The 569,245-nt window shown below is 47.7% G+C and overlaps 7 protein-coding genes and 1 long non-coding RNA gene across 28 annotated transcripts in view; 6 read left to right on the top strand and 2 right to left on the bottom strand.

Annotated features, from left to right (window-relative positions):
• The window catches only part of RFC2 (replication factor C subunit 2), an 8,406-nt gene extending 467 nt beyond the window's left edge, over nucleotides 1–7,939 (bottom strand). Inside the window, exons 1-10 of the mRNA XM_054210203.1 lie at nucleotides 7,746–7,939; nucleotides 6,053–6,122; nucleotides 5,344–5,385; nucleotides 4,825–4,931; nucleotides 3,561–3,662; nucleotides 2,835–2,935; nucleotides 1,991–2,148; nucleotides 1,548–1,613; nucleotides 973–1,053; nucleotides 516–629 (exon numbers count right to left, since the gene is read on the bottom strand). Coding sequence (XP_054066178.1) covers nucleotides 516–629; nucleotides 973–1,053; nucleotides 1,548–1,613; nucleotides 1,991–2,148; nucleotides 2,835–2,935; nucleotides 3,561–3,662; nucleotides 4,825–4,931; nucleotides 5,344–5,385; nucleotides 6,053–6,122; nucleotides 7,746–7,861 — 957 coding nt within the window. The 5' untranslated portion in view covers nucleotides 7,862–7,939. The remainder of the gene's footprint in view (nucleotides 1–515; nucleotides 630–972; nucleotides 1,054–1,547; nucleotides 1,614–1,990; nucleotides 2,149–2,834; nucleotides 2,936–3,560; nucleotides 3,663–4,824; nucleotides 4,932–5,343; nucleotides 5,386–6,052; nucleotides 6,123–7,745) is intronic.
• Nucleotides 7,940–29,896: 21,957 nt separating this feature from the next.
• Nucleotides 29,897–112,392, top strand: CLIP2 (CAP-Gly domain containing linker protein 2). Of its 3 annotated transcripts, XM_054209740.1 has the most exons (17): nucleotides 29,897–30,196; nucleotides 46,463–46,684; nucleotides 68,231–68,769; nucleotides 79,130–79,254; nucleotides 84,336–84,549; nucleotides 85,750–85,947; nucleotides 87,115–87,218; nucleotides 89,996–90,056; nucleotides 94,435–94,539; nucleotides 96,122–97,066; nucleotides 99,668–99,725; nucleotides 101,473–101,556; nucleotides 102,261–102,417; nucleotides 102,912–103,071; nucleotides 103,675–103,860; nucleotides 107,097–107,159; nucleotides 108,159–112,392. In XM_054209740.1, exons 2-17 carry the CDS (start codon nucleotides 46,573–46,575, stop codon nucleotides 108,168–108,170), a joined length of 3,123 nt encoding a protein of 1,040 aa, XP_054065715.1. In that variant the 5' UTR covers nucleotides 29,897–30,196; nucleotides 46,463–46,572; the 3' UTR covers nucleotides 108,171–112,392. The 3 variants fall into 3 exon arrangements, 2 of the variants coding, with proteins under 2 accessions (XP_054065715.1, XP_054065716.1); XM_054209741.1 differs by lacking the exon at nucleotides 94,435–94,539; XR_008467797.1 differs by lacking the exons at nucleotides 103,675–103,860; nucleotides 107,097–107,159; nucleotides 108,159–112,392 and having other exon boundaries at nucleotides 101,473–101,549; nucleotides 102,912–103,047.
• Nucleotides 112,393–123,290: 10,898 nt separating this feature from the next.
• GTF2IRD1 (GTF2I repeat domain containing 1) lies at nucleotides 123,291–190,546 on the top strand. Of its 4 annotated transcripts, XM_054210175.1 has the most exons (28): nucleotides 123,291–123,321; nucleotides 146,068–146,196; nucleotides 148,233–148,374; nucleotides 151,325–151,471; nucleotides 155,232–155,415; nucleotides 156,489–156,790; nucleotides 157,212–157,301; nucleotides 158,390–158,473; nucleotides 159,442–159,625; nucleotides 160,801–160,826; nucleotides 163,358–163,478; nucleotides 167,830–167,867; nucleotides 168,910–168,990; nucleotides 170,707–170,796; nucleotides 171,344–171,403; nucleotides 171,857–171,922; nucleotides 172,620–172,803; nucleotides 173,993–174,051; nucleotides 174,235–174,300; nucleotides 175,134–175,217; nucleotides 176,184–176,367; nucleotides 177,148–177,176; nucleotides 182,523–182,570; nucleotides 185,892–185,969; nucleotides 187,859–188,051; nucleotides 188,537–188,574; nucleotides 189,442–189,578; nucleotides 190,350–190,546. In XM_054210175.1, the coding sequence occupies exons 2-28, from the start codon at nucleotides 146,074–146,076 to the stop codon at nucleotides 190,422–190,424; spliced, it is 2,913 nt and encodes a 970-aa protein (XP_054066150.1). In that variant the 5' UTR covers nucleotides 123,291–123,321; nucleotides 146,068–146,073; the 3' UTR covers nucleotides 190,425–190,546. The 4 variants fall into 4 exon arrangements, with proteins under 4 accessions (XP_054066150.1, XP_054066152.1, XP_054066153.1 ...); XM_054210177.1 differs by lacking the exon at nucleotides 182,523–182,570; XM_054210178.1 differs by lacking the exon at nucleotides 170,707–170,796.
• An 11,399-nt stretch (nucleotides 190,547–201,945) lies between these two features.
• On the top strand, nucleotides 201,946–279,134 carry GTF2I (general transcription factor IIi). Of its 12 annotated transcripts, none has more exons than XM_054208376.1 (36): nucleotides 201,946–202,102; nucleotides 208,538–208,720; nucleotides 215,080–215,185; nucleotides 216,548–216,686; nucleotides 228,916–229,050; nucleotides 229,466–229,649; nucleotides 229,849–229,877; nucleotides 231,053–231,101; nucleotides 231,780–231,820; nucleotides 233,187–233,264; nucleotides 238,113–238,172; nucleotides 241,633–241,716; nucleotides 243,571–243,633; nucleotides 245,326–245,427; nucleotides 249,789–249,854; nucleotides 253,678–253,861; nucleotides 255,235–255,293; nucleotides 256,938–257,009; nucleotides 257,724–257,907; nucleotides 258,239–258,297; nucleotides 260,441–260,512; nucleotides 260,962–261,145; nucleotides 261,670–261,728; nucleotides 262,439–262,522; nucleotides 263,000–263,095; nucleotides 264,729–264,794; nucleotides 265,636–265,819; nucleotides 266,418–266,470; nucleotides 267,376–267,486; nucleotides 268,231–268,314; nucleotides 269,121–269,304; nucleotides 270,384–270,412; nucleotides 271,839–271,940; nucleotides 273,239–273,277; nucleotides 276,296–276,370; nucleotides 278,074–279,134. In XM_054208376.1, exons 3-35 carry the CDS (start codon nucleotides 215,087–215,089, stop codon nucleotides 276,352–276,354), a joined length of 3,093 nt encoding a protein of 1,030 aa, XP_054064351.1. In that variant the 5' UTR covers nucleotides 201,946–202,102; nucleotides 208,538–208,720; nucleotides 215,080–215,086; the 3' UTR covers nucleotides 276,355–276,370; nucleotides 278,074–279,134. The 12 variants fall into 12 exon arrangements, with proteins under 12 accessions (XP_054064351.1, XP_054064355.1, XP_054064350.1 ...); XM_054208380.1 differs by having other exon boundaries at nucleotides 208,538–208,622; XM_054208375.1 differs by lacking the exon at nucleotides 208,538–208,720.
• Nucleotides 279,135–281,733: 2,599 nt separating this feature from the next.
• Nucleotides 281,734–292,054, top strand: NCF1 (neutrophil cytosolic factor 1). Of its 2 annotated transcripts, none has more exons than XM_054208382.1 (12): nucleotides 281,734–281,801; nucleotides 283,213–283,396; nucleotides 283,875–283,955; nucleotides 284,305–284,380; nucleotides 285,822–285,987; nucleotides 286,123–286,178; nucleotides 286,468–286,590; nucleotides 287,121–287,228; nucleotides 288,049–288,166; nucleotides 289,012–289,119; nucleotides 290,800–290,942; nucleotides 291,605–292,054. In XM_054208382.1, the coding sequence occupies exons 2-12, from the start codon at nucleotides 283,325–283,327 to the stop codon at nucleotides 291,721–291,723; spliced, it is 1,170 nt and encodes a 389-aa protein (XP_054064357.1). In that variant the 5' UTR covers nucleotides 281,734–281,801; nucleotides 283,213–283,324; the 3' UTR covers nucleotides 291,724–292,054. The 2 variants fall into 2 exon arrangements, with proteins under 2 accessions (XP_054064357.1, XP_054064358.1); XM_054208383.1 differs by lacking the exon at nucleotides 281,734–281,801 and adding an exon at nucleotides 282,110–282,125.
• Nucleotides 292,055–293,273: 1,219 nt separating this feature from the next.
• On the top strand, nucleotides 293,274–314,378 carry RCC1L (RCC1 like). 4 transcript variants are annotated; one of them, XM_054207658.1, is made up of 12 exons: nucleotides 293,274–293,617; nucleotides 294,430–294,559; nucleotides 297,040–297,168; nucleotides 298,046–298,112; nucleotides 299,196–299,247; nucleotides 301,608–301,692; nucleotides 302,659–302,840; nucleotides 304,288–304,372; nucleotides 305,444–305,617; nucleotides 306,913–306,998; nucleotides 308,625–308,675; nucleotides 314,294–314,378. In XM_054207658.1, the coding sequence occupies exons 1-12, from the start codon at nucleotides 293,336–293,338 to the stop codon at nucleotides 314,318–314,320; spliced, it is 1,350 nt and encodes a 449-aa protein (XP_054063633.1). In that variant the 5' UTR covers nucleotides 293,274–293,335; the 3' UTR covers nucleotides 314,321–314,378. The 4 variants fall into 4 exon arrangements, with proteins under 4 accessions (XP_054063633.1, XP_054063632.1, XP_054063631.1 ...); XM_054207657.1 differs by lacking the exon at nucleotides 314,294–314,378 and adding an exon at nucleotides 313,612–313,964; XM_054207656.1 differs by lacking the exon at nucleotides 314,294–314,378 and adding an exon at nucleotides 312,979–313,582.
• Nucleotides 314,093–452,830, bottom strand: CASTOR2 (cytosolic arginine sensor for mTORC1 subunit 2). Its single transcript, XM_054207660.1, has 9 exons — nucleotides 452,432–452,830; nucleotides 386,925–386,995; nucleotides 336,957–337,150; nucleotides 336,058–336,190; nucleotides 334,588–334,711; nucleotides 333,900–334,010; nucleotides 332,453–332,535; nucleotides 330,907–331,001; nucleotides 314,093–325,135 (listed from the first exon to the last, which is right to left on the bottom strand). The coding sequence occupies exons 1-9, from the start codon at nucleotides 452,542–452,544 to the stop codon at nucleotides 325,070–325,072; spliced, it is 990 nt and encodes a 329-aa protein (XP_054063635.1). The 5' UTR covers nucleotides 452,545–452,830; the 3' UTR covers nucleotides 314,093–325,069.
• A 77,173-nt stretch (nucleotides 452,831–530,003) lies between these two features.
• LOC128912919 (uncharacterized) lies at nucleotides 530,004–532,685 on the top strand. The gene is made up of 3 exons (XR_008467794.1): nucleotides 530,004–530,498; nucleotides 531,761–531,979; nucleotides 532,615–532,685. It is a non-coding gene; the product is annotated as an uncharacterized LOC128912919 (long non-coding RNA).
• The last annotated feature ends 36,560 nt before the right edge of the window (nucleotides 532,686–569,245 follow it).

Genomic DNA, 569,245 nt, shown 5'->3' on the forward strand with positions numbered 1-569,245 from the left:
GGTTTTTTATCTTCTTTTTTAAAAATCAAAGCCTGTATTTCCCCACTTCCTTTGTAAGGAGCAAGGTGCATATATTTGAGGACAAGTTTTAAATCTGAAGATTGATTCCATTACACCAGATTACCATTTGTCAACTGGTTGTTAATATAATTTAATATTTTACTATATATTGGAAGTACGTGCTTGAAGAAAGTTCTCAAGGAGTTATTTGAGGCTTTGATGTAAATAATAAATTCAGCCAGCATTACGTTTGTTACTAATTCTAGTTGATAACTCGAGTGACTTTTGGCACCTCTGTGGGTGGCTGAACTTTAACTTCAAGTGACCATTCTTATTGACAAACCGATGATGCAGAGTGGGAAAGGAAGCAGTAATAAGAAGTTAAGAAATACTTTTTTGCACTAATACACAGCAAATTTCAAAGAGAAAACCCTGAGGCTGCCCCTGTATTAGGGGTCACATCCTCTTCTTAAAAAGGCCCAAAAGACCCTACCAGAAGCTAGGTTAGTACTAACCTTGATAAATTCCAGTTTCAGATATTCTGGCATTTGAAAGGTTTTACACACACGGAAGATGTTGCCAATCACATCTTCAGGAGAGTATCCAAGTCGCCACAGGTGGGCAAGAATCTGTGCAGGCAAGAATAATCCTACATTTATCTGCAAAACTTACCAGGTGAGTCAAGCGTATTCACTTTTGGAACAGCAGTATGTAACTACTGGGACTGCATGTACCATTTATCAAATGATTTAACCTCAATTGTTTAGCAAGTAATTTCAACACAACTTGCTTTTTTGCTTGTCGGCTTATTCATCTGAACAAACCCCTACATAAAAAGGATTTAATTTGTCAACTACATGGTATTGCCCTTATCTTAAAAAAACAACACATACTGTGAATTCTTCAAAACAAGTAAGACTTCTGTAGAGAAAAAGCGCCTTATCTATGCAGACACAACACAGGAAAACCAACCTTGTACGCTTCATCAATATTTGCATTTATGCAGTGTTGTATCATTTCTTTCACAAGCAGAGGGTGAGGCTCGTCACATACCTGTATCAAAGAGAAATATTATACTTCAAAATATTAGAAGACTCTGCATTAAACCCCTGGTGTTTTCACCAAACTTCTATACAGTTGCAGTACTGAATCAGACGCATTCCATAATACAGATTAAATTTTAAGTAATGTGACTTTTCTGGTAACACAGCTACCCTGCCATGGCAGACTCAATAGCAAGAAATGAGAACACCCAAGTAATAGATTCAAAAGTTATCACTGTGAAATTTCCCAGCAGTTATGTGATTCAAGTGCTTTGAGAAAGCTGGAAAGCCATAAAGTCTCAGACGTGCCACTGGGAACTGCGAGGGCTCTCTCCTTTTTCAAAAGGCACGTGCACCTTTTTACCCGCTAATGCTGTAATTGCTACATACATAGCGCTGTTTGCAAACTGGCAAAGCACTTTCATAGGCTTAGATATCTGACCAAAGGTCTTACAAAGCTGTAGTGCTAAACTTCCAGCATTGCTGTTTTACACTATTACTAACCTTAAAGACATTTTCACTGTTTATAAAGCCAAATCCAGAATATGTAGACTGTAAGTTGTTTAATGCCTGTGAAAGAAAAAATAAGACTTCGTTTATTTTCTGAAGTGGTCTACTTTGCACTCCCCTCCTCAGGATGAAACAGACTTTTCAGAAAATGATGCTAAATAAGCAGTTCTCAATTAAGCAACAGAGTAAACCGTAAATGTATGCAGACTTTGTTTCCTCCCACCAGTTCTGGATTCTGGATCCAGTTGCCACCAATTCACTTTTAAGGAGCAGATCTACCTTAAAACCTCACGAAACCAAATAGCTTAGTTACTCTTGTGCCACAGGTCACATCCCCTTTGCTTTACCTCTCCAAAGATAAATCCTCGAGAGCCACAATTCAAGGATTTTTTTGCTTTAAACAGAACCCTTTGTTTCACTGCCTTTCTTTTTTTTACCTGTCTCATATCTCCTTGGGCTGTGAAGATAATGGCTTCTAGTCCATCATCTGTATACGGTACATCCTCTTTCTCAACAATTTTCAGCAGCCTTGCAAGGATTTGTGCATCTGTCAGCTTGGTGTAACGCAGCACTGCACACCGGGATTGAATAGGTTCTGAGGACAGAGATGCGAAATTAGCATTTCCCTCTTTCCTCAAAAAGCCACCATTTGTTTTCATCTTGGAAGAAGCTATCTCAGCTTCCAATTCTTCATTTGTTTTCTTGTAAAGAAAAAGAACACATCAGCCCCAGACAGAATATAGAATTTCCTTATTATACACATAAATGTACAATTGTTACAGTCCTTCACTTGAGCCCAAATGTGCTACTTGAGTTTTCCCAGATATGTACAAATATATATGAAGCTCAGCTTCTTCTGTTCTCCTGGTTTTCTGAATTTCTATGTTTATCATTGCTAAATAAGAAAAGTCCAAAGGTGTACAATGTATTACTTTTATGTTTCAGAAAGCAGGACAACAAAAGGCGTTCAATACCCATTATACAAAACATCAAACGTCTTAAACAGTAGCAGAGTTGGATGGAGATTAAGACCAAAGTATGAGAAATCTGCTTCTGCAGTCGCGCATAGCGCTAGCCATCAAAAACAGCTGTTCAGAAGGTTCACCAGCTACACAAATATACTTTTCTTTTATTAGCTGGATGTAAAGGTGGTTTGATTTTTCAGAAGTACCATGGTTTCTTGCAACAAGAGAATGAGGTATTTCTGCAAACTGCCTTGGAGGTTAGCCAACAGTATGGAGAACAGATGACAAAAATGCCCAGGGACTACCAGCACTTTACCTATGATTTTATCAGAGGCATTGCACGCAAGTGCGAAGCGCGTTGTTTTGGAATAAATTTCCATTGTTCTTCTCAATGCTTGCTGTGCTCCATCTGTCATGCTGAGGGAGAAAAGGAGTTAGGACAGATTTTGCCCTTCACTGACTTATAGGTGCAGCCTAATACCTATTTTTAGACAAGCTTCAGAGTTTACTGATATTAGACAGTGCTTTGTAAATTACTTGATATTCTGGCCTGGTAAACTAAGTAGATTTTTCTAGTCATTTGAACAAATCACCCCACAATGCAGGTCACCAAGACCATAAATTTAACATCATTTTAATCCATAAAATTAACACACAAAATTAAACCATTAATACTCTGAAGAATACTGCTAAGAATACTACTACTTGTATACAGATGGAGTAAATGTGCTGTTTTCATCCAGTGAAATTGTCTACATAAGCCAGACTCCTTTCCAAGAGAAAGAACCAGTAAACTGGAAGATAATATTTCATAACCAGCTAAATCTCCAAGTCTTTCACCCCAATATTTAGCATCTTTGAAGCAATGATCTCTGCTTGATATGTGTAATCTCATAAGAACAGTGTTCAATGAATATTTATTTCCTACCAAATTAATTTTGGTAGCCTGATAGAAACATCTAAGACTGTCCAAGACAGCAGCTCCACAGACTGATAGAACGCATTTCACATAGTAGCCGAGGTCAAGAAAAAAACAACGTACCTGTCTGCTTCATCAAGGATGATTATTTTATGCCGACCTTTTGGAAGTGTGACCTTTTGCTGGGCAAACATTTTGATTTTGTTTCTCACAACATCAATGCCTCTGGAACAATAATGATCAGTTGGGTGAAACTACATAATAGAATTTATTCATCAGCCACAGTGGCTGAAGTGCTCCTGAGCTCCCTATTCTCCTGCTGTTTGTTCCTGCCCCTTCAGCTGTGCCAGGATAACTGTTGTGAAGCCATGTTATAAGCCAGGCTGCCCAACTGACTCAGATTTAAACACCAATACTCCTCATTTTTGGAGGTTTTGAAAAAATAATTTAACAGTATCAGTATATATATATATCTCGGTAATCTCACTTACAGTACCAGCATAAAAGGACTTATGTTTGGCAAAAGGAAGGGGTAATAAATGAGCAAAGGCAGAAGCATTTAAGGCTGCTTTGCTATTTTGCTAGTGCTTCACACAGCCACAGCCACAGCTATAACTCAGAATGGTTTAAGAAAAACAGTGGGATAAACTGCACCATTTTAGTACAACATGGACTCTTTCCTAGACAGAGTTCCAACAAAGACTTCCTTTTAAAAATAAAGAATTTTACTTTTTTGTTCCGTTTAGATAAAGAACATTGTGATTCTATAGCTCTTCTATAACTGATATTAACAAAGGCAGGTAAAATGTATTGTACTCATAAACAACTCCCTAGGAAATGTCCTCAGAATAATTCAGGACAGGTCTGCTACAGAACTTGGGAAACATAATTAGCCCTTAGTGCCTGGTCCTTGGGGTAGAGTCAGTGTCCTCTACCTACCTAACACCCTTATCCTGTATTTTAATCCTCATCTGCCTTTATAGCCCTAATTTCTACCACTTCACTTTTTTCCTAAGCACTGAAGAATTTCATTACAAACACTGTGCTCACTTTTCATTCTTAGGAGGATCTTCATGAATGCAGGAAACTTAACTCTTCAAAGTAAATTCGAGAAAATAGCGCCATTATGGATTCTGCACTCCATCTGTTTCTGGTTTTGTACATGAAAGTATCTATCATCAAGTGTATAAAACATCAAGTAATAATACCTATGTTGATAGGTGGACACCAAAGATTGCCTAACTTCTAGCTGGAAAAACTGCATTAAAATAAGTATTAGAGAGCTTCATAAAGCATTAAGCCTATTAAGCCAGCCCGAGTTGAACTAAAAATAAACATGTACACGTGCTTCTTCATTAAAAGTTGAGTAAGGTTTATTCATTCTCACCTGTCATTTGAGGCATTCAGCTCCAAAACAGCATCCTTTAATGCAGGACCAAGCAGAGCACGAGCCAAGCAGAGGATACTGGTGGTTTTACCTGTTCCGGGGGGACCCTGAAAATGAAAAATGAGCAATTGCTGGTAAGCTTAATGTCATGTTCTAAGTTGTACTCTCTACAGTGCTTCCCAGTCATGAAAAACAGCTGCAACAGAGGATCTATAGAGAGAACATCAGACTAGAGGAGTTCAGGATGCCATCTCTAACCGGAGAGAAATGCTGCAGGGAGAAGCACAAGTTGTGCCTCAATTGGCACCTAAGGGGCAAGTAAGTTTTTACCAGAAGCTTGTTTATTTCTTGTGTATTTTCCCAAGAACATTGCTCCGTGACCATACAATCAATATCTCTCTTACCAATACATTCAGGCACAATGCAAATCTATTCTGGGAGGCTACTGTGGCTAGATTTCAGAAGCCAGGACCAACACAGTGAACACAGTGAAATACAGTACAACACAGTAATACTTACAGCTATTATAATATTCGGTACGTTCCCCTCTTTTGCAAAGACCTAAGAAAGAACAATAATAAAATTAAATAAGAAAATAGTGGGAACAAATAGTTTCCAATTCTATTTTATTTTAAGCATGAGAAACAGAGCTAACCTGTTCTTTTCTTCCCTGCTGCTTTCATTATTTTGGACTTTGCTGCTTTTGCTTTTTTTTTTAATTGAACCATAAGAAGTCAGTCCCTAAAATAATATGGAGAATCTTAAAAGCACTTAATCCAACAGGTCTTTACTATTCTTGCCTTTCCTTTGCATCTGTTATATGTTTGCTAGTATAAACTTTCTGTTAACAAATACTGTGTTTACAAAATAATTTCGTTAAGGAAACTATTTTTCTTCCAGAAAAACATTATATTTATGTTTTTTTCTGTTGTTATATAAATGATATTTATTCATTGAGACAATATTATTATAACAGCCACAGATTTTCTAAGTTGTATCAAAACAGAGCCAATTTAAGCAATATCCCAATTCACAAAGGCATATTTCCTTAGAACACCACTCAAACATATCCTGAAAACGCATGATTTCTTAAGTAAATCAGATTTTTTTTTCCCACATACTCAAATATGGATGTAAAAATACAAAAGTGCTTTTACTAGTCTGTGGATCTGTGCAGAATTATGTTTTTTGAGCTAACCCCTAAAAAACGAAAGGGACAGCTACACACCTCCAACCTGCTTACAGTATCTTCATTTCCAACTATTTCACATAGTTTCATGGGTCTGTATTTTTCCACCCTGTAAAAGCAAAACCCCACACAGTTCAGCACATCTAGTAAAACTTTAATAGTGCTTTGCACTGACAGAAAGGGAGGATTACATTAAGATAGCATGGGACAAAGATGACTTGATGAGTCTTTAGTGACTTAAGTGACGCTGCAGGGACCCCCTCACTGCTAAGCACAGCATTCCACAACACTAATTCCTAAAAAGTTGTTTTACTTCTATTATCATAAAAAAGGAAAAGGAAGAAGGCCAGTGGTATGAGGTTCACCAAGGCCAAGTACCAGGTCCTGCACTTGGGTCACAAGAGTCCCCTGCAGTGTCAGAAGCTTGGGGCAGAGCGGCTGGGGAGCTGCCTGGTGGAAAAGGACCCGGGGGTGTTGGTTGACAGCCGGCTGAACGCGAGCCAGCAGTGTGCCCAGGTGGCCAAGAAGGCCAACAGCATCCTGGCCTGTGTCAGGAACAGCGTGGCCAGCAGGACCGGGGCAGTGATGGTCCCCTGTACTGGGCACTGGTGAGGCCCCACCTCGAGGGCTGTGTCCAGTTTTGGGCCCCTCACAATAAGAAAGACACTGCGGGGCTGGAGCGTGTCCAGAGAAGGGCAACGGAGCTGGTGAGGGGCCTGGAGCTCAAGTCTGGTGAGGAGCGGCTGAGGGCGCTGGGGGTGTTCGGCCTGGAGGAGGCTGAGGGGAGACCTTCTCGCTCTCCGCAGCTCCCTGAAAGGAGGGGGCAGCCAGGGGGGGTCGGGCTCTTCCCCCAGGGAACAGGCCATGGGACAAGGGGAAACGGCCTCGAGTTGCGCCAGGGGGGTTTAACGATGGATATTAGGAGCAATGTGTTCACCAAAAAGGTTATTAAGCCTTGGAACAGGCTGCCCAGGGCAGTGGTGGAGTTGCAAACCCTGGAGGGATTTAAAACATGGGCAGACGTGGTGCTGAGGGACGTGGGGTAGTGGTGGCTTTGGCAGTGTTGGGTTAATGGTTGGACTCAATGATCTTAAAGGTCCATTCTGACCTGGACAATTCATGATTCCATCATTCTGAGAAAAAAAAAGCTCAACTGAGCAGTCCGGTGGCTCAGTCTGCTATCAAAGCAAAGGGGAGATGTTGCCCTGTGCACTGGGAACCTCAAGTGTGAGGCTGTGCCTTGTCTCATCTCTGTGATTAACACAAGCAGGGCTGACTCTGTCTGGACCCCACAGGGACTCCGTGCTTTCCACCCCAGGCTGCCCGGTGTCCCCTCCCACCTCACAGGCCCGGGTGCAGGCAGAGCCCTCACCGCTGCCAGGAGCCCCCACCTCCCAGTCGGACACAGCTCCTGCAGCTCTGTAAGCACGGGGGGAAGGCACTAAGCACCGGAACCTACCCGGGGACGGAGCCGCCCCGCAGGGCCAGGCCTACGCCATCCCCTCAGCGGAGGCGCCTACAGGCCCCATGGCGCGGCGCGCGCCCCCGCCTTCCCGCCACTAGCGCGCCCCGCCCCTCTCTCACTCCATAGGCTATTGTCCCGCCTCCCGCTGCGCTCTCCACCAATGGCCGCGCGCCCTCGGCCCTTCCTCCCGCCTCCGGCTCCATCTCGCGGACTCCTGGGGCCATGCGCGCTTCCCCGCTAGGCCGCGCCGCCCCCCCCCCCGCTCACCAGGGCAGCTCGTAATGGCCGCCGCCGGCACCAGCGGCCCCCGGCGGGTCGGCAGGTGCCCGCTTCTCGCCTGCCGCGGGCCCGGCCCTCTCGTCCTCCGCCGCCTCCATCTCCATCGCGGCGGTGGCTGGCCTGGCCCGGCCCCTGTCTCCCTGCCGCCTCCGTGAGGGGAGGGCCGCGCTCCCGGGCCCGCCTCGTAGGGCGGGACGGCGGAGGCCGGCGGCCCTCCCCCACGCTCCCGGCCCGACCTGCCCAGGGGTGGGCGCTCCGCCGCTGGGCCTGGCTGCCTCGGTAGCTCTCTGAGGCGGCTGAGGGGTGGCAAGGGGTGGCAGGCCGGGCCCTGGGGCGGCGGGGCTGGGGCTCTGCTGAGGGGGGCTGGCGGTGAGGCCGGGGGTCGCTCGCGGCCGGGCGGCTGGTGCTCGGCTGGGCGGAGTCTGGCTGCTTTTCCTGCCCTGCTGACTCGTTAAGTGTTAAGGTATTAATAAAAACAGTAGTATCTTTGCACTCGAGGAGTTTAAGCCTTTGTTTCTTCTTGTGAAAGAAGAAAGAAAGTGTTCTGTATTTCCCCCTGTAAAAGGAAAACAATAAAAGATACATCACAGAATACTGTAAGTAGCCGTTATAATGGAAGGGAGTGGCTCTGGTGCAACTGTTAGAATTTGGGTATCACTGCTAATTTTAAACTACAGTAGGTACTGGGGCCTTAATGTATCTTTAAGCGCTGCTTATGCTCCACATAATCAATGACATTTGTGTTGGCTTAGTCAGCAGAGGATATGCCCTTCAGTCTGGGCTCTGATTCATTGGGAAGTGTTTCTAATTTAAGATTGGTGCAAGGCAGGAACTTGGAATTGATTGTATTTGAAGCCCTGTGTGAGCAGTGATGCTCTTCTAAGGGAGTGACTTCCTCATTTGCATTGCAATGTTATTGTAAGTGCCTGTTACTTGGGGTTTTGAGGTTGGCAGATGAATGTTTGCAGATGAGAGTGTTGCCTTCAGCCTGTGGAACTGGTTCAGCCTGTGGCCTGACAGTGGTGGAGTTCGCTGCATTTCTCATAAGGCTTTAAAACTCTGGAGGGTGAAGTTTCCGTTATGCAAAGTGCAGTCTCATATCTGAGGTTTTATGTAGGCAGGCTGGTCAGTGCTTTAATCTTGTTTTGCATACATAGGTTTGCTGTACATGGTTCCTAGTGGTTTTAGGATTAGTGTTACCTAAGAGTGAATTTTAAGTGGTCTGCAGCCTTTACATGTGTGGCTGAGTTAACTGTGGATTAACTTTGCCTCTGGTGGAGGGAGAGTAGAAAATTAAACAACAGCACAATTGCATGGCATATGAGAGTGAGGCAGTTGGCATTTTCTTTCGGTATTCAGACTGTTTGTAGCACGCGTACCGGATGAATACATTGTTCCTGTAACACCTCAAACTTAATATGTTAGTCTTTGGATTTAACTTACTGCAGTACTCAGCAGAGCCCAGCGTGAGACAGTGAAATACTGCAGCTGCATACAGCACTGCTGATCATAAAGGTCTGTCAGTACAGTGCACCAGACATGCTTTAGTTTCTTGCCAAGTTAAACAGTTGTTATGCTCTTAGGAAGTACCAGCCTCTAGATAAGATACAATTTTTCTGGCTAGCATTAATTCTATCACTGTACGTACAGGATTGCTGTTGATAAGCACCCAAAGGACAGTAAGAAAGGCTATTCATAAGAATTGTTGTAGAGAGTCTGATGACAGATTTTGTGATATGTTTCTGCAAACCAGTTGCAATGTGTGTTTCTCTGGAGCACAGTCTCCTAAAGTGCTGCAGCCCCTGTGTAGGCTGTGACTCCTCACTTATCCACGGTGGTTTTGTAGTTAACCAAACATGGAACAAGTATTTATTGAGGGTGCAACAATATTGATAGGGATGTGTGGCAGGTGGATAGGCAGAGCTGAGCCTAAACGAGTTTTAAAACGCATCTGTCCCAACATGCAAACTGTTTATATTGTAGTCTGTCTGTTGAGAACACAGGATAGATCTAGGATAAAATGAATTCCAAATTCAGTGCTGAAATGGCAGAACTCTTTTGATGCGTCATCCATCAACAGTGCCTGAATACACGTGCATGCAGCATGTATTATCCTGAAAGGAGAATAACCTTGAATTCAAGATTATTCATTCTGACCTGTCTCCCTTCCACCCCAAAAGATATATAGAAAAAGCTTACTAAGTATTTGTAATTAGTATAGAGTGTAGATAAAGGCTTTTTGCTAATGATTTAGGTAGCAAGGGGAAAGCTCCTCTTGGGTGTATTCAAATGGCATGTGCTACTAGTAATGGAGATCACCATCAGAGAAGTAAGTAGTGATCCTGTGGTCATCCCAGGAGCAAGAAGGTCCCAGCTGCAGGTGTTTGAACAGGTCCTTTAAAGGCTGTGTGGAGGCTCTTCTCAGGTCAGCTCCAGCAGTCAAGGGCTCGTGCGCTGGCTCCTACAGGGAAACTAAAGCCCAATGCAGCAGGTTTCATCAGGGGGTTGGGTAAATGCAGAAATTGTGGCAAAAAAATTGCTATTTTGCACACTGCAATTAGTGAAACTGAGGATAACTTGTTTTGAGTTTGAACAAGAAGTTGAAATCAGAGAAGACATTGGAACTGAGGCAGTAGTTGACAGTGAAGAGCAACAGCGATGAAATTATGATGGGGGATGTGAGGTGTAAAATCCAGAAGGCAGTAGAAATAAAGGGTAAGAGAAGAAACGAGCTTTAGGCAATCATTAGTGGAAGTATCTGCACCACATACTCAGTACAGAGAAATAAAAAAATTCTTACACGTGGTTTTGGGAGGGAGGGGAGAACTGTTCAGCATTCAAGGTCATTTTGCTTTTGGGTTAAATCTGTGAGTTCAGCTTACCATTATTGTTAGGGCTAACGCTAATATATGTTATTCAGCAGGTCTAAAAGGCTAGGGGCTGAGATCTTAAATCACAGTGTTAAGTGTAAAGTTCCCTCGGCTGTCCATTCCCCGTCCCCACCAGCCCTGCGGTCTCAGTTAAAGCTGTCACCTCCTATTGCCGCGTGCTGTTGTTCAGCAGCCACAAGTAGGTCACGTAGCGCAGATGGTCTCGCTTCCAGGGAAATGCGGAGTCTGCAGTCCCCTCTGAGGCTCATCCCTGATCGCGCTCTCTCCCTTTCACACAGTTAGGTTGGAGACAGTGGAATGAATTCTGATGCTACCAACCATTTTATCTGGTGTTCACTGATGCTGAAAGCATAAAGCAAAGCTGGTACAAAGAATAGCAGGACTGAAAGTAATGATGGGATGGTTAGAAGGGAGGCTGGACTGGTGCTTTTTGAAGTAGGGCATCACCGTATTAGGTGTTTCTGTGGACTTGACACGTCTGCACCCAGACTGACAGGGGCCCTGATTCCTATAGAGCTACCGTGCTTGAGCTCGAAGAGCAAAACTGGGGATGACATTGTCAGTATACGCAGGTTATTAATTTGTCATTGTTCTTGTAGCATCGTAGCATCCTGCGTTTTTCATGTATTTATCCACAGACTGGCCATGGGAGGTACGGTCTGATCTGAGCTAATGTTATGTGTGCCGTTTAAAATTTCTTCCTAACTATAATGGCTGAGGTCACACATTCGCTCTCCACCGGCCCACCGCCATCTCCTTGTTTATTTCCCCATCCACTGCCTTATCCTTCCTCTCTTGTTACCATCTCTAGGAGCTGCAAAGCAATGACAGCTCACCAGAAGTCTGGGTAAATACAACGTGACATCTGCCCACCCTGTTACCTGAGTGCTTTTGTTTATGGCATCTCATTGCTTTTTACATTTTCATTAAGTACCTTTCAATGTTTTGTGGGGTTTTTTTTAATGCTGTCACACGAAATTGTAGGCGTCAGTCTTACTGCTGTCTTAGTCTGCAGTTAGGAAACTCATACTGCTACAAGTCAGGCAAGTCACAGACCATGGGGACAGAGCAGCTGGAAAGATCAATTTCAGCTTATGGCTACCAGGAGACTCTAGGGTTGTAAATATTTACAATTATTCTCTATAAGCATATGAAAATATTTAAAAGAGTGGATCTGGATCACTGCAGTTTTAATCCAGAGAAGCTTTATTATGATTTTTATGCATGTGTTGAGGGACAAATTATAATTTGTTGAATGCTTTACAGTAGGTTACAGGAAAAGGATTCAGGAGTGGTGACCTGCTAGTCCTACTCTCCTGCTTTTTGGAGGCTTAAGACAATGTAATTGAAATTTCCTTTCTTTTTTTTTTTTTAAGAGTATGATAGAGAACGATGAGTGTCCAGTACAAGACCAGCCATGTGGTTACAGCTTCAGTCAGTAGAGGGAGTATGGACACCTGTATTAAGAACCACATAGGGTCACTCTTGACAGCCAAGAGAGTAGACTTTCTCCTAGAATTCCTCTTTTGTCTGCAAAAAAAGGTAACTCCTTTAAGCATACATTTTCCTAGATGCTAAAATGTAGCTGTTGACTACTAACACTGTGGATAAAGCTGAAAGTGTAGGAGAGGGTAATGATCCTTTGTGCTTGCACTGCTTTTCTCCTTGTGACAGTCGCCCTGTGAGCACTTGAACGCTTGCACCTGCAGCTTGGGGCTGGCATGGAGCAGCACTTTTTCTCCTCCATGTCTCCTGTCACCATTAGTGACCATGGCAGGGTTCTGTTTGCACAAACACCTGCTTCTGGGGAGGACACAGACTCCTCCTTTTCACTGAGGAAGGTGAGAAAGTGATTGTGTGCGTGACTTCTGTTGCCAAACGTAGATGTTGCAAAGAGCATCCTGCAGCAGTGAGTGCCTTGCTGGGACTCCCTTGTGCATGAAGAAGGATCTTGACGAAGAAGAAAGAACCTGATGGTTCTCTGAGCCTTCTGCTTGAAGATTCAGCCCCAAGCTGGTGCAAAACCAGAGTGATTTGAGGGCTAAGCTCTGATGAATGGTATCACTCAATAGTTTGAAATGGAGGTAGGCAATCTGGGTTCATCCATTCTTTTACCAGCGTGCCGCTTAGTTTGTGTTTTCAGACGTAACACTTGGTCTCTGTGGCCTCTGTTTCCTATAACAATGGGAATGTGGACTGACTCGATTGATGTTTATCAGAAACTTCAAAAGAAATTTGTGATGAAGTTGATAAAAAGTGGATTTTCTTTTTTTAATAGTTGCAGTGCTGCTTGACTTTTGGTCGGGCACAGTGCAACCATGATACAGCATGCTGCTTCTGTTTAGTGCATCCGACATTTGTACTTTCTTGTGCCCATTCCTAATGTCAGAAGTCTAGTAATATTCTCTACTGATTGCCCCTAATTGGTACTGCATGACATTAGGCAATCCATTTCAGTTGTATGTAGCCTCTTAAATGCAGGGCAAAACTTGATCAGAGTCCTTGTTTGAGTGAATGAAACAAAATAAATAGAATTCAATTGTGCTTATTTTCTGTATGTAAAAGATGAAAATGCAATAATGTTGTTTTTTATCAGGAACCTAGGAATTATCAGGCTGTAGCACTCTGGATTTCTTCAAGTCTGCAGAGTATGGATTTAGAAATATCAGAAGGAAGAGCTGCAGTATTCCAAACCAGGAAGCATAAAGGAGGAATTTAGCAGAAGATTATGGTAAGAGTGGAGTCTGGCTTGACTGTAGGGTGCTAATGACAGAGGAAGTGAGAAAAATCTGACAAAAATAAAAATGTGGTTGTTATCTACAGACTTCTGTGCATATGGGTGAATTTTACTCCAAATGTTTGTCGTGGTTTTGCCTAGGTAGGCAATGAAAAATAGGATTTGTACTCTTAAGATTTGTTTTAGTGGCTGTGTATCAATTTGGGATTTAAATGATGACTTAGTATATTATATTAAGGCTAGAGCATGATATATATACTACGTATACCAATATATGCTCTCAGACTTTGGTTGTCCCAAGAGAAAATGGCTTGTGAAACTTTCCTTAATCTAAGAACATGGAAGAGAGCAGCCCTGCATTACGGGGTGAAGCTGTGTTCTGTTTTATGGGGTTAAAGTCCAGCGAAACCCAGGTGCCGCACTAGCTGGCACGTACGGTTAGAGCTGGCTGCAGTCCAGCATGGTGCCAGGTCGGCCCTGGAGCTCCAGGCAACATCCTTGAAATGAGATGTGACAGGACACTCCTGTGGAGGTAAATCTTTGGATATTAACCCTGCAATCCAGGCTCCATTCCACCTGAGCTAACTCCCTAAATGTAGGGCTGCCTCCCTAAATGTCCCTTGTCTTAATTAGGTTCAGTCTATCCTGCGATTAAAGATGTTTGTTGTTCATTGTTGCTAGTGTTACAGTATTGAAGTTATCACAGAAGTTTGAGAAATGAGGGTGAGGAGAGAAAAAGTTTATTTCCTGCAATAGTCGTGTGAAGTTTGCACCTTCCAAGTGAAAAAGTCATAGAGGGTGTGCCTTACTGAATGAGCGAGACACATCTGCAGGTCTGAACACAGTCGGGTTGGAGTAGTTCCTAGTGTGTAGTGACTTCCCGGAAAATACCTGATTTCCCTGCAGCCAGGTTGCTCCTCTTCTGCTGAGCTGTTGTAGGGTGATGGTCCTCTGAAATGTGAACCCAACAGAAAAGGGCGGTGAGTTCCCATGTTGAGAGAGTTCCATTTAAGAGTAGAGTAAATTGTCACTTCATTGATACTGTATTTAAGTGCTATGTAACAGTACAGAATATTTCAGATGAGATTAGTGTGCCTGTCTTGTCTAGTATCCAGTAAAACTCGCTTTACTGGTGTGCCAAATTAACAGTTAATCTAATCAATTAAACATTTGCTCGTATATCCCTTCTCTTGTAATTTTTTTACCTGCACTTCCTCAAAGCAGCTGTAGCTGTAGGAAGGGAAAATCCTTGTATCGGTCTCCTTTGTTTCATGCATCCAAAGCACTTTGGTTGCATAGAAGCTGTGCTTAATCAGCTTCTTCAGCTGTTCTTATAGCTTTCACACTGCAAGTCACAGGATAAAGAGTTTTCTGTCTGTTTAGATTGGCTTCTGATTAGAGCGCTTAAACTATTTTGCTATTCTGGGAGTTTTAAAATTGGGTGGTGTGGTTTTTTTAAATCTTTGTTGCAGATTTTGCAACTAAGTTTTGTTGAGGGAGAAACTGTCAGTAATTGAGGAGCAGAGACCCGTCCTGGCTCTGAAGGATGAGGTTTCTGATACTAGCCCAGAATTTGCTGCCTGAACTTCAGTTTCCAGTGGACTTTGCACATTTGCATGCTGGTGGTAGCTGGATACATTTGAGTGGGATCTTCCCAATAAGCTAACTAATGAGAAATGAGCGTAGTCCTAGTCCTATGGTAATGCAGGAGAAAACTCCCACCGACTTGAGTAAAACCAGGATTTAATTTGGGGGTGGTCTGTAGGGATTTTTGTCGCTTTCAAAATTTCTTTCTACAACAGTAATCTTAGGTGATGCTTGCACTCATAGAGAATTCTTTCTTCCTCCTCTTGCCCCCCGTACCATAAAGAGCACCTTAAATATTAATTTATTTTTTAATCTAATCCCACCACAAGCCATTATTAATCCATATGTTTTACTGCCACCCAGGAAAGCTTTGCATATAAAATGTTGACATTATTAAATGAATTTCAGCTGCTGCATACCAGGGCACATTTTTCTGCCTCTCCTGATGTGTGGGGTTTTTTTACTGTCTTGTTTTTTTTCCTTTCCTTTCATTCTAAATGCCCTGCTATGACTTGTTTCTCATTTGCTTAGCCCTGCAGGGGAGATATTCTGAGCATTAATATTCATTAGACAGTAATTAAAACAATGAAGGATGGATGTTAATGTAAAATGCTAAATTTCTTTTGTAATTTTCAACAGATAAATCTTCTCCTGCATGCGTCTTCTTTTAGGAAATCTGTCAGAAAGTAATAGGTAGCTTCTTTTTTTTCCCTGCAGATTCCAGAAACCTGCAAGGAGGAATTCAGGTTTCTCAGAAAGGTCTTGTTATAGTGTCCTGTGCAAAATAATTAGTTCAGAAGCAGTCAACCCTGATAGTAAGGCTTATGAAATTAGGAACAGCCAGTGCTGTGTTAGGTTTGAGCTGCGAGGGGATGGACGGTTGCTCCTCTGCACACAGTTAGAGCTTACAGGGCACTTCGGTGTCTCCAGTTAGCGGCTGACAAATGACATCTCCAGCTTCATGTTGGTCTTCTCAGGAAAGTGAAGGATTGCAGAAGATTGTTTTCTCTACTAATATTAAGGGTGGTCTTTGTTGTTGGAGGCACAAGGAAATAGAAGAGGGCTGTCTGGTTATGTGGGAGAACAAGATCCCTTTTCCTGGGAAGGTGCTTATTCTGAGCTCAGATGTGGTGCTCTTCTGAAAGCACGTGCAAAACAGCCTTTAGGATGATGTAGTTTTAGGATGCGAATGGAGTGTGGCAAAGTGGGGAGAGAGATTACCTGGAGATCCCAAAACAACAGCTTATGCAAATGGCTGGAGGAAATATCAGCCTCTCCAAACCAAACTCTGGAGCAATCCCATCCTGGTGTGCACCCACACCAACCCTGCAGCACGCATCCCCCTGCGATGCAGTGACTCCTGCGGGACCCCCACTGCAGACACCAGCTGAGGCTGTTCCCTGCTGTGCTCGGTCACCACACAGGACGTTCAGGGTGCAGATCGCCCTTCGTCATCCTCCTTCCTACCATCGCAGGAAGGTTGGTAGGAAGGGAGCTGTCATGCTTCCACCCTTCACCCCTACCTCTCCTTCTTGATGCCTTGGACGTTGGCCAGCTCGCGACTGAGTGCCCGAAGAAATATTTACTTCCTGTTTGGTTTTTTTTTTTGTTTGCTTAGACCTCCAGAGGCCTCATTTTTCATGAATAAAATATGAACTGTTCTGGAGCCATGAAGGGAGGAAACCACTGCCAGCTGGTGTGGCCACTGCTTTTTATTGCTGTGGTTGCTGATGCCTCTGCCCTGGCAGGCAGGGGGCCAGGGAAGAGAGGAAACAGCCCCAGGCTTTAGTTTAGGGGCTCTTTCCAGTGTGAACTGTGCTGCCTGGAGCTGAGGCTGTGGAGCAGCTCGCTTTGTAATACCTTGTTTCAAGCAGTTTGCAACTGAGGAATTGGAATGTTTCAGTTGGAACTGAAATTATCCATGATTTATCTCTTGCTCAGACCGCATCACTGGCTAATGTTGGGGTTTCAGTCTGTTGTAACAAGCGGATATTTCCCTGGTGTTCCCCTTTTTTTGGCGTGTATTTGTCCAGATGAACATGGAGTTGTACAATCACTTGTTTTAGCTGAATCACATCATGTTTTTTCCATCTGTTTCTACAGTTTATCAAGATTATTTTGCGTTAACTTAGTTTTTCTACTTTCCTTGCAGCTCCTCCCAACTTGGCATCTTGTTCAGACTTAATAGACGTGCTATGCATATAATAGTGTTAAATAAAAGCATTTAGTCTCTTGGTGATTGTACTTATGCTCCCATACTTTGAAGACAGAACTTAATGGATGAGGTAAAGGGGTGCTGAATGCCCCTTTCTTACCCATATGAGTAAATAGCAATGCATTGTCTTACCCACAAAAGTATTTAGTATGTTCTTCCTGGGCTTTGGGAACTATTATGCCCCTAAACATCATTTGTCCTGGAGATTTCCAGGCTGGTAAGCAAAGCTTTTCATGCAGGTATTGCTTTTGACTATTAGACTGGTACCAGAGCTGAGAACAGAGATGGATTCGTACACCATTATTGCTTCCCTCTCTTCATGATTCTTTTAACATAGCTCCTGAATTCAGTACTGATATCAGCTGAGAACAGGCCAGTTTGCTAGTTATAAGTATATTCTTATAATAGTTCCAAGTCTGCTGTGGGATTTAGCTTTCCAATTCTGCATGTATGCTTACTAGCAATATTTCGATAGAATCTTTAACTGAATGGCTAAAAACTTCATTCATCCAGGCAGCATACTTGCTGGAAAAAAGATACTGTCAATATACAGAGAGTGAAACTGAAACAGGAAAGTGTGAAATGTCTTGCCCAAGAAGAGAGAGTTTTGGCCTAGAATGTGGCCTCTGTCCACTCTATTGAGTACAATTGAGTTCTTTCAATTACTTACACAATTACATTTGTGCAGGTTTTATGCATGTTAATAAACATGTCATTTGCAAGTATTTACAGGTTTTTACATGTAGGACATTTGTGTATGACACTATAGAAGTTTACTGGTATAAATACAAACTGACCAGTCGCTCACAAAAAGGTCTTAGATGTTGAAAAATACTACTTTTAACCTCTAGGCATGAAACACAGATTCCCCCACCCCTACAATAGTTCTTTGATGATTATTTAGTTATTTCACCCACTTCTCTGGGTGCTAAAATAAAACAAATGCAGTTGTTCAGGTTATTCCATCAGTGATTCAGTTGTCATCAATGTAAGATACTGGTTATTGCTGCACTACAGGAGGATTCTTAATCAGATATGTTGCTTCTCAAGCAGATAGGGCTCTATAAATTGAATGTGCCGTAAGGTCTTCTGTGACTATACTCCTCTTCAGAGACAACCTTCTTTGTCTGATCTGTGAATTCCTAGTTAACAACCTCCTGAAATGCATGCTTACAACAGGTGCTAACAGTGCTAAAAGGCCAGAAAATCTTACATACAGTCATTAGGGGGAATATGAGCTGGGCTTGAGCTGTTGGCTCGCTCTGTCTTTCAGGAGTTCATCTCCTGTAGATAGATGACACAGTAATACAAATGCCATCTGCACTGAATTACTTCAGCTTAGGAGATGTGTTGGAGTGGAACAGAGAAAGACAGAGCTGCACACACAATCTTTCTTGTAAAATGAGACTATAGCAGCTCTACGAATGGGTTTGATTGCACGGTTTATCAGTCAGCCGCTTCATTGGGCTTAACTGTTAGTGGATGTGAAGGTTTGACACAATACAACCAGAATACAGCAAAATGCCCTTTAAGAACGTCCCTTGTTTCAATGCATTGTAGTATACACAACTGTGCTTAGTAAATCTCACCTCAGAATGGAAATATTATTCTTACTTATTGAAAATAACCCCATGATAAAGGTGCTACAGAACATGGTGTGCATACACGTGCACATCCAGCGAAAGCAGCACAGATGAACTAGACACGCTTCCTCTGGCAGGACTGTGGGTTATAAATTGGTTTATTAGATCTGGAATTTTATGGAAATGAATGATTGAAAAGACATCTCAGCTGCCAGAAATAGTCTTTATTTCCCCAGTACATCAGTCAGTGTAACCTTGAGCAAGGCGTTTGACTTCCTTATGCAGCTGGAAAACAGGGTAAAAGGCAGGAATATAATTGAAAAAATCAAATGCTGCAGCAAAGTGGACCTTTCTTGAAGAAATAAAGGATTTACAAGCTAAAACCTTAGTGCTGTCTCTAATGGCATCCCATTGCACCTGTGTTCTGCTCTCTCAAAACAATATAATGCAGGGAAAGGCCTGATCCTGACAGGGGTCTGTGCACCTGCAAGCCACGGTACAGCAGTGCGCACTCGGTATGGAGCTGACTTTCATGATGTGTCTAATCTAATTAATTTCATAGGGATTGCTCCCAGATGTGAAGTTAAACCTGCACTTAGGAGTTTTGCTAAATTGGAGCCTCTGTTCCCTATTGAAATGGGCAGAGTGGGAGCATTACGTGCTTCCCAGCACCGGGTGCTTGGGTGCGATTTCGTTGCAATGGGTGACAAAACCACCTTTCTCATGGATACAGTCATACAGCCTGCTGTAGGCCAGAGGTTGTGGAGGCGGAAAATGATTGCAAATAATCTTCTGCTGTGGTGATCAAGGACTGGCTTCCAGCAGAGCTGGGTGGCAGCACATCCTAGCTAAGCCCATGGCTGTGGCAGTCCGCAGGCACAGTTCCTGTGAAAACAAATGCCAAAATTGTTGTGGGACAGGTCTTGTTTTGTGTAGGGAATGACACCTGCCTCCTTCAAGCCTACACTCGTACAGGAGAAGTATTTCACCCTTCTGTCTGCTTCTGTGATACAGACTTACGATATTTTTTATGCATTCCACACCTCTCAAAACAATGCAGTCTCAAGGCAGCAATGATGGAATGAATCCGACAAGGTTCTAGTTTCGTTTCGTATGCTGCCCAGATTGACTTGTTTACGTGCTTCTAGATCTACCAGGTACAGAAACTGTTCGTTAAGTATAGCAATATGTTGTTTTTGCAATGTGGGGATAGAGAGAGTGAAACTGCCCTGTAAGTTTGAAGTGTTGTTTAGAGGGGTTACCATCTAATATCCTCTTTATTCTCTATGGAAACAACTGCTGGGCAGGGCCCTGCATTGCAAATCCCCTGGGCTGTTCTTCCCTAGATCAGTCATGGCAGCCCTGCGAAGGGGGATCTGCATGAGCTGGGGATTCTAAGTAGGGAAATTGTCAGACTTCCGCTCCTTGACTGTTGGGACCTGAAGGTCACTGCACTATGTCATTCTCAAGGCAATTTTCTCTGGAATTGCAATATGGTTGTGGCTTTGTTTTACGACCTTGATGTCACAAAGTATTAATAATCTCTTAAAACAAGCCCGCTTGCAAAAAAACCCCAATGAGATTCGATCATTTGTTAGGATTTTTGGTTAGCATTTATAGTGTGCTTAAATATCATGGCTTTTGGTGTGACACATAGGTATGGATGCGAGTGGGTGGGTTTCTCTGCCATACTTGCCTGTATACAACAAGGAAATGAATTTTCAGTCTGGTGGGATGGCATCTGTTTCCATGACATTTTAAGCCCGGTTTGCAAATATCTTAGAATCATAGAATGTGTTGGGCTGGAAGGGACCTCTAAAGGCCATCCAGTCCAACCCCCTGCAGTAGCAGGGACATCTTTAACCAGATCAGGTTGCTCGGAGCCTCATCCAGCCTGGCCTTGAATGTCTCCAGGGATGGGGCCTCCACCACCTCCCTGGGCAACCTGGGCCAGTGTCTGACCACCCTCAGTGTACAGAACTTCTTCCTAATGTCTCATCTAAACCCGCCCTGCTCTAGTTTAAAGCCATTGCCCCTCGTCCTATGGCTACCTGCCCTTGCAAACAGCCCCTCCCCAGCTTTCCTGGAGCCCCTTTAGGGACTGGAAGATCTTCATCTCTTTTCTTTAGCTATACATACAATTTGCATGCTAGATGGGTGTGACATGTCTTAATTCATATTTTTAAGTGTTTTTCACAAAAAAAGACTCCATTAATTTCTTATTTCCTTTCTTCAATAAGTATCGCAGATACTAATCTGCTATTTCTGTTCTTTCGCCAAAAGCATTCTTAGATGTTTTGCAAAGAATATAAAACAAAAGGTAAGAAGTGAATTACCTGCTGGAACAGGCCAGAAAGCTGCTCAAGCAAACATCCCCTCTGAGAAGCTGACTGTTATCACAGGCTGGAAGAAAAGAGAGGCAAATCTTAAGTGTGATACCAAACTATTATAGAATCTCTTCAGAGAAGTTTATTTTTCATCAAAAGTTAAGGGTTGTCTCATACTTTTTTATTCTAATTAGAATTAACATAGCTACCGCTGCAATATAATTATCTTAATTACCTTTAATATATTCTGGCATTGAGTTCCACAGGTTAATTTACCTTAATTGGATTTTTCCACTTGTTAACTATATATTTGTTGCCACGCTCCTCAGATTGTGTTTCTTCTAAAAAGGGTAAAAGAACATACCGTTTGCCTCCTTTCCTTTCTTTCTTTTATATCTTGGAGGCTAAGAGGTTGGTATTTTCCCCCAGACAAACCCAAGACACCTATAGTGCATCTTTGTTGTGTGAAGCTACAACTGCAATGCAGGTTGGCGTGACTGAGCCCCGACAGTTGCAGAGGGGGACATGTCGCACGGTCTCGTCAGGAATATTGGGTGTAGTTACTGCATCTCCTGTTTCTAAACGTGGTTCTTGTGTGGCTGCATGCCTTTTGTTATGAAAGGGATTTAGCGTGTGCTTTATGGGCGCTGTGAGGACTGTTGGGCTAGTGGCTGTAGTGCACGTTGAAGGTCAGGGCTAGTTGACAGTTCTGCCAGGACTGAGAAGGACTGAGCGTTTTCAGCATTCATTGAGCTTGTCTGTGAGAATTTAGGACTGAGACAAACGTTAAGTAGGCAGCATAATCTGATCTAACGCGTACCTTCCCCACTTAGTCTGGTCAGCTCAAAGCACTTTACAGATCAGGTTGGTATCGTTGTTCCCCTTTCACTGTCAGTGAAAACAGCTGTTGAGACGAAGGGAATTTCCACTTCACACCGTCAGTAAAACCAGAAACTAGACTAGAGTCCAATTGTCACGTGTTCCATACAGTGCTCTATAGAAAGCCACACTGGCAGCATTCTCGTGGTGATGCTTCCATATTGGAACATATAATACAATTTATGCAGTGCAATTAATTAAAAGTAAATTGGCAGGAAACTGACAAAGTGTGTGCAAGTTCCTGGATCTGGGTTTTATCATGGCATTTGACAGACAAAATCATAGAACCATAGAATCGTAGAATCTTCACGGTTGGAAAGGACCTTTGAGATCATCGAGTCCAACCATACACACACAAAAACCCCTACAATCTCTGTCACTAGAGCATGCCCTGAAGTGCCAAATCTAGACGTTCCTTAAATACCTCTAGGGATGGTGACTCAACCACCTCCCTGGGCAGGCTGTTCCAGTGCCTGACCACTCCTTCAGTAAAGTAATTCTTCCTAATATCTAATCTAAACCTCCCCTGACGCAGCTTCAGACCATTTCCTCTGGTCCTGTCGTTATTCCCTTGGGAGAAGAGGCCAACACCCCCCTCTCTACACCCTCCTTTCAGGGAGTTGTAGAGGGCAATGAGGTCTCCCCTCAGCCTCCTCTTCTCCAAGCTGAACATGCCCAGCTCCCTCAGCCTCTCCTCGTATGACCTGGTCTCCAGACCCCTCACCAGCCTGGTAGCTCTCCTCTGGACACGCTCCAGTACTTCAAAACCCACATTATAAAGGATTTTCTGTAATAAATGAAAATGAACACCTGGCAAAGGACCAGGCTTTCTCAACCTTTCTATATCCATTTTGATAAAACTGGGATTTTTGGGAGTCCTGACTGCCCTTTCCAGCTGGCAGTCACTGCAGCAATATCCAGCAGTGAGTGAGGTCATTTGGGGCATCTTTCTACTCTGCTGTCACAAGACATATTATTTCTGCATAAAGAAATAATCTCCTTTTTATAAAGACATCACACCAATTCTTTAAACCTTTTAATGTCGTACTGAAAAATGACAGCTGGGATCAGTGGATGGTTGAACGGGCTGATGGTGGAAACATGCTAAGGTGGGAAAACTGAAATTCTAACCTGTGGTAGATAGTTCCTCTGTACCAGAACAGCATTCTTTTGTTGCATGGACATTTCTGTGGAAAGAGAACAAAATGCAGTTTAATTACCATCCAGTGCTCTTCCAGAGACAAGCTAGCAGCCCATTCCCTTACATCAACGCTGAAACAAGATGTGCTGTGGGTTTTGAGCTATGTGTTTATGCTATGCTCATCACTGTGGTATTTAAGTTAGGTTGGTCAGGGTCTTTAATTAACGAGAGGTTTTAACCAAAAACATACATATGTTTGCGGGAAGTAGAGGGCAGCTAGTTGTACTGTGGATGGCCTCCTACCTTTTTCTGTACTCCTTCTGCCTTACACAAGAAAATTGCTAATATTCCACACCTTGGTATGGAGCCAGCAGAGCTTGTTGATGTAGGCTTATGTCTCACACAGTATGCAAAGCTGGCTGGGAACAACTAGCTTATCGGCTGCTTTAATGACTGGAAATTTGTGGACTGTAGGTGATCCTGCATGGGACTGTAAGTCATTTAACTTCTTTATGCTGCAGTTTTCTCATCCGCAACTTGTTACGAAGATTGTTTCATGCGTGCTTTGGGATCTTCTGGGAAAGTGTGCCCTATGTTAAATGACAGTGTCAGTGCCTTTTTAGGGATAGCCCTGCTTTTCTGGAGAATTAAAGGCTAAGAAACCGAAGTGGTAGGACTGGATGTTTCAGTGCCCACAGGTAGGCCAGCTGTCCGCACCAGCTCTGTGCATTGCCTGCTGGAGACATTTAAAAAGTCTGGCTTTTCTCTAAGTGTCAAAATTGGAGCTCATTTCCCTCCCCTTCCCCAGTAAACACAGCTTTGGTTGTAGGTACTGAAATCTTTTTTCAAGTTCTAGGAAGCTTTTGCGTCCTGGCTTCTGTCCCTCATCTTTGATCTTCTTACACGCTCCAGTCCATGCAAAGGAGACGGGACTCTCCTGCATCTCACAGGCGCTGCACATTCTGTCGCTTGGGTAGAAAACGGCTGGTGCTGCTATTTGGTCTGAAATACTATTTGTGTCAGGGCCCAAACAAGAGGGAAATAGACTGCTTTTTTCATAAAGTACAGGCTGGATCCAATTTGTTGCAGACCCTGCTCAGCCAGGTCAGAGAAAACAATAAATCTTCACACCCCTGACAACAATGAGAAAAGTCTGGTGGCACGTACTTGGAGCAGCAGCAGCAGCAGAGGAGAATAGTTTTTTTGACATACAATGAAAAATAGTCAGCGAGCCATAAGTAATTTTGATTTGTGATGCACAGAGACAGAGCTTGGGTGGTTTGCAAATGACCGGTGCTGGTATATATGATGCTTTGACAACTGGAAAAATGCAGAGATGCCCCATTACGAGTGATCTTTGTCTGCTTGTATTTTCCCGAGGATACACTGAGCTACACGGGGGTATACAGAGAGTTACCAGAGGCTTTATAAAATAGGCCGCAGCTTCACCTGATGAATAGGGTATGGGACACCGTGCTGGGAGCTCTGAGGCTGGCTTTCTTCTCTGACTTGAATATGTATAAAAAGAAACGCGTGAACTGAGGGAAGTACAACATGGTAATGCCCAGAGCCTGGCCACCTTGGTTCTGCACCCAGTTGTGCTGCTGCCTTAGAGAGGGCCTTGGGAAGATAAACTAATCCCTTCCAATTTCGATTCCCAAGTCTACAAAATACAGGTGATGTTTGCTCACCTTTAAGGTCAGTAAGCATAAAAGTCCCTTTATTTGTGCAAGCCTGGCTAAGTACAACTGTCAATTGTCCCAATCTTTAAAAAATGGACTGAGCAAAGAACAGCCTGATCTTTAGTCTTGACTCAGGCAAGCAACAAGCAATAACAAAGAAAATGAAAATAATCATGTGGTACTGTGCTGGGATGGGAGACCCGCTCAGAATGGCTTGTCCACTACTTAACCTCTGGGGTTTTTTGCTGTGTTGTTTCCCACCCCCCCATGAATAAGATGTTATACTCAGTGCCAAATCTCCCTTCAGTCTCTCTATGGTCTGATTCTCCTGCATTACTCTCTTTGGTCACGCTTAGTTGTAGATACTCAACACAGAAATGTAGATGTCCACCAGCACATTTCTGTTTCAGCTGGATGATCACAGATATGTTACTTTTTCTCTCCATGACTCATTTACTTCATCTGTAAGGAGCTTCATCTTCGGATGAAAGATTGGCGATAACCTACTGACTAAAATAAGAGCTATTCCAAGTTCTCCACTGCCAGTGTGGTCTTGTGTAGGTCATTTGGCCAAACATGGTACCAGAGGACAGAATTTCAGAAGGCCTCCACTTAATGGATGCTGAATTTCTCTGAAAATCCACTTGCCTTCAGGTTCCTGGATAGGGAACAGTCTTTGTGATGAAAATTACACTATTTCTTCAATCATGCAGTGGGGTCCATTTTACTGTGTTGCATTTGTGCGGTCCCACATTCCTCAGAGCCATTGCTACTGCAGCAACGTAGTTTACTTTAAAAATGTAGAACAACAGGAACCAGACTGTGCTAATGATTAAATTATACTGATGGTTGAAGTTTAAGTAACAGTTAATGCACTAATTTCAGTATAGGAAATACACTAAAAAAGCCGTAAGAGCTCCTCTTGATCTTTGTAACTAATGAGAACTGCCATGATCCTTCAACATATTTCCACCCACACTTTCTTTTATGTTAACGAGTGTGTAGGAACGCACAGCAGCCAGCCTAGTAGAAAGCCTTCTTTCAGAGCACTTTCCGTCACTCTGCATGAGCCACGTGCGCTCCCCTGAAGGGTCCTGGAGCCAGATCTTGCCCCTGTTGAATCCTGGCCAACAGCCTAATTTCTTTCAGTGAAACAGAACAAAGTCAGGCCTTGAGACAAGAACGTACCTAACGCGCATGTCTGATCTACACGCACCCAAATAAGCATCGTCAGCTCTGCTGAGCATTTCTGTAAGGAAGATGAGCGCAGTTCATATCCCTTAACTGCAAACATCTCATTTGGCCTAATTCTTGACTACCCCTGTAATTCATGGATGGAAGCAAGCCTTGTTAGAGAGCAATTAATCCAGTTTAGATGTCTGCAATATGATGAAGGGAATTGCGCCCCAGTCCGTGTTTCTCTGCACTCATTATATAGGAAGTCTAGACAGTTGGCTCGGATATAGATGTCTGAAGATAGATGAGAGATTTCTTCCACCTAAGGAGATACAACAGAATCTGCTGGATATTGGAGGCTTTGCAGTGGCTCTCGGTTGGAAAAACGTGGCGCCACTTGGCTGAGTCATTGCAACTGTGCAAGGTCTTAAGAGTTTAAAAGCTGTTTAGAAGAAGTTTCTGAACTTTAGTCTTGGCCTAGAATGGGTAAGGCCTAAAGCAGTCACTGATCCTCAAGATAAGAAGTTCTTTAAGCAGCTCTGTAATCAAAGGAAAAAAACAGCTTTTCTTTACATCACTGCTTTAATCTTGTTTCTCCCACCAATGCTGGAATTTTGTGCTCTGCCACCAAATGCAGCAGGCTATTTATAGTGTCAGCTTGAATGAATAGTAAGAACATACGCTCTTGTTGCGGCTGCATCTTTGAGATGATGGAAATCACGTAACTGTAAGTTGACGGTAATGAAGTTACACAATATTTTCAAAGACAAGTTGTTTCTGCCACCACTCAGTTCCCACAGTACCTTGGCAGGGCAAAGGGATGTCTTTGGCAGGGATTTCTAGGCACGTGGTAGGGAAAAGGCTGAAAGGATTCAATTCTGAAGCTTTTGTTGACTTGTGAGGTCTTGATGTCACCACTTCATGTGGCCTCTGTCTGCTCTCTGGAGCCTTCACACGTAGCTGCCTTTGGGGAACAAGTGCAGGATCGGGGCTTTAGGAAGCATAACCTATTGGTAGGTGACAAATCCAGTGTCTCATCGGCTCTTTGCGGAGAGGTGCTTCATCTCCTGCTGCTGGCTAATAAAATGGAAAGATTCTTGAACGCTTTGGCCATTCCTTAACTGCTGTCCTTATTCAAACAATATAGATAACAGCAAAACACAAAACGTTTGCTCTTTCTCTTTCCCTAGATGCGTGTGTGAGTATTCCCTTGGTTTTTACATTACTTTGTCTGTGTAATGCTTCAGTTTGTCAGGATAATTTAAAAGAAAACAGCTGTGAAGCTTTTTAGTGATCCCGGCAGCTAATGCAAATACTTACCAAATCAGAATAATGGATCAGTCAAGTGGAGACAGTTTTGACTACCTGCGAGAAGCCGCTTTTCAAAACAAAATATATATCATATCCACAAAATAGGAGAGTAGTACATAGCAAGAGGTTTATCAGGCAACTGTGATAGACCAGAAATGACAGAGATTGCAGACCAGTTTTCTACATGTAATGGTTTAATTGAAAGTCACGGCTCTGCTCACCTGTGTAGAGTTAACAGGTCCTCATATATTCATAGGCTGAAGTGTCTCCTGTGCTTCTTGGTGTCCGGGATCATCAGTGCAGGGGTGTTTGCCTGCACACAGCCCTGTCGATGATAAATAGTTATCGGGAAGTAGTAGTGCTGCTCTGCAGAATGATGGGGTCTCAACGTTCATTTTCATCCTGAAGCTTTGTTTGTGAAAAGCAGGTACAACAGAAGCTGAAGGATAGCTTTGTGGGGCGGCGCTTAATGGCAAAGACACAAATTCAAGTCTAGGGGTACTTCAGCCGCATCACCACGAGTGCTCTGGCCTCGGATGATCTTTCCTTCTCTCCCTGGAAATTCCCCTGAGAAAGTTTAGTCAGAGAGGCAGATTTGTCAAAAGGATTCAAGGAAATGACTTAAGAGCTGTGAAATTTTTCCAGCTTCATCTTATTGAAGCCAGCAGGCTTTTGTATCAGCGCTGCAGAACGCGTGAGGGAAACCCGACTCCGTGGTGCAGGTCTGTCTCTTCTCCAGGGAGTGCGCGGTGCCTGGCACAGCGGCTAGGATGCCTCCAGTCACTGTTGGAACATAAAATGTAAATATATGTAAATATATATATATAAAAAATATATATATTGTCCTTACAATATATGACTATTTGCACACAGAGCCCTTGGGATGACTGAATTCTAAAGAAGAAAAGACGACTGCTTGTAAAATTCAAGACTGCTGCTGCTGAAACAGAGCAGCGATGAGAAAGGTGCCAGCTTGCACCGCAGCGTGTCGGTCCCGGGCCCCTGTCCTGCAACGATTCGAGACTGAACACAGGAAAGGGCATCGAGCTGCACGTACCACGGACTATTGGCAGGCAAAATAGAACCCTGGGCTTGCTGACCTTCTCTGTCATAACGTAGATGTAGGGCTGTAAATTAACCATTTATATGGAAGTTTTTGTAATGAGAACAAATTAATGTATATAAGATACAGCATAAAATGTTGCTGTTGATCAAAAATGAGAGGGTTTAACTTCTGAGCAACAGCAGATTTGAAATCCTACCCTGAAGCACCTGAAAACATTAAAGAGGATTTTTTTTTTTTTTGAAACTGCTTTAAATTTACACTCCTTCTTACAAAATGCATGTAACACTTCTCGATAGTCCCTCTGGAACTTGCAAAGGGAGGTCACCGTCATTGCTCCATCGCCATTTTGATACGGAAAGAAACTTGGAACGAAGGATATGAACTGGCCGAGCTGGCAGGCTGGGCGTGAAGCTGGATGGAGAAACGAAACCTCCTGTTGGAGCCCAGAGCCTGGCTCAATAGGCACCTTCTCGTCTAGCTCTTCTCCTGGTGACATACCGTCTCCCTAGGCAACTGCGGATTAGAGAGGAGACAAAAAATTGTGTATCCAGAACTGCAAAGCAATGACTTGAGCTTGGATGTAGGGAAAATATCAGGGAAAGACAGTGAACCAACAGTCGAAGCAGAGGCGTCTGAGTCAGGTGCTTCAGGTCTATTTTTGACTTTCCCTTCCCTTTGCTTTGGCTTCCCCTCGGCAAGATGGAAAATGAGGAATCTTGCGGCTGCGTTGTGGGGCTGGGTTGTCCTGTCCAATCTCACATTCTGGATGATGCTCAGCTGACCTCAGCTTTGTTCTTCTCTGCTTTGCTGCCTGCATCTCCTCCACTTGCATCTCTGCTGTGCTTTCCTGGGCTCAGGCGGGGTGTATGGAGCAGAGCCACAGCACCAAATGTCAGGACTGTTGGCAGGTGGGACCTTCCTGTGCTACTGTGTGGCCTGGGGCCTCCCACCATAGTGTCTGATTGGCAAAATCACCCCCTGTTTGGGAATGCGGGATGTCGGTAGAGTATATTGGATACAGTCGTGGTCCTTGTAGGAAGCACTTCCACTCCTGTCCAAATTAATGGGCGTGTTATGTCTCCATCCAGTGTCAGCCCGGGTACAGCTCCGGGCGTTACCAGCCGAGGGGTGGTGAAGGACCTGTGGTGGTTATCAACTCAGCCCGCTCTTCCTGGCCTTGAATGACCGAGTTACCAAGGCTGCAGGTGCTTTCTCTTTGCTGCATTCCCTAGAAAATCCCTGGTAATTAGGGCTCTCTCCTTTTTTTTTTTTTCCAGGAAGCACCTCCAGCTCCTCCTGCCCTTCCCATATTAATCAAATTTGCTACCACATAAATTCAGGTGTGCTTGGAGAGCTCCTTCTTTCTAGAGACCAGACCCACAGCCACGAGGAAGGGAGGCCGTATCTCTGCCGAGCAAAAGGTGAACTTCGTGATTATTCCTTTTTTTTTTTTTTCTTTTTAAGGAACGAGCGCTAAGGGCTGCAGGCAGCCGGGAGGAGCCTCCGCGCTGCCTTTCCACCCTCCCACCCGGCTTCCGGCGGCGCCGGCGCCCGGCAACCAAGAGGATTTCGGCGCGGGGCGGCCCCGGGCCCGGCCCCTTTGTTCGCGCGGGCCGCAGGGCCCGGCCGTGCCCCTGCTGGCGGCGGCTGGGAGGAGGGAGGGAGCGAGCCGCCGGCCCCAGCATCCTCATCCTTCCTCCTCCTCCTCCTCCTCCGCCAGTCCCGCCCAGCTCCCTTCGTCCCGGCTCGGCCCCGCAGGGAGTGGCACGGCGGCCGCCTGCCAGGGGCTGCAGCCGGCGGCGGCACGGAGGCTCCCGCTCCGCTCGCCGGCGGGCTGCGAGAGGGTAAGGGGGACCGCGGGACCGGGGGGGACACCGCGGGGAGGGGACTGCGGGGACAGGGGGAGCGGCTCTGCGAGCCCACGCCGCGCCGGCAACAAAGGCAGGGATGAATGAAGGCGTTGCGGGAAGAGCCCGGGGCGAGCGGGCGTGTGCGGCGCTGTCAGCCCCGCCATCCGCTGCCGGCGCTCGGCCGCGGGAGGGCATTGTCCTCGGTCGGGGAGGGACGGGTCCCCGCTGCCTTGGCACCCCACCGGTGGCGGGGAGGGAGCTGGGGTGGGAGTGGGGGGCTGCTGGGCCGGGGTTTGGTGGCGGACGGACCTGCGGGGTGACAGCGACCGGCTCTGGCTGGGAGCCGCTGGGGAAGCGGGGCCTGATGCGGGGAGGATGGAGGTGAGAGGGGGTGGCAGCACCGATCTCTCCGTGCCTGGCGAGTTTCGGGTTTGAAACGGGAGGAAAATTTTCTTTTGTCTCTGGGAAGCTGGGCAGCTTGCCGGTCTTGGTCTCCTCCCTGGTGTTTTGCTCTTTAATGAGCCGGGTATTGACATGAGCTACACACTGCAGGATTTGGTGAGGGTTTTTGTCTGTGGCAAGGAGATGTGCCTCTGAGGAAGGCCCAGCTGGGTTGGGCTGCTGGCATTTGCGTACTGCTCAGGGCGTGAATGGCAGGGTGGATGGAGCAGGTCCCTGTCCCTCGCATCTCCCGGTACAAACCAATAAATGCTTCGTTTGGGAAACATCCAGGGACAGAGGCAGAGGCACGCGTTGTTATCTCCGGGATATCAGCAGGCTGCAGCGGCGTTTGGGAAGTGCTGGGAGACAAAGCACTGTGTCAGCATCGAGTGTTATTTGCTGCTCTGTTGAGCATCAGTCTTGTAGGCCTGCAAACCTCATCTCAGAAGCTCATCCTGCTGGAATGGATGTCGAGTTTCACTAGCCCATCCATTACTGTTGGCTAGAAACATTTTTTTGAGGGTGACTTGCAATTTAAGAAGAATCGGTCTGTGTGTGGACAGAGAGATATTTGGGGTGCCTGGCTAGGCTTGTTGGCTGTAGCCTCTGACCTGCTGCCTGTGAGGCAGCATCCCTCTACCCAGCAGGGCTCCAAGAGAGCCCCTTTAATCAGCACTGGTCAGTTCTGCCCCATCATTGCTGCGAGGTGATGCTTTAAACACGGTGCAGCTGACCATTCTTAAACCTGGCTCTGGGATTTGGCATTTTAAGAAATTACCTGCCTGCTGTTAGAGCCTGCCAGGGCTAGGAAGGAGAGAGTCTGGATCGAGCAGCTGTGTTCTCGTGAAAACATGTCACTGTGCCTGCCAGATATCACTGAGAGCACAGCACTTCAAAGGCTCAGCTCTGAGACAAACCACAAGTTAAACGTTAGAACCAGCCATTACAGGCACGATGGGGAGAAGCTGTGCTGGAATCATCTCAGGAGCACTTAAGTGTGAGGCCTACCTACAATTACAGGAAAACCTATGTGTTTTGGGAGATGCACTTGGGATAAGTATGGACTGGATTATCTGCTGAAGGGTTGGTATGTGCTGCTCTTCTGCTTGGCTTCCTGCCACCTCTAGCCTTGGAGGCTGCCATAATTTACTCCAGTAAGTAGCAGTTCCTGGTGTCTTTCCTCTTTCTTCTCATGTGCTTTCACTGTGGCAGAAGAAACGATGAAGAACCCAAAGGGGGATTTTCTAGTATCAAGGGATGTGGCTATGTAAGGGTATGCATGCCAGTTCTTCTTTTGTGTTACTGGGTGGGTAAAATGGGTAATGGCACAGATTCCTCCTCCTGATTGAGGTTTTATGTATCAGAATTCTTCCTCTGTCCATGAAACTCGGGGAAATTAATAAATTTGGGGTGTGTGTGTCATAATTCTGGTGAGGACAAGAGACAATATACAAAGCAAGTTAAATCCCCCGGATACATGGTGTCGGTACCGCTTTGCTGAGTGTATACCGTGCATGGCAAGGTTTATATACTTTTAAAGCTCTGGGGAAGCCCAGGTACAGGTATCTAGACCTGAACATGACTTGTTGCTAACCTATGTTAGACACTAGTATCCAATTTATAGAGACAACTGTAGGTATTTATAGAGATATCTATAGGTATTTATAAATATATCTATAGGTATTTATAGAGATATCTATTTTTTTCATAAATATTATTTATAAATACTTTGTGACCTGTTTCCTCCTCCATCTCCCAAGGGGTCTGAGCACAAGAATGATGAAGGAAGTTGCTGACATGGGGTGAGAAAGCAGCTTTTCTGCTGCTCTATTTCTGAGTTAGCCAACAATCTCTGGCTGTTGGTCTTTGATCGCTGTTCCTGTGATATTTACAGTAGAATTTCAGGTGGTGTTTGCCTGGGAGAGCATCTTGACTGATAGTACTGGTGATGGCAGATCCCAGCAAGACTGGGGCTGTGTTTTACTGGTTGGTTTTCTAAAACAACCAAATCAGGTAAGTTGCTGAATAAAGACAACAAACTGTCCAAGGTCACTCCAGAAAGCCCAGGTTAGAGAAAGGCATTGTCCTTGGTCTTCCTGAGTCCTGCTCTAATCCTGCCTTCTCCATGTGGCCATCCTTCCCATCCCACATGAAAGTTCTTGTCTCTGTGGCTGATGCCAACACAGAAACACCAAAGTCTGTCAGTGCATTGATGCACAGTCTTTTTCTGCAGTACCACCACGCTCTCGGAGCATTTCCCCCTGCTCTGCCGAGGACCCTGTGTGCCATGTTTGTCTTTTGTACTTAGTTGAACTGCGATGCTAAAGGAGACAAAGCAAATTTGCTCTCCTCGTAGTTGGATTTAATTGCTTGCTTGTATATGATTGTGCAGTAGCTCTTGCTGTAGCTACCAGTGGAAAAATGACTTCATTGCATGTGACTCTGAGTCTGGCACCTTAAACTGATACTTACGGCTATTCCTGAAAAAAAAAAACACCAAAACAAAGAAACCCTATTAAAAAAAAAATCCCAAACCCACAATATTTCTGCATCAGACTTTTAAGAAATTGTTCCCATGCCGTGGCACTGGTTTTGTTATCTCCCTCTAAATGAGTGAAGCTGTGTCTGTGAAATAGCCGTGGCTGTTTCAGATGCAGCATAAGCAGAGAAAGATGTGTGAAGCAATAAAACCAAGCATTGTCATATTCTTTGTCACAGTTCAAATTTTTTGACTTCACTATGATGGAATAAAATATGATGCTGACTTGAATTGGCATTTGAGTCGGATGGTACTTTCCTTTCAGTGATTTATTTTTATTATGCTAGTGTTTACCCACCTGGACGGTTGTAGAGAAATGTGGCATGGACTAGCGACATGCCCTGCTGCAGGTTCTGAGCCAGCAGTGGGGTCCCCGTCTCCCCATCCCCATCTGTGCTGGAGCACAAAGGGAATCTGAAGTTTCTTCGGTTTATTTTGAGTGCTAATGTTCTGAACTCTGATGTTGACTCCCTTGATAACTCCGTTTATGCCTGGGAAAGCCAAATCGTTATTTTTGAAAAGTATTCATACTCTGTGTCTATAAAGTAAACACTTCAGAAAGACTTCCCAAGTCCTTTGATGTGCTGGATATTCAGAGAGATAGTGATGCCTAATAGAGTCAGGCAACTATTTATCTCTGACATTGTTTTTTGAGTAATCTTGGGAAAAATCTTTTCCTTCTCTGTATCTGTTCCTCCCAGGTACAAAATTGGTGATGCAATTCTGACCTCCTTTGAGGTCTGTGAATGAAATGCTCTGTGGATGTTGGGTATTTGGATCTTGGAACTTTTTAATCACTTCTTAGTGCTTTTTAATCCCTCTCCTGTGCTGCCTCACACCATTCCTTTAAAAAGATAGTGCAAATAAAACTGTATTGCTTGTGCTAGAGCTATTGGTCAAAATTAATCCTATTTTATTTTGGTGAATAACTTGTGTTGTGTAGTAAAGGCTACACAGATATTGGTTACACTGAAAGGACTTCACAAAAATTTGGGGTCGCAGAAACCTCAAGAGGTCATCTGATCTACCTGGCTGTTCCAGGTTAGGTCTGTTTTCATCTCTGTTGTTCAAGGCAGAGGTTTGAAGATTATTTTTTTTTTAATTTTTTAAAGAATAGTGTGGCCAATGAGGGAGTTTCTTCAGTGTCTCTGATTAGTTCAGTTTGAACTAATGATGCAGTTAGAACTGTGTAGTGTGTGTCTTCCCCTTTGTCTTATTTGTTGTCATTGTCACTTTGTGTGTCTGCCTGCTATTGTATAAAGGTGTTTCATTGACAAAATCAGCACAATTTCTTTTGCAGCATGAACTTTTCTTGCAGCACATCTTCCAGAGGGGCGAGGAAAGCTTCCAAACCAAGGCACCAGCTTCTGGCATAGTCACTAACAAAGGTTTTCTCTGGCTGCTCTGTTCTTTTTCTTCCTTTGACGTATTCATCCCCCCTTTATCTGTTGCATCATGCTCTGAAAACTTCTGCGTCCGCCAATTAGTGCTGGAAACTTTTCAGTAATCCTGACAGGCACAAAAAGCAGCTGCCTGTTGAAACAAACGGCATTTTCCCATCCCTTGCAAATACTCCCATTCACGACCTGCAAGCGCGTCCCCTGGATGTCCTCCTGGCTGGGGAACAAACCTCCCTAGAAAAAGAGGCCTCTCCTGGAAGACGTGGAGAGGCAGTTACATCGTTAGATGTGTTTAATGGGCTTTTTAGCCTCATATTTGACTGTTATATATTGTGTGCTATACTACCTCAGTGGCTCCTGTCAGCCCTCCACAAGAGGCCTATCATGGTGATTAAAGTCTTCTCCTTAGCTATATTTAGCTTCTAGCTATTTGTTTTATAACTGAGATCCTTACTGTGCAAACTGGAGTAGGTCAGCCTGCAACCTTGAAGAAGTGGTTTTTTTTTTTTTTTTTCTTTTTCCCTTCTGATCTTCTGTTTCCCAGCTGGTAAGGCTGGGACATTCTAGCTGATGACCAGTCTGCCGGCCATTCCTAACGGAGATTTAATGATGGGCAATATGGCACAGAAGGGCAGGCTCGTGTGGAATGTGTTGCTGAGGCAGAGGAAGCTGTTTTGCCTTACCCAGCTCATATTTTACATGTCCATTTATATAGTCTTTTACTGGGATCTACGAAGTAGCTTTTTGAACTTGCTAAATCTCATCCATAGGCAAAATTTATGTTTGTTTGTGTATTTATATAGATTTCCAGTAAATTATACTGACAATAACAATGCCTCCAGTGAGCTTAATCTTGATGTTTCCAAAGCATCTGCAAGCACTTTTCCCCTTTTTATCTCTGAATCCCGCCTCCAAGCATGTTGGCTAGATGGTAGAAAGGTGTGGGAGCACTTCCAGGACATGGACATGGAAGTGTCAAAGTCAGATGGATGGTTTTGGGTGATCATGTGGTTCAAGTTCATGGAATGGTATGGTATACACTGCCTTAGGGTGCTGGAAACTTTGGTTGTCCGTGTTAGAAGTAGTGAAAATTTGTTTTTTGTTCTTCCTTTTTGGTTGAAACAAGACCTGTTTGCATTAGAGACCACGTGCCAACACTCTGCATTGTAATATGTTCAAGCTGCTGCTTGTAACTGCTTTCTACTTGCCTGGCTAGATGAGGTTATATCTTGATCTCCGTACAAAATCGTGGCTGTGGTTTTGCCTGCATTAGAGAAGAGATTAATGACACTTGTGTTACAGAAACAACCCATTTCTGTAAGAAGTGAAGGAGCATCTAGGGACACGTGGTGGCTCTGTAAAGCTCTGTAGAACGTGTAATGCTGTGCCACTCCAGGAGTGTGGTGGGTTGATCCATCTGTCCTGCCTACCTGCACACAGGCTGGGTTCATCCCTTCGGCATCGCCCTTATCTCCAGGGATACGATACATTAAATCCCATTTTAGCACCAATCCATCTAACCAGTCCTGTTCCTTTTGGCTGCCAGCACCTATACGTCAAGCACATGTATACTTCCCAATGGTGTGGTAGCATACAGTTGGAAATGCTGATTAAAACCAGGCTGTGGAGTGGTACAGCTCTTGCAAGGTCTCTGCTGCTGCTGGAGGAGGCTGGGGTTGACAGCCGTTCCCAGATGTGCACAATCCCCGTTGTGACAGCATCTCATGTCCTCACCAGCCCAACAAGTCCCACTGGAGCATGGGCAGCACATTGGGCATGTTCAGTCTCCACCTGCCTTGCAATCTGACTGCATGGGATGGTGTTTTCTTATATCACCCCCTAGAAACTGTCATCTCTAACCTCCTCTGCTGTAACGTACTAGGTGGCCATCCTACGGTGCTGGTGTGGCTTAGTGTGTGGCTCAGTGCCTAGAGGCTTTGAGCTAAGATCTCTCTCTCTGCGGCCTCTGCCCGGCAGATGGTAAGGTGTGGGTGAGAAGAACCGCAAGGCAGGAGGGAATAACATAACTATGTTGACAGATAAGATCCAATTTGATATAACTCACCAAAATGATTATGGTTTTGGTCATTGATAAGGATGTAATTTAAATAAGAAACATGTACCTTCTCATACTATAGGTTTGTGAGCTATGCAAACTCCTAGGTTTGCTAAGCACCTTTGTACTGGGGTTGCCGGTGGTAACATAGGAAACTCCATGATTAACACACGCTGGCTGAAAGCAAGCTTTCTAGATTGCTGGCCTCCCTGTCTCCACCACGGGTTCTGGTGGGAGTTGTGTAGATATGTCGGTGTCAGCTGAGGTCTGGGGAAACCGCAGGAGAAAGCAGTAATTAGTGCATGTAGCCCAGGGGTCTGCTTCTTAAGTGGGAGGCTGAGTGCAGGCTGGTGAACCGGCAGGGAGGAGGAGGAAGGTGCTCCAGGGAACAACTGCATCCAGCATTGCTCTGCTGCTGCCAGCATGGTGATGGGAAGCAGGATGCTTGAGTGCGGGTGGAGGGGATGCGGCACACACAGTGCCTTGGTGCTCTGGGAGAGAGTGGGTTTGTTCCTCTGCAGCATCTTTGGCTTGGTGATCTCGGATCTTTCAATAGGTACCAGTGGTGTAACCCTCCTGGTGTACCACCCTTTGATTTTCAAGCTTGGTGCCATTGTCGTCCCTCTTTTTGTGGCAAGGGGATTCCTGGCCACTGCGGAAGAAGAAAGCAGGGCTCCTGGCTGTCAGTGTGGCATCTCAACCATGTGACGATGGTCTGTATCTCCTTTCCAGCTTACCTCCTCTTGTGTCTCAGCTAACTCTGAACAGTCAGAGCATGGAGAGGTGTTACCATTTCAGCCATTGGGAACAGCTGCTTTGTTTGAAGGAACGAGATTGTGTTAGCTTATAGTATTTGGCACAGAGTTTGTCCAAGGTCTAGTGAGACGTGGCCTGGGATGCAGTGCGCCCCTGTCTAAACCAGACTGAATCCAAGTGATGGAGGTTTAGAGAAGGTCTGCTAAGATGAACCAGGAATTGTCGAGTCTCCTATCTCAGGACATCTCAAAGGAGAACTCGGCTTGTTCAAAATGACATAGTGAAGGCGGAGAAAGGGCAAAGCTGTTGCGTGGGGGTTGGACACAATGGGAGAGCATCAGAGTTGTGCAAAGGGCAGAGCAGGTACGTGGGCAGAAGGTTGGCTTGAAGAAATCTGGGCTGGCAACTGGTGGGGGGCATTCCCAGCCCGGAAAGGCTGAAACTAACACTGCTGAACTGCAGGAATGAAAAAATCTTGTAAGGTAGCTTTATAACTAAATGAGAGGGGTTGCACCAGGTGTGGGGTGAGCCCTTCCTATCCTGCATCCCTGCCTGAGCGTCAGCAGCCTGGTGAGAAGCAGGGTCAGTTGTCCCTTAATGTGCCATTGTTTGCATTGAGGCTCTTCCAAAGGCGTTCTGTGCCAGACCTGGAGGACCAATGGCCCGGGACAGGCTTTGCTCTTCTTCCTGCTGTAATGGTGAGGTCTCCACTGCATGCGGAATTGCACTAAATGCAGTTAATATCATGACTTATCGTAGTGCACCTGGGAGTGCGTGTAGACACTGAGCAGCATTAGGGGAGCACAGTGAGGGCTTCAGTGGCGTGGCCAGTGCATCCCAAGGTGTTTTCTGTTACACCAGAAACACGTTGCATTCCACTCCTATTTATTGTCTTTGCTGTCTTTTAATCAAATAATCTGCAAATTTAAACTGGTACAACTGCTGTACCGTCAGACAGGCTGTCATAACACTGCACTGAAAATGAAAACAAAATCCCTAGTTTCAAAGAACTTAAGTGTGCAAAGAGAAAGAGGAAAAAAACTAGCATGAGCAGTTGTTACCTATTTTCAGCTCTTGGTTGCTCCTGCCTTTCAGTTACAGTCAGCAAAGCAGGGCTGGCTGGCAAAGAAGTCTTCATTGCAGGTGTAGGTTGTAAAAAGGGGGAAAAAGCAGGGTGGGAGAGACCTGGGTCCTGTTGTTGTTTCACAATTGAAGTCCAGGGCAGAGGTTAGATTACAGAAGCGCACAAATCAAAATCTATACGTTAACCTGAGCTCCAGTGAATGACAGATTAAGTGCCCGCATGAACTTTAATGCTGCACTAAATCGAGCAGTCAACAGCCAGGAAATTCCAAAAGTTCAGATCCTTCTGCAGCTCTGCATGGGGTGCGTAGCACGGCTGAGTTATTGTGTTGCTCATATTTAATTAAAGAAATTGTTTCTCCAATAGTAAAATACCAAGCTATTCTAATGCAATATGTTTATCATGTATCATTGCCTTTCCTGCGCTCTGCCTGCTCTCTTCTTGTTTCTTTTCCAGATACTGTTTCATGACAAATAACGCGTTCTGTAAGTAGGAAACTTGGATTTTGTTGAAGCCCTTTGAATTGTAGAGAAACCTTTCATGAATGGAACAGCCTTTGTATCAGGTCTGAATTCACCTGGAGGATGGCAGTTCTGCAATCTCCCTGTGTATTCCATCTGCTTCCCACGTGAGCTGTGCAATTTTGGTGTCGTGCCCCTATATATTTCTGTAGGTCACTGTCCCCTGTCGCCAGGGGACAGGAATTCCTTAGCAGGAGTTCGTGTAGATCCAAGATCATCTGCAGGATTTTTCCCACAAATTAGAGCTAGTTGTGCTCTGTAATTAGTGCAGAATTGTTGCTATCTGCTGTTGTCAGTCTTCAGTAGGCGTTTTGCCAGCATGGGGAGCGTGAGCTCATCAGCAAGCCCATAATTACTCCCCAGTTTGTGTATGATGACTTCCTTGAATGTCCTTTGGGCATTTTTCTCCCATTTTTGCCTCAGGTTTTGCACTGTGGTTTTTAGCTAGAGTGCAATGGAATATTTTTGTACATTCTTCTTTTGATAACCATTGTTTTATAACTAAATCACAGGATGATTAGTCTATCATAGTGGTTAGAACTAGCTTAAAAAATATCTAAGTTCTTAAGTGAAAAGCCTCTAGGTTTTCCCTAATCATTACAAAACCTGAGTGAGAAAGACAACTAAAGACAGGCTTTTTTAGAGGTTAAGAACCTTTCGGATATATGAGGGAGACTACTCTCCTGGCTGGAGAACCAATGTGAATTCTTCAGCTGCAAGGGAGAAGAAAACCCGTGATGGCTGATGGGGCATACTGGGATCCTCTGTAACTGAAGGATCCATGTGACTGAAGGCAATACGCTCCTTTCTTTCATTCCTGTAGAACTCTACCTCCGTTCCCTCTATGGGAGAAGGAAAGGTTTTCTTGGGGGAGGAGGCTGACCTTAATTAAGAATGAGCATATCTTATTTCCTCTATACTGCAATTAAGGGAAAGGATTTAATCCTAATCTGCCATGTGCTTCAGAAATGGGTTTCTGATTGCTTGCTGGAAGGAGTAACTAATCGGAGAAGTGAGAAGGTGATGGTACGATTACCGTGGATCGGATGGAACGTCTTAGGGAATTAAAAGATAAAATTGCCCTTCCTTCTCAGCATAATCTCTGTCTCTATTAGCAAAGCTGCAGTTTGGCTTTATCGAGTCCTGTCTCTGTGTTGATCCGATTCACTGCGTGTTCCTTTTGCAGAAGACTGAGAGGTTTGAGTCTGACCTTTGGATTTTGATTTCAAGGCAAAATTCTGTTCTCAAATCCCTGGTCTGCCTTTGCAGCACAGCCGATGTTGTGGGGTCGTGAGCCTGGGGCACCAGATCTTTACTTGCCCTTGCCTCTGGCTTGGGGTCAGTTGGGCAGTAACGTATCCCAGAGGGATGGCTGCAGGAGATGGAGCTTTATTGCCTGATGAGTTCATTTTCCCAGAGAAGGGAAGTTGCAGAAAAGCTTGGAAATATGAAGGGGATGCAACCAAATGCTCAGAAACATGAGCTGAAATAACTTCACATAACTTTAAAAAGAAAAAAAATTCAGTATCTTTAGGCCAGTAAAGGTTTTGTATAAGGCCTAATAAATGAATACCAGAGTTGGCACTGAAAGCTTTTTGCTTTTATTCTGTGTGGTTATTGTTGGAGTGAATGAAGAGCTCCTCCAGCTATCGGTGGACCAAATTCTTCTCTAGCGGTTTGTTTTCAGGGAGATGTTGGGCTCCAGGTATTGTTTTCAGCATTTACAGTGCCTGATGCTGGAGGTTTCTGCAAGCAGTAATGCTGTTTTCCTGGGAAGATGCTGCACGGGGAGTGCAACGCGTGTGAGTATGAATTGCTGGAACGGGCAGCTGTGTGTCTGTGGGGAGCAGGGGTTGTTCTCGGGCTGAGCCAAGGGAGGTTCGCTCTCGTCTGGAGTCCCAGAGACTCTTAAATGACAGAGGCTAGGGGACCGAACCCCAAAACCTGCCTAAGGCTCTGTACTCTTTCTGAAATAAAAATACAGAACGTGGGTAGAAAATTAAGTTCCTCCTTTATGTTTGACTCTCCTGAACATGCATGCAAAGGATGTATCAATACCAAAGTGCTGTTGGACCTTCCCCAGCTACATGTGGTGTGGGATTGTTCCTCCTCCCTGTAGAGGTTGGGGATTTACCTTGCAGGCGTAAAATGCACTTTCCACTGCTCCGTATGGAGTCGCTGTTATTAGTTGTCAGAGCAGCTGCAGACAGAATTCCTGGTCTTTCCAAGCTGTGTCTTTATTACTAATGCAAGAGTCTTTGTGCGGATTGCGCCACACCTCCACATCATCTTCCAATAGCCCTGAAAATGGATGAACTCCCCTTGTGTTCTCTCCACTCGCCGATGTGCTGCCGTCGGGCTGCATCCCAAACCCTGGTGTTCCTCATCCTTGGTATGAACGTGAGGAAAGCTGGCATAGTGTTTTAAATAAAGGTATAAACAATTGCTCTCAAAAAGTTATCTTAGACAGAGTAGGTAAAACCAGAGACTTTATTGTGTAAACCTTTCCCTAGCCAAATAGTTGGTGTTGAAGTTACTGATTATTTGCATGTGTCAAGATTGTTAAAAAAAGTAAATGTTTTTACTGCTTCTCTGCATTGTCTTTGTTTATCATCAAACTTCCGTACAACATGATAACCTTGATTTCCTTCAGTCTGATAACTAGATACTGTTCTTTATCTTTTTTTATGGGCCCTTATCCTGAAAGGTGTGCGCATGACTACAAACTTCTAATTTCATTTCTTACATGTGGAATTCCAAATTTAGAAAACTAGAAACCTAGATTTTGGTACTCACTTTTTTGATTATGTATGTAATTTTAAGGAATTGGTAGTTATTTCCCCACAAAATATTGTATACACACAACTGTTGCAGTAGTATTCAGATGCAGCTGGTCTAAATTCCACTTGGGTCTGCCCTCACAATGAGGTCCCTGTGCCTTGCCGAGGCTTTCGTGTTGGGTAGACACTTCTTGCATCTAGATCCATCCAGAAGGAAGCACCAGGCCCAGGATGGGATTCAGGCCAACTCAATCTGGTGCCTGGAAACCTGTTCCTGTGTCTTGCGGTTGTTTCACTCAATATGTTGAGGTGAACAGATCTGTGGACTGGCACATAGCCATGAGGGCTTTCTTCTGGGACGTGCGCTGAATTTGGGAGTCTGCTCTGTTGCTTATGTCCATCTTGAATGGGATGGCATTCCACGTGGCAAGCACGTGCTCATGTGCCTTTTTGAGGGTAGGAGGGATGGCTGAAGCAGAGAAACTCGCGGATAAGATATATTGCCAAGACTGACAAAGGCTTTTGCTCCCAGCCCTTGTTTTGTGTTATTCTTCTACCACACTTGAGAAATAACTGCAGTCTAAGCACCTCCAGTTGTTTTTTCTCCTTTTAATGCGTGCTATTCTGATGCCTGGCCAACGTTGTGGATACTTGCATAACCAGAGATGTTGCTCCTGCTGAAAGGTATTTTTTGGATGCACATCTGTACTTAGTTGAGAACTGTTGTCCTTTTTGAATCTGAGCCTAGGTAACTCAGATCCAGCTGTCCCCTTTTCTGACGGAAAGATGGAGAACAGAATGTTTTGGTCATTTGAAGCAGGCTTTCATATTGTGCATTCCTGGGATGCTTTTCTTGGTTGTGGGAACAGACAGAACCATTCATCCCAGTATGAAAAGATTGCAGGGACAATCTAGCGGAGATCTAGAAAATCCTTGTAATCTGTGTCATCTTGGAAAAGGAAGAAAAACAAAATAAGCAGAGCTCATGGCCCTGGAGTATCCACAGGGGCAGATGGGGATTTTTACAGCGTGTCTGGAGAAAGTAACATTTCCATGAAGTTATACAGCAAGGCAGAGCTTACAGCTTGTGGAGGTAATATAGGGAGTAGGAAAAAGAAAATAGCTCATGTGTTTCTTACGGCACACACGGCATCATATTTGCCTGTGTTCTGTTCAGCATCTGCTGCTGGAACCAGATTTTTCAGAAGGGCTGTGTTAATAGAGCCTGTTGGGATGCCGAGGGTACGATACGGGAGCTCAGAGCAAGTTGTTATCTCTAATGGAGCAGGGCAGTGCCCTGTGGAGATACTGGCCTGTGTCCCAGGCCAAGGATATTTCTGCAGCACAAAAGCTGCATCGCTCAGTTGGACGATAACGTGGGACTTGGATGGCTCAGGGCAGCGCTGCTCTGGGTGGTGAAGATGACCTAATGGCGTAATTCGGAAGAGCTGTGTGCTCGGCATTTAGGGCTTCCTAAAAATCTGCTCAAATGTGTTTATGTTGAAGTGGAGGAGAAACTACTGACAGAGAAGGAGTATCTGTCCCTACCAGCAGGCACAGACTTCTTTAAAAATGTCCCAGATGTTTATTTTTCATACAGTCGTTGAATGGTTAGAGTTGGAAGGGACCTTAAAGATCATCTCGTGCCACCCGCTGCCCTGGGCAGGGACACCTCCCACCAGCCCAGGTTGCTCCAAGCCCCATCCAACCTGGCCTTGAACCCCTCCAGGGATGGGGCAGCCACAGCTTCTCTGGGCAACCTGGGCCAGTGTCAAGTTATATCCTGTCTGGTTTTATCTATGTATTTCTAACAAGCTGCATTCATAGTAAAATTTACTCAAGTTCATCTTCATTTCCCTGTGTGACAGTGAGTGTGCAGGATGGCGCTAAGGCAGCTGTCCCTGTTTCCTGGCTTTGGTCACCCTGAAGCTCTTGGAGCTGAGAATGAACTTTAGATATGGGAGTTAACCCCCGCTGGACTTCCCTATGAACGGAGCGTGGCGGGACGCACGGCGGGGCCTGCCTGTGCTGTGGGGTGGCACTTCAGAAGTTGTTGAGTCTGGTGTCTGGTGCGGAGCCCCCAGGGAGTGTGGCCATCAACCGGTTGTGCTGATTGTATTTCTGGATAAAAGAAGCTATCTGTTCCGAGGGTAGCTTAATTAGCAGCCTGTGGAGTTCGTTTGTTTTTCAGCATTAGTATGTTGAAAGCAAATGTGTTTGCATAAAGGTTTCTGGCAGAAATCTTTATGCAGTGGGAATGCATTTCCTCTTAGTTCTTTCCCCCTGTGTAAAAAATAAAATCCAGTTATGCTGAGAAGGAGCAGAATATCGCAATATCCTGTGACTTGTGTGGCCAGCTGATCTTTGGGGACAGTGAGTAGTGGAGGTAGAATGAACTGAAGTTCCCTATCTCTCCATAGATGAGCAGCAAAATAGAGGAACAGACCAAATTCACTGTCTCTCTAAAGTTTATGTGGTTCTGGCTGCAAAGTCTGGGGATCCAGAGATTCCCTCTAACGGAGGCCTGAAAACCTAGAAAATATTTTTATTCTTCTGTCACCCTTCCCTGCTTAAATTCTTATCCACTGCTGTTTTATCCTTCCCCCGTGACCTTTCATGCTTCCCCAATCCCCATTCACAGTTGTGGATTCAACCAACCATCACGTTTTGTCTGGAAGAAGCAGCACCCCCAGGTTGCTTAATCACAAGTACAGCATCAAACCCTGTAACCAAAAGGTAGGACCGGGCAATGAGATGTGTGAATCTTGGAGGAAGGGAGTATTGTGAAGAGAGCAGATCTTCATGTTGAAGGGGATGGAGATGGGGTGAGCTCTCTTGGTAGAGCACATCACCTGCCAGCAGAAGTGCTAGAAATCAAGTTGGTCTGTAAAATCAAAGGTAGCCCTGGGCAGAATGTGTCATGTGAGATGGAGTGGGTGGGAGAGGGACATCTGATGGCTTGACAAATAGGAGGAACCAGGCTGATCAATGTTTCTCACCTCCAGATTCTGTTACTTGTCTCCCTATTTTATGCTAAATAGCGCTGGAAACTGCAGCCTCCTGTCCAGCTCTGTGACAGCATCTGGTCCTCGCTGGCTCCGTCGCAGGAAGGCTGGTTTTTCTCTTCCTTAACAAGAACTGCTTGCTCTTGTCCGTTGTTGCTGCTGCTGGGGATGTGATCTGAGCATCCCGCTTCTCATAGACGGCCCCGACTTCTGTGTAAGCTAAATGCTGCCCAGTTGGTGCTGTGTGCAGGTGTCTGAAGCCAGCCCAGGGGCGTTGAAGACCCTTTGTGGGGGACATGGGGAAGAGACAGGGCGTGAGCCCTTGGGTTTTCACTCCGGCTCCCTCCCTGGCTGTCGCTGCTGATCTCTCCTTTCTTTGTCTCTCTAAGCCAGTGTGGGACACCCGACTCTTACTGCTGAAACGCTCTTCAGTGTCTCAGATATTTATGAGCCCTCAGGAATAGAGTTTTGGAATTCTCCTTGTGGTTTTTCCTCCTCTGTGTCTGCTTGCAGCTTTCCCTGGAGCCCTGCCAGCCCTCCCCTCGCTCTGACCCAGCCTGTGTTGAAATCCTTACTCATGCCTTAATCACTCACTTCCCGTCCCCGCTATTGCAGTTCCCCCATTGTAGCATCTGTAAATCTTCATTACGTTAATTCTCCAGAGGGCTGCCTCCTTCCTTGGCCCAGGAGGCAGGTCTGGGTGTCCCCCAGCTTCTGGCTGGTCCTTGGTTTGCTCTCCTTGCAGTTCCCTGTTATGTTGGCATTGTCCCTGGCTCACACCTTCTTCCCTCCGCATCCCAGCCTGCTCAGTCAGCCAGCCTTAGCTTCCTTTTGGCTGATAGTCTCAATTTTTTGATTGTTTTTCTTTATCCATTAGGAATGTTTTTGCATTTTTTTAAAGCAACTTAGTCATTTCCTTTATTTTTCTTTTCTTGTCATAAAACTTTCTGCTGGAGGAGTTCTGTGCTTGTTAATGCAACATCCTTGCAAGAAATTTGGAGGTGTTGTTCTGTTTGCATTACGGGAAGGGAATGGCATAGGGAAGAGTTACGTGACTTCACTAACGAGTAGTTGGTAGAGTCATGCTTAGATTTTGGAACGCTTTTTTCAGTGTTACTGAAAATCCATGGGGTCAGATGCCCTTTTTCTGTAACAAGGTTTTGGATTTGTTCTTAACAAAGGGACCTGAAAAGCCCCATCTTGGATGATGACCCCTGTGAATTAAGGGAGGCTGCCTTGAAGTCTGGTGAAAATGGGCCAAAGGTCTCGTACTGAGGGTCGTTAGTGTGCCTTCGGTAAGGGCTCTGACAGGGCTGTCACAGAGCAGCAGACTGGGTCTTGGCTGATGCGTGAGCTGAGATTTTAGAATGTAAAACCAGTCAACAACGTCCGTCACTGAAATCCCAAATTGAGTTTAAATTCTTGTTTGGTGGTTCTGGGAGGCTTCAGCTTTGGTCCAGGACTGCAGGGTTCAAGCGAGACTGCAAGATTGGGGAAAAGAACGTAACGTTCAGATGGGAGATGAAGGCAATGATCACCCCTGTTTTACGGGAGAAGAAATGAAAGATCCCAGCCCTCCTAGAGCTGTGAGGAGGCAGCTGGGCACTGCTTTCTGGGAGCCTGTTTGGTGCTCTCCCACCCATTCGCTGTCTGATTTCTTTGTGCTCCTCTCTCCCAGGTCTGTGACAATGGAAGAAGAGGTCCATCATCGAGAAGCCTGAACGGTGATACCGGGACAGCTCTTTGAGGCACTGGTAATACGAGCCCAAGATACAGGAGACAGCAAACATGCTGAAGCCAAGTGGACTTAAAATCCCCGGCAGGGCTGGGAAGCACTCCAGCCCGGTGGGACGGGCATCAGGGACGACTGCAGCTGCTGTCACCACTGGTTCAAAAGAAGGTAAGGACTTAATTCATCAGGGGCATGAGCTGACCTGGATGATCACCTGGCTTCAAGGCAGAGGCCTAATGGTGCCAGTGTTCAGTAGGATGTGAAATTCCCCATCTGCACGTAGATTGATTGTGAGCATGGATCAAAACAAGTGTAATGGGGTGAGTAAACGGCCTCCCTCCCCTCTCCCAAGTAATGCACAAACCAGTCAGGTTGTGGAGTGGGTGGGAGACAGATGGATCCCCTGGTGTTTAGGGCTGACAGAGGTGCTGCCTACTGTCTTGCTTCTTTGCGTATGCATACCTGTACAGACACTGATATTTGAAGAGCCGGTGGTAATTAGGGAGATGCAAACCTCACCCATGATCTTGTTAAATGCTGTCCTGTAGCCATTGCTTCTGGCCTGTGATAATGCAAGAGTAAGAACCAGGCACTTAAGGTGACTTGTCCTGTGCTGATTACTTCAGATTAGTGCCTTTGTTTGAACAGAATCATTTGAAGCACTGGGATTTTAATAATGACTTACATAGGCATACATACACACGCTCTACTGTCCGTTGATCTATATCTAGTGTATACATAAGCTATACAGACTGCCATTATGCAGTATAATTAACACTTCAAAAGAGTTTTAGATGTTTTGCTTAGGATTCATTTTTCTGGCTTCTTTGACTGCTGGGTTGTTTTTTATTTAGATATAATTTAGCAAATATTCCAGGTGCAAGTTTTGTATGTAAAGTGATATATGATTTGTATGTTGACAAAACGTCAGGATGATGTATATCGTATCAATCACTCGTACATTCTGTATGTTACACTTCCGTTTGACAATGTCACTGGTTGCTGCTTGAGATTTGTCAACCTCTTGTCCCATAATAATTCAGGCTACTGCCCACATGCCTGGTTACTTTGCTATATGTTTCAATCCCAAGACTATATAGCATTTGGGAGAAGCAGGAAAGCTTCGTGCCTGTCCGACATCTTGGATAATATCGGACAAAACTTGCTTTAGCATGCTATGATAAATTAGTCTGTGATCATGATGCTACGAAAACAGGAGTTGGCAGACAATGCTGTCTTTTGGCAGAGTAATGCAGAAGTGTTAGTTAGGTTTTTTGTTTAACTTTGTGAAGTTTCTCTTGTGCTGGAGCATGTGTCCTTGTCCCGTGAACATCCTCCATGGAGAGGGTGGTTCGGGCACAACCTCCGCACGGGACTGCCATGCAAAGACCCCGCTTGCTGCTGAGCGACCCTGGCTCCCCTCCATTATCACACATCAGAGGCTCGGCTTTGCTCATGGATTTTTTTCAGCTGAGCTGTCTCTTCTTTCAGTGACAGATAGCATATACATCATCTCTCCCACTCTGTACATTCTTTCCTTGAACAGTGTTGTAAAAGCCATGGTTTTAACTTTGTTTTTTGCTCAAGTGCAAGGTCTTGTTTGAGGGACCAGTTGCTGCATGAGATCATGGGCTGAGTTCCAGATCTTTCAGTGTAATGCACCGTTGCAGGGAGTGGAGCAGTGCTGCTCTTCCTCGGCTGAGGACTTGGCCCTGGGTGTAGAGAGGAACGTTTGAATGACACTCTTCTCTGTTCGAGTGGGGTTTAATATTAGAAAGACTAATTTCTTAATTTGGTATCCAAATCAAAGATACTGAAGCTTCCTTATATCTGTTTGCTAGAGGGAAGCACAAATTGACAAGTTCTTAGGGTAAGTTCATAGGTTTGGCTGTTTGCTTTGAGGTTCTCCCCCAGACCCATTTCTGTATTTCTGCCTTGCTTCTCTTAGTGCCTAGCTGTGATTGAAAAATGAAGGACTCCGGTGAAGTGATTATTCAGCTACCAGTTGTGAACCTCTCAAGGTGCTTCATGCTGGATTTATAATTGCAGTGTGGCGTGGAGTTATTTCCAGTTGATTTTTATCACTTAAAAAAACAAAACAAAAAAAAAAAACCAACAACAAACCGATCCAAAAATAAGAGAAAAGGTCCCAGGTCTGTCTTCCCCTTGGAGGCTTTGCACAGAGGCATCTCGGCAAACACAGGCGACGTGTGTGTCGCAGTATGAATGAGTTAGTCAGCACTGACGGTCAGCACCAGGGTCTGATGGAGCCTTCCAGCTGAATGCAGCGCTTGTTTGCTGGAGCTTCTTTGTCCCTTGTTTGGCTACAGCCATCCGTCACTGATAGATGTGCAGCAAAGCTGGTGGAGCGTAGGCAGAATCTGCAACAAACTGAGTCTGACCTTTGCCTGAGAAGTTCTAAAATGAGTTTTATTCTTGTGAAAATGTGTGGATGGAGAAGGGGAGAAGTCTTGGGATGGTGGGTTGGTGCCGTGCTGTGACCTGAACTGCTGCTTCTCTGTCCCTTGGGATGGGGCCACAAAGATGCTGCAGGGTCCGGAGCCCCTCTGCTGTGAGGACAGGCTGAGAGAGCTGGGGGGGTTCAGCCTGGAGAAGAGAAGGCTCCGGGGAGACCTTCCAGCCCCTTCCAGAATGTGAAGGGGGCCCACAAGAAAGCTGGAGAGAGATGTTTTACAAGGGCGTGTAGTGTTAGGATGAGGGATAATGGTTTCAAACTGGAAGAGGGTAGATTTAGATTAGATATTGGGATGAAATTCTTTGCTGTGAGGGGGGTGAGCCCCTGGCCCAGGTTGCCCAGAGAAGCTGTGGCTGCCCCATCCCTGGAGGGGTTCAAGGCCAGGTTGGACGGGGCTTGGAGCAACCTGGGCTGGTGGGAGGTGTCCCTGCCCAGGGCAGGGGGTGGCACTGGGTGGGCTTCAAGGTCCCTTCCAACCTAAACCATTCTATGGTGCAGGGGGCTTTGCTGGAGCCGTCACAATACTGAGCTGTTCCTACCTGGAAGGTGAGAACAGAGCACAACGGGTCTGTTTACCCAGCATGTGCTCGGTGGATGGCTGCGATAGGGCTTGTAGCATCGTCTTTGACAGCATCCTTAGTGTCATCTTCTTGCTCTGTCCCCTGCACAAGAGCTACCACCGTGTCTATGCATGGCCTGCACCTGTTCTTCCTCCTGCAAATCCTTCCGAAGGCCTGGCCAGCCCCTTGCTGCCTCTTGCTCATCTCCTTTCCAATGATAATCTGAAGTGGTGAGCAAAGTGTGCATCCCAAAATCCTGCCAATGTGCCTCTTTGCCTCTCCCTGAGAGCAGCAGCATCTGTGCTGGCTGTGGGGCCCGCCACAGCACAGACAATCGTGGGATTCAGCCTTCGGCAGGGAGAAACTCCAAGAAAGTACTCTTTTTTTTTTTTTTTTTTTTTTTCCAGTCAAAGTGGCTGAATTCTATTTCAGAGCCAAATGTCCACATCACTAAAATCCTAACCACAGCAGGCACTGAAGTAAACTTTGAGGATACCTGCAGCCAAAGGATCTGGTGGTGGATGGTCCTGGAGACTGCATTTCATTACCTTTCCAGGGATTAATCAGGTGTGAGACACAGGAGGATGATGGAGCTTTGCCACATCCTCCCTAGTCTGTCTTGCTGACCTGCATCACTCAGCCTCTGGCCTCCGAGTGCATCACTGCCGTTAATTCGCGGCAGTGCTGATAACCCAGCTTTCTCAGGAGGAGGTAGCTGTATGCTGTTAGATCTGGTGGTGTGCGGTCAGCACTGAGGGCTTTTCCCAGTGTCACGGTGTTGGGGCCTTTCTAACGTACAGAGGGACAATGGCAGAGACGGAGAGGCTGTGAAAATAATTTTCTTTTGTGTGTTTACTCTGAATACTGCAAAGGTCTTTTTCTGCTTTTCCTCCCTCTTCTGTCACTGTCCAGGAAAGTGCTCTCGTGTGATATACAGGGTGGAAGAATCATCTAAAGATACCAAGCTTTACATCAGGTCTTCAAAAGTTGCATGAAGGAGGCTGTACGTAAGGCATTGCAGAAACCATGAGCTCCGTGCTGTCTTTGAACACCGGCACGAGCTCTGTGAGCTGGCTGTGCACTGAGAGTGCTGCTGGGAGACTGTCGGGGTGTGCCTGGCTCCAGGGGTATCTCGGGGTACTGGATTTTTCTGAACTCATGTGTTGCCTCCCCACTTAACTGCCTCTTGCCAGAAATACCAAAAGAGACTTCTCCATTTTCATAGGCATTTGGTGACCCACCTAAGCCCTGCAGCTTGACAGAGGAAAACCACGGTGCTTTGGATTACAAAATGCAGAGCTGCAACATCGCAGCTCTTCTTGAATTTGCTACCTTGTGGGCAGACAGAAAGCTCAAAAGCTTGAAATATAGTTGCAAAAGAAAATGATAAATCTAATAAAATACAGAATTAAACTGTAACAACGTATGGGCTGTTGGCTCTGAGCTGTCTGTTGGCTGTGGTAGACTGGGGCTGGCTCAGAAAGACGCTGCATCTAGGTTATATCTTCCAGACTGGGCGTCAAAAGAAGGTGCTTGTTCTGCAGTTGCACAAGAGAGTTGTCAGAGAGCCATTAGATGCAAATGAATTTTGGAAGGCTTCACTTTCTTCCTCCTACCCTCCCATAAAATGGTCAGTCTTGTCTGCAAAAGTACAAGTAGAAGTACTTTGCTTTAGCCTTAGCCTGGAATACAGAAAAATGTTTTGGTTTCTTTGTTCTTTTTTCCCCCACACTCTGTTCATATTCTTTTGTAGAAAGTCAAGTGTCTCTCATCTCTGTTCCTTTCCCAGGCAGTGGAGATGTACCCTCATGGAAGTGTTAAACACTTCCATGTACTCTTGATAACTTGCATCTTATGTAGCAGAAAAGAGGATTGATGCAGATGTGCGATGCTGGGTGTATAATTTCATGATTCATGGCTTTAGGTTTCCACAGAGACCACATATGATATCATCATAGTGTGTGTGACAAGCTGGCTCAGTATATCCAAGTTCTTTTTCCTGAAAACTTATTCAGAGCCCCTGTTTCTTACCAGGTCGTGGAGTGTCCTCTTTGAACAGGAGTGGAGCGTTATTGTGTCTCCTATGTGAGCTGGCACTTTCAAAGACCCATGAGGTGTAAGGGCATTTTGTGGGCTACTTTGGGGTAGGTGCATTGGCTTGTTGTGGGCTTGGGTTTTTTGTGAAGGAGAGCTGAAATGGTCATTTCCACTGACAGTCAGTGGGGGACTGGCACCTGACATGGATTCTTGGAAATCATTAGCCTCAATGAGTGGTGTCCACATCGACTATACCCCCTCCCTTCTCTGCCATAAAGCTGGAACAATGGAAAAAATAAGTTCTTTTGCTTTGTGGTAACTATTTTCCTTGAAACCAGACTGAAAATTCGTCTTTAGCTGTCTCAGCAGAGGATTTCCCACAAATCCGTTGGCTGATTTCCTGCGCTTCAAGTAAGGAAAGTTACTGCTCTCAATCCTGTGTGCAAGAGAGGTTTCTGTGCAGAAGGCGTGGGTTGCTGGTAAAGGGCTCAATGCAACGTTTGGATTTCTCATTACTTACAAAGCTCATATGTCTTGGTTTCTTTCCCACTCTCCTCCTGGAAAAGCCTGCTTTTGCCTGGAGTTGCAAGATGGAGAGAGAATGGAAGCTGTGATGAATGGGTCCACACAGCCCTCCCAGCTGGTGGAACAGGTGAAAGCTGCTGGGAAGGGAAGCGCTCGCATTTCAGAGGGGTTTTTGTCTGCACAGAGCAGCATTAGAGTAAGTTGGTTAGAGGAGAAAGTCTTGCCTTTCACACTGCATTTTGCTGTCAGCTGGCTCTGGCGTTCGTTTGCAGTGCTTGTTATGGTTCTTAAATCTCTCCTTCAATTAAAGGATTCTGGCAGAAGGGCGAGAAAAAAAAATGAAAATTAGTATTTGCAGATGGAGCTGGGCAACACTGGGACTTCAGCGCTGCAGGCAAAAAAGCCCCAACCTGCTACGTTTTCTGTGAAACTGAAACGCATCCAGTCTCAATCCATCCCAGATCTTGAATTTTACAGATGGATCCCGTCTTTCTGAATGGGCAGGTGTGAGTATCTGGGACCCGAATATCGTATTTAGGCATGGCTATGAGTATCAGAACTGTTTTTCAGCGGGTGCCCAGTTTTATTGCCAAAAAAACATGCTTTCATAGCTAAACTACACAGCATTGCTAGGAGCCTGGGAATGCCTTCACATTTTCATAGAAGTGTACATACATTATTTTTGATGAAAAATAAATGCACAGAGCTATTAATATTTGCTGGCATAATGTCCACCTTTGCAAACATTGCATGACTCTCTTGTTCACTGAAAGTAAAAGTGGAGTGGAACTCTCACAGGGACATTAAAGAGCACTAGATGACTCCATAGAGTAATTAACTAAGTATGTTGTAATGAGGGTTTTATAAGCCTGAGCTGTGCTAGTTATTGGGGTAGTTAGTGGCTGTTGGTTTCTGGTTCCTAGTCAGCTGGGGCTGGTTACGTCCTGGGGCACGGTTCCTGTGTGCTGAAGGGATGAGCTTGACGTTGTTGAGGGCTGGGTTCAGGTGGGGTGATGTTCTGCTGGGATGGGTTTGCTGGTGAAGTCCCTGAGTTTGCACTAGGTGGGACGCGTGATCGGAGCCATCCCTCCAACCTGAGCGGGATCAGTCGCTCCTGGCATCGGAGAATGCGGAGAAAAGGCCAACAGAGGGTCGACCAGACTGGACTCCACGGGTTATACCCCAGGTCCCTTTGCTCAATTGAAGGAGGCTTCCTGTGAAAATCATGTGGTGTAATCTTTTTATCGGGGTTGAACTGGGTTTTGAGTCTTCTGGGGGGGGTGGAGTTAACTTTGTCTCCTGATTTGTTTTCTAGAAATGCAGCTGCCTTCTGAGGGCTGCTTCTAATTTCAGAGACTCAGCAATTCTATACAGAAAAGATTCTTCACGTACATCTAGGCCCCATCATTAGTGAGCTATGCCTGCGTGAATTCTGCCCGAGGAGTGTAAATCTCACCACCACCATAGCTGCTCTGTAAAATCGGTGCCTTGCTCTTACCTTCCTCAGTGGGAAATCTTCATTCTTTTCTATTTATCTGCAACAGGATTAACAGCAGCATCTTGGTAAATTAACTTGGAAATCAGTTTTTTGTCCTTAAATTTTCCCAGGATTTTGTTGGGGTAAATTGGCTGGATGCGTAGCAATAAGAAGTAATTTCTGTTGCCTCTGGGATTATTTTGCAGTAAACCAGAGGGAGGTAAGGTGTCCTTGATGAGGGATTCATGCCTCAGTAATAAGAGAGAACTTGGGTAGCTTATTCTCAAGTAATCGTTGATGGTTTGGCAGTGTCTTAACAGGCTTTTTTTATTAAGCTGCAAGAAATATTGCTGAAGCTGCCTGGTTTTGTATCAATCTACTAATTCTCATTCCCAAATAAATATGAAAGACACTAAACTACTGTTTTGTCTGAAACAAAAGAAATGGGATTGTAGTGGCCGGAGCAGCTGATTGACTGCCGCAGACATAGGGAGCTAATTCTTGTCTATTCAAAGGCTTTGTGGCTCATGATAAATATTAACTTGTGGTGTTGTGCACTGGCGGATTGAGAGAAAGACCCCACGTCGTGAGGCCAGAGGCTGCTATTATTTCTAGCAAACATTTGTTTTTTGCCATTTTGCTTCAGGCCTCACGCGGCGCTCGGTATTGTCAGCTCTCATCCGAGCACTGTCCTCAGTTACATCCACACTGCAAGCGTGAGGATATTCCTCAAGTCACGTCAGTGATCATTGCTGGAAATGCATCGTCGGTGTCTGTGAGGAGGCTTGATTAGGTCTTGCTTTATCTTAACGGGTCTGCGTGCGCAGCGTCGTCAGTTCCCAGGGGAATTGCGCAGTGCCAAGGAGCGTGTTTGAGGATCAAACGCCTCCTGATTACTATGGTATCAGCAGATTATCTAGAAACTAGTAGTAACAGTTTAGGGTATCCACGTACACACAGTCGTCTGTTCAAGAAGTTATCGGATATCTGAAAGAAAACAAGAGTGTGTTTTCAAGGGCTGCCCAGGAAAAAACTGCAAATGAGAGTTGCTGGTTTGCTGATTTAGGGTTGATGTACAGCTGAAATGGAGAAGTGATGCTGGGAGAGGAACCGCGGTGGCTGATGGTCAGCGCAGCCGAGGCGTGGGAACTGCGGCAACCGCCGGAGAATCTTTGCTGAGTGATCGTTAGAGGCTGAGTGTGTTATTTCGTCATTACTGCGGGGTGACTGAAGGGCCCTGTCCGTAGGTCACGGTGCTCTCGTGAGACCCTGTGCCTTTGCTTCTCGTCCCTGCTGCCTATCCAGAAGCCAAACGCTTTCCGGCATGGTTGTGGACCAATCATTTGACTATTTACATAGGGCTTGTATTCAGCTCGCGTGTCCCTTTCATGAGTCGCTCTGTCTGCCACCCTGCAGTCTGAAATACGTTTTGTACTGGGTTTTCTAGGGAGTTTTTGGGGGTGGTGGTTCCCCCACCCCTTCTGTTTCCCCTCTTGAAGAGGGAAAGGACCTTTGGCAACATTCCTCTCCCAAGGAGAGGTGGTTTGGCGCATTGCGAGCAATATAAGAGGGCATTGAATCAATCTTGATTTAATCAGCTTTACAGGTGGCATCTGGAGACAACCGGGAGTCTGATTTTAAGTGTCTTAATCATTAGATGCTCTTAGAAGGATTTGATATTGTTAATCCTTAATATTCAGCTCACTCATTGTAGAAGGAGATGCAAGCACACGCTGAAGGCATATGGAGGTCAGACGCCCTCCTGCTCTCTCTGTCTGTAGCTCCTCGCAGAACAGCGGGGAAAGAAAATCTGCTTCCCACAGATGTCAGCTTATGGTGGTTTGAATGTAATGAACCAACTCCTATTCAGCCGGGCTGGTGCAAGTCCGCAGTAACATTGGTACGCTTGCAGTTACACCCATTGGAGTAAAGGTGCGGCTTCAGGGCAGAGTCAGCTCCTGCATGTTCTGCTTCAGACAATTGAACTAAGCCTGCAAGAGCAGATTAATCATTAGAGGCCTGAGCCAATATTCATCGAAATCAAAGGAAAGATTCCCTTTGGCATGGATGGATTTGGGATGAGAATCCATAGGATTACAGCGGCATCAGACTGTTGCTACATAGTATTGGCTGTTGGTTGGATTTAACTGTCACACACTGACCCTGCACATGAGCATCCTCCTTCCAAGCAGCTGAATGGGTGAACTGGTCTGCACAAAACCCTTAAAATACTTGGAAAAACTGATATTTTTCTCTATTTATTTTGGGTTCAGTAGGATATTTACTTACTTTTTTTATAAAGATGCTAGAAACTAATATCCCCTTAGAAGAAAGGAATTGTTTTTTATGCGATAGTGAGGTCTGTAAGGAAAAGTCATGTACGACAATACTCATTATAAAATCATAAGAGTTGTCAAAGCTGGGCTGTGTGGCTTAAGCAGCTCCATTCAGAACACAGTTGATGGTCTCCCTACTACAAAATGTGGCTGTTCCTGCAGTGCTGTTTTCCAGCAGAGTAATGTGTGTGCCGTGTGCCGTGCCTGGGTCGGGGATGGCCTGGAGGATGCGGCAGAGCGCTTTACTCCCACAGTCTTGTTTACAGAATTCTTTGTAAGAAAGGAAATATTTGTGCGTGGGGATTTTACGGGGTTGTAGAGGAAGGCAGAGACAGACTTTGCTGCGAGAACCTCTTAAAAACCAAGCCTATACCAAGAATTCAGGAGTTGCTTTGTGCAATCCAGTGCAGTGCCAGTGCTGTCATTCGCAGGGCGCAGTTAGGCAGGCGTTAGCTGCTGCTCCAGGAGTATTCCCAAGCTGCTTTATGAATTCCTACCAAGCACGAGCTGTAAATCATTCCCACTTTCTGTAATTATGTGCCTGCTATGCACATATGAAACCTCTGTTCTAGACACTCCGAATGCTTCACCACCACCTATGAAGCCTGGGGCTCTGAGGTAGGTGAGTATTTTCCATGCTTTAATACACAAGACAACTTGGAGAACTTAACCGGGTCTTGCCCTGTGTCATCCTGTGAGTCAGAGGTGAAAGTGGAAGAGTTATCCTGGCCAGCAGGTTTTTCTGGCCTCTTGCCCTCCCGGTCCTGGCACCAGGAGCAGCAGCTTCCCCCTCTGACGCCGCTTCCCGTAGTCCTTTTCATTGACTGAGGTGCTGCGTCTGTAAGCGTTAGTGCATCTGTAATTTGGCTGAGGGTACACGGACATTGAGCCCTGCACTCGGGGTGTGCTTGTCTTATTTCACCCTTAAATCCCTACAGTAGTTTAGGATTCACATCACCGAAGATGATGGGAGCCTTATGTATGGCCGTATAATTTATTTCACAGAATTGCTTATTGCAGAATATTATATTTGGAGGTATTTGCTCAAAAAAACCTGTCAGAAAGTAGAAAGGCTTGATGTAGACCTTGTGCAAAAAAATTTCAAATTGGGAATGCATGATGTCAAGAAAATCCTGACCCAAAAAAAAGTGCTTGGAGGCTTCATCCTCACTCAGTGACTGCTGCCCTGGACAGGTGTGTTCAGAGGATAAAAGCTTAAAACTGATCATCTGATGAAGTTCTGAGGAAGGGATAAAAGAGAGAGGGGTAGTTCACATTAGACATCCACTGCACATAGGTGATTTGGATTTTCTGCAAATAGTGCCTGTTCGTGTACAGCTCATTGCCTTTTCAATTGGGTACTTAGCTGTTTAAGCCAGATATTTGGAATAAAGTAGATGACTCAGTGTTAATCTGCTCTCAAATATCCTTTTTATAAGATTAGGCAAAACAAACAGCCCAACAAACTCTGCATTCTGCATAGCGTGGATCTGTGTACAATCAGGCTATTGTGTGACCTTCGCAGGAGATGTATAGTCTGCGCGATCTGGGCATGGATGTATGGCTGCAAAAATAAATGGCCGATGAAGTAATGAGTCAAAGCTGTGTTTCAGCAGAGTGCAGCCCTAGGGTTGTGCAGAAGTTGGTTTGGCAGTTAAGGGATGTTGGTCTTTACCTCTCCTACGGTTCCCCTGGGATCCTGGGGATGCTGCAGATGGCTCCTAACGCGTCCCTCTTTCAGGCAAGGCGGATGGATGATTCAGAGGGATGGTGTAATTGTATTGCTGTAGTGTTTCTACTGAGAAGGGGAAAACCTCCATAGAAGACAGAAAGCACGATCCTTTCTGCTGCCACCATCCCAGTGCTTCAATTAACAGTGGTTTAACTCTGCTGTCCGCCAGGATAGCTGGTTACACTGAAACCAGGCCTCTCTTAGCACGCTGATAGGGCGCTAATCAAGCATCCTCCTTTGTCATTACATCTCGGGTGTTAAATTTTTGGTATTCTTTCTGCCAAGACTAGCTGCAGACAGGGCATGAGAAAGCACCTTTCACAGCTGCAGGCTGTGAGCTCTTGCAAAGAGCGATCACTGTGAAGATTAGCCCAACTCCTGCCAGAGGGAAGCAGAGCAAGGTAACATTGGAAACTCAGAGAAAAGCTTGTGCTTGTACTTAGGAAATGTTTCTGAGGTTCAGCAGGTAGAAATGAGAAGTTGTTATCACTCGAGAGAAAGGGTAGGGAAGACCTTACTGATGTGGTCTATTGCGATGTGTCTAGCCCTTCCCATGGGGCAGACCTCCCCGGTGTCACCAGAGCTCTCATAGCCTGAGCTTGCACCTTCCAGCTGTGCAAATGCCCCCCTGGTTTGGATTAAAGGACGCTTGAAGCTTGAGCTGGGGGTACGTGGGCCTCTGAAGTGCTGCTGGTCCTGAGCTGCAGTGCAGCAGGAGCACAGGGACGGGCAGCATGGCTCATCAGCTGTCACGCCAGGCAAAATGCTGTGCTACAGTAGAGCTCATCTGACTTGGATGGGGTAACAGATCATCTGAGCGCTGCAAGGATCTAAGAGAGGGCTATAATGCTTGTTTTATAGCTGGAGTAAGTACTATGCCCAAAGGCAGTCTCTGACAAAGTCAGAGATGAGCTAGTCTCCGTCCTGGTCATTTAACCGGCCTTCCCCTGGCTTGGTAGCTGTACAGCCACTCTGCTTGTGCACGGCTGCTCAGGTTATGTCCCGTGAGTAAATATCTGGAGTTACGCGCACACAGCAACTTCTCCTGCATCGCATTCCTGGTACAGACTGTTGTTCTTGGAGCTGCTGATCTCTTGGTCGGGCTCCAGTCTGATCATAAAGTAGTAATTACTCTCTTGATGGACCAAGGCTATTTTTTGGTACCTTCTTTTCTACGTTTTATTTGGTAGTGAGCTAATTCCATCATTTCTGAGTGAATACGTCAATGGCCTTTCTATGTGCACCTGCTTGAGCAACATCCTGCTTGGCTGCTCGTCTCTTTCAGTGATTCTCGTTAGTGCCGTAGCTGGTTAGGAACGGCACCAGTGTCCGTCCGAGTGGGTTTTATGTGGGAATGATGCCCGAGCAAAAATCCTACACTTAAAAAGGCTGGGAAATTTCAAAACCCTGCTGCTTGATCGCTTTTCTGGTGGAGAGAAAGCACTATGCTTTGCTTGGCTGCTCTTTACAATGTTTGGTACTCAAGATGAATTTCTCCAGTTCAGAAGGTGTCCTGAGACTGCTCCTCTCTCTGTGCTAGTGCCAGTGCTCTGCCTGGGAAATCGTTTATAAATGTCTCATTAAAGACCTGTGTCTGCCTCCTTTTCTTTCTTTTTGTCATCGGATCAGCTCACTGAGAGCAGCTGTCTTCGCTTCCGTAATAGCGGCCCCAAAACCGCGCTTGTGCCTTACAGATTCCCACAGCCTAAGAAACCGCGGACAACTGTGCACGTACGTATGTGCCAGGTTTTGCAGCCATGGCAGGTTTAGATCCCACTGGTTCCCAAGCTTTTTCCGTGCTTCTTTGAAAAGAAGAGACTCTAAGAAGTTAGCTTTGTGCTGGATGTATAAAGAAGCTGAACATATGGTGTGATTACAGCTATGCAGCCGGGGAGGCGTGTGAGTGCGTGCTGGTGGCTGGAGGGGAGGCTGTGTTTCGCGGCGTGTCGCTTGGGCTGCTGGAAGGAAGCTCACCCTGCGGGGCAGGAGCCGTCCCTGTGAGTGTATCTCCCCTGGTTGGCGTTCTCGGGGCTGTCTCATGGGTTACCACTGTACCGGGCTGCTTTCTAACGCTCCTTTCTGTCCTTAAGTCTTTCAGTAGTTGCAGTGGTCTGGGAAGGTAACCCAGTTTGGATATGGGGCTGGTGAGACAGGACTCACTGAATATTTACAGCTAAGGCTTTGTTTAAATGGAAAAATATATCCTCTAGTTAGAATAAGCTATGGTGAACAAAGTAAATAATGCTTTGAAGTGTAGTATTCTCTAACTGAAGTGATTTTATTATTTATTTACAAAAGAACGAAGCCTGTATTATTCTGTAATGCACGAGGGGTTACTTTAATGTAGTACTATTTTTTTCAAATGTGTCTGTGACTTATTTCTAGAGACTGGGGGTGGCACAAGCTGGAGAGAAAGGCATGGGTGCTTCTTTTTGTCAAACCTGAAACACCCTTCAAACTGTGGGATTTTTGTTTTCGTTATTTTCTGGGAAAACAGGATGCTGCTCCAGAGCTGTGAGAGATGGGTCCTGTTTTCAGACTGGAAAATGTTGAATAGGGTATTGAAACATGAATGCTGCAAGAATATACTTATGGTTTTAAAAATAATAATTATGTAAAAATTAAGACTGTAATCTTGAGATGAATAGATCCATCCATATGCTGCAAGTTAATTATCCCTCAGTGAAAGAAATCTTGTGCTTTTTCTACTAGTCGCTCGCCTCCCCAGTGCCCTGTGCTGCCAAAACCTATCTGCTTTGCATATTTTGTTGAATACCATTGTTTATTTGAAAAACTTAAAATCCTCACACATAACAAATATATATCTTTGCTGTTTGTTTCCTTGAAGAATTATACTGGATCTAGCGTAGCTGGTAAGCCCCAGGGTCCTCTGTCCCTCCCGTCTCCAGCGGGCACCAAGAATGCACGTCTCGCCCATGGCAGAGCAGATTTTGTACCAGTCTCAGCCTCCTGAATGAGACCTTTATAAGAAAGCCTTTGTTCAGTACGTCTGTTTGAGGTTCAGTGCCCTTCCCAGCTGCCCTTGTGAAGACAAATATCTGCCTCAATGGGCATCTCCTGGCTTTCTGTGCAAAGCAACTTTGCAGTGGTTTTCATTTGCTTTTGCTTCATAGTTCTTGTTCGCTTTCTTATTGTCCTCTTTTCCTTCCTCCTCATGGCAGGTTTCTTTCTAGGTATGTCTCCTCTCTTCAAAGCAGCCAGAGCCAGTGATGCTGAACATCTTAATATCACACTGTCAGGTTTATTCCAGGGAACAGCAGGGGCAATAGATTTCCAGGGTGCCAGATGCAGAGCTTTTCTCTGTGCCAGTCATTGCGTTTAAGTCCCTTGGGGTAGGTGATTACAGCACCAACTCTTCAGCTTTGAACTTGCAGAGCTTTCAGTTGTTTCCAAGTCAGCCATAAATCTCTCGGGCTGCTTCCTCCCAGAATGTGCTGCCAGGCATTCGGCTATCGCCTGCAAAGCATTACTTTCTCTCACAGCCACCTCTTCTCTCTCTCTTTCTGCCTTATCCTGCAGCTTGAAAGGGCCGTGATAAATCTTTCAGAAAACAGCTGCTTTGTTGCTGTGCTCCGTAATTTGAATTTGGGTACGGGGGAGTGGGCTGGCTTTCACTTGATTGCCAGCAATGTCATGTTTATGTAATCCAAGCTGCTTTGAGACGCTCCTGTCCCTGTGTGGGAACCTAGAAATAGATGTAGTGAGGCCTCACCGTCACCGAGCCCTTCTCTCTTTTGAGAGCCCATGAGCCTGTGCGGCTGCTGCTGCCAAATCATTGAATGGTTAGAGTTGGAAGGGACCTTAAAGGCCACCCAGTGGCACCCCCTGCCCTGGGCAGGGACACCTCCCACCAGCCCAGGTTGCTCCAAGCCCCGTCCAACCTGGCCTTGAACCCCTCCAGGGATGGGGCAGCCACAGCTTCTCTGGGCACCCTGGGCCAGGGGCTCACCGCCCTCACAGCAAAGAATTCCTTCCTCAGATCTCATCTCAATCTCCCCTCTTTCAGTCTAAAACTATTAGCCTTTGTCCTATCAAATGAAGCCCTGTCTCCCTGCCCACGCAGGTGGCAGCTCCTGGAGATGCAGCAGGTTGTTCCTCCTTGTCTGTTGCCCAGTAGACCATCTGCTGTAGTTGACAGGGACTGAGGCGTTGACAATGGATGCTCTGGACTGTCCTTCATTCCCCTTTCTGTAGGGGAAGCTCTGATCAGCTCTGCTGTCCATCATGTAGTGGATTTCTGTAGTGTTATGCTTGGAGGTGAAGTGGTGTTGCGGACCCAGAGAAGCTTACGATAATTGCAATGTAAGAGCAATGGGTAAAAACCACAGAGCCAGGAGGTGGTACTTGGCTGTAGAGGCGACACACTGCTATTCTACATCTCTGACTCTTACTGGAGGGTGGTGGTCTGTTGAGTGGGAAAGTATCATCCACCACAAGTGTGTGGTGCCCTGAGTACAGCCTGAACAGGGGCCGTATCTGATGTCCCAGCTGAGACCATGTCCCTGCGTCATCACCTGAGCACTGAACCGCGCAGAGAGCCAGGCTGCTCTCATGCATCTTAGGCTTGTACGCAGTCCTTGTGGCAGTAAAAACATGCGTTATTCCTTTTAGCTGCTGCCCCTGTGACCAGCAGTGGGGTTTTCCAGCTGACAAAATCTCTTGCCTTCAAATGGGCATTACGATCCCCTGGTCACGGGACTGTCCTGAAGCCCTGCCCGGACTGGGAGGCAGCAGAGCTAGTACTGGAGTTTTCTGACTAGTTTGTTTGGTTGCAGGGCTGCACATCGAGAGATGCTCACGAGCTGCAAGGCATGCTGCCCTGTCACAGGTTAGTGACATCTACAGCATGGGCCAGTGAGATGAGGATGTAGTGTCTTCAGGTCCTGTGACAGTGATGCTTCTGCCAGGCTGGTACGGCTTCTCTTGCTGGCTAGTGGATGAGAAGCTTATTGATTGCCACGGAGTGGGACCGTACAGGCAATTCTGTGCTGTGTGTAAGGCTGTCTGGTGATGTGGTGGGATTTGAGGGTAAAAGAAACCTCTGAAAATTAAAATGGAGAAGGAAAAAGACCTCTCCTGGGGGCAATGTAAAGCTCTTTTGTAAATTTCATGTGTTTTCTCACTTCTGCCTCCCTTCCTGGCATGAAACACTACTCTGGTATATCTCCTTTTTCCCCCTTTTTTTCCTCTTTCTTTTAAATCTAATGTGCCTCCATTTTATCAATTAACTGCCTGTCTCCTGATTCCCATGGCAACGCCACAGGCTGTTGCATTTCTGATTTCTTTGGCAGTTGGGGTGCCTGGCATGTGGCTCGGGAGCAGTAATGTTACAAAAGGGTTCTGCAGGGAGTAGGAAACACACGGGCAACACTCACTATGCACCGCTTCTCAGGCTGAACTATTTGTCTCTTCCTCTCCCTCCTCCCATTCAGAACAAGTTTCCTTCCCCCTTTGTTTCAATGGCTCGGTGATAAGAAATGAGCAACTGAAGTGCTGTGGGAGGTCGAAAGATGTGGAGGGAGTGAGCGGATGCATGGTTTCACCGGACGTGGATGGCACTTAAACATAGCATGAGGCTGAGCATCTCATCGGGGGTCCTGCAGAGGTTGTTCCTGCTGATGCTGCAGAGCAAGTGCTCTGTTCCTCCTGCTTCAACTTTCAGAGCTTGTTTGAAGGGAGGTTTCTTGCTCCATAGCCTTACAAAGCTGTCTCTCCGCCCCTTCCTACAGCAGACGTTTCCAAGAGCTGGAAACGGAAGAGTCCGTCTCCTGTTTGCAGAAGTCCTTGCGCTTCCAGGGATTTCAGACACATGGCTTTCATTGACATGGTAACGAGAGCCATGTGAACAGGCTGAAACTTCAAGTAAAACCTTTAACCTCTCCGGCTCTTGGCTCATAAGAATTTGGTCAGCTCCTGAAGTATCGGTGCCCTGTCAGTGTGGGGTACCCTGTCACCCTGGGCCCCTAAAACTGATGGGACGAGCTTGCAAAAAGGCCCCTAAGCACCAAGTCTGCCGTGGTTGTTATGAATGCGTCATGCATGGGCTTTACAAAAGCTAAAGGGAAAACAGAGATTTAGGCTCGGATAAGATGTTCGTTTAGTGGATGCTGTGTATGACTTTGATTTATAAATTGTTGTTCAGCCCTGAAAGCTGTGACCTACAGGAAGACCATTTAAACCGAAAAGAATGAGCCGGCTAATGAACACAATAGGGTTGTAAAGTTGGAAAGCCCAAGTGGAAGAGATCCTGCTTACTGCTTGTTGTGTCTTGGAGCCTGGTGCCAGCGCGAGGGAGGGAGGGAGGGGCTGCTGTCGCAGTCCTGTCTAGCAAACAGGGTTTGCGTGGGACAGAGCGGCAGAGGGAGATCCTCCTGGACCCAGGAGGAAAGGACTTTCCCCATTGCTGGCTTCCAGGTGAGCTGCTGCGTAATAGTGACATTTAAAGAGTTCGTGTGGCTTCTTGATCAGATAACGGCAGGGTTGGAGTAGGGATAGCCTACGTTTCGTTGGGTTTGTTTCTCTTGCGTAGCTGTGTTCTCAACTTCGTATCTGAGATCTGTACTTTCGCTTTGCTATTAGCGAGCTTCTTAGAACTTGTTGGTGTTTAACTGGCGAGTCTGACTAGAACAAGATTTTTCTTCTCCAGACACAGCAAATCCAAACGACGCAGATATAGACCAGCTCTGTAGGTGCCTTTAAGCTGGAGAAAGCTCAGGAATTCTAGGCACTTGAGTGGCTTTCCCTAAGCTGTAAGAACTGCTTGGGGAGTGGGTAGCTCCAGACGTCAGGTCTTGGAGAGCAGTGCCACCATCTTGTGTCTGTTTTGAGCTATCCTAAGATACTCACGGGGTTGAAGACGAGCCGCTCATCACCACCTTTGGCCTTCTGGAGGGCTGGTGACTCCCGAACGGGGAGGATCACAGCTTAGTCCACTCAGGTCCATCAGACCTGAAGCCAAGAATGGATTTAGCTTGATCATAGGGACTCTTGGCTTCTCTGAAAACCTACTGCACCAAAGCCTGTTAGCTGCACTGTAGGAGAGTTGGTGGCTAAGTTGTTATTGTATGTGTGGATAATGAAGGTCATGTAAAGTATGAGTTTCTACAGCATGGCCATAAAGAAGGTGGTGAATCTTCTGGCAGTTCCTCACATAAATCCTGTCTTTTGAACAATTTGTCTCATGCTGAAGAATAATAACACTTCTGACTGCACTGCTCTGCTCAGGAGCCTCTAATTAGACTGTTTCCCTGAGATGGTATAATTACTGTAGTTTGGCAGCCCTGCCTGTCAGCCAGGCACCTAAAAGGAACCGAGTGTATAAAGTCCTACTAAAATTTTGACTCTATGGGGAACACAACGTTACACCAAGAGTCCAATGAACCGTTCTTCCCCCCCCTAGTCCAAATCAGTTTTTGAAGGTATTTGCTCTTGCAGTGAAATACGGAGAGTCTAGATGTGGTTTTAAATCCTGCTGCGTTGTTTGTTCAGCCCTGGGCAGCCTTCCTGCCTTTCTTTGCTTGAGCTTCACTGCCGAAGGGTTTGCTTACCCCAGCCGCGTTGCAGAGGTGTTTGTGAGAGCTAATGTAACCTGCATCTGGATCGTTAACTAACAGCCCTAATAAAGACTGCTAGTGTGCTGAAACTCAGGCTCCAGTAGGACTAGAAAAACACCTTTGATCTCTTGTGAATACAGATGCAGAGCCCCCCCCCCAAATTTCTGTGCTTGTAGTTCCCTGTTCAGTAAAGTTGAATTCGGCTATTCTGCTTGGCACACTGCATATATCTGTCGCAAACATGTCAGCGGCACAAGATCTGTGTGTTACGGCACTCTGCTGAGCATGAAACCAGGATATAAGTTGTGTTTCTAATTTATTTTTTTCCTTGTACCCATGAAAAGAGAGAGATAGACGTATCGTAGACTTTGTTGGTGATAAACCCCTATAGTCATCTCTTGCTATTAAACGGAAAGAGTCTTTTTAAAATGTAACTTGTTGGTTCCTAATCAAACTGCTTTACTGTCTTGTGCTATTAAGCATTGAAATTAAAATGGTTGCCTTATTTTCTGCTTATGGTTGTCTTTATGGTTCATGGGGACGGACCCCTGTTTCCTCCCCCTGACCCCCCTCCTTTTTTTATTTAAAGTCTTGTGTAAAGCTCAAAAGCTCTAAGCGTCCTTTGGTTTTCAGTTTTTAAGGTGAAACTGGTTCTTGGTTGTAATGCCATGCCCCTAGTGGAGCTCCTTTGGAGACACTGTCTTTTACAAGACTGAGAGTAGGACAAGCTTGAAAGCCAGGCATTTGCCAAAAAACCTAATTAGTTAATGAAGAACATGTGAGACTGAGGAAGCTTTCAGAGCAGGGCCTAAGCGCCAAGAGGAGGCAGCTCCAGGACTGCGGCACATCCCTTTCTCCCGGGGAGCTGGCTCAGCTTTGCTGGGGGCGCTGCGGACTCGGCGGCTGCTGACCTTTTCTATTGGGAATGGTATTTATGCTACTGCACTGTCTGTGCACACCGTGGGATGGGCCTCGAACATGCCCGTTTTGGCTAACTTTCTCAGTCCAGCTCCAGCCCAAGCCTAGTGAGCAGGCTGGAGGTGAGCCTGTTCGTAGGAGTCTGTATGATCGCGATCAACCCCTGCTCTGCCCTAGAGCTGATCAGGTTCAGGCCAGGCAGAGGTACTGCTGTCTTCCAGGAGCCACAAACAAACTGGTGCAATTGTGCCGTAGAGATTTGTCAAAAGTGGAGACTCTGGAGTCGAATGAGAACCAAAGTGTCAATATTAGTCCCTCTTAACGCAGATGGTTTTGCAGAAACTGTAGATTCTTTATACTAGTACTGAAGCACTGGTGCTCTTTGCTTTCCCCTGACATTAGACCTTTAGTGAAGCTTTGAAGTATCTTGGTTTGAGAGCTTTTGTTTTCTTTAGATTTTCTAGGAGCTGAGCCTGATCTGTCAGGCCCATTACTTCTGAAAGAGCCCTAGAAATGGTGCAGGCTGAGCAATAGTGATGGCTGAGGCTGAACCAGTTTCACAGTTCATTTCAGATAAGCATTCAAGTTTGGCTTGTCTCTGCAGCTGCTTAGACTTTTTCTTTGACGGCCTGGTCTGGTAGCAAAGAAAAATTTCTTCCTGTATGTGCTTCAGGCTTTTCTGGTTGGTGGCACCCAGAAATTGCAGCTTGAAGTTTGGCTGAAGAGTCCAGATGGCTTTCATGGAGTGCAGGAGATGTAGGACCAGGTCTCATGCGTACACACCCTACCTCAAGCACGCTCGGGACCTTGGTGCTACCAAGAGCTGAGGATGACTGAAGGTCTAGTTTATATGACTCGCTGGATCTTATTTTGCGAGATTATGTCCCCAATTTCTTGTGTGGTTTCTTTTAGGGCTTTATTTAACCTCCCGCTTTAGCCTTCAGAGAGTTTTAATGAAGTCCATATGTCCTTTCGCTCCCCTGGGGCCTGGGCTGAAAGCCCGAAGTTTGCGATAGGAGTTTGACGCTGGGGTCAGCAAGAGTGGGGTCACTGCTGACTTGTTAGCTTGAGTTGTCTTTGTTCCCCTTCAGATGCCAGTGATATATTTAAGGGCCTCCCTGTGTGTTACAGAGAGTTTGGCCGATCGAGGGTGTGCTGGAGAGTGTGAGCGGGACAGGGAATTTCCGGCATCACCTGCAGTTTTCCTTCTCCCAGCACAAGGAAGCATCACTGGAGCTCTGGCTTCGGCTCGATGGGCTGATGCCGGAATAAGAGTGTTCTTTGCAGGTTTTGTTGAGTTCAGTGCACGCCGTGTCAGCCCCGGGAAGGCTGTGCGTGGAAGGGGTTGTAGATGCTTCCTGTTTATAGATATGCTGTTTGTATTGAACATACCCAGGTGTCTGCTTGCTGCTGGGTCCTGCTCCAGCAAAGGGCATACCGGCAGCTGGGAAAAGTGAGTAATTTGCAACGGCAGCTGCGTGGTCCCGCAGGAGCTATTAGTGCCCTTGGTGGGACTCTCAATGCTTGGACGAACTGTTTGCCTGAATCCAGACACGTGGAGTTCTCATAGCGCTAGGTACTAAAACATCAGTACCTCATTTATTTATTTCTTTTTTATATATATATTTTTTTGGTTTTGGATGAAAGGATGACTTTGGTATCTTTCTTCAAAGCAGCAGTTCATTGGTCTCCTTTTAATCCTGAAGCACTTACCAGCACTCCTGTCTCTTTGAGCTTATTCACATCAGTGCTGCCAGGCAAAATACCCTTTGGTGCTGGGACGGGACGGGGGTAAGCGGGCATTGTAAAGGGGGATGAAGACGTAGGATTTGTTTTTTGTGTTGTGTGCAAGACCTGCAGAAACTGGGCAGCATACAGGGATTTCTGTGCAGATTGCTTTCCTGCCGAGGAAGATGTGTAAGTAACGGGGTCGCCCAGGTTTTAACCTTCACCGAGTGTAAACCTGCAACCCAGGTCACAGTCCCAGATGTTTCCTTTGTGTAAATGCCCTTTCCTGGTGTTTTGGCTGCCTTTTAGGATTTCTCCTCATACCAAAACCTCTTTTCCCTTGATTCACAGGCTCACCTTTACACAAGCAGGGTACCACCTCCACCGCCAGCGCCGAGAAGTCGGGTTCAAAGGTTGCCGAGGTGGGCGATGATTTCCTGGGAGACTTTGTGGTGGGCGAACGTGTCTGGGTAAATGGAGTGAAGCCAGGTGTGATCCAGTATCTTGGGGAGACGCAATTTGCTCCGGGCCAGTGGGCAGGGGTCGTTCTGGATGACCCGGTGGGTAAGAATGACGGCTCTGTCGGTGGAGTACGTTACTTTGAATGCCAGCTGCTGCAGGGGATTTTTACGCGACCGTCCAAGCTGACCCGGCAGCCGGTGGCCGAGGGCTCGGGGAGCGACGCCCCCTCCGTGGACTCCCTGACGGCTCAGAACTTGTCACTGCACTCGGGGACGGCCACACCACCTCTCTCCACTCGCGTCATCCCCCTGCGGGAGAGCGTCCTGAACAGCGCCATGAAGACGGGGAACGAGTCTGGATCTAACCTCTCGGACAGTGGGTCTGTGAAAAAAGGGGAGAAGGACTTACGGCTTGGAGATCGTGTGCTGGTGAGTTGATCGTGGGGCCCCCCTAGAAAGGCAAAGGACAAGGATTTGTCCCCTCCCTGAGTGTTCCTGGTCAGGCTCAGGACAAAACAGGAGGAGGAGAGAGTTGGTGGTGAGGTGTGGGAGAGAGCGTGGCCTTGGAAGGGCATTGAACTGCTGCATTCACTGTTATTTGGGATGCTGTGTCTTCTGGAGACGTGTCTCTCTTGTTCACATTGACGTAAGAGAACATATTCCAGAGTGTTTCTTGTATTGGACAAGTCCTGAGCAGTAGAATGAGGTCAGAGAGAGCAACTCAAACACGGGAGGAAAATAGAAGAAAAATCGTCCATTATTATATTCTAATCCAGTGATACTCCCCATAATGGTGTGTATCGGGGCTTTGGAGGAACTTGAAGCAGTCTTGTTGCATGTGGTCATACATACTCTGCAAGTATTTACAAGAATCTCTCCTAGCCAGTCGCTCCCCTTCTGGTGCTCCAGTTCCTGTATGTTGGATATGACACTAACTCCTTTCCTGTACAGAAGGAAACTTGCCATGAGTTTTACAAAAGGGCAGGACTTCAGGGGTGATCAACTCTACGGATAGATGGGTTCTCCACATCTGATTTCTCCTGTTGTTTGCATTATCTAGAATAGAGCACCTGATGACTTTAAGCCAAAATGCCACACTTGGGCTAAAAATGGCTTACTGGAAGCTTGCCATCAAGCTTGTCACCATTTGTGTCCTAGCAAAGGAGCAGTGCTTTCCGTGGAGGTTTAGAAGGCAAAGAAACATATCGAAACATGGGACAACTGGGTTTAGTTTTGCAGTTCTGTAAGAGAGTTTAGCTTTGTTTAGTGTGTATGATACGTACTGTGCTATCAAATATTGGAAGAGCCGAGCATTTGGGCACAGATCTGTCGTGACTATCCCCAGTAATATCCCTGGAGCTAAAAGATAAAGGTGACTCCGACTGACTGCGATGAGAGCTTGCAGCGGGTTGGGCTTTGCGCATCCTGGGCAATCTGGCTCCCATTTAAAGTTAGCCGTGTAGCGTTTCCTTTTTGGGGCACCTGGTTCCAATACCAAGAGAGGTAGCAGGGACGTGCAGACAGACTTGCCATCTGGTCAATAACAGGCCTTTGGCAGATCTCGGCTCTGCAGCCGATGTGAATCAGGAGGGTGTGCGAGGGGGTAGTGGGTGTCAGAGGCACTCTCAAATCTCCTTTGTGCTCTCAGAGAGCGGGTCTTTCTGCTGGTGATAGCAGCAACCCTCGGGCAGGCTCCACTTCAAGCTCATGGGGTTGATTCCTTTGCTCTCTGCAGACCCACGGCCTCCCCGAGGTGGCTGGGGAGCACCGAGCGGCTGTGATGGGCCACACGTGTCTTCTGAGCCAGAACTTCATGCGGCACAACCTGCTCTGAGGACTTCAGGATCTGTTGTGGCCAAATGTCAGGCATCTCTGGCATTGCAAATATGCTTTTGAAGCTAGCAATGCACTTGCACACTAAAACACTGTTGGGTTGTCCAATCATTTTCACTTTATTTAAATAAAATTTAAAACAATTTTGTTTATTTTCAGAGGAGAAAAAGTGAAGATGGGTTCTGCGTGAGCCCACTGGATATGACACTTAGTAAATCTAGTGTGAACATGAGGGCTTGTAGACCTAGCTGTAAGAAATGAGAAAGTTTTATATTCTCAAACTGCCCCCAAAATGTGCATTGCATTCTGTGTCACAGCAGGAGCTGACAGCTGCTCCAAAGGTTTGTTGCTTGTCTGGCCATAAAATCTATGCTGAACTTGGCTCTGTTCTTTCTGAAGCAGCCAGGCAGTGGGATGGCGTTCTCTGGACTTAGTTGTTTAACCCCTCTCCTCTCCTGGCTGTAAGATCACCGAGGCAGGGTCTGTCCGCTTAATACTCTGCCTACCTCAGTGGGGCCCACGCGGGTTGAGATTTCAGCGTACCTATGCCATACAAACTGTTAGCACCACCTCCTCATAACAACTCCTCTCTTGAGGTGGTTTTGGGGTTGGTTTTGATTAGGGTTTTTTGGGGGGTTTTTTGTTTGGTTTTTTTTGTTTATTTTTAATGAAGGTGCATCCTTAAAAGCCCGCCCTCCCTGCCTGCTGATTTATCCACACCGGATATTATGAGATAAAATTTGTGCTGTGATCTGTTAATGTAATAAATAGCTCCAAAAGAGCAAATCTGGAATGAGCTCAGCATCTCATTGGCTCTAGCAGGAATGCTCAGCTTACAGGAACATCAGGAATTGTTTGCATGCAGTAGTAGAGGTCCAGGAAAAGAGGAGATAATGACAACAAGAAGAAATAATTTGCTGTTATGGTTCAGTGATGTGTGCTTTTGGCTTGGCAGATGGCTTTTTTTTAGTAATGGAGATGTCAGCTAATCATGTTTGGTGTTTGAATACGTAAACAGTAATTCTGGGTTAGAGAATTTGAGGCAACTCAGGTTGAGTAAATCTTTGCTCGTGTCCTCTACGGATTGGTACTGTTTTAGTTGTTTTTATTACTCTCAGTCCATGCTTTTCTGAAAGATTATCTTTTTATTTGAGAATGGCTTTTAGGCAGATGGGATCCACCAAAGGCTCTTCAAGAGGGGGAGGACACGTGTCTTCTGTGACTGCTCAGTGGACGGAGCAGGAGGTCGCAGGGGGCCCTTCCGGGTCTGGAAGGCGGACACCTGGCTGCTCTGCATTCTGGTCGTTTCCTCCCAGTGGTTTTCTTTAACTTCATTAAAGCCCATTATAGCTTGAAGACATTTTTGCTTTGCAATGGCTTTGTTCTGAGACCCTTTCTGACTCTGTAGCAGTTGCGAAAAGTGACTTTTAGCTTTCCATTAGAAGCTTTCCATTAGAAGAATTAGATAATATTTGCCTTTGGCACTTTTTAACTCGGACTTTTTCCCAGAGATGCAAAAATTGCATTAAAGAGATGAAAAACCCACCCTAATATTGTGGAACTCATCTCTTGAAGTCTGGCAAATGAATGTGGAACAATTAACCTTTTCTTTAGTAAGAATGGAGCTTCTCAAAGGGTGATAGTCGCTGGAGTGCTGCTCTTAATGTGAGGCTGGCCTGTTGCCCTTCTCCAGGGAAAGAAAGGATGGAAACAGAGAAGTGCAGTGATTGAGCATTCTCTGTTTGGGAGGAATCTCTGCTGTGTGTTTTTTGCCTAAGAAAATGAATTTTACGTGCTTGGGGGGGAAGGTTTTCTCAGCAGCTGAGCTCATTCCACCCTAGAGGTGGTCGCTTTCTTAAGAATCAGAGAATAGTTTGGATTGGAAGGAACCTTTAAGTGTCATGTAGTCAACCCCTCTGCCATGAGCGGGAACATCTGTAGCTAGATCAGGTTGCTCCAGAAGAAGGATAGGAAGGAGGTGGCTGTTCTCTATGTGTCAGTCTAAATAAAAAATGATTAAAAAAAATAAGTATAAAATTCCTCTTAATAGAGGTATTCTGCCCGTCAGCCATCCTTCTGTCTCCTAACTGGGATGCGCTCTTCAGTACTGAAATGTAGTAATAAGAAGACTACTTAAGGGCCAGATTATACCCCAGTGGCTGATTGACTCTACTGCTGTGGGGTGTTGCCCCTGATACCCTTTGGATGGATTCTGGGTTTGTGGTTTTGCTAGAACTTGCAGGTGGCTGACACCAGAGTCGATGCTGGAAGAGCAGAAGCGGCACTGGCAGGGAGATTGCGACAGACGGGCAGGACTGCTGCGACGGGTGGAATGGACTCTGGGCTCCCCCCAAGCATGCAATTTTAATAATTTTCTCCTTTGTACACCGCAAAGTGTTTTTTGCCTGCGGTGTGTTGCAACCTCTGGCTCCTGGCAAATGACAGAAAATTCTCATGAATAAACTAATCATGTCCTTTTCTTTAGCATCCCCCCTGCACACCCCCGCCCCAGCCCTGCGCTGCCAGCCTGAAGCTGCAGAAAGCTTTTAACCACCTGGGTGAGAAATCATTTCCTTTAGAAGCTCCCCGGCGAGGAGAATTGCAGCCTAAGCCCTTCTCCTTGGGCAGAGACAACCGCTGGCGCTGCTGCCACCAGCTCCCTTTGAGCTATTTCAGTGCCTGAGACCAAAGCCTTGCTCTGTTGCGATGGTGTCTGGAAGAAAGGATCCGTGCTCTTTCTTTTCCCAGTTAACCATCAGAGCTCTCCCGGCTTGCTGGGGTTTTAGAGGTGCAGCAGTGCTCCCGTATGGGCTGTACAGAGCAATCACAAGATGTATTTCCTGATCACAAACCAGGCAGCAAAGAAAGAAGGATCCTATTCTGTAGTTCTACCAAGGTAGTATTTTCAAGGACAGTATTCTGAGTATTTCGTGCCTGCTTTCAGCAGCCAGTGGCCCACAAGGAGACCAGGAATTGCTGTTTCTCTCCTGGGGAACACAGCAGTACAGCAGAGGCCAAGACCTTGCCCGGGAGCGTAGGAATGATGGATGTCCATCCCTGTGGAGGTTTGTGATGGGCAGTGGGACTTGCAGCCTTCCAGCTGTTTGCAGGATTCGAGGGACAGGAAATCATCTAAGTCTCCTAGTCCAAGCGCTTTCCTCACCGCAGAAGATTGTTGCCCTTGTGTGGCGTGAAATACAGCGTGACTGCTGTTCTCACAGGAACAAGTGTTCCCTGTCACGGCAGTGAAACTAAGGGGAAATAAATCGCCCAAAGCAACTGCCCTGCTGCCGCATTAACCCTTTGAGGCTTTTTGTGCGTGCACACACCCTCCTAACCATTCATTTGGGCTGATGTGTTGGCCAGTCCTTGTTTTCTGTGTGCAAGATCTGTCATTAAATAGGAGTTGTAAATGGCCTGTGGTGGAGCAAACTGTATTATTAACGTGGGCGGACTTTGTATCGGAGACAGCCTCGGGAGAGGATGCTGTAATTCTAGGCTTTCCTCTTACACCACATCCCGAGGACATTATTTTCTCAGTGGTGCCTGAAAGATAAATGTGCACAAATGCCTTGCGTCAGCAGCGCTGTCAGCCTCGTCCCTGTGCGACGCTGAGTTGTGCTACGGGGATGGGAAGGCACAGAGACAAGTGGTTGAATTAAAAGAAGCTATAAAAATTCTTGTTGCTTCACATAGGGAGGACTGTCCTGTAATTCCTGGCTGTCTCTCCCGTCGCCCTAAAAGCCAGTTCTGGCATTCACAGATGGCACACTGAGATGAAACTGCTGATGGTCGGGTGCCACCTGAAATACGTTGTATTTACAGACAAACCTGACCGCAGTCCAGATCTCCACCTTACCACCAGCTTGCTGTCAGCTGGGACACAGCCCCAGCACGCGATGGCAGGCCCTTCCCTTGGGTACGCGCGTTTACCCCCTTGTACTTACAGATCGTCATTTCACGTGAGCTGTAATGGCTGGACCCAGACGTCCATGCTGCTGCATAAAGCACCCTCTGTAAATCAACTCTTGTACGATAATCTGCTCCATCAAGGCTTGGAAGAGCCAAATCCTGTCGGTGCTGGGAAGAGCACGTGGGCTAAATCACGTGCAGTGGGGAAACACAGCTTCTACCCCGCTCAGCTCCAGTAGAAATACGCTGCTTGTCTGGGCAGATGAGCTTGGGGGGGAAAAAACCTCACCGTCTTTTCCCCCAAGGGAAAGGATGCGACTTCAGTTTACGTGCTGGCTACAGCCTGCAGCTCAAACTGGAGCAGGCAGCACTTGTCCAATGAAGGTAAGCTCCTATTTCTTGTTAGAAATAAAAAGAATTCGGAGCTTCTTGTAACAAGAATTACTTGTTACATTAACAGTGTAGAGTAAGCTTTTGTGCTGCACGTTACTCTGAGGACCTTCAACTACTTCTAAAGAACGTGTCCGTGTCTGCGCTTTCCCCACCGGCTCCTCCTTTCTCTCCCACGGGCGAGCAGTAGGAGTTTCCCGGCTCCGGCAGGACCCAGCATGAGACGGGGAGCCCTGCAGAGGAGGCATGGCAGTGTCCTGCGCCTGGGCAGTCACTGTTCCCACCTCCACCCTCTGGTCAGCAGCACAGTCTTGTGGAAATGCTTTGGAAAGCAGCTGAGAAAATAAATTTAGATGGCTAAATTAGACTGTTCAGCAGACGGCACAGCATCGTCTCTGTGGCTTGTGCCTGGGGATAGACTAAAGCAGGGATCTGCAGCCACTGCTGACCCCTGAACGGTGTATGACATCGTGGGCAACAGTCCCTGTTGGCCTGAATGACGCTTAGAAGTTCGTTCTTCTTTTCTCCCGGAGCAGCGTGGGAGCGTATTGCAAGCAGCGTGTTGCCCACATGCCCTGGGTTGAGGGCAGCTTTTAGGATGTTCTTGCTGAGAGCAAGAAACTGCTGTGGGCCAAGGAGGGAGGGCGTAAGGGAAAAAGAGCAAACGCAGGCTGGAGGGAGTCAGACTTGCGGCAACCGGATTGAGAATATGGCCTGGTGCTAGTTTGGTAAACTGTTTAAATGATATATTAGCAGCTCTGATGAAGACCATGTCTGGAAGGATTAGCATCATTGTCTTTTCAGCCCTGGGATACTGGTCTGAATCCAATTTTGTCGTTTTGATGAGGAAACCATAGTAAAACATGATGTCAGTGATACTGCAGTTAGCAGGGAAGGCACATGGATGTCCTACGAGTGCATGTTGCTTCTCTGACTCACTGGCCAGGACACAGACCTTTAAAGTATTCCTGGCTTCACTTTGGTGTGAAGGTCAAGCCCAAGAATGTCTCTTGAGACTGTTGGAGATTGTTCGTTGAGGGAAGGCCAGGTCAGGAAGATGGTCTTTAGTCAAAGGCATGAAAAGGGCATCGGAGCCGAGGCAGAGAACTTGAGTCTGGAGCTGAACTTTCCAAGAGATCGGAAGCATGTGGCTCTGAGGCTGCCTGAATCCAGCTGGAGAGGCTGGACCACCATGAGTTTGTTTAAAGTTAATCGTAAGTGTTTGTACCTGAAGGAGATGAACTTGGAATGTTGAGGCTGGTCAAAATACCCTCCAAAACAAAAAGCTTATATCATTATGTCAATACTGTTTCCATTTTTTGGAGCTTCAAGAAAGAGCTATTTTTTGCTGCAGTTTGGTTTGGTTTTTTTTCCCCAAAAAACCAACTACAAATAAAAACAAGACACTTTACACTTGGTAAAATCCCATTCTCTTGGCTATGAATAATCTCAGTAATAGTTTTGGTAAAGTAACTATTAAAGGCTTCTCAGAAAAGCTTTGCGAGTCTTGTTTATTTTTGAATGAAACTTGCCAATTCTAGAAGCTGTGGTGTTTCTGAACTGCTGGGGTGTAGCTGAGCTCGTCAGCAGCCTCCTTAACTCTGTGCTGTCCTGTGCTTTAGCGAAGGGAGGGCTTCCCTGTCCAGTTTGTCTTTGCTTAACTCCAGACACTCGGCAAGTGGAAGGTGTGATTGTGGCTCTGGTCACTGCGCCAGGCTGAGAGATGCAGATGGTCCTCCATAGAGAAACTCGTGGCTCAGGGTGGCACCGGTGGTAACAGCAGGCCGAGATGCTCATGGGATAGAAATCCTCTGGTGGCTAGTGTGACGATGGCAGCCACGTTAGTGCGGTAGGAGCCATCCGTGCCCAGCTGCCCTTTGTGCCCAGGTTGTGGAGCGTGGTATCAAAGCGAGGCATGGGCAGGAGAGGCGGCTGGGAGCTACCGTGAGTTATTCTATGCAATTGCTGCGCTCCCTGGCTTTCACAAGCTGCCTTTTGTCGTTCCGAGGTGATACCTCTGATTTATTGAAGGGTCTGATAGAAACAAACACTTCTATTTCGATGAGGCTGTTTCATGCACCGATGCGACCTGCCAGCTGGCTTTCTCCAAAACGCATTATTTATTTTAGTAGCATTAGCAGATTATCAGGGCTGAATAAATCTGCATGTCTGACTCGGATGAATTTTCTAGGCTCTCCATCCATAAGAGCTTCTCTGTGCCTGCCAAGGGATGGGAAGCTCAACAAGAGGGCCGAGCGCTGGTATGTGAGTGTGACAGCCCGATATTGGCTCTGATGGTACTGCCAGCCCTGTCGGGATGCGGGCAGCCCGGGCTGGCAGGGAGCAGATGTGTCCGTTCTGCCCTGGGGAGAAGAGAATGCTGTATGGCAAGGGTGTATCTTCTAGAAAAGATGGCAGAATAATTAATGCTTGAAAGAGAAAATAAAATACGTTGCTTCGGAAGCAGAGAATCATATTGCCTTTTGGGGAAGCGTTAGGCCTGATCTGCACTCGGCATCTTCACTGATGTACAGCTCTTGGGTAGGAGCGTGACCTGCTCTCTGACCGAGCAGTTCGGGTATCGGTGCAATTAGATATGCATATATTAAGTCAATAGGGCTAGTTATTTCTTCTCCTGTTTGGAAACAGCTTTCTGAAAATAAGTAATATCTATGGGGATGCAAGTGAGCGGTGTTCGTGTGGGCAGGGGACTGATCCTCTTCGTGTGATCCTCTGTAGAGGCCCCAGAACAGCACAGAAAGAGTCACGCTGATGGAGGGAGCGCATCAGGTTTTTAAGGTGTTTACATGAGGCCCCGTGGGGTTGGAGGATCAGGTGGCTTGGTAAAGGAAATGTGACTCGATATCTGTAATTAAAATGCAATAAAAATAAAATGGAGGTAGCTTACCAGCAATGATAAGGTCCTATAAATGATGTTAAGATGAATTACACCTATATTGAGTTCAACTTGCAGCTAAAGAAATATATTAGAATGGCATTAAATCACTGCATTAATATTAAGAGACTAAATCTGTACAAAATGAAATAAATCAAAAAGGGCACTACCATCTGACTGTGAGTGATAGGTAAAGAATTTTACTGCAACCGTTCAAATCTGTAACATGCCAAGTACCTCATATGGAAACTGAATTATCTTTTTACTCCTGGGTGCAGTGTAGGACCAGAAAGCTTTCCTGTGAGACTTTTCCTGCTGGAAAATATTTTCCTCCTTCCTATAGCAAAGAGAACGACATCAACAAAGGGTTTTCCATTAGCAGCACTTTGAGTCCCTAAGCGAGAGAAATCATGGAAGAGTAACTCAAGCTGCATTTTGCAGCGCAGCCTCCCAGGGCTCGAGGCAGGACCCAGAGCTGTATTCTCTGCTCCATTTTAGTTATTTTTAGGCTGGGAAAACTTTCTCCTTTGGATAAGCAATTTTAAGAATTTTTAGGGACTCGGAATTCACAAATCTGTAACATCCCTACCCTGGAATACACAAAACTGGAGATTTCTGCATTCAATTATCACTGGTTCTGTAGGAGAATATTACTCTGTTGATACACGTTTATGTAATATCTAATATTAAGAAGATTAATAACCACAAGTCATTCAAGATAAAGCTGCAAAATTAATTTTAAACGTATTTTTTAAGCTTTCTTCCTTGAACCTAGGCTTTAGCAGAGATAGGCTAAGAAAGGTTTAAATCGTATGCTGATTTCATTGAAGGTGTGAACCCTTAGAACCACCCTCCTACTTTTCCATCTTTCCTTTCTCAGCACAAGTATCCCAGTAGGAGCTGTTAGCGCAGAGGCAGCTGCCGCTCGGTGAATTGTGCTCTCATGGCAGTGATCAAAACACAGCCTCAGACATTCCTGACGTGTGCTCTCCTAGAGTCTGCTCAGCACGCTGAAAGCTTTAAGTGGACACACGGAGCAAAAGGTGTGATTTATTCTTATTTCTCCGTGGAGGGGGAAAAAAAAAATATCTGTGCTAGTGGAAGCCTAGCAGTGAGACGAGGCACTTTCCCGTGCAGCTCGTTAGCGCTGTGAATTGGTGTAGGATGTGCAGGTAAAAGTGAAGGGTTTGGTTTTTTCCTGTACACAACGCCTCTATTTTGAGAGATTTGTTAGGAGGGCTGTTCGCTACATCCTAGCAAGGCCTGCGTGGGGACAGGCTGAAGAGTGATGAGTGCCTTCCTGGCTCAGCTCGTCCCTTTGGTGTTCTGTCCCGGTATTGCTCAGCCCCCATCTGAAAGCGCACAGGACAGGATCCACATTAGTGCAGATCTTGGCTCTTCACAGAAGGCAGGTCTAAGCTGCGCTTGGAGGACTTAAACTGCTTCATGGCCTCACAAGTAACTGTGCAATTAGTTGACACCTTGAAATACGTTTTCATTATATTTGTTCTGACATCTTCCAGGCAGGCAGGTCCAAAAGCGTGAGTTTGTCAACTTGCTTGTAGTTATTGGAGAGACATCTTTAGTATTAGGAGAAATTGATACGAATATGATCTGTTCTGGTTTCATCAGATCTGAAACAGAAAATACTGATGTCTCTTTTTCTTCTCCCCCCCCCCCCATGGCCGTCCCAGCTGCAGTCCCCTTGTGGCAGTGCCGGTGCTGCTGTCTCTAATCCTCCCATCTTGTCTCCTACAGGTTGGTGGGACAAAGACAGGAGTTGTGCGCTACGTGGGAGAGACGGATTTTGCCAAAGGAGAGTGGTGTGGAGTGGAGCTGGATGAACCCCTGGGGAAGAACGATGGGGCTGTTGCTGGCACAAGGTACTGTGTGCTCTCAAACCAGGCCTGGGGCACGTAGGGCCCTACACACCTCCTAGGGTGGCCGAGGGCCAAATGGACCTGGGGGGAGGACTCAGGGCTGCGTGTGGCTGTGTTTGGTTGGATGTTGTGTCTTGGGAGGAAGAGTCCAGTTTGGAGTTGCTTAAGCTTTGGGCTACCTTTGCAGGAAGATCAATAGAAACCTCATCACTGGAGCATTTTAAAGCAGGATCAGATAAGGTCTATAAAGAAGCAACCTGAGTGATTTCAGGAAACAGGAGAGAGTAGGGAGAGAAGATAACTTATGGTGGGACTTAGTTTTTGCTAAAATCGATTCTGTGATTGTATTACCTCTGCTTTCTACTATACATTCCCTTCATAAACTTGCTGTTTGTGCTCTAATTCACCCTGTCAGCACTATAGAAGATAAAGATTTGACTCTCTTTTTTCCCCTCAGTTTAATGTTGCTTGTTCTGTTCTTTTTGGGAACAGATTTCCAGAGATCTGAAAGAACAACTGGTGGTCATTGTCTGTCCTTGTACTAATTCTGTAGTATGACAGCTGTCTGCTGATTGATCGTACCACCTCTGACCGCATAGGCACCTCCACTGTTTTCTTTTTAAAAAAAAAGCCCTTATTAGTGTCCATAAAACTAGGCAGGGACATCTCGCAGGCTTGCTGGGAAACTGTTTCTGTTCATGTGGATGTTAGAGAAGGGAATGACCCCCAGCCTCAGATCGTGAGCTTGGGGATGTTCAAATCTGAATTATACAGCAGCACTTTGACCCTGCTTCAAATACAGGTGGAACTGATTCCGTGTCCTTCACAAGTTCCTTCAGTGGGAAATACTGTTGATTTCTTGGAGCTTCTTAAGGGAATCTTGCATTAGAGGTGAGACTTAGCTTTGAAACTGAAGAGCTGAGAGTTCCTCCCTTGTTAGATCTCAGGTTGTGTAATAAATATTTCTTGTGTTAGGTCAGTAGCCATGTGTTTTCATTTAAAATAAGAGAAACACTGCCTTGTTCAATGTCAGGACAAGAAAGTAGGAAATGATTGGCAGCAGGTGGATGAGTTCCAGCCTTCTCAAAAGAAAAGAACTGGGATGGTAGAGAATAATAATAATTCATGGAGAGAATCCAAGCCCCTGCTTTCCTTATCATACACTGTAAGTTATCTCTAAGCCTAATCTTCAGGGTGCTCAGAAATGAGTTACTGTCTCTGTGCGTGTGGAAGGCAGATGTGAGTGAAAGGGTGCACACTCTGCCTCTCGTCCTCACACCTCTGTTGCTGTGTTTTGAAAATCCAACTTTTTGGAAGTCATTTATCTTCTGAAACTGCTGCATCTTGGCTGAAGTTGTTATGGTATGTGCCCTGTCTGCAAGGCTTCTCTTTTGTTTCACGTTTTATCAAGAGCAGGAAAAATTGAGGCCCACCGTAGGGATTGGGGAGCAGGAGCGAATTAAGAGTTTTGGATTAAACAGGGGAAATTGAGGGAAGTCTGTAAGACATCCCTGCCTTTTGCATCCAGGCTGATTTTGCAAATCTTCTAGCAATAACAGATACTTGCCACTAAAGCAGTGATATGCGTGGGCTCACTGTCCACCAAGGATCTGGATGCAGGTTTGCAACATTGTCCCTGTTCGTCCTTTGAGCCTTCATCCAGTCTTCTGATTTTCTTATAGCATGTGCTGATTTCAACAGCAGGGTTTTGGAGGAGAAGCCAACATAGTAAAACTGATTCCCTCGGTGCATGCAGACACCCCTCAGACAGTCTTCCCCGAGTCTGCCACTGCCGCGTGGGCTTCCTGATGCTGCCCTGAGCTTGTCCTGCCAGAATTATAGAATGGTTTGGGTTGGAAGGGACCTTGAAGGATCATCTAGTTCCAACCCCCCTGCCCTGGGCAGGGACATCTCCCACCAGCCCAGGTTGCTCCAAGCCCCGTCCAACCTGGCCTCGAACCCCTCCAGGGATGGGGCAGCCACAGCTTCTCTGGGCACCCTGGGCCAGGGGCTCACCGCCCTCAGAGTGAAGAATTCCTTCCTCAGATCTCATCTCAATCTCCCCTCTTTCAGTTTGAAACCGTTACCCCTCATCCTATCATTACACTCCCTGCTCCAGAGTCCCTCCCCAGCTTTCCTGGAGCCCCTTTAGGGACTAGAAGGGGCTGGAAGGTCTCCGTGGAGCCTTCTCTTCCCCAGGCTGAACCCCCCCAGCTCTCTCAGCCTGTCCTCCGGCCCCGCTCCAACAGCTCCGTGTCCTTCTCCTGTTGGTGCCCCAGCGCTGGAGGCAGCACTGCAGGGGGGTCTCACAGAGCGGAGCAGAGGGGCAGAATCCCCCCCTCGCCCCCCTGCCCACGCTGCTGGGGATGCAGCCCAGGATGCAGGTGGCTTTCTGGGCTGCCTGTGCACATCACTGTCTCGTGTTGAGCTTCTCATCAACCAACATCCCGAAGTTCTCCTCAGGGCTGCTCTCAATCCGTTGTCTGCCCAGCCTGGATTTGTGCCGGGGATTGCCCCGACCCACGTGCAGGACCCTGCAGTTGGCCCTGTTATCAGCTTGGGCAGAGAGCCCAGGGCTTAGGAGTCTCTCTGCTTTGGTGGTGGTTGCCATCTAGTGAGCATCCCTCGCCTGGCTGCCTGAGACCAGTGCTTGCTGCTGCAGTAGCCGTCTGCCACAGCAGGAGAGTCAGGTCCAAATCAGCAAACCGAGACAGCAGAGGTTGGTGGAAGTAGGAGAGCAAACACATGGGCAAATGAGCGAGCAAAGGACTCTGTCACCATCTCTGCTGCTGGAAGTTCTCCAGCTGAGTCAGTGATGAATCACCTGAAATTTGAGGAGGGTCGCTGTGATTCTCCTGCAGGTTCAGGACGAGCATCCAGGTCTGGTTGTGCATCAAGGGAAGGGTGAAGGGCCAGGATTTTCTGAGCAGCTTGTGGTGGAGACTGCCTGCAGGCTGTGGTTCAGTAGCAGTGCCCGAGAGAAGGATTTCGTGGTAGTGATCCCCTCTCCCTACATCAAATGGGTGCTGCTGAGACACTGGGGTTTGTTGCATCTGCTTTCCTGTCTGCGTAGGAGACTAGAGAGATGCTGGTGTGGTTTTTTGGTTTCCTATCCCCAAAGCCAAACAAGTTCCACTTACTCATTTCTGGTATATTAACTTTTACTTGCGTATTTACTGTTCTTCCTTCTCTGCCTCTGTTCCTACGGGAATCTTTGCCCACTAAACTATTCATGCGTTTGCTTTCGCATAGTCTAAAACACGTGAGCTACAGGCCTTGGACACTGAAGATTTGGGGGTTTTCGTCTATTTCAAAATGTCCTGTGCGGTTTCCCACCTGCAGCTTGCGTTGCCATCACAATGCCACTTTTCCTTCCCTGTTTCGTTGCTGTAATGTGGGTACAGAGCTCCTTAGCACTCAGTGAGAGCAGCTCTTGGTTTTCAAGCAGATTTATATATTTTTTTTTTTCCTTTGCTGCCAAGTGTTCTGGACCCAATTCCTGCTTCTGAACTGTAAAAGTTAATTGCAACCGCTTCCAGTCTGGAATGAAAGAAAATGAGCAGATGTAGCGTGATGCAAGTCTGGACTTGCGAAGAGATGCCAGGGGGCTTTTGAGGGATTTTGGCATTGTACCACCACAAGTACCAGTCTGTGCTCCCACCTGAGGAAGGGGCTGTGCCTTCTTCAGTTTGAGGATACGATGCTGAGCAGGGTTTTGGCTGGTTTGCAAGAGGTCAGGCTTTCTTCCTTGGGTCCCTGTTCCGTAGCAAGGTCAACCTGCGGTATGGCTTTCCAAACCCGAGAGCCTGTGCTAACAGCAAGCAGAGGGGGCGAAGTGACTTTGGATTGTAGAGGGTTTGGGTTTGTTTTCTTAAAGACTGTTATAAAAAAAAAAAATTGGTCTTGAGCAGATGTTTGAAACGAATCACTTTCTCATCTGGCTGGAGATCAGGCTGTTCTCTGGCCTCCCAAGTACACAGAGATCTGCCTGTGACACAGCCGTGTGGCTGCCAGCACCCAAAAATAAAAGGGGATTGGGGAAGCAGCTGCTCACAGCTGGAGGGGCCTGTGCTAGCAAAGCTGGGTTTGTGTTATTTATTCATAAGGACCTGGTTTTTGTGTTAACATAAGACAGACTATTATATGGCCCAGTATTTTCCCCTAACCTTGCTGTGAAGCCTTTGAGAAAGAACTCCTGATGGAGGCAGCCTTCTATTGACCCCTCCCTTGAAACGAGGGGATGCGACGCCTAGAGATGATCTGGTTTTACTTGCTGCAGTGCAGCTGGCCAGCAGGAGATAAACCCTGCCTTGAGCTGGTCGGCCCAAGCTCTGAAGGAGTTTCCAAGGTTTGACACTGTGGGTTTTGGCTCATTTGTGTTTTGAAAGAGGGCTCCAGAGAGATATAATCATCAGGCTCACTGCAATTGTGGAAAAGAGCTTGCATCGCAATTATCTGATCGTCCCTTTTTTTATGCTTGCTTCTTTCTAAGTTTGTGAACCAGTTTCTCTGCCGCACAGAGGAGATGGCACACACTGGAGTTTGCTGTAGTGGCATTTTTAGCTTCAAAGTTAGGAGCTGCCATCTTCCCCTTCTGTTTTGGGAGGAACATTTATACAGAACTGCGTTACACAGACCTTTTTACTCAACACACTTTGCTCTGTGACTTTCTTGCAAAGCAGGATAGAGAATACATGCGGGTTTTGGGAAGGTCGGTTTGTTGGTGTAAGGAAGGAGAGCGTGTGCTCTCGCAGTGTTTATGCACTGGGATCTTTGTGCTGTCCACATCACCAGATGGGTCTTTCCTGGCATCTCATCAAAGTGTGCAGCAACTAGTACGTGGCAATCATCTCGGATTTCCCCGCATAAGTACCACAAGTGAAAACGTGGGGATTACCACTACTCTCAAGAGGCAGGAAAGGAGGATAATCCAAGCGCTTGTATGCGGGGAGCAGTGTCACAGCAAAGCACCAAGAGATGGGCTGAGGGCCGGGATCGCATATTGCTTGGCAATGCAATTCTGCGAGGCTTGGGCGAGATGGATGCTCTACTGCTTCTGACTTGGTGCATCTGCTGTATTACAGGTATTTTCAGTGCCCTCCCAAGTTTGGCCTCTTTGCTCCCATCCACAAGGTGATCCGGATCGGATTCCCGTCAACCAGCCCCGCCAAAGCAAAGAAGAGCAAACGAATGGCCATGGGAGTGTCTGCCTTAACCCACAGCCCCAGCAGCTCCTCCATCAGCTCTGTCAGCTCTGTGGCATCGTCTGTCGGGGGCAGGCCCAGCCGCAGCGGGCTGGTAAGTGGCTCTTTCTGCAGACTCTGCAGCCTCGGTCCATGTCTGCCGTGACCCAGCTCTAGGAAGTAGGAGGGTTGGCGTTCTGTTTCAGCAGCTGCTCCTTCACCGTCAGTGAGATGAGGGGAGTGCAGTGTGGAATTCTGTTACCCACCTTACAAACAGGACTCCCCCATGGACACAAGAGTTGTAGGAAACACTGAGTGTTTGTGACCATTAAATAACCCAAACTGTTATTTGCAATGGGACGAATCTCAGCTCCACTGTCAGATCAGGCTTTATGTAGGATCCCTGAAGAAAAATGCCGTTGTTTCTTGTCGCATGTGGTTGTGTAGCAGTGTGCTGCTGTGTTGAGCAGCTATGAGGAAGCTCCTGCAATGACTGTGTTTTACTGTGGAGGGGTGACACTGTCCTGGATCACATGCCATGTGCTTTGGAAGGTACTCAAGAAGGTGGACACCAGAGCAGGCAGCAACGTTATTCAGGGCTCTGACTGCCGTAGTGTGTGCTGCATAGCACCTGCAGTCGTCTTGGCTGGGGACGAGAGTGCAGTATCCGTCACTGGGAGAGGATCCAACTAGCCCATACCAGTCTCCAGCTGAGATCAGTCCTCCTAGCTGAGCTCATTGTTTGGGACTGCACCACTGCAGGTCATCGATAAAGTATATTTATGAAGGCAGATGATACAATACATGATAGTCTTTCCTGACCCAGTTCCCACCCCATGTCCTGTCCTTTGGGAAATGGTCCTTTCATTGCAGCATAGGAGAGCTATTGAGCTTGCAAGCAGTGTCCAGGTGTTTTGTAGACTTATTAACCCCACCTGTAGGGTCCAGAGCTGGAACTGCAGCTCTGTATAGCCTAATAAATGACGCAGGGAGATTTAGACTAGATCTCCGGCAGAAATTCTTTGGTGTGAGGGTGGTGAGCCCCTGGCCCAGGGTGCCCAGAGAAGCTGTGGCTGCCCCATCCCTGGAGGGGTTCAAGGCCAGGTTGGACGGGGCTTGGAGCAACCTGGGCTGGTGGGAGGTGTCCCTGCCCAGGGCAGGGGGTGCCACTGGGTGGCCTTTAAGGCCCCTTCCAGCTCTAACCATTCTAGGATCAGTAGGTGAGCTGCATTCCGGATTTTACAGGGGACTTTAAGCTGCTCTAGACTGGGAAGGACATAGCTTTACCCCCGTCTCTCTTTAACTCTTTTTCCAGCTGACAGAGACCTCTTCTCGATATGCCCGAAAAATCTCTGGCACCACTGCTCTCCAGGAGGCACTGAAGGAGAAGCAGCAGCACATTGAACAGCTACTGGCAGAGCGTGACCTGGAGAGGGCTGAGGTTGCCAAAGCCACCAGCCACATCTGTGAGGTGGAGAAAGAGATTGCCATCATGAAGGCCCAACACGAGCAGGTAGGAGGTGGTGTGGCTTTATTGCCAGCACGCAGATATCTGTCATCCTCTGAAAGTTTCAGATCATAATAACATTACCTGTGTTTAGCTACCTGATGTGAAACTGGGGCTCTGAATTTCTGTCTTTCATGTGGAGATAGCTTCCTGCGTGGTGGGTTTAAGCTGAGTGTCTTCCCGCTCCTGCCAGTGGAACGTGTGCTCGCTCTGCCCCAAGCCAGGAGCTTAAAAAGTGCTGTGCCAGAAAAAGAGCAGCCCATAGTTTGTGTCTGGTGGATCAATACATTTGAATGCTGAAATGCAAGTGGAGGGCAAACTTGTTCCCCTTGGCCACCTAGTCTGGCCTCGGCTGTGACTGCATTGCAGTGAGGTTTTCTGATGCTATCGGACACTGCTGAGAACATCAGCTCAGTTTGTGTGTCACTGCTTTCCTGCCAGAGGATTTCTTGATCCCATTAATGCAGTCAGATCTGTAAAGAAAACAGGCTGATCACATTAGGGTTTTTTTTGCACAAGCATTTATGCAAATGATATTTTATGCACTTGGGTGTTTAAAGAAAGGAGATATGTGTTTCCTGTTCATCAATATGTGGCTCTTCAATGACTATTCTTGCCCTAAATTCCTTGCTCATGTTTATAAGCCCCAGTCAGCTACTAGGGAGCAGGGATGGCACTGTATATCTTCGTGTGGTGGGTCACACCTGCCTGTCAGAAATGCAGGAAAAATTGGCAAATCAACTGCAAGCTGACATCTTCCTTGTGTATGGTATTTCCCAGTAATTACCAGTAACAAATGAATTAACGCAAGTCTGAAATACCTCTCTTGCTTCACGCCCAGGGCGGAATTGCACCTGGTAACCCCAGACCAGATTTTCAAAACCATTCAGGCTTCAAGTTCTTAACTCTTAATCAGACCTGGGTTCTCCAAAGGGTTCATGTCAGAGAGGCACTAAAGCATGGATCAAATTTTAATCTGCTGGAGATTGAGCAATTTTTTTTTCTTTTTGATACCTACGTATTGGGCTCTTTGGAAAATCTACCTTTTTACCATAGCATCCTCTGAAACAGATCATCAAAACCTTCTGTTCCCTTGTTCTGATCCTTTTTTTAAACAGCCCTGTACTTCAGACATTGTTAACTTTTGTGGCTCGGGCTCTTTTTATGCTGCAGTACGTCACAGAGGCAGAAGGAAACCTCCAGCGAGCACGAGCCCTGGTGGATGGGATGCAGAAGGAGAAGATTGAGCTGTTGAACCAGCTGGAAGAGGAGAAGAGGTAAAGCAGGAGTGGATGGGTGTGGAGGAGATGAAGTCGTGGGGGAGATGAGGCTCTTACCCAAGAACGTTGTTCATTGGCTCTAAGGAGAAGAAAGTGACTGGGAAAAGTCATCTTTGGATGTCTTCCAGTTCTTCAAATATTCTGTGTCTCGCTGTCCTGGCCACTGTGGTCTGTCTGCAAGTGGGGAAGGGGCGTGCCGCTTCAGGTAACGGGAAGTTTAGAACAATTTTGCTGCAGTTACATGTCTGCTGTGATTTGTCTAGGGTTGGGCATCCAGTACTGTGACTGCCCCTGTTTGCTGACGAACTGCTGCTAATCACAACTGAGCAGTGAAGTATTTCCAGTTAGTCTTGTGCGCTCCTGTGTCTTATGGCTCTTAGAGGAGATTCGATGCTGTGGCATTTGGTGGCGTTGCAGTGAGATTGTTTTTGTGACGTGAGCAGTCTCGGGTTTTTTGAATATGCTCAGTTGATCCTGCCCAGCCGTTGCAATGCAATTGGAAGGCAGAAGACAAACGTCCAGCCAGGGCAGGTCCCACCTGGGCTAGGGGCAGCTCTGTCTTGTTGACGAAAGGAGTTTCATGATTTGATGTGCTTTCCTGCCAAATGCGTGTAGCGCTCTTTAAGGGGGGAAAAAAAAAACAAATCACCACCACCAAAAAACAACAAAACCACCATCAGCTTCCATTCCTGATCAAGGCTATAAGTTCTGGCACTTCTGTGGTGACCCTGATAAATATTTGACAGGCTATTTGCAGGTCCGACAGCATCTGACCATGGCAAATGTTGCATTGACGATACAATGGTGGCCAACAGTTGATCTACCACTGCCAGTAGAAGGCCAAATAGTCTTGGTCTCCAGCTGGGCAGTGAAGTTAGGGAGGGTTTTCAGCCATCTTCCCTGTTTGGTTCCCGACACAAAGCAGGGAAAAGCAGCATTATTTGCCTGAAGGAACGAAGGGCTCCAGTAACATCAGTTACTCTGAGATTTGATACCCTGACCAAACTCAGCCGTGTCGCTGTGTAAAACGGAACTACTCAGTAAAGGTGGATTTAACTCATGGCAAGGGTGTGGACGGTGACAAAGCCTTGCCTTCAGGTGTTCTTGGCTAAGGATACAGTATTAAAATAGCAGTAGCGGATAATAAACAGACCCGTGCGGGCTGGGCCATCCCAGGGCCCTAACCTTTCTCTACAACCCGGCTTTGCTAAAAACCACTTCTTTCCCCTCTATTTGTGATGTGCTGATCTTAAGGACGTTCCTTCTGTGGAAGGGAAATCAAACTGGAGTACAGCCTTACCGTAGTGGGATTCATCATCTCCCCACATCCCAGAGGCCCCATCCATGTACATGTGAAGATGCATACCTTTCCTCTCTGGATAAGAGTGAAGATCTACTTGTCATTCTTGGAGTCCAGTTGCTCCGCATATATAATTAAATTTTTCAGTGGGAATAGAAAGACATTTCTGTGTATTAAGTAACTGAAAACAGCGTTGGTTTCAATTGAATGATGCCCCTCCTGAGGATGAATTGTTCTTTCGTGCACAAGTCTCTCTGTTCCCCTGGTAGGCAGCTCACTTTCCCAGCTCCAGGAGGCCCTTTAACCCAAGACAGCTGAGTTCTTTCCTAAATATCAACAGATGCCTCCTCTAATTAGAGGAGCTTTAGACAAGGAAGCTTGTTTATGAAGTTAGATATGTACACTCTCAGCTATTTTTATCTGTAATGGAATCAGAGTCCTTACATCTGGCTACCAGCTCAACATCCTCAATATTGCCTTATTTTTAAATCAGTAAAGAGAACAAAGAGGAGTGAGTTTAGCAGAAGGTTGGATTATTTGGTTATCGTTACTGGTTTTGCTCTTCAGACTTTGCAAAAGAGGGTCCTAGGCATGTCTGCGTTTGTGTGTGTGGTTTTATGTGCATTTATGCATGACTGGCCTGTACAATCTCTGGTGAAGGCTTTTTAGCCAGGGTAGCTCACCATTTCCGTGTTGTGGAACCATTAACCATTTCCCATCCTCTGCCAAGAAGGCAGAGGCTCCGATTCCCATGGAATATTTGTATGGACCCTGTGTGTTCGGCACAGGAATTGCCCAGTGCTCAGCTGCAGGATAACAGAACAAAAAACCAGCGGAACCTGGTTGTGGCTTTCATGTTTTCAGGATCCCAGTGTGGGTGAAGAGCAGTTGTGCTTGCTGAGAGGTGGTGCAGCAGAAGCAGCACATCTGTGAGCGTGGACTTTGCATGAAGACAAATGTTTGTGATGTGGAAAACTTCCTTATTAGCTGTCTTGCTCCATGGGGAACAAGACAATTTGGGGAGGGACTCTTGATCAGGGAGCGGAGTAATAGGATGAGGGGGAACAGTTTTAAACTGGAAGAGGGGAGATTTAGATGAGATATTGTGAAGAAATTCTTGGCTGTGAGGGTGGTGAGCCCCTGGCCCAGGGTGCCCAGAGAAGCTGTGGCTGCCCCATCCCTGGAGGGGTTCAAGGCCAGGTTGGACGGGGCTTGGAGCAACCTGGGCTGGTGGGAGGTGTCCCTGCCCAGGGCAGGGGGTGGCACTGGGTGGCCCTGAAGGTCCCTTCCCACCCAAACCATTCCATGATTCCTGTTTAGCTTCTGCTGAGCTCTTTGTATACAAATGTTGACTGTATTTGTCTCCTCTCAGACTTTGGTTGTGCAGGGGGAGGCCCATGTGCAATGGCTGCTTAGGAATGGGATACTGATCTGAGTGTTACCGATTGCTATTTGTCTCTCCTCCCCTCCCCAGGAAAGTGGAGGATTTGCAGTTCCGTGTGGAGGAAGAATCCATCACGAAGGGGGATCTGGAGGTAATTCCTAACACCCTTACCAAAATGTGGGGTCAAAACCTGAAATTGCATGTGGGGCCTCACTTGAGTGATTTCTACCGCCTTTTGCTCAACTCTAAACAATGCTTTCTCTCTATCGATGGTTTTGGACCTGCCATGAACGCCGTGGTATAAACTGTGAAGATTATTCTTTGGTATGTTGCCCAGTGACTAATAGTGCTAGGAGCTGCCTAGAATTAATCACACGCAGCCAGCCTGGCTTTAAAAGTCACCATTAATTGCCAAGCCGTGTTAAAATCTGACTGTACCTAAATGCGTTTCAACATATGTTTTTCCACTGTAGAAGCTATCTGACTGCTCAGTTGCTGTCCCTGCAGTGTCCTGTTAGTCGCAGTTCATTGGCACGCACAGTCTCCCAGGCAGATGCTGTTCTGGTCCAGCTGAAACGCTGTGTATTGTTTGACCTGCAGTATCCTCGCCTGGAGCCCTCTGCCCGCCAGCTCGGGGGTTGACGCTGGGATACCCTTTCATTGGGAAGGGCTGGTGCTCAGAGCGATGCTGTTGCAGTGAATATTGTGCAAACTGATGGGAGCTTGCACTTGAGTGGGAGGCTTTTCTCTGGGGGGGGGAAGGAAAAGAAAATGTTTCTGTGAATGCAAGGCTCTGCTCTACGTGTGTAAATTGGTTGAGTTTCCCTTATCTTTAGCTAGAGTGTGAGGTCAGTAACAGCCAGAAATGTCAAGGCACCTGCTCCTGTGCTTCACTGTGGGTCATACCAATAAAAGCCCAGGAAAATGGGAAAACTAGGCAATGGAGTATGTTGCTATGGCTTTGACCTTCTTGGCATAAACCTCTCCTCTTTATCCAGAGGCTGAAGCAGAGTTATGTGTTTGACAGGGTATAAATCAGCAATGTGCTGATAGCAGACCTTTGCTAAAAGAGAGCAGTTTCTGCCTAGTGTGTGGGTGCAAAATCAGGTTTCTGTTGATTGCTCAGCTTAGATGATAGGTTTCCCCAGTGCTTTAGAGAAGGGTGATTGCTCCATCACTCCCTTTGAGAGCAGTGAATTGCCCCTGCCTAAGTGTTTAAGCCTGGAACCAGGGTTAGTTAGCAGGTATATTTAAATATATTTTTTTAAAAAAAAGCCTCGATGTTTTAGGAAGACGGTAAGTTGCTGTGACATAAGTGCTCCTATGACTGCAGGTCCCAAACCGAGGGTACATGTGACCTTCGTTTGGGCTGGGAAGGAGTTGCTTTGCAATGGGGATGTAGCCAAGCTCCTTGCAGGCTGCCAGGGGCCCGTCCCCACTTCCACGTTTGTGCAGAAGAACAAATCTTAGGAAAGAGTCATGGAGCAGCTTGGTTTCCCACGATCCAGAGAACTGAGATGTTCTCCTGAGGGTCCAACACCAGTGACAGCACAGACATGATCAGAGGGCTTTGCTGTGGTCAGTTTTTACATTCTGTCCTGTCTCATTTGGATGCTCAGACTGAATGGTTGACCCACTGGAGTTAATTCTCACCTTCCTGCTTTGTGGGGGAGACAGGATTTCCAGAAGCAAGTAACTCACTTAAAAAAAAAAAAAATCTCTTATTGGAAATCAGGGGGATAAGTGCTGCTTTGCGTTGCAGTATGCTTCCTGGGAAATGGTTGTCCCTGATATTCTTCCTGTACACTCACAACAAAGTCAACCAGTGGCTGCGAGCACAGCCCTTGGCGTCCCCAGCTAGAGCTCAACTAACCACCCAAATGCCAAAAGCAAAACCCAGTGACAGCTGCCTCCCCTCCTCTGGCCAACAGCCGCCTTCTGAGCACTCAGAGGAGGATGTTTATCTTGCACTTAACAGCCAGGAACAGTCACGATGGTAAGAAAAGATTATCTCCTCTGTGGTCCCTGGATCTAGGGTTTCTGCTGAGGGCTAGGCTAAATCCCATGGTATTTCTTGTAATATCATGTAGTTTTTGAACAAGGCTGGGACTCTTGGGTGTTGAGTGTGTCAGGTAGCATAACTAGAAGCTCTTTGGTCAAAGAAATCAATGTATCTGAAGCCTGGAGGTGTGGGTCCAGCTTTTGGAACTCTGATAAAGAAGGAGGAACTGTGGATTTAGCCCTGAAATGTAGTTGTGAATTTAACCCATTTTTGATCCTGGTCGGCAATGCTGGTGCCGTAGTGCTTTGGAAGGCAAAAAATAATTGCAGGAAAACAAAACCTTTTAAGAAAGGCTTTTAATGGTGGCAGACTGTGTTGTTGTAGGAAATATTAGCCTCTTCAAGGAACTCTCTCATGCTCATCTCCTGGAACCTACCTCATACCTTGAACACCAGTGGGAAGTCAGTTTGTAATTTGTGAATAGTAATTTAAGGCTAATAGCAAGAAGTAAGTCTAAAATTCAGATCTGAACTTGCTCAAAGTGCAGGAAAACTTTGGATTTGAGGCTCTGAGTGACACTGGCTAAGCAAACCAATTTACATAAAATAAAAATTGATGCGAATCTTCAGTGAAGCTACGTTTAAGGACTGTAAAACAGTTGATCTAACTTTCTTCCCTGATTAATTTTTCTCCTCTATTTTCATATGTTTTTCTAGACTTGGAAAAAAGGAGGATTGGTAGATACTGAGCAAGCTTGGCTGGGAACCTGAGTGTCAACCTCAGGAGTCTTGCGAGAGTTTCTTTGAGAAATTCAGAGATTAGTTTTGTAATAGGTCAGCATCTTCAGATAGCCGATATCTGTCTGACATGCTGCCACCGGTTAAGGTAACTTCAAAAGTTTTTATTGCTGCAGTTTCACTTGGGGTTTTTGAGCTAGTGTAAATTGAGGAAAAATCATTGGTTTCAGTGGAATAATTATCCCCTGAAATCGAATCAAGTCTGGAGCTCCATCTTGAGATGCGCATCCTTGAGCTTTGCAGAGAGCGGGAGAAGCCACTCAGTACAAAATTAAATTTCTTTATTTTTCGTATTAGGATGCCCACTTTTGCACTTCAGTGATATTATTTGGGGGCTTTGATAATGTTTGGGTTATTGAGACCACACCTTTTTTCCTCCTTCAGGGGTCAAACAGACCACATAAAATAACGGAGTCGTCTGAATATACTGGCAGTTGAGATCTTGACCATCTATGAATAGATATATAATTTTATATATAATGGTAACTTTCAAGCCATAAGAGAAAACATGGATTTTTACAAACTTCAGTTTCCATTGTTTGAACACAACTAATCAAAGCTTGCTTTATTGTAGGAAAGGGCAGAAAATACCTAAAACTGGTTCCAATAGAAAGAGGGAGAAGCAAATAATTATATGTAAAACGAAAGGCAGAAAATGGGTGTGTTTAAAAAAGAAAAAGAAGTTCTGATAAAGTTTGTTTGGTTTTTGGTAGGTCCAGTTTAATTCAAAGGAAAATGTTGGTTTCATAAGCTAAAAAAAATGTGAAGGCCAGAGTCTGTATGCATTTTCCCGTGTCTCCTCTCCTCTTTTATTTATGGGAAATTTTACATGATATTACAGTGGTCGTTGTAAAGTCCTGAGGTTTGCCATCAAGTGCAGCTGTATGGTACTTCTGCTTTAAAAGCGAAGGGCACCGAAGCAATGCCCTGAGTTGATGCTCCTGGATTTGGCAGGTTACATAAACTTGTGCTTAATTTACCCATCTCTTTGAAAAACAAAAAAGCGAAACCAAACAAAAATATAGTTCTGGTTTGGGTACGAGGCTGTTAGAGTCTTAGCGTGCAAAAATCACTTTGAAATTCAGAGCAGCCCTATTCAAACCGAAAGTACTGGTTTATATGACAGGTTGTTATCTAAATTTCCTTGATTTGCTTTCAGTGCAGTGGATTTTTGGTTTTAGCAACATGCTGTCTACAGTATGACCTGCTTTTTTTCCCCCACCTAGTGCAGGGTTCAAGCTGCCTCCGGAGCAAAAAGAGGATGGGAACTTCCAACTCTCTGCAGCCTACCTTGTGATTCCTCTAGGGGAGAGGTGCGGAGAATCACTGCAAGGTCTTTGCACTCTCTAGTGTGGTGCAAAGGTCTTGTGCTGGTGGTCTGCAGCGGTGGGAGCTTTGCTTTTTAGGAAGTGTCTTCAGTATAGTCTTGATGCAGGAAAACACTAATGCAGGGGGATGTTTTCCCATCACAGATTCCATTCTCTTGTGAACAGCCACTCCAAGTACCATGTAAAATCCCGTAGTGACCTTTTTCTGTTTGGTTGGATTTTTTCCTGCTTGTTTGGATCTTTTTTCTCCTCCTGTTGTGAACTGCCTTTCCTTGTCTTGTACACTGAAGATGATGTTGCAGCCTTCTCTTTCCCTCTCTTTTCCCTCTTTCCTTTCTCTCTCTCTCTCCCTTCCCCTTTTCCCATCTCCACTGTTCTTCTTTTTTCCCTATGTGTGACCAGACTCAGACGCAGTTGGAGCATGCCCGAATACGGGAGCTCGAGCAGAGCCTGCTGTTTGAGAAGGCACAGGCTGAAAAACTCCTCAGAGAATTAGAGGACACCAGGGTAATCGACCCCCTCTTGCCCTGCCTGCAGAACAGCGTGCTTGCCCCCTGCGTTGATGCTCATGACGCCTTGCTTTGGGTTTCTTTTTTAATTTGGTTTGTGGGGTTGACTGGTTTTTGGCTTGGATTTAGGCTTCCCTGATTTATTTTGTTTGGTTTTTCCTTTGCTCTCCCTCCTGGAAATGGTATACAACATAATTTTTAGCTTTGCTTCTTGTGTGGGGACTTGTTTCTCAGATTGAGTTTGCTTCTCTGCCCCATGCCACCATTTGACACATGAGCTCTTCACAACTCATCTTTCAATTAACATGCCCAAATAACACCTGCACCCTGCTGCACAGTTCATTCTGCCTCGAGGCTCCCCCAGGCTGTAATGGGAAATAACATTGCAATCAGCATTCCCTTTGTCCTCCCTCCAGCTGTGGGAGCTGCCGTCTGAAATGGAAGATACTGGTGAGTGCTGGTGGACCAGCTCTGACCCTTGGCTGGGCCTGCAGCAGCACAGGTTGCCCAAATGAACAACGCACCCAAACCCAAAAGCAGTCAGATGCGGGAGGGGCTTTTTCATGCTGGTGTGGCGTGGGAAGCATCAAACTGGCCCGCAGTGAGCTTGTTCCTCACCAGTGGATTTGCTGGAGCTGTAGAAAACACAAATGGGAGGTTCTCCAGAAGGGCCAAATGGTTTGAATGCCTCCTCGCCGGCCTAAAATAAAAACCACACAGCCTCCAGGGCTGATGGTTAGTGGGAGGAATGGCAATTGGAATGAAATGGAATCTATCACTTGTGTTTTGGCTTGGTTTCCTTGTTTCTTCTGCCTTTTCCTAATATTACATTTAGTCAAATCTCCTCTTCTCCACCCATAGGTGCAGCCCCCCGAACTCCCTGTGACTAGCAGGTAGTTCAGCCCTGTCAGGTTACATTCCGATCGTAAGGCATCGATCCATAGCCCTTATGCTCAATGTTAACCATGGCCAGATTTATTGCTTTGCATCCTCTAGCCTTCTACGTTATTTTTACTTTGCTAATAAACTCTAACGGTTACTCGTGTAAAAATCCCTTTTCCTTTTTACACCAGGGTAAACAAATTGCCATGCAGAGGAGAGGTCTGTAGGCAGAGGATTGCTGAGCAATAAAGGAAACATGATGTGCTTAATGCTGGTTTGAATGCCTGCGGCATTCCTGCACGTGCAGTCACACTTCCTCTCTGCATCACCTGGCAAGATGCCTACTCTGGAAATATAATGCCCTTTCAGGACATTATTTTTCATAAACCACTGTTGCTCTCCAGCGAATTTTGAGGGTTGTTTCAAAGATGTGTGTTTCCCTGTGGAAAACAAGAGGTTCGTATTAGAAAAAACAAATTGCAATTGGCACAAAGACGTAATAACTGTTAGAGTTCCTGGTGACGGTTACCCTGGTGCAAAACTGTACTCAGATTGGAGGGTGCTGGGTATTCTTTTCCTGTTTATTTGAACTTTGACTAATGTACTTTGGATTTACTTCCACTGGAGCGCACGTGCTAAAAGGCAGGATGCAGCGATGAGAGGTGGGGACTGACTTTGTCTTCTCTGTCGTGTTGCAGTTAACCACGGTAGCAGAGAAGTCCAGAATCCTGCAGCTGGAGGAGGAGCTGAGCCTCATGCGCAGCGAGGTGGATGAGCTTCGGCAGTGCCTCCGGAGCTCTCACCAAGCAGCGACCCCCGAGCATAACCTCGGCTTGCAGTCAGAGGCCCTTCGTCTACGAGATCAGCTGCTGTCTGCCAACAAGGAGCATCAGAAGGAGAGCAGCCAGCTAAAGGAGAAGTACGAGAAGACATTAAAGAAGTACCAGCAGGAGATGGAGAAGCTGAAGTCTGTCAATGAGAAGTACTCACAGGAAATCGTTGACCTAAAGCATAAAGTTCAGCAAGCCACTAATGAGAACATGGGGCTCATGGACAACTGGAAGTCCAAGTTGGACACGTTAGCTTCTGACCACCAGAAGTCTCTGGAGGATCTGAAGGCCACTTTAAATACAGGCCCCGACACCCAGCACAAGGAGATCGTGGAACTGAAGGCAGTGGTGGAGAGTATAAAGATGGAGCACCAGCTTGAGTTGGAGAACCTGAAAGCCAAGCATGACATTGAGACGGCTGTTCATATAAAGGAGAAAGAGAGTCTCAAACTGAAGTTGCAGGAGGCTGTGGATGAAGTAGAAAAAAGCAACAGCAACTGGAAAATGCAACTGGAAACCAAAAGCAATCAGCACCTTCTTGAGCTCCAAGATGTGAAGGACAAGTGTCGAGATGCTGAGCTGAGGGTGCATGAACTGGAGAAACTTCACAGTGAATACACAGATCAAACACAAGCGATAGCTTTCTTGAAAGAGCAGATTTCTTTGGCTGAGAAGAAGATGTTGGACTATGAAACGTTACAGAAAACAGAAGCCCAGAGCAAACAGGAGATCCACAGATTGCAGGAAAAAGTGCTTGTCTTAGAGAACAAGCTGCAGTCCATGGAGGCCCTGCATCCTTCTCAGCACGCAAATGTATGACTTCTGGGGCGTTTTGCTTGTTTATCATCACTGTTAGTTACCTTTCCTAGGAGTAGCCCTCAGCTGCCGCCTTGTGCAGTTTTCTGAGGCTTTTATGCCTCAAAGTATTCAGATGTTTTTACTTTCCATTGATAGTGCTTTTCCGACTCGGCATCTCCATGCTGAAGGCGTCTTCCCACCCTTGAAAGCCACTACAATGGCACAATTAGAGGAAATAAGAGTCAAGAGAAGCAAGTGGGCTACATCTGGGCTTGAAGGCAGATGAGTGCTGTGGCAGCAGAATAGGGCTGTCGTGGTTTGTCAGGGTGGGCTCTCATCCTGAGCAAGCAGAACGTTCTTAGCTGGAAAAGCATCATTTCTCCAATACAGCTGTTGTCCTCCAAGGAGCTGCAACAGCCGTAGTGTATTATTGAGTGAGGCCCTTTGGGGGTAGGTGGAGGGACAGGGTGGAAGAGGAGTCGTTGCCCACGCTGAGACAGAGCATGTGGAGCGTGGTTTGAGAGCCTCAGCTAGGGGGCTGAGCTGGTGGAATTGAGCGGGAGGTGTGGGTGTGTGGGTCAGCAATGCGGCAGAGGCAGTGGGGAGGCTTCGCAGTGAATACGAGAGAGACAGGGAAATGATGACGTTGAGGATTGTAGTGGAAGAGCTGCTTTCAACAGTCAGGATGGCACCAGGCTGGGCAAATAAAATGCCTGATTGAATGCGCGTCCTGAGCCTCCCAGGGAACGCTAGAATAAAACCAGCAGTAATACAAAGAGGTCAATTTTCTGTGGCCTTTGTGTCTTTTTACATAATCTTCATTTTTTTGACTACTTGTGACAGAATGCCGTCCTGCCTTCATGGTGCGGCACGCGGTGTTTGCAGTAGGGTGAGGGCAGAGATTGCTACTCGTGGCTCTAGGCTGGACCCCTGTTTGTGTTTGGATTTTCCATGAGAAATGAGCAAAAAGCCAACTTACAACTTGTCCCCATGGAGATGCAGAAAATAAAAATAAGCCATGAAATATGCACCTTTTAAGAATACTCATTTGAAATCTGTCACTGGCAATGTAGTCCCTGTTCCAGAGTGAGGTGCCAGTGAAGTGAATACAATGCCTATGTTTAATTTGTCAATGTGACCAGCCCCATGGAGATCGGGGTGAAACCCATTGCACCTCTAGGCAGCGAACTCTAGCCCATGAATTACTGTTGGCCAAGTCAGGGCTTCATGCCTGCAAAAAGGCACGCTCAACTGGGCAGGAGAGGCAAAAGCCCAAGAAGGAATCTACAGCATTAATGGTGTTTCAAGGGCTGCTCGACATGTTTCGTCTAGTAAGGACAGTCGTGAACAATAAGTACAGCCAGGGCCCTGGGAAAAGGGGGTTGTTATTACAACATGTCACATGTTATAGCCAATATTCAAACAGGAATGAATGTAAAAGAAGCTGGAGGGTTGTTCCAGAGCCCTTTAAATAAGTGAGGGCTTTGGGGGACATCGATATTGGATTAGAACCAGGGAGTCTTGAAATAATTATTTTAACTATGTATTGATTAAAATCAGGAAAATGTGGGAAGAAATGCATGGGTGAAAGCCTCTGAGTGTCGTAGGACAAATTCTATTTTAAAATGTCTTAGCTGATTTAATGTGGCTGCAGTATTAACTATCCAAATACTTCAAACAAACAGATGTCTTGTGACTACGAATGGTGCTATCTTTCCTAGACCTTCAAGGGAGAACCACAGCTGTGCTTCCAAAGAGCAGTTACATACTTTTTCTGTACCAAAAGTACATCAGGCAGCATATTTCCCCTTTGGGTGTGCTCCCGCTTCTCTTAGCGGCATCCTGCAGCCCACTCAAGCCCTCGGGGACTGACTTCGGGGCTTTCAGTGGTGGTGGCCACAGCAGCCCACCAGAGGCTGCTGGATGTGAAGAGGCTTGAAGGGCTGAATAGTGGCTTCTGCGATGGAAAGCTTGGCCATGAGCTGTGTGGTTGCTGGCTTTACGCTCTTTGTTGCAATATAGACAACAGATGGGGAAAAGGCAGAATCCTCTACAGAGACCAGCATTTGCTTTTTATTATTTTTAATTAATGTATTAATTCTTTAATAATTATTATTTTATCAATGTTTTATTACTGTTTTTGTAAATTCTGGCACAGTTAGATTCTTCAGAAGTTGAGGAACTTGTTGTCGTCTAGGTCCCAAGTTGAATGCTAAAGAGCATTTGCACCTGAGTATTTGCCATGGTTGGCCACAGGAGACTGGTCCGAAGGAGAGCAGCTGTTCCGTCGCCCTGCACAAACTCTGGGTGTGAGACAGCTGGAACCAGAGCTTACAGGGAAAGCCCGGTGTCTTTTCCCTCATGGGTGACTCTCACCATTGTGCTCAGCTGCCCGTTGTGTGTAGACACTCCCAGATGGTACCCGTTAGCCTTCAGTAGTGCCCAACTATAGAACTGACTCCTCAAAAGCCCGTGTTGTCCTCTCGGGAAGGATGTAAAACATCCAAACTTGAGTACCGGATACACTTCTGCTTTGGATGGGGCTTTGGTTGTTAACTTTGCTTTCATCTTCAGATAAAGGCCTGTTTTACATCTCATATATTACATTTATTTCAGATGATTGAAACTAATGATATTTCAGAAGAAAAGATAAAGATGAAGCAGACTATGGAAGGTATGGAAGTTTATCGTTTTGTCTTGGAGCACCCTGTTCTAGTGACTCGTGCGTCTTCCTTTTCTCTGACTTTCTGCTCTTGCAGGGACGGCTGTGTGGAAAGGGCTTAGGAAGCCATTTCATCTCTCCGATTTTGCTGGATGGCGTTTGTTGTCCGGCTTTTTTTTTCTTTCTCTAACCTAGCTGAGCAAAGGCAGGGGTGGATGTTTTCACTCTTGGGTTACACACTCGCCATGCAGATGGTGCAGGCTGGAGACAGATCTGGGGAAATGGGCACGCTTCCATCCCATCACTGATTTTACAGCAGGTGAAATGCAGACGCTGAATGTAATTCATTGCTAGGAGGGAATTGCTAATGGTAGTATTGATGTGGTTGGCTTAAGATAATGGGGGTTACTTTTTGTATTAAGCTTACTATAAATCAAATGCATCCTTTTAACAAAATGCAGAATTTATGCACTCAGAAAATTTGTATAATGTAGTTTGGAAACTGAATTGCATTCAGCCTCTTCGCAAAGAGGGGAAGCTGTAACCCGGCATCTGAGCAACAGCAGGACGGGCAAGATTGGAGCTGGATGGCCCAGATGGCCTCTGTTGGGAGCCATGTCCTACCACATCGCTGCGCGTGGCATATGCTTTTGGGTGTCTGTGAAGGATTCAGGGCTGTTCCAAGACACGTAAGGTGCTTCCAGATTGTGTCTTCCCTTGCTTGTTCCCAGGAGACTCGTTTTTCTTCATTCTTCCTTAAGGTTATTTTTTTCTCTTAGAAAAGCCTTGTCAGTGTAGATCACAAAGGTGATCTCTAAAGAACCAGCTTGTCTCACTTCAAATGGCATTTGGCTTATGGTTGCATAGCTTTTTCTCACTCACCTCTAAGGACTCTGTTCTCTGCAAAGCCCTTGTTAAAGTCCTGCTGAGGATGTAGCCATCTAAACGGAGGTTATGGGGGATTTTGCAGCCCTAAACTTTGCTTAATAGAACCTTACTTTAGTTTGAGTGTTCCTCAAGCTGTTTGGATTCAGTGGTGTTTGTCCTATTCCCACCTGCCCTTAGTGCTAGCTAGGCACTGTCATCAGCCTCATCACTGTCTTTGCAGGTACAGGATTTTATATATATAAAAAATTTTATATATATATAAAATATATATATATGCTATGCCAAATCGTATGCTGACTGACAGGTAATTCCTGCCCTGGGAGTGCATCACAGAACTAGGTCCAGCAGCCACTGCTCTTAAAAGGCTGCTCAGCCCACGTGCACGTTTCCACAACGGATAAGCCATATGTAAGAAGTACTAAAAACAATTAGTTCAGGCTTGAGCCACAAAAGCATCACACTTCAGATCTGCCTCTCCAAGTGTGGAAATGCAGAAAACGTTTCCAGAAAACACATCTTTTAAAACTGTTTCTGCCTTCCGGTGTAGGAGGTAACACAAAGAAATGTGCTGAAAGTTCCTGTCTGTGGTTTTTATTAATGTTTTATTCTTTTTTTTTTTTCCTCCGCTTGTGGTTGCTTTCTTAAACCTGTGTGATATGGCTTCCCAGCTATGTATCCTGCCTCCTAATATCTGGATGGTGGTGAGATGCAGTGAGAAAACACCCATGTCTGTCTCCTGCTGCCGACAGAGGGTACCACAACCGTGCCCCTGTCACACCCCGACCCATGCTGCACACTCAGTACCTTCCTGATTTGCACAAAGCATTTTCCAAGCTTCTAATCTTTGTCTTGTCTTTTCGTTCACCCACAGACCTCCAAGACAAGCTGAGTAAAAGAGACAAAGAGGTGTCATCGCTGGTGTCCCAGACTGAAACTCTAAGGGCCCAAGTAAGTGGTAAGTTTCCCTAATCCAGTGCTGGTGGGAACTAGGTGTTTCCCTGCTCCTCCTCTGTACTGGTGTTAAACAAGGGCCCAGGTGCTGCAAGGGGCAGGTGGCGATAAGACGTGGGGCAATGGCTTTAAACTAGAGCAGGACGGGTTTAGATGAGGCATTAGGAAGAAGTTCTGTACACTGAGGGTGGTGAGACACTGGCCCAGGTTGCCCAGGGAGGTGGTGGAGGCCCCATCCCTGGAGACATTCAAGGCCAGGCTGGATGAGGCTCCAAGCAACCTGATCTGGTTAAAGATGTCCCTGCTGACTGCAGGGGGTTGGACTGGATGGCCTTTAGAGGTCCCTTCCAGCCCAACACATTCTATGATTCCTATGATAAAACATGACACTGCCTGTCAGTGGACATTGTTGTAAAAATTTCTTCAGGAGTTCTGGTCTCTCTTCAGGAGGTGAATACAAACCCTGCAGAAGGTATTTGTATCCTGTGAGAAAGGTGGTTTGGGGCTCATTGCATGTCAAAAGCTGAAAGAAGCAGAAATAAATAGAGCTGGGTGTGTTGTTTCCGAGATCTCCCCTTAAACAGAGGACGATCCAGAGCTAGTCAGACCTGTGCTGTTAGGAGTGGGAATTGGGTAAAGTCAAAAAGCAGGAATGTAAGCAAAGGACTAAGTGACCTTTCTTTCCCCTGTATCCTCTGCTTCTCCTAGCTTTGGAAAATAAATGCAAAACAGCAGAAAAGAAGGCCGATTCGGTGTTGAAAGAAAAGAAGAGGTTGGAAAGCGAACTGGAAGCCTTGACCAAGAAAACACACGATGCTTCAGGGCAACTGGTCCTGATTAGCCAGGAGCTACTCAAGAAGGAAAGGTCAGTCTGCAGGTCTGAAGGACGGAGCAGGGGACAGGGGGCTGGCTGCGTGTTCATGTTTGTTCAGGGTGCTGTAATTTATCACCAAAAGAAATCTGAAGGTTAAACTGTTGAAGTCCAGCCCCAGCTCTCCTGTTTGTTAGAGATGCCCGTGTGGGCATTGGGTTAAAATTAGGGGCGGTGAATTATCAAAGGGACTGACGGCCCTTTCACTGCTTGCCAGGAGCTGCAAGACAGCTCGGTGCCCATGTAGATGCTGAATGCAGTCATCTACAAGCCAGCTAAGCTGGTGCCCAGTCCAGGTCCCAGTCTCTTTACAGCTGGTGCAGTGGGGAGGACAGGAGAGCTGAAGCCCCCAAAGTGGTGGGAGATGCGTCAGGTTTTCTCGCTGGCCTTTCTTTGGATCTGTAACAAAGGTGGGAGGGAGCATGGCAGGACTGCAGTGCTGTGGGGGCTCTGGAAGGGTCTTCACCTCTTCGTGCTGCTTCTTCCAGGAGCCTGAATGAGCTGAGAGCCTTATTACTGGAGGCGAACCGGCACTCCCCTGGGCCAGAGCGGGACCTGAGCCGGGAGGTGCACAAAGCCGAGTGGCGGCTGAAGGAACAGAAGCTCAAAGATGACATCAAGGGGCTGCGAGAGAAACTAGTTGTGCTGGTGAGGGCATCAAAACCCCTCCTGGCCTTGGCCTGGGGGCTGGAGGGCTCTGTGCTGCTCGTGGGGGTGGTTCTAGCCCTTCACCCTTACTCTGAGTCTTTGTGCTTTCTTTTGTGCTAATGAGCATCTGATGGGAACTTCCTTGACAGCGCCTGTGAGCTGTGGCCTGGCTTAGCAGCACCTCATTAAGCAGCAAAAATGTTCCATCTGTCCTTCTCCAGTATTTCCCTGTTCCCACTGGTTTTAGATCCATGGTTAAATAGGGCTAAAATCTGTAGGAGAAACTGAAGGTCGGTCAGCTACCCCACATTGTTTTACACATTCTCTGATCTAGGCATAAGCAATGTGCTCTAATTCCTGTGTACTTCAGTGTCCTCCAGTGGTTGAAATGTGAATAATTTATTGGAACTCGGCTGGGAACAAATTAGAGCTGCTGCTGGTTGCATTCGATAGGGTTTCCTTCGGAGTTGTGCTCTGACCCCATCTACTGTTGAAATCAAAACACGGTTATGTGAGTTACTGTGGATTTCTACTTTGCTTAGTGTCTGTAATTAGTGGTTTTAATCTAACATGCTCCTATTTTTCCATTGTTTGCTGTATAAGGACAAGGAAAAGTCTGTAACGGATCAGAGGCGGTACTCCCTTATCGACCCCTCGTCAGAGTCGGAAGTGATCCGGCTGCAGCACCGACTCGTCAGCACAGAGGATGTGCTACGCAACGCGCTGGAGCAGGGCCACCAGATGGAGAAGCTCATGGAAGCGATGAGGCTCTCCTCTGAAAAAACACAGGTACGTTAAACCTAAGAAAAGCCTCGCTAGTTGGTAATTACAGGTCCTTTTGTGCTCTGCAAGAGATTGGTTGCTGAATGTGGTGTTTTGGGGAAGGTTGCAGCACGAATAACTGTTCTCTACGTGTACAAGAGAACAGAGAAGTGATGTGTGACTGCATATACTCGCGTACAGGAACTGTATAATATTAAAGTTGAGGGTTTCTGCCATCCCTGTCCTTTGAGAGGTTTATTTCCTTGCAGTCCATAGCAGAAGCTTTGGAAGTGACTGGGAAAATGTTTTCCATTTCTCTAACCAGTTCCTGGAGACATCTCTGTATCTGATTTGGGTTTGCTAATGGGCTATGAATGTTCCCATTCCAGTTGCTATCTTCTCTTCCCAACGTCCTTAGATCTTTCCTTGTTTCTTCTCAAAAAGGCAAAACTGGTTCCGTTGTTTGTGTTGCAGCCTTCTGTGTGAAATTGAAGGCTGCAAATAACTTGACTCTGCACATTCGGCTTTTTCTGTCTCGTACCTGTGGTGTCTCCGCCCTGACTGATTCCTCCTTGTGAAGCGACCTGCCCCTTGTGCCAAGCTTTGTGCTTCATGTCCTTTTTTTACTGTTATAGCTGTATTTTCTCTTGTGTCTGCAAACAGGTCATGGCTTTCAGAGCCACCAGTGCTTCTCTTGTCCTCGCTCATTTAAATTCTTAACTGAAAAATGTCTCAGTATCGCAGTAATGAGCTACAGTTCACATTCAAGCAGATACCTTAGGATAGTACAGAACAAGCCCCTGGGCACGGGAGAATGGGCAGAGAGCTTGTTTTCCCTGATGCAGGTGCAGATATGTTGTGGTAGGTAATCTGGGGGTGTCAAGTCTTCTCCTCCTGTGACATTTTCTTCTGCACAGTTTGCAGACACACCAAATGGCTGTTTGCAGTGCACTAGTACTTGCAGGGAGGCAGTCAGGAGGAGGGTGCATGGCAAAAACCGCAGCCCTGAAAGCTCTGCTGGCTCAGCTGAGCATCTGTGTGTTGCAGACACTCTCTTCATATCCCGCAGTGCAGCGGCAGCGGCCGTCTGCCAGCACCAGACAGGACAGCTGCGGTTGTGATGACAAGTTTGTGGCAGTCCAAGACGTACTATAATCCTGTCGGTGCCTCCAGAGTGACTTTATCTTCTGCTGTAATTGCTGTGTGTCAAATGAAAACGCATCATGACAACCTCATCTGCTGTAAGCTATGGGAGGGTGGGGAAAGTTATTCTCTGTTTGCTTTAATGCTAAGTCCCTTGAGAACAGGAAATCTTCCCTTTTGCATTCCTGTCTCCAGGTGGTAATTATTTCTTCCTCAACTGTAGAAAATAACTAATCTTACATGAAGTGAGTTGGAATGGACCTTACGAGGTCAGCTAATCTATCCCTGGTATTACTTTGATACTTTCACGCTTAAGAAATCTTTGAGATACGACAAGATAGTATTATGCCTTCAACTACAAACCGTGGTACTAAGAGACAGACGGAGGATTATTGCGGGAAGCTAGGCTTCAAACTTCTATTGATGTCAGGTTTTTAACGTGCCTGGTTACAAGGAAGTCTGGATCAAAGCTCCCTGGTTTCGGTATGATATCTGTTCATCCCTCTCCTTGTGAAGGAGAGTTGTTAACCAGGGGCTTTCAGGCTGAGCCTGAGGATGTTGTTGGCCTAAAGAGATCTTGGTGCAATAGGGAATTGATGGTTCTTCCCCAGAAGCCACATTTCTGCTGCAGCCCACTCTGCACTGCCTTCTGACCTCCCTCTCCTCTCTGACAGCGGCAGCTGTTGCCCAGGGATCTGCCTTGGCATCGCTCTCCCTTTGTCTGCAAAGCCTTCACTTTGCAGTGCGCTGCAGCAGGAAATCTCTAATTACCGCAAGCTGCTGTTCTCCCTTCGCAGGCTTCGTCAGCCACCGCGCTCTGCAGCCTGCGGTGTGCATGGCTGGCCTTGCCCTTAGACGAGGAGGTGCAGGAGCTGGGGGAGCCTCATGGCACTCTGGCTTCGTCTCATTGTCGAGTAATTGCTACTTTGATGGTTCCACGCCTGAATCTGTTCTGAAATAGAGGAAGATGATCTTTACCTTCTCCATGTCTTGGGAGACCCTGATCTTGCAGCTTTGCAGGAAATTAGAAGGATTTGGCACGTGGGCATTTTTTTGGAGAATTTGCAGTGATTGCTCTGGGAGCTTTTTTTATTTGATTTCAAATGAATGACACCACTTGTCATGGGGATGTACTGAGTCCAAATTTCAAAACTAATTTGTGGTATCGGATAGCTGCTTAGTGCACAGATGGGGTGTGCTGCAGGTAGGGTATAGTGCCTCGTGTCAGCTCTGACTGACCTGTGGCTGTGGGTGCAGACCCAAAGCCGGGTCACTACAGCAGCACTATTCTGGCCATCCATCCAGGTAGGACTCGCTGCCTGGCAAACAGCTTGGGCTCTCAAAGCAGAGCTCAGTTTGAATCTCTCTGTTTTCTGCCCAAACTAAACCTCTGTCCCATAGGGTTGATTATGTACCTTCACGGTCGCAGTGAGAACGGAAGCTGAGGAGCTGGGACTCCTCTAATGATGGGGTTTAAACCTTGCAGTCTTTTCTCCCCATAATTTCTGGTTTTGCTGCCATCAGCAATTCACCAGCAGCTGTGAATCTGATCACCAAGACCCAAGCAACTGACATCTGGCATGCTGTGACTTCAGGCTGCAGCTTTCTTCTCTCGTTTGTGCCGCTTGTGCTGTCATTTTGAAGCTGAAGGGCTCCATATTATCCCTGCTAAAGAAACATTATAAATTTTTCAAAGTTCTTGTGCTTTCTAAAGATAGAACAGCCCATCCTGGCTGCCAGACTTGTCCCCAGAGACGGGAAATGGGGAATGGCAAATGTCCTGTTCACTGTGCCGTGTTCTGCAGCTAACGCTGCCCTTGGCGGAGAGTTTGTTTATCGGGATTTAAGAGTCAGAAGTGAAGAGCGGGTCTGTGTCCGTAAGGAACTTGGGGGATGTTTTGTAGCTGGGAAGGATGCAATCTGGGATGTGGGGATAGGGCCAGGGTGCAGAGGGCAGGAAGCTTCTTGCCAAAAGTGGGGTGGGATTTTTGCATTCTCCTTTCCTTCTGTGGAGTGGGCTGCTAAGGAAAGGAGATGGCAGTCTTGCCAAATCTCAGTGCTTGCAGGCAAAACCCCTAGGCTCTGTGTCCCTCTTCAGTGTTGCCTGTTCTCTGTTGCAGACTGTTGGAAATTCTGGGTCTGCTAACGGGATTCACCAGCAGGATAAATCCCACAAGCAAGAGGTAAGTTTTAAGCAGAATGTTGTTTAAAAGAGTGATTACTGCATGTGGTTTTTTGCCTGCTGTGCTGGGGACAGCTCTTGGATGGGGGCAGTTTGGCCAGCAAAGCTTGACTCTGTCATTCCCACAGCAAAAGCAAGGGGCTCTGCGCAACTCCAGTTCCCAGCACGGTGGGAACCTCACTGTACCATTTAGCATCATAGAATCATAGCATCATAGAATGGTTTGGGTTGGAAGGGGCCTTAAAGATCATCTAGTTCCGCCCCCCTGCCCTGGCCTGGAACGCCTCCCACCAGCCCAGGTTGCTCAGAGCCTCATCCAGCCTGGCCTTGAACACCTCCAGGACTACCCTTGCATCCTGACACCTCAGGTAGTGAGTTTAGGGGCCTGATCAATGTCCTAGAAAAACATAGGTTCTCCAGAAAAAAAATCCCCCTCATTGGATCATACTAGCTTCATGAACTTGAAGCTGTCTGGATCCATTTGCTACTCATCAGGGTGATGAGATACAGATCAAAATGAGAAGCCCATGGAATTGAAAAGAAAAGAGTAGTTAACAACAGTTAGACTACTTGAAGCCATCAGGAAGGTGGTGGTGAGATGCACACTGAGGTGCTTGCTCTGGGAGAAATGGGGGAGAAGGGAGTTTCCCCTCGGTCTCCTGGGTCAGTGCCTGCATGGCTCTTCTCTTGGCAGCCCCAGCTAGAACTTGCTTGGTCTCAGATCTCTACTGTCGCCTTTACATGGGTGGCATTTTTGAGACATGGTGTCCTCGTCTCCCATGATTTTCATGGTGTAGGGCAGGATCTGTAGGCTCAAACTTCACTTCCTTACAGGCAGGATGGCCAGCCTGAGGAAAAGGCAGTGTGGCTTACTGGGCAGAGCAGCGGGTTGGGACATGGGAGGCCTGGTGGCATCCCACACTGTCCCTCAGTTTCCTCTTCTGTAAGAAGACCTCTGTGCTTGCCTTCATTTTGCCTAACAAGGCCTCTTTTTTTCCAGGAGAAGCTCTGATAGAGAAGAGGTGAAGAGGATCATTTCACGCCAGTGTCAGCTCCTGTGCACAGTCAGGAAAAACGATCCCCCATCTGGCTTTAGCACCTCCAAAAGACCAGACACAGTATTTTCACTTTAAGCAGGACAATGTTTATAATATACTAACTGATGTAATCAGGACAATCCTGGCGTCCAGTTTTCCAAGGCAGCCGTTGGTCCAGGAGGAAGCAGAAAGATCTCTCTGGGTTTGGTTTTCTTACCTGTATTGGTTTTTGACTGTGGAATTTGTGTTGCGTGAGCTGCCCTGGTCCCACCACCTGATGTGGTCTGGATGGCAGCTGCCCCGAACGGTGGCTGAAGTGTCAGCAAGTCCCAATAACCCCACAGGAGCCGCAAAGGGATTTGCTTGCGGTGTTCAACTCCAAAGCGCGTGCCCAGAGGCTGCACGTTTCCCACGTGGTCTGTCCCTTCCTTTCCACCCGCCCCAGTGTCTTGAAGACCTGCACAAGCGAGTGGAACCTGCTGGCTGACTGGTCACGCTGGCGTGCGTAGGCTGAGGAAGACGGGGTGTGGGGACGTGTTTCCCTCCTCGCCTTGTAGAAGACATCGCTGTTCTAGAGCACAGAGGCTGCACTTAGAACTTGTATCATAGCATGTCGTGGGAAATCATCTGGTTTCAGAGGGATATTTATTTCGTTTCTCACCCACTGCTGTTTGGGAAGGAGCTGTGGTGGCTCTGGCTCTGGGGACAGGCACATCTCGCTCAGGTGTGGCTGGCCTTTCTTCCTGCAGAGAGATGACTGAGCAGGCTGCCGGTGCCCTGGGCCACAGCCAGGCTGCCCAGCCTGGTCCCCCTCACTCGTCTGTGTTTTATTGGGTCTTTTTTGAGCACAGGACTCCCCATGCGGCTGGATCTCGCCATTGCCGGCCTGAGGGCTCCACGCTGGCTGCAGTTGGTGTGTGACAGATGCCTTGAGGAGATGGCTCCCTCCTTGCCTGTTTAATTTAACAGCTAGTCAGGAAGTGCCTGGCCATTCTCCAGAGCTGTCCTTGGCTCTTTGGTATGATGCCCCTCCCTTACTACCAGGTACAGAGGAGGCCAAGGTGCTGCTGTGAGCATTCACACGGTAGCGGTTGGTTGTACTTGGTGGGCACAGAAATCCTGTGCATGACCTGAGTGTGAGCATTTGGAGCAGAAGGAATCCACGAGTGGAGCCCACACAGCCCTTGTGTCCGTACACAGCACTGCAGGCCCAGGCAAGGGTTTGTTCCTTCTTCTGAAGTCTTCTCTTTGACTTTGCACCACAGCTCCCAAGGGGACATTAGAGTGGAGGAAGGGGACAGCATGGTCTTAAAGGTGTGAGAGAGTCCAGTTCAGATTCACTGTTCAGTTACAGGGAAGAGTCGCAGCAATATTTACCAGGCTTCCCCTAGTTAGTGCCCAGCTCCTCCAGTCTTCAGAAGCTCTTGCGTTATGATGGGGCATCTGTGGAAGAGGACAAGACAGAGAGAGACCACTGAGAGAGGAGATCTGAGCCAGACCACAGGCAGTTGAACGTCATGGCATGTCAGCTTCATGGCTTTTTGCCCTGATTTCCTACAAAGTTGAGTTACTTTTTCTTAGCGGGTTGCCAGACTCCTGCTTCCTTGAAGGATGGGCAGCCAGAAGGAACCTGGGAAAGACTTGGGCTTCCTGGCTGCAATTCTGCCATGAGGAGGACGTTGCTGAATCTGGGCTATGGTTGGTGATTTCCCTGCATTCAAAGGGAGGATGAGAGAGGAAAGTGACTTCAGGGCAATAAAGCAGGTCAGAAAACACAGCTTAAAGCTGGTGTATGGCAGGGGGAGGGAGAGCAAGCTTGGGATCTGATTGGCTGGAAATAATTCAAATGGGATCCCATCCTGCCTTGTAGAAGTGTTTCATCAGCTCTTACTAATCACCAGGAAGACTGCAACATCTCTGCCTAACTCTGGAACTTTCCCAAGGGATCATAGGGGTGGTCTCCAAAATCCTCCTGGTTGGTGTATTCATCTCCTAAGCGATTTGGGAAAATCCCAGAGGGAGTGTTTGTTGTTACAGCCCACGACAGTGAATACCTCACTGGGAGCTGCTGTTGTGAAGAATTTAGGGCTGGTGTTTCCCAAAGTGCTCCTGTTGGCTGCATGGTCTCTGAAGTCATGTCTGCAGCTCCCGCTGGCTTGAGTGGAGCTCACAGAACGGTTCTTGCAGTGCTGCCTGTCTCCACGCCCGGGGCTTCCCAGGCACCTGCAGGTGGGAGAGCCCGTTCTGGTTTGTAACTTATTTTCCCTGATAGGTCTTCTAGTGACTTGTGACCAGCTCCCTTCATCTACAGAGGAAAGATACCTGCATTTTCCACCTCCTTTTGATGAACCTCTGGCTCCGCACAGGGTGGGATCCCCCAGGAGTGGTTATGGGGACTATATATTTTGTTCCATTAATCAGATCCAAAGTTGTCAGGGTGGTGGTGGTTAAGGCTGGAGGAGTCTCTGGCTCCTGACTCCTGCCAGGGACCATCCCCTGTGAGCAGCTCAGACCTGTGGCTCTTCACTGTCACTCAAGCTGACTGAGAGGAGCAGAAGCAGATGGGTCAGAGCAGGCTAAAAGTTAGTGCTGATGGTCTTCTCTGGCTGTACATGGCTGTGCTGGTCCCTAAGGATCAGCCAGGCAGCTGATGGCGCTTCTTGGCTTTCTGTGGAGCCTGTGGTGTCTGTGTGTTGCAAGGCTGGACCAAAACGGGCAGTGGGACAAAGCCAGGTCCCCTGTGTCCCCACCCTCCCCTGGGGTGCAGGTCCATGGGAGCTGCTCCCCAAATAGGACTGGCTGCAGTGACAACAGGGCAGGTTATCACACGCGTCATCTGGGTTTCAGCTGAAGCCTGCGAAGTGGCCAGGAGGGGGCTTGGACACTGGTCGTGCCCTCCCTCTCCAAAATTGGTAGAGGCTTCCTAGGGACACCTGCCTCTGGCTGCCCCTCTGAGGTTGTAAGAGACCAAACTAGGGACAAACTTGGAGAGGACAAGGAGGAGATTCCCCAAGCCCCTCTATTTATTTGTAAGTTTAAGTGCTATTTTTGCCTATGTGGTGGTGTGTGAAGTACTTCACGATATTCGGTCTTACTGGCTTGGTTCTTTGGGGGAGATTTTCAAGGGCATTGGAGCAGTGATGCAGCCACCTCCTGCCGTCGGTCGGGGGCTGGTTCCTGTTTGTGCCTTCGCTCCCCCTTCGGCTTCAGCCTTGCTCTTATCTCAGTCCCCGAGAGCTGGTATGGGGAGGATGGGGGGTGTCTGTGTTACCCCAGCCCCTCTCCCGGCTTGTGTGTGCCAGGCTGGTTTCACATCTGGAGCCAGATCCCGAGCATCGTGCCTCGGAGCGGCAGTGCCGGGTGGAGAGCCCCCTGCGCCAAGGGAAGGACCTGCACCCTGGTTGTGAGACCAGCCCTCCCAGCCGGCCCAAACGGTTAGTGGTGCTCTTCTGCTGACGGCTGAGACGTGACCTGGCGAAAGAAGTCTTTGGCATGGAGACTGTTCCATATTTAGTGGGTTTTTTTTTTCCTCTAACCCTCTAGACCAAAGGGAAAAGAATCTTGTCTTGGTTGGTGATTTCAGCTTTATCACTCCTACAGCATCTGGAGAGCTGGAGCAAGGGGCAGCAAGGAACGACGGGCGCCACGTTGGCAGCCGAGGCTTTACAGCTCTTGCCTTCTGCCCCAGCCACCAGCGGTTCCTCTGGCTTGCAGTAGAGATGCATGAGGGTTTCATTAAAACAAACCGATGCAAATGACACTGTAAGTCTTAACAAAAATTCCAGTACTCCGTTGTTCGGCAGCTTTAGCAGCTCAACACTATCTTGTAGGGAATTATTAATACACTAAGATCCTATAGGCCTCATGTAAGTTACCAGAATAAAGAGGATACTAGATGTATAAATGGATGATAACCTTTTACCCGTACAGTATGTATTACAATTTTGTAGCTTAGTCATTTTTTTGGCTATCAGATTTTGTTAGTATGATATAAAAAAAAGAAAAGACAAAAAAAAAAAGGTTTGACTGCTAATGTCTATTTTGTTATTTGATTCATTTTATTTCTTCCTCTGTACAAAAGCTGTACAAATCTCCGTCTGTGTAACTACTACGGATATGTATTCATGTACCATTGACCCCTGTCCTGGCTTGCTGGTGTGGTGAGCTCGTTACTAAACAATAAAATCTGTGGCTGAAGTCGGGCACCTGGGGGCTGCTGGGGGTGTGTTGGGGGTGTTCTGCAGTGCAAAAGTCAAAATGGAAATGGCTGAGGGCAAGGGGGGGGCTTTCCCTTCGCAGCTCAAATGTGGGGCTTTGGCAAGTCCCTCTTGACCTGAGCGTGGAGCCATCAGCCCTTGGGCTCTGTCGAGAGCGGGTTTGGGAACAGCCAGATGCTGCAGAGATGCCCTGGGGCGCGAGATGCCCTGGGGGCTTTTCTGCACCCTGTCCTGGAGGTGAGGACAACCAGCCCAAACATCGGCTCCTTCCCGGGGCGGCTCTCCCTGCCTGCTGCTCTCGGGTGTCTCCTGAGCCGTGGTGTGTTGGTGCTATTTATTAATCTGTGATTATTTTCCCTCTTTAATCCCCCCAGCCCCTCTCTGGCCCATCCCCAACACCCCGGGGCAAGGATTGTCTCAGGGCTCAGCTCCATCCTGCGCTAAGCCCACCTCCCTGCACGTCGAGACTGGCACCCGCCCATTCGAGCCGTGCCACCTTGATTTTGCAGCGACGGAGACGGTAGTGGAGTCACCCTCATCCCTTCCTGCCCATTTACTGCAGACCTTTAGAGCTCGGGGAACAGAGATTGCTGTGGATCGGTGCCAGGGTGAGCCGCGGTTGCTGCTGGGGTCAGTGTGGGTCCAGGTAAGCCATGCTGCCCCCCCAGCCTCTTCCCTCGTGCTCCCACCGTGTGCCGGGATGGACGCTCTGAGCACCCTGGGGTTATGCTGTCCCCTCTGGGGCAAGACTGAGGGAGTTTACTGCAGGGCTTGGTGCTTTGCTTTTCATGGTACAGCCTCTCTTAGCGACGAAACATCCGTCTCCTTCTCCAGCATTTTCCTGCACCCACGGGCTGTGGATCCTTTACGGGAGGGCAGGCGTTTCCCGGTGTTGCCGGCTGCCTTAAGACACAGGAAAAAAACTGGGGTGCCTTTTTTCCTTGCTTTCTGGCTGCTTCTTTTCCTGGACTCCTACAATTACCTGAAAGTTTCAAACTTTCCAAATAGCTGCTGAAGTTTGCAGGTGATGGGTTGATTCCACAAGGAGACCCCAAGAAAATTAGAGGTTGACAATAAACCCATGAAAACTAGCAATAGTCCTACTCCAGAGCCGTAAGATGGGCTGTACAGCGCGGGCTGGGATATCCTGCTATTTTACTTTTTCCAAGGTGTGTAAGAGTTGCTGTCAAAACCAAATAACTTCAGACCTTCTGTTTCTTCACCAGCTCCCTGGCCCTGGGCAGTGCAGTCGCAGGATCTCCCAAACCAGCCGGGTGGGAACGGCGGGTCCCTGGGTCACCCCGTCGCTTGTTTGTAGGGTGGGTGCCGATGGCATCGGCTGCTGCCGTGTGCTTCACTGTCCTCCAGCGGCTGGAAGGAGAATAATTTATTTGAACTTTGCTTGGGAGAAGTCTCCGGACGCAGGAAGGTCCATCCAGGCCCAGCCCAGCACAGGGAGGGAGCTGGGGGAGTCGTCATTTTCCCTGCCCTCTGCTTTACGAGGCAGCTGCTGCTCTCTCCGAAGGACCCTCAGGTCCCAAGGTGCTGGGCAGCGCTGGAGGGTGGGATCCTGTCCCCAGCGTGGAGGGCCGGGCTCCCGCGTGTGACCCCGCTGTCACAGCTCAGCCCCAAAGGGCTGCTCCGAGGTTCGTGCCTCCCTGCTCCATCCGTCCCCTCTTCGCTGCCAGCGAGGGAGAGGACCACTGTGGCGGCAGCTGTAGAGCTGTCCCCGTGCTGGCTGCGAGGCCACCAAGCAAGTCCCCTTCTGCAGCCAACACTCCTGGTGGGAGATGCTCAGGGGAAGGACAGACGTTTGGGGACAGGAGGCTCTCCCCAGGAGAGATGGCACAAAACAGCACGTTTTCCGTCACGCCAGCCCTCCCCTGGGCTCTGGGCTCGGGTTGGCTGCCCGGGGCTGAAGGCAAAGGCCATCATCACCACGTCCCCGCACAGGACAGGTGACTTCAGCTCCATCTTTTATGTAGTTCCACTCTATAATTCATTACCACGCGTATTTACAATCAAGTGCCCGAGCCCTGGTATCTCATAGAGATAACACTGTAGCTCATGCCTTTGTTTGCAGACATCACATTTCACTGCTGTTAATCGTACGGTGAGGATTAATAAAACATGAAGTTTAAAGATGCCTAAATCACAGTGGGGGAGCTGGTAATCTCTGCCAACAATAATATTTGCACTTTATTTTCATCCTAGCATCCAGCCAAGGAGCGGAGCCTGGGCCGGGGAGCGGCACTGCTGCATGAAAATGGATGGGGTGAGGATGGCACGGGGTCCCCGAGCTGCTCCTTGGGCATCATGGGTCGCTCAGAGGCAATGGGTGGGACGTCCTTCCTCATCCCTGTAAGGGACCTCATCCTCCGGGATGCTGTGCTCGTGCCCACAGCTGGATGGATGCCTCAGGGATGGGTTTAACCCAGGGGTGAGGTAGGGATGAGATGTGGAGTGGCCTCTCTGCACGGGGACACATGCAGAGGGGACAGGGAGGGACTCTTTATCACGGAGTGGAGTAATAGGATGAGGGGGAACAGTTTTAAACTGGAAGAGGGGAGACTGAGATGAGATCTGAGGAAGGAATTCTTGGCTGTGAGGGTGGTGAGCCCCTGGCCCAGGTTGCCCAGAGAAGCTGTGGCTGCCCCATCCCTGGAGGGGTTCAAGGCCAGGTTGGACGGGGCTTGGAGCAACCTGGGCTGGTGGGAGGTGTCCCTGCCCAGGGCAGGGGGTGGCACTGGGTGGCCCTGAAGGTCCCTTCCAACCCAAACCGTTCTGTGATTCTACGACACCTCTGCGTGGCCATGGCCGCCCTGCTCTGACCACACATCCACCCGTGGGCTGTGCTCCCCCGGCACCTGCTGCCCAAGGGCACGTCCCTTCGGGCTGTCCCCTCTGGAGGGGGCGGGTGTACCACTTCTCTGCTTGGTGCTGGGAGGCCTCGGGGGCCACCAAAGTGCAAATCGGCTTTTGCAGGGGCTGTCTGTGTCCCCTCCCCGCTGCAGCCCCAATGTCACTGAACCCGGCCCGAAGCGGGGCCAGGAACGTGCTGCTTCCCTGGCGAGGCGGTTTCCCCCGTCTCTTTGCATCTCTTTTGACAAGCATCCTTGTCAAAATAGCTAATTTCCTTCCAGAACAAAAAGTCACCTGAATACATTTGGAAGCTGTATTGCACTATCAGGGTAATCAGAATTTAATTTGATGCAGTCAAGGCTCTAAAAAGATGTTATCAAGGGGAACATCAAAGCTGGATTCCTGCGCTTGGAAATGCAACTGGAATGCTTAGTCCCGATTTCTCATTTTATCAGAGACTTTCAAAATATCAGTATAAATAACAAAAAATGAATATTAAGAGTATTTGCAAATTAATGTCTTTTGTAGCTGAACAAAGGCCACTGTCTAACCTACTTCTTTTGCATGTCTGGGACAGTCTCTTATTAAATCCTACTAATTATACAATTTTGTTGTGTCTAATCATTTCGGCACTTGCAGGAATTAAAACTGAATCTCGCTTCCCCGCTCGCTGCACCACGCTGCTCCTCAGGGCCCTGATCCTGCCTGGCCAGGCTGCCCCCGCTCGAGACGGGGGGAGCCCGTGGGTACAGGGATGGGGGGACCCTGGGGATACAGGGGTGGGGGGAAGCTTGGACGGGGACCTGGGCTTGTTTTTTCTCTCCTGTGTCTGTCACGGCCTCAGGGCTTTGCCTCCTTCGTAGCCCTCAGGATAGCCCCAGCTCTTGCTAGTGAACCTGATCATGCGGCAGTTCTGGTTTTTATTTTTAAAGTACAATTTCAGAAGGAAGAAAAGCAGATCTAGGCCCTTTCAGGTGCCAAGAAGATTGAAAGTGTGACCAAAATCCACCCTGGAGACAGGGTGCTCCTTTTTTGGGGGGGGTTTGTTGGACCCGGGGGGGCCACGGCTGTGTTACAGCAGCAGCTGGGGCCGGGGATGGCGGAGCGGCGGCTTTGGCCGTATTCCCTTCAAATGCCATTTCTGTGCCAAGCTCAGGCTGTTTTGCCACTTGGCACGTGCCGAACTGGCCGGGGCAGTGGGTGATGGCACGGCAGCCCCCACCCAGCACTGCAGGCGTCGACCCCCCCCTTCCCTTAACTCCCCTTTCTGCAGCGCCCGAGCCCAAATGCCGTCATCCCCCCGCGCAGGGGACACGGGGGACAGGCCTGTCCCCGGCTTGAGCCCTCGGAAACGTCGCGGGGGAGCTTTGGGGGAAAGGAGGTTCAGTCAGCTTCGTTAGGGAAATAGCACAGATCTTGTGTTCAAACCTTTGAAGTGTTAATTAAAAAGAATTATGCAAAGGAGCCAGGATTTGAAACGTTCATTTGAATCTCAATAAGGCATCTGTATTAAAAATAGCAGCAGGATCAATGAAAGATACACCAGTTTCGGAGAAAAACAGTCCCCGTGTCCCCGGTGCTGCCGGGCAGTGGGTTCCTGCCTCTTCCCTGCCCCGACCAGGCGCTGCGGAGCGTGGCACAGCGAGAGCTTGGGAAAACGCTTCTCGTCTAATATTTAAAGATCTTGAAAGCATCTCCTTTAAAAAAAAAGACCCAGAGGGGTCCGGCGTGGCTCTTAGCTGTAGTGCAGGGGGAGGGAGAGCTGGGTGCGTGGGCTGGGGAGGTGGGTGCAGGGCTGCGACCACCCCAGAGCACCCGATGTGGGGCACAAGGCGCCCCACGCAGCCCCCGGACCCCAAACCCCCCCCTGGCATCCCCCCAGCGCAGCCCCTTCCAGGGGAAAGTGGGGGGATGCGCCTCTCCGGCAGGGCCTTCATTAAAACCCGCGGCATGTCCTGGCCCTCGCTCATTCCAATAAAAAGCATCCAGGGTATTAATTACCAGATCGGTGGATAACGTTGTTAAGTTTACTTTTGTATCGTGCGGACCCAGCGGGAATGTCAATGCCTCCTGCCCTTGGCATCGGCGCTGGAAGGGCGCGAGCAGGTGGGCACAGGGTGGGCTGTGCCGGGTGCTGTGGGGGCACCGAGACCCCCCGCCCACAGAGAACTGATGCTCTCGGTTCATCCCCGGTGGGGGGGCGGGTGGGCTGTGAGGGTGCGGGTGCTCCGGTGGGGATGGCTTTGCCGGGCAGCGAGCTGGGGGGCTGCGGTCTGGGCCGAAAGCAGGCTGGGCAGCGGATGGGGGCCGAGGAGCTTCACCGGGGCTGCGGCCCCGCCGGGAAGATGCCGACGGGCAAAGCTGTAAAATTACCCAGCGATTTCGAAGGCCGGGGCTGTAACCTTAGCTGCGGCTTTGATTAAAAATGTGTGAATATCAGCCCGACCTTGGGTAGAGCTCGGGGCGACGCTCCCCCAGCAGCCCCTTGTACCCCACCGGTGGGAGGAGGATGCTTTCGGCCGAAACAGGACGCAGGGATAACCCCAACGCCTGCCAACCCACGCCAGGGAGTGGGATTTCCATGGACGGGGCCTCTCTGGTCCCGTTCGGATGCCTGAAGTCTGCAGGGGAGACCCCAGGGCCAAGGCCTGGGCTGTTGGACCCCCCAGGGATGCTGCCGGTACCCGCAGCAGTGCTCCTGCCCGTGCCCTGTGTGAAGGATTCCCTGTCCCTTGCACCGACGAGCCAAAACCAACCCTGGTGACAACCCTGGTGACAACATCAGCCCATTCCGGGCCCTTCCTCCTGCCAGGTCGCACAGAGCTGGCAAGGACGGGGCGGGTCGGAAAATGGAAATCTCCCCGCTCTGCTCCCCAGGATGCTGTCCGGAGGCTCCGGTTCGGCAGCGCCTCGCCGGGCTCTCATTAGCATGGAAATAATTCAAGCGAGCGCACGCACAGCAACTGGAAAAGCATTTTATCTGTTGCGCTGGAGCAAACTCTTTTTGCAGCGCGGCGTTCAAAGGACGGCACAACTGCCGGCAGCTGGCTCCGCAGATAGATGTGTTAAATGCAGATAGGCAGAGTAAATATTCGCTGTAAACCATCCGCTATGCCCCAGCAGGCAGGGAACGAGAGAGGGGCTTTTTCTTTTTGATCTTTCTACAAATATGTTTGGGACCGAGAGATACCAGCTGAGGTTTTGCCGGGATTCCTTGCCAGTTTTACTCAATAGCATATATCTTGCAAAAGAATTAACACACTTTGGGCTGCCTCGGCACAGCTCTCCCCGCGGTAGCTGTTTGTGGTGCAGGACGGACTCGCTGCAAAGAAAAGCCGAAAAATCAGCACTGAATTTGCTGTGTTGCTCCAAGGGCAAGAATTGGATTGAAAAGCTCTTTTTTTTCCCCCCTCTGACCCCCAAAGCTTCCCACCCAGAGCCGCAGACCCCAGCCATTTCTCCTCGGGGCTTTTCCTCGGGTGGTTGTTGCGTCTCCCAGCCCCGCTGTGGGTGCTGCGGGTGCCGCATGTGCTGCATGTGCTGCAGGTGCCGTGGGTGCTGAGGGTGCTGCAGGTGCCATGGGTGCTGCGGGTGCCATGGGTGCTGCGGGTGCCGTGGGTGCCGTGGGTGCTGCGGGTGCCGTGGGTGCTGCGGGTGTTGTGGGTGCTGCGGGTGCTGTGGGTGCTGAGGGTGCTGCGGGTGTCGTGGGTGCTGCAGGTGCTGCGGGTGCTGAGGATGCTGCGGGTGCTGACGGTGCTGCAGGTGCTGCAGGTGCTGCGGGTGCTGAGGGTGCTGCGGGTGCCGCAGGTGCCAGGAGCGCGCGGGCACTGCCAGCCCCCCGCGTCCTCCCGCTCACCCAAGATGTGCCCGGCAGCACTGAGCTGGGGGCAGGGGTGGGGGGGCTTCCAGAAATGTCCCACTCTTTGATCTATAATTTAAAAACCATTTTGTTTTGCCTCCACTGTTTTAACCAGCAATTTGCTCTAGCAAAAGAACACAATACCCCTCTAGGAAAGAAGAAATAAACTCATTCTTTCAATTAAATTTCTCCTGACCTTACTAAAACTTTTTCCCGTTGCCTCTGCTAAAGCAGCAGCTTTTCTTTTTTTTATTTTTGTGATCTCCAATTCCACCGAGAGACAGAAGAAATCAGCATATCAGAGAAAACAACGGTTCTTGTGATGCCCAGCAGTCACTAATTAACAAATTAAAAAAAAAAAAAGAAAAAAGAAATCTTTCTGCAGATAGGATTGTTTTCTGGCGATGTTGCCTTTTCTTTCGTCGGTGCTGTGACAAGGAACTTCTTTATTGCTGCAGATAGAGCAGATTAAACCATCCCTCTCCCGCCGTCCGCCTCGTTGGACGGGTTTGTGCAGCTCATTGTTTTGGTCCCCAAATAAAACATCTTGCCCCCGCTTTTATCCCCTTGCGGGGGGTTCATTCAGAGACGTGCGTGGATGTGGCAATGACAAGTGGCTGTTGAAGCCGTCGCATCCATCCCCTGGCTGGACCGAGCAGCCTTTTAATCAGCGGGAGATGGGGGTTCCAGGGGGCTGAGTTCACCTGTGTGGACTCGCTTCCAGCGGAACATCTGGGGAACATCTGGGGTCCCACCAGATGGTCCACCTCCCCCCTGAAGTCCGTAGCGCCCGTCTGGCAGCAGCCCCACAAGACCTCCCCAGGTGGCCAAGCTGCGGCTCAGCCCGTCCCTCCTGGCACTCGTGCAGTTCAGCCCAAGCCCACCCTCCATCTTCCTGGGCTCCTTCTCCAAATTTCAGGCCCGTTTGGCGTCTCCCCCTCCCAAGTGCTCGCAACCCGACATTGGGACGAGCACTCGACACAGAGGATCCGTTGGGACCTGCTGCTGGCCACGGGACCTGAGCTCTGCACTCACACACTGGCCACCGAAGGTGGCACCCGTGGGTCTACAGCTTTATTTCAGTTCATGGTCCCCAAGGGTGCCATCCCGGGGCTCAGCGCTGGCGTCCCAGCCCCGCGACCAGCTCTCGGGGTCTCTGCTGGAGCAAAGCCGAAGTGCAGGACGGTTCCCTGCGCTTCTGGAGCCAGCCAGATGTTGGTCTTTGGCCAAAGGACCTTGGAAACCCTCTTTGCCAAGGTCCCCTCCAAGGGCCGGTGTCCTTTGGGGGGCTCCAAGAAGTGTTGCCCTGCAGCGCATTTGCAGGGGGATGAGTGGAACGCATGCCGGGGGGGTGCTTAATTCCCCAAATACCGACACCATCGTGTTTCTCTGACCAGTCTGTAGCTGCTCCTTGGGGCTGCTGGTGCCCCTGGACACCCCTAGTGACTGTGACTGTGGGGCCAGCCCCCGGGAGGGCAGGTTTTGGGGACAATGACAAGAACAAGCCTGACCTGAGCGTGGTCACAGGCAGGACCCCCAAAACCTCTGCCCGCTGCGACAGGCGCTGGGGGCCATGACCTTCCTGGGGCGCAGAGCAGGGGCCGAGGCAGGTGGGCGTTGCATCAAATTACATATTTTTTCCCCCCTTTTTTAAAAATTGCAGAGTTTTCCCTGGTCACACGTGCCTTGGAGGCGATGGAGAGCCACGGCGAGAGCAGAGCCCGGCACAGAAACCTGCCCGTCCTCCGCAGGCTGCTCCCCCTCCTTCGGCTCCTGCGCTCGAGTGACCTAATTAAGTTCATTTTGGTGGAGTTTTTTTTTTTTTTTTTTGGGTCTGGCTTAAAGATAATTAGCCAAAAGATGCCCTGATTTCTTTCTTCGGAGATCTTCCACTGTCACTCAGCGAGCGTGTTTTCACTCCCCATTTCTGCTCCCAGGGACAGCCGATGCCGGGTGCAACTCGGGGACCAGCCCCGGCCACCGCAGCCTGCCCCGAGCAGCCCCGTCCCACCAAACCCTTCATCCCTCCTGGGCTCTTGCTGGGACCCCGCACTGCCACCACCAGTGCAATGAGGTTGCCAGGCCTGATGCCACGGGGAGGGATGCGGGGGATGCCAGCTGCCTGCGTGGGGCTCGGCAGCACCAAAAAGCCCCTTCCCCGCTCCTCCAGAAAATGGAATAAAGTCTTTTCTCTTAAAATGTTTTCTTCTCCCCGTGGCCCTGGAGCGGTAATAAATCATCACTTATTTAAAACAAAATCCAGCTAATGGAGCAGCTGCATAATGTGCGCGCTTCAAAGGGAAAAAAACTGTCAGCAGTTTCCAAACTTTCGAGGTTAAAACGCTGTCAAGTTATTTTTAATAGTTTTTCATTTGTTTTAATTTGCCGTTCCTCACCATGCAGTGAGGAACTCAGAAAACAATCATCTCCTCCTCGCAGGTCGTCCTTCCCAGCTGGCAACCGCAGCCTTGGCCTCTGTGCCACAGGGCGGGGGTGGCCGGGGACAGCACCGGGGACGGCGGCAGCGCCGATGGGGTGGCCGGGACCCGCCTGGCTCTGGTGAATGGGGTGCTCCGAACGGGTGTGCCGGGCTGTGCCGGGCCGTGCCAAGCCAGACTGGGCTGTGCCGAGCTGGGCTGCACAGTGCCAGGCGGTGCCGGGCCGTGCCGAGCTCTGCCACGTCAAGCCGTGCCCTAACGGGCCGTGCCAAGCCAGGCCATGCCGTGCCGAGCAGGGCTGCGCAGTGCCAGGCTGGGACACGCTGAGCCAGGCTGTGCCATGCCAGGCTGTGCTAAGCTGTGCCATGCTGAGCCAAGCCGTGCTGAGCTGAACTATGTGGGGCAAGACTGCGCCAAGTCGTGCTGTGCCATGCCAAGCCCTGCAAGGCCATGCCATGCCAAGCCATGCCATGCTGAGCCAAGCCGAGCCATGTGGGGCAAGGCTGTGCTGAGCTGTGCCATGCCATACCAAGCCACGCTGAGTTGTGCCATGCCAAGCCACACTGTGCAGGGCCAGGCCATGCCATGCCAAGCTATGCCATGCTGAGCCAAGCCATACAGGGCCAGGCCATGCCAAGCCATGCCATGCTGAGCCATGTGGGGCAAGGCTGTGCTGGGCTGAGCTGTGCTGAGCCGTGCCGTGCCGAGCCACGTCATGCTGTGCCAAGCTGTATGGGGCCAGGCTGTACTGAGCTTTCTTGTGCCGTGCTGAGCTGTGCAGGGCCAGGCCGTGCCATGCTAAATTGGGTTGTGCTGAGCCGAGCTGTGCCAAGCCCTGCCATGCCAACGCAGGGCCGGGCCATGCCAAGCCATGCCATGCTGAGCCACATGGGGCACGGCCGTGCAAAACTGTGCTGTGCCATGCTGAGCCATGCAGGACCAGGCCATGCCAAGCCATGCTGTGCCATGCCAAACCGTGCTGCGCCATGCTGATCCATGCAAGGCCTGGCTATGCCAAGCCAGCCGGTGCCATGCCAGTCCATGCAGGATGAGGCCATGCCAAGCCAAACCTAGCTGAGATGCACAGAGCAAAGCTGTGCCACGCCGCGCCAAGCCGTGCCATGCCAAGTCAAACCGAGACAAACCATACAAGGGCCATGCTATACCGAGCCGTGCCATGCCAAACCGTGCCAAGCCCAGCCATGCCAACACCAACAGGTGGCGACAGGTCCCCATTGCGCCCCCATAACCCCCACCAGCACCCAACTGGGCGACCGCAGCGCGGCCGTGCCGAGTCGCGCCGAGCCGTGCGGGGCCGGACCGCCTCGGCACAGCTCGGCACGGCATGAAAGGGCCCAACAGCGCTCGTCCCCCCCCTTTATAAACCCCCCCCGTCCGGTTATCGGGCTGGTTAATCCCGTATGTAAATGGCAGCCAATGGATGGTGCCGTTGAGCGGGGTTGGGATTAGCGGCGGGGCGAATGGCTGGCACTTTTACTGGGATTACAGAACAAAGAGCTGCTCTCCCTTCCCAGCCTGGGTGGGTTTTTTTTAAACCCCCCCCCCCCTTTCCCCTTCCTCTTCTCCTTCCCTCGAGCCCCCACCGGGCAGTACCGGCTCCGCCCGGGGAGGAGGGAGGCGGCGGGAGGCGGCGGGAGGCGGCTCCATCCCGGCCCCCGCCCGCCCGCCCCCGCCGCTCCCGCGCAGCCTCGCCGGGGGAGGCAGGAGCGCCGCGCCCCACACGCCCGCGGTAAGGAAAAAGTTTTGACCCCCCCCATCCCCTCACGGTCCCCCCCACCCCCGTCCCGCTCCTGGGGGTGGCGGCGGTGGGGAGCGCCGGCGGGCGGGATGGGGGGGTCGGGGGGGGATGCTGGGTGCGGGGGGGCTGGGGGGTGCAGGGGGTGTTGGGGCGGGGGGGGATGCGGGGGGGTAACAGGGCTGGGGGGTGATAGGGTTGGGTGGGATGTTGGGCTCATTAGGACTGGGGGAGTGTAGGGGGGGCGTTAGGGCTTGAGAGATGCTGGGAGTGATGGGGTTGGGGGGGGATGCTTGGCTTATTAGGGCTGGGGGGGTGATGGGGCTGGGGGATGCAGGGAGGCATTAGGACTTGGGAGACGCTGGGGGGGTGATGGAGCTTGGGGGGAGCTTGGCTTTTTAGGGCTGGGGGAGCACAGGGGGGCGTCAGGGCTGCAGGAGGATGCTGGAGGATGATAGGGCTGGGGAAGTGCAGGGGGGCAGCAGGGCTGGGGGCCTGCTGGGGGGTGTTAGGGGTGGGGGGCAGTAGGGCTCGGGGGGAATGCTAGGCTTACCAGGACTGGGAGAGTGCAGGGGGGCGATAGTGATACTGGGGGAGGGCAGTGCTGGGGGAGGCGGGGGGGCAATAGAGCTGGGGGATGCTGGGGAGCCATAGGGCTGAGAGCTGTTGGGGGTGCGTTAGGGCTGGGGGATACTGCAGGGCAGTAGGGCTGGCAGGGATGCTGGGGGTTGTTAGGGCTGGGGGGGATATTGGGGGGCCATAGGGCTTGGGGGAGGTGCTGGGGGTATTATGGCTGGGGGTTGTTGAGCTCATTGGGGCCGGCGGGGGGGAAATGCCGGGGATGATGATGGGGCTTGGGGTTGGTGGGGCCCATCCGGGCTGGGGGGGATGTCAGGAGGCAATAAGGCGGGGGGGGGGGGGGGGCATTAGGGTTTGGGGGTGACACTGCTGCAGGGGTGCTTGGGGTGGTAGGGCAGGGGGATGTGGGGAGCAGCAGGGCTGGGGGGGGGTCTGACAGCGCAGGGGGGTGCTGGGGCAGTCAGGCAGGGGATGTCAGGCTGGCCTTCGGTGCCTGCCACCGCAGCAGTGTCCCATGTCCCTACGGCAGCTCCAGGGCCGCCACCTGCCCCGGCCGCGGCTGGTGGTGCCGGGCAGGGAGGGGAGCTGCCAGCCGGGCTCTGCCAGGGCTCGCCTCCCGCTCCGCCGGCGCGGGGAAAGGCGGCAGCGCGGCTGGAAATAGAAATGCTGGGTTGAGCTGACGAAGCGCTCGGGGCTTCGGCTGGGCTGGTAACCCGGCCTCGGCACCACGGCACGCGGGGTGGAGGGACAGACGTCCTCTGCGGCTCCCCGGGGCTGGCTGGGGCGAGCGGAGGTTTCTCCATGCATGGGGACAACCGTGGTGGGGAGAAAGTTGATCCCCGGGGAGCCAGTGCCCTTGTCCTTCCAGTGTGCGGGGCTGGTGGTGGGTTTATCTGGGATAAGCTGTAAATTGGAGCCATCCTATTAATGCATCTTGCTCCGGAGCGAGCCTCGGCCCCGGCGGCGCTGCACAGGTAATCCCGGTGTCCGCGGCGGGCGCCGGGCACGCCTGGGCGAGAGCGCTCGGGGAGGCGGCAGTGCTGCTGAGCATCGCTGCAGAGCCACGGGGCTGGCTACCGCGGCGCTTCGCGGTCGGTCGCTCGGCATCCTGCCTCATCCATCGCCCATCGGCGTGCAAGCTCCGGACAGAGGGACCACCTGGGGCTGTTGTGTGGGGCCTCGCATGACGGGATGCCCAGCTTTGGGGTGTCTGTTCCCCACGCCGCTCCCGCCGGCGGAGCTTCTGGAAGTGCTGCAACTGGGAAATAATCCTGCAGTGGCGAGCACCTTTAATTCCACAGGGTCCTGCATCTCTGGTCCCCACCGGTGCAGCCAGACCTGCTATGTTGGCTGTCAGAGCCCGTGGAATTTCCTACTCCTGTGGAAATGGCCACAGCGCTCACTCTGAAACAGGAAAGCGGTGAGGTGGCCACCGGCATCAGAGCCGCTGCTGGTGGTGGCCGAGGGGCCGGGATGCTAAAGGCCATGGCTGGGTGCTTCTGCCGCATCCCGAAGTCCCCGCCACCGGAGCAGCAAGCCCTGGCGCAGCAGCGAGTGTTGCCGTTGGAGCGATACCAAGCAGCCGATCGGGTGTCAGGGTCGCCTTTAAGCCGTGTCTGCCCGCGGGTCCCCTGCTCCTGTCCCTTCATCCCCTGAGCTGGGGTCCCGGTGACCCCCGGGGGACGGGGTGCCCCGGTTCGGGGCTGTGCCACTGGTTTTCCCATGCACCACTGCTGTCCGAGCTGGCGTTGCCTGTCAAGGCTGTGTTTTTGGGGTGAAACCTGCCCAGGATGCATCACCGCTGGGGTCAGTGGTCCATGCAAACCACACCATGGGGTGCTTGCAGGAACCGGGGGGTGACAGAGGGGACATGTGCCGTTGGCGACCACCGCCTCCCTCTGCCGTCCCTCCCAGGAGGGCTTTCACGTCTCGGTGGAGGAGCTGCTGGTGCTGCTGCGGGTCGCAGCTCGTTTAGTTTTGCTAATGAGAAGCAGGGAGAGGAGAACCTGCTCAGGGACGTATTTAGCAACCTGCCCTACCAGCCTGGGGTAGAGCCGCGGTGCCCTCACTGGCAGCCCAGCGCTGTGCTGGGAGCCCAGCTTGGTGCCAGCAGGCATCCGATGGGACCTTGCCTGGGGCAGGAGGTGACAAGGAGGGTGGCCTTTCAGGCCAGCACGGAGGAGACAGGTCTGGTTGTCCCACATGATGTGCATCATGTATGACTCGAGCGATGCTCTGCTTCAAGGAAGGAGGGAAAAAAACCCCAAAACCCAAAAATCCCAGACCAAAACAAGCGACCTCTCGCTGTTGGAGCTAATGGGGGATTCCCATCTGCTCCCACAGGAAATAGCTCAGATTTTTTTCGGCAATTATCAATGCCCTGTACTTCCTTTGGGAATGTCATTGGCTGCACCCCGGCGGCCAGGCTGGAGGAATGCGGAGGGACTCTGGCCAGGCTCGTCCCCGGCCGGTTGCCCGCTGCAGGGCTGACCGCTGGGGTGGGCGCAGGGCTCGGTGCCGGCTGTCTCCAGCTTGGGCAGCAGTGCCCAGCCCTGTCTGCCGAGGTTATTCCTTGTGCCACCGGTGTCCGTTTGCAGATGCCTGTGGCAGGTGGACGTGGTGGTGGCTCACCGTGGAAGAGGAGGTGTGGATGGGGACTGCTGCTCCTGGGATGGCTGGACTTGGGTGTAGGTGGTGGGTGATGTTTTGGGGAAGGGGATGGGTGGGCGAGGGGCTGTGTTGATACCTGCTCGCTGCTCCTGGCCCTCTGGCTGCGTCTGCATGTGTTGCACCTCGTCGGCAAGGCCAAACCTCCTCTGGGGGTTCAGGGGAGCAGGGGCAGATGCTGAAGGCATGTGGTCTGGATTTGCCACCACTAGAAGCCTTCTCCTCGAGGACAGGGAGGAGCAGAGGAAAGGACCTACTGTGAGCTCTTTCCAAGGATGGACACGTCCATCCAGGAGCTAAAAAAGTATTTATTGATTCATTTCTTGGGAAGAACCCAGCTGGAAGCTGTAGGGAAGGGCCTCCTGGTGTCCATCTGGGTGCTGGCCCAAGCATGGGGCTGGGGGCACCGAGCAGCCCCAGACGGAGGTTTGCTGGGGGGGCAGCGGGTCTTTGCAGAATGGAGGAAGGTTTCCTGGGACCGTGCTCTGCCCTGTTGCCACCTGTCCCTTCACAGGACATGTTTTATTTAAATCTCTTGAAGCATTGTCTTTAAAAAGAGGTCAGGAGCCCTTGGTCTGGCCCGAAGCTGTGGGAGGCTCAGGGCTGCGCAGTGGCCGGGACCCGGGTGGGCTTTATGGATGGGGCATTTGGGGGTGTTTTGCTCACCGGTTTCATGCTTCATTTCTTAGTGCAGCCCTGTTGGTTGAATTTGCTTCGAGCCCAAGAAAAAAAAGTCAAGTGAGTCAGGGTGGGAGCTCGTCCCTGCTGCGTGGTGTCCCTGTGGTGGTGGGCGATGGGCTGGGCTGGGGGGCTGCTGCTGGAGGAGTCCTCCAAAGCAGCCGGGACATCGCTGTTGTGGGAACACCCCTGTGTCTCGTCCTGGTTTGGGAGCCGCTGCCAGATACCATCTTAAAACACTTCGGTGATGATTTTGGAGGGACTTGCCTTTGGCGGCAGCAAGGCTTTTCCATAGGTAGGATGCCGTGAAGAAAAGCACTCGGTACACGAATCCCTTCCTCGAGAGCAGGCTCTACTGAGGTGGGATTTACATTTCTGCACGCAAACAGCTTCTGTTTGAGTTTTCTGGCTTCACGTTGCCTTGTCGCTGGTCTGGCTGGTTTAAGAAGAGAATTAGCCTCAGCGGGATGAGCAGGGGACCAGTGAGGAGCATCGTTCTGCTGCTGCACACCCGCACGGATGTCACCGTCCTTTACCAGGGCTTCCCCCCTCAGAGCTGATCTCCATCTCTTATGTGAGGGATGAGGTGTCTGTCTTCATTTGCTTTAAATCTGCGACATCCAAAGGAGCAAACACCAGCGGGGAGGTCGGTCCAGGAGGGGTCCTGGAAATGTGTCATCCAGCGCCCGCCCGTGCGCCTGGGACATCTGCCCCAGACAATTGAAGGGGACAAACCCAGATGTCCCCTGCCTGCGAGTGACATTCCCTACGGGTGTCCTGCCCCCCTGAGCCACGCAAGCCGTGGGTGCAAGCGGATGGGTGCAAATGCTTGTGGTGGGAACAACGGACCTGCTGCTGATCCGCTCCCGGAGCCCCACGGCAGTCAAACCTGGGAGCTCGGAGGGTGCTTTGAGGCGTAGGTCCCTCTGGGGATGGCTGGGAGGAAAACTGGTGGGCAGGATGTTTTGTAACCTTTTTTATTTTTTGGAGCATTTCTTGCACTTTTTGGTGATGTGTGCGGGTGCTGGTTGCTGCCAGGGTTTGTGTGTCCTGCTTATCTGGGGTGATCCTGGAGGAAAAACCTCCCCCTGTGATGGGTGGACAGAGGGATTTGCACGCTTTGGGGAGAAACACGTGGTGCCCAGGCCCTGATAACCTGTAGCTTTGTGGGGTAGTTCGAAGTGGGGCTGAAAAATCCCTTTATGTGAGAAGAGGCGTCTGGTAGAGAGGTCAGAGCTAAGCCCCGTCCCTGGCTGAGGCAGGGGCTGGACGCGTGGGATCCCAGCCATGGGTTGTGCCAGTGGGGAAGCCATCAGGGAGCCCTTGGCTTCCTTCTCCCTTGCTAAAAAAAAGGCAAGAAAACCCTCAAAGCTTCCCCTCTGGTAACTGCTGGTTAGAGGAACATCGAGGTGGTTAGTCTGGCTTAGGGAAAACTCGTGGTGAGTGGAGAAGGAGTCCCTGGGAGCAAGATCTGTTGTATTTACATGCAAGATTTCAAATCAGGCCCTAGCACTTGGGGAAAAAAAAAGTTTTAAGCATCCAATTCGGTAGATAACAGTGGGGAAATGAAACCATTGCAGTGGGTGAAGACGACCTCCTTGGTTTTATCCAGTAGCTGCTCAAGAAGATGCTTCACCCATTTTTCATGGGGACGAGTGGGTCTGTGCTCCCGTGTTTCGGCAGAGCTCTTGTCTTGCCTTTGCCTCCGGCTGCGTTTGCGTGGACGTGTCTCCTGCCTGGGAAACCACCCGCTCCTTAGTGCCTGCGTGAGGTGACCTTGCCTTGGGACACTGGCCACCGCGTTGCTCATCAGCTGCTGGAGCTCCAACCTGGTGGCACCGCAGGGTTGGCCCTGGGCGGTAGGGACGGCTCCAGCCATTGTGCCGGGGGTGGAGGTGACTCCCTGGAGGTGGGCAGAACCCCCCACGCCGGCACGCGCAGATGAAAGAGGCGAACCCAGCCCCACTTCTAATTAGCGACAAGCCTCGCACCTGAAATTAAGCCTGGCCACTTTATAAGGGCTCGGCGCTGGGGAGCACGCGGGGCATGTCGCATCGATGACGGCACCCGGGAGCAGTGCCGGTAAGGCGGGCGCTGCCCTTCCCTTCCCACTCGCTCCCAGCCATCGGGGAGAGCCTCCAGGATGCCAAAAGGCTGAGGGTGAAGCTTGAGATGAGCTTTTGGGCTGCCGCTCTGTACCCCGCTGCAGGGCAGGGACCCCATTGAGTGGGAGGGTTTTCCCTGGATGGGTGCTCAGACCTTCCCAAAAGGAACCCCAAAAGATGGTTTGCGTTTGGAGCTGGACCAGCGCTGAGCCCCCGGGATGGGGTATTTTGGCGTATCTCCCCCAGCCCTGGTAGGACGGGGCTGTCCCCACTGCGGTCGGGCTTTGGGACCCGTTTGAGTCTCCATCTCCCATCCAAGTCGCGCTCCTCCCCATCGGGTTGGTTTTCTGCTTGTTTCATTGCAGGGATGGAAAAACCTGTAGGAGAGGCAGGATTATGTCTCCCTAATTGGTAAGGTCCCGATTATCATTTCTACCCAGAGCTCTGGTAATGATTAAATGTGTGAGAATTGGCTTTATTATTTGTATTGTGTTAGTATTTAGCAAGATAGGACCCCGTCTGCGGTGCAAACGGTGAATGATAGCCCTTGCACATGGGGATATAGTCTCTGGCACACGCGGCGCGTGTCCTGGGCCGGGTGGATCAGGATTTTGAGCACCCGTGGCATCGCCCGAATTGTTATCACGCTCCGCTCGCCGGCACGTAGAAGGATTTAGAGCATTGAATTGTACGTCTTTTTTGATGCATGAGTCACATGTGTTTTAGTGTGTGGGGAAAAAAAAAAAAATCAGTGTATTAACATGACCTCTGAAATTGTGATTTATACATAGATTTAAAATATATGTATATTTATATACACATTTTTGGCACCTGGGTTGTCAAAGCCCAGGAGTTGGCCGCCGCCTTTAGACACTCTCGCTTTATTGTTGGAGGGCTACAATAAAGCAATCTCGTTAGGTAAATATAATGATGTTACGATCCACCATCTGCTAAAGCGCTGCTGCGTGGTGGGAGCTGCCTGCTGCGCCGCTTCTCCCCGGCTCCTTCTTGCCGTGTCCCCCGCGGGTGCTGCGTGTCCTGGGAGGAACGCGAGTGGTTGGTACGGATGGGGAAAGGGCTTTTTCTTATGGTTGCCTCCCTTTTAACCAGCTGGGGGACGAGCTGCTGAACCCTTGCAGCTGGTGAGGACCGATTCCCACCGGAGTGTGGTGGGGAGGTTGGGATGGTGGTAGGGTCATTGGAAGGTCCCCCCCAAATCTGGGTCACCACGTTGCCAAGCCGTGGAGACCCTGATGCGTGGGGATGCTCTGGTCAACAGGGGCACCCCAAGATGCCACCAGGTCCATGGGTCCCACAGCATCATCCTTGCTCCCATACAAGCGGTGGGACAACCCTGTCCCGGTGGCAGCAGGGACCCCCCCGCGCACCCCCCCAGGCGCTGGAAGCCCTTTTGCAATCGCCAGCAGGAAGGATCACGCTCGGTCGGCGAAATATGTGAGGAACTCTGCTTGTTTAAAGTGCCTTTGGGGTTTTGGGCCTTAAATAAACATCCTGGTTGGGGTTTGGGTTGGAGGTTTTCATCCCGGGAAAGGCAGGCGGGGGGGAAGGGAGCCGTGCCGGTGCCCCAAGTCCGCGTGCGCCTTCTGACAAGGTTATAAATTAGCTTCATTAGAGGAGGATCACTGAAAATAAATTGCTCTGCACCCTTTAGGGGCATCACCAGGCTGTAATTTCATCTCGTCTTTCTGGGGAAAAAATGCCTAGAACCCCCTGAAGTGAAATTACAGCATTTTACCCTGAGCTAGAGCTCGGTAGTTTTTACCCCCCCAAAAAAAATGCAAACACCCCCCCCCCGGTGCCCCCTGAGGAAGCTGGGCCGGGGGCTTGTGTGGAAAGCAGGGGGTTAGATGGGGTTGGCTGCGGGTTTGTGGCACGTGTGGCCCCTTGTCCCTCCGGTGGGGGCGCCTGGCCGGGGAGAGGAGGGTGCCGGGTGCTGGAAGCCCCCCAGTGTGGTTCAAAGTGAGCAGCCCCTGTGCCATTAATACAGATCTGTGGCAGGAGCAGGGAGCGGGCGACCTTTAACAGGACATTAAACATTTATTAAACCCGTTAGAATTAGTGTCAGGTTGTATTTATTTTTTTTATTTAAAAAGGGGGAGGGGGGAAGATACAGGAGAGGCGAGCGTGACCTGAGAGCCTGGTGAGGTGACCGATCCCGTGCGGTGTGTTCCCAGGCCCCCCCATGCGAGCTCCCGGAGCAAAGACCTGGCTCCGGGATGGATCCAGCATCTTCCCGTGCCCTTCCCACGGCTCCTTGCTGGATCCTGCTGCGGGAAAGAGTCGGCCCCCAGCACCTGCCATGAAAAATCTCCCCTCCATCCTGGGCCCCTCAAATACTTATCGTTCAGGTGGGTTATTTCCCTCCCCACCCACCTGCCCAAAGATTTAATCCTTTCTGGGGGGTGGGAGAGGACGAGATCAGCCTCGCATCTCTCCCACATCATCTTCCTGCAGCCGGCCGCCAGCTTTCCCCGAGCCACCCCTCCAAGGATTACGCGCTCTCTTGAAAAACCTCTTTGTTTCCCCATGTTTGCCGTTGTAATTTATGTACGATGCCACTGCTTGTTGAAAAACAAGGTCTTTATCTCCGTGGGAATTACACCTGCCGAAATCCAGCCCTATCGCTGCCTGTGCGCGAGGCTCTCCATGATAAAAGCCGGCTCCAGCGCTGCCGCAGCGATGAAAAAGTTTCCTCTACTTTAGCCGCCGGCGAGGGCGATGCTTGCCTCCCCCCCACACCTTGTAGCGCACAAATCCCCTCCTCTTTAAACGCTCCCTGAAAGCAGGTTGTGGCTTCATCGCCCATAAATTGTCCTTCTCCTGATTTTATTTCCTGCTCCCCTAGCAGCATAGGTACCGTTTCTGCAGCGTTCAGAAGAATTGGGATATTTTTCTGGCTCCTGGTTGATTTATTTTATTTTTGTTGTGTATGTAAGATGCAGAACTCCATGCTCGCTGACCTTCCGGCGTGCTGTGGACCTGATGGGGTGATGCCGGTGGATGGAGCGGAGAGCACCCGTCCCGTGGGACCAAGGGTGCCTGTGGGTGGCTGGCAACCGTGCTCCTGGAAAAGGCTATTTTTAACAGCTGGGATCGTGGTGGGTTGCCATCGATGTGCCGGAGCACGTAGGCATTCTTTATTATTTTAAACCCAATAATTAAAAATAACGCGGAGGCTGTCTCCGCTGTGGGTAGCGGCTGCTGAGGATGCTCCGGGATGCTGGCTTTCCCATGGCATGGGGGTCTCATCCGCATCCAGACCAGCAGGTGGGCTTTGCCGTGGCACGTCTCCGGCTCCCCCCATTGCTGTCCCCATTGGGGCAGGGAAGCCGATGCCCGTCGGCAGCCGGAGCTGGCCCTTCGGAGGTGCGGGACCAGAAGAGCAGGAAGGGAGGTGGCTCCTGTCGGGGCCGCGGGCGAGGAGGGTGGTGGGAGGGTGGCTGTCCTCCCAGCACTGCCTGTCCCCGTGTGCCCCCTCCCCACAGCTCCGCACCCCCCAAAAGCAAAATGGCAGCAGAGGGGCTGCACGCCGGCATCGCGTGGGTGCGGTGCCAGGGTCTCCCTGCTCTTCCTCCTCTTCCTCCTCCCCATAACTCTTCGCTTGTGGTCAGGTCAGGCACGGGGGGTGCCGGGCTGGGTCTGCACTCTCCCGCGTGCTCCCCGCCTAGAAACCGGCGGTGATGCCTATGGAAAACCTCACAGCAAAGGCCGTCCCTCTTAAACCCACGTGCTGTGGGTGCACCCGGGGTTTTTCTGTCCTTCCCCCCACCCCCCGCCACTAACCCGCTTTTCACCAGCAATGCTACGAAAGGCGTTTAAGCCCAGAACCTTCCTTCTCGCTATTGATTTTGTTTTCTGCTCGAGTCTCTCTTTATTGCCCTTGGTATTTTGAGCAGCTGGAAGGATGCTGGAGGGAGCTGGGCTGCCTCTTCAGGGGGCTTCGTGTCCCCGTCAGCGAGGCGCTGGGCCGGGGGGCTGGTGGAGGCGTTGGTGGGGATGGAGCGGTACCTCTCCTTGGAGGTGTTGTTATCCCGGGGGTCCCAGTTCTGGGCTGTTCCTTGAAGATGCCGGAGAGATGCGGGCTCACACTCGGTGCCCAGGGAAAGCCTCTAGTAGGGTGGCTGGGGCAGTTTCTCCTCCTGGTCCCGGATCACCATCCTTGGGGAGAGGTTAAGGCAATTCCTCCCATCTTTGTGGGGGGGAAACCATCATTTTGCTTTTAATCAGGTTTTGGGGCTCCGCCCGGGTCAGCGATTTTGCAGCGGATGAGGCACGGTGGCCCAGCAGCCGAAATAAACCCGCCTATTTAAGTATTTACTTGCCCATTATAAAGTAGCTCCGTGTTTACCCGCTCCACGGCTGTGTGCGGCACGAACAGCCGTGCCCAGAGCTCACCGGCCTCCCTGGCTCACCACCCGTGCTGCCCAGCCATGTGCGCCCGTTTTCTAATTGTTTGCCACCCAATTAAGGAGAATTGATTAAGAAATCAATTCACAGGCTTGGGCTCCGTGGGTCCCAATCTGAATGCTTTGATCGCGGCGGAGCGGCAACGGATGCGGGCGAGCTCGCTGCTTCCCATCCTTCTGGCTGAAGCAAGAGGTAATTAAGGGGCTCTTGGTGTTGGGGTGATTTGGTATTGAAAATTCTTAATTTTTTGTGGGTTTCTACAAATTTTGTGGCGTATGAGGCTGTGGGGTCTCGGCGGGGTTTGGCGTGCGAGTCCCTGCTTGGTGGCATCCTGAGTTGTGGTGCTGGAGAGCCTGAGATGGTCCTCAGCAGTGCAGCCCCTTGTTTCCCATCTCATGGATGAAGACATCAGAGGGTTCCCATTTTTCAACCTGACAAGTGCATGCGTGAAAAATAAGCTGTGAGCCTGAAAAATAAGATGCGTGCCCTCTGCCTTCCCCATGACAAGGTGCGCTCCTTTTGCACAGCCCCCAAAAATCTCTTTTTTTTTTTTTTTTCTTTCTTTTTTTTTTGAGGGGGTGGTCCAGAGAGGAACCACCTCTCCTGGAAGCACCACCATCCCGGAGGTACATCAGCATCGAGCCACCTCCCGCACCCAAACTGTGATGCACATGTATTTATTTTCTGCTGTTTATGGGGTGGCTGAGCCGCGGTCTTGCTTTTCCCAGTGGCGAGGAACCGGGGTGCCTTCCAGCCGCCTCGGCACCCCTCGAACCCGCCCCGGGCACCCCAAGAGGCGTTGGGTGCTCATTTCCCCACCCTCACACCTAAAGCAGGCTCCAAATTTGGGACGCCGCTTCGTTTGGCACTTTGTCGGGCGCCGGAGCTGCCGATTAAGGGAAACGTGCCATGAGGCAGGTTTGCTTTGCAGGATTAAAAGCAAATAAATATTTATGCGCTATGCAAAGCAGGCCCGATAAGATATGCGTATCATCAGGAATTTGAAGCGGTTTCGGTTTGGGCCTGAGATGAAGGGGTGCGCATGTTGGTGCGTTATGTGGGTTTAAAGGGATGGGTTTTTCTCCTGCTGCACAAAAATAAAAATAGAGAGGGGAAAAACAAGGGTTTTTTTGCTTCTTGGGCTGCCGTGGTCTTGGGTTTCGCCATCTCCCCGACATCCTGGTGTCTCTGTCTGCAGGGATGGAGAAGAGCCAGGGAGAGAGGGCAGTGCAGGCAGCATTTCGTATGCAAATATAATGCTGGCCCCGTTCCTAATATTCGCTGTGTTTACACGTAAATGCAAACAACTGTTGACTTAGTTTCAACAGATAATGTGTTTCATAACACAATGGAAATGAGAATTAAGCTGGAATTTAGCAGGGGGGAACATGTGTTTCTGCGAGACCTCGGGCTCTGCCGGCCCCGTGCCCGTGTGCCGTGTCGTGGTCATGGCGGTGCCAGCGCCGGGGGGGGCTTGGGGCTGGGGCTCGGCGTCCTTGGGGGACACCTCTAACGAGCGATTGCCCTTTGCTAAACCACACTGAAACGGGGCGAGCAAGACGAGAGGGCAGGGGTGGTCGGCTGCAGGATGGGAGAGTTGAACCGACACGCTGGGGAGGGACCCGGCGTCCCCCCGAGGTTACGGGGACTGGTCCAGGGCCAGTTTTCCCCTGGGAAAGAAGGGGCTCGTGTGCTTTGGGGGGGTCAAGGCATCAGGGGAAGGGAACTGCTGACCCAGGCTACTGCGTTGGAGCCCGAGCACCGTCGCGTCCCGGGAGGGAGGAGGTGGCAGCGTCCGGGTCACCTTGTCCCGGAGTGACTCCGAGCAGAAGCATGCGGGAGAGGCCCCAGCTGTATTTCAGGGCCGGATCCTGCCCAGCCCGGGGCAACCCTCGCAGGGCTCCCCATGGCCAGACCTGGCACCGGCCTTTGAGTCACACTCAAATCGTTGGCTATCAGAGCCGCTCCTGCCGCCTCCACGCCTGCCGCTCACCCCACCCCAACGCACCCCAACCCCACCGGGGGCCAGGCGGGACCCTGGCACCACCGCGCACCCCCCCAGGATGCTGCATTGCCCTTCCCGGGTGAAGGCACCCAATGGACATGGGCAGCTCCCCGAGGAACAGAGGCGTCGCTGGGGAATCAGCCATTTGAACAGTGTGTAATCACCGTCTCGGGGTGTGGGTTTGTCCCTGTCTGTCTGCCTGCCGGTCCCTCGCCTGCTGGCTGGTGGCCACCCAGCGCGGCAGGGCTGCGGCACTACTCGTGCTGCTTAGGCTTAAAAAAAACCCCAGCCCCCTGTGAATATGGCGGGGGGAAAACTCGTGATGTGTGCCCAAGCTATATTAGACACCAGTGAATCTCCCCTGCAAGGGCTGTGGGGATGGTCACGCCGGTGGGGACACCTCGGCTGGAGGTGCACGTCTCTACCAGCCACCGGGGAGCCCGACCGTGGGCTGGGGAGCCCCAGGACCCCCAGCTGTGGAGCTGCGGGATGCAGGAGCAGCATGGCAGGACGTGGTGTTGTGGCGCTGGTCGTGATGCCGGGGCCCGGGGAAGCCAGAGCCGGACCCGGCAGCTCCTGGCGTGTCAGCTCGGCGCTGAGGGAGGGTGATGTCTGCCCGGGGTGGGTGGGGGCCACGCAGCACCCGCGGCTGTTTGTGTCTGGCAGCTGGCAGTGATGCCGAGCCCTGATAGCGCCGCAGTAATGGCAGGGTTTGGATGAGAAACAGCAGGTTTGGGGCTGGTGCTGCGGCCAGAGGCTGCCTGGGGAGGGAATGGGGATCCCGGCCGGCCGGGGCGGGCAGCTGCCGGCAGCGTCCCTCCTCCCCGGCGGCACTGCCTAGCTCCCTTGGAGGGTCACACCGGGGCGGGCACAGGGAGGCTTCACCGGAGAGTCCTCCATCGCTGGTGTGAGTCACCAGCCCCCCGGGATGCCCCACTCTGGGCAGGCATCAAGGCGGCGCAGCCGGCACCGGCACTCGGCACACGTGCTCCCCGCTGCCGGGACGGAGCAGAGGGCAAGCGCTGGGGCCACGTAGGACATGCCATCACCTTTCCGAATCATCCCCTAAAATAAAACAAGGGAGAAGGGAGCAGGCAGGAGCAGGGAGCTCAGGGCACGGGATGCTGCCGTCTCCCAGCCTCCTTTCATCCCCTTAGAAAGCCATTTTATTCTTTTATTGAGCTTATTTATGTGGCATAGAGTCAGGCCTGGGATTAGCAAATAGCCTGTCCTGTAACACAGGGAGTACTCAATACTGACACACTGGCAACCAGAGAGAAATATTAGAGATAAAATTAAAACATAACGAGATTAGGTAGCGGCTCTCTATCAGAGACCTCCTTACGCAGAGGTAATTACCTGGGCAGAGCAGAAAGTGGGTGATGAGCAGTGGTGGCTGGGGTCAGCGTGGGGGGGACGGGGCCACCCCAGCCCTGCTCGGGAGATGGGGGTTACTGCCATCAACAGCGGCTTTGCAAAGGGAAAAAGCATCGGGGTTGAGTGTTGAGGAGGAGGACGAGGTGCCCACCAGCATCTGCTCCCACGGGGAGGACCGGGGTGGAGCATCCTCCGCTGAGCCCTTGCAAACTCGTTGCCCCCAGCCCAGGCGCTGTGTCTTCGTATATTTGCGGTTTGGGGATTTTTTGGCTAGATAATTTAGAATAATAAAAATAATAATTATTATCATTATCTGGAGCAGTGCCCAGTTAGACGGACGCAAGGTGGTCACACAAACCAGGGTGAGAGCTGGGATGGGGCATCGGGCACCGTTTGGAGAAAGCAAATCTCGTACCAGGATGTGGGGCTGGCACCATAGCACCTGCGGGCATCATACACGTGGGATTTTTCTTTAATTTAGAGAGAAAAAAAAAAAAGGGAAGGGAAAAAAAAGGGCAAAAAAGCATGTGTCTATGCAATATAAAATTCAAGTTAGGCTCTTGATGACTGCACGGAAAACAACAGGCTTTTTATGTTGGCTCTTGGGGTAGGAGGAGAGCAGGCTAGAATAAAGATTTACAGTGTTTGGGAGATTAAAGGCCCTTGGTACATTGTTCAAATACCACGAGATTAGTTTCCAAGGAGACGGATACCAGTTGCCATAGGCACCGGGGGGCCAGGAATTAGGATTGCGATTTTTTATCCTGATCACGCAACCAGTAGCTGAACGCTGCTAAAACTCGGGCTTTAAATAACCCCAGCATTAGTTTACGCGCCGCCGAACCAGGGACTGGAAACCGTATCTCCCTTCCTTCCCCCCGCCCCGGCGCCCGCTGGGGTGTGCGGAGTTGGACCCGGGTATCGACGGAGGGGTGCGAGGGGACGCGGGGCTGGGCACCGAGGTCGGTGCAACCCCAGGACCTTCCCTGCAGCCTGTCCTGGGGCTTCTGAGCTCGTTTCAGCTCGTTTTTTTTCCTCTAGGCAAGGGATTGCCGGCATCTCCTTGCGATGGAGGAGCTGCGCGGTTCCCTGTCACAGTCGCTGGGGCAGGGGATGTACCGAGGGGCAGAATTAGTCACTTGCTAATTTTGGCTTCTCCTGGTCGCCCGCTTCTGGGAAATGCAACCCGAGCCCTGGCGCGTGGGACGCCGGATCCGTGTCCCCGCTGCCCGCCTCTCTCCTTCTAGGAACTGCAGAGCACCGGGTGGTGTGCGGGCTGTGCGGGAAGGGGTGCTGGGCCTCCCCCCGGGGAGGGCGGCTCGACCCTGGGAGCCATGCAGGCACCCAGGTCCCCATGGCTGGGTGCCATTGGTCACCCATCAGGCACCATGACGCTTGTCTCCAGCTTGACCGCCCCCAACCACCCACGCGGGGCCACCGGTGCAGGATCTGGCTCAGCCGCGGCCGCTTTCCATGCCTAGTGCTCACAGCATCCCTTCCCTGCAATGGTGGGAACGCTCCGAATAACACTTACTTTTCCCCCCCTTCTCCCTTTCTTTTCTTCTCTCTTTTATTTAATAAATGAAGAGGCAGTTGCTCGAAGCGAGAGCTTCTGCGCCTGCCTGCCGTGAGATTGCGGCGTGAAACTTGTCTAGAGCTGAAAGCTGCGCTGCTCGGGCTCCGCAGGCAGAGCCATCCCCCCCAGCAGCCGCCGTGACATGAAAGTGTTTATCCTGGGGGAGATGAGACGCAGCTTCTGAAGGGCACTTGATCCTCATCCGTCTCTTTGCACTAGACAGAAGCCTACTATAATTTTACTGTATTGTATTTGTGTGCGCGCCTAGGCCAGGCTTAAGAAAATCAAGGCGGCAGCAGAATGCAACGCCCTGGTTGGGGGGGGGAAGCTAAATTCCTGCTGCGGGTACGTCCCCCCGTGGGAGCCCCCGGTTTGCTCTTTGCTTCTTTTATAAGTGGGACTAAACCGCGGCAGGCGCCGGATTATCCAGGAAAGCAGAGCTGAGGTGGCGATGCCAGTGGATGTTGTGGTGCCGGTGTGTACGTGAGGAGCTTTTCCAGCAGGTGCCGGGGGTTTGTTGGTAAAATAAAACCGGGGAGGAGGTGTCTGGTGGTGGGGGCTTCTTCTGCCCGGGACTAACCAGCTGGAAGGACCAGGGGGGAAAAATTTTGGGGGGAGCTGGCAGACCCAGTGGGGTGAGGGCTGCCGGCACGGTGAGGACGTGGGCACAAGCGGTTGGGTGCCCCAGACTGTGCCGGGGGCTGTTTGCCCCCCAGCTCTGCTGCTTTCAGACTTTTGCAAAAAGATACTGGCTTGAAAAGTAGCAAAAAAAAAGGGAATTTGTGGATATGGGGAGAAACGTGGCAGCGGTTGTGGGGCAGCAGTTGGACCAGGTTGTGGGGCTGGGGGTGCACCGGCACCTGCCTTTGGGGGATGGAGATGCGGGCGCTGGTTGGCAGCGGGTGCATCATCAGGGTGGCACCTGGCATCCCCAAAACCCAGAGCCCCCCCGCCTGCCCCGGGAGGGCTGTGCCGCAGGGGCACCTGCACATGGGGCAGAGATTAGGAGTTTGTGGGCTTTTGGGGGGCGTTTAGATGTTTGAGGGTATTTCTGGGCATTTTGTGAGTGCCCAGGACCGCAGTTACCCACTGTAGCACCAGCAGCGGTGCTGACCCCACAGCTCGCCACCCGCCCACTTCGTTAGTGAAGCAATAAACCACCCCGGCACGAGTTGCGTGGCTTCGCCCTGCGCCAGCTCGGGATGGAGAGGATGCAGCCGCGGGGGCTGGGGGCTGGTGCCAAATTCGGGTTAAGGGATTAGGGTTTAGCCAGGTGGCACGGGCAGGTTAAAGCCATCATGCCACGAGTGAGTCGCCCGGACGGAGCAGAAATCTCCACCGCTGCGGCAAAAACCGGTTATTTGGTAAGCGCGGGGCTGTGCCACGGTGCTCCCGCACCCGACACGGCTTCGGTCGCATCCGCCGGCTCCGCTGATACCGGTGTTTGCTTAAGTGATTAGAAAAAAACCACAAGTTGCAATTCAAGCCTTGTCCCTACCCCTGGCTTTTGCCCCGCTGCGGTTGATGTGGTTTCCAGGGATTTTTGCTGAAGCGGCTCCAGCTCGCCGGGCACCTCGCCCCTAACAGGTGCCTGCCCAAAAAGGGACCTCAAAAGTCCCTGAGATGGAGGGGGACAGAGAAATACCTCCCAAGTCGGTGAGATAACCCTTAGCACGGGTCCTGCCTGCCCCAAAGCGATACCCCTGGTGGGGATGTGGGCGATGGTCCCCTCACTTGGAGGGGGGATGCTGTCCCGGTGCTAGCAAAGGACATTATTTGTCCCTCTGGCTCCTATCAGGACAGGCCCTGATGGATTTTAAAGCGTGTTTCATGATAGCCAGGGCTAATTGCTTAAATGTCCTCCAGGACCAGTGTAATTTTTAAAAATCCTCTTTAAATATGCTCTCCCAGAGTAAAAAGGCAATTACAAATAAAATCACTGTTGCCTCATCGTTATGTGTAGGTCATTGTTGCATCCATGTGCGGTGTCGCAGATGGCTGAATGTGGCACCCGACGTCCCACGGCTCATTGAGTGTTTTGGGTGGCCATGAAGCCCAAATGCCACCTTCAAAGGTCCTTTTGGTGCCTGGTAGCCTAATGCCCCCCACCCAGCAGTGCCTTCCCCTGCTCTAGTGCACCCCAGGCTGCCCCTGCTCTCCTGGGAGGGAACGTGGCCTCTAAGTCCATGTCAAGACCTACCTCTAATGTATATATTTGAATATCTGTATTCAATAGATATTGATTTATTGATTTATTATTGAGTCAATATTTTTTTTTTTTAAACATTTTGCTGGAATTGGGGCTGGCTTCTTTGGGCTTTCCACGGTCTCACCGGCACCGCTGAAGCAACAGGCAGAATTTTCCTGGAAAAATGAATAAGCGGATGATTTCCAGCCACTCTTGTGTGGAGCTGCAGGCAGGACTGGCGTGATAGTCTTTTTTTTTTTTTTTCCCCTCCCTCTTTTTTTTCCCTCCTCAACTTGCTGAACGGTCAAAGCTCTCATTAATTTCGGTTCTTGTTTGGCTCCCTGGACTGGGAGCCAGCCCACGCGGCTGGAGGCTTTATAAACATCCCAGGCGGGCGCGCGGGGGGATTTCCGTGGTGATGCTGCGATGTCTGTTGGGCAAGGGGGGGGCACTGGTGACTCTCTGTGCCGCTCCCCTGCTTTTCCCTTCTCCCTTGCTGTCATCAGACCCCGACTGACTCACTCCATGCCGATGGCGTTTCCTTGGTGCTACGGCTGAGCCGGTGTCCTCCAGCTTATCCTCCTCTTGTCACTCATGGGTGCACTTGGTGGCTTAAGGGCTGAGCTGGAAGATGTTGCACCCACCCAGCGCTGGTGGGTTTGGGTCGGGGCACTGGCTGTCGGATGCTTTGCCCTGCGATGGTTTTGAGTGGTCTGGCGTTCTTGTTACGGGAGGTGCTTCGTGCGGTGAAAATCCCCAGGGTTACATTTGTAAGATACAGTAGAGCTGCAGGAAAAAAAAAAAGAAATCCATTACTGAATTCAGTTTAAAACCAGTATTGGTAGAAAGCAATATAAGAAGGAGCTGATGTGAGATGTCCTCGGTCCCTCCTGGGCGTTTGGCTGTTCCCATCTCACAGCATCTCCTGCTCTGCACTGGGTTTGGCCTTGCGTAATTCCCAAAAAAGGGGTTATTGCCTCTTTCCTGATGGCCCAAAGGAGCAGAGGGCCCAGGGGGAGCCGGCAAGAAGTTCAGCCCGGTTTTGTGAGTCCTGGGAAAGCGCGTGGTTCCCTTTGGAAAACTGGATTTTGGGGTTTATGCTAAAGAAGGCTTATTGTACACAGCAAGGTGACAGCAGCGGGGAGGATGGCAGTGGAGATCCTCCTCCAGGCTCCGCCATGGCAGTATGGAAGTACCAGCTCGGCTTAATAAATAAGATGCTGTTGCTTCTGGTTGTGGCATGGGGCTGGAAATTGCTGTGAGTCTTGAAAAGATGAGCAAGAAGAAGGGGGACAAAAGTCAGTCCCAGGAGCTTGCAGCACCCATCTTTGCCATGAACCGAGCCCCAGCCCGGCAGGCGATGCTGGCGCAGCGCTGTGCGAACTGCCGGCTCCCATGAACTCCCCTCCGTTTCTCCTAATTGAACCCGTTCATAATTTAAGGGATATAATAACACAGTTTTTCTGCTTGGAAATTTCCTTTGGGGGGTTGTTGTTGGCTTGTTGGGTTTTTTAGGTTTTTTTTAACTGTTTTGTTTGCTCCGAACACTTTGGAAATGGTGACGCAGCACGCAAGAGTGGAGGATGTTTATTTTGGGGGGAGATGCTGCCCTGCAGCACGGCCTGGGGGGATGGAGATGGGATGCTTCTGCTGCGGGTGCAGAGTTTGGGGGCACCGCTGCCGTTTCTGCAGGGGTTCGGGAGCCTCCCCGTGCGCCGGATTTTTCCTTTGCTGCAGCCCAGGTGATTCACGAGCGAAACTCCCCTGGGGCTAAATTTATAATCTTTCCCAGGATTAGAAAGGGAGGCGAGGAAGGAGGTGTCGTAAGAGCGGAGCAGGCGATGGCCCGTGCGGGCTGCCTGCCCACATCCCGCTCTGGCTGTGGCACCGCACCCCCGTCCCTGTGCTGCGCGTCCCATCCCTGCAAGACTCATTCGGGAGGGAGAAATAATTAAATAATAATAAAATTAAATAATAAAGTAATTTATTTATTTTTTTCATATTAAAAAAAATAATAAAGCCATCTGCAAACATTTGCTGTGACAGCGGCACGACAGTCCCTGAGTCACCCTGTGCCCTGGCAACGGGACTCGGGGCACGGAGGTGGGATGGGGCTGGGGCTGGACCTGAGCCCCTCTCCCCGCTGTGCTCCAGGAGGGGGAAATGGACCCCTCGGTGCGTGCCCTGGGGTGGGATTTGGTGTGTGGAGCCCTGGGAAGGGGGGGTAGGGTGCTCTGCACCCATCCTGCCCACCTCGCTCCCTGCCGCCGGCCCTAACTGCTATAAGAATGGTTTACCCCAGTTTTCCTAAAGATTACTTTCCCTTTGATTAGACAAACAACTTCAAGCCGTATGTCTTAATTTGATTTGAATAAGCCTAGCGCTTGCTGTGAAGTTTTTTTGCTCCCTTTTATTCCCCCTTTTCTAAGTCCGCTGTCACTGCTCTTCGTGGCCATAAATGATTAAAAGCTTTACAGGAATATTGTCCCCCCATCCCTTAAATTCCTGTTGTATTACTTGGGTCATATTTTTATTATGATTTTTTTTTTCTCATTGAGTGATTCTCCCTTTTCCTTCTTAAACGATCAGCCAGGTGAAAGGGATTATTTTTGTGCCGGTCTCTTGCAGAGCAGGGAGTGGGTAGGGAGAGGGTGCAGAGACCCTGCCCCACTTCCCACTGATGTTATCCCGGGTTTTCCCTTCGGTTCCCCCTCTGGGGCCCGATCCAGCTCATGGCTTTGCTCTCTGCAGCCAAGGGAGGAGCATCTCTTCCTGTGGGAGGCCGTGGCCGAGCAGGTTGGGGCAGCTTGAGCTCTCCGAGGGGCCGCGACCAGCCCACCGAGGCAGGGACCGGCTCTCCAAAATGCTGCCAGAAGGCAACAAGAGCATCCAAGTCATAGTAGTCATATTTAATAATAATTAGGGCACGCAAAAATATGTACAGGCATCAGAATAAGGCTGCTTTCCAAGTGAGTGCTTGCGGGGGGATTAAGAAGGGAGTGATGCTCTCTGGACAGACTCCATTCCCGACAGCGGCCCCCAGGCGATGGCTGGTCCCAGCCCAGCGTTGGGGCTGCCCCGTGTCCTGCGGGCTGGGAGAGCGGCTCAGGGAGAGCTCAGCGGCCGCCATTGCCTGGCTGCTCCTTGCCAGCTGCAACAAGGCACGTCTTATTAACACAGCGGCGATTAAAAGAAGGAATCTTGAGTTCCCTGTACCCACAGGGCTGTCCATGCACAGGGAGCTGCTCAGGAGCTTGCACATGAAGTGCTCCCTCATCCGTCCATCCATCCGCCCGTCCATCCGCGCGTGCACAAACAGCAGGACTGGAGCAAGGCGGACTGTTTCCCAGCGTTGCTGCAACCCTTGGTGATGGTAAAGCTGGAGGTGCCTGGCAGAGCCCCGTTCCCAGCGTGGGGATGTCCGTGGGGGCTGTGCCGGAGGGCGGTAGCACCCACGCTGCAGGACCCTGTGTTCAGTTTCCTGCTTTAGTCTCCAAGCTGATGCGTGATTTTTGGGTTTTTTATCCCAAGATTTTGTTCTGGAGGGGAAGACTCTGCCGTCAGCTTCATTTGGGCAGTCGGTGCTGTTAAGAGCGGGCCCAGAGGTCCTGACGAGAGCAGTTTCTGAAGTTCAGTCATTATTGTTTAACACAGAGTCGTCTGCGCTGCCGTTGGCTTGTTGCGTGCCCACGTAACAGCGAGGTTTGCAGCGACGTTTGTCAGCCCCCTGCCCTGCGCCTGCTCAGGCGCCTGCAGACATGCTGGCGTGGGGGGGACTTGTTATTTTGGGCCAAAATCCACCTTTTCCCCAGTTGCGAGGGGCAGCATGGCCCCGCTTTGCGTGCAAATTCCTTCTGCCTGGACACAGGTGTAGGAAGGTGGATTTGGGTTTTTGCTGTTGACTTTTCACCCTTGTTTTCAGCAGGGCCGAGCGGCCGCGGTTATCGGCTGAGCCGCAAATCGAGTTAGGCGCAGGCAGATTCATTCATATTCCCCGGCTCCTGCTGGTCTTGCCTCGTTACAAATTCTCCAGCCTTTTTTATCCGCTTGCGGCTTTGAGCACATGATTTATGATCTGGTTTGAGTGGCTCCCGAGCGTTGCTGGCTAATTTGCCACCCTTTATTGGCAGGATTAAAGCCGGGCGGCGCGACGCTGCCCTGTGGATGGAGGGGCGATCGCTGGGGGTGACCGTGTTGGGTGCTGGCGGGTGATGCTGTATCAGGTGTGGGTGCCCCCACCATGGGAGTGGGGTGATTTATGAAGGACGAGCCCCTGCCTCAGTTTCCGCCCCAGTTTCTCGCTGTGGGTCATGGTGAGATGTGCACAGCGGGGTGCAGAGACCTGGCGCAGCTGCTGCACGTGTGCCAGGCCCTAGCATTTTTCCCCCTTTTTTCCCCATTTTGCAGTGAGGGATGGAGGTCCCGGGGCCGAGCCCCTTCTCGGGTGCAAGGTCCCTGCACGCTGCCTGGTGCTGCTCCTGCCAGCACGGTCCCCCAGGAGCTGTGGGGTGGGATGATTTGATGATGGAGCCCCTCGCCATGAGCTGCCTCTCTCCTGTGGGGTGAAGGTGGAGCACCCTGTGGTTTTGGCCTGTTCCGGGGACACCTTTGGGTGCCGGGCTCCCCTCTCGCCCAGGGTGTATGGAGGGAGGCATGGGGACAGCCGGCATGGTGTCCTTGTGGGGACACAAGCATCACCCCCTGCTCTCTCCTGCCCACAGAGCTTGGGCACAGGAACGCTCCACGTCCGCTTCAGCGTGCATCCTCCTTCTTGGCACGGCCACAACCTGCTCGTCCAGGGTGCCCCACCACGCGGTTGGTCTGACGCACCCCATGCGATGGTGGCATCTCCCCAGGGGTCAGTCCCAAGGGCAGAGGTGACCTGGCCACTGCTGGGACACACAGCATCAGCCCCAGGGTTTGGTTATGGCTCGGCAGCGTCCACAATTATCTGCCTTTAGCAGAGGAGACGTGGGGGACACGGGGCTCAGGCTGGCCCCGGCCTCTCTCTGTGCCTCAGTTTCCCCGGTGTATCCACGCCGGTGCTGTGCCATAGCCCACAGCACACGCTGGTGATGCTCGCCGCCAACTCTCTGTCAGTAATATCAACATATATATCTTTTTTTTCTATTTCCAGGTGAATATGGCCCTGGCAGGGAAGCCCTTAGACGTGACTCTCAGCACCTCCAGAGCTGACCAGTGGAATATGGTTTTTCCCCAGAAAGACGAAATCATCACCAGCTTAGTGTCTGCCTTAGACTCCATGGTAAGAGGCCGGTGGCATCCCTGTCCCCCTCCCTCCTTTCACCTCCTTTAGCGGGGTGGCTGGTAGCAGGGTTGGAGCGGGGGGGTCGTCAAGCTCATCCCGCTCCCCTCTGCTGCCGGAAAGCCCAGGGAGCTGCCGGAGCTGGGAAATAAAAATCCTCTCCTGCCCTGACAGCCGTAAGGATCATAAAGTCAGCCCAAGTTAATCTCAGATGTGTATTGTTTTCCCATTAATATTTATGTTGGTATCAACTGAATGTAGGGTGGTTGGGTGTTTTTTTTTTCTTGATGTTTTACCAATGTTACCGTGAGCTTTTACACAACAGGAGAACAATGGCTTTTATCTCCGAGAACAAAGAAAATAACTTTCATATCTTTTGACGTAGAATTCCCGGTGGAAACCTTGCCTAAGTCAGCCGTGCTTACATAAACAAGATAACTGTCTGGATTAGGTCTCGTGGACCAGAGCTAATCTTATTTTTAACTGTGAATGTGATCAAGAAGGGAAAGCGGGTGTGTAGTAACAAATATCTAATGCAATGCGACGTGCTAAATAGCCCTCCCTTTTTAAAGCCAAGTTGTATTTAGTGTATTTATCTTGGATGCTTCTTCTTCTCTACTCAGGTAGGGTGGGTTTTTTTTCACGAGTACTAATTTCCCTCTTTTTAACCATCACCGCCCCACTAAGGAGCAAGTTCTCCAAAGCTGATGCATCCCAAGCGGCGTTGATGATTTATATACTTGCCATCCCGTACAGCAAATCGTGTTACCGTAGTTTGGCTTCTTAATGAATATACATTATTCCGCAGTCCTTGTTACATGCTGACACCGGGGCCAGGAGGCCAGGCTGCTCCTGACATTCAGCCTTTATCCCAGCGCGTCACTGGAGCCGGGCTCTGCACCGGGAGCCCAGCTGCGTGTGATAAATAAACTAGGGGGCCATGTGCACATCGCCAAGTGGGCTTAGGGTTTGGATTTGGTCCGCCTCCAAATCTCACATCCCTTAGATTTTATACTTATTTTTTGGGTGTTGGGTATTTGGAGCAAAATGCTTTGATTTGCTGCTGGGTTCTTGACAGGAGGTTTCTTAAAAATATCTATTTTTGGGGACGTGATTCAATACCCTCTGCTTGAAGAAGACGAGCAGGAGGCAAAATGACCCAGTATAGAGACTGGTTTAAGCCCACGCATTCGAACTGGCTGTAAATGCATGTGGGGAGCTAAAGGTAGCTCCGGGGCGTTGGTCCACGGGCGGCTGCTGTCCTGCTCCATCCCCGGCCACCAGCATCCTCCGGCCCCTCCGCAATGCCGGGGGCGGGCGACGTGTCTAACCAGGGCTGCCGATAGGAAAATCCCCCCTCTTTTAACCATTTAAATTGTGACCTGGGGACAGCGTCTTCATAGCGTCGCTGCTGTAGCTATGGGAATATGACTCATGCTGCCGGCACTGCATAACTATTGTAATATAAAAAAATAATAATAAAAAATGCATATACATGTGTATTATGTAGAGCAGGAAGTGCACGTTACATAAAATGGATTAATGGAGGAAGTCTTTTCCATCTCTTTAATGTTTTGCATAACTGTACGAGAAGAATCGTTCGACTAATCCAGACTTTGACCATATTAGTGTTCCGCAGCTGAAATAAGATTCCCGTGCTCCTTATTTCATTAGAGCTGGGTGGAAAAATACAAATTGTTGTTGGTTTTGGTTTGGGTTTTTTTACAGGAATGTTTTCTTTTCAAGAAATACTCTAAAACGTTTACTTTTAGGATAGGAAAAAGTGAAGCGAAATGATGGGTCAATAGTTCTTGTTTTCCAGCAAAGCACGGCTCAGACGGATACCTTTCTGGAGCTGTAAAGTCACTGAAGTGTTTAGGGGATGGCATAAAACCCATGCAATTCTGACCCAAACCAGAATGTTGCTTATGATGGGGGAATCTTTTGATGGGAAGAAAAAAATCCCACTGGAAAATGGCAGAGGGTGGCAAGCGGGGGTGCTCCCGTGGCCGCTCTGAGCCGGTGCCTCCCCGCAGTGCTCAGCGCTCTCCAAGCTGAACGCGGAGGTGGCCTGCATCGCCGTCCATGAGGAGAACGCCTTCGTGGTGGGCACCGAGAAGGGACGGGTCTTCCTCAGCGCCCGCAAGGAGCTGCAAGCCGACTTCCAGAAGTTTTGCAGTGAGTATCCCCGCTGGCGCAGTTGTCTCCAGTGGCGGGGTTGGTGCTCCGGTTGTGCCAGCCGGGCCCTGCACTGCGCGCAGAGGGGTTGTGGTGCGGGGGACACTGCGGCGCTGTCTGTCCGTGGGGCTGAGCGGTGTTTTAAGTGATGGAGAAAGCGGGTGGGAACTGCAGCCAGAGCCAGGGAGGGCACTGCAAGCCCCAGCTCTCCTCTCCGAAAGAATCCCAGGGGTGGCACGGGGCTGGATGGCTGCTCTGTGCCCCCATCACTCTCGGCCTGTGGCAACACTGTGATGCACTGGAGTGGCTTTTGAGGACTTAGCAGAAATAATTTGTCCTAGTGATCCCCCAGGAGCAGAGAGGCTTTCTTGGGCCAAGGCCTTTTTCCTGGTTTTGGAAAAACAGGGATGGATTTGGGAGTTGGGAGTGTTGGTTGTGGAGCTGCTTATTTTTTTGAAGGGCTAACAGTGGTGCAAGGATGACTTGAGCGAGAGCCGTGGTCCCCCCAGGTCTCAGATTTGGTATGGCAGGGACGTGTGTGACTGGTGGCAGCCCTGCGTGTGGTGAGGCTGGCACCCAGCCCTCTGTCCCGGCTCCGTGCCACTGTCAGCTCCCCGAAAGCAGCCTGTGAGCTGAGGGGAAGGCAGGAGCCATGCTGTAAATGGAGACCTGCATTTCTTGGATGGCATCATCCCTGGAGCACCAAGTGCTGCTTTCCCTGCTCTGTGCAGGAGCTGGGACAGAATCTGGCTTTGATGGTACTGGGGACCCCAGACCTGGGGGGACCCCAGACCCGGATCCACTCACACACACTGCCCACAGTGGGAGGTCGGTGGAGAGAAACGACCTGGCTGTGCGTGCACACACATGGTGTTGATGGAAACCGTATTGGTGCTTAATCCGTCGGAGAGATTGCTCAGGAAGGGTTCGCTCTAGTGAAAACATTAGCGCTGTAAAGCTGCCAGGGTCACTGTCTGCTTGGGTTGTTCGCTGCATGCGTGCGAGGTGAGCCGGCATGGCTTTGCAGGAGCGACTCTCTGCCAAGGCTCCGCTCTGCCCCTCCGTCCTGCCCGCCGTGGGCAGCTGCCTGCCACCACACACACCCGGGAGAGCCACCATTAGTTGTTCTTCGCGTCGGTGCGTAGCGTTTTGCAGGACAGGAGGAATTTTGGGGATGTTTCCTGCGTTGCGGGCAGCTCTGCCTCCCCTTCCCACCACGCACAAGAGGCAGCGAGGTACCCGAGCGGTGGACGGCAGCGGGGTGGCCAACGGGAGGGAGCTCCCTCTTATGTGTTAAATGCCAGCTGTGGCTCCCTACAGCTCACAAGATTGATGACCATCTGCAAATCTCACTTTTAGAAATATCTATCTATCTATCTATCTATCTATCTATCTATCTATCTATCTATCTATCTATCTCCTGACTGGTGGCCTACCGCTGTGCTGGGGTAAGGGGCCTGTCGTTAGATCCTGATTTCCATCTCCTTTGGTTTCATTTACACCTTTGTCAAAATGAAGTGGTCACGTCTGGTTGAAAGCACAAAATCTTGACGATGGGGTTCGGGTGAAGCGGCTGATGCTGGAGACAGGGTGAAACGTGATAACTCTGTCTTGAATTATAAATGGCTCAGGCTCAACTCCGCTCCATAAAGCTCTTACAACTGGCACGCAGTGGAAAGCGTCCCTGGAAGTGCCTCTGATTTATGGTCTAGCTGCCCCCTTAGAAAGGATCTGAAATAATCTAAAGCAGACATCTCTGGGAGATGTAAGAAGCCTCTTATCTCTCTGGGCGCGCAGACCTCGCTTGAACGCCCTCCTTTATCTGAACCTCTGGCTCAGCTGTTCCTGGCGCACGGGGGGAACTTGACAGTGATCAGGATTAATGTCAACGGAGGAGAGTTAGCGCCCAGCCGAGAGGGAGAGTCAGCCGAAGGAGGGTGTGGATGCGGATGCATTTCACCACCTTGGTAAAACACCCCAAAAAAGTTTTCCAGGGCCTGTTTCCCCACGCCATGGGAGGGGTGTGGAGCTTGCCAGGGGTTGCACGGTGTTGGATGGCTGTCCCCTTTCTTATGTCTAGTTCTGTGGGTACCCCAGGTGGCTCTCCCCTATCCCAGTGATGTCCCAGCCATGGGCTCTTTCCACAGGAGGGATCCTCGAGCTCTTCCTTGAGTGCCCAGGCAGCATCCAGGTCTGATCATCAGCAGCAGCCTGTCGAGGATGATGAAGGAATTAGTCCTTCGCCACTGAAAATCCCTTGCGAATCGCTTTGGATAGAACAGCAATAATGTACTTGTAGTGTTTAATTTTCTGTGCGTTTAGAGACGCAAGGAAGTCGCTGCTGAAGATATGCTTTATTTGAGGTTTAATGGGGGAAATTAGCAGGAAATAGCTGGTATTACTGAGCTACGTGATGCTGAAGGGTAAAAAAAGCCTCCAAGAAGGGCGGATTTTCTTTTCCTGAGAGATTGAAGGCTAAGCAGATTGAAACCAGAGAAAAGAAATGTGCTGCCCAATTAATCACAACAGTTTCAGTGCAGCTGAGTGGGTAAAACCAGGGAAGGGGGGGGCACACACGGGATGAGCATGTCCCTGGCTGGCGGGGACCAGCCCTGCTCCTGGCAGCACTGCTGTCACCACTGCCCATGCCGGCACCTTCCCTAGCATGCTGGGGGCTGCCGAGCGCCGCGTCCCCATCTGAGCTGGGGTCTGGGGTGGATGGGAGACCTGGGGCACCCAGCCAGAGGACTTTGCTGACACCATGGGGGCAGCAAGAGATCCAGCACCCTCATCTTGCGTGGGGTTTGGTGGGCAGTTTGTTCAGTCCTGGCTGAAGTTGGCATAACCATGCAGGTTTGATCGCTTTGCAGCCGCTCGAAAGCACGCACGGCATCGCCCGTGAACCTCTTCTCATCACAGCGTCTCCCGTTTTCTCCTCTCCCCCCTGCAGGAGTCCAGCAGAGGAAGGAGCAGGACGCAGAGGCGCAGAAGAAGGCAAAGGAGTGTGGGCGAAGCGTGCTCAGGGTCTCCCCGGACCAGGGATCAGACGTGTACCTCCTCAGGAAGATGGTAGAGGAAGTGTTTGATGTGCTTTATAGTAAGAACCTTCACGCTTCCATTTGGGGATTTGGATTGCCCCTGGGGCTCGCTGAGCTGCCCGGCGCCGACGCCGGATGCGGCTTTTGGCCCCAGTGTGGCTCCCCAGCGAGGGAGCGGGTGCCTGGCAAGGGGCGGCATGGCGGGACCTGCTCCTGCATAGGGTTAGTGTTGCATTAAAATGGGATTCAGCCACTGCTTCTTCACTTGCCAGTACCCCAAACTGGGCAAAAAAAAAAAATCCACATGCTGGGGGGAGCATCCTCTGTCTCCTCGGCCAAAGGAAGCCTCTGCCCTGCCCTGAGTGTGATTTTCAAGCACACCTTTATCCCTGACGCTGCGTCTACAGCACCTCTTTCACAGGCACTGTGTCAGGGCTCTGCAGAGGGGCTCACCCCTTTCCCTGGCAAGTCTATTTAAAAAGAAAAAGGATGATTTTTCTAGCAGGCGGCCCCGCAGCCCCGGCTCCGAGAGACGAGCTGGTGCCGTTCCAGCACATGCATCATCCCCGGCAATAAAGCTTCTGCAATTAAAATGTAGATGACCATATGGCTGTTGATATGTAACCCAGTGGGTTGCAGAGCTCCCTCCGGGCCCAATCTGCGGAGGCTCGAGCGGTGGCAGCACCTGCTTCTCACTTGGGAGGTCCCCGCTGGAGCCCCTGCAGAGCGGCTGGAGGTGGTGGCCGTGCTCCGGGCTCGTCCCCCGGCAGCACCGCCGGAGCTGTGCTGGCCCACGCAGGAAAAGCGAGGTTGGGTTGGGAGAAGGGGGTGGCGAGCCCCAGTGTTCCCCTGTGCTGCTCAGCAGGTTGCATTAGCCCAGCATGATGCTTTGGGGGAGCTCAGGGCGTGTGGCTGGACCAGCTGCAGAACCGGGTGTTTTGCTTTCCTGGGTGCAGCTCCCCATCACCATTTGGGATTTGAGGGGTGCTACCAAGCCCTGACAGGGCCGTGCAGGTCTCCCTGAGCCTGAAGTGCAAGCGTTGCCCCTGTTTATGCACTGAGTTTGGGAACAGACTCTCCCACCGCAGCAGGAGGGGGATAATGTGGTGCTCCCATCAACCGCCTTGGACTCGCGTGCAGGGTTTCTGCTGCTGGCTGTCGTTCAGCCCTCTCCTCACCAGCGCCTGCTGTGGGCTTCACAGACAGAAAGGGGAGATGGCAGCCCTTCCCCTGGGGATGAACAGTCGCTGAGGTTTTCTGAAACCACTTAGAGGACCTGGAGGCGATATTCCCATTAACGGGGTAATCAGATCCTCTCGCTGCCTTCCAAAGGTTGGGCCCAAGTGGGAAGGAAGGGGGAAACTGCAGAGCTAAAGAATGGAGTGGTGAGGCTGTTTCGGTGCTGGTTGGATCTACTCTGAGCTGCAGGTCTTGTCCTGCTGCCGGGAGAGCGCCAGGCTTTACAGGCCTCTTAGGAATATGGGAATTATTCATATATGACATACCATAAATGTATAATTGGTAAAAATGCTTGACTAGGGCGCATCTGCATGGGGTGTACGGACTAGGCAGCCCATCCGTCAGGATGAGTTTGTGATGCTTTTTACCTTGTTGAGGCGCACAGACGTTTGTGGGGACAAGCTGGCCGGGTCCCCACCCCAGGGTGGCTGGCATTACCATGGCAGGAGGAGGCTGGGCATACCCCAGCCGGTTGTTTTGGCCTGGCTCTGGGTGTAATTCTGGCATTGGGTGTAATTCTGCCTTTGCTACTGATTCAGTAGGATCAATTGTTCCCATCCTTGAGCCGCTGGCTGGGGAAACCCACCAGGCGGATGCTCCCTTCCCGGCATGTCCACTGGGAAGATCCTCTCCTGGTTGAGTGGGGAGAAATACTGCAGGAGATAGTAGGTGCCCCAGGGTGATTCTCTTCCCAACACCAAGAGGACTGTCAGAAATTAACAGTTATCTTTCTTAAGGGCTTTTTTTCTTTCTTATCCTTTCAGTTGCCTCCCATCAACAGGGATTGCAAACAAAAAATCTTAGAGAATTCTCAGTCAAAAAGATCGCGTATTCCCTCCAGAGCTGGGTAATCTCCGCACCAACGGGATGACTGATTACCGCCGGTTTCTATTAAACAGGCATTAATGATGATTATTGTCTCACTTTAGCTAAACCATGAGCCTCTGCACGGCAGCGTGAGGCTTGGTGAAGGTCACTTTGACAGTAACGCATTCCCCATAAAAATATGTTCGGGGAGTTGTTGAGCGTTGGCTTGATAAGGAGCCGCCGTGGGCATCAGGAGCTTCTCCCCATCATGAAGAGAGGGGATGGAGGGAAGTGGAAAGCCACTAGGGCCAGTACATCGGGGCAGAGGAACTGTCAGTACCCTCTGGGCTTGTACTTGTAGTGTTGTGGTGCAAAGGTTTGGTTTGAAACTTCTGTTACTGGCTTAATTAAAACATTATCCATCCTGCCTATAAGGAACCTTGATGGCTCGTGCAAGTTGCACGTCGTTAGTCGTCATGCATTGCTTCAAAGAACGTGTTGAAGAAATCACATTTAATAAGGTCTTGCTTACAGTGCCACAAGACTTCCAGGGTTTCTGTAAGATCTTTTGGTGTTTTTTTTTTTTTAAGAAGAGAGAAAAAAGAAAATATTTTAAAGAAAAGCAACCATATAAAATCCCACAGCAATTTAAAAGTTCCATAATCTCCTCTGCGTGCCCCTCAACCTGGAGACGAAGGCGCAGACACCTTGCCATGTGGCCAGATGTTCTGCATCTGGACATTGCTTTGCCAGACAGGTCGCATTCCTGCACGGCTGTTTCTTCTGCTTCGTGCTTTCGGCACCAGGTTTATTGGTCGCAGTGACTTGGGTTGGTTTCCAAAGTAATTTTTCCACAGAGAGCAGCTCAAGGGTTTGGTCATTCCTTGAAACCCTTCAGAAGGGGCTGATTTTCCGATGGTGTCTTGCCTGGAGAGCACCGTAAGCATCCCTGGTTTGGGTACATGGGCTTTTTAGCCAGTTTAGAAAAATCTCTGTATAACAGTGATGCTCACTGGTTGTCTTCTGCTGCCAGGGAAGGGAAAGCAGTTTGCTCCTGACTCCCTGGGGGGTGTTGTGGTTTGGTGTCAGAGGTACAACGGAGCCAGCCCTGTGTGATGGGGACACAGGGGGACTCTGTGCCCATCGTCCAGGGGAGCGGGTGAGATTTCTGGGCTGCTGGAGGCGATCATGCAGTCAAGCGTATCGATGGTCGTGCTGCCTGCGAATAGTGGGATGGAGGAAGACTGTTGGGTTTGTTTTTTTTCTTGTCTCGCAAAGTGCATTCAGGCTGCTTGACAGCACCGACAATCAAAGTACTTTCCATTCTTCCAGAAGGTAAAATAAGAAAACCGGCTGAAAACAAGGTTCCCAGAATATCTCAGTAAACATGAGATACAAATCAGCGCGAGCCCTTCAGCCTCCTTTGTCAGCTCTCGGCTCCCTCCCGGCTTGCCGGCAGCCACATCCCTCGCTGGCAGGCATCCGGGCGCTCCCGGGGGGTGGGCTTGTGCCAAGTGACCCCAACCAAGGATTTTACTGTGCATCCCGAAAGATGAGACATCTGCTTATTGGCTTTTGTGAGCTTTTTATTAATTAGCGCTTTTAGAATGGGCTTGGAGGGTCTTGCATGCTAAGTACAGAGCTAGGAAGCGTTTCTCTTCTCATTACGTTTCCGTTGGGATTTCCTGCTCTTGCATTTACTCCTTCAGCCTGGCTCGGCCGCGGCCGGGAGCACGGAATGTCCATTGGTGGGTAACTCTGTCCCCTCCCCAGGTGAAGCGGTGGGGAAGAGCAGCGTGGTCCCTTTGCCGTACGAGAGGTTCCTGAAAGAGCCGGGCTCGCTGGCGGTGGCCGGCTTGCCCGAGGGGATCAGCTTTAAGAAACCCATGGAGTACGACGTGAAGTCCCTGATGGCCATCTTAGAGCACAGCCACAGCATCCGCTTCAGGCTAAAAAGGTAATTTTGGGGATCTCTGAAGGGGAAGGAGGGCAGCGAGCCCTCGGGGTGGCGGCTTTTATAAACACCTGTGGATGGCAGAGATTTCGTGCGGAGCAGGCAGGAGAGTCCCTCCCATGTCCCGGCTTCTCCCCCAGACCGAGAAACCTGGGTCCAGCCATGCCAAACTCAGCCGTGCATGGAGGTTCATCTGTGTCAGGTGGCTCGAGACTGTTTCTGACTCGTTCCTTTAATAAGCGTGTGTAAACGTGCACATTAACCGCAACACTTTACATGTCTCTGCCAAAATTTCCGCTGCGGTAAGCTAAGTGCTTTTCTGTCTCCAGAGGGGTTTCCAGTGTAAATGCTGCAAGCTTCTTCCCAGGCTGAAATGGGGTTTTTAACGCCAGATGAGGAGGGAGGCGGGGGGCCGCAGCGGGGCGAACTCTCCGTTTTGGCCACGTTTTCACGAGGACCTTGGCAGTTTTGGGTGTGTTTCCTCTGTATTTGCCTGGCTGGCAGCACCTCGGATCCATTCAGAGAAATGCTGAGCACTACCAAATACCTCCTCTGAAGGCTCGGCACTTCTGGAAAATCAGGCTGAGACAGCTAAAAGTAGGACACGCAGAATTCGAGCTGTCTGTGAGCTTGTGGCCGCCTGTCTCATGTCAAGCATGTGGGCTTCCTCGGACTGAAGCTCATCCCTGGGCTGACTGAGGTCCCTGTTGAATGTGCCATGGCTCCTGGGGGCTGGGACAGGCAATGGAGCCAAGTGATTATGGTCACACAAATTGTTTTACTCCTTAAACACACTGGGCTGTGGAGCTAAACGGCTTTGCCCTAGCTAATATAAATGCTTTGAACTGCCGTAAGACCAACCTGCTCCACTTAAAGAAGACAAAAACAGTGCAGGTGCCTGAAGAAGCTGGAGGAGGTTGGGTGATGGCTGTAATTTCTGAAACAAAGAGCCCGGCAGCCGGCGTGCAGCCTGTCCCACCCTCCCAGGCATGGCTCTCCTTCCCCCTCCACATTCTTGCTTGACGGACCCAAAGGAACCTGTTTTTTTCCTCCTCTTCTCTCTTCCTCGCCCTCAGGCCGGCGGACGAGCCCAGCCGAGAGCCGAACCCCAGCGTCGAGCTGACTTGTACCTCCCTCCCCTCCAAGGGCAGCCGGGACTCTGGTGCCAATGGCCCCATGGCCAAACCTGCCGGCCCGGACACCCCCTCCGCCGTCACCGTCACCAACTTCTTATACGGCGTCTCGCTGCCCACCCAGATCGCTGTCGACCTAAAGCAAGAGGCGTCCTCTGGGCCGAACGCGGCTGGCGAGGCGCTGATGCCCAGGCCGGCGGGAGAGCTGAAGGTGCCTTCCTCACAGGAGTACAGCGACTGCTGTGGTAATAGCCTGGAGTTTGCTCTCAGACGAGGGCCTGCTGCGCAGCCCGCGCCCCCGGCACTGACCGGGGACAGGCCACGGTGTTTTGGTGGTCCTTGGATCAAAATCGGTGCAAAGCTTGGCCCATGTGGAGATGAGCGGACCCCCCCGCCGCCATGTTGTGGCCACTGCGGCCCTTCCCCGGGTGCCTCTGAGGTGCCGATAGGGTGCACCTCCATTTTTGCCGTGAAACATTGGGTGCTGCACCATGAGGCTGGAGTAGGGAACGATGGGGACTTGGTCTGGCCAGGACCCCACCAGGTTGCATGGAGGAGAGCCAGTGGGGTCGGGTTGGCATCACCAGCGGGGGAACAGCACCCGGGGGCTTGTTCAGGTGCCCAGAGCATCAGTCAGGCTCTCATCAGCCCTTTCTTCTTGTCCAGGACAGAAATCGTCGGTCTCTGGAGGTCCCCTCATCCAGAATGTGCACTCGTCCAAGCGCATCCTCTTCTCCATCGTCCATGACAAGACAGGTCTGTGTCTCACTCTGATGCTGGAGGTGGCCGGCAGCCACCTCTTAAAGAAAGGTTTCCCAACGGTCTCCCAGCCATCATAGAATCCTAGAATGGTTTAGGTTGGAAGGGGCCTTAAAGCTCATCTCATTCCACCCCCTGCCCTGGGCAGGGACACCTCCCACCAGCCCAGGTTGCTCCAAGCCCCGTCCAACCTGGCCTTGAACCCCTCCAGGGATGGGGCAGCCACAGCTTCTCTGGGCAACCTGTTCCATCACCGTGCTCTGCAGGGACCCAGCAGTGCTGGACATGCTGCAGCGGGGTATTTTTTTCCCCTTTACTTGCTGCAACATCTCAGCATCGTCGCCGAGACCTTCATCCCTGCTTGGGTCCATACCTGCCATTTCCATGACACCCGGTCCTCAAGTGCTGCCAGCCGGCTGCAGAATCCTGTCCCGGCTTCATGCACGGGGAACTGAGGCATGGCTTTGGGTGAGGCCGTTTGCCCGAGCTGCAAACAGCAAATACCCGCCAAATGTTTGGCGTTATTTCAAAATAACTGAAACCCACTAAAACCCGGCGTGATTCTGCAGCGGTGCCCGAGGGGATCAGCAATGGGGAGGAGACTTTGCCATTTCCCCACGTCCCACCCCGCCCAAGGGAAATGCAACCTAAAAATGCTGACGTGTTTACATCAAAACCCTCGCCTGCCTGCGTTAAAAAAAAAAGAAAAAAATATGGGTGGGAAAGCTGGAAAAGAGTAGGAGATGGAAAAAGCTCCTCTGTGAAATGGCTGAGCCTTTCAAAGGTTCGTTTCAGGTTGAGTTTGCTCTGTCCCGGAGGGTCTTTCATTTCAGGGTTGAGAAGTTTTATGGGGTCATTTCTTAGGAATCTGCTTTGCACATGCAGAGGAGGTTGCTTGGGGCTGGGGCTGGGGAAGCCCAGACCTTATCTGCCAGCCTGGCAGAATCCGCTCAGGAAGAGGGAAATCATTATTTTTAAAGAAGCAAAGTCTTGTTCCTGCTTCCCAGCGCTTCGCGCGAGAAAAGTGCATCTGCTGTGGATGAACCATATGGAAGTTCCTTATTTCTTATATTTTGTTTTGATAGATAAGTGGGACAGTTTTATAAAAGAAACTGAAGATATCAACACCCTTAGGGAGTGCGTGCAAATTCTGTTTAACAGCAGATATGGTGAGTAGGAGTTAATATCCCATTATGCATCTGCAGCGCTTGTGGTTTGCATATCATTATATAGCAATCATTTTTGTTCCCTAACACAGCAGCAGAAGCCATATGCTAAAGCTCCCTTCTCTTCCGAACACATTTAGCCCAGCAGCTCCCAGTCTCCGGGTGTCTGCTGAAGGTTATGTCAATATTTCCATTTGGAGCCCCCCCGCGCCGTTGAGGGATTTATAACTGGGCTGTAAAACGGCCCTGGTCTGAAGCATGGCACGCCGGGTCAGAGCACCCGGGTGCTGCCGGCGCTTGCAGGCGAGGGGGAGCAATGGCATGCAGCTGTTTTAAATTAACATGGCAGGGGGAAAAAAGAAAATTGTCCTTATTGCAGCTGCTTTTTTCCACCTGCATGACTTAGGGGTGTCGTTGGCGCTTTCCTTGCCACGGACAGCGTTTGTGGGTTAGTTCCTGGGCATTTGGGCCCCCGTGAGCTCAGGAATGGGCTGATGGGCTGGTTGTTGTCTCCTGTTCCATCCTCATCAGGCGGTGTAATTCCTGAGTTATAGGTGGGCTATAAATATGTGCTACGTAACTTTTGAGTTATATATGGGCTATAGATGGTCTCTGTAACTTATAAACCGTATATGTGCTGTGCAACTTGTGAATTATATAGCTCAGTGACCTGCTGTGGTCATGGCAAGGTTGGGGACAGCATGTGGGCTAGCTCGCCCCTGGTTTGAGCAACGCCGGGTGCATTTGGGGGTTTTGGAGGACGCCGTTACCTGTGTTTGCTGCTGCATTGTCTCCCTGTTGTCTCATCTCCCATGGGCAAGCCTCTCCTGGGGCTCATCCTCTGGGACAAGCAAAGGAGAAAAGGGCAGGAGGCACTCGCTCTGCTTGAGTTCAAGCCTTTACACCTTCATTTTGTCATCTGTGAAAGGAAAAGTGCGTGTTTAAGTGAAAACCATGTGTTCACCTTTCAGCCGAAGCCTTGGGGTTAGACCACATGGTCCCCGTCCCGTACCGGAAGATTGCCTGCGACCCCGAGGCGGTGGAAATCATCGGCATCCCGGACAAAATTCCCTTCAAAAGACCTTGCACCTATGGTGTCCCCAAACTCAAGCGGATACTGGAGGAGAGGCACAACATCCATTTTGTCATCAAAAGGTGGGTGGCGAGGAAGGCAAGGCAGAGTGCGTGGCCTTGAGTGCTGCATTCCCTCCGTGATCACAGGGTTTGTTTTTACACCCAAAATTCACTTTACCCTTCCCCAAAACCTCTGTTTTCCATCACACTCTCCCTTTTTGCGAGGATGTGGCAGGGCTGGCCGTACCACAGTCACCCCCGAGCCCCACCACCTTGGTGTAAGCCCATGCAAGCATTGCTGGTGCCACCCTCAACATTTTGGGTGGTATCGGGACCCTCCAATCGCAGCACGACTCTCTCCAATGGCATGTGGTGGATGGGAGCGGGGCCTCTGGGTGGGAGAGGAACATCCATATTCATGCCACATGGGGATTCCCCTCCACCTTGTTTTGCGGTGATCACTTATTGCCATCCTATGTGTACGATGATGAGGATGTATCGCCTGGGGACGGGGTGTTGTGTCTTGGTGTCTTCGTTTACGCTGGAGTAGGAGTGGATGTTTTCCTGATTATCTCTGCGCCATGCAACCCCCCTTTGCTTCTCCATCAGGAAAATCTGCTTTGTAATTTATTTATTCGGTCCCTGCCTCTGCAGCACTTTTGATGTTCCCCTGCTAGAGGTGTGAAACTACGGTGCAGAAAAACCCTGGCTAAGGCTCCCAAGGGGGCTAAAATCACTGACATCAACAGGACTTGGGCATCCTAAAAGGAATTGGCTTTCCAGATGTCGACCAGTGGAGGAGCAGCTTTGTCCCGCACTGCTTGGGCTGCGCCGGGCTGGATCAGGCCCCAGGACGTGCTCCCATGGGCAAAGTTGTGGGTGGCACCAAAATATGATATTCAGGAGACAGGTGACATCTGGTTGATGGGTCAATGTTGTGAAGGTCCAGCAACAGTCCCATTGTCTCTTTTGGTAAAGCCAGGCTGTAGCAGCCTCAGTTAATAAGTTAATTAAATGAAGAGAATGACTTATAAGCTGATTTAAAGGTGCTTTAGTTAAAAAGCATGTGCTGTAAGATTGCTTGGTTGCACAACAGGCTAAAAGGCTTTTTTTTCTTAGCTGAAAAATTCATTCCTTTTTTCTGGAATGAATAAAATTACTATTTTGACTTGGTTTAATGCTCTTCATTAATAAAACCTAAAATTCAGCCATTAGAAGCACCTAATTCTAATCCTTTTTTTTTCCTTTCCTCCTAGGATGTTCGACGAGAGAATTTTTACAGGTACGTTCTCCACGGCCTTTGATTTATTGCCCACAAAATTGAAAGATTATCCAGAGAAGCAGAGTTGAAATCATGTCACCTGTAAGCAGCAAAAGTGCAGGACACATGCAATTATGCTCAGTGAGGAGAAGTCTTGTCTGTGCCCTACACCCAGGCGTGCGGAGATTGCCTTGGCCTGGGATCCGTGCGAGCATTGTGTGCCCCTTAAATAGTGTTTGGAAGGTTTTAAGCGAGAAATCCCTGGTGCGTGAGGCTGGGCTGGCTCTCTGCGCCGGGCTGAGCTGCAGCTACAGGCAGCGCACAGCATGTTTCTGTGCTTTCAGGAGGAAGAAAAATCACTGCTGGGTTCCTCACTGGTAAATTATTCTCTTTTTTTTTTTTTTTTGGCTGGAAAGTGCTAGCATCATCCAGCCGCTGACTGTTTTTAAAAGAAAAACAGCAAAAATTCTTTTTTTTTTGGTGACAAACCCCTGGGGAGGGGGTTTCTTCAGCTTTCTTTGCCTCGTGCTTTTACTCTTTTTGGTTTGAGCTGGAGAAGCCAAGCTAAGTGCTTCTTGGCAAATAAAATGAGACGGGTACTGGTGCTGTCTGACCCGACCCTCACTCCAGCAGCTGCCCCCGGCCCAACGCCCCGATACCCGCCTGAACTATGGCACTGCCACCCGAATTTATCACCGCCTGGGCTTGGCCTGCAAGTAAAGACGTGTTTTGGGGTTGTTGTTTTGTTGTTTGTTTTTTTTTTCCCCAAGCTGCCAACCCCCCACGCTGGCGGCTTTCCCGGCAGACGCCACCTTCTCCTCTGACATCTCGCTGGCTAAATTAACCCCTGTGGCCCCAGCCCCAAGGGTGCTCCCTGGGGACGATGACACCGAAGCCACCCAAAGGGGCCCTCCAGCAGAGCCTGGAGGGGGTCCCACCTCGTTGGGGGGGGTTCTTTGTCTCCAGTCCCATTAATGACTTTTTGTTCTCAAGAAAAGGGTTTTTTAAGCTCTAGCGCACCCCGAAGGGATGGAGCACTGAACTGTGTCTTAGGATGCTTGGATTTTCCTTGCGAATCCAACAGGATTGCGTGGTATCTGGGGGGAGACGTCACATGTGTCTGTACATCAACTGCTGATGGAAAGAACCGTGCTACGAGCTGGGGGGTTGCGTGGCAGCGTGGTGCAGGTGGAAATTAGGAGACGAGGAAGCAAACCCAGCAGGTCTGGGGGGGTGGCAGTTCCCCCTCCCCTGCCTGGTCCCTGCAGGGCTCCCAGAAGCAAAACACATTAAACCTGGCTTTTTGTGATTCGTGTCAGCACATCTGACTGTGCAGAAAAAAAAAAGCATCTGCTGAGTCAGGAGGTGCCATTTTTGCAAAGACACTATTTTCCGAGCGGAGCTGTATTTTAAATTGCCGACTGCAAAGTATCCCAAAGCTTCCCTGTACAGTTTTGCTCACCCTTTAATTAAAATACCCACCACTGCTAGGAAACCTATTTTTGCTACTCCCCTGGGTAGCAGCTTCAGGCAGGCTTCACTGCTGCAAGAACAAGATTTGGTCCATAGAAAGCACAAATTAAAAGGAGCCTTTTGGACTGTCGGTAGATAAATAGTGTCTTTAAGGCTCTATATTGCTGCTGGTCCCATTGCCAGAGCCCTGCCCTTCCTTGCAGACTGGAGCCGAAAGGAAAAAAGCTTTGTGTTCCCACGGATGGGATGTGTTTTGGAAGGGTGGGGATATCACGATGGCACTTTGAGACCAGCAAAGGGCCTTTGGCAGCAGCTACTTAACAAGACACCTACGTGTTTCTGCAGCCTCGCGGCGTAATTTCATTCACTCCTTCCCCCAGCACTAATCCTTCAGCTCTTTGCTCACCTTCCCTGCTCGATTTTCATTTCCTACCCTGCCTTCAGATCACTCTTTTCATCTCCAAGGTCATTGGTGAGGCTTCATTTCAGCTCCTTTCAGGTTGCTGAGGAACGGGGAAGGGAAAGAGGGGGTTTTTCATGGTGACAGGATGCTTTTGTCCCTCTCCATGTAGCTGCAGCAGAGATTTCTCCCGCTGCATGTGGGGCTTGGAGCTGCAGGACAGAGCTGCTTGTGTCCCTGCTGCTGTGAGCGTTGCTGAGCTCCTGTCCAGCTCCTGTCCCCTCCCTTGGGACAGGGCTTTCCCCACTTTGGGGCTTGCTCCTACAGCACTGGTCCATGGCCCTGGCCCTGCCTGGGTTTCCCAACGCCAGTCCCCACCTCTCAGCAGCCAGCCCTTTCCAGAGACACTCCATCCCTGGCACGGCTTTCCCAGCACGCTCTTAGTTATACAGAGGTTTAAGCAAGCATCTTGCTATTATTTTAATGTGTAAACCTAATTAAATCTGCACCCTTCTCTTTGCAAGAAGGTGACTCTTGAAAACCCGTCCCCTACCCTGACCTCAGCTCTGGGACTAGGAGGGGAACAAGTGGAGGTGGAAGAGCCGCATCGTGGGCATTTCTGGTTGCTAATTCTGGTTTTGCTCTTCTTTCCAAAATTGCCCTGCGCACCCGGCACCAGGAAGCAAATTTACCAAAGATCCAACCAAGCTGGAGCCCTCCAGCCCCCCCGGGGAGATCTCCCCTGAGCCGCACCGCGGGGCCGCGCTGGACCTGGCGGGGACCTCTCAGGCCAACAGCAGGTAAGTGGCACTCCTGTCCCTCGGCCACCACCAACTGACGTCCCTCGGAGAGTTATGTTGGGAGCATTAATGTGCACAGTGGGTTATTGCTGCGTGGGAAGGATGGGTGCGGGAGGGTGCGATGGGTGCAATTCGGTAAACTGCAGCGCTGGGGAGATGTTCTAGGTAACGTGGTGGGAAGGCGAGCGGCTGTAAGGGCATTTGTTTCCTGCCTCCCTAAAAACCCACTGCGATGGTACAGCTGGTCGGCACAGGAGGAGGCCGAGTACCCCTGTCCTATTGTGAGCCAAAATAACAAAGTTTGGAATCATTGATTTTGTACAAAACTGATGAAATCGAGGCTGTGCCTGGGCAGGCTGGGATTATCTGCAGGAACAATCTCCGGTGTTAAAGCATGGCCTAAGGATTCACCCTCAGCCAGCAGCGTAACACAACATCCTGCTAATTAAGCGTTACTTGTTTATAAAGCTCACAGGGAGACTAATAGCGTATTAACAGATGTTTTAATAAAGGTGGGATTATAGAGTTCAGCAGGGCAGGAGGCTTTTTATGAGACTACCTGTTGCTGGTACAAGTGTGCCATGAGCTAGACCGGTCCGTAACATGCTGGCAGTGCCTGTGGAGCATATAGCACTGCTTTCCAACCCAGGCTGGGAAATCCAAAAGGTATTTTTCTCCATGTAGCCCCGGTTTCCTCCATATTTAGCCCCAACATTTACCTTTAACATCACTTTACATAAGTGGGGCAGCAGTTTATAGCAGTTTAACTGGTGCTCGCGGGCAAGGCTGTGCCGCAGGGAAAGGAGCCCTTTCCCAGCCTTGCCCTGCCCAGACAGCTCGGTCACGGGTGAGTTTACAAGCACTAAACTGAGCTTTGCTGGGCTGTCCATCCGCACACCCATGCTGGAGGCCACCGGCTGCAGGGAGGCTCAGGAGCAGGGCTGTAGGCGCAAGTGCTCCTCAGCCTCTCCGGCACAAAGTCTCGCCACCCAGTGCTGACACTTCCACCAGCCAGGGCTGTGGACCATGCTATGGGGTTGGTAACTTCTGCAGGCTGGGATGGGGAGATGGGGCAACTTGCCCTGTCTCCTCCGTGGTGTGTGTGGGGTTCCCTTCCCTCCTTGGCTCTTCATTGATGTGAACCCATAACAGGTTGGAGTCTCCTTCTGGGTCTCCCCAGTGCTGTGTCAGATTCGTCCACTTGGATAGAGCTGCCATGTGCCCCTAAAGCTGTGCTCGCCCTGGGTGGGTGAACCTGCCACATCGGCAGCGTTAGAGCAAGCAGCAAGCGAGCCGGTGGCACAGTGAGCACTGAAATCTTGCAGCTTCAGAGGGCAGAGACCTCTTGAGTGGCCCAGTCCACAGGGCTGGCATTTGTCCCCCAGCCCTCTTGGTATCTCCAGCTTCAAAGGACGGTTTGGGGGTGGTTGGGATGGCTCTTGCCATCCCGCTGCTGTGGGACACCACTATGTCCCTTCCCAAGCTTCATTTTGCTGAATGGAACAAGCCAAATTCTTTCATCCTCCCCTCCGCCAGGGATGGGGTGCCAGGAGCACCCATGGATGCCACTCGTGCCCTATGCTATGCCACGGTGACATTGCCTGCTCTCTGCAGAGGCTGGCCACGCTTCCTTGTACCATTGGCTGTGAGGGCAAGACTAGCTGTGCCGCGCTGGGGCTCTGATGCAAGGCAGAGTCAACCATGGGCATGGGAAGGGGTTAAGCTGCGCGACTGGTTGGGTGGGCTGGCGCGGACCAGCTCTCTGTGGGTGACGTTGGTTTTCTCTTTGCCTTGATATTGTACGTGGGTTGAAATGGTCGGTGCTCAGCGTGCAGGTGTCACCCCCAAAGGACAGCAACCCCAAACGCTGTGCTGGTGAAGCAGGGCCGTGGCAGCACGGAGGGAGGCTGGCGGAGGCTGCCTTTGGGCGTCCGTGCCGGAGTGGGGCTGGCTGAGTCACTGCGGCACCTTTCAGCAGCAGCGAGCTCAGTGCGCCGGGTGAGTCAGCTCTTTCCAGCCATTTAAAACGGGTTGGAGGCATCACACCCCACCAAGCCCTGTTTCTCTTTCCAATGATGAAGGGACTCCGGATGAGAGCCTCGGCTGGAGACATCTGCGGTGGGAACTCGGCTGGGCTAGGTCCCAGCCTGAGGAGTTTCACTGGCGTTATGGGGAATTAAACTTGAACCTCCAGGATTCCCAGCTAGGGCTTAGCTACAAAACCGTTTCTCAGCCAGTTCTCCATTGCTCTGTGCACCTTGCTGAATCGCTCTGTGTCTGGAGGCGTTTAGACTTGGGGAGCGTCAGAGCATCCGTTGCATGCTGGATGCCAGGGTAAACAGTGATGCTTCAAATACCGCTGGCCTCAGCATGCTGTGGGGCTGAAACCTGGCCTGAGGCTTCTCGTTTTCCTGTTCATTTGTTAACATTTGCAATTAGGACACTTTTAATTTTTGCCGCAGAAGATCTCACTGTGCAGTTAAATTGGCGTGACAGAAATAAGGAGGTGGAAGGACAGGATATTAGGGATGCCAAGCTGGTTTCTGCAAGGCAATAGGTAGATAATCAGCCGACACGTGTCTGTGGGAGCGTGCGGATGGGGTGGGAGCTGACGTTTGTCACTGCAGAGCTCTGAGGGCAGCTCGTGGTCCCCATACTGTCCTCATTGATGCTGTGCCATCCCTGTCTCACCTACGACGCTCCAGCTGTGGGCCAGGTAGGGGTTGCACAGTGCAGTAAAACTGCTTCAGAAGACCCTATGGGGAAAAAATAGGTGTTTTAGGGGTGGTTTGTACCCAGCCAGATTCAGATCACCCTCCCCATGGTGGTGCTGTGACGCGGGCTGGGCCAGGCCGACCGCTTTCCACTGGTGTGGATGTGGCACAACCCGAAGATTATCCTGGGGTCCCTTTCGAATTTATCCTAACTTTGTGTACTCTGTGTGTGTATATCTATATCTATATTTATATGCCTTGTTCCTAATTTATGCTGTGTGCATGCATATCGAATCGGGCCATGGACCCCAAGGTTCATGCGCACCTCTGGTTACCAAGGGAGTCACGAGCTGCAGTGGTGGTGCACCGCTTGCTTTGCCTGCCGCAGGGCTAAACTTAAATCTCCCCAAATCACCCAACGCATTGATAACACCTATCTGCAGGAAAAAATACGCGGATATTCAAATCCTGCTTTGTTCTTCCAGCAAATGAGGAACCTCTGTTCCCTGGTAGGAGCAGAGCATTTCCATAGCAGAGGTCCACCCGCTCAGAGTCCAGCCCCAGGAAAAGGGCAGTGCCAGATACTCCAAGGGGAAGGGCCAGACACCGCGGAGGGTAACGCACTCCCTGGGGAAGGCCTCCTCCCAAATTTCCCTAGGGAAAGGTTGAATTTGACCTGAAGTAGGAGAGTTTAAAACCCTTGCCAAAGCTCCTAGGTAATCTATACAGTACTCTCTAGACCAGAGATCCTTTTTACTCATACCACATTTAGGAAGAACATTTCAAGAGCGCTCCTGGTTTCCTTCGCGTTGCCCATAGTTTGTTCTGCTGACGCTGCCGAGTGGATTTAAGCGAGCGAGAAGTGCTTTTGAACATCTCCCCTGAGCCAACAGGGATGTGGTGCTGGCTCAGAAGGGTTTTCCTTCCTCCTGAAGGACCAGTGTTGTGGAGGAGTGTGTTTTCCAGCACCATTCCTCTGATCATTCACTGCCAAAGCGCCGTGGTTGTTCTTGTTTAAGAAGGAGACAGAAAGCAGATGCGTCCTGAGAATGCAAAGTAATCTCATTTGGATGCTGAACACCTTGGGTAAATTCCTGAGTATGCAAAGTTAACTGTAGATGTAAGTTTGGGATAGTGCCCAGTTTTCAGGGGAGAAAAGCACTGGGCAGAATAAATATTTACCAAATCAATTGATTTTTTTTCCTTTCTCCCTATTTGCTTTAGCTCCGTGAGTAACCACATTGTAATGACACTTTATGCACTGCTCTCTGCCGCAAAGGGATGGAGCTGACCAAGTTTCGAGCCTAAAACCCCTCTTGCTTTCAGGAGCTCTCTGCTGTGGTTACACCCATCGGTGTCTAGCAGCAGGGTTGATGCCAGGGGAGAGTTTGAGAGCAGAGCTTCATTGCAGAGAAACCCACAGACCGTGGCTATCCCTTGCAGCCACAGATGCCGTCCTGATGCTGGGACAGTGGGTGCACGTCCCCGGGGAGCCCTTCACGGCCCTTGCCTGGCATCATAGGGGGCTGTGGTGTTTCTCCCTCCTGCCGGGATCAGTCCTATGCAACATCGCTGGGTTTTAAGCTCTCTCTTTGGTTGCTCCATTACCACCTCTCTTGTCTGCCTTTCCTTTCCAGGTCTGAGAAGTGTAGCGTTTCTGAAAGCTGTGAACCGGGTGAGGCATAATTCATTTTTTCTTGCAAAATAGTGATATTGGGCAGGGGGCGCTAGAGAAAGCTGCCTGCAAAGTAACTTGGACGTGTGGCGCCACGTACCTTGTTGCCCCACAGAGCAGTTCTCTCAGGTTTTTCTCCCCGTTTGATAGATGCAGAGATGAAGGGTCTTACCCTGTGACCCTCCAGCTGGGTCCCAAAAGTGCATAAATTGAAATGGCAAGACTTAAGCATATGCTTAAAAAGGGACGTTTGAGTTCCCTTCTCCCTGAAAGCTACTACTATTGGGTCACCAAGAAATCAGTGGTGTCAGTGCTCTGAGCATCACAAATGAGAAGGAAACGCTTTTCCCCAGGTTTAGGGGCTTGGACCCATTGAAATGCCACACTGAGCCTCACTGCCCTGCCCACCCGGGCTGCGGGTTGTGACTTGGCCCCCTGACAGCTGAGGTCCCACCCTAAATGAGGAAATTTATCTGGAGATAAGAGGCAGCTGGGCTGAGCACCACTTGCAGCATCCTCCTGGGGTGGTGTCTGTGGGCTGGCTGGTCCAGCAGAGCTCCCATCTGGCAAGGTTCAGGTGGTTGTGCCCTGATGTGCTGCAGCTGCAGTTTGGCCCTCCTAAAGCACGGGTCTGCAGAGGGGCTTGTCCCAAACATGAGTTTGGGAGCATTAAAAATGCCAGGAGCACTCATTGGAGATGGCTCCTCCTGCCTCCCCACCGATGCTTGATGGTGATCCGGTTCATTTTAAGTGAAGAAAGCCAGGAAATGAGCATGTAATGAGGGCCAGCGGCCAGTTTGAGGGCACCAACAGCTCCTGCCAGCCGAGCTGTTTGCAGAGGCCATGCCCACAGACATCCTTTGGGTACCTCCATGCCATGGGCTCAATGCCAGCGGGCCGTTTGGCCAAAGCCTTGTTGCTGTGGGATGCTCGGCTGGCACAGAAGTCATGGCCGGCCATGGTTTCCCTGCCCACATTGGTGGGCAGATGTGGCATCTCTGGTTCCCGTTGGTTATTGCTTTTTGTTGTCTTTCCCTTTTAGGTACCTCAGGAGAGCTGGGTGGGATCAGGCAGATCAAAATCGAGCCAGATGAGCTGGACATCATCCAGATCACCGTGCCAGGTAGGTGGTGGGGTATCAGCTGTGGGCAGTGGCCTCTGCACAGGCTGCGCTGCTGCGTGGCATCTCGGTGTGTTGCTTTGAGAAGAGGAGTTTATGGGGTATCTCCCGGTGTGGAAGGTCCCCCTGTGCACTGGCCTTTCTTCACTGAAGGTCATACTAAGGGTTGTGTTGGGAATCACTGGGTTTCCTGGTGGTAGTGCAGGGTGGTTTAGGGCTTGCTCTTGTTTCTCTCTCTCCTTCATCGCTTTTCTATGTTGCCTTTCCCCTGGAGAAAGCAAGCCTGTTTCCTGCTTTCCTTCATGCACAGGCTTGGAGGATCCCAGGTATCAAGTGCGGGATGCTTTTGATGAGGTGCTTAATTTAGAAAACCAGCTTGGTTATGAAGAGTTCGTAAGGACAGGTTTAATGTTAAGCACGTGTTGAAAACGTGTTGGAAGTGGTGATGCTGAGGTGTTTCCCCGTGTTCCTGCCCCCAGAGGTCAGTGGTGATGGGTGGTGGTGGAGATGAGCGCTTGGGTGCTTGAGGGGCAGCTGGGAGAGTCGATTTCCACTTACCTGACCCAGATAGCACAGCAAAGGGTAGCGTGATCCCCAGGGTTTAATGAGTGGATAGTTAGCACTTTGCATTTTCAGTGTGCTTTACAAATGTTAATTAATAATCTCACCAGAACGAGGGCAGCAACAGGACAGCGATGCTGGGGACAGCTCTGCTGTGCCCGTGCAGCGTCTGTTGCACCCAGCATTCACCTTAATACAGTGACATTTGGGGAGTTGTCACGGGATTATCATAGAATGGACTTAATGTATGGTTCATATAGGGGGAGGAGAGCGCGTATAGCAGTAGATCAAACATTTTAATTTTCAGCTTAATTTTCAACAGCTAATGTAAGAGAAGAAAGCTAATACATGGTGAGCTGGTGGGGGGGGGGGGGGGGCGGGGAGGAGGAGGTATCACTTCTCTGGGGCCGGGTAGATCACGCTTCAAGTCCAGCGTCCACCTTTTCTTAGCTTATTTGAAGATGGAGTTCAATCAGAGGGAGTACAGCTGAGGGCAGGGAGGAGGATTAATAGAAAAGAAATGTTCACCTACAGGGAGAAATTGATGAAATTTGGATTATTTATCCTGCGAGGTGATGATTAAGAAGTGACCCGATTGAAGTATTTAAACTAGCTGAAGGTTTATTTAAAGCTGAATTTGGATAGCTCTTTGAGGGCGCTGGGGAACCCAGCATTAGGGCAGGCAGGTTTAAATGAAGAGGTCATACAGCTTACGTACGGGAAACCCAGGGAGGTGTGATTTTGAGGAGGAAGGCATTTTTAGTGGAATAGTTTTCCCACGGCGGAGTAGCTAAGTCAAGCAGCATTAACTTTTCAAGCCAAAATTGAGTGTCTAGATGGAATTAAACCAGGTAAATCATTTTGAACTATTTTTGCTCTTCACCTTCCATGGAGGTTAGGAAGACACTTTTGCTCCTTTCCCTTGGGCTGAGAGATTGGGATTGTTTCAGGGATGAGCTCTGGGTTTTCCTGGGGAGGAAGGGCGCAGATGCACCCCCAGAGCAGCTGCTGGTGCGGGGCCGCAGTGTGTGGGGCTCCCAGGAGCAGGGGGGCCCTTCTTGCAGCCCTTGCTGATGGGCCAGGACTGTCTGAACCCTGTTTTGGGAATGGCGCCCTCCATCACTGAAACAAAAGCTGCCCATGGGGTTTTGTCCGCAGACCGATCGCCCAGTTCGGATGAGATGCATGACCCAGTGCCCACGCACATGGCCTCAGAGGAGTCGAATTACATCCTAGAAACGGTAGCAGGTACCAGAAATGAAGCATCTGGGAGACTGCGCGGGGGCACGGGAGTTCGTGCATGTGTCAGAAATGAGTAAATGCCATTTACGAGCTGAGGTGATGGAGTCGGGACCTGCTTCCAGAGTCGTGGCCTCAACCAGGCCATCTGGGAGCTCTGATAGACACTTCGGTGGCTTTTCCAGCATCACTGCTCCTTCCCCACTTTCTCCAGTCCCAGCTGACTGCAAACCCTCTGCCCAGCTCATGACTGGGATTTACCCCGAGGGATTGGTGCCAGCGCTGCGGCCGCCCTCGCTCATGCCAAGTGCTCGGCCTTGCCTCTCCAGGATGCCCATGCCGAAGGGTGGGCAGACCTCTTGGATGTAGGTGATGGGCTTATTCAACTTATGCAGTTCCTGGCATGATGCTGCCAGCCTGAGCCTGTACTGGGATGCCTGTTCCGAGCTTAGGGAGGGGGATGCTGGGTAACTGTGGGGGCCCGGGAGACCTCCTGCTTATGTCTGCTCTGGTTTGGCTGGCACTGGCCGTGGCTAACCCTCTTCGTCCTCGGCAGGGACGGAGAAGGGGCCCAGCGAGGAGTTGCGACATGAAGAAAAGCAGATGGAGGGATCAGGTGAGTGTACAACGAACCTTGAGCGTCGCCTGGTCATTTCAAGTTTTTGGAAGGATGGATGAACAGAGATGTATTTCGCGTTGGGTTTTCTGAGCTTCCTACCTCATCATTCAGCCTTGGAAAAGCTTGGCGCAGAAGAGCACAGACAGGTTCCTGGGCTCTGTCCTCCCCTCTCTTGCCCGGATTTGCTTTTTCCCTTATTTTTTTTCCTCCTTGCTACTACCACGGCTCTGTGGCAGGTGCATTGCTGCCCTTCCTCACTTGGGAATGAGCTTGGAGGCAGCTGCCGGAGGACTGGCACCGATTTGGGAGGCATGAAGAGCGTGCGGCCGGCTCTGCCGGAGGTCGGGGGCTGCTCACCTGCACCATGCGTTGCTTGCCTCGGAGGCAGCTGGTTTCTCAGAGAATTTATCTCTCTTCCTTTTTTCTTTTTTTTTTTTTTTTTTTTTGCAGATGGTATAGGGGACGTTTTAAGTCATTTGAGGAAACAAGTTGAAATTTTGTTCAACACGAGATACGGTAAGATGATCATTAACACACGTTCATCATGCCAAGTGCCATCTTCTGCCGTAGGGAGCTCCTAATTGCTCAGAAATGTCACCTACCATTTCCAAACCAGCAGCTGAGTAAAGGTGCAATCTAATTTGTTCATTTACTGTCTGCTGGGCTTACAAATGTATTTGAAATCTCCCCGGGCCTTGTTATTGCAGCTCTTCCCCTTGGTTTCCTCGATGCTGTTTTGCTGGCTGCAACCCAGGAATCACTGCCGTAACCTTCAGCCTTCCGCCCGCGGAGGGAAGGACCAGAGTGTTTCCCCCCATCACTTGTTTGAAATATCAGAGAGGGTTTTCCACCCAAGGGGGACGTGGCATGGCCCAGGAAGGCTGGTGGGACCCTGCTGCCGAGGGCTGGCACCCGGCATGCTCTGCTCTTCCCCCTTTAGAAGAGTGGTTTAACCCAAAAAAAATCCAAGTGCATTTTGAGAGCTGGCAGAAAGTTTTTGCCGCTGGCAGGACCAGGAGATGCGGCTCTGCCTGGAAGTCCCCAAAACCTGGGGGCAGCTGAGCTGTGGCCCCTGCGCTGCCAGAGCCCATCATGACTCGGGGGGAAAGGAGATGGGCCGGGATGCTCTTGGGCAGGGTTAAGCATTGGGGATGCAGCTGCTTTGACCCAGCATGGAGATCCAGCAAACTAACAAGGTTTAGTCCCCATGCAGCGAAAGCCATAGGAATATCGGAGCCAGTTAAAGTTCCCTACTCCAAGTTCCTGATGTATCCCGAGGACCTGTTTGTTGTGGGCTTGCCAGAGGGCATCCTGCTGCGGCGCCCTAACTGCTTTGGGATTGCCAAGCTGAAGAAGATCCTGCAAGCGAGCAACAACATCCAGTTTGTCATTAAAAGGTAAGGCAGGTGGGGCGGCCGTGGGCCGTCCACGGGGGAGGGTGTTCCTGCTCGGAGCTCTGGCTGCTGTGCAGCATCCTGGGGACCTTCCATCACTTGGTCACCTTCAATAAATTTGCTTGATTAAAAGCAACCAAGGGTTGTTGCCTTGTTGGAGCCATCCCTGAGAGGCAGCGGTGGTGTTGTCATCTCTCCTTCGATGTCTTTTGGGGTTTTAACCCCCTTTTGCAAAGGTTTGGCCACAGCAGCAGGGAGCGCCCAAGGGTGGGGGAAAGGAGTCAGAGCCTTTAACTTTAATCTTCGGGGTGCTCAGGCATCGGGCAAGGAGAGGGGCTGGGTGCCCCAGAGGGTTTTCTTATGGGAAGCGCCTCCAGCTAAGGTCCAGATGTGCACATCTGTGCTTCAGTGGGATGTGTGGGCATCAGGGAAGAGGCTGTCCTTGTGCTGGGGAGCAGGGAGGTGTCACAGGAGCTGGGGGGGCTGTGAGAAGCCACGACCGATGTAACGCACAACATTGCCCTGAAAGAGGGAATGGATCTGGCGGAGACGGATTTAAAAATGTCTTTAGGTATTTTTGGGTGTTTCTCACCCAAATGCAGACTCAGCCTCCCTTGCAGAGGAGAGAGCTGATGTGACCAGTGCGAGTGGGCAGCTGAAATGGAAAATAAATGTTGGGAGCACAGAGATTTTTGTGGTGGCAGACCAGCCCGACCACGCTTTGGGGGTTCTTCTGTCCCCATCCCAGACCCATTTCTCTGTAGTGCAGCGTCAGCGCAGCTCGTAACGAGCCTGCTATTGCCTCACTGTGCAGTGTTAGCACTAGATAGCCAAGTGACAATTTTGGGGGCCAATTGTATGTTGAAAGGAGCCACGCATGGCTTCTCCCATTCCTGAGAAACATGCAGGACCGTGTCTCCTGAAAGTCTGTAGCTGCTGAATTAAGCTGCTCAGCCATCGCCAGCTTAATCTCATCCCGGGGAGCATCATTTTGGCTCACTAAAGAGTCTGTCGGCATAAAAATTACTTCCAAAGTTCCCCAGCTGTATTGCAGGAGCTTTAAAATTGCATGAGACAGACATGGTTAGTGGTTTGTGGCTGTAGGTGTGTTGTCCTAGGGGATGCTGGAGCAGCAGGGTGTCACTGGCCGGGGAGCTCACTTGCGTGCCCTCTGCTTCTCGCTGTTTTCCAGACCGGAGCTGCTGGCGGAAGGTGTAAAGGAGCCAGCGTCGGACAGCCCGGCAGCCAAAGGTAGGCTGCGAGACGCCCGGCAGCCGGGCCGTTAAGGACTAGGTAGGAGAGGAGTGAGAGCGTTTTCCTACAGCGCGACTCTTGCCTTCCCTCCCCACCTCGTTTTTTGGCTGGAAACCCCCTCTTGTGCATCCCTTTCGGCAGCACTGCAAATCCTAATTCCTCTTATGTCCCCTGTCTCAGCCGCCAGTGAGAGGGAGTCGAGCGAGGCGCTGCTGGAGGACGCTGTGAAGAGACAGGGCTTTCAAGGTGAGGGCCTGGAGGCATCTCGGGGGGGTTTGAGGCAGAGTCCCTGGCCTGTTGCGGGGCTGCATAGAGCAAAGATGTGGGAAGGGAGGGGCGCAGGGTGTCAGGGATCGGTAGGTGGGCAGAGGAGCAAGGCACGGAGGGGAGGGAGAGGAGAGGAGGAGGTGGGGTGAAAGGATGGGAAGGACAGACAACCAGAAGACAAGACATGCAGCCAGGGCGGACAGTGCCATAGGTCCAAGGAAGAGGCTTGAAGCGTTCTGGATGGTGCCCTAATTAACCAGCTTTGCTTATCTCGCCGTCTGACCTTGCGAAATGCATAATTAAGTCTTGCAAGCCTCTGAGTTTGCCTTTTCTGGGGCTTTTTCCACCTGGGTGATGTCTGTATAAACACCGCTCCCATCCAGGGCACAGTGGCTCTGTCTGGGAAGGGAGCGATGGTGAGAAGCCCGTGGGCCGGGAAGGCAAGCGCTGCCCTGGTTGAGCATCCCTTTTCCTTGGGCCACTAGGGCCTGGAAGGGTTTGCAGAGAGGGACAGAAGCTTTTCAAAGGCTTTGGCTTTTCAGAGAGATTTTGGAGTGTGTTTTATTTTAACGCCGGTAATTATTGCAACTGAATCTTCGATTTCATGCGGCTTTTATTCTTAGCAAACAGGCGGGGAAAAAAAAACATATTTCTGTTTAGATTATTTTTAAGGACTTTGAATGGGCCACTCCAGAGATTAGCTAATTGCAAGATAAGGACTTTCCTATAATTAGAAAATGGCATTACTTAAAAGTCACAGAGTGCCTTTTAATTTACCAGCAGAAGTCCATAATTGTTTCTTTATTTTACAGAAAATTATGATGCCAGGCTTTCCAGAATAGACATCGCTAACACGCTGCGGGAACAAGTCCAGGACCTGTTCAATAAGAAATATGGTGAGAAACCAGGGTGGGAGTCGGTGTTATTCCCCCTTATGCCTCACAGATTTTTTGCGCCGTATCCCTCTCCTCTCTTCCCGATTCCTCCTTGCCAGGTGCTTTCTCTCGCCTCCCGCTTGGGCGACTCGCGCCTTGCGGGGCTGGGGAGGGAACAGCGCGTTTGGGAATCGGTGCTCTTTGCTGCAGGCACTCGCTGCGTGGGCAACTCCTGGGGGAGCCCGTGATGGGGAGCGTGCCGCAGCCCTTCCTGCTGCCTGCCCTCCCTGGCCACGCTTTGGTTTTTCTAACACCCCCACAATGAATTACAACGATGGTAAATTCGTTAGTGGAGAATTGCGGAGCTGTGGGAGTGCTGGGGGTGGCAGGAGGTGGGAAAGGGATTAAGGAGAGGCCATAGTGAGCACTTGCAGGAGCGTTTGGGAGCGAGTAGATGCTGCTTCTCCTGTCCCCAGGGCATTCCTACTGCCTGCCTGCCTCAGCCTCTGCTCTTTATCCAGCAAGGCAGGGAAATGCTGCCGTCCGCATTTTCTAGGCAGGGGTAAGACTTGTGCGGGTTCCCAGGTTCGCAAGAGCGATTACTTGCAAGAAAATATGTAGCCTTGGTCCTGCAGCCAGACCTCAGAGAGGGAATGTGCCAATGGAGTTATCTCCCAATAATGTCCCAGAGCAAAGAGCAGCAGCTTTCCATCCCTCTCGCCATGTTGCATGGGCATCATCGTACAAGGCAGTGTCTCTCCTTGGCCCCACCAGCTCTGCTGTGCGCTAGTGCTTGCCTTGGGACCCCTCCACTCCCATCGTGGAGGCAGCCTGAAAATATTGGTCCTTGGTCTAATTCTTGACGTGGTGCCTCGAGCAGCCCGCTCACGCCACACCGTGCTTTGGCGGGGCCGGGGGTGGAGCCAGAGCCGTGGCAGAAATGGCATCCCTGGTGTCCCGCTCACTTCCCACTCGCTTCTCTCCCAGGTGAGGCCTTGGGGATTAAATACCCCGTGCAAGTGCCATACAAGCGGATCAAGAGCAATCCGGGGTCAGTGATTATAGAGGGGCTGCCCCCCGGGATCCCCTTCAGGAAGCCGTGCACCTTTGGCTCGCAGAACCTGGAGAGGATATTGGCCGTGGCCGACAAAATCAAGTTCACCGTGACGAGGTACGTGGCGAGAGGTGTCAGCCACCCCATCGGGCAGGACGGGGAGAGGAGGGACCCGACCTAAATGCACCCCCGGCTCTACCAGACCCATTGGGGCAGGGCTGTAAATACTATAAATGTCCCCAGCCCCCAAGGCAGCAATTAAGTTGGCAGCTAACGGTTTGGGAGAAAGGAGAGGACCATAAAATAGAGACTTCTGCTCTTTCCTCCTGTCCATTGCCCAGGGAGGTGGTGGGGAAGGCACGGGCAGGAGAAGACAGTGCTTGGTGTGATGGATGCATGGGCAGAGAAACCCCAGTCCCTTTTTTAGATGGTTTGAGATGGGAGAAACGCACAGTTCATTGCTGGTGAAATGCAGTGCTCAGGGTCCTGTAGTGCCAAGAGAGGTGCCGGGCATCGGCCATTCGCAGGGGATCCTGCAGGTTTTGCAGCCAAATGAGGTGGATGCAAGCGGGGAGGGGAAAACACGTTATCACTGTAAGGTGAGACAGGGGAAAAACAGGCTTTAAGAGTGGCTCCATCATCCTCTCGCTGGGCCAGGCTGTCTGTCTTCTTACCAACATGGCTGGTGCTGCCCTGAGCAGGGTGCGCGTCCCTGGGGACCGCAGGGACCCTGTCCCCACAGAGCTCCTGCTGGTCCCGCACAAGCGGTGGCACAGGGTGCGAGGGACAGGCTGATCCCTAACCCTCCCTAGGCTGCGGGAGGATGCTTGGTCCGGGCATGTTGGCTTCCCAGTTGCGTTTCATTTTAAATTTCTTTTTTTTCCTTATTTTTTACAGGCCTTTTCAAGGACTCATCCCCAAACCCGGTAAGAGATGATGCCTTTTTGCCTAAGCAATGCATTGGCCAAGTGTTTAGTGGTGGTCAGGGGGTTGTAAGCTGTGGATGGCGAGCAATACTTCTATCAGCTGGAGGAAGGTTGTCCCTGACTTCACTTTCCTGGGCTTCCCACTTTGATTTTGTTATTGTTTGCTGTGTTTGCTGAAGTTCCCCTGACTGAGACAGCTGGCTGTTGCCTTGAAATGACGGCATTTTTCAAGAGCTAATCTAGGGCGGGGATCTGCGTTCTGTACTTACGAAAGCACTTGCTTTAAGTGTTTTCTTAAGTAAGTGTTGCAATGAGCTCAGTGGCGAGGGAGGGTCATGGGAAGGGGCTGATAAACCACAGGGTCTGCATCGGGCTGCAGCAGCGTGGCAGTGACAGCCCTCGCCAGTGTCCCGCACGTGGAAACAGCGGGGGGGGGATGTAGGACAGGGAGGCACGGGGTGTCCCAGGTGTGCTCCATACCCAGTGCAGAAATCACCCCGGAGCCGCATCCTTCCCCTTGCATTGCTGCAGTAGCTCCGTCTCTCGCTTCTAGGCTGCCCAGAAAAGAGAGCTGCTGTCAGAAATGCGGGTAAAAACCTGTCTCAGTTTTAAATGTCTGTAATTACAACTGTTGGGAGAGCACAGATGGGTGCAAAAAGCGTTGTCGTCTTTATTGATGGCTTCTCATTTCCTTGGCCAGCCTCCATGGGGATGGCATGATTTGGGGAAGACAAATACGACAGAGACAAAAACATTTATATGCCCTTATTGGGAACAGCAAGAAGGTGTTAGACGCCCGCAGGGGCTCTAGCAAAAGGCGAGCTGTCTGAGAAATTCAGTCCAGGGCATGGTCCAAGTGTTGACCCTCTGCAGCCCTGCATGGCCCAGCCAAGTGATGGGAAGGTCCCCAAGACCTCTGAGGACCTTGGATTTAGACTTTTATCTTTCAGTGCTAAGCAGCAAGGTGCCAGCTGGCATCAGCTGGACCTTAAACGAGCCCTCAGTGAAATGCAAGTTTTGCCGAGCTCTGGTTTTCCACGGAATTACACGGTTATAACGCCGGAGTGAGCCGAGGATATATCCGCTCCTCCAGCCGCATCTTGTCTTCCCATTCCTCTGCCGTAATCGGTATAATTACGTTAAGAGACGCTGATCTGACACAAATCACACCATTAACAAAGGAGCACATCAGAAGGCAAATACTTCAAGCTGCCAGCTGGCTTGGAAACGCAGCCTGATAGATAGAGATGTAGAGGAAATTGATTTTCTTTTCGATGCACCACATTTTTTTCCTCCTTCTCCAGCTGAACACTCCCACCACGGGCTAGCCCATGCTAGCACAAACCCAAAGATGTATTTTATTCTGTGTGTTGTGGTACCCAAGCAGGCTCGGGAGGAGGTCACAGCATCCCTGCTGGGCTCGGGGCTTCGCTCCCTCTCGTCCCACGGGGGTTTTAAATAAGAGCAGTCACGGGTGAGGGGTTTTTCTTATTTGACATCTCAATTTGTTATAGACTATTTCATATATTTGCTAAATCTTGGGAGACAATTCCAGGACTGATAATTATTTTCTAGTAGTCAGACTACCACCGGGATGTCTCCTGGAGAAAAAGGCTGTTTGTATTTTGCCCCCCAAAAAAATCCCCGTTGACAGCAATTAACCTCTCGTCTGCTTTTCCACCCCATTACACCGAAGTGGATGGTGGCAACACAGTGGTACATTCACTGCCTCGGCTTTGATCGCTTTTCATCTGCCTTAACACAATTAATGATTTCCAACTAGTCATAGATCATTAAAAATTTAAATTTAAGAGTGTTCTTTTTACCTCAATCTTGTGTAGTAAAGTCCTGCCATGTAAAATGAAGAGCAGCAGCAGAAGTGCGTGCTTGGCATTAAAACAAAAATCAATGAAAATCACTTTTATTTTGCAGAGGAGCGTTAAAATGAAAGCAATAGTTACTCCCAAGCAGGGTGGCGTTGCAAAGGCATCTAAAAGCTGGAAAGCCCAGGAGATGACTCTATAAATATAAGGAGAAATATGGGTTTTGTGGATCATTTTGGCTAAAAATTACACGAAAAGTATGCATTTTAAGGGAAAAGGGAAATTTAACATAATTTTAAAAAAAAAAAAATCACTTTGGGGTGATTTGAGTTGCCTTTAGGTTAAATTCCAGGGTTTAATTTGCTTTAAACAAGTTGTGCACCTCCTGCATTGCAAAGAGCATCCCAGATAACTGCGGGGCCATGGAGGGCTGGCCACCTTATCTCTCTCTTTTGGGGACACCCATTTTTTAAGTGCAACAGAAACAGATAGAAGGATTTCAATATGTTGTGAGCACCTCGCGCACTTTTTTTCTCAAGATAATCTGTAATTTGTCTGTTGAGATGGTATCTCTCCCCTAATGGGTTGCAGTGTGGGGGGTGAGGCTGCCGGCGCAGAGGTGGCTGGGGGGTGCGTGCCTGCAGGGTTGCTGGTTGCAGAAGGTGTTTTTTGGGGGGGAATCAGGCTGCTTTTAGGAATAATAAAGCTGGCGGTGCTGCCCAGCTCCTGGAGGAGGTCAGTGGCTGCAGCCGCCTTCTGCGGTGTGGATTTGCAGCCGCTTTCGAGGTGGGACGATGGCCCCGAGGTCACCGGTGCCTCTGCCATCACTTTACCTGCGTGGGCCCCCGGGGGCTTTGACCCAGGCACACAACCCTCCTGGCCTCCAGAGATTTTTCCTTTTGATTTCCAATTTCTTTTCTCCCCGCCGCTGGTCTCTGCTCTGCAAAAAAGACCTTCAAACCCCCTTTTTGAAAGCAGAACGATCTCTCAGCATTAAACCAGAAGTGGGAGAGCAGGGGTGAAGCTCCAGCGCTATAAACACAGCACTTCGCCTTTCTTCTCTTCTTTCCTGAGGCACAGAGATACAAAACAGGCTTAATTTGAGCCTTTGAAAAAAAAAAAAAAGGAAAAAAATCAAGCATAAGTCATCTAGCACACATCTTTCTGTATGTTAATTTTTATGTGCTTTGATTGAAAATGTACACCAGCTCCATCTGTCCTATTCCCCAAACTCTCTACCACCCTGATAGATTATTTCCCATACTCCAATTAATAAAGTAGGGCAGGCAGTGTTCTTTAATTAAAAAAACCACACATCCAGGCATCCTTTTTATTTTTTTTTCTAATCACGAGAGCACAGTCCTCCTCAAGACTTTGATGAGATGTGCCTCGTGTTGGAAACTCCTAGCGAGAAAAAAAGAAAAGAGGAACGGACTTGCTGGGGCGGTGACGGGAGCAGAGCGCATCTAGCTCCATCACCAAGTTGCTTTTTGAGGTCCGTGCCCCTCTCCCTTCACCCCACAGCCCCGATGTTTAACCCCCACGGGAGCAGCCAGGTTATTTTTCCTTCTGATCTGCCTTCCCATTACCCGGAGTGAATTATTTTTCAGTGTTCAGCTGGTTAGTGTTTCTAGTCGGAAGGTGGAGAATCAAGCAGGTAGTGTGAGTAGCTGCAGAGCTTCAAAGCCTGTTTTTAAGCACCCCTGCCTTTCCAAACACCTTTTTCTTTTCCTGTTTTTTGTCTCCTTTTCCTGCGTGCATGGCATCTTCGCGCCGACAGGAAAGCAGCACCCTCGGCCAGCTCATCCCAGCCCTTGTGTTTGCTTTGCTCTTGCCTCCCTCCCGCTCCCCACCAGCCTTATGTCCTCACATGTCCTTCAGAGACCCCAAAACCCCCTTTTTTTTCAGGGTGCTCTTTGAGATGGGTGCAGCTCCATCCCGGCTGTGGTCTGGCACTTAGGGATGCGCTCCGTGCCACGCAGCGCAGCGGCCATGAGTCTGGTGGGATGCTGGTTCAGGTTGAGCGGCACATGTGGGTTACCAGGACAAGAAATTTTAATTATCTTTCTTAATCAGCATGATTTCATAACAGCACCTTGAAATCTTCACCTGAAGTGCTGCAAATGCCGCTGAGCAAATGAAATGCTGTACTGCCCTTAAACTGTTTCTGATTCCTATTGGAAAGATGCTGCTGCATCCTCTGGTCCTCGCTGCCTGCCTGCGCTCCTGCCCGTGCTCTGCCCGCGTTCCTCCTTGACGGGAGCTGTGCCAGGACCTCGGTCCCTCTTGGCTTGGACTCTAGCTTGGCTTTCCCTGCACCGACGTGACCCATCTGCATCTCTTCCCCTTCACATTCCATACTTGCCTAAACGTTTTGTGCGGTGGGTGCTGCCCGCAGGGTGTCCGCCCGGGCAGGGTGTCACCCAGCGACTCAGGGGACCAGGTGAGGGGCAGCATCACTTATTTTCTGGCTGGGTCCTGCTGCGTGGCAGCAAGAGGCCGCGCTGCAGCCGCTTACGGCAGGATTTGTCCACCCGCAGCCCAGGCAGCGCAGGGTCCGGCTCAGCACCCCGCTCTGCACCCAGACAGCGGCACCTGCAGCTGCCCTGTGCAAAACCCCGTGTTTTTCTGTTCCTTTGGTGGCGCTGAACTGAATGCCTGCAATGGCTGCTTTCCTCAGCCTGCTCGAGATGTTTGATGTGGATTTGGAGCTACTTCAAATTACTCATATCTCCGCCCGGCATATTCGGACACGCACCCCTGCTCTCTCCCCCCCATCCCCTCCACTTCACTGGTGCCCGCGTGCTGCAATTTGGCAGCAAATGCCTCCCCAGTGCCACGACCCACAGCCCCCAGCCCCCCCGGCTCTCCCCATGGCTGCCGGCTTCAGCGTGATGAGCCGCTTCATTCCCCCTTTTGCCCATCATGCAAATCCTGGCTCTAGCCCCGTCCCTGCTGCTTTTCCCCAGGAAATTCATTTCTTTTGATACCACTCGTCACGTCGGAGTCGGTGGCGAGCACCAGCCTCTCCTTAGGGATCTCTTTTTCTCCTGTTTCCCCCACCATTGCTGCAGAACTGACACAGTTTCCCTGTTTGCTTTTCATCTGCTTTAACCTCAGATATTTTTTTCCTCCTCTGGCGTGGCCGTGCAGCCCAACCGCTGCTGCTTTGGCGCGTGCCAGAAATGCTGCAATTCGGCCACGTGTCCCTGGGCCTCGAGCTGCTCAGGAGTCACTCAGGGGATGCTCGTGGGCTCAAGCGCATCCCAAAACATGTCCCTGCTGTGCGGTGGAGAGCCCAGCCCGCCTGCCCAACCCACTGGGCAGTTATTTAGCTACCGAAAGCATCTCTGTGCCGAGGGGCCTCAGGACCGGAGGAATTTTAAGCTGCTAGGGACAGTGTCATCCTGGGTTTTGCTTTTGTTTGTGACCAAGAAACCAAGCTGCAGCACTCATGGCTCTCTTTTTCTTTCTCTCTCTTTTTTTTTGTTTTGTTTTTGTCTTCTTTTAACTTGCGCTGTAGCCCCTAGACGGATAACATCATTGGAAAAAGCCTACGCTGCCTTGAATGGTACGTAGCTCAGTTGATGCATCGTAGATGGTAGCAGACAAGAAATGCACTTGCGTTTTAATATGGGAATGAAAATGTCTTAAAACCCCAAATTTCAGGTATTTTTTTTTTCCTCTCTGCTCTGTTTCCCTGTGATACCAAGAACTGAATGATGCAGGATGTGTTCAACAGTATTTTATTGTTGTTATTAATCCTCTCTGCATTTCTAAGCACTGTTGCTGCGGTCCCTGGGCATCGGTGCCGGTTCTGCTCCAGACAGACCAACCTGCCGCGTTACCCTCGGCTCATCCGTGTGTCCGAGCAATTAATTTGTTAAGAAATCCGCTTGCTGTTCACAAGGAGAGCTTACACAGACTTGGGTTGGGCTTTTTTGGCTTTGCTTTAACACATCCTCTGAGACAGAGCTGGTGTGCAGTCGTGTAGGCTCCGGGGATTTAACGTATATACTAATTTACAGGAGTAAAGAAGAGCTCGCCTGCCTGTACCTGTGGTGGGGCACGGCGTCTCTCCAGCAGATCCAGCCTTGGTCCCATCAGCTGGGATTCTGCCCGCGGGTCTCGCTGTCAGTTTCCTGCTCCTGCGAGTTTATAGCTTTGCGTTGCAAACATGCGTACGTCGAGCTAATTCAAACTGTATTTAAACCTGAGTTACTTTGGAATGGCCTCAGTAAAGTCAGGGGGTTTATTCCGGATTTACACAGGGGTGTGATTGACTTGCACCTGCTGAAGCTGGAGGAGGGAAGAGGCGTGTATTTATCCTCTTAAGCTTCAGGGCCGGATCCTGGCCGCTGTAAGCAGCCCGCCCCGGCCGGGGGCTGCTTTGACACAACTGGGGTTGCCTGAAGGAGGGACGTGAGCCGCTTTCCCGGTGGGATGTATGGGGCAGTGGCTGTGTCCCTGCTGAAACAGGCTTCACGCCGGGGGTTTGGCTAATGGGAGGGCGTTACTCCGAGCGCGGTGGCCGTGGGGAGGATGTGCATCACCTGGAGTTGCACCCCGGGATGCTGGCGGTGGCATGGGGAGGAGGAAGGCTCTGCCCGGCTGAGATCAGGGCTTTGCATGTGGCATCGTGAACCCAGACAGATTACTGATCCGTGCAATACCTTGGATTTGGTTTTGTTGTGTTTTTTTAAAGTCATGAGAAGACTAGGTGGTGTTTCAGATCCTCCTGTCCAACAGCAGACACCTAAACCCCATTTTTAATAACTACTAAGTATGACCAGGCGTTTCTAAAAGAAATGTCGAGCTCTGGCAAGACTTACTGGGAAAGAGCAAATGGTGCTTTAAAAATGTGACCTCTTGTGTGTAAGTGCCTCTGGAGTGCGGGGGTCCTCGCTTCGGGCAAGTAGGATTGGGGAAAAAATAAGTCGATCAACTGGCTGCTTTGTTTAATTAAAAACAAAAGATAACCCAGAGCTGAAGCCAGCAGCACGCATGAACCTGCTTTATGGGAAGGACTCGTCACATTCCAGGGGTGCCAGTGGCTTCCTTGAGTTGATTATTTCCAAATGGATAAAGTCAAAGGTAGAAGGAGATCCCTCCTGCCTGGAGCTGCCTGGGGATGGAGGGACAGGTCCCTGGGAAGCAGCACCACTGGCCGGAGCCTCCTCTCTGGCTTCTCTGTTATGCATGCTCAGTTCCCTGTTTTTCATGGCGTTTGAGTCCTTGGATGGGAATTTGGGAGTCCTGCCCACCGCAAGGTGGAAAAAAAACCCCCTTGGGATCTTGTTTCCTGCACTCGGGTTGCTCAGGGCATGAGCAGAAAGGAAAGAGCTGCTGCGTTTTTCAGTCCCAGAGAATTAAATGGGTGAAAACACTTAATTTTTGATGTTTCTTTGTCTGCTACCATCTACACATCCATGCGGGTGTGTATATACAGCCCAGAAACTGAGCATCAATGACAAGGAAGTCACAGAGGGAGCCCACAGGCTTTGTCCCCGCTGGCCTGCTGCGGCCGCAAGGCAAGGTCTTGGTTCCTGAAATCAGAGCTCCTTGGCGACATTTATTTGATTTTCTTCTATTTTATTTATTTTTTGCTCCATGCCTTTCAAGCTGCTTTGTTGCCATTTCTGGATTTGAAGCACAACTTGGCCCTGAGGTTCCTTTGCAGAAACTTCTCCCTTATTTTTTCCTAGTTATATCCAGACAAAACTACTGTTTTCCACATGGAGAAGAGGTTTTGAATGTTGTACCCTGCAGCAGAAGGGTGCAGAGATTTAAGGGTGGCAGCTTCTCTCCGGGACCCTCAGCAGCAGGGTGGCCCAGATGTGTGATTTCTGCCGGGGCTGCCGAGCGCTGGAGCCCCGTGCAGGGAGGCAGGGACTCGCATCAGCTTTTCAGCTTGCCTTTTAAAACAAAATTGCAAGCCATGTGGTTGCTTCAAACCAAAACCAAAATCATGTGATTGCTCAAAATCAGAATCAAGTGTCATGCGATTGCTCAAAATCAAATTAAATCGCTGCAGACCTGGGGCAGAGGATGCTCGGGTCCCTCATGCTGCGGTTTGCAGCGCTCACCTTGATGTTTTAAATAACCATCCTGGATTTCCACCCTGTGGCGTGGGGGGAAATGCCTGCCTTGGGTGCGGCGAGGCTCATGGTGGTGATGCCCCCTCTCCGGAGGACACCCCACCGACCGGCCCTGTGCTGCGTCCCCCGGCTGGCCCGGGGCCGGAGGGGTGACCCCGGCGAGAGGTGGGTGAGGTTCATTCAGTCAGTGCTTTATACCCGCGGGGTGAAAAAGCATCAAAGGGGGCCGGTACTGACCCCAGTCATGTTTTCCTGAAGCCCCCTGAGGATGCCGAATAGCTGGGGGAAAGAATCTACTGCCATAGGCGCATCGTTTGAAACGAGAGAATGGAGGAGAAACTGTTTGGCACGATGAGGATAATTAAAAAAGCTAGTAAAGCCAAGCTGATTATATGGCATATTATAAAACAATACTGTACTTAGGAGCCCAGCTATAAAAGTGCTATCTCATTCCTTGATATCACTTGTGGGAGCATTCGTGGCACTGAGGGCCTGAGTCTCCGTTGCTTTGCATATTTTGCAGTCATTTACAGCACCGCAAAGTGGATGTAAAATGCTCTCAGCCGTGGCAGCACGTGGCAAATGCAGATTTGGCAGCATTTTATAGCTACTTTGCACGGCTCTAAAAGGCGACGCAAGGTGCAAGCGCAGAGCAGCCGCCTCCGAGGTGTCCCCACGCCACGCCGGGGGCATGGGGGCAGAGACACGGTCGTGCCTTGTGACAGTGGGATGGGTTTTCCAGGGGACGAGAAAGAAACGGGGTGTTTTATTCCCTGTCTTTTTTTGCTTTGCAGATGAGGACGATGCCAACAGGCTCGGAGAGAAGGTGATTCTCCGAGAGCAAGTGAAAGAGCTTTTCAATGAAAAATACGGTGAGTCTCCCATCCGCATGCATCACCAAGCGGGTTTGGTTTTGCTGACAGCAGCCGTAGTTAAAATTAATTCAACTGAAGGCCTCTATTTATAGGCCGAGCACACAGCAGCCTGCTGCAGCACAGGTTTCGTCCCACTGCTTCACGTTACAGCCCGTCCCCAGGGACGCTCCCGAGTCTTGCTCCCGGCAGGTGGAACCGTGACCTTCTTGTTGACAGATCCTTCTTGGCGAGGGGAGGGAGGATGGAAAAACGCAGACGAGGAGCAGGATTTGTTCAGCGTGGTGTTGGCCTTTGATGTGTTTTTAACGTGAGCCGCGATGTGTGCGCTGAGCGTGCCCGCCCTGTGCCAGCCCGCTGGCAGCAGCCCCTGCCTGCGCTGCCTGCCGGGAGCAAGGCTGGAGCCGCAGCCTGACGAGGGGCACAGCTGGGGAAAAGCTCGTTGGAGCCACAGCAGAAAAGGAGGTCAGGAGTCTGAAGAAGATCTGAAAATGCCATTTGCAGGCTCCCCGTGCTGCCTACCAAACCCCTCCTTTCACCCGGTGTTGGGGAAAGGCACAGGAGGAATAGCAGCTGGTGGGGGGGGCGCAGGATGCACGGCCCCGAGCGGCGTCACCGTCTCAGCCCTGCGGGTACAGGCTGCCACTGCTCCTGGCTGTTCCTGTTTGGGCATGACTTGTGTAAATGCCGGGCAGTTATTTGTCAACCTGTGAGACCCCTGCAGCGGGGCCGTGCGGCTCAGTGGCACCCCACTGTTTGGTGCGGCATCTCGCCTCTCTCCCCAGAATAATTGCCTGAAGGAGAAGGAAAACAGCCAAAATGACAGCGAAGCAGCAGGGAATGTCATTTCCCTCCTATCTCAAGTTTCCCCTTGTCAAGGCTGCTCATCCTTCCCGTAAACCCTGTCTTTTTGGGGTGCTGCTCGCTGCTTTGGGGCGGATTTGCCCCCTTGGAGGTGCTGGCATATGGGCACAGCCCCCCAGCGAGGCTGGTACCATGCTCTGAGCATCCTCAGCAGCATTCAGCCCATGTCAGGGCTGAGCCCACAGCAGACCCCTGTGTTCCCATGGTCCTGGCGTGGTTTATGGAGCACAAGATACCAAGTAGGCTGCAGGGACAAACTCCCTGGAAGGACAGCCGGGAACGTGGCTGAGGGGCGGCTCACACCGCCAGGTTTGGGGGTTGCAGGGACACGAGGCAAGAGCAGGCGCTTGCAGTCAGGACCAGCACGTTCGCTGGTCATTCAGAGGGACATTCACTGCTCCCCGTGGTGCAGGAACTAAAAATGTACTCACAGCGATGGGCATCAGGTTTAAATCGCACAGAAGGAAGTACTTTTAATGCAGCAAAGAATTAAATTGTGATATTTCACTGCCATAGGGTGTTGTGGAGGCCAAAGGGATACAGTGGTACAAAAAATGGGCAGGAGCGATGTGATGTGATGTGGAGTGATGGATGTGATCTCCACCCCAGTGACCCCAAACCTGTGGACAGGCGGAGGCAAGAGGAGATGGGCAAATCTCTCCCATTTGCCCTCTCTCCTGGGCTGTCTGCCACGCTGCTGCTGCTGCTGGCCCAGCCACCGGCTGGTGCAAGCGTGGTGATGGGAGTGCTCTGCACGGAGCAGAGGTGGCTGTGCAAGTGCTGGTGCTGTAAAACAGCCCTCCCTGAGGCTCCTGGCAGGATCCTAAGTGGAGACTAATGGAGCAGGCAATAAATTGGGCAGGCATACGTGAGATGGCTGGGTGGGACGTGGCTGCAGCAAAGGTCGGGCATCACGGCAGCCATGGCTGCCCAAAGTCCTCCCAGGGCTCTTGGTCCTTCAGTTGGTTGGATCCAGAGCCCTGTGGGGTAAAGCCGGTGCGTTGTCCTCTGCTCTGCCGTTACAGGAGAGGCTCTGGGCTTGAACCGGCCCGTCATGGTGCCCTATAAACTCATCAGGGACAGTCCTGACGCTGTGGAGGTTACCGGCTTGCCAGACGATATCCCTTTCAGAAACCCCAATACCTACGACATCCATCGGCTGGAGAAGATCCTGAAGGCACGGGAGAGCATCCGGATGGTGATTATAAACCAGCTCCAGTAAGTTCCCCAGCTCTGTGACCAGGGAAGGTTTCTGTTTGTTAAGCATTGCCCTTGCTTCCCAGCCGTGAGTGGGGTAAGTCACCGCGGGGCCACAAGAGCAGGGTCACACCACCGTGTGCCCACGGAGGAGCCACTCCATCCCCAGCATCCGCTGTCCTGCGCCACCGGGGCGTGCTCAGCCATGGGTGGGCACAGCCAAGCGCTAGCAGGGATGGTTCATCCCCTCTTTCTTGTACAGCTTGAGATGATGGTGCTGGGAAGAAGCACGGCGGGGGGCAGATAACGGGGCAGCTCAGAGACCCAGCTGAGTTATTTCTGCTTCCCCCCGGGGAGCGGTGGGAGGCTCCGTGTCCCGTCCCCACGCAGAGGGGTGTCGGGGAGGCTGCACAGGGTCGGGGTCTGGGCTGCGTCCCAGCGTGGACAGGCGCATAGGGGAGAAGCGATGGCGTCCCCCTGTTCTCACCCCCTTGTCTCTTATGCAGGCCATTTGCCGAAATCTGCACTGAGGCCAAACAAACAGGTAAGCGGAGGGCTAAGAAATAACCACGTCTTTCCCTGCCCTGTGGCAGAGAATATATGAGCAAAACTGATGGGGTACTGGGGAGACCTTCGAACCACCTGCGTCCCCGGGGGAGGCTGGGGAGAAGACCCTACCTGGAAAAAGAAAAGTCAGGCTCAGCTAGTTTGTTCAGGAGCAAACCATCCTCTTAGACGATGGCAGTTCTGTGAGCTGGGGAGAGACCGGGCTTAGACTCAATCTTTCAGCATATTCTGGAGGATTTGATTATCCCTTTCCCATTAGCAATTTACTCAGCACGAGCAATTTATTCACTGGTTAAAGCCCTTAATTTGAGCCATCGTTCAGCAGTTGAGCTTCTAAGGAAACAAGGTTTCTGTGATCACTGCAAATGTGGTTTCTCTCTCTGTCCCATCCTCCCCAATAAATCTCAGCCAGTTTTAATCAAATGTGTCAGAATTAGCAGCCCCAGAGATAATTAGGAACCTATTAGATTTATGAAAATAGGTGGCTAGGTAGAGGAGAGCGATCTGGCAAGCAAGAGCATGCCTGCAACCTGATGTAAAAAGAGATGCACGATAAACTTTGTATATGGAGATATACATATATGGACATGCTGTCATCACAGCTGGCACCTCCACAGCCCCACAGCATCCAGCACGGACACAAGTCTGTGGGATATCAGGCTCTGTAGGTGCTGGAGTTTGGGGTTCGTTTATTTGGGGGATTTTCTTTGCCGGTGCCTGAGGAAGGCTGGCAGCTCCGTGTCACCAATGGTGGCACAGTGGATGGCCACAGGGGGGTGGATCCCCACATTTAGGGACCACTCTCAGGGCTCGGACACCCCATGCTTTCCCTCTCCCCCTGCAGAGAAAGACACCAGCGTTCCCAAACGGAAGCGGAAGAGGATCTCCGAAGGGAACTCGGTATCTTCCTCTTCCTCATCTTCCTCTTCCTCCTCTTCCAATATGGAGTCTACATCATCAACAAATCAGATCTCACTTGTGGTAAAGCCTTCCAAATATTAGGGGGGTTACTGCCTACCTATCTTTCTGCTTCAGGATGCTGCTCTCTGCTCTGCTTGAACCGTCACCACCTCCCTCCGCCTGACAAACACTGTAAAGTGTGATGTAAAATGGCACGAGCAGGTTTGGCGAAGGAGGGGACGCAGCTCTGGGGCTCCCTTTTCCCGCCGGCTTTCTCTGGGGGTGGTCAGGGGAGCAAAGCGCTTGCTGCCCCTCGGGGGTCGCCCGCACCCGTCCTGCCGAGTGCCTCGGGGGGTGCGCAGCATTAGCGGGAGCCGCACAGGAGACAGGCCCCAGCAAATCCCCCGACCCCACTGGGTTAAAGCACTGGTGCTGGCGGCGGCGCCTCGGCCCCGTGGCACCTCTCGGCAGCACCCGGCGGTTCCCCGCGGTCTGCGCTGCGCCGGGAGCAATGCAGAGCTCCAGCGTGCAGCCAAACTGGGAAAATAGGAAACGAAATCGGGGGATGCATCCAACTGCTCTCCCTCAGGGCTTGGCTTCGGTTGTGGATGACACCAAATGCTCCTGAAAAATAATAATAATATAAAAAAAGCAGAAGAGAAATACAAACCTAGAAGTTTCTTTTTGTCAGGTTTGCTGGTGATGTTTTGGTTTGGGGTTGGTTCTTTTATCTTATTTGGAAAGTGAGAGCAACAGCCCGTGTCGGCACGTGTCAGGGATTAGATGTATGCATGGTTTTGCGTTGTGTCCTAACAGCGACTTTTGCCTTCTTTTTCTCTCCCTCTCTTTCAGCAATGGCCCATGAACATGTACATGTTAGACTATGGTGGTCTAAACGTCCAGATCCCAGGACCTATTAACTATTAGACCTCAATACCGAATAAGAACCTCAAATGAAAGAATAAATAAATAAATGTAATTTATGTAAAAAGTGTATATTCCAATATGTATCAATGCCTTTTAGTTTTTCCAATGATTTTTACACTATATTCCTGCCATCAAGGCCTTTTTAAATAAAAATAAAAAGTGTTGCCTTGCTCTTAAAAGTACTTATTTTATTTCGTATATTATTGATAAGCAGCGTTCATAGGTAAGAGTAAGTGCAGGAGGGCACCCCGGGACAGACCTTGTCGTGCTTTGGCTGCTCAGTAAAATCCTTAGTGTCACCAGCGCTTGAGACCAAGAGGTTTGACACGTTTTAATGCTCCGTTTGCCACTGATTTCTTCGATTTAGATCAAAGGCGTAAAAATTTACTTGCAGAGCTGCAGGAGGAGAGGTACCAAATTGCAGCGCTGTGACAGAGGAGGGACTCAGCCCTTCCGACCATCAGAGACCTGCGCCCTCGAGTCCTCTTTGCTCTGGAGCAGAAGCAGGTTTGGATGAAGTGGGAAGGGGGTTTCAGGCCCCCCAAGGAGCAAGATTCCCCCCAAACCCTCTCGTGTCTGGCCTCCTGCCACCCTGGACTTGGAAAGCCACAGAAGCAGTTTTGGTTGCGTGCATTTAACCAGCTTCTGAACCAGGAAAAGCATTTCATTTGTCGAAGTTCTTCACTATTTATGATTTTCTAAGAGGCTTTGATGCCTTACATGGGGGAGAACCTCCCACAGTAAGTACAGGCTGATCCTGCTGATGCTCCACAGGTTCCATAATGCTGGACCAGGAGCTGCGAGTGACATTGCTGAGCGTGTCCGAGGGAGCCCTGGGCCACTTCGCCCCATGTAAGAAGCAACCCAGTAAATTGAGGGATGTTATTTGAAATTCCTGCAATTTTACTTCCATCCACTTGTACAGTTTGGCAGCAGAAGCTAACGGTGCTGGCCACTATTACTAACCACCGCGCGTATTTAACGTGTGCTTTGTGTCTGCTGAACGAGACATGGTGGGAGCTAATGCTGGCGTGAGAAGCTGAGGAGAAACATCCCGGCTTGTGTGTAGGTAAATGCAGCCCAGCACCAGCCACCAGTGAAGCGAGATGCCCTGGGCCTTGTGGCTTTGCTGTCGTCCCAAGCAGCAACGCGCGGTGTCCCTGTAGGGCGACTGTTGCTGGCGTCCCTCCAGCCTTGTCACGGTGCAAACCTGCCCCGAGAGCAGCAGCGTGGTCTGCTGGAGGGTGGATGGTAGCAGAGGCAGGATAAAAGTCGCTCATGACAGCTTTTCTGAGTGCAACACGCTGTTTATTTGTTTTATGGGATTTCAGTCCGCTTGAATCCTGATCTTTTCAGGCCACTGGAGGGTTTTGATGGCGGGTAGAAGTGTTTCAAGGCAGCTGCAGTTTTATTTTCTGGCTCTGGACTTGCATTTTCTGTGGAGTTAGATGCCAATGATCACATGAGATAATAAAAGCCCAAACAAATGTAGGAGACGGCACAAAGACAGCAGCCGAAAGAAGGGCAAAGATCTGTATCAGTGACCCCAATTAGAGATACAGTTTGACATCTGAGCAGTTGGCATCAAAATCTGAAGCCTTTCATCTTTCTGCCTGATGCTCAAACCTGTGGCATCTCCAATTAGGAAACAAAGAAACACGATTTGGAGGTAAAAATACAATTTTCTCTTCCAAAATGTCTGAAAGGGGCTTATTCACAGATCAAACCCCACCGAGTAGGTGTCTTCTAAGAGGGCACGCTCATTATATTTTGACTTTTATTTTTCCGTTAAAAAAATAAAGGTCTGATGCCGTAGAACTGAAGGCAGTGGCGTGGTTCGGTAATGAGCGGAGATGTTTGGGGCTGCCCCGGGTCCGCTGCCAGTCCTGGCACCCTGTGACAAGGGAAAGCTGCTGGCAGGGCGCAGGTCTGTGTCCCGCACGCGGCCCTCGTTACCGCCGCTGAAAGGCAGGGGCGAGTGCAGGCAGCGGAGTTAAATTAGGGCACGGGAGCTACGCTGGGGACTAATGATTCAGTTCAGAAAGCCGAACGTAAAGGCTGTAAATGGAGGGGGGTGGAAGCTGGGCAGGGCAGCAGCGTAGGGCTGTTTCCCCGCTCTGCCTCTTCCCTCTCCCGCAGGCACATCCCTGGCTCGGAGCCAGGTTAGTGAGACGGGGCAGGGGGAGGCTGGCTGTGCTGCTACTGCAGGGGCTGAGCCAGAGCCCCGGGCTCAGGTTTGCTTCCCTCAGTGTCTGGATCCATCAACTGGAGCTCCACGTGCCCCAGACCCCGCTCCATGAAGGGCAGCTCCTGCCTGGCCCCCGCTGCTCAGCCGGGAAGCTCCGCGGGTGCCTTATCCACTGTCCCCAGGTTGGGGTCTGAGGCTGCTGCGTTCCGGTAACAGACTGTTTTCCCTCTGTAATTTCGGGGAGTTTCAGGGCTACAACATTCGCTTTTCATTTTCCATCACCGGGGTGGGAAACGCCTTCCCCTGGTGCCTGTGTTTGCTTGTGACCCAGGAGCGCTGACCCTTCCCGCTTTGGAGAAATGACGGATACCGCTTTATTACTGTTTTCCCTCGGCTGTAATTCCCGCAGTCTCCCTAATCTTGATCCTGCAGTTGCAGGGTATTTTTATACCCGGTTTTTGTGTATAACGTGATTATCTGCTGAATGGGATCCGCTCCATTACAATTAGACAAGTGAAGATGCAGATCTTAACACTTGAGCCACGTTTCTCATTTATTACTTTTCAAAGACTTTGGTGGGTTGTTTTTTTTCTTGTTTATGTGTTTACAAATCCAATAACAATCCTCATTAAGAGTTGCAAAACATGAAGCCATTTTGATCCCAGGCAGATGGCAGCTAAATGAAGTTTAATTAAAGAATGAGAGCTTTGATTCAAATCATTTTTAAAAAATATAGTGCACCGAGATGCTAGAGAACAGCGTAAACAGCATCTGGGCTTTTATTCAGAGAAGCCCGAATGCATTTGCGAGGAAACACTTTGCAAAGCCTTTCGGAGCAGTCAGGGGTTGTGGGCTGCAGCTCGACGGGCCGTGCGGAAACCTCCTTCCCCGATGCTACGGCGAGGCTCGGAAACTGCTAATGCAGCCAGGTGCAAGGTCTCCGTTCCTTCTTTGGGTGGGTTTCTTTTAAGTTTTATTTTTGAAGAATTCAGCTGATGCCAAAGTCAGACTTGATTTGAGACACAACCAAGTTTCAGGCTGTTTTCCAGCCCTCCCCGCAGTAACTGCCCCCGTGTCCCGGAGGGTGCGACGGGGAGGACAGCCCAACGGATGCTCTTCCATACCAAAATGTCTGTGGGCCCAGTGAGAAGCAGACACGGGTCTTTTCGGTGGCTTTCTCCAGCACAACGGAGACTGGAGCCTTCCCAGGGGTAGCAGCTGCTTGACAGCGCAGTGACTTTTATTTGTTTCTTGTCTGCAAGTCGTTTGACCTTCAGCCGTGGCTTTCCTTCCCCCATATAACTTGGATGGAGATGGAGATGGAGATGATGGAGATGGAGATGGGTAGGTAGGTAGACAGATAGATAGATATAAAGCTTGTGTATATATATATATCTCTGTCTCTCCCCTGCAACTTGTATATAACATACAACTTGTGCTTTGCCATCTCTTGGATTATTTTCTCCAGTTACTGGTTCAAACACCGTTCATTTTAAATGGCAATCCTATTGATTAGGAGTACCTAATCCAGAGAAAGGAAGGCCACTGGTGTGCCTGTGCCGCCGACGGGAGAGCTGGAGGCTCCGGGGTCAGTGGGGGAGATGGCACTGCGGTGCCGTAGTTCACGAGGACGCTGCCAGTGGAGAGTCTAAGTCTTTTGTCAAATGAAGGTATTAAACAGCTGTCTCAGGCCCAGATTAACAGATCCATGGGGTACGAAGGCAGATTGATGTAGCTGAACTGAACTGGCACACTCTTATGTGAAGATTAATGTCTTTTCATAGTGGGGATTTTTGAGGGGTGATGTTTAAGTGGAATGAATCTCTGTGAGCCATCATTGAAGTTATTTATTAATTTTTCCCCCAATAAGATTATGAAAGTACTACAAGGGACAGGCCGAATCCCCAGCAAAACCATTTGTCTTACTAAAATGGCTTCATAGTCCTCATGGCAGGGGCTGGGATTCCCTCGCTGCTGGCGGGATTTGGAGACGCAGCTCCGTGGCACATGTGCTGCCGTCAGCGGGCTCAGGGAGGAGGCAGCTCTGCTGCTTCTCCCTGTTCTGCTAATGGCAAATGGTGGCAGAGAAGACTGATGGACATCTCCCGTGGGAGCAGCTGGGTGGTCACAGGAGGGTAACGAGGCTCCTCGTTAACATGCACATTAATACCTCTTTGAGAAGGGCCCAGGCAGCAGCTTCTTAAGGGAAAAGGGAGGAAGGGAAGAGTGCTGGGAATGGCTCATCAAGGATCAGGGAGGCATCTGTGCAACTCTGTGCCAAAGGGTACCACAGAAAGTTTGTGTGGGCTCACGGGGAGGCTGGAGAACGTGGAAGCAAGATCTGTTGAGGGCTACTAAGCTGGCAAACCACATCGGGTGTGGGAACCTCCCCAAAACAGCAGGGTCTGGGTGAGTACTTGCGACAGCGTTGCCTGTGCTGGTCCTCTTCCCTTCTCGGGCCACCTGTGCACAACCACTGGAGTGTCCACCAGCCCTGCAGCCTGAGCAAGCACGGCTGTGTCTGTAAGCCAGGGCTCGCTCTGGGTAGGGAGGCATGTTTCATGGAGGCTTCCTGCTCTTCTTCTTGGTCCTCTGGACACACAGCTCTAAAGGTATGTGCAGGTCTGCCCAGCAATTCTGTTCCTGGGGCTTGGAAGGGCTGGGAGGGTCACAGGTGACCTGTGCTGGGGAAAGCAATGGGAACTCCTTTGGTCGTGCCTCTCAGCTCTGGTTTGGTGATGATCCTGCTGTACCCAAGCTGAGATGTCTGGGCTGGTTGGACCCACCGGGCTTGTTCTCTTGGGTCTTATGTTGTGCGAACACTGAGAAATTGCTTCTGGTGCCTGCACAGAGGTGAGCTGGGGTGCAATCCAGTGTCCCCACTGGGATGACCACCAGGTGCTCCTGCACCAGGGGCATGGCCCATCCTGGGAAAGCTGCTAGAAGTGGCTGCAGTCAAGTGGCCTGTGATGACAATTTCTCCTCCTGTCCTGCTTCAAAGCTTTATCCAAAACACTTTCCCCGTTTCTCTGACTGAATCAACACAACTGATTTCCAGACGGATGAGGAGAACTAAGAACACAGCCACCACTGCCGCATGCAGCACCATCGCTGCTTTGCCCTGTGGTGGCACGGGATTTCTTCTTCGTTATAAAGACAGTACATTTGCTTGACAGCTTGGAAACCTCCAGCTTTAGGATAGACCCTGCTGGTGTCAGACTGTGGAGAGCTGACTGCAGGCTCAAGGTCTTATAAAGGATTATAAAATCCTCAGGAAAGAGGTGCATCTGACTAGTCTACGGGAGCGAGCTTCCTCGCAGTTGTTCTACGGATCTTAACGGCTCATTTTAAGCTGCTGGTTATGTTGCTGATGTCTGCATCAGTAAATCTGTCTTCTCTTGCAACCGGGACAAAAAAAGGCCCTCTTCTTCATGCCCAAATGTCGATAGACCTGAGTGCAGAATAATTGGAGATAAGGATGCAATAGGCTGATTACATTTAGAAGCGCTAATAGATCTGGAAGCATGTAAGTGATAGTGACAGCCGCCTGTGTTCAGCCGAAAATAAATAAGACGGCCCGGTGTTTGCCTTGGGAAGCCTCTGCGGAGGACGGCACTGATGTGTGAGAAAGCTCCTGTGTGGATTGCTGACATGCTGCCAGGCACCGCCCCGGGAGCATCACCTCTCCGGGAAGGACGGTGATGGATGTGGACATGCTCTCCCTCGGTGAGGAATGCTGAATGGTTCGCTTGCACAAAAGGTACCCAGCTCTGCAGGTGAGGAGAACTGCGTCTGCCTGTAATCTTGCCACCAAGGTGATCAGGGCGGCTAGGAACGCCAGGCTGCTCCCTGCTGCTCAGTTTTAAACTCCTTCACCACCACTTTCAGGTGGGTTTTCGCCCCTTGGGAGAAGTTGTGCTGTGCCCCGGGGAGGTGAGTAGAGCCAGGCGACGGGCAGGTTTCGAGCAGCCCTGCTGAAGTGATCCTAACCCTGGAAGGTGAGGGCCATCACAGCCAGCCTGCTGCCACCTCCTCGCTGCCGTGGTCCCCGGCCACCCCCCCGGCTCATACTGGCAGGAGTACACAACGGGAAGGGATGGTGGACAGTGTCTGGGAAAATCAGACTGGAACCATAAACTGAACGCAGGCGAGTCCCTAAATGGTTTGTTGGTTTTGCAGGGATTTTTCTTACTTTTGTATAAATACATTTTTTTCAGTTTAGCTGCCAATGAGATCGTTCTGTAAAGCAAAAATGGTCCCAAACCCCTTTCTTCTAGAAATGCAGGTTGAGTGGAAGGGTCTGTCATCTTTAACTGCAAACAAGAATCCCTTTTCAGCCTTTGGTGGTGTGGGTGTTTGTACTGAACGTGTAGCTGCCCAAACTGCTGGTCTGTTTGTCAGCGGTTTGATCTGGGCTCCGGAATTAGGCTGGCAAAGGTTTCTTGGTGAGGAGCACAGGGGCTGTGGGGGGGACAAAACCCCAAAACTAAAACAAAACAAAACCTGAAAACCCTTTCTTGGATGGTAAAGCATCGCTGGTAAACTCCTGGTCTAATTTCTTCCTAATAGCTAACAAATAGTTTGAGTCTATTTGAGGGGTTGGCTGAACGTTCGAGGCACAAGCACTGCTGCCTTCCGTGTTACTTGGCAATCTTTGTCATAGAGCTGAACCAATTTGCAGCGCGCCTGCACCGGATCTGAGCTATCGCGGTTCGTGTTTGCTCACTTTGTCCTTTCTGCCGCCCGGGACCGCCGGCGGTGCCGGGACACGGCTGGAGCGGGTGGCGGGGTCTGGCACGTCTCCAGCTCTGCCGTCTTGTGCGCAACCCGCTCGGCTTTCATCTCCAAAATGCTCAGTCCCCAGCTGGTATGGCTGGGAGGAAAATTTGGGGAGCAGGAGCTGATGCAGCAACGTCTGTCCGAGCCTGCGAGGGCAGCGACCATTTTGAGATAGGAATAATTACACGGCAGCTGCGGATACTTTTAATGTCCCCATTAGCTGCTGTGCTCATCGAGGCATCTTGCTGTGCAGATTTGCCGAGTATTTTCAAAGCAGCAACTTCTTTTGTGCTTCTTGTGATGCACAAGTGATGCCCCATGAGCTATTGCTTGTGCCCGCAATTTTGGATAGCGTGTCAAGTTGGGGTTTTTTATTCCTGCTCTTTGGAAAAATGCATATTTGCTGTCACTGTAACCCTCTGTCACAGAAACTGAATTATTTTTAAATGCTTTCCTCTTTTGAAAAGTTACAGCACGCAAGCCAGTGCAGAATTCCTGCCTGCTCTATAGACTTTATGTTGTCATTAAAAATGATGGTAATAGAAGGCTTCTGATTTAAGATCATCACTCAGGGGGTACATAGCGCATCTTGGCTCTCCCCTCTAGTGCATCCTTCCTCACTACACTTCCCACAATATCCTTAACCGAGGGCAGAGGAGTAAATGAGAGGAGAAAGCAGCGCCTGTGCTTTTACTAGCCAAAAGTTTGTACTGCCCACGTGTTTGCCAGCCTTATCACGTGCACCACGTTCAAAGGAAAAATACAGGATCTCCTTATTTACTATTTAAAAGAGAAAAAGCTTAGCAGAAGAGAACTGCAGAGGAATCTAGACAACTGGAGCAAAGGAAAATTGGTAAAGGAGCATGAAATAAGCTTATCTGGAGCCGTGTGCTGGAAAAATGTGCATCGCTGTTGTCTTGTTCTGGTCCATCATAATTTCTGTGCTCTGACACAAAGGGGATGTTGCTGCTCCTGGGCTGTAGTGGGGCTATACTGGTTTGGGAGCTGCAATTAAAAAAAAAAATAATAACTTGGGAAAAGGAAAGAGATTCTATTCACGTGTGAAAGAAACAGTGCTCAGTGAGGAACCACGAACCCTGTGCTCTGAGGGTCTGACAGATTTGCACCTAGCTTCCAGACTCTGCAGTCTGACTTCTGCACAAAATAGAAAAGACCATATAATTCTGAGTTGTTTTTTTTCTGAGAGGTTGGGGCTTCCTCCTTCCTTTCCCTCTGCACTTCCCCTCTCTTCAAATGTTACATACGTTACTCCTGGAATTAAAGCACTTTGAGAAAGAGACGGCAAAGACACCCAGTGAAGGCTGGAACCTGAGGCGCGTGTCCTGTGCTGGACAAAGATAAGGCAGTCGAGGGGGGGAAGAATTGAGATTGGATCCAAACCCCCCTGACACGTAAAGTTTTTCAAGAGTTTTGACGTTTTCCTGCCTGGAAAAGCAGGTCTGTGGTGATCAGAGGTTCGTTTCTACTCGCCCTCGCCCCTTCATAAGTTTTTAAGGACTCCAGCAGTTTCAACCGGCATACGCTAAGGTTTTCAGACTCTCAGATGTTAGAGGGAAGTTGTCAAGGATATTTAGATTTACCCATAGAAACTCCAAGGGCGAGTTGACTGAAATCCCCTATGCTACACTTAGCTTGAGGTTAAATTTGCAACTTCTTGCGTGCAGCGAAACAAAGCCTTTTGATAACAACAGCCTCACTCTTGTGAGTGCTAAAGAGAATAATGCATGTTTCTGGGGATGACACAGAATAATTCCCCAAACTAATGAGTAAGTAAAAAGAAAAATTGTATGTATTGGTCTCAACTTCTTTTCAAAAGACGACTGTGAACTTGAAATTGAATTTGTCTTTTTTTTTAATGATGATAAAAATAACTCTGAATTCAACTCCTCTCTTCCAGCATTTTTGGTTTCACAGTCTGGCTCCCTTATTTAAGAGAAATGTTTTGCTTGCCTTCTCGTCGAGGGAAACCTTGTTCAATCTGTAGTTGAAGCCCAGCTGGTTAACTAGTAGAGGGAAAAGCAAAGCCATAAAAAACACTCCAAACCAAAGAATTTAGATCGAAGTATTTCCTGCCAAAAGACTTGACCTTGAATTTTAAACCTAGAAAGAATATCAAGCGTAACCAGCCAGTTGTTATATATAACAGTCAGTTCAGGAATCGGCTGGTAAACATCCATGGAGGCTGTGTATTAAGCTGGATGCCTTTTCTAGAAGGATGCTGCTTGAATTTCCAGGCTCTGAACTGATGGAGAAATTCTTGCAGTCCATGGTAATATGTAACAGTTGTTAATTACTCTAGCTACTAAAAACGTACACGTTATTTTGAGTCTGAGCATTGATTTACAACACCCAGGGAATGTCTCTGATGGATTTAGAAGCCTTAAGGAACTAATTTTTCAGTTAGTCATCTTGTAACCACAATGGGTAAACATTATCCGACATAAAGCATGGCTTAAGTTCACTCTCTGACTTAACTCCTAAACTTTATCCAGCTCCACAGCTCACGTGGCTGCACCAGGTGGTAGAGAGGGATACAGAACAGTGGGAAGAAGCTTGTCCTGGAGAAACACCAAATTTCCACTCTTCTGAAGACCCACGTGGTAGCAACTATGGTCTTACCAGCATAAAGCAGCTGCTACATGTGACTCAAAATAAATCGTGATGTGATGCTGTGTAACCAAAAGGTATCTTCTCCGCCACCAGGAACAGCCCATACCTGCAGGACCAGGGGCTGGACGCAACTCCTGGCTGAGGTCCTGGCAATGAGCTTCCATTTCGGAGGCAGGTATAACCCCTCCTGTCCAACAGGAGGATTTGTGTGAGTCACTTTTGGACAGGGTGTGCTTAGGACATCTAAATGTGTATGAAACAGCGGTATGGGCTGTATGTGCGGTGAGGTACGGCAGGGAGATGACAGCATGTAGTTATTGTGGAATGACGCCTTCCACTAAAAATCACAGAACGGTTTGTGTTGGAAGGGACCTTGAAAACCACCCAGTGGCACCCCCTGCCCTGGGCAGGGACACCTCCCACCAGCCCAGGTTGCTCCAAGCCCCGTCCAACCTGGCCTTGAACCCCTCCAGGGATGGGGCAGCCACAGCTTCTCTGGGCACCCTGGGCCAGGGGCTCACCACCCTCACAGCAAAGAATGTCTTCCCAATATCCAATCTAATTCTGGCTTCAAACTGAAAGATGCTATTACCTGTCAAAAAATGCCATCTAAATGGCAAAGCGACCTGAAACATTGATTTAGAAAATAGTTGTGGCTGCTGAGCAAGATTTGGTATCCCCCGAGCTGCAGCCCTTCACCAAGGTTCAGCCCTTCCCTGCACGGGATCTGCACAAAGGAACCACCCACATGCCACAGGGCGAAATCCTCTGGTTTTGGTGAAGGTGGTGATGAAAGTGGGTGGTGGCTTTTTTTTTTTTGTGTGTGTGTCTTTTGGGGTTTTTGGAGTGGTTTTGTATTTGGTTTTAACAGTAAGGTATGGGAACAGCCAAAGCATCTCCGCAGGGCCCTTTCCCAGCAGATGGCTTCTGAGGTTTGTGCCCCAGTTTGATTTATTGCTATTTATTTATTGCAACCAGGAGGAAGATGAATGTTTTCAACTGAGCACACTTCCGCTTCTTTTAGAAATGAGATTTACCTGAAATTGTAGTGTTTGGTGGTTCCTCTGGACCAGGTCTAAAAAGAGTTAATGTTTGGAAAATACCATTAACAGCTTTATATACATTGTAACAGTCCTAAACACTCTATAAACAAAATGTTGATATTTACAAAAATGGTAGTTTGATTTAAAAACTAGCTATTTTTAACAGCAGGTCTGGTTTGTTTTTTATGTGGAGCAAATTTTGGCATGCCATGCTTCCCTTCGAATGGAAAACTTTCTATCCACACTTACCACATCGAACCTAAATTCAAAGGACAGTAACAGCAATGTCACTAACGCATTTGCCTGGCCATGCCCAGGGAAACAGATCTCATGGACAGGATCGGCTGTGCTGAGCACCTTCAGGGGAAAGGAATAACCTAACTTGCAGCAATAGGGAAGTTATTTTGCTGCGAAGTTCTTTATTAAACCAGAAGCACGCCAGCTGCCTGTGGGGGCTGCTGCTGCCAGTGTTGGTCCTGGGAGCAGCCCTGGGCGTTGGGCCTGGATGGTTTTATCCCGGTGAGGGGCTGCCACGGCCAGGATGGAGGCAGCCACCGAATCCGACAGGCCGAGGCCATTTCGGGGCTCCCCGTCACCCCACAACCGAGGAGTCCCTCAGGCAGGACCGGGCGGGCCGGGGGCTCCGCGGGGCCAGGCCGCGGGGCGGACGGGAGGGGAAGGCGCTGAGGGAGCGGGGCGGGGGGCGGCCATCTTGCGGCGCGGGGCAGGGCGGGAGCCGCAGTCCGCCGCCCGCCCCTCGGCCCGGCCACACCGCCGCCGCCGCACTGCAGCTCCCGGCGGCCCCCGCTCGGGGCGCGCCTGCGCGGCTGGGCCTCGGCGGACAAAAAAACCTCTCCCTTCCCTTCCCCGCCCGCCCGCCCTCCCCTGGAGCGGCGCTGGGCTCAGCCCGACACCGTGAGGAGGCGGCCGGGCCCACCGCCGCGAGGCTGCGGGGAACTGCCTGTGCCGCACCCGGCAGCGCCTCCTCCGCCTCGCCTCCAGCCCAGCGGGAGGGGGCTGTCCGCGCCCGGCGGCGGGTGAGTGGGGAGGGCGGCGGCGGGCCGCGCCGGTGCGAGGGACCGGACCGTTATCCCGCGGCGCCGTGAGGGGACCCCCCCGGCCCATCGCTCCTTGAAGGGAGGGGGGTGTGGGGGGGGGGCGCCCCCTCCTTAGCGCCGCGCGCGCGGGGGGGGGGCGGGGCTCCGGCCCCCCGGGGGCTGGGGAGGAGGGGGCGCTGCCATCGCGCTGACGCCTCCCATTGGGCGGTGGGCGGGGAGGGGCGGGGTTATGCAAAGGAGCCGCGGGTGGCCACGCCCCCTGAGGGCGGGGGGCCGGGGCCGGGATGGGACCGAGGGGCGGGGGGTGTCCGGGGGTCGGGGCACGGAGCGGGCAGCCCCCAGTCCCCCGGAGGGTGTAGTGGTAGCCAGGGCTGAACCCCCTCACTCACACCGCCGCGGGGGCTGGGGAGGAGAATTGGGGGGGAAAAAAAGGAAACCTCGTGGGTTGAGATAAAGGCAGTTTAATAGAACAGTGACAGAAGAGAAAATAATAATAATAATGGTAAAAGAATATACAAACAGAGTGATGCAATGCAATTGCTCGCCACCCAGTGATCAGTTGCCCAGACTGCCCCCAGCAGCGATTGCAGATCCCTGCATCCCCGGCCAGCCCCGTCTATACACTGGGCATGGCGTCTGCGGCGTGGGATATTCCCCATCTATACACTGGGCATGGCGTCTGTGGCATGGGATATTCTCCATCTATACACTGGGCATGGCGTCTGTGGCATGGGATATTCTCCATGTATACACTGGGCATGACGTCTGCGGCGTGGGATATTCTCCATCTATACACTGGGCATGGCGTCTGCGGCGTGGGATATTCCCCATCTATACACTGGGCATGGCGTCTGCGGCGTGGGATATTCCCCATCTATACACTGGGCATGGCATCTGCGGCGTGGGATATTCTCCATCTATACACTGGGCATGGCGTCTGCGGCGTGGGATATTCCCCATCTATACACTGGGCATGGCGTCTGTGGTGTGGGATATTCCTTTGGCAGCTTGTCCTGCCCGTGCTCCCCCTCAGCTCCTGTGGGGACCTGGAAGAGTCCTTGACTTAACATAAACATCACTCAGCAAGAACAAAACCAGTATGTGTTATCCACGTTCTTCTCATGGGGAATCCAAAACACAGCAGCTACCAGGAAGAAAATGAACTCTGTCCCAGCTGAAACCAGTAGTGACAGTACAGACCTGTGTCGACCAGTGCCCCAGCACTGGGGGGAGCGTGCAGGCAGCTCACATGAAGATACTTGCATATAGTAAGCAGATTGAATTTTATTTATTTTTTTCTTAAAATCTAGAGGCGTTTGGATTTTGTTCCCCTTCCATATACCAGGTGACTTAACATTGAATTCAGTCTAGTGCTTCAGTATCGCCCCCCTGCAGCAAATCTGCACTCCAGGAGCTGTGGGGGGCGTGGGTTGTCTGGGGAGGAGCGGGAGGGCAGGAATGCTCGGAGAGACCCAGGAGTGCGCTTCAAGTTGCCACATGTTGTGCCAGGGGAGGTTTAGGATGGATATTAGGAAAAACTTCCCCGAAAGGGTTGTCAAGCATCGGAAGAGACTGCCCAGGGCAGTGGTGGAGTTGCCATCCCCGGGGTATTCAAAAGCCGGGCAGACGTGGTGCTGAGGGACGTGGGTCAGTGGTCACTTGGCCGTGCTGGGTTAACAGTGGACTTGACGATCTTAAAGGTGTCTTCCAACCTGTGGTTCTGCAGAAGGGCTGCTCGAGGCAGGGATCGGGCAAAGGTGGGTCTGTGCTGAGCAGTGCGGCGGGCAGCAAAGAACATCCCCAGGCAGCAGAAAGAATTGTTACAGAAGCCTCATCCTGACGGTGAAGGGAGGTGGAGATAAAACCGTACGCCTGTCGGGGTGCGTAACATTACCTGCCTCTCGTGGATGCATCACAACGTTTTTAATCTTCACCATGTTTTGGGTATCGCCTGTTGTGTTTCCTGTTCTTTATTCGCAGGCTTCTTTTGCTTCTTTGGTTTGGTGTGTACGTTGCTTGAGAGAAACATCATCGTGGTGACTGTTTAATGAGAGCAGCCAGCCCCTTGTAGGCTGATCGTGTCGCTGAGTTGTCGTCAGTGTGTACAAATCTTTGGGTTAATATCTCACAGCAAGGAGCAACTTTTAGACCGTATTTTTAAATATACCAAATATTTCTTTCTGCTTGTCTAACTTTAACTCTGCAATTAAAATAACAGAACCCTATAAAACATATTTAAAAAAAACAAACAAAGAAATAAACAAAAAGAAAGGCTTGCAAATCCATTAGGTAAATTAGATGGCATAAAAATCTGTCCCCTGTACAGCCTGGTAAGAGGCTCCTGGCAGCCCTCTGTCTTATCCATCAGGACGTGAGAACCTTTTCATAGAATTTTGGTTGGAACTTGTGTTCCTCTGCAAATTTGTAATTTCCTGACAAATAGTAGCTGAGGCATTCCCAAACTCTTGCTTATGGAATTGAGTTTTATTTCTGGTCTCGGATGCTAGGTGGAGAGAAATTTCTAATAGGATTGTGTCCTGGTTTCAGCTGGGACAGAGTTAATTTTCTGTCTAGTGGCTGCTGTGTTTTGGGTTTGGTATGAAAGGAATGTCCATAATGCATATTGTTTTAGTTGTTGCCAGGTGATGTTTACATTAGTCAAGGACTCTTTCAGCTCCCCGCAGGAGCTGAGGGGGAGCACAGACAGGACAAGCTGCCCACGCAATATTCCATACCATAGACACATGCCCAGTATATAAATGGGGAATATTCCATACCTTAGACACGTGCCCAGTACATAAATGGGGTTGGCTGGGATCTGTGACTGCTGCTGGAGATGGGCTGGACAACTGATCACTGGGTGGTGAAAGCAGCTTGTGTTGTATCATTTTATTTTGTATATTCTTGTACCATTAATATTATTATTGTTATTTTCCTTTTCCATACTGTTCTATTAAACTTTTTATTTCAACCCGTGACTTTTTTTCCTTTCCTCTCCTTTTCTCCCGCTTCTCCCTACCCTACGTGGCTGGGGGAGTGAGCGAGTGGCTGCATGGTCCTTGATTCTGGCTGGGGTTAAACCACGACAGATTGACATAAATGCTTTAATTCGAGGAAGAACGCATGTAATTGATTCCATGAAAATCAGTGTTCTGGTTCATTTGTTTAAATACAATAATAGGAATAAGGGAGGGAAGCGCAGAGGGAATTAACGTGACCGACTAGAGGGAACGGATCACCGCTGAAGAGCGGGGGTGATGAGTTTCGCAGGTTCCCAGGGTGCCAGCAGTGATGGGCGGCAGCATGCCGGTGCTGACACAGTGTGCTTCAGTGTGTGAAGCTACCGAGAAGAGGTGTGCGCTTCAGGTACCGGCTGTACACTGATGGCATGATTTTTTTTCAAGGTGTTAGAGCACAAATGGTTGTTTAGTGTCAGTTTCTCTCTTTGTGGGAACCCCAGATGAATTAAAGGAGTTTTGTTTGCCCTTAAATCAGTTTGAGCCTTTTCTTTCCTGTGACCATTGCAATATAGAATCACAGACCGGTTTGTGTTGGAAGGGACCTTAAAGACCATCTAGTTCTGACCCCCCTGCCCCGGGCAGGGACACCTCCCACCAGCCCAGGTTGCTCTAAGCCCCGTCCAACCTGGCCTTGAACCCCTCCAGGGATGGGGCAGCCACAGCTTCTCTGGGCAAAGAGAAGTTCTCTGTCGTATGTTCTATGACACTGAAACCCAAAGGACCAGCTCGCACGTGTGAGGACAGCAATTTCTCACTCTGGAAAATGTGCCAGCACCAATTTTGTTATAATTAAATAAATACCAATAGAGTTTAGACTCACTCACTTCTCAGATATTGTGTGTAAGTGTTGATGGACACACAGAACGGAAGTAGTTGCTATTCAACATGATCATCATGTTGACTAAGTAAATATAATTATACTGGTAAAGACAGAAATTATCAGATGGTCAGGACTGCTGGGATTAATATTTCATTTTGTTTACATGGTTTCACTGAATTCCCAAATGCCTAGGTGCTGCAATAGGACACTGCGTACTTAAAAACAAAAAAAATAAGTGAATTGTTCCCCGAGTCTGCCTGGCTTTAATACAGAAATGGTCTTTTACACTAATGGTTTCTTAACTACTCCAGACTGGGCAATACATTCACTTCTATATAGTTGCCTTGTGAGGTATAAAGTTAGATACTGCATTTTCGTTTTATCTAAAATTTCGTGATTATATGTTGGTCTATATTGGAATCTTTAGAAATAATGAAAATCAAATTTAAATATCTCTTTGCAGACGTTATGCAGACTTACGAAGGAGAGAAATCAGGTGCTTTTAAAGTAGCAGTTGCTGGAATCGTGTTTTACTTTTCGAATGGTCCCTAAGAGTCGCAGAGGGAGTTGCCATCTAGGCTGCTGAAAAGCCATCATATGGTGCTGAGGATCATAAAACTACCTAGAAAAATGGGAATTAGTTATTACTCGTTTTAGGGGGTCTCACAGATGTGTAATTGTTGGGTTTAACCCCTGCTGGCAACTAGGACCACGCAGCCCTTCGCTCACTCCCCCCTACCCCAAGGGGGAAGAGGGAGAAAAAAGAGGGAAAAACTCGTGGGTTGAAAGACAGTTTAATAGAACAGTAGCGGAAGAGAAAATAATAATAATGGTAAAAAAATTTACAAAAATAGTGATGAAATACAATTGCTTACCATCTGGTGATGGTTGCTCAGCCTGTCCCCAGCAGCAATCACGGATCCCTGCCCGCCCTGGCCAGCCAGGAGAATATGGAGAATTTCCCACACCACAGACGCCATGCCCAGTGTATAGATGGAGAATATCCCACACCGCAGACGCCATGCCCAGTGTATACATGGAGAATATCCCACGCCGCAGACGCCATGCCCAGTGTATAGATGGGGAATATCCCACGCCGCAGACGCCATGCCCAGTGTATAGACGGGGAATATCCCACGCCGCAGACGCCATGCCCAGTTTATAGACGGGGAATATCCCACGCCGCAGACGCCATGCCCAGTGTATAAATGGGGAATATCCCACGCCACAGACGCCATGCCCCGTGTATAGATGGAGAATATCCCACGCCGCAGACGCCATGCCCAGTGTATAGACGGGGAATATCCCACGCCGCAGACGCCATGCCCAGTGTAGGAGAATATCCCACGCCGCAGACGCCATGCCCAGTGTATAGATGGAGAATATCCCATGCCACAGACGCCATGCCCAGTGTATAGATGGAGAATATCCCACGCCGCAGATGCCAAGCCCAGTGTATAGATGGAGAATATCCCACGCCGCAGACGCCATGCCCAGTGTAGGAGAATATCCCACGCCGCAGACGCCATGCCCAGTGTATAGATGGGGAATATCCCACGCCGCAGACGCCATGCCCAGTGTATAGATGGAGAATATCCCACGCCGCAGACGCCATGCCCAGTGTATAGATGGGGAATATCCCACGCCGCAGACGCCATGCCCAGTGTATAAATGGGGAATATCCCATGCCACAGACGCCATGCCCCGTGTATAGATGGAGAATATCCCACGCCGCAGACGCCATGCCCAGTGTATACATGGAGAATATCCCACGCCGCAGATGCCAAGCCCAGTGTAGGAGAATATCCCACGCCGCAGACGCCATGCCCAGTGTATGGATGGAGAATATCCCACGCCGCAGACGCCATGCCCAGTGTATAGATGGAGAATATCCCACGCCGCAGACGCCATGCCCAGTGTAGGAGAATATCCCACGCCGCAGACGCCATGCCCAGTGTATAGATGGGGAATATCCCACGCCGCAGACGCCATGCCCAGTGTATAGATGGAGAATATCCCACGCCGCAGACGCCATGCCCAGTGTATACATGGAGAATATCCCACGCCGCAGACGCCATGCCCAGTGTATAGATGGAGAATATCCCACGCCGCAGACGCCATGCCCAGTGTAGGAGAATATCCCACGCCGCAGACGCCATGCCCAGTGTATAGATGGGGAATATCCCACGCCGCAGACGCCATGCCCAGTGTATAGATGGGGGCTGGCGGGGGAGCAGGGATCCGTGATTGCTGCTGGGGACGGGCTGGGCAACTGATCACTGGGTGGTGAGCAATTGCATTGCACCATTCTTTTTTATCATTATTGTTATTACTATCTTCTTGTCCATTACTGTTCTATTAAACTGTCTTTATCTCAACCCACGAGGTTTCCTTTTTTTCCCCCCAATTCTCCTCCCCATCATGCTGAGGGGGAAGATGAGTGAATGGCTCGTGGTCTTGGTTGCCGCTTGGGCTTAAACCCCAACAAGGGCAGAGGGCAGAGCCTCCCTGGTGCGTTAAGGCTTCTCCAGGGCTACTCCGCTGTCCTTCAGAGTTATTTTTATTCATTTTTAGGGGGGGTTAATAGCCTGGCTGCAGTCTTAGCTAAGAGCTGACCGCGCATATGGACATGACACTGCTCTCTATCTGATGAGTCCAGGTTTGTACCTCCAAGGGAGCCAACTTCTGTCTGGAAGAGCTCACAGTAAGCCAGAGGCGATAAACCCAGATGGGTTGGAGTTAACTAAATGCTCCCTGGTATGTCCATATTGTCTCTCCTTCCTGCTCCTGATGTCGGGAAGCTTCACCCTCTTGTTTTTGGTGTAGACTGTGGGCAGAGTTAAACTCTGCCAGACCTGCTTCTGCCTCTTTGCTTTGGATTGAGCTGGCTCTGAACATCTGGAACTGCTTTTGGTGTGGTCCAGCAGCGTTTGTGTTCAGAAAACACTGGTCCTGCACAGAGGTAACATGGATGTTGTTCATCCAAATTGATTCGTAATCCACATGCACCAGATGCAGATTGTGAAGAACTGGCAGTGGTTTTGTGCAGGAACTTTCAGATCCTTTGCTTCTATTTCTTTTGGGCTATGGCTGGTGAAAATACTTCCTTTCAAAAAATAGTTGTGTATATCTGAAGGCAGGGGTGTCGCACAGTCTGAGCACCCTTGCTGTGAAGCTTGTTGTGTTTCTGCTACGCGTGAGCGGTCTAGAGGTTGGAAGGAGCTGAAAATTGTTGCTTATAGAGTATTTGTGTAATTTTGAGATGACCAATGATGTGTCATAACACGGAAAATGGATCATCCTAACGGGATGGTGTAGGTCAGCTATGAACAGATGCTGGAGGGTGAAGGTGGGAATCTCCTAAGCCTGTGTGCACTGTGGCTGGGGTGGATACATTACTGAAAATCAGAAAAAACGGTGGTGGTCGGTTTGCATCCCAACAGAGTTGCTATGCTAGGTTAGCTAAAAACCATCAGACTGAAATTCCTCTGAAACATGGATCACTGAACCAAACTGTAGGAAAAATAACACGAATTTTTAGCCAAAATCTGTTTAAAGAGATTCATTTGCACTTAACAGCTTGTGAGTATTAATCTGTACGGTTTGGGGAGAACCAACTTCTGTCCTTTGTCAGAAGGCCAATATTTGGGCAGAGTTAAATATGCTGAAATTGCGTCTTGGCCCAGAAGGCAAAGAAGCCAAGCGGTGAAAGCTGCAAGAGCCAAGAAGCACTCTAGCTTCCAGTTAGATTATTTTTATTTTTATAATGGTATATTTTGTTATGTTTCTTCTTGTTCCAGCTTTGTAATGAAATGTGTACTTTTGTACTCTTCTAGAATAACTTTTTTTCCCCCTAATATCAAAAGTGTCCCGTGGGGATCTAGCAGGAGCTGGACATTTTTCCCCCAGGGAGCAGCAAATTTTCAGTGGTGTGTAAGGATGAGCTCACACAAACTTGCATCCAGCTGTATTTTGGGAGATGTGTCCTTTTCCATCAATATGGCAGGATTTGTTTTGGTGTTTGTGTCCTGGTTTCAGCTGGGACAGAGTTCATTTTCTTCCTGGTAGCTGCTGTGTTTTGGAATCCCCATGAGAAGAACGTGGATAACACATACTGGTTTTGTTCGTGCTGAGTGATGTTTATGTTAAGTCAAGGACTCTTCCAGGTCCCCACAGGAGCTGAGGGGGAGCACGGGCAGGACAAGCTGCCAAAGGAATATCCCACACCACAGACGCCATGCCCAGTGTATAGATGGAGAATATCCCACACCGCAGACGCCATGCCCAGTCTATAGATGGGGAATATCCCACGCCGCAGACGCCATGCCCAGTGTATAGATGGGGAATATCCCACGCCGCAGACGCCATGCCCAGTGTATAGATGGAGAATATCCCACGCCACAGACGCCATGCCCAGTGTATAGATGGGGAATATCCCACGCCGCAGATGCCATGCCCAGTGTATAGATGGAGAATATCCCACGCCACAGACGCCATGCCCAGTGTATAGATGGAGAATATCCCACGCCGCAGACGCCATGCCCAGTGTATAGATGGAGAATATCCCACGCCACAGACGCCATGCCCAGTGTATAGATGGGGAATATCCCACGCCGCAGATGCCATGCCCCGTGTATAGATGGGGAATATCCCACGCCGCAGACGCCATGCCCAGTGTATAAATGGGGAATATCCCACGCCGCAGACACCAAGCCCAGTGTATAGATGGGGAATATCCCACGCCGCAGACGCCAAGCCCAGTGTATAGATGGAGAATATCCCACGCCGCAGACGCCATGCCCAGTGTAGGAGAATATCCCACGCCGCAGACGCCATGCCCAGTGTATAGATGGGGAATATCCCACGCCGCAGACGCCATGCCCAGTGTATAGATGGAGAATATCCCACGCCGCAGACGCCATGCCCAGTGTAGGAGAATATCCCACGCCGCAGACGCCATGCCCAGTGTATAGATGGGGAATATCCCACACCGCAGACGCCATGCCCAGTGTATAGATGGGGAATATCCCACGCCGCAGACGCCATGCCCAGTGTATGGATGGAGAATATCCCACACCGCAGACGCCATGCCCAGTGTATAGACGGGGAATATCCCACGCCGCAGACGCCATGCCCAGTGTAGGAGAATATCCCACGCCGCAGACGCCATGCCCAGTGTATAGATGGAGAATATCCCACGCCGCAGATGCCAAGCCCAGTGTATAGATGGAGAATATCCCACGCCGCAGACGCCATGCCCAGTGTAGGAGAATATCCCACGCCGCAGACGCCATGCCCAGTGTATAGATGGGGAATATCCCACGCCGCAGACGCCATGCCCAGTGTATAGATGGGGAATATCCCATGCCACAGACGCCATGCCCAGTGTATAGATGGGGGCTGGCGGGGGAGCAGGGATCCGTGATTGCTGCTGGGGGCGGTCTGGGCAACTGATCACTGGGTGGCGAGCAATTGCATTGCATCACCTGTTTTGTATATTCTTTTACCATTATCATTATTTTCTCTTCCGTTACTGTTCTGTTAAACTGTCTTTATCTCAACCCACGCGGTTTCTTTTTTCCCCTCTTCCTCCCTCTTCTCCCCTCCGTACTGGTGCCGGAGGCAGTGAGTGAGCGGCCGTGTGGTCCCTGCTGCTGGTTGGGGCTGAACCATGAGGGTCTGTAATGCTTGGCAAGGGGTTTGTGGGGAGGAGCTAGTTTGGCATCCTTTTCTGGAGGGATGGCTTTTCTGGAGAGTCTTTGGCTGCTTTTCTGGAGAGCAGCAGGATCATTTTGGGAATACCCACTTGCATTATATCAGTGAAGGCTAAAAACGTGTTGCTATTGCTTATTAAGACTCTTCTCTAAAAAACGCATATCCCATAATTTTTTGTCCCCCTAATTTTCCATCTGTATTCTTTATACAGTTAAATAAGAGTTTTTCTTTATAAAGCTTAATTTTTTTTTCTTTTTTTGCTTTTTGTGTGTCTGACAAGCAACTGCTGGAGAGAGTACCCGTTACTGGTGGGTTTATCGAGATCGGTGTGTGTGCCCCGCCATGAGTACAGGGAAGATGGAAAGTAACTGTGTCCTGTGTGTTTGTTCTCTCTTGCCTTGAGTATTTCTACTTTTTTGGCTCTTAAAAGTAGATGCCAGCAAAAAACATGGAGTGAGATACATGTTGGCTTGATGTGGCTTCCTGAAACGCTCCTGGTTTTGTTCTTTGTTTTTTCCCTTGTAAAAGGAGAACTCAGAGGCTTTTTAGCTCTATGTGGTGGTGGGCTTCTCAGGCAGTGTGCTGGTTTTGGCTGGGACAGGGTTAACTTTCTTCATAGTAGCTGGTCTGGGGCTGTGTTTTGGGTTTGTGCTGAAAACAGTGTTGATGATACAGAGAGGGTTTTGTTATTGCTGAGCAGGGCTTGCCCAGAGCCCAGGCCTTTTCTGCTCCTCACCCCACCCCAGCAGCCACGGGCTGGGGGGCACAGGGAGCTGGGAGGGGACACGGCTGGGACGGCTGACCCCAGCGGACCACAGGGGTATTCTGTACCGTACGGTGTCTGCCCAGTATGTAAAGCTGGGGAAGGAGGAGGAAAGGGGGGACGTTCGCAGTGACGGTGTTTTGTCTTCCCAAGTCACCGTTAGGCGCGATGGAGCCCGGCTTTCCTGGGGATGGCTGAGCACCCGCCTGCGATGGGAAGCTGGGAGTGAATTCCTTCGTTTGCTTTGCTTGTGCACGTGACTTTTGCTTTACCTATTAAACTGCCTTTATCTCAACCCACGGGTTTTCTCTCTTTTAATCTTCCGATTCCCTTGCCCGTCCCACCAGCGGCTGCTGGCCGGGGTTAAACACAGGCAGGAATGGCCAAATGCTACATCCTCAGGACTCTACCAATATGTTTTCGCAAGGCTTTGTTCATTGTTACAAGCCTTTACTTGGGCAAAGGCTCCTCGTGGCGCAGTTAAACTGAAGGATTTATAGGTAATTGTAACTAATATTAACTGATCTGGGAGTTCTTTTTTTGCAATATGTAATTAAGATTAATAGATATATCATAAGTGGTACTCTGGCAGCTAGCTTGCAATCGTTCAAAGGATGGTTTTTAAATTGGCCTTTTTGTGTAGCACGTTGGTAATGGGTCGGGTGTTAGGTTTTTTTCAAGGCTTTGCACTGGGGATTTACGTTGGGCAATGGTGTCGTCAAGCACTTTCTAAGGGCTGGATCTTGGAAAGGCAGCCAGGTTCATTAGACCTACTGAACCATAGCCCACGCTTTCTAATAATAAACACTGTCCCGGTGGTATAGATAAGGATAGCGGAGAAAACTGTTGTTTGAAAGGGAGAAACTGGCAAAATGGGAGGGGGGAGTCTTTCAGGAAGGTGTATTTGTGCCACTTCTGGCTTGGGAGGTGTTGAACTGATGCAGAGCAACTGCATCAGACAGTGAGTAGAGACACGGGAGAATGGGGAGATGTGTAGTTATGTTCTATTCCATCTTTAATACTGGATTGTTAAGATAAAGTTTTTAAAAGTCTAAAAGGGTTAGGTCACTAAATCACTGCCAGCATCTCAACCCTAAAGGAGTTCCAAAGATGAGCTTGGGAACTCTATCAGCTGTCAAAAATCATGGCTCAATGAAGACTCATTTATTTACGTCACATCATAATCTCCCTTTTCCGTCTGATATTCCACAACCAGTAAGTAGGATGTTCCTCTTCCTCCGGAGGATAACCCTCCCCATCCCCAGCGGACCCTCTCTTGGGTCACTGAAGCGATCAACGTGGTTCAAACCTCCCATTACCTTCATCCTCGAACAGCTGCTGACTGTGCCACTGCCACTTTATCCATAACACTGTTTTAAAGCTATTTAAACCTTGCTGGCCTGTGGCTGGAGAGCCAGAAGGCTGCCCGCTGTCTGTTGGGGTCGTCAGCTTTTCCCTCCCAGTTTGCAGGCCGGAGTGCTCGAAGTCCTCTCAAAAGAACAACACAATGCCGTTTTTTCAAATGTAAGCAGGTATTAGCACATGGAATGGTTATTTGTGCTGCCCTGGCTTGTCTGAACGTCTCATAGGATACACGTCACCTTTGAAAACTTGAGCCACTTGTGTCCAGGTTCTACAGGAGCAGCAAGATGTCTCATCGAGCTGTTGTGAAACGTCTCGTTTATCTGAGCTATCTTGACTTTTTAGGTGATTTTTCTCAAGACTTGCCCGTGGAGCTGTAACAGCTACATCTCTACTGGTTCTCTCCTCCCCAAGGCATGTCAGGTTATTGCTTTAGATAGGTGTAAACATAGCAAGTTGCAACACTCCGATAGAAAAATGTGCTCTTAGCAGCAGCTGAAACTTCATCCTCAATGTAGTCATTCTGGTATAGACAGGTCTGCCAGCAGGAGGATAAACAAGTCCTGATTATTACTTATGTCTTAAACGAGTTGAAAGTGTCCCGAATGACATACAGAAAATAGGTTTAAATCTCTTTTTCTGGGTCACTGCTGAAATTTAGTTTTTAATTTTAGCACCTTAATTGGGACTACTCAGCTTTGGACTTAATCCTACAACTGAAGAACACGGGAATAAAAATGTGATGTTCTGGTTACTGATACTGTCGTCTCCGAGGCCATGATTTTGGGGCAGGGGGGTGGTGGTTTGTTTTGAGCTAGGCCATGGTAATTACAGGGAGGATTGTTCTAATACTTGTGCCATAACCATGATTTGCCCTTTCTTTTCTGGCCATTAAATGCCATTTTTTTTGGCTGTGTTTACCTAGGCTGCTGGAATTGCAAATATGCTCAGAAAGAAAAATCGATGTAAATTCAGCTAATCAATTAATATGCATCTATCTAGGCACAAAGGGTTTGTGGTCAAGACATGGCACAACACTTTAACTTTTGAATGTTTAGCTCCAGCTTTGGATGAAGCAGCGGAAAGCATGAAAGAGCAGCAGAGCGAGCGGTTCCTCCCGTTACTTTACCTGGATATTTGCTTGTGTACGTGTGTGTGTGGTGAGGTGTGTTCAGGGGCTTTGAATATTTTTATTTTCTTTGCTTGCCTAAGAGAAGCTTTAGTTTTCTTGCACTGTTGTGTGTATCTGAACAGGCTTTTTAATTTCATTTTATAGGAGGAAGATGGCCCAGACTACCACACCAGCAACGTCCGTCCATGATGAGGACTCCTCTGAAAGCAGAATGGTGGTTACATTCCTCATGTCAGCGCTCGAGTCAATGGTTAGTAGAGAAGTTAAGCAGCTGCGTCATAACTTGGCCTTGACACGTGTGGGATTACAGCAACGTATTGCCTCCCGCTGGGAGCAGGAAAGATGTCATGTTACATCTGAACCTTATTGCATGCTGTCCCACCAGCTGTAACTCTCTTTGCTTGTGGAAAATCATGCTAACAGCCTTTGCAACAGTCAGCTTGTTTCTTGTTGCCCTGTGGTTGTTTTAAAAATTATTTTGTCAAATTAAACAAGTGGGAAATATTTCTTGATTGCTCATGTAGAGCATGGTTGAAAGGCAAGAACATGTTCTGGTCTTTGTCATCTGTAATGCAGAGCGGATGAATGGTCTTGATGCTAATGCCTTGTCCTCAGCTGCTGTACCAATTCAGTGAAACTTCTTCAGAAAATACTTTCTTTTTTTTTTTTTTTTTTAAGTTGGCATATCACCTGTTTTGCAGAAGTTATTTAATCATTGTGTGATGGGGTTTAAAGTTGGCCAGGGCTGTGAGTGGAAATGCCTGTCCCGTTGCCTCACGGTTGAGGCACCATCAAAGATTTGGTTCTTTAAAATTGTTTTCTTAAATGATAAGCCTTAACAAAGTTTTTCTTTTTGGCAATGAAACTTTGAGTGGAATGGTTATAAAATAATTGATTGCACGCCTTTTTTTCCCCAATGGATGTGTTTGGTTCCTAAAGGCTTTGTGTCGCTTTTTCCTCCCATGCTGCAGTTGTTGGTGTCTTTATAGGTCACAGCAAACTCCGCTCTGAGCCCGTAGGAGAAATTGACTTTTTGTGACCGCTTCTTGATGATCTCCCTAATTTTCTTAACATCTGTGCTCTCTCCTTGCGCCGCAGGCTTCCTGCATTACTTCTTTGCCAGGAGTTTCTCCCAGCAGAAGACAGGTAGGAGTTGAGAGGGAAGGTGCAATCTTTCCGCTCCGGAGGAACTAGGCTGAGCCCGGCGGGCGGGCAGCCTCCTGCTGGCATCACGCCTTTCCCAGCAGAAACCCCCGGGATAACCGTGAACTTCTCTTGAAAGTTGGGGTTGGTGTAAGACACTCAATATGATTATCTAGCAGGGAAGGGATAATTTCACGTGGCTTGATGTCATAAATCATTCTAATTAAAAACAGTGCAATCTCTGGGTCTAGATGAGGCCTTAATTTCACTAATGCATCTAGAATGCTTTTAAGATTCCTGATGAAAAGCACTCCAGATGTATAAATTATCCTTTGCTAATGGCTGATGTTATGTTACTTGCAGTACCTTTGAAGGGTGGATGCTGGAACCAGAAGTAATAACTGTTTTACATACCACAAACATTTCTTTTAACTATGGTAATAAAAGCCTTTTGTTTTTCTTTTTATAGTGTAAAGAACTTGCCAAGGCCAAGGCAGAAGTTGCCTGTATCGCTGTATATGAAACAGATGTGTTTGTAGTTGGAACTGAAAGAGGAAGAGCATTTGTCAACGCTAGGAAAGATTTTCAGAAGAATTTTGTTAAATACTGTAAGTTTCAATATTGTGTTTTTGTATTTCATCATGCTAATTGCATCATGCGTATTGCATCATGCTAATAACTTTGGGGAGCAAAGTTCTGCGTATCGTGGCTACATGCTATAATTACGTTGGCAATGGCAAAACCAGCTGTTTAAGAACATAAAAATGATCAGTAACAGTGGTCTTATTTGGAGAGTTATTTCAACTCTGGCTGGAAATGTTCATTTTTTTTCTTAGCTAATGTGACAGAACTAGCACAATAAGAAGTATTAGGCTGTCCACCCTCACAACACATCCTGCATTTCCTAGTGCATGTCAATTTTTCTTTGTATCCCCTCCTCCAAGTCTTTTTTCGGCTCGCGAAGGCTGGGTGGGACATGGAAGAGGCAGTGAACTGCTGCTGCCGGCTCAGATCGTCCGGGGTCTTCAGATCACTTCATGCCTTCTTAAAGCAGATGCACATTTTTGATATTAGTTTTTATGTAGCTTTTTTATATCACTGTAATTTATTAGAAACATGTATCTATACCATAATGACTTAAAGTTACATCTGCATTTCTTTTGTACTCCTTTAAGTACATCTGGGGTGGGCTTTTTGTTTAATTTCATTTTTATAGGAAAACAGTGGAACTTTTGTGTCCATAAAATATGATTCATGGAGTACAGGACAGTATTTTTAGGAGGTAGGTTTCAAAGATTCAGTGGCTCTTTGGGGGAGCACTAATGTTGTTGATGAGCACTACTTAATCAATAGCAAAACGCACGTTTACCTGCCTGGGGAAAGGGAGACGATGCAGGTCACGAGCCGGGTATGAGAGAAGAATCAGTCTGGGGGGAGTTTTAAAAGCAACAGCTGTAAAAACTTCTGGCTTGACTAATTAAATACTGCTTGGAAAGCAGCTATGTTTAATCTCTGACAGAGACATTTGCACTTAAAAATGCTTTTGCTGCTAGCCAAAATTCTCCTGAAGGTTCTGTCTCGAGGTCATTTGTTCATGGTGGGGCTCTGGATTTTTGCCACCGTCCTGCTCGCTTGGGCAGTGACTGTCTGCGCACGTAAGTGTGTTTACTCTAAGGAAAGTCACCACAGCGTTGCACTGTAACAGATAACTGATAGCAAAAGGCAGAATTAGGACCTCACTGAGGAATCGAGTATAAGATGAGTCAATTTCTTTTTTATTTTTTTACAGGGGCAGTCTTCTGATACTGGTATTTATGAAAATTCTTCGCTGAATAATGGGGCAGAGTTCAGTTTTTCGCCTGATTTCTTTTTTGTTTTGTTGTTGTTGTTCCTTAAAGGGCTTCCCTGCTGTCCTAGATACTCTGTTCTATAGCCAGCACAGTGGTATCATGGGCCCTGGTATACTGGAGACTTTGTACACTGGGCACATCTGTCAGTAGGGGGTCTGAAATAACTGGGGTTTGGTGTTTGATGTCCCTGGCTAGATCTGTGTTTCTGGTTCTGTCCCGTGGGAAGCACTGGCTTCTCATCCAGCCTTGTGTTCGACTGTATCAGACATGGTTCCTATAGGAATGTGCATGTGTTTAAATCTTACCTTAGTTCTGATAATCCCCATCCTTTGCTTTATTCCAGTTACAAGGTACTCATTCTTGGCGGTGTTTCTGTACTGTCAGGCTGACGAGATTAAGCAATATCCACTTTGAAAACGCTGTTTTCATTATGCTTCTTGCCGAACATTGCGGTGTGGATCTGTGTGACTAAAGCCGACTGACCCCAGTCACTGCTTTCCACGTTTCGCCAAGTGCGTATCCCCTGTACTTCCTGGGGGATTTTGATGCTGGAGGTAGTTTTCTCCTGCTGCTGACAAAGTTGTTGATAATTCCAGAAAACTTGACTTCAGAACACCAATTTTTAGGAATAAGAGTATTGCGTGTTCCTGGTGATGCTGATTCCATCACTGCCTTTGATGACTTTGAAGTCGTGATGAAGTTTGTAGTGTAGTATCTTTTGATCTCAAACTTAGAACTGTGGAGGCAATAGTTCCTTTCCCCACACGCCTTCCTTCTTCAGTGAATATGAAAGCTAGCCATACACAATGCCAGTTGCAATTTTAGTAGGTGTTTTGGAAAAACACAGGAAGGCCACAGTCTGTGGTTTCAATAAGTTAAGAGTTGCGCCCTTCTTGTTCCTTTATGATTAATAAAGGCTTCCAAGAGGTTCTTGCGTTGCTGTTAGAATTAAACCTTTAAAAGTTCAACTGCGATGTCAGTCTGTGGAACACGTGGTGCTGAGAGTTACCTCCCCACTTGTGTGGGTCTCTTCGTTTTTCCCTTAAGTATGAACCAGAAGTGTAGTTATTACACATTCCTCTGGTTACGTCTGACTATTGTGACAAGCCAGCATGTGTCTCCAGTCTTTACTTCCACTTTTCCCACAGCTCCTTTGTATAGTTTGAGTGAATACGGAGAGTTTTCAGAATTTGGAGGGCTCAGGCTTCATACCCACCGCTTATTTTTAGTAATGAGTATCATTACGAAATTGATGAAATGTGTATGTGAGGTTTGTGAAGGAAGTAGCACGTACGCTTTCTAGCAGTGTAGGACTGATAAAAGCAACAGTGGTTCAGTGAAAGCAGCACTGGAGTCTGGTTTCTTGCGCTTTCCATTCATAACAACTTTCACCCACGTGGGTTCCCTAACGCCGAGCTGCAGGGGAAGGAGGAGCCCCACACGTATCTCGTGTACCTTGTTACCTAAAGAAAATGTGTTAGAAACAAATTATAGCGATGTTTTTTTTCATGTTAATATGGGTTGTGTAGTGATCGTTGAAGAACCAGTCAACAGGCATTAATTATTTGAAATGGGGTCAGGTAATATATCCTTCTGAGCCGTGCTTAATTAAGATGGCTGTAAGCCCTGTGTTACAGTGAAAGGGTATGTTTCAATCAACGTAGAACGGCGTGTGCTCGTACGCATAACACGTAACTTAGAAAACCTGCAGTGTCAGTTATTCTAAGCCTGTGTGAGTTTGTATTTTACATAAAAAGAGTATATTCTTGTAATGCCTGCTCGTCTTTGGAATATGGACCAGTAAGCGTACTTGTGTACTGTGAGCAGTCACGGGCATACACGTCTTGCCCTACCAGTACCTCTTTGTGGTAGTTGCTGTTCCCTGCTGGTGTGTATTGTGTGGTCCTCAGTTCCCCTTGGATGGCCTCGGCAGGATGAAGTGCCTCCATACTCTCGGGATTGCTGTGGGGTTGGGGGTTATCCGCCATCCTGAACAGGAGACCTATTCCTGGGGTGTCCCAAGAATGCCGTTCCCTCCGTGTATTCACCTTTGTCATCTTGGCAGTTTCCCTTGAGGTTTGGTCAAGGTTTGGCATCAGCTCTGTGGAATTCATTCTCGTTTGAATGGAACTGGAGGTTTATAAAACAAACCAACAAACAAAAATCCAGAAGAGGCCTCATCATCCCCAGGTTGTATTTGCCTGTCAGAAGTGAACTTTCAGAAAAGCATCCTGTCTCAGAAACACTTTTTTGGTCATCTGCTCTGGACTTTGAAAGAGATTTACCCAGCACTGTGTGTTCCATCCCATCTGTCAAGGAGCTGATTGTTCTCCAAGACTCCCGGTTCCTCTGCTAGCATTTCCACCAGTACCGGCTGTTGCACCATTGGTATGTAGGTCACACGGAAGCCTAATCCTGCTCATTCTGCAACTTTCTGTCAGCTCTCCCAGTCGTGCTGCTTTTTCCTTCTTTGGTGCCAGGGCTCTGGGCTCGCTTGCCTGAGGGGGAGCCATGTTGCATCTGTAGATGGTTCATCTTGGATGATGGGTCCTTTATTTTTAGGAGCCTTCATTTTCCTTCTGGTGGCCTCAGGTTTCCACGCTGATGGTATGGGCCAGAGTTTGGCTTCAGACTTTCCTACAGAGGAACTTGTGGCACTGGCTGGAGCCATTCCCTATGGAAAAGCGCATATGGATGCTACAGCCCTAAAGACCTGCTGTTTGAAGGTGGCAGCTTCCTCTGTTTGTTTGCCTCTCATTATCTGTCTTAACGCTGTTTCTTACTGACAAGAGGTACATGCACTCAAAATTGCCTAATACGTTTTTTCAAACTAGAAGTATTCTGTGAAATAAAATAGTCAATACTTCCCTTGTGATTGAGGTTTGATGTTTAAAAAATGTTAATATTCGCCATTGTCTCACCACAGGTGCATTTAGCTCCAATATTAGCAATAATAAAAACAATGCTATCAACAGGGCCAGACCTACAGAGCAACTTAGGTACCTAGAAATCTAGAGCAAAGCTTCTGAAAGTCTCCATGACATCTCTCTGTAGGCATCTAAATAGCTCATAAATAGTGGTTTTGTCTTGAACTGTGTTTTCTTTGTAGGTGACGATATCCAAAAAGTACAGTGTAGAAACACATGACTTCAGTATTTTTTAACCAAAGCTCAGTAAAGTGTATAGCACATTGGTACAAATATAAATTTAAACATGCTGAAGCTCTGACTGCACGTCTTGCTGCTTTCTTTCATTTTTCTAATGGATGAAGCTATTGACACATTCCGTCCCATCTATGTGTCGTCTGTGCGCTGTCACTTGAAGCAATGCCGAACGGACTGTGGGGCTGCGGGTCCCAGAGCATCCTGCACAGCTCTGGTGTTCAGAGGATGATAGGTGGGAGTCAAGCTGCAGTAGTGTGAACGTTTTTATTAACTCAGTAGCTCCGGGTTAATTTTAGACTTGTGCTTAAAAATGTCTGCGACTAAATCTGCTGAGATAGCCCCTGACACTGCAGCTCGCCAGTTCTCGCGTGTACTGCACTGCTGGTCTGGACGTAGTGCTTCTGTGGTACTTTATTTGGATGCTCCAGTAATGCTGCAAATAGAGTATGAGTGCAGTTGATTTGCTTCTTCCTTACTATTGTGATTACCCCTGATTATATTCTGTATATCTCACTTGTCGTGCCTGCAGTGATTGGGAAGCAGTATCTAAATGGGGTGTTGAGCTTTTCAGCTCTGGAGCGGAATGTCTCAGGCTAGAAATTGAGTACAGAGTGAATCCCCTGACCTGTGTGGGAGCAGCCGAATACCTCTTCAGTATGCCTCTAATAACAGAGGCTATTAGTGGGTCTAGCTGCTATTGATTGTATTTGTTTGTCCTCATTATAATAGCTGAAGGACAATCTTCATCGTCATCTCTGTCTCTGATGATGTGCTACGCTATTATATTCTGGATATTCTGTAACTAGCTGACGTATTTTTATGTTGCTCAGAGGCTAATCCCTTGACACTAACGCAGCTAGTTGGAAAACACCAGTTCTTTTTGATAATGCAGTACCAGTGTGGAAACTGGTTTCCCACAGTCATTTTGTTTGGCCTTAAACTGTTCTGTGGCCAGCTGAGATTTCTGTGGCTTTTACTGCTCCTGAAGCTACAGAATGTTTTGGAAGAGAAAGGGGTCATTAAATCGTAGACATAAATAGTAAATGAAAGAAAAACAATAAGAGGTGGAGGATTAATCCTGACAAAACACTTGTGGAGTTGCATGGATGCCATCGCTAGGCTGTTACCTATTTTAAATGCAAATGGGGGGCTGTATCTATGACTCTTGCTTTAGCTTTGGTTTTCCAGTGCACTTCAAAATGGGTGCACTTTACAGGATGCGTAGCAAGGAAAAAAGGGTGTTGAAATAGTTGCTTTTTAAAGCTGTGACTGTCAGGATGCATTCCTGCTGCCAAGCCAGAGCTGTTTTACACCTCTGTAGCTTTCGACCTCTTTTTCCATGCCAGATTTCCTTCCAGCTATTTGGGAGCAGCCTCTTTGAAACGGCCTCTGCTAAATGCTTGTTCTGTTTGAGGATCTGCTGGAACAGGCTCTTCCCCGTCACTTCTAATGGGAACTCACTCAGCTGCGTCTCTTGGTTGTGTTCCAGAGTTTCCACTTCCCTTTTGGCAGCAGGTGACTTGGAATAATTTGCCCTTCTGCAGATCGTAGACCAGCAGAGATGGACGGCTGCTCCTGGCCATGCTGGCCGTAGCCCATCACTGTTTCCCAGGCTAATCATGCTGGCACCATAATGTATTTACTCCTACCGTGTCTGTTGCTTGAGACTTAAGACCTTGCATCTCTGCTAGTGGAAGGAAGTGTTCCCGTGTCCGTTTTACATCATGGGAGCCAGGCTGCATCATGCCTGTTCAGCGATGTGTTGATGCTAACCTGACGAGCGCTGCCCAGGGTTAATCAGGGAACAGTTTCATAGTCCTTCTTGCTTGGGAGAGTTGTGGGCATGGTAACTGCTGCCTTCCTCTTGTGCGTCTCCTCTCCTGTTCTCCTGCAGCTCTCTTGGTAAGATGGTCTTCTGCCTTTGCGCCCAGGGCTCTGTGTGACTGTAAAACCTTAGCACTGTGAGTTAGCTCTGGGGTCCCCATCTCCCCAGGACGCCACAGAGCTGTCTGGAGTGCCCCAATGGCTAAAGCTTGTGGGGTGTCTTTCTTTATTTCATCATACAATCACAGAATGGTTTGGGTTGAAGGGACCTGAAAGCCCACCCAGTGCCACCCCCTGCCCTGGGCAGGGACACCTCCCACCAGCCCAGGTTGCTCCAAGCCCCGTCCAACCTGGCCTTGAACCCCTCCAGGGATGGGGCAGCCACAGCTTCTCTGGGCAACCTGGGCCAGGGGCTCACCACCCTCACAGCAAAGAATGTCTTCAGAGTATCATCTCAATCGCCCCTCTTCCAGTTTGAAGCCATTACCCCTCATCCTGTCATTACACTCCCTGCTCCATAGTCCCTCCCCAGCTTTTCTGGAGCCCCTTAGGATCTGGACGGGGCTGGAAGGTCTCCCCGGAGCCTTCTCTTCTCCAGGCTGACCCCCCCCAGCTCTCTCAGCCTGTCCCCACAGCAGAGGGGCTCCAGCCCTCCCAGCAGCTCCGGGGCCTCCTCTGGCCCCGCTCCAACAGCTCCGGGGCCTCCTGATGTTGGTGCCCCAGCGCTGGACACAGTGCTCCAAGTGGGGTCTCCCCAGAGTGGAGCAGAGGGGCAGAATCACCTCCCTAATAAATAAAAAGCACGAAGATTAAGATGTTCCTGCTGGAAAGCTCGGACAGTTTGCTGCGTACATTGTGGTTGCCTCCAACGCTCAGGGCTTCTGCCTTCCCAGTCTCTTGAAGTATTCACATCGTACTCTCTGTATGGCAAGCACTAGTTCATGCTTGGTGTCTCTTTCTGCCCCACCCATAGTTTCTGAGGGAATTTTTCTATTGTGGTTGTAACTGCCTAATACATCAGCTGAACGGTGTTCATTCTTGGAATCCCCAAGAGCTTTTTTTGATTTAAGTTTCAGTCACTTTCTATTTTGTATTTGCAGAATGTAGCTATGAGTTAAAGCATCTACCCTTAAAGGCTTCATCAATTTGTTTCTAATAAATCATGTGCTTAGGGATTAGTTTAAAGATAACGTTCCTAGCCCTCACCAAACAGTTGCAGTTACAAGTAATAACAATAAAATCCAAAGCAATCAGCCCTGTCTTTCTTAATGAGAGCTGCTTTTTTTTTACCATTGCTGATGCCATTTGAGCTCCCTTAAATGGCTCAGCCTACAGCCCCCTTCTGCCTAACCTTTTGAAGTGCAAATAATGTAATTTTTTGAGCTATCCCATGCTGCATATTTCTCACGTATTAATATGTGTGTTCATCAGCTGAACTCCACATTAATAGCCTAGATCTTTGTGAAAGACTAATTCTCCTGTCTTTTAGCCTTGTGGCCTGCTATACTCTTCTGTTTCTCTTCTACTGCTGTTCTCCTTCCCTTCTTTTTCCCCCACCTTCCCAGGCTGGTGAAGGGGCTTTACCTGAAGCGGGTGATGGCCAGCCCTGGCTAGCCGTGCGTCTTTGATGGTCGCCTTTGCAGTCCTTTCTCATGCTATTGGGGCGAATCAATCTGTTTTTCTTAACTTTTATGTGACTGGCAGTTTCCCTTGATTTACAAGTCAGTTCACCCGTTTTGATAGAATCATGGAATGGTTTGAGTTGGAAAGGACTTAAAGGCCACCCAGTGGCACCCCCTGCCCTGGGCAGGGACACCTCCCACCAGCCCAGGTTGCTCCAAGCCCCGTCCAACCTGGCCTTGAACCCCTCCAGGGATGGGGCAGCCACAGCTTCTCTGGGCAACCTGGGCCAGGGGATCACCACCCTCACAGCCAAGAATTTCTTCCCAATATCCCATCTCAATCTCCCCTCTTTCAGTTTGAAACATTACCCCTCGTCCCAAGGGGTACCCCTATTTTACCAAGTTCTCAAAATGAAAAGAAAAATGCATTTTTCAAAACTTCCATTGCTGGGTTAGACACGAGTTATTTTTAAGGAGTTTTATGAGATCCCTTTCTGCCTCCTTTCCTCAGGGCTGCTTCCTTTGCTCCCACGGTCTGGCTCCATGGATGCTGCCGGAGCAGACTCTTGCAGGTTGTGCCCGGTCCGGACGCGTTTTCTTCCCAGCACCTTCAGCTTTAGCCATGCCCTCACTGCTGCGCTCACAGCTCCATCCTATTTTTCTGGGTTTATTTCAGATTTGGGTAACCGGCCTCTTTTGCGGCCTTATTGGAGCTAGTTTGCTTGGCTGGATTGTCAGGAAGCTCTGCCCAGCCAGGGGGGATGGAGGTAACAGCTGGTTTAAAAAACTGGCTCCGAAAGTTCAGACCACCCATCTCATTCCCTCAGAGTCCCGAACAAACAGAAAACTGCTGCAGATAGCCCAGCTTTTTGAAATTCCCTGGCTCCTAAATTCTGCCTCAGGTGATTTTCTTTTCTTGTGGTTTAGGTGGTCCTTTGATAATCATGGAATGATTTTGCTTTAATTTGAGGTTTCAGTTTCCTGAACTGTAAAAGTGGATGGCCTTAAAAAGCTCACAGATGAACTGAGTGGATGCGCTATAAAACAAAGGAAAATGCTTTTAGTCACACGCGTATTTACTATTTTCAGAGAGTAATTTTCTTTAAGCACAGATGATAAAATGTATGTACAAGAGTGTTGTCACAAAATAATTGTTGCCCTTAAGTTGCCTCTCGCAGTGGCTGTGCGGGGGTGACATTCGTATTCTTATAATCACTTCTTGGCTTTTTCTACCTGGGGGATCAAAACCCACCTGATTAAAAACCTTCTGATGTTGTGAGATGCCTTACGTACCGTGGCACTGGCGGCTCTTTTGCTACAGGAGTGTTGAGCTCCATCAGCTTCAGATTCTGAACACTGCCAGCTTTTCTCTGTTGTTTGTGTCGCATCGCATCTCCAGGTCACATTTTGGGGAAAATTTTGGTTAAGCAAATTGTTTCTCTGCAAAAGCTTGATTGTTATGGGGGTTTTTGTGTGTCTTTTTCTTTGGTGAGATGTGGTCAGTGCTGGTTTTGTTACTTGTCTCGGCATGTCCCAGCGGGGCGTGCTCAGCTCCGCAGGAGAAGCACATCTTTCCCCTTACCTCTGAGTGAGGCGCTCAGGAGACGGAGCCGCTTTATGGCCTATTTTAGCGTGCTGCCTTCAGACGGTGCTTCAGTGCACTTCGGATCGGTGTTGTGTAACAGTGCTGAGCCGCAGCTCTTCATCGGTTCATGAGCGTAACCGCGTCCGGGTAGGGCAGGAAGGCGGAGAGTCTGGTCAGGGTGTAGCTCTCTAATTGCTGCCACGCAACAAGAAGGAATTGCCAAATTAAAATGTGATCGTTTCAAGTATTCCGTTTTTTTGTTCGATCACAAAAATTTCTCTAAGAGGGTTTTTTTTTTAATTTTCTTTTATTTTAAAGCGGTGTACACATTTTATAGTATATTTGTTTTATAAGGACGCTGACAGCTGGGAGGTTCCTTTTCCAGGCAGGTGGAAGGCTGGGCTGTCAAACCCAGTCTGCTGCCCAGCGGGGCAGGGAAGAGGGAAGGTCATTCTGAGCAATGAAAACACCTGGGTAGCACTAGAAGGTAGGAGATACGTGACTACATATGGACTTTCAGTTCAAACTGAGGATTGTTAGTGGTTGGGTCGTTCTGATGAAGCTGGAATAGGCTTTGCAGAGTAACTGGACTAATCCCGCAGGATGCTCCCAGGTTTGGAGAATGTAATTCTTTTACCATATAACCATTCCTCATCCTTCTTAAACCATTTTTCACCCTCTTACCCTTCTGTAAATACAACCTCCCATCCCTCTTCCCCTCCACGGAGCCTATGAGTAGTGGGACCTCCAACAAGTGGAGACGTGTCCCTCAGCGCTGCCTGAGGAGACGACTGGCTGCTGGGTGGGATGGGTCCTGCAGAGCCCTTGTAAATCTGACCGGCTTCGAGACTTGATCTTGTTTGCCAGACTTGATTGAAATTGGCCAACAAACATGGGAGAGATTGAGGCAGATGCATTATATGGGCTCAAGAAAATGGATAAAAATCATGTAATAAAGCACAACGACAAGGGTTTCTCCTAGTTAAGGAGGAAAATGGCTATGTCTTTTTGTCTGCTTTTCATTTTAATGGGAAGTGAGCAGTGTCGTCATCTTAGTTTTGTTTTGCTTATTATTTTTAGAAAGTGTGGGTACACTTTTGAGAAGCTACTGGCAGCAAAGGCGTTTTCAGTGAATCAGTCTCTTCTGCGGAAAAAACCCCCACACAAAAAAGCAACATTGCATGTAGCTGTAGATTGAACCTGATGTCTCTTGTCCCCAAGTCTGCAGGCAAACCTTATCAGCTGTCATTAACTAAGCCCCTGTGTTATAGCTAAATAATAATATTCCATTTTTGCATTATTTTTGTGTTATGGGAGGCACTGTCATATTGCAGAGAAAGCCGAAGTTTTGGGTCTGAAGAGCTGGATGTCACGTGGAGGTGGGTTTCCAGGGCACAAAGCAGACGGGGGGTCTGTAGAGGACGGAAAAGCTTCTCTTTGAAATAAGATGTGACTCTTTAAGATGATAAATGTAATTTTACTAAAAGCATTGCTGCTTCAGCTCATTTCACAACCCATTGGTAGTCAGTTGTGCAAACTGATGTTTGTTTTCTCGTATTAGCTTAGAATTATGGTGCCAGCAGTACTGGTAATGCGAATCGCAGCGTTTCAGACGTACCACTGTGCTCAGGGTGAAGACAGGAGACAGCCTCAGCACTGATCTCTCCCTTGCACACAGGAACACAGTTCTCCCTTGCTTTTTCTTTCATATCCAGAATATCTCTGGTGTTTTCCCCTATTTTTGCCAGGTGATTCTCAGTAAATCTTTGCAGAAGGTGAGTGATTAGGGAAGGCTGTTGCCCGAAACCATCACTTCCATTTGCTTGTTAATATTGAAGGTGTCATTATTCCCTCCATCCTTTTGCAATGTCATTTGCTCAGAGACTAGAACAAGGCGTGGGGCTGGAATCTTCTCGGTTCTGCGTGAGGATGATTATTCTATGATTCTATTAATGTAGATAAGATCTGAGGAAGGAATTCTTTGGTGTGAGGGCGATGATCCCCTGGCCCAGGTTGCCCAGAGAAGCTGTGGCTGCCCCATCCCTGGAGGGGTTCAAGGCCAGGTTGGACGGGGCTTGGAGCAACCTGGGCTGGTGGGAGGTGTCCCTGCCCAGGGCAGGGGGTGGCACTGGGTGGATTTAGGGTCCCTTCAACCCAAACCATTCTGGGATCCTAGGATGGCTTGTTTGCAAGTCCTCCTGTTCAGCCGTGAGAGATGTGTACTTCAAATGCCCTTTCAAAGGCAGAGGAGCTGTTGTGCCAAAAGCCAGATCCCCTCTGTAAAAAGTTCAGCTAAGCACATAAGCATGAACAAAAGGGGATGTAACATAACTGCTGCGTAAGGCATCATGCACAGCACTAGGGAGCTGTGGTACCCTCTGCGCAGGCATTTTAACTTTTCCCTGGTGACTGTCTTGCTCCTTCTTTTCTTGGCAGTTTCGCATTTTATTTCTGCTGTATTATCCCCTCCTGAGATGAATAGCGTTTTGTACCTCTTTGTGCCAAAACAAAGCCTGCTTGGATGTGTCTCTTAATTCCTTATTCTTACACATTAAAGGGTGACATTTACAAAGGTTGTAAGGAGGATATAATAATTTTGGTGTAAATTCGGATTCACTCATTGCCTATGTACGTAAACAAGTGCATTTGCTTCTGGAGCAAATAAGTTCTTATGATTTTCTGGCAGGAATCCTTCCTGAGTCCCTATAGTCTAAACTGGAGGGACTGTCTACTGGCGGTTTTAATAACTTAGTATTTTATTTTTTTGTCTTATTTTTATAAATAACTGCCAGGTGTTACAGAAGAGGAGAGGGCTGCAGACCTGCAGAAAACAAAGACCGTCCCCGCTGTAAACAGACTGACCGTGGATGCTGTGGAACTGGAAGCTCTCAGAAAGTCTGTGGAGGACTTTTTCTGCTTTTGCTATGGTGGGTGCTTTAAAGTCTTCAGAACAGCTGTTCTGGATTTCTAAATTTTTATTTTAGTTGGGAGGAAAGTACTGCATGCACTTAGCCTTCCAGCTATGCTGCTGCTAAGGTGGTAAGTTTACCTTTTTTAGTCGCTGATTCTAAACCATACACGTATATTGGGTAGTTTTCTTTTTGATGTGATTTATGGATGTGATGTGAGATGATTGCACAGCCCGTTTAGTTTTCTTTTAAAAAAGTCTCTGCGTCTCTGTGGGTTCCGGTGCATGTTGGAACCCTGCAAGCAGGGCTTGGTTTCCTCCTCCTTGTGTTCGCCCCAGTCCTCTCCAGGGGTTTTAGGAGGGACTCATCCTCTTGTGAACTTGCACGCTCTTCCCCTTGTAACTGTCTCCTTTTTTTTCCCTTTTCCCCTTAGGTAAAGCTTTAGGAAAGTCAACGGTGGTACCTGTGCCGTATGAGAAGATTCAGAGGGACCAGTCGGCGGTGGTGGTGCAGGGCCTGCCCGAAGGGCTTGCATTCAAACATCCGGCAAATTACGATGTTTCCACCCTGAAATGGATTTTGGAAAACAAGTCAAGGATCTCATTTATCATCAAAAGGTCATTTGCTCGCTCTCGTGCTGGTCTGTCCGCTTTCGTTTTGTACTTAAATTAAGTCCAATTAATTTTAATTTTTAATGAAATACATTGCAGCCTGTTTCTCTTAAACAGGAGTGCTCTCTCTTTAATGTTACGCGACCAAGTAAGTAATGATGTCTTTGCTAAAGCTATGGGTTTTTCTTTCCGTATTTCCACACAGGCCTTTCCTAGAGCCAAAGAAACACCTAGGTAAGTTACTACTTACTCAGACTAAACAGAAACAGGTCAGAATTTTAGATTAGGTAGCAATACAGATACAAGATTGGGTCATGCGGATAAAGTGGTGAACTTTGCAGAAATTCCTAGACTGTGAGTTGCCTTACTCATGGAACTACAATCTTCTCCTTTATGCATTCTGCCAGGTGCAACTAATTAGAGATAAAACTTGTTCTGTTGTGTTCTTCATCCTTTTACTGAGTTTCAATTTAATGTGAATTGGATGGTATCCTAGGGACAGGAGAAGTGAACTGATGAAGGACTGTGCGTTGCATTTTTAGAAGATGCCAAGACTTTGCAGTGCTCCGTGTTCCAATACATAGCTGAGTTTGGCATTTATGTCTCATTTTAAAAATTGATTTAATCTTCTGAAGTGGTTAGGTGTTGCAGTTGCTATGAAAGCCTCTATATATTAAAAAATCTGAGCTAGAGTGAGTTTTTTTAAAACTGCACATATTCGCTCCTAGCTAGAAGAAATCCCTTCTCCCGTTCCTTTCATGAGATTATACTGCTTTACTTGCAAAATTTGTGTCTGTGAGGATTTGTTTTATGAAAAGGGTGAAGCAATCTCTATAGGAATGTAGTCAAAAAAGAAAAGTTCCACTTTCTCAGGTGAAAGAGCCAGAAGTCGATGCTGGATTAGTAAAATTAGAATTGTGTTGCCTGTGCCCAGTAAGAAGACAAGGGAGTGGGAAATTACAGAAATTCTGGTAATAATATATTTCTATTGAAAAAGCAAGGCAAGTTTTCAGTGTGGTAAATGACGTTCTAAAAACATAATTATTCATGTCTGGCTGTAATTTAGGACTAAGCTAAATCTCTGTAAAAGTATCCTTTTTCTTTTAGCAGAGTTTAGGAGAGATTTGTTTACCTTTATTTCGCAAGATTTTCACTTGGCATCATGAAAGACAGCACTGAAAAGAATGCTGATATGATATGCTCAATTGAAGTAATCTTATATTGTTGCTTATAGATTAATAAAGCAGTTTGACGAGATCTGTCCCTCCTATCTGTGAATACAGAAAATACGCGCACGTGCTTGTAAAATGTGAACAGGGTTTTGCTTCATGAAATCAGTGTTATGTTTTCAGTTTGTATTTAAGGTAAATGGAGTACGGGAAATTCAAAGATTGTCTTTTATCTTTCAGGGGCTCATATGGCAGATCCTTCACATTCAATTATACCTCCAGGTGGAAGGTGAATTTAAAATAATGTAGTTTTTTTTGTATCAGCTGTGTATTTTCATATAGTTTGTCTTCATGTGCTTTTTCTGTCCAGCTGACCTTTGGATAACTTTGGCTTGCCTGGGATTCTAAAAAGCAGGAAGATGAATTTTCCCTTTCCTTTGACTGTTGTTTGTGGGGAAACTGTTCCGAATTAAACAGATGGCAAAGTTTCCCCTCGGTTTAATTAGCCAAGTGAGTGTTCTTAATGCAGAGTCTGTCAGTCAGGGATAAGTTTGTCATGTTTTATGATACAGCAGCGATGGGGAACAGATGTACTGTTGCTTCCTTCCCCCTCCTCAATTAAAATATTAGAATAAATCTTTTTGTTAGTAAATGAAGAGATTATATCTGGAGTAAATGAAAAATTGGTTAATGTGAAAACAGGGAGCAAAACGGGAAGCGTTTCTTTGCTTCTGAGTTGACTTCTCATTAAATGGTAAACGTGCTTTGAATATGTGTATGTCCCGAAAATGTAGGGATAGGAGATTCCTGGCAAGTCTCTTGAGATAAATCGGATAAGCTAAGATGCAGGGGGTTTTACTTTTGTATTCCTAGTTGGACAATACTGGGATGTTGATTTTACGAGATAGTAAAATATTTGGTTTTTATAATATCATGTAATATGTCCTTGATTTGTTTATTTTTGTAGTTGTCCTATTCAAGTGAAAACGGAACCAAATGAGGATTCTGGTATGTACAAAATTTTGCCCTTATTTGCAAAAGAACCCAGTCAGTTTCGGTTCAGAAGGGTGAATTTAAGCAAAGATAGGAAGCCCTAAGAAAAAAGTAGCAAAAAGATGTTCTTTGTGGGAAAGAAAAACTTTTCTTTCCTTAAAACTGGCCACTTTTCAGTTGGCATTTTTGTCAAGTATTTAAATTTAGCCAAATGTTTCCATTTCGAGGAGGAGGAGATTTGTGTAGTTTTCTAGACTAAAATAATTTGTCTTTGTAAATAGTTTTAAGTGGAGAAGAAAATCCTCTGTTTTTTATTTTGTTCTAATTCAAGATCACTTCATCCCTAATGGGGAGAGAAAAACTTGCTTTAGTTGTGAATACTACTAAAATATTGAAAATGACAGAATGTCCGTTTTCGAGCTAAAATGGAAATAAATAGTAAAATGTGTTATTGATTGTTTAAAAAAAAAAAAAAAAGAGCAAGCGTTCCTAAGTTCCGCTGGAGGAGAGAGATGATCCTGCAAGACACTGTGCTTTGAGGAAAAGCAGGAATAATCCCAGTAAAGGCAATGAGCCGGCAGGTGTGCTTGGAGATAAGCTGGGGACTTTCCCTTTTGTTGGCTTGGGCTACACTGCTCAGCACTTTGTAGAAGAATTAAGTTTTTTATATTTAGGCCAGTTCTTTGTGCTTCCCAACTACAAACTCGTGGTTGGGGAACCCTTCGTGGTTAACGTTTAGCTTAACGGATGCGAAGAGTTAACTTGAGCTTTTTGTCAAGTCAGTCCCAGACTCTTTGCAGTGCTGCTTTCTAGGCATTTTAAGTAATTCTCCTTTTGTCAGAATGTTCTGAAAACACTTCAGGGAATGCTGCGAAGGCTTATGGAGGAGATAGTTCATCTGGATGAAGCCCAGAGCAGCTGAGGACCTTTGGTGCCCCATCAGCAGCAGGGTCTGACGCAGACTCATCTGACCTTGGCTGTGCAGAGGAGGGAGCAGCAGTGGATCTAGAAGTGCTTTCAGCACAACGACTTATAAAATATATTGTATTTTTTTGGCTGTAGAAGTGGGCAAAAAGGAAGGAGACCATTCTTCTTAATTCTTCAGATCATAGATAGCGTTTGCAAGGACGCCTGGTTTGCAGGGATGCGTTTGATCTTGAGTCCCTTCTGACAGTGACCAAACATAAGAAACCACTTCGTTACCTTTGTTTTAGCTCAACAATTGTTGAGTGTCTCGGCACCTGAAAATCTTTTTTTTTTTTTTTTTTTTTTTGTAAAAGAGACCAGCTAGGATCTTAGTTGATGTTTTATTTGTTTTGGTTTTTTTTAAGAATCTGGTTATTATTAATTTCCATATTTGATTCCTTTGTTGCTTCTACAGGAATTTCTTTGGAAATGACAACAGGAACAGTGAAGGAGGAATCAGATGATCCTGACTACTACCAATATAATATTCCAGGTAATGATACTGACTTCCATATGTGTTTATCTCGTGAAAGGGTTGATTACTTAAGTGTCGCTCTCTCTGTGCCTCTCTTTTTACTTATTCTTGGTCGGTAAGGGTGCATTTCCTTAGCCCTGTTAGGATACAACAATTCTGTGCTGGCTACCATTTAAGTTACTCTGAAGAATACCAAAAGAGCAAAAGTACAACTTCAGCGTAGCCATATGTCTGTGTTTGGGGCTGAAGGAGAAATTCCAGGACTCTTTTGAACTGTTTGTTTTTCTCTGAGGGTCCAGTATGCAAACTCTTAATTCCGGTGACCTCTTTAAATGGGAAATAAACGGCGATATTTTATTGTACAGCGCTGCTTGGATCTTCTCTTTAAAGTTTCAGTAAATTTTATACTGCATTGATCACTTTTCGTGTGTGGAATGACCAATACGTGTCAAAACTGTATTGAAAGGTTTATTTATATAGGCAAAACATAACGACATCTGTGAGGTGCGTGATTTGGGCTCTGTGTATGTTTTTCGGTATCTCCCAGTTGCTTTGCCTCATCTCTACATATCTGGTTAATGCTGCACATTAACCTCAACTAGGAGTGAAAAATATAAATCATTGTTTCTGTAGGTTGAAATGAATAGTAATTAAGAAGTTGCGATGATAAATGGTGACATAAAATAACTAGAACCCTAAATTCATTATTTCAGCCTGTTTGCATTTGTCGTAAGGTTAATTGAGCAATACAAAGGAACACAGGCAGGCTGCTGCGCGTCTCTGAAGGACAGCTTCATGTTCAACAAAAAGTGCAAAACAGCACATCCTTTCTTTTTGTAATATTATATATTATTGAGATAACATTTTTGTACGTGTTTAGACACAAAGCTCAAGAATATTTTCTAATGTGCCTTAGTAACTAACTGCAGGATCGTACAATCAATGTTCTCGGACTGGCACATCTCAAGTAACGTAGGAGCACTCTTCAGAGAGATCGTAACCCTACAGCGGAGCGAAATGCCACCACTCAAGTTCAGAGTCTGAAAGGTGAATTCTCTGGTGTTAGGATTCTCTTTTCTTTATATTTATACATTGCCTAGCCTCAGGCGACAGGGAGGTCTACAGGCATGATATAATGTACTAAAAATAGATACTTTTTTGGAGACAACCTAATCGTCGTTCCTTGTAAAGCCAAGTCCTGTCATTTTTTTTGCTTTTCACCCCCTGTGGCTTTCCATTTCACACATAAAAACAACGTCAGAATTTGGCCAGTGGCCCAAAGTGTAAACCAATGGCGTCTGAAGAGAGTCGGTATTGAAATCGCTTCCTGAAAAAATCATATCCCATTGTGCTGCAGCGTGTTTGTCTGAGCTAAAAAACCCCATTTATACAGTGTGCTTCCAGAGTAAAGTCTAAGCAGTGTGGATTTGGGGGGGATTTCTCTTGCCTTTCACAGAACTCTAAATTTAAATTTTCTGGTTGGTGAAGAGCAATATGTATCTTTTTCAGATAAAATAGTGCTCGATTAGTAACTCCCCCTTTCCCCACTCCCAGTGTAGTCCTCCAAACCTGCATTTAAAACACGGCAGAACTGGGTATAGCGGTAGAAGGGATGCGGTGCAATGAGCTAAAAGAGATGCTACTGGGTCACGTCATGCTGCTTTCCCTGGAGTAAAGCAGCTTCCCCTTCGTTTGTTCGAGTTGCTGATGCTCAGGTTCAAGCCAAAGGTTGTACAAAGTGCAGAGAGCTGTAAACACCTGGAGTCCTGCGTCCCGCTCTGGGGCACCAACATCAGGAGGACACGGAGCTGTCAGAGCGGGGCCAGAGGAGGCCCCGGAGCTGCTGGGAGGGCTGGAGCCCCTCTGCTGTGGGGACAGGCTGAGAGAGCTGGGGGGGTTCAGCCTGGAGAAGAGAAGGCTCCGGGGAGACCTTCCAACCCCTTCCAGTCCCTAAAGGGGCTCCAGGAAAGCCGGGGAGGGACTCTGGAGCAGGGAGGGGAGCCATGGGATGAGGGGGAAGGGTTTTACACTGACAGAGGGGAGACTGAGATGAGATCTGAGGCAGAAATTCTTTGGTGTGAGGGTGGTGAGCCCCTGGCCCAGGTTGCCCAGAGAAGCTGTGGCTGCCCCATCCCTGGAGGGGTTCAAGGCCAGGTTGGACGGGGCTTGGAGCAACCTGGGCTGGTGGGAGGTGTCCCTGCCCAGGGCAGGGGGGTTGGAACTAGATGATCCTTCAAGGTCCCTTCCAACCCAAACCATTCCATAGTTCTATGAAATTCAGGAGGCATAAGCACTCTGCACAAAGGAGGCTTTGTGTACGCATGGTGATGCTGCGCAGAGAAGTGGACCTTGGAAAAGCAGAGTTATCCTGAGGTGTGTTCCTGGGGGATGGCACAAGTCTGCCCAAGCATTGCCTTGGTAGAGGCGTGCAAGAGAATGGCTAGGATCCTAGTTCTTACTAAAAATACCCTACAGCAAAAGCCAGGCTTATTGATGTCTGAGAAGAAACAACTAAACTGTTAGTGAACAGCCATCTGCTTGGCACTTCCTGAAGAAAATGATTTACTGATGAAATTTCATGGTTATTGTTTTTCTCTGAGTGTTTGCTTCCTCTCACAAATCTGTAATGCTGACCAAAGTGCTGTGTGCCTTGGTGGCACGTGAAATCCTCCTGTTAATCAAACGGGGAGGAAATTATACCTGTAGGTGGATGTCTTTTTTTATATCTTATTGTTGTGTAGTAGGTTGCAGCATTTGGCTGTTGCCATGAATTAGTACCAGATTGCTAAAGTGGGAATACGAAAAAAAAGCTCAAGTTTCAGAAAATAATCTGTGTGGGTCATTTTAAAAAAATCTTAGGGGTTTACTACATGTACTGTAGTTTTTATTGACGTTAAAGCTGCGGGGATTGAATTTTCTGTGCTTAATCCCAGGGGCCTAGTAAGTGTATTTTTAACTAAAGAAATCTCTCTTCAAGTTTGAATGTGTCAAAGACTTCCCATTTTTCCTTTTTCATTTGTGTTACAGCATATATTTGGCATGAAGATAATGCAATATAGAGGCTATTGCAGAATATGTAGGTAAACCAGTCCTGTTGGGATCTGTGAATTAAGGAATAAACATGAAAATATGTGCTTATAATAGGATATTTGCTTATAATGGGATGCATGCTTCTGTGCGTCAGTGCATTGTGAATGATAATAATTACATGTTCTGAAGAGTTCTTAGGAAATGGCAGTCCCGTCTGGCTGCGTACACTGAATACGCTTATTTAAATAAAAGCAAATTTATTCCACGGAGATGTTTTCCAGCACGCCCAGGGATGCTGTGTTCTGTTCCTGCTCACCCATGGTGGTTGCAGGTCCCGGTGCTGGGATGAGACTTCCCTCCTGTGTGTCCTGGAGCAGCACCGGTGGCGCTGGCTTCTCCTGTGCTCCTCTTCTTCCCCCGGCTTCTCCCGTGCTCCTCTTCCTCCCCCTGCTTCTCCCACACTTTCTTTCCCATCCTTGGCCCATGGTCTCGGCTCTGCCAGTGCCACTCTCTCTGCAGCCGTATTTTGAACCAAATCAGGGAGCTCCTCCGCGTTCAACAGACAAATAGGAAAAAAACCCAAACACCCCCCCGCCCCCCAGCAAAAAAAAGTGGCAGGAGCAGATGAAAGCTGCGCTTGGTGAAAGAAACACATGTTAACCGAAGAACCCTGTATAGGTTCCACACTTGAAATCCTGCTAATTTAAAATCCCTTTGAAAATCTGAGCAATCAAATTAGGCAGAACTGTCTCAAGCTAGCATTATTGTAACCGCTAATAATCATTATTTTCTTTAATCCCTAAATATTCACTTTCTTGAATAACTCATAATATTTGATACTGTTATGTACTTCCAGTTGACCGAAATACTTACGAAGTCTGATTGTGACCACAGTCTTTTCTGTATTTCTTGCTTACTGTGCATATGAAGTAGAGTTTAAAAGATTTCACTTGCCTTATTAATTAAAAAATACCTTTTCTGTTGTGAAGCCGTTAATATTCATTGCTGATACACTTATAAATATACCTCTAAACAGCCGTCGTTTTGGGAGAATTACATGATTCTCTGCAGATGGCTTTTGCAAATGAACACAGAACAATTAGTCCAAATCCTTCAGTCCCAGTCAGTCCGAGTATTCCTACGTTCCTGCATGCTGCACGTAGACTAGTTTTCTGTACCTACGCTGTTTCTGTGGTGTAGAGCCATCTCCGGCTCGGTGAGAATCCTAAGCAGTAGGATTTTAGGGGTGTTATTTTAATCTTTTAAGTGTCATTTGTGTGCTGCTTTCTGCAACAGCCTTTTTAAGGCAGTTGGGATAGAGCCGTCAAAAGAGCCGTTGTGATGAAAAGCAAACAACCTTGAAGTGCCGTAAATTATTTTAATCTCTCTGAATTCGATATTTAACGTGGGTAGAAATTTTGAAGTCAAAAAGGGACTCCCTAGGAATACAAATTTTAACAAACAGGAAAAAGATTTCACTGATTAAAAGTTCATTGAAAAAGGGCAGAACCATCAACATTTCATGTTTTAAAATTAGTTTATTAACACCAGAAAAAACTGAAAACCTGCCTTTCTGCTTGAGTCTCTGACTGTTCAGTAGTCCAAGAAATGCACACCCCTCCCATTAGCCCCTCAGTATTTCTATTTGGTGAACTGGGTAAGTAAGGATTTATAGATCTTTAATATTTCCCAGTCTTTCCTAATTGAACGTTGCAGAAAGTATGAAGTGAGCATATGATATACGAAATTAAGATTTATTTGGCAAATTCCTCTGTGGACTGGCAAAATGTGTTTGTTGCAAGAGACGATTTAAAAGCCATTCTCTTTCTTCCCAAGCAGGTCCTTCCGAAACATCAGAGATGGATGAAAAAATTGCTCTTGCAAAAAGTTACACAGGTAGATCCTTTTTTTGTATTTTTCTCAAGGGTGCTTTGGAAATGGAATGTGAGAGGTTTACTTTTCAGGGCTCTACTTTCTCGACTTGAAGTAAGAGTATTGGAACTTAAACTTCAAGAGAAATGAAAATGTCAGTGGCCTTCATTTTCAGGTGTCCAAGTAGAGACATAGAAGGGAGTCTCATTTCTTTCTTTTCTACGTTTGAAAAGGAACATCAGGTTGATCACTCTAAAGCACTAGCAATTTGTGTGAATTGTTTCTCAAGAAATTCAGTCCGTTTCATAATTGGTTATAAAGTTTAATAAACCTCTGCTCATGTGTTGTGGGCGCAACTTGATCATCTCTTCCAGCTGTGTGCGAGGTGAACGGGCACACACAGAAAACAGTATATGGCAAGTCTGTGTTTCGCGGAAGTTCCTTACTGCATCTGAACCGTAGCTCAAATAAATCTACCCCAAAGTTATAGCTTTTTTTTTTGGCTTTTTACAGTTTGTATTAAAAATACCGGTTTGCCCATTTGCAAACACTAGAAAATACCAATCTGCATTTTAACCCCTGACGTTCTTGATAGGGTCAGAGAGCTCTTGCTTCAGAAATTGAGCCTTCTGTATGTTGTTCATGTGAACATTATAGTTCTGGATTTTTTGCTTATGAAAATCCGTACTTTGAATAGTCGGTGTTAAAAGTTCCCTTAGTATTTTTGTTATGGTATGTTTTTTACTTTATGTTTGTCTAAAGGAAGCCACCAGGGTTCTGATTGCAGTGAAGGAACAGATGCAGAAATATCAGTAGAAGGTTAAAGAGATGAAATGTATTTCATGAGAACAAATTGACATAATTGCGTATTTTTTTAACACAAAATATTTGAAAAGGTAGCACCTTAATTAAAGTTGTGCATCTTCTCCAACCATTCTCATTCCACATTTCCACAAGGTTGGCTTTTGGGTTTTTTGTTTTGTTTTGCTTTTAATCTCCCAAGTCATACCACTCTGCGGCTTACTATAACCAAGTTGTGATGGGAGTCATCATTCTTTTAAGTCATAAATTGCATTTGTAAGGTGCTTGTCACCCAAAGTTTAACGCTTCGACGTGATGCTAAAAGTACATCATTCTGCAGCTAATTTCATTCCAAGCACCTGACTCTCAAACCGGAGTTGTCAGTCTTTAAGGCCAAGTTACGCAGCAATACTTATTCTTGAAAATCCCATTAGTTTTGCTTTGAAGGTAGGTATCACCATAGTTAAAGGTACCGTTACATGAAATTTAAAAGCATTTCTCTTGATAAAGGAGGATAAAGTTCTTTGCTCTTGCTGGCTGCACTACTAACTCTACTTACTTGAGAAGAAATAATCTTTGAACATTGCTTTCCGAACCATAATGCCACGAGCTTTATGCCTGACTGTGAAGAGAGAGCCCGAGGCCAGGGAAGTGGGATACGAAATGAGAAGACATTGACTTTGCTTCGGTTTTGACTATGCAGAATTTTATAGCTACAGATGCTTTGTCACACCCTTTCCTCCAATCTGTGCTCCATTACAAGTGTCTGTAAGAGATACGCTGAAAGTTGCACCCTGGTTTTGCTAAATAGAATAAACCCGTTATTCGTGAAGATTAATATTTACAAAGATGTCTATAGGCCCTGATAAAAATTGCAGGTAACAGTCTAACTTGTAGCTATTATTAAAGAAATGCATACGCTATGCATGCAAAGCTCTTCTGAAAGCTGGTCGGAAAGCTACAGGCTGTGATGCAGATTTGCAGAAATGATTGTTTTCTGCATAGAAAAACATTAGAGGTGTGCACGAATGTATCTTTTGGTGTATATCACTGGCAGTTTTCATTGTTTTTCCCCTTCCAGTAACCTTGACGAGATGGTGAACAAGGAAGTGGCAAAGTTATCGTGTGCTGTAGCTGCTAAAGGTGTCTGAGGTCATAGTGAGATTGGATGAGTCGGGAGCATGATGTGGTTGAAATTCAGCAATCAGAAAGTTTAAGGTTACGTGTATCAAAAGAAATTGTTCTAAACTGAATGAAATCACATTTGAGAATATGGAGGGAGTGCCACTGGCTGACAACGTTTAGAACTGTGCAGAAGGTGGCTGCTTAAAGCTGTGTGTATTTACCTAAGATCAACAAATACCTAATGATGATAAAACGTTGTTAAAAAATATTTACTTTAGTGTTTAAACTAGTTGGTTTAATATGGTTTAAGAAGAAATACGCACCCGGGAGTTTTCTTTCGGAACCTTGTTACCATCTGCTTTGACATTTTTGCATGTTTCTCTTAATTATGACTGTTTCTCAGGGATTTGTTACTGGACTAGATGGACCATTTGTCAGTCTTTGTGGCTGCTCTTAAATTTCCACAAAACTTCTGACGATTGTATTTCTCATTTTTCTTTTTTTCTCTTTAAACTTTTCTGATGCTTTTAACAAAGGTTCTAAGCGATCAGTTGATGTGGTAGTTATTTCTATGACCATACTTTGTGTTCACATCTACTAGAAGACCATTTCCTCCTGATTCTTCCCTTTGGTTGTGCTTTGCGTCTGCTAGTTATTTACCTGGCACTCACTTGGAATTAGACGAGAATATCATACTATGTTTTCTCTGAGCTGGATGATGTGTTTGACATAGTTCGAATATATTCCACTGAAGGTGACTCAGTAGGTATTGCTGAATCTCTGCTACGCACATCACGTGAAGAGCTGTGGAAAGGGGAGATTCCGTCAGACTTGCTCCCGAAGTGATAGCATACTTCAGCTTACAGAGATCTGAAAGAAGATACTCTTCAGAATGCACAAGCTCAGCATTGCTCTGCCAGAATAATTAAAATATATTCCTTCATACACTGCTACTTAGTTTTGAAATAGTTTCCAATAGAATTAGCTTCACTTTTTTAAGCTTTACTGCAGTTGAATGCAAATTGCTCCTTCTCCCACCAAGTATTGATAGCCGTAATCCTGTTTATTTTGTTGGTGCAGGTCGCCCCAACGAAAGCATTGGGATTACAAATTTCCTTCTCATTTTTCACTGTTGGCCTTGCAGCCTGTTAGGCAAATCATTATAGTGCAACAACTCTGAGTCTCTATAAATGGTGAGGAAATATATCATCTGTAGGGGCACACTGCCTTTGTTTATATTTTCAGTAATCCTTGATAACAAAGGGGAAAATATTTATGATTGTATTAATCCTATTAAGCCAAGAATAAGGAATTGCATACTGTCATTAACGCCAGCTCTGCACTGCTGCACACAATTTAGCAAGTCTAATCCTCACCTCCTTACCCTTGTCTAGAATTGCTTAGCGGCTTATGGTAAACTATCTTTACTTCTGGTTTTGTTGCACGCTGTGAATGCAAAAGGTTTCAGTGAGACAAGGGGCTTCTTTGGCAAGCGTTAGTTGAAATACAAAGTCATGGAGTGTTGGGTTAAAAAGTCTCTTCTGTCCCCGTCATTCAGCAGCCCTGTTTCCCCCTCCAGATTCCTCCCAGCACGCCCCGTCGGAAACAAGCGAGGACCCGGAGGTCGAGGTCACCATCGAAGGTGAGTTCTCCAGCTCATTGATTTCAGTCTGTTGGGCATTTTTAGGTCCAAAAACTTGGACCTAAAAAAAACAGGCATTTTTACAACGCCTGCATTAGTTGGTACTGAGTAAATAGGATGATGTGCCAGCGTTGACTGGAGTTTGGATCAGGCACTGCTTGGTAAACTTATCTAGTCCAGAAGTTTGACAAAACCACAGAAAACTGAAGTGTATTGGACGTACTGGGCTGGTTTTGAAATGCTGCGAGGCAGAGATTTGTATCTTCCACATATTTTTCAAGCATCGGTAATGAAGGATACTCATTGTTTAACAGCCGTTAATTTAGATTTGTCTTGGTTTCGGCTGGAATAAAGTTAATTTCCTTACTGGCATCTGGTATTGTGCTGTCTTCTGGATTTAGGATGAGAATAACGTTGACAACACACTAATATTTTAGTTGTTGCTAAGCGCTCAGGGGCTTTTCAGCTTCTCATATTGGCCTGCCAACATGAAGGCTGGGGACACCCAAGGAGCTGGGAGGGGACACAGTGGGGACAGCTGACCCCAGCTGGCCAAAGGGATGTTCCATACCCTATGGCGTCTGCTCAGCACGGGGACTGGAGGAGATGGCGGCGGGGGGACGCTGCTCGGGGGCTGGCTGGGCATTGACTACCGGGTGATGAGCAATTGCATTGTGTATCACTCATTTTGGATATTCTTCTATTCTTATTTATTAGTTTCTCTTTCGTCGTTGTCCTACTAAACTGTTTTTATCTCAACCGATGAGTTTTCCGTATTTTCCCGATTTTTCTCCCCATCCCACTGGAGGGGGAGAGCGAGCGAGCGGCTGCCTGCTCCTAGTTGTCAGCTGGGGTTAAACCACAGCAGTCCATTTGGGCACCAAACCTGGGCCTCGAAGGGTTTGAGATAATAACGGATTAATCGGAGCATATGAAGGGGATTTGTAACTATTAAGAGTTGCGGGGCATGGTATTTATCATCTCTTCTTGGTATTAGTTTATTTGGTCTGCTTCGTGCTCTCGCTTTTGCTGCCCATGTTAACGACTGGTGTTGGCTCTTGCAGGCTGCTGTACTCCGCAGTGATTTGTGACGCTTTACCTGGGAGGTCTGTTCCTAGAACACTGACCTTGAGCTTAATCTGGTATTTGAGTTGTGTGCTGAAACTATTACTGTACCTCAGGTACCATCTCCTGGAGACAATTAGCAATTATACTTCTTCCTCTGAGAGGTTTTTTATGGAGGAAATACAGAATGGCACCTCCACTGCCTCCTCCCATGACGTTTCCTCCTTCATGGCAGTAGCTTGTTGGTACCTTGGAATCACAGAATTGCCTAGGGCAGAAGGGACCTTTCAGATTGTCTGCTCCAACCATCAGCCATCTTGAACATCCTTGGGTAGTGAAAATACTTCTATTGGTATTTCCTGGGAATATTGTTTCAGTTTTGTCTCGGGTTAGCAGGCAATTTAAGAATGTCATCCAGAGGTGTGCGAAGGCTGGATAGTTACGAGTGGCAGGGTGTGCGGGCAGATGCCTAGGATGGTGGACACCTCCAATGTTTTGGAACTTCAGCCCTGAACAAGTGCAGAATCTTGAAAAACTAGCAGAATATTTGGAAGAATCCCAGGGAAGGACAAATCGCTGCAACGTGCTGGGCCCTGGCCCACGCCTGCCGAGCCCCGTTCAACACGATCCAGTACCCGCAGGGGAAGAGAGGGTCTCTGGGTCTGGTGAGGACACAACAGGCGCAGGGGACTGCTTTGACGAGCGTTAGTTGAAATACAAAATCATGGAGCATTGGGTGAAAAAGTCTCTTCTGTCCCCATCATTCAGCAGCCCTGTTTCCCCCCCCAGATTCCTCCCAGCACGCCCCGTCGGAAACAAGCGAGGACCCGGAGGTCGAGGTCACCATCGAAGGTGAGTTCTCCAGCTCATTGATTTCAGTCCGTTGGGCATTTTTAGGTCCAGAAATGCCTGCATTACTTGGCACTGAGTAAATAGGATGATGTGGCAGTGTTGACTGGAGTTTGGATCATGCGCTGCTTGGTGACCATATCTAATCCAGAGGTTTTACAACAGCAGAGTGTACTGAAGCACACTGGACGTACTGGGCTGGTTTTGAAATGCTGCGTGGCAGAGATTTGCATTTTTCACATATTTTTCAAGCATTGGTAATGAAGGATACTCATTGTTTAACAGCCATTAATTTAGATTTTAAAACGATTTTACAACATCCATTCTGAAGAATACGTTGTTTTATAAGCGCCCCGTAGTTACATAAAATTTCTAGTTAACACGAGCTTCTGGGAAGAATTGTACCAAACAGAGATGATGTGTTACAGGTGATGTAAGTGAAGCTTCAATTTATTTGTCTAATATCAATAAATATGAGATAAAAACCTTTATACTTACCACCTCCCTTTCTCATCTAAATGGCACTAAGGCCACTAACCAGTATCCCTGCTGTTTTTATGCTAGGATATTGATCGTAAATCAGCTGTATTTCCTATATTTGTGAATTACATGTCCTGTAACTGCTTTAAAATAGTTCTGAGATTGGCTTTTTGCAATGCTTACTTCTGGAATGAGTAAGATTAAAACCACCAGATTAGTAATTTAGAAATCAGGCAATGCACTTCAGGACAAAGTTGACACTTCTGGCGTTACTTTCACCTTTTTATAATCCAGCAGTAAAATAATTCTTACATTACCTCAACAGAAAAGGTAATAAGAGAATAGTCATTAAGTTCTTGTCTATGTAAAGACCTTTGCCACAAAAGTAAAAGTGTTCTGAAAAGATTTTCTCTAACAGAATATAGTACAACTGCACGAGAGATGTCAAGGTGTAATATTATTCTTCCCAAGTAAACTATACCCCTGGTGACCTGGGCAGGTGCTGTTCTGTATGTGAAATTAACTTTAATTTTCTTTGCTTTAGCCATTTCTGTCGTCTAAGGTTGCAGGTATTGGCAATTGGACAGTCTTAAAACTCATTAACTGGTAGGGAAGGTAGTGTTTTGGATTGGGAAGTGACTGGCTAAGTAGCAGCTCGCTGGAAAATACCCAGCATTTGCAGTTTTCCCCCTGTTTGTGTGTGTTTGAGGTAGGGTTTACCTGTTACACGAATTTCAGTTACATCCATCAGTTTTACAGTGGTTTGAAACAGGTTTTAGCACCTTTGAGCTCTTCAAGATAAAACTTAAGTGCTGTATTTCAGGACTTATTAGTGGATGGAAACTTCCAAATAGATTAAAAAATGCAGTCTCTGTCTGCACAATTTATTTCCTGACTTCTTTTGCTGTTGCTTGTTCATTTCATGATCATGAGACGTCCGGTTGTGTTTCAGAACACAATCTTGTTTTCCTTGGGAAGTACAGAAGCTCTGCTTTTTGCTACCTTACGCCTTGTGCTGGTTCACTTACACAAATTGTTCCTACACAGGCCAGTAGCTTTCTAAAGTTACTCAGATAAGTAATTAGTTGCAAAATTTGATGCCCTGATAAAGCACAGTTCAATACTTGCATTAGAGCTTTGAAATTCAAAGCAGTTCCAATGTTGCACGTGAGTTCTCTGAACGTTAAAACAGTGATATTTTTATGTTTCTTGAAGATGATGACGAGTACTTGCCCCCTAACAAGAGACCGAAGAACACTGAGTCAGCTAATGAAGCTGTCAGTACCGGGAAAAGAAAAGTGAGAGAGTTCAATTTTGGTAAGATACAAATTAAAGGTTATTTTGTCTCTCTGCTTTGTTTTGTAAAAAGGTATTAGACAATTTCAGCCTGCAGGAGTGAGACGCGCCAGTGCAAATATTCATTTAGGAGCCCCGGGCTCTTTGTAGTTGTATTGCAGCAGTGTAATCATCACCATCATCGGCTACCTCTGTTGTTTCTCATTGTCCAAAATGACTATCTAAATAGACACGGCGAATAATTTAATAAAATAAAAATAAATCTAGATTTTTGTAAGCTGACTTCTTGGACAAGATGGCCGGAGTGAATTCACTGGTGTTCTGAAATATGGCACAACGGAGGTCAGGATCCTGTCAGACTGGTCTTCCTCTGTGCATCCTGCGAGCAGCGAAGCTGTGCTGCGGGGAGCCGCCTTTGGGAAGGTGATCAATGACTGTTACGCCGAGTAGCCTGCCATGATCCCTGTGGGCACCCAAAAAGTTGGGGTCTTTCGGGGAGCGTTCTTTCGTGATACCTTGTGCAGAGTTCTCACTGCAGAACTGCATCCGCACGCTGTCGTTACTCCGGTTAAAGAGACTGCCCACGGGATTTGTTGCAGCCCCATCCCTTTCCTTTATTTCTCGTTTTGGTTTGGTTTCTGGGCAGATATCCCATGAAATCTTCCATAAGGTTCTGCACAATCAGGAATATGTCCTTTGGCGCAGTGTTGGGGAAGTTTATTAAGAATCCTGGGATTTGAGGTCAATTGAAAAATCCCCACAGAACGTCTTCTGACATCTGTTTTGTGTGAAACGTGCTATTTCATGCCAATTTCAGTGAAAACGAATAAAACATTGCTGAGGGCTCTATTCTCAAAAGATCATTAATACTAATAGGAAGTTCCACATGTAGCATTAGTTAGTTTTGGTTGGGTCGGGAGAACGTAATGGCAACATTAGTGGAAGAGAAGATTTGAGCAGTTATTACGGCAGCAGCTTTTGCTGGAATATATTCCCTTAGTAGAAAAACAGCATCTAAGCTTGGGAGTGGGAGTTTGAAGGGGATAGACAGTGAAGTTGATTAGACATGGAGAGCAAAGGTAATAAAATATTAGGGTGACAGAAGCTTGAGTTGAGCTTGCAATGTTGAAACACCAGTTAAGGAGCATCTCACGGTTTTCCTGGTCGCTGCTGCTTCTGAGGTGGCTCGGTAGATTCTCTCTGTGTGCTGCTCTCAAGAAACTTTGCCATGCAGCTAGATGGCAACGTTTTGCAGCTGACAGATTATTCAGAGGTCTTTATTCCTGGGCTTCCTAAATTGTATTGAGGTTATCGCCCCTCCTATTCACTTTCGGGGTTCACCTACAGAAAGCGGTATCTCTCCACGGTGTTGCAAGGTCTGGTTAAAACACGAAATGAGCGTGAGGAACTTTGGAGGAGCAGAATTCATTTGCTGTAATGAAAAAAAAGGAGCAACTGTTGGTAGTTGCAGTGCTGCTGTTCGGGCATTTCAGACTTTGCACCTTGGTCTAATGAAGTTGAATATTAGATAATTGGATGGGAGAAAGGAGATGTTTAATTCTGTCGTGAATAGCTGCGGAATGACAAAGGACACGCACTCGGACGACTGGAAAGGAGGTGTAGATGCTCAGAGAGAAATCTGTCTCATCTGATAAGGACTTCCAGTATTTCACCTAACGCTGATGAGATCCAGATGCGTGGCAGCTGTCTGCTGGGGAGAATTCCTGTTTGTCTTGATTGAGTCACAGATCAGGTACCCCCAGTGGCCCGAGAAACAGGCGGAATGATGGGCTGTGCTCTTAGTTTCGTGCAAACAGGAAAACAAAGTGGAAAACAAAGTAATTGTAACCAGGGGGAGGGATGAAAAGTGGCTGGTGAAATGCTTGATAGAAATTGATAATCTTTGGGGAGGGAGGTTGGATTTCAAAAATATTTCTGAACCAACTATTTAAGGCTAAAAATATCTTTGCTGAAAGGAAATGATATTGTCAGTAAAAATCTCTTCCCACGGCATTTTTTTTTTTGCTTTCTTAGAGATTTTATCAAAGGCTTCGAGTTGCGGCTGGCAGTTGTGTCATACCCTCTTAGTGAAAAAAGAGTCCCCTCGGCTGTTGTCCCACCGTGACAGTGATGGGAAGCCTGTATGGTTTTTCCCCATCCTGACACACTGTTGAACACAGATTTTGCCAGCCTACAGCATGCTTGGAGTTGCTGTGTGTTTTCCAGTTTATTTCCCCACAGAGTATTGGGAACAGGAACGTCCTTAGAACTTGAGCATCATTTTGTGTGCCCTGCGCAGGTTGCCTCTGCTGTGGTGGATGTTTTCTGGAGCAGAGAATGGGATAAAGTGAAGAGACTGGACAGGCTGGGGAAGTTTTTAGGATTGTTACTCAATTGGGATGGTGTTTCCCAGGTACCGAAAGGTTTATCTACAGGACTAAGAGGAAACCACCACTGAGCTTGGTGCCTATGGGAGAACTAAACTGCTTTGTGGAGAGATCACCAAAACAGAATATCAGCTTAGCGTTGTGGTACATTTTCAACTTCACTATGTGAACACAAAGTGGGTGACAAAAGAATGTCTTTACAGTAATTGGTCCAAATCCAAGGAGTTCATAACGCTGGCAATCTGATTGAAAATCTTGCCGGATGCCTGACAACCCCTCTGAACTTTGAAATATCTCTGTAGCCTAACTTGGCAATTTACTCATAAAATACAAAAGTAGCTAAAAAACACAGTGTGCTTTGCCTTGTAATGTGGCATGATATTCTGGCTTTTCTCCCTCTGACGAAAACCAGCCTGAGTTTGAGAGGAGGTCATTTGCTGAGAGCTTGATGAGCTGAAGGGATCTCAGCTCCGTGCCCGTTTGCTCTGGGTCACAATGTGGAGTCACGCCGGTGCCCTTGCAAACCCTTGGCCCAGGGCCATGCGTGTTCACATGTTGAGTAAAGCGGGGTTTCCCTTTCAGCCGGTAAATTCTGACTTGTGTTTTCCTGACTCTTAGTGGGAAAGCTGCTGTTATCCATTGTTCTGTAGCTCAATGAAAAAAATGCAGTTGATGGTTGTGCTGGAACCAGGAAGAGCTTCATCTGGCTGCACATCTGCAGTTAGAGGGAGATATTGCAAGGTTGAAGTGACGCAGGAGTACAAAACATTGAGCCCAAGTCACATTTATCAGCTAAGAAGCTGTAAAAAGGGTGGCAAAAGCAATTACATAGATTTATCCCCAAGGATGTAATTTCAAAATATAAACAAGTTAATTGATGTCGGTGATATGCCAGGTCACTAGACTGAAGGGGTTATGTCTGGATGAGAGGCAGTGTGCCAAAACAGCCTTTCCCCTCTACACAAGGCCTTATTCTTGCGTACATCTGAAGCATGCTGTTCTCTTGATAGCCATGAAATCACACTTAAAAACTATAAGCTTAAAATAGCCACCAAAATTGTGTACATTGGTCTGAGAATAAATATTTTAAATGCTTTTGATATGGACTCAAAATTCAATCCTCTGTCTTGTCCGATATAAGGATTTTTTCACAACTGGAAGTGTAATAACTTGAGTGGCCTCATTTTTTGACCTCTGCAGTTACTAGATTCAAGTCTTCAGTGTAAGAAATAAGCTTTAAGTACACTTGCTTATTAACTCATTCTTAAAGGCCAGCCAGCGTCTGGTACCATCTACAAAAGAACTGCAGCATTTTCCTTAGAGCATTGAGCTACTACAAAAAGCTGTGAAAACGTGTGCTCTCTGCCATAGGCAGAAAATCAGATGTTAGAATTTTGCTGTTTAATCCAGCTCTCCATGGAACACAATTGGATTTGGATAACTTCTGTCTTGCAGCCTGCATCTTCTTTCAGAAATAGGATTCGTGGGGATGTTTTGCAGCATCAGGACTTGGAGAAGTACTGGATTAAGGTAGAGGATGGTGTGATGCCTCCTGACCCAGATAGTTGTACAGATTTGCACCAAAATAACTTCATGTACTCACTGTAAGCTTTATCAAGCTTCACTAATTAAGCTTTTCAGTGCCTGGATTTAGATAACTATCAACAGCAGCTGCAAACTGACTTTACCCCTCATGGCAGTGAGAGCTGCTGAGCAAGCCACCAAAGAGAAACCACTTTAGCCAGGTTTATGTTGTTTTAAGCTTGATTTATCATCTGCGCAAGTTTTGGAGGTCATCTTAAACATTTTATTCTACCCTTTTTCTTTCTGAATGTATCCATGTATTTTAAGGTGTAGCCTGTGCCGTACTCACAGGCACCTGTATGCAGGTGAGCAGTAAAAGCACGCTGCGTATTTCAGTTAGTGGTAACAGATTTTACAAGAGATTCTGTGTCTCATTTGTGCTCTGACATGTCCTCCGTTTTTTCTTTGCAGAGAAATGGAACGCGCGAATTACAGACCTGAGGAAGCAAGTTGAAGAGCTGTTTGAAAAAAAATACGGTATGTGTAACACTCCTTTCCAACTCTAGTTGCTTGCCTCTAGTGCTCTGACACCATAAATCACAGCTCTTTGGCATGCGTCTTGTTGTTGGCTCGGGAGCACACTGGTACTGACTGCACCAAAGGGCTAAATATTATTAGAAGACTTAAAACTAGGGAAAAAAGCTTTTTTGGTGAGCAGAGTAATTTCAAAATTGGGTGCCTGTTTGGCACCCAAGTGCGAAACTTGATTTTATTTTCCAGTTGCGCTCCGTTTCGTGGAGCACCGGCGTGCTCACGGCTTGAGCACACGCATTTGAGAGAGCTGGCCTTCTTTCTGTAATCACACTGAGTCCTTAAGTGAAATAATCTTGTAAAATGGCTCTGGGGAGAGGTTACCACTGACGGATTGTTCCTTTCTGATTATGAATGATTTGCAGTGAAGCAACAATATGTTAATGGTTCTTGGAGAGGAAAAGAAGCACACGTGTTAGACTTTGGAATTCGCATCTGGACATTGCACCTACGTAGGCATATTTTGCATCCATGTATCGCACACTAAAACAGCATCAGCAAAAATTTCAAAATAAATGCTGGTGCTCCTCTGCCGTGAAAAGTGCAAGTGCTTTCAGAATGGACCCTGTGCTGTTGGTGTTATTACGTGTTTGGGGTGTGACTATCATCTGACATTTAAACAGCCCACTGGAAGCAACTCACACCAAGTAAAAACAGTTCAGAATCTGATTCACAGTATTTTAATTGCTCTAGAAAGGAGCATCGTTCTTGGTGAATTGCTTTAATTTTGGGTTTGGTGTTTGCACATAGCCAGCCTAAAAACCTCCTGTGGAGTCTGTTGAATACAGAGCTATTCCTGACTTTCCGTAGCAGGCCAGATGGTATTAAATTACCTCCTTTTTCCCTGTGGATGACAACATTTCATTGATTCACAAACCAAATCCATCTCAGATTCCAATTCTTTCAGTCTCTATGGCCATGCAATTTCCCATTTACTGAAATGAGTTACGGATGTCCAGAATTCCCAGAACGCTCTTCAGATTTGTCGGCTTAGACTCCTAGAGTGGTTTGGGTTGGAAGGGACCTTAAAGCCCACCCAGTGCCACCCCCTGCCCTGGGCAGGGACACCTCCCACCAGCCCAGGTTGCTCCAAGCCCCGTCCAACCTGGCCTTGAACCCCTCCAGGGATGGAGCCTGGAAGCTTCTGGAGATCCAAAGGGTTTTAGCAATGTCAGTCATTGTCATCCATTACAACTGACGTGTCTGAAAATATATATTTTTTTTTGTGTTTAGATGCAAACTAAATGGGATTACTTTTAGTGTAAATACAAGATAGCGACTCACAAATACAGACTTATATGTAAAAATGAAACCTATATTCAATAGGATTTCTGTGCAAAAACGCTTAAGTTTCCAAATCTAAGAGGCTTCACTGCAGACTGTGATGCTGGTTGTGTTCCTAGGCTGAATACTCTGAAGAGTATTTGCTAAAACATTTGCTGATTTAAGAGAAATACAGACTCTCACTTGTAAAAACTTACCTGTTGTTAGTTACTTATTTAAACAAACAGGATTTTTGCTGCTCTGAAGCTGTTCTTACTTGATTCTGTGTAGCAGTCTTGATTTTAGTGATGTTCTTGGTCTTCTCCTGCGGCGCACTGCAGTTCACAAACGCTCCTTTCCATCGGAGGCTCGTCTGCTGGATTCGTTAGCTTTTCACCACTTGCCACAACAGCCTCCGGGGCTGAGGATAATGATTTTTAATTTCTTGGAAGAGGTATACAACAGCAATAAAAATCTACTTTAGTGAAGGACTGGTGTGATACATGACAGCTCTTTTGCTGATTGTTCTGCAGCTCCTTTGACGCAGGTTTGAGCAGGGTTTCTTTAGTCTTTTTTGCTAAGAGCCATCTTCAGGTTCGTGTCCCTCTCTGAACATATCTATTCTCCAACTCCAGTTTTGGCCACTTTATATTTGGCAGTTGAAACCAAGTCTAGTTGAAACACGGTTCTTCTCACAGTTTTCTAAAATTTTTGTACTCGTTTCTCATCAGAATATAAAACTAAGATACATACAGTATTTTCAAAGCCTCCCTGTTTTGTGATAACCAGACCTAGAACTGTTCTGCTTCCAAGTGGTTGAAAGACTACGTTACCTAAATGCCTTTAAAACCTGAATTTTTTTATTACTTTCAAGAATTTAATGAAGTCCTGGACCGCATCAAAAGAAGTGTGGCCAGCAGGTTGAGGGAGGTGATTCTACCCCTCTATTCTGCTTTTGTGAGACTCCACCTGGAGTCCTGCGTCCCGCTGTGGGGCACCAACAGCAGAAGGACACGGAGCTGTTGGAGCGGGGCCAGAGGAGGCCCCGGAGCTGCTGGGAGGGCTGGAGCCCCTCTGCTGGGAGGACAGGCTGAGAGAGCTGGGGGGGGTCAGCCTGGAGAAGAGAAGGCTCCGGGGAGACCTTCCAGCCCCTTCCAGTCCCTAAAGGGGCTCCAGGAAAGCCGGGGAGGGACTCTGGAGCAGGGAGGGGAGCCATGGGATGAGGGGGAAGGGTTTTACACTGACAGAGGGGAGACTGAGATGAGATCTGAGGCAGAAACTCTTTGGTGTGAGGGTGGTGAGCCCCTGGCCCAGGGTGCCCAGAGAAGCTGTGGCTGCCCCATCCCTGGAGGGGTTCAAGGCCAGGTTGGACGGGGCTTGGAGCAACCTGGGCTGGTGGGAGGTGTCCCTGCCCAGGGCAGGGGGTGCCACTGGGTGGCCTTTAAGGTCCCTTCCAACCCAAACTGTTCTGTGATTCTATGAATTTGTGGGTTAATGTAAGCATTTTGTACACACTGATGTCTGAACCACTGGACACTTTCATGTGACATTAAGTTGCTTGAAAAGGTGCCCTGAATAGTTTTGCTTTCAGGAACCCTGCCACAACATAGCTGTACTCTAATTTGGCCTTTTTCTCCTCAAATAATTTTTTGCATCTGATTTCCATAGCAAAACAACAGAATGTACCAAACTATTTGCAGACCAGTCAGATGGTAATAGAGAATTCTTGTTGCGTGGCCTACAAAATTAACGTAGCCTCGTGAGTATAAAGAAATTAGCCCTCTTGGTATTTGCAAACCATCATGCCGTTGTCCCATGTTTGCCAGCCTGATAGGGGTATTGCTGTGATTACGGTCCTCATGACTTAAGAAAATACTTTGAGGTTATTTTCCTGCTGTGGGTGAATCTGTTATTTGCTTTTCATTTGTTTCAGAGATTCCATTAGTAGCGACACGCTTTTTTTGATGGTGATAGAGGTGTATCGTTTATTTCATTAGTGATTCCCTGGATTTCTAAAATATTCCAAAGCTTTGGGAAATTCACTCAAAAGAAGGGTGTGTGCCCCTCCTTCAGGGCATTAATGACTCTTGTAACCCAACAGTAGAAACAAATAGTAATAATCAGAGCTAATGAACTCAAACATGTTTGGTTTATAATTAAGTCTAGATAATTTTCTCTTTCAAAATGTGCTATTAAACAAAACCAAAATACTGTGAAACTTCACTGTAACAGGTGCAGTGTCTGTTATTAAATGTTTACAGACTAAAGGGAAAAGAGGAGACTCTGCATATGTCTGCAGGTCTGCGGCTTGTTTACTGTGAATTAGAGCGATTTTGCCATAAAAGAAAAACAAACCCCCACAAATAGGAATGCTTGCATGTCTAAATGCGCTGAGGGGGTTATTGCCTGTCTACTAATTGTAATGTTTTTCACAGTGATACCAAACAGATGATTGGAGCAGAGCTACAAGCTAGTCTCATGGTTTTGTTCTCCTTTTTTCTTAAAGCTCAAGCTATCAAAGCAAAGGGGCCAGTGTCTATCCCGTACCCACTCTTCCAGTCACACGTGGAAGACTTATATGTGGAAGGGCTGCCAGAAGGAATTCCCTTCAGGCGGCCATCCACGTACGGCATTCCCCGTCTTGAGAGGATACTTCTAGCAAAGGAGCGGATCCGGTTTGTGATTAAAAAGTAAGGAATTTTGCATTTTTGTCCCTATATTACTCATTGTTTTCTGCTAGCGTGTGGATGCGTGTCCATGGTGTGTCTGATCAGAGAGTGTATGGGAAGGGAGACCTTAGATGTACGTAGGAACCGTGTGAGGGCTCAGTTGCCTGCCATAGCTAGCCTGGCAGGGCATCGTATGCCTGTGAAGTGGGGACACGAGACCCAGGAGAGGTCCTGGGCTCCTTTCTTTCTCCTTCTCTCCTTTCTTGCCTTAGTGTCTTTCCTGGAAGAACCTGGACATTGCTTACTACAAAAGCAGGTGGTATTGGGAGGGGGCCTGGACAGAGCCTGAATTCAGGGTGTGTGGGAAAAGATGCCGGCATCTGTGGATGCGGAGTGCGAGGTCCCGGAGATGCGGGGCTCTTGGAGACCCAGTGCTGCGGGTACAGCTGTGGCAGACCCACGCGCAGCTTTGGGACTGGGTGGATATTCACCTCTTATAGTTTGGGGCCTCACTTGAGACAGATGTGCTGTTTCACACCGCAGGTGGGAGGTTACCGTTTAAATGAAGCTTCTGTGACCAACAGCTGATGTTTTGCTGTTGTTGAGTGGCACGGGGCCTAATCTGAGAGTTTTCGAAGTGGGATGGAATCTGCTGATTGGCGTGGTCAGGCTCAGAGCCGGTGGTCGTGCTGGCCCACGCCTCTGTGTGTGCCGCCTTTAGCCTGGGTGCCGATTGCTCAAATTTCAGAGGTTTACGTTCAGTTCCCGTTACCCTAATGCTTGCGGATAACCAGAAAAGAGGTAGAAGTGTAGATCTACCTTTTGGCTCACTTAAAATCAGACACTGTGTGTAGGTTTTAGTATTTATGCAATGCTGGCACCTGCTTTTGTCAAATTTGTCTTAGTTGTTAACAGTAATTAATTTATGCTGTTCATCGGTTTTGTAATGTGTGGTGACCAGAGCAGCTCAAAAGCCAGTTCAGCTCTGTGAGAAATATCAGGATTTTTAAACCTTTTGTTGTTCTAATATGGATAAAACTAGATGTATTTGGGAAACAGAAATGTCTGATCTGAGATTTTCATTTTTAAAGGTTACATTTTTCATTTGGATCTTTGTTTCGGATGACCTCAGAGATAATTTTCATGTAATCTGTATGTTACTGTGAGGTGTTATGGCTCTGGTGGATATGGGTGTCAGGCATGAAAAACGTTTTTGTCAGTAGGGTTCCAACCAGCTCGTATAATACTTTGGTGATAACTGGAATTTAATGTTGGGGATGTCCCCTGTTATTTTTGTTCTGATCCTTCACTGATAACTTGTATTTGCTGCAGAGGCTGTGACTGGTTTATCCAAGCGCGTGTCACTGTTGAAGCACGTATCTTAAATCTTTTAGGCACGAGCTTTTGAATTCGACACGAGAAGATGTACCATTGGACAAACCAGTTGCAGGAGGTAGGTCTTCAAACATATGAGTTGTGCAAGCACAGTATGATTTCCCATTTGTCAGTCTAAGTGGTGGCTACCATTTGCTTTTACTAATAACACATTGCAAATAATTCTTCCTGTTCTGAATTTTCTTTAGCTACCAAGTGACAGCACTGGCTATCCATGCTGGTGTTACTAATACGAACACTCTGTCAATGGATTTGATTCAGCTGGACAGAAGGAAAACCAATGAGCTGAGTGTTAGTCTGTTGAGATACAGAAATAAAGGCAGTAATTTCCACAGCTGATAGCGTTTACTGGGTAGGGAGCTGTGTGTATCATGGAATCATTGCTTATATATGGTATTTGCCAAAATGAGATTAACTGAAAAGCAGTAATGAACATACTGGTTATAGTGACATTTATTATTGTAGCATCTGACTTGCTCGGATGACGGGACTCCATTTTCACGTAGCAGTGCAAAGGCAACGCGGTCTAACCACTTCTCAGCAGATGCGTGCTCTTACATGTTTTGTCTCCATGGAGCACCCATCCAAGGGTAACAAAAATGACCATGTGAAAACAAGACTACTGGGTGTAGTAGTGTCTCTTGGGCTTCAGGGCTTTTTTTTTTTTTTTTTTATTGTCCAATTAAGCTGAGTGATGGAAGCTTATAAGCCTGAACCAATGGTAGCAAACAAATTGCTCCCAACCCCAAAATGCTAACTGGCAACCTCAGCCCAACTGTGAATTTTTAGTAATACCAGAGAAATCCTTAGTGCAGCCAGGGACACAGCATATAAATGGTAGTATCTGCACTACTGCAGGACCATTATGTTGTATTATATACTCATAGTCATCTGTTGTAAAAAGTATATCAAAGGCTGTACTGAAAGTGAACATTAAGGATCTAAATTAAGCAAAGAAATTATGTCATAAGGATATCACTTTAACGCCCGTAGAAATTAAACTTTTCCTGCAGTATAAGTTAACTTAGTGTCTTGAGTCTTAATAACCTACTGTTCCTTTAAGCACCAAATTTGACTACACAAGTAGTAGGTAGGCTAATGACCGAGTCTTAAACTTAACTGTATTCTTATGCTGGTTTTTAAATTAGCCCTTTTGTCTGTTGTTTTTGTCATATTTAATATGGTTATACTGATAACCATATTGTGGTTATAACCATAGAAGTGAGGAGCAGGCTTCTCTGCGTGCCCGTTGTACAAGCTTGCTTTTGGGGTTGTCGCTGCTCAGTGAAAATTCCCGGAAAGCAAGTTTTCATCCCGTATGCATACCAAATTCTGCACCAAAGGTCAAGATCATTTTTTAGAAAATTAAACTAGCAAAACACTAATCCCATCTGCAAATGGCATCTACAGATCGGAGGCGGATAATGAAAGCATTGCAGTTCTTCATGCCAATACACTGTCTGTATTTTGTAGCAAGAGCGGTGTCACCGGTTCAATGCATTTTTGTACAGTGTACATATTCTGTCGTTTTTTTATAATTAATTTTCCTACTTCCAAGTTGAATCCAGACTTCTTCCACATAGTATTTTCTGAGTTACCTGAGAATGCAGAGTGGTTATGCCTGCTGTAAACTGAATAACTGATAATATAACCAAAATAATTAAGGAATGTTGTCTTTGTTCTGTGTCACTCTCACATACAGTGAAAGAGGAGTGGTACGCCAGAATCACCAAACTGAGAAAGATGGTAGATCAACTCTTCTGTAAAAAGTTTGGTGAGTACGGTATTATTATATTTTTTTCTTTTATGGCTTTGTATTTCTTGAAGGTTGCTTTCATTATTTCCTTTGCATGTCTACATGAATGAGACCTTTGATCGTTTTTTTCAAATATTTAAAATCCTGGAAGTTGAGTGAAAAAGAATGTATTACTGTACTGCTTATACAACAAGGTAAATTCATAGTTCAAAAAAAATTATAAATCTTATATGTACAGCTCTTCCAATTGCTCTCGGTTCCTTCCTATTTGGATTTTTTTTCCTTTGATGGTGAATAAAACAACCATTTACGTATTTATTTCCATTGCAGTATCATTCAAATTAGTATTAGAACATTTCTGGGTGAATTTTTATATTCTCTTCGATGTTAAAAAATAGTCAGCTTCATAAGAGCTAGAATAAAATGTTGCATGATGCTCTATAATAGATTAAAAACTTTGTTAAAACCACTGTATTGCGCCCCAGTGAGGAACCCAGTAATCTTCAGTCTAGCATCATGATTGCTCGGTAACACCATGATACCTTATGGTAGATTTTTGTGGTTTTGATGTGCTGAGACTTGGAGTCTGTTGGGTTTTGATGTCCTGGATTGTCCCAGGTCCAGAGATCATGAGTGCAGCTGCCTGAAGATGGGGTAGCTTAGCTGGCTTTTAGTAAAGGTTGGTGGCCAAATGGTTGATGTCCGGTTTCTGGATGTGTTTTGTTCTATCAGCCGAGGCCATGGGGAGCACCGAGCCTAAAGCTGTTCCGTACCAGACGTTTGAGGCCCATCCTACTGACCTCTATGTCGAAGGGCTGCCAGAGAACATCCCCTTTAGGAGTCCCTCCTGGTACGGGATCCCTCGCCTCGAAAAAATAATTCAAGTGGGCAACAGAATAAAATTTGTCATTAAAAGGTAAGTGTTTGTTTTAACGCCTAAACTTGGTTGTTCTGGTTTGGTTTTATTTTTTAAGAAAGAAGCCAAACAAACACCGTTTGTGTGATCAAGCACTTGGTTTCATTAAGTCATGAAGCATTCGGTCTCTAGTTACCAAATAAGCAGATTAAATATTCTGCATTGTGAAGTGGTTATTTGCAATCCAGACAAGTCTTCCAAAATATCTTCGTAGCATTTTCACAAGTGTGAAATAGAGGATAGAAAAATCCAAACTTTTCAATTCATGTCATAAGTATGTAGTATTTAATTTGTGTCAGGAATGGGTAGATTCTTCACTTTCTGGTTGCAGACCGGAGCTGCTGACTCTGACTTCAACCGAAGTTATTCAGCCCAGGTCGAACACCCCAGGTAAGACGGGTGCTGTCTCCAAGTGGGAAGGGAAGGGCTTGGTGGGGACATAAATTTGGATCAATGCAACATTTTTCAAGGGGTAGCCCTTCTGCGATGAGTGTGTCGACATGCTCTTCGTGAGGTCTGAAAAGAATAAATTGCTGATGAGGATGGACGGCTCTCTGGACTGTGGTGCAGTCCAGCTGTCTTTGAATCAGAGAACGGATCACCTGCACAGCCCGGGAGAACTGGAATTACTGTCCTGGCCAGAACTAAAGCTCTGGAGCCCCTCAGCATTTCAGAGCTGACCCTGGCGGGCTTTTTTCAGGCCTCTGTTGGTAGGGAATTGTAATGACTCCTTGGAAGCATGAAGTGCCTTTAACACAGCAAGAGAATCCACATTTTATTTTTTTTAATTTCCTGAGACAATCAGATGCTCTGAATTGGTGTTTGATGCTTCCTTGCTACAGAGGTGTGCGGTCCAGAGTATAAATCTGCTCGTGGTAACAACACAAACCCACCCCAGAGCTTGCTAGGGTTTTTTCCCCGCACACATTTCACTGGATAAAACAAACAGCAGCTTCAGGGAATAATTGTGTAGAGCTCTCTGCAGGGGAAAAAAAAAAAAGGAAAGAATATGATTTAATAATCATGTAATCAGTAGTCATCTTATGCCATCACAAGTATTGTGGATTTTGCTTGGATTTTAGGAAAAGGCTCGTATTCAGCAAGAGGGTAGCTCGGTAGAAAAGGCTGAGTTCAATGTGGAGCAGAAGGAAAAGGCAGCCTTGATTGGTTTGGTTTGTTGCCAAAACCCTGACTGTTGTCAAATTTGACAATATAACTGACAATTTGACCATGAAGTTGATAACAGCAGGGGCCAATGATAGCAGTAAAAAAACCAGCTACTAAAATCCTCTTTCTGGAAGAACTGACGTGCAGTGGCCTTGATTCTTAAAACTCAGCCTGTTTGTATCTTCAGAATTACATTTTGTTTTTTGTACTAGTTATATTTTTCACTAACTTACAGGTGAGTCTGGTGTTATCAGCACCCATGAAGCTGATACCCACCAGGGCCCAGGGTCTGGTGTCAGACAGGGAAACACCGCAAATGTTCTCTCGGGCTTGGAGCCCAGTGAAAGCCATTTTCCCAGGCAAAGGCCAAGGATCTTCTTCCTGCAGGCGCAGAACTGTATGTTGCTAAAGAATATTAGCAAACTTTATTTTTTTTTCAGCAAACTATCATTCTGTTGCAAAGTAATAATCCGGTGCTCTCAACGGATAGCCTGCAAACAACATTTTAATTTTTTTAAGTAAATTAGTCAGTCTAATTCCTTGCTAGGGAGACTACAACCTGTGTGTAAGTATAGACACATAAGCGGGTGTTAAATACCTGTGAAATCTGTCAAATAATTAGGCCAGATTGCAAAAATAGGAATGCATCTTGGCTTGACAGTATAAGAGCCAGAAATAAAGAAGGTCAGGTAGTTTGTTAGTGAAAAATATTATTTAGAAACAAGAAATTTCTGTATACTTTCCTTCATGCATGCTTTCCGCGACTCTGAATTGTATTAGCTCAGTAGCAGTTACTTGTTATTTGTGGGTTATGATGAAAAGTAATGAATTATGCTGTTTGTCAGAAAAGTAGTGCTTTTTATTGCTGACAGTGTCCTTTGCTTTCTTCTCCACCTAAGCGACACATTGTCTGCTCTGGCTAGCACTCCTGTAATTTACTTGTATTTGTAATAGAGAAGAAGACTGAAGATGATTTTTTATGCTAATCAAAATGTTTAGCAAAGTACTCTTTACTGAAGACTGTTATTCTTATGCACTATAATGAATTAATTCCATCTTGGTAAGAGCCACTAGAATAATTCCTTCCTGCATCTGAAGACTCTGAAGAACAAATTTTCCCACCTGGGGCAAATGTTTGAAATTTGTAACTACATTTAAACAAATTTTCCAGTATGCAGAAGGAATTACGTGTATCATTTAAGCTGCCGCTGCCGTTAATAATCATTACTCCTTGTGTGTCCTTGTCTACTCGGATGTGGTTGTCTTGATAGTTTGCAAGTTCTTGTGTTGAAAAAAGGGTGTTCGAATGTACGTCTTTAGCTAGAACTGGGTAATGCTCTGACATACATCCCCTTCTGCTTTTCAGTCAAAGAAGATTGGAACGTCAGGATCACAAAGCTAAGAAAGCAAGTAGAAGAGATATTTAACACAAAGTTTGGTAAGTTACATGTTAAATGAACTGTTTTTACATCTCTGTAAAAAGAATTTTAATTTTTACTGTACTTATTTAAACATCAGAAATGTTCTAGGTCAGATGTGGAAATGTTCATTCCTCTCACCTGCTTTACACTGACTCAACAACAGCCCTGGCTGGAGTTTTTCGAGTTGCGTGCCAGATGGTCTGTGCACAAAAAAACTTTTGGATGAAAATGTTCTCAGAAGAAAATATTAGGCATTGCAGACTTAGGTGTTATCTGTAACAAGATGGACAAAGTTGCCATTTGCAATTATTCTACAGAAAATAATAGAAAATTGATTTAAATATTTCTCTTGGGCTTTTTAATTATCTCTGAGTAGCAGAGCTTTGCAAAGCCAAGCTTCTTAAAATCACTTGGGAGAAAATACCACCCATTTGAGTGTGTAAACTATCATTAAATCTTTTTTCAGCCCAAGCGCTGGGGCTTTCAGAGGCAGTGAAAGTTCCCTATCCCGTATTTGAATCGAACCCCGAGTACTTGTACGTCGAAGGTTTGCCAGAAGGAATCCCCTTCCGGAGTCCCACCTGGTTTGGAATTCCACGCCTTGAAAGAATTGTCCGAGGGAGTGGCAAAATCAAATTTGTTGTTAAAAAGTATGTTTCTACTTCAGTTATCTTTACTCTTGATTTTGAAGTTATGTGAAGATTTATGAAGTGATTTTATTTCCGGCAACTTCAGATTTTAAATGCTACTTAAATTCCGTTTCCATGAAACAGGAAGAACATTTTGCACATGTTTTATCTCATAAAAGGATATACCTTCCTTAATAAATTTATATAGATCTGTAAGTTGTGTGTTTCATGCATCAAGGATCTAGGGGGAAAAATTGGCTTTGTACCTTGAAGTTTTTTTCCCTTTTTTTTCCCCCTTCTTTTTCTGTACTTTTTGCTTGAAATAAACCCAGAAGAAAATTAGAGTAGAAAATGTAGCTTATGTTTTCTAAATTTTTGTGGTTATAATAGATGGGGAGTCACCCGTGCTTCTAGAAGAATTTTATTACAGAGGGACAATGTTTTGTGAATTTGAACTCAACTGAATTCCAAGAAACTTCTAACATTTTTCTGTATTTTTTTCTTGCACGTATAATTGGTTGGATTGTGTTCTGTTCATCTTTTAGGCCTGAGCTTGTCACTTCCTATTTGCCTCCAGGACTGGCTAGTAAAATAAACACTAAAGGTAAACAATTGAGTATTATTTGCTGCCATCAATTGAAAATACTTGCTTTCTGCTCCCTTACCAGACTGAGAGGTCTTTGTGGTTGAAAAATATGGGGTGTTGCAAGCAAAAGGCGTTACTTAAGATGAGCTAGCTTAAGTAGCCTCTAAATCTGCTATAATTTGAAAAAAGTTACTCAAAACATAAATTTATCTACTTTTTATTTTTAATTAAGACTATTGCAATACAGAAAATGGAATTTACCCAATCTCTACAACTTTTACTTTGCTATTAATGGCCTAAAACATATTTAACTTATAGCTGTGAACTGAAATAAATAACAATGAAGTTTCTTAAGAAAAGAATAAAACAGAAAGTCTTTTAAATTTTGAGACATTTAAGGTATAAGAAATTCAGAAGTTAATAATTTTGTTATTTAGCTAATAAAAAGAACCAAAGCTGTTCCTTACCCTTAGAAACACCAAGTCTTCTGTTCTGAATTAGCGGAGTTAAGATTTAGGTGCGATACCTGCCTGGTTCAAGAGTACTAAACCTGCGTTTTAAGGCTGTGAGCGTCACTGTAGTGTTCAGCTTTTGCAAAGCAGCCTTTACTTAGTGCAGACGCAAGTGATTCGGTCTGTTGGGATTTGAGAAATTTCTTTTCGTTAGCTGCGCAGGATGGCCGCTCTAGAGGGTTTGTGCATTACAGCTTGTATTATATTGACTTCCAGCAATGAGTCCAAAGAGCTCAAAAAGGTCACAAAGTCCTGCAGGCAATTCAAAGGTTCCAGAGATTGAAGTTACTGTTGAAGAAGGTATGGAAGAAATATCATTAAATTTTCTTCTTTTCTATTCTTCTAATGTTTTCTTCTGTTCTTCTCAGTTTTCATAGCCCATAATTAATTTATATGTGCACCTCATGTACCAAACTTAATTTCATTTCAGGGGTCAGATACACTTCAAGATAGAAACAGTTTTATTTTTTGTTTCTGAATAATACTGGATTCTGTGCAGGTGATGGATACGTAAAGTGTTGGCGTTTGACTGCTTGCTTGGGCCTCTTATTCCAAGCAGGTGTGTGGGAGCTGATGTAGTCCTGAGCAGAGGAATGACAGATGGGAGCAGTAGTGTCAAATGCTTAAATACAACCCTAGGAGAACTTCTTAAGGGGTTTTTTATTTTGCTCTTGATTCAGAAGTTAAGTTTTCTCTAGTAATGAATTTTGATGTGTTCTTTTCGTATGATGGCTTGCTTCTGATCTTTGCATGTATGTATGTAATCTCCTTTTACAGGTCCTAATAAACCACAAACAACAGATGTTCGAACTAATTCTCAAACCAATGGGTCCAATATGAGTTTCAAGCCACGAGGAAGAGAGTTCTCTTTTGGTAAATAATGTGGGATTAGCACACATGCATTGTATTAATGTTGGTATTGAAAACTCTGACGATTACATATCAAGATAGTTTGAGTTGGTGTTTTATTCTAAGTTAGCGAATGACCGAAGTTCTTGTTTTCATGTACATCATGTCGAATAGTCCGCGTTGGAGAAATCCTGGATGTTGTGTGGAGAATGTTGTACAAATGCAGCCCAGGTCCATTAGATCTTATTAACTTGGGTTCAGGATCGGTCCCTTTAGACTTTGCTGCGCTGATATTTGACAGTGCTGCAGACCCTTGAGGACTTGTCTGGTGCGCAGTACCACCAGAGTGCAGGAACCCAGCTGAGATCTGATATTGTGCACAAGCTTGATAAGCACTCCACAAACTTGAGATATTGAGCATCGCTGTGCAGAGGTCCCCGAGTGGTGCACAGGGACTAGGAAGGATCTGGACCAATATTAGTAAGGCGTGATCTGTCAGAGCCGATTTTGCAGGATCACTGTTATAGATCTCTCCAGTTCTGGAAAATCAGTAAAGGAAAAGCCAGGCAGGGCTGGAAGCCATGTGTGTTATGTTGTGTTATGAGCGCAGGGCCAGAGCTTTTTAGCCATGGAAGACCAGTGCTGTCTGCGCAGTGCTCCAGCATGGGAATCTTTGCGTTGAAAGCAGGGTCAAACTTGCCACCCAGATAAATTCCTCGCAGTCAAGGGAGATGAGTGACTGTATTCAGAGTAACTGTGAGCAGTTCCAAAGCCTCATGAAACCTTTTTTTCAGCGTCCTTACATTCTGAGATTCTTTGCTTATATTTATGTAGGAGTTTGTTGTTATTTGCTCTTCTGTATTTGTCCCCCATGCTTTCTTTTTAGCGAGATGGTCATAAAACATGAAACAAAGGAATTCTTTGCTCCTACTGAGCCAGTTTAGAATGAATATAAGATGCTGATTTGGTATGACCGCTCCTTTTGGCATGGGTAGTATTTGTATTCGCAGCAGCATATAGTTTTCTTGGACTTGCTTGTTATTGTTAGGCTTTTTATAAGCTTTAGTCCACAACATTTTTAAACCTTCAGCTGAGTTTTTAGTTTTGTAGACCAGCTATGGACCACATACTGCAGCCACAAGTAAAGTGGTTTAGGAACTGCTGCTGATTGCTTTCAGAAACAAAGTGCTTAGCTCGGTGGATGGTTGATCTTACGCGGTGAAGCTGAAGTTATGACAGAGCTTTAGCTCTGGAGGGAGAGGCACGTGTCTTGGGGCTACGTCACTGAACGTACAAAGAACTTTCTGCCACTATTTTGGGTGCTGGTTCAGATGAGTAAATTTTATGGGTTTTTTAGAATATGATAAATATGATATACTAAATTTGGATCGCTCTTGGATTAATTTCAATTTTAATCACCTACCTAGTAGCAGTATCTCTCAAAGCTCTAGGAAAATGCGGGTTGGTGGGGATGTAGGTTTAGACTGCAGCAGAACGTTTCAGTGCTATTTGCGGAATGAAAGCCATTTTGTGCGTTTTACTGTCGTAGTAAATTGGTTATCAAGCATAATAATTTGTTCAATGTTTATTAAATATTCTTCAAGGACTGATTCGCTGTGCATGTCTTGATTTAATTCTTCCAATTTCTTCTTGTCAGAGGCGTGGAATGCCAAAATTACTGACTTAAAGCAGAAAGTCGAAAACCTTTTTAATGAAAAATGTGGTAAGTTTATGGATTCTTCTTTACTGAGATGTCTTTCTTATGAACATGCAGTTAGACGTATGATAGATATGTTCACATGTTTATTCCAAAGGTCCTGAAATCCTTGTATACTCCATGCAATTTCTTATTTGAGTCCATTCTCACATAGGTTGCTTGCAATTGTGATATTTCCACTAGTTTTTTTGTTTGGGTTTGGAAATGGAGAAGTTGTGGTTGCACTACTACTTCTTTAATGACCCAGAGACTAGTGACTCCGCATCCTGGCACAGCTTTTTAAGTTTTCTTCACTGTGCTTATCAATGGGACTTTTTGTGACTTCAGCCCCTGTCTGACTCAATTCGTTACGCTTGAAGGTGTCTGGAGAGACGTGCTCCATCGTATCCCAGCTCCTCTAGTGCAGGCTGTTTGGAAGCTAATGACTTTTGGAAGTAACGACCTCTCATTACTCTTCTGAGTGCAGTTTTTGGAACAAGAACACTGTTGTCACCTGCCCTTGGTGCTATTCTCTAGCAGAGACAGAGACAGAATGTGCTGCCTGTAACAAAGCGGAGTACAAACAGGATAGTCTTGTGTGCAGACGAAGCCAGTGGCATGAGCTGGCTGCAGGTTATTAATTTTCAGCAGCAAATTATGATCAGACTTACTGCAACAGAATGAGTCCTGCTTGAGACTGTTGATTTTCTTCCTGCCTACTCATAGCTGTCACCAAGAAAGGCAAAGCCTGCTGGTTCCACCTCATCTAGTGTGCATGTGCCAACTATTATATACCGTTTATACCTGAGGTTTTCCACATCCACATCCGTTGTCTAGCTGGTCGCTTATTTGCTCTGTTGCATTTCAGGGGAAGCGCTGGGGCTGACGAAACCAGTGAAGGTGCCGTTTGCATTGTTCGAATCCTTCCCGGAGGTTTTCTACGTGGAAGGGCTACCCGACGGGGTGCCATTCCGCCGGCCTTCTACGTTTGGAATTCCAAGACTGGAGAAGATCCTGAGAAACAAGTCTAAGATAAAATTTGTTATTAAAAAGTAAGACTTCCATAATCCATAACTTTGATAATCTATTCTGTGAGAATTGAAAGGTAGACCAAAAAATGAAATTATGTTGCCGAGTTGCTAAATTACTCTATGAAATACACACTGGAATATTTGTAGTAAATGAGGATATGGTCAGGAAGCTCTTGTAGAGGTGGAGCGAGATACAGTAATCTCGTTGTTCTGAAGGGCACTCACAACCTGGTTTGGAGGGAAGAGCACGTCCAGATTTCTTACCCATTTCAGTTATCACATCACTGGTTTAGGTCCTACTGCGTGGAGCGCTTATGGGTTACTCGTAAAACTTGCTGGGAGTGTACTAAGAGCTGAGAACTGGAGTTTCATATATTTGGGGTTGTAAGAATTTATTTTTCTTGTCTGGAATAGGTTTAGATACCCATATGCCAGGATAGAAGAAGGGGCAAGAGAAGCCTTGGAGCCTCTCAGCCATCGCATTCTTGGCTGTCTCTTTGGCTGAGAGGATATCACTTAGCTCCTGTCTTTAACAAATTAATATCAGAAAATTGCATTTTCTTTAATGTTGATGAATGTGATTTTATTATTGTACATGAAATATTCAATCTGTTCGCAGGCCTGAGATGTTTGAGGCAGCTGTTAAGGAAAGTTCTGCTATAAGCCCCCAAAGTGAGTTTTGCAACTGCTTAACGTGCTAGCTAACGGTCTCTTTCAAGGATTAAATACAAATCGTGAGAGATGCATGGTGTTAATGAATTCCTGAAAGATTCAGCCTACATTGTGGTTGGTTTGTTTGTCTGCTTGTTTATTTTTAAGATGGGAAAAGCGCTTACCAGTGACTATATAGCTTTAGCAAGGGAGTATTACATTTTTTTAAGTTATTCACAATAATCACACCTCTAATATATTCTTTACTACCTTTTAGCAGAATGTAACAAGTAATGTGTGATTCACAGAAGTAATTCAGGTCTCAAAATAAATTATTTGCTCCTAATACATACGTCATCTAAACGACAAGTGCTCCACAGATAGGAGTGCAGATAGCCAGTAGAAGATTGTGTCATGGATTAAATGTTTTGAGTCCTATTGTTATCTGTGACTGTGGGTTGGCAAAACTCTGCCGAGTTGCTTGAACTAGGCTAGTTTATGCCGCTGGGCAGCGTGGCTCACAAATAAAACTGTAAGGGATTCCTTTTGTGAATGCATGCAGTGAACACAGGGATGGGTGGGTGTTACTGAACTAACTGCAAGTGCTGTGATTTATCTCTTAATAAAAATACCAAAATATATGCTCCACATACTCTTTTATTCCTTTTCTTAATAATCTTTTCAGAAAACCAGCTAGGTAAAGACTAACATTATCTTTAATCTAGCTCTTTCTCCTCTGGGGTTGGAAAACAGAGTAGTGTGTAACGTCAATAAATAAGTCTCGTTGGAAGCTGCTCCCATTTTGAATATGGAGCTGAGTCTGCTTTGAAAACTTTGCAAATATCGGTTATTTTGCAATCTTTTCTTTATATTCAAGATTTTGGGCTCTCTACAAATGTTTTTTAAATGAATTCTCTTACTTTTAGGAAAAAATAACTCATCTAATATAGCCAATACAGCAAGCACCACAACAAACACAGTGGTGAACACAGCCGCGGGCGTTGAAGATCTCAACATCATTCAAGTAACTATACCAGGTGCGTATACTGTCTGCTTTCATCTCATTGCGTCTCATTTTTGTGCCTGTATTCTTCATGACATTTGTTTAGCCTGATGAAACTTTTTCCTACAGTCAAGCTGGTTCACTGAAATTTAAGTACAGTCAACAAAGAGCATAATTAAGGATTCTGTTTTTCCTGAGACATTAAATATTTTCTGACTTTCATGAATACCTGTTCAACGGCATCTCTAGGATATTCTTGCCCCAGCCCCTAGTTAAGAAATATCCCTATTTTTCCTTTTTTTCTCATGTACTAAATTAAATACTGATTTGCATCTTTCTTGGCAACTTGAAGAGATCGGGACTTGGACTGAATCGAGTAATTATCAGGCTGAACTGCATTGTCTGACACAGCACTGATTACTGCTTTCTCAGGCACGTACTACATTCATTAGAAACTGCAGGAACATTGCAAGCAATGGCCATTTCTTCAGTGTCACTCTGCTTTCACCTTTCCCTGCCATTACACATACTGAAAATAAAATTCAGTTTATGATTTTTGATTAAGTTTACAAAATCAATTGTAAATCTAATGTAAATACATTGAAGCGTCTCACAGATTTATTAACAACCATGTGTTTTTGTGCATTTGTACAATATCGTGTTACTGCTAAAACTAGGAACGAAGTGCCACTTCGAAGCAGTCAGATAAACCGACTTTGAGTAAACAAGCGCGGGGGGGTCTGCTTGAGTCTGATGCTATTCTCACAATTTCTTACAGATGATGAAAGTGAGCGACTGTCAAAAGTAGAAAAGGCCAGACAATTGAGAGAGCAAGTAAATGATCTTTTTAGCCGGAAATTTGGTAATTGCTTCTTACTCCCCGTTTTTCCATAGGTGTGAATGCAATTAATGTTGTTCATATTGAAGTTACGGAATCATCACAGTGGATGATATGTATGATCATTAAAACGAGCAAGTTTGAGAATTACATATGAATGTTGTGCTTTAACTTCAAAAAGCATCTTTCATAAGTGATGTAGGTTGTTTGGTGTTTTAAACAAAAAATCCCAAGAGCGTAAACTGCTTTATGTTTCCCCCTTCCTATTTTTTTCTGGCTAAACATTGATTAAATATTTATTTTGCTGGCAAACCATGATTCTTCTTAAGGTTTCATAGTCTTGACCTCTTAATACTTGGGACTAGAGTAATTCTTAAAATGCAACTTAACCTTTTTGCTGTGTATAGTTTTCTTTATTTTTACTTTGTAATTGCATTGTACAGCAATAACGACCTGAGTTTCTTTACCTGGAAGTCCTTCGCTAGCGCTGTGTTGAATTGCTTTTCGGGCACATTGCAGGAAATGTTTTCTTTTCCTTCGTGTAGCTATTTCCTTAAATATACTGTTTTGAACCTCTTTTAGTGAAAGAGAATCTGGGTTCTTTATATGATGAGCTGTCAGAGTTGTAACTAACGCTCTTGTAGTAACGTTTGTGAGTGTAATCCAGAACATCTAACACTGTAATGGTTTAATTGCCAAGTGGATTTGCATAGTTTCAGATCCGATAGAAAGCTTGGGTTTGCATTTAGTTTCTTATGTTTTGAGGGCTTTTTCTTCAATGTAATCATAAATATGTAGACTTGAAAATAAACCTGACCTGTCTCACTTAGGTGAAGCCATTGGTATGAATTTTCCTGTGAAGGTCCCGTACCGAAAGATCACTATCAACCCTGGCTGTGTGGTGGTGGATGGGATGCCTCCCGGCGTGACGTTTAAAGCTCCCAGTTATCTGGAAATCAGCTCGATGAGGAAGATTTTGGAATCGGCAGAGTTTATCAAATTTACCGTCATTCGGTATGTAGATTAGATTGTATGGATGTGGTGAGGACAGCCCTGCAGCGTGAATAAATGGCGGTTGGAAAGACTAGAAGCTGCAGTGCATCTTGAGATAGTGGATGACGTTGGCTCTTTTGGAAACCGTGTGTCCGGTCAAAGGAAGCCCAGACGTTCATAGCATGACTGAAGATGGTAGCTCTTTGGAGGACCTGTCCAATTTAGTATGACAAAGGGCATATTAATACTGCCCATTACAGCAAGCTGTTTCGAGTTGAAATCTATTCATATCATAGAAGAGAGTCCTCAAGCGTTGTGGGCCTTGCACTCCCATTTATCAGATCAGGGTTTGAGGTAGGGCCAGAACTTGTTGGCTCTTGGCAGCAAATAGTATGTTTGTAGTAGTATTAATATTTTTTCAGTATTTCAGTTGTGTTAAAATTCCTGAGCTAAGGTAAGCTCTTTGATAAATGTCTTTTTTCCTACAATGTATAAAAATGCAATATTATTTAATAACAATATATGTGAATTTTTTTGTATGTGTATGTTTGCATAGACATATATACACACACGTACATTCAAAGTGTATTTGTATGCATGAAGCAGAGTAGATGAAACTTTGGAATAGATGGAACTTTTGGAGTTCAGGAATTGAAAATAAAAATCTCTCACTTTATGTAACTTCTCAAATTGTGGACTGCTTCACAGGAGTCTCAAGGCTTCCATTTATCTTTAAATAGAGATAAATTTCTTAAATATATTTGACTAAGGAGTCTGAATTCTAAGCCCTTGATCATGAAGGGTTCTAACCGAAAGGCCTTCTGCTTGTTACGTTTTGTTTAACGGAGCTCTGAAGAAGAGGTGACTCCCTTGTTCGTTAGCTGTGACTGGGGGAAGGATTTAGATCTTCCTGCGTGTGTTACTGTTCCGCATGCTGGCGAACAAACCGCAGTGCCCAGGAGCTGCTGTGATGGTTCCTCCTGGTGTGTTTGGCTTTCTCTTCCTTTTTTAGCATGACCTCTGTTAGGAACCTTAGGTGAGGGAGATGCCATGCAGTATAGTTTAGGATCAGTCATTTTTTTTTAATTTTTTTTTTACAGACCATTTCCAGGACTTGTGATTAACAATCGTAAGTATTTATGAAACACTGATGGCAAATGTATTTTTGTAACTTAGCAAGATTCTTTTCCTACATTTTGGCTGAGTGGCAGAGGTGCCACAGTGGTTGAGCTCTATGTATAAATGTCTCATTAAAATTTCCTGACTAAACATGCATGTGCAATTAAATTGAGAGCAGTGTGATAAATTTACGGAACGGTGTAAGATTAGCACTAACTTTGACACAAAAATGCAAGATACTGATTTTGAATTTTTCAGCTACAGAGTCCAAAGGAGATTTAGGACCCCGACTGAGCAGCAGACTTACATGGCAGTGCCTACTTTTTGGGTTCGGATCCATCACAGTAGCAGTTAATAAGCAAGAACTTTCCAGTAGTTGCACGACCGCGTTCCTGTGAAAAAACTGGCATTCTGCTGAAACTGTAACGGTTTAGAGAGGCAGAGTGTGATTACCTGGAGTACCATGGCCAGTTTGGCCAAGTTAATGACGTTAACACTGGGGGGGAAAAAAGTCTTAGTACTTTCAGTTGCCTAAAATAATTGTGCCCTGGGTTTTGGGATCTTTTATATAAGAGGATAAACAAACTGCAAAACACTGTCATTACAGTGTTCCTTGTGTCACGTTCTGTGTGAGCCAATGTCAGATTAGAAATTCAGAGGCCAAATAACCTGCTGTCGTGGGTTTGGCCTTACCCAGCCTGAGCCTGAGTGACCCGGCGTTCGATCATCGCTGCCAGCCACCAGTATAGTCCAGTTAACATGCTGAGGTCTATGGACTGCAAGTGTGAAGTGTTCTCAGGAAGATACTAGAGGTAGTAACTCGCACTGACCTGCTCGCCAGCCCTACGCGCACCTCCTTAGGTGGCAAAGAGATCCCTTTCTAAGAGGGAACCTTCCAGGCGGATAAATGTGTAGTAGCTTTTCCAGAGAATGGAGTTAGAAATGAAAGACTCTATTAAACTGTTGTCTGTCCAGCATAACAGCATGTGTGGGGACTGAGGCTAGCTAATACGCTGAATAAGAACAACACAGATGTCTGATCATCTTCGTCCCTGGAGAGCAGATTGGTCATTGAACGGGTGGGGTTTGTGCAGTGCCCGTGTCCACTAGTTATGATCAAACCGATCTGATACTGATAGATACCAAGGTGAATGACTGAAAGGCTCTGAGCCTACTGCTCATGTAGGTACGATGCTCTGTTTTTGTTCTGAAGAACATGCGAGAACTCGCAAGGAAATTTTTGGTGCTTTCAGGCAAGACAGAGAATGTTTTTTTCTCTAATAAAAGTATTGAACTGCAGCTGAATCGCAAGTATTAGTAACCTGTTCATGTGACAAGTTTCAGGATTTGCAGAGTCAGGAAGTAAGATTGCCCTTGTGTTACGTGTCGGGACCGTTTTCATTGTGAAGTTAAACGGTGATCATGTCTCATCTTAGAGCTGATGGAAAAAACTGAAGCAGAAGCACCGCCAGCAGCACCAGCAGCAGCACCAGTACTACCAGGTGACGCAGAGCGTGGCGCGTGGCCCTGCAGAAGGGGTAGGGCATGGAGCTTGATCTTACTGCAGATGGTAGTAGTAGTCATGTCCTGGGTATGCGCAGCTCATGATGAGTGATTTTATTTTGACAGATGGTGCGCGACAGTGACTTTTATAGCTATTAAATATTAATGAATTAATAGAAAGAGGCACTGTTTCCTTCAAGCTCTGTCATTGGCGTGTTCCTTCATTTGATTTTTACAGATGATGAGTGAGCTGAAAAGAAGGATTAGCAGGGGCAGTATATAAAGTCAATTCAGTATCCATTTATTGATGTCTGCTTAACTCAAAGTACGTGTGTGTCTGCACCAGATGGATGTTCGGCCACGTTAGGTTTGCCCGTGTAGCGTGCAAGGACCTAGAATGGGGTTTTGATGGAATTTCTACCCACTGCACAGCTCTGTAACCCCAGGGAGGCTGTGTCTACACTGCACACACATCACCTCTCCTAGCCTGAGTGCAGGACTTAGTTTATGCTATAAGTAGTTAAAGTAGATGTAGTTGAGCAACTTCCTTTTAACCCAAAACAGTTTCCAAATGTTCACAGACCTTTTAAAAAATGCACGTCCCAAAGTGCTGTAGTGCGGGAAAGACTTTTGCAATTGGCTGAACAAACCGTTACTCAAAGAGACTGGGAAACTAAGAGAAAACATTCAATAAACATTTTAAGTGTAAGAGGCACTTGTATGATAGACATAAAGGTAACTGCTGGCTCCTCCGTTTCCATGGGAGGGGAGAGAAATAGCCCTTGATGGTCAGTGACCTTGCTTTAGTCTGTCTGTCCTTAACTCAAAAAGGTTAAATGGCTTGCCCAGACCATCTATAATCCATCTGCAGAAATCATTATGGAAATAAAACATTTCACCTTCTATTCTGCACTTTCCCACTCTCCCTCAAAATACGCATGCTCGCCATTGATGACAGTACTGACCAGAAGTGGTGACTCCTTGTTGAAATCAAGTTTTATATTTAATTGTTCTCAGTAAAGCAGGTCCAAATTTGGTATTCTGTGCAAGCGCACGTTGTGTTCTGCTAGGGCTTGGTGATATGTCTGCACAGGGAACCATACTCGGAAGGGAAACTGTTAGATAGTGTAATGTAATTAATATTTGGGTACTTTTTATATTTTGCTGCAGACTCTATAGAAAGTTGCACGCATTTATCTCAGACAAAGATATTTGAGTCTGATCATAAGAGAAAAAAAGGAGGCACTTTTTTTCAGGGAAAACTTAATTTCCCTAATTTTTCTTGCATATTATTGTAATTATATTCATTTGACTGTATTTTTTTTCATTTAAGAGCCAGCTGAACCAAGCCAAATAGAAGCATCTGCAGGAGGTAAGTGTTTGTCTTCAGTTATTACCAACAAATACTTTTAAGTCATTTTGAACAAAGTTGCATCTTTTTTTAAAGAGGCAGGTCAATCAAAACAACAAAGGGGCTCTTATTAGTTCCCATGAAAAATTTTCATCTGTTTTAATATCACGTTGCATCAGGTGAAAAATACTCTGGAGCAGAAGTTCTTATTCAAATAATTTTACAAAGGAGTTTTATGAATTGTTGTTCTTGGTTGGTGAGTCACGTCTATATATATAGGCTTTGAGTGACTGCTCATATCCTGAGCAATGCACCTAGTTATTCAGCGCGGTAGTTTCCACAATTTATGCAAGTAAATGATTGCCATCATCAGGAAATTTGAATGTCACATTGGCCTGAATGTACTATGAGGGTGTGTTGGGGAGGGGGAGTATTGCTCTTCAAGAAGGACAGGGAGCTGCTGGAGTGAGTCCAGCGGAGGGCTATGAAGATGATCAAGGGACTGGAGCATCTCTGTGCTGAGGAAAGGCTGAGAGCCCTGGGGCTGTTCAGCTGGAGAAAAGCAGACTGAGAGGGGATCTCATCAATGCTCAGCAACAGCTAAAGGCTGGGTGTCAGGAGGATGAGGCCAGACTCTTCTCAGTGGTGCCCAGTGATGGGACAAGGGGCAACGGGCACAAACTGGAACACGGGACATTCCATCTCATCATGAGGAAGAACTCGTCTACTGTGAGGGTGGCAGAGCCCTGGCACAGGCTGCCCCAGGGAGGTGTGGAGTCTCCATCTCTGGAGACATTCCAAACCCGCCTGGACACGTTCCTGTGCCACCTGCTCTGGGTGACCCCGCTCTGGCAGGGGGTTGGACTAGATGGTCTCCAGAGGTGCCTGCCAACCCTGACCACTCTGTGATTGACCACTCTGTTGATGAGATCAGGGGGGCTGTAGGTCTTCTACCCCCCTGTGCCTTCTGCATATGGTCTTGGAGCGTTAGGAATTCCGAACTGACCTGAGACTGGGGATCTGGTGTCTGCTGCATGCTCTGGTCCTGTAAACCTGGGCTGCCGTAGCCCAGCTGGGCAGCAGGGCCCTGGACGGGGTGGCTGCCCCTGGCGTGGCTGGCGCAGGGGACCCGAGGTGCTGTGACAGCTGGATGGGTGCTGCCTTTGTGCCAGGTGGCCCTGAGAGGGGCTCCCCGATGTGTCAGTAGCAGCTTGAGGGCACCGTAGCCAAGAGACCAGGATGGAGGCTGCTGTGCATCAGCACTTCTCATCTTAAAACTCTCCTCTTGAGCTCATTCCCTAATCCTGCTTAGATTCCCCCAAGAGAGGAAGCAGCAAATCTCAGCGCTCCCGTTCTTCCGTATCCCTCTTCCAGGGCAGTGCCCTTTCCAGTCTCCGTTGCTTCAGTTCCCTGGGCAGGTCACTGAACGCGGAGAGAAGTCAGCTCAGCCACAACTACTGTTACAAGCTCAGTTACGTGTTCACTCAGCGTTATGAGTAGGTCTTTCTCAGAACATAGATTAATCCCGTTGCAACTTTCAAGACAAAAAGCAAGTGTTAGAGTCACAGAAGAGCCGAGCTGCGGATTTTAAGCTCACAGTTACTGAAAGCTAAAACATCAAATGTCTTTATGATACCAAAGGTATGGGGGATCACTGAAATTGTTAGATGGTGGAGGAGAGAGACAGTTGTCCCTGAACACCTTCATCTGGGGGAAATCCAGCTATGGGCCTTCAAAGCGATGGCTTTGAAGAAACAGTCAAATGTGGTTTTGAATTCGTCGTCCGAAACTGGATGCAGACTCAGTTACCAGAGGGATGATCTTGAGAAAAGGCAAGCAGTTGCTAAAGAACTCAAAATCGCTTCAGCACTGGCCTGGAAGGTGTAAAATGATCATGGGGTGAAATGGCTTGGCTTTGCGGTGCTGAATTATCCTAGCCCTGAACCTCCCAAACAACTTCAGGGAAAAACAATTTCCTTCCAACATCGTATTCCCTGTTTATAAAAAGAACAAAATCAGGCTCCGGGTCATGCAGGCAGTGCTGTACCGGCACGAGATTTCTTTGATTTACCTCCAAGCGTCCCTGTGAACAAGAAAAAGCAAAGATTTTTGTAATGAAGTCTCCTGGAAATGAAAAAAAAAAATTGTATCAAAAGATGATGAATGCTTTAGCCAGCAAGATACAATTTCTTTATCTCTTTTTTTAAGCATACAATAATGCCTTTACATGTGACACTGTGCATTGAAGAAGAAAAATTAGGTAGGGTCAAAATTTGTTTCGGACAGATTGAAATATAATAATGCAAAAGCCAGTATCAAGTTGAGAAGAGAAGCAGTTCTACAGATGGGAGAAAAAATCTGAAAAATATTCAGTGCTGTGACAGCGGGAGTTTGTGCAGTGAATGGGAATTCCCTAACCGAGCCAGAAGGCGTGACTGGAGCACAAGTAGGTTCAGGTGTTGTTAGCTCCCGTCGGAAGACAGCGCCTTAAAAACTGCGAAGTGAGGGTCGTGCCTGATAGATTGGAAGTTGTGGGCTCCAGATTCCCTGCGAGCGTTGGAAGCGCTGCAGCCTGCGTCGCGTGTCCCACGAGGGGCTGGAGGAAAGAAAGGTGCCGGGGGTCGACAGAGAGGAGGGAGGAGGAGCGAAGAGCGGGACGCGCACCACAACAGAGAGATAGCTGGCGTTTTTTCACTGATTGTTTCCTTTTTGGATTAAGTTCCTTTCTTACCCAGTGAACATTTCAGATCTATAAAAAGCATTTTAAAATTTCCTGCACTTCTAATACCAATTTTTATCGCTGTTCCTTAAAAAACTAGAGTTCTCTAAGATCCCAGGCTGCTTTACATTGAAGTGAATATGGTAATTTCCACAGAATCAGATTGTTGTGAATACTTTTTTATTGATCGTTAATAATTTAAAATGATAACTGAATGCTTGTCATATTTTCATAATTTTTTGCTTATTAAGTACAACATTAGCAACAAAATTGGTTGAGAAGTTTCCTTTTCTCTTCATTCATTACTGCTTTTTCAACAGATATTAAAGAAACAGAAGAAAATTCTCAAATTAAGCAAGAACCAGACCCAACGTGGTAGACCTCATCAATACTGGGTAAAAGAATTTAGTGTTTCTTGAAGTCAACACCTGTCAAGGAATAATATTTTTATATTTTTGGGTGGGGAGAAGGGGGCTGAGATACAGGGCTGAATGCCAGAAGGTGCCAGTCCTTTACTTGTGAATTACTGTATTTGTCTCAGTTCTCCACTATTAAATGTAGGATGTTCTCACTACCTTATCCAAATACAACGTAAAGCCCCCTGCGTTCAAATTTGTGAGGCAGTCAGTCCTGGGAAGACGTGGCCTGTAAATGAAAATGGGTGATGGCAATTACGTACCTCAGGGGCAGAATAAATGAAAACTTAGGGGATTTGTGTTTACAAGGAGCTCCGGCATGGTTGTGTGAAAGAACATTGTTATTCTTGGTAAAGCCTATACATTTCCAAATTGTAATTGGACCGGAAAGCTCTTCACTATGATTGCAATATTGTCCAAGCTTGGGAGGGACCCTTGGTAAAGTGATGACAAACCAACTTCCTTTATAAGTTTGGGGTTTTTTTTCTTCTCCATTACCTTTTATTAAAAGCTTAGTTTAATTTACAATGCAAAAATGTCCAAATCTTTCTTTTATACTATTTTTAGCTTCACTTATTTTCGCAATTAACATTATAGTAGAGGTACGGAACAGTGGTAGTGATGCTGTCACGTCACCAAATGTAACCCGCACGGTTGGGACTCTCTCTGCTTCCTTCAGAGAAAATGGCAATTTGAAGCTATCGCAGCTCCGTAGTACTTTTTCCCATGTCGGTTTTTTGACAGTATTTTCCTCATTGTGTAGTGTTTGATACCTTAGCGATTTGATTGCTATCAAGTCAGATGCATTTGTTTAGCATGCTCAAGCTGTAACCTGTTTAGCTTTAGTAAGAAAAGGACATGGTATTCATCCCAGGGAAGAAAACATCTCCGTACTATTCCAGTTCTGAGGACACAGATGGGAATCGGCAAAACCAAGCTCTGGTGCTTCGTTTCTGCTGGCCTGAGTAGCCGAGAGTGACGATGCGTTTGCCCCTCACATGAAGCAGTGGCCGGGGGGGCCTGGAGCCTGCGGGCTTCACCCCTGGCACCACCCAGCTTCTTGGAGACGAGGACAGCCTTGTCCTGAGATGAACACAGCCCGGTGCACGGACTGCTGCGGGCGGCGTCGGGGTGGGGCACTGAGACGTCCAGAAATGATTTGGTGGAAGCCAGCAGGGACTGGAGTACCAACATCCCAACTGTGCCCTCAGAATCCGAAGTACAGGCACATCCTTCCTAATAAATTGGTGGAGTCTGCTTTGGAAATATTTGTCATAAAACTGAATGTGGCAGGAGAAAATAAACCAAAGGAGAACTTGATTTGTCATGGGAAGCGCTTTACCCAACGGAGGCACAAAAAGCCACGTCACTTGTCCATTGAAGGTCAGGGGAATTTTGTCTGAGCAATGGCTGCGCAATTTGGTGCTGCAGCGGTTTGGATTTTTGGATGCTTTAGGCCATCCACTGAATGTATACTAAAGCAAATCTTCGATCTAAATTCTTACAGACACCACCCCAGCACGCATTTAATCTCATATTTATTGAGAGAAATATTCCGCTTCTGCGTGCTTTCTGAATCTAGGCCTAGAGAGCTCGAAAAGGTAACACAAACTACTGATATTTGTAAGAAAATACAGGCTTACAATGAAACTAACTCACTTTTTGTAATTTTTCTTATCTAGTCAGAAGCTTCCAGTTCTGAGAAGAGCCTGCTGGGACTGTCTTGACCTGTGTAATATAACTGTATAAGAGAAGTACCTTCTATACAAATCCCTTTTGTACTTTTAGATAGAAATGTCTACTTTTTCAGCAGTTCTGTGAATTGACTTAAAGCGAAGAATGACTGTAGGTTTGGAATGGCTGGTTTTACTTTGGAATGTATTATAAGGACTAAATTTGATGGAGCAGTGCTGGGGAGATGACAGGGATTAAAATCAACAGAGACTTAGCAGAGGCTGTCTGCATTTCCCGATAAAGCTGAATTTCACTGTACCTGAATGCCTCTCAGCTTTTGTAATGAAGAAAAATTCCTGCAAGTAGTTCAGTTTGTTAGTTTTACTTGGGGGGGGGGGGGGCGGGTAGAATCATTAATTTTTGGTTCTTACTCCTTTAATGGCTTATCGGACAATAGTATCTGTATATTTGAACTAATTTTTCCTATGATATCTATCACAATTCATATGTTTTTCATAAATAAAGGATAAACTGGTTCACTTGACCGTTAGTACACGTTAATGAGATGGACTGTGAAATGGTCAGTATTTCAGTGTGTGGTTTAGGAACCAAATTCAATTAAACCCTGTTACAGTTTGTTCCGTTAATTCCAAGTAGCAAATGCATGTTTTATCAGAATACCTCGTGGTTTATATACGGTGGGCCTGGTCTTGCAGTCCTAACGTAGGCAAAACTCGCATGGACCTCTGAGGGCGCTTTTCTTCCCTTCGTCTAGAACTAGTTTCGGAACGTATGCTACAAGCTGCTCTAAGTCCTACCGTGTCAAAAGTTAAGTCCTCTCTAGTCCTGGTTATGCCCCACATGATGTGAGAGACTCATGTTCACATTTTTTTTTAAGTTTCATAAACGGTAAGAGATGTAAAGTTCTGGCTATATGATAATCTCTATAGAGAAGATACAGATGAATGTAAAGGTTTCTCTTTTATTGGCATGAGTTTGGGATGACTGCGTTATGCACAAATGGTAAACCTGATTCCCTGATTAAGAAATAAAGACTTTTCTGATGGTTTTCATGACTGTCCATGCAGTATATGTTTACATGTTTTGCAACAGATTAAGTTCTAGAGGTAACTCTGTAGGCAGGTAGAACATGCTGGAGCACAGTTACTCGTTCCAGCGAAGGAAGTAAGTTCCTTCGGACAGAAATCCAGCGCTGGGTGGGTGAGGTTGTTGTATCTTCAAGGAAAATTTTGAAGCCTTCAATTCAATGGGATACAGCGTCTGTTCCTTGGGAGCAGCTTGAAATTGGGCAGAGGAATTGAGAGCAGCGCGCGCTCTCTCATTCTGGAGGCAGGGGAGGGCGGTAGGACGTGTGTTTGCGTTTCCACAACAGCTACGTGCAGTTCTAGGTGCTCCCACTTAAATATTGGGAGCTCGTGCTCTCGGTGTCAGCAGCAGCAGGGTTAGCTCCACGCCGAGTCATTTTGAAAACGCTCGTCCCAGTGGTACCTTCCAGCTCTCCAGATGGACACGGGTGGTGACCGATGCAGTGCTGCCTTCCTGCCTCGGCCAACAGCCCCTGTCCCGGTCCCATGGGAACGAGCCCCGTGACTTTACTTACCTGTTAACTCTCAGCTGTGTGGGGCCCGACGTGTTTCACTGCTGATTCCTGTAATAGACGTGCTCAGTTAACGTACCTCCATAAACAGGTTGTTATCAGGGCAACGGCCAGTTCCGCGATTGCTGCTAGGAATATTTAGAATGGGGAAATGACTTAATGCAGCTTTCCCTGGGTTTTCAGCCGGCTCTCCACTTCCCCTTTTGAAAAAGCAGAAGGCTGGTCAATCCCTTCTTCGCCCTCAGCTATCTTTAGGAGGCCCTTTTTGCACAGCTGCCTGCCCAGCGAGGCCGCATATTGCTGATGGAGTCGTTAGCGCTCGCTCCAAATGAGGGTGAGGCATCAGAGGAAAAGAACTGTGAAAATAAGTAATTCCAATCCCGTTTATACCAGCAGAGTGTGAACATCCCGCGGACGTATCGTGCACTTTGCGTGCAGGAGCTGAAAGAAAAACAAAGTGAAACTAGAGGCAGTGGTTTTTGCTGGAAGGACTGGGGATGGTGTGTGTTGTGTCCGTCCCGCCGCTGGGCGTGCAGGAATGCTGGTGGCTGTGTCGGCATTCAGTGCTGAAGTCTCTTTTTAGTCTCAGACGTTTTGAGTTATAGCCAGTAAAGAGAAATTAAACTGACAAAATAATCGCACCAATATTTACAAATTCCAAATATCAATTTTATATTAGAAAAATTATCTATCTCTATATAGGCCTAACAGGTAGCAGGCTTTTAAGATGTTGATCATGTATGAAAATCTCACTCATTTCCAAACTAGTAATAAATGAGGCATGCCACTCTTTGGGTATTTAGTGAGAATGCCCTAAAAAGCCTTGTTGTACTAATAAACAAATAAATAAATGAAATCGCAACAACTTACCAGAGCTCTGAATAATTTTTTGTTCCAGCAGAGAAGCTTTGTGGTGATGAAGCAGCAGACCGGTATCTGTTCCCCGTGTGTTACTGAACTTTAAACCCCCGTCCTGCACCTTGGGCTGGTTCCTTTCTCTTAAACAGGGATTTTGGATGGCAGCAGCGGGGGATCCCGGGTGTTCCTGGGCTCCGGCACCCCGGCTCTTCTCGCAGCGGTTGCCGCTAGATGTCAGGTGAGGTCCAGCACCTCTTGTGCAGCTGCCGGCCAGTGTTTTTCCCTTGGGATTTGAAGTTGGCCTCATGCAAAACTTGAACCCTTTCTCCCTCCTTTCTTTTCCTATCTGCCCTGTCAGCGACAGACTGCTAAGGAAGAGGGCAGGCTTTCATTCTTGTGATTTTGCAACGGCTGTTCAAGCACATAGTGCTGTTCGCGCACAGCAGTTTGCCATCGGTGACACAGGCAAGGCCTCCCTTGGCTCGGGATTGAATTAAGCTTAAATTTAGACGACCAAAAAAATGAAAAATTACATTTTGAACAAATTTAGGGTGGCATTCCTTTCTTCAGCTTTTAATTTCTAGGTGGTTTTGGTACTAGTTTTAGGTGGAGGACTACAGAAAAGAGGATAGTCTGTTCGCCTAAGAAGCTCTAACCCTCCAGCGCTTCCTCTTCGATAACCTTGATGGGAATCTGTCACCGCAAGTCCCGTATGTGCCACTCTCACTCCAAAGCAGTGGTGTGTTGCTGCAAAGCCCTGCTGCCAGCTCTGGGTCTGGAGGCCGGTGGAAGTTCTCCATCTCTCTCAAAAATCCAATCCTGTGTTCGGATGTCAGCCTTGTTTCCTAAAACGTGAATGAATTCCATAAACGCAGCTTGTGTGTCAGGTGGGTCATTACTCTTCCAAGAATTTTCTTCTAAATTTATGCTTCTTGCCACCTAATAACTGTGGGACCGGTGGAAACACTAAGCGGTGTGTCATGCTGCGTTACAGGTCGCACCACCGTGAGCTACCCCGTGGCCAGCAGTAGGAGCTACGGGCTCCATTTCATTTCTCACGTCACAAGATGAGGAATGAGGAAACAGGAGGAAACATGTGAATTAAGTGGTTTCCAGCAATGAGCTGCCTGTAAAGCAGCTTTAAGTTTAGCACAAACAATTATAATTATAAAATTAGCTTTCATGACAAATTTTGTGGGGGTTCTGCAGAAGAAGCAGCGACCTGGCTATTAACAGAGCAGAATCCGAACAGCCCTGGAGGTATCTTTTTTTAATATTACTGGTTGTATAATTTTGCCTTGCATATAGGGAAGTTCCCCGTGGTAAAATAATAAGAACCCAAATTTAAATGACTATATTTTTGATCTCAGCACCTGCAAAGCACCGTGCTTGAGATTCGGGGAGAAAGCTATGGTTAGCATTTGATGTTTTTGAGTGCAGCCAGAGCAAGCTCTTGGCTTTACAGCTAATAAAGGGCTGACCCTGTCCCACAGTTTGCTGTTGCTGGTGGATGGGGAGAGCCGGTGGTAGCTCCGCTGGCGGTTTGGGGGTGCTGCCTCTCCAACCAAGACACCTCCACTCCCGGTAAGGTGTTGGGCTGCCCGGGACACCCCTGCACCGCGCTCGGGCTGTCGCAGGGGGTGTCGCGGAGGGAGTCGGGGATGGGGCTGAGGGCTCATGGCCGGCTCCTCCCGAGCATCCCATGGAGAGCAGGTCCTGGCTCTGTCAGGGGACAGCCCGGCACTGGCACCCATCATAATCAAGGGCACCCTTGCTGGGGACAAAAGTGCTCCCGGGTGCCCCTTTGCCTGCGAGCCGTGTGGGATTGACACCCACAGCCCTCACGTCCCTTCAGGCCTTGCTGCCCAGAACGGGGGGCAGAAGAGGAGGATGCCGGTGCACTGCCATTGCAGAGGGGCTTTGCCAAGATCCCTCACGCTCTCCCACGGGGAGGCAGGGGCCATCTCCAGCCCACCCTGGGGTTTCCCCATGCCTGGGGTCCCCTGTGGCCGCTGCTCACACACAGCCCTGTGCCCGGGTATGGCAGGGAGCGGAGCTGCGGCGCTGGGGCTGGCTTGGGTCCTCGGGCTGCTTTTGGAGGCAGATGTTGGGGAAGCTGCAGGTGACTGAAAGGAAACGGTGATGCAAGGGCAGGAGCTCTTACATACGGAGCTGGTGGCTGCCCCATCCTACCTGTGCTATGTCCCCAGCTTGCCTGCCTGCCCTGGGAGCGCAGGACAGTCTCCCAGCCGTGCAGAGGATGGTGCTGCCATCCCTGGGCGCGGGGAGCACATTACGTGCTTCGTTCAGCCCACCCAGCTCTGCTCGAGAGGGTGAAGACTCCTCTGGTTGCCACTGCCAAGGCACTTTGTCCTTGACCCTCTGCGAAACGGGTGCTGCGGCACCCCATGCCATCACAGGCAGCCTCAGTGGCCGGAGCAGCCACTTGGCTATCGGAACAGTGACCCTGGCCCTGGACCTTCACTGTTCTTTGATTTCAGAGGTGCCTCCAGGGTGTCCCCGAGGCCTCCCCGCTGCCTGCCTCCCCCCCAGCCCCGCAGCCCCTGCAGGGGCCGGGCTGGAGACTCCCCACGGGAAACACCGACTCAATATAAACCACAGCGGGTAAACAATTACGGGTGTGATTGCGGCATGGCTTCCGCTTTCCCAGGGGCTTTAACAGCGAAGCGGAGCTCTGCGGAGGCAGAGGGGAGAAAAGAACACCGAGACACCCGGAGGGGCAGGAGCAGGGGCCGGAGCAGGACACTGCAGCTGGAACAGCTATGGAGGATGCCTTCATCCGGCACATCGAGCTGCTGGGCTACGAGAAAAGGTTTTTCCCCAGCCAGCACTATGTGAGTATGCAGCGACCTTCCAATGAGCTGAGTAGCGAGGACTGGGCACAGTAAAAAAGCCTGGCCAGCAAATTTCTTTAGATGAATGTGATTGAGGGCTTAAGACCATCCTTTTTTTGGGAGGTCATGGCTGATGGCATGAGACGGAGGCAGCCAGAAGCTAAAATGTCCTGAACACACAAGATTTTGGGCACCTCCTTTGCAAGCCATTGGCTACTTCGCAGGCTTGGAAAGGGCTTTTCCCTCTTTGATTCCCACCTGTCTGCATGTTTCCGTCCCCTTTGCATCCCTGCCGAGCTTCCCTAGCGCCCAGCTCGCTCACAGCTGGGCAGAGTTACTCCCATGGGGTGGTGGAAGAAAAAACCTGCAGTTTATCTGAAACTGAAGCATCCACGGAGCTCCCTGGGGGCTTCAGCCGCAGTGGGGTTGGGGGTCCCGCTTGCCCGCAGATCTGCAGCACCTCTGCTTTGCCCCTCAGGTCTACATGTTCCTGGTGAAGTGGAACGACCTCTCCGAAAAGCTCATCTACCGCCGGTTTACTGAGATATACGAGTTCCACGTGAGTCGTCCCAGGGCAAGCACCGTCCCCCAGCTCAGTGCACCAGGGCTCAGGGTGGGGAAAAAGAGAAGGGCAAATTCCAGCTGAAATCTCCCCAAAACAAACCTGGCTCCAAAGAGGCTCCTGGGTCCCAGTGCTTCAATCTCCTTTGCCCCTTGGAGTGGGAGCCATTGGCTCTGTGCTCTCCCGGCAGATTTCTCCCAGTGTCGAGGCGTGGGGTCCAGCCAGCACGTGCCAGTGTCAGTGGGGCGAGCGCCAGGAAGGAGGGCAAGCCACAGGCAGGGGGGTGGGTGCCACAGGGGGGTCCCCTGGTGCCATCCTCACAGCCGTGCCTGGCTCTGCTCCGCAGAAAGCGCTGAAGGAGATGTTCCCCATTGAATCCGGCGACATCAACATGGAGAACAGGATCATCCCACACTTACCAGGTGAGGGGCAGGTGCCGGGGCTCGGGCGGTGAAAGAGAAATTGCAGCTGGGTGGGAAATTCCCCGGCGGGCCGGGCTCTGCCGGCTGTCTCGGGCGCAGGTGCTTGATGCAATTTCTGTTCCTGCTCACTGGGCTTGAAATCAAAACCCCAGAAAGGTCTGAGCAGTGGTGTCTGTTTCTTGCAACACTCACCAGCCCCAGACCCTGTCCCTCATCCCCGAAGGAGAGACACGTCCTGCCGCGTGGGCTGTAACCCCTGGCTGGTGCAAAGGGTCTGGTTTTGGGCACCCTGAGCTGAGCTGACCCCTCCTTCGGTGACACCATCACTGGGATTGGTTTTAGCGCCCTTATGGCAACACGTATATTTTGTAAGAGGAAGTAATGCAATATGTCTTCAATGACAGGGAATGAACTGCCCATCTAAAGAGCTGACGGTTTGTCCCCAGGCAAGGTGCAGGCTTTTTATTTAATTTCCTGCTTTAAAGGAGGCAGGAGGGAGCACGAGACATGGCTGCAGGTTGTGGAATAAACTTGCACCACGCAGCAGTGCGGGTGCCACATCTCGGGGGGGGGGTCCCTTCGGGGCCAGACTAACACCCTTGTGCCGGGGCCCTTCCCCCGTGCTGCCGCCGCCATGCTGGGGCTGCTCAGAGTGTCCTTGTCCCGTTTGGGGAACTGAAAGCCCCGGGGAGGAGGCAGGTGTCGGACTGACGCAGGGGGTGTCACTGCCTGCACACGTGCACCCGACGCGGGGTTCAATTGCTGCTGTGGGTCCAGGCTGCCAGCGGCATTTTGGGGCCCCGGGGTCAAGAGTGGCTGCTGCAGGACGTGTGCTGTGGCCAGTGCGACGAGGGACTTGCACATCTCCCCTGGCCGCAGGCTGGTCCCCTGAGCCCCTCCTTGTGCCCCGGTGCAGCTGCTGTATTTATGGCCCAGCCGGGCTTAGTCTGCTGCACGGATGCGGGGGTTATCCTGTAACCAAAATGGGGTCAAATGGGGTCTGGGCTTGCACGAGCTGTGAAAGGGTCCGTGGGCTGTAGGGGACGAGTCCAACTGCACAGAGCTCTCCCCCGCACTGCCTGTGGCACCCGGGCTGGGCACCACCCCACGCTCGCCTCCCCAGCTGCTCTGCCACAGCGAGGAACCCACGGCTGCAGCACTTCATCTGCAAAACGGCCGCAGCCCTGCGGTCAGCTTCTCCCCAGGTTTCAAGCACCGTGCATGGCCCCCCCAGCGCCTGCCAAGGCCATGGCTGGAGCAGGGAGGGAGGAGACGGGGCCAGGCTCCCACAGATCTCTCACTTATGGACACCATGCAGCACCCTGGGGCCAAATCCACTTGTTTTCAGGGCAAAATTAATAATTTGGAGCAGCCTGCTTGGGAAAGTCATAAAACAAGGGTGCTCTGTCTGCTTTTTTGAGTCCTTTCCCCTCTCCCCCAGCCCCGAAGTGGTTTGACGGGCAGCGCTCAACCCAGAGCAGGCAGGGCACGCTGGCCGAGTACTGCTACACACTGGTCAACCTGCCCCACAAGATCTCTCGGTGCCTGCACGTGGTCAACTTCTTCAAGGTCCGTCCTGATGACACAAACCCAATCACGGACAGCCAGTGAGTCCAGCTGCCCATTTTGGGGGAAATTCTGTGTCCCCAGCCCCATGCGCTGGCAGCAGCCCACAGGGAGGGCACTGCTGCCAGCGGTGAGGGGTGGTCGGCAATGAGCTGCCTTTGCTCTGACCCATCTAGGATCAAGAAGCCTGAGGTCTTCCTCCTGCCAAAGGATGCCAAGAAAAACTCTGCTGGTAAGATGCCTTGGAAGGGTGTAAGTGGCTCCACTCTGTGGGGGGAGAGGCACAGCCATCCCATGGCAGATGCTCTGACTGAGAGCACAGTCTCTGTGCCAGAGCTTCAGCTGAGAGGAAACGCAGTCTTGGGGTGAATGAGTCCCTGTCCTGGGATCCAGGTGGTTTGGGACCAGAAGAGGCTGGGAGAGTGCTCTGGGCTGTCCTGGGCTGCTCCTGGGCTGCCTGAAATAGGGTATTTGTGTCGCGGGGGCCAGGAGACGGAACATCTCTCACTTCTCCCACGCAGACATCACAGGCCCCATTGTGCTGCAAACATACCGAGCCATCGCCAACTACGAGAAGAGCTCCAGGTCTGAGATGGCTCTACAAGCTGGGGACATGGTGGATGTCGTGGAGAAGAGCGAAAGCGGTATGTGTCCATCCCTCTGAAGAGCCTCCAAGGGCCAGCCCCCTCCTGGTCACCAGTTCAGCAGTCAGAGGCTGCCCTTGCACCTCCCGCCCAAACACAGCACGCGAGTTAGTTACGCCGGTGCGTAGGTTAGAGGGTGGGCGGTTGCATCAGGGTCTCCTGATGGGGAGGAGAGGCTCAGAGCAAATACAACAGCAGCACCGAAGCTCTTGGCACTTCCTGCCCCCTGGGACATGTTTCACATTCACATGGAGCCACATGACAGCTGGTTTTGGCCGAGGAGGTTGTGGAGCAATCCTAGAAAAAACCCTGCAAGCTCCCCGCTGGCCTCAGCCTGTGAAGTTTCCTGGCCAGGAGGAAACAGGATGAACTGGCCAAGCTCGCTGGTTGCACCATGTAAACAGAGACAAGCCCCGGCGCCGTCCCTTCCGTCCAGGCCACGTGGATGCTTGTGCCTGCCCCGGCTGGGGACAGACCCGCCGTGCCCCCGCGACACCCTCTGCTCTTGCCCACGGCTACTTTCCTTGCAGGCTGGTGGTTTTGCCAGTTGAAGAACAAACGGGGATGGGTGCCAGCCGCCTATCTGGAGCCCATGGATGGTCCTGATGAGTCTGAAGAGCAGGAGCCCAACTACGCAGGTAAAATGTTGGGGCAACCAGGGTGCGCACCAGAGCACAGCCTGCCGCAGCTCCCCGCTGGGATGGTTCATTGCAAGGCCCCCATCAGGCAGTCCACACTGAGCAGGACCGCTGGGCAGGGAGATGTTGCTGTAGGAGCTGCCAGGAGGGATAAATCTCATGGTTCAGTGCCTTACTCTCAAGCTCTGGAGCTTCCCGTGACTTGCAACTCAGCATTAGATCCATGTTTTGCCTGGTCGCAGATGCACATCTTCATCCAGTGGCCGTCCTGAGCTAGCTGGGTGCATGTTGAGTTGCTGGGTTGGCAAAGGAGCACGGTGCAGCATCTGAACCAAGGCACAGACCTTCCCTCGTGCTTGGCTTCTGGTTCTCTTTATCAGCCCTTCACATCATCCCACCGTGACAGCAGGGCCTTATTGCACGGAGCAGAGAAAGGATCCTGCAGATTTGTGCAGATTTTTCTCTGAGCTTCATCTTTGTGGTTTTCAAAACACTGCAACAGACTCTGTTAGCACAACACTTCCTTCTTCCTCATTTAATCACCCGAATTATAAACACGCTCTTCAGCAGAGATAGGAGTGCTTCCACTGCCGGCTTTCACCACCTTTCTCCTGGAGAGGTGCTGGAGGGGCTGGGATGAGCCACAGGCACTGATAAGGCTGGGGGAAGTCTGAATCCAAACTTGGAGACCTGAACACCCTGGGTCTTGCCTGAAATGTAGGGTAGATGCTCTGGTGCCTCCTCTCCTCAGTGGCTGGAGGGGCTGAGCCCCATCCCTGGGGTGGTTCCATACAACCCGCTGTCCCGATTTTGTGTGCAGGTGAGCAATACATTGTCCAGAAAAGCTACACAGCCGTGGAGGAGGACGAGCTGACCCTCAAGGAGGGTGATTCCATCGAAGTCATCCACAAGCTCCTTGATGGCTGGTGGGTCATCAGGTGAGAGATGCCAAGAACAGATCAGGCAAGTGGGATTCGGGCAGAGGGAAGGGATGAACCAGCGTTTCTCCGCATCGGGGCTGTGAAAGCCCCCGACCATTTGGTGCCGCTGCCCAGCACTTCCTTTTTCAGAGCTGCAAATGTTAAACATTGCAGCTGGGGCTTCCTCTGCTGGGGGCTTCAGAGGTATCCAAGAAGAAGGCAGATGGAAAAAAAAGTATCTGTTATTTTGCCTACCCCTAAGTATTCGGCACATTTGGCTTTGCAAAACCTTAGCTTTCATGCCAGCCCCGGGCTGCCATGCAAACTTGGGCTTTCCCTAAGGGGAATCCCAGCTGCGTTCGTGCTCTGGAGAGTGACAGATTGTGCACTCGCAGCAGGACACGACGTGGCTGCAGACCCTGGGGATGCTCCTGCCCCAGCCTGTGCCCAGGCGAGCGGTGCGAGAAGCTCTCCTGGTGTTTGCAGGTGTGCTGGGCTGGAGGGGGGTGCAGGAAAGGGACCAGGGAGCGTTTCTTGAGCGCACAGCAGCAGGGTGACCGGTAGGAGGCCCTGAGCGATGTTTTAGGAGCCCAGAAAAACCCCAGGGGAGATAATATGAGCTGGTGAGACCCTGAAAGCTGTGAGCGACTGCTCTGTCTGCTGCCTACTTGCTTTTGGGACTCAAGCCACGCTTTCAGGGAGAGCCCCAGGCACATAAGCTGGTGGGGACAGTTGAAGCCCCAGTCGCTGCAAGCAATATGGATACCCCACCCAGTACCAACAATCTTGCTGGGGACAGGGGGGAGGAGGTGGTGGTTGCAGAGCCAAGAATGCAAGCGATGTTCCTTTGTGTTGCACTGCAGGAAGGATGAAACCACGGGTTATTACCCCTCCATGTACCTGCAGAAAGCCGGGGAGATGAACACCTCTGTGAAGAGTGAGCTGAGGAACCGCAGCGCTCCTCCACGGAGGTAGGAGAAGCCTTGGGCAGGGGGGGAGGAGGACTAAGGCTCTTCCTCGAGGTGGGTGAAATGAAACCAGACAGTGGTTTGTAGTGTCCCTTGCTCGCCCTGGCAATGAGGAACTGCCCAGGAGAGATGTGAGCAGGGCAAAGACAGACCAGGAGGCAGATCCTGCAGGGCTGCAGCAAAAATAGCTCTGTGGTCCCCGACTTCCACAGGTGGAGAGGCACGCCAGCATTTCTGACGCAGGGCTGCACGGTCCTTGCTCCGGCAGGTCCTCCAGCCAGGCGTAATTCTCCTTGTCCTTCTGCAAAGTTTCTTTTCTGGGCTAATCTCATTTAATTTTCAAATTGGCCTTTTTCTTATTTCCTAAGTGCATCCACTGAATCTTTGAGAAGCGAGGAGAGATTTGACTAATCAGAGCTGCCAAATGGCCTAATCTGATGGGAGGATTTGAGCTAATGGAAGGGATTTTATTTTGATTAAAAAGATAAGAAGCAATAATAACTCATTAATTCTGATGCAAAGAAAACTGCTAGGAAGGGCAGAGCTTGCTGCTATCTTCTCTTCCCTACAAGAAAACACGGCAGCCTTGCTATAAAATCTCTCAAAATCCAGCTCTGCTGGAGCACAGATTGAGTGTGAGGGTGTAAAATGGCCCAAATCCACCTATTTGAGCTCTGTGATGCCTACTGATCCCCTTGGGGGAGCTGGGCTGGCCTATTTCAAGGACAGTGTCTTGCCCCACCATGGTGAATGCAGTCCTTAGGCTAAGCCCTGTTGCAGAGGTGGTGACCTCCTGTTGTGGGTGAGAGCTTTGCTTTGAGATGGATACGTGCTCAAACCAGCGAGAGCTGAAGGCGGGTGGGCACAGCAAGGGACCATTGCCTTGAGCAGAGCAGGAGGACAATGCCGTGGGATGGATGTCAGGAGCCACATTGCTCCTGCCCTGGTAATGAAACCAAAGCAGTGGCCTCCATCTGCCTGCCTGGGGACAGTCCCTGATGCTGGGGGTTCCCCTGTGGCAGCATGTCACCGCACAGCCCCAGGCTGCTCAGCCTTTCACTTCTCTCAGCAGTTTCTCTGCTGTGGGTTCCACACCGCACGTCCATGTGCACACTGGCACGTACCTCACACTCTGTTCCCCTGGCCCAGGGACTGACCCTTGGGCACTGGGGAGCCACACCAAACACCACACCAGGGTTCTCAGTGTTGCAGCCAGTACAGATGCTGTATGTCCAGCCATCCAAGAGCTATAGAACATTTCCAGGGCTTGCTTGAACTCTCTTGGATAAATGTCATGCCCATCTCATCCTTCCAGCCTTATGCCCATCTCATCCTTCCAGCCTTATGCCCATCTACCTTGACATTTCCATCATCACTTTCTAGGCTTGTGCTCAGGCTTCACCCTTCAGTATTTGCTTCCAAAGCACTGCTCCAGCTGCCCCCTAACACACCGTACATCACGTCCCACCTACGGCTGCCCTCAAGGGCTGGCATCCACCCGCTGCCTTCCACCAGGCAAAACCACAACACAGATATTGGGGTTTGGGTGAAGCAGAGGAGGAAGCGTGGGGTCCAGCTGCAGCAGGTCTGTGACAGGCAGGGCTGGGGAAATCCTCGGCGAGAAAGAGAGGCATGAGATCTGCCGTCATGGAAACTGAAAGTTTTGCTTCTGACTCACTGCAGATCCACCATCCGAAATGCAAAGAGCATCCACAAGCAGGGCCGGAAGCAGATCAGCCAGGAGACCTACAGGAGGAACAGCAAGAAGTACCTCCAGAGCCAGAGAAACATGAAGGAAAAATTCCAGAACAAGGCCAATGTCATCAGTAAGTCTCATCAGAGCCTTTGCCCTAGACATGGTCTAAAGTCCTGCAGGCAAAGTCCATGCCCTCCAATGCTGGTTCTTGGAACAGGGCAGCCCATGGAGGTCACACCTGGCCTGTCCACCCTTTTCTTATGGGGAAAGCATGCGCAGGGAGATGTTTCTTTTCACTGAGGTTTCTTACGTCTGGTTATAGGCCTGACAGAGAAGGAGCAGAATATGGTCCTGGTGGTAGGTCAGCCCACATTTAGGACCTGTGCTTTCTTCTGTGCACCTAACCTCACCTGTGCTGCTGTTACCATTACCATTATCATTATCATGTACATTGGCTATCAGCAAAGCACCTAGAGGGAAGTGTTACTTGAAGAAGGAGGCTGCTATTGAGGTAGACACTTTAGATCTAGTAATCCCTGTGCAGGACCCATGACCTTCCCAAGGGAGAGCAGCTCCTCGTGTAAACCTAGAGCTGAGCCCCCACCTGAGCAGAGCTCCCAGCCGGGCACTGGTGGGCTTATCCCACCACCCCAACCTCTGGGAAGACCATCACATGTGGCTGAGACAGGAGGAGAGGCAGGAGCTTTGGTGGCCATTACATAGGAAGCTTTTGAAAGCTCACATGAGGGTGTTGGGTGGTCTGACCCATCTGTACATCTGCTTTACCCACAGTTGAGAAAAACGAGCGAGAGGAGAACAAGCCCAAGGCTCAGCCTGCTGTTCCTCCCCGTCCCAGCAAAGATCTCATCCTGAACCGCTGTACCGAGAGCACCCGGAGAAAGATCCTGTGAGCCCTCAGCCCGCACACCATCCAGCTGATATTTATCTCCACCAGCTCCTGCGCAGCCAGGGCTCAGAGCCAGACCGGGGGATCCAGGTGGCTGTGGCAGCCACCGCAGGCCCTGGGGGCTGCTGGCCAGATCAGCACATCCCAGAGCCCATCTTCCTCCACCGGCACGGTGAGCTCGAGATGTCCTAATGACACCATGAGGAGGTACCCAGCCCCACTCCAGCAGCTCCTGGGGGGCTGAGGCCTCCACAGGCACTGGGGACCCCTCGCCACTAGACCCCCTTTTATCCCCTATTTGTATTTTGAGTGATTTTGCGTTTTTCAGCAATAAAGGAGAGACAATTTATAGACATACTTCAACGTCTGCCTGGACGGCTGGTCAATGCAGACACCAAGGAACGGCACGGCGGCAGGAAAGGCATTTCTCCCTGGCAGGGGATTGAGCAAGGGTCTCTTGCGAAAGATGCCGTCAGGGAGGAAATTTGGTTGGGAGGATGAAAGGATGGCAGCTTCCTCCTGGAAGGCAGCTGCGTTGCTGACTCTAGTGGAAAGTGAGGGCCAGGGTGTGGGGAGATGGTGTTCGCTGGGGTGGGGTAGGAGCCATGGGGTGAGGTGGCCGCCCCAAATGGTGGTAGGGTGTGAGGGGCATGGGGCAGGCGGCCCAGGGCCCGTGGGGCTGACAGGGCATTATGGGCAAGTGGCTCCCCGAGGCTGCGGATGCTGGTTCCTCCTGCTGCCTTGCAGAGGGCCACCATCTTGGGAGGCTGGCAGCCATCACAGCATGGCCAGTGGTCATCACAGCATGGCCGGTGGGCATCACAGCATGGCCGGTGGCCATCACAACACAGCTGGTGGCCATCACAGAATGGCCAGCAGCTCTGAGACAGGGCTGCTTTTCAACAGGGAGCGTGGTGCGAGGGCTGTGCTTGGGTGCCACCCCAGCCTTGCCACCTCCACGCCAGGCGGGTCCGGGTTCAGGCTGGCGAATAGGTCTGGGTCTGGGTCTGAGCTTGGGCCTGGGATTGGGTTTGGGTTTGCATCTGGGTGTGGGACTAGGTTTGGGTCTGAGGCTGGGTTAGGGTCTGGGTTTGGGTATAGAATTGTTTTGGTTGGAAGACACCTTTAAGATCATCAAGTCCACCGTTAACCCAGCACGGCCAAGTGACCACTGACCCACGTCCCTCAGCACCACGTCTGCCCGGCTTTTGAATACCCCGGGGATGGCGACTCCACCACTGCCCTGGGCAGCCTGTTCCAATGCTTGACAACACTTTCGGGGAAGGAATTTCTCCTAATATCCGTCCGAAACCTCCCCGGGTGCAACTTGAGGCCATTTGCTCTTGTCCTATTGCCTGTTCCTTGGGAGAAGAGACTGAACCTCACCTCGCTAACAGAATTAGAAGGACTGGGACTGGGACTGGGACTGGGACTGGGACTGGGACTGGGACTGGGTGGACCCCATCAGCAGCTATGCCGACGTAGCCCCTTTAAGAGAAGACGGCCGCGGTCGGGCGCATGCGCGCAGGGGGCAGCGAGGCGGTGCGCCGCCGCGCGGGGTCGCAGGTGAGAGGTCGGCAAGATGGCGGCGGCCTGAGGGGCGCGGGGCGGCGGCGATGGCGCTGAGCGGAGTGCGGCGGGCGGTGGCCCTGGGCTTCCGCAGGGGCCTGGCCGAGGCGGCGGGTCCGCGGAGCACCCGCCAGCTGCGGGAGGCCGAGGAGGCCGCCCCGGTCTTCCAGTACGTGGGGAAGGCGGCCAAGAGGAAGGACCGCGTCTTCGTCTGGGGCTTCTGCTACTCGGGCGCCCTGGGCGTCCCCAGCTTCGTGAAGCCGGACGTGGGCTGGAAGAAGCCGCGGCGGATCCAACCCACGCCCTACCGGCTGGAAACGGAGGAGAAGGTGGGCGGCTGTTTTATCCGACAGGCCAAGGGTAGCCTTGCTTCTCACAGGGCGGTGCTCTTCCCCTGCCCGTGCCGGTTAAGCTGGGCAGGCTTCTTCGCTCGGCTTTGAAAAGCGTTAAGTAATCTGATTTAAAGACTTTGCCGTGATTAGTTTTTTGTATTGGTATGGCAGTATTCATCGGGATAATTTTTGGTATAACTACAGTAGCAGGCAATTTGGAATATGTGTGTGTATATATATACACATACATATCTATATTCTCTTGTCAGAGGCATAAGAGAGTAAGAATGTGAAAAACATTTATTAGAGAAATAGGACTTTATGTTCAGTGGCTTTCGCGGCTGCTTTCATCCTGATTAAATTGGAAGCTCTTGTTGAAAACCATGTTATTCTCTTGTCTGCATGTTTCAAACATAATGTTGTGCTGTCCAATTCCACGGAGGTCAGAGCTGTTATATTGGGCTTTTGGGGGGCAAAAAGTGACTAAAATGGGGGAATGTTATTCCCTTAATAATCTACTGCTGATACAGGTCAGCAAATAAATCTTTCTGTTGTGTTTGAATGGGTCCAAAATAATGCAAAAATAAAGATGTATGCACACGAAAGCAAAACTCTACACTGTTGTGCTTATCACTGAAGAGTGTTTCTGATTGTTTTTGCAAAGACCATATGCAGAATGAATTTGTGCCGTGTTTGGATGTAGCTTGATGAAAGAGAAATGCTGATGAACAAATAGCATGGGGTGAAACTTGTTTTTTCTAAGCCACGTTTTATAACTGAGTGGTGTGATTTTTGTTTGTCTTCCAAAGATATCCTCTGCCGCCTGCGGTTATGGATTCACACTGCTGTCCTCTACTACCACAGACATCACCAAGGTGTGGGGCATGGGGCTGAACAAGGATTCCCAGCTTGGATTCCAGAGAAGCAGAAGAGATCGAAGTAAGGATTGAGGTGGTGTAAGGGCTTACACAGGGGCACACTGCAGGATACATGTAATGTGGGAAACTTTGGGTTAGAAGGCATGAAAAAAGTCCAGGAAGCTTTGATGCAGAGTGCGGGGCTGCACTTTTTTGTTTTTAAAAAGTTGTTTTTTTGGAGCTTAGCTGTGGTTTTGTGTGCTTTGTAATTGGTCAAGGTATGCATCTGTTCTATGCACTGCGCTTATGTTCTTGGCTGAATGTAACTAAAATCTAACTATTAATACTGCAGAAGTGTGTTTGTTTTGGTTAAGGTGTTGCTTTGAATCTCTATAGTTTGAAAGATAGTGTAGTGGACTACTTAATAAAACAACTTTGGCAAGATGGTTTGCTCACTTCTGTTGCCTTTGTGTCTGTAAACTAACTTTCTTTTCCACAGAGATCTTTTAATACAGTGTGAAACTGTAGGGGAGTTTTTTATTTTAATAGCAAATTGCATTTTGAAGGAAAAACATATTATTTGGTCATTCCGTTATTCTGTCTGGTATACCAGGCTCTCAGAAGTGTTTAAGGTGATGATTTCTGTGCAGAACATTGCCGCTTTCCACTGAACACATACATAACCCACAAACTTTCTTTCCTTATGGAACGTCTGTCTCTGAAAACATTCTTCCATAAATAATTGGGGAAAACCACTTTAAAAGCATTTTTTTCTCTTTATAGTGTTTAAGAGCAAATCCATTAAGGTATGCTGCATCTGATAAGGGCAAAAGATTGAACTTTGTGGAGAAGCAAAAGAAAATTGCAGCTACTGTACAGAATGCTGAAGTTGACAGTGGTGCTGCTAGCATACTGTATAGGTTTTCCATACTGTGTGCGCACAGCAAGTGTGTGTGCTTAAACAACAGCTTCAAAATGAAGCATCAATAGAAGTTTTTAAATGTTTCAGCTTTTACTCTTAGTTCTGTAAGTGCTGATGTCTCGTGTCTTGTCATTTTCTTGTTTTTCATCTGACCTGCAGATTATTTTTGCAAGAGAATCCAGAAATAGGTTAAATAGTTTTGCACTTCAAGCCCTTCTAAGTAAGGGAGGGTTCAGTGTTTGGTAGGATCTGTTGAAAATGCAGTGCAGATCAGTGGGATTGCTACTGCTCCGTATTTAACTTCCCACAGACAAGTTTCCTGTTGGATGTGCTGCTCATTACTCAGTTTACGCGCTAACTTCGGTACCTGCTAGTTCTAACACTGTGTCCCTGTAGATGCTTCATTTCCAGGGGAATTTGCAACTTCTGTCTTTTAGATGGTTGTATTTCATGCTCTAACTTCAGTTGTTTCTAAGCCAAGCTACTAATATTTTACTGTCACCCTCCTCTTAGCCAGCTTGTTGCCTCTTTTCTCCAAAATCCCTCAGATATCAGTGATGATTGACACAGATCCCGGTAGCTTGTGTCATTCTGCTGGAAGGAACAGAGAGAGGAAAAGGTTTTTTGCTTTGTGATTTCCATGTCTCTTTAGACAGATACAAACTTTGCTGCCTTTCGGTTCCTGCTATATTGCGTGGCAGGCTCCCACCATTTGCAAGCAGCCGGTGATGCATGTCCTCGCATCAAGTAGTGCCTTACTGTAAAAGGGTATGCCCAGATTTTCTGGGGTTTTTTGATTGAAGGCAGTGAGAAGTAGTTAAAGCACTGCTACATGCGAGCAGAGTGCTGCTTTGTGTCCTCTGGGATTTGATTTCACTTGTTAGTGGCTTTCTTTGATATCAAAGCTTTTTATCTCCCCTTAACCTTTTCCTTAGTACTGATTTATGTTTTGCTGTTCTTTTTTTTTTTTCCCCCCTTTTTTTTTTATCCCAGTTGACTGTAACTGATTACATATTCTTTGAATTACTAAATCTTCTTTTTCTAGTACAGCCTGTCATTTTCTTAGGTAAACGTTAGATCTCTTATCCCCTATGGAGCCACGCTAGCTAATGTTTCTTGCATTCGTTTTTTCTGAAAGGGCCTTTAATCTGCTCTTCTTTAAATGCGAATCCCTAAGATTTTTTTTGTTCACCTTTCGTGCTGTCTTTTTGTGACTGCTGCTGTTGTACCTTGTTTGCAATATCCCCCGCTGCACTGAATACTTAGTTTGTGCTTGGTGTTAAGCTCTCTAGTAATCCAGCCTTATTCACCAAAGTGATGGAACATACGGCTGAAAGCCTCAGTTTCTCAATTTTGGCCGCCTGAAGCTGTAATAACATTCAGCTCCCGGGTATGATAGATTTTTGATTAGGCAGTAATTATTGGCTTCAACCATCCCTATGGCTTTTTAGCTTCTTCCCCCCTGACCCTAGTGAATCCCAGTCAGCCTTTTACTTTGGTTAGTATCTTGTCTTTCTAAAATATATCTGCTTTTTCACCAAAATAGAAGTGAGTGTGTGTGTACAACAGGATCGGCAAATATATGATGAATTTGCTTTGTGGAAGCTACTGACTTTCTAAATTTCTTTCTCTTCCTTAAGCTAAGGGCTATGAATATGTCTTGGAACCATCTCCAATTCCATTACCACTGGAGAAGCCGCAGCATACTCGAGTCTTGCAGGTTTCCTGTGGGAGAGCCCATTCTCTGATCTTGACAGACAGTGAAGGAGGTATTGTATCACTTGTGCTGGTGACAACGGACACCTGACTATGCTTTTATTAAAAGCTCCGAAAAAGATTGTCTTCTGTCCTTTACAGCTAGACCCCGTATGGGCTGTCTGTGCTGTAAATGGGATGCAGGTAGCTGTTGGCCTTTGTGGGATTGCTCCCGGGAGAGAGAGCCCTGAGCTGATAACTGCGTTGAGCTCTGCTTGGCTCAAGCTGTAAATGTGTTGGAAGCTTTTTCACTACAAGTGTTGCAAAATATGGTTTGTTTATCTAGCCTCAGGCCTCGTGTAAGTGTAGCCTGTTTGTCTTGTTCAGACAGACGTGTTTTTGAATTCAGTTTTGGATGGCTATGCCAATACTCCTGTGTTACTTTCTCCTTGAAGCCCCAGAGTGCTACATTTATAAAAGCAATCAATTAACAGGCCTTTACACAGAAGATCCTGTTTGTGAATTGGCTCTCCATGTCTCTGGGAATTCTCTGGTGCAGTGGCTTCAGTGCTGTGCTGAGCAATCCAGTGCTGCTTATCAGTGGGTGAGCTGGTTGGTTCGTTGATTTAATGCTCCTCTGGGAACGCTGATCTATTTCTGAGTCTCCTTGGCAACAGCAGGATGAACTAGGCAATTACTGAAAAACAGCCAATGGGCTCCAGGTACCGCTGCTGTGCCTCCAACAATATTGCTGGGATATTGTTGACTAAAATGGATTCAGTCACTTGAATTTAAGTGGACTTGGTTTGAAGAAAGCTTATGCCAATTTTTACAGTACTGTGCTCAACCTTTCATACTGGGGACCACGTGAAAATATTTTGTGTACCTGAAAAGAGGTCTTCAGGGGACTGGACAGTAATAAAACTGGTGCATTCTATCATTGTTTTTCAGTTTTCACCATGGGGAATAATTCTTACGGGCAATGTGGCCGGAAGGTTGTTGAAGATGAAACTTACAGGTGAGAATCCAGAGACCTTGAACTTCCTTAATGTTAAAAACCTAATTGCATGAAAATAACCCTATAGAAAAGCCTGGAGATGGGAAAAATCTGGTAGTATAAGGATGCCATTTAAGATTAAGGAGCCTGAGAATAGACTCCTATGCTACGGACGTCATATAAATGGCCTGGCTTTAAACCCAGGCTGGGCGTGAGCACTCTTCTGACCACATTCACAAGAGACAGAAAGATGTCAGCATGTGATGGTTTTCACAGGGCAGGGTGAGAATACCCAGCCTTCATAAATTGCTTTAGGTAATTGGTGTTAGTAGTCATTGTTTCTCCCTTTAGCCTCTTGGAGTGCAAGTGCTGTTTCTGAGGGTGTTAGAAATGCCATTTAATGATGAAAGAGGCATCCTTTTGTCGAATCTCTTTGCTGTAACTGCCTTTGAATCTGTAATGCTTTTCCTTTTGTGTGCCACACCAAAGCATATTCTCAAAATGCTCTGTAAGATAGTAGTGATGTAAGTGGATAGTGGGAATATGTTGAAAGTTACTGATACCCTGGCAGGGCCTAGAAGAGATCTTGTAGAGTTTAAGAAAATAGCTGTAATTTAGCAAGCCTTTTTTTGCCTTGATACTGGAAGTTAGTCATTGGATCTTTCAGAATTCCTGTTTCTGTGAAAGCATGACATGGACGTTAACATTACACTGCTTGTGCTCTGGGATATCTGGTTAATCTCTAAGTGTAGCGTTTATATAGGTGCTGCAGTATTATCTGGTGTCTGTGCTCATTCTAGACTAGGGAACGTGTTTGAGGACTGCTTCTACCCCCAGTTCCCATGAGAGGTTATATTTAAAAAGTGACAGTTCTTAACTTCTTAAATAAGAGAATGCACAATTACTTTCCTTCTCTGTGCAGTAATTTTTCAGTGGAACTATGCTCCTTGAATATATAAGAGAACCTGTGAAAGAATCTCTCTCCTTGTAATAGCAAAGTGGCTTCCAGTAAAGGCAGGTCTGCCTTCATGTTTTTTGGTTGCAATCCTCTGAAATCCTCTCTGTTGCCTTTTCTCTTCTCGGTGGTTGTTTGGTGGTGTCCAGTGAAAGCCATCTAATTCATCAGCTGAAGGAGTTTGACAGCAGAGTTGTCCAGGTAAGAGGATCATCTGAACTGAATTCTGAAGGTGGATTGAAAACTGAACAGCTGAGCTCAGAGGGTGGAAATCATTGGCACAAAGACTAGTTGAATGCCAGTAGCTAGTGGTGTATCACAGGCGTCAGTACTGGGTCTGATCCTGTTTAACATCTTCGCTAATGATCTGGATGATGGGGTAGAGTGTACCCCCAACAAGTTTACAGATGACATAAACCAGAGGAGTGGCTGATACACCAGAGGGTGGTGCTGCCATCCAGAGGCTGGAGAAATGGACTGACAGGAACCTCATGAAGTTCAGCAAGGGGAAGGGTGAAGTCCTGCACCTGGGGAGGAACAGCCCCAGACACCGCTATATGCTGGGGGCTGACTGGCTGGGAAGCAGCTCCGGGGGTCCTAGTGGACGCTAGGTTGACCGTGAGCCAGCAGCATGCCCTTGTTGTAGAGAAGGCAAATGGTGTGCTGGGCTGCATTAGAAGGAATGTTGCCAGCAGGTCAAAGGAGGTCACCTCACCTTCACCTACTCAGCACCGGTGAGGTCACACTTGGAATGCTGTGTCCATTTCGGGGCTCCCCAGTACAAGAGAGGCATGGACATACCGGAGAGAGTCCAATGAAGGGCCACTAATGTGATGAAGGGACTGGAGCGTCTTTCCTGTGAGGAAATGCGGAGAGAGCTGAGACTGTTTAGCCTGGAGAAGACTGAGGGGTGTGTCTTGGCAATGTGTATAAATACCTGAAGGGAGGGTGCAAAGAGGACAGAGCAGGGCTCTTTTCATTGCTGCCCAGTGTCAGCACAAGAGGCAGTGGGCACAAACTGGAACACAGGAGGTTCCCTGTGAACCTCAGGAAACACTTTTTTACTGTGACTGAGCACTGACACAGGTTGCCCAGAGAGGCTGTGGAGTCACTCTCCTTGGATGTATTCAAAAGCCATCTGGACATGATCCTGGACAGCTGTCTGTAGGTGGCCCTCCATGAGCAGGGGGGCTTGTAGCAGATGACTTTCAGAGGTTCCCTCAAAACTCAACAAGTCTGTGATTCTGTAGTGAGGGGGAAAAAAAAAAAACCCAAACAAGAAACCAAAGCCAGTATGAAAATCGTTCAGTTAAAGGTCTTTGAAATGACGAGGCAATCTGCTATATGGCTGCTTATAAAAAGCACAAGGTGGCATTTTTCTCTGTTACTTCACAGAGCAGTTGCAACTGGCAATGAAGAGTCTGAACTTACTGAAGAACTTTAAGGGAATGCCAATGCAGCATTTGCTTGCTCGACTTCTAGGGAACGCCTGCACGGCAGGGAGGTCGTTCTGACACCTCATCTCTTCCTGTTCTGATTTCTTGCTCTTGTTCACTTTTGTCACTTTATATCACTTGGGAACTGTGTTATTTTGAATTTTATCTTCCCCATTTCAGAAGTGAGCTGTGAGACTGTCCACTTAGACTAGCCAGCATTTCCCTAGGGCAGGTTTCTAGGAGAGCAAGGAGGGACTGCAGAGCAGTATAAATGCTGCTGAGTCTGCACATGGCTGCAGTGTTTCCAGGCACAGGAGCAGTTTGCTAGGATGTTTGTGCCACTGTAGCAGTGCTCTGTGGGCAAACGTTGCTCCTGTCCCACGCAGCATCATAGGAAGCAAAGGTCTGTGTGATGAGAGTGTGCTGGGGTACATCCTAATAATGTTTGAATTAGGCTTGTAAACTTCTGTTTGGATTTTTGATTATTTTATTTTTTTCAAGGGAGTAGAATAATTGGTACCTGTTTGTACTTTGATGACAGCAGTTACGTGCTTAATATTCTTGGTAGTCAATCTCTTTAACTTGTGTATTTAAATCCCTTTAATCTTTGGCTAATTTTTAGTGTCTGCTTTTGAAGATCTTGGCTTTAATTCATGCCAAGCCTGTGGCAGTCATGATTGCTAGTTCAACATAAATGTCAATTTGAGAACAGATGTGTTCCTAGAGCGCTTACATGGCAAGGAATCAATAGCAGTTTGTAGCTGGCGTTGAGAGCCATGTGGTAGCACTCTGGGAAGGGAGGTCTCTTATTTACTCTTTGCTGTTTTATTGTCTTGCTCTGCTGAATTGAGCTTTCTATTAACTAGGCTTTGGTTTAGATCTCAGAAAAAATCAACTGGAGCATCACTTTCCACAAAGAAAATTCTGCAGTTTTCTGTGCTGTATCATGCTGTTCTTACCCTTCCCTGTCTGTACAGCTGTTTGATCTGGAGAGAAAGGTCAAAATCTGAGCTGATGGGCATTGTAGAGGTTGATTGCTCAATTTGTCTGCCAGTAACGCTTCATTAAATCGGTTCTGAACATGTGACCTTTCCTGACCAGCTCTGGCTTTTTGTTTGTGTGCAGGTTGTGTGCGGGCAGGACCACAGCCTCTTTAGAACGGAGAAAGGTGCGGTCTATGCATGCGGATGGGGAGCTGATGGACAAACAGGTAGGAGCTCAGCTCAGCTTGCATTTCAGTCAGTTGATGAGTGTAGCAAGCTCTCCTGATTGAGAGCTTGTGGTGTATATTTGTTGTGTATGTGTAGGCAGAAGGCATCTGGTATGTTTCCAGCTGTGTGCGGATGTTCTTAATACTCTTGGGTAACCAAACTGAGACAAACCAGTTCATTTTTAGAGGAGCTTTAGGATGCCACGCCGTCAATCCAAGCAGAATATGTCTACTGTTTGAAGCTTGTGAGAGGCTGTGGAAGTAGCATGGGAAGGTTAGCTCCCCTGTTCTGTGCAGGCTTTGCCTTCCCGATTCTCATTTCAGGGTCTGTTTTGCTGCTTGCTTGCTTTTTTTGAACTGACAACCTTTGGCAGCTGCTGCTGTCTTAGCATGGGACCTTTGGCCAGGCCCTTGTCCTGGTGGCTCCTGCTGTCAGAGGACTTCCAGTCCTTCCTACTGTTCAGTCCTGCTGCTCCTGAAGCTGAGTTCTGCCCATGGTTCTCTTGTGTGGACGTACTGTAGCCTGTCTTGTTTGTCATCTACATTCTGGCCTCTTGTCCAGACAGCTCTTTGTCATGTAATGTGTTTGCTTCCTAGCCTTTTTTGCCGCTTCACATGCTGTTGCCTAAACTGATGGCAGTGTGCTGTCATTCCTGGCTCTCCTTGCAGAAGACAGGATGCAGCTGGTTTGTGAAACTTCACCTCTGTTGGGTTATCTGACTAGCTTGTTTACTGCTCTCTTGAACACTTTGGTCCATGCAGGCAAGAGAGATGAGGGCCTAGACTGCTTTCCAGTTGTCATTGTATAAAGTAGTTTTGTACTCTAGAGAGGTAGCTTGGGCTAGTAGAACCAGTGTTTGTGGTTGCTTGTCCATTGAAGCGGGTAGTTAAGAGATGTGGACAGAAAGATTTATTTTATTTTGGAGGGAGAAAAATTCTTCATCATCTCTCTCTTTTTCCTTTCAGGTCTTGGACACTACGACATCACCAGTGTTCCTACTAAGCTACGCGGTGACATTGCTGGAGTAAACATTATCCAGGTCTCTTCCTATGGGGACTGTTGTCTGGCTGTTTCAGATGAGGGAGACGTCTTTGGTTGGGGAAATTCAGAATACTTGCAGTTGGCATCTGTCACAGAAACCACACAGGTCAGTTGGCCTGGGGGTGTGTTTTTACATGTTTCAGTTCAGCTGCTGCGCATATTGTTAAAAATTACACAGTTCTCCATGCTCTGGGTTCTTTTGACAGCAGTATAAATCAATATAAACTAACACCGCTAGCAGGCTGATTTTACCTATGCTTACAAAACCAATCTGTCAGAAATGTTTGTATAGCTGTAGGGCAGTGTATTGCCCAGCTATTGATAGGCAGAGGCTTGTGTCACCTCACCCGAGTTGTTAGTCTGTTATAAAGGAACAGCACACCCCATGTTCTCCTTTCCCCATCCTATGGGCTTTGCACCAAATTGAGATCCAGCTTGAGTGCTTGTGCTGGTTTCAGGACAGTAATTAGTCTTTTGGCTGGCTAATCTAGAATTTTGAGTGGTCCTGCTTTGAGCATGGTGCAGTTCCAGATGACCCTTGGAAGTCCCTTCCAGTCAACCCGTGCGTTGGTGATTTTTTTCACGAACAACCTTAGTAGGTTTATAGCTGAGTCCTAAACAAATCCCAGTGTCTCACAGATAAAATTTTTTTTGGAGCAAACTTACGTGGGGCAAAAATATAGTGCTGACTTGACACTGAGCATTGTAGTACTGAGGTAATTAGGCAGATGGTCTCCTCTTACAGTTAGTTCAGGAAATTGAGTCAGGGAATTAATTAATATTCAAGCTATTCTTGGCAGAAGGCTAAGAGCAGACAATTGCATTAGTATGGCTTCAGTAAAATATGTACCTTTTTTTCCCTCCTGATGTATCCTTCATGTAGGGCTAATTACTGAGACCCATAAGGCCTAAAGACAATGACCAGGTGAAGTAGTGTTGTAGTTTCCTGGCTGGATGGAATTCAGAGGGCCTGAAATGGATGAATGTCATGTTTGACAAAACAGGAGTTTTAGGTACAGTATAGATGAAGTCCAAATTGTGGAATAGCAGAGTAGGATATTGTCTGTGAAATCCAGGGTCACTGTTTACACGTGTCAAGCCATGTAGGTTTTTGTTGTTTTGAACTGTACCAAATAAGAGTGATTTTCTTCGAGTGATTTTTCCCTGCTATGTTAAAAAATGCCACCGCAGACTAAATTTTAGTGAGCTTCTCCATTGTGAAAACTTGCAAATGTGCTCACCTATTGACTTTCCCATTGTGTCTGACTTAGAGAGCCAGGGATATAAGCAGATGTTAAGCATTCCCAGCTTTGTTGCCAAGCTTTTCAATGGGTAACTTTTTCCACTTTGTCTGCACTCTCAGCCTTAATGAATTTCCTGTAGTTTTTTTAATCTTGGGAGGTGTATTCATTCTGTTATTCAGGCAATAAAGGTTGTCTGAATCAGGAATTCAGTGTATGTAAGCTCTAACCAGAATGAGAGAACAAGTTAAAAATGCATGTCTGGTTTGCAGTTTACCTTATCTCTAACAACTCTCTTGCAACCTCATGCAGGTGAATGTTCCCAGGCATTTGCCATTCAAGATTGGGAAGATAAAGGAGGCCGCGTGTGGAGGGACTGGCAATGTTGTGCTGACGGGTGAGTTCACTTTTACAATCGTCCTCTTTAGTGCAATGCCATGCAGTAGATGGATTTAACCTTGTGGAGCAAGCATGTTGTTTACTGGAAACAAGGAAGTACTTTCTGTTACAAAGAAAGCTGGGAGACTGAGAAACCTGTGATTTAAGAATGTACTGGGGGAGTTATTTCCACTAGCTACTATTGCTTCCAGTACATGCTGTTGCGAGTGCTTATGCAAACAAGAACAAGAGCATGGTTGCTGCGTGCAGTTCTGATCTTGTTTGCTGATCACACGGGTATGTGTGGCCTATAATGGAGATGGATATAGGGAGGAAGTAAGGCAACACTTGAGAGAAAGAGCCCTTCAGACTGAATATAAATCTGACATGTAAATAAATCTTGATTAAACTAGGCTGGAAAGCAGAGAGTTCTGAGAACAGTGAAACTCTGCAGCAGGCTTCTTAGTGAATGCTGCTTTGGATTGCCTGTGGCCAGGGGGAGCACAGCTTGGAAGAAAGTCATTGAGTAAAGGAATGAGGGAGAGGATTGTACTACTTTTATGAAGGATAATCTCAAGGAAGACACTCATATATGTATATGATGCAGTTGTTGTGATGACAAGACATTTGAGCTTCTAGTGTGAAGGAAGCAGAGGTAGCAGACATAGCAACTTACTCTGTCTTATGCTGTCCAACTGATGCCTTTCCCAGGCACCCTGTTTAAGGCAGAATGCCAGGCAGAGCAACTGGCTTACTGCTGGTTTGGCCATGCTTCAAAGGAAAAAGCAGTGATAATAAAAACACTCAACCTCTGTCCCATCAGTCAGTAAGCTGAAGTATTTTATCCAGCCCACACTGTGTTGGCATTATTTCCCTATGAAGCTTGATCTGCTTGCACAGCTTAGGAAAAGAAAAAAAAAAAGGAGCATTTGGATGGGAATGCATTGTTTGCAAATTTTAAATAATGAAAAGGTGCTAGACCGCTCGGGGAGAAAGGAAAATATCCCTTTGGATCTGATTAACTCTTGGTCATGGCAAGAATTTCACAAGCACAGACTTTCTTACAGAATGTGTTCTTATTGTAATACAGAAGAAGGAAATGTTTTTGTCTGGGGATATGGAATTCTTGGGAAAGGACCAAACCTAATAGAGACAGCAGTGCCAGAGATGATCCCACCCAGCCTTTTTGGCTGGTCAGACATCAATCCGGACATCCGTGTTGCTCACGTTCGCTGTGGACTCAGCCAGTTTGCGGCACTTACAAGTAAGTTTCTAGTCCTACTGTCATGGAGAAGTCACATTGCTGTTGGCAGTTCAAAGAAAAAAAAATAGCGCCCATCTTTCTTTAAACTTAAAGCACACTGGAATGCAACAGGACAAGTGGGCAGCACATTTACAGGTGTCAGCTTGATTTCTAACGTAGGTACTGCACTAACTTATGCTTTAATTTAAAAAGTGTTATTCTGCTAAAGCAAATAAACAAATTTCTCTCAAATGGAAAGCCTGGGAAGGTTTTTTTCATTTCCTTGTACAAAGTCAGTCAGTTGCACTTTAGAAGCAACAGGAATTTATGTGAAAAATGAACAAACTAATGCTAAGTCTAAATTGACTCTTCTGACCAATTGAGTTAGCAGTCTGAGGTGTAAAGGCCTACATGTTTAACATGCAAAGGGTATAATATTCTGGTATGTACACTGTACTTTTTACCAGCCTTTAAAGGAAGTTTTGAATTTGACAGCCATTTAAAAATGGGCAGCAGAGGGCAGCAGCACAGAGAACCTATGTACTTGGTGGTGAAAGTAATAGTTTACTAATGAAAAGTGCCAGGTGCTTGATCCTTCTTGGGGAAGTGGCTGGTATGCATGACACTATCAGTGTGGTCACAGGGTGCTTGTAACTGGTCTCCCACTGATAGTCAGGAAGCATTAGAAACTGCATTCCGATTAAATTGTACTTATGTTACAGATTGTGTTTTGGTTTTCTCTACTGTGGGGTAAATCTGAACGCTTCTGAGATCAACATGTTTTGCTGAGGAGCTTAGAAGTCTTCAACTCTGTTGAACGCAGGTTTTTTCTTTTCCCCAGTTGTCATTAGAAGGTCACTTATTCAGGCAGCTGAATAGCCAGTCCCTAGGTGATGGCTTGGGACAGATTTCACTGCCTTGCTTACTTGATTTGCTCTGCTGATAGCTGATGTGGGTCACCTGTAATTGTCTAACTTCCAGCACAAATTATTCACTTCACCACAAATGATTCCCTGGAATCTCTTCTGCTGCACTCTTTCTTCAAATAAAATTGCAAAGCAAGAGCTGTAAGAGCGGGAAGCTGAGACTTGTGTCCAAAACTTGCTGCTTGTCCTGCTCATTAGGCATCATTTTCCCCAAGCACAAGTACATTTATTGTACTTGGAACTAAACTCAGTGGCTTTCATACTGTGACTATAACCCTTTATACTCCCAGAATCACTGTAGCCGCACTTGCCAGCATCGCAGGTAGAATTCTTCCTTTTTAATGACTCTGTCCTATTTTATTCTCTTTATTCTTTTTTTTTCATGTATAGACAGAGGAGAACTGTTTGTATGGGGCAAGAATCTAAGAGGGTGCCTGGGAACTGGAAGAATCGAAGACCAGTATTTCCCATGGAGGGTAAGGATGGTACTGTTAAGGCCAAGAGTGTATTCTTTAGGTAGTCTTTGTTATCCTGAGAGTAAGAAATGTCATTTGCTGTGTAGTTTTGTTGAGTAAACTGGAAGCCTAAGAAGACTGTAGAACTGCTTCGTTTTCCAGAGGTCCTTGCATAGCCTGCTTAGGGGTAGAGGTATTCAGTAAAGTTTTTTTGGTCTGCTATTTCAGTATTGATTTCGGATCCTAAAGCGATATCTGGTGCTGTGCCATCACATCTGAACAGTTCGTACCTCCCTTCTGTTCACAGTCTTCTGCCTGCTACCCCTTACTGCCTCTTCCCTCCCCTCCTAACCCGCACTTCACTTTTTTATGTGCTGCAAAGAAAACCACTTCTGGTCATCTGTGACCCAAAAGACTTGCATTTCACATCTAAATTAGGTGAACGTTTTGGTCATGGTGGTTAGATTATAGTGGCAGCAGGTCCACATAGCAGTGGGCTTCCTTCCCCTGCTCCTCTTCCAAGTCAAGCACCTATGGTGGTGGGTCACTGCTCTGAGTGTGTAGTTACAGTAGGAGATCCTCAGCCACTAAACTGTTTTCATAGCTGTTTCGCAACGCTTCCAGTTCCACTCCCTTCTCTCAGATGGCTCCGAGAGCCAGACTCTGTGGGTGTAGAAGAGTCCTTGGCTCTGGAGTTCAGCGCCTAGCCTAACAGATGTTCCCAGTCTCCATGAAGGCCGAGTAGGAGAGGGGGGAGGCAACCAGTTGGACCACCCTGGAGTCCCTTTCCGTGTGTCTGAATTTGCAGTGGATGTGTTTCTTCAGCATGCTTTCTTCTCCTTTTAAAAATGAACAAAAAAAGACCAACTCTAGAGCATTTGCCTAAATGCCACGTTGCTGTGGCTGAGTGGAGTTTCTGAATTCACCAAGTGTGGCACGTCCACGTTTCCCCAAGTGTGAACATGGAGGGTTATGTTCCCTCAACCAGCCAGCTCCTGTCTGACAGTACTATGGTGACACTGACCAAAGCAAGGGCAGTTACCAGGATACTTGTCTGTGACCTACTGCCCTAGAACTAGCCATCTCTCCTCTCTCTTATCTCTAAGGAAAAACTTGCATTTTTAGCCTCTGCTTTCCTTGAGATTGAAGTCAGCTTTAAGTGAAGGAGCTATAACTACTCTGGTCAGTGAGCTGGGTCTGCTTAGCATCAAAGCAAAACTGCTTTAGGCCGGGTTGAGCTTTTGCCCCATTCCAGTCCTTGCTGATGAGAGAAGAGGCAAATCTTTGTGGTGCTCGGGCAGATCCTCTGCTTGCTCTCTGCATTATGCTCTGTTCAGTCATGCTGTTTCTGCTGGTGAACAGATGGGCTGAGGCTACAGTCTCCTCGCTGTCTGCTAGTGAGCCCTCTCTTTCTGTCCTTCCAAAGGTTTATGTGCTTCTGTGAAGGGAAAAGGGGAATATTTCACAGCTCAATGCACAAGCATGGCTGGTGCCGAATCTTGCTTTGTCTGAGTATTCAAGATGGCACTTCCATCGTTAAAAGTCCTTGTGAAACCAGCTGGCATGTTAAACAGGAGGGTGAGAAATAGGAAATACCAGGTGCAAAGTACCAGCTTGAGAAATAATCCACTCTTGTGTCTGATGCAGGTGACTGTACCCGGTGAGGTGGTGGATGTTGCGTGTGGAGTTGATCATATGGTAAGCATGGTTAAGTCTTTTACCTAGTAATATTGCTGGGCCTCAGCACTGTGCTAAGAAGATGGTGGGACTTGGTGACGAGCTTCTTAGAAAGGAAGACTCATTCAGCGAAGCCAAGCAAGAAGTGACTGTGAGCAGAGGCAGCCATAGCAGTGCATGGGTGTGTTGTGATATCTGCCTTGTTGAAACTCTCCGGCCTGGCTGCAGGAAGGAAGCATGTGCCTTGAGGGGAGTGGGAATGCAAGGAGTGCTCCGGCCAGCTCATGGTGAGCTCCCAAAGAGCCCTCTGTGCCTAAGGGTGAAGAGCATATCCCTCAGGGAGGACTGTCACGAGATGAAATCTGTAGCATAGGACACTCATTTATGGACACTTTCCCTTTCACTGGCTCTGTGGTGTTAGTGTTGGGCTGAGCCAAACTATTTCTCAAGGGCAAGTGTTGGGGTTTTTTTTATAACTATTTTTTTATGTGGAAGAAAAATCATGCTGGCTGTTGGAATCCAGCACAGCTGTCCTCGGTGTCCACCACCAGCTGCACTCAGCACAGGCTGCTGTTCCGTGCGGAAGCTGGATGTGCAGCCAGCGGCCTGGAGGCAGCGCTGTGCTGTTATCCCAGGCTGTGGCAGGTTTTCCATGCGCACTCCAAAGGCTGAACACCCAAGGAAACACATTCATTAAACTGGAAGAGTGAGAAATTGTTTGCAGGGGAAAGCACTGTTAAATAAGACGGCATGGAAAGGTAAATCACAGGATGTCTATGCTGCCCTTGCTGTGGAAGGACAGATTGATAGTGACAGTAGCCAATCTAGTGTATTTATGGGGGTAGGCTGGAAACAAAGCTCCCCTTCAGCTACTTGCGGGTCGCTGCTCCGGCAGTGGACGTGAGCGGCACTCGCTGCTCATCAGGTACTTCTATCTTTGTGTGCTGATCACAAACCACTGCCTTTGACTCTTCTGGGGAGTCCCCGCACCCTTTCTGTCTTCAGGGGTACGGTGGCTCTCCGTCGCAAAGAGCCCTTCTAGATCAGCCAGGCTTTTTGGTAGCACCTAGCAGGGGAAGCAGAGCCTTGTTTCTCGGTACCTTCTTAGCAGAGAGGTTGTGGTGAGCACATTTAGGACACGGAAAGCTGACAGAGATGGGATGCAGCAGCGGTATGTACCTGTAGCAGGCATTTACCAAATCTCACACTGGAGTGTGGGGAAAGGGTCTCCTGTGAAATACTCCAGACATCAGGCAGAGTTCTGTCATTTCTCCCTGTGTGGGATATTTCTACTGTGTAAATTATTTTGGCAAAATCCAAGCTAATATGTTTTTAATAAAGTGATTATAAAGTCTTTGTCAGTAGTAATGGGAATGTTCTTGAGCCTGACTTCACACATGAGCTGCTCTGTCTTGTACTCTGCATTTAAACTCGAGCGTTTCAGTTCACAGTGATGTGACAGGAAATCTCTTCTGAGCTGAGACGCTTCCACACGTGCAGGGTTGGTCCCGTTGTAGGCAGGCAATGTATCCACGGGCCCAGGGGACACTGCCTGCTCGCCTTTTGGCTCCGTTGGCTGAAATTCTACATCAGATCTGTTGTGTAATTATCAAAATTCAGAGAGTAAACTCTACCTTGATGAAGATCTTTGCATAAAATATAGGAAAGGTGAAACAAAGTGATAGGCAGAAATAGACATAGACTGAAGTACAGAAATAGAAATACGTATATCAGTTGTTATTAGTGTTACTGTGTAACTGGAATTGTGGTGGTGTGTTGAGGCAGAACAAGCAGAAAGCTACTGTTAAATTGTGGCAGACCTCCACTGCTGTGTTTCCATAAGCTTTAGCTTTAATTTATACTTTATTCTACGTGCGACTTGGGCAACTTGAGCTGCCCAAACATGTCTTCTTGGCCTCATGGGAGTAGCTGTGCCCTTTTAACATGAGGAAGCTTGTTAAAGCATTCAAAACAAATATAAAAAACTATGGTAAGAAAGGTGTTACGAACAATTCCCTTGGTGGATGTTGCTGTTTGAGGAGGGCTGCACAGCAGGGCCGGGGAGTGCTGGGGAGTGCTGCAGGCTTTTAGCTGCTCCCGTTCACAGCTCTTTCCTGATGCCGCTCGGGGATGGGCCTTTTGGATGAGAATTAATGCCGTGTGGTACCTGGTTGTGTTGCAGTCTTGCTGTGCAATAAATTGCAAAATCTGTGTGTTAATTAGATGCCAGCAAGGTCTTTAGCCCTAAATATAAGTGTTATATGGCTTAATGCAGTGGGAGTGTTGCGCTTTCGTTACAGTGGCCGTGGGCATTCTCCAACACGCTGCTTGATGGGAGCACGGTTAGCGGCAGAGTCTGTGGTCTGGCAAACACCAGCACTGGCCCTTCTTTTGGTTAAAGGGGTGCGGGCGGGGTTGACCTCGGCCAGGTGCCCACCAAGCTGCTCTGTCACTCCCCCTCCATCAACAGGACAGGGGCAGAAAAACATGACAAGAAGCTTGTGGGTCACGAGGAAGACGGGGACATCACTTACCAGTTACCATCATGGGCAAAAGAGGCTCAACTTGGGGAAGTTTGTTTATTGCCAGTGAAACAGAGCGGGATAATGAGGAATAAGAAAAAATCTAAAACCTTTCCCTCACCCCTCCCTTCTTCCCAGGCTCAACCTTAATCCTGAGTTCCTACCTCCTCCCTCTCCTTGTTCACTGACCGCGGTGTCTGCGTGATTGTTTCTCACACGTTCTAGCTCCTCTTTCCTAGCTGCTGTTTTGCAGCAGTTTTTCCCCCTTCTTACATGTGTTATCGCAGAGGTGCTACCCCCATCGCTGGTGGGCTCAGCCGGGCCAGGGCCAGGTCCCTCCTGGAGCTGGGTGCCCCCGTCTGTGCCCGGCATGAGGTCAGCTCCTGCTGCCTTCTCCCAGAAGCCACCCCTGCACTCCCGCTACCAAAACCTTGCCAGCCAGTACAAGTGGGCATTGCTGAGATGGTTTGATCCAAGAGATCAGACTAGAGTGTGTCCAGGGCCATTAGCGAGGCTGTGGCAGCAGTTGTTTCATTATTCGTAGCATCCTGCACTACTTGTGAAGTTAGATATGGCCTGAGGCCCCCAGGCCCAACACCACCTCCCAGGGTATTTGCATTTGGCTCAACAGTTTTGTAGAGGGGCCAGCGTGTGAGGTGGCTCTTGTCCACATAGACCACACAGACCACCAGGAAAAACACTGACTGAAAAAGACCAGAGTTTACTTTCCCATCCCAGATCCTTTGGCCTGTCAGCTTGCCTCTGGGGGCCGTGCTACTCCTGTTCGTGTGCTGAGAGCAGTTCATCAGATATTTTTTTTATTAATCCCCATGTGCTGAAGGGAGTCACCACCCACCCCAAAACACAGACAACCAGCACCTCCTGCTCCCTGTAGGTCCATCCAGGGCTGGGCTGTCTCCAGCAGCAGGTTGCGAATTGGGGAACGTGGGGACAGGGGATGAGCTGGGTCCAAATGTATTTGGAGATGGGTGATGGGGCTTTTGGAGATAAGAGAATCTAATGGCATCCCTGCAGGAGTGCCCTTCCCCTTACTGCTCTATATCTAGGAGAGAACTGAGACAAATGTTTTATTTAAGGAAAAAAGGCTCAGAAAATAGAAAAATAAATACACTCTTTACCCCACCACCTCTGACCTGTCAAAGGCAGCCACAACCTGAGAGGTTTATGCTGCCACCCCTGTGGCTGTGCAGGAGCCCTGCCTGGTGTAACGCCCCCAGGTCATTACAGGTATGCGCTGGAAGGCACCTTTGCATCATTCTGTCCTTCAAAGCATGGCAAATTATACAGCCCAAAATATACCTGCATCCCTAAATATACCTGCAGTGAGGGGGGGATACAGGCCAGGGACATACACAGGGAGCAGCTCAAATTAGAACTAAAATAACCTACTTGATTTTGCATTGATTAGCAAGAGTAATTCACCCTCCAAACACCGCCGTGCAGTCAGCTTTGGCTTGAAATAGCCTGGAAGTGCCTCGGGATGAGCTGCTCGCGTGGAGCCGTGGTCGTGTACAGCTCTAAGCACGTCGGAGCAGGGCTGAGACACGTTATCGGCGGCCGGGGCCGGGGGGCTGCAGGAGAGAAGGGGTGAGAGCACCATGCCCAAATTCCCCGTGCCAAGAGGCTGCCCGCAATTCCCTGCAGCCGCCCCTGAGCCCCCCGCACGGCGAGGCTGGGCTTGTCTGTCGGCAAACTGCTCACTGGGAACAGAACACACGAAAGCTCAGAAACCGGACTATTTTAGGCACCCGCTGTGTTACAGCAAATGCTTTTCTCTACAGGAACCTTCAAAAACAAATGACTCAGAGAACTAATAACTCCGAGAACTGAGGCACTCAAAACACTCCTGAAATGATGTTACTTCGCCATGAGTTAGCTGAATCTATTTTCGTAGTGGTTTTTGCAAGGGGCTGGAGTCGCCCCCAGCACCTCCTGCACAAGGGCATGAGCCTGTGCACGTAAAGTTAAAAAAAACCACAACCCAAAATCTGATGTTAAAAACCTCTCAGTGTGTGCACTGTCTTCGCGGTCTAGGTGCCAGTTTAACAGCCCAAACCCTGCGTATTTACCCTAAGACGCCAGTTGCTTTTGTAGGTAGCTGCAGGCAGTGCTGAGGTTGTATCGCGCAGCGTGTGTTGCTTTTTATTTTTTTTTAATGGCTTAAACCATGGGCAATGCTCTGCATTAAGGCTGCATCCCAGATTAGCAATCCCACACTAAATTTTTACATGGATGCTCTTACACTTGACCAGACGAGTCAAAAATGGGTTACACTACGCTAAAAAAGAAGATACTTTTCTTGACCACAGTTTATGTTGATGAGCTACTTCCCTTTAAACAGCCGTTATAAATTGATATAACTATGATGGGGTGATGATACACCTAATTTCACTGTATTTTCTTGCACGCTTCAGCCAGGTTCTTCAGCTCCTCCTTGCTGAGAAGCATGTGGCAATGGCACTGCGCAGCCGCGTTGTTTGCCGAGCCTCAGCCAGCACCCAGCAGCGACCACCCTGAGACAGTCCACGAGGGGATGACAATTGTCCCCGTCCCTCCTGGGGTGCTGGGCGCAGGGGAGGCCCTGCTGGGGCTCACCAGGCTTCTAGGTGTCTTACACCCTTCTGTGAGCAGGTAGAAGTTAAGCCTTGCAAACAGACCAGCGGTATCCCACTGCCTTCTTATTTTGAGGGAATCGGATGGGGCAGGTTTGGTGGCTCCCAGAGAACAGCTGCAGGATGGAGAAGATGGTGGTGGGGTAAAACCCATGCGCTGACAGGTCTGGGACACCCAAGAGCCTCAGGGACGTCTGCAGACGTGGGTGTATGTAGGCAAAGGGCAGTGGTGGGAATAAGGCCCAGCGTGGCAGTCGGTCAATAAAAAAGGATGCGCTACATCTTATAGACAATGCCAAGCTCTGCTTTATTTTCATCAGTTTGATCAGTACAAAAGCAGACAGCGTATGTTTCACTTCTTATTCTTTTTCATTTTAATTAACACTTTACAAAGTACAAAATATACTGTCATTTATTTTGGAACATTAGGGTTTTTTTCTTTTTTTTGTTTGTTTTTTTTCTTTTATTTTTTCCCCCCATACAGTACATAAATCTCAGCTTTTCAGCATAAGACCAGCAAAGAAAACAAGCGTGTGCACTCGCTGGGAAAGCAAAGCATCCACTTCTCAGCTCCGCAGGTCGTGCCCAGAGCACAATCCTCAGCTGCTGCCACCCCTCCCTCCGCCCCGCGCTGTAACGTGCCCCTCGCCCAGAGGCTGGCACAAAGGCCACCGACACTTTTGGTGTCCCCTGTGCCTTATGCCCCACCGAGCGCAGCCAGCGCTGCCCACACTAGCAGCCTGGAGCAGGGGGTGCAGCAGAGGGTGGGCTCCCCTCCCCAGTTGGTTTGCCTTAGTCTGGTAATTAAAGGGGGGAAAAAAATTTGCATTTTTTTGCTCCCCCGGCAAAGGACAGGCTCCCGTGGAGAGGTGAGCAGGGAGGAGAGGCTGCAGGAGTTGGGGTGCCCAGGGCTACTGGCATCCCCAGCCCGACCTCAGCCAGTTTGGTGGGTGTCTGATGCCAGAAGTGGTATTTCTGTAAATAACTTTTTTTTAAGAAGGTCCTAAAGATCTATGTTTCCTCCCCAGGCTGCCCAGCATGGCCGTTCTAAGCAGCCGGGGAGCAGAGGGGCAGACCCTGGGCTTAGCTGGGCGGTCTCTCTGCTCTCTTGGCAGTTCTAGAAATTTGAGTTAATGCTACAGCCATCCTGGGGATCTGGGGAAAATTTAGCCTCCTTCTTAAGTCCAAAAAAAGGAGAGAAAGAGAGAAATGCTTCATCTCGTTGAAGCCAGTTGAGACACTAATGAAGTGGCGATGCACTATGGCCGTGGAAGGGCTGAGCCCCCCACACCCGTCCAGCTCTGAATGTGCCCAGCGCAATGGAGTTACGGCATAAACCTGCACCGTGACCCGCAGGGCGACAGCGGAACCAAACCAAACACCTGTCCCTGAGCACTGGTGAGGACGATGAGGCTTCCTCCACGCAACACTCCCTCCACATCAGCCCTCCCAGGTCCCTTACGGTGCCCAAAGCACAGGAGACAACCCACGTGAGCCAGGGCCGTGCTGCGGGGCCGCAGCCGAGGTGATGCTGCGGACCCAGAGCGTGGTCCCCGGGCATTGCAGCACCGGTGAGACCCCAGATCCCAGCACCACCAGGACCTGCTGGCACGGCTCGGTGGCAGGAGCAGGTGAGCGTGTTCACCAAATCAAGGTCATTGCCCCCTCCCGCCCCCAATTTTAGTGAAAACAAGGGGAGAGCAGACAACCTGGGGAGTTAATGGAGAGAAGGAAGGAGAGAGGCTCTTCCAGAGGCTGCATCAGAGCATCCAAAGCCGGATCCTGCCATGAGTCACTGCCCGGCAGCCTCCTTCTCCCCTGCCTGTCCCAAGAGCCATGGCCGTCCCACTGCTCGGGGGGACGGGATGAGCGTCCCCTCGCTGTCGCTGCCATCCTGGCTGCTGCAGACGCAGCGCCAAGGAGGATGAGGATGCGCTGACAGAAAACACAGCTGCCACGGTGCTCATACACTCCTCAACTCCCTGTCTCACGAACCCCAAATCCCAGTCTGCAGCCCACGCACCGGGGAGGGACGACAGGAGGAGTGACCCAGCCACAGGCAGCGGGGACAGGGGACACTGAGCAGAGCCCTGGGCTGGCGAGAGGCAGGTGAGCGCCACCACCCTCTGCATTGCCAGGCCCCTGATCCTGGCACTAACAGCACTCAAATGCAGACTCACACCCCAATACCAGCAGCCATCGGGTCAGCATATCATTTTTAGCAGCAGTAGCAGGTTTTCGGGTGAGAGGCGAGGGCAGTCCCGTCTCCAGCACAACCAGACACACCGGGAAAAGATTCTTGCAGTGTCTCTGGGGAGCTGCAAAAGGACCCTGGCCCCCTGATGTGCTCCTCCATTCCCAAATGCAGAGCAAATAAAAACCCAAAGAAAGGAAGAACGGAGACGGTGTGGCTCGGGAGAGGGGACTCCTAGCGGGCAGGGTCTGGAAGAGAGCGAGGGCATGATGCATTTTTTAATTCTAACGATAAAACTACAAGGTGGAGGTCATCGAGCCGGAGCAGACAGTGTCTGTTCCTAACGGTCAAAGGAAAAACTGGACACCGCTACTGCAGAGCTGGCCGTTTGATACACTGAACCTCCCAACCCAGCACCATCCTGGCCGCCCGGCACAGGCGGGACCCACGGAACAGCACCGACCCACACTCCCTGCCAAGGAAAACACAGAGGTTTGCTCCCAGAATGGAGATGTTCAAAATTCAGTGATTTCAAGAACACTAGTTAAATAGAGAGCGGACACGTATTGCTGCAGAGGAACAGCGTGGCTGGGTGGGAGCACCCCGAGCACCCGTTGCCTCGGGGCTGAGCTGCTATGGGAAGGGTCCCTGACAGTCCCACCCGAGGCAACGCCACCCAGGAGGGTTTGCAGTTCCCACAAGTGTAGCAGCAGAGCCAGGTCTTTAGGTAATTCCAGTGACCTCAAAAATACAAAAAAATCACAAGGCTGGTCTTAAAAATAATTACAAGAAACAACTACAACAAAAAGCTGTGTGTTTATTTTCTCCTTTGCCCCCTCACCCCTTCCTTCTGCTTCCCACATGGCAAATGGTCACGGTTTCAGCTGGGATGGCGATGACTTTCTTGCTGGCAGCTGCTATAGTGCTGCGTTTTGGGTTTGGGATGAGGGTAATGTTGATAACACACTGATGGTTTGGGTTGCTGCTGAGCAGCCCGGGCCTTTTCTGCTCCTCACCCCACCCCACTGGCAATGGGCTGTGGAGCACAAGGAGCTGGGAGGGGACACGGCTCGGACGGCTGACCCCAACTGACCCAAAGGATATTCCATACCATATGGTGTCATTGGTCAGTATATAAAGCTGGGGAAGAGGAAGGAAGAGGGGGGACGTTCGCAGCGACGGTGTTTTGTCTTCCCAAGTCACCGTTAGGCGCGATGGAGCCCGGCTTTCCTGGGGATGGCTGAGCACCCGCCTGCGATGGGAAGCTGGGAATGAATTCCTTGGTTTGCTTTGCTTGTCTGCACAGCTTTTGCTTTACTTATTAAAATTCCTTTAGCTCAACCCATGAGTTTTCCTTACTTTTCCGATTCTTCTCTCCATCCCACTCGGGACGGGGAGAAGCAAGCGAACAAGTGACTGTGTGGTTCTAGCTGCCGGCCGGGGTTAAACCACAACACAAATGCTCTTTTCGCTCTTCCCACCGATCACAAACCCAGACAGGAGACTGCTGGTTTTCTTCAGCAAAAGGGAAATTCCCTCCACGCCCCCTTCCAGCCGATGGGGGTGACTCTGTGTGGGCAGCGAGGACACGGGAGGCAAAGCGGCTCCGTTTGCCAAGGCTGTATCTCCGTGTGCGCCCTGTCCCCCAGAGCAGCCTCCACCAGCCTGAGCCCGGGGGCTGCTTCAGCGAGTTCCAGCAGGCAAACAGGGCTGAACTCCTCTTTTGGGGCCTGAACTCCTCTTTTGGGGCCCAAAGGAGCCATCCTGGCAAGTGGGGTGCTTCCAGCAGCATTCCCACAATGGCCAGGGAGTGACATACCTGGAAAACCACATTTTTCAAGTTACAAAAGAGCTGGTAGGAATCCTTTGGGAAAAAGAAAAAGCTTATTACTGTAGTTGCAGAAAGCTGGTTTCAAATCCTGAAGATGCTGAATAGCAGCAGAGAGCTGAGCGGAGCAGGGGGACCCCAAACCACAGCCAGCCTCTGACGGCATCTTCCCAAATGCGGTGTGCAAGAGACACTGCGTCTGCCACATCCACACAGGGAGGAAAAAAGCAACTGCCCCCACCAAAATGAAGGACGAAAAGTGCCCTTTTTTTTTGCATCATCTTTTAGGGTTGGGAGGACACTGGCAGAACCGATGGATGTGCCTGGAAAGGGACACTGGGCAGCTGACGGGCTCTCCTGTGGTGCAGCCAGAGGACAGAGCTGAGACAGAGGGGAGCAAAGAGCGCCCGCTCCGCGCTCGGAGATATTTCAAACTTTCAATCCTGCCAGACTCCTGCTGGGCATCTCTGTCCAGCTCCATCCAAAATCCACCCACACTTCATTTACAAAATTCTGCAGAAAGCTAAAAAAGGATGAAAAAAACCCCCAAACCCAAAGGAGCCTAGGGAATTCAGCAGCTGCTTTGCAACCACAGCCCCACTGGGGTGGCCGGGCTGGGCTGCACCGTGCCACGCTGCGGCCGGGCAGGAGGTGTGCGGCTGCCGTCCCACCCCGGCTCCCTGCGCCTCGGCCACAGAATTTACGGGCCGTCAGCGGGGACGGGGATGTCTGGGCTTTGTGCCCCATCAGGTCGGGCTCTCACCAAACGCAGGGCTCTCACCAAACCCAGGGCAGGCAGCAGCACAGGTAACCTCCACAAGAGAATTTACAAAGCTATTGGGGAGAAGCTATTACATGTAACCTGCAATTACAACGTAACATTCAGTCCTAGGCTTCAGTATACAAAGTATCTTCCCAACCTGCAGGAGAAATGGCTGGTGCTGTCTAGAGAGACCAAGAAAGGGACATCTTGGCTCTGTATGTTCCAAAGAGGTATGTTTCTCTGCACATTCACACCCTAAAATTATAATATGCTTTGTTTGACACATATGTCATCCATTTCCCCTGCTTCAGACAGGGTCTGTGCATCGCTCCACACTCGCCAGAGCTTCTGCAGGGCCTATTGCTGCCACAGCAAGGATTTGCTGCTCAGCCTCCAGCGCAGGTCCCATGTTGCAGAACCCAGCCCTTTTCTCCACCTGTGCTGACAGAGCTGGTATTTCAATGGTGCTGTGCTTCAGTGAGGTTAAATAAAGAAGGAGGCCAAGGGATGGACACTGGGGGGCTGAAGACGGCAGAATAACTCAAGATTCACACTCGAGCGTTCCCCTCCCAGGTGTCCCGGGAAGGTCCCACAGCCCTCGCTGGGGACGCGCACGGAGCATTTTGGTACCGGCTCAGAGCTGGAGGACGCCCGAGGGACGGTGCTGGCCCCCGGCACACAGGGCCCACGCCGGGTACGGACAGACAGACAGACAGAGGCGCTCATGGGGAGAAGGTATCTAGATCCGGAGGCAGATCTGCACATCTCAGCCAATGTAAACACACCCCGGCACGTGCTATAAAACGTAAATACTGTTTGGCAAAGGATTACTGGGTTTTACTCTCTAGCAGGTAATAAAAGTTTAATCCAATCCAACGTTTGCAGGCAGGACTGGAGCAGGTAAGTGAGATGCCTTAAGCTGCTTACTGGAGATGTCCACAATAGTCACAGTAACAGAGAAAAAAGAAATCCTCATCAGAAAATGATTTCTTGTCCATCACTGAATGCTGCTGTAGGACACCTTCGCTTGGGAGCTAGCAGCCGACGCTCAGGCTTGGGCTGAACGAAGAATTTCTCCCTTGCCATTATCAGAAAATACCAATTATCCAGTGCCACAACAGGAACATTTGCTCTCACTGAGCGCTGGCTGTGGCGACACAGGACCCAGCACCTTCTACTCAAGTCGTTGACCTCTAAAGTAGGAAGGCTGAATGCCCCGGTGCTCTCGACCAGTACGTGTGGGTACATGGATGGGAAAAACCACAAGGACGTGACTAACCCCTCTGGCCACAGTGCCCAACACCACCATTACCTCAAAACACACGGTCAGACTTGGAGGCTTTCCCCTGAGGAGAGGCTGAGCATCGGAAGGCTTTGTGAATAGCGGGGGTTTGGGAGGGCTCGTGCCACCCTTGCTGGGATGGTGCTACGGGGAGAAATGCACCCCCAGGGGGCTACTGGGGTGGGCAGGGAGAGGAGGTCTGTTTGATTCAAAGAAGAAAAAGAATGAAAATGCTTTCATGTTCACAACAACAATGAGCAAACCTGCATACATTCATATTTGCACAACTCAAAAAGGAAACTGAAATATGAAACTAGGGCATGTTTTGGGTAAAAACCTTTTCCCACCTAGACCCTAAGACGGCTCTGCTGGTCAGCAGGCAACTCCGACTATGAGACCACACACTTCCAATCACCGAGTTCAAACAGCCGCTCTTAACTTTTAACGGGAAAAGACCCTCCAACATTTCCATCTATTTAAAAGTAACCCACTGATTTAAAGCTCCTCACAGGCCAACAAGTACGCATTTCCCAAAAAATACCAAAGCTGTGGGTTGCCTTCTGGCCCCTGAGCCACCAACAGCCACATCTACCGGGAAACCCCGCACCTGCAGCCTCGCGCGGAGACGCTGGGCAAGGCCACCATGAGCTTTTCCGGCGGAAAAGTGGCGACAAGCCCAGGCCGTGCTGAAGACCTGTCAGGCGGGAGGTTCAGGAGGTGCTCCCCATGGCCGGTGCCCACAGCCAGCCTCGGGGCTCGCAGGGACTGGAAGCCCCATTGCAAACCCTCCAGGGTCCAGGCAGGCACTTGGCAAACAATGGTCTGAAGCAATTCAGGGTAGCAACTAAAATATGTATGAAGAAAAAGGAGCAATTTTCCTACAGTCTCTGTGCTTGAGGCACCAAACTGAAGAGGAAGGGGGGGTTTCGGAAGCTGCGCACCGGCGGGCGTCTCTGCCCGCGCGCTGCAGGCGGAGGAGCCACAGCTTTGCTCCAGGTCAGCTTCGCTGCTGCTCTTCCCTAAAAACGTGGAGAGAAATCCCGAGAGCATAAGTATTCATATTGCCTATATACTTGAATTAAAAATATATGGTGAATAAATGTGTGTATACAGTACTTACTACATATATATATGCACACACAGAGCGTGTGCCTAGAGTATACACACATGTACCCACACAGTATATATTAACCTATATTGCTCAAGTATATATGCTATGTACAGTATATAGCCATACGAACATAAACCACAGGTATTTATAGATATAAGTGTACAATAGAGACATACTAAGTATTTCTATGTAAACACTATACAATTATATGAACATACACACACACTTGCACAGCAGAAAGGAATCTGCAGCCAAAACCTAATTGGGGCCAGGGAAAAAAGACAAAAACCTACATAGTAACACACACAACATGAGAAAGGTTGACGTTTCTAAGAAAACAAAGGCCTCGGAGAAACAAGGAGGGCGCAGGAGGGCTGCGGCCTCCTTCCCTGCCCACCCCTCCTTGCAGCGCTGGAAACGCTTTTTGCATTTTGGCTGTTTGGTGAATTTTTGTGCAACGAGAGGAACCGTGAGGGCAGGGGGAGGGTCCGGCAGTGTTGGGGTGATAGGGGTGAGACCCTGCAGGCAGCCCCGCGAGATGCTCGGGGCAGCTGACGGGTAACCCGGGCTTCCCACGATGCAGCTCCCAGCCGAAGGGCGTCCCACTAGGACATATTCCTCCTTTTATCCACTGAGCGTCAAACAGCGCAATGCCAGGGATGCTCAGAGACATTAGTATCATAAGGCATTTAAAAAAAAAAAGACCCTTCAATTTTTTTCCCCCACCCCAAAGGCCAGGTGCCGGGAGAGTGGGAGCTGTTGAGCAGCGTTAAGAGCCACTGCTTTGGGCTCATTCAGCACTGTGCTCTTCTATTATTATTATATTAATTTTTTTTTAACAAAGCCCCTACAGACCCCTTCCCGCCTTACCCAGTGAAGGTCTCAGAAGCAACACCACTGCACGGGTCCTGCCCATACGCCGGGCTGCCCTTTCCTAGGCTCTGGTGCAAGGTTCAACAATTCTGGCTGAATTCAGAGTAACTCAGTTCCCACCAGCAAAGCGATGTGGGGAACGCTAAAGGAAAGGCATCAAACTACCCCAAGTTGTCTGAAACAATCTTCTTGGTTCTCAGGACAAAACAAGAGAGGAAATAAAGAGGTGAAGCCGAGGATGACGGCACAGACACCCTGTGAATTTTTCAGGCTAACTTTCTCATGCCGGGACATCAACCTGCTCTGGGAAGTTTTGAAACACCCCCAAAATTTCTACAGATTTTGCACATTTAAGGCTGACTCCCTCAGGGAAAAAAGTGGAGAATCTAAATTAAAAAAAAATCAACCTCTAAAATAGCCTGAGTGCAAAGTTAAAAAACAATAAAATAATTAAAACCAATTTTTTTCTCTTAAGGCTCAGCAAGTTGATGCTCGTTTCAAGTAATTCCTTACCATCCATGTCGCGGTCCTTAGCAAGCAGCACTAGCATGGGCAGAGCGTAACGCACGTTGTTCTCTGGTGCGGAAAGTGGCTAAATAATCATTTTCCAATGGCTGACAAAACCCGGGAGCACAAAGACGACCCTGTCCCAGTGACACTGTCCACGCACACAGAGGAAGCTCGGGCTCACCTTGGCCGATCAGAAAGCCTGGCTGGGAACTCAGTAGCTGTGCACCAACCCACCTGCTGGTATCCCTCTCCAAAACAATCCCGCGCAGTCCTACAAACACCCCAATCTGCCATCCCAAGGAGAAACTCTTCAACAATTTATGTGGTGGAAAGCTACCGACTGCCCTGCCGCACCCTTCAGCTCAGCGCGCTGCCAACGACGCCCCGCAGATTCCCACAGAACACCTCCGAGTGCTTTCTACATATCGCCCCGCACAGCCTGTGCTGCATCCTCGCGGCAGGAGACCAAAGCATCTTCGCAAGTGACCATGGAGATGCATGGTGCCGCACTTGGAATAAACCTTTACTCCAGAAATCTGGAGTGAATATAATGCATCATGGGGCAATTCTGAAAACCCATGTAAAGGAACAGCAGAACAAACTGTTTGGTAAAGTATTAAACATGTGTCTAAGTGTTTCTCAGCAGGGATGCTCTCACTGAGCTAGGGCCTACAAAGGAAAGTTACCCGTGCTTTTTCCTGTGGATGCTCTGATTCCCTGCCCAGCTGCCACAAAACAGTCCACCGATGAAAAATCAGAAAGATTTGGAACATAATGTCTGGGTCCAGCAGCACAAGAAACGACAAATGTTAAGCTCAGCCCTCCAATACCAGGAATGGAGAACTAAACAGCAAGCTGTAAGCCAGTGTGTGTGTGTCTGCAGGTCTACACACCAGTATAGACCTGTTTGCATGTCCTACGCACCAGTACAAACCATGCCTGTGGCACGATCTCAGGTACTTCCTTCCTGCCTCCAGATTAATGCAAAACCCCAGCTCAAACCTGCAAGACACAACCTCAGGAAAGCCATGCTAGAGGCTGTCTCTGAAGCAAAGCTGGAAAGCCCTCATTAAAACTGTAAGGCCTGCAATTTCTTCGTGTCAAAAATGAAATGGGAAGAAATCTAGAAACACAAGATATGCTTGGGCTCCTAGACACAGAAGCAGAGTCCTCTGCAGACGGCTTCTCCTTCTCACCACCCCTCACTGCATGGTCACAGCACGGTGCAGACTGCTGGTACCTATGTCTTGGGTGACGCTTGCTCTCCTGGCACTGGTCCCTGCCATCCTCCATGGTGCTGGGGACAGCCAGGATTTGGAAGCAAGTGCCACCATGGGCCTGGAGACCTTGCTCCCGCTGGCTCTGGCCAAGAGCAAACACACTCCTGGCTGGAAAAGCTCCATGGGAAATGCCCACCTCACCTTCCCACAACAGGACCAGAAGGAAACGCCTTGGGGTTGATGCATTTTCAGCACCGTTCTGCTTTTGAAGGGCTGCCCACTGAACCCAATGGAAAAACCCCCGCAGACAGGTCCCCATCTGGCAGCGATTTCCACGTTGGTGATGAAGGAGCTGATGAAAAACTGCAGGAGGGACCCAGCAGGGCTTGGGCACCCTCCTGGCCTAGGTGGGGACAACGCACTGCGGCTCTTGGCCGAGGTAGCCTGGGATGTGCAGGAGCAGCTACCCAGGGACTCCGGGAAATCCTGCGTCCCCCATGAACGTGTACAAAGAGGATGGGAAAAAGCCCACGGGGAGAGGAGAAAAGGTGCCTCCTTCCTCTTGCTGGCCCTGGGGCACAAGGGCTTGGGGATGGCTCTGATGTGGGGGCGAGGGGACAGCAGCTGCCCTGGAGCAGGGGACATGGCAGGAGGACACTGGGGGCAGTGGGAGGGTGACTGGGGAAAACTGAGATAAAACAGCGAAGTTTGAATGCAGACAGAAGTCTTGGTGACACCACCAGCTAGGAGGTGGGCCACAGCAATGCTGCCCTGCCCAGGCTTTCTCAGAGCAGGGTTTGACTGCAGAGAGAAAGGGAAAGGGGGAAAATTAAAAAAACAGCTGGATATTTGCCCCTTTTCCAATGCCAAACGGTTTTGTCTGGGAAAACAGAACTCAATTTCCATCCTATCTCAGCATATGTAACGACGGACAGTTCTCAGAAAGTCTGATGCGAGGAGACAAGCCAGCACTATGCGACGTCTTTTCTGTTTAATTCCACATTTCATTTTGTTTACGGTTTTCAGGGCTCTCTCTGAGCACGGGCCCATCTGTCCCAGCCGTGCCGCCAAGCTCTCGGCAGAGCGCCCATGGCCATCCACACTGCCGCGCGTCGGGGAGAGACTGGTGTCCCCGGGCAGCTCCTCCTGCACCGAGAATGTGGGCAGGTTATACTTCGCCTTGGAGCTGAACACCAGGAAACCGCCTGAACTCCTTTTCCTCCTGCCCCTTGCTCATAAATTTAATAAAATAACAATAATAATAATAATAATAATAATAATAATAATAATAATTATTATTAAAACAAAGGCTTATTGGAGCTGTTTCTGCTCAACTTTCCACAGTCTCTTTTCATGTCACTCTCTGGAATCAGATTTTTCAAGAAATACTGTGAGAAAAAAAGAATAATAATAATAATAATTATAATAATAATAATAATTATAATAATAAAAAGCATCTGGAACCAGCTCAGAAGATTTCTAATGCTTTTCAGCTTGACTGACTTGGAGTGCATTGACCACACCATTTATATTTTCTTCAGGTACCTGCAAGAAAACAAAAAGAAAGGTCATGCTTTGCAAAAGCCAGGGAGGGATGACAAGGAAAGGAGACACAGGAGATGAAGCCAGAACAGTCCCAAGGAGCCAGGTACTTTGCTGTGGACATCTGAACTCCACTGTGAAAGGCCTCCATCTACAAGAGACACTCTCTGGTTCAAAGGTGTTAATCCATGGTACCCCTAGGAGCAAACCTTGTAAGTGAGACCTGGCTGGTTTGCTCTCTGTATGGTGCCTGCTGGTGGGGAGGCAACTGGTTTGGGGTTTTTCCTTTCCTTCTCCTCTTCCTCTCCCCTCCTTTCCCTTCCTTTTTTTGGTAAAGCGTTTGTACGCCAGAAGCTCGTCCATCCAAGGTGCCTGTGCTGATGGATTTATGTGGCTGCCAAAGGGCCCCATGAGGCTCTGTGAAGCATCCTGCAGGTTTGGGACCTGTAAGTGTAGGTAGGGGGACCACAATGGGTGACAGGGGGACATGTCCATCAAAGGAAGAAGAGAACTGCCAGTCTGCTCAGGGTGGGGGGTCCCAAATCGTGTGGCATAGCACCTGAGCTTTCTTATGCAGTCAAGTGATGAGACTTAACCATAGAAGTTTGTCAGCAACATGGACCATGGGATTGAGTGCACCCTCAGCAAGTTTGCCGACAACACCAAACTGTGTGGTGTGGTTGACACGCTGGAGGGAAGGGATGCCATCCAGAGGGACCTGGACAGGCTGGAGAGCTGGGCCCGTGTGAACCCCATGAAATTCAACCAGGCCAAGTGCAAGGTCCTGCACCTGGGTCATGGCAATCCCAGGCACAAATACAGGCTGGGCAGACAACGGATTGAGAGCAGCCCTGAGGAGAAGGACTTGGGGATATTGGTTGATGAGAAGCTCAGCATGAGCCAGTGATGTGTGCAGGCAGCCGAGAAAGCCACCTGCATCCTGGGCCGCATCCCCAGCAGCGTGGGCAGGGGGGCGAGGGGGGGATTCTGCCCCTCTGCTCCGCTCTGTGAGACCCCCCTGCAGCGCTGCCTCCAGCGCTGGGGCACCAACAGCAGAAGGACATGGACCTGTCAGAGCGGGGCCAGAGGAGGCCCCGGACATGCTGGGAGGGCTGGAGCCCCTCTGCTGGGAGGACAGGCTGAGAGAGCTGGGGGGGTTCAGCCTGGGGAAGAGAAGGCTCCGGGGAGACCTTCCAGCCCCTTCCAGGCCCTAAAGGGGCTCCAGGAAAGCTGGGGAGGGACTCTGGAGCAGGGAGGGGAGCAAAGCAGTAGGATGAGGGGGGATGGTTTTACACTGGAAGAGGGGAGATTGAGATGAGATCTGAGGAAGACATTCTTTGCTGTGAGGGCGGTGAGCCCCTGTCCCAGGTTGCCCAGAGAAGCTGTGGCTGCCCCATCCCTGGAGGGGTTCAAGGCCAGGTTGGACGGGGCTTGGAGCAACCTGGGCTGGTGGGAGGTGTCCCTGCCCTGGGTTGGAACTGAAGAATCTTTAAGGTCCCTTCAAACCCAAAGCATTCTATGATTCTATGAAGTCCATACACAAAATTATTAGTGGGTGTCTTTTCAGACTTACGGCAAGAAAAACCCCTTGTAACAGAAGATGCAAAAGATCTCAGAGCGACTGTCATCGGTAGAAAAGAATATCACAAGCAAAGGTACATCAGACAGGAAAGAGGCATCTGACCGTTACATAAACTCAAAGACGACACTCAGGGGACAGGCAGGTAACAGCTCTTGGAAAGTGGAAAAGGGACTGGGGGAAAAATAAATTAGCTGTGAGCTGCTGCAAGAAGCCAAAATAATTCATGTTAAGTAAGTTGAAGAAGGGACTGTCTCCTCCGTGAGGTATTTGAGTCCTTGGCCAGGAGCACAATACCTGGATTCACTGGATACCCTCCAGAACTCAGACAGTGGAAATACACCTGGACTGTGATTTTCTGCAACTTTTTAACAAAACTGGGGAAAAGGCCCCATGAGAAATAACAAGAAAAACGTTCAATTTTCCATTGGGAAGATGGAATAGGAGTGTGTAACTCTGATGATGTGTGAACAAAAGTCAGCTGGCCAAGGAAGGAAATAATCTTAAAACATACATCAAATTCTTCTGGGTTAGGAAGAAAACCCCAGGAAACCTCCACCATAGGAAAACGGGCTTCGAGACAGGACTCTCCACTGCCTTCCCTCCACCATTTTCCCCAGTACGTTGAACACTGCACTGGAAGAAGCTGGATGACTCTTTGCCGCTCCAGAAGATAATGAGAAATGACACAGGAATCAGTTTTGCAAAGCACATTTTCTTAGCCAGCCCCAGCGGATGAAGAGCAGGTCTCTCCATACTCTCCTTCAGTGCGGTACAGAAGCAGGAGGAAGCAGAACCGGCCAGTTCTGGCCCACGGACCCACCTCCTCACTTATACACAATGGGCTGATCCTGCATCCACTGCAAAACGCTTGACTCCCTTAACGTCAAGGAAACGGTATCAATCATACCGCAAATGTTTGGGCCGGGTTTTCTCCAGGACACTTTTGATTTGTAGGACACATCCTAGTTTGACACGAGCAGAGAAGTCCTACCCCTCTCTGCCCCGTAGAAAAGAGCCCTATCCCAGGGCAGCTGGTGCAACACGTTCACTTGTCAGCTAGACGGCACATCAAAGCATCTACTGTGAAGGGAAAAGCAAAGTTCCAAACTACGTCTCAGACCTAGCTTCAGCCTCATTAGATGCAAAGTGCTGGTGAAGAAGAGCAAGGTACCTCTGAGCGTGAGGCAGCAAGAGCAGAGCACCTGGAAAAGGGACTCTTCTCACTTGCTCTCTCTAGAGGGAGCTGGAAACCATAGCTCTCTCCAGTCCAACCTTACGTCACCCAGGGGACAACACCAGAGACCTGGAGGTTCTCATCTCAGCGTTGTCTCCCAAAGGGATTTCTTCTCAAGCACAGGTCCTGATTTCCAGGGCAAACTTCTACAGCTATGGCACTGCAGGAAGACCTGAGTATTAACATCCAGGTCAAAGAAAAAATGAAGCAACATAAACACCTTAAGATGCACAGGAGAAAAAAGCTCAGGTCAAAGGGAACAATAGATTGGACCGATGGGCCAATGCTAATGGTACAAGTGCCGGGTCCTGCAGTTGGGCCACAACAACCCCATGCATCGCTACAGGCTTGGGGAAGTGTGGCTGGAGAGCTGCCCGGCAGAAAAGGACCTGGGGGTTCTAATTGACAAGTGGCTGAACATGAGCCAGCAGTGTGCCCAGGTGGCCAAGAGGGCCAATGCCATCCTGGCTTGTATTAGAAATAGTGTGACCAGCAGAAGCAGGGAGGTGATTGTGCCCCTGTACTCAGCACTGGTGAGGCCACACCTGGAGTACTGTGTCCAGTTCTGGGCACCTCAATACGAGGGAGATATCGAGGTGCTGGAGCGAGTGCAGAGGAGGGCAACGAAGCTGGTGAAGGGCCTGGAGAAGAAATCTTATGAGGAGTGACTGAAGGAGCTGGGACTGTTTAGTTTGAGGAAGAGGAGGCTGAGGGGAGACCTCATCACTCTCTACAACTACTTGAAAGGACATTGTAGAGAGATTGGTGCTGGTTTCTTCTCACAGGTAATTAGTGATAGAACAAGAGGGAATGGGTTCAAGCTGCAGCAGGGGAGGTGTAGACTGGACATGAGGAAAAAATTCTTCACCGAAAAAGTGGTTACACACTGGAACAGGCTGCCCAGGGAGGTGGTGGACTCACCATCCCTGAATGTGTTTAAGACTCGTTTAGATGTGGTGTTAAGGGATATGGTGTAGGGGAGAACTTTGTAGAGTGGAGCTGATGGTTGGACTCGATGATCCCAAGGGTCTTTTCCAACCTAAATGATTTTATGATTCTATGAATAAGCTTTTACTGTTGACAATAAGTACTGAACAACCTTGATAAAAAAAAGGAGGATGTAGAGAAAGGATTCAAGATGCACTTAGACCTTGAGAAATGTCACTAGAAGTCAAGGTGCCTGGGTAGCAAAGTTAAGGAGAACGTGACAACACCTAGGTCAGGGTCTTAGCCAACAAAACCAACGGAGAGCCAGCAAGCACACAGCCCAGCCACCACTCCCGGAGCAAAGTCAAGCAAAGCAGGGCTTGAAACGCACCTTCCACACGGTGAAAGGATTTTACATAGCACTATCCAGATGAAAAAGCTTTTAAAACCATAAGAAAAGAAAACAGCAAGAAGCAAGGAAAATGCTAAAATACTGATTTGAGGAAGGAAGATCTGCAGACCTTAATGCATGGCCCAAATAATACCCTGCCAGCTGCTTGGAGGCAGGGATCTGCCAGGCTCAGATGCAGCAGGATGAGACACTTTTAAAAGGCGGCGCTGCCTGCAGAGTCATCACAATTGTATGGCACAAGTTTTAAGTGAAATATCTATTTTAACTGACAGGGCTTAGCTCTCCAGATATCACTTGACAACTAGAAGCACTCTGCACCTTGTGCTCTGCCCAGAAAGCATGCACCTGGGGCCACAACAACAGGGAGGAATGTGAGGCAAAGCTAACAGTATTGATTTTAAAATGGTGTTTTATTAGCTTATCTTATCAGCACAGTTAATATTCAAGAAAATAAGACAAACATACAAAACACTTTGACCTTTGCCATCTGGAAAAATATTTACTTTTACTCTTTACACGCATGACCTGTACGCTGCAAATGGTTCACACCAACTGTGAAAAACCAAAGTAATTAGCTGAAAAAAAACCCGCCCTTAACTCATTGGAGCTTTTAAAGGTGAAAAGTAGGGCCTGGGCAGTGAATTTACAGTGATGAAAGGATGAGTATAAAGCAATAAAGGGCACATTTAAGAAAAAAAACCCAAAAGCACAAAGCAGCTGAGCTTGGTTAGTGCATGGGCTACTGACTCCCTCCCTCAGGACTTGGGGAATGGGCTCCAACTCAAATGCCATCCTGTTTGTGGCTACAGGCGTAACAATTTTCCCTTTTCGGGCAAATTCTTTATTTTTGAAGATGTCCTATACAACCAAGGAAAGCAGAGGTAGACTTAATGCCTAGAAGGTGAAATATCCGCCAGTATAAAAGAGAAGAGAGCTCTGTACAAACGGCAAGCCCCTCACGCTGATGACTGTGCTGCAACTGCTGTGGGTACTCAGGAAAACAAACACGGCAACACCCTTCTCTGCTTCAAAATCACCTTCCCTAGCTGTGCTGCCAATTATTGCTCTTTTATCAAAGGCCTACACCATGAGGAGGAGGATGCAGAGCTAGTCAGGACTCACAGATGGGTCTCAAAACACAACGGTTAGGGTCGTGTGGGTACCAAGAGATGAAGGAAGGGGTCTGGTATTGGGAGACTTTCCAAAATAGTTCCCACATGCAAAGGCATCCTCCCAAGAGCCTGGAGCGTCCCACTACACTTGCAGGAAAACAGAGAGGGTTTGTGGCTGTTTCTAATAAAAGAGAGTGACACAGTGGAAGAGACTGCTCAGGGAGGTATGAAGTCTCCATCATCACAGGTCTTTAAGGACTGAGACCAGCCCTTTGCAAGAATGACACTTCCTAATGCTGTTTTGCCTTGGGGTAGGGCTGGGCTTGGTTCAGGAGCCTCTGACCCAGGGCACCTGACAGCCAAGAGGCTGGAAAGAGGTATCTGCTAGGCTAGGTCAGAGCCAAGGCACTCCAACAAGCTCTTGAGATGGGAAATGATGTTCTCATCATGAGTTTTCTCCCAAGGAAAAGATCTCCCCTATTTCAAAGAAGTTGTCTTGATACTCACCAACGCGTGATCAAACTTAAAAGTACTGATGTAGTAGGCTGGGATGTCGGCTGCGGCCAAAGGCTCAGAAATCTGAGCGACAATTCCACATTCATCTGTGGGGGAGATAAAAACTCAGTCATTGTCTGAAGGGCACCTGCCAGTCTTGCACTCCTGGGTCTCACCAGTTCTGTGCATATACAGGAAGGAGTTTGTCTTCAGAAACTCCAATCAGAAGGGATCTCCGTGGTAAAATGTGTGCTTTCTCACGGAATCAGGTTCTTTGGGCCACAAGGATACATTGCACATTTGATTTTATTGCCTTCTTTTTGTTACAGAGAAATGTAAATCCCCCAAAGGCACAAAACATTAGAACTGGAATGATTTTCAGAGGTCCAAAGAAAGGCAATTAATGACATTCAGGAAGGAAGCACCAAAGACAGTCTCGTATGCCCTTAACCTCTATTTTTCTCTTTAGTTGTTGCTATTAAACACTTTGTCCTGCATCTCTGAGAGAGGAGATGCTGACCTGCTGGTTGGCCTGGACACATGGTTGGTTCCTAGACCACCATAGCCTCTGAGACAGGATTTCATGCCAATTAAGAAGGTTCCCCTGTCCTGTTCATGGCACATCAATGGTACATTGTTTCCAGATGAAATCTGAGTTTCCCTGATCCAAACTGAACATTTCAACTTGACTCTAAGCTAACGTATTTAAAAACCGCACATTTAGGGGGCTGGCAGTTGTCCTGATGTCCCATCGATGACAGGTACCATGCCATTTCTACATATTTTGCCTCTAAGATGCAAAAAGACAAGGTGCATGAAAATTTCTTTCTTGCTAGTTTCATTTGTCTGGCGTAGAAGTAGCAATGAAATATAAAAATTAGCCAAACATTCTTCAGAAATGTTCTTTGAAGCCTGTATTTTGTAACTCTTTCAGAGACCATGGGAAGGAGCCCCAGCATCTTCTGAAAATTGGGCCTTTGTTGCACTATTCAGATCGGACTCCGTAAAATTACAGGGGATATAAAAATAACAAGAACACTTCCGCAGATGTGAAGTATTTACTCTGTGTTACTTAGGTCCAATATTCTTTTGAGTAGAGAAAATATTTGCAGCACTGGATGTGAAACAGGTCCATGAATAGGACTCCCACTTGGACTGCTATAAATCTATACTAAACCTACTAAAGCCAAGGAGTTGCCCAAGGACTGCACTGGAGTACGACATGCTTTCTGACCACTGATTTCAGTAATCTATAGTGCATTCCCATGCCGCCTCTTTGTCCACTTTTCCTCTTTAGAGACCCAGCTGTAGCTACCTCCAAAGTCCAGCAGATGAATACAATTTAGACGGAGCTGTCAAGCACGTAGCACTTTACAAAGTATATTTAGAAGTCTGACTAGGTAGGAGTCAGACTCCTCCTGTTGGAAAATCTCAGCTTGCAAAGTCATGTTAAGCTGCTGGCTCTTACAAAGCCTCAGATAGATTTTTCCATCATCCTTGAAGGCCCTGAGGCAAGTGACTACCTGTGCACCAACTGATCCCCCAAACGGTTACCTACCGAAGCCAAGAGGCTGCCCACCAATCCGCACCATCTTCCAGAGTTCGCCAGATGCACTTGTAAACAACAAATTATTAGGAAATCTGTAAAAGAAAAGGAAGACCAAACGTGGCAATTAAAACACAGCAGCGTGTGAGATTCTGCCTGCAGGGATGCTGCTGCTCCTGTATCCCTGTGCTGCTTGAAGTCAACAATAGCTGTGGCGGTGGTAGCTCGGTGAAACTGAGAAAACTGCAGGCAGGTGGGACAGATGCACCTGCCTGCCCCTCCAGATGTCCGTGGTAAACCAGCATCTGACGCGGGAAGTGTGCACAGGCACTCAAAGAGGCATGGAAAAAGATTTCTAAGAAAACAGGCCATGCCCCAGCTTTACAAAGGTCGAGACCGTTAATCTGAAGGCTTGATTTGAGCTAAGTTTAGAAAAACCTAGGGACAAAATATTTCCCATACCTCTCTCTTTGCCACGTGAACCACTGTTTTTGTGTCTGAGCATCATCAGTGCTTTTTTTCACGCCTTCCCTAGGAGGTCCCTGGGATCCCTGCAGAGATCCCCATTTCTTAGCAGGGGAAAGAAGACCAGTGGCTACGAGACTTGCCCAAGGCCACGCAGGCAGTCTGTGCGAGACGGAATTGACTGCCCAGATTCCCCAAGCACCAGGCTGCTGCTCCAACCCTCTAGCCTCTCTTGAAGGCAGACAGGTTTACTCCAATTAAGGTCTAAGAAACTTTCAAGAGGGCAATTAATAGTTTGCAAAACAAGTCCCTAGGGCAGGCAAGAACCAAAACCAAACACTGCGCTGTGTGTCAAAAGCAAATCTATGCGCTGTACCTCAGCACAGCATCCCGTCTAGCCTCCAGACCTCAGAGACTTCTGTGATGCGAGGCTGCAGAAGCACACACACACAAACAGGCGGATATTTGCTCCCTGGCTGACTTTCGCCTTGCCAGACAAACGCAGGCTCCGGCTGCACAGGGATGACTCAGTACATTATCATCACAACGAGAATCCACACCAAGCCCAGCCATGTGTAAAAGCAAAGCGGGAGGACAGCAGCACTGACACCCCCACCCTACTTTTGGCCTTTAGCAGTTAAACTTCAACCACGTACACCACATTTTTTTGGTTTTGCTCTTAAGAGCACAACTAATGAACAGTGGAATAAAAACATCAGAATCATTTTGATCCAGTGCCCCTCTTTCAAAAGTGCGATAACCCTACATTGGCTTGTGATTTCACTAAGGGCTTGGACAGACAAGCCCAAAATTCAGGAGCTGGAACTAACATGCCAGACTTCACTCAGAAAAGTAACAGGGTGTACAGGCACATGACACCCACAAAATGAGGCTCACAAGAATTAACACGGAGGAGCTTAAGCTGCTTCCTGCTGCTTTGAGAACATCCCAGGTGCTTTTTTGGGGTCCAGGAGACCCTAAGACCAAAGCTCACCTCTGCTGTGTCTGGACATCCATGACCAAGGAGATGTAACCCTCAATGAGAGAAAAGGAGAAAAATCGAATATGTCCCGAGTCTTCGTTGCCCACCACTGAGTCTTTTACTCTGAAGAAAGGGAAGAGAACAGCATTAACTGTGGCTAGAAGAACATAGGAAGGCTTTTAAAGTAGATATAGCCAGTGAAACCAGAAATGTTCATACACTGACTTAGGGAGGTGACGCTGAGTCCCGTCACATTATACTGCTTTTTATTTTTTTTTGATTTTGCAAGGGCAAAAAATGCCAGTCCCCACAATGGACAAAACTCTCCCATCCCTGCCCCAGGGTCTTCTCACAGGAGGCTGTGGGCCAGGAGCTGCAGACACTGATGGGCAGCAGCACATCCTGCAGTCATATGTGGATACGTTGCACATTGATCACATTGCTGCTCTTAGCTCAAATCTGAAAAGGCTCAGCTTTCCAAAGCCAGCAGATATCTTTGGGCACCCTCATTCTCCTACTTGGCTTCCACCTGTCAGGAAAACCCTCCTGAGCCTGTGAAACCTCCCTGCCTAAGCGCAGAGCACCGCAGCAGCATAAGGCCACAGCAGATCCCTGGGCATCCTGGAGGAACAATGTGAATTTGTGCCTCCAGACGCCGGCAACACCTCCCCCAGGAGCCCGTCTCCCTGCTGGGACCTACCCATTGGAGTAAAACATGACATCCATTAGGAGTGTAGCAACAGTGGGAAGGGTATCTGGATCCAGGCTGGTGACACAGAACATATTACTCGGACTGGAAAGGGGATGAATGACAGGCCTCTGAACTGAAAGAGACACAAGCAGACACACACAACCATGAAGCCGTGTCTGCAGCAGGTTCATGTCCCACCAGACGCGTTATCCATGCACTGGCAGCGGGCGCAGAGAAAACTGACAGTGTTTGCAAGAAAGTTCCTCATTGCTGAAGCCCTGCTGGTTCTCCGACAGGGACTTGCTCTTGCGATGTTCTCCCTGGGGTACAGGGTGAGACCATCCCCAGTACCCTGCCCTGCACGGGGCACAGGTCAGCTCTCGGCTCGCAGGGGTTTTCAGGACATTGGGTGAGACAAGGGGCAAGCTAAAGCCCCACGTGAGACAAGGGGCAAGCTAAAGGAGGTGGCAATACAAACTGAGAAGTAGAAATAAATTCAGGCTTCCACCATTTAAAAGGCAGGGCTACGGAGGGCACTTCTCCAGCTGTGGTTGCTGGCAGTACACCTTCTCTTTTCTCTCCTTTGAGGGTCGATTTTGCCATAATATCTACAAAAATCAAAAAACATCTGACATGCAGCAGCTTGGCAAAATTGTTTGCAAGCAGTAGCTGAGAAACAGCCAGTATTTAGGCATCCACGCAACACAGCAAATGGCATACCTGTGCACAATCAATGTGCGTTTCACTGTGCCCTTCCTTCACGCTTTTTATATAAGGCTCAATTTCTTAAACAAGATGATTTATAGCTATTGGGTGACGAGGCTGAATGGCACTTCATAATAACTGATCTCTGCTTTGTTTGGTTATGGGCACAAAATTACGCACAGGTGTGTAGGTAAACATATGTATTTAAATAGCTCCTTCTCCTGATTGTGCCCTTTGCTTGATGCTGGTTCCTCTAGACTGGAAACATCCCAGTACTCTAGACCGGGAAACAACCCAGGGAAGGCCCTGGGTTGACAGTGGCCTTGATCCTGACAGGTACTGAAGTGTGAAAGTTGAAGCACACTGTTCTCTGTGCATCAGTCACTGCAAACTTAAGCAAGCTTTCACATAAGCCATCTTCCTTTGAAATGCTGAAACCTGGAAGTATGGGCTACAAACAACATTATTTTTGCAACTGAAATGAATTGTTGTAGGACCTTCTGTCCTACAAAAGGCGTGTTTTCCCTAAAGATGTGAAACTAGCATTAAAAGGCTCAAATTCAGCAAAGCTCATCAGCATTGCTCGGAAAGTTAAGCATCTACTCAAATCCTTGGTTGAACTGGGATAGACTCGGGCATGTATTAAGATGGTTTATTACTTTACAATAGGATAAACATTCACCAAAACGCTGAAGGAAGGCAGGAGGCAGACTTTCACCCCCACATGTCATGGAGACCAACTCCCCGGCAAGCTGAGCCCATGCTGGTCCTTACCCAGTTTTGGTTTGACAAATCCATTTGTTATCCCAAGGTCATCGGCAGCCACTGTCTCCCCGTTCACTACTCTGAGGATGGTGAACTCAGCAGCCAGCGTGTGCATCACGAAGGGCAGGTCTCGCTCACGTACCTGAAGTTGACAACAGGATGGTATGCACCAGAAGAGAGAATGCACTGCAGTGGAGGTCACGTACTCTCAGGGCACAGAAAAGTGGACACATCACTCCTGCTTCAGCCAGCAGGTGTGTAAGGATAATTGCCATCGGAATGCGTGTCTAGAGAAGCACATTTGGTGACACCACTGCAAATATCAGTAGGATTACGCACCACAGTGCTTTTAAGGCTGTGGAGACTTCTAAGAGAGAGAGGTTTCACCTCTTTTCCAGGAAACCTTCAAGAACTCAGCACTGCCTGTTGTTTAGCCTTGTTTCTCAATGAAATAAAGCTTTTGTGGCCGTGCCCTGTGTGCATGCTCATGCATGTGTTTGAGACAGAAAGACAGTTTGTCTGTCTATCCCCAAAACAACTTTGTAGCCTCTTGGCCATCACCAGCCAACCTGACAGCAGACACTATGTTCCTCTAACTCTCAGAACACTGATGTCTGAGAGACGGTGGGAAATGCTGCCAGTGCCTCCATTAAGGGAGAGACTGCAGTGCGGGCTCAGCACCCTCATTAGACACTGGATAACCTGTACCAACAAATGCCCCATCCCATGGGAAAAGCTCCTGAGATGTCAGAGAGCCTAACTACAAGCCACAGAGCTCTGGCGAAAGCAGACTTTGGTACTTCTGCTGCTCCTCAAACAACTTGTTCCCAGAAATGTCATTAAAACTGCCCAACTGAGCGTTCAGCTGTTGGCAGATGACCCCGCCTGGTCTTCTCATGTCCTCTTACCAGGATGAAGTCCGTCTGATAGGTGGAGAGCATGAACACTGAGATGTTTTGGTCAGCTAGGGGTGCTATTACTGACTTGGCAATTTTGGTCACTCCGATGGGCTGGGAGCCAGAGAAGCCACCTCCGCCAGACACCACGTTGAGGGCAAGCCATGTCGCATCGGCCACGCTCAAGTGTTCCGAGGAAGGGAGCTCTGCAAAGAGACAGAGGGGGAGGACAGAGGTTTGTTTTAGAGGCAGAGGAAGACAGCTCCACCAGCTGGTCCGTATGTGGTTAGCACAGACCTCAGTGCAACGAATGAGGTGAGCCCACTTATCCAGCCAACCTCCTGGGCTTCCCACACTGCTTCTCAGGTTGGTACCGTGCCGCTTTTTAGATATACCGACTGCATCAACTTCCACTGCAGGAGTCATACAGATTTTCAAGGACAACACAGGGAATGACATGAGCCTCAGCCATTTGCTTGGATGCTGGTGACCAGCACTGGTGACTTCCCCACATGGAAACAGCCTGAGGTCTTTGACTTAACTCAAATCTCCTCTATCGTACAATTTCTCTGAATACATAATTTAAGCTTTTCTGGGCTCTTTTGTTTCCTTTTTCCTACCCTAAATCCAAATTTTGTTCTCCTGGACTTGAGATGGAGGTTGACAGAGCAGCCTGGGCACTAGCGCAAGACTTGGGCGGTGCAGAGCAGGTACCCTATGGATCTGTGGGCTGCTGCCTCCAAATCTAAAGCAGAAGAGAAGAGGCACACAGGTCTGTGAGGGATGGATGGTGTAAGGTATACACTAGAGATTACAAGCTGATCACATGCTAAAATAATGGAAATCTTTTTAGGAATAACCCCAGTTCCATTCCATTTCTTCTAGTCTAATGTCATTAAGTAGTTAAAAATCTGCGGCTAAACCATTTAATACAAATTATTAACTGTTTTAAAGAAACCTTAATGTATTAACAGCCCGTAAAACCAGACATGGACTCTGGAATGAAGCTGTAAGCGTCTCCAAGACTCTCTGGACTTTGGATTTTGGTTTGGCAAATTATAGAAACAAACAGTTCAGATCCAGATCCAGACTTACAAATGCATAATCCCAGTTAAATCTACTTGGCATAAGGAACCTGACCTCGGATGCAGATCCAGCCAGCAAAGACGCAGCAGAGGTCCCAGCAGAAACCTACACACTTTGCTCAGAGGTTAGAAGCAGCCCAGCAATCCGAAAATATAAATCCCAGTACTGCTACTCTTGCAGTCAGTGCCCTGGCACCATAGGCAAGCCACTTCATGTCTCCGTACCCACGTGTCCTACCCTGTCCACCCACTCCTGGCTCCTCCATACAGTATATCCTTTTCTTCTCCTTCAGCGAGACCTTTGGGACCTGTTTCTGTACAGCTCCAGACACCATGTAATAAATTTGTAACCTCACACCCTCCGAGTCCCCAGGCACTGCTGCTGTGAGACGACAACAGTGCTGAAAACCCAAAATGAACTGAATAACAAATACTGCTCGTTTTGCTCTCCTCAATAACCTCAATTGTGTGTGGCATGAAAATAACCCTCAGCAAACACACTGCAAACAGTGGGGACACTGAGGGTTCTGCTGCTGCATTTTGATGTTTAGCTTCATAGGCCAATGTTTCTTTTTTACTGAATAATCAGAGCTTACATGGAATGAAAACTAGACACCAGGGAGAGGAGGTAAGTTTGTGCATTAATCAACAGCATGTTACCTCAGAGAGACCAGTGCAAGTTGCCTGCAGAAAATTATTGCAGCAAAATGTCATTTTCTAATCAGACAGCGCTCTGCATCATCACAAAAGCACCCCCAAAACAAAGCTTACTACATCAACTGGCACGGAGAAGCCAGGGCTCAAAACAACTCCTGCTGATCTAATAAGCAGCTGATGTCTTTTTTCCCTTTATTCCCACCTCTGCTCCTTGCCTGTGAAGTAAATAAGAAGAAGGGGAAAAAAAAAAGAAAAAGATGTGTTCCTTCTTTGGACATATATTTGCTCCCTGGCAGCACGGCGCAGGCAGGCGCAGGCGAGGCCACCTGCACGTCATCGGTATTTATGCTTCCAATTCCCGCATCCCAAAGCTGTTTTAAAGTAGCCAGGCAACTAAATCACAGAAAGGTCAAGTGACACCTTTCCTCTCTGCAAACCCATCCCCAGAAGCCTCGGGCAGCGGGGCTGCCCCAGTAACTGCGCAGGATGCAGGAGCAGCTCCGGGCGCCCCGGGCTCCTGCGCTCAGCCACGGCTCCCTCCCGCAGCCACACATGGGCCCAAGGCCGCTAATGACTCGTTAGCAGCAGCGAGAAGAGACCACAACTCATCTCCCTCTCTATAAACTGAGCAGATGATATTCCTGCCTCGTACAGGTGACGTGGGCCTGGCTGCAGTTCATTAAATACCAGCTGAAATACAATTTTGGGTCAGGGATGTGACGGAAGATGCCGTATTTCACGGTGGATGGAGGCATTATCACATTTCACTCCGGCAGCAGCGGTGCTGGAGGAGCAGCCCCAAGAAGACCTCGTCAACCTCTTCCTCAAGGGGCAGGAAGGCTGATTTGCTGGTTGCATTTGTAATTACTGGAAGTGTTGATCACGTTTGGTTTCACGTGTTTAACAGGCCCTGTGAAGTGTCACAGGGGCCACTGCATTTGCTTAAGTAACCTGCCTCTCATAATTCAATTAACTTTGCAAAAAATATATAGAAAGTGACTGAAATACCAATTTTGCATGCTGTTTCCACTAGGCAGCCAGATGGAAAAGTACAGCCCAAATTTTAATGAAACAAACCCAGGCCAGAAACAAACAAATTCAGCTAAATAGCATCAAATAAGCCACGTGGGAAGGTGCTTTGCCCAAGAAGCCGTTAAACGCAGTAAACCCAAGGAGAGCTGAAAACACCAGACGTTAACATTAACACAGACTCTGTGAGGCACAATAAGGTAATAAACAAAGAGCAAAATGAGGAATTGCCCACGTTGCAGCACCAACCCAGCAAACCCACCATCTCCACCACTTCCCCCCAGAAGAGCAGAGCTCCTGATGCTCCGCAGCTTCAGCACCGCACTGCCCTCCGTCCCTGCGCCACGAGATCAGTGCAGAAATCTCCCTGTTGGGCTCTCGAGATCCTCTTGCAACTGGTTTATCAATGCGCAGGTCCCAGAGATGAGGGGACACCTCATCTCTGACTGAGAAGGGCCTCTAGGAGGACAGGGACTTGGGCTTTGTTTATTAGAATCAGGGTCTTTGTTTTGAATTTGCATTGGGGTGAAGCCCCAATTTTTGTGGTTTTGCTGTGCAACGTTTGCAGACCTGCTGCCAGGAGCAGGCACCGCAGGCTCCGCAGCCATCATTTGCTGCCCATCACCACAACCATCACTGAGAAGCAGAGGAGGGTCACAGACTCCAGCTGTCATTTCCTCCATGGCAGCTGGCGTGGAAGCCCACCAACAAGATGTGATCATCCTGATAGCACGAGCACAGCCCTCATCTTGCGTATGATTTTGCCTGGCAGTGCAGCACTAGGTGCCAATTGCTGGTGGGCTCCAATAGCCCATGGTACTGCTCTCCATGGGCACAGCACTTTCTCTCACCCAAAATTCTCCCCACTGCATGAAATCTGGAGTGCCACCAAGCTGACAGACAGATGCTGTACGGAACACAGCTCATCCAAGGGAGACACAAAACAAATGCCAATCCCTGCTCAAGCCAAACCCCACAAACTTGTGTCAAATAAGGTTTAGGGCATGAGTTAAACGCCTTATTCACACCATGGGTGACTTAATAAGGCCGGAGGTCTGCCTGGAACCACACTGGCCCGTTTGGTAGGTACAGTTGAAGCAAAGCAGCCTCCATGGCACACGTCATCCTGGGATGCGAGGTGGTGAGTATCATATCGGCCATAATTGGCTCCTTAGTTCAAGTAATCAATACCATTTCCAGTGAGGACAACAAATGTTGGCCGAAACCCAAATAGGGATTGAACTGCTGCCGCCAGTGCGCTACAAAATGCTGTAAGCACTGCAAGCTGGTGCTCCACGCAGCACTCTTAAAATACCTTTGGGAGGATGCGGGTCAGATGATGAGCTTCCAGCTCATGGGTCTTTGCAAGCAGCCAAGGTGACCACAGAAAGCAGGGAAGGAAAATCTCCTGGTTTACAGCCCTGATGGAAGAGTCAGCCAGGTGGTGTGGGTCTGTGTAACGGTGGGAAAAGACCAACGCTTTCCTGCCTCCGTTTTCCACCCTGGGGACCCCTCAGCCTCATGTGTGGCTGGAGGCAAAGCACTCGGAGAGAGTCCTTCTGCTCCGGAGGAGCACTGGAAAATGTGCAAGATGCTCTGAGGAAGTGCTTCCCCGCCCCTCCCCCCCCACCCACCCCTTTCTATACCTAATTTAAAAGAGTTCTAATTTCTTATAAGAGGTTGCAGTTAAAGGGAGGATAACTATGAGCTGTCTTCTGTGGACCTCAGTCCAACTTAAGAGCAATCAGATACCCACTTGAGGACACCAATGAGCTTTCAAGCTAATACAGTGAATTCAAGTGAAACTGTAGGCATGTGACAGATTTATTGTAGTGCCTGGAGAGAAAAGAAGGCGCTCAGCTGGTCTGTTTCTTTGGTGTGGTATGTTGGATCATCTCCTGAGCACTTATCTTCACTCAGTACACAAACTTTTGTATTATAGCAGATACTCTGGGTGATGTGCTACTCCTTGATTTGTTCTGGTACTCTGGATGAACCAATTGCTCGTTAAAGGACTTCAATGCATCATTATAGGACTTATGCTTGCAGCCACAGCTAACTCCAAATGTTAAAAAATAATGAAATTAGAAAATACTGTAGATTTTTTGACCAGCCTTCTGGCTTTAGATCCCTTACACTGTACTTATTTCACCTTTTATAGCCTCCCTCTGCAAAAATGACAGCTAGAATCTTGCTTGAATTAAAAAGAGAGAGAAAAAGGCTCCTGCAGTAGCAGGACTCCAATGGTCAGGCATTAAAAATAAAAGCGCTGCCAACTGCAAAATTCATGATAAATTGTGAGAGCTGTCGCCAATGCCTCTATGTGGCAGCACAGTTTATGTACATATATTTTTAATAGGATTTTTATGTTTATTAAAGGGTTCTCTTCCCACTGCCCAGTGGAAGCTTTTCATTGCTCTGCAGTTTTAAAATCCCATCTTAAAATGCAGTGAGGGATTATCCAAAGCTCGAGCATCTTTCTGACTTCTCTGTCGGCTTTGTCAGGCAGCCACTGCGGAGGGGCTGGAGAGGCCACTGGCTGCTGCAGCTGGGGGCTGCCGAGAAGAGCGTGCAATGGCCAAAGCATCAACGGGCCCAAGGGGAGCTGGGATGCCCAAGGCAGGTTTCCAGCACCCACTATCATGGTTTCCCTGACATCTAATGAAGTGCGTGTGTTTGAACTGAATGTCTCTGCTCAGAAAACTTTTTAGGAATTTTTTATCCTTGGGGGCACCATGGAAACTGGCCACAGGAGCTCAAAATCCTGGGGGGAAGGAGAGTGGTACGAGGATAAACACCTGAGCCTCAACTCTTTTGCAAAATTAGGCTACGTAAACATTCCTTTAATGTCAGGAAATGGAGCACTCCGTTTCTCTCACTTTCAGAAAGCCGTGTGAAAGGGGACAAAGCAGGGTAAAGACATCATTTATCAGTTTCTATAGTGTGCTAAAATGCAGAAGGAGCTCTGAAGCCGGTCCAAAGCCCAGCTCTGTGTGTCCCAGTCCTCACTACTCTGGAAGCACGAGGGTTATTCCTGCAGGATGCTCCATTTCTCGCTTTGCTCTGCTGCAAGGACAAGCCAAAGCGATCCACCACTGTGCTCCTCCCCCGGGACCCCAGCAGGGCAGCGAAAACATCTTGTGGATGTTAGAATGTAAATCACAACCTTTCAGAGGATGCAAATACCCTTTCTTTTCGCCTCAAAACACTTCCGCTGCCAGCTTCACACTTAATAACTGGGATCAAATACTTTTGCTGCCGCACAAGTTCTAAACAAGCCCTGCAGGCAGTTTGCAGAGTGGAGCGAGATGGCTGCCAGGCAGAAAGTCCTTGGTGCGGGTTTGATTAGAGAGCCCCACACAGAGCACTCCCACACCAAGGGACTTATCTGAGCACAAGAGCCAGGCGAGACGAAAGGACAATGCTTGGCTTCATGTTGGGAAACATGATGATTAGGTCCAAAAAGTTAATGCTTTTGTGCACAAGAGAAGGAAGAAAATCCCACAGCTCTGATTCAGCCGAAATCATCTCACATGCCATCGAGCCTGAGCAGCTTGTGCAATTTTTTCCATTTATGCTAACGGTTTGGTCAGCAGCCACGCTCTTCAGAGGGCAATACTGGAGGTGATCACAGAATAGGACACGGAGCTGTTGGAGCGGGGCCAGAGGAGGCCCCGGAGCTGCTGGGAGGGCTGGAGCCCCTCTGCTGGGAGGACAGGCTGAGAGAGCTGGGGGGGTTCAGCCTGGAGAAGAGAAGGCTCCGGGGAGACCTTCCAGCCCCTTCCAGTCCCTAAAGGGGCTCCAGGAAAGCCGGGGAGGGACCCTGGAACAGGGAGTGTAATGATAGGATGAGGGATAATGGTTTCAAACTGAAAGAGGGTAGATTTAAATTGGATATTAGGAAGAAATTCTTTGGTGTGAGGGCGGTGAGCCCCTGGCCCAGGTTGCCCAGAGAAGCTGTGGCTGCCCCATCCCTGGAGGGGTTCAAGGCCAGGTTGGACAGGGCTTGGAGCAACCTGGTCTAGTGGGAGGTATCCCTGCCCAGGGCAGGGGGTGGCACTGGGTGGGCTTTAAGGTCCCTTCAACCCAAACCATTCCATTATTCTATGATAATTTGGGTTGGAAGGGACCTTTAAAGGCCATCTAGTCCAAACCCCTGCCATGAGCAGGGACATCTTCAACTCCATCAGGCTGCTCAGAGCCCCATCCAGCCTGACCTTGAATGTTTCCAGGGATGGGGCATTTAGCACCTCTCTGGGCAACCTGTGCCCGAGGCAGGCACAGAAGACAGCCTTGAGAGCACCAGTCGTGACATGAGGAATGCAATGCCCCCAGCATCACACCTCTGCACTCTGGCTCAGTCTCAGAGGTACAAGCCACCAGCGAGACATCTCATCCAGCAGCACATCAGGAATTTTTGAAGCGCTGGTAGCTCCAATGTTCACTAGATACCAAGTGCTACCAGCAAAGGGGATGGCAGGTTTCTCCAGGATCACAGCAGACCATCAAACTTCAATTTTTGTCTCTTTTATTGCTCTTCTTTGTGCATCCCAAATTTCCTCCTGATGGGATGCCCAGGCACCTCTGCAGGGCTGGATTCGCAACCAGGGAACCTCGCCATCTCTAACCGCCTGCTTCTGTGTTTTTGACATTTTCTCCTAACAGAGCATGCAAAACTCAGTTTTTTATTCCAAACTCCCTCAACAGGGAAGCTGTGAAACCTGTCATCTCATTTTCCTATTTAGGTATTATCCCACTCACAAAACTGTCAAAAGAACATTGTTAGGTTCATAAACTCAAACACTCTGCAGTGAGGAAATGACAGCTTGACATTTTATATATTTAACCTCAATGAAATTGTGCCTCAGTTTCCTACCTATCAAGTGGGTAGAAAACCCCCTATTTCTTCTAAATCTTGCTCTCAAAAAACAGCTGACCTGTATAGCTGAGGTTTATATACATCTCACAACGGAAGCATTTCAGTTAATGCAAAAATCAGCACTAGGAAGACAAGCGGCCAAAGAGGGAGTGCGGCAAAGATTTAAGTGTCTGAAAACAGGGTGAGAATGGAAGGAACTGGGAAGTTTCACTCTGGCCTCTTTGAGCATCTTTCCTTCCCCACTGAGGGAGGAAGCTGTTGGGATATTCTAGGGATATTAAGGTAGGTCTGAAAGGCAAAGGTCTCTTGCTTTCCACTATCGAGACCATAGAAGACGGACAAACAAATAGACAGAGGGAAAGGAAGAAAAAGAAGAAGGAAGCAAAGAAGAATGCACTCTATGGAAAAACAAGCACACAGATCCTGTTAAAGTCTCCCTCCCTGAGCTCCGGGCAGCCGGCAGCACCCAGTACGGACCAGCTCTTCCCAAATCCACAACTCCTAAGAGTGCTCCCAAAGCAATGCAGCCATCTTCCCTCATTTCTCACATCAAATTTATCTTATACTGGTCCTTGACTGCTGTTACAGATTTTCTTTCAATTACAGAGTAACTAAATCTAAAGGCTATTTATGGGTTTACATTAGAATGGGCGAACATACTCAGTGTAATTTTGTCATGTTTTCCTGACAATTCCATTCAAGCTCTATCCAGTGTAATAATCAGTTTGAATTTCAAACTATTCACGTGAATAGGACAAATTACATACATAGGGAATTACACGCAGTGACCCCAGGTCCCATGCCATCTGACAGAAACTACTGTTATTACTCACAAGCAAGGGAGTTCCCCAAGCCCTGTACTGGAGAGAAATTATAAACACATTCATCCCACCTTTATTTTATAAAAATTGAGAGACTCAAAAACCTGCTTCCAAGAGGACTGAGGTCACGCGGGGCATTTCTTCAGGCCCCACTGTCAAAGAGTGAGAAATAGTTCCTAACCAGAGACAGCAAGTGATTTGATGCTGAGTATTTCCAGCCACCTTGGGAGGTACTGGAGAGAAACTGTGTCAGCTCAGCCAGACCCACCAAAGTTTCACTGTCCCCATAACAATTTGCAGGGGCATGTGAGTATTTTCAAAACAGCTGGAAACTTTTTACGTTAAGTACCTACTTTTTCTCACCAGCCCCATCCGCTCTCCCGTACAACAGAACCGTTTCTGCAGGCGCTACAGTCAAGCAGCTTCTAGCAAGGCCTTTATGAAAAGTCCATAGGGGAGGGAGGGTACAGCTCTGGGCACCTTCTCCACTGCTACGTATCTGCCCATGTACCTGCACAAAGTAGGAAAGCCTTTCTGACAGCGTTGGAGATGCCACACTCAAAGATGGAGTAGTCAGTGTACTTTTACCATTTACAGGACAGTTAGAAAAGACATCCCAGGCACAAGGTCCGTGTGCTGGCAGGATGGAGGAGGACAGCTTGTTCCTGCATCTCTTTGCCTATCCAGGAAGACATGCATCCCTTTCTCAGCAGATGCCAAAGGGATCCTCTCCTCTGCTGACACGGACACAGCCTATGTGGATTTTGAGGAATGAGCTGAGGCAGATGCCGAGGGGTGGCACCTTCCTGGAAAGTTTACTAGCTAGTCTGTTAAAAGCAGCAGACGTGGCAATGTATTTATACTAGTTCCAGAGCTTGGGAAGGAGTACGTGCTAATTAAAATTATTCTTTCTGCTCAGCACGTCCTCAACTGCATTTGTACGGAGCAGAGATGACGCCATGTGGCTGACTGATCTATTTACACCTCTGGAGTCCCCTGCTCATCCCAATGCCTGTTTCCCAATTAAGGGTGCAGACAGAAATTTGGGCTAGTTCCAGCAATCAGATATGCCTGGCACACTACTGGGACTGAAGAGACAAACCAGTGACTTTTACTCAACAGAAGCTGTTCAGGATCTCTCTACTGCCTGAAAACAGGCAAGTAGAGGAACCTGAAAAGTTCATTCCCAGGGAAGAGTTAAAATAAAGTGAATGCTGCTGCTGGAGCCTGCTGTGAATGCAAAAAAGCCCGCAAAAGCCAGGTTAAAACTGCCTGCTGCTTTTTCTGACTTTAAGAACCAAGAAACACGCTGCGTTCAGCAATGCACGCGTTCCTGTGCATCCCGTGGCTCTCTGGCCTGGGCACGTTACACATTCCTGGAAGCACCAGGGCGGACAGCCCACGATGCACAGGCACCTGAGCACCCACCAGGTCTGACCCACACTGCTGCTTAATTCAGGCTTGGCCAGAACCCGAGCGCTCCAGAGCCCGGCAATGCTCACACCAGCTCCGCACGGCCCCAGCCAGCTGCTAGCCTGTTTCCCCCCATCATAACGAAAATACCATTGTATTTGCAAAGAAACCTCCTGCACCCGTTAAAAGAGAAGGCATGGCTGAGAGCTTGTAAATGATGTAATTCAAAGATAATCACGGCACTGCAGATAGGGAACGGAAAGCTTCTAGAAGATGTGCCTTTGCTGAGGACATCGGCACTGCGAGGCTTTTGCTGGGTCCCCAGCTGGTCCTGGTCACTGAAACACCAGCGGCTGCGAGAGTGATTTTAACACTTTGCTCTTTTTTTGCTCTTTTCTTGCAGGGACGGGGCTGGGTCCCTGTCAGCACGGGCTGCATTTCTGCCACGTGCTCAGCATGTAGATCTAGAGAGCAGGGCCAGAATACAACAGCAGCTGACCGCCGAGGCGGTGAAGAGAAAGTGCAGCAAAGTTCTCCCCCTGCACTCTGCCTTGCTGGCTTTGACCTAAACGATCTAGATGTTGACAGATGCCCTTCCAAGTAGGAGATGTGGGTCCCTTCCCTCCTTCCCTCCCTGCAGACCCTGGTCCTGTGGACCTAGTCCTAGTTACAGCAGGAGCTGGCATCGTCCAGTAAAACACAGCTTGCTTGTAGAACCGCGCTCCTGGATTTGATGACTATCCAAAACAGCAAGCAAATATTTGCACAAGTTCACGGAAGCTTGTTATGGAAGAAAGAAGCAATGATATTTAAAAGACAAATACAGTATGCTGCAGGTAGGAAGATTTTTGTAATTGAAAATAGCGCTGAGGTGCTGGGGAGCCTACATAACACTAACTTCCATCAATATTCAGAAAAAGAAGTGAAATATGTTTCTTCTTATTCCCACTGTGTATTTCTCTTTTAAATATGGGGAAATTGGAGTATATATCGACTGTACGTTGGAAAACATGAAACTGATTGCTGATTTCCCCTAGCATTTTAGTACTGGTTTTTCCTGGAGCAGCTAGTTCTCAAGTTGAACACTCTTCTGGTTGCAGCAACAGCATCTCTCTTTCTTCCAGACTTTTTTATACTCCTTGCCCAGCTGGCTGCTGGCTTTGGAGCAAGTAGAGCTGCAGGTTGTTTCACAGGTGCCCCATCCCTGCCAGAGACAGACCACACGCAGGGATGATGGGGCAGTGGCAAGGGTTGTAGCGCTGCAGATGGATGCTGTGAGTCCCTCCCAGTGCTCTGGCCCCAGCAGCCATGGCTTACTTGCGTTCTCTGCCACTAGCTTGTGAGGTGACCTTGGGTGCATCACATCCTCTCCCTTACCTGTGTCTCCCTTCCACATTAGTGGTTGCTAAACTCCTTTTCTCTTGCAATACGTATGTGAAACACTGGCAGCACAGAGCATTGTGGTTCTTGGGTGTTACAGTAACAGCACCAAATATAAGCTCAGGAAATGCGACTTGGCCATCTGTCCCGGTGCACTTAAAGATGCAGCTCCCCTTTATTTGCCTGCTATTTTCATTTCATGCAGTTTTCCCAAAGCCACCTGTGTCCACAGCACTGTGGCAGTCAGAGCCATCCCCAGCAGTGCCTGTGCCACTAAGGTGAGGGGTCTCCATGCCTCCTCTTTCCCTCTGAAGTAGGAAAACCAGCAACAGCTGCAGAAATCCAAGCAGTTGCTTTTTATTCCCTCCATTAGGCTCCAACCTACAAACCAAACAAGCGACTCCTTTGGTCTGCATCTGGAGAGCAGCTGGATCCCCTTACATTAATGAACGGCCAGGATTTCCCAGCGGGAGAAGAATGTGTTTGCAATGCAGGTTCCCTTTGCAGGAGGGAGATCTTCAGCCATGTGAAGCACAACATATTTCCTTGAAAATCAGCAAATATTCCTCCCGATCTCAGCTTCCCCATCTTCAAGCACAAACTTACCATCCCCGTGTCGACCCCACAGAGAGCTGAACTCGACAACTTCTAAGTGCTGCACTGCAGCCTTCCAGTCGCTGCGGGCAGAAGCCAGAAACACTACCTGGAGTCTCTGCTTCTCCCACACTAACCACACACCCGAGCAGCGACAGGTTCTGCTATGCATCTTCCAGACCTGCTGCAGCCCGAGCTGCTTCACCAGAGGCACCCAGCACAGATCTCTGAAGAGCCACGTGAGCTCACGTGCCCATCCCTCTCCCCTGGCTCGGTATTTAGTATCTGATGAGTGTACGCACTAGGCTTTGCAGGGATGTTGCTGCTATGATCATTTTTCCCTGGTCTCGTGGGAGCCCCCAGACTGACTGCGGTCCTTCACCTGTGCCTGAAATGAAGGTTGTGGCAAGAAGAAAGGCTCAGTGACGCTGCGCATCACTGTTCCTGGAAGTGCTGCTGCCACGGTGAGAGTCTTGTGTGCATCCTGGGTCCTGTCCAGAGCCACAGACATGGCTACGGCAGCAAAATGAATGAGAAAGGCTGTTTTTAACATTAGAGTGGGCCTCTGATGTACAGCCCTAGAGTGGGGCTCTGCGGGGCAAGTACCTTTACATGAAAATGTCAAGCATTCCAACTTTAAAGTTGTTTTTCTAAATGTTTTTCTAAATCCCCTTGTTCCAATTAAAAGATGTGGAGGAGAAGACAACTTTCTTGGAGTTGTTCTGGATACACACTGCTGAGTCAGACCAGAGGCAGTTTCAATAGTGTCCAATGACAGACGATCACACAGGTCCAGTTTTTGGGCGTTCCCATCTCACTCTGAGACAACAGAATGGATCCAAAGCATCACCCAAACAATTACATCAGTTTAAAAGGGACTTTTAGGGCAGTGCAGACATATCTGCATGTCTGTGGGTAAACCAGAGAGAAACCTGGGAGTGCTAACTACTCAACCCATCATTGCAAGGATGATACCTGTTTGCTGCTTGTCATCTGAGCCCATCATCATAAAAACCGAGGACTGTTCCCGGCTGCCAGCCACGCAGGCCAGCTGAGCTCTGCTCTGTCCCCATCTCCTGCCAGTACCAGGCACGCAAGTGACACGGGATGCTTCTGGGAAAAGGATTCACAGCAGCTCCGTTTCCAGTTTGTGAGACGTTCCTTCCTTCCTGCCTCCCCTTTCCTACTTTATCTGTGAACTCGTGGATAGATAGAGGGGATATCTCAGTACTCTGTTCGAACTGGGAAAAACTTTCCTTGGCTGGGAGGTGCTGAACTATTCCAGAGATGTCATCAATCTTCACCATTTCTGGAAAGCCAAGTACGCAGGTGTGAGGGCTGCTCACACTCACTCAGGCAGAAGCTTTTGAAACAGCAGCACAAGAAATGTTACCTTTCCTACAGATGAAGTCCTTAAAGATATGGCTTAGTGTGCACACACCAGCATCCCTGCAAGGGCACAGTGCGAGACATGGCAGAGAGCTAACCTCCCCTCCTGCCAAAGCAATGGATCTGCCAGAGGGACGGGATTTACCAGCCAGCCCGGGACTGCAAACGGTGCAAACATCTCCCCCCCTCCTACCCGCTTTCATGCACGCCTTAGAGTTGTCCTCCACCCATCACCCAGCCCGGCTGCAGCATTTCGTAAAAAGGGGTCTGAGGCACTGGCACCGCCTCTGACCCTGTAAAGAAGGGGCTACTTTTCTGCAGGGAGATAGGTGTTAGGTTGTATTTCACTTTTCAAAACCTGCTTATGATTCGTGGATAGACAACCGCTACTCATTTCTGCTGATACACTCACACCACCTGGAGACAAGGCTGCTCCCAGAAACGGGATGCAAAGCTCATCCTGCGCTTCATTCCCCGTGGCTGCTGTCCTGGAGGAGCCCCCGTCACCCTGCGGCTGCCCCACCAGCCTTGCCTCTGTCCTGGTTTGCAAAACAACCCCTGATTCTATTTCAGAGGTACGAGAGCAAGTCCTCCAGGTAAACCGAACCTGCGCATGCAAGCTGGGGAGAGAAATGAATGCAGATGAGTTTATTTTTGCATAGCCTCCTACTACCAGAGCGCGGGGAGTTGCTAACATTACATCATCTGAACACCCCCGCCCCTCCACCCATCCAGCCCTGCAAAGGCACAAGCTTCTGCTGACGGCTGCTGGAAGCAATAGCCAGAGGAAAATTAACTCTTCGCTGCGCAGGACACGTGCTGCACTCTCCAGTGGCCAGTGGTTACCCAGCGCTGGGGTTTTTTGTGGTTAGCTGTTACAGAAAGGGATGTCTGAATCCTCAGAGATGAGCAACCCCAGCAACCTCTCCCTCCAAGTATTTATCTCATAGAACATGTATTTATCTAACAGGACAAAGAGTCTGAGTTGCTCCCAGTCTGTCCCAAACGTAGGACTAAAGAGCATAGAATCATAGAATCATAGGGTTGGAAGGGACCTTCCAGATGGGCAAGAGAAGCCACCTGATACCTCAAGAAAAAGACAAACAGTTTTGATAAAGGGACATGACTGAGAAGGACTTTCAATTCCCACCCCCAGACTTCAATCACACAAGAAATGGGTATTGTTAGTGTCAATTTTCCTCAAGACCCACATGGCCTGACGGAGCAGCCGCCGACAGAGACACAGGCACAGGCATCTTGTCAAGAGCAACACAAAAGCTTTTCTTTGCAGGAAATTAAAAACAAGGAAACAAACACCAGCACTTGCGTAAGCCCCAGACTGGCTCAGACAGAAAATTACCTCGAGACTGTTTGTGTTCCAGATCAATGGATCAGCTGTGGCGCGGGGCAATTAGCACCTTGAAATTATTCAGCAAGCAGAGGGGTGGGAATTTGAGGGGAGGGCAGTGAGGGAAGGGTGAAAGTGAGTAGGAATAACAATAGATCTTTCTGGATATAAAAGTCAATGCTTGGCTCAGGCTGAGCCCAAGCTACAATAGGAACGTGGCTGGTGGATGTTTTTGCAACCAGCAGAAGGGCGACGGGAAGGGGCTGGGGGGGCTGCTCATGCTGCATCCTGGGAATGGGTATGCAATACGGGCATGAAAAGCAGAGACAATTTGTTCAGGCTGGGACTAAAGATACCTGCCCAGTTATACCACAAGCCTATTTTCTGCTGTACCCAGCACTCTGAGCAAGGCAAAACTGCTCTGTGAACAGATCCTAGCCGTGCTAGGTATGATGTACACGGGCGAATTGGCCACAAGGCAAACACTTCCAGCAGGTACCAGCTTGGTTAGGGCTCTGCCCAGTTCTGTGATGGAACCAGTTCCCTTCAGAGGAGCGAGCATCCTCGCAGGGGATGGGTGGCCCCCCACAACCATGCTCTTCGGCAGCACACACCCCAAAACCCTTAGTTGTTCTGCGTGTTATGAAGATATTGGCCTGATTATTCCTGCCACTGTTAGGAACAGGAAAATATTATTATTTCTTACGTGCTGACATAACACTCACATATACGTAACATGCTTTACTGTTGCTATCAGAGGAAGAAGAGGAGGGAGGGAAGAAGGGGGCTCCAGCATAACCTCTTTCATGGCCCATCTTTAAACAAATTGAACCTCCAAATTCACCCAGGAGAAATAAGACGTTTGTTCAGATGGGCCTTGATCCCCAACCTGCCAGGACCAAGAGGAATCGCTCCCTCTCCCCGTGACCCGGGGAAGCGCATGTGGCCTTTGCTGTGTGTGGGTCATGGGGGCTTTCTCCACCACTCCTGAACACCAACCCGCAAAAAAGCCAGATACCAAAGACACAACAAGCATTAAAGCAACTACATGAGAAAGTCTTGCTCCTTTTCTAACTCCATGCTTCTATTACCAATCTAGGACGAAAAGAAAACCACCTCTGTCCAAACAGTCTTCTATTATCACAAATGTGTTTGCATCTAATCTGAGCATGGGGAGGCCAAGGCAAGCCAAGTGCAAAACTCTTGCAGGCACTGATACTCTTAACACTTTGAAATCATGCTAATCTGATAAGGCATTAAGGGAATTATGCAAGTAAACAAAGCCGGGCCCCGATAAGGAGTACTAGAGATAGGGCACACCACATATTTAGCGCTCGGAGCGAGGGAGGCAGCAATGGCTATGACAGTTCCCCGCAGCCCCGTGCAGGAGAAGCGGCAGCCTGCCCCAACCACTGATGGCTGCAGCCCATGACAAGGAAAATTAAACAGCAGGACGCGAGCGCTGCTGATCACAGCTAGATTTTCCTGAGCATTAACATTTGATCACAGCACTTCCTTTGCCAGGATGTAGAGGGATGCAGGAGGAGGGCAGGCTAGAGACCAGGAATAAAAACGCCCAGGATATAAGGGTTAGCTGCAAATGAAGCAAACAGGAGGCAGCAGGGTTTTTTGTCTTTGCCTCTACATGCTTGGTTGGTGTTTGGCAAAACCCAAGCCTCTCTCTGCATTCCAGGTTGCTGGTCACACTTCAGCTTCATGCTTTGTGAAAATGATGCAAGGAAGGCTGCAAACTGCCACCCGTCCTTCCACCGTGCTTTGCTGGGAACTCGCCTCCCATCTCCTCGCAGTGTCCTCCAGAAAAACAAGCCTCACAGTTGGAAGAAAGCTGATCTAAGGCCCAACTCCTAAATCAACTTTCTAATTTAGAGTCAATTTCTCAAAGGCCTCTCCCCACCACGGGACACGCGGAGCCTGACTTTGCGCAAGCGGTGCGCTCAGCCTGGCGGGGCTGGTGCTGCTCTGGGACTCAGCACCTCGGAAATACCAGGCTGCAAATCAAACCCCCAAAGCAGACCCCCCCCGGAGCAGCAGACATTTCCCATGAAGTTTTGTTGCAACTTTCTTCATCTCGCTTTCCTTATTTACATAATGGAGATACCAACTCTGTCACTTCAGGAATGCTGATGAGTGATTAATAGCTGCAAAGCATTTGGAAAGTAAAATGGTCTGGGTAATTATTACCCTGAGCGACAAAGAGCAAGACAGTTCAAGAGTACACGCTGATAGATTACAACATCATGCTACAAGGGAGCGCCCAAAATCTCCCAGTAATTCCCGCTCAAGGGACCAGGTCCAATGCTCAGGTTGCTCAGAGAAGCTGTGGCTGCCCCATCCGTGGAGGGGTTCAAGGCCAGGTTGGACGGGGCTTGGAGCAACCTGGGCTGGTGGGAGGTGTCCCTGCCCAGGGCAGGGGGTGGAACGAGATGAGCTTTAAAGTCCCCTCCAACCTAAACCATTCTACGATTCTGTATGTTGCGAGAGAAGCTATAGCATTTTCAACCCTTCTTCAGCATTTGATTTATTCAGCATTTCAGTTCTCTTTAATACCTTTATCAATGATCTGGATGAGGGGACTGAGCGCAACCTCAGTAAGTTTGCAGACAACACCAAGTTGGGCGGGAGTGTCGACCTGCTGGAGGGTAGAAAGGCGTTGCAGAGGGATCTGGACAGGCTGGATGGATGGGCCAAGGCCAGCAGTACGAGGTTCCCCAAGGCCAAGTACCAGGTCCTGCACTTGGGTCACACTAACCTCCTGCAGCACTACAGGCCGGGGGCAGAGCAGCTGGGGAGCTCCCTGGTGGAAAAGGACCCGGGGGTGTTAGTCGACAGCCGGCTGAACACGAGCCAGCAGTGTGCCCAGGTGGCCAAGGCGGCCAACAGCATCCCGGCCTGTGTCAGGAGCAGTGTGGCCAGCAGGACCGGGGCAGTGATGGTCCCCTGTACTGGGCACTGGTGAGGCCCCACCTCGAGGACTGTGTCCAGTTTTGGGCCCCTCACAATAAGAAAGACACTGCGGGGCTGGAGCGTGTCCAGAGAAGGGCAACGGAGCTGGTGAGGGGCCTGGAGCTCAAGTCTGGTGAGGAGCGGCTGAGGGCGCTGGGGGTGTTCAGCCTGGAGGAGGCTGAGGGGAGACCTTCTCGCTCTCTACAGCTCCCTGAAAGGAGGGGGCAGCCGGGGGGGGTCGGTCTCTTCTCCCAGGGAACAGGCCATGGGACAAGGGGAAACAGCCTCAAGTTGCGACAGGGGAGGTTTAGGATGGATATTAGCAGAAATTTCTTCACAGAAAGGGTTATCAAGCCTTGGAACAGGGTGCCCAGGGCAGTGATGGAGTCGCCATCCCTGGAGGGATTTAAAAGATGGGTAGATATAGCGCTTCGAGATGTGGTTTAGTGATGGTTTTTGTCAGAGTTAGGCTGATGATTGGACTAGATGATCTGAATGGTCCCTTCCAATCCAATTCTATGATTCCATTATTATTATGGTAATTGCCAGTGGGGAAAAAAAAAAGACAGACATTAATGGGTGAGGAGAAGGGGAAGACGGGCTTCAGGAGGGGCTCACACTGAGGGGATGAGGCAGGAATAGCTGCTCTCCTGCCACTCCTTTCCTTGGCATCTGCTGTTTGGAGTGCAAAGCCATGGGAGTAATGCACGGGAGGAAGCCTGATCCCCTTGATGTGCAATATGGGACCTTTCCCTGGAGCAGGAAAGGGTGAGCAGGGACACAATACCTCTCCCATTTCCCACTCACCTACTTGCACAATAATTGCAGGAATCTGAGATCCTTGAGAGCTTTTCCTCTGCCTCCAGCAAATTTGGTTGAAACCAGCCAAGCAGAGAGAGTCGTTCTCTGCATATGTGCAAATCTCACTTTCTTACAGAGAACGTTGGTGTTCCTGAGACAGTCAGGCTTTTGGGTAATCCAGCGCTAACTGCCACCAAAACGGCAGCATTAGTAGTAATTAAAAATGAGATGCTTTCCACACCAGGCTGTATATTTTGGAGGCAGACAGTTCACCCAAACAGGATTACGATAGCTCGAGATTTCACTTCTTTATTTCCACTCCCTTAACCACGAGATCAATGCAGCCAGCCTCGGAAGAAATAGGCACAAAATTCACTTACGCTGAGATGGGTCTGAAGCTAAAATGTATTTTTCCTCTATTTCTCTATAACATTCAAGACAAATACAGAACAGGACTGACACTGGAAAGCAAATAGCATTTAGTCACCCACACAGACCTCTAACAAGCACTTTACTGCATAAGTGAAAATCCCCTGCAAAAGCTCTTTGGTTCAGAGAAAGGAAACCTTTAGGAGAGTGGTAGAACTCCCTGACCACTCATTTGTGGGAAATTAGAGGTAAAGACAAAACATACGAGGGAAACCAGAATGGTTTAAGTGGGAAACCTCCAAACGGAGGAAGCAGTTGGGCTGAGGTGGCCTGCTAGCACGTAAACATAGAATGTGCTTATGTCCATCTATATATGTGCTCTTATATATAACACGTAAGTACAGCTTCTGCACACATAGCAACGCTCTCCCCTCCTGACCAGCCCCATTTTCAGTATCAGGCTTGTAGGACAGGCAATTTGTCTTCAGGCCACACAGGTGAGCTGGCATCAGGAGCATTTGTCCCCTTTTTGACCCCAGCGTGTTGGTTCATTCTATTTATATATTTTTGATCTGTAACCCACGACAGAGGTTTCTGGCACTGTTGCTGGAAGATCAGGGAAGGACCACAGAAGAGCAAGTCCCAGGCACGGAGCCCTTGCAGAGCATGATTTGTCAGCTGCCTCCATCAGGAATTTGCTGTGTTTTGAATTCAAAGAATCTCTTTCAAAACCAAAAACCTCACTCAGGCCTCTACGCCAAGATGGTAAGCTGGAAGCCCAGAGCTGGTGGGATAGCATAGGGAGCATCCCATGTTCAGAAAGGGTGGCCAACCTCACAGAGACACTCGGTCACAAGACCTGTGAGAAGGTCCTGGGGAGAGGGAAGGAATGGACAAGAGGATGGAAGATGGAGAAGGCAGGAAAAAAAACCCCATGCTGTTGGGCAGCTGGTTTATCTGCATTGCCTAGGAGAGGAGAAGCAGCCTGCAGAGCTGAGAACCATTCCCTGGATTTCCTTCTCCCTCCAAAGACTATAAAAGACATCTTGTAAACTTATACTCTACTTCCATTAGGTGCCAGTGAACATCCCCTAATGATTTCTGGCACTGTCTTGTTGAAGCATTTGATAAGAGAGTCCAGGACACGTGCCAGAGAGGACAGGAGGTTCAGCCAGGAGGACAACTTTGGTGAAACAGTCAGGTGAGGCTGAGGAACAGGAGATGATTACATGAGAAAGAACCATGCCTATCAACAGTGTGTGGAAAAACGTGCCAGGATGAGACTACCAAATGCACATGTTCTCTTTGTGAATTCCCAAGCAAACTCAGGCGTATACATGTTAGATGTCTTAGGAGAAGACATTGGGGTGGGGGGGAGAACTATAGGGCTGAGTTTTCAAATGACAGAAGAGTACAAATCTTGAACGGATGACACCTAAGAGTTTCCAGCAGTCCTATTTCTAAACCCCTAATTCCCACACGTCTGAAGAAGGTCTAGAAAGGAAGGTGAATACAGGGGACAGGACCTTCCCCTTGCAGAAGGCAGGCATATATTTAAAGAAGCAACAGCAGAGAAGAGTTGGGTTGTATATTACCTGCTGGAGACAAACCACAGCAGCCTGGTTTTCGGTGCTCAGGTTTAAAAAAAAAAAAATCCCCCAAACTTGACAGTTCATGCCCATTGATCTCAGAAGACAGTACCAAGGGATTTTATCATTACAAACACTTCATCATAGGATCGCCCCTCCTGCAGCTTCACGCCCCACAGTGGGGACAATTTTTCCTGGGAAGGAACAATCACCCACGGGATTAGAGCATTCCATGGACTAAGCACACACTTCCCATTGCCTCCCCACCTTCTCAAAACACACTATTTATTGAACAGGCACAAGACACAAGAAATACATACGATGGTGATTTTCCCTAGGTGGATAATAGCATCTTCTCTCCTCTGGAGGCCCACCTCTGGGCTGTGTTGCACACCAGCACCCAGGCGCTCCCCTGGCTGTGGCGGGTGCATCGTCACCGTTCACCCACTCACGTTCTGGCACGTGAATTTTCTGTTTAATAAACTTTCCTGCAGTTTGTGTTTCTCGGTAACCCTGCAGTAGTAGTCATGGTGACGAAACTGGGGTCCTTGGCAACACACCAATGATGCTGCAAATCTACGATGACTAATCCTAAAAGCCTAATTTGTAGAACTCATTTAAATGCTTAAAGATATGCAGGTCACCACAGGGGTCGATTTAATGGCTATGGCATATCTGGTGGTGAAGCAGTTGTTACAGAAGGAGCAGCCAGGGCATCTTCTGGTCATGAAATTAAGTGGATTTTTAATGCAAGATGTAGACTAAAGAGATTAAAAGGAAAGCACAATTGAACATAGGCACAATAACAAACCCAGCTGATTTCCAGTCAAAGAGCTGGTCAAAGCTTCCAGATGAAACTCTGTTTTAAATAACAATTCCACACAACAATATCGCTGATACAGTATTGCCTGGTTTATTTGTGCCTATTCAGAACGTAATGAATGCTCTTCTCAACACATCTTGCCCATGAGCGTGCAAAACCATGGTGCAGCACAGCCAGTTCTCCCCAAACTGGCCCCATTAAAGGCTCACAGAGGATGCAGACTGAGGACCTGCCAGTGCCAGGGTTTCCAGCTTCACCAGGACAGCCGATGGGCAGGGCATCTGCCCCAAGCCGCCTTCCCCCGTCAATCTCCCACAGGGGAGTGAGCGCAGGACAGTGGCCCTCGTTACCTATTCAATGCTTCAGACTTTCAGCTCTCTGCTGGCACTAAAAAATTCATGGCCACATCTTCAGTTAATATGCTGATGACATCAGCAAGGGAAGAGCGCCAAACTAAGTATATTGCTATAACTGTGCTCGGCCAGACCGACGAGGCAGCATTAAAGCCATTGGCTCTTTTTCCCCCAGCTTTCCAGCCCTCTGGCATTTAACATACATAAGCACAAGGAAATGGAGAGTGACTTCTGCTAACACACACATCAACAAAAACCCCTTTGCACAGGCACTCTCTCCCTCTTTATAGAAGTAAGTAATAAGCACTGTAGACAATATCTTACTCCACAGAAAGCAAATCATGCTGGCCTGAGGCTGTAGAGTCCTAAATCTTTATCCCATAGTGCTAATCAATTATCACCCACCTAATTTGTTGTGATTTTGAGTAAGCATTCACATCACTCTACTCAGCAACTACCAGGGACAAGCATCAACACACAACCTGGTTAAGCCCCTTGATCACACAGATAGGATTTCCGTGTCCCAATCCACTGCCTTAACCCACTGCCCTTCCTACACAGGCATCTTCCAGGAGAAAGACTTCTTTCATCTCACCAGGAGCCAGGACATGAAGCACATTCATGTGTCAGAACATAGGCAGCTTTAGTTAAAAGCAAGCAGACAGAAAGACTTCTTTGGTAAAATCCTTGTTCTACTTACTTAGCAGGATTTCCCCCTCCTTAAAACTGGGTGCAACATAACTGCACTTGCCATTGTGGCTGACAGAGCCAACTTGAGCACAAAGCACCGTTGGTCCCCTTCATTAGTTTGTCAACGTTTCTGTGCCTGCAGAGGAAATTGAGTTTAACCGGGAGTTATCTGCATTCATACTTCATTATATTGCTGTAATAAGGCGATAGCAACAACAATAATTACGATGGGTACTAATGACTTCTACTGCACCTTCAAGAGCAAAACGCACCACACGATGTACACAATGCTTGCTTTGATGCAATCAAGACACTTCTTGGATAAACTCATGCAAAACAAAGGCTCTGTAAGTCTTGAAGATAAACTCAACCTTTGCTCTTTTGAAAAATAAAACCCCTTGCTGATCCCACTGGGGACTCAACCAGTGATCCTGGAGGCCTTCAACAGTTAGACATGATCTCTGGTCACCTAAAATAGCACCTGTGACTCCTGCAATGGAAGCATTAGTCTCCTCAACCACAGAGATGCCACAGCTCATCAACAGGATGTGTCTACTAGAGTAAGAAACCTGAACATAAATTTATGCCATTGACATTCTGGTCTTAGTGCTTCAGTATAGAACAGCCCAATGACTGTTTTCAGTGATGAGGAACAGAAATGGCAATGCCATACATCAACTACAGCAAAAGATGGGAGCCCAAACCCCGCTTTCTGAATCCGTGTGTAAATATGTGATCCAGCTGAAGTTGCCTCCACCACAGCCCAGTTTCACCACTGATGATAACAGGTCTAGTTATCCTCTCCTGGTACTACTGTGAGGCTTTAATTAAAGCACTCCTATAATTTTGTGAAACATAGTGTTATTTGCAAGTCTCTACACAGACTGAAATCCCAGATATGTGGATGCAAAGAGGCTTCTGCTGATGGCTTTTTCAGCCAGAACTACTTGATCTTCTTTTGTCAAAATAACACACCTTGCAGGGTCCCCATCAGTGGTGCAGCTCACTGCTGCTGCCTGTGTCACAACTGCCTGAAAGGAGGTTGTAGAGAGGTGGGGGTCGGTCTCTTCTCCCAAGGAACAGGCAATAGGACAAGAGGAAACGGCCTCAAGTTGCACCTGGGGAGGTTTAGACTGGATATTAGGAAAAATTTTTACACTTAAAGGGTTGTGAAGCATTGGAACAGGCTGCCCGGGGAAGGCGTTCAGGCACCATCCCTGGAGGTGTTTAACAGACAGGTAGGTGTGGTGCTTAGAGATATGGTTTAGTGATGGTTTTTTTCAGAGTTAGGGTGACAGTTGGACTAGATGATCTGAAAGGTCCCTTCCAACCTAGGCAGTTCTCTGATTCAGTGGTTCCCTGCAGCTCCTCCTTGGGTCACCTCCAGTGGCCTGTCACGTCCCCTTGTCCTGCAACCCTGGCCAGGGGACCACAGCTGATGCTGTGTCTCTGGGAGCGGTGCTCCAGGCCCAGCACAGCCAGATCAAATAAGGGCAAAACATAGTCCGTATCGCACCTCTCCAGTGTTGGGTAAGAGCACCTTGGGGGCTTACTCCATCTCTGCAATTGCAGCTGGGCTGAGCATTTGGGACGTCAGGTCCTGCTGGCAGTTCAAGAGGGGCTTAAGGATGGAAAAGGCAACATACTTTTAGCTGCAGCTCAGCTACAGCAGAAGAGCTGCCTATAAAACACTGCCTGTGAAGCTGTCGAGTTTTCAATGGCTGCTGCATGAGCAATTGCAAAATCTATTCCCCGCTACACTTTACGCTCACCTCCTCCTGAAAACCTGGTGTCTACCATGGACATTTAAAGCTCAGCTGAACAAAGCATTAGAAAAAGGGCTGCGTAGACTGACGGCGTGTCCAGCGGGGTGTGCAGAGAGGCGACTTGAAGAGGCCTTTACCATTTCTAAAACTCTGAGTAGAAGAGAAAAAAAAAAAAGGTTGCAGAAAAAGAAGGCTAAGAGACCAAAACAGGTCGCTGTGGGGTCTAGGGGACTTGTAAGCTCTTCTCAACATCTGCAGGAGGGTCTGAAGCCAGACCGAGAAACCCTGGGCCGCCGTTAGTTAAATGCTTCAATGAATTGGCCGTTATCGTCCCGGGTATTTTTAGTTGGCACCAACAGGCATTACATAATGGCGATTATATAACGGCACTACAGCCACAAATACGCTCGTTTGGGCTTTTTGTTTGGGTTTTTTTGTTTTGTTTTGTTTTTCCTTTCTCTTTCTCTCTCTCTCTTCCCCCCCCTCAAGTCATCTCCTTACTAGGAGGATTGATCAATAATTGTACTTTCCATCAAATGAGGGAGGCAAATCCTTAGGAGAAAAATCAAATGGAGTAAAAATATTGTTACTAAGCCTGTGAGCGCTTCTCTCTTGCCCAACCTCAAACAGAATTAACTACTCCCAGAATAGAAATTCCACTAAGGCTTATCTGTAGTTTAAAGGGACAGGCTGTGATTCTGTGCAGACACTGTATTTCTCAATACTGGAGGTTTTTTTCATCCCGTAGTGATGATAGCTCAGAAGACAAAAATAAGGCGGGGGGGGGCAGAACGCTACATAAGAGATGCTGAGGAAAAAAACTGAAGGAGATTTTCTTTATCTACCAGAAAGATCATTGCTCATTGGTGTTCCTTCAAAATTTTCCCTTGGCATATTTTTTTATCTTTTCTTCCTAACAGCCACACTGACAGAGCAATAGAGATTTTGGCTTCCAAACTAGGTGCTACAGGAAGAAAAAAAAAAAAAAAAAAAAGAAAGTTTCCAAAAGCTAGGAATATTTCCTTTCCTTTATTTACTATCTCTGAACCTAAAGAGAGTCGAAGCAGGCGCTCCACCTCTGAATGCAATAATAAAAATCAGTTCAGCAGCACACCATGAGCTCCCACATCTCGACGCCCTACAGGCTTAGAAAAGGGCTCACTTTGCTTTTGTTATCCCAGCACAGAGCCTCTCTGACAAACACTCTCGGTAATTCCGCCTTGTCTGGGCTGGTCCTCTTTGAAAGAAATGAGCCGATTCCAGAAAGAGCAAAAGACATCATCTGCAAATAATCACTTATTTGCTCACAAGCTGCTCCCTTCTGCCGTTTCGCTCTCCCACCTCCCCAAATCCAGTAACGCCGCTGATGCTCTCCCGACCCGTGCTAGGTTTATAAATAAACCAAACCCTCAGCTACCTAGATGGGAAGGCATCATGCTGAGTGCATCGCTGGGTGTCACACATGGGAACAAAAACAACCCTGCAAGAGCGGAGAAGGAAAAATGACACATGCAGCTGCTTGGAGAGCACTAAGTCAATTCAGAGAGAGGCTTTTTGGCTTTTAAAGCTGCCGCAGCACACAGCAGTCCCCGCTCCTGACAGCGGCTCTGAGGGCAGCAACTACAGCCCCGCAAGGCCCATCAGGTGAACATAAGCAAAAAACCCAAGAAAACAGGACAAAAAGAGAACAGTAGGGATAAAAATGAATTAGCTGAATGGCACGACAGTACTCGGTTTGGGCTAAGTAGTACAGATGGAGGGAGAAAGGATCGTTTACAAAACCTTATCAAATGTACTAACATATACTGTTATTATTACATGGGGAATACTGCCTTGCTCTGTTCTGTGGGCTTCTGACACCTAGCTATTATGATCTTCAATAATTAAGTTGAAAAAAAAGTAATTTGCTGGAAAAGCTGAGAAGTTGTTTAAGCCGTGAAGATAACAATGCATGAGAGTCCTGCTCCCCAGTGCTCTGCAAGTGGCCCATGCTAACCACAAAGAATACAGCCATTTGTCATTCAGGACTGAAAATGTTAGAGAAACAAGTGTCAAAACGAGCAAAAGCAGTAAGTTTACTTGCATTTGCCATGGTTTTCTCCTCCATACAAGCCGTTAAGGGATTTTACAATAACTGATCACTTGCAGCACTGGGAAATAGCAAAAACAAGCTTAACTGAGACAAATGTTCATAGTTCTCAGGAGAAACACTCCTAACTCATTTCAAAGCTACCCTGCCCTGCTGAGCCTCCAGCCCCAGGTGCTCAGGATAAAGGCATTTGATACAGGCTGGGACGCAGTGTTGTTTCTGCCAGTGAGTGCCCTTCTCAAGATCAAAGCTCTGAAGGCAAACGTGGCACAACTGTGAAATCCCTTGTTAACGAACCCTTATACATGGCTGTAAATATACATCAGGAGCTTGTTGATGCATGTATGCAAATGGAGGTGGGGGGGGGAAAAAGCCGTCCTCAGGAATCACCAGCTGAGCGTACGGTGGGGCACTGTTTATCAAAGAGACAACTGCAGTTGCTGTTGCAGCACTTGTGTTTGAGTCGCAGCAAACAGCCTGGCCGCAAACGGCGCAGCCACAATGGGAGCGCGCCTTGGGGGTCTTCCTGCCGGGGGGAAAGAAAAGGATGTTTAATTTAAAAGGAAGGGAGCAGCGCACAGACTGTGTGAAGTCATAAAAATCATGTTTCTCTCCGACACACTCAATGTTTGGCCAAAGAAAACCAGCTGAACTCTATGAACAGCAGAGCCTTTCTCCATGAGGAGCTATCTTTGTCCAGCTCCCCATTAGTCCCAGACAGCAGGGAGGGGGAAGAGCTGCTAAACAAGGCTCCATACGCACCTCCTCTGCGCAAGGACCAGACTGGCACAGCCCAAAGTGGCACTACTGTGACGTGCCTGGGGACGCTGCAAACAGCCTGGCAGGAGGCAGAGCAGCAAACGCGGCAGAAGGGACTCCTGGACTTTACCCCTACTCTGCCACAGGCGAGTGCTCACATCTGAGCCCAAACCACTTACCCAACCAGACCTGTGTCCCGGAGGTGACACAGGCAAGTAGCTTGCTCTTTCCCTTGCCCTGCTTCATCTCCACATCTCACTGGACCCAAACATACATTCCCGTTCCCACCCGGCCTCTCAGCACATGCCTTTGCATCAGCCTGACGTATCAAACTTCTCTCCTGTGAAAGCAGCACAGTTATCCCCCGTAACTTTGAGGCATAATGCACGGAGGTTCAGTTCGATGGTGTACTGGAGCTCCTTGGTTTCTTACTTTTACAAGACCTCTGGGGAAGTGGCAGTGCAACAGGACTGTGAAGAATCCTCCCTAACCAGCTGCCCGTCCCAGCACCAGCCTCTACAAACATGCTGCTGCTGGGTGCAAAACGCCAACTTCGCCGTAAAGATTGTTCCACTGTATTTAAGATGGAATTAAAACACATTTAATTCGTATAAGGGATATGTAATAAATTTAGGAATAAAATAAAAAGCCTCAGATCTGCAAAATATGAGCCATTAATCAAACAGACACTCTGAAAGACTTCACTGTGAACTCTCTAGTGATTAGCTATCGGCACTCAGCCAAAGAGGCCTGCAAGCTTTGTTTCACTGACATGTATTTTTAAACTAGCTCCAGCAAAGAGGAGGCCATTTGGGGCACAGAATACCAGCTTTGGGGGCTGTATCTCTCTGTAACTCAGTTCTCCACCTCTAAGACTGGGATAACATGCCCCACTCCTAATTCCTGCCTCGCTTTTACAACTAAATCTACAGGGCACAGACCACCTCTTCCTACATTCACATAGTGTGCAATGCAACTCTGTCCCTGTTCGGTGCCGAGAGCTGTGCACGTCTGTAATAAACACCATGGAGACAATTAAAAAAAAAAAAACCAGGGCTGAAAGATCTTCAGGCATAACACAGCCAGTCTATGACAGGGCCAGTTAGTCCTAGATCATTCCCAATTCTATTTAATGCATTATTTGAAACCACCCAGCGATAGAGAGCCTGCTGCCTCTTTAATAGCCTATTGATTAAACGTATTGCCACAGCCCGTGACACAAACTACTAGAAGCATCTCTCAGACTGCATTAACATCCCCTGCAACTCCAGGTGCGCCAAAACCTGCCCGGGCTGGGTCAGGAGAGCCGACATTTTGTCAAGCGAGTGGTCCCTGCTGACCTGTGCTCAGCAAAATATCTTAACTTCTCTCGGTTTGCAAATCACCCAGAATGCAACAGAGACAAGAGGTTACATCGGTAACAAACAGAGAGTTAAGCTGACAGTTTTAAAAGATTAGTAAAGTGTTGCTTTCCATTCAAATCGGGGCGGGGGGGGAGGAGAAGATCACTTATAAAAAAAAAGAACTTCCTCCTGTGTTTACTCTCTTCTGAGACACAGCAAGAGATATTTGCACTTCTGCAAATCCTCATCAACAGAAAAGCAAATGTTTAAAAAGACTGAGAAAAGCATGAAAATTTGAAAAATAATGCCAGTTAAAAGGTTTTCAGACTGGTCTGCATGGAAGACAATGGGTAAACAGTGCTCAACTCAACTCTGCCAAAGCAGCAAGCATTTAAGGGGTGCAAAAGACCCGGGGAGCGGTGGTCAGCACAGGGCAAGCAGGCTGCCCGGCCTCAGCCCCACCGTAGTGTCTGAGTCCAGCTGCAGCCCAAACCGCTGCTCAGCTGGAAGCCGTCGGCACGTTCCCTCTTCTGTTCTGGTCAGAGCCACCGCTTTGCCCTCTGAAAGTGATGGTGGGGGTTCAGTCACATTTGCAGTTTCTGGAGATCCTCAAGCAAACCAAGGTACGGACCCGAAGGGTGGCTATGAGGGCAGACTACTGAGCAGCCAGCACCACTGCAGCTGGGCTTCTACCTGCTAACCCTGCAGGACACAAACAGCTGGGGAAAGGGAAACCCTGCATAGGAAGGTGAGGTGCTAATTAAAAAAACAAAACAAAACAAAAACAAAAAACAAAAAACAGAGCAAGCAGAAAAGCAGCCGTCAGTATCTTCAGCCTGCCGCACCAGCTGGGAGTGATTTGATTTAACATGCAGTTTTGTTTTAAATGCTCATACCACGTAAGCTTTTAATATATGTTTTTACCGATGTCTTTACTTGCAACAAACAGATCAGAGACAGCGGTACTCTGAAGGGCCCTGCACTTATTTCAAAAACATGTTTCTTGCCCCCATGAGTTTACATTTCAACCTAATACAGAGAGACAATGGACGTAAGCAAAAATGCATTCTGGCTGCCTTCACAGCATGAGAAATGTTAGGAGAGTAAAGAAGGTAAGTATAGACAAGAATAGTTTAAACTAATTTCTGCAGAAGTAATCTGAGAAGTGCAAAGTGTAACTTCTCTGTGCACTGCAGGGAATCAAAAGCAAAAGAAAGTCCCATGACAGAGCTTAGCAGAAGCTCAGCGCAAGCTCTTGAGCAGAGAAATAAAACAGGCATCTTCATATAAACACAAGTCCTGAAAGAACTGATTGAGAGCGATGATGGATGTCCCAGAGAAGGAGGCTTACAAAGCAATGCAGACTAAAACGCTGCTCCATGACTTTACCCTCTGCTCCCGAGCCCTGGGGAGACAGGCCCACAGCCCTGTCAGCAACCTCACTGCTCGACATGCTCTGCGGCTCACGCTCTCGCCCTCAGGCTCCTTCCCCAACTCTATTTCCAAAGTGCTACCCTGGCCCAGCTAAACTCTGATTTGGAAGAACTAGAACTGGACCTACCAATCCCAAAAATATAAATGAAAGGACAGCTAACTTTTTCATCTGTGCTGTTCCCTGTTGTTGTTGTGAAAACGCCATGGGACAGCATGGTATGAAAGAAAGCATAGAAGCGAAGCGTCCTGCAGAACAAAGCTGTTGTGTCTGTGTTGGACTCGCATGACCTCTTCCTTAGGGTAAACAAATACGGACTTCTTCTGAACCAGAAGCAGTCGGAGATGACTCTCCACTCCCAGGACTCCCAGCTGATCCCGAGAATGAGAGAAAGCAAGAAAACCCTAAATGCTGGGCTGCCGCAGCACCATCCCTCCCATGTGTGGTATGGATGGCCCTTCAAACTGGTAAAAGCAATCTCCTTGATCTGCTGGACTCAAGTGAATCATTGATTAACTACTTATTTATCATTTATTAACCTTTTATAACTTCCCTGTACATGTGCCCTTAATGAAAGGGGTGTTCCTTCTTCTTAATATAGCTGGACATTATCTGCAGAGTTTCTCCATAGGGACAACTTACTTCAGATCCTGTGACAGCCTAGAATCTGGGGGATATTGCCTACGCTTGGAAAGCAATACATTCATCAATGGTGAGGGATCATGCCCCACAGCACCCGTCAGCCCCCAGTGGGGCAGTTCATCCTGCAGCGACGCTGCACATCAAGTAATGCACTAATGCATGTGCCCAGGTCCCACTCACCTCAGCGGAAGTTAAACACCCAGTCAGTACCTGGAGCTGGAAAAGGTGGTTCCTTGCAGACAGCTTCTCACAAACCATCATCCTGGAGCCTGCTTTACACCAACCGCTCCAGCACAGTTACTGAGGATTTCTCTCACACATAAAAATGTTGTTTAAAGCATTGCAATATTGAGTGCTCTGAAGGTAGGAGGCTGCCAAACTGAGGTGGTCACAGACAGGGACACAATCCTGTTCACCGTGAAACCAGTCTCTCTTTTTCCTGCCATTTGCTTTATTTAGTCTCCAGTTTCCAGCTGCAGGAGGGATGCAGCCGCCTGCAGCCCCCACCTGCATTTACCACCCGAGCCAGGTGCCACCCCAGTGAGGGAGCCGCGGGCACTCAGGTGATGGGTCTCAAAGCAGTAGCCTGCAACAACGCAACTGAACGTCTGCATCATGAAGCAGACACAAGAGGAGGTAAATTATCACAGGCAAACTGAGTTTTGGCACCAGCCTTTCTAATAACCCCAGGCACTTTCAGTAATAGTTAAAACAAAATGCTCGGAAAAAACCCCCAGTACAACTACCAGCTTTGGCACTGAAAACTGCCAAAAAACTGCAATTGCACCAGAGCTGCATCGTGTTCTGCACGTGCTCCCATTTTACAGCCAGCCCGTTCAGACCTGCTGCCCGTATGCACTGCATTTGGGGCTGGCCTTCTCCACTGCCCACAGCTGCTGTGGAATGAAAGACACCCCCTTGCTGGTGAGCGGGACAGGCACCTGCTGCCATGGGTGTCCTCATGGGCAGCGGGAGGATGGAATGCTCTGGGTGGCCCATTTCTGCTCATCCACAAACCCAGCACCCACCAAGTCTGTTCCTCTTTCTTCTCTTCCCTCCTCCCACCTCCCCATTCAGTCAACCTTGCCAACAGCAGTCGATCCCCATTGCCCCTCCCATTCCCCTTATTCATACATCCAGCTTTACTCTTTTTGGTCTCCTTTTGTCCTCCCCACTGGTCCTGTGCCCTGTCTTCCCCTGACACTAGGTCCATCCCCCCACCCCACCAGCCTGTCCTCTCCATCACTGCCGCTCTCACTCGTAGATTTCTCTCCTCCAATCTCAGACTCGCTATTTATACCTTTATTTTGTTTCCTCCTCTGCATTACATCGGTAACAGCCTGCCCAGAAACCTCCCTTGCTCCTGCACACCCCCAAGGGTCCCTGCTCCCCACCGCAGCACCAAGGCCACTGCGACAAAGCTGTTTTTTCTCCTGCCTTACCCACAACCTGGGGTACAGCACACTCTGCCAGCAGGAGCTGTGCTACGGACTGCGAAAAACCGCAACAGATTGATGTCACTTCTGACACTTTGGCTGAAAAATCTCCAGGGTGCAACAAACCTACACCTGGGCTGAACAGTTTTAGTCAGGCAAAGGTACCTTCTCACGCAGACACCTCCTCTGCCAAAGCATGGGAGGACTAGAGCTCTTCAAAGAAAAAGTTGTCAATATTTTGCAGTATTTCCTTCCAAGCTGCTCCTGAGAATGGCTTAAATAAAATTAAAAAAAAAAACAACTGAAGGAGTCAGGTCCCCTGGCATAGAGACTCTCACCCCAGGTTACCAAACCCAGCAGAGAATCAGTCAAAGGCCCAGGGCATCTTCAGTGGGAAACACTGGGCAAAGTTAATGGCAGGCTGTACTATCAGCCCCACTTATAACAAGTTTTAAACTTTTGCTGACACAGTTCATTATCTTACAAAACAAATTGCTCCAAGTGAACTGTGACATTAGTGTGTGTGATTCTCCAGTTGCTCAGGCTATTAATGTTTAAGATGTAATTAGAAGTAAGGGTAGAAAATAGCCTTTGCAGAATATTTTTCAGACCATTAGTTGAAAGAATTTTCCACACAATTTCTCTCTGGCATTTCTGAGTACAAGGGCCTTCTCTTTATCAAGTGCTCCCCACCCCACTAAGCACTACGTGTTTTCGGTAGTCACGCCAGCCATCCACCCAACGTGCATCAGCGACTCCAGCTCTTATTCCACTACTTCACCAAACCGGAAAAGATCAGGTCAAATTAGACTTATATTGACAAGGAGCTGCCTTGTTTCACTTGCCTCAATGGAAAAAGGCCAAATCAATCTTACTCTGTACTCCACAAGTCCCCTCTTGGTAGCCAAACTGTTAAAAGAATTGAAGAAAGAAGCTGGGAGAAAAACAACAATAGATTATTGCACATCTACGCACTGTAGAAATTATATGTATTGTCACTATCTGGCAACAGAGACTCTCTCCACTTACCAACATACAGTTCATTAGGGCAGCCCTTTTCTATATGGGAAATCGTTCACATTAAGCCTCTCTGCCTTCTGCTCACCTTGGAAATGAGTATCTTCTGCGCTTTATTTAAAACCTTCCTTGCCACCTTGAACCTTCTAGCTGCGGTGGCTGCTTGGAAAAAAGTACTTGCCAAACAAACAAGAGTTTTTCATTTTTTTTTGCTTCCTGGACCACATTACTATTATTATTTATGCCACAGCAGAGGCTAGGAGACCTGGTCATGGACCAGGGCCCAGCTGCCTCGAGCTCACTGGAGGGGGGGTGGGGAAAAACCAAACAGAATATCAGAAAAATTCAAAAGCATGAAAAGCAGCAGATGAAAAGCAGTATCTAATTCTTTTCCTTTTCCCAATTTTCCACCAAGTGCTTTTTAAGCATCATCCTTCCCTTTTCAAACAGGGAAGCAGGCTGTACCCTACGTCAGTAGCCCAGCTAATCAAAACCAACAACAAAAGCGTCCCCACCTAGAACAACCCATCAAAAACATACCAAACTCAACCACAGGAATCTCTATAGAATAGGCTCTTTTTTTTTCCTGCTAAATTTCCCTCCAGAAACTTTTCAACTGGAGAGAATTTTTAAAGCAGGTGAGGAAGGACTGAGAACCAGTGACAAACACAATGTGAAATACTGTGGTGACCATTAGAGCTGCCCTGCAGCAAGCACTCCAGCAGGCGCCTTGTTTGCTGTACCGAAGAGCCCTGCTCAAAATCCAGCGTTTTGCACTGCCAACAGACCATCAACTCCCCACGCCAGATACATCCATGCAATGAAGCTTTAATGCAAGTAAAACCTGTGCTGATGGTCCCCTCCTTCCCACTGTGAAGAGCCAGGCTCCCTGCAACCGCCTTCCCTGCTCTCACTTCTTCTATGGGGCGGTACATGAAGGGGTCCTGATCTTTTGGATATTTAAGCCACGTTCAGCACACGAGTGGCGCTCTCAGCCCTGGCTTAGTATGCTTAAAATTAAGCAGGTGCCTCTGCCTTAAAGGTCCAGCCATTGCTCCACAAAGAACATTGCTATTAAACCTCCTGTTCTTTACAGTGTTTTTCTCTGGGGTTGGTGAAGTGTACTCCGCAGTTCCTTTGGATTTCATGTTTATGAGACACAGGTTGTACTTTTGAAAGAAAACTAGTTTCAGTTTGTGGTTTCCTTTCATCCAACTGGGAGGCAATCTGAGGAGCTGGCATGGCTTGTCCTGGACTCTTGGACACGTAAATACATTTCCTTGTAAAGCTACATGCAAGCCACTAAAACCAGGCACATTGTGGCATGTTGGAGTATTCATCTAGGTCAATTTGTTTATACAAATTCTAAAAATGAATTTGTCTGGGGGGAAAATGATCTCTTCTCTGTTTAGAGCATGAAGAGACATGGTAAACATCCAACAGAGCAGGCACTCCTGTCTGCTGCAAACAGCAGAGAGCTTGTTCAAGAGGCTCTTTTATTTTTTGCTTACTGGTTGAAATGCCAAAACAGACATCCACCAGAGGGCTCATCCACATGACGACCCACATAAATCCTCACCCCACATCTCCGAATGCTCAATTCTAACTTTTTTTTTTTCCCCTTCCTTAAGAAAACCCAACCTAATTCACCAAACCCAAAAACTGCTGTCACTGAGGGTTTCAGCTGTATGACAGCAGCACTTGGAGATCAGGACACAGCCTGCCATCCGGCTCCCAAGGATCCCCTCCTCTGCTGGACTGCCCTCACTTACGGATATGTTCCTGTCTGTGTGTGAGCTGCCTATTTCATTCACCAACTAAACAAAACCATGGTTTCGTCCTGGACTGCTGAGTCCTGGCAGATGCTCTCACTAGATACATTAAAGCTTGAAAATCCAATATACTCTTCAGTTTAAAGCTAGAGTTTAAGGACAAGTTTCTGAAAAAGAACAGCTAAAAACACGTTCGCTTCATCCCCTTCTACATCCCTGAATAAATATATACGTATACAAAATTAGGTATATACACAGGCATTATACATATATATAAATTGGCAACTCTTAATTACACAAGTTCAGCTCAAAGCGTTTCAGTAAGTAAACATCTTACCCAAGCTCAGGGAAGCGGAAAAGAAAAACAACTGTGAAACAAATACCTCGCAGACAGAGTTACTTCAGCAGGACTCCAGAAATTGCCGTCTATTTAGTGCTTACAATCTGCTCAGCAATGTGCAAGATACAGCAACAAAGAAACCAGGTTGTCGGGGACCCTCCAAGGGCACACCAGCCACAAGCCCAGCGCTGCTGCCACCTCTGGCCCTTGACAACTCGCCTCACACATCTTGTGAAACGCTGCAATTTCACGTACTCTAAAACCAACTCAAACAATAAACGTAGACTGTGACTGAGGAGATGCGGTTCATTCCAACTTCAAAAATTCAATAAATGTGGAAGTAGGGAAGTTGGAACTGAAGAGGGATGCGTAAGTCTCGTAAAATAAACATGAGAATGCTTCAGTAGAACATGGTGATGCAAATCCCAGAAAGAGCAAACCCAAAAGAAAACAGACAAAACTCATGCAAAGCAAAACTGGGGACGTGTTCACCAACTTCTGCCTAGATGGAGTGCAGAAAGCTTGGAGAGGGACTACAGAAGAAAATAAACTTGAGTTTTTATGCTACTATGAAGGAAGTTAACCACTGTAAATCGTATCTTACACCTGAAGTAGGTTCCTAGAGTCAGGATTTAGGATTAAAAAATTCTGTGATTCACTTTGATATGTATATTCAGAGATGGAGGGGAAGGAGAGAGAGAGAGAGAAAGAGGGAGATATGAACCCAAATATATTGTGATTCTTTCCTTTTGTCTTCTGGGGCTAAGTGTTCATATTTTATAATTTTATTCTTCTCTACCAGAAGAAAGCCAACTGGATCTTTTCCTGTTAAAAAAAATAAAGTACTATAGCTGTAACACAGTTGTCAGAAATGGGATTTTAAGGGAAGATATACTGTGCATCAGCTTATCAAAAGGCAGAAAGTCTTACAAACTTTCTCACTACTTCCCCAGTAGAATGGAATGAAAGCAAAGATTCTCTGATGGACTGTTAAGAAAATCAGCAATAAACAATCAGTTCTCAATGGAGGGACTTTTGCAGGACAAACCAATAGGGGCCAATAGGGGCCCCTGGCAGGACCTTTGTTATTTTACATTTTTATTAGGGCTCTGTTCATCCCCTTTCCTAAAAGTCTTGGAGACACTGAATAGTTCCTTGAGAAACATCAAGTCAACGTTCAAACATCTTTAAGAATTGTTGGGAGGAGAACTGTGCGCAAGACAACAGGCATCATTATGCTATGGTACAAACAAACAATACCCAAAACCCAATGAAATTATCCAAGAGCAGGTTTAGAGGATCTGAAGTACGAACTCACAGAGAGCACATGCTGCTGTATGTGCTGACAGAGGATGTCATGGAGACTGAAAGAATGACGAGGCTTCAAAAGGAGTTTAGACAACTTTGCAGTGGATTGGTACACTGAGCGCTATTAAATATGGTAATGTGGATTCAACCTGTAATTTAGGAATCCCTCCGTTGTTGATTGCTGGGGAACTCTAGTGGGGAAGGAAGAATACAAACTTTCTGGCTCATCTCCTATCCTTGCAGATCTTACACAGAGGACAACCCGTGGGCATTGCTCACGTAGCCACAAGCCAATCTGAGCTGACAACCCCATTTTTTTCAAACAGATCAGCATCTCAACAGAACTGGCTAAATCCAGATTAACGCAGACAATAAGTTTTCACTGTTATTATATACTGAAGTTGATGCAGTAATCTCTCTTTCATCGTATTACTTTGTCTGAGCAGGATATCAGTCACCTAAAAGCAAATGGACACAGGGAATCCATGCCAGAAACCTTCAGAGGAGCCCTCTGGCCAGTCGTATGGGACGTGCATGGAAAGACTGCTCAATCAAAAGGCAGCGGTAAACGCTGACTGCTGATTAGCAAACACCTAATTAAGGTTGCAAGACTTTTAAGTAGGCATCCGATATATCAGAACTGCAATTTTGCATCATGGTTATATAAACAGGACCTTAAAGAAAGAGCTCAAAGCTCTGCAATGATGAGGACTTGGTATGGGAGTTGTCAGAATCATAAGCTCTGGAAAGGAATTAAAACAGGGACTAAACAGTGAAAAAGAAAAAAAAATTCTTTTCTTTTAGATTCAAGTCTTCAAGAGAAGCCAAAGAATTAAAGGAGAGGAAGAACTCAACAAACAACCTCTCTCTGCTGCCACCGGAGGGAATTCAGAAATCATCAATTTGTACAGCCCAATGCATAAAGCTTCCATAAGCACAAATCATCAGTCAGGATCTAATTAACATAACCTGATGCTAACACCCTTTCCAAATTGAATAAATGATTTGGAAGAATAGTTGACTTGTACGTTTGTTTCTATCACTGCCTGATTGTGTACTAAGTGCATGAGCCATAAAAGCAACATATGGGCAACTCCGCAGTGTAATATAACCCCCAAGAAGCTACAGCCCTCAACTATAGGTAAATCTCATACGCTTTCTCGTTGCCTGCCTGTCTCTAAAACACAGAGCCTCAGCTGTGCAAGTCCTGTTATTCTTGCTGTGCTGATAAAACATATTTCTGGAAGGTGGTTACGGCTGAAAGACAGATTTACCGATGACACAGTCCAAAAAGATGAGAAGCGTTTTAACCACAGGGGCAGGAGAGCGGGCATGCCTTTAGCATTATGCACTGAGTATCACAAGATAGACGCATCTCTGCCAAGGGAAGCTGGAAACGCAGCTCACTCGACTTTCTCATCTCTAAGCCGCGTACAAAATATTAGTGCCATGGTCAAATAAAACATTCTACCATTTTAGGCACGTTGCCTAATTAGAGGCCATTGTTATCTGAGAACACTGTTTTTGCAGCTGTCAGGAAATTAAATAACCCAAGGGCAACTTGGAATTAAATGAAGCCGTACAAACACATAGCCCAGCTCTGAAACCCTGACTCTGACAAGTAGCTCCTCTGCTTTCCAAGGACTAAGCATCTAACTAGGGCATGCAACTATCCTTTTCCATCAAGCCATCCGATAACACAACACTGGTCCTTCCTGAGCGGCTGATGCGGCAGTCCTTTGGAGACTAGGAACTTGCAAATCCATATGGATGCACAGGCACTGCATTCTCTCCACTTAGATAATCAGCACCTCCTGAGGAAAGACCTTCAGTACAAGTGTCCACTAAGAGACCAATCAAGGACTGATAACAGGAAATGCTTATACAGAAATTCCAGCTTTCGTCTCGTTTTCAGTCAATTACTTCTCCTCTTGCGATCCTTGTAAGTTTAAACTTTGACAGCAATCTAAAAACTAAGATGGTTATACTTTTACTGTGACTTCTAAAAAAATTAAACAAAAAGGAGGAGTGCATTCCCAATGAGATCGGCACAGTCATGTGAAATGCACAAAAATATCCATTTAGAAAATGTGTTTACGGTGGCCTCCTTTCTTAGCTTCCTACTTGTGATTTCTGCTGTGAGAAACAAAAAACTCAGACTAATAGCAATAGTCTAAGAGCAAGGAAGCAAGTTCTTGCCAGGCCAGAGACTGATTTAGCAATAAACGGCATTGCACAAGAAAGTCAAGTCGTAATGTAGTTGTTAAAATGCGATAGCACGCTTCCCACCTGGCTTTGAGCACAGAGGGAGAAGTGACTCACTACGGACTATTGAGAGGATCACTAGAAAACTGTGGGTTTACAGTAGTGTCTTAGAACACATATTCAAGTCTTTGAACTACAGTGCTAAATAAAGTCCCATGTTGAAGTAGATGGCAATTTGGGCTTGTAGCTAAGGCAAAATCTGATCCAGCTCACAAAGCGTGGGGTGACTTCAAACAAGTCAATTCCGTCTCCGCTTTATCAGTTTCCTCATACGTGGGAGAAAAAATTTAATTCTTACCTCAGAGGGGTATCATAAGACAGGAAGTATGAATAACTCCAAAAACAAAGCATCATTATTATGTTTGGCTAAAAGTGTGGAACATGGTAAGGTAGATTCCAAAAATAATCATTATGTCCACTCTCACTGGAGAACCGGGTTAGGGAGACAAATCCAGGTTAGGCTCCAGTCTGCTCGCAGGAAATCAGGTTGCTGTCTTCCTTCCTCTTGATGGGATAACGCATCACTAATAATGAGCAAACCTGGAAAATCAAAACCAGATCCAAACTCCAAAAGCTGGTGTTTGCTCATGAGAAGGAAGAAGGGAGCAGAAATTGGCTTTTTTCTTTTTTCTTTAAACGATAAGCAATGAAGATTAAAAATTTGGCTCAAGATGTATTCAGAGCATGGACACGGGTGTATCTGTCCTTCTGCACAGGATTGAATCCTGAGTGCCCTGACTTTGTTGCCCTCTCTGTGCCATGATCAAGAGCTGGACCCTTCACAACCTGTCGATCACGGCTTTTTGCTCCCAGCCAGGAAAGCATCACTCACAATCAGCCTCTCCTCACCCACTCACTGCTTTGCCAGCACACGGGCTCCGCAGTCCAAAAGAACTGAGGGTTTCGTCTCTGGTAATCAGGGCACAGGAACTGCAGAAATCAGCAGATTTCCAACTTCCTGACAAAACTTTCCCTGTGTTTCAAAAACCCTTGGCAAAGGCTTTGCTCGCAGAGTCTGCAAGCCGGGGGGTGGGAAGGACCCAGCCCAGACAGTTGAAGGCAACGCTGACGGCTCAGGTTACTGCCGGCAAGGCGACGCAGACCACGTGTTTCACTGGAAAACGAAAAACACAGAAATAAAAGAAGATCAAAAAAAGAAACCGACGCAGCTGGACTCACATTTCCAATTCCTTCTGTATTTTCAAACAAAACAGCATAAGGAATAATTTTTTTCTTCTTCTTTTGAAAAATCACATTTCAGACAGTATTTCACCCGACGGACAGAGCAGAGCAAATAATTACATTTCAAACAAGACTTGAAGATGGAGCCACTAAATTCCTAACTGTTGTATGACTGTAACCTTGAGGTTGTGAGACTTAATCCTGTGTAAGATTAAATACTAAGATATGAGATTTTAAAAAGATTATGCAACTTTTTTCATAAAAGGGTATTTTTTTCCCACCATAATCTCCAATCTGTTCTGCTGTAGAGATGATTTATTCAGTAGGTCTGCAAGTGTAGCCATTGTAAAAGTGAATCCTGTGGGACAGAAGCTACCTCAATTATTATTTATCATGGCCCTTGCCTGTTACACTATCAAAGCGTTTTCACATGTTTACTAATTAATCTTTATAAGGCCTGTTATGAGGTGATTTAATAGGATTATCCCTATTTTTCAGATGAGGAAACTGAGACACAATGAGAGACTTGTCCAAGGTCAAACAGAAAAGCCTGCAGCAGACCTGGGAACTCCATCCCTGCTCTGACTCCCTGTCCCTTCACCTTGCGACTGCAGCTGCAAACCTGCTCGCCCAAGAAAGGCTCATTTGCCCAACAGGCAGCTCTGCCAAAACCCCGGAGAGACCTTCTGTGACTCTCAGGCCAAAAGCCTGAGGATGACGGTTGGCCAGCATGCCACCATCAGCTTAATACTGCACACAAAGGAAAGAACATCCCTTCTTTGCTTTAATTGCACAAGAATTAGCTCAAAGCATCGAGCCTCCCCTCAAAAGAGAACTGTTAGTTTGGAGTCGAATACATGCATCATTCTGCATTTCCAGAGTTCAACACAAGGAATTAAACTGATTCTAGTAAACGCCAAACAACTAGACACATCGCGCTGGGATCATGAGAGCTACCCTTGATCCATCATTAGCTCTGGAGACTTCGTACCAAGGCTGGCAGAAAGCTGGAAAAGACCCATCACTGCACCAAGAGAAAATAAAGTTGGTGAAGTTTTAGGGCAGAAAACATAGCTTAGGGCAGAAAACATAGCTTAAGTCAGAAAACCTATGCTATGAGGACAGGCTGACAGAGCTGGGGGGGGTTCAGCCTGGAGAAGAGAAGGCTCCGGGGAGACCTTCCAGCCCCTTCCAGTCCCTAAAGGGGCTCCAGGAAAGCCGGGGAGGGACTCTGGAGCAGGGAGTGTAATGATAGGACAAGGGGGAAGGGGTTTACACTGACAGAGGGGAGATTGAGATGAGATCTGAGGAAGGAATTCTTTGCTGTAAGGGCGGTGAGCCCCTGGCCCAGGGTGCCCAGAGAAGCTGTGGCTGCCCCATCCCTGGAGGGGTTCAAGGCCAGGTTGGACGGGGCTTGGAGCAACCTGGGCTGGTGGGAGATGTCCCTGCCCAGGGCAGGGGGTGGCACTTGGTGGGCTTTAAGGTCCCTTCAACCCAAACCATTCTGTGATTCCCACCTCTCCTGAGAGCCTCGGTCTAGGTACAGACAGGACATAAGTTTGTTTGGCTTTCCCTCCTGATTTGACCAGGAGGATTCACCCGAGCCTGCCAGGGACAGAAATTTTCTCACCTTGACGAATGACTGCTGATCCTTTGGAAAACTGAGGCACAGAGGCCTCCATCTCCTGCACCAAAGAGAAAATCTGGCAAATCTGCTCCTAGACCAACCCTAGGGAGTGCTGCCTGCTGGCATTTTGCGAGGGTTTACCATAAATGAAATGTTTTCTCTGTTTGCAGGTGATGACAGACTCGTTTTTTGGAAGGTTCTTGTAGCCTCATCATTTCTAGACTAAGGTCACAGCATTTACGAGACGCCAAGGTGGAGGAAATCCACGTCCTTGTCAGGTCACAAACTTGAGAAACGTATGTCTTGACACTTAAAAGTAGGTTCACAACCAGCAAAGTTTGGGAACCGAGGGCTGAATGCTTTCAGCCTTGGGAAAAGGGGTTCATTTCTCTGCTGTATCCCTGATCCCTCAGCTCTCCCTGTGCTTCAGTTCTCGACCTGTGACAGGGGGTAATAGCACTTCCTCATTGCTCATGGGGTGCTCCACATAAAATTCACTCAAAAAACAGGGAAAGATCATGAATTACAGTCCTACCAGCGCTTAAAATATACAAATGCTTCAAGAAGTCTTACAGAGCATATTCAGCCTTGTCCCTTGCTCACCACTGGGTGTATTGTTTGCCACCCTGGCAGACTGTGGATAGCTTCAGATAGAGGCAAACAATGAAAGCCACAAATTTCCCCTAAGCCCCGCCTAAAGAAACCCCAAAACAAACCCAACCCCACCAGTGGAACATCACGCAAATGGTCAAATGCTGTCTAGTGAAACAAATAAGATGGGCTGCTGCTACTTCTCTGCTGAGATGCATCTTGCTTTTAGAGACCAACTGAAAATTTCAGTGAATCGTTCCATCATTTCAGCCAGAAAAGCTTTTTTAGGTCCTGCATTTATGAGAGCGGGTTGATAAGAGCGAGCCATGGTATCTATCTGCTCATCTATCTCAGACTTTGGAAAGTGCTAGGAAGCAGCCAAGACGTAATAAATTTAAAGAAGGAAATCATGGCCAGTCAAGCGGTTCAGGAAGAGATGTCTGGGCTTTCTCACCACAGGCTGCGAAACAAAAATAGATATCGATACACACCCATCTGCTGGAGGAAACAGTCAAAAATATGTATTATTTATGCGGCATTTCTTTAAATAGGAGCAAGCAGAGAAACTGGACCAAAAAAGTTTACGTGACAGGTTACAAACACAAGAAATAATGTGTGCTATCAAGATTAGCAAACTCACTCACATATAAGCTGGAAGGAGAAGCTACAGTGCTCCTTTCTCCAGGTGACACAAACCAGACCTTGGAATATCGCACATTTCTCATCCTTCCTTCCCTTCTCCCAAAAGCTGTAACTACCAAACCCTACTGCCTCTTGGGAGAGGGCAGAAATCCCATGTAATCACAGCCCCCCAACGCATTTATTGATCTACATCAACATATATGCACTGCAGGAAGAACCTTCCAAACCAAGCACATATTTCTAATTATCCAGTAGTCAAATCCCCATGTTTTTAATTTGAATGTAGGTCATTAATACCACATTACTTAAAACACCCTGAAAACCACAGACACGGTGTAGTCTGCCCAATACAGAGATCCAAAAGAGAGCGATTGTGCACGTGTTTAAGAGAGAAAAACATCTTCTGCCTAGCAACCAGCAAGCTCTCCTGGCGGTCCAGGGGAAGGAATTCAGCGCTATAAATGTCAGCAAGCAAATTAAGCTACCGAGCCTGAGATACAAAGGCCTAGTCACTGGGCAATAAAAAATTAAAGGGAAATAGTTATAGAAGAAATATTAAAAAAAAACAGATGCATCTATTAGCTTGCTTCCCTCTGTATCTTTAAATAAAGTTACAGATTGCTCCCAGCTAGATGGGTTCTGTGCTTGCAGTTATTCATAACCTGATTTCTTGCCCATTTTATATACAGGATGAGAGAGAGGACACTGAAAGCAATTTACCATTTTGATGTTATTGTAAAAGGGACTCAACGTGGTACTAAAGCAGATGATGGTCCTGAATCCAAGGTCAGATAGGGAACAGGTTGTCTGAGGATGATGGTTATCAAAAAAAGTGCTGCCAGCAGGAGGACTTTTTTTTTTTCTTTTTATCCTTTCTTTTTATTAGAATGAGGTCAACATTTTATGAATTCTGACAAAATCTCTCTGCCACCCTAACTAGGTGAGATTTTTCAAACAGTTCCATTATTCTTAATGTACTGGGCAATTTATTGTGAGGTACGAACAGAGATTAAGAGCCTCTTCATTCTGGAAACTCTGTAAATGTATGGATTTCTGGCCTTGGAGAAGACACTAGCTGTATCAAGAAGCCAAAGAAGGTTAAAGGAAGGACTGTCACCGCCGTCTTCCAGCTGAACCTTGGTGTGGGGAGACTGAGAGTCTTGCTCTATGTTCACAGAGGGCATCTGCACCAAAGGAGGAGATGTTTCCCACCACTGCTTCAGTATGGAATTCCAACTGCCCTTCTTCTCTGGTTCAAACCCAGAAGAGATCAGTCAGGACCTAAGGTCTGCTGACTGTAGTGACCTACATGAAATGGGCTTGCCAGTTCTAGGAGAAATAAGACCAGATTACATGAAGGTGATGTGTTCTCCTTATTCACCCCCAGCTCCCCTGAAACATGCATATTTACCGACTTAGAAATCACAAGGATTCACTCCTCTCTCGACTCCAGCATTTGATTTATTTTCCCCTCTCTGATACCTTTTAAGTTCACTGCCTACAGAGAAAGCCTGTAACGCAAAGGACACCAACCAAGTCCCAAGGCAGTGATCTCACCTTGAAAATGGTAGCAACATGTTGCTTTACCATCTTCAGGACAGCTTCACCTGGGTGACAGACTGCCACAGACCCCATTTATGTAGATGTTCATGGAGCAAATCAACAGCTGCCAAGGTCACAGAGGAGGCCAGGTGACGGCAGCAACCTGCTAGGGGTTGTTCCCGAAATGGAGAAAGAAGACTTACAACTCCACCCCCTGCCCTGTAAGAGGTCTCAAAAAGGGAGACTCCTCTTTCCATCATAAATAGGGCAGAAACTCAAAAAAGCCGAACTTGTTGCCTTCAAGGTGCAAAAATACTACCTTGCCATAGGAATGATAGTACAGAGGAGCTCCTTCTCCTGGTAGCACATAGCTAGGTCCCAGTGGTGGCGATTCTGGGAAGGTTCTTATCAAACAGTTCAGCTTCGTTTCAAGTGGATGCAAGAGGTACTGAAACAAAGAAATACCTGAGGGTAAACTGCTGCCATCTCTCACCTCCATGCAATTGGACCAACTTATATAGATGGATGGGCTCTTCCTTCATTAGGTTTGTAGAGAATGAAGGTGCTTGAGGGAGACTGTTCTTCGTTTCACACTGTGTTGTGCAATTAGAGAAGTGCTGTAAAATGGGGGGCTAGATGGATGGCATTTCATAGAATCATAGAATCATTTAGGTTGGAAAAGACCCTTGGGATCATCGAGTCCAACCATCAACTCCACTCTACAAAGTTCTCCCCTACACCATATCCCTTAACATCACGTCTAAACGAGTCTTAAACACATTCAGGGATGGCGACTCCACCACCTCCCTGGGCAGCCTGTTCCAGTGTGTAACCACTCTTTCTGTGAAGATTTTTTTCCTAATGTCCAGTCTACACCTCCCCTGCTGCAGCTTGAACCCATTCCCTCTTGTTCTATCACTAATTACCTGTGAGAAGAGACCAGCACCAACCTCTCTACAATGTCCTTTCAAGTAGTTGTAGAGTGATGAGGTCTCCCCTCAGCCTCCTCTTCCTCAAACTAAACAGTCCCAGCTCCTTCAGTCACTCCTCATAAGATTTCTTCTCCAGGCCCTTCACCAGCTTCGTTGCCCTCCTCTGCACTCGCTCCAGCACCTCGATATCTCCCTCGTATTGAGGTGCCCAGAACTGGACACAATACTCCAGGTGTGGCCTCACCAGTGCTGAGTACAGGGGCACAATCACCTCCCTGCTTCTGCTGGTCACACTATTTCTAATACAAGCCAGGATGGCATTGGCCCTCTTGGCCACCTGGGCACACTGCTGGCTCATGTTCAGCCGCTTGTCAATTAGAACCCCCAGGTCCTTTTCTGCCGGGCAGCTCTCCAGCCACACTTCCCCAAGCCTGTAGCGATGCGTGGGGTTGTTGTGGCCCAACTGCAGGACCCAGCACTTGGCCTTGTTGAAGCTCATGCCGTTAGCATTGGCCCATCGGTCCAATCTATCCAAGTCTCTCTGTAGAGCCTCCCTATCCTCATGCACATCAACACCCCCGCTTCGCTTCGTGTCATCTGCTAACTTGCTGATGATACACTCTATGTCCTTATCAAGGTCATCAATAAAGATGTTAAATGGAAATGGTCCCAACACCGAGCCCGGAGGGACACCACTTGTGACTGGCTGCCAGCTGGATTTAACTCCATTGACCACCACTCTTTGGGACCGCCCATCCAGCCAGTGCTTGATCCAGCAGATCGTATGCTCATCCAGGCCATGAGCCGCCAGTTTTTCCATGAGAATTCTATGGGGGACAGTGTCAAATGCTTTTCAAAAGTCCAGGTAGACAATGTCCACAGCCTTTCCCTTATCCAATAATCAGGTCATCTTGTCATAGAAGGAGATCAGGTTCGTCAGACTATGCAGAGAGCACAGGGGCTACGGTATATCTGCACCACACACAGGCAGCTCCTGCTTTCAGCCAAACCTTGGGAAAAAACCCAAGCTGAACTCAAAGAAATATTCCTATATTTCAGGAAGCAGCAGCCACTTGATTTTTCTGCCACGTGCTGGCTGCATGGCAGGTGATAAATGCAAGGATTTTACATGGCTGTCCAAGCACCCTGGTAGCTGAGACATTTGTCTTCATGCAGGAGGGCCCATGGCCAAACTCCTTCTGCTAATTCATCTCAGTATCAGCCAGGAAAAGAGCTTTCTGTGCACTGTCCCCCTGTGTTATTTGCTGAATAAAATTCTTCCTCGTTAACAGGCCAAAGCCCAAGAAATGGCCACTGGAACAAACAAGGTTCTGTGCAGATATAATCCCCACCTTACCGCCGGGGAATTAAAGGCAAAGAATTAGGCTGTAGCCGTTCCCTTCCAGCACGATGAATGCTTAAGCAGGTTACGGCATTGCACTGTGGATGTTTTCTGGGGAGAAGAAATAATGACTTCTTTACCAGCCCGACTCACTTGCTACTCTCAGGGAAACAAGCCTGAGGATTATTTTTTGACAAAACAGTTAAGAATGATTACTGCATGTCAGTATGTTTGAAATGTTAACCTCAAGGATTGCTGAAAGTGCCAGCATTTCTCCACCTTATTCTTTTTCCCTTCAGTGCTGTTTGTGACATGCAGGGGAAGGGGCCTGGCTAACTTGAGAGATGCCACCTAACAGGACAATCTTCTCACCGCTGCTGCAGCAAAAATTCATGTAGGTGCCTGAGAAAGAAAGGTCCTAATTTTCCACAGAGAAAAGCCTGTTGTATACTTAGTGACATTTTGGATTCTGCCAATGGGGTAATTATTTTCAAACGAGTAGAGATTAAATGGTTGTGGGACAGCATTCAGGTGTTTCCATATATGATGATTTGTCGTCATTCCCCAACCAGCAATGACATCATAGTCCCACTAACCCAGATGAACTAATTTAGTAAGAGAATCATAGAGCCCTCCATGAAAACCAATGATAACCTGGAAATCTGGATTAGTGTCCTGGTAGATCTCTCCATATGGGGTGTACAAAATTTCTTTTATGACTTGGCCCCGGCTGCTAAATACAGCTAGAGGTGTTCCAGTCTTATCACAAGCAACATAATATTCTTCTCCACTGCTTGAAGATCATAAAATAGGGATGTTATTTCTGAGCTAGTATGATCGTACAAGTGAGTAAGAGACTTCAGAGACTTACATTGAGTTTGGTAAGCACTGGAAGAACGAAAGTTACCTGGAAGAGGAAAAAAAAAAGTCACTTCTTGTTGGTTCACTTGTTACCTGAACTGCTCACCAAAGCTGAAAATTTACCCTGTAATTGTTGAGCCGAACCTGACATTTGTCTGGTCAGGTCAAGAAGCAGCTGATCCACTCGAGGCAGACGTAACTGGTCATGTTTTGCAAGAAGGTGGGACGCTGCAGTTCATACAGATGTTGATCCTGTTCAAGCCCATGGGCTGATTACAAGCTGTACAGAGGCCAAGCGAGATTCCTCCTCCTGAGACATTTATAGCCAGACCGTGAGGGGAAGCAGGGAGTGAAGCAGAGCCCTTTCACTGTTACAAGGCATCCTAGATGAGAGATCTGGAGTTCCTCCAGATCATGAAAAACTTACGGTATACAGAAATGAGGAACAGGGATGGAACAACAGCGGAGATTGTGGTCAGGGCTAACCCTGAGAGGAAGCTTTGGATGTGGTCGTGACAATTCATAAAGAGCATGGGCTAGACACAAACCCAGAGGACATGGTTAGGAGAGTTAGCAGGATGCAGAGAATAGAAGTCTTGCAAGAAGATCATCATGATCAAAGAAAAGGTGATGAAGCTGCCAGCTCCATGACACTACTACCTATGCTGGGTTTTGCACCTAGCTTCCTGCCATGCCATGGTAGAAGATGGCCTTGGCGTGCTCCTTCCTTCCCCTGCCTTGCCTGGAAGGTGATCTTTTCTCCTGCAAAGACTCTATTTTATTACCCCAACTGCACGTGGTGTGTTTGAAGAAAAGGGATGTTACATGCTGCCAAAACTATGGCCCAACGGAAGCCACATGGGTGCCATAACTATCAGCAGTAAATTCATGTGTGTGTATGAGAGCCAAGGTAACAAAGTCAAAAGCGTCCAAGGAGAGACGACTGCTGCTTTGAAGTGCAGCTGCACTGCCTGGTTTACAGAGATAACCTGGGGCACCAGCGGGACACGCAGCTCCCTGAGGACGCTGCTCTGGCTAGACCTGGGATTTGCTCCAAGTACAACCAGTGGCACACACAATGCAGCACGACTCCCCACTACTGATGAGCAAAACCACTGCTTGAGCTTACCTTTGTTTCAGGCTGGAATAATTTTCAGAGAGATAAATAGCAGCGTGGCCGCTAGAGGCTGCACGGGGGTGGTTGCAATCCAAACTTGCCACCAGTGATTGAATTGAGGAATCTGCCTTGTGCCAACTGGGCAGAGAAATGAGGGCCATGGATATTGCAGGCACAGATGTGATGCTGGAGGATGAGCATGCCCCTCACATGGCAAATCTGCAGGGACAGCATGGTTCAGTGACGCAGACTCCCTCCTCAGAATGGGAATCTCTGGGTTGATGCTCAGCCACATGCTGTGTGCCCTGGAATAAAACCTTTTCTCCTCCTTTGGTGACTTCTGTCTTAAAATGAAGCTCTTAGAGGGAGGCTTTGCATCCTACTACTACGGTTAAACCAAATTTGAATCCATTTCCCCCAGCTACCACTGATAATAAAAAAGCTGATACTACCGACGGTAGTAAGAAAATGTTCCTGCATATCCCCCCTGAAAAAATACAACAAGGGACGTTCTGGCAGCAGAACTGTATGTCACCTCCGCTTTTGGAAGCAAAAGCAGAACATGTGACATACATTTTCAATCAAACCCCACAACTCTCAAATTAGAAACAGCAATAGCTGTAAAGATCCAGTCACCTATTCTCAACCTAGTGATTATTTTATGAAAATGTTTAGCCACCATCGTAGCGTTCTAAAATGTAATAATTTATTCTATTATATGTTTATGCGTAATTCTGCTGAAACTGAAAGGGAAATAATTCAGCAGTGCTACTAATTATAAAACTTTGACTCTATACTAAATAAAGACGGTATAGTTTCTAATTTTCTCCTTAGGGTTTGGATATTACAAAACCATTGAATATTACAGTGTCATAAGTAGCTACCCAACAGTTAATTCCTATTCAGGAATGAAATCCTCTTTTTTCATGTTTTAATGAAATTTCTCCAAGCTGGTAAAATGTGTAGACTTTTAATTCCAACCACAGAAAGCAGGGATTGAACAAAAATAATAATAGCTGCACAACGCTTCCTCATTCCATCACCTCAATAACATGGCTACGAACAAAACCTCCCCACATGATAAATGTTATTACAAACTATTTCCATCCACAAAGCCAAACCATTCTCTCCATCCGCACTTGCCCAACGCCAAGCATCTGCAGCTCCCAAGCACATGCCAACCACCTTCTCTGACACTCAGCCAACTCCACCTGTGACACAGGCAGAGAGAGACCTTCACCCACCATGGGCAAAGATGGCACATTTATTATGGAGAGAGCTAGGTGTAAGAAAGGGGGATAAATCACAGTGTTCAGTGATGATCACAGCGTTCAGCTGATTCACAGCTCCACAGCACTGCGATGGTTGTGGGGACGATACAAACTACTCATCTTCAAGGGCTCCTTTTAAAGAAAAAGGCTAGATGAACAAGCTGGAGACACATGATGTAGTGTGCTTGTGGAGGTTTGGGGACAAAGCCCGGCTCATTTTAATACAATGATATGCAGATGGTTTTACTTTTTCAAATACGCTTAAGCTGCTCTTTAAGATTTGTGTGTGCTCTTCTCCCGGCATTAAAATATATTCATATTCCATGTGTGAAACAGCTTGTAGAGAACAGCAGCAGAGACAGTGTGCTTAAGTGATCAAAGCCCCTTTCATAGCTGTACTACTAACACTGACAAACAGACCTGTTTTACAAACGCTTTGCTTATAATCTCAGCGAGAGATGACATGTTTTCCTCCTCCACCCCCACGCTGGATACCAAAATGGCACACGCCAACACTTACCTAGGAAGCCCTCTTCATCCACAATGATGGTGTAGTCCTCTGGGGTTTCCGTGAGGCTGAAGAACTTGCACCTGGCAAAGGCAAACAGCAGGAGAACACGGTTAGCTACTGGACTGAGCAGAGCCTGCTCTTCCACCTAAAACAGAGGTCCTTTCCCACCGAAGCTGTGCTGGAGAAAAGAGTCACAGTCTGGTGTTTGTGGACAGGCCTGAGGCATTAACAGAGCTGGAGTTTATTCCTGGCTCAGCCACTCACAGTGCGTGACCCACATTCCCTGCTGCCTGCCTGTGCACAATGGAGCTGGTAAAACACTTATTGGTCTTATGACTTAGTTCTTAGTTACTTTTCTTAATTACCATATCCCTTAAGGCTTCCCCCATCACAGCCCAAGACCTGCTGTATTGCACTGACACAGAGCAAAAGGCTTCGTTCACCAACTTATCACACCAACACCCTCCAAAAGCCTTCCCATGGTTCACGCATGCACCCATCTTCCCTGTTTGCCCACTCAAGTTTCTTGCCTTGTCAAGGTTTGACATCTAATCTCCCAACCAAGCCCCAGTATCTCTTCTTGCTCCTTCAGAGGCTCTTCCCGCCAGCAGACAGCATCCCAATCCCCTTTGCAATCCCTCAGTCGGTGCCCCCCTTCCCTGAGGAGCTCCAGGTGAAGGGACAAGTGGTAGCAGCCATCGAGCACATGAACACAAGGTCGAACTCCCCCCTCTCAATCTCCTACTGCCACTGTTCTGCTCCATGCTCGTCTTTTGACACCGCAGGCCATAAGCAGCACAGCCTCTCCATCTCATTCAGCACTGGGCACAATGTCACCTCTAACACGAGATACAAAACAAATGTGACAAAGGATTCTTCCACTGTAGACACACAAACAAAAAAAGCCTCAGCCTTAAGGTTTAATACCACATACAGTCGAAAAGTTTTTTTCCATGACACAACAACAAATGTACAGCAACATCTACTAAAAAAAACCCCAAACAAACAAACAAAACTTTCTCCATCTTCTATCCAGTTGGTCCCCAGCAACAGCAGGAAGGTTTGCACAACATTTGGCAAACTCGCGTTCACCTTCGGCAGAGCACGCCCTTGTGAAGCATCCACGCAGTGCTGGCCGGCTCCCCCGACCCACGCAGGGCTCCAGCCCCTCCAGAAGCCACAGCACAGGGACTGTGGTTGCTGCCCAACCACACAAGAATTTTTTCCCTCTAGGAAGCTAAATTGGGTGCAACAGGAAGAGCCGTGTCTGTAAGGACCACAGAGCAGGATTTTGCAGTTACACTGCAATACTATCAGATTTATCTGAGGCAACCTACAGAAAATATTTTAAAATCTGGAAAAAGAAAGATTGTTCTTAAGGCCCACGAATTTCACAGCATGTTCACAGTATAATCCCCGCATGGAGTGCGCTTCATCAGGACTCAGCAACCAGGGACTACCAGGGCTTGTCGGCGCTGCTGAGCATGCGTCCCGAAGTCTTCAGGACTTCTGAAAGCCCAGAACTCCACACTGGTGGCTCAAGACACTGAAAAATGGAAGCATTCACTTGATTAGAGAATCAGACTAAAAACTGGCTGGAGCATTCTTTTGACTGGCTGAAAAGAACAAAGATTGCAGCTATCCCCTCCAAAAACAACCGGGAGAAAAATGAGATAGCTGCTGCGCTCCCTCTCACCTCATCAAAAAAACGAGAAGAACGAACATGCAGCTCTATTAGCGATCTGCCATGAAACCAACAGGACTTCATGTAAATAGAAAGTATTAGACAACCTGCCTTTAGAGACTCGTCCTGTTTTCCTGGAAGCATCCGTCACGACAATCAAGTATGACACGCTTTCTCCCAGCACAGACGTATCCCTATGAAATACAGAAGTGGCCCCACCACAACAGAAACCACAACTTAATTATTTTGTGTCATTGGTAATAGCTACTGTGACAGCCACATTTACAAACTCAACTCTCTCCAGGAATAGTGCCAAGAGAAGCAGAAAACAGTAGCAGCCCAAATTTTTCACTCATACTTCTTAACTGCACAACGATGCTACCTGTGCCACGGGTGACCCAAGCTGGGTAAAAAGGACTTCTGGGACGCCGCTCCAGGTGGCTTCCAGGAGATATAAGTATTTATTATATAGTGGATGAATTCCCTGGGGAAGTCACTGAAATAAAATTCTTTGCTACTTATACCCCACCCAGCCACGTGCACGCTGACTAGGGAGAAACTAGTGGTCTTAAAGGAGGAAACATTAATATTTAAAAAAAATAATTAAAAAAATATTTCCTGATCTGCAGTGGCATTTATGGAGAAATTTTCTTCCCTTCCAGAACAGCAATACATGCCTGTGTGCAGACACTGACCCGAGCAGAAAAAGTATGGTCGTGACAGATGCCATTTTCTTAGCACACATCTAAAAATGATGAAATTTAAGGGATATGTACAGATGAAATCATAAAATCCCATAATTGCTGGCTCAGAACGCATGTCAAAACCTCACATCTTCATACACCAGCTCAAAGCCCAATGCCCACCTCACCGCAATTCTGTAAAAGGTCAGCATCATCGAGCCACCTGAATTTAAAAGCAAAGACTTTTCACCAGCACAAAGACCAGTGGTTCTCGTGGTATACATTCACTTTGTTCAAGCCAATGACATGTTCTTTTTCCCAGGGAAAAGCTAAAAATGAAGACTTGGAATTGCAAACATTGTGCGATAAAACACAGCATGGAAAATTTTCTTACCATCACATATTGCCAAAACTCGGGTCCTCACCCTAAAACCTGTGCCTCAGCATAGATACGTTCCACTGTGCGTACAGATCAAAAATTATGTCTTGAATCATCAATGACAGAAGGAACTCAATGTCATACTTCTCTCCTGCACTATACTATACGTGCCTGTTCCATTCAAGTTATTCCAATCATTTCTCTTTCCCCTTCCACCAGTTCTCAATAAGCTGAATGCCAACAGCACCTTCTATTATCACACCAAAGCCAAGAAAGAAAAAGAATTGCCCTTCAATCATTTTGAGACATCAGACAAACAGTACTTCTCTAAGTATGTGTGGAAAGCTTATGTGTAAGAAGACAATATTTTTAGTTTCCCAATCGCCAAACCTCAGATAGATTCTTCTGGATTTCTGCCTTCTTTGTGTTTCAGCACATTTCCACTTCAGCACTGTTGCTGACTTCGACTGCCTGACAACATATGTCTTTTTCCGGCAACGCAGCAAATGTAGACCAATCTATTATTAGATCTCTGAAACTGCAAAGCTTACACTGTGTGTGGAAGTAATACCCAAGCTCGCACAGAGCAGGAAGGCATGTGTAGGATGCAGCAACAGCATCATTTCAGTTTGCAAACAGCATTCATGTCTCCCCAGGAGCAGAAAGCAGGCAGGCAAGCGTACTGGTTGGCCCTCCTTGCAGGTCCACACCAGAAGTGTCTCCTCAAGACATTTGGTCTCCAGGCCTGCCTAGATCACAAGGGCGGTAGTACCAGAATGCATGCGACTTCCATTGGTTCTGGGTCACACACACAGCACGGGTTTGTGGGAATACTGCTATAGGTCATTTGGAAGTTCAGCACAGACGGTGGTCTTTAAGGAAGCCACAAGTCCCATCTTCTCATTTGTAAGGAAACTACTTCATTAATTGTTGCTGAGAGTAAAAGGTTACAAAGCTGTCTGCTCCATGCAAAAGATCCTTCCCAGACGCAGGTGGGCAGCTGGCCTCCCCACATGTCAGGAACCATGGCCAAATGCCATTCAAAAGCAAAATAAAGCCTAAAAGGCATTTAAATACAAAGTCAGGAGGTAACCCAAAAGTTTGCAAAGAAGCAGTTGAACTGAGTGGGAATTAGGAAGCAGCAGCAGGAAGTTGATCTGAGTGAATATGAAAAATATAATTTGTTGGGCTTTATTCGAGGCTGTCTTCTCATTTTAGATGAGAAGGGATTTGTATGCTTCACTCTGTACATTATCATGACAATATATATTCTTAGTGCAGAAAGACAGTCTCATGCTAATCTAATTCTTGGTGATCTTAACTTCTTTGCAGTTTTATAAATAATGACAAGAGGTGGATTCTAGTACGACATATTGTGAAACGTATTTAGGAAAGCAGTAAAGAACACTTGTGCTGTTAATGCGTTTTGACATATTTGTGTAACATGTTAAGTACTTTACACCATCTAATTACAAGACTATATAGTCAAATGGCACTGAAAATTGCAAACAGTGAAATGGCTGGTGTTTTCTAAACAGCATATTTGTTTGTTAGCCAAAACGCTTTGCCATCTTTTTGGTGAGACTGATAAAACACAGCTTAGCTGAACTCCAAAGAGAAAAAAAAAAGCCCCCTGCAATAGGTGTCAGTTGATGTTCCACTCAACGCTCAAATCAGAAAGTGGTGGGTTCACCTTTCTTACAGTAACTTAATTCTGCAGCCTGATATTAGAAGGCTGCTACCCCATTAAAAGCAGCTTTACTGTTCATACGAGCTGTTTAAGCAAACCTCACACTACTGTCCCTACCAAGGGAAACACTAAAGATGTCACCGCACTGTTAGAAATGGTCAAAGGACAGCAGTAACATTCCTCCCGGACATTAGCAAATACAATCAGGGACCGCCTAAAGAGTCACTGTGATAGCAGAGTTTGGTTCATTACAGGAAGTTAATCATTTTCAAAACCAACACAGAACAAAACTAACAGATTTGTGGCCAAGGAAAGCAAGTACTCATGAACAGACATAAATTCAGGGAAGTCCTACAGCCTGTGCTATGCCAAAACTTCCAATGCGATAACCACGATGGTCTTTTCTAATCCATAATAATAATAGTGCCAGTTTAAACTACAGATTACATTGCATAAAGTTAACCCAGTCAACCCCTCTCCTCACTACTTCTGTGTCACCGGGGAAGTTATCTAAGCCTTTATTTGGACTTTGAGACAAGCGGGAGCAGAATAACAGAAAAATGATCAGCACCCTGAAGGAACAGAAATCGAGACAAAACACGAAAAGGATGACCTACAATACAGAAGACAGATAATAAATAAATAAATAGATGCGGATGTGCTGAAAAAGATACTGATCTTAAGTACAGCTTACTGATAAAGCCAGGACACACAGCAAAAATAAACAAGGATTATTGAAAAAAACCGTCAGCTGGGTGTCTACTATATTTGCCTTCCTTAGTTAAACCAGTATCAAACTGGGGTTCAAGTCTTCATCAAAACAGTTCCACGTGGTCTGGACTACAAGAGCCCATGCAAATCAAATTACTGCTGCAAATGAAAGATTAGCAGTAGCTTGAAACAATACCAACTATTAATTCTGATATGATTTCTATTTTTCTGGAGTCATACTCGGTCAGTCCAGACTTTCCAAGCTGCAGATTAAACAAAGCTACAATATTCAAGGGTTATCCTGCAATATAACCACAGGAGATATTTTTTTGGTTCTATAAACACATACCTGGAGTTTCTTTTGTATGACTAGCAGAGCCCAAGTCACGATGCTTTCACTAGGCAAAGCACAGCACTTGCAGTACTGCATTCTGAAATTGTTACTTCGGATACTGAAACATCTTTCCTTCATTTGTCATCACAGCATTTTTTTTTAATACTTCCTAAAAAACAATTAGAAAGCAACATGCAACCTGGCTGGTTTATTTTTTCCCCTTCAACAGATTCCACCATCATATTTAGGAAGATTCTGTAAGAAAAATCTGTTTTATCTTGACTTCTGTGTAGAAGTAAATTCTTGCCAAATGTGAAGAGAGAAGCCAAAACGACACTGAAGTAGTAGTAAGGAAATACACCGCGTGAAGAAACTAAGGCATGTTACATACTGGAACGGAGAGGAAAGCTGAGCTTACTGAAGGAAACTACATAAGAGATGAAAAGGTCCGAGTCCACCCAAGTGCAGGTCCCTCATTAAGCCACTCCATCTGATGAATGTGACCGGCACTGGTTTCCCATCCCAGCACAGCTGCCAGCAGGCAAAGAGCCTGCGGTGCCTCACAGGGATGTACTGCAGGAAATATAAATGCAGTTTAAGACCATGCAAGTGTTACTGTGCTCATCTGTTATTGGTCCATTGAATGAGATAAATACAGAATTATTTTTTTTTGTGTTCTGAAAGAGAACAATGCACAAACCGATGACTTCAGGTGTGGACATACTGAAGTTAACATATCTTCTATACCCGAGACTTATCCTGGGCATGAATCTGTAGAATAATTTACTGACCTGATGTAATTAAAAGTTATTCTTAGCACAGATTTTTCTTCCCGGGTCATAAATTATTTGAAGCGAGCTCTGCGGTGCAATTTTTACTTGGAACGTCACCACTCACCACCTATATTAGCGAATGGGGCTGAATCAAAAACCTGGATCTGAACTTTACTGCTCTGGCTGGTGCCCAGATGATGCAAGTGCCAGGTGCTTGGCAGGACTCCTGCCTTCCACACGCTGAGAAAAGTCACCCAGTTACCTACAAATGACTCACTCGCACTTTGGGACTCCAGTCTGCAAGGCACCACGTAAGCATCCTCAACAATAAGGGTGCTCGAGGGTGCAAAGCACAAGGACGGGAGCCTGCAGCAGACCTGCACCCACACTGCACCTCCCTTCACACAACCACAGGGCGCCATTCTTTAGGTTTTAGCATTCTTACTGGGTATTTCGCAGTACTGGATACTGGCACTCATCAGGATTTGGTGGATACACTGCATCTATCTGGTGCTCAAAGAGGAAGCAGCTCTTGGTCTAAAAAAATCATCGGTTATAGCAACATAATTTCAATTTTCCTGAAGTAACCTTAAAAAAATAATTTTAAAAACGTAAAAGGGAATTACCTCACCTCTACTTCTCATTCACCATTTTCCTTTGTCTTCTCTGCCATCTTACTTCCCAAAAAGGGGCAACAGAAGTTGAGGGAACAAATTCTTGATAATCAAAACCAGCAAATCACTTGTAGTTTCAAGCTGGAAAACTTCCTTTTAGTTTTAATTGGAATACAAAATCTCATGCCAGCAACAAACATTTCATGGAAGGTACTATTCCATTGTGACACAACTGAGCCTCTCAAATCTTAATTCCATAAAGAAGCTTCACTGGTTAATGCCTCCTGCTTGGGAAACGCTTGGTTATCTTGGTGCCGCAAAAGACAAGGGGGATGGAAGAAACCAGCAGTCATGGTTCAGAGTCACAGACAGGAACAAGATTCTCCATGAATCTTAAAGGTAAAAAAATACTAGAACAAAACAGCATTTAGGTAGGTATATGCTCGTGTTTACGCTCCTACACTCCCTTCTCAGGCCTGAGACGGTGCTGTGTTTCACAGCATGCGTGTCTGACACATACACCTCGCTCAGGCTTAACCACAGAGTTATCTCTCTGCCTTGCAGATGTTGCAGGCACTACGAATGCTGCCTTTGGAGCAGGTTTAACAATCTCATCACATTAAGTGAGGTACAACAGACCCCACCTTCCTCTTCTGCAGCCCTAGATGAGTTGCATGGCACAGTGCTGGCCTTTTCCCACCTTGGAAAGCTCGTTTTTATCATCCGCTTCAGTAGGGAACAACAGAGCAAGGCAGGAGAGAGGGCTGGAGGAGAGGAGAAGTGAGAGGAAAGAAATGCGTTCGGTTAGGTTTAACTTTCCCAAATACTATTTGAAATTTCTAGATTCATTATGGGCAAAAAATTCAGGTGTCAGGCTGCTGATGGAACTAGCTGCCTTTCTGCTTGAAAGCAGACGTCTCTCCATGCTCTAACCACCGGAGACAGAAAACAGAGGAGAGTTACTAGGTCATTCATCTTCTGTTATTCTCACAAACTTTAAGAGCTGTTGCTTAATAGTGCCTGCAAGGTACTAGTTTTCTTTCCTGTCATCACACAGTAATTCTGAGCCCAAATTAATCAGCACATGAGTGAACATGAACAGGGTGAACTATATATCCTACAGTCCCTTGACTGTATGGAAAACATCAGCATGCTTGTTCGCAGGGAAACGCAGCCATAAAGTCAATAATGGGTGCTCCTTCTCACTCAGAATGATTTTCAGTTTTTCTCATAACAGAAATTTGGCAATTTCAAGTTCCAGGAGAATAATAATTACTAGCTGATTTTGCCTACCTGTCCAGAAATCAAAATCACTAGGCTAGGGCAGACATTAGGCAATGTTAAAGCCACAGCTTCCCTCGCACCTTGGCATTTCTCGGTGCATGGTACAAGGTGGTGGCAACTGGGTGCCTGGTTACGACTACAGGCAGTAACTTTGCAGGGTCTTTGGTGGGACACCTGCATTTCACCGCAGGAACATACTGGTGTGCATTGGGAGCTGTCTGGCATCTGGGCGATGAGCACTGGGGGTCTGTAGGGGTTATAACGGCAAAAACCCTTTTGCAGCACTGGTTCTACAAAGCTCAAGGCAAACTGAGCACAGCTCTACTTCTTGACATCAAAACCAGCTTTAAAAGGTTTCCTGTCAAGCCTCTGAGGAGTATTTAAGAAACAGGACTTGCAGAGTCACTGGAGCCGACGTGGCTGGAGAGGCTCACTGGCTGAGGAGCTCCATGACGTGGGCCAGGTGTGGAGCAATGCCCTGTACACCGAGCACTCATTGCGAGAGTCACGAGATGTGAGACAAGCTCAGACACTCAACTCTTCCCAAGTCAGCATTCATCCTGTGCTACCCCTTTGTACTAAATGGTGCATACATTTCTGCTGATTTAGATGGTCTCACATAGCTCTAAGTAAACACTGATACGGTGACAGTCTGTCTGCGTTGCAGGAGAAGCACTGAAGCACGTTTGCATCAAAGGCTGGTGCGACAACGTCAGTGCTATCCCTGATCCAGCAGGCCATCCTGGCAGATCACAAGTGCTCCCAGGATCTGCTTTTTTTTCTCCCAATTGCTAACGCAAGTCAGGGCTGATGTTGAACTCTCACGAGAAGAAGCCTCCCTTGGCTTGATTACAGCCCTCTTGCAACTTAAGGAGTACTAATTACAATGTAAGACTAAATTAAGTGAATTTAACCCAAGTAGTTTAGTGAATCCTGTCTTCATGAGTTCATGTCGTTCTGGTTACTGGGATATATAAAACAAAACCCCGTTGTAGGAACGGGCCTTGCACAGACTTGATTTTGGGTCGCTAAAGGCTCTACATTCCCTGAAAGGCCAAGTGCATAAAGAAAGCAGATTTTTGTTCTGAACACTGAAAACACAGATGAGTACATCTTCCTCCAGCTCTCACTGTTGATTGACCTGTACCATATTATAGAAGCTCAACTTTTGTGAGTTTCAAGGAAAGTGAACTTTCAGGGAAAGCCACCTAATGCAAATTTGAATTTGAACGGAAAACAAAACAAAAAAAACCAACAACAAGCTTGTAATGTTCACAGAAATACAACCAAAAAGAACCCAGGGTTTATTAACATGGTTTTCTGAGTTAAAAAGAAGCAATAGAAACATGGTTTTTATCCATGCAATTCACTGAATATAACCCAGATAGTGGTTTGCACTGAGTCTCTGCTCAATTCTTCTGACTTTCAGCAGAGCCAGCACTAGGTTCGCTCAACGCAAAACAGGCAAAGGGCAAAAGCAGAGGTTATTTTTCTTTATAGAAATCTGCCTGTAACACTATTATCTGAAAGAACAGCAGTAGTGCGTCTCTGTATCACACAGGACTCCAATTCAGATTGTGTCGCTCTGTCTGTGTTCAGCTTTTCACTGCAGGCTCTGGGCATGTTTCCGTGGCTGCTGCCAGGGCGGTGCGGAGCTGCAGGGCTACCAGGCAGCTGTGCAGTCCCACAAAGCCAGGAGACTGGTAAAAAAAAAAATAAAAAATTACTGGCCACTCTGTGTCAAAGGGAAATACTTGGAGGCCTGGCACTAGATAAAATGAACAAAAGTCATGCTAAGGCAAAAGGTGAGCCACAGCACAAGTGAAAATGCCAGACCCACACCTCTGCCCACAGGAGGAAGCGGGTGCCTCCAGGTGCCAAAACAGCACGGCACCGCCAGCACCAGTGCTACCAAGAGCCTCCAATATGGATGGGCCGTGGCCGTACTAAGCACTCTCGAGGTGCTGTCTGTGGCATGTTGACATACTATAATCATTAGCGGAACCCATAATAACCATTAACATGCAGCGAGAGCAAGGATACCTGCTCTCAGCCCAGAGCACTTTAGGGAGAACAGAAAGCTGCCCGCAGGGCCTATGTGCATATTCTCTGTTAACCTAAAACCTGTGTTTAAACAGATTTTCGCCCTTCTGTCCCTCCCAAAACATTTTGTTAGGAACAACTGCGAGAACGGACTAAGACCGCATCAGCGAGAACGCTGTCACAGCCCTCAGACCCAAGAGACACGAGAGCAGCCGATAATGGAAACATTCGGAAGATAAAGTAGCTTTAGATAACACGTTCCTCCAGTCATTACAGCCAACTACGTGAGGACAGTCAGAAAACAGAATTGCTAAGCCAGATGCTGTTTTAGAAATGAAAGCACCCCGAGACTGGTTACGTTTCCAGCCTCTGTTCCTGCTGGGATGGGAGCCGCTCTTTCCCAGAGCAAAGGCAGTAACACACCTCCTGGGCTACAGCATCCAGTCCCAAAGGCTGCAGGCACATTTCCACACGCCAGGAGGTGAGCAGGGGAGGCTGTGACCACTGCTACTGACCTAAGTCTACATGGCAGCAAGGAAAGCTCTCTTCCCATTAGGCAAACCCGTAAATTACATCACGAATTATTTTAGTATGCTAGTTTAGATTGCAAAATCTTTGGATTTACAAATAGGAAAAACGACACAAGACTCTTATTCCCTTTAAAAAAAACCAACAAACCAACAAAAAAGAACCCACACCAAAACTGCCAGAGTTACGTTACTAGCTCCAGAGACTCTAACCTAACACTTGCTCCATACTGGTCCTATGGGCCAGCTTATGACTCAGCTTCCATTTGTGATACAGGTCTAAAACCATCGCTGTTGAGAAGTATGGGGATATAAAACCAAACCAAACCTCATCATATTCTCATTTATTGTGATAATGGGAACTAAATGAGCATCTCAGGCATCACTTTGCTCATGTTTTATTGCTGTTCTTCCTCCAGCCTTTTTTTTTTTTCTTTTAACCAACAGATCAGAAACAAAGCATTAGCAAAAACATCTGAATCCACAAACGTGCAAAAATCATAAAACTATTTGGAAAGATTAAACTACTATCTGATGCATAGTGCAGTGCTATACTAATTTTCTTCTCCGAGGACGATGGCAAAAGTGCATATCACTTCTTATTCAAGTCCTTTCATTTGTTCCTTGTGGTTCGATGCCCCCCCCAAAACTCCTTTAACAATATTGTTTACAGTTTATCATTATTAATGACAGGAAAGTAATTTTTCAAATCTCAATACAGGCTCAATGAACATTTACATCAAAATGGCAAGAGCTCTTTGCTTTGTGAGAGAATGCTGTAATCAAATCTCTGAAGGGGAAGTTGGAGCAGTAAATGAAAAGGAAGCTTAGTTTGTGTGCACTGGAAAAGGATTCATTTATTATCTAACAGTTAACTAATTAATCCAGACACACCTTTTTCCCCTTCTCTCTTTGCTATCCCAGCCTGACATCACTCTTAAAAGCCCATCTATTGCGAGCCAACTTATCCACACAAGAGATGCAAAAGCAATTCTTTCCATTTGAAATAGGCCATCATTTATTTAAGTAAAAAGTAACTGTGCTTTAAAAACTTTTTCTTTACAGCAGTAACAGTATCCCCTGATCCTTGTCGGAGCTGAACTTACTTTCAGCACAAGAGAGAGGTGGAGTACAACAGAGAATTTTCCTTAACCACAAAATTATCTTCTACAAATCAGAAACTGGACTGAGAAACATGTTACAGATGTGGGTGTGGGACCTAAGGTTTACAGTTGAAAACAAAGCATGATTTAATGTACAACAAAGGCTTGTGAGTGCATTTTACCAAATGGATCCAGAAGGATTATCCTATGAAGACAATGCAAATGTTCATAAAAAGAGTAAGCCCTGTTTCCTTTCCTCTTCCAAATCAAGCACTACACAGCACTACTGGCAAGTTAGTCTCTCTCTTATATTACTCCGTTAATGCCCTCTGCTGCAGAACATCGACTTTGAAATACTACCAACCAGAAAATACAACTGAGTTTTCTTAAGTGCGGTACTCCCGCACATCCAAACCCAAATATTCGGGGTACATAGCAGCTATTATTGTGTTCAGCCAAAACCCAATGATTATTTTGTGGACAACACTGAAAAACACAGACTGCAGAGCATATGCTTTTTATTTCAAAGATGGGAGAAACCCAGGCTCAACCCAACGGGGGCAAGAGGTTCTTACGATATTGCTCCAAGATACAAAGGAAGGAGGAAGAAACAGCAGAACTGTTGTGGACTGGAACTGATGAACTTGTTTCCCTGCAGGAACCATAAACACAATTTTCCCAGCATGGGACATAATAGTTCTCCCACAAATTACTAAAATATATTTCCAGTGCTCAATATAGAAAGCTAGATGCACAAGAAATGTTTGTAGCTTCAATGCAGGCAGTAATTGAGAACATGTGTGGCAGGGGGATTGAAGGGGGAGGAGGAGAGAGAGCAGGCCGTACTCCATCGAAACACAGCGGCAGGAGAAACACATTTCAGTCCTCATCATTTTCAAAGACCTTCCATTTGCAAGCTGGTCCAAAACCCCGCGTTTTAACTCCATCCGAGGGGGAACGCTGCCTGTGAGTCTGCATGTCAACCCCAAATTTAACGCACGCTAGCAATTTTAAGAGCCATTGTTGAACCTGAATAAAAAATTATAACAAAAAAACGCAACTTCCATCAACTTTCCCATAAGCACAGAGAGTGGGTTTAGTTTCTTGCATGAATTAAGGATACATTTACAGGAAAAGCTACCTTTGACTCCTCTCATTCTCCCAGGCTCTGCTTTTGGGTTCTACCCAACACGAGTATTAACTAGCCCAGTGATGAACAAGAAAAGCAATATTTCTGCATATCCTAGCTGACATTATGAGCAGAATAGTGTTGTAGATGTACCTGCAGCCAACTTTCCAAAAATCTGTAGTTAAGGTGTTTACCAAATCTACCACACTCGGAGGGACTGAAAGAAAGCTTCATTTGCATCCTTTTCTAATGAAGCAAAAGGAAGTGGCTCTTGTGCCAATTCTCTCTGTTTTTTTGGCTAAAGTTCCCTATACGCATAAGCAAAGGGGAAAATGCATATCAAGAATTTTATTTTTTATAAAGTAAGTCAATACTGACAACCCACAAAGTTTCAGCCTTGGAAATGCCAGCCAGTATTATTTTTAACAATGTTCTTCCAAAACATTCTTTCTACATCAGTCTCTTCAGGCTGCAAAGAGCCCACAGTAAAGGTGGAAGCACCAAACTTCTTCCCAGGCCTACCAGACCCAAGAAAAACACAAGAAATTATTCAGCAAGTGAGCATTACACAGCTGAGATTGAATGCTGTAGTTTCTGCACATTGCCCCTGAAATCTGCCAGTTCAACACCCAAAATAAAAGCCAGAGCTCCTGAAGTAGCCAGGATACTGATAATGCAGAGTGGGTCACTGTTTCGGTCAAAACCAGGGTCGCGGCCAGTCTTCCACAATCCCATAGATACTTCTTGTTGCTCAGTCACTCTGAAGGAAGTTCAGACACTCCATAGGGCCACCAGCACGAAACGTGTCAAACAAGCTCAAAAGCAGCTCAAATCACGTCCTCAAATCAACGCTCCAAGTCTCCAGAAATTAATGGAGTTACCAATTCCCTTGCTGTGTTCTGGGGCTTTGGATATGTTTGGTGGCTACTTTAACTGGCTGTGCTGTACCTGCAGTGCTGTCGTACTTGGACTTTGATCCCTGTAAAGGTTCAGCACAAGAACTCTCTCGTGCTGTCTGTACAGCACCTAGCACAAGGAAGCTCAGACATTTCTAGAGCATGTGACACAAAAGCGTGCATTAGCAATACTGTTTTGTAAGGCTGTTAAGTTTGCTGGGTGATGAGAAAACAGCTGCTCAGAGCCAAGGATTCATAAACTCAGTTTCCACCTAAAGATCTTATAATGCCTGGTGACTGAGTAATAAGATGGCAGGTGAAATACAAAGTCAATAAATGGAAATTAATGCATACTGGGGGAAAATAATTTAAATTCTGAATGAAGAATGACAGGCTATAAATGAGCTATTACCACTCAGGAAAGAGATTTTGGAGTCACCATGGGCTGTTCTCCAAAAGGGTCAAGGCTTTCAAAGAAGCCGAGAGAACTGGAGTAACCGGGAAGGGAGGCAAGAACATCTCATTACCCCAAAGCACAAATCCAGCACGTACCCAGCTGCCAAGTACTTCATGATCAAACCATCCCAAGGCTACCAAATGGGTTGGAATTCAGTGGGAAGAAACACAGAGAAGGGACCGAGGGTGAGCCAAGGTGTGGAAAACTGAACAGATGAGAACCATTCAACTGCAAGAAGCGACAGCTCAGTGTGGGATTACGGGAGAAGTTATTATAGAAAGGTGATTAAAGAAGAATAATTCACTGACTCACAATGTGTAAAGTGGGGGGCATACAATGAACTGATCTGATAGCACAAAGTTTTCCATTTAAAAACCTGCATGATTGCGTACCTCTGTGAGAGAGGGATGGCAAGATAGTAACACAAAAGCCAATATGCACAGGGAAGAGATGGGTTCAAGGAAGAAGAGTTCACTGGTGCACATGGTGCCCTTTAGGACATCTCTGACACTTCTGGCCCTGGGTGGATGCTCCAGGGTACATACAAGGTCCCCGTTTCACTTCCCTGAGCAGCCAGATCAGTGCTATGGGAGACGCAGTGCTGGGTGCGACGGCTCTTTGCTTTGACCAACCTTGTATTCCAAAGGAAAAGCACAGCTCAAAGCAAGGGTAAGACAGGAAGATACAGCACGAAATAAAACCCTGCGGGTCTCAATCTTCCCCACCCGCCCCTTTAGGAAGTACTTGTGCAATCTCTGACACCTGCCACCCTTCAGGTGACTGGCCTGGTGGTCCAACAGCCCCAAACACACATAGTCACGGAGCAAAGCCCTCTCTGTATCACTGCACCTTCTTGGTCCTTCTAGGCATGTGTCCTAGAGGGACTCTTCATGCCGAGTTGCCACCTTGGGAGAAATATGACAGCCCTTTCCCAGGGTGGGGAAGAAAGAATTACCAGTACTGAGTTGTCTGTCTGGCTAAGGTAAATCAGAGCCCACCATCACAGATACAATCACAGACAAATCTACTTTTCAAATGCTGATTCTCAAATTCATACATCTGAGCCCATATGTCAGAATGGGTAAAAGGGAAGCGTGAGCCAAAAGCCAGGTAAAGCCCGTTAGCAAGACATCCTCTTCCGGCATAGCTCTCAGGGTTACTAAATTTGTAAAGTTTTTTCAGACAAGATGAACTGTGCTGGGAAAGGGGGATAGGACAGAACCGTATCAGGAAAAAAGTCAGCATTTTAGTAATGGTTTAGAGGTTTCAGCTACCAGAGATCAGTGTTAGCTGTCATCTTAATCAAATTAAAAAGCATCTAAACGGCAGTAGTCCGTCTATGTTTTAAAGAGGCATTTAAAGTCTATGGGAACAAATATGATGCATTTAACATGCTGGGAAAACCTTTCCACAAGCAGAAGCAAGTACAAGAAGTTAAGGTAGTTCTAAGTGCAAGCCTGAGGGCACAGACAACATCTTTCCATTTCCAATTGTCTCGGCCTGGATAGGCATTTTGGAAGTGAAAGGAAATGCTGTGCCCCTGGCAGGTTTTAATACTTTAACTAACAGATTTTCACCTGCCCTACCCTCTTTGCTTTAAAATGTAGATGAATCAAGTGCAGAACCATTTTAAATACCACTTTGTATGAAATTCTAATCACCATTTCAGTTTATGTTTTACTACATTGTTCACTCCCTGCTTTCCCCACAGAGAAGAAGAGGAGAAAAGGAAACAGGAGATGTTTCAGTAACCAACAGCATCCATAACCGTGTTCTCTGGAAGAAGCCAAAGACTGCAAAACGGCCAGGCCTTATGAAGACCCAACAGGCTGTAACCATCTATTTGCGTCCTGTCCTCACCAAGTGCTGTGCAGGATAAGTAACAAAATAACAGCTGTCAAAGTTTTACAGAAATTTAAAATTGTGAAATCACTAGCTGGAATTAAAAAAACATAACAGAACTACACAATCTTCCTCTTGTAAGGGCTTGGGGAAGAATAAATACTCTCAGAATAATACAAGGCTGAAGCATCAAAAGACACCTCTGAAGTATGAGAACTTAATGAGTAATAGTCTTGGATCTTCCTCTGTGTGCGGTTGCGTTGAGGCCCACCAAAACCAAACAAGGGTAAGGCTGGGCTGTATCAATATCCCTTCCATCCTAGGCAGCTGCCTGGGGATACTCCTGACATCATTCTTCCTTCCGAGCAGTAAGTGGTCAAGTGGAAACAACAGAAAATGTTGCTTTTCATTTTCATCAATAAAGAAGTTTAAACCATCAGATGACTCTAAAAGGGACGATGAGACACCTCTAGAGAGGTCCTGAGACACTTCAAGCACCTGTGTTACCCGTGTGCTCGTACCACACTGACTGGGCCGAAAAGCTTCAAAGGTAAAGTTCCTCTGCTGTGGAAAAACACGACTGGCTCAGGTCTCCAAGAGTTCAAGTCTGCAACACCAACAGTGTCCAACTCAGAAAGAAAATAAGTCAAAATCTCAGTAAGCAGAGCCTTTAACCTAAAAAGCTCTGCTGTCACCTCAATTCTGTACTTACTTTTTAACTTGAGTACTTCATCAACATAAGATTCCAGGACAACAGACCTGTGTAGAACGTAAATATCTATAGATCTAAGGGAAAACACAGTCCTGTGAACTGAGGGATATGCTTGAGGTATGTTAGCAATCCATTTCCACTAAAATCAGGATTTAAAACACATTTTACAGATAAGGCTTCTCATTCGTCACCAACATGAGTACTTTCTGCCAATGGTATTTCAAAACACTTCCAAGCATGTTGATAAGACAAAAGCTCATTGAATCATCTGGGTGAATAAGCTAAATTTTGCTTAATGCTTCCTGAAGAGTTCAATGAAAAGTTTGTTCTACTGGGGAACCACAATCAGGATAAATGATAAGAAATTCAGGTGAGATGCAGCCCTGGACTTTGGGTATAACAATGCAAGATACAGATATATCAATGACAGCTTATAGTCTGACTCGCATCATACAATTCTCCCTTCTCCAGGGCCAGCAAATACCTGTGATTAGCACCATCAGAAAGGTCCCTCTCAAAAATATATTCAGGTCACAGAAAACACTTGAATATCCTTGAAGAAGATACAAAACTAAGTACACTGTCAAACTAAGACAATCACAGGTGGAATAAGAACTAGAGAACACAAGTTATTGCTAGGCTGTGAGTGGACCCGATAGGAACCTGCTAAACTACTGTTGTTGGGAAACAAAAGAAGAAAAGACTCTTAGAAAGGCACAATTCCACCTGGCTCCATTTTGCTGCTTTTCACAAGCAGACCTCAAAGCACTTTCTAAGGAAAGTCGGTATCAATATCAGGTTTTATTGCACCTCAGCTTCACAGGACAAAGCCCAAGAGTATTCATTCTCTCTGGCCTCACACAGCCCAGACAGGTCTGAACATTTAGTGTTCTTCCAGCAAGTCCTCCAGCAGAATAAACAGTTCTTAACATTTCAAGGACATTTTTAACCTATGCTGAGGATAAAGGGAGCTCAGCCTTTGGCAATACACAAGACTTTGCTTTCAAGCCAAGACTTTGCTTTTTTCACAGCAGAAAGAAACAGGAACAAAGCCACCAGGTATTGCTGCCTGCACGCTCTGCACAGAGAGAAAGCAGTGAGGAGGTGAGAAAACCGCTCGATCCCACAGGACAGCAGGATCTGACACAAACGACCAGCACCCTGACTTCCTCATCCACAGACGTAATAGCATAAAACTTGGTAAAGGAAGTAACGACCTGCAAAATAAAATCCAGTCCTGTACAGAGGATGAATATGAACAAGGTTTTTTTCAGCATGGCCAGGGATCTACACTTAATTCGCTCTGACATGGTGCAAACACAGGTCTCCAGCAGGATCCGGCCTCCCATAACCAGATGTCTCCAGCAGCAGCTTCCGCAGGTTTCTGCGAACATATGTTGCCCATGTTCCTGTCCCAGACACTACTTGGAGGATTTATAAGAAAACTGTCTGGAACCAGGACTTCACTGCTGTGGGGAACAGAGGGTGCAGGACAGTCTGGGAAGGGTAGATCTCTCTTTCAATATGGACAACTTCTGTTTTGCTGAGTCCAAGGCTTTACTGTCAAGCTCACACTTTGAGATAGAGTCTGCAGGCTTTGTTCTGGCAGCAATTAATTGGCTTAGTCACCACTTTTTTCCTGCTGTCGTTGACCTATGTCAGTAAGTAAACAACAGGGGTTTTTTGATCAGACAGAGTGAGGGGGTGGAAGCTGCTCAAAGAACAGAAAACAATCATAAATGAAACTCTGATCTTAGAGGCTGTTATAAATCAAGAGGGGGAGCAACAGAGAAGGTGCTAGGAAACCCACTGGTTATTGCACAAGCTTTTCTTCACTCAGTGCCAAGATTCAAATCCCACTGGAAGGTTAGGAACAAAACAGCCTTCTCCATGGCTATGACAGCATGCCCAGTTGCCAAGCCAAGAGTCGTCTTTGTTATTCCCGTTCAAGATACCTATGGTAATGTAGGTACATTAATGCAGTAAGACCTCAGACCCCACTATTTCCATCTTAGTCCAAATCTAGAGCATTTGCTATTATTCTCAATCCAGAATATCACAATTCTGGTCTCTTCTGCCCCACCCTGATCTATCTTCTCCCCCTGTTTAAGCCCCACTGAGCAGCCCTTCCTTCCCCACCACCATCACTGTGCAGAGACTATGGAGGCTGCTAAGGAAGATGAGCAGACACACACTTCAGATGCAACCTCCTTGGGGCACACAATATCTCTAAACCTCTGCAGGATCCCATTCCATAATTAAACACATCTGATCTTGTCACAGTAAGAGAGATATCAAGTTGAAACATAACAATACAATGATTAAAATTCAGATGTGGTGCAAGTCACAGTAGTTTGGGGGGGATAAATCATAGAATGGTTCAGGTTGGAAGGGACCTTAAAGATCATCTAGTTCCATGTCACACAAGGGATATTTTGGAGGAATGAAGTAACTTATTTTCATATATTTGTACAGTTAAAATTTCCTTAACTAGCAACAAAAGCAAAACTAACAAAAACATAATTGAGTACTTGTGAATTAAATGAACTAGACCACATATTTTTTCCTTGTAGGTTATTTCAGATCCACTTGCACAGCCCTTCATAAAGGCCTGCTGAAGACGTCAATCAAGCTTCCTAATGCAGAATGACTGATTTCTCTGTCCATCAAGAATACATTTATATCTCAAAGAACTGAATAAATCCAACAGAGGGAAGCTATCATTCATTTATTTGCCAGCAAGTTCTTTGCCATCTTGCCTTTTGTTCCTATGCTAAAATGAGTACTTCCACGAATCGCAGAATGACCCTCTGACATACAAAGCAGTCAATTCTATCACATCAGAGTCCAAAGAGCATTTTGCACCATAAACAGCAATTTCACCCACGGATTTAGGTGCTGCTCACTGCTAGTGTGGCATCAAGAGTTTGGACCATGATGGAGTCGCGAGAAGACTGGTAGGAACGTCTATGCACTGTCTCCTGCAGATCTGGCACAGCAACATGAATGTTTTGGGAATGTGATTTTTTAATTGCTGTCTTCCCTATAACTACATTTCACTGTTTAACCTCAATAGAGGGTTGAGATGCCCAGCAGGTGTTTGGAGAAATTGTGCATGCGCTCTGGCAGATGAAGCATGATCCCGGGTCACACACCTAGATGCTCCTCCAGTTACGTGGCAGCTGCTGACAGTGGTGACCTGGCTGTGGGCCAGGGAGCTGCCTTGCAGGTAGACAGGGCCAAGCCATGAGTCACTGAAGCTGCCCAGCATGGAAGAGGAGTGGTGACCTACTGAAGGAACTAAGATCTTATTAAGATGAGAAGTTCTGCTTTTTTTTTCCCCTTGCTGTTCAATTGCAGAGCAACAACTGGAGCATGGAAGAGATGATCACTGTCTTCCTAAAGACAGGGAAGGGAAGATTTGGGAAAGAAGCACTGACAGATCCTGTAATTTGGGCCTAGTTTTAAAGAAAAAGCAGTTTTAACGCAAACACACTATGCCACTTGTCCCTTCCATGTAAGTTTTTGACTTATTAGCTAATTTCTGTTAAATATCACGGTTGGAGATTTCAGTTAATAAACTGATATAAGGTTCATTAGAATGGGTGCTAGATAGAAGAAGAATGCCCGTCTGCAGCAGTGCTGAGGGAAAAGCCATAGTGAAAGCACAAACCTTATTAGACAGCAAAGGATCCACAAGGGGCATGTCCCGACCACAGGAAACCTCAGAGCTCGCTGCGTGCTAGACTCCGGAGAGTCTCGCTGCAAGAGAAAGCAGGAGGAAACCAGCTTTGCTAGTTTGGTTGCTCATTTTCATCAGCGATGTGCAGCCCGGGCATGCTTTGCGAGGCAGAGGCCTAGCTGTTTTAGAGATCCCACATAAAGCTGTTGTGTTTCTTTACATCAAGTGCCTGAAGGGACTGGAAAACCCAGTGGTATCTCCAGCTGAGGGAAGAGCACATGGACTGCTGCACTGGTGGGAGAGAACTGTTCCAGTGCCTGAGCTAGGAACACAAATAATCACCACCGCAGATGGGAACCGGACCTGACCCAAACCCAGCAGCCTATACACAGGCACCTGGATGTCCACATAAGAAACGATCTGTCTCGGTGCTTGCACTGGGGAGGCTGCCATGACTGAGGGGCACCTCTGGCGAAGAACAGGGCTCAGCCAACCCTCCTGCCCTTTCAGCTCACAGGAGGCCTTGCTTCCCTCCTGGAGCTCCTTGTCCAGTTTGGAAGAAGCTCTCCTCTGCTAAGAAGCAGGGGCACCCAAAGCCAGCTCTGTGATTTTGGAGGAGAGAAGGCAAGCCTGAGTTTTTGAAGACTGAGAACTGGCAAACTTCCACCAAAGCAGTCTAAAAGTTTTCAGTTACCTCAACATCTGTCTGTATAAATATAACATTTCTCTCAGAGTCAACAGTGGTCTGTTTTTATCTTCACTATCCTTTGATGTCATTGCCCAGAGGGCTGGAAATGCTACTTAGCAGCATGACCACGAAAGCGTAGGTAGCAGGATCTTCTGCATCAATAGCTGATGACTCAGGAATCCAGTATAATTCAGCCTTCACTTTTGGCTGTTTCTGTTACCTGGATTTTTACCACGCTGCAAAACCTGTGCAGAGTGCTTAGTATCTTCTCCTTCAAAATGGCCATCTGTTTACCCTGACACGGTTGAGTTAATTTCAGGTTTCAGCATTGTGTATCAGCTATAAGCCACTGAGCAAACAAGGCTTGAGGAGAAGCTCCCAGAAATTAGACTGGGGGAAGGTATGGTTTCGTCATTGATATAAGGGGAAAACCAACTTAGAGCTGCTTCTGTCTCACTGATGGCAGCACTTTTCCACAGTTACTTGCCAGCCAGCCAACTTCCAAACTAACACCCAGCAGCCAGACTTTCAAAGGTAGGCAGGGCTGCTAACAGTGCAGACTGTGAGGTTTCCAAAGCATCCGCCCCTTCAGGAGAAATGGAAAAGGAGTTGGGCACTTCAGCGGCAATAAATATGAGTAACCACATCTCAAAATGAAATCCCTTTGCACATGCGGTACCGAGTCTCACCCTGTAAATGTGGGGAACTTCTGCTTCCCACCCAAGGTGCTGCTGTACCGTAGGGTGTCTTTCCCAGTAAGATGAGAAGTGACTTACTAGGAGCTGTGATCATTTCTAGATCCAGTGAATCACTGAGCACTGACAGCAGGCTGGGGGAAACCCCATCTAAGCAGTCCTTGCTGTCACAAAAGTTAAATAAGTTAGATAAACTCCCAGTAAACCAGAGATCATTCATGTTGAGTTAATCTGGCTAAGGCACAGCTCCAACTCTCTTCCAGGCTGGTAGGAGGCAGAAGACACAACAAGTGAGATGAAAACGAGCTCGTGGTGCCAAACGCTTTCATGCTACACGTGGAACAGAATGTCATCCTGCACTAATTTGTGCTATGGCTTCTTATTCTTTCCTCTGCATCGGTTTCAGATATACTCAAGCTGCAGATCTTTAAATGGTCACGCTAAATATAAGCTATGGAGCTGACTGACAATTTTATTTTTGTCTTTAAATAAAAGACATGACTGAATCTAGTATTGCTAGTTTTCTCTCAGCACCCATGTTCGTCATGAGAAATTCCCCTCCATAGCAGGTAAGAGAGAGAAGGGAAATTTCACTCATCTTCCTAAGAAAAGAAGTTACTTCTACCTTAGATACCATTTACATCCTCCTATATAATTTCACGTCTGCATCACTACACACAAATATAGCTGTCATACTAATGAATATAGAAACGATTTATAATCTTCCTCTGTTTTTACTAGTCTAACAATCTTTGTATCCAATCAGCCCTTTAGGAAAACCCAGAAAACCCCATTCCCAAGAAAATGCACTCTTCTCTGAACCACTAACGGGCAGTATTGCAAATTCGAGCCCATAGAATTACTTGTGCAATTGATCGTGAGGAATCAGCCAAATCAGTGTTGCTAGTTTATCTTGTTGCTCTGCTGGATTTGAGGAAGACAGAACTTTGCAGCTTACGGCATACAAAGGTGCCTTTTGTATAGAAAAACACCACAATAAAAGGAGCGCTCACCAGAGACAAGGAAACTCAAAGGAACAACAGAAAATGTTTTTGCTTAGTACAGGACATGCTTCACGCCATGTACCACATGGGTGCTACAAGAGTAATCCACTTTGTCAACACAGGCCAGCATCTACTTCTGCTACCTGATGCAACGAAGCAGATTTATTTTGGGTTTCACTTAGAGTGGCTTTATCTTTCAAGCTATGTACCTCAAAGACAAAAACAGCCTCACAACACAACTTCAGAAACACCAGCCCTCCACAGATGGGTTTTGCCATTGTCCTGACGGGCCTTTGTCTGAGCACACACCACAGATTTTGACATCAAGTCCAAAACTTGCATCTAAAGCAGAACCTCAAGAGTGGGAGAAACAACCGTACATCCAGGTGCTGAGCTCTCTGGAACAAAGTCCCGTGGCTTTAGTGAAGAAAAGAAAGCCAAAAAAAATACTTTTCCATTTTAAGATGCTTTAGTGCGTGTGAGAGCTCTTGTTCTCAAGGGGCGAACGCGAAGGGCAGCCTTGTTCCCTTGGGAAAAGGCCAGCTCCTCTACTCTAAGGAAATGTCCCTGCAAAATAAAAATGCAGCGCTCACTCCTGCATTCCTCCCCGGCTTTATGTCTATGATTGAAAAGGCTTTTTTCTCTCAAGCACAAGAGCAGGCAAATTACTGCCTTCAATTTCTGCCTAGATAAAAAGAACATGTCCGAGAAAGCCAGAGTGAAAACTGAAACAGCCACATGAGTAGAAATGCGTATGTGAGCACACATGGCTGTTCGAACTGCCAGGATGAGCCTGGATCTTTACCTGCAAGTAACAGGGAAGAAATCTAGTGGAAGTGGCAGCACTGTGGCTCAGGGCTCTCAGGTGCAGCTCATGGCTTCAACATGAATTCACTGTGGTATTTTGGGCTGGCTGCTGAAAAATTCTCTTCTGCAGATTTTTTCCAGTGAAAATCAGAGTAGAAAAAAAAATAATCACATCAACCTCGCAGGTATCCTCTGAGCTTACCAGCTGTGGTGAAGCACTATATTTCACAGGCAAGACTTTCACTCAGCATCAGTAAAGGAGCCAATTTATTTCATTTTCCCTGAGACAGTTCAGTAGATGTGGTAAAACACTAAAATCATGGAGAAAAGCCAGAAAATATTAAGTATATGCAGTTGGGGGTAATACGTTATGGCTTCTGCTACTACAACTTGGGTAGAGGTTTATGACAACCTATCTATTCAGGACTTTAATTCAGCTCTCATGAAGTTTGCAGTCATCCTTAAAATTCATTAAAATGAAGTGCACTGAAGTGCCAAGGCATGGGGAAGAGATAAGGAGAGAAGTGTTCAACAGTGGGCATATAAGAGCTTACGTACATGCTCTAAGTGTTCATATACCTGTCCCTCAAGATGCAACTTCTTTACGTTCATCTGTCATTTTATTGGGAACTGTAGAATGCTTCATTTCAAAACACAAGCAGTTGCCAATGCATATTAATGAATATTAGCGCTGACAGCACGCTACCATACTGTCAAAATGGGTAGCTGTGCAACTTGCTGATTTTCATGATTTTGAAGCATAGAGGTAGAGGTAGGTGGGTTTGTGCACATATTATTCAGCTGCCCAAGGAGAAAGAACAAACAACCCATTGTGTCCGTCTGAGAAAGAAAAAAAAACAACCTGCTGTGGCGAAGACAAATCGTTTTTTAGTAATGCTGCCGGGGACACTGTTGATGACAAATGCTGAATTCTGGCTTGAATGCGTGGGGTGGGAAGATTAAACGTGCTCTGCCATTTAATAAACTTTACACTAAGCTCCGTTTTCCTCTGTCTCACTCCCTTATCAAAAGAATGAGGCAACTTATCAGATATTTCCAGGCATGCTTCAGGTATTATTACCAACTTAAATAATATCAGCTGCCTTTGCTACTAGAAAAAGAAATAAAAGGTGAGACATAGGTCAGAACTCCACAGTTTGGACCAAGTCACCACGTTAACTCCTTTTGTAACAAAAGCAAAGGCAAGATTGAACACAAAGGGTCATATTTTAGGCATCAGAGAATTTCAACAAGCATGGAGGCATGAGGAGCCAAGCCTTGGTGTATTATTAAACGAGAACCAAGTACAAAGAAATCCAGTTAATCACAGAGCCTGCTGGTACCTTATTGTCCCTGTGGGTCCAGACAGTCTCAGTCTTGTACCAACAACTCAGAAATTGCTGACACACTGGCATAAAAGTGAGGGAGTACGAGAGAAAGCAATGCTCCCCACAACACTTTTACCGAACTGCAGCAATTTGTTGTTGCGCCATGCTATGAAATTTGCATGGTTTTTTTGATTGTCAAATCTTATGACTGCCTTGCTGTTGATATGTCTAGAAACAGATGAAATTTTTGTGTAATCACATGCCACTTAAAAAAAAAAAGCCCCTTTAAAATGAGGCAGCTAAGCTAGACTTCACAGGTGTGGAGAAAGGTCGAAGCATTAACCCACAGCTCAAAACCAGGATGCCAAGTGATGTGCACATGTGGAGATTTGATGCCCTTTGAATGCTGCAGGTTGACATTCGCATAAATTCAGAGATTTCCAGGTAGAAATTGCGATATCAGCCACCGAAAAAAAAGGAATCAATACAATTTTATTTTTTTTTTTTAAAAAAAGACCGACCTATAACTGGACTGATATCCAGGGAACATCCAAAACTACTAACTGAGTTATAGGTCAACCACAGAGGAACAGTATCATTGGTATCTCCAAAAAGCTCATCAGAAATTGTTTCTTGTTCATATTCAACAAGAATCAAGTGTGTAGCTGAACTGCCTTAATTCTCATCTCACACAGAAGAGCAAGGAGGGGAGAGAGCAAGCACTACCATGTTGTCACAGAACAACTAACCCATTCCCTGTGCCTGACTACCTGTGAACACTGCCGTGCCCATAACACTGCTTTTTTCATTTACCAAATAATTCCTTGAGTGAGTATTCAATTAGCAATGGAGATCTGGAAAAGTGCTTGAAGATATCTCTTCCTTTTAAACGACCTGAAGATCTTTGAAGAGGGAGACTACACTGATAGAAGCAACAGATCTTCATGAGCCCAAGTATTTCCCTAGGCAAGAGAAATTTGATGTCCAGACTGACACACAGCTTCATATGCTGAAAAAAAGCCTTCAGAGAGAATTAAGCAGTTGCATGCATAAAGGAGAGCAACTGGCAAAAAATAAACAAGGCAGGGAGAAGACGAAGAGGCAAGAGATGGAATAAGGATTTCCAAGTACATTCAGTTACGGCTTTAAAGTTTATCTATTGCATATTTTTGCATAGACATAATAATGCTCTATTGATGCACAGAAATAATAATGCTCCATTGTACTTCAGTGCCAGACTTAGCCTCCACGCTAAGCAGCAACTCTTATGTGCCCAATACATCCAACTCTTCACCTCTTAGTTTTCAAAGGAGGAGGAAAATAATGAAGGCATATACCAGGGCATTTCTGAGGATCCTGCTGCTTCACAAAGCCTATTATATTATCAAGTGCTCACCTGTACACTTTCCCTCTCTGAGATTCCTCCTGCTATTGGATCAGACAGACTTGCTAGGTGTAGGCAGCGCTCTCTACAACTCAAGATTTCCTGGTAGTCCCATCTTGCCAGTATTTGACACTGTGTTGGCACACACACCAGCCCCAGCAGGGCAATATCAAGGCAGTCTCAGTGTAAGGAGCTTTGCTCCTTTTTAGGCACACATTTTGTTTGACAAAAACAGTGAGAAAGGTTCACTCTCCTGCAAGACCGTAACTGCTCCTTGCCTGGTTAACAAGAGTTTTTCCTGCAGATTTGTGCTCCATGTGAATTCAACAGGGACAGTCCTGTCTGACACAGGGGACCAAAAGTTGGAGTCTCTCCCTGTCCTCTATTGCAAACTCAATCAAGAACAGTTCTGGCAGGATAACACAACAGCAGGAAAGGGTACATCTTCAGTAATTTTATTGTGCACGTGGAGAACAAGAGTTTTGTCACCAACTTAAATGAGAAGAGGATTAGGCCACTGCAGAGGCGGGGGGAAATCAGAAGCAAAAGCTTGTGATTCACTGGTCTGGAACACGCCTATCAAATAAGATCAATGCAATGCTCAGCTATGAGACAGCCACGCTCTTAACTCCTGAGCATCAAATCACCATTACTGGTTTAACGCCACAGGAGTTCGCATCTGCTGACTTGCTGCCCTAAGAGCAGCTATAGAGAAAGCGTTAATTTCCCATAAAATTTACATCTATCAGGAACTTCTTCCTCTCTCTGCCCTGCTTGATTTCTTGCTTGATTCACGTTTTTCTGTCACATGAACTCAGACCAGCATTTTCAACTTCAGTGCCTAGAGGCAGGCACCTACACCTGCTTGCAAGTCCTTCAGCAGCTTCTGAAGTGCTAACTACTGAGAATTCCTGTTGCCATCAGATGGTGCTGCAGTGGCTCAGCACCTCTGGACGGAACAACCTCCTCAGTGTTTCAGTGCAGATGTGGCAATTTGAACACTTCCACGTGAAAATTTTCTTTCTCACTTTAAACACTCCAGTAAGTAAAGGCACACGGCCATTGCAAAACCAGCCACAGGTGGCCAGGGATCCCCTTGGTTATCAATGTTCCCAAATAACTCCATCTATAGAAAAGAACAGATTAACAGTCTCATTACCTGTGTTCACGCTCCTGGACTCTCAAGGCTCCTTATAAGCATGATTTAGTATCAGCACTTTTCTAAACAGTGCAATAGATCCCCCTGTAACTGATGCTCTTGCTTTACAGAGAAAAAGGCTGCCTAACAAGCCCTCCACTCCGCCCCCAATTACCTCAGAGTATTTCACTCAGTGTTTTTCAACATTTCGGATATGGAAATCAAGCTATACTTACTAAATAAGCAGAAAGCTTCAAGGTATAGCATAAACCTCCCAAACTTCCTCTCTGCACAGACTCAGAAGACAGTTTTGCTAGCGTGTTTATGACAGTATTCTCAAACAAAAGGCATTCATAAAACCCGACCTTACTCTCTGTAACTGCAGCTACAGTCAACACACAACATTTAGATCTTTTGAGGTGACAAGAATCCAGGGAACCTGTTTATACTACAGTAGCAACCCCCCCAGTCCTGAAATACAATGTATTTATACGGTTATCAGAACTGTAATATCTTATTTTCTGAACGATCCTTGATGCACTTACCCTTACAAGATTAAAGTAAGGGAATTTCCCCCCACACCCCCCGTTCTCGTTTTACAGATCAAATTTGAGAATTCAAAGCTGCCTGCATTATCATTCTAGGTTTCTTGTGTGATCTTAGGCTGGTCTCTTTGCTCTGTGAGCTCCCTCTCACATCTACCTCAGAAAAAAAGTTTGAGAAAGACCAGCATTACCACACTTTGACAGGAAGCCCAGAAACTCTGGTGCAAACTGAGTAGGCTGAGCCCTTTCAAGGATGGAGTCAACAGAGTGGAGCACAATCACTAGAAAGCAACTAGAAGACGCTGAAGTTTGATTAAAAGCAAAGGCAGGGAGACCACACTAGAGAGAAGCACGTAGGCACTGCTGGGCTCAGCCCATGTTAACAGCCCCTATCAGCCTGTTTTTTCAAAGTGAAGAATTGCAGGGACACCAGACAAATGAGGAGAGCAGCAAGAACCAATTCAGTCAGACCAGAGGAAAAAATCTTTATAATTGCTCAAAAGTCCAACTTAAGCAAAAACCCAGCGTGGTAACACAGCAACCCTTCCCCCAGCCTGCAACTCGGGCTGTGGAGCAGAACTGAACCCATCCACAGCGTTCATCCTTCTGCCCTCCCCGCTTGCAAGGGAACAGAGTGAAAACTCAGTAACCTGAACCCCATTAGCAAAAGAACCCAAAGCAAGAGCTGCAGCCCAGACCTCTGTAACGAGGCACTTGCCCACATGCTCACCTTTCACAGCTAAAGTCACTGGTTTAAGGAATAACACTGACAAAGCATCAAAATCCAGACTAAGCACTATCATGCACAGAAAGAAAAAAGAGTTCACACGTTTCCATGGGGATAGCTGTGATTACTTATTTAGTGGCAGTAAGATAAGGCAGCATGCATGATCAGCACACCAATTTCCTGGACGGCAGAACAGCGACAACACCTGAAAGCCGGGACAGACATAAAATGACAGACGGCAGATTTCCATTCAGGCTTTAATGTCGAGGCAGTATTTTCCGCAAAGCAGGAGCTGGTGGAGAAGGTTCCTGCTATTTCATGTCTTGAGATGAGACAAGTGATGCCGTAACTCCTCCCCGGATTTGCTTGTTATAGAAATCCCAGCGGAGGAGGCCTGCCACATCTAAAGAAGCGCAAGTCCCACGACTCCTCCCTCCCAATCCAGAGTGCCAGAAAGCAGCATCCGATCTCACCACTTACATGTGGGAAGAACAGGGAAACACAGGGGCTGGGGACACACAGCACAGGTTCTCGGGACACAGCAGACAGGAACACACGGGATGGTGCAGGAAAGGGCGATACAGCGGGGGACCAAGCACTGTTTGCAAAGGACTCCCAGCAAAGCGCTGTTTTTCTGTGGAACCCCATGCACCAAACTGTGGGCAGTCCCCATATCAATCCGACACCTGCATGGCCAGTAGGCAAGCTCCCCATTTGGGAGCTGCGCAAAAAAGAGCTGAAAAGCCCTAAAAGGGAGACAAAGCAAGAGGTTTTCTTGCTGACTGTAAGGCCTGATGGGGCTGTAGCATAGTGCTGCAGGGCAGCAAACACCGCCAGCACCAGCCAGTGCCGCAGGAGCATCCTCAGAGTGGCCATTAAAACCTTCTTGACGTTAGGCCTCCAGTGTCTTTCCATGCTCAAAAACAGAATAAAGCAAAGGACTGCAGCAAAACTAATAAAAACGTAGAACTTTTCTATGACCAAGGCCACTTCTGCACGTGTTTATGTCAATACTTTTGCACCCTAACCAGTGCGGGGCAGAGATCAAGGGTTGGTTTCTTACACAGCTGCACTTTTGTGCTAATGCCTTTATGAAATCAAACAAGCCATTTATAGGCAGCCCAAATGCACACAGACACACAGCAAAAGCATGCAGTTATAGAAGGCTTGATAAAATTAAACTCCCCAATGAATTTCAATTATATTCCTTCAACAGCTTAATAAATGGCAAGCTTAAACTACTGGCAAAAACAAAGTCATTTGACTGGTCACTGAAGCACGTTTCTATGGCTTATGTAATTATACCCCTGTGGGCAAAGCTGTAGCATTTGAAGTCCTGTTTAAAGAAAAGGAAGAAATTAAAAAACAACCAATTACTGCATGCCGGCCCAAAGATTTGGGTACAAAGCTCTATGCTGGCAAATAGCCTGAAATCACCAGAGCAGGGGATAATTTGCGTCTAATGCTGCCAGGGAAAAATGGGGCTCTGAAGGCTGACACCTCAAACACCCACACAGGAACAATGCAGCATCCAGCATCACTCACCGGGCTTTTCAATAGCCTATTTCACATTACTGCCTGATACTTAGCAATTCAGGACATGTGTTGTCTACAAACGTATTTTTATAAATAGGTCTTCACATCTCCCTGAAGCAAACAGGTGTAAATTGTCATTAACTTCATCACTTTCATCTTCACACGTGGGAGCAGGGATAAAACCAACTTCCAACGCCAAGTTTAACGTTAATCTAGATGCCATGTCTGTGCTCCGCTCAGACATCCCACCCCTTCATTCCCGTATCTGCTCCACAGAGAGCGTAATGCTCCTGCCATCCCTCTGCACTCCTGCTGCTGGAAATGGAAATTGGAAGCAGCTATCAGGCAAGTTTAAGAACTCCTGAATTAGGACAGTGACCCCTGAAAACAGGGTCAGGAGAGCATGGATCTGCTATAAAAGATAAAACAGACTTTACTGCAGAATCAGAAGAGTAGCAAATCATTAACTGAACTTTGAAATTTATAGTTTAAGGCCCAGAAGACTGTTTCATCACTCAAGCCAGGCCCCTTTTAGTGCCAGTATCACACTGGAGCTGGGCTTCAGGCAATGGAGGACAAAAGACTCTGGAAAAGAAACATTTCCAGGACCGTTTTCTGATCCTCCCCAAGACTGGGCATGTAGCAGGAACGGTGCTGTGAAACCAGCACATCCAGAATCCTCAGAAACAGACGTGTGAAAGCAATAAAACACAGACCAACAGACAGTCCAGGACCAGGAGTCAGGATAGTATCATCTACCCAAAAACTGCACAAGCATTCATTTCGGGGGAGCTTTGCAATACAGCAGATCCCACCCATTCCTCAGATAAGCCCTTCTCACAAATTCTCAGTCATTTGCCAGGTAGTTCCTGCCACAGAAACCAGAGAAATACTTTTTTTTTTTTTTTGTGGGTAACTCCAAACAACCTTTTGGTCAGCTGAAGGCAACGGCTGCACAACTCTACCCCAGACAGCAACAACCCTCTGCTGACAAGCAGCCAAGGCACAAGGCAGTTGTCAGCTGCAGAGCCGTCGCTCACCACTTTCCTTCCCAGACTACAGCTGTTGAGTAGTAAATATCAGCATAATTAGAAAGAAGGGGAAAATACACAAACAAACCTAACCAACCAGGCGACAACAGCAGCACTGCAAGAACCCCATCCTGAAGTCAGCTGCATTCTTGGCTTGCTGTTGATGCCCTAAAGCTGCGCTGGAGGATGACAACATGGCAAAGTGGGAGATGTGCCCCACACATCCCCTGTACAAAGCTATGACTGTCCCACTAGCAATCTCCTTATCCAGACAGACACAGCAGGAAAGGGTGAAGATAGAAGAACATTTACCGTGCTCTGCAGATAGGGAAAGGAGACTGAGAAATTAAGGCCAGAAATGCCAATACTTGGCTTCAAGAAGGTTTTTGCTGCACAAAGATGGGCTGTTGCTCTTGAAATCTGTGAAGCAGCTGTAGTGGCAGTACTGAAACTGAACGGCAGAGCCCAAGTCCCAGCTCAAAGATTAAGCCAAGCCCTCCCTTTACCGCCTACAGAAGCACTTGCAAGTCCCTGTTTGTAGCCCACAGATAAAGCCCAGCTCTTGCCAGCACCAGCTATGTCTCCATTCAGTCCTGACATGCTCGTTGTGCCAAGAAGGCTGCTCCCTCCAGGAAGGCTGCAGAGATGCCTCCAACCCCTCACAGATCTGTTTCTACTACTGTGGAATAGCAGGCATCTACTATTGCGTAAGGAAAAATGAAGAAAACAGGGAGATAGCAGAGATAGCAGGAGACAAAGTTCCCATCCCAGGGAAAACTAGAAGTTTCTCACTCTCTACTGGTGGGCAGGTCTTGGAGAGCAGCCATGGAGGCTGCCACCATCCCTTGGGCTGCTGCTGGGAGCAGAGGGGATGCAGCACTCCAGATTATGCCAGGGACCCTGCCTGCTGTGCTGGAAGGAAACACAGGCAAGACACAGCCGCAGGGATCTCAGGGTTGCCTTTCCACCTCCAAATCAGTATTTAAAGTTACGGTGTGAGAAAATGGCTACTTGTTGGTACAAAATTATTTAGTTATGACAATAAATCCCAGCTGAGCCATAGAGGAGACACACAAGGAGAGCAATTTTTCCTACCTGTTTAGTGAATGAACTATGTAATTCTGTGCTCCCCCCCATAGATGTGTTGTTACACATTTAAGCAGTGTTGCTACAGTGCAGTAATTGCGGCTCAGATACAGTATTTGTATTTATTGGTGCAGTTCCAAAAGTTGCACTCTAATATACCCTGATAGGGACACCATAGACTATTCTTTGATCCTACGGACACAGACAGCTTTCCCCCTGAACAGCCTGCAGGTCTTGCATTGCAGCAGACAGGATGGCTACACACTTTTTTGAAGCTTTGCACGTTAAGCATTGCTAGAAGTAAGCGCTTGCTGCCATAGACTGCTCGGGCTGGAAGAATGGAGAACATAACACCATAGCAAAGGGAAGTGATCATTTCTTAAAGTGATCTAGCTAGCTGCCACTCATCCATTTAGCCCGCATACTAAAAGACACTTCCAGCTATCATCTGCGATGCATCTGTCTGCTTACACTTAACACCACCCCACTGTCCCCCAGTAATAAATACAACTGCACAGTAACACAAGTTTTCTTGCAACCTGATCTATAAAAAGCAGCTGGCTTCCCTTCCCTCTCCCAACACTACCTTGGGTTTCCTGATACTTTTGGAAACCTAACAGGGTTTTGATTGAGCAAGCTAGCATTGGGCAGCTATAAACATGAATTCTAACCGTACCTCTCTAAATATTACTTAGAAGGTCAACATCTCTCATCTACCCTTCACTCCGCCCTCCAAAACAAACAACAAACACAAACCTTCTTTAGCCCCTTTTGAGTTTTTGGAAGCTACCAAGCATAAAATTAAGATACCGCCTAGTTGTGTACTCTGCTTAAATACCTTTGGCTGACATGGAGAGAGAGAAGTCATACTCAGGGGTACCTGAATGGAGCTAAACTGAAGGGTAAAATTCCTACTTGCAACCAAAGTGGGAGCAGACCAACATGGCAAATTCTGGTTCACAGACAGATGCTTATCCCTTCTCCTCATCCCCTGAAATGTTGCTTGTAAACTAGACAATTGAGGGCATCCACTTTAGAAAACCCATCATCACACACCACTTCCATTTTAGCAATTCTTACTTGGTCAGCAGAGACGCAAGGGATGCAAGAATGGCAGGCACATCTCAGCCCTATACCTTACTGCCATCAGACCACCATCAGACAGACTAAAAGCCAACAGGAACAAGGACAGAAGAAAAGGAGAAACCTGCAGCAAGCAGGAGATAGGAGGGTAGGATTAACCTAAAGCCAACTCTGGTTTTTGAGACTAATGAAGGAAGAGTAAAGTCTCAGTGGCAAGGTGCCTTGCTATGGCTCAGCTCTGCCCTAGACATTCGTGCTCTCTGCAAATTTTAGCTATCACTCCGAAGGGGAAGGAAACCCCATTGCAGTGGCACAGATTAGGTTAACACGTCCAGTTGTGGTTTCCCAGATTTTGCCACACTTCTGTCCATTGCTGTGTAGCCTCTTTTTTCCATCACCCTCAAACCTCCTTGGATTAAGCTTCTCCGCAGACAGTTTTACTCCATCTTCTACACTCAGGCCAAGACAATGTCATTGGTCCCCCCCCAAAGCCCCATTTTGCTAACAAAACTTATGATTCCTCCCTGCACTATGGGGTCACATGCACTCTTCATTTAGAGACTGGTAATGAAAGGGCCAAGTCCTGTTTCTCTGGTCTGACATCCTTATGCTGGAATATTGCCGCATTTAGGGTACTTCGTCACCATATGGCCCAGGCCAGCCTTCTGTGCCATGCTGGACTCCACAGGCCTGGCAGAAAGAGCCAGGTACAGGTTGTTCTGCGGTGGATTTGACCCCTCATGCGTTCATCAGTTGCCTTGTTTTAAGAAGTACAGAACTGCTTGTGCAATGTTGTTTTGGTGAAGAAATAGTTTATTATTTATGGCATGTTTTTCCAGGGAAATATATATTCAGGCTTGAGTATAACCTTAAAAGTAGGCTGAGAGTACATCAGGGAGTAAGAATGAGTTGAGCTAATGACTTGCTCAGATTCAGCCTCTGCTTTCTGCACTGTTTATTGAGGGAATAAGCTGCTCCTACAGCACAACTCAGTATCAGAACATTTAACCTGTACACATCTTCTCCTCCCTGCAGTCCACACACAAGTATTCTGGGATCTGTACATGTCTATAATAGGAGGTAATTCATCAATAACCTCTCCTTCCCAGGTCCTCAAGGAGTATTTACCCAACTCTCAGGTAAATGAGGCAAGACAGAGCACGTCTTGTTCCCAGAACCAGCCCCTCTCTATCAAGTGTTAGACACATTTGCTGAAAAACAAATTAGAGCATGTTAAAACACTTCACTCAATTAAAAATAATCCTAACAGTATCACAAAGGTAAAAGTAATTCAATGTTTTGGTTAAACACTGAAAACAGAACCTAAGTCTGTGAGATCACTCTGTGCATACTAAGTAGCACTTTATTTTTGAAGCATACTAATGGAGCAAAAAGAAAAGTGATTTGAATTGGCTTTTTAATCACACAACTTATCCTGTAAATAACTATCAAAAAGCATCTGGACATAGGTAAAGGTCATGATAGAGATTTTTTTTTTTTCAGCGTTAAAAATTGGTAAGATGCATCATCAATACTTTGACTTCCAATAAACAAACAAACCCAGAAAAATTCAAATGTCTTCCCTTCTCCGGGGCCTATCTTTTCTCCAGCTTTATAAGTAATACCTTAAGTAGATACCTGGCTCCTTGCACGAGCATGACAGAACAAATCCACTGCCTTTTACAAAACACGGATGAACTATTGATATGACACAGAGCTCCTCTAAACTCTTAACTTGCAACCTCCCCCAGTATCACAGAGGTGGTGGGGCATATTCTCCTTCCAGCAAGCGGTAAGACCTTTCAGTTTCCCACCAAAGTCTGACCACAGATTGTCAGAGATTTCTGCGGGTCTCCAACAGGCAGTTCGTAAGAAATGGATCTCTCTGGCACACCAGCTTCTGGCTACGAAAAGCTAGAGCGGAAAAAAAAAAATAAGAAAGAATGGAAGAAAAATATGGAAGGAAATTTGCAGCAAGCCTCCTTCGTTTAAGTGTGGTAGAATAAGCCTTCACCATGACTTTTTTTTTAACTTAATTGTTTGGGGTTTTTTTCTTTCAATCTCCTTTACAGTGCCTTCAAAGAGAAAGCAAACATACATCTTAACTTTTCCAGCACTATGCTTTACTTCAGCCTTCCTTCGAAAAATACATCAAAAGTTATTTATAAGAACAAAAAAGCAGAAAAACCCCAAATTACTCATTTCTTGGCATTCAGATAATAGGCATTCTCTAGGGAGATAAAAGCAAAGTTTCAGGTTTTGCACAAATGTATGTCTGTTTAAGAAGGTAAAGCCCATTGCTCTGGATAGCTTTTATTCATTTAATGTTTAATGTTACTGCTTGATGCCAAAATACATTTTTCCTGAAGAATTATGTACTTGGATCACTAAAGCCAACAACACTTTCACCACTGAATGCAACAAAAGCAGGATCTAGGCTGCAGTGCCAAGCATATCTATGTCCAGTTATTTTGAGAACATAAATTAACACTGAAGCATCCATCTGGCATAACAGATTGTTTGGTGCACTTCGTCCCCTGCTAATTAATCGATTAGCTCTACTGGGTAATAAGAGAGTTTTCCGTCTGGTTCTCCCATCGGAGGCTGGGCTGGCTGACCGCAGACTTGACGAGTTAGGGCTCACACTGACATCGGGCCTTTTAAAGCCCTTTCAATGAAATGACAGCAGGCAGGAAAATCCTTGGCCGAAAACTATTTTGGGGAGAAGAGGTGGTTAAGTTTATTGATTAAAAACTGTCCTTTTGTGAAGCGTTTGCAGGGATCAAAGCTCTTCTGATTTGACAACGTGGAGAAAAAGAAAAGAACTGACAAATTTCCTACAACCCCTGCCAAAACCAGCACAGGCCTACAGTAAAACGCAGCAGGTTGAACACACCGATTCCTGGACCCAGCGGTGGACCCTCAGGTCACCTGGCAGCAGAGTCCTGACTCACTCAGGGCCGGCATGGGGGACGGCCACCTTCGCCCAAGCCCTCCTGTGCTGCACCGATGCTGGAGGGAACATCTCAGGGCCTTCTGCTTGTAAAGTCCACCCTTGTCCCCAGATACCAACTCATGAGAGTAACACTTCCCACTTGGGATGGAGCCTGGCAGCAGAGGACCACGCCGCAAGCGCCGAGTGATGGCCACAGGACAGGAAGGACATTCCAGTATTAACCTCGCTCCTTATCCAAGCCACCACACTGAGCTGTAAGAAAGCTTGCTGAAAGCAGAAAACAGACTTCCACGATTCTGAATGCAGAAAACTTAGGGGATTTGCTTGATGCATCAATGTGTGCAATACGCCCTGGAAAGTGCTATGGTAGGAAACTGCCTGTATAGCTTTAGTGGCAAGAACAAAACAAAAGATAGGCTCTCTTTAAGCTCGCTTGCTAGTGTATTTCCTGCAGTTTTGCTGGATTTAACCAGCCATTTATCTGCAGTTTCTTCCAACTACAAACTCGTGCTGCTGAAGGAGCAGACACAGCCCTTGGGAAGCCACCGAGGAGCAGAATGTGGCTCTGCTGCCCTGACTCACCGGGTGCGAGTACCTGCCTGCAGCCGCAGCTGTGCCTGGACACAACGCAGAGCCGTTCAAACAAACCCAGGAAGTCAAAAGTGCCTCTGTCAAGAACTGAGGGCTTAACTTACTTGAGACATTAACAGCAAGAAAATTATTGCACATGAAAATGCTCTTTAACCTCATTTTTGTAGCTTGGTTCAGCAAGGGCAACGATGATTTCATTCCTCTCTCTGAACTGGCCTGTTTGCATAAGCTAACAAGTGAAAATTCAGAATAAGCTTGAGGAATAACAATTTTTCCTCAAAATCTGCCCATGTCATAAAAATAGTCCAAATACACTTTCTGGGAAATACAACTGTCTTGGAATCTGCCTTTCCAAATTACATTTATCTCCTCACCAGAATTGCGTGCTAAGGCAGGTCTCGGTGATCTACGTAAGCACCTTAGGGCTGGGACCATCTCTCCCAGTGCAGGTCTGTAAAGTTCCTTATCACACTTGAGGGCGGTACAACAAAAAAACCACAAGTGCAAGTGTCTGGAAAGAAGGTATCTTATGAGCCAATGAGATACTCATCAAAATAGAAAGCAGATTAAACACCGTAACAGTTCAGTAAACAGCCCAGTTCTTTGCTACAGGGCCACCAATTCATTGCATAGGGTTTGACTGCTAAGAGGGCATGCACACAACAGGCCGTTTTTGAGAAATGAGAGCTGCTTTCTGTACCTATGCAGAATTTTTAAAATATCTGACATCAGAAAACAAGGACTTTCAGTTCCTGGCATCACCACAAAGCTGCCTCAGACAGGCCAACAAGAAGTTTGTATAGTGTAGGATATGGGAAAGAAGAAATAGTTGGCTTATATGCTCACAAATAACATAGTAAAAATTCAAATTTATTTTAAATCTCTCCTACAGGGTGTGAAATTGTGTCAGGCAGCCATTCTAATATCTGAACGATGTTTCAGCTAGGCATCACATGGAGAACGTGGGACCTATAGTCATACTGGGGCAGGGTCTTGAGCTTCCCACCTGTAACAAAAACTAAACGAAAAACACCTGTAACCAAACAAGCCCAAGGTACAAGGGAGAGGATTCAGGTCCTATGTGCTGGCTGGTCAACAAGTCTGGGATGCAATGCCGAAGCTGCCAGAAGGATTGAGTGTGACTTTAAAATAAACGCCTGTCACAAGGAAAACAACTGCAAAACAAAATGCCTTCATCAACCAACCATCCCGCCTGCCCTGGCCGTGCAGCCCTCCATCAGCCGCCTTCACGCTGAGATACACTCTGTGCTTTAGCTGGCCACAGGCGGTCTGCTCAAGTAATACTTGGCCATGAAGTAAAGCCTCATGAATGATCAAACACTACCAGCACACAACGATGGCCCAGGTTCCCCCCCCCCCCCGGCCCCAGTATTAAGTTAGATAACATGGCTTATTTTATCTCAGTACCACCCTGACTCCTGCAGCTCTTTGGTTCTATTTTTTCCCCTGCTCACTATTTCCTCACAACCCCCTGGCAAACACTGAGTGAACACAAGCTTCGTAGTGCTGTAACACAGCGGCACCGCAGCTCGGAAGAGGAAGGCACGGTGAAAAGATCAGTCACTCCGCTACAAAGAGATGCAAATTATGTCCCTCCCTATGCTGAGGCAGGACAAGCCTCCTGTGACTGCAGTACAAAACCTCCTGGAAGAAGAAAACGTAAAGACCAAGGTCAAGAAGAAAAAAGTAAGTGTTACAGAAGGGAGAGGTTCCCCCAGCAGCTCCAAAGGCCCCTTCAAAAAAAAACTGCACACGTATCACAGATGCACATGGCCACTGGCTGACCGAGATCCTGGTGCTGGTCAAAAGAGCAGAGGAGCCAGCCCAGCACACGGCACTTAGAGAAGCGGAGCATATGGCAGCCCTGTTCACTGCGCTTAAAGTTTATCTGCAAGGCTTAGCTTGGGAGCTCTTCAAACAGGGACTTCATGGAAGTTACTTGCTGAGAACACTGTTGATCTTTCATAATCCAGAGGCGTGCAGCCATTTCCCCATGCAAGCACCAGCCAATACAACAGGAGCAGCTATTATCCTTCAACTGCACAGGCTCAAAACTTGCAAAGACGGCTATTTCAAAGGCAAAAAAGGAAAAAGGAACCTGTTTCTCCTTCGTTTACTTCCTTATTTTAGTTCCTTCTGCTCATCAACCAGGGTCTGGCACTGTTCTTCCAGGAAGAGTTTCCAATAGATGCCCTTCGTCACCGAATCTAATTATTGCTCAGCATATTGATCCCATACCAAGAAGCCACATCCCTGCAGTCTCCCATGTAGGAAATTCCAGGCTTTGTCACAACTTGGCTTGAGACAAGAAATAAAAGCTCTTCATATTCATATGTCAAAGAAGGCTTCCGCGCACTATCATTTATACAGCTATGAGTATTTATTTAGTTCAAACCTCTATCACATGAGATCCACATGGCCATTATTCCTATCTCGAAGTCAATCAATTCTCCTCTGGTATCCAAAGCTTCTTTGTCAGTTTTCTTTAGACACATATTCACACCCAGAGTTTACATCAAGGTCTTCTGGGCAGTGGGGAAGGGAGTGGGATGCAGCTTGAGACAAGGGAGACCTTTCTTCTGCAAAGACATGCGATCACATTCAAATGAATGATGTCCATAAACCTAGGGAGGTCAGGAACTGCTGAGGTACTGCAGCTTTGGAGCAAACCACTCTCCTCTTTTAGCCTCCTGCATAATGCTGGGCCATCATTCATTGCAACATGGTTAAGAAAACAGGTATCATTTCTCCAAATCTCTACCTAGAATAATGTAATTATGCAAGACCGAACATTAAAAAAAATTAAATGGGTTCAGGTTTGTTTGAAGAAAAATCTAAACTGAAAGCCTGGATACTAATCAGAGAAAGAAGGACAGATTGAATACTTTTAAATAAAACTCATCTTTTAAAGCCAGTCTTCCTATTTCTTGGGGCCCAACTTCCTAGAGTTTTTGGATATCTGGCTATGTCAATGCTGAAAATGGAATGTCCAGCCCACACCTACCTCATGCAGGTGTTCTGTGGCTTAACCACTCTTAATGAAATGCTGCTGGTCCTTTGACAGCCATTTCTATTCAGAGTTTGTGGTAACGCCACTCCTAAAATAGCTGGCCAGCTATGAGAGGTCTCCGAGCAGTGTTTTCTCTGGTTCTGCCTGCCTACTGTGCAGCACTCACCTTGCACACCCAGGCTAGAAGCAACCAAGCAGAAGCCAGAAGAGCCCAGCCAGCAGAGTCAGCTTTCTGCACATCTTTTATGCTCATATTCCACACAGCAATAATAAAAAAAAAGATCCTTTACCGTAGCAACCTGGAGAAGCAGCTCCAACAAGCCCACTACATCACATTCTTTCCATTTGGCCTCTGGCAACTCTCTGCCTGTTTGAACAGATGCCATCAGCACTTGTCCACGTGGTACTGTGCTGTTTTTTTCCTACTTATTCCACCCTTCTTCTGCTTAAAAGAACAAACCAGCTTTTACAACCTGAATGTTCACCTGATGGCAAAAGATGGCTAAATGTTAAACCAGAACAGTTTCCCTTCCAGATCCCTAAGCAGAATTCTACATTTAAATAGTTGTCTCCAACACAATTGTCACTATACAATTATACATGTGAAGTCAGTATCAGCTGTTAGAACGGTGCTAAGAGGCGATGCTGAACAAAGCTGCCCTTTACTGGCAAAGTGTGTACAGACTTGCTTTTCAGAAGTACAACTCAAACCCAAAACCTCAGCTGAGAGTCACCTGAGAAGCCCTATACAGGCTCAAAATAGGCTCAATCACTTTAAGTCAGATCTGAGCCTATTCTTCAGCTGAAGATACAATCAGACACTCAGCAAGCTTTAAAAAAAATAATAATTTCTGTATCTGTTCTTTAGCTTTGCAACTTTCAACTGTCAAGCGTATATGACACTATTTGGGATTCCACCTGGAATAAAATTCAGCAGTGCCGATCTGTTTTACTGTCGCAGATCCCATGATATGAGCTTTTCTTAAAACTCCAGCTTATAAAAATACATCATATGAAGCTCAAGGATATGTATTTTAGGCACCTGAACAGAAAAAGAAAGGTAAACATGATGTATGTGTAACTGAAGAGGTTCAGACTGGAACATAAATAAAAATAGCTCTATTTTTATTTAAAAAAAAACAACTGAGATTTAAAATGAATTCCATTGTTTTGCCAATGTATGTATAGTTGATCTGAGTGAAAAATGTTTAAAATGATCTATCCTGCGTTTTTTTTAAACCCTAGAATCCAACAATGAAAAGAGCCACAGGCATGAGCAGGTTGTAAAAACTCCCTTGCCACAAAGCTTGCGGGCAAACAGTATTACTGATTTTGTTATTTTTTAATATACCCTTTATGTATCTTGGTGAAAAAGTCTTGAGGAATATCATAAGCACTTATAGAAAGTTACTATCTTCTGTAAAGCATTTAAGGAATTGTAATCCCTCTGTATCAAATGTTTAAAATGGTTCAGACAGCCACGGACAAAAAGTTATTCTTAATGATACTCTACAGAACTTACTTGTTTTTAAAATAAGTTTTCTGGGTTTATCACCTTTGAATCCCACAAGCCTTTCTTCAAAAGAATCACTTGACTTTTCTTCTGCCAAACTCTGAAAAAGTTCGTTAGTAAATCTTGGAAGCAAACAAATCTTGCAATTACACCACCACAGGAGGGGTTACGGCCAGACGAGAGTCAGGGAGCAGTCCCCCAGTCTCTACCTAAAACTTGCATTCCCAATTTATCAAGTTACTTAATCACATACCTAGCGAATAAATTTTAAATGGAGTGATTCACGCGCTTGAAGTTAGGCATGCCCTAAGGCAGCCTGATGAACCAGGGACATTGGGAACCACACGTGCTGACCCTGGAGAAAAAACAACCCATCAAATATAAACCAAGTTTTTATAAAAGCACGCGTTCCTATTAAGGCCATCACTTCCAGAGAGGCGTCCCTAAACTATCTGGTATTTACAGTGCACTGTGGAGTACTGTGTTTTCTAATGCGTGTCTTCAGTCATCACTGGCTAGTCCATTAACATAAATTTTAGATAAAAGTTTAACAACAACTACTTTGATCAGAAGTGAAATATGATTCCTGTCAACTTTGTCAGTCTTGTGTTACACAAGCAATCCCAAGAGTTGATGTTCCCTTGGCTGCATTAAAGTAACACTCGATGAGGAAGCAATAACCTTTTTCTGCCCAAAGTGCCCAGAGAGCAGGTTGCCCTCATGTTGGCATCTCTGTAGAACAGTCACAACACTTCCCCACTGAAATAATTAATGAATGCTCTCAAGTTTCTTGATGTAGTTTCTCCCTGTCTTATCAAATTAAGGCAAGAGAGAATATGAAGAGAGAGACAAAAATACAGTTTAATTACCTAGAAGACTATGGATAATCAAAGCAAGTTGCAAAGCTGAAACAGGACAAATACGTACTGACTTTTATATAAACAATAAATATCCACAGTGTACCTCTAATTACTAAAGGTACTCAGCTGCAGGCTGAATTGTAACTGCATAATTAGACCCAGCAAGGACAAACCACCAAACAGAAAACTCTGTCCGCACAGATAGAGCTATGGAGTTTAGAGCTTAGCTCCTAATGTTTTGTTGTCATCATACTATGAAAACTAAATTCAAATACAGGGTCTTACCAAAGACTTCCACGCACTTAAAAATTTTTCCTCGCTTTTCTCTTTTGTGAAAGATTAAATACCATGTTTTCTTACTGAGAGGATGCAAGAAGGAAGTAATAAGCCTTCGTATCAAGCTTGAAAACAAAGCCCTAAATCATATGATGCTCTAGTGTCAGCAAAAGGAAATAAACATAAAATGAAAAAAAAAATAAAAATTGCTTTATGGCTGAAAACACAGTAAAAATCATGGAAAAAAATTATCAGTGTACAAAGGAGCCCAAGAGCCTCTGTTAGTTTTTGGGTAGGCTTTAGTCAAAATACTAAAAGCATCAAGTGCACAACCTAGTCAACACTGGGCTACATTTAAGTGCATCTTAAGGTGCTTGTCTAATGCAGTACTTGGAGAAGCAAAGCAAAGGGTTTTTTCCTGGCCCTTTTTCTGATGCCCATTTTGTTGGGGATGAGTCCTCCTGCTCTTCTGGGGTAAGAAGCACTCAAGGTTGCCACCCTCTCTACAAAGGAGGGAAGAAGAAAACTGGAAGCTCACATCTACTTCCAAGTCCTCTTGAGACAAGCAAACCAGCCAACTTACCCCAAAACATCCCATGCTTTACCCGCAGGGGCTACTGGTGCCCTCAGGCAGAACAGCAGCAAACGGGCTCCTTCTGAGAGCCTTCCCCTTCAAGGCAGGAGGGATCTAGGAAGTGACAGAGGGAGAGCAGACAGGAAAGCAAGAGACTCCTGTACCTTGAGGATGAGAAAATATGTTCAGATAAGCATTAGAACAAAATGAGAGGAACATCATTAAAGAAGAAGAGCCTGCTGCACTCACAGGGGCACCAAAGCACAACCGCAAGTTGACTGTCAGGAGCAGTATGACACACATTATTATTATTATTATTATTATTATTATTATTATTTGAGGGGGACAGATCCAGCCCTAGTGCATCGATCTCAGAGGCTCTCTGGGGATATGGATGCTTCCCCAGCGCTGGGGTCGAACACGGCCACTAGCAGGAGCACCACCCAGGGATGCACGGTGAGGACCAGGAGTCACCAGCACTGGTGGCAGCTCCAGTCCATCGTCTCACATGTAGTCAGAGTGAATTAGACAAACTGTAAAGCTGGAGAGACATCAACAGATTTACATGTGTATTTAAAGGTACAAGCCTGTAGCTCCCAACAAACTAAAAGTCATCTTCAAACTTCTGACTATGGGCTACCAGTGCTCTTGGCATCATTGCTGCCCCAGGCTCCCCAAAATGGTTTGCTGTTCAAGTCAGGACAATATTTCCATTCACTGGGGAGAGAGGAAGGGAGGATGCTGTCCCAGCCTGAGGGGCACGGGAGGTAATAATTCTGCTCATCTGCCTCTTTACCTAAATAAATTTTTCAGCAAGGCCTGCCCACTTTAAAGCCCTGTTAGTCAAATATATGTAAGCACTGGGACAGACCCACCCCTTTGCAGGTGAGAGCATAAAATGCCACTAAACTAACAAACATTTCCTAAAAGAAAAAAAAAAATCTACTACCAGGCTCTGTACCTTCAGAATTAAGTTTATGAAGAGACCATACTTTCTCTAACACTAATCAAGTTGTGTTTTTTTTCAAGCTGATCCCCCAGTGAAAAGCCTGCTAACAGATTTTTGCCAACAGGTCTGTAGATTAATCCACTTCTTTCCCTGCAACAGGAAAATAAAGCCTCACACAAACAGCAGAGCAAGATGCTGCACTCGGCAGATACCAGAACTGCACATGCTACCCAATACAGCACAGCCAAATTAAAGGTAAGGGGTTTGCACATTATAGTATCCTTTTTAGTGTGCCCTTTTACCTTACGAGATACTCCAGAAATTAACTCCTAGCCCAGAATGTTTTTAACTCCCTTTCATTTTAAGATTGCAGCTCAGATTATCTTAAAGTGAAAGTACCATACAAAATGAGCATTCCCATTCACCTTTGCAAAAGGGTGGGAAATTAATTTAAGGCAAATATAAACCGAACTCACTGCAGGTGTTAATTTCCAACTCTCTGAATTTATTGACAGCCATAGAACTCCTCAATCTCTAGCTGAGCCAGGAGCATAAAGAGAGAAAGCAGCAGCAGCACTTATCCTGGCATACAAAGCAATTGAGCAAGGTCCACACTACACTGACCTTGCCATCTGGACACGTGGCAAGCCCAGTGCAGAGGCATTTCCAGCATTATCCTCTATAATGACGTAAAATTGTAGTCTGATGAGAGAGGCCAAAAATCCCATGGTCCAAAGATCCAGCTGATAACAGCAACCCCTTTATGGATGCCAGGTCACACATGTCACATAGCGATGCCCACGTTACTGCTTCACAGACATTAACAAATTATCACACTTTGTGCATAAAGATGTTGATTTTCATTCCCCAGTCCTACTGAGTGAGAGAAAAACAGCAGTTAAGAAGCTGATCCTATGTACCCAATGAAAGACTGAAAGGACTTTAGCGGGGGCCGCTGTATGTGCAGGATTAGGCCTGAATGATTTGCAAAAGGCTTTGCAATGAGTTGGTTACTGAGCTAAGAATAGAAGCTGGGAATCCTGGTTTATAGTTATAGTTCTGTACTCACTACACAAGTGTGGCCTGCTCAGCCTCTATAACCGCTGCCTTCTCCCAAACTGGGCACTCAGGCACACAACTGGACTTTGACGTAGCAAGAGGACACATTGCCCTTGCGAGGCTTTACTCAGGAATCTTCCATGAGCTACGTTGCAAGAGCGCTGCGCTGGAAACTATGAAACAGCTGTAGCTTCTGCTCCTACTTCGGTATTATACGCCAGTGTTATCAGTCTCCATCTTCATGACAGGAATTCTGCAGGAATTTGCTTTCTGCAGACTAAAGAAGGATGAAAAACATAGAGGGAAAAGATGGTTTTGTCTGTGTGTGTGTGAGGGAGAGAGAGAGAAGATGAAAGGCTTTGTAATTATATAATTTAACCTTTTGCAAAACAAAAAAACCTAATTCAGTAATTCCTGTATCAAGCCTGTAACTTCTGTATGGCATTCACCCTAGCCACTATTCTATCATCTGCATTGCAACAGCTTCCAGCCTGCATTCAGGCCTCTCGCACGTACAGTCCCTGCCCCGAGAAGCTCGCTTGGCTTCATCAAACACCACTGCTCCAGAGCTAAGGCTTTAGCCAGCTGAGCACAAGTGGTGTTTCTTTGAAACGGCACGTTTTGGGAAGAACCAAATAACTCTAATGCAAAAGATAAAGGACTCAAAAGGAGATCCCCCAACAACAAAAATATATACAACCCTCTCCCACACACCCTAACATAATAAGACTTTACAGGACTTGAGGGAACAAGCATAACAGTTATGATATGTTGAAACAAGTAATGTCACTCATTCCTTGTCTTTATGACAGATTGACGGATTGTCAGTGCAGAACTTGCGGACGATTTCAAAAGGCGGCAAGCTGAAGACAAACCGTCAGCAAGGGGACCAAAATCCTTCTCTGAAAATGAATAAACACAATCCCCGAATCCCCAAGCACTCCGGACTCTTATTAAGACACAATCCAAGAGAACAAATCCCGATATGCGCCCACAGAGAATAAGAGTCTGTGCATCTTTTCTAAGCAGAAGAAACTGTTTTCATGAAGGATGTCATTACTTAAGGACCAACAATCCAGACCAAGAAAAACAGGTTAATTATGGAAGAAAACAATCAGGGAACATTATGGGGTTTTGAGAAAGCCAGCAATGAATCAGCTAACCAGAACATCAGCTAATTCCACTGAAGCCAGTCTCCCACAATGATACTTCCCTATTCTGGATGCAGCAGCTTGGCGACGCGTAACCATGAGACACTGATTTTCTCTGTGGTATCAAGAAGGCTCCCAGCTTGTCATCTGCAGAATGGGAAAGCTTCTCCACAGGTGGAAACATTTCAGGAGGTGGCTCCATGTGGCCACACAAATGGTAAAAATACTAAAATACTAAAAAAATAAGAATACTAAAAAAAATACAAAGGGTAAAAATACTAAAAATGGCTTTAAAGAACATGTTGCTTCAAATCTGTCAGTGTGCCTGCCCATACTGAAGTCTACTACTAGTTTAATAGCAATGTTACACATGGTGAAGGTACATAGGACAAGGTGAAGCAGTTTTGATAGACTTCCCGGGAAGCTACAGTGCCAGGTCACTCTCTCTGCAGGGAAGGGCGTTCTCTTCATGGGAATCAGCTCACACAATGTCAAAGTAATAATTTTGTGCTCAGATGAATAAACGAGGGACAGGGGAAAATCTTTTAGATTAAATCGCAGGCAAGCTTTCTCCACAATGGAAACCCAAGAGCATACCAAGGTTTCCAAGCCAGTCACTGCTGACCTGTCCAAAGAAAAGCTGAAGCGTAATTCACTGGATTTCTGTAAAATAAGCTTCAGTTTCATCTGAGGCTGCAATAAGCAAAGCTACAACTGCTCTGGAGTTTTAGCTGGCGCACAAGGCTTCACTCTAGAGCCGTGTGAGCAGTGGGAAGCATCTCCTACTTAAGAACCATAAAGAACTGGACATAAGTATGCTGGGAAGAAAGTAACACTCGAATCTATCCACAGATTGGGACAAAGTCCATCCCTCCCAATTACATTAACATTAATACGGACACTGCTTTCAATCAAATAAAGACTTCTCCTGTTACACAGACTTAGCTTAGCTTGCTCATTGTCTACCAAAAACCATTCAATGTTGAGCCACTGTCCTCTTAACTTCTTCCTCGAATGAGAGTATTGCCCTAATCGAAACGAGCCTGTATCACTGCCAGCTGTAATACCACCATCCGTAAAAAGGACAAAACCGGGCTCCAAAATTATAAAGACAAAGACTTGGCAAAGATAAAATGATTGGGTGTTTTTACTGCAATTATTTGAGCACTAGCAAACTTCAGTCTTTCCTGCTGTAATCAAAGGTGGTGTAAAGACGTCAGCACTACTATGACCTGTACCCAACGGATGAATCTCTTTGCCTAAGCTTACACAATAGGTGCGTAGAGAAGGTATACCTCTCAGTTTCAAAAACAAAGCTCAACACAAAAAAAACAAGGTTTACACACAAGTTTTCCTAGACCCTTTCTTCCCTGCACGGCAGCCTGCTATTGCCTAGCAGTCTGAGAGACGTTCTGAGGTATCATGGACTACTCTCAGTGGAAAGCATCACATCTTGCTCCTGAGCAGCACTGACAGCTGTAAACAAAACATCTACCAAAAAGACCTACTGAGGGTGCAGACCATGTCTTAAGGGGAAATAAAAAATGTCTATCTGGCCAGACTCCCAGGCAAAGGTAGTCCTGTGCCAGTTACACTCTTAACCAGCATTTCCATGCCCAAGGAGCAAAATAATTTCTTCTTAAATCTCTCCATCAAGACCCTGGTGAATAGACATTCTTTGAAACGATGGCACAGAGCCACCACGCATTTTTTTTTTTTTTTGTTCTTCGACAAACTAGCACTGAAAGGAATCTCACAGCCACAAAGGCAGTAATAAAAGGGGAAGAGATAAAAAGAGCAAGGTTTAGGCAACCATCACACAGAGTATCTGCATCTTCACCCTCACCACAACACACAATGGCTTCAAACCATGGTGGAGCTGCTGAGCAACAGGATGGGAGCGCTGTAAACATCAGTTATCCAGGAGAACAAAGGGATGGGAGAGCCTTGGCAAAATAAAACCTTAAGTAGCAGAAATCATACAAATGAGTCTGGAACAGGATATTAGGGAAAGAACCATCAGCAATCCTGTCACCTGCTGAGTTTCCCCGAGCTGGGAAATCAACAACAAAATGCCATGCTGCTCGCAGTCTGCTCATCTAGATCCAAACGGGATGTTTTGTCCCCTTAGCACAGGAACTTCACCGTTTACAATTCATCCAGAGATAATCAAGAACTGGCTTTAATGTAACATGAATTAATCCAAGGATCCTGATGTATGCTACACCACACAAAAAGTGTTATTTTCCTAGAAAGCTCAAGGAATGAGTTTTCGTACTGATCTCCAATTTGCATGACCAGGATTTTGCAGAAACGTTCCCTCTCACACAAATTTTTCAGACTGGGCTCTAACTCGCTGATGTCAATGAAGAGAAACTTGTTGACTTTTCCAGGTGTAGAACTGGGTTATCAGGGCATCCCAAGCACATTGTAACAAAATCAGTGGCCTGAATATTGACATTTCCACTCTTCTGTTTGTAGGCATGGTAAAGAAAGAAATACTTCTTGCAAGAAAAAGCCCTGGTCAAGCACAACTACCAAGTCAGCTATATTTCAACACAAACAGTAAAGTAAATCATTACGCAGTGGTTATGCTGTATTAAAGTACACACTGGCATTATTTCATACCAGGTTTTATGCTTTCCAATTCTATTCAACTCTATTTTTTTACCTGGCAATGCTTTTCAACTTAGTACAATGCAAAATATAGTGAATTGGTACAACGCTGGAGTTTGGGCTGAATGCCATTTGTTGGCCCTACAGCAACTGGAGACAGTAAAACAGGGCTTATTTGCAGCAGGAAACTACCTGTACAATTGTTTTCAAAGGAAGACAGCAAACTCATGGAAAAATGGGAAACATTCCCATGGAAAAGAGAAGGCCACACCTGTAAGCTTCAGGTATTTCCTTACTATGAAACTTGATCTTGGGGACAAGACATACTTACTCAGCATTTTTCTCACTTCTTGCTGCCAGAAATAGGTGATGTACTTGAAGCATACGCAAAGCTAAGTCTCTGTAGAGACCATGATTTTGCAACAACCGTATCTTTCCTGTTTATTAGCAGAGGCTGGACCTAAATTTTTCAATACTATACACAAAGGCCTATCTAATTTGAGCTAGAAGAATACTGCCATAATTGACAAGAATAGGTGCAGCCAAATGTTTTCTCATGCGGTTCAGAGATATCACAGTCAGGCAGCATCTTCTCAAAACATCACGAAAGATGACACTTCATCAGACAATGTAGATGTGCCAGGCAATAAATCTTGCAGCAGAAGGCTCCTTCCTATTTTAATTTAAGTCATCACCAATCAAGAGATAGAATTGTCTTTCTCAAGACACACAGAAGAGGTGGAACCAAAGCAAACACCTCAAACAACTGAAAAAACACAGAAACGCTCAAGTTTTCATTTAAATCCTGGTGTACTCGTTCTGGTCTAATAAAAATAGCCCACCCCACTGTTTGCACAATTCCCGAGAACAGTAGATGCTATCCTGCAGCTGCCTGCACTATTCAGAACAGCAAGGAGGCTTGTTTCAGTTGGGCACATCCATCCGTTTCCCCCTCCCCTTTTAATAGATGCATCATTTCAGCCCCAAGTATGGAAGAGGTTGGAGATCTCCCCCACCGTGACTGGCGTATCTGTGCAGTACTGATCACGAAAAGGTGTCCCCCACAGCTTTGGTGCTTTGCAATATTGTAGGATCTTTCATCTAAGCATCAGCAAACAAAGCTGTTTTGCAGTTCTCCACAAGAATAGTTTTAATTTGACATCTGACCATTGTTGCTGTCAGGGCATGAAGAAAGGGCTCTCATGTATGTAGCAGCACTGATCAGCATGGACTATATAAAAATCCATCTAAAGACAGAGTAAACACTTAGTCACTTAGTCCATGCCAAGTTCTGAGTTTTAGTGGTTAGAGCACCAGATTTATCCAAGCCAGCTAGTTTAAAGCTAGTTACTGCTGTGCGGACTGTTCTTAAGCTTTCCATCCACAGCCACAAAGTGCAAAATAAGATCCCAATGCTTGGTCCCCACGTTCTCCAGCTAGCAAGGAAAAATTAAGCAGTGGCAGCAGTAAGTGTCAGGGTCCGAAGAGTTTAAAATGTTACCTCTTAATGAACAGATTCAAATATATTATCTAGTAAAATCTGTTTGTTTATCAGTGGCCACTTTTTCCTCCAGAAGAAATGCTCCAAGGCTCCTTCAGAGCTAGCAGCTCAGCGCTCACAAATAACCCTTTGACAAGAAGCCAGCATGCATTCAGCAAGGATATACGGCCTACCGGGATCAGGACTGAAACCAGCTTGCTTCTCCTTCTTGTTCTTCCACAGCTCCCTGCATGCCTGTGGGGAAATCACTCAATCTTCCTGTGCCTAAATTCCACATTTGTATAAGAGGGATAATCACTCTTCGCTACTACAGAGGGCCATTGTCAGGCTACATTTACTAGTGACTGACAGGAGCCGAGGTACTACAGACAGGCACCACAAAAAAAGAATAAATAAAAATCGCCCCTCTGCCCCAAATGCTTTATTAAAAACAAATGTTCCTTAAAAAGCAGGTTTCAAATTCAGTTCCCTAGTAGTTATCACAAAGAACAGCAATTTAACAAAAAACCTACAAACGTAAAAAAAAAAAATCCCAACACAATTTGACAACGTCCTTTCAACCTGACATCTAAAACAACTACATGCACAATTACATGAGATAAAGATAACAACAAAACAAGAGAACAGAAAAGGTGGGCAATATTGTTCCTTCTAGCTTAAAAAAAAAAAATTATACTGCAGTTTGCCAGTTTAATAGGTGATGTGACAGGTCCTTAGTTCATCTCGGGACCATTTGAGAACCGAATGATTAGCAGTGTATGATGACAGTGATCACTAGCTGGTTCCTGGAGAGCTGATAAGTTATTAAGCTAAACAATGCATCACTATTATGAGCAAGTCAGTGCACTAACTGTAATTTCCTTGAAAGCTGAGCGGTGCATGATTATACTTGTCCACTCAGACTCCCTGCTGGCAGCTCCGTATTCTGCTATTGTTCTGAGCTCTAGAGTCTTCCCAGTGCCCAGGATACAGCCATGTGAAACTGTATTCTTCATATTCAGCCTTCGTTGTGGCAGCTGTCGTCTGAAGGATACTGGGAAGAGAGACATTCTCTGTCCTGAAGCATAGCTATTAGAGCCCCTAAAAACATGTGGTTTTATTTGTCAGCACCAGCTACCTCTCATTTCTAGCTGAGGCAATTTCCATTTCAAGAGTGCTCTGACTTTGGAATGACACATATATACCTACATATGTATTATACACATACATACATATATATGTGCGTTTATGTGTATTAAAAAGCCACACATACAGACGAGTGCATTCCTGGTTGCTTTCTTTATGACTCTCAGGAAGACTGATGTTATTATTGGGAGCTCAAACGGACATCTTTCAGCTCACATTTCTCTCTCAAGGTATAAGCAAAGACGACTGAGCACACCTCCACTAACAAACCTACAAAAACCACAAACAGAAAGGGCAAAAGAAAAAAAAAGGCAGCAGCTGGATGACAAGGATTTCAAGTGGCTAATACAAACATGGACTGAAAACATGGCCTTCATCCATCCTAGTGAAAAGAGGCAGTTTTAGTAGTGGAGAAACGCAGGGCCTGAAAAAAAAAAAAGAGTCGGGGTACTGCACATGTGCTTTGAGAGATGGATAAGCCACTTGCCCTCCTACCTGCCTCAGTTTCTCCCTCTGCAAAACAAGTCATCAGCATCTCCCCACCTCTCCGAGGCGCAGCAGCACACCCTGTACCGGGGGATGCCCAAAGGGCTGCTGAGTGCAGGGATTACTGCTGCACAGCAGGGCGCTGCGGGGTCCTGATGCTGCGCTGCTGGAGAACCAGAGTAAGGCGAGTCCCTAAGCCACCTGGTTTTGCGAAGAGAGAAGAACAAAGAGACTCCCATTTTCATTCCCTAAACTAATTCTCAAAAATATACCTTCGCTCTTGCCTGCATCAACAGTCACGCTAAGCCTCCCCTCCCTTTGGTGCATGTTTACTATGCTCTTGTCCGCAACGTCGTCAGCTAGTGTGTCCAGGAAGCAAAATTTTAAAAACACCCACGTGTCTTCCCCACCAAGAGCACCAGACATTTCAGAGTGTAAGCCCCATTGGCTTCCAATGAGCCTTGGGGTGCCAAGTACTTAAGTAGATTTTTTTTTTTTTTTTAAAATGGGACTTGGGTGATTCTGAAAATATTATCATGTACCTCACATTAGACTTGATATAAAGCGAACATTAAGTGGGAAGAAAACCTGACACTGGGACCATCTAACAAGTGCTTCAAAGGTAGGTCCTAATTAATTTTAAACTTTGTTTTATGTAAGACTCATTTAAGGAGCACCATGAAATTCTTTCATTGTCCTTTTCTCTGTGCTGATCCTGCAAGGAATATATAATCAGTAATATGTTTAAACAAGCCAAGGAAAAAGTACCACTCTCTTTTGAATCCAGAATTGTTCTATTCCTGTCACTGAGTTATTTCAAACCAAAGTAAAAGGGAAAAACGGTTACTGTTGGAATTAAAAACACAAAATGAGCAAATGTAATACTCAAAACGTGATACTAGTAATACATAGAGGATAAGCCTGCCCTATAGTTTTGAAAAAAGGTTAACACCATTGCTATTTGCACACACCTCATACCTTTACATATAAATTATTTCTATCCCTACAACAAGATCTAATCATCTGACCATTCTCCTGGGCAGTAAAGAAAGGTTAAAAAGTCAATCACTTCTATTCCAACTCTGAGTTTAACCATCCCGCAGCTGCACTCCTGCAACTCTCTGTGAGCTTGTGCCACAAACATAACCAAAATGATTTGGCTTCAAAGGTGTGGGGGTTTGGTTGTTGGTTTTTTTTTTTTTTTTTTTCTTTTTCTTTTTTTTTTTTCTTTTTCCTGAACTTGGATCACGCTCAGCAAGTTAACAGCAACTTCCACAACACTGGAGGTGGGAACTGTTGACTCGGGGCCAGGAATTTCATCAACTGCTTTGCTATGATTCTCCAACTACACCCTCAGTTATCCAGCCAGTGTAGACTGAACCTAAAGATAGAGCCACAGAACCATTACCCGTTCCAAGTACTCTGGCCATCTACAAATCTGTAAGAAAAATGCATGGTTACGTTCCAGTCAGTGGGAACTCAAAAGGAGATAAACAGCAATAACATGCCATGGAAGGCTACCAAACATGGATTAACAGCCAAGGACATATCAGTGTAAAGCATCAGTGATATACTATAAACATAGAAGAAAATGTATTTAACGCATACGCTCATGTACATCTCAAAAGGACACAAATCTTACATGAAGCGTTTTACACATAAATGCATATACTATTTACCACTTCTGACTTTTTTCATGGTTTTTTTTTTCCCCACCAGTAATTAGGTCATTATTACCTTTACAATGAGATATCCATTCTAAATACACTGCTTCACAAGATCATTAAAAGCTAATAGATAACCGTGTTGTTTTGGAACTATTTCATATTTAAATCATTGCCTAAGATTACAATTCAACCACCATCTGAATGAACAAAGCCATTCAAGCGGGTATAGGACACACAAAGTCCTTTTACATTAGTCATTCCAGGCTGATTTCACACTCCTGTGCAAATGAAAAGTACTTCTGGCCTGTCACAGCAGAAGAGCTACCAGGGCATAGCTCAGTGATTCGGCGCCAACCCTTCCAGTAGAGACTCTGAGCCTTCCTCAGACACAAGGCTTTCCCTAGACACAAACATAGAGTGCTTGTCCTGCAGTCAGGCCTCATCAGCCCCCGGATTACAACACTACGATGGGTAATGTGGCAAGGCATAAAGCCAACAAAATGACTGTACATACAGGAATTATGAGAGTCACTCAGAAATGCAGGGCCTTGGAGTAACTTGATACCAATACGACGACTACAGAGAAAACTCTCTCAGATATTCAGGTTTCATCGCATGACCACTATTACACTAGGATTTCAGAAACTGTACAATAACCAAAGCACAACATGTACTGCAGGGCATCCACCACTCAGTGAAACCAAGTAACGTATGGACTTCATGCCATTCTAATACTTTCCTTTACTTACATCAAGGACATAAATAAAACTCCTGTGTAGAGGGCTTGGGTAGAAGTAGCTTCACTAGTCTTGTACATCCATCTAACACCGTTACAAATTGTAATTCAGCTGTCTGTACTGGTACAGAAGTGAGTACATGCCCTTTCCCAAGGCAAGCTTTGCTCTTACCCAGCTATGGAATTTTTTGGCTTCTAGTTTGTTTAAGTTAGAGCAGCCTTGAGGCTGCTCTGACTTCAGCTAGTTTTTCACAGTTTACAGCCAATAAGCTGTTTCACATGAAATGCTCCCAAAAAAACATAAAGGACCAATAAATTACTGCAGTGGACAGTTTCTCTTCCACACCAACGGTTCTCTCCAAAACCGAGAGGTTGTACAATCTCACTCTTAAGTTCAAAAAACACTTTGTCCTGTTTAAATGAGACATTAAATCACACACTATAATGTTATGCAGAAAGTAACGCCAAATGGAGCAAAGCGTTGCGATGTCAAGAAGGTCAGCAACATGTTGACAGAGAAGAGAGCAAAGCCCCATGCGCAGCTTTAAGTACAAGATTCACCTGGACAAAATCCTGAGCAACCTGCTCTAGTTGATTCAGCCTTGAGCTGGGCGGCTGGGCTAGATGATCTTCAGAGATCCTTTTCCACCTCAACCATTCTGTGAAGATTTGCCATTTCCTACCTTTGTGATTACAGCATGGTACCAGGCTTAAAATGAAAAGAACACAAAAAGGTTAAGGCTCCATTAGCTGCCAGTTAATGGCATTAACTGTCAAAGCCCTGCGTGACGCTCCCAGGTTGTTATGAAAGTCCACGCTCATTCACCAGGCCAACCCTGTGGTTTCTCATCGTCTGTTTCTTTTCCTCTCCCCCCGCATCGCTCCCCTCCAGAAAACCATAAAGCCTGCTTTGGTCCAGCTGAATTCTTGCTAACTTCTTCTGTGCTGACCCAAAATTATACCGGTCTAGCAAAGTGGTTCCTGGCAGTCATCAAAATACTGTTACACCTGTATGCCAGAAATACTGAAAAGCAAGCAACCATTTAAAAAAAGAGAGTGTCAAAAATTATGTTATTTAGGAATACAGTCGTTTTGTATGTTTGTAACTACCATTACCTTGCCTGCAATGCAGGTAACGCACATCCATTTCATTTTCCAGAATATTGTATTAATTTAATTTGCGCAGAAATTGCTATAGACTGTCTACACTGCTGAGTTTTGCCTGAAAAAAGACCTCTTAACAAAAACAATAATCTATCTCAATTTGTGTCCCTTTACTCTGTAAAAGGGAAATATTGCAAAACACACAGTCCCCCCACTCAGCGCAGAAAACCATTCACTAACCAGTCTAAAACCTGCGGTAAGCTCAGAAGAGAACGAGCTACAAGCATCTGGTTTCACACCTTGCGAGCTCAACAGATGCAAACAAGCCACACGCATTAGAACTCTGCTTGGCTTATAAAAATGCCAAATGGGTAATAACATGCAACTCAAAACACATAATCTGAGTATATCATAAACTGTCCTATATTTATCCCCACAGTGGTGAGAGACAGGTTAATTCTAACATTTCCCTTTTGCAACTAAGTAGTGCGAACATGATTACAATTAAAAGTACAATTTTATTTTAACATTAGCTAATCTGATTTAAAGATATCCAAAAATCATTGTTGGACTGATGGCATCTTAGGTGTAAATAATTTAAACCACAATTATCAAAAGAAGTATGTTCACTGCTGAAACTCCAAAGCAAATTAAACAAGTCAATTGAGGAGAAATCAGTGACAAAGCAACTGGAACCAGTCCATTTATGCAATAAGCCAGATTTTGACAGCAACAGCATCTTCTGCAAGAAAGGAGAATATTTTCCTCATTTCAAATTACTCAGTTTAGTTCCAGGTTGAGAAACAAATCAGGAACTGAAAAAGCAAGTAAACTTGGTTTTTTTTCTTCCAGTCTGCAAACAAGAAGTAGGTGTGGGAGGCTGAGATCTACTGTCTCCAATGGCTGCACAAGCACAGTCTCAAGTCACCATCATTTTCATTTAGTACAGATCACATTACACTACTCACTTATAAACACAAAATAGGCTGAGATCTTTTTTTCTCTAAATACTCGGCACATTTAATATTGCTTATTCGTTTAAAAACAGCAAATGAAAATGTTTGTTTTCCATGTTACAATCAAACTCCAATTTCCATCCAAAAGCAGCTTGAAAAAGATCACAATTGAAGGATTAATCATGTAGTAAGTCATCCATCATTTTCAAAAAAAGCATAAAAATAAAGACTAAGTAAATCTACGTAAATGTATACAATTGCTTAGATGCATACAGAGTATATCCTTCTCTTTATTAAGAACAACCTTTTTTTTCTTTTTGCCATGACTACATTTATTTGCAAGTGAGTGCCTTAGAGGTTATCAAGAGAAGAGTCAATCTTTCTTTAGGAAAAGAAATAAAAGCTACAAATGTTGAACAAGATTAACACGGGCCATTTCAATCAAGGTCTCCGACTTGTCAACCTCAACCAACTCACCCTGTAAAACAGGATAGATGAGTGGCATAATAAAGGACTGAATACCGATCTTTTAACCACAGAGCTAGGATAAATATTCAGGTATCACTAAAACCAGCGCGTATCATTACCCAGATTCTCTGACACATAACATTTCTAAAAAGCTTGAACAGAAAAAGACAGGGAGAGTCACACCTACGTTTTAAGTGTTCTATCTATGTCAAAACTTGTAAATTTTCCCCTCCCAGATTTAGAAATTCCCCCACTATCATTTTTTTTTTTTAATTCACCTATTTGAATACTTTACATAAGACTTAAAGGTTCCATTTTAGTCTAAACTTAAGTGGTGTAGCTTGCAACACCTTATGACATCTCTACTACCCTCTGTAACAAGGACACTAAAACTTTGCAGACAAAGAAAATGAACTTTTCCTTTACAGTTACATCTTGATCAAACACGCGTTCACACTTACAAGGGGGTTGGGTTCCTACTTTATAAACAATTTGTATTGAATAAATTTGGGTCAAGGACAGCCTACCACCAATAACAGCCTACATTTCCCTACAATTACTGGCCAATACGTATCTTAAAAATATCTATTCCATCACGTTAACAAAAATTAACTGGACTGCAATGGTCTGAAAAAAAAAAAAAAATCACTTTGCCTACTGAGACATCCCCACAAAAGTGTACCTCAGAAGTCCCCAAAAGATTAACAAAAAGGGTTTGCTGCCACCGAGCAAACTCACCATTTCTCTCTTCCATATGCCACCTTTGTGCTAAATAGCAGCTCTGATATCTCAGCATTACTGCTGTGAGCCTTCTAAAGCAGGCTGCAGTTCAGAAGTAGGCTTTTTATTTTAATCTCTAGTAAAGCACGTTTAACAGACCAAAGTAAGGAAGTCGGTTCTGGCTGGTGAGGAAGTTTAAGCATTCACTGCTTTTCTTTGGATGTGAAAATAAAACTTTATCAACCAGTACAAAATGTTTGTTATACATCGGACCACAAAAATGAGACCAGATTCTCTGTTTCCATGGTCAGCACAGTAAAACTGTGCAGTATGTCTGAAACTAACAAGGGATTGTATAGTCACGACGCAGGCTTAATCCATCTTTATTTCTTTTGAGCCATAATAAAACATTTTTGTCTGTTGTTTTCTCTGTTAACAAATATATCTTACAGTTAGCTACACAAAACCAAGCTGAGCTCGGGGGGAGGAGAAATCTTTTTACTTTGAAATGATAACTGCAACTTACAGGCTTTGCTGTGTTGATTCTGAACTGCAATGAATGGAGTTATTTCCTCACATTCCTGTTGTATAATTCTTCCTTTACCAGCCTTCAGCTATCAGCAGATCAGAGCTGGAGTTTACTCTGGAGTTGGCAGTAAACAAAAGAACAAATCTGCACTGTTTCCTCTGAAAAAAGAAATTGTAGCCCTTGTCCAAATATATTAAAACATTGAAACAAGCAGGACGATTAAGGAGTCGTGTATTAGATAAATGAGGTAGTGTGCTCAACAGATTAAAAAAAAAAAAAAGAGAAGAATTAAGTGGAAAGATTTACATATTTATGGAGCACAAACAAGGCATTGTCAAATAGTTGCAGCCGTCAAATGGAGCCTAATTTAAGTTATAACTCAGTGGAAGGAGTAGCCTGTAGATTCAAACTGTTGTGTTAGTGAACAACTCAGCTGTTACTTCTTGATGACGAATGCACAACAGTCATACTTTTCCTTAACAGACCTGCAATGCATTTGCTCTACTGCTGAAGCATAAAAGCACCCAGCTTGCAGGAGGAGCCATCTAGGAACTAACAAAAGCCATGTTTTTCATTTAAATATTGACTTTAATCTGAAAGTAATAAACAAATATTCAGCTAAAGGAATCTTTAATGAGTGACATAGCAAAAGATAAATATTTTTTCCTCTTTTTTATTTCTCAGCTCAACATCAGTGGGCCCCAGTGTTGTGTCCTTTACATCACTGATATTGTACCTTATCCCCAGATGATGCATTACATCTATGCAACATTCCAATGGATGGAAACACTTTAGCATGGGAAATAAGGAAAAAACAGCCAGCCCACTACAAACTACAGCCAGGTAATTATTTATTTAAAAGGCAAATGTCCAAGTTCAGACAAGAGGAAGGAAAAATAAAAAAATATCTTAAAAGAAAATGAACAGCCCTGTTAAAACACCCAATACCTACACCAACATTTCTCTAGTCCATAGTGCTCCCCAGCATTACACTGTGGGTTTGATCTAGTACTTCTGTTCCACCTTTTGAATCTTATTTAGTTTCTAAGCACTCCTGTCAGCTTCTGACTTGGCATCAGCCTTAGCCTGATGGGACCACATGGTAGGTTGAGGACCGCGTAACAGGACTGCCAGGCAAAGACAGACATAAAGTAAGACAGTGCCCCACTGGTCAACCTGTGTGCCAGAAGCAGAAAAGAAAATGAAATAATAGTAACATTTGTGGATAAACAGTAAGAGACCATCAGGAAGGAAACCTGCTCTTTCCAAGGTTTAATGTATTAAACCACTGCAGAATGTTCTCACAGCTCAGCGGCAGCTGAAACACCCAGCAGCCCTGAACTCAAATTGATGACATTCACAATCAAAGAGCTTATGTCCTTCTTTAGCCCAAACAACTAACTTCTGTTCTCGCTCCTCCTCATTTATCTGATTCTCACTAGCTCTTACTCCTCCTGAATATCCACCAGCAAGTTCAGCACCACACATGCACACGGTGATGCAAACAAGAAGGCTAAGTGCTTTGGGGAAGGGCAGGCAGGCGGCTTTAGCCATGAGGCTTCCCATCACTCCAGCCTCCTGTGGTGTCTGGACACCAGCGCCGGGTCCTTCTGTAACAGATGGTCACGAAGTCAGACTTGAAAAAGAAGTCCTCAAATCTGAGATATCACACATACATACATCCCCAGGAAAAAAAAAAAAAAAAAAAAAAAAGACCTTTCAGAGTCTTTGCCACACCAAAAGAAAACATGAGCAACCTGGCAGCTTGTTTCAGGTGAGTAAACATTGTCTTATAACTTGCAAAAGCCTTTTATTCAGTGGTCTTCCTAGCACACACAGGATGGCAGAAGCCAAGGCGGGCAGGGGGGAGGTTTTAACAATAGGAGTAACTGGCCTTTGCCAGATGATCACCCAATATTGCAGACCAATCTGTATTTCACGTAAAGGCATAAACGACATTTGTTTGTCTGAGTTCATACCAAAGGAAACAGACTCCTGAACATCCTCAAGTGATGCATAGATACATTTTAAGCCCTTATTTGTCCTGTTATGCTCTGAAATCCTTTTATTACAGTATCACCAATTTCAGGACACCTTGACAGTAAACAAGTGATCAGGGAATGAGAAACACTTAATTAATAGCAACAACACACTGTTCTTAAATAGAGGTGTCAATTATTAGTAAGCAAAATGGATAGATTACCGAAAATACCACCACGAACTTAACAAAGCTAACAAACCTAGTTTCATTTTTTGTTCAAAGAGCAAAGAAAATCCAGATTATTCTGTACAGTTTATCATCGTTTACTTCTTGCTACGTTTTTATTAAAAATTAATATTTTTAAGTACCTCTCCACTTTAAGAATACCTCCTGCCTCCAAGCATGGTAGAGGCTGCATGGCAACCAGCATGGAAGATGGGGCAGAGCCCAGCCTGGCTCTTCCACCCTATCCGGCTTCTCCGTATTTAGCACCAAATCTGCAAGCTTGCAAAGTGCCTGCAATTCTGCTTCAATTCACCAGTACACACAAACTGCACCTGTAGAAGAACACCTCAGCATCTTGGAAAAGAAACTAGACTGAAAGATGCTTTTGAAATGTCTGCCTTAAGCGCTTCTGTGAGCAAGGTCTCATCCTTTACACATGCAGAACTTGTTCCTTCTCTTCAGCACACTGAAATAATCACCATCTCAAACCAAATAGTATCAGAAAACTCTTAGGGATTTTAAAATTTGTGATGCTAGACACAGGACCTACAATTATTTTAACCACCCAGTCCTGTGAACAGACTAACCTCTCAACTTCATCCTGGTTATAACTTCATAGCATTAGAATTTAAATGATACCTTTCTCCCTCAACTACTTTATTTCACTGTTTACCACCAACTCTTTATATTAGGTACCGCAACAGAGAGAGGAAAGGCTACACGTTAACTCATTGACTCCAGATGTTCAAGGGTCTACCAAGCCATTACCCAGAAATCAGGCTAATTACATTATACAGATACAGTGCCTGGAAGAACCCTGACCCCACTTTATTCTCCAGGACTTAACCTCTCCATATATTTTTATATGCACTCAAAAGACAAGGTCAGGCTCACCTTCCTTCTCCCTATTGCATGCACTGGTGGCTCAGCGCAAGCATCATCCAAGACTGTCCTTCCTCCCCCTCCATTCAGATTTAATTCCTACACAGCAAGAGGAGATGCAGTTAAAGATATTTTGCAATTAGGAAAAAAAATCAAGACAGGAATGTAGCGGCACATTAGTATGTCTATCAAGCCCTCAAGCAGGTTACCTGTGGCAAGTCACCCAATAGTATGAGATGGTTTAACTCTGACCAAGGAAGCAGAGACACTTAATTCTGGGGGGAGGGAAGCTGTTCCTTTTGTAGCAAAAAGGGAGCTGAAGGTGGGAGTTTACAGATGAGCTCAGTTCTCTGCCCCACAGAACTAACATTTACAGAGGCATGTACAAAAGAAAGAGGACACAACGTTAAAACCAGGCACAGTTGCTATATTTACACCCATAGAAACGTGTCACACCTCCTGAATAGGTGAAGATCCTTGGCACCAAGGAACTCTCAAGCCAAACACGGACACACCACACTCAGTAAAACACTAGGATGATGACGACAGCAACAGCAAACAGATTAGACACGTGCAAATCTTCAGCATGCAACTAAAAATTACACGGATCTGATCCTCCGCTAGGGTGCCTGGCAGAGCACAGCTGAAATCAATACGGCTGCACTTACACAGGCAGAGCATCAAGAGCACATTGGTCAGTGTGACTGCTTACGAGTTTCGCTATTTATTTCTGGACTACTTGTCTTAATGCAACTTTACGTAAAATACCTCATGTCTAACTTAAAGTTACGATTAATAGCGTTTTTCTTTCAGCTCAGTCCAGCCCACCATTTTATTCACTACTGGTCTCACCTCTTCACCTCGTTAACTGCTTTCTTGCTTCTGGCCATCGGAATAGTTCCAAAATTGTTGTTCTTTGTTCAAAAAAATACTGCTATTGTAACAGAAGCTAAATTAAAAGACTCCTGTCATGAACAAGGGCAGACTGAAAGTGGCAAAAGGCCAAATAAAAAGAGGGAGATTTGTTACTTTTCCTTTCCAAGAGGATTAAGAAAAATGTACGAGATTTAAAAAATTGTTCCAGTCCTTTTCCCTTGTGTATGAGAACACAAAAGAGACTGCAAGACACCCTCCAGCTGACTTCTCAGAAGAGTCTGTGTAAAAACTGTAGTTTCTTGCATGACTAACATGAGGATACTGATGATGTCATTGCCACCTCTTTGGATCACATCTGTCCCACAAATCATTATTTCTTACTGGCAGCCTCACAGCACAGGTAAAAATTCTGCTTAAGGTCTCACTGGTAAAAATGTAGGTGGTATAAGTAACTGGCATCTTTGCTATTCCATCAGAAAAGATCAGCAAGGATGCAGGCCACCTTCCTCTTTCATCCCCCAAGTGGTCCTTTCCAGATGGGGTGGTTGGGAGGGGAGATTCGTCTTGCACCAATATAAAAAGCTGTCATCTCCTGGGCACATTCACTTCTTAAAAGAGGAGGAAAAAGAAACAATGGAATAGAAAATTTATGGAGTTACATCTCCCAGAGACCCTCACCTTCCACATACACATGGTGTTCATCAGAGAAGGTGGTCTGTGGGGCAGGGACCTTGTTTGCCTCAGGGCATGTAGCACACAGGAGAAAGCAGTATTTCTGTACTGTCAGTTGCCTTAACAATGACACAAACAAGCTTCCCCTTCTCTCCCCTGCATCTCTACTGTCTGCAAAAACAACAAAACATACAGAAGGGAAATAAATAGAAGTTTCCCATGCCAACAAACCTTTCCACAAACAGGTTTTTTTTCCTGACCAGTGAGATTCTGTGAAAGCTAGGAAAAGATTATTGATGCTCACTGTGCATGGGAAGGGCCAGACACCACAGTAACCAGAGGCAACACCAAACTGCCAAGCGCTACACCCAAATGCACAACAAAGTATCACACCCCAAAGGGCTTATCTTACTGTCCTAATCCTTTCAGAGGTCTCCAGTGTTGAAGATGTGAAATGTAGTGTGAAACAAACAGACAACAGGACCATTCCTGAACTTGAAAAAAGAAAATAGGGAAACAAAAGAAAAAGAAAAAACCCACCAAAATCCAGTCTGTGCATTAGGAGTGACAGATTTAAAGATTTCACTGTTGACGTTAACAGTGACATTTTAAGCATGGGAGGGGGAGCAACAACTCCTCCAAAACAATCAGCAATCACTTTCAATTATAATGAAACAACACATTAAAACCAGAAATTTAAGACCGAAGAGCCTGTAATGCCCCATTGAGTATTCAGGGACAGCAGTAAACAAGGTGCTGATACACTTTACACTGCAAACAACGCTGGTGTGAGCCAAATGGGATGAGCCCCAAATCAGAGTGAAATTTCAATACATGAAGTTTAACTGTAAGATAAGGGACTGTAATCAAATTACACCACAAATAGGTCCATTCATCCGTAAGCATTATCGCAGGGAGAGGATTGAATTACAGCTTGGAATAAAAACAATTTAAGAAATAAAAAGCAAATTTATGATCTATTTATTATTTTCCTACTGCCAAAGAAAATTTCCCACCTTCATACAAGAATGCTATCTGAGATGAATCTGGGAAGAAAACTGAAATACTAATTATCAGGCTGGAAAAACAAGAAGAGTTTGAGTTATTTACATTCCCATTCCTCTTTCTGAACAGAGCAACAAAGTCAACAAGCTAAGTGAAGACACAAGAATATGCAATTGCAATTCAAGTTGTTTTGCTGCAAAAGGCCTAGGCAGCTTATATACATTCCATAAACCCGCCAGAGTAATTTTTTCCCCGCCTAAAAAAAAATTTAAAAAAATTCTCACAGTGCTTTCCACTATGTTTTTCTTTTCCCCGAAAGCTATCACAATCCATATTACTCAATACCACGATTTTTAAAGAGAACCAAGTGCAAGGCATGCACTGCCCCTCGTCCTCCTCCAATCTGGCAGCACTGAAAAAGCACCTTTTAAAACAAACACGCGTGGGGACGATTCGCTCTTTCTGTAAGTGCTGCAAGAAACAACAACCAGGGAAGGAGAAAAAAAAAAAAAAGAGCGAGAGGAAAAAAAAACCACTCCTCCTCTGGTTGCTGTTGTTGCCTTTGTTGTCCGGCGGTCGCCCCGAGCCTGCAGCCGGCCCCGGCCGGGCCCCCCCGGCCCCCACCTGTTTTCATTCATCGCCCGGCGCGGAGCGCGGCTCCGGGCGAGGTGGCCCGGGAAGGGCAGCGGGAGGCGGGCGCCGCACGGGGGGGCTGCCCTGGAGCCTTACGGGGGACCCCAAACTCCAGCGCTGAGCCCCATCACCGTCTCCCAGGCTTGGGATGGGGAGGGTGCAAGGAAGACCCAGGTGCCCCCCATCACCCCCCAAAACCCCTGCCCTCTGGCGAGGAGGGTGTCCCCCCTCACCCCAGCACCCTGACTTCTTGCAAGGAGGGCGTCCCCCCATCCCAGCCCCTATACAAAGACGGTGTCCCCCCCCACTCCAGCACCCTGCCCCTCTGCAGGAAGGAGGGTGCCCCCCCACCTAAACACCCTGCCCCCTTCGCAAGAAGCGTGCCCCTCACCCCGGGACTCTGCCCCCTCGCAAGGAGAGGTGTCCTCCATCCAGGACCCTGCCTTTTTTCCAAGAAGGAGGGAGCCCCCCACCCCATCAACCCACCCCCTCGCAAGAAGGGGGCTGCCCTGCCCCCTGGCCAGGGAGGTACGCCCCGCCTCAGCCCCCTGGCAGGGACAGAGGGTGACCCCACTCCAGCACCCTGCCCCTCCGCAGGAAGGGCGCCTTCCCAGCACCCAGCCCCTTGTAGCAAAGAGGATACGCCCCCAGCACCCCGTCCCCTCGCAAGGAGGGTGCCCCCCAAACCCCGTCCCCTCGCAAAGAGGTGCCCCCCACAACACCCCGTCCCCACGCAAGGAGGGCGCCCCCAGCCCCTCTGCCCCATCCCCAGCACCTACCTCGTCTTGGAGGACAGGAAAGCAAGTTTGATTAATCCATAGGTAAACAACTGGATGCTCTCCTTGGCTATGCTGGCCACTCTGAGCCTGTGCTCTAGGATGTGCAGTTCCATCTTTTCCTCTTTCTCATTTGTAGTTCATCTATCCCTGGGGTTTATTTTGTGTTTTTGAATGGGGAGGGGGAGGGGGGCTGTTATTGTCGATGCCTTTTTTTTTCCCCCCCCCCCTTACCCTTGGCTCCTTCTCCCCCTTCCCGGCTCCGGGGACGGGCGGGGGGGGGATGAGGGAACAGAGGGTGGAAAAGTTGGAGCGTGGGAGGAGGCCGGCGGGGCGGCGAGGGGAGCCGGGCAGGGAGACAGCGGAGCCCGGACTGCCGAGCAGCTGGTGCTCGCTGGAACAAACAACTTGCCACTCAAGCCCGGCCCGGCGCGCCTGCGCGGCGCCCCGCCGCATGCCGGGCCTTGCAGTCCGCGCCGGCGGGACGGGACGGCCCGCCCCGCCCTGCTCTGCCCCGGGAGCGGGAACGGGCGGCACCCCCTCAGCACCGCCTCGGCCTTCAGGTGCCATTTTGACCAGTCACTTAAAAAATTTAAAAGGGAATTTATTACAGATTTCTTACAAATACTTGTAAGCGACCAGCCTTTTTGCTTGGGTTTTTTTTTTGTTGGTTGTTTTTTTTCGTTTGGTTTTTTTTTGGTTTAGTTCTCATTGCACCTATCGTTCGACTCAGCAGGGGAGGGACACACAGGGCAGCTGGAAATCTTTCACAGCCCAAAAAAAAGCAAGGAGAACTTCAGAAGTTTTCATTAACAATAGGGAAATACTCAAATTTTACCCCATGGGGCAGATGGGAGTCCTCATTCATTTCCCTGTGCAGCAAAAAGAAAATAGAAAAGCCAATTTGCATGAAAGTATTACGGAAATAAAATCACAGTTGTTACAAACATAAAAACATATGACAGTTTGGTTATGTTGGAAGGGTGAATGGCCTGTTCATCCCAGTCTTCGCCCCACTCCTCAACAAGGAGGTTGAAGGGAGGTTGGAATGGACGGACCTTCAAACCAGCACCCCAGAAACGGGGGCTGTCCTGCTGCTGGGCTGGCACCACGACACTGACCCCAGCCACGTTGTTTGTGAGCACCAGCTCCTCTGCACAGAGCCCCACTGACACCACACAGACCGAAACAGGAATTAAATTCAGGCTTGGGGTATTTTTAAAACAGGACTTGAGCCATAAACTTGATTTTAGCTTCTGTGCAGGGCTCCCTCTGCCTTTGGATCACACTGCTTCTGCCATCAACAACAACAAAAATAAGACCTAGATCACTATGGCACTTTTCATTAGTAGATCTCAAATAGGCTTTATAAAGACCATCAACAGCAACCTTTCTGTTCTCCACATGGGGAAACTGAGGCATAGGATGTGTCTAAGGGCAGAAGATCAGAGCTCGGTTAGCCAAGCCGCACTCCAGGCCATTCCTCTTCCCTATACAGAAGGAAGAGCTCCTGCAGTTGTAAATTAAGCTTTTAGGGCCTCCGTTCTTGTGGCAGAAATCCTTCAACCCAATTCTGGAGAGAAGCTTCTGAAACTAGGATTTCCAAACCTTTTCTATTCTGTTAGTTCCCAGTGGATGGCTGTATTTCTCCCCTGGACATGTCTGTTCTTCCTCTGCCTGTGGCCATACTTCTGAAAGGCATCTTATTTTTGTTATATCCCAAAAGGGAAAACTTGAAATTAGAGGCATTCTTATTAATAGTTAGTTGAAATCATTCAGAGGAAAGGCAACAAAGATAAAATGTCAAATCTCTACTTAATTTTTGAAAAGCCTTTAAAAACCAAGGAGTTGTTTTCCTTCGTTGCCTCACGTAGAAGTTCAGATGACTGTAGGCGTTGCATTTTAGGAAGGCGAAGAGAGTTTTTAATCAGCTTCCACTGCCAGTTCAAGGTCTTGGTCTTCAAAGCTCTGCATGTATCTGCACCCAGCTACAAAAAGTGCCTGCACCTGCATCTACAAATCACAGAGATATCTGTGTTCCTCTGGGACAATACAGACCACGGAGCCCAGAAGGAAGCAGCCAGGGACAAAACACGCACCGTCAAGGTTGCTGGGAGCTTCCAGAGGAAATCGGACAAATGTAGCCTGAATTGCTTCTAGGAAATGCTGCAAAACTTTCCTCTTTTAAAAGATTTTTCCATCATAATCATGGCAACATTCACAACATCAACTCTTCCCCTTCCCACTTAGAGAAAAAATACGCTGCCCCCAAGCAGAGCATTCTCAACCCAGAGAGGCCAGACACTCCAGGAAAGCCACCAGGGATTATGCTATTACCAGTCTAATTACCACAGAAAATGCTTACATGAAACAATGAGAGATGGTAGAACAGACCCAAAGGTAAAATCAGTGGGGACCTTTTGAAGCGAGCAAATCATCAGAGACTTTGTTCTGCCTGCAGGGAAGGAGAAAAGAGGCCCTGAGTTAGTCATCTGGATTTACTAAAAAAAAAGAAGAATCAAGCAAACAAGCAAAAAAAATCCCCCCAAACCCACAAAACACAAAAATACTTCTTCGTTTTGTAAGTTTACATCTGGTGCTCTCAAAAATTGCAATTTCTTTCCTGGGTCTGGTCTGCTGGGTCAGCTGATATGGTTTTCCAAGTCTTTCAAAGAAGGCTTGAAGGCCTCTTTGAGCTGGAAACACAGACTTTATGGCTACGTGAACCTTCACATAGTTGACTGTAGGAAGCATTAGGAAAGTATAAAGGCCTACCAACACCCAACCCAATTTTCTACACATGAAAAATATGCCTAGGTCAGCACAGGCAAATTTTTCAAGAGCAGGCAACCTGGCAATTAGCCAAAATACTATTAAGTGCCCCCTCCTCCAGCTGTCATTAGTATTCATCTCTCTCTCTCCCTTGTTGCCAGGTATACCTGGGAGATTCCATGCAGGGAGCAGCATAGAATGTGTTGTTATTACATATAACGTGCTATAATATCTTTTGATTATTGCAATTCCAAGTTTTCCATATTTTTGCGGCTTGAAAGGACTCACTTGGCCCAGCCACAGGGCAGGGACCTGTTGTGCAAGATGATGTAACCACACTTTTTTATTAAAACCAAAACCCACTCCCTGCCCACACAGCTTCCAATGTCAGCTACCACAGCACATGCTGGGCAGGCAGTACAAAGAAACGGGGAGAACGGACAAGAAAACAGGAAGATGAGATAGCAGCAAAACAAATCTCAGTATGAAGACCAGGGACCATGAGTCATCTCCTGCCTGGATGGAGCGCTGAGTACTTATGAGCCATCAGAAGTAGATGAGATTTCTAAGTGCTCTAGGTCAGAGACCACCCATAACGCCAAGCAGAACTTGCAGTTTTGAAGCCTTGGGGCTTGAGGTTCTGAGGTTTACGCAGTAGAAGAATGCAGACTTGGACTGATGGGCAGTTTTCAGGTATCTCAGCTTCTGCTCATGATCACAAGGATCTTCACACTGGTGGAGCAGGGCAAAAGTCATCTCCTGTTTGCCCTGAGGCACTGTTTGGAAGTGAGGTCCTCAGAAGGAACGCAGTATTTTATCAAAAAAAGAAAAAGAGTTCAGGAAGATGGTCTGTATTTTCGCTGTGAACATTTCGCTGTGAACCTGGACTTTGGTAAGGCCTTCAACACCGTCCCCCACAGCATTCTCCTGGAGAAACTGGAGAATCGTGGCATAGACGAGTGTACCCTCCGCTGGATAAAAAACTGGCTGGATGGCCGTGCCCAGCAAGTTGTGATTAATGGAGCAAAATCTGGTTGGCGGCCGGTCATCAGTGGTGTCCCTCAGGGCTCAGTTTTGGGGCCAGTCTTGTTCAATATCTTTATTGATGATCTAGACAAGGGGATTGAATGCACCCTCAGAAAGTTTGCGGATGACACCAAACTAGGTGGGAGTGTTGATCTGCTTGAGGGTCAGAAGGCTTTACAGAGGGATCTAGACAGGTTGGATCAATGGGCCAAGGCCAATGGGATGAGGTTTAATAAGGCCAAGTGCCGGGTCCTGCATTTTGGTCACAACAACCCCGGGCAACGCTACAGGCTTGGGGCTGAGTGGCTGGAAAGCTGCCCGGCAGAAAAGGACCTGGGAGTGTTAGTGGACAGCCGGCTTAACATGAGCCAGCAGTGTGCCCAGGTGGCCAAGAAGGCCAATAGCATCCTGGCTTGTATCAGGAATAGCATGGCCAGCAGGAGTAGAGAAGTCATCGTGCCTCTGTACTCGGCACTGGTGAGGCCTCACCTCGAGTACTGCGTTCAGTTTTGGGCCCCTCACTACAGGAAAGACACTGAAGTGCTGGAGCGTGTCCAGAGGAGAGCCACCAAGCTGGTGAGGGGTCTGGAGAACAAGTCCTATGAGGAGAGGCTGAGGGAACTGGGCATGTTTAGTTTGGAGAAGAGGAGGCTGAGGGGAGACCTCATTGCCCTCTACAACTACCTGAAAGGAAACTGTAGAGAGGCAGGGGTTGGCCTCTTCTCCCAAGGGAATAACGACAGGACCAGAGGAAATGGTATGAAGCTGCGGCAAGGGAGATTTAGATTAGATATTAGGAAGAATTACTTTACTGAAAGAGTGGTCAGGCACTGGAACAACCTGCCCAGGGAGGTGGTGGAGTCACCATCCCTGGAGGTATTTAAGAAACATGTAGACATGGCTCTTCAGGGCACGCTCTAGTGCCCAAGATTATTGGTTTGTGGTGGGGTGTTGTGTGTGGGGTTGTGGGTGTGGAGTTTAGTTGGTGGGTGCTTTTTTTTTTTTTTTTTATGTGGTTGGACTTGATGATCTCAAAGGTCCCTTCCAACCACTAAGATTCTGTGATTCTGTGGTTTATCTCTGCAGCAATGAAGGTAGAGCCAAGTACAGGTCACCAGCAGCCCTTTGGGAGACTCTAGCTCTTCTGAGTCTGAATTTTGTCTGAATGCACAATTTCTCATAAAGCACACTACAGTCCAACACCCAAGTCTCTGCATGCAGATTGCTTCCAAACCAAACCGAAACACTCAACAATAACCAGCGTTTCGGGAAAAAGAAATTTAAAAAAAAAGTAGAAACATTTTAAGTGGAAGGAATGTAACTACGCACTGTGACAAACAGTTCACGAAGATCAGCACTGTACACAGAGGAAAAATAAAGGAGAATTTCTGATCACGTGAGTCATCATGTTTTATGCAGTTACTCCAAACTACAGCAGGATATTTCAGTATTATTTTATTTAGATGGTGGAAGGAAATTCTTAAATCATTTGTGGTCTCTTCTGATACTATAAAAAAGCCCCAAATTACCCTATTTAGTTCTCAAAGATGAAGCTATGGTAGCCTTTTACAGATGGATTTTGACATGCAGTATCTAAATTTTTGGCAATAAAACCTAATTTAAAAAAAATATAGAATAGAATCATAGAATGTGTTGGGTTGGAAGGGACCTCTAAAGGCCATCCAGTCCAACCCCCTGCAGTCAGCAGGGACATCTTTAACTAGATCAGGTTGCTCGGAGCCTCATCCAGCCTGGCCTTGAATGTCTCCAGGGATGGGGCCTCCACCACCTCCCTGGGCAACCTGGGCCAGTGTCTCACCACCCTCAGTGTACAGAACTTCTTCCTAATGTCTCATCTAAACCTGCCCTGCTCTAGTTTAAAGCCATTGCCCCTCGTCCTATGGCTACCTGCCCTCGCAAACAGCCCCTCCCCAGCTTTCCTGGAGCCCCTTTAGGGACTGTAAGGGGCTCTAAGGTCTCCCCGGAGCCTTCTCTTCCCCATGCTGAACAACCCCAGCTCTCTCAGCCTGTGGTCACAGGAGAGGTGCTCCAGCCCTTTGATCAACTTTGTGGCCCTCCTCTGGAGCCACTCCAACAGGTCCATGTCCTTGTGCTGAGGGTTGCAGAGCTGGACAATTTAGATTAAATTCTCTCATGTGATTTGTATGACATTGCATTACTGCAAATCTAACATTGCTCTGCTGTTAGCAGAATTACGCTTGTCTTTCAGAAACATCTGAAGTTCAACAGCATCTTGACCTCTAACTTGTAGCAGCTTCTGAAATCTAAAATAGCGGATAATAGAAGTCCTAATGTGAGTGATGTAATGCCAATACCCTGGATAAATATGCCCAAGGCAAGATGAATCCAGTGTCACAGTTGTTTATACTAGCATTTACTTTTCTGCAGTAGACAGAGCATATGAAGTTCTTAGCACGTCTATAGCTCTGGTGTGAAACCAGGGTCAGTGTGCATTTCTGGGGTCCCTTTCAGACTCCATACATAAGGGATACAGCAATCTGTTCCAGCCTCTAAGCTCAGAGAGTACTTTTTGAATGCAGACTGTGTTTAAAGCTTTGAGGACTGGAGGTATCTTCAGGTCAGTCACTGGTTTTGACCAAAAGTGAGGCCATCACATTTCTTAACAGCCTTAACCAGTTTATTCTGAGATGAAAGTTACTAAGTAACTATAATTATCCTGGAACTCCTTGCTTAAGTTAAACAGGCCTTTTTGACCCAGGCAGGGTAATGCTTCTTTAGACAAACAGGTAAACAAAGGCACAGAAAGGCAGGCAATGAACCAAGGTCACACCATTAGTTATTATCATTTTTGGAAGTACAATTCATAGGCCACTGCTTGATCATGAGACTTCTATGAAGTTGTCTGAGGCAGACAGACAGGATGGGTTTACAAGCTGCTACCTTAAACTTCAGTGACAATTAGTCTCTTCTAAAAAAAATCAGTTCTTTAAGAATAATCATATGTAAAATATATTTAAAAAAGGGAAAAAAAAAAAGCTGCACAAATGATAGCTTCTGGGCTTACTTGTGAAAAATTACCCATTTGTTTAATTGAAAAGAGTGATTTATCAGGCTAATTTCCTTCTAGCAACCAGAGACCTTTCAAAACTTGATTGCAGTTAATGTGCCAGTGTTTCAAAGCATTTTATTCAACTATCAAATAAGCTAATGAAGACCTTTAATTTACTATTGAAGTACAGAGTGGGCTGAGCAGGTCAGACATCTCATGCTCCCAGGGCAGCAGAGGTGCGGATGAGACTCTGCTGTTGCATCAGCTCCTCAGAGAGGCCCAGATGTCCTGCAGGAGAGCTGGGGGAGGACGTGAACCAGTAAAAGGATGTGCAGATGCAGCTCCCACTCTGGATACAAACCATGTTACACCTAACGTGGGTAGCAGCAAAGAGCACCAACTAAACATTCACAAGCGAGCTTGCAAATGGAGATTGTAAAACTAAATACCTTGGTCAGGAAGGACAAGACCTCACCTCTTAGTTCCCTACGTTCTATGCTTTGGTGACACCTAACAGCTACTGTTCTAGAAGAACGGAAGACAACAGGACTCCCAGTGCTGGGGTGGGGAAAGGAAGCTTTAACACTTGTAATCAATGTTTCAGAGCCTCTGGATAGAAGCGATGAAATAGCATGTACCTGTCATGTATAACTGGACATAGCACCTGCCAACTGCAGTACCAACCAACTGTAACTAACTCACCAAAACCCAGTACACCAAAGTGGCCCTGTCCCCATCTAAAGCGAGCAAAATTTGCTCAACCTTGGCCTGTGAGCAGCCAAGCATAAATATTTGGTCTTGGTATTTTGCTCCAATTCTTTGTTCTCTTAGCTAGTGGCTGGCCAAGCTTGTCCACATCCTTGGAGATTCAATGGCTACAGCCACTCCTGTGAATCCCTCATTCTCAGTAACACCTAGATGCATTCATAAGTTACACCTATGACTTTACTGGAAACATTCAAAGTCTGGGAGGGAAAATGATTATTAACAAAAAGAGGAAAAGTAGTGCATGTGTTGCTGAACCAAAACATCACATGAGATAGAAGCTGAAAGTTTCCTAGCCAAGATGGCGATCACATTGGTTTACTGATCCGGTGAGCTACTTAAACCTGTGTGTTGTAATAAGCATTATTGAAACAGACCCTTCAGCCCATTAGCGCTACACAAAGCCAGGTGAAATAACTACAGTCATGTCCACTTCATGAAGGGTCAAAGTAGTTATTGACGCAAAACTGAGACAGCATGGCTCAGATTGTGGGAAGGATGTCTTTGCAGCTACAAGGAGGTGTTAAAGATGACCTCATCTTCTCATTTACTTCTGATACTGAAATAAGCACTTAAAGAAAATATGGCCCCTCCTCCCGCCAGCCTCCTAAAGATCAACACATCTGCAAATACATTCTGCAAACCTAAGGGAAGAAAGCCAGATTGTAGCCTGCCTTATCTCTTCTGACTTGCTAAATGTATTTTGGGCCTCAAGCATCACATGACTGTACATAACGTGTGGATACAATAACTAATGTGGCTTTCATAACGGATCAGCAGGGATCAGCAGTGTTGAACAAACACCCTTATTTGCAAAAGCACCTTCCCAGCCCATGAAGCAGGTGACATTGTCTCCCAAAGGTTACAGTGCAAAGTTAATGATCCGCAAATTAAGGATTAGAAACTCACATGAAATGTACCCACAGATCCCCCTTAACCTCACCGTTTTGCACTGAATCAAACAAACTATAAACCTAGTGCAATAAAAGAGGCCGGTTCCTGATGGCGCAGGAGGCAGCAGACAGTGCGTTTTCTGCATGAAGGCACCTGCTGGTGGGGACAAGATTTCATGAGAAAGCATAGATCAGTATTTTGTTGAATGTCCCTTGTTATACCAACTGAAGAATATCACACATCTCTCACATAGTCCTAGCTAGGTACATGGTATTCTAGGTAATCTGAGGACTCTTAAAGACCAGGTCAAAATATAAGCTATTAACATTTTCCAGAACAGTTTTCCACACACTGGAAAGTTCCAACTGTACAGGACGAACACTGTATGCTCTGCTGGACCAAAGGATTCAGGTACTCGTGAGATTTAACTTGGGACAAAATGAAAAAATTCCTTGCACATTGCCTCTCACATTCTCAATAAATTACATCCCGTATCTCGACAGTGAGGCGGCCTTATTTGCCCATGTATTTATAAAGTAACCTTATGCGCATAGAGGGCAGTACACTTCTGACCACGCTACACTTCTCTTACAACTGGTGTAGCTAAGTTAGGCTCATAGGGTTTTGTCATTTCCACCTGAGGACCCCTTGAATCTCTTTGTCAGTATAACCTCTGGATAAGTCCTGGGGCTTTTTTGACTTTGCGGGCCTGTGAACGCCGTGCTCTTTCCTTGCTAGGGAGTTTTTGGCTGTGGCAATGCATTTACTGCTGTTGAAGCTGGCTTTAGAAACTGCAGCCTGCCCTAAGGGACTAATTCCTACACATTTGCTGTGCTAGTCAAAGCTTTTGTCTGGCTACAGGACGGACAGGGAGCTCCTGCAACAGAAATTCAGCAAAGAAGAGGAAACAGTGAATATTTTAAATCCACTCTAACACCTGCTCCCTTTAAGAGAAGCTGAGGCAAGCTGGCAGGAATCCCAGTTAGGCAAGGCTGCTCTGCTGCGACAAAGCAGGGCCTGTTGGTCATTTGTCTGTAAGAGGTGGAGGGCCTGAGCCAGCATGTCCAGGTCTCTCTTGGCAGGAGCTCCAACAAGGAAGCAGCCTGGTCTCTCTAACAGCCTCCGTTTCCTCCAGCACATTGTCAGCATCCATTCCCTCCTGTTTGTCTTCTTCAGAAGGGTCTTTTTTTACATGATTACTTTGATACAAATGAGCCCTCCTGGAGTGATTTAGAAGCTAAAGCCCAGTTGTTCCCACAGTCTCTAACATGGGGTCTTCGTTCAAGTATCTCAACCCTTTTGATTCCAGACAGCACATTCCAGCAAACACTTGAAAATACTCTCCTCCTCCTACCTTTCATACCAGGGTAAGACTTTTAACCCATTGTTATCTCTTGAAAACAGGATGCAGCAGCATATACAACGGCTAATCTCACGCGCTCCACAGAGTTTAATACTGGAGATGTACTAAAGAGACATAAAAATAACTGTACAATTAGGAAATGTACTCACATTTGCCTACATAAGGCCTGCGTCTATAACACTTGGAATTCACGTATAAGTGCTTTAGGCTCCAATTTGCAAGTGAAAAATCATGGAAATGTCCTATCTATCAACAGTATACCTCTGCAGAGAGACAGAAATGTGTTTTCACATCTTCAGATTGTGTGTTCCACCATGGTGACCAGGGAATACTTTTCACTTGGTTCATACACCATATTTGTAGATTCATAGATGCTGCAAGGGAGGAGTTGCTGAAATAAATTCAGCGATGAATATAATGAGCTGCAGAACTGGACCATCTTGCCTTGAATCCTGTTTCTGACAGTAGCAAATGCTGATGGCAGAATGTAAGAATAAGACATTTTTGTAGCCTCTTCTGCTGCACCCTGTCTAGTGTCTAACAGATACAAAAACTCACATTCTTCTAAGCTACTCCGTAGACCTTGAGCTTTTATTTTAAGAGCAAAATTTAAGTAGTAATAATCTGAGTGCCCTGAGGAACTAAAGCTGAATTGAGGAACAAAGAGTCTTTAAGACAGCAGGGGAAAAAGCACTGAGATATTTTAAAATGGAACATTACAAACACTGAAAACAAGCAGACTAAAGAAACGGGACACCAAGACACACAGGGGAGCAAGTGGAAGGAGGGAGAGTCAGCTGCATTTAACTGCATAGAAAGTTTCCTTTATATAAAACATTTCCACTCCTAGGCATAAATCATATCTTTCCTCTGCAACTGGCCCCAATAAAAAAACAACAGCAGCAACAACACGAAGAATGTTTCAGCTTTGGGGATCAAGGGAGAAATTCAGGCTCTACCTTCTATAATATGGTCACACATATCCCCCTACCAACTGCTTTCTCTCCCCCTGCTATAACCGCCCATGTCTTTGTCTGGAGAGCTGACAGGTTTAAATAGAGCATATAAAACTGGCTGTTTTCAAGACCCCATTTCTGCCGGTATCAGCACATAACAGACTTCTTTACGCTCAGAGTCACTTTTTCAAATTTCAGTTTTGATTACTTCAGGGCTGGGTTTCACACTATGCTGTTATTTATTTTAATGAACTCTGCCTACTCTATCATTTGGTTCAAACTAGATCTTTGGAGCTGTTATGCTACACACAAATTCAGGATGATACAGCAAAGTAACCTAAATGGAATGAGGCCAAACAACATGTAATCATGTCTAACAAGGAGGGAGGGTAGAGAGTGCAGAGGGGGATGGGTGGGGAGAAGTAGAGATGCAGTAAACACTGCGCACAGAAAACCAATGCTTCTTACTATACGTGAGGCCTGACAAACAAATGGGAGGACAGCTCTGGCTGAGAGGGGAAAGCAAAACCTGGCAATCAGGTGGATGGACAGTGAAAGCCGTTTTCTGAACTGCCAGCTGATTTTTTTGTAGCGTCCCTTTTTCACAAGGGGGGAAACGTAGTCCTAGAGAAATAACTTTGCAGTAAATTGCTCCTCATTTGTTTTTTGTTTTTTGGTTTTTTTTTTTTTTTTTTTGCATTGCTGTTCATAACTAGCAAAAAGCAGAAAAGGGGGAAAAAATACGGAGTTACACCAAGAAGAGAGACTCAGGACAGTTACCTACTTCCTAATGTGCTTGTTACCTGAAGACTAAGCCTTCTCAATTCTTGGCTTTAACTAGAGTCTTCCTTACCTCTCTTCCCATGTAACTCAAATTCATTTCTGCTGGAGTGAGTAGGCAGTGCTTTTCTGATCTGCCTCTTGGGCAGAGCTAGAAATGGGATAAACTTCTGAGGCAGAGATAACACTAAATGGGTCCGCATGTTTGCAGAACAAATACATGAGTTCAAGGTAAGCCAATATACTCACCAGAATGTTTCACTACTTTTGCTTCAGTAGGTTGAATGACAGAAAGGTGTCTGTAATGGAATAATTTGTCCCAAGGGAAAATGATAATGGAATAGAATAGCATGCAGTATCTGTTTAACTTAGGAACATGCCAAAAAAAAAAAAAAAGGAAAAAAAAGGGCATGAGAGAATGAAGCCTAGGGAAGAGCAGAAGTCCTAGAGGCTTTTATCGCTTCCTCATATACCAACCACACTCATGGAAGCACTTAACATCATTCTCCAAATTCTTGGACATGAACCGATAACTAAGCATACCAGAACTCCCCCTACTGAGGAGCTACCACAACCACAAGTAAATATTTGGGGAATTTCTTTGGCAAAAGACTTCTCTGTTGGAAAGTGCTGATTTGTTGAAATGAAAGCTTTCTGTGGAAAAACATCAGCTTCAATTAAATATTATCTGGGACGAGGTTCTTGTGCTCACAGTGCAATTGCTTGGCAAGACCAGGCAGATACGGCATTCCTTCTGGGGTTCCTCTGCGCTGTCCATATACTGCAGGGTCAGACAGACGAGCAGACAGACATACAAACACAAACCAGAAAGGGCAAGCTCTTTAGTGTGGAAGGCCAGATTTAGACAAGGGGTTTGAACCTGGCCTTTCCCACTGGGCTACTACCATATGGTAAGGGGGCTGGTTCCTGTCTTAGTATCTTTCTTCAAAAGATAGGCTTAGGCCCTTTGGTTTTCTTTTTCAAGAAGAGAACAAACAAAAAGACAAAAACATTAAACTTTCCATGAAACAGCACTCTGTTCCCACTCTCTAGTTTTAACATAAATGATATCACTGCACTCACACTAGGGACTTGATAATTATTTTGGCTGGAGAAAACTAAACAAACAGGAACAAAACCTTTTAACTGTGTGATAGTGCTACATTTAGAAAGATTAAGCATAAGACTTAAAATTTAAGAAATCCTGCCTTGGTCTCTACCCTTCAGCCTGATGAAGTTTAAAAGCCCTAAAAATCTGTCTAAAAATGCCAGATCCTCTGTTTAAATTATGTGGCTGCAGCAAGATTTTGTTTGAAAGAACCTAACTGCAGGAAGTTGGGTTTTTTTAGCCCAGATGGAAAACAGAAAGGCCCTTTCTAGTTCTTGAATCTCATTCTATGCTATCACGAGTAACTGCATTGTTTAACTCCCTTCCCAAACACCTCAGGCCTCATATATACTAAGGACTTTTAAAACAGCTCAGCTGCTTGGCAAATTCTTAATTAGCTCAACCTGGGTGTGCATTTGTCCACGCTGATGGCTGCATGAGGGCTGTTGCTGCACATGCTCAGGGTTGAGGAGCTTGGTGCGCTGCTCTGTGGTGTCTCTGCTAAAGGCAGGTGATGCGCGTTTCTCTGTAGTTGTCCTGAGTCCGAAGAGAACCATGCCTCCTCGTGATTCTGTGTTTCCAAGGCAGCATCAGCAACTAGCTGCAAGTCACTATCAAACTTGGACAAAAACAAATGAAAGAATTACCTTCTGGAAATATTTCTATTCCTAGCAACAAAATATGCCATTTAAAAATGTTTTGGGTTGGTTTTTTTTGGAAGCTACAAGCCATGAAAACAGGATGAAGACAAAGTCTTGCAGATACTGCTTGCTGGAAGACAGTTGAACATAAATTAATTGAGGTTCCAAGCAACAATGAAAAACAGTCCACAAACAAGGAGTGAGCCCACAGCCACCTTGACACAAGTCTGCAGTTAGGATTAAAAGCTGAACCACAGCTGTTTCAAAAACCATGGCTTTATCACATCTTAAGTCCCTTTCTTGGTCCAAAATAAGCTTAATTTGTGGATCAGTATTATGCGACTGACATTTTTATGTCCCTCATTTGCTATACGCAATCACTGTTGTGGTTTGCACTTTAGGGTTTGCTGATCCATAAGCCACTGCAGAGGGAACTGCCCAGGGAGAAAGCAACAATGACCCATGCATTAGCCGTATACAGAGGGTTGAGAAGAGTTAAAGCATGCTGCTGTGCCATCAAACCTTCCCAAGAGATTATCAAAAGTAAGGTTAGCAGAGACACTTTGGTTCCCTGGCTGTGTTTGCCCATCAGGTTTTTGAGCTGTAAAACTCGAGGGCTAGAAAAGGCCAAGAAAATTCAAGAGCCACTTGGTGAGAGGGAGGGGCTCTTTGCCAAAGCATGGGTCAATGGAAATCTGCTGTGACCAAACCAGTAAGTAATGCAAAGATTGCCCCCATGTCACACCTTCTATTAGGATATTGACTTCTATCACCCACATAACTGCATCTGACTGACAAGGCAGCCATGATTCAGTTCGCAATCTGTACAGACCCACCTTTAGTATTATCGTGGACATAAGATACATCTAGATAAGGAATAACAAATCTATCACCCCAAATACCATAAAAACATTATGTCCCTAAAATGTAGATGTTGAATATCTGATTGATGCAAATCACTGATTTATGACATTTTTTTTTCCTTTTGCTTCATAAGATTTTTTTCCTGAAAATATGTCCCACTTGCTTAGATAATCCGGTCTAAATACTTACAAGCTTTGTAGGAAGTTATGGCTTGGCTATAGCTTTTTGACTAATGGTAGGAGAAAGATACGTAACATAATCCTGTAAGGCTCTATTCAGTCACACTTCTGTGTGACTTTTTCTTCTCTGTATTTAGAAACATTGACATATATTTACAGCCTTTTAAGTCTGTTTCTTTCCAACTTTCAGTCTAAACATTCCCTTGAAAACACAGAAATATCCATGACAAATTAGAAGATATGCATCAAACAGCTGATCACAGAACGCTTCATCTAATAGGCAAGAAGAATATCACACCATTGCTCAACACAGAGGTGTGCAAAATTCACTTTTGAAGTTCGTACATGAAAAGAAATACAGTAAGGGCAAACGCTAGTAGGGACTCTTGTGGTCCTCAGCATACTGCAGGAATGGTAAACTGTAACATCATACAATAACATTAGGATACCAGAATTTAAAGTCCTTCTGCAAAGAGCAGAAATTAACTGTTGTTTTGCTCTGTTCCCTTATTTTCAACTAGATATTTTCCCATCCCTTAATTTTCTAGAATAGAATGAGAAACACTCTTCCAGCCAATATGAATGTGATACTTTCAAAATATTATCCTCATTTAAATTAGAATGAAAAATTCAACTTTATTTTTTTCATTGGAACTATTAATTTTGTCTTATCTTTTTTCAATTTAAACTTCCATTTATGTGTTTCAAACAGTACGGTTTATGAAAGAAATTGTTCAAAACAGATGTTTCAACAATGTCAAAATCTTTCGTGTAAAAATGATTTTAAAAGACAAAATGTGATAGGATAATCTCAGGACAAGCCCTCTCCTGAAAAAAACATTTTATTTTAATGAATAATCATTTAATAACACAGATAATTCAATAAGAAATTCAATAAAAATTCATCCTCCTCATCGTCATCGTCATTGTCATCCACGTCGTCGTCGTCATCATTGTTGTCTGCATCATCATCGTCGTTGTTGCCATCGTCGTCGGCCACGTCGTCGTCGTCATCGTTGTCACCTGTGTCATCGTCAAGGGCGGCAGTGGCCATGTCATCGTCATCAGTGGCGGCGGCGTAGTCATCATCGTCGGCGTTGTCCACATTGGCATCGTTGGCATCCGTGTTGTCATCATTGTCGTCGGTGGCTGTGTCGTCAGCCGCGTTGTCGTTGTCATCATCGTCGTCATCCATGTTGTCGTAGTCATCATCGTTGTCGTCCGTGTCGTCGTCATCCTCATTGTTGTCATCGTCATCGTCCGCATGGTTGTTGTCGTCATTCGCATGGTCATCATCGTGGTCTGCATCGTCATCATTGGATGTCCCATCCTGCCCTACTGGGAGCAACTGGGTGCTTACTGGGAGCAATGGGGGGGCTAACTGTTGCCTGCTAGGAGCTACTGGGGGCTTGCTGCTACCTACTGGGAGCAACGGGGGAGCTAGCTGTTGGGTGCCTACTGGGAGTGACTGGGTGCCTACTGGGAGCAATGGGAGGTTAGCTACTGCCTGTTGGGAGCTACTGGGAGCATGCTGGTGCCTACTGGGAGTGACTGGGAGTGATTGGGAGCTTGCTGCTGCCTACTGGGAGCAACGAGGGGGCTAACTGTTGCCTGCTAGGAGCTACTGGGGGAGCAACTGGGAGCTCCTGGGAGCTTGCTGGTGCCTACTGGGAGGGACTGAGTGCTGACTGGGAGCTACTGGGCCCTCCCGCCTGCTGCTGGTGCTGACAGGGTAAGGAATGGCTGGGGGCGGGGGGAGTGGTGGTGTCCGGGGGGTCCCTTCCCTTGTCCCCCACAGATGGGGCTGTGCCTGGGGGTGGGGGAGGCCTGGATTAGGCCCCCCCAGTGCTGTCCTGGAAGGGGAGGAGGGTGTTGGCTTTGTCCTGGGGTTGTGGGTGGGTCCTGGGTGTTCCCCCCCGCAGTGCTGTGTCTTTATTCCAGGCTGGAAGGTTGGTGTTGGGGGCTCTGCTGGAGGACACAGCGATGGAGCAGGGTGAGACAGTGGTGGGGGGGTATGGCTACCTGCCCCCCCGGGCTGTACTGGGGGGCTCTGCCCTTCCTGGGGAGGGTTGCTGGGAGGGAGGGAATTATGTTCTCTCATCTCTTTCTCCCCCCAACCCAGGCCCCGGAGCAGCCGCCGGGATGGAGCTGAGCCCTGGAGCACAGGGAGAGGTGGGTCGGGACCTCCAGAGCCCCTTTTGGGGTGGGGGGGTGGCCTTTTCCCCCCACCCTCACCTCCCGGGTCGGGGGGCTGGGTGCTGCTCCCTGGGTCCCCCCTGGACCCCCCCCAACCCTGGCTAGGTGAAGCCCCCTGCTTTGAACCCAGGGCTGTGGGGAATACCCTTGGTGTGAGCCCCTGTGGAGTAATTACTAAAATGATCAAAAATACAGCATTGTTCACACATCAAGGAAAGGTATAAAATCAAAAAGCTTCTAGGGTAGTACACAGTCACAGCTGGGATGCGAAGAATCTGTGATTCCCTGTACAATATTGTTTGCAAAGCAACATGGGGGGCAAAGTGGAATGGAGAGTCCATGGTCTCTCCCTGTGAAAATCCAGCAGATATGGGAACGGGATGGTCCTATGGAACTGGTAAGTTGCGTACTTACTACCCTGAGGCAACAGTCTGTCGAATTTTGATGAAATGCTGTCCTTTGTGCAAACTTTGCTCATTATGATGTTGTTATAATACCAAAACACACCTCCATCCCGAAGGCTACCCACCTCCCAGGTGCAACCGCTCCTCCTTGAGTCTGTGCGCTGAATTTTTTGTAAACTCTACCTTTAAATGTGAGGCGAGAGAATTTTACACCAGTCATAATAAAGGTATTTATGACTAGAGTCACTCAAACTCCACCTTGAAGGTTAAAAATACTATAAAAATAGCCCAAGAAAGGGGGGATATGAGGGAAGACACCATCGTGAACAAGTCAAGGAGGACTCCGTTACAGACTGCCTTTGACTTCCGGGACCAGACGATGGGCTGAGCCTTTCTTCCCCCCGCATAGGGATGCCTTTGGGTAAGACTTGGACTATACCGTGTGCTTCCTCGGGAAACTTAGAAATCTCTCTAGAGAGTCTTTTCCCTATATTTGTAGCCAGGCTGTATTGTTTATAACTTTGTTGCATGTTTTGTGTAATTAACAAGACTTTTATTTGCACCTGCTTTGCAGACAGTGTATTTATCACCGGCAACCATAAGAACCTATATATCTGTTGCTTAAACAAATTGCACCGTTTAAGTAGCTGGTTGTTTCGGTTTTTCGTGGAACACGGCCAAAGTGAGTGGCTGTGCTAGTTCATGAGCACGACTAGACTGAAGGTGCAGTCCACTATTAGCGTATCCAGATCGTAACAGTTGAATGTATTAAACGCGACTGGGCTGATCGTGGTGAATTGGGCATCCCTCAGAATTTAAACCCAGCCGCACCTAGCCTCCCACCTGGGTGAGGAGTGTTAGAAAACAAGGGGGTTTATTTTCTGCCAAAACCATTTTGCCCCTTAACGCAACAGCCCCCTGTGGCTGGGGTGGGGGGGTCCCCAGGGTGTTCCCCCCCTGCCGTGCTGGGTGCAGGGAGACTCCAAGCACCCAGTGAGGGGGGAACGACACACTTTTTATTTTCCAGGTGTTTGTGCCAGAGCAGCAGTGGCAGCGGGTGCACCATTGTCCCTGCAGGTGCGTGGGGTGCAGTCCGGGGTACCCCCCGGGGTGGGAGGGATCAGGGGAAGGGGATGGTGGCCAGTGAGGCGAGCTCAAGTGGGGGCTTGGTGGCGGGGCTGGCGCTGTGGTGGCCGTCCTGGAATTTGATGTGCAGTTCTGCGATGGGGGATGTTGGGAATCCACTGGATGATGAAGGGGGTGGGCGCCTTCTGTGTTGGGGAGGTGTTTCCTGCTAGGGGGTGGGGGTAGACAACAACAACACAGGGAGGATTAATTATTCCCTGGGGAATGTTATTTTCCAGTAAGGTGTGCCTGGGGAAAGGGGCCTTGTGGTGCCACTATTCCCTCTCCAGCCAGCTCTGGGGCAGGGGGGTGGGTTTCAAGGTGTGGGTGTTTTCCAGCTCCGCAGGTGCGGGGAGGAGGAGGAGGGAGACCCGGGCCCTGGCCCCTGGATGATTTTGTCCCAGGCAGGGCCCCATTTCCCTGGCACTGAGGAAGTCTGAGGCGTTTTCTCTGTGGGACGGCTGCCCCCCTGGGAAGTCGTTGGCCCGGTGTGGAAGCCCTGAGGCCTTTGCTTGCTCCCGCAGGGTTTGTGTCTGACTCTTGCTGGTGTCTTTGATACTGGTGTGGGGCGCCATGCTGGTTTTTTTTTTCATGTTAATGAAGTGAATGATGGAGAGTTAGCCTGTGGAAAATGTTTCTATTTGGAGTGTTTGGGTGTGGTGGTGGTTGTTGTCCTTGGCTGGGTGTGGGGAGGGTCCCCGGCTTGTGGGTGCCTCCAGGCCCACCTTGCCCCCCCAGATGCCTCCCAGTCTGCCCAGTGTGTGGCTATGTTGCCCACCTTGCCATGGTGGGTGGGTGGGCCTGGGTGCCCTGGTGATTTGGGGGGAGTTCCTGTCCTTGTGGAGTGTTGAACTGTTGTTTTGTTTTCCAGGTGACTGGAGGAGCAGCTAGGGGTGACTGGTGTGGTGAGTGTTTGGGGTTGTTTTGGCCTTTTTCCCTTGAATGGGGGCTGGAGAAAGCTGGACAAAGTATTTGAGATTTTTTTTTTTTTGGGTGGGAGGGTGGACACCAACATCGAGCTGTGGCTCTGTGTGTGTGGAGGTGGGAGGGACCCTTGGGTGGGACGCTCCCCTGGGTGGGGGTGTAAGGGGGGGGGCGCCCTTTGGGCTTCAGGCCCCCCCTGGGTGGGGGTCTGGGGGAGCCCCTTTAGGTTTCAGGGCTCCCCTGGGTGGGGGTGTAAGCGGAGGCCCTTTAGGCTTCAGGGTCCCCCTGGGTGGGGGTCTGGGGGTCCCCCTTATGAGTAAGGCCCCTGTGTGTGGGTAGGAAGAAGGAGGGGAGTGGGGACCCCCTTAGCACTGGGGGGGTCCCTTGTGCCTGGGGACTGTTTCTTTGGGGGGGGGAGCTTCTTGCTGTGCCCCCCTCCCCATCCCAGTTAGGGAGGAAGAATGCAGCACTTAGAAGAATTCCTGGGGGGCATCCTGCCCGCCCCCCTTCCCCATCCCAGGCAGGGAGGAAGAATGCAGCTCCACCTCCACCTTGAGGCACCTGAAGAGCTCGTAGGAGCTGTCCCGGTTTCGCACCAAGGTGCAGGTGATCTCCAGCAGCAGGTGAGGATTAACAGAGAATAAATTGAATCTTAACTGATGCTGGCCTGGGGAGAGCTGCTTTGGCTTGTGCTGCTGGTCAGCTTGGGTGGGTGTGGGGGTGGCTGGTGCTGGTGGTCCTGAGGACTCACTGCTGCAGAGACGGTGACTTGTGCTCCTGCAGCACTGACAGGATGGATTTAACTGTACTGAGAGCCCCAAGCGGGTGCTTAAGTCTGGTTTTACATCCCACGCTCATGTAGGAAAGAGAAGGTAAAGCGGCGAGGACACTCGCCTGCACTGGGGGCTGTGACCTTCCCCTTGGGGGAAGCATTTCAATCAGAGCTGGGGGAAGACAACGACGGGGAATAAAGTCTCTCAGCTTTAAGCCTGGCTGGGTTTATTCCTGCAGCCCCAGCTTGTGCTGTTTTTGTGCTCTGCCAAATGCTGAGAGGGGATGCCCAGATTCAGGCATGAGCCTGGGGGCAGGCAGGAGCGCTGTCAGTGGGGGGGCTGTGCATCCCACTTAGCTCCTCTCCCCTGCCCCGGGGCTTGCTCATGCAGCTGTGCTCTTTTCCCCTCTCAGCTGCAGTGAGGGGAAAAGCTGCTGGAAACCAGCAGGAGGGAGGGATCTCTTTCTGGGCACTGCGGCTGCTGGTATTTTCCTCCTGAACCTGCGGGTGAAGGGGTTCCTCACATGTGAAGTGTGTTGGTGTCTCACCCACAGTGGAGTTGGGCAGCCTCTTCTTTGTGCTCCCGCCGGAGATCCGCTGCTGCAGTGCATGGAAGAAAACCCGAGGGATGTGGAACACCAGCGGCAACAGCTTGCCTGGCAGGGCAGGAAGGAGAAGACATGGGGTGAGGGAGAGGCAGGGTGCTGGAGCTGTGTTGTTCAAGCACACCTCCATCCCGCTCAAGTGGTGAGCGTCTCCACTGCTCCAGCCTCCAGCAGCTGGCTGGAGGAGCACACTTTATCGCCTTTACAGTAAAATAAAGACATTTATGTCTATTGGAGATATTCCAAACCTGCCTGGATGCATTCCTGTGCAACCTGCTCTGGGTCACCCTGCTCTGGCAGGGGGTTTGGACTAGATGATCTCCAGAGGTCCCTTCCAACCCCTGCCAGTCTGGGATTCTGTGAGTGCACCCCTTCAGGCTTACGGTCACTCATTGCTGACGCTGCGTGGTGGCAATGTAATGGTCTTTAAGAACCACAGAATCATTTAGGTTGGAAGAGACTGTTAAGATCATTGACTCCACGCATGAACTGAGCACACCAGAGCGCAGCTCGTAGCCGACACTGCCAGGAGCTTGCTGGAGGCCAGCGCGCTTGCCTGCTCCCCGCATGAACACCTCCCAGCGTGGAGAGCAGGGTGGGTCTCTTTGTCTTAGGCGACAAACTTACAGCGCTCTTAAGTTGTTTGGAAAGAGCTGCTTCCCTTCTGGCATTGTTTTGGGTCCCTCTCTTCAGGGGAGCACCTGCATAGCTCTCCCAGCAGCCCAGAGACTTACGAAGTCCATTCCCAGTAAGGATTTTTACAGACCTAGCTCAAGCTGCCGGCTCAGAAGCGGAGTGGTGCAGGTGACAGGTATCACAGCCACAGGGGCCGTACATGCACAGGGAACGCTCAGTCCCTGCCTTCAGGGCACACAGCGGGCCAGGAAGGAGGACAGAGTGCTCCCCACAGCCCACAAAGTGGCCCCCCAGCACTTCTGAGTCAGGCAGCTCACCTGACTTTGGCTCACCTGTCTGCCTAGCCCCAGGGAGCTTGAATTCAAGCATCAATCACCTCTCAGGGAATTTCACCCTTCCCCGGGATAAACGCCAGCACCGGGCTGCTGCTGAGCACTGAGTCCACATTCAGGAAATAAATCACAGCAGATAGGAACTTCCCAGGGCAAAACATTTGCTCCAAACTGGGCAAAAACACTTCCATCCCTGCTAACAGTTATTTAATGTTGCCAAGAGCTTAACGACTGAGATGATAGCGGACAGAGGGGAGCAGAGTGGTGCAGAGAGGCTCTCCCCAGCTGGTCCCCACAGCCTTACCCTCAAACTGGTCATGTGTGGTTTGACAGATGTGTTGGGTGATGCTGCCAGCCAGTCCTGGAAGGAGAAGGTCACCTGCCACTCGTCCGGCAGCTGGTTACAGCCTGCAAGAGAAAGGGCAGGAAAATCAGAATTAGAATCAGAATCCGCACCCAAGTGTAGCGCCAAGCCAGACGGGCAGGAGAAATAACTCAGGAATAACAATAGCCAGCCACTTGCCTCCCTGTTACCCCTCTCTCCCATAATCCTGACCGCCATCTAGAAACTTAGCATAACCCAAACCCAAGGCCTTCAAGCCTTAAACAAGAGTTAAAGTGTCTCAGTTTCTGCTAAGGCCCACAAGATAATAACCTGCATCTTCAGAATCCAAGCCAGCCGCTTTAATTAAGCCTTTCCTAACCCAACGAGTGTGGATGCCCTTGAATTCTGGGGAAGAGCCACATGCCTAAACCAGCAGGCTTCTGTCTGCCGGACCCTGGTACACTCTTGGCATGCGCTGATGAGCTTGCAGCTCAAGAGGAATTGCTGCTGCGGCCAGCTCTGGTCCAGTATTCCCCATTCTACCTGCCTGAGTTCCCCCAGCATCGCCAGCCACAGCTGACTGTGTTAAACCGAGCTCTGAAAGGCAGCAGGACATCAAACGCAACCCTGTCCGTCAGCTCGATGGATGAGATGCCGCTGCCTTGGGCATCTCGCTCCCAGGGCCAGGAAACACAGCACTGCTTTAATCTGCTTCCGAAACCCCCTCTGCTCTTAGCGCCACTGTACCATTACACCCGTGAGCTGCCTCCACAGCCCCCATTGCTGAGAGCGGGACCCAACACCTCCTCACGCCCTGCCCAGAGCACCGAAACCCCCCGGGGCACAGGTGGGCATCTGCGAGAACAACACTACCTTGGGGAAAGAGAAGAGATCTGTACCCCTTTCTAGGCCAAAACTAAAGCTGAGAGGAACAAAACCACTAAACCAAAGCTTCTCCCAGGCCCAGACCACAACGAGCAGGGAGAGCAGCTTTCTCTGAAGGGCTCCGAGTCGCTTTTCAGGTTTGCATGGCATTGGGCTGATCCTTCCCTCTCCGAACATCACGCAGGAGCACACATAAACACACAGCCATCTGCTCAGAGACAAGGCATGATGCTGGTGCCCACAACCACCTCCCCAGGGTGACCCCAGCTCCCATCTCCTCCACTGCTGGCACGCTCCCCACACCGGACTGTGCTTCTGAGCAAGGATTTGCCACTAGAAACCACAGCAGCTCTGGCCACAAGAAGTTCCCCCCAGCAGCTCTGGTCATTAAGAGATGCTGCAAACACTGGCAGTGGCAAAAAACTAATGGAACTCACAACTGTGTCTGACCCCATTCACCTCCTCATTTTACCCAGGAAAGCACGTCATGGCAACAGGAGATACTTACTAACACCTGCCCACTCACAACAGCACCGGCCCTACCAAAAGCCAACTTTTTTAAGCTTGCCGTGCCAAAAATCCACCAAAGAGCCACCCTGGGAGGACACTGGCATCGTCCTTCTCTAACAACGACCATGTCTATGGCCAACCAGAGCCACGCCGACACCCCGAGCCATGCCAGACACACAGCTACCAGTAACACCAAGCTGCCCGAGCCCGATTTTCACCTCTTAGAGCCAGTGATGGATGGCGAGGCCTCGGCTGTCCCCTCCGCAGGGGTCACAGCAACACAAACCGAAGGGCTGCGAGCATCCACCTGGTCCCCAAGCATCCCGAGGCACGTGGCCAAGGCTTACCTTGTCTCTTCAGTGAGGAGGTGATGGCTGGCTTCTTCAGGCTGCTTCTCCTGGCGTTGCCATGAGCCGGGTCTTGCGCCAGGAGGGGGCTTGGCTGCCTGTGCCCCTGAGGAATTGGTTCAAAGAGCATCAGTGCACAAGTCCCGGGGGTCCGTGGGCACCCCATGCGGGATGGGATGGAGAAATCCCCTCTCTCCTCAGAGCGGGCTGTCACCACAGCTCTTAACATCACTAACAATCATTAAAAGACCCACCGGACTCAGGGCAGGAGTGTGCCCAACACCCAGAGCCGCTCCGAAAGCTCCCACCGGCGCTGGACACGAGTCCAGCAGGTCATGGCAGGGCTGCCCCTCCTGCTGGACAATGGCTTTTGGCTTCAGCCAGCGTCTGCCCCCCACATTTCTGTGGGACCCTCGTGGGATCCCTCCCACCCCCTAAGAGCCCCCCAGGATCTCCTGGGACCCCTCATGTGCCCCCCAGGGCTCCCTGGAGACTTCTGGGACCCCTCCAGGACCCCCTGGAGCCCTCTGGGTCGCTCTGACACCTGCTCTAGGATCCCCTAGAGCCCCCCAGAGCCCTCTGGGACTCACTGGAGCCTGCCCCCAGTATTCCCCACATCCCCCTGGGGCCCTTCTGCGACCTCCCCCCAACCCCATGAGAGCCCCTCAGAGTCCTCCAGGACCCCCTGGGACCCTTTGTCTTCCCCCAGGACTCTCTGGGACCCTCATGGGACCCCCCACATTCCCCCAGGACTCCTTGTAGCCCCCTGGGACCCTCACACACCCTCTCCAGCACCCCACAGATTTCCCCCAGGACGCCCCAGAAACCTCTGGGACCACCTAGAGTGCCTCCCGCTACCCCCCACATCCTGTTGGGAACCCCCACATCTCCTGAGAGCGCCCCCGGTGCTTTCCAGGATCCCCTGGAGCCACCTGGGACCCTCCTACACGCCCCCCCCAACCCTGCCCGGAGCCCTCCAGGACCCCATGGACCCCTCATATTCCCCCAGGACTCTCTGGAGCCTTCTGGGACCTGCTACGTTCCCCCTGGGACCCTCACACCCCCCCCCCCCACAACACTCCAGAGTCCCCTGGGTCCCCCCAGGACCCTCTGAGACCCCCTGGATCCCCCCCGGTCCCCCCCACATCCCACTGGGACCCCCATGACACCTGCTTCCCCCTCCCAGGGGACACCAGCTCCTGCCAAATGCTCTGGGACCACCGGAGCCCGACAGAGCATCTCAGCAAAGGAGAGATGAGCGAGTGAGAGAGGAACCGAGCAGGAACCCCCTGGATGCAGAGAGGAGAATAAAAGAGCTGCGGAGCAGAGAACGATGGGGGCTCTGATGGGATGAGAGAGGGGAAGGGAGATGAAGTGCCACAAGGTGCCTCAGAGATGGAGGAATGTATTTTCTCTAAAGCGTTAAAAAGAGGCAACTGAATGTAACAAGTTTTTTTTTTTCCTCCCTAATATTTAGACAGTGTGCTCTGAAGTACTTTATTTCTGCCTGGCTTTCAGTGGCGCGTTTCCCCGGCAGCCCAGTAGCATCTCTCTCGGGCAGTGCCACTGGCCAGATGTCCCTCCTCCTTGCGTAGCACACAAAAAACCTTGTAGACCAATTATAACTATGTATTTTGGAGAGGGATAGTGTCATGGTATCAATTCGCAGCTGTGCAAGTGAAATTAGTGCCAGAGGAAAGTCAAATACTTCTATAGTGTAAGTATTTTTATTTGTTGTATATGAACCTAACACTCACCTTTTCACCAAAAGGGAAGGGACAAGGCATTTCCCAACACCAGTGAGAAGGTTTACTGTTACACTAAGAACGCGTTCAAAATGGTAGCAACTAGACTTAATCCTGACTTTAAGAGTTGAGCTGGCGCTGGCTTTTGCAGGCTGTGCTGTGTTTGGAGCTGAGCTGTTTCCCCAGAATCCTCCTGTAGCTCAGCGACTGTCCCGTCCCTCGGTCTGACGGAATTCCTCTACTCCCTTCCGGGCTATTTTTTAAGATGCTGAGCTATAACTGGGGATTTTTGTTTTCCAGTGCCTCATCGTAGGCATCTCGTGCTGCTCGAGAGATGCCCCAGCCCAGGTTTGCAGCCAGTGGCAGAGCCTCCCTGAGGGGAAGGGGCCAGCCCTGGGTCTGGGTGTTTTGGGCATTTTTTTGGAGTGAATAGAAGGATGTCTGTGTGTCTCAGGGTTGCGAGGATGTAATTTGGGGTACCTCGATGTCATTGGGGCAGCAATGATGCGGCGGAGGAGCAGGTGAGTGGGGGACGTGGGGTTACATGAGCGTCTCCCAAAAGAGGTGGTTCACAGCCCCAAAACGTCTGAAAATCTTGGGATGCATTAAAAAAAAATGTGAAAACCTGTAACTATGGGTGTGAGGCACTGAAATAGAGAAAAATCTCTCATTTATATATGAGAAATATATATACTGAGAAATAATATTATGTATGTAAAATAAGTTCAAAATAAAAACCTCTATGTCTAAGGATTCTATGATTCTGTGCTTCCGTGTTATATAAAAGATCCTAGAATATAAAAAATATTTTAAACAATGTATTTCTAAAAAGATATTAGTGTCAAAATAGATGTGTAAGCAGACAGTCTAAACAGATATTCTGTATCATAAATGTTAAAGTCTAAGCAGATTTTCTACATAAGTGCAAACAGGTGATATAAATTCCCTAAATAGATAATGTGTAAATAACTAAGGGGGTGCTGCCGCCCGGCGGCTGAAGGCGGGTCCTGCAGGTGTGCGCTCCTCCGTGCGCTGTGGCCCCGCCCCCGGCCCGCCTTGGCCCCGCCCCCGGCGGCGCTGTGCGTTGATTCCGCAGCTTCGCGGAGGCCGGTCTCGAGAGCGCGGCGGCCGGAGAGCGAACCAGGACCGCCGGGATTCCGTCGAGCTGCCCGCCGCCTCGAGCGCGATCGGTGCAGCTCGCCCGGCCTCGAGAGCGGCCGTCGGCGCTCCAGTATCGGCTCTTACGCGTTACCGCGCCCCCGGCAGGGCCCGGCAGTTTTCCGGGTGTCCATTTCCATGGCCCCTCAGTCCGCCGACGCGCCTCTCTATGGCAGTTTGGTCCTCCAGGGCGCCGCTCAGTCAGCCGACGCGCCTCTCTATGGCAGTTTGGTCCTCCAGGGCGCCGCGCAGTCAGCCGACGCGCCTCTCTATGGCAGTTTGGTCCTCCAGGGCGCCGCTCAGTCAGCCGACGCGCCTCTCTATGGCAGTTTGGTCCTCCAGGGCGCCGCTCAGTCAGCCGACGCGCCTCTCTATGGCAGTTTGGTCCTCCAGGGCGCCGCTCAGTCAGCCGACGCGCCTCTCTATGGCAGTTTGGTCCTCCAGGGCGCCGCTCAGTCAGCCGACGCGCCTCTCTATGGCAGTTTGGTCCTCCAGGGCGCCGCTCAGTCAGCCGACGCGCCTCTCTATGGCAGTTTGGTCCTCCAGGGCGCCGCTCAGTCAGCCGACGCGCCTCTCTATGGCAGTTTGGTCCTCCAGGGCGCCGCTCAGTCAGCCGACGCGCCTCTCTATGGCAGTTTGGTCCTCCAGGGCGCCGCTCAGTCAGCCGACGCGCCTCTCTATGGCAGTTTGGTCCTCCAGGGCGCCGCTCAGTCAGCCGACGCGCCTCTCTATGGCAGTTTGGTCCTCCAGGGCGCCGCTCAGTCAGCCGACGCGCCTCTCTATGGCAGTTTGGTCCTCCAGGGCGCCGCGCAGTCAGCCGACGCGCCTCTCTATGGCAGTTTGGTCCTCCAGGGCGCCGCTCAGTCAGCCGACGCGCCTCTCTATGGCAGTTTGGTCCTCCAGGGCGTCGCGCAGTCAGCCGACGCGCCTCTCTATGGCAGTTTGGTCCTCCAGGGCGCCGCGCAGTCAGCCGACGCGCCTCTCTATGGCAGTTTGGTCCTCCAGGGCGTCGCGCAGTCAGCCGACGCGCCTCTCTATGGCAGTTTGGTCCTCCAGGAGCCCGGAAGTGCCCGCTCAGTCCTCCCACGCGTGTCTCTATAGCACTTTAGTCCTCCAGGAACCCTCTCAGTCCTCCCACGCGCCTCTCTATTGCACTTTAGTCCTCCAGGACGCCCCTCAGTCAGCCGACATGCTCTCCATGGCACTTTAGTCCTGTAGTACGCCCCTCAGTCCACCGACGCGCCTCTCTATGGCACTTTAGTCCTCCAGGATCCAGGAAGTGCTCATCAGTCTTCTGGAAATCACCTGCTTCCAGCACTCTTCTAAAACCATAAAACACGATTACCAATTAACCACGAAAATATCTGAAGATCGCAAAAATAAAGTGATGCCTGCAGTACTCTCTTCTTTACAGCAACAAGTAGACAGAACTCAAACAAAAGCGGTAAGAGAATCACCAGAGGCAAGTACCCAATGGAAATAAAAATGACTGTTGCTTTGCCTGCTGGGAACTTAAGGCATAAGAAAAAGAGCTCCTGCTGCTGTGGCCACCTTTTTGTCTTCTGGGGGGTTGTCCCCACCCCTTTCTCCAGGGGATTGCGGGAAGGGCGGTGGGCGGGGCCTGATGGCAGTGGGCAGGGCCCGGGGTATATGAGCCACAGGCTCGGCTCAGGAGCTCGTTCTGCTGCTGGGCTCCTCTGGGGTTGGTGCTCTGCTGGTCCTTCACTTGGCTGCAGCTTTGGGGCAGGCATGTTTTGGTATTTAGGGAGGCAGAGGTAAGAAGGCTGAGCTAAGACCTTCAGGACCAGTACACATCCTGCCACATGTATAGTAGAAAGTTGACTGGTATGCAGCTTTTTTGTTTCCTTTTTTTTCAGGTCAGTAACTGTGATGAGTGTTTAGGGGATGCCCAGATGGTTTAATAGTGTGCTTTTCTTTATTCTAGGAGTGCTGCATTTTCCTAGAATTCCTGACTTTATTGAAGATGGGCCTGTGGTTTTTTCCACCAGTTTTGCAGTATGCCGTGTGAGTTGCTGATCTTGTTTCTCTTAATTGGGTTGATGATGAGATTATGTTGTAGGGGTTAGGGTGAGCATTTTGTATGCATCTGCATATTGTACTTCAGCACTTCTCAAGAAAGCAGCAGGGATGTAAGGCATAGTGTCATTCAGAGTATGGCATGGCTCATCACCTTTCCCCATTGCCCAAATAGTGCCGTGGTGTCCCTAGAGTTTTTGCAGCTTGCAGCAGGCCCCTCATAGATCGTGTCAGGGCATTACTTATTTTGTGGGTCTATAGCAGAGCCCAGAGTCTGTGGGAAGACAGAAGATAGGAGGTGCCTGCTGAACACAGGGCATGGCTCAGAAGAGCAGCTCCTGAGGAGTGGCTGACACAGGGGTTTCAGGGTTGCAAATATAGAATGGGAGCTGTCAAGAAGAAGTGGGAGTCCTTCCCTGACAGTTGAGGAGAAGAGGTTTCTAAAAGTTTTGGTGCTGGGGGTTGGCTAGGAAATGGAGGCAGGTTCATCAGTCTTTGTCATATCGGTTTTGCATTTGGATTTGGGTGTCAAGAGGGTCTGGTCTGTTCTAGTCCCTTGCATTTGAGGTGAGCTGGATAGTATTGAGGAGGAGCATGGGACTGGTGATTTCACAGAAATCCAATGGTAATTTTGTGTTTGTTGGTATCTTAGGTGTCATAAATAATTGTTGCTGCAGCCTCTGACTCTGGAATCAGCGTGAAACAGGTGAGCGGATTGCCATGGCACCTCTGAGGATGAGGGTGCTGTAGAAGAGGTTGGCCTCTACTATCAGGGTGGTCACTGCTGGAGCCATGGTTTCTTTTTGTTTTACAGATGAAGAGGAACCTGGTGACTGCAGGAACACATCAGTTAGCTGTTTGTTGTGGGTTTTTTGTCAAAGATGAATTCAGACCCCTGGCTGTCTGAAAGCTAAGTAGAGGCACAGGCGCTGGAGGGGGGCCAAGGTTGACAGTTTCAGGGAGGAGTTTTCAAGTCAGGGTAGAGCAGAGGGCTATCCAGGAGGAGTCTCCTCTGAGTAGGTAAAGGGAGTGGGTTACTCTTCAGCACAAAGCTAGTGTGTGCTGGGCAGGGCAGTTCTGGCCTGTGTCTGTTGTTGTGTACTTTGTGTGCTCTGTCTTCTGTGTCTTGGACTTTCCTTAGGTTTTGATATCCTCGTTTCTCTTAGCACTCAAGGGGCACAGCATGTGCCTTGGGCAGCCCCTGTAGAGTCTCGAATGCCTGTGCTAATTGGCAGAGCGCCCAATGGGCACTTCTTGCATAACAATTTTAAAGTGCAGATCGGACTTGCCTCTTGGAAGTTTCTGGATGGTCCTCTTCTGCAGCATCGTTCATGGCTGCATGAGCAGCTCTGTTCTCTGAGCTATAGCAGCTCTAGCCATCTGCTTTTATGAACTGGGATTTCTTCCCTGCATCCTTACATTCTCAGGTCTTGAAGCCAGGCTTCCTGCACATATGTCATCTCCATTTTGACAGGAACTTCTTGGAATGGGCTGTTACATTTGACTCTTTTATGATTTTTATGACTTTGCCACAGAGCCTCCTCACGTCTGTGCTGTGGCCATCGGTCTTCTTGCCCGACAGCATCTCTTGTCTGAAAGTCGTTCTTCTTGTGAAGAGTTTTCTCTCGTCTTGGAGTCACATTGTTGTCTATAGTGCTGTGTGGTGTTGGGCTGCACATGGGTGTGTTTGGTGTGGAGCTGCCCTGCCTGGGGGTGTAGAGTCAGGGGTAGGTGGAACAGCAATAAGAGTCTATGGGTAATATGTTGATCTGCCAAGACTGTTTAGCCAAAGGTTGTACGGTCATCTGGGATCAAGCAGCCATTGGCAGGGACAATCATTTCCATAGTGTTTTATGGAGATGATTGGAGCCTTCTGGGAGGGCCTGTTTGGCAGTAGTGAAGCAGATTGAAGGTGTTAAGGCTTGTATGTGTGGGGATTAACATTGGGTCCAATTTTTTTTTAACGGCAGGCTGTAGTTTGAGCCTAGATGATATTCCTAAATGGAAACAAGACCCCTGGAATTGTTCAGCTACTGATCAGCATCTGGGTGACTTGTTTACTAATTTTTTCAGATGCAGAGGGACAAGATGTGCACCAAAGAGTCATGGGGAAGGCAAGTGGGACCCCGTAAGAAGGTGGGTCAGTGCATGGTGCTGGAGGGAAGATGTGACTGGTGGCTATGTGATTATATTATGGCTTGGTGGTGGGGTGGTGTGTGTGTTTGTTTTTTTTTTTTTAATTTTGAAGGTGCAAAGTGATGAGTAAAGCAGGATATTGGCACCTGACATGACTCGGGCAAGGTGGTCAGTGACTAGTGGGCTGAAGCAGCAATTCTTCTCAGATGTTATATTGTGGGTGGAGTTTTTAGTGTCCTTTGGGTCTGTTTTAGAGGTGGTCTGTGAGCCTCAAAGTGGCAGCCCAAAACCATGGAGGGCAGGTGGGCGAGAGGCCAGGGTAAAGGAGTAGGAGACAGGAATGGCTGTAGGCAGGCTGAGGTTTTGGGCAGTATCTCAGCATATGCCTTTTGTTTGGCTTTTTTTTTTTTTTTTCAGGTGCAGGACGCAGGCTCAGAGGCTCTAAGCCACATGCTGATGAGCGGGCTGAGAAGGTGAGGCGGTTGTGGGCTGTATTGGTGTCTTAATAGTGAAGTATTATATGGCAACTTGGTTAAGTATTTATCTTCTGGTTTTGCAGGTGCCCTGTGAGCCATCTTTGGAAGCGGATGAGCATCAGAGGTGAGCTGAGGCAGTAGTGAGGAGGAGCTTGTGGCTGGTGACTTCTCACATATGCAACAGTAATTTTGTTTCTTGGTATCTCAAGCAATGATGGCCGCAGCGTCTGACTCTGGAAGGAGCAGGTGAGTGGAATCCCATTGTGCTTTTGAGGAAGGGGAAATTGTGGAAGAGGTTGGCGGTGGCCTATCTGAAACTTCTTGCTGTCACTGTTTGGTTTTCTTTAATTGTAGATGATGAGGAGGAACCTGGTGACTACAGGAATATCCCAGATAGTTAATGTGCTGGTTTTTGTTGTGTGGTTTTTTTTTTTTTTTTTTTGTCGACATGGGATTTAAGACCTCCATCCCTCTGAAAGCTAAGTTGAGTGGACAGGGCTAGGGAGGGGGGCTGGGAGGGGAGAAGTTTGTGATTTGCAGGGAGGCGTCTTAAAGTTAGAGAAGGGCAGAGGGCTGTCCTGGAGCTGTCCCCTTTGGTCAGGTAAAGGGAGCGGGTTAGTCTTCAGCACAATGCTAGCATGAGCTGGGCAGGGCAGCTCCAGCCTGCATCTGTTATGGTGTTTGTGTGGTCTGTCTTCTGGGTTTTAAAACTTCCTTGGGTCTTGATGTCCTCTTTACACTTGAGGAGCACAGCCTGTACTTCAGGCACCATCCCAAGAGTCTTGAATGCCAGTACGCATCAGCATTGCCCCAGTCAGGCCCCGCTTTTCTTGTATTGTAAGCTTAAACAGTGGATCGGCCTTGCATCTCGGAAGTTTCTGGGTGGTCCTCGTCTGCCGCATTGTTACTAGCTGTGTGAGCAGCTCTGTTCTCTAGCCATCCATTTTCAGTGACTGGGACTTCTTCCCTGCATCCTTAAGTTCTTAGGTCTTGAACTTGGGCTTCCTGCACGTACATCTCAGTTTTAGAGTCACTTGTTGTCCCAGAACATTACATTGTACTCATTTCCTGGGGTTTCCCTAGAGCCTTCTCATGTCACCATTGTGGTCTTGCAGGTCTTCTTGCCCAACAGTCGCTTATGTTGGTGTCATTCTTCTCACTGAGAGTTTTCCCTCATCTGTGAGGTGCATTGTTTGTAGTGGTCTGTGTAATGTCGGTCTGTGCTTGTGTGTGTTTGGCTTGGAGCTGCTCTACCCGGTCAAGTAGAGTCAGGGGTAGGTGGAACATCAATAGGAGTCTATGGTTAGTCTGTTGATCTACCTAGACTGTTGAGGCAAAGGTGGTACAGTCAACTCCCATCAAGTAGCCATCAGCAGGTGGCGTGGGCAGCTTTTTAATTAACGGGGTTGTTTTGGGATGAGCAGAGCTATGTGGGAGGGGCTGTTCAGCAGTAGTGAAGCAGACTGCATCTCGAAGATGTTAAGGCTGCTTTGTATGGGGTGTAATGTTTGTAAGTTTTTTTTTTTTTTTTTAATGTCAGGCTGTAATTGTACTCCAGATGGTATTTCTAAAGCAAAACAAGACCTTTTTGAGGGTGTGTGTGTCACATGGAGTTCCCCCTAAAAGAGGCAGTTCACAGCCCAAAAATGCCTGAAAATTCATGTGGGGAATGTGTGTTTAGAAAAAATAATAAAACCTGTATATATGGGTATCAGGCATTGAAATAAAGAACAATTTCTCATTTTTATACATATTGAAAAACATGAGTGTATGTATATAAAAAAGAGTTCAAAATAAAAACCTATATCTACTATATTATATAAAGGATGTTATCATATTAAAAGATCTGTCCCATAGGCAATTTTTGCCTTCATGGTTCTCTCTGTCTTGCTCCCTCTTGCTTCCTCCTGTCTGATCTGTAGCCCATAGCTGTTTTCTTTCCCCTGTGGCTCCCTTTCCCTGTTTTTTCACACCCCCCCCCCCCCCCCTTCTCTGCCCCGTAGTAGATTGCTGTTGTATTAAGTGACAAGGTTTTGTTGGCTGAGTTGTGGGGACAGGTGCTGCAGGGGTGGGTTCTGTGAGAAGACACCAGAAGCTCCCCCCATGTTGGGCACAGCCTGATCAGAGAGGGACCTGCCACAGGTCAATGCCGAGCCCATCAGCAACACTGGCCAGGAGCGGAGCAGAGAGTCCCCTGCAACCCGTGGAGGCCCCGCTGTTGGAGCAGAAAAAGAGGGCGAGGAGGAGGGAGCGGCAGAGACAATGCGAGATGAACCGACCACAGCCCTGACTCCCTGTCACCCTGCGTTGTCTGGGGTTACGATGTAGAGAAGTCATGAGTGAAGATGATCCCAGAAAAAGAGAGGGGTGGTGGGAAGGTGTTTTTTAAATTTGTTTTTATTTCTGATTATGTGATTGGCAATAAATTAAATGAATTTCCCCAAACTGAGTCTGTTGCTCAACGTACAAGCTTTTTGATTTTAATTTCTCCCCTTGTCTCGTTGAGGAAGGGCAGAGACAGAGTGGCTGGGTGGGTACCCAAGGGCCAGCCAAGGTCAATCCACCACAGATGACTTCTACTACGGTCCCTGTCCTTGTTTTTTTCATGCTTGACTAAGTTTCTTGTACCCGATCTCTTTTGAAACTCAATTTCTTACTTTCCATCTCTTTCTTTCTAATTCTTATGTTTCTTGATCCCAGTTAGTTTTCAGTTATTCTTGCTGCCTTTCCCTCTATCTGTCTCCCCAAATAAATTTTAATTTCTTTCCCATGTTTCTTGTACCCTGTCGCTTTTCATAATCGTCTTCCTCCCTCTCTTTCTGTGCAGTCCTGCGTACCTATCTGTTAAGTCTTGGGTATGACTCTTGTATCCTGTGCCTTTCAAAATTTTGTGTCTCCATCTCCTTCTAACCATTTCCCTGTCTATAACTCCCATTCTTCCCTCTCTGTCCTGCACCCTGTCACTTTTTTCCTTTTTTTTCTACATCTCTCTTGTGCCCTGTTTTTCGAAGTCTTCTTTCAATGTGTACTTCTGTCGGGGTCCCTGTTTCTCCTTTTTATTTCTTCATGATGTTACTTTTCCCCTGCTCCTTTGTCTCGTCTCTGTCGTCTTGTCCTGCTGGTCCCTTCCGCCTCTCTCTCCTGCACCCCGTCTCTCTTCTTTATCCTTCCATCTCTCTGTCCCTGGGCTTTTTTGCACAGTCTCTCCCCTCTCCTCTCTCAGCTCTTGTTGGCGGCATCCCCTTTCCTGCCTTCCTGTCCCAACCCCCCTTCCTGATGTCCCTCTGTTCTTCCTCCTGCCTTTTCCTTCCCTTTTCTCCCGCTGTCCTGTCGCCTTTGGGCACTGAGCCTCGTAGCCAACTCACTGCCGGGATTTCTTGGGCACATGAAGGAAGAAGCACTTCCTGCCTCCTCTGTGCCCCTGGATGCGTTTGCTGCCCCCAGGGTGCAGAGCTGGCTGTCTGGGAGAGGCTCAGGGGAGGGGGTGATGTGCTGTGGGGCTTTGGCAATGGCCCCTGTTCCCAATGGGGTCCAGCTGGGGCTGAGGCAGCCCAGGTGGGACCCATGAGGTGAGCATGGGCTGGGCCAAGGGCTTAAAAAGAAAGGCTGCCCTGGGGATGGGTCTGCTTTGTCAAGGGCCTCTAACTTCTAAGGGGGCTGCCTGGGCCCAGCTGCCTGCCAGCGCTGGCTGAGGAGTCAAACAAAGGGGGTTCCGACAGGCAGGTGCCTCCAGCCAGGAATGGACGGTCCCCGCAGCGAGGAAGGATCCCTCCCAGCCATCCCTGACCGAGGGCACCACCAGCACAGAGTGCCGGGAGCTCGCTGCCTTCGTCGGCTGCGCGTGTGAGCTTCATGGGACAAGAGCGTCGAGGCACCCCCTGCCCGCTCCTAGGTGGGCAAGGGTCGTCAGGCCACCTGTACCACAGAGGACGAAGGGGCAGAGAGAGAAGCCTGTGAGCAGTGAAGGTCTCCCACACGTGCCAGGAGCTGCGGTGAGTCATGTGCCCTCTTGTGCATGTCCAGGCCTTTCCCTGCCGTGCCTCTTCTGATCTCTGCCTGCCGCGTTGCTTGTCCCGGCTTCTGGCTCCCCAAAGCTTTTTGCTCTTCTGCTTAATGCCAGCATGTTCTTTCTCCCCTTCTCCATTTCCTTTCTGGGCCTCTGCCTTCCCAGCTCCCCTTCCGCTCTTATTTTATTCTTCCCCCACTGCCTTCTTCGCTATTGCATTTGGAAATTGCGTTTGTAGGTCTCCCTCTACCCAGCAACCTGTCTCTAATTCCAGTGACTCCCTCTGCTCTGAACCTGGTGAAGCGCTGTCACGTGCACTGCTACCTTTGTTGAATCCCTGTGTGTGTGTTTCTAAATGTTTCCTTCTCTCTTAGGAGTGAAGTGAATCGCTCTGCCCGCCACAACTGCATCTTGCCTTGTCTGTCGCCGTGTGGTGTTACGTCTTGCGTTGTGTGGCTCTGTTGTTGTCTTGACCGTCATCTGATCTATTCTGCCATTGTATGCCACCATATTGTCACTTCCTTCATCAGCTGTTTTCTATTTGACGGTGTATGGCATTGTACTGCCATGTACGCTGTTACGCTGTCTCGCATTGTATTGTCCTGTCACTGTCGGGTTTGTGACTTTAGACTTTGTGTTTAAAACTTTCACAGTCCACTGCAGTCCGACAATTGGCTGTTGTTTATTGAACTGTGTATTCGTTAAACAATTCCCCATCCTGTGCAGTCCTAGAAACGTTTGCTGATTATTTGAGCGGGTATTGGGTTGTGCTGACCCGTATAGTGCTATGTCTGGTGTTGGATTACCCTGTCATTGTTTGGATTGTCATTTCAGCCATCGTGTTAAAAAATTCTCAAGACCGTGCAGTTCTGCGCTCGTTTTCTTTTTCTTTCACGGTGTATCATATTGTAGAGCCCGGTATACTGTTAGGTCTTGCATTGTATTGCTCTGGACCCGTCTTGATTGATATCTGATATGGTCTCTCATTGCAGTGCGCTGTCTCGTCAGTTATGTATGCAGTTCTGGACTCGCTTTCTTTTTATTTCGCCGTGTATCGGATTGTACTGCCCGGTATACTGTTAGGTCTTGCATTGTATTGCTCTGGAACCGTCTTGATGGATATCTGATATGGTCTCTCCTTATAGCGCGCTGTCTCGTCGGTTTTGTAATGGGTTGTTCTCTGTTTGACTGCATATTGCGTTCTACCGCACCGTATAATGTTCTGTCTTGGATTCTATTGCTCAGTCATTTTATGGAGTGCCATCTGCGACCGGGATTGCAGCGCACTCGTCTGTGGGTTTTCGATCGGCGGTTCATTATTTGACTGCCTCTTGCCTCGTCCTGCCCCGTGTTGTGTTTTGTCTTGCATTGTATTGCCCTGTAATCGCCCTGACGACCGTCTGATCCGTTCCGGTATGTGCCGCTCGGTCTTGCGGTTTTTTTAAACGTTTGTTCTTGATTTGGCTGCGTATTGCCTTGCAGTGCCCTGTGTGGCGTTCTGTCTTGCGTTGCATTTCCCTGTCGTTCTCTTCACTGTCATTGTAGACGCTCTGGGACAGTAGCCATCTGTATCGTGGGGGTTTTACCGGGTGCTCTTTCTTTGACCACCGCGTATTGCCATGCTACCGCCTTTGTGTTGGGTCTCGAATTGTATTGCCGCGTCATTGTTTTGACTGCCATCTGATGCGTCTGAGCATTAGACCGTCCTCTGTTGTCTTACGTTGTGCGCTGTATTGCTTTGTCGGTATCTTGCCTGCTGTCTGACATCTGTTGGCGTTGGAACGCGCAGTGTTGTGGGTCCCTTCGCGGGTTGTTTATTTGACTGACTATTGCACTGTACTGCGCTGTGTAATGTTACGTCTCGGATTCTGTTGTCCCGTAACTGTCTCGACCGCCACGTGACGCCCTGTGGGATGGTACTGACGGGTATGTAGGGGTTTTGTCAGGTTGTTCTTTCTTTCATTCTGTTTTGCATTGTGCTGCCCTGTGTTGTGTTACGTTTGGCATTGTATTGCCATGTAATTGTCCTGAGTGCCACGTGATGTATATTCTGGCAGGGTGCTGCACTGAGCTGTCGTTTTTTTTTAAGGGGCGGTTGTTGATGTGAGTGTGTTTTGCCTTGTAGTGCCCTGTATCGTGTTTCGTCTTGCGTTGTATTACCCGTCATTGTCTAGACGGTCTTTTTATAGACGTTCTGTCAGAGGACTGCACTGTATTGTGACTTCTCTAATAGGTTGTTGTTTCTTTGACCGTGCAGTGTCTTGTAGTGCCCCGTATTGTGTTACGCCTTGCGTTGTGTTGCTGTGTCGTTGTCTCGACTGCCATCTGAGTGATAGTCTGGCATTGTATGGCACTGTACCGTGAATTCTTTCCTTGGCTGTTCTTTATTTGATTGTGTATGGCGTTGTACTGCCCTGTGTAACTTTGTCTTGCATTGTATTGCCCTGACGTTGTCTTGCTTGTTATTTTAGCTTGTCTGGGATTGTACTGCGCTGTATTGTGAGTTTCTGAATGAGTTCTTGGGTTGTGTGTTCCATCGTAGCGTCCTGTATTGTTGGGCATTGCATTGCGTTGCCCCATCGTTGTTTTGACGGTCACTTGAAACATTCTGTCGCAGGACTGCACTCTATCGTGGGTGTGTTGATCGGTTGTTCTTAATTTGGCTGCGTATTGCCTCATGCTGCCCCGTGGTGTGTTATGTCTTGCATTGTATTGGTCTATCATTGTTTCGACTGTTGTTTTAGACTGCCTGGGATTGTACTGCACTGTGTTGTGAATTATTGAATCGGTTGTTCTTTGTTTGACCGGTGTGGTGGTGCGGTGCCCTGCCCCCTGCCGCTTCCCACCCCGTCACCCCCCCAACCCCCCTTTCTCTCCTCCCCGCAGGCAACAGAGTCAACACTCCTTCTGGAGTGGGGACTGAGCTATTTTGTTCCCAGGCTGATCTGACTAGAAGTCAATTAGCTGCCTCTACAGATAGTGGACAGGAAGAGAGCCCTTGGAGCCTTCCTGCCCGGCAGCGGCCTGTTCGCCACCTCCTCCGCTTGAGCGGGGACGCTCACGTAAGTTTCTGCTCCTCGAGGTTGAGAGACGCCTTGCCGCAGCAGAATCTGGGTAAGTGACTAATAGCATGCAGAGCTTTGCAATCTTAGCTGAGTGATAGAACGGGTTGATGGCGCAGATAGAATCCTTTAGAGGGAAAGGGTTGCCCAAGGCCGGGGCAAGGATGGGATCCAGCCGCAGCTAGACTCCTCTCGGAGAAGGAGTTTAGAAAGCAAGGGGGTCCTTTCCGCGCCTCGTGACTCAAGGGGAGGGTCTCCCTGACAGCTCGTCTGACCCTGGCCCCCAGGCAGTAAATAACCCGGGGTACGTGGCCGTGCAATCTGGTGAAGCGCTGTCACGTGCACTGCTACCTTTGTTGAATCCCTGTGTGTGTGTTTCTAAATGTTTCCTTCTCTCTTAGGAGTGAAGTGAATCGCTCTGCCCGCCACAACTGCATCTTGCCTTGTCTGTCGCCGTGTGGTGTTACGTCTTGCGTTGTGTGGCTCTGTTGTTGTCTTGACCGTCATCTGATCTATTCTGCCATTGTATGCCACCATATTGTCACTTCCTTCATCAGCTGTTTTCTATTTGACGGTGTATGGCATTGTACTGCCATGTACGCTGTTACGCTGTCTCGCATTGTATTGTCCTGTCACTGTCGGGTTTGTGACTTTAGACTTTGTGTTTAAAACTTTCACAGTCCACTGCAGTCCGACAATTGGCTGTTGTTTATTGAACTGTGTATTCGTTAAACAATTCCCCATCCTGTGCAGTCCTAGAAACGTTTGCTGATTATTTGAGCGGGTATTGGGTTGTGCTGACCCGTATAGTGCTATGTCTGGTGTTGGATTACCCTGTCATTGTTTGGATTGTCATTTCAGCCATCGTGTTAAAAAATTCTCAAGACCGTGCAGTTCTGCGCTCGTTTTCTTTTTCTTTCACGGTGTATCATATTGTAGAGCCCGGTATACTGTTAGGTCTTGCATTGTATTGCTCTGGACCCGTCTTGATTGATATCTGATATGGTCTCTCATTGCAGTGCGCTGTCTCGTCAGTTATGTATGCAGTTCTGGACTCGCTTTCTTTTTATTTCGCCGTGTATCGGATTGTACTGCCCGGTATACTGTTAGGTCTTGCATTGTATTGCTCTGGAACCGTCTTGATGGATATCTGATATGGTCTCTCCTTATAGCGCGCTGTCTCGTCGGTTTTGTAATGGGTTGTTCTCTGTTTGACTGCATATTGCGTTCTACCGCACCGTATAATGTTCTGTCTTGGATTCTATTGCTCAGTCATTTTATGGAGTGCCATCTGCGACCGGGATTGCAGCGCACTCGTCTGTGGGTTTTCGATCGGCGGTTCATTATTTGACTGCCTCTTGCCTCGTCCTGCCCCGTGTTGTGTTTTGTCTTGCATTGTATTGCCCTGTAATCGCCCTGACGACCGTCTGATCCGTTCCGGTATGTGCCGCTCGGTCTTGCGGTTTTTTTAAACGTTTGTTCTTGATTTGGCTGCGTATTGCCTTGCAGTGCCCTGTGTGGCGTTCTGTCTTGCGTTGCATTTCCCTGTCGTTCTCTTCACTGTCATTGTAGACGCTCTGGGACAGTAGCCATCTGTATCGTGGGGGTTTTACCGGGTGCTCTTTCTTTGACCACCGCGTATTGCCATGCTACCGCCTTTGTGTTGGGTCTCGAATTGTATTGCCGCGTCATTGTTTTGACTGCCATCTGATGCGTCTGAGCATTAGACCGTCCTCTGTTGTCTTACGTTGTGCGCTGTATTGCTCTGTCGGTATCTTGCCTGCTGTCTGACATCTGTTGGCGTTGGAACGCGCAGTGTTGTGGGTCCCTTCGCGGGTTGTTTATTTGACTGACTATTGCACTGTACTGCGCTGTGTAATGTTACGTCTCGGATTCTGTTGTCCCGTAACTGTCTCGACCGCCACGTGACGCCCTGTGGGATGGTACTGACGGGTATGTAGGGGTTTTGTCAGGTTGTTCTTTCTTTCATTCTGTTTTGCATTGTGCTGCCCTGTGTTGTGTTACGTTTGGCATTGTATTGCCATGTAATTGTCCTGAGTGCCACGTGATGTATATTCTGGCAGGGTGCTGCACTGAGCTGTCGTTTTTTTTTAAGGGGCGGTTGTTGATGTGAGTGTGTTTTGCCTTGTAGTGCCCTGTATCGTGTTTCGTCTTGCGTTGTATTACCCGTCATTGTCTAGACGGTCTTTTTATAGACGTTCTGTCAGAGGACTGCACTGTATTGTGACTTCTCTAATAGGTTGTTGTTTCTTTGACCGTGCAGTGTCTTGTAGTGCCCCGTATTGTGTTACGCCTTGCGTTGTGTTGCTGTGTCGTTGTCTCGACTGCCGTCTGAGTGATAGTCTGGCATTGTATGGCACTGTACCGTGAATTCTTTCCTTGGCTGTTCTTTATTTGATTGTGTATGGCGTTGTACTGCCCTGTGTAACTTTGTCTTGCATTGTATTGCCCTGACGTTGTCTTGCTTGTTATTTTAGCTTGTCTGGGATTGTACTGCGCTGTATCGTGAGTTTCTGAATGAGTTCTTGGGTTGTGTGTTCCATCGTAACGTCCTGTATTGTTAGGCATTGCATTGCATTGCCCCATCGTTGTTTTGACGGTCACTTGAAACATTCTGTCGCAGGACTGCACTCTATCGTGGGTGTGTTGATCGGTTGTTCTTAATTTGGCTGCGTATTGCCTCATGCTGCCCCGTGGTGTGTTATGTCTTGCATTGTATTGGTCTATCATTGTTTCGACTGTTGTTTTAGACTGTCTGGGATTGTACTGCACTGTGTTGTGAATTATTGAATCGGTTGTTCTTTGTTTGACCGGTGTGGTGGTGCGGTGCCCTGCCCCCTGCCGCTTCCCACCCCGTCACCCCCCCAAGCCCCCTTTCTCTCCTCCCCGCAGGCAACAGAGTCAACACTCCTTCTGGAGTGGGGACTGAGCTATTTTGTTCCCAGGCTGATCTGACTAGAAGTCAATTAGCTGCCTCTACAGATAGTGGACAGGAAGAGAGCCCTTGGAGCCTTCCTGCCCGGCAGCGGCCTGTTTCTGCTCCTCGAGGCTGAGAGACGCCTTGCCGCAGCAGAATCTGGGTAAGTGACTAATAGCATGCAGAGCTTTGCAATCTTAGCTGAGTGGTAGAACGGGTTGATGGCGCAGATAGAATCCTTTAGAGGGAAAGGGTTGCCCAAGGCCGGGGCAAGGATGGGATCCAGCCGCAGCTAGACTCCTCTCGGAGAAGGAGTTTAGAAAGCAAGGGGGTCCTTTCCGCGCCTCGTGACTCAAGGGGAGGGTCTCCCTGACAGCTCGTCTGACCCTGGCCCCCAGGCAGTAAATAACCCGGGGTACGTGGCCGTGCAATCTGGTGAAGCGCTGTCACGTGCACTGCTACCTTTGTTGAATCCCTGTGTGCGTGTTTCTAAATGTTTCCTTCTCTCTTAGGAGTGAAGTGAATCGCTCTGCCCGCCACAACTGCATCTTGCCTTGTCTGTCGCCGTGTGGTGTTACGTCTTGCGTTGTGTGGCTCTGTTGTTGTCTTGACCGTCATCTGATCTATTCTGCCATTGTATGCCACCATATTGTCACTTCCTTCATCAGCTGTTTTCTATTTGACGGTGTATGGCATTGTACTGCCATGTACGCTGTTACGCTGTCTCGCATTGTATTGTCCTGTCATTGTCGGGTTTGTGACTTTAGACTTTGTGTTTAAAACTTTCACAGTCCACTGCAGTCCGACAATTGGCTGTTGTTTATTGAACTGTGTATTCGTTAAACAATTCCCCATCCTGTGCAGTCCTAGAAACGTTTGCTGATTATTTGAGCGGGTATTGGGTTGTGCTGACCCGTATAGTGCTATGTCTGGTGTTGGATTACCCTGTCATTGTTTGGATTGTCATTTCAGCCATCGTGTTAAAAAATTCTCAAGACCGTGCAGTTCTGCGCTCGTTTTCTTTTTCTTTCACGGTGTATCATATTGTAGAGCCCGGTATACTGTTAGGTCTTGCATTGTATTGCTCTGGACCCGTCTTGATTGATATCTGATATGGTCTCTCATTGCAGTGCGCTGTCTCGTCAGTTATGTATGCAGTTCTGGACTCGCTTTCTTTTTATTTCGCCGTGTATCGGATTGTACTGCCCGGTATACTGTTAGGTCTTGCATTGTATTGCTCTGGAACCGTCTTGATGGATATCTGATATGGTCTCTCCTTATAGCGCGCTGTCTCGTCGGTTTTGTAATGGGTTGTTCTCTGTTTGACTGCATATTGCGTTCTACCGCACCGTATAATGTTATGTCTTGGATTCTATTGCTCAGTCATTTTATGGAGCGCCATCTGCGACCGGGATTGCAGCGCACTCGTCTGTGGGTTTTCGATCGGCGGTTCATTATTTGACTGCCTCTTGCCTCGTCCTGCCCCGTGTTGTGTTTTGTCTTGCATTGTATTGCCCTGTAATCGCCCTGACGACCGTCTGATCCGTCCCGGTATGTGCCGCTCGGTCTTGCGGTTTTTTTAAACGTTTGTTCTTGATTTGGCTGCGTATTGCCTTGCAGTGCCCTGTGTGGCGTTCTGTCTTGCGTTGCATTTCCCTGTCGTTCTCTTCACTGTCATTGTAGACGCTCTGGGACAGTAGCCATCTGTATCGTGGGGGTTTTACCGGGTGCTCTTTCTTTGACCACCGCGTATTGCCATGCTACCGCCTTTGTGTTGGGTCTCGAATTGTATTGCCGCGTCATTGTTTTGACTGCCATCTGATGCGTCTGAGCATTAGACCGTCCTCTGTTGTCTTACGTTGTGCGCTGTATTGCTCTGTCGGTATCTTGCCTGCTGTCTGACATCTGTTGGCGTTGGAACGCGCAGTGTTGTGGGTCCCTTCGCGGGTTGTTTATTTGACTGACTATTGCACTGTACTGCGCTGTGTAATGTTACGTCTCGGATTCTGTTGTCCCGTAACTGTCTCGACCGCCACGTGACGCCCTGTGGGATGGTACTGACGGGTATGTAGGGGTTTTGTCAGGTTGTTCTTTCTTTCATTCTGTTTTGCATTGTGCTGCCCTGTGTTGTGTTACGTTTGGCATTGTATTGCCATGTAATTGTCCTGAGTGCCACGTGATGTATATTCTGGCAGGGTGCTGCACTGAGCTGTCGTTTTTTTTTAAGGGGCGGTTGTTGATGTGAGTGTGTTTTGCCTTGTAGTGCCCTGTATCGTGTTTCGTCTTGCGTTGTATTACCCTGTCATTGTCTAGACGGTCTTTTTATAGACGTTCTGTCAGAGGACTGCACTGTATTGTGACTTCTCTAATAGGTTGTTGTTTCTTTGACCGTGCAGTGTCTTGTAGTGCCCCGTATTGTGTTACGCCTTGCGTTGTGTTGCTGTGTCGTTGTCTCGACTGCCGTCTGAGTGATAGTCTGGCATTGTATGGCACTGTACCGTGAATTCTTTCCTTGGCTGTTCTTTATTTGATTGTGTATGGCGTTGTACTGCCCTGTGTAACTTTGTCTTGCATTGTATTGCCCTGACGTTGTCTTGCTTGTTATTTTAGCTTGTCTGGGATTGTACTGCGCTGTATTGTGAGTTTCTGAATGAGTTCTTGGGTTGTGTGTTCCATTGTAGCGTCCTGTATTGTTAGGCATTGCATTGCATTGCCCCATCGTTGTTTTGACGGTCACTTGAAACATTCTGTCGCAGGACTGCACTCTATCGTGGGTGTGTTGATCGGTTGTTCTTAATTTGGCTGCGTATTGCCTCATGCTGCCCCGTGGTGTGTTATGTCTTGCATTGTATTGGTCTATCATTGTTTCGACTGTTGTTTTAGACTGCCTGGGATTGTACTGCACTGTGTTGTGAATTATTGAATCGGTTGTTCTTTGTTTGACCGGTGTGGTGGTGCGCTGCCCTGCCCCCTGCCGCTTCCCACCCCGTCACCCCCCCAAGCCCCCTTTCTCTCCTCCCCGCAGGCAACAGAGTCAACACTCCTTCTGGAGTGGGGACTGAGCTATTTTGTTCCCAGGCTGATCTGACTAGAAGTCAATTAGCTGCCTCTACAGATAGTGGACAGGAAGAGAGCCCTTGGAGCCTTCCTGCCCGGCAGCGGCCTGTTTCTGCTCCTCGAGGCTGAGAGACGCCTTGCCGCAGCAGAATCTGGGTAAGTGACTAATAGCATGCAGAGCTTTGCAATCTTAGCTGAGTGGTAGAACGGGTTGATGGCGCAGATAGAATCCTTTAGAGGGAAAGGGTTGCCCAAGGCCGGGGCAAGGATGGGATCCAGCCGCAGCTAGACTCCTCTCGGAGAAGGAGTTTAGAAAGCAAGGGGGTCCTTTCCGCGCCTCGTGACTCAAGGGGAGGGTCTCCCTGACAGCTCGTCTGACCCTGGCCCCCAGGCAGTAAATAACCCGGGGTACGTGGCCGTGCAATCTGGTGAAGCGCTGTCACGTGCACTGCTACCTTTGTTGAATCCCTGTGTGCGTGTTTCTAAATGTTTCCTTCTCTCTTAGGAGTGAAGTGAATCGCTCTGCCCGCCACAACTGCATCTTGCCTTGTCTGTCGCCGTGTGGTGTTACGTCTTGCGTTGTGTGGCTCTGTTGTTGTCTTGACCGTCATCTGATCTATTCTGCCATTGTATGCCACCATATTGTCACTTCCTTCATCAGCTGTTTTCTATTTGACGGTGTATGGCATTGTACTGCCATGTACGCTGTTACGCTGTCTCGCATTGTATTGTCCTGTCATTGTCGGGTTTGTGACTTTAGACTTTGTGTTTAAAACTTTCACAGTCCACTGCAGTCCGACAATTGGCTGTTGTTTATTGAACTGTGTATTCGTTAAACAATTCCCCATCCTGTGCAGTCCTAGAAACGTTTGCTGATTATTTGAGCGGGTATTGGGTTGTGCTGACCCGTATAGTGCTATGTCTGGTGTTGGATTACCCTGTCATTGTTTGGATTGTCATTTCAGCCATCGTGTTAAAAAATTCTCAAGACCGTGCAGTTCTGCGCTCGTTTTCTTTTTCTTTCACGGTGTATCATATTGTAGAGCCCGGTATACTGTTAGGTCTTGCATTGTATTGCTCTGGACCCGTCTTGATTGATATCTGATATGGTCTCTCATTGCAGTGCGCTGTCTCGTCAGTTATGTATGCAGTTCTGGACTCGCTTTCTTTTTATTTCGCCGTGTATCGGATTGTACTGCCCGGTATACTGTTAGGTCTTGCATTGTATTGCTCTGGAACCGTCTTGATGGATATCTGATATGGTCTCTCCTTATAGCGCGCTGTCTCGTCGGTTTTGTAATGGGTTGTTCTCTGTTTGACTGCATATTGCGTTCTACCGCACCGTATAATGTTATGTCTTGGATTCTATTGCTCAGTCATTTTATGGAGCGCCATCTGCGACCGGGATTGCAGCGCACTCGTCTGTGGGTTTTCGATCGGCGGTTCATTATTTGACTGCCTCTTGCCTCGTCCTGCCCCGTGTTGTGTTTTGTCTTGCATTGTATTGCCCTGTAATCGCCCTGACGACCGTCTGATCCGTCCCGGTATGTGCCGCTCGGTCTTGCGGTTTTTTTAAACGTTTGTTCTTGATTTGGCTGCGTATTGCCTTGCAGTGCCCTGTATGGCGTTCTGTCTTGCGTTGCATTTCCCTGTCGTTCTCTTCACTGTCATTGTAGACGCTCTGGGATAGTAGCCATCTGTATCGTGGGGGTTTTACCGGGTGCTCTTTCTTTGACCACCGTGTATTGCCATGCTACCGCCTTTGTGTTGGGTCTCGAATTGTATTGCCGCGTCATTGTTTTGACTGCCATCTGATGCGTCTGAGCATTAGACCGTCCTCTGTTGTCTTACGTTGTGCGCTGTATTGCTCTGTCGGTATCTTGCCTGCTGTCTGACATCTGTTGGCGTTGGAACGCGCAGTGTTGTGGGTCCCTTCGCGGGTTGTTTATTTGACTGACTATTGCACTGTACTGCGCTGTGTAATGTTACGTCTCGGATTCTGTTGTCCCGTAACTGTCTCGACCGCCACGTGACGCCCTGTGGGATGGTACTGACGGGTATGTAGGGGTTTTGTCAGGTTGTTCTTTCTTTCATTCTGTTTTGCATTGTGCTGCCCTGTGTTGTGTTACGTTTGGCATTGTATTGCCATGTAATTGTCCTGAGTGCCACGTGATGTATATTCTGGCAGGGTGCTGCACTGAGCTGTCGTTTTTTTTTAAGGGGCGGTTGTTGATGTGAGTGTGTTTTGCCTTGTAGTGCCCTGTATCGTGTTTCCTCTTGCGTTGTATTACCCTGTCATTGTCTAGACGGTCTCTTTATAGACGTTCTGTCAGAGGACTGCACTGTATTGTGACTTCTCTAATAGGTTGTTGTTTCTTTGACCGTGCAGTGTCTTGTAGTGCCCCGTATTGTGTTACGCCTTGCGTTGTGTTGCTGTGTCGTTGTCTCGACTGCCGTCTGAGTGATAGTCTGTCATTGTATGGCACTGTACCGTGAATTCTTTCCTTGGCTGTTCTTTATTTGATTGTGTATGGCGTTGTACTGCCCTGTGTAACTTTGTCTTGCATTGTATTGCCCTGACGTTGTCTTGCTTGTTATTTTAGCTTGTCTGGGATTGTACTGCGCTGTATTGTGAGTTTCTGAATGAGTTCTTGGGTTGTGTGTTCCATTGTAGCGTCCTGTATTGTTGGGCATTGCATTGCATTGCCCCATCGTTGTTTTGACGGTCACTTGAAACATTCTGTCGCAGGACTGCACTCTTATCGTGGGTGTGTTGATCGGTTGTTCTTAATTTGGCTGCGTATTGCCTCATGCTGCCCCGTGGTGTGTTATGTCTTGCATTGTATTGGTCTATCATTGTTTCGACTGTTGTTTTAGACTGTCTGGGATTGTACTGCACTGTGTTGTGAATTATTGAATCGGTTGTTCTTTGTTTGACCGGTGTGGTGGTGCGGTGCCCTGCCCCCTGCCGCTTCCTACCCCGTAACCCCCCAAGCCCCCTTTCTCTCCTCCCCGCAGGCAACAGAGTCAACACTCCTTCTGGAGTGGGGACTGAGCTATTTTGTTCCCAGGCTGATCTGACTAGAAGTCAATTAGCTGCCTCTACAGATAGTGGACAGGAAGAGAGCCCTTGGAGCCTTCCTGCCCGGCAGCGGCCTGTTCGCCACCTCCTCCGCTTGAGCGGGGACGCTCACGTAAGTTTCTGCTCCTCGAGGCTGAGAGACGCCTTGCCGCAGCAGAGTCTGGGTAAGTGACTAATAGCATGCAGAGCTTTGCAATCTTAGCTGAGTGGTAGAACGGGTTGATGGCGCAGATAGAATCCTTTAGAGGGAAAGGGTTGCCCAAGGCCGGGGCAAGGATGGGATCCAGCCGCAGCTAGACTCCTCTCGGAGAAGGAGTTTAGAAAGCAAGGGGGTCCTTTCCGCGCCTCGTGACTCAAGGGGAGGGTCTCCCTGACAGCTCGTCTGACCCTGGCCCCCAGGCAGTAAATAACCCGGGGTACGTGGCCGTGCAATCTGGTGAAGCGCTGTCACGTGCACTGCTACCTTTGTTGAATCCCTGTGTGCGTGTTTCTAAATGTTTCCTTCTCTCTTAGGAGTGAAGTGAATCGCTCTGCCCGCCACAACTGCATCTTGCCTTGTCTGTCGCCGTGTGGTGTTACGTCTTGCGTTGTGTGGCTCTGTTGTTGTCTTGACCGTCATCTGATCTATTCTGCCATTGTATGCCACCATATTGTCACTTCCTTCATCAGCTGTTTTCTATTTGACGGTGTATGGCATTGTACTGCCATGTACGCTGTTACGCTGTCTCGCATTGTATTGTCCTGTCATTGTCGGGTTTGTGACTTTAGACTTTGTGTTTAAAACTTTCACAGTCCACTGCAGTCCGACAATTGGCTGTTGTTTATTGAACTGTGTATTCGTTAAACAATTCCCCATCCTGTGCAGTCCTAGAAACGTTTGCTGATTATTTGAGCGGGTATTGGGTTGTGCTGACCCGTATAGTGCTATGTCTGGTGTTGGATTACCCTGTCATTGTTTGGATTGTCATTTCAGCCATCGTGTTAAAAAATTCTCAAGACCGTGCAGTTCTGCGCTCGTTTTCTTTTTCTTTCACGGTGTATCATATTGTAGAGCCCGGTATACTGTTAGGTCTTGCATTGTATTGCTCTGGACCCGTCTTGATTGATATCTGATATGGTCTCTCATTGCAGTGCGCTGTCTCGTCAGTTATGTATGCAGTTCTGGACTCGTTTTCTTTTTATTTCGCCGTGTATCGGATTGTACTGCCCGGTATACTGTTAGGTCTTGCATTGTATTGCTCTGGAACCGTCTTGATGGATATCTGATATGGTCTCTCCTTATAGCGCGCTGTCTCGTCAGTTTTGTAATGGGTTGTTCTCTGTTTGACTGCATATTGCGTTCTACCGCACCGTATAATGTTATGTCTTGGATTCTATTGCTCAGTCATTTTATGGAGCGCCATCTGCGACCGGGATTGCAGCGCACTCGTCTGTGGGTTTTCGATCGGCGGTTCATTATTTGACTGCCTCTTGCCTCGTCCTGCCCCGTGTTGTGTTTTGTCTTGCATTGTATTGCCCTGTAATCGCCCTGACGACCGTCTGATCCGTCCCGGTATGTGCCGCTCGGTCTTGCGGTTTTTTTAAACGTTTGTTCTTGATTTGGCTGCGTATTGCCTTGCAGTGCCCTGTATGGCGTTCTGTCTTGCGTTGCATTTCCCTGTCGTTCTCTTCACTGTCATTGTAGACACTCTGGGATAGTAGCCATCTGTATCGTGGGGGTTTTACCGGGTGCTCTTTCTTTGACCACCGCGTATTGCCATGCTACCGCCTTTGTGTTGGGTCTCGAATTGTATTGCCGCGTCATTGTTTTGACTGCCATCTGATGCGTCTGAGCATTAGACCGTCCTCTGTTGTCTTACGTTGTGCGCTGTATTGCTCTGTCGGTATCTTGCCTGCTGTCTGACATCTGTTGGCGTTGGAACGCGCAGTGTTGTGGGTCCCTTCGCGGGTTGTTTATTTGACTGACTATTGCACTGTACTGCGCTGTGTAATGTTACGTCTCGGATTCTGTTGTCCCGTAACTGTCTCGACCGCCACGTGACGCCCTGTGGGATGGTACTGACGGGTATGTAGGGGTTTTGTCAGGTTGTTCTTTCTTTCATTCTGTTTTGCATTGTGCTGCCCTGTGTTGTGTTACGTTTGGCATTGTATTGCCATGTAATTGTCCTGAGTGCCACGTGATGTATGTTCTGGCAGGGTGCTGCACTGAGCTGTCGTTTTTTTTTAAGGGGCGGTTGTTGATGTGAGTGTGTTTTGCCTTGTAGTGCCCTGTATCGTGTTTCGTCTTGCGTTGTATTACCCTGTCATTGTCTAGACGGTCTTTTTATAGACGTTCTGTCAGAGGACTGCACTGTATTGTGACTTCTCTAATAGGTTGTTGTTTCTTTGACCGTGCAGTGTCTTGTAGTGCCCCGTATTGTGTTACGCCTTGCGTTGTGTTGCTGTGTCGTTGTCTCGACTGCCGTCTGAGTGATAGTCTGGCATTGTATGGCACTGTACCGTGAATTCTTTCCTTGGCTGTTCTTTATTTGATTGTGTATGGCGTTGTACTGCCCTGTGTAACTTTGTCTTGCATTGTATTGCCCTGACGTTGTCTTGCTTGTTATTTTAGCTTGTCTGGGATTGTACTGCGCTGTATTGTGAGTTTCTGAATGAGTTCTTGGGTTGTGTGTTCCATCGTAGCGTCCTGTATTGTTGGGCATTGCATTGCGTTGCCCCATCGTTGTTTTGACGGTCACTTGAAACATTCTGTCGCAGGACTGCACTCTTATCGTGGGTGTGTTGATCGGTTGTTCTTAATTTGGCTGCGTATTGCCTCATGCTGCCCCGTGGTGTGTTATGTCTTGCATTGTATTGGTCTATCATTGTTTCGACTGTTGTTTTAGACTGTCTGGGATTGTACTGCACTGTGTTGTGAATTATTGAATCGGTTGTTCTTTGTTTGACCGGTGTGGTGGTGCGGTGCCCTGCCCCCTGCCGCTTCCCACCCCGTCACCCCCCCAAGCCCCCTTTCTCTCCTCCCCGCAGGCAACAGAGTCAACACTCCTTCTGGAGTGGGGACTGAGCTATTTTGTTCCCAGGCTGATCTGACTAGAAGTCAATTAGCTGCCTCTACAGATAGTGGACAGGAAGAGAGCCCTTGGAGCCTTCCTGCCCGGCAGCGGCCTGTTCGCCACCTCCTCCGCTTGAGCGGGGACGCTCACGTAAGTTTCTGCTCCTCGAGGCTGAGAGACGCCTTGCCGCAGCAGAGTCTGGGTAAGTGACTAATAGCATGCAGAGCTTTGCAATCTTAGCTGAGTGGTAGAACGGGTTGATGGCGCAGATAGAATCCTTTAGAGGGAAAGGGTTGCCCAAGGCCGGGGCAAGGATGGGATCCAGCCGCAGCTAGACTCCTCTCGGAGAAGGAGTTTAGAAAGCAAGGGGGTCCTTTCCGCGCCTCGTGACTCAAGGGGAGGGTCTCCCTGACAGCTCGTCTGACCCTGGCCCCCAGGCAGTAAATAACCCGGGGTACGTGGCCGTGCAATCTGGTGAAGCGCTGTCACGTGCACTGCTACCTTTGTTGAATCCCTGTGTGCGTGTTTCTAAATGTTTCCTTCTCTCTTAGGAGTGAAGTGAATCGCTCTGCCCGCCACAACTGCATCTTGCCTTGTCTGTCGCCGTGTGGTGTTACGTCTTGCGTTGTGTGGCTCTGTTGTTGTCTTGACCGTCATCTGATCTATTCTGCCATTGTATGCCACCATATTGTCACTTCCTTCATCAGCTGTTTTCTATTTGACGGTGTATGGCATTGTACTGCCATGTACGCTGTTACGCTGTCTCGCATTGTATTGTCCTGTCATTGTCGGGTTTGTGACTTTAGACTTTGTGTTTAAAACTTTCACAGTCCACTGCAGTCCGACAATTGGCTGTTGTTTATTGAACTGTGTATTCGTTAAACAATTCCCCATCCTGTGCAGTCCTAGAAACGTTTGCTGATTATTTGAGCGGGTATTGGGTTGTGCTGACCCGTATAGTGCTATGTCTGGTGTTGGATTACCCTGTCATTGTTTGGATTGTCATTTCAGCCATCGTGTTAAAAAATTCTCAAGACCGTGCAGTTCTGCGCTCGTTTTCTTTTTCTTTCACGGTGTATCATATTGTAGAGCCCGGTATACTGTTAGGTCTTGCATTGTATTGCTCTGGACCCGTCTTGATTGATATCTGATATGGTCTCTCATTGCAGTGCGCTGTCTCGTCAGTTATGTATGCAGTTCTGGACTCGTTTTCTTTTTATTTCGCCGTGTATCGGATTGTACTGCCCGGTATACTGTTAGGTCTTGCATTGTATTGCTCTGGAACCGTCTTGATGGATATCTGATATGGTCTCTCCTTATAGCGCGCTGTCTCGTCAGTTTTGTAATGGGTTGTTCTCTGTTTGACTGCATATTGCGTTCTACCGCACCGTATAATGTTATGTCTTGGATTCTATTGCTCAGTCATTTTATGGAGCGCCATCTGCGACCGGGATTGCAGCGCACTCGTCTGTGGGTTTTCGATCGGCGGTTCATTATTTGACTGCCTCTTGCCTCGTCCTGCCCCGTGTTGTGTTTTGTCTTGCATTGTATTGCCCTGTAATCGCCCTGACGACCGTCTGATCCGTCCCGGTATGTGCCGCTCGGTCTTGCGGTTTTTTTAAACGTTTGTTCTTGATTTGGCTGCGTATTGCCTTGCAGTGCCCTGTATGGCGTTCTGTCTTGCGTTGCATTTCCCTGTCGTTCTCTTCACTGTCATTGTAGACACTCTGGGATAGTAGCCATCTGTATCGTGGGGGTTTTACCGGGTGCTTTTTCTTGGACCACCGTGTATTGCCATGCTACCGCCTTTGTGTTGGGTCTCGAATTGTATTGCCGCGTCATTGTTTTGACTGCCATCTGATGCGTCTGAGCATTAGACCGTCCTCTGTTGTCTTACGTTGTGCGCTGTATTGCTCTGTCGGTATCTTGCCTGCTGTCTGACATCTGTTGGCGTTGGAACGCGCAGTGTTGTGGGTCCCTTCGCGGGTTGTTTATTTGACTGACTATTGCACTGTACTGCGCTGTGTAATGTTACGTCTCGGATTCTGTTGTCCCGTAACTGTCTCGACCGCCACGTGACGTCCTGTGGGATGGTACTGACGGGTATGTAGGGGTTTTGTCAGGTTGTTCTTTCTTTCATTCTGTTTTGCATTGTGCTGCCCTGTGTTGTGTTACGTTTGGCATTGTATTGCCATGTAATTGTCCTGAGTGCCACGTGATGTATGTTCTGGCAGGGTGCTGCACTGAGCTGTCGTTTTTTTTTAAGGGGCGGTTGTTGATGTGAGTGTGTTTTGCCTTGTAGTGCCCTGTATCGTGTTTCGTCTTGCGTTGTATTACCCTGTCATTGTCTAGACGGTCTTTTTATAGACGTTCTGTCAGAGGACTGCACTGTATTGTGACTTCTCTAATAGGTTGTTGTTTCTTTGACCGTGCAGTGTCTTGTAGTGCCCCGTATTGTGTTACGCCTTGCGTTGTGTTGCTGTGTCGTTGTCTCGACTGCCGTCTGAGTGATAGTCTGGCATTGTATGGCACTGTACCGTGAATTCTTTCCTTGGCTGTTCTTTATTTGATTGTGTATGGCGTTGTACTGCCCTGTGTAACTTTGTCTTGCATTGTATTGCCCTGACGTTGTCTTGCTTGTTATTTTAGCTTGTCTGGGATTGTACTGCGCTGTATTGTGAGTTTCTGAATGAGTTCTTGGGTTGTGTGTTCCATCGTAGCGTCCTGTATTGTTGGGCATTGCATTGCATTGCCCCATCGTTGTTTTGACGGTCACTTGAAACATTCTGTCGCAGGACTGCACTCTATCGTGGGTGTGTTGATCGGTTGTTCTTAATTTGGCTGCGTATTGCCTCATGCTGCCCCGTGGTGTGTTATGTCTTGCATTGTATTGGTCTATCATTGTTTCGACTGTTGTTTTAGACTGTCTGGGATTGTACTGCACTGTGTTGTGAATTATTGAATCGGTTGTTCTTTGTTTGACCGGTGTGGTGGTGCGCTGCCCTGCCCCCTGCCGCTTCCCACCCCGTAACCCCCCAAGCCCCCTTTCTCTCCTCCCCGCAGGCAACAGAGTCAACACTCCTTCTGGAGTGGGGACTGAGCTATTTTGTTCCCAGGCTGATCTGACTAGAAGTCAATTAGCTGCCTCTACAGATAGTGGACAGGAAGAGAGCCCTTGGAGCCTTCCTGCCCGGCAGCGGCCTGTTCGCCACCTCCTCCGCTTGAGCGGGGACGCTCACGTAAGTTTCTGCTCCTCGAGGCTGAGAGACGCCTTGCCGCAGCAGAGTCTGGGTAAGTGACTAATAGCATGCAGAGCTTTGCAATCTTAGCTGAGTGGTAGAACGGGTTGATGGCGCAGATAGAATCCTTTAGAGGGAAAGGGTTGCCCAAGGCCGGGGCAAGGATGGGATCCAGCCGCAGCTAGACTCCTCTCGGAGAAGGAGTTTAGAAAGCAAGGGGGTCCTTTCCGCGCCTCGTGACTCAAGGGGAGGGTCTCCCTGACAGCTCGTCTGACCCTGGCCCCCAGGCAGTAAATAACCCGGGGTACGTGGCCGTGCAATCTGGTGAAGCGCTGTCACGTGCACTGCTACCTTTGTTGAATCCCTGTGTGCGTGTTTCTAAATGTTTCCTTCTCTCTTAGGAGTGAAGTGAATCGCTCTGCCCGCCACAACTGCATCTTGCCTTGTCTGTCGCCGTGTGGTGTTACGTCTTGCGTTGTGTGGCTCTGTTGTTGTCTTGACCGTCATCTGATCTATTCTGCCATTGTATGCCACCATATTGTCACTTCCTTCATCAGCTGTTTTCTATTTGACGGTGTATGGCATTGTACTGCCATGTACGCTGTTACGCTGTCTTGCATTGTATTGTCCTGTCATTGTCGGGTTTGTGACTTTAGACTTTGTGTTTAAAACTTTCACAGTCCACTGCAGTCCGACAATTGGCTGTTGTTTATTGAACTGTGTATTCGTTAAACAATTCCCCATCCTGTGCAGTCCTAGAAATGTTTGCTGATTATTTGAGCGGGTATTGGGTTGTGCTGACCCGTATAGTGCTATGTCTGGTGTTGGATTACCCTGTCATTGTTTGGATTGTCATTTCAGCCATCGTGTTAAAAAATTCTCAAGACCGTGCAGTTCTGCGCTCGTTTTCTTTTTCTTTCACGGTGTATCATATTGTAGAGCCCGGTATACTGTTAGGTCTTGCATTGTATTGCTCTGGACCCGTCTTGATTGATATCTGATATGGTCTCTCATTGCAGTGCGCTGTCTCGTCAGTTATGTATGCAGTTCTGGACTCGTTTTCTTTTTATTTCGCCGTGTATCGGATTGTACTGCCCGGTATACTGTTAGGTCTTGCATTGTATTGCTCTGGAACCGTCTTGATGGATATCTGATATGGTCTCTCCTTATAGCGCGCTGTCTCGTCAGTTTTGTAATGGGTTGTTCTCTGTTTGACTGCATATTGCGTTCTACCGCACCGTATAATGTTATGTCTTGGATTCTATTGCTCAGTCATTTTATGGAGCGCCATCTGCGACCGGGATTGCAGCGCACTCGTCTGTGGGTTTTCGATCGGCGGTTCATTATTTGACTGCCTCTTGCCTCGTCCTGCCCCGTGTTGTGTTTTGTCTTGCATTGTATTGCCCTGTAATCGCCCTGACGACCGTCTGATCCGTCCCGGTATGTGCCGCTCGGTCTTGCGGTTTTTTTAAACGTTTGTTCTTGATTTGGCTGCGTATTGCCTTGCAGTGCCCTGTATGGCGTTCTGTCTTGCGTTGCATTTCCCTGTCGTTCTCTTCACTGTCATTGTAGACACTCTGGGATAGTAGCCATCTGTATCGTGGGGGTTTTACCGGGTGCTCTTTCTTTGACCACCGTGTATTGCCATGCTACCGCCTTTGTGTTGGGTCTCGAATTGTATTGCCGCGTCATTGTTTTGACTGCCATCTGATGCGTCTGAGCATTAGACCGTCCTCTGTTGTCTTACGTTGTGCGCTGTATTGCTCTGTCGGTATCTTGCCTGCTGTCTGACATCTGTTGGCGTTGGAACGCGCAGTGTTGTGGGTCCCTTCGCGGGTTGTTTATTTGACTGACTATTGCACTGTACTGCGCTGTGTAATGTTACGTCTCGGATTCTGTTGTCCCGTAACTGTCTCGACCGCCACGTGACGCCCTGTGGGATGGTACTGACGGGTATGTAGGGGTTTTGTCAGGTTGTTCTTTCTTTCATTCTGTTTTGCATTGTGCTGCCCTGTGTTGTGTTACGTTTGGCATTGTATTGCCATGTAATTGTCCTGAGTGCCACGTGATGTATATTCTGGCAGGGTGCTGCACTGAGCTGTCGTTTTTTTTTAAGGGGCGGTTGTTGATGTGAGTGGCCCCTAGGCAGTAAATAACCCAGGGTACGTGGCCGTGCAGTCTGGTGAAGCGCTGCCACGTGCACTGCTACCTTTGTTGAATCCCTGTGTGTGTGTTTCTAAATGTTTCTCCCCTTCTCTCTTAGGAGTGAAGTGAATCGCTCTGCCTGCCACAACTGCCTATTGCCTTGTACTGTTTTTTATGGCATCACGTTTTGCATTGTATTGCCCTGTAATCGCCCTGACTGCCATCTGATCTGTTCCTGCATTGCACTGGTGCGTATTGTGCGTTTTTTAGTCGGATGTTCTTTATTTGAAGGTGTGTTGCTGCATATTGCCCTGTCTAGTGCTGTATCTTGCATTGTATTGCCCCGTCATTCCGGTCACTGTCACTTTAGACATTCTGGGATTGTAGCGATCTGTATTGTGCAGGTTTTATTGGTGGTTCTGTATTTGACCATGTATTGCCTTGTTACCGCCTTGTATTCTTGCATCTTGCATTGTATTGCCGTGTTATTGTTCTGAGTGCCATCTGATACATTTTGGTGTTGTACCACCCTGTGTTGTTATGTCTTCCATTGCATAGCTCTGTCGTTTCCTCGACTGCTGTCTGACGTATTTTGGCATTGCAGCGCACTGCATTGCAGGATACTTAATTGGTTGTTTATTTGACTCTGTATTTCACGGTACGCCCCTCTCTTTTGTTACTTCTTGCATTGTTTTGCTCTGTCTTGAGTGCCATCTCATTTATTTTTTGTGTTGTCCTGCACTGTATTGTGGTTTGTTTGTTTTAATGGGTTGCTATTTATTTGACTGCGTGTTCCATTCTACTCTGTTGTGTACTGTTGCATCTCGGATTGTGTTGCCCCATAACTGTCTCGACCACCACCTGAGACCGTGTGGGATTGTACCGCAACGTATTGTGGGGTTTTGATAGGTTGTTTTTTATATTGTTCTGTATTGCCTTGTAGTGCCCTGTATTGTGTTACATTGTGCGTTGCGTTGCCATGAAATTGTCTTAACTGTCCTTTTAGACTCTCTGGGATTGTACGGCACTCAACTGAGGGTGTTTTTGATCGGTTGTTCTATCTTTGACGACGTATTGCCTTGTACTGCCCTGTATTTTCCTAAAGTCTTGCGTTGTATTGCCCTCTCACCGTGCCGCGAGCCATCTGATGTATTCTGGCATTGACAGGCACTGTATTGAGAGCTTCTTAGGCTGTTGTACTCTATTTGACCCTGTATTGCCTTGTACCAGCCTGTTTGGAGTTACGTCTTGAACTCTATTCCCCTGTAAGTGTCTTTACCGCCACCTGAGACTGTCTGGGATTGTACAGCACTGTATTTTGAGTTTTGTAATTAGTTCTTTATTTGATTGTGTATTTGCTTGTACTGCCCTGTATTCTGTTACGTATTGTATTTTATTGCTGTATCATTGTTTTCTTCATCTTTTGTGACATTCTGTCATAGTACTACACTGTATCATGAATTTTGCGATGGGTTGCGCCTTATTTGACTGTGTATTAGCCTTGTACTGCCCTGTATAATGTTACATCTTGCATCTGGTAAAGTGCCATCACGTGCACAGGTGCCCTTGTGGAATCACTGTGTTTATGTTTCTAAATGCGCTCTGTTCTCTAACCATCTGTTTTCAGTGACTGGGACTTCTTCCCTCCATGGACGTGGGATTTAAGACCTCCAGCCGTCTGAAAGCTAAGTTGAGCGGCCAGAGCTGGGGAGGGCTTGGGAAGAGGGGAGAAGTTTGGGAGTTGCAGGGAGGCGTCTTAAAGTTAGAGAAGGGCAGAGGGCTGGAGCAGTCCCCTTTGGGCAGGTAAAGGGAGCGGGTTAGTCTTCAGCACGATGCTAGCATGAGCCGGGCAGGGCGGTTCCAGCCTGTGTCCATCGTGTTGTTTGTGTGGTGTGTTTTCTGTCCTTCCTTGGGTCTCGATGTTCTCTTTCCACTTGAGGAGCGTGGTCTGTACTTCAGGCACCATCCCTAGAGCCTTGAATGCCTGTACGCATTGGCATTACCCCAGTCAGGTGCTGCTTTTCTTGCATCATAAGCTTAAAGCGCGGCTGGGTCTTTAGAAACTCAGAAGTTTCTGGACGGTCCTCATTTACAGTGTTGTTCCTGGCTGCGGGAGCAGCTCTGTTCTCTAGCCATCCGTTTTCAGTGACTGGGACTTCTTCCATGCATCCTTAAGTTCTTAGGTCTTGAAGACCGGCTTCCTGCGCATACATCTTCTCAGTCTGAGAGTCGCTTGTTGTCCCGGGCCATTACGTTGTCCTCATTTCCTGGTCTTTCCCTAGAGGCTTCTCATGTCACCGTCATGGGCCCAGAGGTCTTCTTGCCTGACAATCACTTACATCGGAGTGTCATCCTTCTTGCTGAGAGTTTTCTCTGATCTGTGAGGTGCATTGTTTGTAGTGTTGTGTGTAATGTTGGTCTGTGCTTGTGTGTGGTGGGCTTGGAGCTGCTCTGCCCGGTCGCGTAGAGTCAGGGGTAGGGGGAAGAGCAGCAAGAGTCTATGGGTAATACGTTGATCTAATGATACTGTTGAGGCAAAGGTGGTACAGTCAACTCCCATCAAGTAGCCATCAGCAGGTGGTGTGGGCAGCTCTTTTATTAGGGTTTTTTTTTTGGGATGAGCAGAGCTGTTCAGCAGTAGTGAAGCAGACTGCATCTCAAACCTGTTAAGGCTGCTTTGTGTGGGGTGTAATGTTTGTGGGTTTGTGTTTTTTGCTTTTTGTTTCTTTTTTTAATGGCAGGTTGTAGTGTTGCTCTGGATGGTAGTTGTAAATCAAAACAAGACTTTGTTGTGGGGTGGGCGGTGTGTGTCACATGGGGTTCCCCCTAAAAGTGGAGGGAGAGCATCTAGGAAGAAGATGCAGAGCTGGTGGTCGGGGAGAGGCTCAGGGGAGGGGGTGATGTGCTGTGGGGCTTTGGCAATGGCCCCTGTTCCCAATGGGGTCCAGCTGGGGCTGAGGCAGCCCAGGTGGGACCCATGAGGTGAGCATGGGCTGGGCCAAGGGCTTAAAAAGAAAGGCTGCCCTGGGGGTGGGTCTGCTTTGCCAAGGGCCTCTAACTTCTAAGAGGGCTGCCTGGGCACAGCTGCCTGCGAGCGCTGGCTGAGGAGTCAAACAAAGGGGGTTCCGACAGGCAGGTGCCTCCAGCCAGGAATGGACGGTCCCCGCAGCGAGGAAGGATCCCTCCCAGCCATCCCTGACCGAGGGCACCACCAGCACAGAGTGCCGGGAGCTCGCTGCCTTCGTCGGCTGCGCGTGTGAGCTTCGTGGGACAAGAGCGTCGAGGCACCCCCTGCCCGCTCCTAGGTGGGCAAGGGTCGTCAGGCTGCCCGTACCACAGAGGACGAAGGGGCAGAGAGAGAAGCCTGTGAGCAGCGAAGGTCTCCCACACGTGCCAGGAGCTGCGGTGAGTCATGTGCCCTCTTGTGCATGTCCAGGCCTTTCCCTGCCGTGCCTCTTCTGATCTCTGCCTGCCGCCTTGCTTGTCCCGGCTTCTGGCTCCCCAAAGCTTTTTGCTCTTCTGCTTAATGCCAGCATGTTCTTTCTCCCCTTCTCCATTTCCTTTCTGTGCCTCTGCCTTCCCAGCTCCCCTTCCGCTCTTATTTTATTCTTCCCCCACTGCCTTCTTCGCTATTGCTTGTGAAAATTGCATTTGTAGGTCTCCCTCTACCCAGCAACCTGTCTCTAACTCCAGTGACTCCCTCTGCTCCACCCCGCATCCCTCTTCCAGTGTCCTGTGGCTGTTGGTCCGACTCCAGCTCCTGCTATTTAAATGGCTGCCTACCTGTATGGCCAGTACCCCGTTGCTTTCCAGATCTTCTTTCTGTGTCTCCATTTACCCAGATTCCTGTCTGTGTTTTTTAATTCTTTTTGCCTGTGCTCTACTTTGTTACTTTTCCAATTTTGTTTCATTGTCTTTATTTATTCAGTTGTTTGAGCCTATTTTTTTTTTTTGCTCCCTGTTTTCTTAATCTGTTTGTTTTTTAAATTTTCTATCAACTTTTATCCAGTTTGCCATTTTCACCTTTTAATTTTTCCTGTCTTTCTCTTACCCCCTCGCTTTAAAAATTCTGTGTCTACTTTTATGAAGCTGCTAATACCAATTTTTTGTTTGTTCTGTATTGGTCTTTTACTCCTTTGCGTTTACACTTTTGTATTTATTTTGCTCTTGCTATGTTTTTAATTTTTTTCCTTTCTTTCTGTCATCAGTCTTGCTTTTAAAAGGTTCTTTTTGTCCATTTTTATCTGGTGCACTGGGTATATTTTTAATTTTTTTCTTATTTCTTTAATGCAGAGGCTTTTTAAAATTTTCTTTCTACATCTCCGTTGCAGTTTGCTGTCCGTGTTTCCTAATTATTTTGTTTTGTTTCCCCAATCCCCATCACTTCTTAAGTTTTGGGGTTTTTTTGTCTTGTTTGTTGTCTTTATGGCTTATCTTTTCATTGCATCATTTCCTGTCTTTCCTTTCTGCTGTTGCATTTAAAATTGTCTTTCTACATCTGTCTTTGTTCGCCATCCCTATTTTGTAATATTTCTCTTTATTTACTCTACTGGCTACCGCTTTTTCAGTGTTCTTGCTATGTATACTTTTGTTCTCTTTGCTGTCATTTTAAAATTATTTATTGTCTTTCCTTAACACTGTTGCTTTTTAATTTTTGTTTCTATGTCTCCGATTTAGTTTGCCATTGTTATTCTGTAATTCGTTTCCTTGCTCCTTTAATCACAGACGCTCTTAAGATTTTCCGTTTACGCTTACCTCCTTTGCTGTCTTTCTTTTTAATTGTTTCTTGTGTTTCCTTCATGCCCTCTGTTTTTTGATTTTCTTTCTAAGTGTTTTGAGTTCACCATTTCTATTCTTTAAATTTTTTTTCTTATTTTCTTAATTCCTGTGACTTATAAAATTTTATGTCTGAGCTCTTTCTCTCAGAAACCCGTCCTTGGCTGTGTTTGTGCCTCAGAGCCCTGTTATCACCCTCTGTGCCATCTAGGATGCTTCCATTTGGTCCCCAGCCTCCTGAGGACATCTGCACTCCGTTCCACCGCCCCCCTCCACTTTCCTCCTCGTGTCCCTGTACCTTCTTCCGTCCCTATGGCCCATTCAGGACCCTTCTCATCATGTCACAACAGCTATAGATGCCTCTGAGGTTACCCTTAGCACATATTCAGCTTTGTCGCGGACTTCGCGCACCCCTCTCCTTCCCTCAGAAGACTTCCCAAGTCCGTATATGTGACATAGTGTCACAGCCCAAAGTTTTGCTTAGCGTAAGTACCTAGACCTGTGGAGCCTTGGGCTGCAATATAGAATCATAGAATCGCTGAGGTTGGAAGCGACCTTTAAGATCATCAAGTCCAACCATTAACCTACCCTGACCAAAACCACCTCTAAACCATGTCCCTAAGTGAGGAGAAATAACTGGACTCCAGACGATTCAATGTGAATCAACAGAAGCCGTTTATTAAGCACAGATCATCATCTTTTATACCCTGTGTTGTAGCCGTACATGCCACTTGCTTATTTCTGATTAGCTAGTTACACTGTCCACACGCTGTCCATGAAGTTCATTCACAGATCAGATTGGTTACAAGAATTCACATAGTAAATTGCTTAGTCATTAGCACAACATGTTTCCTACCTTCTCAGTTCCCATTTTTCCCATGTACTAATTCCATCTTCTACCACCTGTTTTGCTCTTAATCTAATCTCTCATAGTAGAGAGGCTGGCTCACATGACCATTTTCTCTCAGATACATTCCTACAATACCCCCTTTTTCTTCTTGAGCCAGCGAGACCTTATGCATGGCATTTTCTATCATGTCAGTCACTTTGCAGAGAACCCACGAGGCTACCATAATCAATAATAATATAACCAACAATAGCATGAGCCCTTGCTTTAGTAAGTCTGATAATCATCCCGTTGTACCCCATGAGTTTAACCAATCATCGAAACCATTTTTGACCACGTTTAATTTGGACATGTTATCCTTCAGATCCCGTAACTGCTTATGAATGGATGAGGAGTGGTCAGAAAGGTTCATACAATACATACCTTCAAAATCTTCACATCCATGACCCTGAGCTAACAGCAAAAAATCAATAGCCCCTCGATTTTGCAACACAGCATGCCGAATGCTATCAACATCAGTAAGCAAGCTAGATATGATTTCAGTTGTACGGCATTGGGCAAGTAAACAGATAAAGCTTATTTATTCAACATATTTAATGCTGTTGCTGTTCCTAGCGAGGGAAGAATACTTAGCCCTATTCTTTGTCCGAGATTCGAAAATGTTATATGGTCGTCACAGGATGGAGTGAAGGTATGAACTGTTCTCTTGGCTCTGTGTTTACTGTGTGCTCTGCTCACTGTGTCTCTGGCCGTACGCAGGCCTCTGCTCGTAGATCTGCCATATCTCCCCCTTTTTTGTTTAATACCAGACCATTTATTAACAAGGTCGCCATGACTTGTGCTTCTACTCGTTGTGACGCTCCTAGCAGGTTATATACTAAACACAATTAAAAACAGAATCAAAAAGAACCCTGCTAAGGCAATAAATACCCAGATTCCTAAATTTAGCCCAGAAAGCCAGTTTCTTTGGATTTACCCACGAGAAATCCTTTTGTAATATTTCAAATACATTGCAGTTCATTAAGTCTTGAATCTTTAGTATTTCAGCTTTTAGCTGATCATGTAAAGGACGAATATTTTGTTGCAACGACATGTCAAAAGCACCTTGGAGATGGTGTTTAACCATTTCTCAGCCATGTAGCAACATATTCCAGGGGAGAGATGTAACACAAAGTCTGCGAGGGTTGTACTCCCAATCACAATACAGAGAAAGACATGTTTTTAAAGCATTTTGCCAGTTCCCTATCCATATTACTGCTGTTTTATACCTTACTCGCGTTAAATTTACACAATAAGACTGATTATATTCTCGTATACTTGCATTTTGAGCCAAAGCAAACATACGGATGAGAAGTACAAATCATTACAGAATTGTCTCGCTCACAACTTCTATTTGTTGCAGTATTATCTGTGGTTAGCATGCACCCCGATTTAAGGTGCTTATAATACACCTTCGGTTGTTCAGGCCATTCAACAGTTCTTACAAAATGTCGATCTACTGCTGTGGATAACAAAGAAGACATGTTTAGAAAATTTAAAACATGAGTTTCTTTATACAGTCACTCTTGAGGTGTCATACCTATGGGATTCCCCCTTTTTTGTTTAGCAAGCATGGTTTTTAAAGTATGATGCATATGCTCCACAATTGCTTGCCCAGTCAGGGAATGAGGAATACTGGTGACACGTTTAATACCCCATATCTGTAAAAAAAAAAAAAAAAAAAAGACCTGTACTGTAGCGGACACATAAGCTGGTTCATTATCAGTTTTTATAGTTTTCGGTACTCCCATGACTGCAATGCATTGCAACCAATGTCGAATAACATCACAAGCCTTCTCTCCCGTATGAGCAGTAGCTACAATAAAGTGAGAAAACAAATCAACTGAAACATGTCCAAATTCCATAATGCGCATAACATCGGATTGCCGAAGTTCATCAGGTGTAAGCGGGTTAACCCCCGCAAATGATAGCAGAGGAGCCAGTTGCTGATAATTGGCAAAAATACCCACTCTAATGCAAATGCAGTCAGGCTCTTTGCAAGTGCATCATCCCACTGTCCTATCAGGGCATGAAGTTGAAATTCTTGTAGGAAGGTGTTCAATGCGTCTTGCAGCAGTAGTAGACTATATCTTATCTTGCAACATGCTGTAATGTCTTCTGAGCTGTTGGGGTTAATGAACATAAAACTTATGGGTGGGGCAGACACAGTGCATCAGGTCATCCCCTGTATCCTCAAAGTACGCTCATGTCTCTTTCCCCCTCTCTGACTCGAGACAGCCCCCCTATATCCTGCACTGGACTGAGTGGAGAAGTACAGGCTAGAGTCACTGCATGCACGGCCAGTGCACGCAGCAAGTCCCACCAGACTCTCCTGCACTGGATTGAGTAGAAAAGTACAGGCTAGAGTCGCTGCATGCGTGGCCAGCGTATGCAGCGAGTCTCACCAAACTCATGATCCAGCTTTGCTAACAGCGGCTGTCTGATACATCACTACATTGTTGTAATCCCCTCTTGTTATCTTCTTCTGTGAAGGTCGGGTTCTCATGGATACACACATAGTTTTTAGAACAACATATTCTACAACTCGTACAAGGGTACGATGCAAAGCGGCATCTACAACTGATCATGTAATGCTTATTAAACACGGCAAACAGCATACTAAACATAACAGACAAATTTCTTCCACACAGGCCATGAGTATAATTTGCTTCAACCAACCGCACCCCCACGTCCATCCAGCAAAGAGATTTCACCCAGCGGTCTCCACAAGTTGCTGGTTCGGTCGGTGCAGTTCCTGCAACTGGGCATGGATGGATTTGGAGTGGTCACTTAGATTCATACAATACAGTCCTTTAAAATCTTAACCATGTCTGTGAGCTGAAAACAAAAAATCAGTAGCAGTTCTGTTTTGCAGCGTCGCATATCGAATACTATCTACATCTAGCAATAACTCAGAAATAGCTGTACTAGTGGCATTGTTAAACTTATCCTTGGCAGCAAGAGAGTCCTTGTTAGCAAGAATCCTTGGCAGCAAGAGAGTCCTTGTTAGCAAGAATCCTTGGCAGCAAGAGAGTCCTTGTTAGCAAGATCGCATGTGGACTCCCTGTTCTTGCTGGTACTGTGCTTTGATCTTCTTCCACAACAGGCCAAGATTCTCAAGCAGCTAGATAAGGTGTCTGTGAGTCCATTACAGGCTTATGTCATCCAAATGTTTTTCTTGTCAGCACCTGAGACTGAATAACAATTGGTGTGATATATGTGTTTTCCAGCACCCAGGTGTGCGTCCCTTGAGTGTATTTACAATCCTCCTCACCGATCTGCCGTTGCTTTCCCATATTCCCCCCCCTTTCTCAAGAGACCGCTTCTGCTGGGTTCATTTTAGTCTCGCAGGGTATAACACAGAGCAATCTACTAAGGCATGCAATAACATAGACACATATAGGAAAAAACCAAGAACATATCTCTATGGTACTGCTTTGAATCAGGTGTCCTATTTCTCTTTTTCTGATGCTTTCTCGTAATGCGTATGGCATACATTTGTGCTAATGTGGCACATTTCCCATCTAATTGTTCCTGTTTGGTTTCTTTTTTTTTTCCCCCTCTTTTTTTCCTTTTTTCTTTTTTTTTTTCCCTTCCATCACTTACAACTGACATAAAAGTCTGCCTTTGCAACAAGAGCTCAGTTTCTCATTTTCCTACGGAGCATCCTATAGATTTTGGCTCAACTCCTTTTCCCAATCAACCATGATCTTATAGACAAACAACCAGCTATACTCCCTGCACGGACGAGCCGTTCCCGAGACCGTAAACCTGTCGGCTGGTGAAAACTCCCCCAATATTTCAGGACTTCCCATCGGTTCTACAGCCCATCCTGGTGTATCTACCTGGGGCGCACTCGCCTTACGTCTAAACATTGTGTATATACAAACTTCTTCACTTGACGGAGTGTCAGCCCTAGTTGCATATGAGAACAGTACCACACCGGGCAGAACACCTGCTCAAGTGGAGTCACCTAACGACACTGCACACAACAAAAAACAAACAGTAGCACACATGCTGATCAGCAGCTATAAGCTGGCGCCCACACACACTTACACAGCAGACATACAAAACCAGCACTTCTATCTCAGGGAGGCGACTGGGGAGGGGAGGGGGCGAGGCGAGCCATGGCAGGAGCAAACAGCTCCGGCTCTGTCCTTCTCTGCTGACATTCTGCCTCCTCCATTGGCCTCAGGTGGAGCAGAGGGGATCAGCAGGGGATTGTCCCTGACCTTCGGACCTGGCCTGTTCGATCCCCCTCCCGTGGGTTGTAATGCTGCAAAAGCCCCAGCTGCTGTGGCTCGCTCCGCCTTCATAGCTTGTAAGGTTGATAACACCAACCACCATGTCGTCGCTAACGGTGATGCCTCTTTGTCTCCTTTACTTATCACTTCCCACAGTTTTTTCCCAACAGCCTCCCATATTTATGGTTTAAAAGCTGTCTGGGGCTCTGGTGCGAATCCGTTCTCTCTGCACCAGGTTAACAACCTTCGGAGCATACACTCATCGTATTTCACCCCTCTCTTAGAGAGGATATGCAGGAGAAGTCTTAATATAGCCCCGTCTTCTTTTGTTACTTGTTGCCCCATCTCCTGCCCCGGCTGCTCACCTCTCTCTGGGTGTCTGTGGCCACATCGTCTGTTTCCTCTATTCCGGATTGCCACCCAATCCGCCCGGGTCTCAGTCCAGCTGAGCCGTCCTCCAGCCGGTGGATCTCCTTCTGGGTCTTCCGCCCCTCGCATTCCGTTGCTCAAGCCAAGTGCCGATCGGTATCACGTCAGGGTCACCATCTGAGGAGAAATAACTGGACTCCAGATGATCCAACGTGAGTCAACAGAAGCCGTTTATTAAGCACAGATCATCATCTTTTATACCCTGTGTTGTAGCCGTACATGCCACTTGCTTACTTCTGATTAGCTAGTTACACTGTCCACGCGCTGTCCATGAAGTTCATTCACAGATCAGATTGGTTACAAGAATTCACATAGTAAATTGCTTAGTCATTAGCACAACATGTTTTCTACCTTCTCAGTTCCCATTTTTCCCATGTACTAATTCCATCTTCTACCACCTGTTTTGCTCTTAATCTAATCTCTCATAGTAGGGAGGCTGGCTCACATGACCATTTTCTCTCAGATACATTCCTACACCTAAGTACCACATCTACCCTTTTTTTTAAACACCTCCAGGGATGGTGAATCCACCACCTCCCTGGCTAGCCTATTCCAATGGTTAATAACCCTTTTAGTGAAAAAATATTTCCTAATATGCAATCTAAACCTCCCCTGACATAACTTGAACCCGTTTCCTCTCATCCTATCACTTGTCACCAGGGAGAAGAGGTCAGCCCCCATCTCTCTACAACCTCCTTTCAGGTAGTTGTAGAGGGTGATAAGGTCTCCCCTCAGCCTCCTCTTCTCCAGGCTAAACAACCCCAGCTCCCTCAGTCGTTCCTCATAAGATTTGTCCTCCGGCCCCCTCACCAGCTTTGTAGCCCTTCTCTGGACACGCCCCAACACCTCACTGTCCTTCTTTTAGTGAGGGGCCCAAAACTGAAGGCAGTACTCGAGGTGGGGCCTCACCAGTGCCGACTAAATGGGGATGATCACTTCCCTAGTCTGGCTCACCACACTATTCCTGATACAGGCTAGGATGCTGTTGGCCTTCTTGGCCACCTGGGCACGCTGCTGGCTCATATTCAGCTGGCTGTCCACCAACACCCTCAGGTCCTTTTCTGCCAGGCAGCTTTCAAGCCACTCGGCCGCAATCCTGTAGCGCTGAATGGGGTTGTTGTGACCAAAGTGCAGGACCCGGCCCTTGGCCTTGTTGAACATCATACCACTGGCCTTAGCCCATCGGTCCAGCCTGTCCAGATCCCTCTGCAGAGCCAACCTACCCTCAAGCAGATCAACACACCTGTTGCGTGAAAAGGGGCAAAGCGGTTTTAGCAGAAGATAAACCCCCTTGCGTTCTAACACTCCTCACCGAGGTGGGAGGCTAGGTGCGGCTGGGTTTAAATTCTGAGTGATGCCCAATTCAGCACTATCAGTCCAATCGCGTTTAATATGTATTAAACTATTACGATTTGGATACACTAATAGTGGACTGCACCTTCAGTCTAGTCGTGCTCATGAACTAGCACGGCCACTCTCGAGTCTTTGGTCGCGTTCAGTGAGAGAGCGAAACGACTAGCTACTTAAAAAAGTGCAGTTTATTTAAACAACAGATATATAGGTTCTTAGGATTGCCGGTGATAAATACACTGTCTGCAAAGCACGTGCAAATGAAAGTATTGTTACATATACAAAACGCGCGACAAAGTTATAAACGATACAGCCTGGCTTTAAATGTAGAAAAAGAGAGTCTCTAGAGAAATTTCTAAGTTTCCCGAGGAAGCACTCGGTATAATCTAAGTCTTACCCAAAGGCGTCCCTATGGGGGGGAAGAGAGGCTCAGCCCGTCGACTGATCCCAGAAGTCAGTGATGTAATTCTTTATGATGGTGTCTTCCCTGGGTATCCCCCCTCTCTTGGGCTATTTTTATACTATTTGTTATCTTCAAGGTGGAGTTTGAGTGACTTTAGTCATACATACTTTTATCATGATTGGTGTAAATTTCTCTCGCTTCACAATTAAAGGTATAGTTTACGAGAAATTCAGGGCGCAGACTCAAGAAGGAGTGGTCGCACCTTGGAGGCGGGTAGCCTTCGGGATGGAGGTGTGTTTTGGTATTATAATGACATTATAATGAGCAAAGTTTGCACAAAGGACAGCATTTCATCAAAATTTGACAAAATGTTGGCTCTGAGCATCTAGCGGGCAGCTAATTGGCAGCTTATCTGTTTCATGGTATCAACCCATTCCTGTATCCGCTATACATCATAAGGTAAAGCCACAGAATAATTGCATCCCGTCCCGTACCTCATGTAGCTTATCAGGGAACCACAGATGTTGTGTCCTTCATGCCAGCTGCGGCTATTTTCTACCTCAGAAGCCTCTTGATTTTATACTTTTCCTTAATGTGTGAACAATGCTGTACTTTTGTATTTTTTAGCCAATTTAGTATTTATTCCACACATACCCGCCTAGTTTAGTGTGTATGTAATCTAGCAGCATATCAGACTTTGGCTGAGCTCCTCCCTAGTCCAAGAAGGGTGCATAGTAGTTGTGTTTGAATTTGATATATTGGAACTTAACTAACACAATGAAATTGTATAAGTAATATTGATGAAGAGCATATGCTTAACGTTACAAATTTGAGTGACCGTTACGATCAAAGGAAAGGGAACTCTAATTCTCGGAAACGAAGAAAGGGACCTTACTCTCCTGAGTCAGCAGAAGGCTGAGATACAGCTGTGAGATGGGACAGAGAGATCAGAAAACCGAGTGAGAAGGTCAAAGCACTTGCATCAAAACTCCAGTCATCGAAGAGGACATGTAAGGGCTGAACAATTCAATTGGAGAAGAGACACTCGCTTGTCACGTGAACACGGGCAGGAATAGCTTATGTCATAGATGGTGAGGCTTCATAAAGCACAGGAAAAGCATCGAGGGGGTCCCTCAGCTCGAGCCGTATTAAAGCAAGTCTGTGACAGAATTTGTTGCCGAACTGTTCTTTACAGTCGGAGGCTAAGACTGGATCCAGCCGCACCTAGACTCCTCCCTGAGAAGGAGTTTAGGAAGCAAGGCCTTCCAGTCTGAATGTCACTGCTCGGCAGGAGGGTCTTCTCGGCTGTTCTTCAACACCCAACGCTGTTCTTCTGTCCTCTCCTCCTTATAGCCGTGCAGCTATTAGTTCCCTGGCCTCCAAGGCAACGTTTACTCAGTCTGGATCCCCTCCAGATTTAATCATCACGTTCCCTGTCGCTTTTCTGTCTCTCTGGTTCCGTCGGGACTTTTCTTCTCCCAGTCACGATGCCCCTCAGGGGTTTCCCGGCAACTGGCATGCATCTCATAGCATTTTCGGTGGGTCCGTCTTTGAGATGTAGTGCACTCATTTGTTTCTCTGTGCTACCTAGGATTCCCGTATTTCGTCTCCAGCCACCCGGGAACACGCGTACTCCCCTCAGACGATCATCCAAGTTCCTCCTAGTCCTCCCCTCAGCCTTCTTTTGTCTATCAGCACCCCTCGATGCCCCTTTTTGCACCCTCACCAAGCCTCCCGAGACCTTTCTGGAACTCCACAGCTCCTCATAGCATTTTATCTCCCTTTCCGTCTCTCTTGTTCTATCAGAGCCTCCCGTGTTTCTTTGCTACGTGGCGCCCCTTCATCTTTCTTTCCACCATCGAGGGCATCTCCACGGAGTTCCGCTTCCACTCCTTCATCTGTAGTTTGTCCATACCCCTTCCTGAGGCTCCTAAAGCCTTGCTGCATGTCCGAGCCTTTTTTCCTACCCTACCCCCTCAGAACGCCTCCGCTTTTTAAAGCCTTGTCTTCCGAGTCCTTTCTTATACCCCACAGCACTTCAGCTCCCTTTTGATTTTGTTCTTTTTGTGCTCTCCAGAGCACCCTTAACAACTTCTTTGATGTTTAGGATGCCTTTATTCTGTCCCCTGACGTCATCTGTACTTGGTCAAAATTCCCTTCGGAGTTCTGTCTTGTTATCTGTGAGGCTTATTCGGTCTCTCGGGTGGGGACTCGTCCGCTACCATCGCCGAGCTCTCGTAAGACATCCCTGTCCTGGTTTGAGGTAAAACAGAATCAATTTTCTGATTTGTAATTTTACTTTTCAGCTGGGCCTCTTCTAACTGACCGAAGTCTGAAATTGACAGAATATTGTTCAGCAACTGTTTACTCTCAAGAGTGTTAAGTCCTGATTATACCAAGGAATGGTATGCACAAAAGCTCTTGCTTAGACTTATTGCTGTCACAACCAAGGTCAGCTAACTCTGTTGCTTGCCCCATTAGAGGGTCGGAAGCAGAGAAGCGTAGAGGGGTCACACCTGCAGGGAGAAGCAGATGGGACAGGTGACCCAAAACTGACCAACAGAGTATTCCATCCCATCTGCATCACACTCAGTATAAAAGTTGAGGGATCAAAGGGGCAAGGGGGTTCTGGGTCGCTTTTTCTTTAATGGCCGACATCTGAAGAGGACACTGTTTGTCTGCCTTTGATCCCGATCCGAGCACTCCTGACTCTAGTTCTGGAATTCAGCTGCTGTCCGTCACTGACTCCAGTCTGGGACTTACCCTGTGTCTGCTGGTGACGTGATCGTCATCCTGGGAGCTGGATATGGTTTTATATATATACAATACTTTTTTCTTTAATGAAAATAATATTAAATAAGAGAATAGTAAATAATAACCGAACAATAAAAATTAAAGTAGTTTAGTTCTTTTTCTAAACTCATAAGTCTCCTAATTCTTCCTCTCCTTTCTGAGGAGGGAGGGAGGGGGGAAGGGCCATCTGTTGTTCTGATTGGCCAATCTGGACAAAATCGCGACAATCCCTTAAGCACTAGAACCTCATTTTAGCTCTGGAGCGCACTTTGCACCCCTTTTTTCCCCTTCAGAACCTTTCCCAAGTTTGCAACGGTTAACGCCATCAGTCTTCCTATTCTTTCTTGCTTTTGGTGCGCCTGAAGTCGGTCCCCTGAGGACAATTGTACTTTGCTCGATTTCCTGATGATCTCATCGCATCCCAAGATATCTTTAGTTTCTCTGGCTCCTTCAGGACCTCTCTAATCTATGCGATAGCGCATCTTTTTCTGTGAGAACCTTTTCCAAAGTCATCTATGTGGTCTAGAGCCTTGTGTTTGGTTTCTGTGTTATAATATTTTTCTACTTTGTACTGGGTTTCCTAAAGATGTCCACCATAGTCTCAGGTCTCCTCTTAGCCTTCATCTACTTCAATCCATATGTCCACTAGGATGATTTTTGCTGCCTTTTACAATTTGTTTTTCTTCTAGCTACTTAGATGTTAATTAGGGTGTTTTATGCAGGTTCAGGAAATACGTGACTTGTATTTCCATACTTTTTTGTTGCTTTCTGTATGTTGGGACTCAAGTAGCGCTGTTGAGTAAAAAGTCAAAGAGAGATTATCAACATGACTTGAAATTGCCAGTAATTTACAGTAAATACCTTATTTCACAGAGGAAAATGTTTTTGAGAAAGTTTTCTTATAGAATCTGATTCTATTACTCACTCCCATCCAAGAAGGGCTTGCTGGCAGAAGTTCAGTAGTACACACGGTCTTGCTAGAAATAAGGAATGACCCCACAGTAATATATTGGTTTTGGGTTTGTATTTTTTTTCTTGAAGGACACTTAAGTATGTAAGCTTTAATAGTAATGTTATCATTTCATTGAATAAGCTACTTTGCTATAGAGATTAGTCTGACATTTATTTTTTTTCTATCTACATTCCATAAAAAAATAATTTAATTGCTTACCCGGACATATCATTGATGTAATAGATGTAGCTGCAGAGGACAAGCAGATAATGTTTTTTTCTAGCAGGGGTTACTCTTCAGTACTTTGTAGTTCATAAACTTAAAGCAAATAACAACACCTACTGCACCTTCAGCTGCTTTTATGCTTCTGGGGGTTGGCCCCACCGTTTACCCAGGGGATTGTGGGAAAGATGGTGGGCGGGGCCTCAGGGCCGCAGGCGGGGCCCAGGGTATATGAGCCACAGCTTCAGGTCAGGAGCTCATTCTGGTGCTGGGCTTTTACGTGGTTAGAGCTCTGATGTTTCTTAAGCGTTGTTTTAGAGCTTGTGCAGCTGTTGGGGAAGGCTTGTTTTAGTGTTTAAACTAGCATAGGTAAGACGTCAGAGGTAAGATTTTTCAATGTAAGGGTGGTTGCCATAGAAAGTGGAGATGTATGTTTGGTTTTTTTTTTCCCCCCATATATTTAGTTTTATAGGGAGCATTTAGTTTGTTTAAATGGTTTAATAGTATGTGTTCTTTTTTTGCTTATGGCAGGTGGTGTGTTTTATTGTAATTTCTGACTTCATTGAAGATAAAATTTTGTACTCTTTTCTAATTTTGATGTGCACTATGTTAGTAGGTGTTTTTGTTAGTCTCAATCAGATGCGTTATGAGATATTGGAGCAGGATTTAGCGTGACTGTCTTGTATGTATCCATATATTGAGTTTATCTGTTTTGAGAAAGCAATAGGGTCATAACAGCAGGGACGGCTACTGTTTTCTTCCAGACCATGTAGGGTATCACAGTGGCCCTGAAGCTTTTGCGGTTTGCAGGCGGTTACCGGTAGGTTCTGTAACAGTTTTCCTGGTTTTCCAGGTCTGTAGCAGAGCCCGGAGTCTCTGTGAAGGCAGAAGACAGGAGGTGTCTGCCAAACACAGGGTAGGGCTCAGAAGAGCAGGTCCTGAGGAGCAGTTGTGGGGGAGCAGTAAGCCTCCTTCCCTGATGGTTCAGGAGAAAGGAGGGAGTTTCTAAAGTTTTGGCATTAGGGGATGGCTAGGAAAGGGAGGTGGGTTCATGCATTTTTCTTGGACAAGTTTTGTCATTGGGTTTGGTTGTTGATGGTGTCTGGTCTGCTATAGGCTCTCGCATTTGAGGTGAGCTGGATAGTATCGAGGAGGAGCACAGGACTGGTGGTTTGGCAGAAGTGAAGTACAATGTTGTGTTTCTTGGTCTCTTAGGTGCCGTGAATAACTGTTGCTGCAGCATCCGACTCTGGAATCGGTGCGGAGGAGGCAATCAGACTGCACCAGCGTTCAGGAGGCTCGAGGGGTTTTGTGGAGGAGGTCGTCATCTCTTCTCAGGATGCTTATTGCTGGTGTTGTAGCTGCTTTTGGGATTATTTTTTTCTTTTCCTTTTGCAGAGGAAGAGGAGTAAGCCGGTGACCGCAAGAATGTATCGGATGGTTGTGTTTTGTGGACTACGTCAAGTATGGAATCAGATGGTAGCCCTCCAAAAGCTAAGTTGAGACACCAACACCGGAAAGGGGCGGAGACTGACAATTGTGTAATGGGGTCTTTGACGTTAGCGTAGCGGGGAGGGCTGTCCCGGGGCACAGTCTCCTTTGGGCAGGTAAACAATGTACCTTACTGTCCAGTATTATATTAACACATCCTGGGCAGGGCAGTTCCAGCTTGTGTGTGTTGCCATGTCGATTGTGTTGTCTGTGTTTTGCATTCTAGACCTTTTCTTGGGTCTCGAGATCATCTTTAAGCTCCAGGAGCATGGAATGTGCATCGGGTACCATCATTATGGTGTCAAACGCCTGCACCCATGGGCATAGCACCAACCGTCTGCCTCTCTTGTTGCCTTAGAACCTTAAAGCGTGCATCGGTCTTGCATCTTGGAACTTTCCGGACGGTCCACTTTAGCAACCGGGGCTTCTTCCCTGTGTTGTTATGTTCTTAGGTCTTGAAGCTAGGCTTCCTGCATGTCCGTCTTGTCAGGCTCGGCAGTCCCTTCTCAGGAACTGTGAAGTTCTACACTTCGTTTCAGGGGGTTCTGTGGAGCCTCTTCACATCGTCACCATCACAGTGCCACAGGTCGTCTTGCCTGATGGTGACTTTGGTCCCGGTGTCATCCTTCTTGCTGAGAGTTTTCTCTCATCCGTGAGGCGCGTCATTCGTAGTGTTCTGTGTAGCGTCAGTCTGTGTGTGTTTGGCTCGGGGCTGCCCTGCCCGGGCGTGTAGTGTACAGGGTAGGCAGAATCACGATGAGAGTCTGTAGTGAATATGAGGATCTGCCTAGACCCAGGCAAAGGTTGCATAGTTATCTCTAATCGATTAGCTCTTGAGAGGCTGCGTGGACGGGTGTTTCATTAGCGGGCGCTGGCATAAGCAGAGCCAAGTCAGAGAGGGTGTTTGCGGCTAGTGAAGGGGACAGTATCTCAAAGATGTTCAGGCTGCTTTGTGTGGGGTGTAATGTTTGCAGGCTTCTCTCTTTTGGATGACAGGCTGTAGTTGGACTTATGTGAACAGGGTTCCTAAGTAGAAAGGAGACCTTTGGAATAAAGCTTCTGCTCTGCATCAGGGTAATGTTTGATGTTGGTGTGTTGTTTTTTTTTCTTTTTTCAGATGCGGAGAGATGAGATGGCCAGGGATACGCAGGGGAGCCGACGGGAGCGCAGGACAAAGGTAGCTTAGCCTGAGGTATTAAAGGGAAGATGTGACCGGCGGCTCCACGAATACATTTGGCCACTTTTTTTCATGTGAATGTGAGGTTACGTAGCCATGCGTGGAAGTGCTGGACTGAGGTTCAACAGAACCAGTGTTGTTTTCAGTCACTTTGCTTTGCAGGTAAGTCTCTTCCAATGAACTGAACTCTCTGAAAATAATGACGTATTTTTCAGGTAGTATCTGCCTTCAGAGCGCCAAGACCTTATATTTACACTTAATGCGAAGGGATGCCGTGCAGAGAGGCTCTTGCTTATACTTATTCCTATAACAGCACAGTGCAGCTAACTTTTATATATGCCCCGTCGGAAGCAGAAAAGCGTAGAGGGATCGCACCCACGGTGAAGAGAAGACAGGACCGGTGACCCGAACCTGACCGATGGGGTATTGCATTCCATCATCATCACGCTCTGTATAAAAGCAGCGGGATCGAAGGGGTCGGTACCTGTTGTCTGGCCTTTGAGGATTCCTCTGTCTGTTCATTGTCCTTTGACCCCGATCTGTGCATTTATGCAACCGGGTCTGGAATCCGGTTCCAGTCTGTCACCGAGCGCGGTCCCGGACTTTCCCCGTGCCTGCCAGTGAAGCAGTGGTCATCCTGGGAGTTACGTATCGGGTTGTGTATGTCCTGTATGCATTTAATTATTTTCTTGTTACTGTTGTCGTTTCTTGGTATTATTTTGCTGTTAAGATTTCATTACAGTTCAGTTTATCTTTCAGTCCCTAAGTCTCGCTCTCTTCTTTCTTGCATCAGGAGAGAAGTTAAAAGGGAGCACGTGTCACTTGTTTTACTGTGCGGCGTAAGGCACAACAGCAAGGACGGACAGGGCATGGGAGCAGACTCGGCCGAGGAGAGCAGCGGCCCCAAGCCTTGGTTCTTTCTCAGCCACTGCATTACAGACAGCGTACAAGCTCCTGCTTGCGCTCTGTCTGCCGGTCTGATCCAGAACACAGTTCTGGCAGAAGTCGGGTTATATGCGTTGTCTTGCTAGAAATGCTGTATGACTCGTTGTGGGGTTTCTTTTACGAGGAAACTAAAGGACATTGAGTCTTGATTTAAAAATATTGTTATTATGCTTAATGATCTTCTTGCCAATTTAGGTCAAGATGACGTCTTTCTCTTTATGTCTATGCCCTGCAAAAGATTAATTAAGTTTACTTACCTACTGGGCCCCATTGCTGACACAATTGATGTAGTTGTAATAAAAGAGGATGTATTGTCATTTCCTCTAAGGGTCGCTTTCTCTGTTTTGGTGTTTCGCATGCTGTACTTTTCAGGCCTGTGAGGAAAGGAGCAGCTGCTCTTCTGGCACGCTTTATGCCTTGTTGCCCCAGCCCCTTTCCCAGGTGCTGGTGGGAAGGGCAGTGGGCAGGGCCCGGGGTATATAACCCAGAGCCTCTGCTGGGGCAGCTCATTCCGCTGCCAGGCATCTCCAGGGTCAGAGCTCTGCTGGTCCTTCAGTCGATTGCAGCTTTGGAGCTGGCTCAGTTCTTTGGGCGGAGATGTTAGCCCATTTAGAGAATAGCAGGTAGGAAGCTGGAGGTGGTAAAACCTTGAGGACCAGGTGAGGTCTGGCAGCATGTATAGTAGACAGCAGCCTCACGTGCTGGTTCTCTTCCTTGGGGTTTTTCAGGTCAGTCACGTTGTAATGAGCATTCGGGGGCGGTGAGATGGTTTAAGGGTACAGTTTTCTCTTTTCCAGGCACGGCGTATTTTCCTGGAATCCCTGAGTGTATTGAAGATGGAACTTTATTGTTTGTTTGTTTTTCCCCACTAGCTTTGCCGTATCCCAGGTAAGCTGCCAATAGAATTTGTCTCAGTCGGGCGGGTGATGAGATTACTTTGCAGGGACTGGGCGAGCATCTTGTCTGCAGCTGTAGATGGAGTTTTTGCATTTCTCAGGAAAGCAGCAGGGCTGTAAGGCATAATGTCTTTCAGGGTGTGGGGCGCCTGTTTGCCTTCCCCCATGGTGCGCAGGGTACCACTGTGTCCCTGGAGCCTTTGCGGCTTGTGGCGGGCCCCTGGTGTAGGTCGGGTCAGGGCTTCACTGACTCTGTAGGTCTGTAGCAGAGCCCGGAGTCTGTGGGAAGACAGGAGTTGTTGGCGGAACGCAGGGAGAGGCTGGGAAGAGTGGCTCCCGAGGAGTGTCCGATGCTGGGTGTTCGGACGGGCAAATAAAGGGTGGGAGCTGTGGGGAAGAAGTGGGCCTCCTTCCCTGACAGCTCAGGGAGAAGAGAAGGGGTTTCTAAAGTTTTGGCACTGGGGGAGGTCTAGGAAAGGGAGCCGGCTTCATGAGTCTCTCGGACAGGTTTTGCAGTTGGGTTTGTGTGTCATCGGAGCCTGGTGTGTTCTAGGCTCTCACATTTGAGGCAATCCAGATAGTATTGAGGAGGAGCATGGGACTGGTGGTTTGGCAGTAGTGCAATGGTAATGTTGTGTTTCTTGGTATCTTAGGTGCCATGAATCACTGTTGCCGCAGCGTCAGACTCTGGAATTGGCGCTGAGCAGGCGAGCAGAATGCCTCGGTGTTCATGAGGCTGAGGGTGTTGTGGAAGAGGTTAGCATGTCCTTTCAGGATGCTTATTGCTGGTGTGGTGGCTGCTTTTGGGATAAACTTTTTTCTTTTCCTTTTGCGGAGGAGGAGGAAGCTGGTGACCACAGGAATGTATTGGATGGCTGTTTTTTTGTGGACTGCCTCAAGGATGGATTTGGACCCCTGGCCCTCCATAAGCTAAGTTGAGAGACAGGTGCTTGAAAGGGGACAAGGTTGAGAATTGCAAAAAGTTGTGTCTGAAGTTGGCATAGGGGAGAGGTTTGTCCTGGAGTGCAGCCTCCTTTAGGCACATAAGGGATGCGGCTTACTGTTTGGCATTGTAGCGTGTCCCCGGCAGGGCGGTTCCAGCCTGTGTCTGTTGCTGTGTCATTTGTGTGGTCCGTGTTCTGTGTCTTAGACCTTTCTCGGGTCTCGAGGTCGTCTTTAAGCTCCAGGAGCATGGCATGGTGCCTCAGGCGCCATCCCTAGGGTCTCAAACACCTGCACCCATGGGCATAGCACCATTCGGCTGCTGGTCTTCTTGGGTTAGAATCTTAAAGCATGCTTCGGTCTTGTGTCTCGGAAGTTTCCGGATGGCCCACTTCTGCGACTGGGGCTTCTTCCCTATGTCATTACATTCTTAGGTCTTGTGTGTGTGTGTGTGTGTCTGGCTTGGAGCGCCCCTGCCTGGGTGTGTAGAGTTCAGGGCAGGCAGAACAGTGATGAGAGTCGATAGTTAATATGTGGATCTGTTGAGACTGAGGCAAAGGTTGGGTAGTCATCTGGAATCGATTTGCTCTCAGTAGGTTGGGTGCGTGGGCGTTTCATTAGTGGGTGTTGGCATAAGCAGAGCCAAGTCGGAGAGGCTGTTCACAGTTAGCGAAGGAGATACTACCTCAAAGATGTTTAGGCTGATTTGTGTGGGGTGTAATGTTTGTGGGCTTACTTTCTTTTTTTGTTTTGGTGGCAGGCTGTAGTTGGATCTAATTGAACAGTGTTCCGAAGTAGAAACAAGACCTTTGGAATTAAGCTATTGCTCTGCATCAGGGTAATGTTTGATATTTTTTTTTCTCTTTTTAGATGTGGAGAGACAAGATGTGCAGGGTGACGCAGTAGAGCCGAGAGGAGCGCTGTACGGAGGTGGCTTGGCATGTGGTATTAGAGTGAAGATGTGACTGGCGCCTCTATGAATACAACTGGGTACTCTTTTTTTCATGTGAATGTGAGGTTGAGTAGCCATGTGTGAATGTGCTGGTCTGAGGTACAACAGAATCAGTTTTCCTTTCAGTAGTTTTACTTTTCAGGTAAGTCTGCTGGATGGACTGCATCAAGGATGGTCTTGGATGCCACCCGGGCATCCAAAAGTTAACTAGACAATCAGGCGCTGGAGAGGGGCCGAGGTGGACAATTGTAAAATAGGGTCTTTGACGTTAGCGTAGTGGGGAGGGCTGTCCCGGGGCACAGTCATATTTGGGAAGGTAAAGGATGTGATGCTAGCGCATCCTGGGCAGGGCAGTTCCAGCCTGTGTGTGTTGTCGTGTCATTTGTGTGGTCTGTGTTGTGTATCTTGGCCCTTTCTCGGGACTCGAGGTCATCTTTAAGCTCAACGACCGTGGTGTGAGGACTCGAGCATTGTCCTTAGGGTCTCGAATGCTCGGATCCGTGGGCATAGCACTATTCGGCTGCTGCTCTTTTTGTGTTAGCATCTTAAGGCATGCATCAGTCTTGTGTCTCGGAAGTTTCTGGACGACCCACTTCCGCGACTGGGACTTCTTCCCTGCATCGTTATGTTCTTAGGCCTTGAAGCCAGGCTTCTTGCGCATACGTCTTGTCGGGCTCGACAATCCCTTCTCGTCAGGGACCATGAAGTCCTACGTTTTGTTTCAGGGGGTTCTGTGGAGCCTCTTCACATCATCACCACCACAGTCCTGCAGGTCGTCTTGCCCGACGATGACTTTGGTTCTGGTGTCATCCTTCTTCCTGAGAGTTTTCTCTCATCCTTGAGGCGCGTCGATATAGTGTTCTGTGTAGTGTCAGTATGTGTGTGTTTGGCTCGGGGCTGCCCTGCCTGGCTGTGTAGTGTCCAGGTTAGGCGGAATTGTGATGAGAGTCTGTAGTGAATCTGAGGATCTGTCTAGAACCAGGCAAATGTTGCTCAGTCATCTTGAATTGATTAGCTCTCGAGAGGCTGCGTGGATGGTTGTTTCATTCATGGGCACTGGCATAAGTGGAGCCAAGTTGGAGAGGGTGTTCATGGCTAGTGAAGGGGACAGTATCTCAAAGATGTTAAGGCTGCTTTCTGTGGGGTGTAATGTTTGCGGGCTTCTCTTTTTTGGATGACAGGCTGTAGGTGGACTTATGTGAACAGGGTTCCTAATTAGAAAGAAGACCTTTAGAATTAAGCTACCACCCCGCATCAGGGTAATGTTTGATGTTGGCGTGTTGTTTTTTTTCAGATGCAGAATGATGAGATGGCCAGGGATATGCAGGGGAGCTGATGGGAGCGCAGGACAAAAGTGGGTCAGCCCGAGGTATTAAAGGGAAGATGTGACCAGCGGCTCCATGGATACATTTGGCCACTTCTCTTATTCATGTGAATGTGAGGTTACATAGCCATATGCAGAAGTGCTGGTCTGACGTACAACAGTACGAGTGTTGTTTTCAGTCACTTTACTTTGCAGGTAAGTCTCTTACAACTAACTGAACTCTCTGAAAATAATGACGTATTTTTCAGGTAGTATCCACCTTCAGAGTGCCAAGACCTTGTATTTGCACTTAATGCGAAGGGATGCCGTGCAGAGAGGCTCTTGCTTATACTTATTCCTATAACACATAGCGTAGCTAACTTTTATATATGCCCTGTTGGAGGGTCGGAAGCAGAAAAGCATAGAGGGGTTGCACCCACGGTGAAGAGAAGACAGGACCAGTGACCCGAATCTGACTGATGGGGTATTGCATCCCATCCTCATCACGCTCAGTATAAAAGCAGAGGGATCGAAGGGGTCGGTACCTGTCATCTGGCCTCTGAGGACTCCTGTCTGTTCATTGTCCTTTGACCCTGATCCATGCATTTATGCAACCAGATCTGGAATCTGGTTCCTGTCTGTCACAGAGTCTGGTCCTGGACTTTCCCCGTGCCAGCGGGTGAAGCAGTGGTCATCCTGGGAGCTCTGTATTGGGTTGTGTATGTCCTGTATATATTTAATGTTTTCTTGTTACTGTGCCTTTTCTCGGTATTATTTTGCTGTTAAGATTTCGTTATAGTTCAGTTTATCTTTCAGTCCCTAAGTCTCTCTCTTCCTCTTTTCTGCCTTAGGAGGGAAGTTAAAAGGGAGCACGTGTCACTTGTTTTACTCCATGGCCTAAGGCACAACAGCAACGACTGACAGGGCACCGGAGCAGACTTGGCCAAGGAGAGCAGTGGCCCCAAGCCTCGGTTCTTTCTCAGCTGCTGCATTACGGGCGGAGTACAAGCCTCTGCTTGCGCTCTGTCTGTCGGTCCGATCCAGAACACAGTTCTGGCAGAAGTCGGGTTATATGCATTGTCTTGCTAGAAATGCTGTATGACTCGTGGGGTTTCTTTTAAGAGGAAACTAAAGCACATTGAGTCTTGATAAAAATATTGTTACTGTGCTGAATGATCATCTTGCCTATTTAGGTTAGGATGATGTCTTTCTCTTTCTGTCTATGCCCTCCAAAAGTTTAATTAAGTTTACTTACCTACCGGGCCCTGTTGCTGACACAATCGATGTAGTTGTAATAAAAGAGCACGTGTTGTCATTTCCTCTAAGGGTCGCTTTCTCCGTTTTGTTGTTTTGCACGCTGTAATTTTCAGGCCTGTGAGGAAAGGAGCAGCCGCTCCTCTGGCAGGCTCTATGCCTTGTGGAGGTCAGCCAGGCCCCTTTCCCAGGGGATGGTGGGCAGGGCCCAGGGTATATGACCCCCAGCCTCTGCTGGGGAAGCTCATTCTGCTGCCAGGCGTCTTCAGGGTCAGAGCTCTGCCTGTTCTTCAGTCGATTGCAGCTTTGGAGGCCGCTCAGCTCCTTGGGTGGAGATGTTATCCCATTTAGAGAATCACAGGTAAGAAGGTGGAGGTGGTAAGACCTTGAGGACCAGGTGAGGTTTGGCAGCACATACAGTAGAGAGTGGCCTTGTATGCTACTTTTCATCCTCGTGGTTTTTCAGGTGAGTCACGTTGTAATGAGCATTTCGGGGTGGTGAGATGGTTTAAAGGTATGGTTTTCTCTCTTCCAGGCACGGCTGTTTTTCTGGAATCCCTGTCTGTATTGAAGATGGAACTGTCTTGGTGTTTTTTTATTTTCACTGGTTTTGCTGTATCCCAGGTAAGATACCGGTAACATTTGTCTCAATCGGGCAGATGATGAGATTACTTTGCAGGGACTGGGTGACCATCTTGTCTCAAGAAAGCATCAGGGACGTAAGGTATAACGTCTTTCAGGGTGTGGGGCAGCTCATTGCCTTCCCCCACGGTGCGCAGTGTTCCGCAGTGTCCCTGGAGCCTTTGTGGCTTGTGGCAGGCTCCTGGTGTATGTTGGGTCAGGGCTTCGCTGACTCTGGGTCTGTAGCAGAGACTGGAGTCCGTGGGAAGACAGAAGATAGGAGATAATGGCAGAATTCAGGGAGGGGCTGGGAAGAGCGGCTCCTGAGGAGCGTCTGATGCTGGGGGTTCGGGCCAGCAAATAGAGTGCGGGAGCTGTGGGGAATAAGTGGGGCTCCTTCCCTGACAGCTCAGGGATAAGAGAGAGGCTTTCTAAAGTTTTGGCACTGGGGGACGGATAGGAAAAGGGAGGTGTGTTCACGATTTTTTCTTGGACAGGTTCTGCAGTTGGGTTTGGGTGTCGTCAGAGCTTGGTCTGTTCTAGTCTCTCGCATTTGAGGCGAGCTGGATAGCATCGAGCTGGGGCACGGGACTGGTGTTTTGGCAGAAGCGCAGTGCTAATGTTGTGTTTCTTGGTATCTTAGGTGCTGTGAATCACTGTGTAGGACTGGACTCCGGAATCGACGATGAGCAGGCAAGCAGAATGCCTCGGCATTCATGAGGCTGAGGGTGTTGTGGAGGAGGGTTAGCATCTCCTCTCAGGGTGCTTATTGCTGGTACTGTGGCTGCTTTGAGGATTATGGTTTTTCTTTTTCTTTTGCAGAGGCAGAGGAGGAACCTGGTGACCGCAGGAACGTATTGGATGTCTGTTTTCTGTGGACTGCCTCAAGGATGGATTTGGATGCCGCCTGGCCCTCCAAAAGCTAAGTTGAGAGACAGTGCTGGAGAGGGGATGAGGTGGACAATTGCAAAATGGGGTCTTTGATGTTAGTGTAGTGGGGAGGGCTGTCCTGGGGCACAGTCTCCTTTGGACAGGTAAATGATGTTGCTTACTGTTTGGCATCATGCTAGTGTGTCCTGGGCAGGGCAATTCCAGCCTGTGTGTGTTGTCATGTCCTTTGTGTGGTCCGTGTTCTGTGTCTTAGAACTCTTTTGGGTCTCGAGGTCACCTTTAAGCTCCAGGAGCACGGATTGTGCCTCGTGTGCCATCCCTAGGGTTTCAAATGCCTCCACCCGTTGGCATCGTGCCAACTATCTGCCGTTCTTCTTGTGTTAGAAGCTTAAAGTGTGCATCGGTCTTGCATCTTGGAAGTTTCCAGACAACCCACTTCCTCAACTGGGACTTCTTCCCTGTATTGTTATGTTCTTAGGTCTTGACGCCAGGCTTCCTGTGTGTCCATCTTATCGGGCTTGATGGTCCCTTCTTTTCAGGGAGCGTGAAGTTCTACACTTTGTTTCTGGGAGTTCCGTAGAGCCTGTCCACTTCATCACCATCATGGTCCTGCAGGTCGTCTTGCCCAACGGTGACTTTGGTGTGGGTGTCATCCTTCTTGCTGAGACTTCTTTCTCAGCTTTGAGGCGCATCGTTCGTAGTGTTCTGTGTAGTGTAGGTCTGTGTGTTTGGCTCGGGGCTGCCCTGCCCGGGTGCATAGAGTCCAGGGTAGGCAGAATCACGACGGCAGCCTGTACTGAATATGAGGATCTGTCTAGACCCAGGCAAAGGCTGTGTAGTTATCTCGAATCAATGAGCTCTCGATAGGCTGTGTGGATGGGTGTTTCATTAGGGGGCACTGGCTGAAATGGAGCCAAGCCGGAGAGGGTGTTCATGGTCTGTGAAGTAGGCAGTATCTCAAAGATGCTCAGGCTGCTTTGTGTGGGGTATAATGTTTGTGGTCTTACTCTTTTTTTTTTTTGATGGCAGGCTGTAGTTGGACTTAAGTGAACAGGGTTCCTAAGTAGAAACAAGACCTTCGGAATTAAGCTACTGCTCCGCGTTAGGGTAATGTTTGACATTGGTGTGTTGCTTTTTTCCAGATGCAGAGAGATGACATGGGCAGGGTGATGCAGGGGAGCTGAGAGGAGCGCCGTATGAAGGTGGCTTGGCGTGAGGTAATAAAGGGAAGATGTAACCGGTGGCTCCATGAATACGATTGGGTACTTCTTTTATTCATGTGAACATGAGTTTGCGTAGCCATGTGCTGGACTGAGGTTCAACAGAACCAGTAATTGTTTTCAGTAATTTTACTTTTCAGGTAAGTCTCTTCCAACTAACTGAACTGTCTGAAGATAATGATGTATTTTTCAGGTAGTATCCACTTCCAGAGCGCCAAGACCTTATATTTACACTTAATGTGAAGGCATACCATGCAGAGAGGCTCTTGCCTTATACTTATTGCTATAACAGCGCAGCTCAGCTGACTTTTATGTATGCCCCATTGGAAGCAGAAAAGCGTAGAGGGGTGGCACCCACAGTGAAGAACGGATGGGATCGGTGATCCAAATCTGACCAACACGGTATTGCATCCCATTGTCATCATGCTCATATAAAAGCAGAGGGACCGAAGGGGTTGGTACCTTTCCTTTGGCCGGCATCCAAGGACTCCTCTGTCTATTCGGCATCCTTTGATCCCGATCGTGCATTTATGCAACCAGATCCGGAATCTGGTTCCCGTCAGTTGTGAAGTCTGGTCCTGGACTTTCCCCATGCCTGCCAGTGAAGCGATGGTCATCCTGGGAGCTCCATACTGGGTTGTGTGTATATATTTTCTCTCTGCTACTGTTTTCCTGTTATTGTTGTCTTTCCTCGGTACTACTTTTCTGTTTATATTTCATTAGAGTTCAGTTTCTTTTTCAGTTCCTAAGTCTCCCTCACATTATTTTCTCCCTCAGGAGAGAAGTTAAAAGAAAGCATCTGTCACTTCATTTAATGCCCAGCCTAAGCCATGACAGCAATGACAGGTAGGGCACCGGAGCAGACTTGGCTGAGGAAAGCGGCAGTCGGAAGGGTTGGTTCTTTCTCAGCTGCTGTATTACAGGCAGCATACAAGCCTCTGCTTGCGCTCTGTCCATCAGTCCTATCCAGAACGTGGTTCTGGCAGAAGTCAGGTAATATGCGTCATCTTGCTAGAAGTGATATATGACCCTGCCCAGCATTGTGGGCTTTCTTTTACAAGGAAACTAAAGGACATTGAGTCTTGATAAAAACAGGGTTATTGGGCTTAATGATCTACTTGCCTATGTAGGCTAGGATGATGTCTTTCTCTTTATGTCTATGCCCTGCAAAAGTTTAATTAGGTTTACTTACCTACCCCGGGCCCTGTTGCTGACACAATCGATGTAGTGGTAATAAAAGAGCACGTATTGTCATTTCCCATAAGGGTTGCTTTCTCCGTTTTGGTGTTTTGCATGCTGTACTTCTCAGGCCTGTGAGGAAAGGAGCAGCTGCTCCTCTGGCAGGCTCTATGCCTTCTGGAGGTTGGCCAGGCCCCTTTCTCAGGTGCTGGTGGGAAGGGTGGTGGGTGGGGCCTGGGGTATATAAACCACAGCCTCCACTGGGGAAGCTCATTCTGCTGCCAGGTGTCTCCAGGGTTACAGCTCTGCCTGTCCTTCAGTCGACTGCAGCTTTGGAGGCTGCTCAGCTCCTTGGGTGGAGATGTTATCTCGTTTAGAGAATAGCAGGTAGGAAGCTGGAGGTGGCAAGACCTTCAGGACCAGGTGAGGTCTGGCAGCATGTATGGTAGAGAGCGGCCTCGTGTGCTGGTTCTCTTTGTTGTGATTTTTCAGGTGAGTCACATTGTAGTGAGCTTTTGGGGGTGGTGAGATGGTTTAAGGGTAATGTTTTCTCTTTTCCAGGCGTGGTGCATTTTCCTGGAATCCCTGGCTGTATTGAAGATGGAACTTTGTTGTTTGTGTGTGTGTTTTTTTTCCCACTAGCTTTGCTGTATCCCAGGTAAGATGCCGATAGAATTTGTCTCAATCGGGCAGATGATGAGATTACTTTGCAGGGACTGGGCGAGCATCTTGTCTGCAGCTGTAGATGGAGTTTTTGCATTTCTCAGGAAAGCGGCAGGGCTGTAAGGCATAATGTCTTTCAGGGTGTGGGGCGCCTGTTTACCTTCCCCCACGGTGCGCAGGGTACCACTGTGTCCTTGGAGCCTTTGCGGCTTGCGGCAGGCCCCTGGTGTAGGTTGGGTCAGGGCTTCACTGACTCTGGGTCTGTAGTAGAGCCCGGAGTCTGTGGGAAGACAGGAGTTGTTGGCGGAACACAGGGAGAGGCTGGGAAGAGTGGCTCCTGAGAAGCATTGCTCCCGAGAAGCGTCCAACACCGTGTGTTCGGGCAGGCAAATAAAGGGTGGGAGCTGTGGGGAAGAAGTGGGCCTCCTTCCCTGACAGCTCAGGGAGAAGAGAAGGGGTTTCTAAAGTTTTGGCACTGGGGGAGGTCTAGGAAAGGGAGCCGGCTTCATGAGTCCTTCTTGGACAGGTTTTGCAGTTGGGTTTGTGTGTCATCGGAGCCTGGTGTGTTCTAGGCTCTCACATTTGAGGCAATCCAGATAGTATTGAGGAGGAGCACGGGACTGGTGGTTTAGCAGAAGCGCAGTGGTAATGTTGTGTTTCTTGGTATCTTAGGTGCCATGAATCACTGTTGCCACAGCATCAGACTCTGGAATTGCGGGCAAGCAGAATGCCTCGGTGTTCATGAGGCTGAGGGTGTTGTGGAAGAGGTTAGCATGTCCTTTCAGGATGCTTATTGCTGGTGTGGTGGCTGCTTTTGGGATAAACTTTTTTCTTTTCCTTTTGCGGAGGAGGAGGAAGTTGGTGACCACAGGAATGTATTGGATGGCTGTTTTTTTGTGGACTTCCTCAAGGATGGATTTGGACCCCTGGCCCTCCACAAGCTAAGTTGAGAGACTGGTGCCTGAGAGGGGACAAGGTTGAGAATTGCAAAAAGTTGTGTCTGAAGTTGGCATAGGGGAGAGGTTTGTCCTGGAGCGCAGCCTCCTTTAGGCACATAAGGGATGCGGCTTACTGTTTGGCATTCCCGGGCAGGGCGGTTCCAGCCTGTGTCTGTTGCTGTGTCATTTGTGTGGTCCGTGTTCTGTGTCTTAGACCTTTCTCGGGTCTCGAGGTCGTCTTTAAGCTCCAGGAGCATGGCATGGTGCCTCAGGCGCCATCCCTAGGGTCTCAAACACCTGCACCCATGGGCATAGCACCATTCGGCTGCTGGTCTTCTTGGGTTAGAATCTTAAAGCATGCTTCGGTCTTGTGTCTCGGAAGTTTCCGGATGGCCCACTTCTGCGACTGGGGCTTCTTCCCTATGTCATTACGTTCTTAGGTCTTGAAGCCAGTCTTCCTGCGCATACATCTTATCAGTCTAGACAGTCCCTCCTTATCACTGGTGATGAAGTTCTACGCTTTGTTTCAGGGGCTTCCATAGAGCCTCTTCACATCACCACCACGGTCTGCAGGTTTTCTTGCCCGACGGTGACTTCCGTCCGGGTGTCATCCTTCTTGCTGAGAGTTTTCCCTCATCCTTGAGGCGCGTTGTTTTTAGTGTTCTGCGTAGTCTTGGTCTGTGATTGTGTGTGTGTGTGTGTCTGGCTTGGAGCCCCCCTGCCTGGCTGTGTAGAGTCCAGGGCAGGCAGAACAGTGATGACAGTCGGTAGTTAATATGTGGATCTGTTGAGACTGAGGCAAAGGTTGGGTAGTCATCTGGAATCGATTTGCTCTCAGTAGGTTGGGTGCGTGGGCGTTTCATTAGTGGGTGTTGGCATAAGCAGAGCCACGTCGGAGAGGCTGTTCACAGTTAGCGAAGGAGATACTACCTCAAAGATGTTTAGGCTGATTTGTGTGGGGTGTAATGTTTGTGGGCTGGTTTTTTTTTTTTAATGGCAGGCTGCAGTTGGCCCTAGTTGAACAGTGTTCCGAAGTAGAAACAAGACCTTTGGAATTAAGCTACTGCTCTGCATCAGGGTAATGTTTGATATTGTTTGGTTTTTTTTTTAGATGCAGAAGGATGAGATGGGCAGAGTGACTCAGGGGAACTGAGAGGAGTGCTGTACGAAGGTGGCTTGGCACGAGGTATTAAAGGGAAGATCTGACCGGTGGCTCCATGAATACAATTGGGCACTTATTTTCATGTGAAAGTGAGGTTGCGTGGCCATGTGCTGATGTGCCGGACTGAGGTACAACAGAACCAGTTTTCCTTTCAGTAATTTTACTTTTCAGGTAAGTCTCTTCCAACAAACTGAACTGTCTGAAGATAATGACGTGTTTTTCAGGTAGTATCAGCTTCCAGAGTGCTAAGAGCATATATTTACATTTATTGTCAAGGGATGCTATGCGGAGAGGCTCTTGCTTATACTTATTGCTGTAATAACTTGTGTCAGGTAACTGTGTGTGCCATGTTGGAGGGTCGGAAGTGGAAAAGCGTAGAGGGGTCACACCCGCAGTGAAGAGCGGACAGGACCGGTGACCCGAATCCGACTGACGGGGTATTCCATCCCATCCTCATCACCTTCAGTATAAAAGCTTGAGGGATCAAAGGGGTTGGTACCTTTCCTTCAACATCCAGTGTCTGAGGACTCCTCCGTCTCTTTGTCATCCTTGCATCACGATTCATGCATTTGTGCAACCAATCTGGCCTCCAGTTTCCATCCGTTCCTGACTCCAGTATCGGACTTCCCCCATGCCTGCCAGTGAAGCGATGGTCATCCTGGGAGCTTGTTACTGTGTTGTGTATATATTATATATATTTCCTTGTTTTCTTGTTACTGTTGTCTTTTGTTGGTATTATTTTTCTGTTAATATTTCATTACAGTACACTTTTTTCAATTGATAAATCCCTCTCATTCTTTTCTCCCTTGGGAAAAAAGTTAAAAGGGAGCATCTGTCGCTTGTTTTAATGCCCAGCCTAAACTGCGACAGCAATGACAGGTAGGGCACTGGAGTGGACTCGGGCAAGGTAACTGGCAGCCCAAAGTGTCAGTTCTTTCTCAGCCGCTGTATTACAGGCAGTGTACAAGCCTCTGCTTGTGCTCTGACTGTCGGTCCTATCCAGAATACAGTTCTAGCAGAAGTTGAGTAATATGCGTGGTCTCGCTAGAAGTGCTGTATGACCCATTGTGGGGTTTCTTTTTCAAGGCAGCTAAAGCATGTTGAGTCTTGATAAAAATATTGTTATTGCGCTTAATGATCTACTTTCCTGTGTAGGTTAGCATGACATGTATCTCTTTCTATCTACGCCCTGCAAAAGTTTAAGTTTACTTCTCTACCCGGTCCCGTTGCTGACACAAGTGATGTAGCTGTAGTAAAAGAGCACGTATTGTCATTTCCTCTAAGGGTTGCTTTCTCCGTTTTGGTGTTTTGCATGCTCTAATCTTCAAGCATGTGAGAAAAGGCACAGCCGCTCCTCTGGCAGACTTTATGCCTTCTGCTGGTCGGCCTGGCCCCTTTCCCCGGCAATGGTGGGAAGGGGGTTGGGCGGGGGCTGGGGTACATGAACCACAGCCTCTGCTGGGGCAGCTCATTCTGCCACCGGGCTTCTCCAGGGTCAGAGTTCTGCTGGTCCTTCCGTTGATTGCAGCTTTGGAGGTGGCTCAGCTACTGAGGCGGAGATGTTATCCCATTTAGAGAATCGGAGGTATGAAATTGGAGGTGGTAAGACCTTGAGGACCAGGTGAGGTTTGGCAGCGTGTATAGTAGAGAGCGCTCTTGTATGCTGTTTCTTTTCCTTGTGTTTTTTTCAGGTCAGTCATGTTGTAATGAGCGTTCAGAGGCGGCGAGATGGTTTAACAGTATGGTTTGCTTTATTCCAGGTGCAGTGTGTTTTCCTGGAATCCCTGACTGTATTGAAGATGGAATTTTATTTGGTTTCTTTTTTCCACTGGTTTTGCTGTATCCCAGGTAAGATGCCAATAGAATTTGTCTCAATCGGGCAGATGACGAGATCACTTTGCAGGGACTGGGTGAGCATCTTGTCTGCAGCTGTAGATGGAGTTTTCACCTTTGTCAGGAAAGGAAGAGGGATGTAAGGTATAATGTCTTTCAGGGTGTGGGACCGCTTGTTGCCTTCCCCCACAGTGTGCAGGGTACGGCTTTCAGGAGGCTGACGGTGTTGTGGAGGAGGCGTCTCCTCTCAGGATGCTTATTGCTTGTGTTGTGGCTACTTTTGTGGGATTATTTTTTTTTCTTTTCCTTTTGGAGAGGAGGAGGAGGAAGCTGGTGACCGCAGGAATGTATCGGATGGCTGGTTTTTGTGGACTGCCTTAAGGATGGATTTGGACACTGCCCGGGCATCCAAAAGTTAAGTAGAGAGTCAGGCGCCGGAGAGGGGCCGAGGTGGACAATTGCAAAATGGGGTCTTTGACATTAGCGTAGTGGGGAGGGCTGTCCCGGGGCACAGTCATATTTGGGAAGGTAAAGGATGTGGCTTACTGTTCAGTGTGACGCTAGCGTGTCCCGGGCAGGGCAGTTACAGCCTGTGTGTGTTGTCGTGTCGTTTGTGTGGTCCGTATTCTGCATCTTAGCCCTTTCTTGGGTCTCGAGGTCATCTTTAAGCTGAATGACCGTGGTGTGAGGACTTGAGCATTGTCCTTAGGGTCTCAAATGCTCGGATCTGTGGGCATAGCACTATTCGGCTGCTGCTCTTCTTGTGTTAGCATCTTAAAGCATGCATCAGTCTTGTGTCTCGGAAGTTTCTGGACGACCCACTTCTGCGACTGGGACTTCTTCCCTGCATCGTTACGTTCTTAGGCCTTGAAGCCAGGCTTCCTGCGCATACGTCTTGTCAGGCTCGACAATCCCTTCTCGTCAGGGACCGTGAAGTCCTACGTTTTGTTTCAGGGGGTTCTGAAGAGCCTCTTCACATCATCGCCACTGCAGTCCAGCAGGTATTCTTGCCCGATGGTGACTTTGGTCCCAGTGTCATTCTTCTTGCTGAGAGTTTTCTCTCATCTTTTCAGGCGTGTCCTTCATGGTGTTCTTCATAGTGTTGGTCTATGACTGTGTGTGTTTGGCTTGGGGCTGCCCTGCCCGGGTGCGTAGTGTCCAGGGTAGGCAGAATCACGATGAGAGTCTGTAGTGAATATGAGGATCTGCCTAGACCCAGGCGAAGGTTGCGTAGTCATCTCAAATCGATTAGGTCTCAGGAGGCTGTGTGGACGGGTGTTTCATTAGTGGGCGCTGGCATAAGCGGAGCTAATTTGGAGAGGGTGTTCACGGTTAGTGAAGGAGACAGTATCTCAAAGATGGTAAGGCTGCTTTCTGTGGGGTTTAATTTTCTGGGCTTACTTTTTTTTTTTGGATGGCAGTTGGACTTAGGTGAACAGGGTTCCTAATTAGAAAGAAGACATTTGGAATTAAGCTACTGCTCCGCATTAGGGTAATGTTTGATATTGGTGTGTTTTTTCAGATGCAGAGAGATGAGATGGACAGGGCGATGCAGGGGAGCCGACAGGAGTGCGGTACAAAGGTGGCTTGGCACGAGGTAATAAAGGGAAGATGTGACCGGTGGCTCCATGAATACATTTGGCCACTTCTTTTTTTAATGTGCATATGAGGTTACGTAGCCATGCGTAGGTCTGAGATACAATGGAACCTGTGTTGTTTTCAGTAATTTTACTTTTCAGGTAAGTCTCTTCCAACAAACTGAACTGTCTGAAGATAATGACATCTTTTTCAGGTAGTATCTGCCTTCAGAGCGCCAAGACCTTGTATTTACACTTAATGCCAAGGAATGCTGTGCGGAGAGGCTCTTGCTTATACTTATTGCTGTAACAGTGCAGCTCAGCTCACTTTTATATATGCCCTGTTAGAGGGTCGGAAGCGGAAAAGCATAGAGGGGTTGCACCCAAGGTGAAGAGCGGACAGGACCGGTGACCCGAACCTGACTGATGGGATATTGCATCCCATCGTCATCACGCTCAGTATAAAAGCGGAGGGATCGAAGGGGTTGGTACCTTTCCTTCAGCAGCTGGTGTCCAAGGACTCCTCTGTCCAACAAGGTTTGATCCTGATCCATGCATTTATGCAACCAGATCCAGAATCCGGTTCCAATCCATTGCCGTGTCCAATCCATTGCCGTCTTGGACTTTGCCCGTGCCTGCTGGTGAAGCGATGGTCATCCTGGGATCCTGATACTGGCTTGTGTGTATATTTTATCTATTTTATTTTTTTCCTGTTATTGTTGTCTCTCCTCAGTATAACTTTTCGGTTTATATTTCATTATGAAAGAGTTCAGTTTCTCTTTCAGTTCCTAAGTCTCCCTCACGTTCTTTCCTTCCTCAGGAGAGAAGTTAAAAGAGAGCATCTGTCACTTGGTTTAATGCCCAGCCTAAACTGCGACAGCAACAATGGTTAGGGCACCGGAGCGGACTCGGCCAAGGAGAGCGGCAGCCTAGAGCATTGGTTCTTTCTCACCTGCTGTATTACAGGCGGCACACAAGCCTCTGCTTGCACTCTGTCCGTCAGTCCTATCCAGAGCGTGGTTCTGGCAGAAGTTGGGTACTATGCGGAGTCTCGCTAGAAGTGACGTGTGGCCATGCTAACATTGTGGGTTTTCTTTTTACAAGGAATCGGAAGACACGGTGTTTTCTTTTAAAAACATGTTTATCGGGCTTAATGATCTACTTGCCTACGGAGGTTAGGCAGATGTCTTTCTCTTTCTTTCTATGTCCTGAAAAAGTTTGTTTAAGTTTACGTACCTACCGGGCCCCATTGCTGACACAGTCGACGTAGTGGTAATAAAAGAGCACGTGTTGTCACTTCCTTTAAGGGTAGTTTTCTCTGTTTTGGTGTTTTGCATGCTGTAATTTTCAGGCCTGTGAGAAAAGGCCGCTCCTCTGGCAGGCTCTATGCTTTGTGGAGGTCAGCCAGGCCCCTTTCCCAGGTGCTGGTGGGAAGGGTGCTGGGCGGGGCCTGGGGTATATATCCCACAGCTTCTGCTGGGGCAGCTTATTCTGCTGCCAGGCTTCTCCAGGGTGACAGCTCCGCTGGTCCTTCCGTCGCTCCCATCTTTGGAGGCGGCTCAGCCACTGGGGCGGAGATATTATCCCATTTAGAGAATCGCAGGTAAGAAGTTGGAGGTGGTACTACCTTAAGGACCAGGTGAGGTTTGGTAGCGTGTATAGTAGAGAGGGGTGTTGTATGCTGCTTCTCTTCCTTGTGTTTTTTCAGGTCAGTCCTGTTGTAATGAGTGTTTCAGGGGCAGCGAGAAGGTTTAAGGGTATAGTTTTCCCTTTTCCAGGCACGGCGTATTTTCCTGGAATCCCTGAGTGTATTGAAGACGGACCTTTCGTCGGGAGGTTTTTTTCCTCCACCGGTTTTGCGGTATCCCAGGTGAGACACCGATAGAATTTTTCTAAATTGGGTAGATGAGATTACTATGCAGGGACCAGGTGAGCATCTTGTCTGCAGCCGTAGATGGAGTTTTCACATTTCACAGGAAAGCAGCAGGGCTGTAAGGTATAACCTCTTTCAGGCTGTGGGACGCCTGTTCACTTTCCCCCACAGTACACAGGGTACTGCCGTGTCCCTGGAGCCTTTGCGGCTTGCAGCAGGCCCCTGGTGTAGGTCGGGTCAGGGCTTTGCTGACTCTGTGGGTCTGCAGCAGAGCCCGGAGTCCGTGGGAAGACAGAAGATAGGAGTTGATGGTGTGGTGGTTTGGCAGAAGTGAAGTGGTAATGTTGTGTTTCTTGGTCTCTTAGGTGCTGTGAATAACTATCACCGCAGTCTCGGACTCCGGAATAGGCACGGAGCGGGCAAGCAGAATGCCACGGCGTTCGTGAGGCTGAGGGTGTCGTGGAAGAGGTTGGCATCTCCTCTCAGGATGCTTATTGCTGGTACTCTGGCTGCCTCTGGGATTATTTTTTCTTTTCCTTTTGCAAAGGAAGAGGAGGAACCTGGTGACTGCGGAACTGTATTGTGTGGCTGGTTTTTGCGGACCGCATCGAAGGAGGATTCAGATGCCTGGCCCTCTAAAAGCTAAGTTGACAGTCAGGCGCCGGAGAGGGGCCGTGGTGGAGAATTGCAAAATGGGGTCTTTGATGTTAGCGTAGTGGCGAGGGCTGTCCCGGGGCACAGTCATATTTGGGAAGGAAAAGGATGTTGCTTACTGTTCAGTGTGACACTAGCGCATCCCAGGCAGGGCAGTTCTAGCCTGTGCATGTTGTCATGTTGTTCATGTGGTCTGTGTTGTGTATCTTAGCCCTTTCTTGGGTCTTGAGGTCATCTTTGAGCTCCAGGAGCATGATGTCGGGCCCCAGGCGTCATCCTTAGGGTCTTGAACGCTCGGGCCCATGGGCATAGCACCATTCGGCTGCCGCTCTTCTTGCGTTAGCATCTTAAAGCGTGCATCGGTCTTGTCTTGGACGTTTCCAGACGGCCCACTTCCACGACTGTGACTTCTTCCCTGCGTCGTTACATTCTTAGGTCTTGAAGGCAGGCTTCCTGCACGTCCATCTTAGTGGGCTCAACAGTCCATTCTTATTACGTACCATCACGTTCTACAGTTTGTTTCAGGGGGTTCCGTAGAGCGTCGTCTTGTTGACATCATCACAATCCCACAGATTTTCTTGCATGACGGTGACTTTGGTCCCCATGTCATCTTTCTTGCTGAGAGTTTTCTCTCGTCTTTGAGGCGCGTCGTTCGTAGTGTTCTGTGTAGTGTCTGTCTGTAACTGTGAGTGTTTGGCTCGGGGCTGCCCTGCCCGGGTGCATAGTGTCCAGGGTGGGCGGAGTCGTGTGGAGAGTCTATATGTAGTATATGAATCTATGTAGATCGGGGCAAAGGTGTTAGAGTTATCTCAGGGTAGCCATCGGGAGGCTGTGTAGATACCTCTTCTCTTTTGTTTGGAAAGAGCAGAGGCATGTTGGAAACACAATACAGCAGTAGTGAAGAAGAGTTCATGTGGAAGAGGGTATGGCTGGTTTTGGCGCGGATTTTTTTTGTAATTTTCTTTGTGTACAGTTGTATTTGGACCTTAGATGGTATTTGTAAAAAGTTGCAAGACTTTTTGTTGTTATGACTCTATTGCTCTGCCTCAGGGTGATTTCTCTAATGTCATTCTTGCAGATGCAACAGGACAAGCTTGGCAGGGCAGCGTAGAAGAGGAGAGCAATGTAAGAAGGTGAGTCAGCCCATGGTATTAGAGAGAAGGTGTGGCTTTGAGTGCTGTACGTATTGGTTCTTTTCAGTTTGAAGTTTTGAAGCAATGAATGACATGGGATGTGGGGATAGGGATGAGTCAGTCAAGGTCAGCAGTGGTGGATGGGCTGAAGTATCACATCTTCCTCAGAGGGAGTAACTTTCAAGATTTAAGCAACCCACGTTGGTTGGGTTTTACAGGCGGTTTGCAAGCCTTCAGGTTGCACGCCTCGGGAGGATGGGCGGGCAAGGTGAGGGAGCGGGAGATGGGAATTTGTAGGGTTTTGGGCGGAATCTCAGCATGTGTTTCTTTGGTTGGTGTGACACGCAGGGTCAGAGGGGCGATGCTGCACGCCCACTGAGTAGTCCCAGCAAGTGAGGCGGTTGTGGACATGTTGGTGTCTAATAGCCCAGTACTACATTGCAGCTCAGTGGAGTGTTTGTCTTTGGTTTTGCAGGCACCGCAGGCATCCGGAGCCGGACGAGCGTTGGAGGTGACCTGGGTAGTAGAGAGGTAGCGCATGGGGGTGGTGGTTTCCCGTAAGCTCAACAGTAATATTGTGTGTCTTAGGTGTTTTAGGTGCCAGAACCAGAGAGTGCCACAAAGTCCGAATCTGGAATCCGTGAGGAGCAGGTGAGCAGAAGGGTACGGCACATATGATGCATGGGATATTGCAGTACAACTTAGTGTTGACGGATGCGATGGTGCCTGATGGCACCATTTTGTGCAAATCGGGGTTCCATTGTTAGTTTTTGCAGATGATGAAGAGGAAACCCAGTGACTCCAGGATGAATCGATTTGATATGTGGTAACTCTTTTTTTTTTTTGTTCAGCAGGGCTCCAGAGTCCCGGCCCTCAGCGAAGTTGAGGTACCGGCAGTGGAGCTTCCTTGGGGAGGGGAGGGGACGGGACAGGGTTGGAAATAGCAGCAAGACATTTAAAAGTTAGTGTAGTGCCCCAGGCTTTCCAGGAGCGGTGCCCTTTGGGCACATAAGCGGAGCCTTAACTGTCCTGACCATATGTGACACTATCTTGCATTGCAGCGCCTTGTGTATGTTTAGCCTGGAATTGTATTGCTCTGTAGTGTTCTCGTCTGCAGTCTCAGATGGTCTAGCATGGTAACGCCTGTATGCCGTTATGTCTTGTGCTGTATTGCTCGGTCATCGTCTTGACAGCCATCTGAGATTGTCATGTTGTACCGTTCGCCATGTTGTTACTTTGATGGATTGTTCTGCATCTGACTGTATTGCGTTGCCAGGCTCTGTGTTGGTTTTGAGTTGTGTTGCTCTAACTGCCTTGACTGCTGTCTGAGACTGTCTTGCATTGTATGCTTATGTATTTTTTGTTTTGTGTTGTATTGTGTATTTGAAATAGTATTGCATTGCCTGGCGCTGTATCGGTCTTGCATTGTAGCGCCCCGTAACTGTCTGACTGCCACGTCGGACTGCATTGCATCGTATAGTTCTGTATTTTGTGTGGCTTTCCATCAGTCTGTACTTTAAGTTGTATCACTCTGCCTGCCTGTATCTGGGTTTCGTGTCGTATCGCTTAGTCATTGTCTTGACTGCCATCTGAGATGATCAGGCACGGTAGCCTTCCATGTTTTGTTTTGAATCGCATGGTTGTGTATTTGAACCTCTATTGTGTCACCTGGCTGTGTTTTGGTTTTGCAGCATATGGCTTTGTCATTGTCTTGACAGCTGTCCGATATATTCTGTCGTCATTCTGCATGGTACTAAGGATTTTTTTCATTCGCTTGTTCTTCCTTTGACTGCTTATTGCATTGTTCTGCCCTGTATCACGGTACGTCTCAAATCGTTTCCGTCTGTCATGGTTTTGACTGTCACGTGAGACACTCTGGCATTGTATCCTTAAGTATTTTGTTGTGTATTTGAAGGCTGTGTATTTGAAATTGTATTGCATTGTTTGGTACTATTTCAGTTTTGCATCGCATCACTCTGTATTTTCCTTAACCGCCATCTGAAACCATCTTGCACGGTATTGTTCCGTATGTTGTTTCTTTAACGGATTGTTTTGTACGTGACCATATATTGTGTTGTTGGGCAGGGCGTTGTTTTTGCATTATATCGCTCTGTAATTTCCCTGATGCCCATCTGGGATGGTTTTACAGGGTACCGCCCCGTATCGCTTTTTGTCTTGTGTTGTATTGCCCTGTAATTGTCTCGACTGCCATCTCAGGCTGTCTGCCATTGTAATTGCTGTATTGCAGGTTTTTTGATTCATCGCTCTTAAGTTACCCTATGTTATTTTATTGTATTGCCCTGTATTGTGTTACGTCTTGCATGGTATTGCTCTGCGTATATCTTGACTGCCATCTGAGACCGTGGAGTTGTACTGTTCGATATGTTGTTTCTGGAACGGATTGTTCTGTACCTGACCATATATTGTATTGCTGGGCAGCGTGGTGTTTTTGCATTACGTTGCTCAGTAATTTCCTTGACTGCCGTTTGAGATGGTCTTGCGTCGTGCGCTTAAGAATTTGGTTCTGTATTATATTCTTGTATATTTGAAATAGTACTGCTCCGCCTGGCTCAGTATCAGTTGCGCATCGTGTTGCCCCGTCACGCTCTTGACTGCTGTGCGATCTGTTCTGGCATTGTACCACACCGCATTGCGTGTTTTTTAAGCGGTTGTTCTTTGACTGTGTAATGCCTTGTACCGCCCCCTATTGTGTTACGTCTTGCATTATATTGCCCCATTTTAGCCTTGACTGCCTTCTGATCTGTTTGGGCCTTGTACCACACTGTATTGTGGGTTTTTTAACCGGTTGTCCTTCATTTGGCTTTCTAACGCCTCGTACTGCCCTGTGTTGTGTAAGATCTCGCATTATATTGACTATTGACCCATTTTAGTCTCGACTGCCTTGTGATCTACTCTGGCATCGCACTGCACTGTATTGTGTGGGGTTTTTTTTATCGGTTCTTCTTTATTTGACTGTGTAATGCCTTGTACTGCCCTGTATTGTGTTACTTCTCGCATTATAGTGCTGTCATTGTCTTGACTGCCTTCTCATCTTTTCTGGTATTACAGTTGAACGTATGCTGGGTTTTTTTAATCGGTTGTTCTTCATTTGGCTACGTGGTGCCTTGTTACCACCTGGTATGGTGTTGCATCTTGCATTGTATCACCCTGTCATTGTCTCAATGGTCATCTTACATGTTCTGTCCTAGGACTGTGCTGTATTGTGAATTCTTTCACGGGTTGTTTTTTCTTTGACTGTATCGCCTGGTAGGGCCCTGTATCGCGTTACGTCTTGCCTTGTATTGCTCTGTCATTGTGGTGACTGACATCTGATATATTCCACCATTGTATGGCACTGTACCGTCAATTCTTTCATTGTGTGTTCTGCATTTGATTTTGTTGCCTTGTACTGCCCTGTGTAAGGTTCGATCTTGCATTGTATTGCCCTGTCATTGTCTTGCCAGTTATTTTAGACTGTCTGGCACTGTATTGTGCAATTTTTAACCGGTTTTTCTGTATTTGACCGCTGTTGCGATGTCACCCCCCTTTTTCGCCCAGGCTGCCGCTTAAGCTAAAACGACCAGCAGCAGTCGCTACGAGTGGCACTTGAACTTTTGGGGATGGCTGGCAACAGAGTCAAAACACTGTAAGTCAGTTAGCTTACTATATAACTAGAGGACAGACCAAGAGCCCTTTGAGCTTTCTTGCAAGGCAGCAGCCTGTTCGCCATCATTTCCCGGGGACACTTGCTTCAGGTTCTGCTCTTCGAGGCTGAGAGTTGCCTTGCCGCAACAGATTCTGGGTAAGTGACTAGCATGCCAGACTTTACAATCTTAGCTGAGCGATATAAAGGGTTTGACCACGCAGATATGATCCTTTAGAGGTAAACCGTTGCCCAAGTCCGGGGCAAAGATTGGATCCAGCCGCACCTAGACTCCTCTCTGAGAAGGAGCTTAGAAAGCAAAGGGGTCCTTTCCGAGCCTTGTGACTCAACGGGGAGGGTCTCCCTGTCAGCTTGTCTGACCCTGGCCCCTAGGCAGTAAATAATCCGGGGTATGTGATGATGGAATCTGGTGAAGTGCCATCACATGCGCTGTTACCTTTGTTGAATCACTGTTGTTATGTTTGTAAATGTTTCTCTAACTCTCTCCCAGGAGTGAATTTTATCACTGCGCCCGCCACAACTGCATATTGACTGTGTTACGTCTTGCATTGTATTGTCCTGTCATCCTGACGGTCACGTTAGAGAATCTGTCCTAGGACTGGACTGTATTGTGATGTCTTTCATGGGTTCTTATGTGGCTGTGTATTGCCTCGTACTGCCCCGTGTGGTGTTACGTCTTCCATTGTATTCCTCTGTTGTTGTCTTGATTGTCATCTGATGTATTCTGCCGTTGTACGCCACCATATTGTCACTTCCTTCAGCAGCTGTTTTTTATTTGATGGTGTATTGCATTGTACTGCCATGTACGCTGTTACGTCTCGCATTGTATTGTCCTGTCACTGTCGTGTTTGATTTTAGACGTTGCGTTAAAAATTTCAGTCCACTGCAGTCCTACAAATGGCTGTCTTCTATTTGACTGTGTATTCGTTAAAAAGTTCACAACCCCGTGCAGTCCTATAACTGCTTGCTGTTTATTTGACCAGGTATTGGGTTGTACTGATGCGTACAATGTTATGTCTTGCATTGTATTGCCCTGTCATTGTTTCGTTTGTGACTTTAGATGTCGCGTTAAAAAATTCACAATACAGTGCCATGCTATAATTTGCTGGTCTTAGACTGCATATTGCCTGGTTTTGCCCACTATACTGTTATGTCGTGCATTCTATTGACATGTTGTAGTCTGGATTGTCATTTTACAGATTGTGTTAAAAGATTCACAATGCGGTGCAGTCCTATAATTGGTTGTTGTTTATATGACCACGTATTGGATTGTACTGTCCGGTGTGGTGCTACGTCTCACATTGTATAGCCCTGTCACTGTATTTATTGTCAGTTTAGAGATTGTGTAAAAAATTCTCAGTACTGTGCAGTCCTATAATTGGTTGCTTTTATTTCACCGTGTATCAGATTGTACCGCCCGGTATACTGTTAGGTCTTGCATTGTATTGCTCTGGAACCGTCTTGATTGATATCAGAAATATTCTGTCATCGTAGTGAACTGTACTGTCAGTTTCGTAATCGGTTGTTCTCTATGTGACTGCCTATTGCATTATACTGCCCCCTATAATGTTAAGTCTTGGATTCTGTCGCTCAGTTTTATCAACCGCCATCTGTGATCGGGATTACAGCGCACTCGTCCGTGGGTTTTCGATTGGCAGTTCATTATTTGACTACATCTTGCATCGTCCTGCCCCGTATCGTGTGTTGTCTTGAATTGTATTGCCCTGTAGTTGCCCTGACTATCTGATCCATTCTGGTATGTACTGCTCCATATTCCATTTTTTTTTAAAAGTTTGTTCTTGATTTGGCTGCGTATTGCCTTGTAGTGTCCTGTATCATGTTGCATCTTGCATTGCGTTGCCCTGTCGTTCTCTTCACTGTCATTGTAGACGCTCTCGGACAGCAGCCATCTGTATCGTGGGGGTTTTACCGGGTGTTCTTTCTTTGACCATGTATTGCCGTGTTACCGCCTTTGTGTTGGGTCTCGGATCGTGTTGCCGCGTCATTGTTTTGACTGCCATCTGATGCATCTTAGCATTATACTGTCCTATTGTCTTACGTTGTGCTTTGTATTGCTCTGTCGTTATCTTGCCTGCTGTCTCACATCCATTGGTGTTGTAACGCGCAGCATTGTGGGTCCCTTCGTTGGTTGTATATTTGACTGACTATTGCACTGTACTGCGCTGTCTAACGTTAGGTCTCGGATTCTGTTGTCCTGTAACTGTCTCGACCGCCACCTGATGCTCCGTGGGATAGTGCTGCCCTGTATGTTGGGGTTTTGACAGGTTGTTCTTTCTTTAATTCTGTTTTGCATTGGACTGCCCCGTGTTGTGTTGCCTTTGGCATTGTATTGCCATATAATAGTCCTGAGTGCCACGTGATATATTCTGGCGTGGTACCGCACTGTATTGTGGGGTTTTTTTGAGGGGTGGTTGTTTACGTGCCTGTGTTTTGTCCTTGTTTTGTCCTTGTACTGCCCCATATCATGTTTCGTCTTGCATTGTATTGCCCTGTCATTGTTTCAACAGTCATTTTATACATTCTGTCACAGGACTGCACTGTATTGTGACTTCTTTAATAGGTTGTTGTTTCTTTGACCGTGCAGTGTCTTGTAGTGCCTTGTATCGTGTTATGCCTTGCGTTGTATTGCTCTGTTGTTGTCTCAACTGACATCTGATAGATAGTCTGCCACTGTATGGCACTGTACCATGAATTCTTTCCTTGGCTGTTCTTTATGTGATTGTGTATGGTGCTGTACCGCCCTGGATAACTTTGTCTTGCATTGTATTGCCCTGACAATGTTGTCTCGCTTGTTATTTTAGATTGTCTGGGATTGTACTGCACTGCATTGTGAGTTTCTGAATTAGTTCTTTGGTTGTGTGTTCCATCGTACTGTCCCGCACTGCGTTGTGCATTGCATTGCCCATCATTGTTTTGATGGTCACTTTATAAATTCTGTATTAGGACTGCACTGTATTGTGGGTGTTTTGATCGGTTGTTCTGAATTTGGCTGTGTATTGCCTTGCGCTGCCGTGTGTTGTGTTATGTCTTGCATTGTATTGGTCTGTCATTGTTTCGACTGTTGTTTTAGACTGTCTGGGATTGTACTGCACTTTATTGTGAATTATTGAATTGGTTGTTCTTTGTTTGACTGTTGTAGTGGTGTGGTCCCCTCCACTTCCCCCCCCCACCCCCACTTTCTCCCCTCCCCACAGGCGACAGAGTCAACGTGCCGTCTGGAATGGGGACCTAGACATTTTGTTCCCAGGCTGACATGACTAAAAGTCAATTAGCTGCCTCTATGAATAGTCAACAGGACAAGAGCCCTTGGAGCTCTTTTGCAAGGCAGCGGCCCGTTTGCCAGAACCTCCCATTGAGCGGGGATGCTCATGTAAGGTTCTGCTCCTTAAGGCTGAGAGATGCCTTGCCGCAACAGATTCTCGGTAAGTGACTAATAACATGACAAACTTTGCAATCTTAGCTGAGTGGTATAATGGGTTGATGGTGCAGATGTAATCCTTTAGAGGTAAACCGTTGACCAAGTCCAAGGCAAGGATCGGATCCAGCCGCACCTAGGCTCCTCTCCGAGAAGGAGTTTAGAAAGCAAGGGGGTCCTTTCCGAGCCTCGTGACTCAAGGGGAGGGTCTACCTATCAGCTTGTCTGACCCTGGCCCCTATGCAGTAAATAATCCCGGGTGCGTGGACATGGAATCTGGTAAAGCGCCGTCACGTGCACTGCTACCTTTGTTGAATCACTGTGTTTATGTTACTATATGTTACACTACTTCTCTCTTAGGAGTGAAGTTAGTTGCTCTGCCAGCCAGAACTGCGTATTTCCTCGTCCGTCCCTCTATTGTGTCACGTTTTGCGTTGTATTGCCCCGTCACTGTTTTGATTGCCATTTGATCCATTGTGTTGTAGCACACCATGTTGTGAATTTTTTAACTGCCTGTTATTAATTGGACTTTGAATTGCCTTGTACTGGCCTGTATAATGTAATGTATTGCTTTGTCTTGCTCTGTCGTTGTCTCGATCGACATCTGAGACCGTCTGGCTTTTTAGTGCACCGTATTCTGGGTACCGTAACTGGCTGTTGTTTGACTGCGCTATGGATTGTATTGCCCTGTAGATTGTAGTGTCTTGCATTGCATTGCGCTGTCACTGTCTTGATTGTCATTTTAGAGATTGCGTTAAAAAAATCACCATACAGTGTAGTCCTGTAATGGGCTGTTTATTTGACTGTGAATTACCTTGTACCGCTCCATATACTGTTATGTCCTGTGCTGCATTGCTCTGTCATTGCCTTGACTGTCGTTTAAGATACTGTGTTAAAAAATACACAATGCAGTGCAGTCCTGTAATGGACTGTCCTTTATTTGACTGCTGTGGTGTTGTCATCTCCTGTTTCCCTCCCCCCACCCCCCTTGTTTTCCCCTGGGCTGCAGCTCAAGCCATAACCATCAGTGGGAGTTCTTATGAGCGACACATACTTTATGGGATGGCTGGCAACGGAGTCAAGACGCAGTCTGGAGTGGGGACCTAGATATTTTTTTCGCAGGCTGTTATGGCTAAAAATCAATTAGCCGCCTCTATAAATCGTGGACAGCCAAAGAGCCTTTTGCGCTTTCCCACACAACAGCAGCCTGTTCGCCAGCATCTCCCCTTGAGCGGGGAAGCTCACTTAAGGTTCTAGTCCTCGAGGTTGAGAGGTGCCTTGCTGCAACAGAGTCTCGGTAAGTGACTAATAGCACGCTAAACCTCGTAGTCTTAGCTCAGTGATATAAAGGGTCGATGGCGCAGATACAATCCTTTAGAGGTAAGCCGTTGCCCAAGTCCGGGGCTAGGAATTGGATCCAGCCGCACCTAGACTCCTCTCTGAGAAGGAGCTTAGAAAGCAAAGGGGTCCTTTCCGAGCCTCGTGGCTCAACGGGAGGGCCTCCCTGTCAGCTTGTCTGACCCTGGCCCCTAGGCAGTGAATAATCTGGGATACGTGGCCATGGAATCTGGTGAAGCGCTGTCACGTGCGCTTCTACCTTTGGAGAATCACTGTGTGTGTGTTTCTAAATGTTTCTCGACTTCTCTCTCAGGAGTGAAGTTAATCGCTCTGCCCGCAACAACTGCATATTGCCTTGTCTGTACCCGTATGGTGTTGCGTCTTGCCTTGTATTGCCCTGTCATCGTCTTGATTGCCATCTGATCCATTGTGTCATAGTAGTGCACTGCATTGTGAATTTTTCAACTGTATGTTCTTTATTTGGCTAAGTATTGCCTTGTGCTGGACTGTATTGTGTCACATCTTGCACTGCATTGCCCTGTAATTGTCTTGACTGCCATCTGAGACTTTTTGAGATTGTACGGCAGCGTAGTGTGGGTTTTCTGACTGGCTGTTCTTTATTTGACTGGGTATTGCCTTGGACTGCCCTGCACGGTGTTCCGTTTTGCGTTGACATTGTCTTGGCTGACACGTGGGATTTGCCATTGTACTGCAGTGTGTTTTGGGTATTGTAATTTACTGTTCTCTATTTGACTGTGTATTGCCTTGTACTGACCCGCATAATGTTATGTCTTGCGCTGTATTGCCCTGTCATTGTCTTGACCAACATCTGAGACTGTCTGGCATTGTAGTGTGCTGTATTGTGGGTCTTGTAATTGGCTGTCGCTTACTTGTCTGCGTATTGGGTTGTACTGCCCTGTATACTGTAATGTGTGGCATTGTATCGCCCTGTCATTGTCGTAACGGTCACTTTGGAGATTGTCATAAGACTGCACTCTGTGAATTTTTTCATCAGTTGTTCTTTGTTTAGCTGCATGTTGCCTTGTACTGCCCAGTGTTGTGTTACGCCTTCCGTTGTGTCGCTCTGTCATTGTCTTGAATGACATCTGATGTTTTCTAACATTTGATGGCAATGTATTTTCAATGTTTCCATTGGTTGTTCCTTATTTGAGTGTGTAGTGCCAGGCACCGCTCTGTATAATGTTATTTCTTGCACTGTATTGCCCTGTCATTGTCCTGACTTACTTTAGAGTGTCTGGGATTGTATTGTACTGAATTGTGAGTTTCTTAATTTTTTTTCTAAATTGGAGCGCTGTGGTGGTGTGATCCCTCCTTTTTTTTTCCTCTCCCCACCCCCCAGCCCCCTTTTTTTCTTCTTCCTTCCGAGCTGCCCCTTTCTCTTTCCTCCCTTCCCCGCCGCTGCCCTCAGTGTTTTTCCCCTCCCTTCCCCCCGCCAGCTGCCCCCTTTTTTTCTCTTCTGCCCTTCTACCCCCGCCAGCCGCCCCCTTTTTTTCTCTTCTGCCCTTCTACCCCCGCCAGCCGCCCCCTTTTTTTCTCTTCTGCCCTTCTACCCCCGCCAGCCGCCCCCTTTTTTTCTCTTCTGCCCTTCTACCCCCGCCAGCCGCCCCCTTTTTTTCTCTTCTGCCCTTCTACCCCCGCCAGCCGCCCCCTTTTTTCTTCCCTTCTTACAGCCGCCCCTATTTCTCTCCTCTTCCTGCCCAGCCCCCTTTTTTCTTCTCCTACCCCCACTGCCCCCCCGCTTTTTTCTTCTCCTACCCCCACTGCCCCCCCGCTTTTTTCTTCTTCCTTCCCCACAGCTGCCCGTCTTTTTTCTACCTCTTCCTCCTCAGCCCCCTTTTTTCTTCTCTTCCCACTGCTGCCCCCGTTTTTCCTCTTCCGCCCCTTCCCCCCTTTTTTCTTCTCTCCCCAAGGGCACCCCTTTTTTCCCTTCCCCGCCGCCGCCCCCTCTTTTCCCTCTTTCCCCCCCTTTCCCTGCCGCCGCCGCCCCCTCTTTTCTCTCTTCCCCCCCTTTCCCTGCCGCCGCCGCCCCCTCTTTTCTCTCTTCCCCCATTTTTTTCTTCTCTCCCCACGGCTGCCCCCTTTTTTTCCTCTTCCGCCCCCTCCCCCCCTTTCTTTCCTCCTCTGCCCCTTCTTTCTTCTCTTCCGCCCCCATTTTTTTCTCTTACCCCACTGCCCCCCTTTTTTCCTTCTTTTTGCCCCCCTGCTCCCTCTCTTTTTCTTTTCTACCCGTCCAGCCCCCTTTTCCTTTTCTTCCCCCGCCACCCCCTTTTTTCTTCTCTTACGAACGGCCACCCCTTTTCTCCTCTTCCTTCCCAGCCCCCTTTTTCTTTTCCCACAGCCGCCCCCCTTTTTTTCTCTTACCCCCTTTACCTCATTTTTTTTTCCTCTTCCGCCCTTCTGTCCCCTCTTTGTTTCTCCTTCCTTCCCAGCTGCCCCCTTTTTTTCTCTTCCCTTCCCCACAGCCGCCCACCTTTTTTTCCTCCTCTTCCCTTCCCCACAGCCGGCGCCACCTTTTTTTCCTCCTCTTCCCTTCCCCACAGCCGGCGCCACCTTTTTTCCTCTTCCGCCCCTCCCCAAGCCCCTTTTCCCTTCTCTTCCGCCCCTCCCCAAGCCCCTTTTTCCCGTCTTTTTTTTCTACTCGTCCCGCAGCTGCTCATTGTTTTTTTCCTTCTCTTCTGCCCCTCTCCCCTCACAGCTGCTCGTTGTTTTTTTCCTCCTCTTCCGCCCCAAGCCCCGTTTTCCTTCTCTTCCGCCCCTCTCCCCCCTTTCCTGTCTTTTTTTCTACTCGTCCCACAGCTGCTCGTTGTTTTTTCCTTCTCTTCCTCCCCAAGCCCCCCCCTTTTCCGTCTTTTGCCCCTCTCCCCCCCTTTTCCCCCCTTTTTTCTACTCGTCCCACTGCTGCCCCCTTTTTCCCCCTCTTCCACCCCTTTTCTCGCCCCCTTTTTCCCCCTCTTCCGCCCCTTTTCCCCCCATTTTTCTTCTCTCCCCCCAGCCGCCCCCTTTTTTTCTACTTGTCCCACAGCTGCTCGTTGTTTTTTCCTCTTCTTCCTCCCCAGCCCCCTTTTTTCTTCTCTTCCCACTGCTGCCCCCTTTCTCCCCCGGCGGCTTTTTTCCCCCCTCTTCCGCCCCCTTTTTTGTCTTCCCTTCCCCACAGCCGCCCCCTGCTCCCATTTTTTTTCTTTTTGGCCCCCTGCTCCCATTTTTTTTTTCTTTTTGGCCCCCTGCTCCCATTTTTTTTTTCTTTTTGGCCCCCTGCTCCCATTTTTTTTTTCTTTTTGGCCCCCTGCTCCCATTTTTTTTTTCTTTTTGGCCCCCTGCTCCCATTTTTTTTTTCTTTTTGGCCCCCTGCTCCCATTTTTTTTTTCTTTTTGGCCCCCTGCTCCCATTTTTTTTTTCTTTTTGGCCCCCTGCTCCCATTTTTTTTTTCTTTTTGGCCCCCTGCTCCCATCTTTTTCCTCTTCCGCCCTTCTGTCCCCCTTTTGTATGTTCTTCCTTCCCAGCTGCCCCCTTTTTTTCTCTTCCCTTCCCACATCTGCCTGTCTTTTTTTCCTCCTCTTCTTCCCCAACCCCCTTTTTTTCTCTTCCCTTCCCCACAGCCGCCTGTCTCTTTTCTACTCTTCCCACATCTTTTTTTTGTCTTCCGCCGCCCCCACCCCCTTGTTTCTTTACTTCCCCCGCCGCCCCTCTGTCGGCCTTTTGTTTCTTCTTCCTTCCCACAGCCCCCCCTTTTCTACTATTACCACAGCTGCCTGTTGTTTTTTTCTCCTCTTCCTCCCCAGCCCCTTTTTCCCTCTTCTGCCCCCCCTTTTTTCCTCCTCCGCCCCTCTGCCCCCCTTTTTTCCTCCTCCGCCCTTCTGCCCCCCTTTTTTCCTCCTCCGCCCCTCTGCCCCCCCTTTTTTCCTTCTCTTCCGCCCCTCTGCCCCCCCTTTTTTCCTTCTCTCCCGCCCCTCTGCCCCCCCTTTTTTCCTTCTCTTCCGCCCCTCTGCCCCCCCTTTTTTCCTTCTCTCCCGCCCCTTCCCCCCTTTTTTCCTTCTCTCCCGCCCCTTCCCCCCTTTTTTCCTTCTCTCCCGCCCCTTCCCCCCTTTTTTCCTTCTCTCCCGCCCCTTCCCCCCTTTTTTCCTTCTCTCCCGCCCCTTCCCCCCTTTTTTCCTTCTCTCCCGCCCCTTCCCCCCTTTTTTCCTTCTCTCCCGCCCCTTCCCCCCTTTTTTCCTTCTCTCCCGCCCCTTCCCCCCTTTTTTCCTTCTCTCCCGCCCCTTCCCCCCTTTTTTTTCTTCTCTCCCGCCCCTTCCCCCCTTTTTTTTCTTCTCTTCCCGCCCCTTCCCCCCTTTTTTTTCTTCTCTTCCCGCCCCTTCCCCCCTTTTTTTTCTTCTCTTCCCGCCCCTTCCCCCCTTTTTTTTCTTCTCTTACCCCTATGTCCCCCTTTTTTCGTCTTCTGCCTTTCTGTCCCCCACTTGTTTCTTCTTCCTTCCCACAGCCCCCCCCTTTTTTCTACTATTGCCACAGCTGCCTGTCATTTTTCCTCCTCTGCCGCCCCCCTGCTCCCCTTTTTTCCTCCTCTGCCGCCCCCCTGCTCCCCTTTTTTCCTCCTCTGCCGCCCCCCTGCTCCCCTTGTTCCCTTTTCTTCCCGTCCAGCCCCCTTTTTCTTCTCTTCTCATTACTGCCCCCCTTTTTTCTCTTACTCCCTCTACCCCACTTTATTTTCCTCTTCTGCTTCTCTGTCCCCCTTTTTTTTTCTTCTTCCTTCCCAGCCGCCCCCTTTTTTCCTCTTCTCTTCCTCACGGCCGTGCCCCTTTTTTCTCTTACCCCCTCTAGCCCACTTTTTTCCTCTTCTGCCCTTCTGTCCCCCTTTTTTTTCTCTTCCCTTCCCCAAAGCCGCCCCCCTTTTTTTCCTCTTCCCTCGCCGCCCCCCTTTTTTTCCTCTTCCCTCGCCGCCTCCCTTTTTTTCTATTCTTCCCGTCCAGCCCCCTTTTTTTTCTATTCTTCCCCCCCTCACAGCCGACCCCTTTTTCTCTTCCCCTGTTGCCCCCGTTTTTTTCCTTCTTTTCGCCTCCCTGCTCCCGTTTTTTTATATCTTTCTGTCCAGCCCCCTCTTTTTTCTTTTCTTCCTCACAGCCGACCCCTTTTCTTCCTTTTTCTTCCTCACAGCCGACCCCTTTTCTTCCTTTCTTTTCTTCCTCACAGCCGACCCCTTTTCTTCTTTTCTTTTCTTCCTCACAGCCGACCCCTTTTCTTCTTTTCTTTTCTTCCTCACAGCCGACCCCCTTTTTCCCCCTTTTTTCCCTCTTCTGCCCCCCTTTTTCCCCCTTTTTTCCCTCTTCTGCCCCCCCTTTTCCCCCTTTTTTCCCTCTTCTGCCCCCCCTTTTCCCCCTTTTTTTCCTCTTCTGCCCCCCCTTTTCCCCCTTTTTTTCCTCTTCTGCCCCCCCTTTTCCCCCTTTTTTTCCTCTTCTGCCCCCCCTTTTCCCCCTTTTTTTCCTCTTCTGCCCCCCCTTTTCCCCCTTTTTTTCCTCTTCTGCCCCCCCTTTTCCCCCTTTTTTTCCTCTTCTGCCCCCCCTTTTCCCCCTTCTTTCCTTTTTTTTTCTTCCCTTCCCACCCCTTTTTTTTTTCTTCCCTTCCCCACAGCTGACCCCTCTTTTCTTCTCTTCCCAGAGCCGCCCCCTTTTTTCTAGTCTTCCCACAGCCGCCTCTCACTTTTTCCTCCTCTTCCGCCCCTTCCCCCCCTTTTCTTCTCTCCCCAAGGTCGCCCCCTTTTTCTTCCTTTGCGCCCCCCGCCCCCCTTTTTCTTCCTTTCCGCCCCCCTTTTTTTCTTCTCTCCCCACAGCTGCCCCCTTTTTCCCTCTTCTGCCCCTGTTCCCCCCGTTTTTGTCCTCTCTGCCCTATGTCCCCCTTTATTTCCTCTCTGCCCCTCTCCCCCCCTTTTTTCTCTTCCCCCGCCCGCCCCCCTTTTTTCCTTCTTTTTGCCCCCCTGCTCCCCTTGTTCTTTTCTTCCCGTCCAGCCCCCTTTTTTCTTTTCTTACCCCACTGCCCCCTTTTTTTCCTCTCTTCCGAACGGCCGCCCCTATTTTTTTCCCCTTCCTTCTCAGCCCCCTTTTTTCTTCTCTTCTCATTACTGCCCCCCTTTTTTCTCTTACTTCCTCTACCCCACTTTATTTTGCTCTTCTGCTTCTGTCCCCCTTTTTTTTTCTTCTTCCTTCCCAGCCACCCCCTTTTTTCCTCTTCTCTTCCTCACGGCTGTGCCCCTTTCTTTCTCTTACCCCCTCTAGCCCACTTTTTTCCTCTTCTGCCCTTCTGTCCCCCTTTTTTTCTCTTCCCTTCCCCAAAGCGGACCCCCTTTTTTTCCTCTTCCCCCGCCGCCCCCATTTTTTCCTTTTTTCGCCCCCCTGCTCCCTTTTTTCTTTTCTTCCCGTCCAGCCCACCCCTTTTTTCTTTTCTTCCCGTCCAGCCCACCCCTTTTTTCTTTTCTTCCCGTCCAGCCCACCCCTTTTTTTTCCCTTTTTTTGCCGCCCGCCTTCTTTCTTTCTTTTCGCCTCCTGCTCCCCTTTTTCTTTTCTTCCCTTCCAACCCCCTCTTTTTCCCCTTCCCACCGCCTCCTGCTCCCCTTTTTCTTTTCTTCCGAACAGCCGCCCCTATTTTTCCTCTTCCTTCCCAGTCCCTTTATCTTCTCTTCCCACTGCTGCCCTCCTTTTTTTTCTCTTACCCCCTCTACCCCACTTTTTTCCTCTTCCGACCTCCTCTCCCCCTTTTGTCTCTACTCTTCCCATAGCCCCCGTTGTTTTTTCCCTCTTCTTCCGCCCCTCTGCCCCCCTTTTTTCCCTACTCTGCCCACAGCCGCCCGTCGTTTTTTTCCCTACTCTGCCCACAGCCGCCCGTTGTTTTTTTCCCTACTCTGCCCACAGCCGCCCGTTGTTTTTTTCCCTACTCTTCCTCCCCAGCCCCCTTTTTTCCCCTCTTCTGCCCCATTACCCCTTTTTTTTCCCCTCTCTCCCCACAGCCGCCCCCTTTTTTTTCCCCTCTCTCCCCACAGCCGCCCCCCTTTTTTTTCCCTCTCTCCCCACAGCCGCCCCCCTTTTTTTTCCCCTCTCTGCCCACAGCCGCCCGTTGTTTTTTTCCCTACTCTGCCCACAGCCGCCCGTTGTTTTTTTCCCTACTCTGCCCACAGCCGCCCGTTGTTTTTTTTCCCTACTCTGCCCACAGCCGCCCGTTGTTTTTTTCCCTACTCTTCCTCCCCAGCCCCCTTTTTTCCCCTCTCTCCCCACAGCCGCCCCCCTTTTTTTTCCCCTCTCTCCCCACAGCCGCCCCCCTTTTTTTTCCCCTCTCTCCCCACAGCCGCCCCCCTTTTTTTTCCCCTCTCTCCCCACAGCCGCCCCCCTTTTTTTCCCCTCTCTCCCCACAGCCGCCCCCCTTTTTTTTCCCCTCTCTCCCCACAGCCGCCCCCCTTTTTTTCCCCTCTCTCCCCACAGCCGCCGCCCTTGCCCCCATTTGTTTCTTCTACCCTTCCCACAGCTGCCTATCGTTTTTATCCTCCTCTTCCTCCCCAGCCCCCTTTTTTCTTCTCTCCCCAACGCCGCCCCCTTTTTTTCCCCTGCCCCTCTGCCGCCCCTTTTTTTCCTCTTCCGCCCCTTTCACCCCCTTTTTTTTTTCTTCTTTTCCCACAGCCACCTGTCACTTTTTTCCACCTCTTCCGCCCCTTTTACCCCCTTTTTTTTCTTCTTTTCCCACAGCCGCCTGTCACTTTTTTCCACCTCTTCCGCCCCTTTCACCCCCTTTTTTTTTTCTTCTTTTCCCACAGCCGCCTGTCACTTTTTTTCCACCTCTTCCGCCCCTTTCACCCCCTTTTTTTTTCTTCTTTTCCCACAGCCGCCTGTCACTTTTTTTCCACCTCTTCCGCCCCTTTCACCCCCTTTTTTTTTTTCTTCTTTTCCCACAGCCGCCTGTCACTTTTTTCCACCTCTTCCACCGCTTTTCCCCCCTTTTTCTTCCTCTCCCCACCGCCCCCCTTCTCCCCTTTTTTTCTTTACTTCCTGTGCAGCCCCCTCTTTTTCTTCTCTTACCCCGCTGCCCCCTCTTTTTCTTCTCTTCCTTCCCCAGCCCCCTTTTTCTTCTCTTACCCCCTCTACCCACCTTTTGTTTCTTCTTCCTTCCCACAGCCCCCCCCCTCTTTTCTACTATTCCCACAGCTGCCTGTCATTTTTTTTCCTACTCTTCCTCCCCAGCCCCCTTTTTTCTACTCTTCCCACTGCTGCCCCCTTCTTTTCCGTCTTCCGCCCCTTTTCCCCTCCCTCTTTTCCATCTTCCGCCCCTTTTCCCCTCCCTTTTTTCCCCCCCTTTTTTCTTCTCTTCCCACAGCCGCCCCCTTTTTTACCTTTTCCGCCCCCATGCCCTTCGTTTTCTTTCTTTTCTCACAGCTGCCCCCTTTTTTTCCTCTCTCACCACAGCGGCCCCCTTTTTTCCTCTTCAGCCCCTTCCCCCCCTTTTTTCCTCTTCCGCCCCTCTGTCACCCATTTGTTTCTTCTACTCTTCCCACAGCCCCCCCCTTTTCTACTCTTCTCACAGCTGCCCATCGTTTTTTTCTTCCTCTTCTGCCCCTTTTCCCCCCTTTTTTCCTCTTCCGCCCCTTCCCCCCCTTTTTTCTCTCCCCACAGCTGCCCCTTTTTTCCTCTTGTGCCCCTTTCATCCCCTTTTTTTCTTCTCTTCCCACAGCCGCCGCCTTTTTTCTACTCTTCCCACAGCCGCCTGTCACTTTTTTCCTCCTCTTCCGCCGCTTTCCCTCCTTTTCTTCTCTCCCTAAGGCCGCCCCCTTTTTTCCTCTTCCGCCCCCCTGCCCCTTTTTTCTTCCTTTCCACCCCCCTGCCCCCCTTTTTCTTCCTCTCCCCACATCCCCCCTTTTTTTCTTCTCTCTCCACAGCTGCCCCCTTTTTCCTCTTCTGCCCCTTCCCCCCTTTTTCCTCTTCTGCCCCTTCCCCCCTTTTTCCTCTTCTGCCCCTTCCCCCCTTTTTCCTCTTCTGCCCCTTCCCCCCTTTTTCCTCTTCCCACCGCCCCCTCTTTTTTCTCTTCCCCTGCTGCCCCCCTTTATTCCTTCTTTTTCCCTCCCTTCTCCCCTTTTTTTCTTCCCGTCCAGCTCCCGTTTTTTTTCTTTTCTGCCCGTGCAGCCCCCTCTTTTTCTTTTCTTACCCCTCTGCCCCCTTTTTTCTTCCCTTCCTCACAGCTGCCCCCTTTTTTCTTCCCTTCCTCACAGCCGCCCCCTTTTTTCTTCCCTTCCTCACAGCCGCCCCTATTTTTTTCCTCTTCCTTCCCCAGCCCCCTTTTTCTTCTCTTACCCCCTCTACCCCCCTTTTTTTCCTCTTCTGCCATTCTGTCCCCCTTTTTTCTTTTCCCTTCCCACAGCCGCCCCCTTTTTTCTTTTCCCTTCCCATAGCCGCCCGTCTTTTTTTCCTCCTCTTCCTCCCCAACCCCCTTTTTTTCCTCTTACCTTCCCCACAGCCGCCTGTCTCTTTTTCTACTCTTCCCACATCTTTTTTTCTTTTCGTCTTCCGCCCCAGCCCCCTTGTTTCTTTTCGTCTTCCGCCCCAGCCCCCTTGTTTCTTTTCGTCTTCCGCCCCAGCCCCCTTGTTTCTTTTCGTCTTCCGCCCCAGCCCCCTTGTTTCTTTTCGTCTTCCGCCCCAGCCCCCTTGTTTCTTTTCGTCTTCCGCCCCAGCCCCCTTCTCTTCTGCACAGCCACCCCTTTTTTCTCTTCTCTTACAAACGGCTGCCCCTATTTTTTTCCTCTTCCTTCCAAGGCCCCTTTTTCTTCTCTTAGCCCCTCTCCCCCACTTTATGTTCCTCATCTGCCCCTCTCTCCCCCTTTTCTACTATTACCACAGCTGCCCGTTGTTTTTCCCTCCTCTTCCTCCCCAGCCCCATTTTTCCTCTTCCGCCCCTCTGCCCCTCTTTTTTCCTTCTCTCCCCACAGCCGCCACTTTCACCCCCTTTTTTTCCTCTTCTGCCCCTCTGCCCCCCTTTTTTTCTTCTCTCCCCACAGCCACCCCCCTCTTTTTCCTCTTCTGCCCCTCTGCCCCCCTTTTTTTTCTTCTCTCCCCACAGCCACCCCCCTCTTTTTCCTCTTCTGCCCCTCTGCCCCTTTCTTTCTTCTCTTCCCACCGCCCCCATTTTTTCCTTCTTTTGGCCCCCCTGCTCCCCTTTTTTCTTCTTCTCCTCTGCACAGCTGCCCCCTTTTCTTCTTCTCTTCCAAAAGGCTGCCCCTATTTTTTCCTCTTCCTTCCCAGCCCCCTTTTCCTCTCTTACCCCCTCTACCCCACATTATTTTCCTCTTCCACCCCTGTCCCCCTTTTTTCATGTTCCGCCTTTCTGTCCCCCATTTGTTCCTTCTTCCTTCCCACAGCCCCCCCCTTTTCTACTATTCCCACAGCTGCCTGTCATTTTTTTCCTCCTCTTCCTCCCCAGCCCCCTTTTTTCTACTCTTCCCACTGCTGCCCCCTTCTTTTCCCATTCTGTCCCTTTTCCCCCTCCCTTTTTTCTGCCCCTTTTCCCCCTCCCTTTTTTCTGCCCCTTTTCCCCCTCCCTTTTTTCTGCCCCTTTTCCCCCTCCCTTTTTTCTGCCCCTTTTCCCCCTCCCTTTTTTCTGCCCCTTTTCCCCCTCCCTTTTTTCTGCCCCTTTTCCCCCTCCCTTTTTTCTGCCCCTTTTCCCCCTCCCTTTTTTCTGCCCCTTTTCCCCCTCCCTTTTTTCTGCCCCTTTTCCCCCTCCCTTTTTTCTGCCCCTTTTCCCCCTCCCTTTTTTCTGCCCCTTTTCCCCCTCCCTTTTTTCTGCCCCTTTTCCCCCTCCCTTTTTTCTGCCCCTTTTCCCCCTCCCTTTTTTCTGCCCCTTTTCCCCCTCCCTTTTTTCTGCCCCTTTTCCCCCTCCCTTTTTTCTGCCCCTTTTCCCCCTCCCTTTTTTCTGCCCCTTTTCCCCCTCCCTTTTTTCCGCCCCTTTTCCCCCTCCCTTTTTTCCGCCCCTTTTCCCCCTCCCTTTTTTCCGTCTTCTTTCTTCCCTTCCCACAGCCCCCCCCTTTTTCTACTCTTCTCACAGCTGCCCATCGTTTTTTTTCTTCCTCTTCATCCTCAGCCCCCTTTTTTCTTCTCTTCCCACTGCTGTTCCCTTTTTTCCTCTTCCGCCCCTTTCCCCCCCCTTTTTTTCCTCTTCCGCCCCTTTCCCCCCCCTTTTTTTCCTCTTCCGCCCCTTTCCCCCCCCTTTTTTTCCTCTTCCGCCCCTTCCCCCCCCTTTTTTTCCTCTTCCGCCCCTTCCGCCCCCTTTTTCCCCCCTTCCGCCCCCTTTTTCCCCCCTTCCCCCCCCTTTTTCCCCCTTCTTCCTTCTCTTCCCACAGCCGCCCCCTTTTTTTTCCTCTTCCGCCCCCCTGCCCCGATTTTTCCCTTTCCGGCCCCATGCCCCTCTTTTTCTTTCTTTTCTCACAGCTGCCCCCTTTTTTTCCTCTCTCCCCACAGCGGCCCCCTTTCTTCCTCTTCCGCCCCTTTTCCCCACCCTTTTTTCCTCTCCGCCCCTCTGTCACCCATTTGTTTCTTTTACTCTTCCCACAGCCCACCCTTTTTCTACTCTTCCCACAGCCCACCCTTTTTCTACTCTTCTCACAGCTGCCCATCGTTTTTTTTCTTCCTCTTCCTCCTCAGCCCCCTTTTTTCTTCTCTTCCCACTGCTGTTCCCTTTTTTCCTCTTCCGCCCCTTCCCCCCCTTTTTTTCCTCTTCCGCCCCTTCCCCCCCTTTTTTTCCTCTTCTTCCTTCTCTTCCCACAGCCGCCCCCTTTTTATTCCTCTTCCGCCCCCCTGCCCCGATTTTTCCCTTTCCGGTCCCATGCCCCTCTTTTTCTTTCTTTTCTCACAGCTGCCCCCTTTTTTTCCTCTCTCCCCACAGCGGCCCCCTTTCTTCCTCTTCTGCCCCTTTCCCCCCGCTTTTTTCCTCTCCGCCCCTCTGTCTCCCATTTGTTTCTTTTACTCTTCCCACAGCCCCCCCCTTTTTCTACTCTTCTCACAGCTGCCCATCTTTTTTTTCTTCCTCTTCCTCCTCAGCCCCCTTTTTTGTTCTCTTCCCACTGCTGTCCCCTTTTTCCCTCTTCCGCCCCTTTTTCCCCCCTTTTTGTTTTTCCCTCTTCCGCCCCTTTTTCCCCCCTTTTTGTTTTTCCCTCTTCCGCCCCTTTTTCCCCCCTTTTTGTTTTTCCCTCTTCCGCCCCTTTTTCCCCCTTTTTTGTTTTTCCCTCTTCCGCCCCTTTTTCCCCCCTTTTTGTTTTTCCCTCTTCCGCCCCTTTTTCCCCCCTTTTTGTTTTTCCCTCTTCCGCCCCTTTTTCCCCCCTTTTTGTTTTTCCCTCTTCCGCCCCTTTTTCCCCCCTTTGTTTCTTCTACTCTTCCCACAGCCCCCCCGGTTTTTCTCTCCCCTTCCTCCACAGCCCCCTTTTTTCGTCTTCTGCCCCTGCCCCCCCTTTTTTCTTCTCTCCCCACAGCCGCCCCCTTTTTTACCTTTTCTGGCCCTCTGCCCCCTTTTTTTTTTCTTCCGCCCACCCTGCCCCGATTTTTCCTTTCCGCCCCCATACCCCTCTTTTTCTTCCTTTTCCTACAGCCGCCCCCTTTTTTCCTCTCTCCCCATAGCCGCCCCCTTTTTACCTCTTCCACCTCTCTGTCCCCCATTTGTTTCTTCTCCTCTTCCCACAGCCCCCCCTTTTTTCTACTCTTCTGACAGCCGCCCATCGTATTTTTCCTCCTCTTCCTCCTCAGCCCCCTTTTTTCTTCTCTTCCGCCCCTTTCCCCACCCTTTTTTCCCTCTTCCGCCCCTTTCCCCACCCTTTTTTCTTCTCTCCCCAAGGCCACCCCCTTTTTTACCTCTTCTGCTCCTCTGCCCCCTTTTTTTTCTCTTTCGCCACCCTGCCCCTTTTTTTCCCTTTCCGCCCTCCTGCCCCCCTTTTTTCTTCTTCCCTTCCCCACAGCCGCCCCCTTTTTTCTTCTTCCCTTCCCCACAGCCGCCCCCTCTTTTTTCTTCCCTTCCCCACAGCCGCCCCTTTTTTTCCTCTTCCGCCCCTTTTCCCCCTTTTTTCCTCTTCCGCCCCTCTGCCCCGCCTTTTTTCTTCTCTCCCCACAGCCACCCCCCTTTTTTTCCTCTTCTGCCCCTCTGCCCCTTTCTTTCTTCTCTTCCCACCGCCCCCATTTTTTCCTTCTTTTGGCCCCCCTGCTCCCCTTTTTTCTTCTTCTCCTCTGCACAGCTGCCCCCTTTTCTTCTTCTCTTCCAAAAGGCTGCCCCTATTTTTTCCTCTTCCTTCCCAGCCCCCTTTTCCTCTCTTACCCCCTCTACCCCACATTATTTTCCTCTTCCACCCCTGTCCCCCTTTTTTCGTGTTCCGCCTTTCTGTCCCCTATTTGTTTCTTCTTCCTTCCCACAGCCCCCCCCTTTTCTACTATTCCCACAGCTGCCTGTCATTTTTTTCCTCCTCTTCCTCCCCAGCCCCCTTTTTTCTACTCTTCCCACTGCTGCCCCCTTCTTTTCCCATTCTGTCCCTTTTCCCCCTCCCGTTTTTTCCGTCCGCCGCCCCTTTTCCCCCTCCCGTTTTTCCGTCCGCCGCCCCTTTTCCCCCTCCCGTTTTTCCGTCTGCCGCCCCTTTTCCCCCTCCCGTTTTTCCGTCTGCCGCCCCTTTTCCCCCTCCCGTTTTTCCGTCTGCCGCCCCTTTTCCCCCTCCCGTTTTTCCGTCTGCCGCCCCTTTTCCCCCTCCCGTTTTTCCGTCTGCCGCCCCTTTTCCCCCTCCCGTTTTTCCGTCTGCCGCCCCTTTTCCCCCTCCCGTTTTTCCGTCTTCTTTCTTCTCTTCCCACAGCCGCCCTGTTTTTTACCTCTTCTCCCCCTCTGCCCCATTTTTTCCCTTTCCGCCCCCATGGCCCTCTTTCTTTCTTTACTCACAGCTGCCCCCTTTTTTAGCCTCTCTCCCCACAGCGGCCCCCTTTCTTCCTCTTCCGCCCCTTTTCCCCACCCTTTTTTCCTCTCCGCCCCTCTGTCACCCATTTGTTT

The sequence above is a fragment of the Rissa tridactyla genome, chromosome 7, assembly GCF_028500815.1.
Source record: "Rissa tridactyla isolate bRisTri1 chromosome 7, bRisTri1.patW.cur.20221130, whole genome shotgun sequence".
NCBI classification, from domain to species: domain Eukaryota; kingdom Metazoa; phylum Chordata; class Aves; order Charadriiformes; family Laridae; genus Rissa; species Rissa tridactyla.

Excerpts from the sequence above, each read along its gene's own strand:
- CASTOR2 (XM_054207660.1), bottom strand. The coding sequence starts at position 452,544 with ATGGAACTGCACATCCTAGAGCACAGGCTCAGAGTGGCCAGCATAGCC. Across the intron at positions 334,011-334,587 it reads GTCATGTTTTACTCCAATGG|AGTAAAAGACTCAGTGGTGG; the intron begins GTAGGTCCCAGC and ends CCCTTTCTTCAG. Across the intron at positions 325,136-330,906 it reads TTAAGTTTGATCACGCGTTG|GTACCTGAAGAAAATATAAA; the intron begins GTGAGTATCAAG and ends GTTTTCTTGCAG.
- NCF1 (XM_054208382.1), top strand. The coding sequence starts at position 283,325 with ATGGAGGATGCCTTCATCCGGCACATCGAGCTGCTGGGCTACGAGAAA. Across the intron at positions 285,988-286,122 it reads AACCCAATCACGGACAGCCA|GATCAAGAAGCCTGAGGTCT; the intron begins GTGAGTCCAGCT and ends TGACCCATCTAG. Across the intron at positions 287,229-288,048 it reads GCAGGAGCCCAACTACGCAG|GTGAGCAATACATTGTCCAG; the intron begins GTAAAATGTTGG and ends TTTTGTGTGCAG.
- GTF2IRD1 (XM_054210175.1), top strand. The coding sequence starts at position 146,074 with ATGGCCCTGGCAGGGAAGCCCTTAGACGTGACTCTCAGCACCTCCAGA. Across the intron at positions 163,479-167,829 it reads ACCTCTCAGGCCAACAGCAG|GTCTGAGAAGTGTAGCGTTT; the intron begins GTAAGTGGCACT and ends TTTCCTTTCCAG. Across the intron at positions 170,797-171,343 it reads CATCCTAGAAACGGTAGCAG|GGACGGAGAAGGGGCCCAGC; the intron begins GTACCAGAAATG and ends CGTCCTCGGCAG.
- CLIP2 (XM_054209740.1), top strand. The coding sequence starts at position 46,573 with ATGCTGAAGCCAAGTGGACTTAAAATCCCCGGCAGGGCTGGGAAGCAC. Across the intron at positions 103,072-103,674 it reads GAGAGAAACTAGTTGTGCTG|GACAAGGAAAAGTCTGTAAC; the intron begins GTGAGGGCATCA and ends TTGCTGTATAAG. Across the intron at positions 103,861-107,096 it reads TCTCCTCTGAAAAAACACAG|ACTGTTGGAAATTCTGGGTC; the intron begins GTACGTTAAACC and ends TCTCTGTTGCAG.
- GTF2I (XM_054208369.1), top strand. The coding sequence starts at position 211,147 with ATGGAGAATATCCCACGCCGCAGATGCCAAGCCCAGTGTATAGATGGA. Across the intron at positions 215,186-216,547 it reads TGTCAGCGCTCGAGTCAATG|TGTAAAGAACTTGCCAAGGC; the intron begins GTTAGTAGAGAA and ends TTCTTTTTATAG. Across the intron at positions 229,650-229,848 it reads ATCTCATTTATCATCAAAAG|GCCTTTCCTAGAGCCAAAGA; the intron begins GTCATTTGCTCG and ends ATTTCCACACAG.
- RCC1L (XM_054207656.1), top strand. The coding sequence starts at position 293,336 with ATGGCGCTGAGCGGAGTGCGGCGGGCGGTGGCCCTGGGCTTCCGCAGG. Across the intron at positions 297,169-298,045 it reads CTTGACAGACAGTGAAGGAG|TTTTCACCATGGGGAATAAT; the intron begins GTATTGTATCAC and ends ATTGTTTTTCAG. Across the intron at positions 308,676-312,978 it reads CGTGTGGAGTTGATCATATG|GAACCTTCAAAAACAAATGA; the intron begins GTAAGCATGGTT and ends TTTTCTCTACAG.